This window comes from Euprymna scolopes, chromosome 19 (genome assembly GCF_053919585.1).
Source record: "Euprymna scolopes isolate OS-2025 chromosome 19, ASM5391958v1, whole genome shotgun sequence".
In the NCBI taxonomy this organism is placed as follows: Eukaryota; Metazoa; Mollusca; class Cephalopoda; order Sepiida; family Sepiolidae; genus Euprymna; species Euprymna scolopes.
The window spans coordinates 75,260,359-75,837,074 of NC_136500.1; the positions used below are offsets into that span (position 1 = coordinate 75,260,359).

The following is a 576,716-nucleotide window of genomic DNA, read 5'->3' on the forward strand; positions in this document are numbered from 1 at the left end:
AATTTTAAAGATTTAAAAATATGCATATTTTAACGTTTTCATATAAAAAAAATATTTTTTTTATCCTTATCTAATAATTATTGATGAATCTCACAATTCAATGAATCTCACACTTCAAAACGCAAAATATTAAAAAATTAAACACATTCAAATTTCGGAATTCAATCTTCAATATTGAAGGCATCCTGTGAAACTTTTTTTGTTTGTTTTGTTTTTCTACACTCATTCACCCTTCCCCCACAAAATGAGTGTGTGCTTAATGGATCGCTTAGACTTTAAGGGGTCGAACAAGGGACAAATGAAGAAGGGGGAGGGTATGAAGTTCCCCAAAATATATTCATACAATGAATATGAAAAAAAAAGTTACACCCATATAAAGTGCATTCGTTACAATCGGTGAAAAATTTATACTGATGAGATAATTACCTAATTTTTGGTAGATTCTGTTATAAAAATCAAAAGAATTCCTTAAATTTGGCAGTCATCATATATATATAACCTTTTTTTGATAAAACTATAAAAATAAAGTTTGAACCATCGGACAATGCAACTCTTAACTCTGACAAGGAAAACTTTAATTTTTGAAAACTTAGATTAAAATAAACAAAATTCATTGTCATGGTTTTCTTAAAAACGCACACAAAAAAAAACTTACAAAATAATGTTTAAAAAATATGTCTCCAGTCCTGATTCTAAACTAACAGAGTCGCACTTATAGACATTACCGGATTGTTCTTTCACCACATTTGCCAATCCCAGTGCTGCGTACCGTGGTTTCCTTCTTCATTGTCTTCTCTTCTTGTACTGTCCGTATCATTGTCTCTTACACATTGGCAACTGCAGAGGGTGAGCACTGGTTCACAAGTCTTGAATACAAAATAACCCAAAACACAGAAAACATAAATTCTGACACATTCTATAGATATCAGTTAGGTTCTGGCTGTGTACGTGACACCATCGCAGAAAACATCCCTCTAGACATTAACGTCCAAATTTTAGTCATCAGTTGAGGCCATGTTCGTCAACAGAGCATATATAAAAGAATAACAGTATAATTACGTCCCAAGATCCAAATATTTATTTTTCATGCTAAAATTACTCAAGCATGTTAAAAAAAGTTGGCTGCTGAAACAAACACACGATGTTGAGTCTCCTATGAACTTTTTTCTTCTTGCAACATTATATTGTCATGCATTTTTTTTCTAAGCAAAGAATTTCTAATTTTTCTAATGAGTATATACAAGAAAAGAGACGGTATTGACATAATAATAACTGTTTGTTTCTGCATAATGAAACGGATATGTAAAAAAATGTATCGAAATTTTAACATGTTTGAGGAGCTGTTTTGTATAAAAAATAAATATTTGGATCTTGAACTATACTGTTATTCTTTTATATATGAGTGTGTGTATAAGTTTTTTTTCTCTATAATAATATGTTCCTCTGTGTATCTGTATTAGTAATAGTAACATTATTATAATTATTATTTCTTTTTTGGGGGAGAGGTGGGGGGTGTACTGTGATATTTTTGTTTCTTTTGCATTTTACCCAGAGGAGATAAAATTATTCCTTGCTCTTCGATTAATATTTACTCAGTCTTTGAGTCAAACTTTAGTTTCAATAAAATTCATCTCCCCCCCCCCCCATCTACTCAGAGCCACAACCTTCCTTTAATTTTCCCAAACTGAAAACTAGCATAAAACTCACTAGCCCTCTTCAACTCTCTAAATATATTGAACTTTATGTACTAGTTACTGCTATAACTTAAAGCCATCCTATTTTCGAATGCCTTTATGTGCCTTGGTGACCTCCCCCTCCATCTTCTTTCTACTAACCTTACTTCCTATACTTTTGTTCTACTGATAAATTTATTTAATCTTTTTTTGTTATAGTTTTTCCTTTTTACTTCTTAACACTTTTGGAGGAAGGAGGGGTCGATAGTATTGCACATATTAACATCAAACAATGAAAAGATCAAAAAAACAAAACTAGGGCTTTATGTTGCGAGTGAAACGATCGCATTTGCAAGTGATTTTTTACAAGTGATGACTTAAAGTGTTTAAAACGCTTACTGTGGTTTTTTTTTCACAAACAATCTTCCAAAGCTCATTACTCAGTGAAAAATGTCTTTTCAACTTTGATTTTTTTTTAATAAAATGAGCAAAATCAAATCATTTAAACAATAAAAGTTTAATAAAACACTAAACTCCTTTTTTAATGAAGGCTGTTAAAAAAAAAAAAACATCTGAAGAAATTCAAATTTTTATACCTTCAAGTCTCAACATAAAATTCAGTACATATTTAGAATTGCACTTATTAAAAAAAATACAGAAAAATATTTATGATATATGTACTAGTCATGGAATGAAGATGTCTTATTCCAAAAAAATCACATGGATTTGACCAGTAACTTTTCTATTGTGCTAGTAAATGAAAATATTTAGGTGTCAAAGGTCAACTAAAGAAATTTGTCTGTAGAGCCCTGAAAACATTTTGCTTTCATAAAGAAAATTTTAATTTTCAAAAGCTTAGATTAAAATAAATAAAATTTATTTTAAACACATTATTATGGTTTTATTATATATATATATATATATATATATATATATATATATATATATATATATATACTAGCAGGGAGACCTCATGTTGCCCGGGGTTAAATGAAAAATATTCTACACTTTAAATACTTTTATTGTCATCGAAATCTGTGAAATCACCCAGTCATCAATCAAATCAATCCATTCCCTGCTCTATATGGAATACCACCACGGTGCACCAGGAGGAAACTCACATGCCTCCCCGCAGTGGCTTAGTTTACAATACATTGTAGAGAATCTACTGTTGCTTTTATAAAAATTATTTTTATATAATGATTGAATTAGAGTTTAAGATGCAAAAGTTAATGCATCGTGATTCAATTGTGCTCTAAACAGAAACATTCATTTCAAACATGCCCCTGTCTTATCAAAGAACCTACAGTTAATTTTATATGCAGGGCCCTTCTGCTTGTGCAGTGATAAACCTTCTTAAATGCATTTGTGATGTTAGGTTGTATAAAATTGTTAACTTTAATAAAAAAAAAGACGGTTCATTCATTAATAAATTTTTTTTTGATTATCGATACTTATCGGATGTATTTTGAGACAAAACCTATCTAAGAACACTCCCAGACGCATAAAGTACATTTGTATGAAATTTAAAAAAAAAAAAAATATTTTTAAATCGGCCATTGGAATCCATAAGGAATGAATGAACACACATACAAAGTGACTTTTATATATAAGTAAAGATAAGTTTATATTACCCATGCAGATACAACTTTTCTAATACAAATACTTTAGTTTGTAATCTTGATATAGAACAAAAAGTAAAACAAAAATAAACCTAGAAATAGACCAATTGTTAGAGGGAAGAAGCATTAAAGCCAAATCTAATTATTCAGACATTTATCAAAGAAAGTTGATTTTCAAATCAGTAAGAATAGTAACATTCAATTTTTCAGAAAGAAAATTTTAGATACAGAAATCTTTTTTTCTGGAAAATCATTTATTTATTCAAAAATAAATATAAAATATGAAATCAAACAGTAAAATACATTTTTTTTGCAACATCAGTTTAATTCGGTTTGTAGATTATTTTGCTTTATGGGAAGAGAAAAGAGAGGAGGGAAACAAGGCTTGATAAAGTTGTAATTGATTGTTAATCTTATATAATTTATTTCAAAGACGAACCTATTTTTTTTTTAGTCTTATTCAAAATTTTTCCTATATTAAAAATACAAAAAAAGGATGTATGTTGTTCGTGTCCATGATGGAGCAAAAATATCATATTCTCAAAATCATATAAACGGATCAAGTAGTTTTATTTTTAAATGAGAAAATCAAATTTTATGAGCATCCAAGCTATGACTGTCTCGCACGCCATTTTGAAAAAAAAAATCTCAAATAACAAGGTAGGTAACTCAACAATAATTCATACTAGATTTATGTTGTAATGCCTTGGATTTTGCCATTAATCGCTTAAAAATGCTTTTCATCAAGATTTTTCTTCATTTTTGTTTTTTTAATATATGGGGAATTCTGGACAAGAACTGTTTTGTTTATATAAGAATTGTTTTGGAATTTTGGAGATATGATTAATAATTTGTATTATTCAGACTATTACTCTCATCTTGGTAATTATCTTTGTCACTTCTTTGTTATAATAGTGAAAATCAAGATATTTAATTTTAAGTAAAGCCAATAGTATTTACTTAACTGTCAGTTTTTGGCCAGAAATTTTGCTGTCAATTTGATCTTTGAAAACTTTACCAAACTTCTCCGCGAATTTTGAGTGTAAACACTTGAAATTTTAGATGTAGGTTACTTGGACATGAATCAAACTTTTTAATTTGATTTGAGCCTAAAACAATAAATGTTAAGGGGGCAAAGTTGGGGTCAAAGTTTTTTTAAATTTGACCTCTGCGGTCTCTACCAAATTACTCCGTCAAGTTTTAGTCCAAACATTTGAAATTTTACATAAAGTGTATTCAGACATAGGACAAGCTTTTTAATCAGTTTTTGGCTGAAAATTTGGCTGCCAAGGGGTCAAAGTTCAAAAGATTTTACCTTTGCGGTCTCTAGTAAACTATTCAGCCAATTTTGGGAAACATTTTAAATTTTACATAAAGGGTAATCAGACATACAGCAAGCTTTATAATCAGTTTTTGGGCGAAAATTTGGCTGCCAAGAGGTCAATGTTGAAAGAGTTGACCTTTGTGGAGTGTACCAAACTCCTTGGTCAATTTTGGATCAAAACACTTGAAATTTTAGATGTAGGTTACCAGGACATGAGTCAAACTGTTAAATATATATATATATATATATATATATATATATATATATATATATACATACATACATACATATGCACATAAAGTTATGAACAGTACATAGGGCCCGAGCAAAGCCGGGCTGAACTGCTAGTTATTAACAGAGAGAATTAGCGAAAATTGAGTAAGCTAAAAAAAAACAAAAACAGCTTGAATCAAAACAAGGAAGGTAAATATTTTCTGAAAATTTTGAAAATTATACGCAATTTTAACAAAACTCAATTTTCTGTACTTGTCTTTGAAAACTATTTTTATTAATAATTAAATGTTCTACCTGGTGGGCTTTCCTGAGGCCACAGTCCTAGTTGAAGAAAGGTCAGCTAATGGTCTACTTGTGCTGTATGTCTGATACCCTGCATAACCTCTTCTTCAGCTCCCCCTCACCTAACTGAAACTCTTTAAAAACATGATGACAGTACAATAAAAAAATAAGCTTAAACCAGGCCTAGGGACAAACAAATCCAACTTGCCTCCTCCCTTGAGGCTTGCATTCACTAACATCCGTGGGCTTAGAACTAATTTAGCTGATGTTGAAGCATTTCTCCTAACAAATACCCCGGATATCTTAGCACTAAGCAAGACTAACCTACACTCCTCCATCCCCTCTAACTACTTTAACGTGCCTGGCTATCTCCCACTCTGCCGTAAGGACTCTGACAGACATATGCACGGACTTGGAGTCTACATTCGTAACAGCCTCCCCCTGACTAGAGAAACAAACCTAGAAACGGACGATCAAGCCTTTATGTGCTTTAGACTAAACATACAAGATAACATTAGCTACTTTTATTTTCTCTACCGCTCTCCCTCGACCCAGGACTGCACCATAATAAATAAAGTCTCTGATAGCATAGACAAAGCACTCTCCCTCGACACTAGTGCACAAGTACATGTATTTGATGACTTTAATGTTCACCACAAAAACTGGCTTGGATTCTCTACTCAGACAGATGCAGCGGGCAGCTCAACACAGTTTCGCTATATCTCACTCCCTATCACAAATGGTTATGTTTCCAACCTGTTTCCCTGACCAGCAAGAACAATACACGCATCACTTCTAGATCTGTTTCTGACTACAGTTCCCGAGGATTGTATAACAAATGCTGACAGCCCATTCGGGAACGCTGACCATGCAGTGATAATGGTAGAAATCGCCCTAAATTCTAGACCCAAAACTAAAGAGCTAGTGCTCAAAATAACGAGATATTATAAAAAGGCTGACTGGGAAGCCATCAGAGATCTTATCAGAGATGCCCCATGGGTAAATATTTTTTCACTTCCTGCTGAACAGTGCGCAAATGAGACCACTGAATGGTTCAAAACAGCAATTGAAGCACATGTTCCCATGCGAAAATTTTATAGCAAGCCCCACTCTCCCCAATGGCTTACTTCGACTTGCGCAACTGCTATTGCTCAAAGGCAGCATGCATATTGCAGATTTAACCGACATAAGTCCAGTTCAAACAAACAGAAGTATATAGAAGCTAGAAGTAACGTTAAGAACGAAATAGCAACAGCTAAGAGAGAATTTACTGAAACCACTAAAAAACGCACCAAAATTAGGAAATCGTGACTTCTGGAAAATCTACAACAGTGTAGTAAATAATGGGCAATCAACAATTCCCCTACTAACCAACAATTATGAGGTTGTTTGCTCAGCAACCGACAAGGCTAATATGCTTGCCAGACGGTTTGCCTCAAACTCCACACTGGATCCTTCCAACCACCCTCTGCCTGACTTTCCTTTGCGGACAGACGCCACGCTAGACGATTTAAAAATCACCCCTGCTCAGGTACACACTATCATAAAAAACCTTGACACTTCAAAAGCATGTGGACCTGATCTCATCCCAGCTGTGTTATTAAAAAAGTGCTCAGCTGAAGTAGCTCCAGTTCTCTCCAAACTCTACAACAAATGCCTTAATGAATTTCCGGGCTGTTGGAAAACTGCTTCTGTGGTACCAGTATTCAAGAATTCTGGCGAAAGAACTGACCCATCAAATTATCGCCCCATTAGTCTCCTCCCACTTTTCGAGAAATTTTTGAGACCATAATTAACCATGCTCTAGTCTGGCACCTTACAGATGCTAAACTTCTGACTGACAAACAATATGGATTTAGACAAGCCCGTTCCACAGCTGACATCCTCACTGTAATCTCTGAACGTATATACCATTCACTGGACAAAGCGGGGGAGGGCAGAGCGGTAGCTCTAGATATATCTAAGGCCTTTGACAGGGTATGGCATGAGGATCTCCTCAGGAAAATCAAATCATATGGCATCACTGATAGAATACTTAACATAATTAAATCCTTCTTAGATAAGAGAAAAATCCAGGTTGTCCTCGACGGTCGTACATCTAAACAGTGTGATATAAATGCAGGAGTGCCTCAGGGTTCTATCCTTGGACCTCTATTGTTCCTAATATTTATTAATGACCTCCCTGACGAAACTGCCTCTGAGATGGGTATATATGCTGATGACACCACGCTCTATAACAGGCATGACAGGAAAACAAATGAACACATAACTAAAGAAATGGCAAAAACTAGAGGATGACCTCCAATCTGTAGTGGAATGGGGACATAAATGGATGGTCACATTCAATGCTGCCAAGACTAAACTGGTTTCCTTCAATAATTACAAGAAACCTTCTCTACCACCAATAGCAATGGCCAGTGACTCCCTGTCTGAGAGTACATCTTTCAAACTGCTTGGCCTAACGTTCACAGGAAACATGAGTTGGAACAATTATATTGAAAACATTGCCAGGGCCGCTGCGAGAAAGGTGGGCTCTCTCTACCGTGCTAGAAAACTACTGACACCTGAAAGTATCCTGTACCTCTATAAGGCTACCATTCGCCCATGTATGGAGTATTGTTATCACATTTGGGCTGGTGCATCTGCTGCTAGTCTCTCGCTCCTAGACAAGGTTCAAAAGAGAGTCGCCAATCTGATAGGCCCTGAACTGGTATCTAAGCTTCAGCCTCTATCCCATCGACAAAACGTTGCATCCCTCTGCTTGTTCTACAAGTACTTTAATGGTGAATGCTCTGACGAACTGCAGACATTTGTGCCCCTACGACGTAGACACCCTCGACAAACCTGACAGGCAGCTAAATCCCACCCCCACACAGTAGAGATCCCTAGATGTAAAAAATACTCCAGTAGTTTCTTCCCCCGAACCGCTAGACTCTGGAATTCCATTCCAGGTCCCTGCTTCCCTAATTGTACTGACATGCAGAAGTTCAAGTGTAACGTGAACCGACATCTTGCTGCCCAAATCCCAACATAGTGCCCCAGTAGTTGCTGCCCCTGATAGTAGCCCCCTACACCAAAGTGGCAATGTGCCTTGTTTGGGGTGAAAATGTAATAAAAAAAAAAAAATTTTTTTAAAACCTTATCGTTTTTTGTAATTTTTGGCTAAGTTTATTGCTGCAACATGACAAGTATATATCATTGGTTTTACTTGAAATTCAATATTTTGATTTTTGAATTTCACTATTATAACAAAGAAGCGGATTATTTTTTCATAACGTTTTGGCTGATGTTATTTCTGACATTCAGGTGCATATTTTAGAACTCCCTCTTTATTTGCCTCGCAACAGGGGAAGAATTAGACACAAAATCAGTTTTTAATGTGACAAAATCGTGTTCCCAAAAAAAGAGGCAGTCTGGATTGGAACAAAAATAAATAATTTGCTTAGTCGGGAAGAATTTCTTCTTCACTGGCCGAGGACAGAAAAGCTTAAATAAAATATCACAACACATTGAACTCTATATAGAATTTTGAACTGAACTCTTTATTTAATCCACAGGGATGGAATATCCTTGTCCCGGCAGCCATGTCTACGTAATAAGTAATTTTTATTTCATTTTAATTATTATTGCCTATAGTGAGAATTGAACCTTTAACCTTCAGATGACTGTCACTTAGAACTTACTACACAAATGTTATATCAGTCGATAAGTTGTAAATATAACAGCTAAGATGAGAATAGTTGTCTACATTTGCAAAAATATAGCGAATCAGCAAATTTATGTTTTTTTTTATATATAATTCCTTATCTAAAATTAAGACTGGCTTTTAATTAATAGAGTTGATATAGTTTTGTTTAAAGTTTTGATTTGTAGAACTCAATCAATTAACTATAACATTGACATAAATAGGATTATTTGCTTTGTTGAGAAAAACACCACTTTTTTTAGTTAAAATATTATGCCAGATATTAAAGTGAAAGAGAAAACGAGAGAAAGAGATTGAGAGAGAGAGAGAGAGAGAGAGAGAGATTGAGAGAAAAAAAGAAAGATTGAGAGAAAAAGATTGAGAGAGAGAGAGAGATTAAGAGAGAGAAAGAGAGAGATATTGAGAGAGAAAGAGATTGAGAGAAAAAAAAGATTGAGAGAGAGTGAAAAAAAAGATTGAGAGAGAGAGAGAAAAAAAAGATTGAGAGAGAGAGAAAAAAAGATTGAGAGAGAGAGAAAAAAAGATTGAGAGAGAGAAAAAGATTGAGAGAGAGAGAGAGAAAAAGAGAGAGAGAGAGAGAAAAAGAGAGAGAGAGAGAGAGAGAGAGAGAGAGAGAGAAAGAGATTAAGAGAAAGATATTAACAGAGAGAGAAAGAGAGATTGAAAGAGAGAGGGGATGAGAGTGAAAGAAAATAAGGTGGGAGAAAAAAGGTAGCAAGAGAAGGAAAGAATGAGAAAGAGAGATTAGATCTCCATTTGTGAATGAGTTTACAATAAATAAAAGAATGTTATCAGAAGTGAATTAATCAATATAACTTGATGTTTACTTAGTTATGCTTCAATTGGCATATGTGGATCATCCAGTGAAAAGAGCTTGATAACACGATATTATGAGAGTTGATGTCCAGCTTTAGATGACTATATAAATATTAAAAGGTGAATTTTTAGTGGAGTTGATGAGAAAATGATGATAATGCTGAAAAGGTGGTAAAGTCAATTCACTATAACAATTAAAGATCTGTTATCATTCCACTGTGTATTCTTTTTTTATATCTTGCGTATGTAATGGTACATTGGCCCAATTTGATGTAAACAAGCCAATCGGATAAGGGTTAGCCGGCTTCATATTTCCAACCAAATTTCCCTGGTCTTTATTAGTTGCTGTCCAAATCTCATTAGTCAGTAACGGTTTGGTCACTGTTGTATTATTTGTGTGTGGTGATTTCGATGTGGTGGATGGTGACGATATAGCTGTATGAGGTAAGTGCCTTGTGTTGATATTGTCGGACATGAAATTATCAATATTTGACAACGTAAATTCTTTGCTGAAACGCTGCTCATGTTCGACCTTTTCATAATGTTGTTCGTCAAGTTCTACATTCTCGATCTTTACATGAGGCCGGTGGTTCACATTAATATCACAAGAAGAAGCAGAAACATTATTATTTGTAACTTCCATTAAAGCATCATTGGTTTTCGTTTTATCTTTGGAAGACAAATTTGAGACTGTGTTGCTGCAGTTATTAAATGTTGAGGAATTTTTTTTCAGAGAAGAATCAGCAGTAGGGGCATCTTTTTCAAGCGTTCTGGTTGTGGCAGGGACCCTTTCCATAGAAGCAGTATTGCCTTGGTTTAAAGTTTGTTTATGAAGACGAGACGTGGAACAAAGTTCATTCAACATTGTTTCCAGTATAGCTGGCAGTGTGTTTGCCGATTTGAGTTGGTTCATGCAGAGTTCTTCAAAATCTTTCATTCCCAATTGTTTAGAAATGGCCAGCATTTGAGAAAGTATATTTGGATCCAGATCTAAAACGCCATTGTACATATACTCGGCAAAAGCCAGAAGACCTTCTTTACTTACTGTACTGGGAAATATTATTTTTGGTAAGATATGCAGAGACGTTCTATCCATAATCTCTAGAACCTTCGGACACACAGCAGCAAGAATCATTTTATGAACCTAAGAAATAAAAAACAAAATAATTATATATATACATATCTGACATATAACGTTATCTGGTTAAATTTTAAAAAGTAGATCTAAATAGCATTTACATTGACATATCAAACTTTGCTTCTGACTGGCACATTTTCATTTGTTATTGTTGCACTATGTTATTGGCACTATAAGAACATACTTTGAAGTAATTTACTAAAAAATATAAAAAGAGTAGTCTCCCTTAGAACTAAAATTTTATTTCTTTTTCTATATAAATTTCTAAAATGTGCAAACAAATAAAAGTTAAAAAGTAAAATGACTTCACTGCACTTCAGACAATGCTAGGTAGGGACAGCTGGTCTCTCTCATTTATCTATATATTTATAAAAGTGAAATTGTCTGTGTGTGTGTGTGTGTGTGCGTGTATGTGTGTGTGTGTATACATTGCCCTACCAAACTACTCTGTCAATTTTCAGTCTAGACTCGAGATTTGACATAAGGGGTATTGAGATTTTGGAAATTTTTTAATTGGTTTTCAGCCAGAAATTTGGTTGTCAATGGGTCAAAGTTAAACGATTTGATTTTTAAAAACTTTACCAAACTCCTCCATCAATTTTGGGTCTAAACACTTGAAATTTTAGATGTAGGTTACTTGAACATGGATCAGACTTTTTAATTTAATCTGAGCCCAAAATAATAAATGTTAAGGGGTCAAAATTGGGGTCAAAGTTTTTTTAAATTTGACCTCTGCGGTCTACCAAATTACTGGGCCCATTTTTGGTCTAAACATTTGAAATTTTACATAAAGTGTATTCAGACATAGGGGAAGCTTTTTAATCAGTTTTTAGGGCGAAAATTTGGCTGCCAATAGGTCAAAGTTGAAAGAGTTAACCTTTGCAGACTCCACCAAACTCCTCCGCCAATTTTGGGCCTAAACACTTGAAATTTTAGATGTAGGTTACCTCGACATGAGTCAAACTTTTTGATATGTATATATATGTGCACATAAAGTTATGAACAATACATAGGGCCCAGGCAAAGCCGGGCTGAACTGCTAGTATATATATATATATATATATATATGAATTTATGTTGTAATATTTTTGTTATTTTTTAGAAATAACTGTTTTGCTCGTATTAATTAATTCCTTTTAGCCTTCAAATGTTGCCTCCCATTCCATATGCATAGTCACCTCACTTTTAGGAACATGTACAAATATATATTTGCATGTATTTGTTGTTTATTTTATTTATTTATTTTTGTCTCTGTGTGTGTATAATGTGTGTGTGTGTGTGTGTGTGTTTAGGCAGCGTTCATTTATTTAAGCACAAATTGTTAAACATAACAGCATTTTTCTGCTTGATAATATTTTTTATTTTTTTTAATATTTCTGATGATCTTTTTGTGTCAAGATGATCTGATGAAAACAAAGCATTAGTGATACATATACAAAATACATGGCGAGGGGATTCTGACACAAAGAAAACCATAAGAAAAAAATTTTAAATAAAAAAAGTAAAATTCTGTTATGTTTAAATATGTTAGTTTATTTTGAAAATTTTAGAAAACCAAATAATCATTTTTTGTTAATTATTTTTTTCTAAGGCTTGGAGTGTTATGCACCCTTTTCAAAGAAGACATTTTTCTCTTCATTTTGCTAGTGGGATTAATCGCAAAAATTTTATCTCTCATGGAGAAAGTAAAGTATACATATGATATGTTATTGATGCCTATTGTAAAGTTTGAATTCAATGTTTTTGCATGGTTGGTGTAAAGTTGAGTGGAAGAAGTTTGATCACATTATTGAATACATTATTTTGTAACATTAATTCAAAAATTTTAGAAAACAATAATATTATATAATTTTTTTATCAAAAGCATATCAGTTTTTTAATTAAAAAAATAATTTTCATCCAATAAATAGGATTTTCTAATTAAAAATAATTTTTCATCAAATGAATATCAATTTTTAATTTAAAAAATGATTTTTCATCAAATAAACACTATTTTTTAATTAAAAATAATTTTTCATCTAATGAATAACATTTTTTAATTAAAAAAAATAATTAAAAAAACCTGTTCATTAAATGAATAATTGTTGTAATTCTGGTTAAGGGTCACAATATTTAGGCGAAAGAGTCCTGGGGTTCACTATGAGCGGTTAAACTGTGTGTGTGTGCTCTTTGCTCGACGGCAGAAATGTCTGGTTTACATAACGCCAGACAAATCCATATTATCCTGAATGTAGAGGTGTTACTTATCACAGACCTCCGAAGATTTATTTCCTCGAAATATAATTTTTCTTTCTTGGGTTGACCTCCAAGGGATCTGTCAGTCTCCTTTTTCTGCCGGAACGACATATTTCGATACTAGTTTGAGGGAGGTTCCAGGTCAAATGCATCATACACTAGGTCCAACATCTCTCCTCCTGGTGGAATTTCACTTAATTCGTTCGAAGTGCGTTTGCGTATCTGGTTCAAGTATTTCTTATACGGAATGTGGTCCTTCCACCATGTAGACCATACGGCTAATCCTGTTGTTGATTGTTCCTTGCTCCCAGAAAGTATCATTTTTGTGCATCTGGAAAAATATTTTATCTCTCAGCATGTAATTTTTTTGGGGAACAGTTGTCTTTGTGGGTTTTACCCGTTTTGGCAATAATTTGTCAAAGACTGGCCGTATTTTTTTCGCGAATATAATTTTCGCCAAGACATCTGGGATGGTGTATTTTCGTTAGGCATTAAGTGGTAATACTGAAAAGCGAAACGAAGACACAGCGATCGAAAAAAATCTCGAAAATAGTGCATAAAAGTGGGACAAATTAAAGATAGACATGACCCCCGTTCATAACTCGTAGATATTATGATTTGGACAGTATATAAAAAGTTTTAAGAAGGAGTGACCCAACCAAGCGCGCCTCCCAAAAATGCCTTTGCCGGACATACAGAAAAAATGCACACACTAACACACATTTTGCCTTTTATATATATAGACTAGCGAGGGGTACCCGGCGTTGCCCGGGTGTTTGTAGGTGTGTGTGAAAAAAATCCGAAATGTGAAAAAAAAACAGGTGCTCGTGAAAAAAAAAAACAAAGCCTTGACGACGCGCAGTTGGAAAATAGTAAAGTGTGAAAAAAAAACAGGTGCGCGTTTTTGATTGACGTGACGGCGATAGCTATTCAGCAGTTAGCATTTTGTGCGTGACAGTTTTTAATAAGGTCAATAAATCGGTTTGTTTGTTTTTAAAAAACCGCTCCCTCGTCTCGAAATGAAGGCTACCGTCTGATATGACGAAGTCGACATTGACCAAACGTTACTTAGCTCTCTAGAGACCACTGGCTCTGGGCCTGTGATTAGAGTCGAGTTTCGCTTTTTGTTTATACTGAAAACTGAATGTAACGCGTGCCGATGCGGGAAATGTGGAATAATTAACATTTGAAAGTCAATAAAATTAAATAGACAGGCGAGCTCCCTGATTAACTGTGAGATATTACAATTTATAGATGATATAAAAAGTTTTAAGAAGTTATGAAGCGAGCGAGCGCTTCTCTGAAAGAAACCTTTTGTGGACATCGAGGAAAAGCGTACATACATACATACATGCATACATACATTTTCGCTTTTATATTTATAGATAACTTTGATATTTACATATTTTTTATTACAAGTAGCCTCATTGCAGCCAGATGACTGCATATTGTGAAAGAAAAGCGAGTAAGTACAGTATATTTACACAATTTTTATTTACATGAAAGAAACAACAACAGTGGAAACAACAACAGCAAGGAAGTGTTCAACACGAAATTATTTCTACTGTCTCATCGCTCATCAGGACTGAGATTTCTTTCAGTCCTAAGTTGTATCTCCTTGAGTACTCTTCAGTGGGTCGCTTTCTTTCATCCAGCACCAGATTTAATTGTTGTGGATTCTCTTGGTGGAGGATCTGACAGGCTATCTTAAAGTCATAGGCCTAAGGGTTCCAGTCTTCCAGATGCTGCTGAAGAATATCAATGAGGTTCTGGAGAATCTGCTTTTCATGAACAGTAGCTGATGCTGGTAGGGTTACAATAGCTAGCCTGACTTCATTCTCTTTGTGAGTATGATCATGATCCATGACATAAAGCTGTGCAAACTTGGGTTCTTGTCCTACATCTGGCTGCAGTCCCCCCCCCCCATCAGTATGGATACCTTTCCTTGTATGGTGACTGTTGGTTGCCATCCATGGTGTCCAGGTGGTCTTGGTGGGTGACCGACTTTGAGACAGGCCATTGATAGGGAATTGTTTATCTGCCTAGTGTACTTGAGGAAGTATGCAGAGTGGGGATGATTTCCTTCCAAAAGTTGTTTCAATGGGTCGGGATGATCAGGGAATGTGGGTAGGGCAACCTTTCCGTTCTTACAACACATGCCTCTTGCTTCATTTTTCCAGTTAATCGCATGACAACTTGGGCATACTGTGGCCATTGGAGAGGCTGCGCTGCCTTCAGTGATGAGAGATCCAACACTGGAGTAGGAAACCAATTGGTCTCCAGAGAGGATTTTTTCAGCGGCGCATGCTTTATTGTAAGCAAGGCCTAGTTGTTTTATCTGGTGCTCTCGCCGATCAGCTGTCTGTTTTCTGTCCTGATCATGCCATAAACTCCTGGTGTGTAGTGACTCCCCTTACCTCGCATTAGTAGTAACCTCCCAATCCTCTTGCAGTCTTTCATCCCTGGTGTGTGGTGCCTCCTGTCGCTTCGCATCAGCTGTGGCCTCTCGATTTCTTTGAAGCCTTTCATCCCTGGTGTGTGGTGCCTCCTGTCGCCTCACATCAGCTGTGGCCTGCCAATTTCTCTCAAACCATTTTTTTTTTTACTCTGGAGACATTTGTCGTCTTCTCTCTTGAGATTTCACAGCTTGATTCGTTTTCCGACCCAACAAACTTTTCCGTCTTTTAGCCATAGATATCACTGGAACAATAATACTATAGAATAAAATGATGTTGGTGAAATTGAATATTAGACATGGACAGATAGACAGACATACATAGACACACAAATAGATACATAGGACATAATAGGCATATAGATATATAGATACACAAAGGTATATAGACATAGACACAGATATATAGATATATAGCCTAGATATATAGATAGACACATATATAGGCACATCAAGACATATATATAGATATATAGATACACAAAGTTATATAGACACACATAGATAGATAGATACATAGGACATTATAAGCATATAGATATATAAACCACAGAAAGGTATATAGACATAGACATAGATCTATAGAAATATAGGCCTACTATATAGATGCACAGAAAGTTCTGTCAGACACATATGGACACAGATATATAGATATATAGACACAGGGATTGAGAATGCACTAAAAATGTGCATTTTTTGCATTTTCTTTGCATTTCCATACACCAAGCATGGATATAAATATCACTAAAATATCCGCTGGGTCATAAGCTTCATTTTGGTACCTAACTTGCCTGGGTGGGTTGCCTGTAGGCCGAGATAAACCGTGTCACACACACACAGTAGGAAAATTTATATATAGATATACTATTAATGGAATATTTATTGAAATAAAAAAGAAAATAGCATAAAAAAAATAAATAAATAAAGCCTATTTTAAAAATATAATTCCAAAATTAAATCCACTAGAATGCATTTCAGTTTCTTTTATTGGAAAAAGCCTGTTAGAAATGTTATATACCTGTTAGAAAAAAAAATGGTTACCTTTACGTTAAGTACACCATTACTAATAAAGGCATCACATAATCTTCCGGCCTTCCATAAAGACGAAAGATTAGACATGACAGATTGTTGGTGATTCGGCACAACGAGGATACGCTTCTGTTTCTGAGGTGTATTCACATCAACAACAGAGTTACGAATGACAGATGAAGGAGGTTGGGTTGTTGGTGTTGTTGACTTCGTTAGTTTTGGCTCAGGAGAATCAATGGCCGGTCGTATAAAGGGGTTTCGGACAACAGTCGATTCTTCTTCAGAGACATCACTACAAAACAATAAAAAACCCATCATGATTCAATGGTATTAAATTATGGCCATTCCTATAAAAGACTAGGTAATTGTGCAACTTGTATCTTTTTTTTTTATTATTCTTGTTCACCCTAAAGGAAGGATATTGGGGCCGCCACAACACCACCTGCCCCCCCCCCCCCATGTAAACAGAATTTTTGTGAAATACTAAACAATTCTTCTGCTTGGTTAATGTCAGCGCGTTACTTACGGAAAAATGGTTAATTAAACTGCAGAAGCACCTGTTAAAAACTGTACAAGTTCTATAATGAAATACCCCCTCCAAAAAAAGAACGAAAAACATAAATGTATGTTTTTGCAAACTGCTCATAAAAACTTACTTTTTTTTCTTTTTTTTACATAGGCATCACCACTTATCAAGGCCAAGAGGCCACTCGAGGATAAGGGTTAAAGAGTGTACAGTAGAAATTGGACAATATAGTAATCGTTAGTAAATGGAAATTCGGTAAATTTGTTAACAAGTGGAACGGCTAATCAAACATTTGTTTACGTTAGGCTTGAAGACACCCATATTGTAGTCAGCCAGAAAGCAGGAAAACGGAAGACAATTCCACAGGCGTGCAGTTCTAAGAAAGAAGCTTTGTTCATAGAATCTACGTTTAGTTTTAGGCACAGATAAAGAGTGGGGGTAATTATAAATAGAGTTTTCAGCTAAACGAGTGTTTCTTGTGAAAGTTTGGCGAGGGGGGGATCATAGACTGAAGCTCAGTCAAACACTTTCCATGAAAATAACGATAAAGCAGAGACAAAGTCGCAACATCTCTTCTGTGAGATAGAGGTTGCAGGGAAGAGAAAAGGACATCTCCTATGAGGCTACGAAGTCTATTTTGAACTCTATCAAGGCAGGACAAGTCCTTTCTAGCAGCTCCTGCCCAAATGTGGCAACAGTATTCCATCCTTGGTCGTATCTGGCTCTTATATAGATAGAGAATTGCATCAGCAGTGAGATATCTACTGGATCGATAGAAGGATCCCACTATTTTTCTAGCGGCCTTGGCAACAGATTTGATGTATGAGTTCCATTTAAGATCAGGAGTAAATGTCAAACCCAGAAGCTTGTCAAAACTTGAGGCCTCCTCAAGACGAGAGCCATTCATTTCAATTGATGCCAGATGTGGATCAGAACGTTGATGATGTAAAGAGAGAAGCTTGGTTTTAGATGCATTAAAAGTAACCAGCCACTCCTTTCCCCATTGATACTGACACCATTATTAGCGTCCTAAATTATGAGATGAAAAAAATGAATGAATCTCTTAGTAAAAGAGAGTTGTCTCTCTCAGAATAATAATAAATTATAAAGCAATGCCCAATCAACACTTCCAAGGTGAACCATGGACCCTGCAATAGGATTCTGCACTCTCTCATGGCTCCAAGTTGACACAATCCTGAATTCAGAGAAAAATCCCCTCCTTCATAAGTTAGGAAGACTGGCTAGCAAGGAGTCCAGATTTGAACCCCTCAGACTACTTCTTCTGGCCCATCTTGGAGAATAAGGTTTGCGCCACTTCTCATCCAACTGTGGAAGCACTTAAGGCCAACCTATTGAAGAAGTGAGTCCACATACCTCAGGAAAAGCTCTGTGCTGCTTGTCCCTCATTCACAGCCAGATTGAAGGCAGTAGTTATAAACAAAAGAAGGTTTTTTGAATAAATATATATATTTTGAAAGCCTTTACATTAACCTATCTAATCATAAACAGCAATACAGTTTTCGCGTACTAATATTTGGAGTATAGAAGAAAAGGTTTGTTGCCTTAATTCATGGACACTGTATATGAAATGTCTTTGGAATGAGTTCAAAGATGGTGGTGGTTGTTTTTGTTGCACATCGTTCATTCATTTAGCATAAATCAGATAATTATTGCTGGCATTCGTTTCCTCCATATCTTTCTAGTTAGAATTCTTTCTAGAAAGACATTGATTCCTTCCGTAAGTACCCACATGAAAATCATTGCGGTTTAGCGCTTTGACAGCATAATATAATTTCGAACAAATGCATTTCAGGTAAAAACATTATTACGTACTTACGTATCATGTTGAAATTAGTATAAATTAAAAAAATTACGACAAATGATACAGTAGAAAAATAATTACAAGTAAAAATAAAATTTATCGAATTATAATTTTAATATGTTTTAATGTGGAAAAGTTTTGTAAAATGCAGGGGAGGTAATCTATCATCTTGACTTATCTCTGTTGCTTTTCTTCCCTTCACTGAGTATCAACCATTTTAAAATAGAAAATGTCAATCCACTATTTTCTGTGATTTTTTGTAAAAAAAATACATCTAGTAGATCTATAACTGGATCATTTTTTGTAATTTATACTAATTTCGCCATGACAGGTAAATACGTGGTAGTGTTTTTTTTTTTTTTTTTTTTTTTTTATCTGAAATGCACTTATTTGAGATCCCATTGCTGTGCAGAAGCACCCAAAGTTTTCTTGTTTAATTTAAATTAATAAAGTTTTTTTTTTCAGCAAGAACAAACTTTCATTACTTTTTACTATTTCAATGTTACCAAATTTCATGTGAGAAATTCAACCATAAGATGATCGAAGATAAAGCTGTTATCATTAATCAAAAAAATTGTTCTTTTCAGCAGATTAACATAGATTCATTATCTCTCTACACTAATCATAGTTTTACTTATGTCATTGTCCTCAGCAGTAAATAAAAAAAACAAAAAAACTTACATATCAATGTGAATTTCTCTGGGTTTTTTAGCTGGAGGAGAATCATTTTCTATTTCAATTGGCTGTGATGATAAAGTGGAATTATTACTCGATGTGGATGCAGCATTTAACGGAGTTTTCCGGATTCTTTCATTGTTGGCAGGTTTTCCTAATGCAGCAGAAATGTTGAGTTTTGATGCTGATTTGTTCTGAAGAAAGAAAATGATATAACGATGCAAAATTTTAAATATCAAATTTAAATGTCAATAAGGTTCTTATTCAGAATTCTCCCCCATATAAAAAACAAAAATAAACAATAATATTTATGGTGTACATACCTGTGATGAAATGAAAATATCATATTCTAAAAATCACATAAATCGATCAAGAAGTTTTATTTTTGTAAAGAAAATAATTTTTAGCAATTAATGAGAATTTGTAGACATTACAACATAAATTTTGCAAGTTTGAATTATTGTTGAGTTATCTTCCTTTTTTTTTTTTTTAAAGATTGCTTTGAAAATGGTAGACAAGACAGTTACTCTATTGTTACTCATAAAATTTGATTTTCTTGTTTAAAAATAAAACTAATTGATTAATCCATTCTTTTTGGAATATATTTTTTGTTTTGAGTATGTACATCATACAGTTTTCTGTCTTGTTTTTAATATAGAGAGAATCTTAGACAAGAACCACTTATTTTGATTGTGTTGATTTTAAAATATAAATGAACATTTAAAAAAAAAGAAAAAAAAAAGTACATTATAAAAGTAACTTTTATTTCACTATAATTTATGACAACAGATCAGAAAACTGACCATATTTTTTTTTTTCAAATATTTGTATTAATAAATTGGCATTTATGCAGAATAAGAACTGTGTTATTAGTGGAATTTTACGGGCAGTTTATGTAAAAGGCCGGAAAGTGGCAAACGAAAGTTATCATTTTTTCCTTTTTTTTTTTACGAAAAGTTGACAAAATTTTTCAATGAGAGAAAAAAATATTAGTTATGATGAAAAATTAATTGAAAAATAAAAACAATATTTCTTTTTGTTGTTATGAAGAAAATACAATGAATAATTATTGAACAACTTTTGTGAAACTTTAAGAAAATAAAAATTAAAATCAAGAAAAAAAAAATACCAACTATAAGGTAGGTTTTGACACTATTCAAGCCTCCATGAAGAGTTTTTTCCCATGTGAAGCCAAAATTATTTTCAGCCAGCCCTCACATGTCGTTCAGACCTCGGCATGTGATCATATCTGTAACCAATAAGTTAAGCTTTCAAAATTATATAGGGTTTACCTAGTTCTAGCCTATAATTTTGGACCTATAGCGGGGAAAAATTAGCCGAAAATGGCCTCAAAATCGTGACAAAAAATTTCAAGGCACCCAAAAGAAAGGCCAGATTTCAAATATTACTTATCCATTAAAAAAACTGAGGGATCCAGGCAAGGAAGTAGCGTGTGTAGACTTCTGCTAAAAAAAAAAAAAAAAAAAAAACGATGCCAAAACGCTTTTACGGGGTTTTTTTTTTAGCTAAATTGCGAATTTATGTCTGTGATAATTTTTTTTTTCATTTTTACAAAAAATTTGAGAATTTTTAACTTTAGAGGCCCGTAGGATTGCCAATGCAATAATGAAATGTGGAAACTCAATCATTCAAATACAGTATACAATTAACTAATCTGAAAACGTCATATTCAACAAAATCTGATGCATACAGGTAAGGATACACCTCATTTTGTAAAGAAACTTGGCTTCTGAAGCTGAAAATATTTTTTTTTTGATGAACTAAGTCATATGCTCTACAAAGGTCCAAATAAAAAATCTGTTTCATGGAAAAGTTTTTTTTAATGATGTTGTTGAAAATATGCACGAGACAATTTTTTAATTTTTATCCAAATTTAGACCACACATTATTTTATCACTCAGGTCAAATTTAAAAATTTCCTGAAAAAGTGCATTTTTCATGGGTTATATATGCCAGGAAAATGCAAAAAAACAAAACAAATAAAAACATAGATTCAAGTATATCATGCAGCAGTATAACATTGCCTTAGGGATGCGATTGTTGTACAGTGCTTAATTAAAACGATTTTTCTTTGTAAAGTGACTTATTTGTTTGCAATGATTTGTGTTATTTCCGACTTAACTAACCTAAACAGTTAATCACTTTACAAGTTTCTGATTTCTTGAATTATTCGTTTTAATTATTTCTGGTGTTAGAAAATATTCCAATGATTTGCCTATCTTACTAGAAGCGTCTGAAGCTCTTATATTCCCAAAATCTTTCATAAGCATTGAAAATTGGTCAATAATTCTTTTTGTCTTTTTGAAATGAAGAAGCAAAATATTTTAAAGTTCAATTTTGGGCTTCTAGTGAGATACAAGTTAAAAGGCCGAAGCTATTATCGTCTTTGGGAAACCAGTCTCCAATTCAGGGATATTACACCACATTTTGAAAAGGCAATCATATCTCCGAAACTAGGCCATATTTTGTATTTTAGGCAGTTTTTTTTAATTCCCTATTAAATTTTGACCCAGAAAAATGGTATAACAAGTCATATAATCCTACTTTCAAAAATTAACTAAATTGATCTGGATGGGAAAAAAACTCTTCAACAATGTCTTTCATGAATAAATATTTATTTTTTTCAATAACAAACAACTAATAACAAAGAAATTTTTTTATTTACATGATTTTTTAAATATTTCTGTGATTTTTTTGTTCAAATTAAGATAAATTATATAATGGTTCGAAGCCTTGACTGTCGTATGGGTGGTCAGGTTTCGATCCTGGCTTGAGGTAGTTGCCTGTCTAGCCACACTGATGCGCTGTGATACAGCAAAACAGTACTGGATGTGGATGACTATAATGCTCCTTATCTTGAGTTGAGCATATTGGGAAGTGATACATGATATACCATTAGCATATTAAGCGCTGCTCTTTGTGTACACAAATTGAGCTTAGGTATTCGGATGATGTCAAAACATCATTAATTCACTACCCACACAGCAGCTGCCAATTAGCATAATGGTTTGAAGCCTTGACTGTCGTATGGGTGGTTGGGTTTTGATCCTGGCTTGAGGTAGTTGCCTGTCAAACCGCACTGATGAGCTGTGATACAGCAAAACAGTACTGTATGTGGATGACATTATATATATATATATATATATATATATATATATATATATATATATATATATATATACACACATACACCAGGTTATAGGTATTCAAGAGTGAGATGGGGTTATTAAGAGTGCTCAATAAAAGCAGAGTAAGATATACTTTTATTAAAATTAGCATGTCCAATGTCACAAGCATATAAATTTGTTTATATTAATATATTTATATATATAAAAGGCAAAATGTGTGTGCACATTTCTTGTATGTCCAGCAAAGGCTTTTTTCAGGGGGTTACTACTTTTTAGAACTTTTTATATACCGTGTAGATTGTAATATCTACGATTTGCGAATGTGTGTCGCATCTAAATTTATTTACATCGACTTTTACAAAATTCTTGCTATTTCAGCTCCCCTTGTATGTGTTTGGCTTTTTCGTATAAAAGCGAAACTAATCTGAAGTCGGGAATATCCAGAAAGCAATAAAGCTTTGATCAATGCAGGGGAAACAAACCCCTTATATCAGACAATTGCTATTCAAATAGGACAATCCCCTTTTTCAATGGGGAGCTGCCCCCCCCCCCTCCCCAACATCTTGGGGAAACGTACCAGCCAAAGTTGTGTAAACAAACCCCAAGAAACTGCCTCGCAGTAAAAGTTAACTGCAGGATTTCTATTTGACCTCATTAAATTCACACACCTATCAATTCAGTTTTTAATCTTTAAATAAATTCAAACATTTTTCTGTTACTCTCCCTTGCTGGCCGGGCGGTAACGTGTTGGGTTTTTTTCAAACTTTATTTTCCACTTTCGCCTAAAGGCTTCTGGTTCGATCCTACCTACCTAGCAAAACTTTTTTTTTTTTATGTTCCCTGTTTTTTATTTGCTATTGTTTTTTTTTTATTTTATTATATTTGTTTTCATCTACACCTCACCACCAATACACATCTCCAAACACCCGGGCAGTATATAATAAATCAATGATAGCAAAAAAATTTTTTATTAAATGATGTTGGCTGCTGTGATTTCATTGGCTCAGCATTTCAACACCTTTCAACATTTTATGTAAGCTACCTAGAAAATTCAAACGATAACATGGTCCTTATCTATAAATATAAAGGCGAAAATGTGTGTATGCATATATGTATGTTCGCTTTTTGTGTATGTCTGTAAAAGGCATTTTTCCGAGAAGCGGTCGGTCGGCTCACAACTTCTTAAAACTTTTTATATCACATATAAATCATAATATCTACGAGTTAACAATGGAGGTCGCCTGTCCATTTAATTTGCTCGACTTTGAAAAGATAAATATTCAACATTTTCGCTCGCCGCATGTGGATTAGGCTTTTTCGTATAATAAAAGCGATAGTAATTCTGGCGGCATTTTTCCGGTCGCGATCGACGGAAATGTCCGAAAGCAATCAGATTTGATCAATGTGGAAATTTTCCTTATATCAAACAATTGTTATTCATTTTGGACAATTCCCTTGTTATGGGGAGCTGGTCCCCCCACCAATATCTTGGAAAATAAAAATAAAACAAGCGTTCCCGCAGTAAAAAAAATACTATCCCTCAGTCAAAGTTGACCTCATGAAGTCATTAAAACGTGCACCTGCCAATTCTTAATAGTTAAATAAATTCAAACATATTTCCATCAGTATTTCGCGGTGGCCCAATGGTTAATGCCGCATGTTTTTGTTTTCACACTTTAATTTCCAACTTCGCCTCAAGGATTCGGGTTTGATCCGCATACTTATCTACCAAAACTTTTTCTTTTATTTTACCCCTCCTCCCTGACCCAAACACCCGGGTGTTTTGATTTACCCAAAACCACACACACACCTCCAAACACCCGGGCAATGCCGGGTACCCCCCGCTAGTCTAATATATACAAGACAAAATGCATGTATAGGTGTGTGTTTGTATATCTCGCAAAAACTTCCCACAGACGCATCGGACCATGACAAAATTGGTATCGTTTTAAACCTCAGTCTTTCGGACGACAAATATTGAAAAATTGGCCAAAAACATCAATTCTTTCACACTCAACTGAGCAGTTTTCTAAACGGAGGGATCACTTTTTTCATTTACATTTCGCAAGTCATCATCTCTGTTGGATTGACTAGCCTTAATTCCAACGCTCACGACTTCCGGTTTTGCCTTAGATGCCTTCGCTAAGATGTTACATTCTTTTTTAATCTTTTTTTTTCCCCCTTTGCGTTACGGGTTCAAGCCTGCTTGCCTACTACCACTTATTTTTTTTTTTTTTTTTAAATCTACTTCTACCCCCACCCCCATTTTTTTTTTTTTTTTTTTGAATTTGCAGGTGGGTATGCTGACAACGATTATCACGGTTAAATTTGGGGGAATTATTTCCCCACCCCAAAGAAGGGGTTGTCTACTCTGAAAGCCATTCTTTACATGGGAATGTTGGAGGTGTCTATTCCAAACGTCGTTCTTAAGACGAGGAGGTTGGTGGTGTTAATTCCGAAAGCCGTTCTTAACATGGGGAGTTTGGGATGTCTATTCCAAGCGCTCTTCTTAACATAACAATATTCAAAGAAGTGAACTGAAGTGAAAAAAGTCATAATTGTTTTGTTTTACATGTTAAAAAAAGACAATATAAAACTGGAATTTAATATTATTGGATTTGTGGAAAGAACAGGAAGACTTGAACAACAAACTGAAACAGCTAGTACTGCTACCACTGATTTTGATCACTCTAAGCAGTTCATATACTGTGAGAATCCCTAACTTCTAAAACTTCCGCTTTTACTTTTCATTATTATTCTAATGGACTATTTTTTGTAATTTTCTTAATTCATACTGATTTATGCATTCTCTCAATTACTTTTTAAAAATTTAAACAGTAATGCATGTTATCATCCAAAACCAGCACTAATCGCCAGTGAATGCCAGATGGCCGCCCATGTCCACAATCAATCAGGGACGGCAGTGACCACACACAACAACCATAGTTTACTTTTTTGCGAGAGAATGTGACGGGCTTCCACCGGGCAATACCGGTTAAAGGATCCTGCTAGTAATAAAGATTTAGACAAAATATTTTCAAATTTTGATTTTTATGGATTCTTATTTTTAACTGGAAATGTTTATTCAAAAAAGTTAAATAATGTGGAAACAGATTGGCTTTGCAGATGATAATGATGAGAAGATTTAAAGTTGTAGATAAACAGATACAAAAAAAAAAAAGAAAAAAAAAAAATACCAACTTGTGTTTCTTGATAAAGTGAAGAGTTTACAGACTTCTCATTGTTTGATTCTTCTAAATCTGAAATCACAATAATTATAATAATTAATAATACTAGTTGAAAAGAAAAAAAAAAAAATCAATAATATTTTTAGAGGCGGGGGAGAGAGAGAAAGAGTTTAATAAAATATGCTATCATAATAATAATAATAACTAGAAGAACTAGAAGATGGAAATTCCATGGTAGCTGAAAATTTTTAGAACACATAAATAAAGTGAATAAAAAATAAAATAAAACAAATAAATTTCAAACAATTTTTTAGTAAATTCTTTTTTAACCTTATAAAGCTAAAAGAATTGATGGTACTTGTTTAGTTTAATCAAGACTTTAAAAACTGAAAATATTAAAAAAGAATTATATTGTACATACCCTTATGAAATTAAGTTCTCAGAAAAAAATTTAATTTAATTTGATCAAGTAGTTTTTTTTCATAGCAGATAAACAATTATCTATGACAGCGAGCAGGAGGTAGCCATGTTTGGACTTTTAGACCACGAGGAAGGGAGAGGAGGCGCCATGGGGAGATAACTTAGCATCGACCCTTTCCCTCCCCATGTTAAATAATAGCTTCTAAATAATTACGTAACCCCCTTTGTATTTTTTATCTTCATCTTTTTTTTTCAACAGAATACTATAGAATGGACACTAATCTGCCAGATTATCCAAAAAATTCAATATTTAAAGATTTGTAAAGGGTGCTCGGTTTCTAATACAGCGTTCTAGTAAACTGATCTTCCATTTTGAAAGCATCAACCTTTTTGGCCAAATTTTGCAAATTTAGCCTTTTTTCACATGAAATAAAAACAAGCCAAAAAACAAAAAAAGCAAAAACGGTGTACATATAGAATTATGGTATATATGGCATTTTTTTATTTTCATCGTTTTTTTTTTTTTTCAATTGTTTCTACAGAATACCATAGAATGGACACTAACCTGCCAGGTTATAAAAATTTTAAAAAATGACCAAGGACAGAAAAGCTGAAGTGTAGCAATAGAACAGATACTACACTGTGATCTTGGCCTAAAGGCCAATTAAACAGTTTCTTTTAAATTTTAAAACGAATCTAAAGTAAAAAAAAAAAAAATTACATCTCCCTCTCAACATTACTTTTTTTTTAATTATAAAATAAAATAGCCAATTTGAAATTGTAAACAGACAGCCATAGGTTTTTTTGGTATTTCTTTGGAAAATTTTTGGAGAGGAAATGGTTTTAATGATTTTTAACTGATAAAGAGCTGTATAAAAGGAGGTAATTTGTTTCTCATTAATTAATGTTTGTGACGATGGATTTTTTGTTACACTGGATGTACAAACTAGTAAATTAATATTTAAATAATTTCTATTTTATAAAATTTGAAAAAAAAATTTGTTTATGATTCATTTGAGTATTTATAAAAACACATTTCAAAGTAAATACTTTTTTCATGTAAACTATATTCACTACTTTTAAAATATTTTTATTAGAACATATTTTATTTTTTTGTAAAAAAAGAAAAAAAATTATTTGTTAAAAATAAAACCATTCTGAAAAATAAATTCATTTGAGTATTTTCTTTACAAAACTTACATTTTCAACTATAGGAAAAATGGAAAACATTAAGGAAACATTAAACAGAAGAGACTAATTTCAGTTGTTATCGACAATCCATTCACTTCACAGAATACAGAACTCAAAAAGAGCACACAATGCTGTCGATATTATTAACTCAATAAGCAATATTTGTGTAAAAATGTACAACGTATTAGAGTTATCTCCCTTTACATTTGTTTATATTGAGACACCTGCAGTCAATTTGTATTTTTCTGTTTTGCATTTTCAATTATTTAGTGTTTATCTAGTTTTACCACAATATTAAAAATTGCTTGCAAAAATAAAATAAAATAGCACAAAAATTTATTATGTGTTAGGTTTAAAAAAAAAAAAACAGTACACTACAAATTACGCAAATTAATCAAGTATTTCTCTTTTTTAAAAAGAAAAAAACATTTTAACGAATTGTCTCGTTCGCCACTTTCTTATATATGATATATGCTGTAGGTACTCAGGTTAGACACCAAGATGCCATAGTCTCCACAATATGCAATATTTTATACGGATACCTCAGGAATTACGGTGTGCCGGTGGAAATTGCTTGTGATGGAGGATAACTCTGATGAATAGAAGACATTTCTAAAAACATGGGGCATATCCCTGCGAGTGTCATTATTTGCAAAGCAATGGTAGAGCCGTGGCAGCTGTCAAGCGCATAAAGTGGATACTCACGACAAACATTAGTCCTAGTGGTTCACTGGATACAGACGAAGTGACAAAAGTACATCTACTATATCTCAAAACCCCACCACCAGACATAGGTGCATCACCAGCAGAACTTCTGCTCTCTCATCCTTTGAATGATCACTTACCCAACAAAATTCCACTGAGAGTGATTGGTACTTGCCAACATGAACGAGAGGGCAATCAACCAAGGGTTCGTCAACAGCACCAAACACACTGAGAACAGGCAACAACTTGACCCATTAACAATCAAAATGGACACAAAAACCCCTGCAGTTGGACAACACTGGCACAGTTGTTGAAACCCTCCTTCACACACAGAACCGCAAATTATATGATAGCAGCAGGAGAACCACACTCCGAAACCACCATTATTTCTGCAGACTAAACGCAGATGCACACAACCATGCCCCACAATTGCCTATCTTATCCCAGCCAATACCTCTAGAGAGTCAACACCCTCAAACACAAATAAGGCCGATACCACCTTCCATACCAAGAACACCAAGAAGATGTAACGTTACACATGTTTACTCACGTAGACCCAACATATTGAAGCAGTGTATGTTACAAGGAACATAAGACAAGTAATAACTCGACACAGTTTTTTTTTTTTGTAATGACATTTATTTCCTCATTCTCCCACCACTCATGACATCACATACTTCTCTAACATGATCTTTCTCCTTTTTTGTAGTCTTTTTCTTTTTCCTTACGGTGACATCATTTCATACGCGGTTTGATATTTACATCTGTGCTCTGTTACCAAGGAACAAACCCCTGCAAACAATGGAAATAATACAAAAAGGACTCAAAGCTAGGTCTGGACCCATCTGTAACAAATGACTGTCCTCTAGATTTAAGGAGTTCCAGCTCAGATGACAAAGTTTTTCTTTCGCTCAAAAAAATTAAAAATAAAATAACATGTTAACATAGTACCAGAGTTGTATGCCCTTAATGAGAAATCGATACCTTTACATGGGGCAATGCTCCCAGGCAGAGGTAGACGGTCATGTTGAACATATAATAAAGGCGCACAATGTGCATTTTAATGTTAAATATCCGTGTCTTGTCTTCATTCCTTGTTCTACCATATTTATACACTTACATTAAAGACAATGGGCAGGGGACATAATTTAAAGTTTAAATATTACATAGTCATCATAATAATACTGGCTAGAAATTGTTTACCGATAAAAAAAAAAAAAAAAATAGAATGAATTTACGTAGTTTTTAATCTAATAGGTACGTGCATAAATTTTTTGTGAAATTATAATTTTTAACATTGAGGTAAAACTGGATAAACGGCAATTATTTTATTAATAAAAATTTTAAAAACAAATAATTTTGAATTATTTTAATAATTTTGGAATATTATTCATTGTGTGCTTCAATATAAAGCCAAATGTTTCCAACTGCAATTTATGGAACGAACCTGAAACGCATAAAGCAGTTTATGCTTCAATAAAAGCCACAAAAAAAAAGAAAAGAAAAAAGAAATAAGAAGGCAGAGAACACTAAAGCATAATACAAAACCAGTTTAAGTCGGGTTAAAAACATTTATTTTATTTTATCTTCGAAATATATATATATATATATATATATATATATATATATATATGTATATTTGTACAAGGTTAAAAATATCCAAAAGTAAAAACTATTGAATTTCACAATAGTGCTCAATAAAAAGAACAAGATATTATTTTATTCAATTTAAGTAAACAAAATTACTATTAGTCGCAGCAATAAATCTACTGTTTTTGTCTAAAAAGACTTCATCAGGCGAAAAAAACAGCCTCTGGTCTTAGTTAAAGCAAGATTTTTAACCTTAATTGTCTTGCCTTGATTATGACCAGATGCTGTTTTTGTTGCCTTTTTAGACTGAAACATTTATTGTCGCGACTAATGGTAATTTTGTTTACCTATATTGAATTATATTATATATATATATATTTAGACACGTCTGATTGACCATGACAGAGTTATTCCCTTTTCCGATCTTTCTGGATATATTTTCCATTTGTCGAGCAGCTTTATAATTTTGGCAGGCATATTATATAGAATGAATTTATTTGCCCCTTCGAAGAATCTCTCTGAACCCACTTTAAAAACTCATACATAGGACACACAACAACACTCTCCCGATAACTAACCTATCATTTAGCTGACAATAGCGCCATAAAACAACACCTAACATCCCACGATAAAAACTTACAATCGTCTGACATTAGAAATATCTTAACTAAAATTGCTAAAATTCAATAGGTTAACAACTGCACACAAAGACTATAATTACTAAAAGCCATACTTATAAAAAAAACTACAGCCCTTTTTAAACCGAATCTCATTTAACACTGGGACAAATATACGAACAGTATTTAATAGATAACATGAAACTAAATTAATAAACTATAAAATAGGAAAATTGAAATTAAAAATAAAATAAAATAAAGATAATTCGCCCCACCCTCCTGCACCCACCTTTATAGCCAATTAAAAAAAAATTATAAATACACCAAGCCTCAAAGGAAAAGGTATAGGAAAAGTAAACAATTGCTCCTGACGATAATCGGATGCACTCATAGAAAGCGCTTGAGAAAAATATGGCTGAACCGCAACTTTTGGCTGCCATTCTATATAATATGCCTGCTGAAATTAAAAAGACCGCTTGGCAAATAAAAAAGATGTCCAGAAAGATCGGAAAAAGGAATAACTGTCATGTTCAATCAGACGTGCCTAAATAATGACTTGCTGCCAAAATATATATATATATATATATATATATATATACACACACACACACACACACATACTTTATGATTAAATCTATATATAAAAAATATATATATAAAAAATGTGTGCAATTATCAGTCACATTTCTGTTAGACTATTAATGTAAAATTGCCATACCTTCATTTGTTTCCTTGAATTTCAAGATGTTTTTAATCAAATTCATGTCCACATTTTTTTCCGTTTTTACTTGCCGTCGTGCTCGGTTTCTCATATTACGTATATCTTGACTTTTTACTTCTTTGCCCAATTGTTGGAGACATTCTTTTACAGTGGCAGATTTAACCTAGAATTTCATTAAATAGAATTACATTAAATAAAATTTCATTCAATAGAGTTTCATTAAATAGCATTACACACTGTCAAACAACAGCTTGCTGAAATTGCTAAATAAAATATTTAAATAAAAAAAATTAAATAATCATCAAAATGGTTGATATACCGTGAAAACGAAGCAAACCAATTTATTAAACTTTTAAAAAAAAGTAATTTTCTTTGCTGCTCCTACTGAATTGGAACCAAATCAAACTGACTTTTGCTGAACTAAAACTTAAAGTTAGAGTTAGTTTAAGGTTAAGTGCAGTTAAAATTCTGGAAAGTACTTTTCTTTAAATAACAACTGAGGAAAACGTTTTATTTTTGAATAATATCCAAAAAAGTACATAAATAAAATTAAAAAAATTTTTTCTTATGTTGACTAGGTTTTGCTGCGATATGAAGAAATTTGTAGATTAAAATTTTCTTTTAGTTTTTTTAATTATTCAATTTTTAGTATAAGTATTCCAATAGCCTTTATTTACGTGTCTCTCATTGCAGCAAGATGTGTTATGAAGCCGGAATATAGGGAAGCTAGTTCCTCCAAGAGGACACTGACTAGATACAAAAATAGCTGTGAATGGATCTGCCAACATTTTCCCAGTAAAAGCACTTCAGGTTTCAGCAATAAACCAAGTCTTTCAAAAAGCAGATGTAATGCCTGAGAAGGTATATCTCCTTATACTGAGCCAAACTATGCCTGACTCCAACAATCAAGGAGCTGATCTCTAGGTTATCAGAATAATTGCCAAGAATGTATCCTTAGATGACGGTATGAAAATGCTGGAATACTCTGCATTTTGGATGAAATTAAAATTAAGATATTTGGACAGATCAAATGCTCTTTAGCCTTGGGCAATCACCTAGAGATGGTATCTCAATAAAAACACTTAGTGCTTATATAGTATTATGCATGAGTGAAAATTGCAGTTCCAAATAAATTAACAGGAAAACTTTTTGATATATTTCATGTGCCATGCTAAAATAAGTATCCTCAACAAAAATTAGGAAAAATTATCAAGTAAAATTTTAATTAAAAATAAAAATCAGTTTTATTGTATTTTGCCAATCCACCATTCATTATTACTTGGTTAAACGACAGACTGACTTATCTCCCTTTGCTTCACAGCACTTCTGCTCTTATTATTGACGGATCAGCAAAATATGATAGAACTGGCTTTTATTTTTAACTAGCGAGGGGTACCCGGCGTTGCCCGGGTGTTTGTATGTGTGTGTGATGTTAAATAAAAAAGAAACCGGGGGGGGGGGGGGTAGGATCGAAGCCAAAGCCCTGAGGCGAAGTTTGAAAATAAAATCGGCCAGCCAGAAGTGAAAGATGTTTGAAAGTCGTCGAGCGTTACGATGACGATGTAAGTATTGTTATAAGCGAAGTAAGAAAAGAAAATAACGTTTTAATTAAGTGGGTGTGGGTAATCAAAACATCGAAAAAAAAACACAAAAAAAAACTAACGTAAGGCAAACGAACGATTAAAACAGAAAAACGAACACGTGAAAAATGGCTTAAATAAGCCTGTTTCGATATTAAAATTTAAAAAATCGGTGGGTACCCGGGTGTTTTGCGGTGTCGCTAAGAATAAGCGAAGTAAAAAAAAAACAGGAAAACGAACGTTACGTGAAAAATGGCTTAAATAATACAGGGTTCAATATTTAAATTTAAAAAATCGAAAAAAAAAAAAAAACATCTCACACCACGATTCGAACCCAAAACGTTTAGATAATGAACCAAGACCTTAACTACCTGAGCTAAAGCAACGTGTATAAAATTTGTTCGGTTTTTCAACTATTTAAAGTAAATCAGGTCACGACGTCATGACGTCATCTGACACATGCGTTGTTGACCCCCACCCCCTGTCGAAAATTGTCGATTTCGGGGTGAAAAAGTTAACGTTTTTCTCGTTTTCTGTCTAGACATCTCTCTCTCTCTCTGTTTGCGTCTCTCTCTCTCTCTCTCACACTTCGTCTTCCTTACTCTAAAGAGTGTTACTAAAAAAGAAAATGGCGTCTGGGTTTGTTTTTTTGTAAAAACTTCAATTGTTAATATTTTTTGTAAGCATATTTTTTTTTTTTTTTTACTTCACATTTTTGGCTTGTTATTTTTCATTTAACTATCGTATCTAACTATTTTTAACTTTGGTAACGTTGTCATAGCGTAGAAGTTCATAGTTTAGCTTGTGTGAGGGTTAAATTTTTTTTTACTGATAACAACAATGTTTTTTTAAATTCAGACTGCCATTACAGCTTGCTGACATCAAGATAACATGACATGACTCAGCAGGTTTTAAATACAAGTTGACCCAAAATAAACGGCCCAGTGTATACTTTATGTAGAAGAGTTGGCGCTCGTATTTTTTGGGGCAGTTATAAATCGATTTAAAAATATGTAATGTTTAACATTAAAATGTCACTTTTTTTTTGCCCCCCCCTGCAGAAAATCGATCAGTTGATGCACTTCTGATGGTCCTTTTGGGCCAATTTTTCGATATTTGTCGTCCAGAGGGTGGGGCTTTCATATGAGACCAAGTTTGTGAATTTTTGTTCCGTCGGTCAAAAGTTTTTAGCAGACATACATACATACATACATTTTCGCTTTTATATATATAGACTAGCGAGGGGTACCTGGCGTTGCCCGGGTGTTTTTTGGGGTATGTGAAAAAAACCCGAAGCGTTGATGACGCGCAGTTGGAAAATAGTAAAGTGTTTTAAAAAAAACAGGTGCGCGTTTTTGATTGACGTGACGGCGATAGGTATTCAGCAGTTACGATTTTGTGCGGGATAAATCGGTTTGTTTGTTTTTAAAAATCCGCTCCCTGTTTATTAGGAGGAGCGAAATGAAAGCTACAGTCTGATATGACAAAGTCGACATTGACCAAACTGGCTCTGGGCCTGTGATTAGAGTCGAGGTTCGCTTTTTTTATACCGAAAACCGAATGTAACACGTGCCGATGCGGGAAATGTGGAATAATTAACGTTTGAAAGTCAATAAAATTAAATAGAGAGGCGAGCTCCGTGGATAATTCGTAGATATTACAATTTATAGATGATATAAAAAGTTTTTAAAAGTTGTGAAGCGAGCAAGCACTTCTTTGAAAGAAGCCTTTCGTGGACATTGAGGAAAAGCGAACATACATACACACATACATTTTCGCTTTTATATATATAGATTAAAATTCTACACAATAATCTTTCCTACTTTTTGGTGTAGATACTTATTTTTGCACGTACGTAAGTATATCAAAGAATTTTCCTGTTAATTTCTTTGGAACTGAGACTTTCACTTGTGCCCAATACTATATAAATATCAACTTGCCCCCTTCACCTCACTAAGTTGATGTCAGGAAGTGCATTCGGTCTATAAATAATTTTGCCTCAATTAAGTCAATAACTCTCAAAGAAAAGTTAAGATTAGTTTGGAAATCAGTTTCTAAAATCCATCCAACTCAGCATGTGAACATGTAAAACAGGTATTAAATCAAATATGATGACAAATAGTTTTCCTAACCTAAGAGTGTCAAAAAATATGTCAATAGAACGCCTAAATATCCAAAACTTTTCTTTTTAGCTTTTACAGATGTATGGTAGAGTAAGTGAATAGTAAAATGAAATAAAAACTATTTGTCTGTTTTTTTTTTTTTTCCTTTTTAATGAAAATTGCTCCAGGCAAGGCATGAAGCCACTTGATTTAAGGAGCTAAAACAAAAACAAAAAACACTTCAAGGTTAAAAACAAGCCAATGAATATTAAGTGTTATATGGATAGAAAACAGAAAATCTTTCCCTTTTGTCAGAAACATCGCTCATAGAATACGAGGACTAAAGGACAAAATAAGAAAAGCGAGAGTTATGAAGCTGCTGAAAGTAAACCCAATATTCACTCCATTCTGTTATTGAAATGCATTGAAAGTCGAAATGTGTATGATTATCACGCCCCTCCCCTTTGAAGTTCAACCATTTCTTACATTGTAGTAGCAGCTGATAATGTAGTAATCTCAGAGCTTTGCCATCTAGAACTCTGGTTCCTGGCACATGTACCTATGGTAGACAGATTTGGCATCAAGCTGTATTAGGGATGCAACCTGACTAACATGGCTCTAGCAAATCCAGGAGGAGTCAGCATCAAGATCCGTCATTCTCTGGTCATCTCAGCCTTTGTATGTAACACACAGATGTGTGCGGCGTGGAACCACAAATCAATGACGTGAAAGTGGCACATTGCTTCTGAGCCATTCCTTTGTGTGTTCCGGATCAAACTTTCCCCGACTTTGCAACTGCTGAGTCTTGCTCTGGTGTTGGCAGTAAAAATCTCCACTCCTGCAAGTTAACGAATAACTGTGACGGGCAAGGAGGACTTCATACAAACCATACAATCCTTAAACACAACCTTTGTGAGCTCCATGCAGAAGTTCAATTCACTTAACAAATAAACAAATCCTAAATAAAAAAGCACCAATGCCAAAATTGGGACACGTTAAATAATAATAAGCAATTTTCTTGGAGGGGGGGGGTATTATTGTAAAGCAACACAAATTTTTTTTGAACGATCGAAGAGAGACCAAAACTATCAAAAGATAGAATATTGCAATTAAACCTTGATAATCTCATAAGGGCAGTCTAATTTCAGGACAACTCATATTTTTTTATGGACATTATTCCAGGCACAGTATGAAGCAACTTGATGTAAGGAATTAAAAAATAAATAAATAGTACTTCAAGGTAAAAGATTTGCCAACGATAAGTATTAGATGGAATAGATTTTGATTCAGGAAACAGTAATTCTTCCCTCTTTGTTAGAAACATCGCTCTTGGAATGTGAGGACTAAACAACAAAATAAGGGAAGCGAGAGTTACGCGGCTGCTGAAAATAAACCCAAGATCCACTTTCTATTCTCCTTATGAGATCATCCAGGTTTAACTTGAAGAACTTTACTTCTGAGATGGTCGCTCTTCCAAAGCATTCAGAAAATGGCCATATAACAGTCTAGATCGCACAGAGCAGAACATACCTTAAGGTTAAGAGCACGTTTCACAAAAACCTGCTGTTCATCGGTGAGTCGGTTTCGATTCCGAGCATAGAAAGCATAATCTGTTGGTGACACATCATGATTATGACACACGGAAAGTTCAGATATCCTTAGTACTTGCAGAGATCCTGATTTGTCGCCTTTATATCGGTTGGCAGATAGAAGCAGCTTGGCAGGACAATGTTTCCGTTGCGATCTGATTTAGAAAAAGTGGAAATCAGAACGTAAATATTAGATTTTGACTGGCATGATTTCAACTTTCCTACCGGAAACAGAGCTGTGCTATTGATCATATTAAGCAGATTCAATGTATCAACTGTTGAAATGAAGCCTGTATGAAAAATAAATCTTGCAATTCAGTGTCATTTTTTATTACCTTTTTTCAAAAGGTTAATAATGGGATTTGCCTAATATTCAAGCTGGCTTGATCTAATAATTATTGTTTCACTGATGATTAATTTGCATTTGTCATGACTTTTATAAAGATTTTTCACTTGTTTGAAGCCTGCATTTTTAGGTTGAGAAGGACCTTATATGGATGAAGACTTATTTTTTTAAGGCAAATAAATAATTTATTTAAAAAAAATTTTTTTTTTTTAATAATATCGCTTTTTAGCTTTTTAGCTTCCTTAAATTTCTAATAACATCTTAAACACCTTCTTGGCCTTTTCGGTAGGAGCAAAGTGTAGTATCTGTTCTGATACTATGCTTCACCTTTTCTGTCTTCAGTCAGTGCAGGAGAAAACCGTCATGACTGAGGCAATTTTTATTTTTGTTCCTATCCAGAGTGCCCTTTTTTTGGGGGAGCTGGATTTTTCCTACATTAAAAACTGACCTTGTGTCTAACTTTGCCCTTGTAGGGAGGCAAGTAAATAGGAACATCTCAAATATCTCAAAAGTACCAATATTATTTCAATAACTATGCACTTATCTGGTATAAGAAAAGTCAGACCATTAAACCATCCACAATAAACAGCTTGTCATACTTTCATCCACAAGAAATATTTATATCTCTGACAAAAAATTGCAAAAGACTTTATATGGTTGAAAGCTTGCTTATCATTTCTTTAAGGTAAATAAAAAAAAAATTGTTTTGGGATTTCTTAAATGTCAAATAACATCTTAAAATATATAAAAAAAAAAAAAAAAAAAAAAACTTTTTTTTTTAATTCCTGTTTCGCAGATATTTTTTCAGGTTGTTTACATATAAAAGTAGGATTAGATTTATTTTTTTGAGGATGATAGTAAAAATGTAACATTTTTGATGCTTCTACAGTATAATGAGATTTCAAATGCATTTTAGGTAAAAAACATGATTATGTCATTATATATTATTTTTATTGGAATCCTTTGAGATGAGTAATTTGTGTATTCATTTTTTTTTTGTGTGTGAACTGGTATCCTCATCTTCATGGTGTTTGTTGTTTCACCACATTTCGGCCAACACACCTTCAGGTGATTAACCACGACAGGATAAGAATGCTGAGTCTTGTAATTGTATCCCCAGTAATTACTGCCTTCCATAGTTGTTGTTGTCTTACCATGTTTTGGCCAACTAATCCTTTGGCCTGCTTTGGGTAGGATTGAAACTGCTATCTTCAGACAATGCTCACCTGAAACCATAGAGACTTAACGATTCTATTCACTGTGCCACAAGTTCCGAAGAATTACCTGAAGAAGGTCAGGGGATAAGTTGGCCAAAACGTGGTGAAACAACAATTATGAAGATGAGGATAACAGTCCACAAAAAAAAAAAAAAAATGAATATGATTATGTCATGCTGAAATTAGTCAAAATTCCAAAAAAAATGATCAAGTAAAAAACTAATTACAAGTAAAAATAAAAGTTTTTGAATTAGTTTTATCATATTGGTTACTGTTGAAGAGTTCTTAAAAGCCAAAGGATGTAACTGCAATCTATGACTGAAAATCAGTCATTTCAAAGTAGGAAATGGTCAGTGCCGGCAAAAAGTAAAATCTGCACTTGTCATTTTTTCAAAAACAGCAAATTTAAGCTAAATTGAATGGAACTGTTTATACAACGTATACCTCATTTGATTCGACTTTTATTCCTCTATAATTTTACCTGTTCATATTTGACTTTTAATTGAAGTATCCTAGTGTTCACTTCAATTTAAAAAATTAACTTCAAATCGAGAAGGCAAAAAGAAACTCTGCACAATGGAAAATTGTTATTTAAATGTAACTTTAGAACATTTAAAAAAAAAATTTTTTTTATGACTTACCGTTGGGAATCAGTTTTCAATTATAACATTCTACTAAATTTGAACACCTACTTTGTGGCTATCTTTGAGAAAAAATGGCGACTCTATCATGACCAGTGCCACCCCCCTTCGGAAAATCGAATTGACTTGTTTTTGAAAACGAGACCAGATGACTTGTAAACAACAATATTCAACATGGCAATGAGTAAATTTATAAAGAACACATCCGAAAATGTAGATCTTCATCTCATGAGAACTACTTGCTAGCAACAATTTTAAATGTGATATGTGTTTGGAACAGACCCAAATAAAAGTCAACGTTTTAATGGCAAGTCTTCATTTGGTTTTCCAGGATACAAAAATGCATTTAAATCTTTTAAAAATTAATTATTTTTGTAGAATTCTGTTTTTTTTTTGTTTTTTTTTTTGTTGTAGTTTTGCTTTTTGTAATTCGATTAATTATATTATATATTAATGAGAAAAATTTTTTCTTTTTTTAAACATAATATTGATTTTATGACCATTTTTTTATTACAACTTTAAGGTAAGTGAAATAAAAATTGTGTGTTTTGCTTAACCTAAATAAACTTTGTTCAATCTTTGTAACATGAAATATAGAGGTGTGTGTATGGGGGGGGGGCACCTACAAAAAAATATAACTAAAACTGCTTTGAAAATATAAATTAATTTAAAGGGCACTTTTGCAATATTCGGGCTGCCGTCATGTTTTTGGGTGCTTTTCACTAAACTGTAGCCAGGTGGTGCTTTTCGGCCAAAGAATAGAGGACAATAACTCATACTTTTTGGGAATTTCTCAAAAAAATGGATGTAAATTTGTAGCAGTCGAAAATTGCTACAATCACAGGCAGGGGTGAAATTATGTGGCTCAAGATTTAAATCTACCGTCTTCCTGGCTTGTCTAATCACAAGCCAGCTCTCAGTCACATGGTCGAGTGTATACAATGCGAAACCAGCAACACTCTCTTTTCTCCCTGCTGGCTGGCAGCAGATATCACCTGGGGCTTTGGACCCATGCTAACGTGAGTACCACAAACCAACATGGCTATCTTCACACACGACCTTCTTTCTCATGCTACGGGACTCTTTAATCCTTTGTCCACATGCGGCACTACACATAAACTTTCTTTATCATGCTACAGGACTGCTCACGTCGATACATAGACTAGACGCACACTCCTACTGCCCACTACAACACGTAAACACACTGAATACTTTTCTTTCTTTCTCCGTTAACCGGCTTATCTAATCTACATTTCAAAACTGTCTAATCCTTTGTCCGGACTAAAACAGACTACAACACGTGTACACTGAACTATTCTCTCCTTCAATAAGCCAGTATAATATTCAATCTATCCTTACACACAAGAATACTTTACGCCACTAACCCGTTTCTCTCATATACACGCTACTAACAAAGATGACAAATAAAGTTGTTTTTTAAATGTAAAAATGAGCATTCCTTTCCTTTGTTTTAACTTTACAAATTCTATAAATATGTGTGATATTGTATTGTTGACTTCAGAACCCTGAGAATCGACTTTATGCAGACTAATAGATTGTTGTCGGTCATGCAGCAGTGTCGATGCGGACAAAGCATGGAATTACAAACCAGCAAAAGCTGGAGATACCAGACTTTTTGGGAAAATGTTTAAGTCCGGAAAAGTAGGAATTTTTTTTTTCAATCTAAACTTCCCCTAACGGAATTGATCATATTTATTTATATTTGGGCATATGAGATGTCCACGTACAAGGACGTTCGCAGGAAATGCCGATTTATGTCTGACTACACCATTGGCGATTAGGGAATGTTTTTAAGAGGACTCTTTTTGAGCATTTTCTCAGAAATCCACAAGTTCTTGGTGAGGAAGGGTGCACCATGGAAATAGATGAAAACCTATTTTTACAGTGGAAAAACAACACAAGACGTGTCAGGCGACAATTGTGGGTGTTTGGTGTTATGACCCGGTCACCAAATTGGGGTTTTCAGTGACCGTACCATCCAGAGATACAGCCACATTAATTCCAATGCTCAAAGAATATGTGCAACCAGGTACCATCATCATGTTGGATTGTCGGCGTGCATATGACAGCTTAGAGTCAGAAAGATCCCACCATTTGTGGATCAAACACACATAACTTTTTGACCCTTTACTATGAATCATGTAGAAAACATGTGGCAGCATGCTAAAAGACAGAACAAAGCTGAGTGTGGGACCTACACACTCATGATAGAATCCTACTTAGCAAAGTTTATGTGGCGGCAGAAATTTAAGAACAATCTGTTAGAAAGTGTGTTCAACCAAATAAAGGAAATTTATCCCTTGTAGTTTCAAACATGATGTTGAACTCAGTTTTACTTCAATTCAAAAAATGATTCGGAAAAAAAGATTCTAATATTGCTTTAATATTTTAAGATTGCTTTAATTCAGAAAAATGTTTCATCTAAATTATAAATCCATTGCCGACCCTTCAATGCTGCTTTAATTCGAAAAATGTTTCATTAAAATAATTTATTTGTTTGAACAAAAAAAAAAAAAAAAAAGAAAGAGAAAAGAAAACTATTTATAAATTTAATGTTGCTTTAATTACAAAATTGTTTTATTAAAATTATATTTTCTTATGCAGACTTTTCAATAAATGTTTTTGCAATTATATTTTGATAGATTTTTTATACAATAAATGTTTTAATTTTCAAATACTTTTTGTTTTATGCTTTTTTATTTGGAAAAAAATTTTGTTTGTTATTTATTTGATGAAGAAGAAACTGGAGTTATTGCCCCCCACCACAACAATGGCAGTCGCCCGAATACTACAGAAGTGCAATTTAAAAATAAATGAATATCGAAAATTTCATGGAAATCTGACCATTAGTTCATTTTTGCTAAATTTATTAAACACACGTATACTTACACTTTCAAAATAATCAATACATAAGAACGTTGTTTTAAGGTGTCGATAATGTAAACACAATTTTTTCTCTCACATTTTCATTATTTTTGTATGCTGGTCAAAATGCGCTAAAGTACCAGCTAAAGACCCACTTTTAAAAAGTTGATTTTTAGAGGTATTTGGGTCTGTTTTGAATTAATATCACATTTAAAATTGTCGCTGACAAATAGTTTTTATGATATCAAAACCTCAATTATCTGGTAATCATGAGGGTGTGATTCAGCACAACAAAATAGTTTGTCTCGAAGTTAAATTAAGACAACAAAATATTGAACCAGAAATGAAAATATGAAACGAAACATCGCTTTCTTCTTTTTGTTTTCATTTTTTCAGCGAACTATTATCGAAATGAAACGAAACATAGGGTACTTGTGCAATTATATTAGTGTGCTGAAATAATAACATTATTTTGAAAGCCATTCTTAACAAGGGGAGAGGAGGGTGTTTTGTAATTATTCAGTACTTTCATCTAACAATTTAATAAAAAAATATCGTAAAACCTGAATTTAACTTAAAAATACTATTAAATTTTAATAGTACTGTAACAGAAGTGCATAAGCTCCAAACATAACTTTATTTGGTTTTCTACTTTTATTTGTTTTTTTTTTGTTTTTTGGAGGAGGAGGGGGTTAAACATTTTTCTTCTTTATTTATTCTTTGTTGTTATTTTCAAATATTTAGCAGCAATTATTATTCCCAAAAAGCGGTAAAAAAGTTAAGATACAGAATAAAATAATTCAAACTAAGTATTGCAGTAAAAAATGAAAAAAACAAAAAAAAAAAAACGAAGAAGTTAGGATAGGATTTTATGTTTTTGTTTTTAAATCAACTTCCGCTTCTTAACACAACTTTGAGATGAACTATTTTTAGTCACGGAGGTGGGTAAAGACTCGGTCAAGATTATCTATTATCCAATGTATTCAGTATTGTTTTCACTGGTCGTCATGCTTGTTCTTGCGCACATTCAATTTTTGTAAATCAGGAATCATTTTACAATGAATTAACGGGTTTGTATTACTATACACAGAGGTACAAAAAAGTAGTCAAGAAACAAATATATAACAAATAAATGTTAGTGGTAGAATGGTAGATGTGTAGTTTAGGTTGCAAAATAGCCTCTAACCCTTGCACGTTCAAAAGCGAAAAATATTACTGACACCGTCTAGTTTCATTTTCTTTTATATATCAACACGTGGTTTGATAATGAACATGTATTTGTTTTTTAAACACATGCAAAATTTTTTTTGTTTTTTTTAATACAATTTTCAATAATTTTATTGGTACTTGTACAGTTTAATCAAGACATTAAAAAAAATGAAAATATCAAAAAAAAATAAAAAGGTTATATTACACGTATTCGTTATGGAACAAAGTTCTCTGAAAATTTTTTTTTTACTTAATTTCATCAAGTAGTTTTCCTTTTTACAGCGAAAAAAACAATTTGTGATACCGAGCAAAAGGTTCAATTTTTAGGAAGAAAAACTAATAATAAAGATGCGGAGGGAGTATCGCCGTATCGGCGCTTTACATAGAGTTATTTCCCCGTGGCGTGTTCAACAAATTCCATAATGGCTGGCTTCAACGCGCTTTCATAAGAATGTGTTTTTCCGCTGTAAAAAAAAAAAAAAAAAAAAAAAAAAAAAAACTATTTGATCAAATTAAATGAATTTTTTTTCGGAGATCTTCAGTCCAAAACAGATACGTACAATATAAACAGGGTCGTTTTTTAATGTGGATAAAAGGAACAAAAATAAAAATTGTCTCAGTCGTGAAGGATTTCTTCTCCACTGATAGAGAACAAGAAATTTAAGTGCAGGTGTATCAGAATTTTTGTAGGAATTTTTGACACCCCTAACACGAAACTGCGAATAAAATATAAAAATCTCGTAATTTCTCTGTTAAAAGTGGGTTGTTTATTTTCTTTATGGATTATACTTCCAAAATAAACTATTAAAGTTGTTTTAAAAGTAATAGAAATTTTTTTTTTTTTTAAACAGTAATGAATTTTCCGAACTCAATATTTTTCAATTTTTAAACTTTAAAAATCTATCAAAATTTTTCTATTGATTCTATTTTTATGATATTTTCAGGGTCAATGTGAAATTTTATGTTCTTTCCAATAAACCGAATATAATATTTTAGACAAACGTTTTTTTTTTTTTAATTCACGCCCCCCCCCCATTTTCAAGTGTCTATTAAAAAGTAAATAATTAATTTACTCACAAATTGAAGAGAAAAGGTCAATAAATAATATATTCAAATTTAAAACAAAAAAAAACGTAGTGTTTTTTAGAATTTTACCTGTAAAGTTTGAAGTTTAAAACCTTTTTTTTTTTAAACCACGTTATTTGTTTTTCTTTTTTTTTTAATGAAACCTTGGTCCTTGCTCCTTTAATTGAAAAAAAAAATTAGGGCTTGAATTACATTTTTCGAGGAGTTATAAGCTTGGAAAGACAGGGGGTCGAATAATTCACGCCTCCCATTTTGAAATGTCTATTAAAAAGTAAATAATTAATTTATGTACCAAAGTCTTATATATCACAAATTGAAGAGAAAAGGTCAATAAATAATATATTCAAATTTAAAACAAAAAAATAGTACTGTTTTTTAGAAATTTACCTGTAAAGTCCGAAGTTTAAAATCTTTTAAAAAAAAAAAACACGTTTTTTTTTTTTTTAATGAAACCTTGGTCCTTGCTCCTTTAATTGAAAAAAAAAATAGGGCTTGAATTACATTTTTCGAGGAGTTATAAGCTTGGAAAGATGGGGTGGAATTATTCACTATTTTCACGAAATTTCTGACACACCTAGTGCAGCACTCCACTGCACTACTGCAGCATCTGAAGGAAAGAACAGATACTACACTCTGAGTTATATATTTTTTTATTTACTCTAAAAAGTTTACAACTTGGCCCGAAGATAATTTAAGTACATATTCAACTTCACTGAAGCGATTTCTTGAAAGACAGAAAAATACTCTACGAGCTGTCAACTGGTATTACCGTGGAGTGTTTATTTTTTATAAAACTAAAGGTGAAAGTGCACTGAGGGACCACCCGAATATTTACCTTACCTAAGTCGTTGTTTTTTTAATATCCAACTGTTTACAGCTCCAGTCAGGTCTGTTCTTTAAAAAAACAAAAAATATTTAATAGTGTCACGGACTAGAATTATGAGTAAAACTGACATAGGCCATGGTTACGAGTATAGTAATGTCTGCCCGACATTTTTTTATTTTTTTATTTTCTTGCCTGTCGTGTGGTGAAGTGGGTGCGCATGCGCAGAAATTGTCAGTGATTGTAGCAGACAATTTCTTTTTCTTCAGTTTCAGCATTTACTGCAAACAAAAAAACCACGTGAAATTAAATTCTAAAAAAAAATTTTCTTACTCTTTTCTGTGCAAAAAAAATTGTTTTTTTTCATACATTTATCTCTTTATACATTTCTTTCTTTCCATTATTTTATTTATTTATTTTTTATTTTTTTTTTCTGTAAAAAGTTATTTTAACATTTTCTTCAAGCGCCAAAAAAAAAGACGAATACCAATACTGTGGATTCCTGCTACGGTTGTAGCAACAAATATTTCGACACAGTAAAGGCATTTCACAAAGAAGACACGAGCAGGCAATTTTTGCGAAAACATGTCCGCAATGCAAAAATGAGTGTTCGTTTCAAGAAGGTAAACGAATCTGGAGGTGTGCACACACTACACAAAAGTGGGAAAATCCAAAAAAAGAAAATATTGCGGTTTCACTGTCGCCGAAACCACAGGAATATTCATTGCTCGGATGCCAGCGTGGAAAGTAATAATGTTCATCAATCATTTTTGAAGCACTATGTGGAATCATCGAACAGTACGCGAAAATCTGGACATTTTGCACCACTCCTCAGTTGATTGACGGTCCTTCTGTTCCGAGGTCTGTGAGGACTGGCTTAACAACCAGGAACCCATTGAAGGCAACTGGATAGCTGTTGAAATCGATGAAACCCTTATCGTGTGCCGAAAGTATAATAGAGGAAGGATGGCTAGTCAGATATGGTTTTTTGGCGGAATTGAAAGAATTTTTTTTTAAAGTTTTGTCGCGCTGACTGGCCCAGATGAAAAACGGGACGCCAAAACTCTGATTCCGTTGGTGCACAAGTTTATCCTTCCGGGCTCAATAATTTTCAGTGATTGTTGGAAGGCATATACTAACCTCGACCGGTAATTTCCACACTACACCATAAACCACTCAGAAAATTTTGTGGACCCTCAGGATCCCAGCATTCACACACAAAATGTAGAATGAATGTGACTAGATGTAAAACAGTGGATTAAGCGGCCTGGTATTCGAGCAGAATTTATGCAGCAATACCTAGCCAGGTATTTATTTATAAGGAGTGAGACAGACAAGACGAAACTTTTGCATAAATTTTTTTTACAGGCTGCTGCATTGTACAGACACAAGTCGGAACTTGGAGAGATTTCTTGTTAAAAAAAAAAAACTTCCTTCCCTGAAATAAAAACAATAAACCTTCCGAGAAAAAATGCCATACCTTATCGAAAAAAAAAAAAAAATTTTAACCTCAACGACGGCTTACTTCACCTAGCAAACTGCCTTCTCATATGGCGTAACAATCTTCCGTGGAAAATTTTAATTAGATGAAAAAGATATAAAGCAAGAAAAGAAAAGCACACCAAGTTGTGGGGGAGGGGGTAATTTAATGGAACATAGAATTTTCAAAAAGTAACGCACCAACATTTACCGATTAGAACACCATTTAACATTTTTCGAAGATTTTACTGTTTACAATAGGGGCGCGAGCGGGGTGGGGGATGAGCGGGTGTGGTGTTGGGGCGCGCGCCAACACCACACCCGCCCATCCCCCACCCCCGCTCGCGCCCCCAATGTAAACAAAATCTTCGAAAAATCCTTCGATAAGGTATGGCATAAGGCCTAGTTCACAAGATTTCCAGCTACGGTCACTGGAAATGTTTTCTCGATCATAAAATCATTTCTCTCCGATAGGCTCATAAGAGTAGTAGTTGATGGGCAGAAATCAGAGGCCATCAATATTAATGCTGGAGTCCCTCAGGGGTCCATCCTAGGCCCAACTCTCATCCTGATATACATCAATGATCTCCCAAAACACATACTTAAATCATTCGTTGACATCTATGCTGATGACACAACCATCTATGGCGACACATCAAAGGTCATAAATGACAAAGTTCTCTCAGATTCTCTCTCCTCTGATCTTGAGCACGTGGTACAGTGGGGGAGGAGGTGGCTGGTTACTTTTAATGCATCTAAAACCAAGCTCCTATCTTTACATCATCAACGCTCTGATCCCCATCTGGCATCAATTGATATGGGTGGCTCTCGTCTAGGGGAAGCTCCATGTTTTGATAAGTTTCTGGGCTTGACCTTTACCCCTGACCTGAAATGGAATACGTACATCAAGTCAGTTGCCAAGATCGCTGGAAAAATGGTAGGATCCTTCTACTGCTCCAGAAGATATCTCACCCCTGATGCTATTCTCTATCTGTATAAAAGCCAAGTACGTCCAAGGATGGAGTACTGCTGTCACATCTGGGCAGGAGCTGCTAAAAACAGCCTATCCTGTCTTGACAGAGTATAAAATAGACTTCGTGGCTTAGTGGGCGATGCCCTTTTCTCTTCCCTGCAGCCTCTCTCCCACAGAAGAGACGTTGCGAGCCTGTCTTTGTTTTATCGTTACTACCATGGCAGGTGCTCGTCTGAACTCCAATCTCTGGTCCCCCCCCTCGCCAATCTTTCATGATAAACACCCGCCTAGCTGAAACCACTGTCAAAAATTTTCCCCACTCCTTATCTGTGCCAAAATCAAAATGTAGATTCCATGAACAAATTCTTTTTTAGAAGTGCGTGCACGCCTGTGAAACTCTGTTCCGGATGCCCGTTTCCCACCTGACTACAACCTGAATGTCTTCAAGTCCAATGTGAACAAATTCCTGATGAACCGCCTCCTTAAGTAAGACACTTTACCAGATCTCCAAAACTAACGTACTGTACACACAATAACCCTTATCCCCGAGTGGCTTCCGGGTCTTGATAAATGGTGACTACCTTGTAAAAAGAAAAAAAAAAAAAAAAAATGGTGTTCTAATCGGTAAATGTCGGTGCGTTACTACTTACGGAAAAACGGTTAACTAAACTGCAGAAGCACCTTCACCTATTAAGTCACATAAGGAATCCCCCTCCCGTGAAAAAAAAAAAAAAAAAGAACGAAAAACAAAAATGTTTGGTGCTTATGTTTTTATAAACTGCATTTAAAAACTACATCAGACAAAAAAAAAAAATAGAAAAAAAAAGAAAAGGTCCCCCTATTTGTTGTACTTTTCTTTAATTGTAAGTCATTAAAAAATGTCAGTCCGTAATTTTTTCCACCCAAAAAGTGCTATAATGTACTTTTTGAAAATTCTATGTTCTGGGAAAAAAAAATTAAATTACCCCCCCCCCCATCCTCAACTTGGTGTGCTTTCCTTTTCTTGTTTTATTTCTTTTTCAGCTAATTTTAAAATTTCCGCGGAAGATTGGTACGCCATGTGAGAAGGTAGTTTGCTAGGTGAAGCAAGCCGTCGTTTATGCTGCCGCGCACGTGCGTAGCGTAAACGGAAGCTGTAAAATGGCGGAAAGTAGTTCGTAGGTTCAGGGGTTAATACCATGCAAACGGTAAATTTGCCCCCGGTTTGATTATCAGATTCGTTGTCAGCGACCTCGATTGCCCCCCCCCCCAAAAAAAATTACAGTGGTCGGTCGGTGTTCTGTTGTAACGGATCTGAATATTTACCGTGCGTTTTAGTACTTTTGAATTTTCAAAAAACATTAATAGTAAAATAATGATTGCTGATCAAATACTGTGAAACTGCAGCAAAGTGACAAACACACATACGTAATAATTATTACTACTGACATAAATTATGGGAAATTAATCAAAAAAAATTTATTTTGCTTTATGTACTCGTTTGTTATCTATTTGCGTTTAAAAATAGCATTTAGTTATAAGCACAAGTTTTGTAAATATCGGATCTGAGCAAAGTAGTCATACGTGGTTAAACAACACTGGTTAAACAAAGATGACTACCTTTCTCAGATTCAATATTTACGGAAGTGAAATACTTTAAGCACAGCCACCTCGGTAATCGTGCTTTAAATCAGTAAGCAAAATAAGTGGCACTTGTAAAGTTTTACATTTTTTTGTTTTCAGTTTAGAAGAGTTTTAGAGTTAAAGATCTACCCCCCACACACACACACACTTGGCAAGAATGGCTTTCTAAATTTGTACGGGGATGTTAAAATGCACAAGTGCCAAATAATTTGCTTTTAACTAATTTTTTAACAATATTTCCTTTTAACGTCGGCGATAGTAATGACTACCTAAACAATTGCCAGAAGGAGAAATTAAATATTTCGTGAGTTTACTTCCCCCCCCCCTACTCTGATTTCACTAGCTGATGTCGAAACTATCGTCGTACTCACTTTGCATTTGGTCTTTTCCCCGTCGACCGGCTTTTGTATGCACTCGCGTGTACGCACAGATATGTGGCCGTCGAAACGGCAAGTTCCATGTTGAACTTGGGTCGGGAAGGAGCGACTTTCTCGTTGGCTCTCTGCACAGAAGTGAAAGTTCGACAGAAGAAAACCTGCCCGGTTCGTTGGCAATAGCTCTCGAATTTTTCTTTAAAATCCTTATGCGTACAAAATTCCATTCCTTGCGAGAATTCAGGATCTTCGGGAAGTCTAAAATAGTCAACAGATTCTGGCCTTGACGCCATATTGCGGCGAATGACGATGAAAACCGCGGAACAAATTACAAACACACTCGATGATGTTCGCACTTAATCAGGACGACTGTACATATAACAATTGTGTTGCCTATACACCGTGAGTGTGTCCAGGGCGAATCGCGTGTTTTTAATAAAAAAAAATAACAACAAAAAAAACTTAGCAATATTTGGTCTTAATCAAAACAACTGTGCATATAACTACTACGTTCCATCCACAGCGAAGAAATTCCTTGTTTTAACCAATAAAAAATATCAAAGGGCAGATAACTCTTGAATATATATATATATATATATATATATATATATATATATATATATATATATATATATATATATATATATATATATATATATATATATATATATATATATATATATATATATATATATATATATATATATATATATATATATATATATATATATATATATATTTGTGCAGGGCTTTCCACAAAAATACGTAAAATACACTTAAATATAATATTTTAATTTGTTCAGATTTCATATATAGACTGACTTACACGAGCGAGTCCCCTCTAGCGAAATACGCATCGCATCGGCACCGTGTTGTACGCAAACAACATCGGTGCCGATTATTATTCCGAAAAGGAAAGAAGTTTGGTGTATGTGGCCTTGTTTTGTTTTTTTCTTTTTGTTTTGTTATTTTTATTTATTTATTTTTTTTTTTTGGCTTGAACTTTGCTGCGCTTTTTGGATTATTTTTTTTGGGGGGATGGATATTTTTTGAGGCCGTGTTTTTTTGTTTTTTATGGATATTTTTTGTTTGGCCGTGTTTTTTTTTTGGGGGGGGGATATTATTTTTGGCCGAAGATTATAGTTATAGATAATTTATTAACAGAAAAATTGGTGCAAGTCTAGATTAGCACTTGTGGTTGTGGCGATAAACAAAAACTGGGTTTGTATTACTGTACACATAGATTCGAAAAAGTTGTCAAAAAACAAATATATAACAAATAAATGTTATCAAAGGCACGATAAGTTACTTTTCTACCTAACTGGATGCATTTTTTGTGTTTTTATTCAATGTAACATGTTTATTCAGCTCGAAAAACATGCAGTGTTTACCGATGTATTGGAAAATTCAAAATGGTACCCGAGTCTCTCTTTAACACGGTATGTTCAGGAAAAGATGTTATAAATAATAAACTAGACAAAATACTATTAAAAAACAACCGAATATATGTCAACTTATGTCACGGTAACATATATTGAGCGATTTTCTAACAGTATTTTGTCTAGTTTATTATTTATAATACCTTTTCCCAAACTTACCCTCTCCGAGAGAGAGAGTCGGCCGCCATTTTGAATTTTCCAATACATCGGTAAACACTGCATGTTTTTCGAGCTAAATAAACATGTTACACTGAATAAAAACACAAAATATATCCAGTTAGGTAGAAAAGTAACTTATCTTGCCTTTGATAACATTTATTTGTCATATATTTGTTTTTAGACAACTTTTTCGAATCTACAGTAATACAAACCCCAAAAACTTTTGAGTACCTTTTATTTTCTTGAATAAAAAAAAACCTACTCAACGAGAACACGATTGTTTTTGTTTTAATAAGTATTTCTATTCGAATATAAAAAATAAAAAATTCAATTTGGCTTGAACTTTGCGATTTTCGGATTATTTTTTATTTATTTATTTTTTTAGCCGGGTTTAACTAACAAACAAAATGAAAACACAACAATTTTGGTTCTTATGCACTTATGTTATCGTGTTTTTTTTTTTTTTCGTGGTTTAAGTGCCTCCCACAATGTTTGAAGTGTTTCTAATGTTTTTAAATATTTGGAACTTGCGCCGTTAAATCCGATTAAAAAAAAAAAAATAACAAAATAATCCGAAAATTGCAAAGTTCAAGCCAAATTTAAATTTTTATCCATCCGTCCTCCCCCCAAAAGAAACAACACGGCCAAACAAAAAATACCCCTCCCCCCCAAAAAAAAACATAGTAAGAAAAAATATCCATCCAAACAAAAAGGTAAAACTATACAAACACCGTGACAGCGAATTAACCCTAACCCTAACCCTAACCCTAAACCTAACCCTAACCCTAAACCTAACCCTAACCCTAAACCCTAACCCTAATCCTAACCCTAATCCTAACCCTAACGCTGTCACGGTGTTTGTATAATAATACCAACAAAAAAACACGGCCCAAAAAAAAAAAGTACACAGCCTCAAAAAATATCTATAAAAAAAGCATGATAAAAAAAACAATAAAACAAGGCCACACATGATTTATGTGTGGAGTGTACAATTTTTTTTTTCCTTTTTGGAATAATGAGCGATCCCTCGAACGAACTGCGTACAACATCGTAGCCAATGCGTATTTCGCTATAGGGGCCTCACTTGTGTACGTCCGCCCATATATATTATTATGGAGTCGTGATTTCAAAAGTAAAAAAAAAAAAGTATTTAGGTACCATCATCAGCTAAAATCGAAACCAAAACTGCAGCATTCAACGATAATAACGTGACACTCATATATATTGATTAAAAATTAAAAAATAAGCTGAAGATGAATGTACAAAATCTTTAACGATCTTTTTAATTCTGACCCCTTTTTGAGCCCTTAAAAACAATTTTAACCGGCGAAAGATCCATAAAAGAATGGCCCGTAAAAAATCCAATCATTTGAGGCTACTAGCATCGCTCTACAACTTTTAGTTTTGGAGGAGGTAGAGTTTGAAAATATAGAGACAGACTTACAGCCATAGTCATATAGCCATTTATATATTAGATTAATGAAGTTATCAGACACTTTCTCATGTGTCTATCTATGCACGTTTCTCGCCTACATGTAACTTCTGATAAATACTCATTGAATTATAAATTTTTATTTACTATTAACTTAATGTTTATTAAAATCAAGAGTACTTATGCACTTATTGTACCGGGCTGAAATGATAACGTCATTATTTAGAAAGCCATTCATAACATGAGGAGGGGAGGGCGTTTTGCAATTATTCTGTACTTTTAACTAACAATTTAATTAAAAAAAAAGATATCATAAAACTTTAATTTAACTTTGTTGCAATATTTTTGATTCATAATGGGGTAGAGTATTAATTTGCTGCCTACCTCAGCAAAATGTGGCACAAGGCCGGAAAGTGGGGATCTAGCAGGCTCCCCTACAGAAGGGGCACTCCTGCAATTGTAAAAATTGCCTGAGTAACCATGTCGGCTTTCCCGGTAGGGGCCCCTCAGGCAGTAAGCGATAAACTTACTCCACAGGAAAGCCCAGTGGCAAGGCCTGGGAGGGTGGACCTCCTAGGTATTACCCAGGCGGTGTACCTCAGTCCAACAGGTGCTGGGCTGGTTCCCGGCCCCTCACCTGTCGGGCTGAGTGTCAAGAACGAATCCTTCTACCCTGTCTCCCTGCAGCTGAAGCCGCTAGGAGACACATCTCATCATCCAAGATGAATAAGTTATTTAGTCCTTTCGGCATCGGCCTTGGTATTATCTACTGCCAAGGCCTCATTTGGGGTTCAAAAGAGCTTAGGCACCAGGGCCAGTAAGGGGGAATGGGGGAAGAAAACGGGTCTTTGCTAATGGACTAAGCTAGACTTGCATTGGAAAGCGAGTACTTTATTTATTAAAAAAGCCTATACTCAACCGTCTACATTCTTACCCGGACCTACTTAAAACCGACTGCTCTCCAGCTTACGTGATGGCGGGCGACATTCACGCTGAAGAGAAAAAGATAACATATTTACAGGAAACAAAACAAAAATATATTTACAAAAACAAAAAGGTTTTTTTTTGTTGTTTTTTTTAATATATAATGGGGGTGAGATGATGGAGAGGGGGGCAAACTATAAAACACCCAAAAAAGAAAGAAAAAGAAAACAAATAAACAAAATGCCTATGGGGGCGGGTTAGTAAGGAGACCCTCCCTTCCTATCAGCTAGTTGTCAAATGAAACGCCCACTGTCTTCCGGTCCCCTCTCCGAGGGGAGAGGTTAAAGCAAGCAGGTCGTTCCCTAGTGGGGAGTGGAGGACCTAAAGGACAGCACTTTTGCATGCAAAAATAACTTGGGGTTGGGGTCAACAGGGATGGATGGCGTCTTCCAAGATAAAATGCGTAATGGGCAAAAACAGACCGGGGACAAAACAAACAAGTGGACTGGGCATCTTTGGAAGATCTCCTAGTGCCGACTACCAAAAAATAAAAAGACTACAGGAACAGGATCGACACGCATACTTACCCTAGTCTAGGCCCTAATAAAGTACAAACTTTCCACTCTTGGTGGTTACGCAGCCTAACTAACCTTATTCCTACCCATATTACAAGATAAACCTTGTATTAACCGAGGGGCTGGGTTCCGAGAAAAAGGTAAACCCAGCACCTTAGGACCAATACCACTAGGGTGGAAACATGAGCTCGAGCCTAGTGCCTCGTCGGATGCACAAGCTAGTGTTGTGCACCCATCTCCTATTAAAGTCTATGCGATGCAATCTTTCCCAATCACATCTGATCTTTATTTTAAGTTGATGCTTAAAATAAACGACCAGATCCTGATCTGAAACAGATCGCCCCTTATAGACAATGCCCAGACATGAAACCCACGTCACTAATCTAGCTACAGCTAGGATCACAAGAAACACCGCCTGTTTCTCCCTGGTAAACGGCGGGTCCACATTGTCAGCAACGTACACTAAATTAAGTGACACCGACTGCTCGGGGTCGATGCGAGCCGTTACCTTTTTAACATACTCCCAGAGACTCCGCACCCCGCTGCAATGAAAGAATGCGTGTTCCCTCGTCCCCTCCTCCTCCTCGTTGCAGCGTGGGCACGGGGGATAATAATATTCACTATCCCTACAATCCCTGGCTAGTCTGCCGAAGAGTGGCAGCGCGTCCCAGATTAGCCTCCATGTGATGGAATACTCCGCATTATTAATTTAGCTACTGGCAGGCGCCCAATTTCACAGTGAGAGAACTTCCCCCCTCGATAGATATAGCCGATCCACCAGCGGATCCTTTACCATCACTAACTCTTCATATAGCTTCCTCCTAGGCAGTGCAAGGTTACTGGACCCCGGCAATGCCCTAAGGGCGGCTCGGCATTCAGTCAGGAAACGCCGTTCCCCTGGTCTTCTGCGACCTTCAGCGGCAGGGTTGGATATGAGCCGTGGAAAAGCTTGTTCCACGACTGGTACCCAGTGCATGTCCGACTCAGGAACGCCAATCTTTCAGCATGCTTGTGACTTTGCAAGTCAGGCATTCCCAAGCCTCCCTCACTAAGCTTCTGCGTACAGACTTGTCTGCGAATATACGGCTTTCCTCCCTTCCAAAGAAGTTGGAAAAGGAGGCGCTCTAAAGCCTTACAGCGATCCGCAGGCAGGAGAAGAACAGACAAGTGGTAAAGGATCAACGGAAACACATACGTAGCACATGCCTCCATGCGACCCTTCAAGGACAATCTCCTACGAATCCAAATCCCTACTAACAACTCGACTTTCGTCTATACTTCTGACCAATTCTTGTCCAACTGGAGGTCTGGCCCAAACCACACTCCGAAGATCTTTACTGGGCCATCAGTCCAGCCGAACGCACCTGGAAGCGAGTTTACCCCGGTCCAGGCACCCAACTGCAGGCCAACGGACTTGCTGCGATTGATCACGGCCCCTGTGACAACTTTGTACTCAGAGATCGCCTCTATCACCACTCTAACATCGCTACGCCTTGCAACGAACACAGTGACGTCATCAGCGAACGCGGACACCCTCGCAAATTTGCCGCCAGGTAGAGCTATGCTGCGCAGGACTGGTCTCGCCGCCTCGTCCTTTAATTTGCGAAGGAAAGGTTCCAACGCCAGGAGATATAACAGAGGCGACAGCGGGCAACCCTGCCGCACCGACCGGGAGACCCCAAAGGACTCCGACAACCTACCATTGACTTGCACCACTACCGTGTGATCCCGATACAGAGCAGAGACCCACTTGCAGAAGTCCGGCCCAAAGCCGGCGATTTCCACAACAGATTTCAAAAACCCATGGTCGACACTGTCGAACGCCTTGGACTGATCTAAGTTGATCAGCGCGGCTTCTGTGTCGGCTTCTAAACCCGCTATGATCATGCAAACCAAGTGCAAATTGTTCCGAATCGATCGACCGTTCACAGAGTAGTTCTGATCCAGTTCGACCAAGTCACCGATAACAACCTGCAGTCGGTTCGCAAGAACGCGCGACAAAATCATGAAATCTGCTTTAAGCAGAGTTATGGGTCTATAGTCGTCTACATTCTCTCCTCCATGCTGATTCCCCTTCTTCAGAAGTGTGACCACTCCTTTGGTAACCTGCCTCGGGATCGAGTCCTGGGAAAACCAGTGGTTAAACACGCTGTCAGAAGAGGAACAAACATGGGCGACAGCCTCAAAAACAAATCGTAGGGCAAACCATTGAGCCCCGGAGATTTGTTGTGGCCAACCTGCTTCAACGTAGTAATGACCTCACGCTCCGTAACCATCCCCTCACAGCTAGCCGCTCGGGCCGCAGTAAGGCGGGGTGAGCCAGCTAAATAGCTGCCAAACTCCTGGCCGCAGAGTCTGGTGTAGTTGGGTGAAGCGTTCCTCCAAATGTTGCCAAAACTTATTGCAGATCTCCTGTGTCGACACGAGAGAGCACCCTTCCAGGTTTTTCACCCCCCGAATGTACCCTTCCAAGCCACGTCTTAGGGCAGCCTTACGCTCAACAGTGTCAACATTCACGCCTTCGTTGGAGACTCTGTTTAACCTAGCTCTAACTACCTGACCTGCATATCGCTCGCTAGACGAGCGATTCAGGTTCCCCTTAACTAGAGCTAGTTCTAGGGAATCCCCCCCTGCCACCGCCCGGGTCAGTCTATCATCTAGGTGCCTTTTGGTCCGAGCCCTAGTTAACGCGATGCATTGGCTGTATTGGACGCAAAAGTGCCTAATGGTGACCTTAAGCCTAACCCACCAGCTACTCCCGGTAACCGCCCCGAACTAACTCCCTCTGAATTAGTGATGTCAGCTGCTCCCAGAAGTCGTTCAACTCCAACAAGGAGACGTTCAACTTCTAGTAGCCCACCAACCTAGGCCTATTACCTAATTTCAGACGGGCCAACACAAGTTTGTGGTCCGAATGACCTAGCCACCACTGGACATTAAGACTATTCGCTCTGGACACGAAGAGAGAAACACCTCCACCTGCCGAAAAAAAGAAACCCTCTCGCTGTTGATGTTGGGCGCATAAACTGCCACGATCCGGAACGCGCCGCTTTTAACGGCAAAATCGACCACGACCAGCCTCCCATGAGCGTCCACGTGGACAACGGTAACTGTCGCAGACAGGGTGCGACTCACTAGCACAGAAACCCCCCGGCTCTGGAGGCTGCCATATGCTGAGTAAACGTCAAAATCGCTTACCAGCACATCGCAGTCCCCAGCCCCAACAAAGTGGATCTCCTGTAGTGTAGCTATATCTACCTCAAGGGCCACGAGATCCCTCAGCATGTGAGCAGCCTTGCTTTGAGATCTCATGCCCCTCGTATTAAAACTAGCTAGGTTCAAACCCATGGCCATGTTTCCCTAACTAGTAATATTCGTCAACTAAGGGTCTGAAGTCCTCGGGGGTAAGTACGTCGAAGGCCTGGCCGAGACTGCCCGTGAGCAGGTCGGATGTAAGCCGTCTGTCTTTGGCCAGACCCCCCACATCCAAGGGGAACATCAACTTAATAGCCCTATAAAAGGAAGGGTGAACATAAATGGGGACTCTGCCCTCACAACGCTTTGCAATCTGTGCTAACGATAGGTGCTTCCCGTCCACCAGCCTGAAGCCCGGAAACGAAGTTTTTCCAGCCTCCAACATCCTCCAAAGTGCCTTTGCTCGTCTTCCCCTATTCGGCCTCACAAACGTTATAAGGTTTGGAGCGTCGGTGAAGTTCCTCGGGTTGGTGACCTCCTTCCCGTCCACCTCTCTCAAGCCTTCCAGATTTTTGAGGTACCTTCTCTGGGATTCGTTGAGGTCACCTGGCGTCGTTTCCACTTCACAGAGACACTCCCCCGGCTAGAAAGGAAACTTTTTGGTCTTTTCCACTCTGGGGGGCGCCTTTTCCTCATCTTTCTTTTCCGCCGACACCGCTTTTGTTGTTACTGGAACTTCCATTGTGACTGGAGCTTCTATTCACTGCTCTGGAGTGTTGAATAGGGGAGGGGAAGGCTGAGTGCCTTCTTGGACGGGGGGGAGGTGATGTTGTAGGCTCAGTGTTCTCGTCTGCCATCTTAGACTCTGTATGGGGAGCCTCTTTGGGAGTCTCCTTTCGCTCCCTTTTTTCTTTAGGCTTCTCCTTTTCTTCCTTTTCCTCACCCTCTGATTCGGAGGAGCTCCCTCTCAGTTTTTGTTTGGTCGTCGCCACTGCCACACTCATTGGTGCTGGAGGGGCCCGCCTTCTCTTTTCTCCTCCCTTTCTTGGCGACCACCTTACTCCAACCTTCTCCGTCTTTTTTGCTTTTTGCTTCCTTTTTTTCTTCTTCTTCCGCCGGCTTCTCTTTTTCCTCCAGCTTTTGTTGAGCCGGTTCCTTCCTCAAAGAGCAGAAGTGGGACATATGCCCGAGCTTCGGGCATTGCCAGCAGAGCGGCCTCCTTCCTTCGACGATGATGGTCATCTGCCAGCCCTCACAGATGAGTAGAGCGGGAATTTTATAAAAATTTTTTCTATCCATTCTCATGCTCACTTTATAAGTTCCCGTTAATATGTTTCGGGGGCCTTTCACCAGGTGCACCCCCTCCACCTCTCCATACTGGGATAAGGTGGCTACCAGTTGGTCCTCCCCGATAAAACATGGGACCCCCATCACCGAAACCACCGTTCTTCTTTTTGTCTTTTTGACTGGTATTCAGGATGCAGCCGGATATTCTTCCATGTAAGGTCCCCCTGTGCCCACCTCTCAGCTTCTTCCTTTGACGGCAACAGGAGAACCCACGTAGCATGGTATCGCCTTAGTAAGTACTGGGCCGGGATTTTAAGGTCGCCCAGTACTTCCATCATCTTTTCCAGGGGAACACTGGTGAGCCCCTTTCCATTGGCCTCCAGAGTCACGAGAGACAACGTCCTGTCTTTAATATTGTCCAGGGTTCCTGGCAACGCCATCATCATGTTACCCTGGACCTACTCTCGATATTTGCTCTCAAAAAGTGCTTTATAATAATCTGGAGTCTTTTTCGGGCCTTCCTTCCAGCCCCAGGCTCCTCCTGTCATCTTGGGTTCCCCTGTCATGCTGGTCTCGGCTGGCTGCTGCATCTCTGGCCTTGTTTTTTGTCCTGCTGGTATCGGGGAGGCGTCGCTTGGTGTGAGGGCTGGCCACACCACCGCACTGGCTGGCGTCAAGTTCTTTGAGCCTTCCACCCCTGAGGAGCACCCATCAACCACGATTACATCCAACCCTTCTTTTCGTAACCCTTCTGCTGCCGACTTCCGGGGGCTGCTAGATTCCGACTGTGATTGCGTCGGTTGCGTCTTTGTCTCTTCGTCCAGGACCCACCATTTTTTTATTGGCTTCCTCAGTTTTTTCTTTTGAGAGGTCTTCCAGGCTTCTTCAGCTCCTAAGGGTCCCTGGACGAATTTTTTTCACTCTGCTAGTTCCTCCCCGAACTCGCACTGGGGTTGCCTTTTGTGGTGGCCGATACCGAACCGACCTCACTGGGAGTGGCGACCCCCGGAACCCTTCTCGTACTGGGGGTGCCTTTCAGGACGGCACCCCCAAACCCTTCTCGGTCACTACACCTGAAGCATCCCACAAGATGGCAGGAGTAGAGGCCTGCTCCATCTGCTTTGTGGGCCCTGAGCCCAACTAGTGCCCGCCAATTTGGAAACCAAGGAGAGCTTTGCCTAAAAAGGCACGTCGGTTTCCCTTGGCCCTGCCAGCTGCTTAACTGCTAGCTGGACCCAGGACTATCTGTAAAACAAGAAAAAACGAAAACAATTAGTAATTTTCCCGAAGGCAATAACAAAAACAATCAAGCAATAACAAAAACAGGTCCTTGCTGGTCCAATCCCCAAAGAAGGAGCTGTGGTCCTTGCAGAAGCAAAGCAAAAACAAAAGACTTTTGATCAAAGCTCACAACTCAGACTTTCAAAACGTAGACTCCAGCGAGCACTGAGAACAGATACTACACTAGGATCTTAGCCAGAAGAGGCCGAGAAGCGATGAACATCCAAGATGAATGATGGGGTACAATCCCACACAGTCGGGCGATTCTATTTATAAACGATGCTGCTAGGAACTGACAAATCGAATTAATTCACGTTCTGCTACCAACCAATCAGAAATCAGAATTGCTTCATAAATATTAAACCTTTTCTGTAAAAATTTTGCATATTTTTTCCGTCTCGACACGGTAAGAATATTTTGCTCTGTGGAACTGTCTACTGCAAACCAGTCACCTCTCAGGACTTGTGTGTAACAACGAACCATCGGAAACTGTTCTGTCTACTACAAACCAGTCACCTCTCAAGACTTGTTTAGAACAACGAACATCGGGAACTGTTCTAAAACTAAACATGGCTTACACTTCTAGAGGTTATGGCCCAGCGTGCATCTTTATTTCGATGGATCCGAATCAAAATTCGAATTGTGACAAGTTAAATTTCTAGGATATCTACGAATCCAAAAGCTACACAAAGTACTTCAAACACAACCGATCCCGATTTAATTGAAAAGAACGCAACTGTCTTTGCGTAATTAATACAGTGTTTAGATGACCGAAGTCTATCACTGGTAATGGGAGAAGCCCTGGACGATGGCTGCAAAGCATTGAACATATTGAGAGCATTATTTATCAAAAGGAAAACCCAAAATTATTTCTTTATATACTGAACTGACGTCTCTAAAATGAATGGAAGCCGAAACTATTATTGATTATATTATAGGAGCCGAAACGACTGCAAATTCTTTAAAAATGTCTGGTGAAGTTATAAGTGACAGTCTGTTAATTTCCATGGTCCTTAAGGGGTTACCGAGTGATTTCAAGCCATTTACCACCATGATAACCCAGAAAGAAAAACCCATGACTTTTAGCCAATTCAAGGTAGCACTCAAAAGTTACGAAGAAACTGAAAAAATGATCACAGAAAAAAACGAATCCACAAATATCATGAAATTTAAAAATACACACATAAAAACACCAAAATTAAATTATACCCATGCCAGGAATAAAAACCGCAACTTTGCCAAAAACAATTTTTCTCCTAAGAAAAGTACAAAAATTATTTGCTATAATTGTGGACGACCTAATCACAAGAGTTTCCAATGTAGATACAGGACTCAAAATGGCGACTACATTAAAAATGTAGAGAGCTCTGTTAGCGAACATACATTTTTATTTTCGTGTACGTTTAATGCTTCAACAAACAATAATAATTTTCTTGTCGATTGTGGGGCCATGGCACATGTGATTACAAAGGAATTTGATTTCATTAATTTTGATCCCAACTTTAAGCCACAAAATCATTTTGTAGAACTAGCTGATGGGAGTCGAGTCAATGATATCATTTTGAAAAGAGACGATGCTAAAATCTCGCTAAGGAACAATAAAGGTGAAATATGTTTCTGTATTCTAGAAAACGCTCTTCTAATCCCAAAATTTAAACAAAATATATTTTCTGTACAAGCTGCCACAAAACAAGGTGAAAATATAAACTTTAGTCCCAATAAATCAAAACTGGTATATACGAATGGAACTGTATTCGACATTAAAGAAAATGGAAGACTATATTATTTAAATAGCGTAGTCCCATCGAAAACCGCCTGCCATGGTCTACAGACATGGTATAAAGTTCTTGGATATTGCAATATTCCTGATATCAAAAAGTTGCCGACTGTAGTTGATGGAATGAAAATACAAACATCAAAAAACTTCAACTGCGACATCTGTACGCAAGGGAAAATGACAAACTATCAAAACAAGATACCAGACAAGAAGGCCAAAAAAATCCTATCAATGGTGCATTGTGACTTGAATGGTCCTGTGGAACCGATGGCCAGAGAACATTATAGATATGTGTTGAATTTCGTAGATGACCATTCAGGTTTAATAATGGTTTACTTTTTAAAGAACAAATCTGATACCCTGCTAGCAACTAAAAAATATCTAGCTGACATGGCTCCCTACGGTGAAGTCAAGTGTATTCGCTCTGACAACGGTACGGAATTCACCAATAAAGACTTTGAACTTTTACTAATTAACCATCATATCAAGCATGAAAAATCAGCTCCTAGATCGCCACACCAAAACGGGACTGCTGAAAGAGCGTGGCGGACACTTTTTGAAATGGCAAGATGTCTACTCATTGAATCAAAACTCCCAAAAATCTTTGGACGTACGCACTTATGGCGCCAGCCTATATACGCAACAGGTGTTTTAACAAAACACTATCTAAAACTCCATATGAATCTTTCTGTGGTAAAAAACCAAATTTAAGCAGAATGCATATATTTGGTTCAACTTGCTTTGCATATATAGATAAAAAGAGTAAATTGAATATTAAAGCCGACAGAGGTATATTTCTTGTATATGATAAAAACAGTCCAGCCAATTTAGTATTTTTTCCAGAGAAAAATAAAATAAAAAGAATCCGATGTGTAAAATTCACAGACACGTTTAATTTTACAGACGAAAACCCGTCATATGAAGAAGATGAAATTATATTCCCTCAAATAATTAAAACAAACGAAGATAATAAAAATGACGGAGACAAGAGTATCCATGATGATGATGATGATGATAAAGGCGAAAGATATTCCAAAAGAAATAGAAGGCGACCTGATTTTTTTGTGATCGACAATATAAAAGATTATCAAATCGACTATTACTATTCAATGGAAAATGCGCCAAAAAGCTTTAATGAAGCAATTAATTCAGAACATTGTGATGAATGGAAAATTGCCATGAAAAAAGTAATAGATGCCTATACGGTAGTGCCTCTCCCAAAAGATGAACATGTTATTTCTACAAGATGGGTCTTTACAAAAAAGACTACAGCATCAGGCGTAGAACAGTACAAAGCTAGATTTGTTGCTAAAGATTACTCTCAGATTTACAGTATAGAATATTTTTCTACGTTTTTACCGACTGCAAACCTAACGACAATCAGAATTTGATTGCAAATCGCATTGCAATATGACCTAAACATCCATCAAATGGACGTAAAAAATGCTTATTTGAATGCCCCAATAGACTGTGAAATTTATATTACCCCTCCAGAGGGATTTATAATGAAAAATAAAAATAGCGTGTGGCGACTTAACAAGTCATTATATGGTCTAAAGCAGAGTGCTCAGTGTTGGAATACAGTATTTCATGATTATATTATTAAACAACAATTCAGACAATGCACTGTAGACCCCTGTTTATATACCCAACACAAAGACGATAAACTACTGATTTTGGTTTTGTGGGTCGATGATATTTTAATCACATCAAATTGTGACATAATGTTAACCGATGTTAAGAACAAATTAAGTAAAAGATTCAAAATGACCGATCTTGGCAAAATATCCTGGTTTTTGGGGATAGAATTTACTCAAAGCAAAGGTCTTGTTACGATGAATCAATCGAGATACATCGACAAAATACTATTAAAATTTGGAATGGGAGAGTGCAAGAAACACTCTACACCAGTCGAAAATGATATTAATAAAAATATACACACAGAATCTGAAATAATAAATGATAAACAATACTGCAAAATTATAGGTAGTCTTGTATATTTAATGACTGCGACCCGACCCGACATATGCTATACAGTAACAAAGCTGTCACAAAAATTATCATGACCGACAATGAAGGATTTAAACAGAGTTAAACAAGTCCTGCGTTATTTAAAAGGAACTAAAGAACAGAAGTTAGTATTTAGAAAATCAAGAAATCCCCTAAAATTAAAAGGGTTTTCAGATTCAGATTGAGGAAATGACGAAGATCGAAAAAGTATATCTGGATATTGTTTCAGACTCTCAGAAAATGGGCCTATTATTTCATGGAAATCTAAAAAGCAACAAATTGTATCTCTCTACATGTGAAGCAGAATTTATCGCGATCACACACACAACCCAAGGAAACACTCTACCTTAAAAATATCCTAAAGACTATTTTAGAGCCAGAATTAACTAAAAGCCTCGTAGTAATTAATTGTGATAATCAAGCCAGTAACGTCTTAGCACATAATCAACCAAAGATCTAAGCATATAGATATAAAATACCATTTCATAAAAAACGAGGTGAAAAAGGAATCCATTATTTTGAATTACATATCATTAGAACAAAATATCGCTGATGTATTCACGAAACCCTCAACAAGAATAAAGTTAAAGCGCTTTTTCTCAAAACTTGTTGGGGGATTCGACTGAATAAATTTTTTTTCATGGTCCTGTATGTATATAAATTTCTATATATCAAAAAAAAAAAAAAAATTAGTCCTGGACAAGACATTAAACTGTATCCATTTTATTTGTATTAATACTTTAACCTACTAATGCGTAACTAATACTTTTGCTGAAATAAAACAAACAAAAAAAAAGTCACTTTTTTAAAAACCACTTCTTTGTAATTTTACTTTTTAACAAAATACTTTTTGCATGCATATTTTAAGGCGTGCAGAAATTACAATTGACTTTTATTTATTTTTTTGTACACATTAGTTTTCTTTCTTATTTTTCAAAATGTCCTATTTTTTTTGCATTGTTTTAATTAATAAAAAAACAAAACAAAAACAAACACACTTTAAACGGATACATATTGCATGTATGTTTATTTTTATGTATATTTATTTATATGTATGCGTCTTTTCTTTTTTTTTACAAAACTGCATAATCAAATTTAAGAAATGGCTTCTTTTTCACATACCCGCCACTTTTTAAGGTAAAAATACCTTCCATTTCTTTTATTTCTCTTCTCTGTACACATATATATCTGTTTTGACATTTGAACACAATTAAAAATAACGTCTTTTTACATGCTAAAATTTTAAGATTCAAATGATTTCTAATTTTTGTTATGTATAATTGAATATAAAAATATATATATATTTATTTTTGAGCAGAACAAACACAAGGGACTTCCCCATTATAAAAAATAGGGAGGATGTTGCAATATTTTTTATTCATAATGGGGTAGAGTATTTATTTGCTGCCCACCTCAGCAAAATGTGGCACAAGGCCGGAAATTGGGGATCCAGCAGGCTCCCCTAAAGGAGGGGCACTCCTGCAATTGTAAAAATTGCCTGAGTAACCCCGTCAGCATTCCCCGGTAGGGGCGCCTCAGGCAGTAAGTGATAAACTTACTCCACCGGAAAGTCCAGTGGCAAGGCCTGGGAGGGTGGACCTCCTAGGTATTACCCAGACGGCGTACCTCAGTCCAACAGGTGCTGGGCTGGTTCCTGGCCCCTCACCTGTCGGGCTGAGTGTCAAGAACAGGTCCTTGACGAGTACTTCTACTCTGTCTCCCTGCAGCCGAAGCAGCTAGGAGACACATCCCATCATGAGACATTCATAATGGGGGATGATCCTACACAGTCGGGCGATTCTATTTATAAACGATACTGCTAGGAACTGACGAATCGAATTAATTCATGTTCTGCTACCAACCAATCAGAAATCAGAATTGCTTCATAAATATTAAACCTTTTCTGTAGCAATTTCGCATGTGTTTTCCGTCTCGACACGGTAAGAATATTTTGCTCTGTGGAACTGTCTACTGCAAACCAGTCACCTCTCAGGGCTTGTGTGTAACAACGAACCATCGGAAACTGTTCTGTCTACTGCAAACCAGTGACCTCTCAAGACTTGTTTAGAACAATGAACCATCGGAAACTGTTCTGAAACTAAACATGGCTTACACTTCTAGAAACTTGAAAATACTATTTAAAATATAGAACAGTACAATAAGTGCAAAAGAACCAAAGCAAAAGTACTTGCGCTGTTTATGAACTGTCCTAAAATAATAACATTATTTAGAAAGCCGTTCTTAACATGGGAAGTAGAGGCGTGTTAACTATTTTGTATTTTCACCTCAGAATTTAATAAACAAAAGATATTGTGTAAAATTGAATTTAACTTGAAATTTAATCATATCTGAAAAATAGCACGGCTCATAAACTGTACAAGCACCAAAACAAAAGTTAAATAAGGAAAAACTAAATTAATTGTTATATTAAAAAAAAAAAATACAGTCATGATTATTTTTCACATTTTGCTTATGAGCAAAGTATAGTATCTGTTTTGATACTACACTTAATCTTTTTTGTCCTCGGTCAGTGAAGGAGAAATCTGATCTGAAATGGAACATGTATATCAAATCCGTTGCCAAGGTTGCTGGAAAAATAGTGGGATCCTTCTACCACTCCATTAAATATCTCATTGCTGATGCAATTCTATATTTATATAGAAGTCAGGTATGTCCAAGGATTGAGTACTGTTGCCACATCTGGGCAGGAGCTGCTAGAAAGACATTCTGCCTTGACAGAGTTTAAAATAGGCTTCATAGCCTAGTGGGGGATGCCTTTTTTTCTCTTCCCTGCAACCTCTTTCCTACATTATTTTCATGGCAAGTCCTCGTCTGAGCTCTAATCTATGGTCTCCCCTTGTCAACTTTCACAAAAAACCACTCTAGCTGAAATTACTGTCAATAATTTCCCCCACTCTTTATCTGTGCTTAAACCTAAACATAATTCCATGAACAAAGTTTTTTCTTAGAACTGCATGCCAGTGGAGCTCTTCCGTTTGCCTATTTTCCAGCTGACTACAATTTGGTAGTCTTCAAGTCCAACGTAAACAAATTCTTGATAAACCGTCCGCTTAAGTAATCCAATTTACCCAATTTTCACTAACAATTACTAGGATATTATCCCATTGTCTATTATACACTCAATAACACTTATCCTTGAGTGGCCTTCTGGCCTTGATAAGTGGTGATTCCTATGTAAAGACAAAAAAAAAAATCAAGGTGATATTGAATTTTCTAGTTTACACACCGCTATTCTGAATTCATGGCCATGGACACCAGCAGTAGACTGTTTCTCTTGTATCAAACAGTCATAAACAACTTTTTAAGTTTAATTTAAATGGTTTCAAACCAATATAAATCCATGCTCCTAAAAATAATTGAAAAAAAAAAATTTTTTTAATTCGAATTATCTCATGAATTTCAATATCAAGTAAAAATTCCATTTTTACTTGATATTAGCAGGCCGTCCGGCATTGCCCAGTTGTAAAATACACTTAAATATGATATTTTGATTAATGCAGATTCCATATTTATTATTATGCTAGTATAGGTGCCTGGCATTACCTGGATGCTTGGAGGTGTGTGTTGAGCAAAAAAAAAAAAAAACTAAATATTTAGTAGGCAGGCAGGCTTGAACCCGTGCCACAAAGGGGAAAAGAACGTGAAAAAAAGTGACATTTTTGCTGTTGCGTCCATCGCCAAACCGGAAGTGATGAATGTTTAAATTAAGGCTAGTCAATCAAAAAGAGGGGAGGACTTTCGAAAATATCAGCAGAAAAAGCAACCTTCTCTATGGAAAAGTGCCCAGTTGAAGATGAAGGAATTAATGTTTTTAGCAAATTTTTCCATATTTGTCATCCGAAGGGTCATGCTTCAAAACGATACCAATTTTGTGAAAAGCCGTCGCCTCTGTCGAAAGTTTTTAGCAGACATACATACATACATTTAAACAGACAGGTGAGATTTATATTATAGACTAGCGGGGGGTACCTGGCGTTGCCCGGGTGTTTGGAGGCGTGTGTGTTGGGGGTAGATCAAAACAACCATGTTTAAAAAGGTGTAAAAGAGAAAAAAAATTTTAGTAGGAAGGTAGGCTTTAACCCCGAAGCCTTGGAGCAAATGTGGAAACGAAATGGAAAAAAACCCTGAGACCTAACCATCTCGGCCCGAGGGGAGAGGAAGTGATAAGTGCCTTAAGTTAATGTTTATAAAGTGAAATTGACAGGTGCGAGAAAGTTAAGTCGTGTGATGTTTGACATTGGAACATGACGTGCCTGCAGGCCAGTTTTCACTTTTTTTTATACTGAACAGCATAACGAAAATGCGGCGATCGAAAAAAAATCTCGAAAATAGTGCATAAAAGACGGGCAAATTAAAAATAGACGTGAACCCCAGTCATAACTCGTAGATATTATGATTTAGACATTATATAAAAAGTTTTAAGAAGGAGTGAGCCAACCGAGAAGCCCGGTGAAAAAAGCCTTTGGCGGACATACACAAAAATGCACACACACACACACACACACACACACACACAAACACACATTTTTGCTTTTATATATATATAGATTATATTGGATCCAATATATAGTAATGATTTAAAAAGTTAAAAAATAAAATGATTTGAGAATCTAAACCAAAACGTTTAGCTAATGATTTACTTTTTCCTTTGACGTTAATGCCTGAGCTATGAAGACATGTTTGCGGCAAGGCTAAAAATTAAAACATGAAACAATAGCTACTATGCTGCGCATGCATATATGTAATGCTGTCGTTCAACCTTCACCTGGTAAATTGAATTTGTTTAATTTTCATACTTTTGCCTGGATTTTCCCCGGCTAAAACCCAAATACAAAGCATGGGTTCGAATACCCTATATACTAAGTTTCATGCCTGTAGACCAAAAACTGACACAGGAGTTTGGTAGACAAAATTTTTTAAACAAATATATATATATGCATACATAAATATATATAGAAAGAACTTTTGTGTTTAATATAACCTTTTTACACAAATATTATGCAAGTATAAATCATGTAGAATATCTGCATTAATATAATTACACGTAATAGTTTACTAAAAATGATCATCCTATAAGAAAACTGAAAAACACAGAAATCATCTTTTGTTCGAAAAAAAATAAGTGCCTCTTTAAACAGGGAATTGTGCTGAAAGCAACTTACTTGAGAAAAGTAATGTTCTTAGATCAGCTCTAAATAAACCCTGTGAATAGACACTTGAATTGTCTAGCCATTATCTCAAGTGGATATCTCGAGTAGTCAGCTTCTGGGTGGTTGAATAGTGACCAGTAAGAAAGACCAAAATCCAAAATTTTTGTTATGAGTGACCCCTCTCTCTTGTCCATGGGCTGGAATTTATGTACTTTTTAACAAAGATTTTGGATGTTGGTGTTTGTTACTGGTCACCATTAAACCACCCAGAAGCTGACGATTCGAAATATCCACTTGAGATAATGGAGTTCGAGTTGGACGTTTGAATAGGCAGTTGATCTGTTGTGTTGGATTGAACTGGTGTGTTTAATTGACTGGGTTAAAATCTCTCATTTTGCAAGTTTGCTTTTCAACCTCAGAAAATGAGAGCTATTTGAATCTCCCCACCCAAATAAACCTGTTAATCTCTATTTCTATTGTTATATTAAAGGAACTTTATTTGTGTGTGTGAGTTCATTCACTATGACCTCGCAAAAGACTCCGCCAATTTATATGAAATTTCACACAAAGGTACTTTACGTGCTTGGCAGTGTTCTTAGATAGGTTTTGCCTCGGAACATATTTCATAAATATTGATAATCGAAATAATCCGATGAAAGAAACAGACCGATTTTGACCAAAGTTAACACCTTACACAGCCTAACATCACAAGTGTATTTGAGAAGTTTTACTACCACACAAGCTGAAAGGCCTGACATAAAATCAACAGTAGGTTCTTTGATATCACAAGAGGTATGTTTGAAATAAATGTTTCTGTTTAAAGCACAATTGCACCATGATTTTTCCATTTGTTCTACAGGTCCAAATTCCTATTATATCAAGTTTTAAGTCTGTAGACCAAAAATTGACAGCGGAGTTTGGTAGGGACCATTCCTCAGACAAAAAGATAGATAAGGTCACTTTTATATATATAGACTAGCAGGCGACCCAACGTTGCCTGAGATTGAATGATAATCAACGAATGTTTCACACTCCCATATTTTTTATTTTCATCAAAATCGGTGAAATCACTCATTTTTCAATCCAATCAATTTATTGCTTGCTCTAGTTGGGATCGATCACGCTGCAGCAGGAGGAAGCTTCACATCCCTCCCCGCAGAGATGTAGTCCACAATACATTGCATTGTTAGAGAACCTACTGTTGGTTTTATAAAATCATTTTTATATAATGACTTGAATTAAAGTTTAAAATGCAAAAGTCAAGTATCATGGTTCAATTGTGCTCTAAACAGAAACATTCATTTCGAACGCCCGCCTATCATATCAAAGATACTGTTGATTGCATATGCCTGACCTTACTGCTAGTGCAGTGATGATGACTTGAATTTCAGCAAATAGGGAAGTCAAAAAAGTTAGATAAATGGATGCCACATGAATTGAACGATATCAAAAGAATTGTTGTTTTAACATGCTTTCTACGCTCTTTCTGCGCAACAAAAATGACCCATTTTTAGAGCAGATTGTAACGTGTGATGAGAAGTGAATCCTCTATGACAACCGGTGACATTTGGCACAGTGGTTGGATACCGGAGAAGCTCTACAACACTTCCCGAAGCCAAAACCTCTTGAATCCAGGTGAAACAATTACAGCGAAGAAGTACTGCCGACAAATTGACGAAATGCACCAGAAGCTCCAATGTATATGCCCGAGATTGGTCAATATGAAGGGACCAATTCTCTTTCATAACGCTCGCCCACATGTTGCTCAACTGACCTGGCAGAAGCTGAAAGAATTTGGCTATGAGACTGCCTCATCTGCCATATTCACCGGACTTCTCACCCACCGATTATCACTTTTTCAAACATCTTGACAACTTCCTGTGCGAAAAATGCTTGAGAAATCAAGATGATGCTGAATCTACCTTCAATAACTTCATTGCTTCCAGAACTCCAGATTTCTATGCCGATGGGATAAATAAACTTGTTTCTTATTGGCAAAAATGTGTTGATTCTTGCCTTCCTATTATCATCCGCTTATCTCCCTTCATTATTTTTCTGCGGCCCTAGCTATGTGGAAGGGGGGGGGGGTATAGTACCATACTCATGAAATACCTTTAGTTCCAAGCCACAAGAACTTGAAAAAGGTTTACCTTAACATGTAGTATCAGATGAGAGTAGTAGCACAAGGAAGATATCATGGTCTCCATCCAGTCTCAAAAGACAATGGACACTCCTGTAGGGGTAGCTGCACGTGTAATTGTGCAGCAAGGGTTATGCAATGTTCAACCATACCTCTTCTGAATTGGCACTGCTTGATTCCAGTGGTAAGGAGAAGTGCAAGACAACTGGAAACAATGCTGAGCTAAGCAGAGAGCACAAAAAACACTTGGTATTTCTAACACACACTGACAGAAAACATGCTATGTAATATACAAATATCTGTACGTGATGTTGTCAATCTAATCAAAAACCTTGACTCCAGTAAAGCAACCGACCCTGGCAGTATTCTAATTATAGTACTCAAAAAACTTCAACCAGAACTAGCGCCCATACTTACAAAACTGTTTAAAAGTTGTCTTGAGGAGAATTGCTTCCCGTCACCCTGGAAAATCTCATCAGTATGCCCTGTATTTAAGAATTCAGGTGATTGCTCATCTCCTTCTCAGTACAGACCAATAAGTCTCCTGTGCGTCATGAGTAAGTTGTTGGAATCTGTTAAATAGAGAAGTAATCAACCATCTCAGCAAAAATAACCTTCTTAGTGATATGCAATATGGTTTCCGTTCTGCTAGATCTACAGCAGATGTGCTTACAGTTATATCTCATAGGATTAGCGAATCTCTCGATGGACGCTACCGTTCTAGATCAATTGCTCTTGATATATCAAAGGCCTTTGATAGAGTATGGCATAAAGGTTTACTTCACAAGATCTCCAGCTACGGTATAGCTGGAAATGTCTTTTCAATTATTAAATCATTTCTCTCTGATAGGTTCATAAGAGTAGTGGCTGATGGGCAGACATCAGAAGCTCACAGTATTAATGCTGGAGTCCCTCAGGGGGTCCATCCTAGGCCCAACTCTGATCTACATTAATGATCTTCCAAATCACATCCTTACATCATTCGTAGACATTTATGGTGATGACACTATCTTTGGTAGCACATCTAAGACCGTAAACGATCAAGTTCTCTCTGATTCTCTCTCCTCTGATCTTGAGCAAGATAGTCAGCTACCTCTCCCCCACATCCAGACAAGGCAATTTCCACTGAATGATTTCTCCAATATCATCTCACGCACTCGAAGACTATCCTCGACTCCCAGGTCAGGTTCAAAATCCCGGTAGACAAAAGATAACTGGTATTGTTTTTCTGAAATTCTGCATCTGCACTCAGCAAGTTATCTGTTATCAACTTCAAGTCGTTTCTGTATTTGATATATTAGAAACCTATTAAGTCACCCGCTGTTGTCCGGGAGAGCTTTTATACAAAAGTCTTAATCTGATGCCAATTTCACCCTTTTAATGTTACCATGCTGCTCTTTAATGTTGTCATTTGCTTCCCCCCTAAGGGGTTGGGTTACAGTAGACTAAAATCAATAAATAATTATCATTTCATCATTAATTAAAAAAAAAACCAACAAAGCAATAAAAAGAATTATTTTGGAGATTGAAAAATATGCACAAATTTTTCTGATTCTGATTTTTTTTTTTTTTTTTGATTCCTGATTCCAATTAATCATCCAAATACTACATACTAGTGTAACTGATTCAATCAATCTAATAGGAGCCTTTATATTAGCCAAATTTAGTGTTTTCAGCAAATCCTCTGACCTAATAAGTTGGTTTGGTTTATGCACCTGATAAACTGACCTGTACTTACTAATGTATTTAACCTTTTATGTAGTAAAGTTATAATTGCTCATTTTAATATGTATGCAACATTTGTATCATGTAGACGTTTAGACTTTATTGTATAATCCTCAGATCTTTGCACACTTTCTGAAAACACAGTTCTTCCATTTTTTTATTATTTTTTTGTGCTTTGCTTAATCGTTCACCGTCAGCAAAGAAAGCTGTACATTGCCGTGGATTTGGTCAGTCCAGCATTTTGTAGGTCTACCACAAGGTCTTTTACTGGGAATTTTTTCTTTGAATGTTTTCAGGACCTCTTGTATTGGTGTACTCAAACTAGTTCATTCTTTTCTTAAACTTGATAGTGTCATTTTGAAAACTCAAAAATTTATTTAATTTGGGTTAACCAGGAAGATCATTTTACATTAAATGTATATGTGAAACTAATCCCCAACTCAAAATTGTTTTTTTAACTTCTATTTTCTACTAAGTTTTTCAGGGTGTTTACATGTAATATCAATTAGGCAAGATACCACATACTGCATACAAGGAAAACATGCAGTAGGAATGCAATTTGTAAGCATAAATATTTTTGTATAATTACGGCAACTTGGTTTTGTGTCTATAGCACAATAACAGGATCTTAAAATGGTCAGTGTAATACTCTACCATATAAACTACATTTATGATATCATCAGTGTCTCCCACCCCTAAGTGTTGGGATTGGCAGAACAATAGATGGGAAGTTGTTCACAAAGGCACACAAAAAGAAGCTAACATGAGATTGATCAAGGTGTGGCTGTGAATGGTAACAAAAATGACAGAACAATGGATGTAAATATATTTAGAGTTGGTTTGCGGGCACTTTAAAAAGTGGTTATGAGTTTTGTGACAGAAATGATTGGGAAAGTCTTAGATCTGTTACGGTTGATTAGTTTAGTTGAGGATAGTTGCCAGTTGGACACAGATGAGAAGTTACAAGTTTTGACACAATGGAAGCCAGATCGTGGCTTGGGAGAGGTTTGGGAAATCCAGATGAACTAACATCAATTGATGAATTCAGCCTTGACAAAAAAAAATTAAGATATGGATGTTGGCTCTTAGAGCAGAGGTCGGTAACTCATTCAACCCCACAGGCTAGATTGTGTCATAATGAGGAGTTGTGGGTCAGACAAGGCCATTAATGAAAAGTCAAGAAAAATTACATAAACAGACCACTGTCAACAGAAATGTTTATAATAAAATGAAGAAATGATGAAAATAACGAAAAATAAAAATTGAGAAGTCAGAAAAATAAAAGGAAATCTAAAATTAAAAAACACCTAACAAAAATTATTTTCCTCAAGGAATGTCAAAATACTTCAAAGTGAAAATAAAAAAAAAAAATCACCCAAAGTGAAATGGATTAAATTATGATATGTATGTTTACGACAATTATTAAAAAGATAAAAACATAGCTGATTGAAAGATTTCAGCAACTGACATAGGGTAGGTGGCAATGGTAAACGATGGGGGGGGGGGTCACTGTTGTAGGAATGAAATACAAAGCAAACCGAGACAACATTGTCCTTTGAAGTTGTCTCGCCTAATGTCTGTTGCCGGTTGGTCAAATCAGTTCTCAGTTTTTGCTTTATGGTTTTTTATTTAATTTATTTTTTTTTTTGCATATAAATGGAGGGGGTTGGTTTTTTTTGCGATCATAGTACTTAAAATTTGTTGGGTGGGTCAGAGGACAATAACAGCAGGCTTTTTGGTAAATTCGAAAGCTTCGTCTCATGTTAAAAATAGTCATTGGCAACAGGTTTACAGGCCAGATCCGGCCCGTAAGTTGCTGGTCCTTATCTTAGAGGATAATTTCCCAATGACGGTGTCACACTCGCACCCAACTGACATCCACAGAATGTAGATTAGTTTCTATTTTTTCTTTTGACTTATTTTATTTTTTATAGTTGTGAACCTGTGCGCGTCTCCCTCAACAGCTGCCAATGTGAGAGACAACGGCATGGCCAGAAGATAAAATGAAAGAAAAAAAAATCCACATCACACAATGTTGAAGTTGGTGAGTGTTGTTAAGCAAGGAACCATATGTATCACACATACAGCAAGTTGGTTATATGATAAAGCTAAGCTTTAATAAATATAATATGCTGTTTCTCCCATTGTTTGGTTGGTCATTATCAACATGTCAGCAAATTCGCATTGCTAAAAACAATATCAAAGAGGATGATGATGGTGTACTCAGAAATCTTTTTTTTGCAAGTAAATAAAAATATAAATGATTTTAGATTTTTTGATCACAAAAATGATATTCTAAGACTAAGTTCATTTAAAAAAAGATGTTTTGTTTATGTTTAGTAGGAATCACATCAGATATAGTGTCATGCTAAACTTGTTCTTTTTAACTGTCAACACAGTTGAAGAGCTGAATCTACATTTGGTAAAAAAAAAAAAAAATCTAATCCAAAGTTGATTTTTAACAACAGCATCAATTTTGAGTATCATTTTAGTTTGAATAACAACCACTTAAAAAAAAAAAAAAAAAAATAATCCAAATGCATAATTTTTTTTTTTTCAAAAATCATTTATTTATCCAAAAATAAGTACATAAATATAAAATATGGAGTCGATAATGTAAAATGAAAATTCCTTATCACTGGATTCCACCTCTCAGTTTCAATTGCTTGGGGGGGGGGGCGCATTTGTAAGTGTTTTTCAATCTTATGTGATTTCAATTAAATGGAATGGTTAGTATATGGAATTAGTGCATAAAGCATACTTCAAATATTTTGTTTTTATAAATCTTATTTAAAAAAAAGAAAAAGAGAACTCTAAGGCAAATAAAAAAAGTAGAAGAATATAAAAAAATATGCTTTTAGATTTCAGCTAAAAAGATAAAAACTTATTTAAATAAATATTTGTTTCTGATATCATAGAAATTAAATAACGAAAGATGATAAAACAAAAAAAATTTCATTATCCTTAAAATGATATTTTAACAAGTTGTGACCATTTATACAATTATGGCATTACAGGCTTGAAATATAAAAATAAAATTTTTAGCTAAAAACCTGCAGAGGCATTTAGCAATGCCTGGGTAAAATAGATAAGATGAAATAAGAGTTCAAAAACTTAACGAAAATAAAACATTAATTCAAGTGCATAAGAAACAAAATAAATCGATTGAGAGACTGCATATGATCGCTTGACAATGCAAAGATGAATCAAAGTCTTATCTGCGTTTTACTTATTGGGAATACTTCATATTGTATATATATCGGAAACGTTAAATCGAAAACTATTGATCTGATCAAGCTGAAATTTATCAAAAAGCATCAGATCTACAGAGATCTGGAAAAAAAATCAGAAGTTGAAATGTGGTCCAAATTTTCTGACCATAACCGAAGGCTAAACAAGATGCAAGATTTCATTAACTACAATATGGGCCAAGTGGATTCAGCTAGACGGGTGTTTTTCTTTCACGAAAAACACCCGTCTAGCTGAATCCACTGTCAAAAGTTTCCCCCACTCTTTATCTGTGCCTAAATCAAAACGCGGATTCCATGAACAAAGCTTCTTTCTTAGAACTGCACGCCTGTGGAACTCTGTTCCGTCTGCCTGCTTCCCACCGGACTACAACTTGGATGTGTTCAAGTCCAACGTTAACAAATTCCTAATGAACCGCCCCCTTAAGTAAACACTTCATCAAATCTCCACACTAACATAATGTACTTGCAATAACCCTTATCCCTAAGTGGCTTCCGGGCCTTGATAAGTGGTGATCACTGTGTAAAAAAAAAAAAAAAAAAAAAAAAAAGTAGCTAGTCTCTATGAGGAACAGAACCAAAATTATCAAAAGTATAACTTGCTTTTTTTTTTTTTTTTTTTTTTTACACATTATTTTAACCCAGATATCCTAAAATTAAATCAGTTCTAAGACTATGACCGATAGTTTAAACAAGTTTGGTGACAATTACAAGGCTGTACACAAAGAAACGTAACATAACAACCTTTGTTCTAGCAAAGAAAATAAACATGTTCATCTCACTTAGGTATTCAGGATGCTTTAAGTATCCTAGACCCTGCAGTGGTTAATGCCAATCAGGTTGTATACAGTCATATCACTTCTTATGCACTCAAACCAGGTCTACTGCAATCTTTAATGCCAGAGATATCCAAATGTGTTATGCAGAGATCAGTGTTGGTATGGTATGTTGTATATGGTTGAAATATCCGAGACAAAAAAGTAGGTAAGGCACCTGTAATTTTTACCAACATCAAGTTTCTGATAAAGCATGATTAATGCAATCGGTTTCGATTGCATAAGAAGTGAATTTTCTACAGTAAGCTAACATTAATCACTTCAACTACTTTGTTTTTTAGCCCATATAAATTGCAAACTTTGATGATCTATATAAAATCCAAAATAATTATTTTTTTTATACTTACAGGCAAGTATTTTTGCAAGCATCAATACAGGAAGTGACAATTCCTACTGATCAGGAAATTCGAACCCAGCCACAAAGTCACCTCTAGCGATCAATTTTATTGATTATAGATTTTTTTCACTGGTTTATAATCTTCAAATTTCTTCTCAGATAAATTAGACGCCCTGTATGTGTATGTGTATATATATATATATATATAGACACACACACATACATACACAAAGCTCTTTGTTTGTAAATAAACAAATTGAGCATTTTAAAAATGGTGGTCATTGTTTATGGAAAGATATTGAAGATATGATTTATAAGCACTGAATCCGTGGCTCAAGGAGTAAAACTGACAACTATCAACTAGATGGTTGTAGGTTCGATTCCTGGCTTGAGATGTGTGCTAGTCTAGTTGCACTGAAGAGTTGCGATACAGAGAAACAGTGCTTATGGATAACTATATATTCTTTTTTTCACCCCAAACATGCTGGCACTGAAGCATAAAGGACTACCCTGACATGGGCCAGATTTAAAGGGGACGAGAACAATCTAAGTAGGAAGTTGAACAGCAAAATATTTATTCCCATTACATTTAAATTTCTGCATATTGATATAGTTGGAAAAAGAGTGAGCAGGGAAAGAATTCCAAAAATAAGTTCAAAAAAAGAAAGCTATTAAAGTAGAATATGTTTCACTAACTAGGGACACATACAAAGAAGGAGTGGGACTTCACTGCTAATTGAGTAAGTTGAGAATTATTCCATTAAGAGAGTACAAGTACAATAACTTCAACAGAGCATATTCCATTCAAGTACTTTTAAAACAAGCAATGTGATGTGACAGAGCTGAAGCTTGACAGACAGTGCCCAGTCTGTTTAGAACTTTTTAAAAATTTTTTCCAAGAGGGAGAGGCTAATAGTTCGATGACAAGCCCAAATGTGGGAACAATACTCCATGCACAGGTGAATTGCGACTTTAGAGATAGAGGATAAGCCTACCATGTTCACAACAAACTTGATAGTATATTCTGTGTACTAATTCCATTCCCTGTTGCCAGAGAAGTTTAAATTGTTAGACTCTAGAGAAAGGTTCCAATCGACCATCATAATCAGTAGTTGGAAAGACTTCTTATAATTGGTAACAGAAAGAAGTTTTATTTTGGTATCATTAAATGTGACCATTCATTTTTGTCCTGATTCTACTACAAAATGGAGGTAATTTCCCAACAATTCAGCTATTGCAATGTTTGTGTGGACATTGAATTTGCTCTCATGCTAGTAAGAGAGCATAGCGTCATCAGTAAATACACACATCTCAGATGTGATTGTATCAGAAGTTGTGTCTAAAAAATCAGGAATAATATAAGCCTAACTATCGACCTCCTGGAGCACACCCACATTGATGTAGTGTTGTTTGGATGCATGGTCGAGAACTACCTATTTGGAGATGACAACAAGATGGCTAAATCCATACTATTGATTAGAAAGAAGTTCAGCATTTTCTTGGTGGTAAAGATTGATTGATGATTCAAATATTTGAGCCAATAGCAAGAGAAGACTTATGGGGTAATAATTTTGCTGCAGGCGAGTTCTTTCACCTGGTTGAAAATTTGTTACCACAGAGGCAATTTTCTAGCTATCAGGGAAGGAATATTCTAAAATGTTATTTGTTTTAAAATTTGGAAAGAACAGGAGTCAGCTCAATGGAGAATTTCTAATATCTTATTTATAAGAGTAGAGTGCTCAATATTGGTAATAAAACTTGTATAGATTAATGTGTGATAACTGCCAATTTTTTGTCATGCATTCTTCAAACCATATGCATTGCCAGCAGCATTGTCTGCAAGCTGAGATTGAAAAATTTCTCTTTCTTTCACTACTTTTGTACTAGTATATGTATACAATGATTGGCGTCATTTTGAATTTTTCCTTCTCTTAGTCTAATTAAACAATCAAAGTATTTAAGTTTAGTCTATCCTACTATTTAATCTTTATCTAGAGGGAGAATATAAGGATTTGACTTTCTCAAGAGTAATAATGAAAATGATGAAGTAGCTTAAACAAACTTGATACCGGCTTGCTGAACTCACATTGCACAACAGTAACCACAATAACACAAAGCACCACCAAATATATCAAATACTTTTAATGAGTATGGAGATATATTTTTATATACCTTTAATATGATGGTCCTTAACTACAATTGAATTAATTGGAATATTTCTCCTAGTTTTTGATCATTTCTTTTTTGACAGTTTTTATTATAAATTTATCGACAGCCAATATATTTTAACTTCATGAAAATTAGAATTTATAAATACGTATGGGTGAGAGATAAAAAAAGAAAAACACTTTGTAACTTGGTTACAATTAATTAGATCTAATAACTTTCTTTAAAAATTCTATTTTCACAGTGAAAAACTTAAAAGGGGGGGGGGTTGTTAGATGAAAGAGAAATAAACAGAGAGAAAAAAAGATATAAAATTTTCATTAATGAATGCATTTGCAGTAAGGATGTGACGGGATGAAGGTAATCAAGCAATATGACTTGTTTGTTTAACCATGACTCAACTGAGTGGATTATTCAGTGAAAAGAACTTGATAACATAATATTATCAAAGTTGATGTCCAGCTTTAGATGACTATATAAATATTAAAAGGTGAATTTTTAGTGGAGCTGATGAGAAAATGATGATAATGCTGAAAAGGTGGTAAAGTCAATTCACTATAACAAAGATCTGTTATCATTCCACCGTGTATTCTTTTTTTATATCTTGCGTATGTAATGGTACATTGGCCCAATTTGATGTAAACAAGCCAATCGGATAAGGGTCGTCCGACTTCACATTCCCAACCAGATCTCCCTGATCTTTATTAGTTGCTGTCCAAATCTCATCAGCCGGTAACGGTTTGGTCACTGTTGTATTATTTGTGTGTGGTGATTTCGATGTGGTGGATGGTGATGATTGTGATTGTGATGATATAGCTGTATGAGGTAAGTGTGTGAAATTACTTGTGTTGATATTGTCGGATGTGGAATAATCAATACTTGACGATGCAAATTCATTACCATAATGTTGCTCATGTTCGACCTTTTCGATTTTTATCGAAGTTCTCTCGTTTATATTAACATCACCAATGTTATCACTAATGGAAGGAGGAGCAAGATCATTGTTTATAACTTCCATTAACATGTCATCACTTTCTGTTCGCACCTCGACTAAAGGCAAATTTGAAAGAGAGATATTGGTGCTACAATTATCGGCCGTTGTGGAGTTCAAAGAATCGACATGTGCCCCTTTTTGGTAAGCTCTTTTTGAGGACGAAATCCTTTCAATTCGGGAAGTAGTTTGAAGGCTTTGAGATTGAGATGACATTTGTTGGAGAAGACCAGACGATGAACACGGCTCACTCAACATTGGTTCCAGTATAGTCGGCAGTGTGTTTGCTACCATGAACGGCTTGAGTTGGTTGCTACAAAGTTGTTCAAAATCCTTCATATCTAATCGCTGGGCGATGATCTTCATTTGGAAAAGTAAGTCCGGATCCAAGTCCAAGACGCCGTTGTACATGTACTCAGCAAAAGCCAGAAGACCTTCTTTACTTACTGAGCTGGGAAATGTTACTTTTGGTAGTTTATGTTGAGGTGTATTATAGAAAACATCCAAAACTTTAGGACACACCGCACCAAGAATCATTTTATGAACCTAGAAAAGAAAAACAATATAGTAAAACTTTAGAAATACACTTAAAACTATCAAGTGTTAAAAAAAAAAAGATCAAGAAAAGATTACAGTTTATAGAAGCAAAGCACATTACCAAATCTGTTTGCAAGCATTATATATATATATATATATATACTAGACTACACATGACCCATTGAGTAAGTACATGTTATACCTAGCTATGGAATAGTGAATATTTTGAAATATTTTTAGAGCATGTTCATGAAAAATATGGTAATTAAAAAAAATCCCAATAAGTTTTGGGAAAAAAAAAACATGTTTTGAACAATTGAAATTTTTATTTATTTTTGAATAAAAAATAATTATTAAAACAAAAACAGTAGTGTTCTTGTCGAGTAGTTTTTATTTTATTCAAGAAAATAAAAAGGTGCTCATGCACTTATGAGCCGTGCTGAAATAATGGCATTTAGAAAGCCATTCTTAACATGGGGATGGGAGGGTGTTGTGCACCTATTCTGTACTTTCCCCTAATAATTTAATAAAAACAGGTATCGTAAAATTTTAATCAAACTTGAAAATACTATTTAAAAATAGAGCGGATCAATAAGTGCACTAGCACCAAATAACATTTCACTGGGTTTCGATCTACGACATTCCATGAGAGGTACGTACATGCTAAAGCTTTTTGTTTATTGCCACAAGTGCTAATTTTGACTTTCACCAATTTTCCTTAAAAAAAACAATTAGAAACTCTTCAAACATTGGGCGAGGCACTTAAACCATTAAAAAAAATAAAATAAATATATAATGGCAACATAAGTGCATAAGCACCAATTTTTTTTGTTGTTGTTTTGCTTTCATTTTGTTTGTTAAATACAACAAAAAAAAAATAATAAAATAAAAATAAAATACAAAAACAATAAGAAAAGGGTATCGTAAAACTGTAATTAAATTTTTAAATAATATTTAAAAAATAGCGCGGATTATATTTTGACTTTCACCAATTTTCCTGTTAATAATTACATAAACTCCAGCCCCCCCCCCCCAATAAAATCGTAATAACAAAAATCGGTGAAGCTTAGATAAGTAGGTCTTGCAGACGAGTCTTGTTCTGACATTTGGAAAATTTAGGTCAACAACCGAAGCTACCGAAAAGTAACCCTTTTGAATGAAGATGGATATAAACAATATTTTTTAAATTAATTTCTTAATTTTACTTAAAAACAAAATGTAAACATATAAACAAAATATTTTAGAAAATAATTTAATTTAAAATAAAAATTGATTGTAAAGAACTTTTTTTTTAATTATTGAAAAATATTGCAAAGTGTTTACATAGCTGGTTCTTTGGGATAATAGGGTCGCCTGAAACCTCTCTTCCAAAACGAAAAAAGCTTTAGTGTTTTTACTATTTTAAAGCGTTTTTTTTTTTTTTTTTTTTTTTTTTTAACACAAGTAGTGGCTAGTTAACTCAGAACAAGTGCGCATGGCAGAAATTCTTCAGGGTTTAAATGTATTCTAATACTTTTATGGTGGTCGAAAAACGTTTTTCAGCTGCCATATTACTTCCTATTTACTTGCCTCCCCACGAGGGCAGAGTTAGACACAAGGTCGTTTTTTAATGTAGAGAAGCAAGCATTTATTACTAAAAAAACGAAATGGTGAAATATAAAAGCAAATTAAGCGAAAAGTAAAAAAAATAATTTTTTTTTAATTCAAAGAATTAAAGAAAGAAAAAATTCAAAGAAATTTCGAAACTCATAAATAAAGATTATCTTTAAAGTAGTTAAAATTCTTGTACATCATATTAAATATGTTATGAAAATTTCTGACACTTTTATTATAAATTTTTGAGAGCATTAATCTCACTTCAAACACACAGTTCAACTTAAAAATATAAGAGAATCGTAAATCTAAGGTATTTTTTAACGATGCGAATCCGATTCCCCCCAAAATACACGATTCTTACGATTAACAATTCCGATTAATGTACCAGCACTACTCGTGATGGAAAGAAAATATTTTTAACAATTACATAAATGGATTAAGAATATATATATATATTTTTGTTACATAACAGAAACATTTGTATGAAAGTATATTAAAATGAAAAAAAAATATAGATATATAGATTTCTCCGAGTCGTTCTACCACAAGTATGTGTGCGAGTGATTATCTTTGCTCAATTTTTATATATATATATATATATATATATATATATATATATAAATAATAATAATTATTAAATTTATTTATACAAACATTAATGGCTACATATGTGCATACATGTTTCTGTAATCATCCGCGTTGGGGGATTACGTCATCAGGCCAAGAATTACGTCGAAACTGATATTTCAACCAAATACATTTTCCTATTTCATTTGTCAAGTTAGAATGTAACCTGGGTGGGAGTCATAAAACGGTGAGAGGACAAGTGATGTCTTTGAAGATAATAAACATCTTTTTCATTTCCCTTTCCCCTTATCCAACCCATCTTTTGGTTTTTATGGCATAAGGTACTTGAGAATTTAGTTTTTTTGTCTTGGAGTCTGTAAATTAAGAACATTTGCTATGGTCACTAAGTACTGACCGGTGCCTTTCAATCTACACCCATCCACACACATACATGCAACACACACAACACACACAGACACACACAACACACACATACAGACACACACTCACGTTAATACATATATTCAAAAGCGAATATATGCTGTTCGTTTTATTTTACTCACACACACACGTACTTACACGTACATAAGAATACAAAAAGCAAAAGGCACTTACAGTTTTGTTTTTATTTATTAAAGAAATTAAGACACCTTTAATCTCACAATTCAACCATTGCCCTTGTGGGAATGCAAGTAAATATGATTTTTTAATCTATTCTATTTTTGTAATACATGAATATAAAATTTACTTAGTTTCAACATCCACGTGAAAATTATTTGTGTATTTTATTATTTTAAATGAAAAAGTAAAACACTTAAGCAGAACAATTTTATTTATAACGCAAACCAACTTTTAAAAACTTATTTTTAGTTTTATTTATATTCATTTTGTTTATGTTAGGAGTGTAGAAAATAAAATGTATAAATCTATTTAAAAATAAATAAAATAAGACAATCCGTAAATTGTTGATTTAAAAAATGTCCTTTATTACTTCGGGTTTTTCTATTTACGCATACACAAAATTTTTGAAACTCAAACTTGTAAAACAGATGGATGGTCTCAATGCCCAAGTAAGATGATTTGAGTTTTATATTATAATAGATATATATATATACTAGAAGGCTGCCTGGCGTTGCTTGGCTGTAAAATACACTTAAAAATTACATTTGTGCAGATTTCGCATAGAACCAATTTTTTTTAGCAATTATAATATTGTACCTAATATATAGTAGGGATTTCAAAAAGTCACAAAAAAAAAAAAAAAAAATTACTTGTATGCCATCAGCTAGAATAGAAACCAAAGCATAAGTCTCCAGCCTTATCTGTTAGCATATGACCTAAACCATACACATATAAGAATTGCATAAAACCTTTTTGTTTAAATTATTATTTTTAATTAATGCATGCAAAGAAAAACAAAGAAAAAACAAAAACAGGTATAGTTGACTTAAGCTAGGTCAAGGTCAATGAATTATTTTTCAATTTTGACCCTTTAGCAGCTATTATACTGGCTAAAAACCAAACCGAAAGTATGCTTCATGTCCAAATATCCTATATATCACATTCAACTCTGTGGACCAAATATTCAGAGAAGAGTTTGGTAGAGACTGTTCGGAAACACACTGACAAGATTACTTTTATATACATATATATTTCCATGTAATAGAACATATTCATCTTAAATTCTACGCAATTATACAGAATGTAGAAACTATGCATAGAATTCAGCGTAATTATCTAATAAGAAACCATAAAAAATGAATAAGCAATTAATTAATGCTTGTTTTTCAAATTAACTTTCATGTAGCCACTCTTAATATCAATGTCAGAGCCAGAAAAAAAAAAACTCAATTTTATATATATATATATATATATATATATATACACACACACACACTATTTTTTATATAGCAATTATGTGGCTTTGCTAGCTAGCTTTGAGTATTTCAAAAGACTATACTGTATTAGTGATTTAAATAATAACCCATTTTCAGTGGTCATATAAGAGGGATAAATGAAAAAAAATAAAAACTTTCACATTTATTCGTTTAGTTAATATATCAAACAAACGTGTATAATTTTTACTATAATTTAAACATTTTTTAAAATGTTAAGTTTGTTTATAAATATATATAATAGTCATTTGAGGTAAACTGAACAGAGATCTATTATATTATTTTTAGGGGAAATTGATCCAGACAAGGCAAGAAACCATTTAAAATAAGGAGCTATAAATACCTTAAAGGTCGAAAGCTAGTGTACAATAAGTGTTAGATGGATAGATTCTGATCCAGAAAACAGCAATTCTTCCAAAAACATTGCTCATGTAATGTGAGGACTAATATTCTCCAAGTGGTCTATCAATATGAACCACCATTTTCAAGAAGCTATTATTATTTTAAAGAACATAGTCAACCTCTTGTATGGTCTTTTTTCTTAACTAAATATTTCTTCCATTGCAGGCTTGCTATCTGTAGCATGCATTTATACAGTTCACTAAACATGTAGCATTGAACAGGTTTACAATATGGCTGAACATAGAAACTATCATCATTGTTAGTAATTCCCAAAGAAAAGATTAGGACAAACTATATCAATCCATTGCCATGCAAAATATGAAGATTTGAAAAGGTACAAAATAGTTACCTTCACATTGACGGCACCGTTACTAATAAAGGCGTCACATAATCTTCCGGCCTTCCATAAAGATGAAAGATTAGACATGACTGATTGATGATGATTCGGCACAACGAGGATACGTTTCTGTTTCTGATGAACATTCACATCAAGGACAGGATTACGAGCAACAGATGAAGGAGGTAGAGCTGCTGTTGGCTTCATTGACTTTTGGACTGGAGGCTCAATGGCCGGTTGTATAAAAGGTTTTGGGGGCGATTCATCTTCAGAAACATCACTGAAAAGAAATAAAACAGATAATTGCAATACAAATGGTATTAAACTAATGCAATCATCAAAGTTTATCTTGCATTAAACATATTTAATGACAATACCATATTTGGTATAAAAATGAAAAAACTAACATTAAAGGATACAAAATAATATATATATTAATTTTTTATTTTTTGGAAAACACTGGCATTCTTAATTCCACAGCCTTACGGGATTAACCATTTTGTAGGAGCATCTGATTTAAAATCAATTCACAAGCAGAACCTGTAGAAATTCCATAGAATGAGAAATATATTGAATCAACAAATGTTTAAAGCTGATATTTTTCTGGATAACGTAAAAAATTAGTTTTTTGGACAGAAAAACTAATAACAAATATGAGTTTATTAACATTTCTATAAAAATAGTGCCCATTGTATTTTAAATATAGAACAAACCCAAATGAAATAAATTAATACATACTAATATATAGTCAGAAAATAATATTGTGCTACACAGTTCAATACGAATGATAAAATGACATTGTAAGAGATAATCTTTAATTTACTCCTTCAGTCCAGTACCTCTTGGCAGACAATTTTCTTCTTTTACCCTATTTCTTTTGGATGTTTTACTTTCCTTGATGAAGAACCGCTGCACATCAAAATAGGTTCCTTTCTTAAATCATTAGAACACTAATCATATATATTTACAATGATATTTGAAAATGAAGCTATATCAAAGGGAGGTCACTTTCATATTCTTTCCAGGGTTACCAGATTGGTCTTTTTAAAGCCTAATTTGGTAAATTTAGCCTTTTTTTAAAACAGTTTGGCCTTCAAAAATTGTATTTGGCATTTTTCAAAGCATAATGTACAGACTAATAAAGGAACAGACAAAATATTATATGGATTAACACAAATAAAACTCACTAATTGCTAAAAACTTAAACACAAAGAAAAAAAAACAAAAACTGTCAAAATTTTTTTCAGCAGTTGAACTTTTTATGTTTCTGAAATTTTGAGATGAGGATTGATTATTCATATTATTTAGATTCTTCGAACTACTGTTCTCATCGTGAATGTTATTTTCATGTTTCAGTCGACCTTCAGGTGTATCTTACTGAACTCTGGAATCTTTCTGTTGCAGTTGGAAATCTGCATAGAATTTCTAACAGAACACTTTATTTAATCCAGGAGGGTAGCATGTTCTCATTGTGATACTATCACACTCCACTTTCCCCTAAATGTTGGAAAGTGGGGGAGGGGGAAACTGACAAAAGATGAGGACAAATAAGTTTAATGGGCAAAACAAAGATATAGGAAATGAGCTTATTGGCAGAACAATGAAGTTGTTCATCAGGGTAGATAAAAGAGAGCTGAGATGGGTGGGTGGGGGTTGTAATCAAGGTGTGGCAGATGACAGAAACAAAAGGACTTCAGACAGATTTAGGATTGGCAAGGAGCTTTACAATGGTTGGGAGTGGTTTGCAGAATCTAGTGTTTGTTGCGTTTTACAACAGTCCAGTTGCCAACAGTTACCAGTTGAACACAGATGAAGACAGTTGTGAATTTGACACATTCGAAGGCAAATTGTTGCTTGGGAAAGATGGAGAAATGAATTGATCAACCAACTGATGAACACAGCCCCGACAGTAGATGTAGATGTGGATCTTAGTATTCACAAAGTCGATGGTGACACACACACACACACGTCCAAAGTGCAACTAATATTCACAGAATGTGGCCTTTTTTTGAGTTGTTTTATTTTTTCATATACTTGTAAGTCAATGCACTCTCTTAGCAGATTCCAATGTGTGAGAGACAACAACCAAAACCAGAGGAAAAGAACTCCACAGTACACAACATTGGGGTTGGCGGTCATTGTTGAGTGAGGGAATATGTGGTATTATCTCGTTCCATCAGCCAGGACTTGGTAGAAATCTCATGCAGATTCCCAAGTTCAACAAGAAGGTCAAAGGTCACATCGACTGAAACGGGAAAATAACACTCAAGATGAGAGCAGTAGTTTTAAGAATCTAAATATGTCATTTTTATTTTGATGAAAATTAACCAGTGTTTGTTTAATACCATGATTGGCACTGTAAAGTAATTCTTAGGGTTAAACTTAAGCCAAATATAGTACAATCTCAAAATAAAGGGAGACTACCACTAGTAAACACACTAACTGTCCAGTTAACTTATCTAGCAGCAGTGAGATTATCAAATTTCCTCGTGATTTTGTTCATATTAAAAGAGTTTCCAACAAATCAATGTTATACTTGTATGAGTTTTCTAACAGTTTTCATTTACGTAATATTTTAACCATATTCTTGTCCACCATGCAATCTTTGTTTTATACAAATTTTGTATTAATTTTACTAAGTGGAAATTATGAATGATTGAGTATTTCAGCTAGTTTGAAATATTTTTCATTTGAAATATATTAAAAGTCCTTGGAAAGAATTCAGGAGTGGTGAGGGATATTCTGTTCAAATCAAAAAGTTAAGTTTGATAAGTGTGAGAAAAGTATGAATTATATAGAGTGATGTCATCAAAATATTTAGAAAAGCTTTTCATAAAGAAAGTGAATGAAAATGGACCAAACAAGATGTGAAAATGCAAGCTTAAAAAACAAATTGAGGTTATCTCTTCTCCCTCCATCGTGTTAATGTATAATTAAAGAACTCAAATAAAAGAAGCTGTCGATTTGAAAATCATCTAAGAGTCTTTTTTATTGTTCAATTTGAATAAACATCTATTTTTTCTCAACAAGAACAAACTTTTATTATACTATTTCAATGTTACAAAATTCCATGTAAGAAATCCAAGAGTTTTTTAATCCCACAACCATAAGATGATCAAAGATAAAGCTGTTATTAATTAAAAAAAATTTTTTTTTTTTAGCAAATTCATTATCTCTCTACACTAATCAGTTTTACTTATGTCATCATCTTCGGCAGTAAAAAAACAAAAAAAAAAAAAAACTTACATATCAATGTGAATTTCTCTGGGTTTTTTAGCTGGAGGAGAATCATTTTCTATTTCAATTGGCTGTGATGATAAAGTGGAATTATTACTCGATGTGGATGCAGCATTTAACGGAGTTTTCCGGATTCTTTCATTGTTGGCAGGTTTTCCTAATGCAGCAGAAACGTTGAGTTTTGATGCCGATTTATTCTGAAGAAATAAAAAAATATTGACATTGCAAAATTTAAAAAAATCAAAATTACATGTCAATTACTTTGGTTGCACTGATTTTCAAATAGAAACGGATAAATATAAAAATTTTATTTCATTGTAATTATGATAGTTTTAAAAATGTTATCTATAACTAGCAGGAAGACTTGGCATTGTCTAGTATTGAATGAAAAATTGTTTTCCTTACTCCTGTCGATAACATCAGATGACCTGTTTTTATATTCTACATTAAGAATCAATTTTTGGGGTGGGATCCAAAAATGTACTCAAAATTGATAGGGTGGGAATGACATGTAAAACTTCTTAAGACATACCCAGCAATAGGGACCTTTATATACTCCTGCTCTAAGCCCTACACTCCGTGCTACATTTTTTAATTTCTATAATTTTCAAGTTAAAAATAAAGTTGTTTAATACAAACAATATTAGTGTACACACCTTGATCAAAATGAACTACACTTATCCAAGTACCCTAAGTAATGTAGTTTCAGACTATAGTTATGATAGTTCTCTCTCTTTTCAAGTTATCAATGAGATAAAGTTGTCAGTGCAAACACCCACTACACAATATTCCCCTCTATTAAAATGATATACACTCGTACAGTTTTTCAACCTGTAATAGGCAAGGTTTGAAATTTCATAAGAATCTAGCTGCTTTTTTTTTTTAATCCATTTATTTTTGATGCACTAGGGGCTCGTATACCATTAAAAAATAAAATAAGCATAGCTGATTACATTCCTTTTTATGTCTACTATTCATGTCCCATATTTCATGAATATTAATGAAGTAGTTCTTATAGATAGCCATGTATACAGATATTCAACTTTATTATTCACAATAAATGTTGGCCGTGCAAATTCCAGGATGGCTTCATCATCTATTTGCATAAGTTACTGACAATAATGATAATAATATCTGTTAGAGTTAATAATATTAACAAAATTGTTCTTTCTTTCATAAAAATAATTATCATTGTCAGCTAAATATCCTTAATAAAAATTATATTAAAATAAGAAAATAAACAAAAAGTAGATTTTTAAAACGGTTTAAGTTAAAAATTCTTTTAAACGTTTTCTTTTAGAATAATTCGTTTTAAAATGGGTAAAAATCAACACTTGACAACCACCTCATATATCTTAATTACTATAAGTCTTTTCTGATTGGATGATTCCATTTGTTAAAAATAGGTGTGGAAGGTAGAATATATGTACAAGCATTTTGCTATACAGACTATAATTTAAAATATTGAAAAAATAAATTAAAATGGCAATAAAATAAGTTTGAAGTTTAAATATGCTTTTTCAGAGAAAAAACAAAAAACAAAACAAAAACAAACAAGATTACAAACAAAAATACTAACCTGGGATTGAGATCTTTGATAAAGCATAGCCTTCAATATTTTCTCATTCCGCGGTTCATCATCTATACCTGAAATTAAAAAAAAAAAAATTATTAACGAGATAAAATTTTTTTTACCAGTTTCAGAAACTTACCAGTAGTTTTGTATCAAAAGCTTTGGAAACGTTGGCAATGCTGAGCTGCGCGTACTGTGAAACTTTTGTACTCTTCTGCGCAATGTAAACAATTTGCCATCGTAATTGCTGAACCCACAGTATTTGAGGCGTATCAAATTATTAACAAGGCAGTTTGTTTCGTCAATAAAATGGGTTGTAAAGGTGGATTGAGTAGTTCTAAAAAGATCTATTACAGAACAGCTAGCAAAAGTGAAAACTACCCTCGAAATATTGAAAATGATAGGAAGGTACCATCAAACTGAAGAACTTTGTCAAGGACCATACAAAGGTACGTAAGAGAGCTGATAAAGATAAATCTAGAGTTGTTTCATGCTGTTCTCTACTCCAAATTAAATGTGAAGTTGTTATGAACCCTGGGCAGACAAGTCAGGAAATCTTTGACCAAGCCGGATTAAAGAATGTCTCAAAAAGTACTCAATGTTGCCTTCTGAAATAAGTGGCAAAGTCTGTTAAGCTGTGACAAAACCTCCATTAAAGCAACCTCATATGCAAAACCAATAGAAATGGACAGAGGACAACATAAAAAAATGGATATTTCCAAAATTTGGTTCACGGATGAAGTGTGTGTCACTCTTGATGGCCCAGATAGCTAGAGCAAGGGATGGGTCCTAGATGAACGACATCGTCATCAGCGTTGAAGGTACCAACAAGGTGAGGGTTGGATAATGATTTAGGCTGGGATTATCGGAGATACTTTAGTTGGCCCATGGAGAGTCCCAGAAGGCGTAAAAATGATGTCAAATGCTTACATAGCTTTTCTGAAGAAGCACTTTGAACAATGGCTGAAGAAGCAAAAGGTTGACGTTCAGAAGAACCATTATTTTTATGCAGGATAATGCTCCCTCGTATGCAGCAAACAAAGAGTATTTGCAACAACTGGGGTTCTCTGGGCAACGGAAGATGGAGTGGCCTGTAAATTCACCAGATTTGAACCTAATTGAGAACCTTCGGAGTATCATGAAGCAACGTCTCTATGCAAGTGGACGCCCATTTAAGAACAAAGAGGAGTTGTGGGATGCTCTCCAAGAGGTATTACGAGGAATAACTATTGACAAAATCCCAAATTTGACTAATTCTGTGGACCAACGTCTTTTACAAGTCATTCATAAAAAAGGATCGCATATGCCCTACTAATTATGTCAACGTAGAAATTGCTATGTAGTTATTGTGTTCATTTTTCCTAGTTTATGTGATGTTTGAATATTATTTCAATAAACAAGTTATGGGTATATTGTTTTTTTTCTCAACCTCGTTAATAACTTGACACTGAAAGCAACAGATATTCCTATCTTTTGCCATAGTTTCGCTAATACTGCTTTAAATACTTTTATTTTCAGACTGGAGTAGCTGAATAATATCGTAAGCACTTTTTCAAAGTTTCATGGATTTTTATTCACTCGTTCCTTAAATATTTAAAAAAATGTAAACTCGTTAATAATTTGATACACAGTGTATATACATAATGTATATCTGCTGTTGAAAAAGATACTCTGCCTTGATTCACACTAACCTTTATATTAATACTAGCATGGATACCCGGTGTTGCCCAGGTTGACATGAAGTTCTGTTTGGACAGCTGCTATACTAAGGATATTGACCACTTTCATCAATACCCCCACAACAATTTCAAAAATAAAAGAACGGATAAAAACACAAAAATGTAATCACAAAAAAAAAAGTACATAACAACCTACCACCAGATATTTCAGCAGAAGTGATATGTAGAGAAGAAGTTATTCTCCGGATATTGAACACTTTTTTTGCCAGTGCGCTGACCCCCCCACCCCCCAAAAAAATAAAAACTTAACTTTCAATCAAAATAACGGAGTGCCCGCGTGACCGGAAAAAACGGCTGGATTTGAACACAAAAGGCAAAAAGTTACGGGTAAACACATTTGCCCACACAGCCACGAGCACTCACGACATTATGAAATAAGCTTTTAAAGCAGTTTTATTTTGATATGCATGTTTGAATTGCGAAAACAGCAACATAAAAAAGGACCTCCCTTCCAAAAAGCGATCCAATTGACCAAATATTTTTTTTCCTAATTTTCAAATATGCATCTGATGCATTGCTCTTTCAGATGATACCGGTTTCCACCTAGTTGGATGCAACCGACAAAATTTTTTTAGCAAACACACACACACACACAGACATTTTTCCTTTATATAATAGATCTTAATTGATTAAGTGAAAAAAAAAAAAAAAAAAAAAAAAAATCAAACTAAAAATTTAAAAAAAACCAAAAAAAAACCAGAACATGCATCAATTGCTCTAAAAAGAAGTAAAGACAGAAAGAACAGATCTCATTATGGAAATAAAGTAAAGGATATTTTCCAAATTCATTTCAGGTGACATGCCTATTGGAGACAGTATTTAACACGTGATCGAATGAAAATACATTTCTATACAAATCCATATTTGTTTTTATTAAAGATCGGAGGATTAATGAAATTTGATACTAGCAAATACTTATTTTCTCTAATAAAAATCATAGCATAAATCTCTTTAATAGAATTGCAAACATCTTTAACTAATAACTAAATACAAACTTACAAAAATTCAATGTTTATTGTGAAAAAATTATTTTCCATGAACAAAACCATCCAATGATATTTTCTTCTAGCATTTGCAGATGTATTGAAGATTTGCTTGCATGTACATTTTTAAGTATTTTATAAGGAGAAAGACGAGTTGTCTACCTTTTCCTGACCACTTGTGTGCAACTAAAAGGAAATTATGATAGAACCAAAAGATTGGGGTCACATCTACTCCAAATCAAATGAGTTTCTGAAAAATCAGGCTTTTTATTCAAACCGAAAGTATTTCATTTGCATATGAGGTAACAAGATCACAAGTAGCCATTTTTTTTTTTCTTGATTCTTTTTTTCTGCACTGGATAAGCAGGTTTGGACCAATTTTTAAGCCATTTAATCACATAATAGCTATCATTTGAAGACCTGTATACAGCTGAAAGTTGGCAATTCAAGCTGTATTGGCAAAGACAGCCCTTATAAAAATTTGTTTGAAATTAAGTGTTTCCATTATTTTATCCAATCCCTGTATGTGTCCAATTAGGAAGATGAAAACCTTTTTGAATTTGCATTTCATTAACAGCAAGAAATTCATATCCTAATAAGAATGTTCAAATTTTATATTTAAAATGGATATAACTGCATTAAAAACATTTTAGAATTTTTTTTTTTTTTTTAAGATGTAAACAAAGTTGCTAAAATGTAACGGTGTAACTTTTCAAATGACTTTCTTCTCATTCTCATGTGCCTCTTTAAATGGAGATCTGAAATCTATAAAGAATTTTGACCTGAAACTTTTACCTAATCTATGTACAAAGATTGCAATGATTAAAAGCATTGATCAACAATCGACTATGTGACAGTCTTTTGGAGATTGGAGGTTCAATCCATACAACAGGCAATAATAACTATGAACAACATAATTAACACTTTTACCGAGCCATGGCTGACAAACTATTCCTATCGATTAAATAAAAGGTTCAGTTCAAAATACTATATAGGTTCCCGAGTTAGACAAAGATCCCCGAGTTTGAAAAGATGAATGTGTAGAAAGTTGGAAATTGCATTGATCAAAATAACAGATTAGAATAGTAGTTCAAATAATTTAAATTAACATTAGTTTCCAAAAATCCATTTTCAAAATATTAGAATAATTTCAAAATGTATGGATTTATTTTCAATAAATGAAAGTTCCAAACAGATTGTTACATAAAAAAAAAATCAGAACCTCCATCATCTATTATTGCCCTACCAATGAATCAATGTTGCTTTCAATCTAATTAATGATGTAGTGTATAACATACTTGTTTTTATTTATGTTCATTATTTATATTTAAACATTAACATTATTTTTTTTATTGCAATTAATTTTTATTCAAGATGAGGGAGGGGGTAATAATTTCAGATTTAAATGTTTTCCTAACGAAATAAATATCTTTAAGATACCCACTCCACTCCACAAATAAAACAACTGACATTTTAGAAAATTTAAGAACAAGAAAACATTTTGAATGATTGAATTAAATTTTAATGAAAATAAACTAGTGAGGCCCATGAAAATTACATGGTTAATCAACAAAAATAAATTTTAAGTTTACTATTTTATGTGCTTATATATTTTATTAGTTTTATACATTAAAATGTAAATACATAGCAAACTGGTTTATTCTTATGAAATCAACAAATTTAAGGTGACGAAAATTCAAATAAAACAGTTTTTTTTTTAAATAATAAAAAAAAAAAAATTACTTTCAGTTAAGAAATTCATTGAAATTTCATACTTTAGACAAAAATGATTCAACACCAAATAATTCTCAATGAGATTTTTGCATTAATAGGCATGAAAGGTGATTCCATAAGTATAAACAAACACACACACACACATATATATATATATATATATATATATATATATATATATATATATTCCATATGAGTTCTAACTAGTGTTGATGCGAATGAATGACAGGATTTTTTCTTTCTTCAATCATTACCTCAGATTTAGGGTTAATGTTAATGAAAGGTATATCTTTGTTATTTTCCTTTATTTTGTAAATATATTCCATGCTTGCATTAATTTAAAGAACTGGAAAGGTGAATGGAATGATTCAGATTAATGTATGATGAAAAAATGCAGATGAAAACAAAGTTGCTAAAATGTAACGGTGTAACTTTTAACTTATTCAGGCATATTCAAAATAAATAACATACAAATTTGACGGATTGATACTTTTTTTTTTTTTTTTTTTTAAACACTTTAACTGCAGCTCACCACTCGCCTTTAAATTGACGACTTTTATAGGTTTTCAGGTCTGCTGAAAACGAATATCATATTCAAATTTGAGGCAAGAAAGTAGTTTGCTGTATATTAAGATATTTTCCAATATATTAACGAATTTCAGTGGCTGTTACCATTCTTAACATGGGGAAAGGGTGTTTTATAACATATGTGCATTAGTATTTGCTCAGTTGTGGAAAAAGCTGGTCGCCAGTGAAAACAAAGGGTTACATTGAATAATAAAGGTCTTAATATCCATAAAACTACTTGTCTACCCCAAATTTAAATGTGATATTCGTTTTCAGCATACTAGAAAACTTCTAAAAGTCGTCAATTTAATCGTGAATATCGAGTTGCAGTTTAAAAAAAAAAAAAAAAAAAAAAAAAAAAAAAAAAACAGGTTTGAATAAGATATTGATAAAACTATCAACTATTTAGGTTTTTCGGGTTTGTATTACTGTATACATAGATTCGAAAAAGTTGTCAAAAAACAAATATATAATAAATAAATGTTATCAAAGGCGAGATAAGTTACTTTTTTGTGTTTTTATTCAATGTAACATGTTCATTCAGCTCGAAAAACATGCAGTGTTTACCGATGTATTGGAAAATTCAAAATGGCGCCCAACACTCTCTTTAACATGGTAAGTTTGGGAAAAGGTGTTATAAATAATAAACTAGACAAAATACAATTAAAAAAACACCGAATATATGTCAACTTATGTCACGGTAACATATAATGAGCGAATTTCTAACAGTATTTTGTCTAGTTTATTATTTATAACATCTTTTCCTGAACTTACCGTGTTAAAGAGAGTGTCGGCCGCCATTTTGAATTTTCCAATACATTACATCAGTAAACACTGTATGCTTTTCGAGCTGAATAAACATGTTACATCGAATAAAAACACGAAAAATATATCCAGTTAGGTAGAAAAGTAACTTATCTTACCTTTGATAACATTTATTTGTTATATATTTGTTTTTTGACAACTTTTTCGAATCTATGTGTATAGTAATACAAACCCGGTTTTTCACATCTATTTAAAACATGCAATGGAACCTACCCTGGGCAAATTGTTCCTGGCTTGTATTTAACCGTTTTGAAGCCATGTCATTTTGTTTCTTCAATAAAGATTTCAAATCTTTTCTGACGACGTCAAATTTGAACATATTTTGTGCAAAGCTCGAGTTTCTCTTGGCAGCTTTATTATTTGTTGTTGATAGCACCCAAGTTGACGCATGCCTCGCTATGGCATCATTAGTTTTAGCAATGACACAAGATGTCTGGTCTGCAGGATGATTGTGCGCCACCCTCTGATGTGGATGCGAACACTGCAAGTCCGTGTACAAGGCTCCTTTGCACTTCTGCGACCATTTCTGAACACAGGACCACCGGATCTTGTTGGACCTCTCTGAATGTTTTGTGTACATAAAACCTTCATAGACTATTTTGGCCTTGCCTTTCCGGCTCTTTATGAACTCCATCTTCTAAGAAAATCTTAATTGCGATTTTTTTTAAAAGTCAAGATGTGAGAAAAATAACGGAATTGAACTTAAAATAATATACATTGTAAAACAAAACTGACTTGGGCAGATTTTGTTATCGTTTTTGTGATCCAATTCATTTTAGTAAGAAAAAAAAAAAAAAAAAAAAAAAAAAAAAGTACTAGTTAAACAGCAAAACGAAATCAAATTTCCGAAAACACGTTTCCGAATTGAATAAGGTAATATCTCATTTTATAGTTGTTACAACACCAACGTTAACACATTTTAAAAAGAAAAACACGAACTTTTTTTTAGAAAATAGAAAACGTAAAGAAAACCAATTTCCTTTGAAAATATTTTAGGGATAACATTGTGACCCTTATAGGAAAGGTGAATTAATTGAAACCAGATTATAGTTCCATCATGTCTACTTTAACGATACAGATACAAAACGGTAATGCATTTTAAGAAAACTTGCGTAACAATAATTAAGATTTGACTTTACTCAATAATAAAAAACTATTTGTTGTACGCAAGATAAATAAAACTAAAATGTCTGACTGAACGTATCGAAAATCACATTAAAAAAAAAAAAAAACTCAAAATAAATAAAATATGCTACAAAAATAAATCTAATGAAATCATTTTAAAATCCATTTCTTAAAGATTTGCGAGCCGGGTTATTTACATTATTTTTTTTTTCTTTTATGATTCTTAATTTTGAATACAACAAAATACGGTTTTCAACTCAAGAGGAGAACCGGAAGAGATTGCTTTTTTTTTAAAGTTAATATGAAGAGTTAAATATGCAATGCTTTCCTTGAAATGTTGATATTACAAACGAACGACTAGATAATAATAATAATAATAATAATAATAATAATAATAATAATAATAATAATAATAATAAAAAGAAACAAAATGTAATTTTTAAGAAAATTATCTTCGTAGACTAAAAACGAAGAAATTAGAATGACAGAATTCTGCAACTACTACTAGAGACCATTCAACATGCAGCGGGAAATATTTGCAAACAAAATAAAAACAAGGGTAGATAATTCCCGAAGATGATTTCTACGGATGATCAAATGAGACAAAAACAAAAATTTCTTTTCGGCTTCAAATTTATTAGTTTTAACAAGTTTCCTTTTCAATTTCAATATAAACGGTTGTCGGCGTACGACCACAAGGTTGTAAAGAATTTTGGACGTAAGTCGGTCATGTTAAATTACCAGAAGAATATTGGTGTAATGTTTTTTTTTATTTTACTTTAATTTAGCCACGGTGATTTAGGGGCCCAGAATTTATAAGAGGCATCCTAAATGTAAAATCGTACACCAAGATGTTTATTCAGATACATTTAAATCTCTGCATCAGGGAACGAAACAGAATTCGAGAGGCCAGATTTTAGAATAGAAAATAAAACTCGAAACAAAGCTAAATAAATACACAAAAGTTGTTCACTTAAAAATGGTACTTGGTTTCACCAACGTGTGTGAAACGTTTATCATTCTTTGAAATAATATATATATTATATATATATATATGCTTTGTTTTGACATACATAACCGAGGAGCACCATATTTATTTCTCCCACAATTAAAACACTAAATGACATACGGTCGTAAAGCCGTTGAGATCTAAGTCACTGGTGGTTTCATTATTTCTTTGCGTTCAAGGAGCAGGTAAAGAAATATATGTATGGTAAATTTTTAGATTAGGTTCACCCACCGCCACAATTTTCTTTTAAATGCCCACTTTTAAAGGTTTTCGACTATGCTGAATAAGGAAATCACATTGAAATTTTGCAGAAATAAGTAGTTATCGAGATAGAAAAGATGTATTATGCATTGTATTCTTTGGCGGCCATCATTGTTTACGCACGTGCGCGCGCGCCATAAATAAATCTACGCGCGTAACAAAGATGGCCGCCAAAGAATATAATGCATAATACAACTTTTTATATCTCGATAACTACTTATTTCTGCAAAATTTTAATGTGATTTCCGTATACAGCATAGTCGAAAACCTGGATAAGTCGTCATTTAAAAGAAAATTGTGGAGGTGGACCTAATCTAAAAAAAATACCTTAATTCTAATTATTTGAACTGTTTTTTTTTTTTTTTTTTTTCTTAAGTTAACTCAGCATCAGCACTTTATTGAAAGGGTAATTTTTCGCCTCAACACCGCTCACATCGGGACCCTATCCGTACAGGTTAACCCATACTGTAAACGCATCGAAAGTAATATTTTTGTTTTACAAAGCTTTTTACACAGTAAAAAAAAAAAAAAAAAAAAAAATTATTAGAAGTTTCCGTAATTTTCCATCCTGATTATCCATGGTTGTTTTCTTACTGATTAAACAAAAATGGCTACTTTGCTCAGAACCGATATTTACGGAAGTTAAATGTAGATATATAATTTTTGGTGCTTCTACACTTTATTGCCGAAATTGGAGACACCATTTTTTTTTTCACGCACTTGCTATCCAAATCTAAATGCTTTTATTACTTGTACAAAGTGCGTTATACATTGGCCCGGTATAATCCACACACACATAAGAGATTTATTTACATTGTTGAACTATTTATTAATTAACAGTTATCAAGATTTGCTGCTTTTTTCTTTTAAAAACAAAGGAGTTACATTGAAATGGTTTGTTTCCAAAATTTTGTTTACTTTTATCAGAAAATAAGGTGCTAGTGCACTTAGTGATCCGCGCTATTTTTAACATTGTATTTCCAAGTTTAATTAAAGTGTTCTGCTGTTTTTTTTTAATTCAATTGTAAGGTTAAAGTATATAATAGGTACAAAACACCGTCCCCTCCCCATGTTAAGAATGGCTTTTTAAATAACATTATTTCAGCACGGATCAATAAGTGCATTAGTACCGAAAATAAATTAATAGGGTGGTCATTTTACCGCTTGCAAGATCAGACAAAATTAATTAATAACGTTTGAAAGCAAACTGATTCAAGATAAATATAACATGTAGCAAAATAAATATATTTTTTCTTCCTTATCCTTCGGTGATGGATATTTTATTTGTTTGGCAGGCATGGGAATCGATCTATGCATACACTAAATACAAATTACAAAAAAAAAAAAAAAAAGAAAGAAAACTTACGAGTCTTTTCACATTGGCCAGAATCATAAAGCAAAGAGGATTTTTTTGTAAATTTATCTGGAAACACCGATTCGTTGCGATTTTTCGACGATGCTAGTGCTGGAAAAGCATTTTGTTGTTTCAAAGCATGTATTGACATTATAGCTCTGCTTAGATCTTGCGTCATTTGACGCTGGTGCTTCTTCGGCCCAGAAGCAGCAGCAACAATGCCATTTCCTAACTGGTTTACTGGACGAGAAGAATCTTTAGTAGATTCAGCCATTTGACGGGCTTTAAAAACATCGTTTGCAGGGTCAACTCCGGCAACATCTTTTGCGTGATTATGTTCCCTTGGTAAATTAACAATCTGTTCGTTTACCGTGATAACGCGGACCCGGCACTTGAACTTGTGGTACCTATCGCACTTCCAATAGATCTTAGTTCCAGCCTCTCGGTTCTTGTGGAAAAGATAGCCATCATAAACCAACTTCTTCCCTTTTAGTTTGTCCGATTCGATATACCGAAGAGCCATCCGGGTAAGAAAGGTCGCCAGGAACTAAAAGTGGGCAGTGTCAAAGGCCACAATCTGTATTTTCTTCAATCCAAAAATTATGGTGATATGTAGGGTTTCGAGTTCTTATTAATCTCCCAAATTTATTAAAAACTCAACATATAAATATATATATATTATATATGGAGACAGAAAAAAAAAAAGGAATATTTATTGGAAATTCTAACATCAACAAGATGAATGACTTTTTTTGCCATTTTTGTAGATTAGGTTTACCACGAGAACATAAAATGTCGATATTTTTTTGTTGGTATTTTCATATCCATTATTAAAAACGGATGTAACATTTCTTTACAATTGTGTGTGCGTATGTGTGTGTTTCTCTTCTTTTTTTTTTTTTTTTAGTACAAATTAATTTTTTAACCTAACGAGCGACGTGAAATGTTGAACAAAGAAATAAAACCATGATAACAGAGGCCGCTTAGGTGATTGCCATTTATAAGGGGAGGTAACTCAAAACCTGAAAACGAAAAAGACGCTGCATTTTGAAAAACCAAAATCGATATAAAGCCGATGAATTATATATACAAATATTGTCATGATTATGTAGGGAAAATTGTAGTGTAACTGCACGGAGGCGGGCTGCCAAGGGTGGCATGTGCGAACTCGAAACCCGACCGATAGGACACGAAAAGGCGACAAAGCATCAGGTTCGATCGCGTCTTAGTTTGCATAAGAATAAGAGAATATAAGGCCTGCCGACCGACCGTGAAGATGTCGGGGTGGAGTAGGGTCGAGTTCTCGAGAACCGGACGGAACGTGTTACTACAGCGGAGAATATTCGAATGCTGCAATAGAATCCAGGGATTTTTTTTCTATTAGAAGCTATCTCGGCTTTAAATATGGAGCCGATGCGGCCGAGATGAAATGGGAAATTTTGGGTTTGTATTACTGTAAACAGATTCGAAAAAGTTGTCAAAAAAAAAAAAAAATAAATAAATAAATTTTTATATATAAATAAATGTTATCAAAGGCAAGATAAGTTACTTTTCTAGTGTTTTTATTTAATGTAACATGTTTATTCAGCTCGAAAAACATACAATGTTTATCGATGTATTGGAAAACTTAAAATGGCGCCCGACTCTCTCTTTGACACCGTAAGTTTGGGAAAAGGAGTTAAAAATAATAATAAAAAAATATGCAAAATACTGTTAAAAACACACCGAAAAATGAAATCGTGTTGTGCTGACATAGGTGTGTCAGAAATTTCGTGAAAAATATTGAATAATTCCACCCCGTCTTTCCAAGCTTATAACTCCTCGAAAAATGTAATTCAAGCCCTAATTTATTTTTTCAATTAAAGGAGCAATGACCAAGGTTTCATTAAAACAAAACAAAAATAAACATTTTTTTTTTTTTTTTTTTTTTTAAATTTTAAACTTCTGACTTTACAGATAAATTTCTAAAAAACACTACTGTTTTTGTTGTTTTAAATTTGAATTTATTATTTATTGATTATTTATCCTCAATTTGTGGTATATAACACTTTGGTGAGTAAATTAATTATTTACTTTTTAATAGACACTTGAACATGGGAGGGGGGGCGTGAATTAAAAACAAAAAAAAACGTTTGTCTAAAATATTATATTCGGTTTATTGGAAAGAGCATAACATTTCACACTGACCCTGAAAATATCGTAAAAATTAAATAAACCGAAAAATTGATATTTTTAAAGTTTAAAAATTGAAAAACTGAGCTCGTAAAATTCAATTAAGTTCATTATTGTTTTTTAAAAAATAAAAAAATATTTCTATTACTTTTAAAACAACTTTATTAGTTTATTTTGGAAGTATAATCCATAAAGAAAATAAACAATCCCCCTTTTAAAAGAGAAATTACGAGTTTTTTTTATATTTTATTCGCAGTTTCGTGTTAGGGGCGTCAAATTCCTACAAAAATTCTAAGGAAAAAAGTGTCGTTTTTAAACAATAGATTCATTTAGTACAATTGGAGTTGGATTTGTAGGAACTGTCAAAATTCACCACAGAATTACCCCCCCCATAAGTAACACGATGTAACTTTATTATAAGTTAATATTATCAGTATAACTTTTGTAGTATTTAAAAGGGCAAAATAAACTAGTAATAATTAAAAAAAAAAAAAAAAAAAAAAAAAAAAAAAAAAATTTTTCATTGTACGAAAATAATGAAATTGCAAAACGAAAATCTTGTTTATATAATTGACGCTTTAAAATAACGTTCCCATGTAATAAACATTCGGATCAAGTAAAGTATAGATACCCCGTAGCAGACGCTGCCGGTGCCAGGCGCACAATTCAACTAACACCTGTGATTCGACCTTGACATTGGCATAAGCACATGGCGTCGGTTGTTTTTAAACACGTCAAATAGCAAACATGCTCGAATATTCACCAGCATTTTTTTAAAAATATATTTACAAAACCTTTGAAGATTTAAAAGAAAAAGTATATATTTACAAAACATTTTTTTTTTTTTAAATAAGTAACAAAACGAACGTATTTAAATAAAAGATATTTAAATAAACGGGTGTCTCTTTCTGTTTTGGATTTTTGCGACCAAGATTGATTTTTATGTACCGTGCTTTGGGGGGTTCTGTGTGCGCTTTTAAGACAATTCAATATTTATTCTTTAAAACATTAACTTCAGCGACAATTAATATATTTTCAAAATAATATTTTTAAATATTACATTTTTACGAATATTCGCGAGCAAGATTTTTTTAAAAATAAAAGATATTTCAATAAATGGGTGTCTTTCTGAGTGTGTGTTTAATATATTTACAGAACTTTTTAATAACTATTTTATTCTTTTTATCAAACAAAAATAGAACTTTTATAATGACATATATATTATGGACTGTTTCGAAATTTTAAAATTAAAGTTAGTTTTATTTAAAAAAAAAAAAAAAAAAAAGACGAGGTGGTTTTTTTTTCAATTAAATTATAAACTTTATTTAAACTTTCAACTAACTTTTACAGACATAAAAATAGACTTTATAGATATTTTATAATAATTTTTTAAAAATATATTTAACGAAAAGTTTTTTTTTATCATTTCATTGTTGAATAAAATTTCAAAGTAATAAATGGTGAAAAAAAATATCTCGAAAAGAAAAAACACCTCTTTTTTTTTTTTTGTTTTAAATAAAACTTTAATTTTAAAATTTCGATGTTTGAAAAACAGTCCATAATATATATTTCATTATAAAAGTTCTATTTTTGTTTGATAAAAAGAATAAAACAGTTAATAAATAATAAATAAAAAAAACAACAACAGTCCATTAAGTTCAAATAAAGACTGTTTGAATAAAACTTATAAAAAAAGGTTCATTCTATACGGTTTTGGCCATTTCTTTTTTGTGCGTTTTTAATACAATTCAATATTTATTTACAGTGCGATGTATGTCGGTGGTCAGTGAAGGAGAAATCCTTTTAGGCCGAGGCAATTTTTTATGCATAATAAAATCACAAGTATAAACAATCGAGATAAAAAAAATATTATTTTATTCACATATCTTTTTATAACTTTTATTTGGATCAAGTAAAGAATATGGGATTATCGATAAAATATTTCACACATATTTCTCGAAATGCAGCATATATGTCATTGGCCGTCGGTTTCGAAATATTCAGTTGCATCATGGCATTTTTTTTGGCTTATTCTTTGACTCCATAGATATATTGCTAATATCCATGTCTGTAAGGATAACTTAGAATTTAAAAAAAATGACGTGTATCGTATAGATCATATGTTCTGTTTTTATATTTTGGACACATTTTATTTTGGCATTTCCAAACATATTTATCCAATGTCATTGAATGTTTCATCCAATTCATACGGACATTACAGAATTCACAATTCATTTCATTTGCAAGTAGGAAATGCTGTTTCATCCATTCAATTATGGATAGATGGTCTCTAGAAATCAACGGACACACAACATCTTTGAAAATGGCTTTATCCATTTGTTACAGTATTTAAAACAAAATGGTCCAATTAATTTCTTTTAATACCTCGTAAAATTTTGGCTTCTTCGACTTGGATTTTTTTGTCATTTAATAAATTGATCACGTGATGGTATCATGAGATTAAATCAAAATTCAATATTTAAAAATATTATTTAAAAAATATATTAATTGTCGGTAAAGTTAATGTTTTAAAGAAAGAATAATTAAATAAATACTGAATTGTATTAAAAAACACACAGAAAAAAAAAAGAATTATAAAACACTTTACATAAAAATCAATCTTTAGCACAAAAATCCGCGAAACATAATTATTATTCTAAGGTTTATCTTCAAAAGTTTGTAAATATATTTTTTAAAAAATTGCTGGCGAATATTCGAGCATGTTTGCTATTTGACGTGTTTACAAACAACCGACGCCGTGCACTTGTGCCAATGTCAAGGTCGAATCACCGGTGTTAGTTGAATTGTGCGCCTGGCACCGCCAGGCGTCGTCGTCTGCTACGGGGTATCTATTCTTTACTTGATCCAAACATTCCGAACGTGTGAAAAAATACCCGTGTTTAATAAATCTAGCAAAAATCAACTAATGGTCAGATTTTCGTGAAATATTCGATACTTATCCACTTTAGAATGAATGAAATTATCTATTAAATGCAGTTTACGTAAAATGAGGGGAAATATTTTTTTTAGTGCGTGTTCCCGCCCTCCATATTTATTTTTCGAAATTTGAACAAAATATATTTAAATCTACCAAAATTTCTATTTATTATGAAACATAACAGTTCAAATAAGTAAAAAAAAATTTTTTGGCGGAGTTTAACAATCCTGCTACTTTTCAAAAATCGCTAAAAAAAACATGGTGGACGACCTACGACTGACACTGAAAGTAATTAACGCTCCCTCTGGCACGTGACTGGAATTTATTTTACATTTTTTCACTATACTTTTATTTTTAACCAAAAAGACATTTGGTACTAGTGCAGTTTCGCCAACGCGAGGAATACGAACTTAAAAAAAAAATAATTTGAATTGTTAGGTGAAAGAATGGTTCATACACTCGTGGCAAAACTACACAAGTACCAATAATAATAATAATAAACTAGACAAAATACTGTTAGAAATTTGCTCAATACCGTGACATAGGCTGACATATATTCGGTGGTTTTTTAATAGTATTTTGTCTAGTTTATTATTTATAACACCTTTTCCCGAACTTACCGTGTTAAAGAGAGTCGGGCGCCATTTTGAATTTTCCAATACATCGGTAAACAATGTATGTTTTTCGAGCTGAATAAATATGTTACATTGAATAAAAACACGAAAAATATATCCAGTTTGGTAGAAAAGTAACTTATCTTGCTTTTGATAACATTTATTTGTTATATATTTGTTTTTTGATAACTTTTTCGAATCTGTGTACAATACTACAAACCCAAAAATTGTTTTGCAGTAAAAATAAATAAAATGAAATATTGGACTTTCTCCAATAAAAATAAAAGTTCAAACACGAATTCAATTACGATATTTTGATTAAAATTATCCCAAATGTGCAATTATAATAATTATTTTCCGAATGGAGACTGTTCTTTTTCTTTAGAACATACATGGAGAATCGGTAACACATATTGGTAGCCATATTTTTTTATGCCTGTTAGCATGACCATGTGGTTGAATACCGGAAGCTGTCTATACCTACAACTTAATTAGGAAGTGACGTTATGCTATTATATGCATCGGCTTTCTTTCTCTGTAGCCACGGTTGTACCCGGCAGAATATATTTTTTTTATTATTGGAAGGAGGGTTTTGGCGTTTCGATTCGGCACCGTGATAAAAAAAAAAACCCTCCTTGTCCGTGATGTCATAGCCGGCGAAGACCCAGAGCGGTTCAAGGATTCTCCCTACGTTATGTTTTCTTCGGTTGAATAGAGATTCATTAATTTCTACAATGTGCCATGGGCCTTCTATCTGCCGGGGATTCCTCAGGAAATACTCCTGACAAATTTCTCTCAGAAAGTTCTTCCAATCAGTGTATGTGTGTTCGGATATAACCGCATTCTCTTCTAATATTTTTTTAGGGTTGCCATTTCGAACGCCCATAAATAGACTATTTTTACTATTGTTGCAATATCCAAAACGAAAATGTTCGAATGCTGCCTAGAATCCAGTCCAGGTTTTTTTTTTCTATTTATTCCTATGTCAGTCACTAGCAGTGTCAGAAATCACCATTAAAATGCGTGATAAAAACTTGAATAATTCGACCTCCTATCTTTCGAAGCTTATAACTACTTGAAAAATGTAATTCAAATCCTAATTTTTTTTTTTCAATTAAAGGAGCAAAGACTAAATTTAAAAAAAAAATAACAGGTTTAATAGCAAATTATGCAATATTTGTTTTTTTTTTTAAATCGGTTGTCTTTAAAAAAGATTTAAAGAAAATCAACAAATTTTAACTTACTTCGAATATAAAATATATATAAATTCCAAAAAATCCCTTACATATAAAAAATATTATTCAATCGGTACTTCCATTCTTCATGGTTAAGAATTTTATATATATATATATATATATATATATATATATATATATATATATATATATAAAATTCCATGTCCTTTTTAAATAAAATACTTTTTTAAGTGAGTATAAAAAAATACCGCGACATGAGATGTTTCACAACTGGAATAAAGGGAGACAAACGTCGCCTTTTCTTCAAGTTGAGAACTTCGGTGGCCGTAAGCGCCAAAATTAATCTCCCTTTCTATTGCTGGTTGTAAACAAAAATTAGTAAATATGGGCCACCGTAGTTAAACAATGATCCTATTTCACTTATCAGTTTTTGCCTTTAAAAAAACAAAAAACTACCGATTTCTTTTTTTTGTATTCTCTTAAAGAAATACACAAGTTTTTGATTTAATATATTTTATTTCTTTATAGAGTGAATTTTTTTTTAAATATAAAAAAAAACATTGAATGAAATAGAAAAAAATTGTCATAATTCTACGAAATTTTCTGAACGATATAACAAGATTATAAGGTTTCACTTAAAAAACAACAAAAATTCAACGTGGTTAAAAAAAAAAGGTTTTGAACTTTACAGGTAAATTTGCAAATAACTGTTCTTTTTTTGTTTTAAATTAGCTTATTTTATTTATTGATCTTTTATCTTCAATTTGTGATATATAAATTTGAGGTGAGAAAATTATTTTCCTTTTAATAGACATTTCAAAATGGGGGAGGGGGTGAATTAAAAAAAAAAAACAAAAAAAAACGCTTATCTAGAATATTATATTCAGTTTATTGGAAAGAGCATAAAACTTCACATTGAACCTGAAAATATTTTAAAAATTGAACCAATAGAAAAATTGATAGATTTTTAAAGTTTTAAAAAAAATTTTAACTCGTGAATTGAATTGATTCATTACGTAAAAAAAAAAAAAAAAAAAAAAAATGGCTGCATGCACACGCGCAGGCACCTTGTAAACACTGTTTTTTTTTTTTTTTTTTTTTTTTTTTTTTTTTTAAAATAAAAAGTAATATTTATTGTTTTTTTAAACAACTTAAATAGTTTATTTTGGAAGTGTATTCGATAAAGAAAATAAACAACCCACTTTAAAAAGAGAAATTATGAGTTTTTTATATTTTATTTGCAGTTTTGTGTGAGGGGTGTCAAAAATTCCCCAAAAATTCTGATACACCTAGTCAGTCACATAAATTACTTAGAATGAAATAGATTTTGTCATTGCTCCGAAACAAACAATATTTTATTACCCCCCCCCCCCCCAATAAATAAATAAACGCTGAAGTTATAGAAAATTTCATAGTACAGCTGAAACGAAATGAAAACTCGCTTGGAAAATACAGTCGCTATATTCATATTAAAAGAAGAATACCAGCACTATCAGAAAATTATCAACTTAGAGAATTTCATATCCGTACATTATCTATGTTACGAAGTTGAGTACGAGATCTCATTTCGATTTGTAAAGCTTTCTCACAAAGAAAACAACAAATTAGCAGGAGCAGCAAATACATTATGGAATTAAAAGGGAGAGCCCCAACCATGACAAATAATAGCAGCAGCAGCTGCTAAAAACAATATTTACAAAATTTTGCAAAATACCAAAATATTCAACTGGATTGGCTGTCAGAAACGACTTGCCGTGGGAGCTGGGCACAAATGAAGAGGAGTCTAGCTGATCTTAGGAGACTAGCTTGAGAGAGCCTGGCGCACGCCACACGAATCCCTCTCAGTTGAGAACCTAACTTCAAACCCAAGGAGAGCAGCCAACTTTAATCCTGGCCAGTTTGGCCACGGGTCTCGACTAAAACCAAGATATGAGAAGTACTACAACTTCACCGGTTTACCACCGGCTAGTACTGACTTCCACACCAAACCAACTGTGGCAATTGCTTGTTTGCTTCAGCCCTCAATCCATCCACCAGGGGACACAATCTGAAGATGCAGATACATCATCCTGGCTCTCGTGGTCAGTTCTCCTCTAGCACAGTTACTCCTGTTTGGAATGGACTAAGTTTCCACACTGTTAATGCCCTTTTAGTTATTGCCTTAAAGTCTTGCCTTGCAACAGAATGAAAGAACTACCAGGACCTATTCCACTACCAATTTTCCTACTGAACCAGTGAGTCTACCCTCCCATATTGATATTTTTTTTCATGAACATACACCATTTGACACTCTTCAATGGAAGATGGTCAAACCTTGACACATGGTCTTAAAACCCTTGTCGGGTAAGCAATGACCTTTACTTAAGATAATACTCAAGATAAAAAAATGAGGAAGAGTCATGACTGACTGCCAAAAAAGGAGTCTTGAACCTTTGTCAGATGGGAGCGGAAAAGACATTGAAAACCTCACCAACTTCCCAGATGCCTTCTCATAGCAACCTCTGTGTAGCCTATAGTTGACCGGAAAAACACTTTCTAGGAAATGCTAGAAGCTATGAAGTGGGCCATACTAAGAACAAAATTAAAGATCCTGAAAAAAATTAAAATATACTGGAATGATGAAATAAAGTATATTTAATTTTGGGTCACAAACGTTACCGATTTATACGATTTCTATCAATTTATTATATTTCACTTGAATAATGATTGAACAAAAACTTTAAAACAATATATATTTGTACCAAGTTTTTTTTCCTCTATTTTTTTTGGAGGGGGAGTACAGAATTAAACATTAGTAAGAAAAAAAAAAAAAGAAATTAAAAAAATAATAATAATTACTTACCTTACCACTAACCCAAGATCACATTGGTACCCCCCCCCCCCCCCAAAAAAACGCTCTCTAATCCTAAGAGCACAAAAAAAAAAAAAAAAGTAAAACTCACATGTAATCACCGCTAAAATTTGGTAGAAAAAAAAAAAAAAAAATTTTTTATTATAGAAATTAGAGTTGGGATCAGTTTCACATGATTTTTTAAAAATTTTTTATAGAATCACTCGAGTCTTCAATTAGTTTTTTACCTACATATTTTTGGGTTACTAAGCAAAGAATAGGGGGCAAAAAATGGAACAGGAGTGATTCGATAAAATTAGTTTGTTATTGGAAATTTTTTTTTTTTTTTTTTAATGTTTGACATCTCATTTTTCTTAGAAAAAGCAGAAACTGCCAAGTATGATAATTCTAATCAAATTTTTATTTTACTTCATTATTTTTTATAAATGGCACCCTTGATAAGGCATAACACAAATTTGAGATCTTGAATAAAATATTTTCCACTACAAATTTAAATATTTATTTATCTATTTTTTTTTTTTTGCATAAGTCTGTATAAGATGAATATTTTAACTTTTAAATTCTAACCATCATACCAAAATCAAAGAAGCAGCAAAGATTCAATATAAACAATTTGAGACAAGAGGTGGGGTGAGAATAACATCCAACCAAAAAATATTTTAGTGAAAATAAACAAATATAAATATAGTGACAAAGAAAATGGAGGTGGGGGTGTAAGTTTTTTTTTTTTTTTTTTTTGGACAGTCTCTTCAAAAATCTACCAAAAATCGGGTAATTATCCAATAAATATAAAATTTACACTGAGGTGTATTTTTTTTTCATAATCTCCGTTTCTCTCTCTATATATATATATCTATATATATATATACACATACAGGGTGGCCACAAAGTCACGCACCAATGTTAATATTTAATTTTTGAATTTGAATAAATGTTACTACTATAACTTTTTTAATTAACATTGGTGCGTGACTTTGTGGCTACCCGGTATATATATATATATATATATATATATATATATATAGAGAGAGAGAGAGAGAGAGAGAGATTATGAAAAAAAATGACACCTTTTTAAAATTCATTCTTCACTTAATAATTGGTGAAAATATATATCTGCCTACATAAAACCCTCTTCATTTGTGACCACTCCTAAAAAGCCAGAACTGAACATGTACTTCCTGTATAGGTTAGAGAGGGTGAAGATCGTAGAAAAACCCCCCAAAACAAAACAAAAACTAGCTGCTCTTCAAATTCTGAGATTGAAAATCCAAATTTTGAATGTTTAATTATTCATCTTTTGTGTTATGAAGTGTGAAATTCGTTGAATGTTAATATAATTATCTTTCAGATTAGCATCATTTTGACAAAAAAACACTTAAATCTTTTAAAATAAAAAATAAAAAATTCTTTCAGAAAGCCTAATTTTGCCAATATATCGTTAAATAAAGAATGCATGGAAGACTAGATATAAAAAATACTACTGTGGAAGTTTAAAAATTACAATAATTGTTTCTACAATTTGTCATTTACTTGAGTTATCGTAATATAAGGTAACTGACAACAAAATATAAAAACAAAACAAAAAATATAAAGCTAAAAATAAAATGATATTCAAGGCATTTTATCATATAATGGCATTTGGAATTATAATTTAATTCAATTATTAAAAATCAAAAAAAATTTAAAAATGGTATTTGCCTGTTTGGTTACATTAAAATTTACACATTCATGTAAATGCTTAAAAAAAAAACAAAAAAAACAAAAAACAAAAAAAAAAACATGTAGACATGTCTATGCTTTCATATTTTTAAATATCTTACAATATGCCATGGTGCTGTCATCCATGTGTTTACAAAATTTTCTACTTATAATAAAAAATGGAATTATTTCAAATTCAGGTACTTAGATTTTAATATTTTTGCATATTCTTATAGCAAATCATCCTATACCTTATTTAGATATAAAAAAAATAGCTTAATTGATTCAGAAACCTTTTAATAAATATTTTAATTTTATTTTTGTCTTCAGCGAAAAAGACAAATATATATATATATTTTTTTTAAATTTAAAATTTCAGAAAAAAGTATATTCTGCTTTTAATGATAAAATTCAGGATTTTATCTTTCTGGAAAAAACAGAAGTTGTTCAGAAATAATGAATTTTAATAGATTTTAATTAGTTAAAAAAAAACTTGTTTTTCTCCATCTATTGATTGTCACTATATAAACATTCATCACACATTAAAAACATTATTCTGCAAAAAAATGAAAATATTTGTTTTTTTTCCCATATAGTTTTATTATAAATGCAATTGAAATATTAAGAAAAACATGTTTCATACATTTGTTCATTTATGTGATATCAGGTCACAAAGTGATTTCAAGTTTAATAACTTTTAACAAGCCGCGCGTGCATGGTTCCCCTCTTGTGCTACATGTGAGATGACGCCACAAAAAATAGTAAAGAAATGATGAATGTGAGAAGTGTGAAGTGCCAACATTCCCTTCACATTTTCGCCAAGTTTCAGAAAAATCTAATGGATGAAGAAAAAGTTATGGGGTAAAAAAGTGTCATTTTTTGCAATTTTGGGGCATTTATGACCCCTTTTGAGCTCCTGGGAATGCCTAATCCCAGTGAAAATGAAGAAACGATGCAGTTTCACACCTTAAGACATGTATATTTGAGTTGACCACCATGAAAAACCACTATGTAGTCAGACATATCAAGGTTTTGTTGAGTAATATGAAAAAAGAGCTCCAAAAAGGAATGCGAACCAGAATTTTGCCAGAGTCACCCATACTGAATTTATATTAAGAACAATGGCATCTACATTTTGGCCATGTTTCAGGAAAATCTAATGCATGGATCAAACACTATGGGGCAAAAAGTATCATTTTTGGCCATTTTGAGGCATTTTTGACCTCTTGAGCACATGGGGATGCCAAATCCCAGTATAAATGGGTAACTGTGCAGTTTCAGGCTTTAATACATGTGTATTTGAGTTGACCACCATAAAAAAACACGATATAGTCAGACATATCAAGTTTTTGTTGAGAAATATGAAAAAAGAGCCACAAAAAGAGGCATTTTTAGCACTAAAAGTCCCCGGAGTTGCGAACCAGAATTTTGCCAGGGTCACCTATACAAGATTTATATTAACAATTTAGCCAAGTTTCCAAAAAATCTAATGGATGGTTTCAAAAGTTATGGGGCAAAATGTGTCATTTTGGGCCATTTTTGACATCTGTTGAGACCCTGAGGTGCAACGGAATTTTTGTAAAAATATTTTTTTACTGTGCACATCTATTTAATGAAATACAATTTGTGGCAAAATTTCAGGAAAAACTAATGGATGGTTATCTGGCAATAGTCTGGACTAACTGACGCACGGAAGCCACTGAAAACATAGGTCCCTCTCCGAAATCGGGGGACAAAAAAAAAAAAAAAAGAAAACTATTAAAAAAGTACAAAATAAATTTTTCTTTTTATTATTAACTAGCTGTATTTACCTGGTGTTGCCAGGGAGTCTTTAATTATATATATGTTAGTGTTGGGATGATGAATCAGAATCGCAAAAATTTATGCCTATTTTCCGGTGCCAAAAACGATTCTTTTAATTATCTTTTTATTTGATATTGTTTAAAGCAAAATCTTCCACTGTTGGTAATAATAAAATAAATATTAATGGATTTTAAACTACCAGCAAAAGTACAACCGATAAATCACTCCACCTCCAAGTGTATTTTTACGTTTAGGAATATAATCTACACATTTAAAATGTGTGCTTTTAACGGCAATCAGGAAAAAGTAACTTTATAGTTAAATATTTAGAGACTTACACAAAATCACAATGAAGAATTTAGTATGGAATCGGGGAAAAATGTTGGAATCGTCGTATCACTAATATATAATTGTAATTAAATTATTTTTTTATAAAAAGCATTTTAAAAGTTAAATTTAATTATGATATTGTTTGGTTATTAAATTATTAATCAAATTAAATCATTATAGACAAACACTGGAATAAAAATTGTACTATAGAAAGAGAATGTTTCGAAACACAAAAAAAAATCTGTCTTATTTTTATGGTAACATAAAAAAATGCAATTACTTTAAGTTTTAATTATTTCAACCATATACCTTAACCCCAAAACAATTTTAAAAATCTTTTAACATAAATATTAATTTTAAATATAGTTTTACATCAAAACAATGACTTCATTCTTTTTGCAGACTGTTATCCTCATCTTCATAGTTGTTGTTTCCCCACATTATGGACAACTTATCTTCGGACCTTCTTTAGGTGATTAACCTCGACAGGATAAGAATGCAGAGTCTCATAACTTATCCCCAATAATTACTGCATTCCATAATTGTTGTCTCACCATGTTTTGGCCAACTAATCCTCTGGCCTGTTTAGGACTGAAGCCGCAATCTTCAGACAACGCTCACCTGGAACTGTAGAAATTCAATGGGACTCGTGATGCAGTAGATAGAGGCCCACTAAAATCATGTATTGGGCAAAATCACGGCCACCGAGAGTAAGAAGGCCTGTTAACTGAAAAATGTCTGCAGGCAATGTAGGTAAGATTTGTCAGACTGTCAGTACTATATGAGAGCCATTTGAAAAAGAGCAATAAAACATTTTTAAAAAGGAAAAGGAACACAGTTTGATTAATACTTAAACTGAACTTTATTCAATATAGAATATAAATATTATCTATGTAAAATTAAGTAATTTTAAAGCAATGTACAATTGAATACTGATAAAACTGAATTATAAATTTAGGGAACAAAAAATTAAAGAAACATTAAACACATTTTTTGGCCTTCGGAATCTGTTTTGATGCTACACTTTACCTTTTCTGTCTTCAGTCGGTGGAGGAGAAATCTTTCATGACTGAGATTACTTTTGTTCCTATCCAGAATGCCCCTTATTGGGAGGCTGGATTTTGCCCACAAGATTATATGTTGAAATATTTAAATAACTATTACTTTAAATATAGAAATTATATTTAAAGTTTTGTTTTTCTGTTCTCTTATGTCTATTTTTTTTCCCGTGTTTTTCATTAAAATGTGTAGCGTATTAGTTGTCTTACAGACCATCATCAGTCATCGCTCACTGGCAGTAACCTGTGGTGTTCCCTGGAAACCAAGTGACAAGTCTTCCCAGATTTCCACCTCTTTACCACTTGTGCAGATGATTGCATGTTATCGCAACAGCCGTTGTCACTGATTTCTTGTTGGCATCGGCTATTGGTGTTTCCTGGGTGACAAAATGCCTCCCTAAGGTACCAGATTTGAACTGCACACTTCCAGTGAAGATTTAGTTAGTACTCTCCCACCTCTGTCTTTCCATCCTTCTTGACACTTCACAACTAGTGGGTGTGGCGCCAGTCGATGTCATCTACACCAGTTTTTTATTATTACTATTATTATTATGATAATAATAAGGGTGCTCATGCAGTGTACGCATGTGTATTTAAAATATTATTTCCAAGTTAAATTAAATTTTCTGTTTGTATTATTGTACACAGATTCGAAAAAGTGGTCAAAAATCAAATATATACCAAATAAATGTTTACTCTTCTACCTATCTTGGAAGGTTTTTAGTGGTCTTACTCACTTTAAAACGTGTAATCGCTTCGAAAATCATACAATGTTTATCGATATATTTTAAAAAGAAAAATGTTGGCATGCTCGCTATCGAACTCGGTAAGTTTGGGAAAAGGAGTTCAAACAAACAATTTATACAAAATACTGTTAGAAACCCACCAAATGTATGTCCGCCTATATCACGGTAACATATATTGAGCGAGTTTCTAACAGTATTTTGTATATTCTTTTTGTTTAAACTCGTTTTCCCAAACTTACCGTGTGTAACAGCAAGCAAGCCGCCATTTGCATTTTTCAAATACATCGATAAACACTGTATGTTTTTCGAGCCGAATAAACACTTCACATTAAATAAAAACACTAAAAATTTATCCAGTTTGGTAGAAAAGTAACTTATCTGGCCTTTGATAACATTTGTTATGTATTTGTTTTTTGACAACTTTTTCGAATCTATGTGAATAGTAAAACAAACCCGTCATGCAAATTATTTACAGTTAAAATGTTATAAAAACAAAAACTTAAAGTTTTAAATATATTTCATAGAAATAAATTACGCCCGGTGCCAAAATATTGAAAATTCACCGATCGAGAAAAAAAAAAAAAAAAAAAAAAAAAAATGCCGTGAAAAATGCTAACTTTAAAATGTTTGGAAATACAACCACCACCGAGAGAGTAGGCCAGTGGGTAATCAAAACATCGAGAGAAAAAAAAAAAAAAAAAAAACTAACGTAAGGCAAATGAACGAGGAAAACAGAAAACGAACACGTGAAAAATTGCTTAAATAAGCCTGTTTCGATATTAAAATGTTAAAAAAAATCGGTGGGTACCCGGGTGTTTTTGGGTGTGTGGTCGGGGGTGGATAAGCGAAGTAAAAAAAACAAAAAAAAACAGAAAAACGAACGTTACGTGAAAAATGGCTTAAATAACACTGGTTTAATATTTAAATTTTAAAAATCGAAAAAAAAAGAAGAAAAAAAAGACATCTTACACCATGATTCGAACCCAAAACATTTAGATAATGAACCAACGTGCTAATCAACTGACCTAATGCAACGTACATGAAATTTAGTCAGTTTTTCAACTATTTAAAGTAAATCAGGTCATGACGTCATCTGGCTCATGCGTAGAACCAGTCGAGAGGGCCGTTTTTGTTGACCCCTTTTTCAGTTAACAGGCCTTCTTACTCTCGGTGGCCATGGAAATACTCAGTGAAAAGTTTTATTTATTATTAAAAGAACGGACTGAAAAATATTATATAAAAATTGTTTGTTTTGCAGTAAAAAAAATAAATAAATAAAATGAAATATTCGACTTTCTCTGATAGAAATAAAAGTTCAAAAACTAGTTCACTTACCATATTTTGTTAGATTAAAATTATCCCAATGTGCAATTATAATAATTATTATCCAAATGGAAAATTGTTCTTTCTCTTTAGAACATACATGAACAATCGGTAACACAATTGGTAGCCATATTTTTTATGCCTGTTAGCCTGACCGCGTGGTTGAATACCGGAAACTTTCTATACCTACAAGTTGATCAGGAAGTGACGTCACACTGTCGTGTTCACTGGCCTACTCTCTCAGTGGTGGTGGCAAAATACCCCACTAAAATCATGTGAGAAAGTTTTATGTCAATTAAAGCACAGAATTGTTTGGAAGTGGATTAGCATAAGCATAAAATTATGTAGATTTTTGTGCCTCTCTCTTTGAAAATCAGCCTGATAAGTGCTTAGCTTGTCAGGCTAAGGTATGGAACTGTTCAATTCAAGGTTTCAGCCATCAATATTTTTTTTTTTTTTTTTTTTTTAATATGATCATACGAAAATGCTAATGTGGTTGCTCAAACATTTGTTATAGGCTCAAGTACACTTTTTCAAGTGCATAGGCTTTTCAAAAGCTCACTTGATAAACTTCCAGCAGAAAATGTAAATAAAATGTATTATAAAATGTAATTAAAAAATACTACATATATTTTGGATAGAAGTGGCATACATTAAATCATTAGCAATAAAGATGATTTGGCCATGGATACAACAGATCAGATACCCACTCATGAAGAATTTTCATCAGGTATAATTCCTAACCCCAGAATTAAACTTCACCTCAGAATATCAGATCATTACAAAATTTGGCAACATAAACGGTTTTCTTAAACATGGGAAAGTGGATCTGGGTGTTAAGATGGGAACTCCCTCCTCAAATAGAAAGTTAAGAAATTACAAAAACGGTATTTGATTAGGTTTTGAAGTGGACAGGGGGAAAAAAAAATGCAGAGAAAGAGAGAGTTTAAATTGGGAGTAAAGATGAACATCTTGCTCAGGGGGTATCTAAAGCAGCTTTGTGTCAGTATTTTTTCTATAATATACAGCAATGCTGGGTAACCTTGCTAGTTTAGGATAAAAAAGTGAAAATATTTTTCTTACTCACATTGTACTTCCTCTAAAACTGTGGTTGCAGATCTTTGAGGAGGTTCTCTTAATGGGCCAATTTTTTGTTGTTGCTGCTGTTGTTTTTCATAGTCCTCTTGGGTTTTATTGAGATCTGCGATAAGCGACTTGTAAGGTTTCAAATTAAAAGATAAGTTCAAATTGTTGCTTGATTTATTTCGACTTTCTTTCTCCTGAAAGATAAAAAAAAAAAAAAAAAAATACTATCAGATAACAAAAACAGCATTCTGAAAATTTCAGGGTTGCTTTCTTCATTAAAAAAAAAAAAAAATTTCTATTCCAAAAATAAATTGCAAAAATTTTAAATGACAGTTAATTCTATAGTAAAACATTGATTTTTAGTTTTATTTTGAATAAAGTTATTTGCATAAATCTTGTTTCAGATCTAAAAAAAAATTGCACATAGTAATTGAATATAATAAACACTTAATAATATCTATACAGTAAATACTCTATATTTTGGCGTATAAGACGATCCTTAAAGTTAAAATTTCATAAGATACCAAGTGTTGCAATCTAGGCTAAACAAGCATGGTTTCGCTATTTAGCAGTCATCTTATATGATAAATTTATTAAATTTTGCTCCAATTTTATACCTTGTCTTATCTGACACCAAAATACACAATACTTCATGTAACTGCAACAGTATTCCCGTGGTGGGTTGAGCTGACTTTAAATGACTTCACTGTGTTCCAAGTCAAGATAGTTCACCCACACTAATCAGCAGCCGAATCCTTGGCATACTTCAGCTTTTCTTCTAGTCACAAACATAAAAGAGCTAACTAGAAGTTGTATTCACTGTTCTAATTCATGTCTGCACTTCTTCCAGATAGCGGGTGAAGTTGAGCTACCAAAATGCAGGTGAATTCCTCCTCACATGCATGATATGAAAACAATATGTAACCTACTTTCATCAGAATAGTCCATGTGTTGTATATTTGGAGGAGGATGATATATATTTTTCAAAGGATTCGAGGACAACTATAATAAGTGGTTTTCCATTAAGGTCAATGGGGTCAAGTTTGACAGGTGTGTGAATGGAGAAAATGAAAGTGGTTAAGTAATGTATTGTAAGTCATAAAAAAAAAAAAGGAAAAATTTTGAAAGTCAGAAATTAACTGGAAACAGGTTGTATGAAACATAAAATGAGAACTTCAAAATGATGAAGGAAGCAGAAAACCACTTACTATAGTTGTCCTCGAATGCTTTGAAAAATATATATATCATCATCATCATCATCATCCAAATCTAACTAATTTAAATCTATTAATAGTTTTTAAAAAAGACTTTATAGTTTTAAATTAAGTCACTATTTTCGATGAAATTATGTATATAAAATAAATCAAATTTGGTGGGCAATACATTGCATGCATATATATATATAGTCCCATCATGCAGAGCTGGGGCCACTTGTCAATATGTTTTGAGTTATCTTTCTCAAAGAAAATCCAAGTTGAAAACGTTAATGAATGAAATACTAAGGCAATTTAAGAAAAAATATTCAGAAAATTGCATATTTTTATAGAGATATCTCATCTTTAATAATAATTAAGACACTTTTTTTCTTTCTTTTCTTTTTACAAATTATTTTTTTTAAAGATTATTTTAATTAGCATCTTAAAAGTTTAATTAAATCAATACAATATCATCTAATTACAAATCATGAATTGAACCAAATTGTTATAAAAATATAATTTTTAATAATAGGCTTGGAAATTATTTTAATAGGCTAAAACAATTTGTTTCACTTCACTTAACCATAAATGCAATTAAATATTTAATGATAAATAAAGATAGTTTTATTTTAGTCACATAAATTATTTAGAGTGAAACTCAGATCTGTGTGATGAATGAATTGCAACTACTTCTGAATAAATGTTTACTTTCATCATCAAAATATTACTTCACTAAATTTAGTAGAAAATAACTTTTAAGCACTTTTTAATAATAGTAACTTAACATTTAAATTTTCAATTTAACAATAACAAAAAATTAGAAAAAAAAAAGATCAAATGTAATCAAAAATCTTATCTAGGCTTTTATTAAAAATTTATATGCATTAAATTAGCATAAATTTCACATTTTATTATGTAATAATATTGTTATTTACTCTTAGAATCTGTTTTCAGTTTGTGTGGTGATATAAGAATTATACATTTATTTTACATATTTTTCAGCTTTCAAAGGAGCAAATGCGTCAACCAACGCAACAGTTCTGTAACTCTAGCATTATTTAATACAGAATAATTTCAAATTTAGTACGATGCTCATATGAATAAACAATTGTCGTCCAAGTTATGCTGAAAAACATTCATTTTCAACATTAAAAAACTGGGCACAGAGAATACATTAAAATGGAAAGTAAAAGTATGAAGACTTGACGAATTGCAGCAGTTTTTTTTTATTTTTACTTAAGAACAAATTAGTATATGCTTCCAAGACAAATTTACACCCCTCCCTTGAATTGAGCATGAAAAGATAGTAATAGTATAATTTTGGATTCATACGGATACCAAATCTCTATTAGTAAGATATAACAATATTATTTGATTCAATAAACAACACATAAGCAAGCTAATTACAAAATTAGAGATAGGAATTCTTAAATTGAACAGAAGAAGACTGGAAAACCCTACCTGTGTTAGTCAATGTTTTGTAAAATATTGCAGAGATCTGGTTATGACTGTGACCTGAACATATGACAATCACAGCGCACTGGTTCTTGTTAGATCACCAACGTTAAGCAACACTGAATCTGGCCAGTATCAGATGCGTGTCCATTTAGGAATACTAAGTGCTGTATGTATTTAAGTATGCAGGTAAGTATAATATTCAAGGAAGCAAAACACTACTGCCTTGCACAGTTCTGAGTTACTCTTAGGCGAGGTGTAGCACCTGCCAGCCTTCCTCTGACATTTCAAAGGGTTACAATACAGGAGGTAGATGGAGCTCTTCAACAATAGTTAAAGCAATCCATCTAAGAGAAGGGAACTGATAAAGGTAATCTTTTAGTGATGGTATCACCAACAAAACATCCGCTTCCAATTTGTCATAAGCTCGGATGTAATAAGGCTTAGAAAACTGCCATGAAAATTCTCATATCAGTGCACATTCTGGTCTAACCAAAGATAACGAAATATTAAACGTGGCTTGATGCTTGCAGTGTATAGGGGAAAAGAACAAAAAAAACAAAAAAACTTAGATGGACAACTTAAATGTTATGTATAATTTTTTTTTTTTTTTTTAGTGTGACTTTTGACAATTTCCTTTTATTTGTATTAGATAATGGCTTCCTAATTGAAACATGAACGATAAATAAAAGATCGTATGATACATAATATACTTTAATATAAACTCTACAGAAAAAGTTAATTTTAAGATTATCTGGTAAAAAAATTTGATATATATCTAATCCAATAGTGCTAAATATTAAAATAATACATTGAATATATTCATAAGTTGTTAGATATATGACATGTCAAGGTGTTAACCAATACAGCATAATAGGAGCAAACTTCTCCATATTAAGTCAGGATTATGTGTGAAAATAAATATGTAAATATGCTGTTCCTGTTAAGGGTGTGAAAGATGGGGATACCAATCAAAACAAGAGAGGATGGAGTTTAGAAGGGAAATTTGGAATGATCAAGTTGCTAGTAACACATAAGGCCTAAGTTCATACTTTTATTTATTTTTTTAAACTTATGGTATCACTTTAGGATAAGGGTTAAAGAGATTATCAGTTGGACAAGGATTGTTAGCATAAAAGGATTGGAAACAATGGGTTGAATGGATAGAACATTACTTCAGAGGAATTTATTATATAAGTATTTCTTTACATTAAACTTGAATGCTGTAGTTGGTTGGAAGCAGGTCATGGTTATTTTGTTCACTGATAGGATTTTCTAGGAAAGAAACATTGTTCATGGTAATTATTAGTTCTTTGGTTGTAGATAGGAGAGTTCTTGCTGTGAATATTTTACAGGGATGGTCAGAGATTGGCACTCAAGCACTGACCATAAACAATACAGTTGAGAGTAGATAAAATAGTACAGTAAAGAGAGGCTGGCGACATCTTTTATGTGTAGAGATGAAAAAATGAGAAAAGATCATTCTGCACCAAGTTGCAAAGTTGATTTTGTACTCTGTCAAGAGAAGTATGCACAGATAGGTACCTCTCTAGATATGACAGCAGTACTCAATCAGAGGATTATCTGACAGTAGTGAGGTACTTTCTGAAGCACTAGAAAGATCAAACATTTTTTTCAGCAATATTAGCAACAAATTTAATTTAAGTCCTCTATGTCAGGTCTGGGATGAAAGTCAGTCCTAGATATTTATCAAACAAGGGTATTTTCTCAAAAATTCATTTCAGTTGAAGAAAAGTGAGAATCAGTGTTATTGGTAAACAGACAAGCTGTGTTTTAGCGGTGCTAAATGTAACAAGGACCTTTTTACCCCTACTACATCATATGTTCCAAGTTAAGAGAGTGAGAGAGAAAGAGTTATAAAGACCTTGACCATCAATACTCTTAAGTACTGCCATAGTTGTGTTGTCTGCATATATGTCAATGAATGATCTTCAAATATGATATAAAGGATCAGTAAGAGACTTATGCCCAGAATGAGGGGGGGGGGGATTATGATATTCAAAACTAAACAGCCAGTCACAAAAATACTTCTTCAGTACACACCACAATACAGTTGAAAAAATAAAGTGTGTCCAATACTACCCATTTTATTAATTACATGATTAGAGGTATTTTTTTCAGTTGGACGGGAGGGTGTCATTCACTGATTAAGCCTTTTTGACAATGTTTAGTAAATTTTGTATCCCATAATTTCTTTTTTCAAAAATGGAAAAAAAAATGGACAGAAACAATTCTTTGTGAATAAAATCTTTTTTTTCAATGAACTAAGATTATATCATGTTAAATTAAGACCTCTAGTATTATGATACTATGGTACAGCTGGAAATGTCTTGTCAATTATTAAATTATTTCTTTCTGATAGGTTCATAAAAGTAGTAGTTGAGGGGCAAAAATCAGAAGCTCACAGTATTAATGCTGGTGTCCCTCAAGGGTCCATCCTGGGCCCAACTCTTTTCCTGATCTACATTAATGATCTTCTAAATCACATCCTTACATCATTTGTAGACATTTATGCTGATGACACTACCATTTATGGTAGCACATCTAAGACAGTAAACGACCAAGTTCTCTCTGATTCTCTCTCCTCTGATCTTGAGCGCGTGGTACAATGGGGAAAGGAGTGGCTGGTTACTTTTAATGCATCTAAAACCAAGCTTCTCTCTTTACATCATCAACATTCTGATCCACATCTGGCATCAATTGAAATGAATGGCTCTCGTCTTCAGGAGGCCTCAAGTTTTGACAAGCTTCTGGGCTTGACCATTACTCCTGATCTTAAATGGAACACGTACATCAAATCTGTTGCCAGGGCTGCTGGAAAAATGGTGGGATCTTTCTATTGATCCAATAGATATCTCACTGCTGATGCAATTCTGTCTATATAAGAGCCAGGTACGTCCAAGGATGGAGTACTGTTGCCACATCTGGGCAGGAGCTGCTAGAAAGAACTTGTCCTGCCTTGACAGAGTTCAAAATAGACTTCGTAGCCTTGTAGGGGATGCCCTTTTCTCTTCCCTGCAACCTCTATCTCACAGAAGAGATGTTGAGAGCTTGTCTCTGATGTATCGTTATTTTCATGGAAAGTGTTCGACTGAGCTTCAGTCTATGGTCCCACCTTGCCAACTTTTTACAAGTAGCAATACACATGAAAAAATTGAAATAGCTTGAAATATTTCAATATTGATATGCATAGAAAGAGCTTGATGAGCTAAGAAAGAATCTTTTTAAATTTTTAAAATCTGATTAAAATTAAGGAAGTTATGGCTATTTTTGTGCCTCACACGTTCGGATATTTTTCCCTCTTTAAGACCATATGCGTTTCGTCACATTTTTTACACTACTTTTTCAGTAAAAATGTCATATCTTTGTTAAAACACAAGACTAAGAAATGAAATTTACCATATAAGTGTATTTTTGTACAAGGAATCAGAATATGCAACTGAAAATCTCCCAAAGTTTATGGTTTCCAAATAATCTGCAGTAAATGTGCATAAATATGCAGCAATTCCTTAAAAATGCCATGTATCCATAAACAGAAAGAAGTTGGAGAACTCAAAGTTGAATTGTAATGTGCTTTATGTACAAAAAACTTAAATCTAAACATAAGACCATTTAAAAATGAATATATTGCAATATTTCTTTGGTATTATTGTAGATAACCCCACTCAACTCCTTCTGACCACCCCTCCAAAATGTGATTCTACCTTTTTAGGAAATTATGTATAAAATGCCATGAAAAACTTTAATGAAAGATAAACAAATTATTTTAGAATTGAATGTAAAATAATTTCCTATTACAGGTCATTCTAGCATTTTAGGGCAGTTAACTGTTTTTTTTTTTCTATGGGAAAATATGCATGCTTTTTTTTTTTAAGATGATTATGTGTAGTTTTAAGAGGGTTTCTATGCAATGAGAATATGGGGAGGGTTGCCATTCGGACTTTGAATTAATTGTAGGGCTAAGGAAAATTATGTGTGAACATACTGAAAACTTGACAGAGACAAAGCTAACAAAAACAATATTAGAGGGGGGAGCGGTTAGTTTCACAAAAATTTAATGTAAAATAATTCATCATTTCCTGGACATTCTAGCATTTTAGGACAGTTAACCAATTTATTTTTATGTGTATTTTTCTTTAAGGAAGGATCTATTTTTTGTTTGTTTGTTTTAGATGCTTGTATGTGGCTTACAGAGGTATTTTGTTGGGGGGGGGGCTTGCCACTCGAACTTAGTGTTATTGTTAGGGTTAAAGAGTGTTTTAGGAGGAGACTTGCCACACATAATTTGTATTAGAGGTGAAGTTAAGAGAGCTTTTTTTCAAAGAGAGCATTCAAAAATTTGTTGATTTCTATTTTCGAGGTTGAAGGTGTTAATTCCATAGGCCGTTTATACTACGCTGGAGCAGGTTGTAAAAATATCTTTCGCTTAATAAGTAGAAAAAAAAATAATGAAATAAAAAGCTTCCTAATTGTAGTTTGATGTGTTTTCTAACTGCTTTTAAAATTTCAAGAATACTGATATAGATTTTGAGGGTTTGTATTACTATACACATAGATTCGAAAAAGTTGTCAAAAAAGCAAATATATAACAAATAAATGTTATCAAAAGCAAGTTACTTTTCTACCTAACTGGATAATTTTTTAGTGTTTTTATTTAATGTAACATGTTTATTCAGCTTGAAAACAGTGTTTACCGATGTTTTGGAAAATTTAAAATGGCGCCCGACTCTCTTGAAACGGTAAGTTTGTGGAAAAGAGTTAAAAATAAAAAAGTAGACAAAATACTGCTAGAAACTCGCTCAATATATGTTACCGTGACATAGGCTGACATATATTCGGTGAGTTTTTAACAGTATTTTGTATAGTTGTTTTTTATTTTTAACTCCTTTTCTCAAACTTACCGTGTCAAAGAGAGTCGGGCCGGGTGCCATTTTTAATTTTCCAATACATCGGTAAACACTGTATGTTTTTCGAGCTGAATAAACATGTTACATTGAATAAAAACACAAAAAATATATCCAGTTTGGTAGAAAAGTAACTTATCTTGCCTTTGATAACATTTATTTGTTATATATTTGTTTTTTGACAACTTTTTCGAATCTATGTATAAACGAGATTTTGATACTTATTTTGATTTTGAAAAAAAAAACATTTGTGGCTGTTCGCAGTAAAACATTGTTTTAATTCGTTGTTCAAAACTAATTTAAAGAATAAAAGTGCATGCAAGCTATATATCTACAAAAGTTTATTTTGTTTTTTTAACCATGTTTTTAAATTTGACGAGCAATGTGAGAAATTGCAACAGATTCATAATGCCGAATTGGTTGGGATTGTTGTTATTATACATTCTGAAAACCGAATAGTTCTAAACTAATGTTATTCTGATAACAAAATAGCTCTCATTAAACATATAAAAACATTTATATTCATATTTTCATGTTTTTCTTAATTCGTTCTTGAATAAAAATTAAAGAACGCGTGTTGTTTACACTGTGCTATTGCTGATTTTACAGGCTGGAGCTGCTGCTGCTAGTAATACTAACTTCATTTGACCAAATTCGAGAAATAGAAACAATTTTTTTTTCGGGTAGGTCCTTTTAAATCAATTACCGCGGTCCTACTCAACATAAAATAATACTTTTAATTGATAAAGATAGTAAAAAGATTGATTTACTTACTACTGGGTGTCCGAAGAATTTTTTTTTCAAAATGTTCAATACTCGTCATATTAAAGTCTTATTTTTAACACGACAAAAAAAGAAATGGTCAAAAATATTTCGGACACTTGACAGTATTAAGATTAACACCTCTTCTAATTGGTTCCCAAATTTCATGACGAAATTCTTCATACAATCACGGTACGGACCTTTAGAAAACAAGGGCGGTCATTACAAAACCTTACCGAAAACGCCATTTTATGACGTTCACATTTTTATCACTTTATTTGCTTAAAACTCTTAAAATATATAATGTACATTCATATTTATTAATTCATTTGAAAGTATATTCATTTCCGAACAAAACAGTAGTAATTTGAAGACTTGAAGTGCTTTGGTTTAAAAAATATGGCTATTTTAGTAGAACTACCTTGAAATCTGTGATTATCCAAAGCGTTTTTTCGTCCATGTGTATTACTATTACAAGAAACACTAGTCTAGCTGAAAACACTATCAATAATTCCCCCCACTCTTTATCTGTGCCTAAACCTAAAGGTAGATTCCATGAACAAAGCTTCTTTCTTAGAACTGCATGCCTGTGGAATTGTCTTCCGTTTTCCTGCTTTCCGGCCGAGTACTTGTACTTGAAACGACATTCACCCTAGAGGAGTTGAGTCGACTTCATGAAGATGCACATCTCGTACCGCTGCGGCCCAAGCCCGGCGATCGGAGGCAAGATCCCGAGTGAGCAATAGCCAGTCATGTCTCCAACGAGACAGGCTGAGTACAATACGGTTGACTTCAAGTCTAACGTAAATAAGTTCTTGAGGAGCCGTTCCATATAAATTAACAAATTTACCGAATTTTCGTTACTAATGATTAACAAAACACTATCTAAAACTCCATATGAATCTTTCTGCTGTAAAAAAACAAATTTAAGCAGAATGCATATATTTGGTTCAACTTGCTTCGCAAAAAAGAGTAAATTGAATATTAAAGCCGACAGAGGTATATTTCTTGGATACGATAAAAACAGTCCAGCCAATTTAATATTTTTTCCCGAAAAAAATAAAATAAAAAGAATCCGGTGTGTAAAATTCACAGACACGTTTAATTTTACAGACGAAAACCCGTCATATGAAGAGGATGAAATTATATTACCTTAAATAATAAGAACAAACGAAAACAATAAAAATGACGGAGACGAGAGTGTCCATGATGATGATGATGATGATGATAAACTCGAAAGATATCCCAAAAGAAATAGAAGACGACCCGATTTTTTGGGGGTCGACAATATAAAGGATTATCAAATCGACTATTGCTATTCAATGGGAAATGCGCCAAAAAGCTTCAACGAAGCAATTAATTCAGAACATTGTGATGAATGGAAAATTGCCATGAAAAAAGAAATAGATGCCTTAACCGAAAATGATACCTATACGGTAGTGCCTCTCCCAAGAGATAAACATGTTATTTCTACCAGATGGGTCTTTACAAAAAAAAGAGTAAAGCATCAGGCGTAGAACAGTACAAAGCAAGATTTGTTGCTAAGGGGTGCTCTCAGATTTACGGTAAAGAATATTTTTCTATGTTTTCACTGACCACAAACCTAACGACAATCAGAATTTTAATGCAAGTCGCATCACAATATGACCTAAACATCCATCAAATGGACGTAAAAAATGCTTATTTGAATGCCCCAATAGACTGAAATTTATATTACCCCTCCAGAGGGATTTATAATGAAAAATAAAAATAGCGTGTGGCAACTTAACAAGTCATTATATGGTCTAAAGCAGAGTGCTCCGTGTTGGAACACCGTATTCCATGATTATATTATTAAACAACAATTTAGACAATGCGCTGTAGACCCCTGTTTATATACCCAACACAAAGACGATAAACTACTGATTTTGGTTTTGTGGGTCGATGATATTTTAATCGCATCAAATTGTGACATAATGTTAACTGATGTTAAGAACAAATTAAGTAAAAGATTCAAAATGACCGATCTTGGCAAAATATCCTGGTTTCTGGGGATAGAATTTACTCAAAGCAAAGGACTTGTTACGATAAATCAATCGAGATACATCAACAAAATACTATTAAAATTTGGAATGGGAGAGTGCAAGAAACGCTCTACACCGGTCGAAAATGATATTAATAAAAATATACACACAGAATCTGAAATAATGACACACAATATCGTGAAATTATAGGTAGTCTTATATATTTAATGACTGCAACCAGGCCCGACATATGCTATACATAAACAAAACTGTCACAAAAATTATCACGACCGACAATGAAGGATTTAAACAGAGCTAAACAAGTTCTACGTTATTTAAAAGGAACTAAAGAACAGAAGTTAGTACTTAGAAAATCAAGAAATCCCCTAAAATTAGGTTTTTCGGATGCAGACTGGGCAAACGATGAAGATCGCAAGAGTGTATCTTGATATTGTTTCAGACTCTCAGAAAATGGGCCTATTATTTCATGGAAATCTAAAAAGCAACAGATTGTATCTCTCTCTACGTGTGAAGCAGAATTTATCGCGATCACACACACGACCCAGGAAGCACTCTACCTTAAAAATATCCTGAAGACTATTTTGGAGCCAGAATTGATTACAAGCCCCGTAGTAATTAATTGTGATAATCAAGCCAGTATAGTCTTAGCACAGAACACGATAATCAACCAAAGATCTAAGCATATAGATATAAAATACCATTTCATAAAAAACGAGTTAAAAAAGGAATCCATTATTTTGAATTACATATCAGAACAAAATATCGCTGATGTATTTACGAAACCGGCGACAAGGATAAAGCTGCAACGTTTTTTCTCAAAACTTGTTGGTGAATTTGACTGAATAATTTTTTTTTCTTTCACTGCCCTGTATGTATATAGATTTCTATATATTAAAAATACAGACCAGCGAAGTTCCACTTATGAGAAGGTTTTTACTTTTTTGCATGAATATCAGCGGAAACCCCTAGGGGTAATGCTCAGAGTATATATATATATATATATATATATATTAAAAAAAAAAAAAAAAAAAAAAGAATAGTCCTGGACAAGACGTTAAACTGTATCCATTTTATTTGTATTAACACTTTAACCTACTAATGCGTAACTAATATTTTTGCTTAAAAAAAGAAAAAAAAAAGTCTTTGTAATTTCCTTTTTGACGTTTGAACACAATTAAAAATGGCGTCTTTTTAAATGCTAAAATTCTAAAGATCCAAATGATTTCTAATTTTTGTTATGTCTAAGTGAATATAAAAATATATATTTATTTTTGAGCAGAACAAACACAAGGGACTTCCCCATTATAAAAAATAGGGAGGATGTTGCAATATTTTAAGGTTAATGGGGTATGATCCCACGCATTCGGAAGATTCTATTTATTAACGATGCTGCTAAGAACTGGCAAATCAAATTAATTCACGTTCTGCTACCAACCAATCAGAAACCAGAATTGCTTCATAAATATTAAACCTTTTCTGGAGCAATTTCACATGTTCTTTCCCGGGTTTCGACACGGTAAGAATATTTTGTTCTGGGGAACTGTCTACTACAAACAAGTCACCTCCCAGGACTTGTGTAACAGCGAATGATCTGAAACTGTTCTGAAACTCAGAAATGGCTTACACTTCTTGAACTATATTTTCCAATTTCTACTGTACACTCTTTAACCCTTATCCTTGAGTGGCCTCTTGGCCTTGATAATGTGGTGATGCCTGTGTAATAAAAAAAAAAGAAAAAGAAAGAAAAAAAAGAAAAAGAAAAAGCTAATATAAACTTTTTTGTGAAATTTATATAAAATATATACTGGTGATTGTCACTTCTTTATAAAAAAGGTTCATCCCTATAATATTACATTGCTTGGCTGTGAGCATGGAAATAGCTCAGCAGCCCAATTTTATTTTTACAAATCTAACTGCTGATATGACACATGGAGCCTCTGACTTCTGTTTTTACATACCTATGATCTTACTATGTCCTTTGCATAATTGGCTGGTGCCATAGGATCTTATTTAACTAGTCAGACCCGCCTTACTACAGATACCACACACATCATCAGTCTAAAATGTGTTGTGAGATATTTGATACATAATGCTTCTAAAGAGAAAATCTTAAAATGGATTACTTTAGTTGACTTGCTTCAAATCTCTGTTATCATAGACATGTTTCCATCAAACTAATAGTTTTTAAGCTGTTCTCTCCCCACCCATCTTAATCATGGTAAGGACCTCCAGGTTGTTCTTAACATCCTTAAAACGTTTCCTTGGTTTATATCTTAAATATTTACCATACTGCAATTCCCCATATAGCTGTTGTTGTTTAGAGAGCCTGTCGTTTTCCATCCTTGCTAGATGCCCAACTCAACAGGTCTGACTGTACATTTACTGTAAAACAATGTTTTGAGCAAAGAATTACTAATTAATATTAAAATTCATCTCAGGCATGTTGAGGAGAATGTCTCTAGATTTATGAGGCATTAGCTCTGCCATAGATAATAGACCTGCAGTTTCCAGTATTTCCTGCCCTTCACGATAACATTCATAATCTCCCAGAGAGAAAGCATCATGTACAACAAACCATACAACATTGACAAAAATGCAATTTAAGTAAATGACAAAGTAAAGAAAGGTAACAGAGAATATCAAAGAATCTATCATCTTACCTTTGGATGTGGGTCTATGTTTAAAGTTGGAATTGGATTTGAAATACTTGGGGCGCCATCAACAAAATGGTTTGAACAAACCTGTCAACAACAAAAGTAAACATAGTTATAAGAATTTACTTTAAAGAATAAATGTGCATGTTTAAATCTTGGAGCATGTCTTTTTACACAAATAGAAATATGATATTGGTTAATCCTCTTTGACAGTCACGGAAACAGGCAGCCATGGCGGTATGTGCAATGCTCAAAACTCAAAACCCGACAAATAGGACATGAAAATGCAATATATGCTCAAATTCAACTGCGTTTTAATTTGCACATGTCAAATTTAAGCATATAAACAGCCCATATTTCTTTGATTCGAGAGAAGGTTTTTTTTGCTCACTCTTAGTCATTTTGTATATACTTTGTATGTCAGTGGGGGGGAAAAAAGAATGACAGATTTTTTTTGTACGGTTAACTTGCGTGTCACAGGGAGAATAGAATGACGGATTTTTTTGTGCACAAAACGGTATTCAGCAATTAAAAACTAATTTCAACATTTCACCCTCACCCCTCTTAAAATATATAAATAAAACTGAATACACATTACTAAGACAGTAGTTATGTCAAAGTAATTTATCTCTATTGCAAATACCAAGATATTTTTTCCACAACATTTCACAAATGTGTTAGGTTTCTTTTGTTGAAATTTCACAAATAATACTATTTGACATACTCAGCTACTGTATCAACATTACTCAAGGAGTAGGAATATACTAGTTTTTATAAATTGCTTTAAATTTTATTTGAAAAAAGAACTTTCATAATGTTAACTCTGTATCATTTTATTGTTAACAAAACACTGAGATTTGATTAATGTTATCACAATATTTTCAGGATATATCTAGAAACGGTCAGTAGCAAAAACAAAAAAATACCCCCCCCCCAAAAAAAAACTAGTCCTTTTATACTGCGAAGATGAGGGAAAAAAGTGAAATTACTGTAACAGTTAACTTAATTATTTTTGAAGGTTATATCTATGAAATTAGTATGCAAACAAAATATAATCTTCCTTTTTCTAACAATATTTTTCTTTTATAAAGATTAATTATTTTCAGGTTTATTTGAATTATGTAACTATTTTAAAGACAAATGTGTTTAGTTCACTTTTTTCTTTCAACACAAAGTGAAAGTTGGTTACAGAATTTAATTTATTAACAGATTGTCTGACACAAACAATAAAAAGACAGTTAATAATAAAAAATGTCATACAGAAGGAGTATGCATGCATGGAAATAAAACAAAAATACAATTGTTCCTATTACAGCAAGAAACACAGCCTATCAAATTAGTTGTTTTATTTTATTTAATTCTCTTATAACTTAGCTAGAAAAAGTCCCTTTCATTTTACCCCTTCTTTTGTTATCCCCCCCCCCATTATGTGATGGGTGATTTACTTCGTCAGAGAGGAAGATCTGTTTTTATAAGATATATCTGTATCAACCTTCTGACTGACAAATCTACTTAACTGCCACATTTAAAAAGTAGAGATGTTTTAAACTAAACTTTTGAATATCTTACACTGTATATAATCCTTTTACTTCGTATATAAGATGTTAATTTTTATTTTCCAACTCCCCACGTCATACTATATATTGTACACATGTGGTTTAGTACACATTTAATGGTTTTATTACATGAACGGTAAATGAATGAGTGGTGCAATTAACCCCACTCTTGATATCACATTCTATAATAGAAACTAACTGTACTTACCCGGTGTTGCCCCATTGTGTTATTACTTTTATTCTTAAACTATGCCCGTTTACTCCGTGTTAAAAGTGCAAAAGGAAGATGAAACTGAGAGTACAAGCATTATATATATATATATATATATATATATATATATATACACACACACACACACACACACATTTATATTCAAATAAATATTTATTATGTCACCACATGGGCATGGCAATATTTCGGTCAATATCAGTTATAAATAAATAACAACCTTGTGACGCAACGCAAGTACCTTCTCTAAAAAGCTAATCCTCAAACTTTGAAAAAAAAAAAAAGTATACCTTTATTATCATTTAGCACTATCATATAAATCTCATTAAATTCATTGATTTTTTAAAAATAACTTGAATATATAAATAAAGCCGCCTGTTTTAGCGCACGCAAAAATTGAATGCATGTGCGAGAACAAACATGGCGACCAGTAAAAACAATACGCAATACAATAGATAATAAAGGTCTTAATATCATTGCCCTTAGATTAATAAATAAAAATCCTTTCTATACGAGGGATGTGTGAGTGTGTTCTCGTTAAGTGGTTTCGAATATGAGGGATCGATTTACTAGAACGTTGTATTAGAAACTTAACACCCCTTACAAACATTGAAATTTTTGCTTTTTTTTATTTGATAATATAGTTAAGTACAATCGATAATAATCTGACGAAAACACACACAAAAAAAAAAAAGTAAAGGGCGATTGTACAGGCCCACCCTAGTTTTCTTTTTTTTTTTTTTTTTAAACAGGTGTTAAAATATCAGGAAATAATAAATAATATTTAACGGTAAAACATTTTCAATGTAAATCTTATAAAAAAAAACAAAAAAAAACCCCAAAAATTGTAAATTGTGGAGTTATGAATTTGAACCCCCCCCCCCACTTCTTCATGTTTGATGTGCTTTTTTTAATGTTTAGAACTTATGACCCTCCTGCATCGTTTCCTCCTCCTTCTCCCTCCCACCAAGCTTAAAAAAAAAAAAAAAAAATAAAAAAAAAAAAAAAAAATACTAACGATTACATGTCTCGTTGAACGCTACATGGTCAAGAAATGAGTGCTCATTTTACGTGAAGTTAATTTAATATACGTGATCCCCGACTCTAAAATGTTAAATTTTTTATTATTTTTAAAAACATTCTTTCTTTCATATCTTTAAAGACCGTTGAAATGTATTAGCCTAAAAAAGTAGAATTTGATTTCTTTTTAGGAGCTAAACTACGCTGGGTTAAGTCGTAAAAAATACCTTTAAGTATTACCTCTTGTTCAACGCTTATTTTCTGACGAACGTCGCTTTCTGAAGTCATAGACGGCAATAATTTCAAACGAACGGACGTAACACAAGATTGAAGGAGCGCGGAGAAATTGTGTGCCTTTGTCCGTGATTTCTCTATCATTTTTGAAGACTCGAGCGTTTTGTACGCATTTGGAGGATGATTGTGGTCAGAACATTTGGTCAAGACGTGCTTTCCAGTGCTCGAAAGTCTTGTTACGGCTCTACTTTTGCATGAATAAAGTTTGCCATCTCGGCAGCGCCAATAATAAGTCGCTTTAATAGAGCTATGTCGCCACATTAAATAATCCCTGATAATCAACATATCGCGTCCTTGTTGCGACGGAACAGTTATACACATCTCTTCTTCTGAAAGATCCGTATTTTCCATCGTTTATGGGATTTGTTAAAGTTGAATTTAAGATTTTGATATTTACACTATTCCAGCCTTTTAATGCTGGCAAATTTAGATAAAAACAATTCTGAAAAAGACAATTCGCGTATACGGTTACATTTGGTCTAACACGATGATACCGAAGTTATCTCCCTTAGTTTGTAACTCGTTTCGTGTGTCATAAAACAATTGAACAGACCGTAATCTGGTCCAAAAATAAAACCCATGTTTCATACCTTTATTTCAATTGAAATTGTTCAACTTGTATTTATTTACTTGAATGAGTATTTTTTTTTTTTTTACATTGGAATGTAGAAATTCGGCGTGATAAAAATGTTCTTTTACACGGTATTTCACGAAAATGTGTCATCTCTGAACGTTTCAAGGGAAACTGCTATATAAGAGATTAAAAAAAAAAAAAAATTCAGAAACTGCTAAATTTAACTTTTCGTATCTTATAGACGTGATATTTTATGTTTTCTATATACAAAAACAAAACAAAACAAATAAATAATTTTAATATTATTGAAATTGTTTGCCACTTCAATGTTATTTGTATTGAATTTAAAGACGTAATTTATAAACGATTAATTTTCAGGCTAGACTGTTATTCCCAAATGCGGCGGCCATTTTTTCATCATTAATTTGGCCAGTTTCATAGTTGTCTAATTTTTCTTTCTCCATTCGGTCAGCGTTCTCCTACTTAAAATCAAGAACGTGCAAAAGTGGACGCAGCTTACCAGGTGTATCAGAATGTTTGACACCCCTAACATGAAACTGCGAATAAAATATAAAAAACTCGTAATTTCTCTTAAAACGGAGGGGGGGGGGGCTTCTTTATTGATTATACTTCCAAAATAAACTATTGAAGTTGTATAAAAAGTAATAGAAATATTATTTTTTAAAAAACAGTAATGAAATTGAATTTTTTAATTTTTAAACTTTAAAAATCTATCAAAATTTTTCAGTTGGTTAGAGCGCGACCTTTTTTTTTTTTTTGTTTTTACATGGGGGTCACCACTTATCAAGGCCCGAAGGCCACTCAGGGATAAGAGTTATTGCGTGTACAGCAATCAATGAGATAGTATTGTAGTAATCATTAGTATTGGGGGTTTTGATAGAGTGTCTTACTTAAGGGGGCGGTTTGTCAGGCGTTTGTTTATGTTGGACTTGAAAACGTCCAAGTTGTAGTCAGGTAGGAAACAGGCAAGCGGAAGAGAGTTCCACTGGCGTGCAGTTCTAAGAAAGAAGCTTTGCTCATGGAATCAACGTTTAGATTTAGGCACAGATAAAGAGTGGGGAAAATTATTGACAGTAGTTTCAGCCAGACGGGTGTTTCTCGTGAAAGATTGGCGAGGGGGGACGAGGGATTGGAGCTCAGACGAGCACCTGCCATGGAAATAACGATAAAACAAAGACAGGCTCGCAACGTCTCTTCTGTGGGAGAGAGGTTGCAGGGAAGAGAAAAGGGCATCCTCCACTAAGCCAATTTTGTACTCTGTCAAGGCAGGATAGGCTGTTTTTAGCAGCTCCTGCCCAGATGTAGCAGTACTCCATCCTTGGATGTACTTGATTTTTATACAAATAGAGAATTGCATTAGTAGTGAGATATCTTCTGGAGCGGTAGAAGGATCTCAGCGTCCCTGGCAACAGATTTGATGTACGTGTTCCATTTCAGATCAGGAGTAAAGGTCAAACCCAGAAGCTTGTCAAAACATGGAGCCTCCCCAAGACGATAGCCATCTATTTCAATTGATGCCAAATGGGGATCAGAGTGTTGATGATGTAAAGATAGAAACTTGGTTTTGGATGCATTAAAAGTGACCAGCCACCTCTTCCCCCATTGTACCACGCGCTCAAGATCAGAGGAGAGAGAATTAGAGAGAACTTTGTCATTTACGGCCTTGGATGTATTGCCATAGATGGTCGTGTCATCAGCATAGATGTCAACGAATGATTTAAGTATGTGTTTTGGGAGATCATTGATGTAGATCAGGAAGAGAGTTGGGCCCAAGATGGACCCCTGGGGGACTCCAGCATTAATACTGTCGGCCTCTGATTTCTGCCCATCAACCACTGCTCTTATGAACCTATCAGAGAGAAGTGATTTAATGATTGAGAAAACATTTCCAGTAATATCGTAGCTGGAAATCTTGTGAAGTAGGCCCTTATGCCATACCTTATCGAAGACCTTCGATATGTCAAGAGCAATTGCCTTGGAAAGGAAACCTTTGTCAAGAGATTCACTAATCCTATGTGATATAACCGTTAGCACATCTGCTGTAAATCTTGCAGAGCGGAAACCATATTGTGTGTCACTAAGAAGGTTGTTATTTAATATGGATTCCAACAACTTACTCATGACACACAGGAGACTTATTGGTCTGTACTGAGAGGGCGATGACTTTTCATCTGAATTCTTAAATACAGGGCATACTGATGAGGTTTTCCTCATTACCTAAAGGTTTTAGGTTTGAATCGTAGTGTGAGATGTCTTTTTTATCGATTTTTAGAATTTTGATATTGAAGCAGGGTTATTTAAGCCATTTTTCACGTGTTTTTCAGATTTTTCTGTTATTTTTACTTCGCTTATTCTTAGGTTTTCATTAACACCCCCAATCCCCGCCCGACTACACACACCCAAAAACACCCGGGCAACGCCAGGTAACCCCCGCTAGTTATTTGATAAATACTGAAAATTTTATTAAAATTGGTTAATTTCCTGATTTTTGGTGAATTTTTAAGTAAAGGGAGGGGTCAAAATGTTTATAAATTTTGAGCGTCAGCATTCATTTTGCCCGGATCTAATTTATATATATATATATATATATATATATATATAAAACAGAAAATTAAAATGACATACTCATAACTGTCTAAACTGGGTGAGCCCCATTTGAAAACCAAAACATTTACTGTATAAAAATTTATCAAAATATAATTGTAAAAACATTTATTGAAAAGTTTGTGTAAGAAAATATTGAAAAGTTTGTGTAAGAAAATATAACTTTAATAAAACAATATTGTAATGAAAGCAACATTGAATTTTTATGAAATATTGGCTAAAACATTAATTTCTCCACCTTCAACTGGGCACTTTTCTACAGAGAGGAGGTTACTTTTATCGCCGATATTTTCAAAAGTCATCCCCTCTTTGCTATTGTGTAGCCTTAATTTAAACCTACGCCACTTCCGGTTTGGCGGTGGTCGTAACAGCAAAGATGTCACGTTTTTTTCACTTTCTTTTCCTCCGTCGCGGTACGGGTTCGAGCCTGCCTTCCTACTACCACATTTTTTTTTTTGTTTTTGCTTTACACACACCTCCAAACACCTGAGCACCCATGCTAATTCATTAAAGAAAAAAAGAAAGTCATTTGCAAGATGAATATTTCTCCATAATTATTTCAACAATGTTCAAAACTTAAAAACAAATACTGCATAATAAAAAAGTTAACGTAAACTGTGAGCGGTCAAGCGCTAGTTTTTTTTAAGCCGTTCACTAGCTGTATGAGAATTCTTTGGGAATTTTTGACACCCCTAACAAAAAACTGCGAATAAAATAAAAAAAAAAAAACTCGTAATTTTGCTTTTTAAAGTACGTTGTTTATTTTCTTTATGGAATATACTTCCAAAATAAACTATTAAAGTTGTTTAAAAAATAATATTTCTATTATTTTTTTATTTTTTCAAAAACAGTGTTTACAAAGTGCCTGCACACCTTCATGCAGCCATTTTGTTTAAGTAATGAAATTGAATTTTAAGAGTTATTTTTTTTTCAATTTCTTTCACTTTAAAAATCTATCAAAATTTTTCTATTGGTTCAATTTTTACGATATTTTCAGGTTCAATGTGAAATTCTACGCTCTTTCCAATAAACTGAATGTAATATTCTAGACAAGCGGTTTTTTTTTTTTTTTTTTTAAAAATTCAATCCCCCATTTTGAAATGTCTATTAAAATGAAAATAATTAGTTTTCTTAACTCAAATTTATATATCACAAATTGAAGATAAAAGATCAATAAATAAAATAAGCTAATTTAAAACAACAACAAAAAAAATACAGTTATTTGCAAATTTACCTGTAACGGCCAAAGTTTAAAAGCTTTTCTTTAAAAACCACGGTGAATTTTTTTTTTTTTTTTTTTTAAGTGAAACCTTATAATCTTCTTATACTGCACAGAAAGTTTCGTTTTATTACGAAAATTATTTATATTTTATTCAATGTTTTTTGTTGTCTTTTTTTTCCGATATTAAAAAAAAAAAAAAAAAATCACTCCATAAAGAAGAAAGAAAATATATTAAATCAAAAAATCATGTATTTCTTTAAGAAAGAAAGAAAGAAAAAAATTCCTCGGCTGTTTTTTTTTTTTTTTAAAGACAAAAACTTATCAGTAAAACGTGACTAGTTTTCACCTATGGTGACACAAATTTCTTCACACACAAGGGTAGACAGCTAACGCGAACGTGTGGTTTCACATCATTCTGTCCATCTGTATTCCAAAACAAGAACAAACACCGCTTCCGGCGTTTTGCTAAATTCGTAACAATGCTTACGTAATGGTGGCTTTTTCAAATAGTTGTTTAAAACAATTCTTTTATTTAAAAAAATACATGGAATGTAAAATACAAATATGGATAAATTCTTAATGAAAAATAGAAGTACCCATTGAATAGTATTTTTTTATAGGTAAGTGATTTTTTGGAATTTATATATACATATACTTATCGAAACAAGTTAAAATTCGTTGATTTTTCTTTAAATCTTTTTTTTTTTTAAAAGAAAACCGATTTAAAAACACAAATATTGCACAATTTGCTATTAAACCTGTTTTTTTTTTTTTTTTTTTTTTTTTTTTAAATTTGGTCTTTGCTCCTTTAATTGAAAAAAAAAAAAATCAGGGGTTGAATTACATTTTTCAAGTAGTTATAAGCTTGGGAAGATAGGAGGTCGAATTATTCAATTTTTTATCATGCATTTTTAATGTCAGTTTCTGACACTGCTACGCAAGCATATAATTAGTCTCACCCCTTTACAGTAGAGATCCCTAGGTGTAAGAAAGCCTTTTACTCCAATAGTTTCTTCCCCCAAACTGCAAGTCTTTGGAACTCCCTTCCGGGATACTGTCTTCCCAACTGTACTGATATGCAGAAGTTCAAGTGTAATGTGAACAAACATCTTTCTACTCATCTCCCTTCATAATGCCCCGCAAATTGTCCCCGATAGTAGCCCCCTACTTCAAAATTTTTTTTGCCTTGTTTGGGGTGAAGGCTGAATAAAAAAAAAATAATAATAATAATTTGTTCAACAACGAGAAAATTTTAAGGACAGGTTCGAGATATCATTTTTTCTATACTTAACTTTTTATAATTTATAAAGATGGGGACTATTTTTCATATCAGATTTTACTATTGTTTTTTTTATTTATTTATTTATTTATTTTGAATTAATTAACAAATGAGTTGAATAAATAAACTGGTCAGGTATATTAACTAAATCCATTTCACACTACGTAATTTACGTGACTAAAATAGGATTGAACTTTTTTTTTTTTTAAATTGTACTGAACTTCAAATGATGACTGTAAAAATACTTGGTAATGTGACAACGGTCGTGGATTGTGAATATCCGTCTAAGAATTAATTGAGAGCAAACCGGTGCATAGTTGAAATCTCTATTCGAATGAATCGAGAAAGACAACTATAGAAACTAGTATTTTTTTTTTTGCAGTGGTGCAGTGGTGCACTTATTGAACCGTACTGAAATGTTATTTAGAAAGCCGTTCTTAACTTGGGAAGAGGAAAATATTTATTAATATATCGTTCTTATTTTAACAACAACAAAAAACTCTTAACTGCCGCGTTAATGAAATTAATATAATTGGGGGTGGGGTGGGGGGTCCGTATCAGCGAATTTCATAATTAGTATTTTTTACCAAAGGCGTAATTGCAAAACTTAACAGTATTATTTTAGAAAGGGCGTGAACTCGAACTAGTAGATAAAAATATATTGTTTTTGTAGATTTCGGTTTGCTAAAGAAGAATCTGAAAACCGTATACGTCATAAATCAATAATTTTGGAGATATTAATATTTTTCCAATGGATTATTTTCTTTATAAAATCAGCTATAATGGCGTAAGTCGGCTGATTATGCATGCGCACAGACCGGAGAGATAAAAAAAAAAATATCAGCATTTTATTAGTTTCTGTAAAAAGTAAATATCACGACGCATCGTTGTATTTGTTCACGTAATTTAATTTCTTGCGGTTCATGTGCGCACGAGCGTACCATGACTTGTCACATTGAAGAGGAATTTTTAGCGGGCATTTTCAAAAAAAAAAAAAAAAAATGTGATTCATTTTTGTGTGTTACGTAGTTTTTAATGCTTTTTAATTGATTTAAAAAAATTTAGTTTTCATCAGCAGTTTACAAAAACAACCGTTTTTCCGCCCAGCCAATGTAAACACAGAATTTTTGTGAAATGTTAATCATTACTCTGCTCGATAAATTTCGGCACGTTACTTACGGAAAAACGGTTAATTAAACTATAAAAGTTCTATATATGATTACCCCCCCCCTTAAAAAATAACGAAAAACAAAGATATGCTTTTTGTAAACTGGTCGTGAAAACTTACTAAAAGCATTATTTTTACTATAAAATGAGATAAAAACTTTTTTATTTTATGAAAATATTTCTTGTAATTTAAAATGTCCGCTATGTATACATGCGCCTTGTGAAATGTCACGTGATTACCGTTCATACGTAGCGTAAATGAAGTCAGTGAAATTGCCTCTGTGCGCATGCGCAATCAGCCGACTTACACCATTAATAGCTGATTTTATAAAGAAAATAATCCATTGGAAAAATATTAATATCTCCGAAACTATTAAATTACGACGGTAACGGTTTTCAGATTCTTTTTTTAGCACACCGAAATCTACAAGAAAAATATATTCTTTCTTCTAATTCGAGTTAACGCTTTTTCTAAAATTTTACCAACTTAACATTTTACTTAAAAGATTACAACGCAATTTTATATTTTACTAGCAAAAGTACCCGTCGTTGACTGGGTTCAAAAACAGCCTACAGAAAATGGAATCTGATTTATGAAAGTATGATGGGTTATGAAAAGGAAGGGTTGTAAATTTGGGTTGAATTTGGGGATATCAAAACTAAAGCAAAATATGATGAAAGTAAAAATAAAATAGATAAACCTCATAATTTAAACCGTGAAAACTGAAACCGTGAAACAAACACTTATAACAATATTCTGTGGACCTATATTAAAAACCTTGTTAAACTTTGTGAAATATTTCCATTCTATGGAGGTCAGGTGCGAACGAACACCCTATAATTTTATTATATCATATTTCTTCAAACTGAAACATACTTATCAAAGTATACTTACGCAGATAGATATGAAAAGTCTTTATTAAAGTTTGTGCCTATTTCCATTTTATGGAGGCCAGGCGCGAACGCAAACCCCACAATTTAATTATATCATCCCTATTTAAGTTAAAACACACTTATCAAAGTATTCTTATGTACATCTATATCAAAAACACTTGTAAACATTTTTTTTATTTCCATATTTTGTGGACCAAGCGCATACTCAGACCCCACAATTTTAATGAACTATCATTCTGCCAGATCAAACATACCCATTCCTGTGTCTCGATACATCTATTATTATATATAATCAGTTTTTTAAAATAGTCAACCACATAGAAGCCTATTCAAGACCAGACACACACACACACACACACAGACATTCAGTTTTATATCATAGATTTTTGGACTTTACAGGTAAATTTGCAAATAACTAATTTTTTTGTTTTAAATTAGCTTATTTTATTTATTGATCTTCTATCTTCAATTTTTGCTATATAAATTTGAGGTGAGAAAATTATTTTCATTTTCATAGACATTTCAAAATAGGGGGTGGTTGAATAAAAAAAAAAAAAAAAAACCTTGTCTAGAATATTATATTCGGTTTATTGGAAAGAGCATAAAATTTCACATTGAACCTGAAAATATCGTAAAAATTAAACCAATAGAAAAATTTTAAAAGATTTTTCAAGTGAAAACATTGAAAAAAAATTAACTCGTAAAATTCAATTTACGTAAACAAAATGGCTGCATGAAGGTGCGCAGGCATTTTGTAAACACTGTTTTTTAAAAAAATAATATTTCTATTATTTAACGGAAAATGTGTTACAGTAAAATAGACCTGTTGAATTGTTTTTTACTCATACCCAAAACTTTGTATTCAATTTCGTTTGAACTTTTTTTCCGACGCAAAAATAGGACATTACTATGATAACCTGTAGAAGTCGTCATCGAGTTGGGAAGAAAGTAAAAAAAATGTACCCCCCACGCCCCCTTTTTAGACGGGAATAAACACCGGTCGCGTGAGAGAGTTACAATATTTTTCTCAGTGATGGTGGTCTAGGTATGTCAGAAACTTCGTGAAAATATTGAATAATTCGACACCCTGTCTTTCCAAACTTATAACTACTTGAAAAATGTAATTCAAACCCTAATTTTTGTTTTTTCAATTAAAGGAGCAAGGACCAAGGTTTCATTTAAAAAATAAAAATAAAGAAAAACAACGTGATTTAAAAAAAAAAAAAGTTTTAAACTTCGGCCTTTACAGGTAAATTTCTAAAAAACACTTTTTGTTTTAAATTTGAATATATTACTTATTGATCTTTTATCTTCAATTTGTGATATATAAAACTTTGGTGAGTAAATTAATTATTTACTTTTTAATAGACATTTCATAATGGGGGCGGGGCGCAAACTAATTCGATCCCCCTGTCTTTCCAAACTTATAACTACTTGAAAAATGTAATTTAAACCCTATTTTTTTTTTTTCAATTAAAAGGAGCAAGGACCAAGGTTTCATTAAAAAAAAAAACAAAAAAAAACAAAAAACAAACAAACAACGTGTTTAAAAAAAAAAAAAAAAAGGGGTTTTAAACTTCGGACTTTACGGATAAATTTCTAAAAAAACATTTTTTTTGTTTTGAATTTTAATATATTATTTATTGATTTTTTGTCTTCAATTTTGATGGGTAAATTAACTATTTACTTTTTAACAGACATTTCAAAATGGGGGGGGGGCGTGAATTAAAATAAAAAAAAAAAGAAAGTTTGTCTAAAATATTATATTCGGTTTATTGGAAAGAGCATAAAATTTCACATTGACCCTGAAAATATCGTAAAAATAAAATTAATAGAAAAATTGATAGATTTTTAAAGTTTAAAAATTGAAAAATACTGAACTCGTGAAATTCAATTAATTTCATTACTGTTTTTTTTTTTAAATAATATTTCTATTACTTTTTATACAACTTTAATAGTTTATTTTGGAAGTATAATCCATAAAGAAAATACCCCCCCCCAAATTACGAGTTTTTTTTATATTTTATTCGCAGTTTCGTGTTAGGGGTGTCAAAAATTCCTACAAAAATTCTGATACACCCGGTCACAAAGTACATGTTCAATTTAGTAGAATATTATAAGTGAAAACAGATCCCCGACGATAAAAAAAAAAAAAAAAAAAATTATATATATATATATATATTTTATCTGAAAATTAAGTTTGTAATCTGTGATATTAACGTGAAAAAAAAAAAAGTATGAATTGTGGAATTTAGAGGTGGGGTCAATTTCCTAAACCTCTGCAAAAAAAAAAAAAAAAAAAAAAAATTAAAGCGGAAGGAAATTTAAATTTCCATTCCATTTTGAAAACAACCCCCAAAAAGAACACTTTCGACAAGTTTTTACCCTCTATTTAAAGAAATGTAAAAAAAAAAAAAAAAAAGAAAAGGGAAAAAATTTATTATTGTTTCATGATAATACAAGAAGTGTTAAAACTAAAATAATTTTTTGAAATAAAATATTTTTATATGGTTTCGTATTTCGTTTCATTCTTAATGACTTCCGTTCCGGATTTAGATTAACTATCCATTTTCGCCGTCTTAATTTTGGGATCGAAATTGTTTGAGATTGTCGTTTTTCCTAAACTAGTCTCCTCTTGTTTATAAAGATGGCGACTGTATTATTATTATTATTAATAATAATAATAATAATAATAATAATAATAATAATAAATATTACCTCCCCTCTCCCTTCTCTTATTTTTAAAACTTTACCTCTTTAAGTAATTTCTCAGAATGTCCCTGAAATCGTGGAATTCTGTTTATTTCTTTACGTACGTCGGTGTCCGAAATCATCGACGGCGCTAATTCCGAATGAACGGGCGTAATATTAGATGGAGTAAACTGTGTTGATATATTGTTTGTATTATTTATCTGTGACTGTGATTTCTCAAACGTTTTGTGCGCATTTGGGGGGTGATTGTGGTCAATATATTTGGTCAAGACGTGCTTCCCAGTGTCCGAAAGTCTTGTTACAGCTCGGCTTTTGCACGAATAAAGTTTCCCGTCACGGCAACGCCAATAATAAGTAGTCTTGATATACATATGCCGCCACATTAGATAATCCCGGATAATCAACATATCGCGTCCTTGTCGCGACGGAACAGTTTCACATATCTCTTCCTCTTCTGAAAGATCCATATTTTCGACTATTTATTAAATTTCTTAAAGTTGGTTTGAATATTTTGATATTTATTGATAATATTCCGGGATTCTACGTGCTTTATGATGATGGAAATGTTTAGATAGAAGTGAATAACAAAGCAGTAAGTGAAACACAAGTTATCTCCCTTAGTTTGTAACTCGCTTGGCATCGTAAAACAATTGAACATAAGACGTAGCGGTAATGTCGCTAAATAGAGGTTGCGGGTAATACGAGAAAAATAAGGCATTAAAAATGTTTCTTATCTTACATGAGGAGTCACTTCGTGTAAAAAGTTAACTTATTTTACCATTCGAAACTCGAAAACTGCGCGATCACATATGTGTAAAGATTCAATAAGTAAAAACAAACAAACAAACAAACAAACAAAAATCAACATGGCTCAGTTGCCATTTCGTTGACCAAAAAGCAGCCTTGACCTTTCGATCAAAAACCAAGATCGAATCGACGGGACCTGTTTCGTCTCTTTATGAATTTGTGGAGAGCGAGTGGCACAAATAAATTCAGCGAAATCCTTTGCTGAAGCACGCGCATTTTATAACAATTTGAAGAACTTGTATTTTTACTTATGTAGAATAAATGCAAAGAAAATAAAATTAAAAAAATAAATCTATATATCTAGAAAAGTCTGTCTGCGTACATTTCCCTACACAATAATTGTCAATTTTCAGTCTACAGACTCGAAATTTGATATACAGGGTAGTGAAATTTGGGAAAAATTTTTGTAATCCGTTTTCGGCCAGAAATTTAGCTGTTAAGGGGCCAAAGTTCAACGATTTGACCTTTGAGAACTCTACCAAAGTCTCCCCCAATTTTGGGTATAAACAATTGAAATTTTAGATATAGGTTCCTTGGAAATGGATCTAACTTGATCTGAGCCCAAAACAATAAATGTTAAGGGGCCATAATAGGGGTCAAAGTTTTAAAAAATTTGACCTCTGCGGTCTCTACCAAATTACTCAGACAATTTCTGGTCTAAACATTTTAAATTTTACATAAAGGGTATTCAGAGATAGGGAAAGCTTTTTAATCGGTTGGGGTCGAAAATTTGAGCTACCAATATATAAATGTATGTTTGCATATCTACCTAAAACTTTCGACAGGGGCGGCGGATTTTTACGAGATCAGTATCGTTTTGAAGCTCGACCCTTCAGACGACAAATACCGAAAAATTGGCTAAAAGCATTAATTTCTTCACCCTCAACTGGGCACTTTTCTACAGGGAGGGGTCACATTTTTCGCCGACATCTTTGAAAGTCATCTCCTCTTTTCGATTGTTTAGCCTTAATTTAAACTACGTCACTTCCGGTTTATGTCACGTTTTTTCCTCATTCTTTTCCTCCTTCGCGGTACGGGTTCGAGCCTGCCTTCCTACTACCACTTTTTTTTTTTTTTTGCTCAACACACCTCCAAACACCCGGGCAACGTCAGGCACCCATGCTAGTAAATAAATAAAAAATAAGTAACACAACTTTTAAACTTTTTTTTGGCCTTCGGGACAAGATCAAAGTGTAATATCTGTTCTTCAGATGCTGCACTTCTATTTCTTGTTCTCTTTCGGTGGAGGAGAAATCCTTCACGACTGAGACAATTTTTATTTTTGTACTTTTTCTCCACGTTAAAAAACGACGCTGGTGTCTAACTCTGTCCCGTGAGGAGGTTTAATAAATAGTAACACAACTTTTAAACAGTTTTTACTTTAAATTAATAATTTAATCTATACTTTAGAATAAATAATTTAAACAACTTTTATTTTTAAGTAAAATATAGTTTATGTTCCAAATGAAAAATATTTGATATATATATAAAAAAAAAAAAAAAAAAAAAAGGTATTTGTAAAGATGGCACCTCCACAAGTCACCACAGAATTACCTCCCATATGTGAAACGATGTAACTTTATTATGAATCAATAATATCAATATAACTTTTGTAACATTTAAAAGAAGGGCAAAATAAACTAGTAATACTTTTTAAGATTGTTTTTCATCGAAAATTAATGAAATTGCGAGACGAAAATTGTGTTTACATAATTGGCGCTCTAAAATAACTTTCCCATTCCAAATGTGAAAACATACCCATGTTTAATAAATCTAGCAAAAATCAACTAAATGTCAGAATTTTGTGATTTTGATACTTATCCATTTTAGAATGAAATTATATATAAAAAGCAGTTCCCGTAAAATATACGAGAGGAAATATGTTTTTTAGTGTACGCCCCGCCATTTATTTTTTCGAAATTGAACAAAATATATTTAAATCTATCAAAATTTCTATTTATTATGAAACATAAGAGTTCAAGTAAGTAAAACATTTATTTTTTAAGTTTAAATATTGAACAAAAACTTATCTTGAAGTTGTAATTAAAAAAAATGATATAAATTTAATCTTGTTTTTTTTTTTTCAATAGCGTTTTTTCTAATTAATATATACTATAATCAGTTGAATTGCCAAGAAAAGGAAACTTCCTAAAAATTAATTAATTTTTAAAAGATTAAAACGATTAAAATTCCTTGATTTTAAAATGTTCTGTTACAACAGATTTTTTAATTAATTGTTTAATTTTTTTTTCTAAATATTAAAACTTAATATAAACATGACCCTTGTCAGCTATTTTATCGTCAAATTAAAACCGATTTAAAAATATTGCACAAATATTTAGCATTTTATAGACGGCTCTGATATTTGTGTCTTTTTACTGAACAAAAGTATGGAAGCCGGTAGTTAACCAAATGGACATTCAGTAAAACCATTTCATATACGACTGTTTAAAATATTATTAATCATTAAACTGTGTAAATCTTAAAACCTAACAAAATTATAACAAAGATTAATTATTAATTCCAGTTTGAAAAAGATAAACAAAGGTTAAAAAAAAATCATTAAGTCGCTTTTGCTTTTCCATAGTTCATATAGTTAACACAAGTCTGACATCACGGAATCATGCGTTCTTTTTTCACATTTGGTTGGCAATGCCTATTGTACAGTTTAATCAAGACATTAAAAAATGAAAATATCGAAAACAGTTTAAATTGTACGTATTCATTATGGAATGAAGTTCTCCAAAAAAAAAATTTCATCTAATTTCATCAAGTATTTTTTTTTTTTTTTTAAACTGCGAAAAACAATTTGTTATGATACCGAGAAAAGGTTCGATTTTTAGGAAGAAAGGCTAGTATTAAAGATAGGGAGAGTGTTGGCACTTTAAATTGAGTTATCTCCTTGTGGCATGTTCAAAAAATTTTTCTTTTCGGAGATCTTCAGTTCAAAATGGATACGTACAAAACCTTTTTTCGATATTTTCATTTCTTTAATGTCTTGATTAAACTGTACAAGTGCCGAAAAATATGCACGCGATCTAACAAAGAATTTCAAATTTATTTGTGCCACTAGCTCTCTTCACATAAATCCATAAAGATTGAAAAAAAAGCCAAAGTGCTTAAAAAGAGTTAAATTCACGAAATTTGGCTTAATAATGTTGAGTGGTTCTTAAATGGGTGATCGATTTACTAGAAACGTGGCATTAGAAATTGTCCATTCCCTATAAATATTTAAATAGTAACCGTTTTTATTCATTCTTTTTTTTTTTTTTCTTTTTGCTAATCTGATAGATCAGTGTCCATTTGATAATAATCCGCAAGAAGAAGTACCACTCGTACACGAACCATTCTCTGTCCCCTCTCCGCTATTAGCACCCATTGTTAATAATAATTGGACTTTTGGGGTTTGTTTTACTGTACGCATAGATTAAAAAAAGTTGTCAAAAAACAAATATATAACAAATGTTATCAAAGGCAAGATAAGTTACTCTTCTACCTATCTGGAAAAGTTTTTAGTGGTTTTACTCACTCTAAAACATGTAATTGACTCGAAAATCATACAGTGTGTATTGATATATGTGAAAGACAAATGGCGGTGAACCCTTAGTTGAATACGTTAAATTTGGGAAATGAGTTCCAACTAAAAAATTATAAAAAATACTGTTAGAAACTCACCGAATATATGTCAGCCCATGTCATGTTAACATATATTGAGTGAGTTTCTAACAGTATTTTATATAATTTTTTAGTTTTAACACATTTTCCCAAACTTAACATATTCAACTAAAGAGTTCATCACCATTTGTCTTTTTCACATATCGATAAACACTATGATTTTTAGGCATCACCAAAGCTGTGTGTAAAATGTCAGCGTTTTACACAATAACAGCAACGTCATTATTTCTTGTGTTTACTATTTTTTGAGTCAATTTCTATGGCTGGGCATTGACGCTATAAGTGCTAATGAAAGTAACTTTTTTTTGCTATCAGATTTTCATATTTACTTCTAAAACAAATAGATGAGTTTAACTAACTACACAAACGAGAGTTAATAAAATAAAATTAATTTTAACATCTTCTCTTGATACTTATGTATCTAAAGATCATGTTGCTTACAGGCCTCTGTACTTTTTGGAAAAAAAGCGCCAGAAAATAAAGATCACCCACTATCATTTTAAATAATCAAATCCAAATAAATTGTTTTTAGGTCGATTTTGTATTTGCAATTTTTATTATCTTAAGGGTCATATATTCTATGAAATGAATACATTTTTTTTAATATTGGAAACCTCTTATTAAAAACCCCCAAAAAACTTCATATCATAAAATATTTGAATTTAATATCATTTAAAGCTTTTTGGGAATAATTATTTTTAGAATGTTTTGTTTGTAATTCAAATAATTATATTACCGAAAAAAAAAAAAAAAATCATCAAGAAAAAGTGTGTATTTTTTTTTGATATAATATTGATTTTATGTCCAATTTTATTTACAGCTTTAAGGTAAGTGAAATAAATAACAGAATTTTATCTTCTCTATCTATATAAATAAAATGAACTCATTCCCCCCCCCGACTTTGACCTTAATAGGATTAAAAATCATGACATTACATGCAAATGTAATGCGTACAAACTGTAGCACATTATCTGAGATGTGTTATAGACCTCTACAGTTCTTCGACAATGGTATTTTTTTCCGGTGAGTCCACTGCCAAAATCGGTCAGAATAAATGGAAGTTGCAACATCTTTTCTCTCTATTAGATTCCTCCTTTCCCCGCTCCCCATTTACACCGCAGCGGATGCGTTCACAAGGAACAGTATGAGGAAACACCAGTTTGGAACCGTACAAGGCTATTTATGCCGTTTTTTTTTTTTTTTTTATATATATCTTTTTTCTGATTTATGCTTTCTGTTTTTCCCATAATAAAAAAAAAAGAAAACGCGATTATCAATATTACTTTCTTTTTGCTTTTTTTTTTTTTTTAGTTAGTGTAAGGCGTAACCTGCAAGACTAACCGCTTCTTACTTCCGGTTTTACTGACTCTAGTCGTGAAATCTAACTATTACCTTTATTTATTAGTGCTTTCAACTCAACATTTACTTATACACAAAGAATTTATTCTTTATCATTTATTATTACAACGCAACGATATCGTGATTTCACTTGCATTACACTTCAATTAAAATTAAAACAAAAAAATTCATTTAGAATTCGAGTGTGATGCATGACTACTGAAACTAAACCAAAACAAACTTCACTGCGGAATTGATATGTGACCTAATTCATTTTTGGGTTAATTCATCACGTTTTTTTTTTCTTTCTTTTTTTGCACTTCTGTCTCAAATGATGAATCTCAGAAATCTCAGGAAAATATGACTTATTTGATTTTTGCTAGATTTTTAAAACATGGGTAAGTCCATGGCTTCAAAAACTTCACTACATAGGAACATTGTTTTAAAGCATCAATAATGTAAACACGATGTTTGTCTCGCATTTTCATTATTTTTGTATGCTGTAAAAATTTAAAAAAATATTAGCAGTTTATTTGAAGCTTCTTTTAAAATGGTAAAAAAGTTAGGATGATAAAATTAAATTAACTTACAGTTACACTGTGTTACATACAGTGCGGGTTAAAATTGTGGCACACATTGAAGGTACTTAATGATTTTCGAACTGATTACACGTTTTAAAAAAACGTTTCACTAAAAACTTTTCCAAATTTGTTTTTTTGACAACTTTTTCGAATCTATGTGTATAGTAAAACAAACCCGAATTTTTTTTTGTCAGTCTCAACAGAAACACACTGCTACAAACAACTTTTGATATGACACTTCACCTACTGTTTTCAGTCAGTAAAAGAAAAATCCTTCATGATTGTGGCAATATTTATTTTTGTCCCAATCCAACGTGCCGCTTTTATTTATTTATTTATTTATTAGAGAGGTGAATTTTCATAACATTAAAACCGACTTTGTGTTGAGATATTTATATGGTCAAAACTGAAAAAAAAAAAAAAAAAAAAAAAAAAAAAGAGGGGGAGATAAACAAACAATAGATCCATTAGCTAACTAATTGCAATCACCAAAACAAAATGACTCAATGAATAACCTAGTTAAAAACCGAATTGTCCGTGTGGGGATGCAAGCAAATAGGAATTTACGTGTCCCGATCGATTGAGGAATTTTACATGGTATGTCAACTGTCATTGGGTCATTTTATGCCGAAACGGTACAATTTTTGGCATACGATTGGTTTGTAAATTAATTTGTTTTATAAGTCTGGTTTGGGTTGTCCAACTTGCTCTGTTATTTCCCATAATCATTTGAAAAATGGTTTCTTTTCCCCCTGAGAGCATAATTTATTTTAAACATTTTTTACCATCATCGGATATCATCAGATTTTCTATGCAAAGGAATTTATTTAAAAACTAAGGAGTTTAGTTTTATTCTCATTTAGATTAATTTGTTTTCAAAAGGTGAACATTTTGTAAACAAGTAGTTTGTAAATAAATGATAGACCCCAGACAGGAACTATGACTCAATTACAGAAATATGTCAGCAAGTTGAAATGTAAACTGTTCATTAACTTGCCAACATATTTCTATTACTTTTGTGAAGTTGTTTTATTTTAAATCTGTTAACAGCTCAAATGGTATGGAACATGGCTGAAGCATTACATGTGTTGGTTTCGATTCTAGCTGATGGTACCCCAAGCTATTTAAAAAAAAAAAAAAAAAAAATTTTAAATCACTATATATTAGGTACAATATAATATTCAATAGAAAATTGTCTCTGCAGTAATACAAAATCTGCATGAATTTAAATATAGAACTGACTAAAATGAGAAATTAATAAGTACCTGTAAATACTAAAAAAATAATATTGTGTTACATATTTCAATAGAAATAATAAAACCAGAATGTTCTCTTTTTACGTAATATTTTACTGACTTCTTTCTTCAGTGAAGAACTGCCGCATGTTGAAATTACTATGAGTTCCTTTCTCACTCAATGATCCTATATATTACTATAATGACATTCGAAAACAGAGCTACATAAAATGGACGTCACTCATATTTTTGTTGAGGGTTGTTAGATCGGCCTTTTTATTTGCGAATTTGCCTTTTTCCTTTTTTATTTTTAAGCTGTTTAATCATAAAAAACTGTATTTGGTGTTTTTCAAAGCATAATGTAAAGACTAACCAAGGAAGGATCAAACAGAATATTACATAGGTTACCATTGTATGCATGAACGTATGAGCATAGGAATGTTTTTATAATCTGGAAAATAAATAATACATTTTTTTTCACATTGAGTTCCTGGGTTCACAAAAAAAAAAAAATACTAAAAAAATAATTTGAAGTATAGGTGACCAGAATGGTGGAAAAAACAAAAAATAAAATTATAACTTCCATTAGTAAATCATTTTCTTTCAAATTTGGATTCTCATTTATAAAGAATTGTTTTAGTTTATTTTTTAATGAATAATAAAATTTAAATCGAGTAATGTAATTGCTAAAATGGACTTTTTGAACACTTTACAAAAGTTATTTCAAATTCTAAGGAAAAACAGTAAAAAGACGTCATCAATAATGTTAGAGTAATTACCGAATAAAAAACAAAATTACACTAAGTTAAATATTAAACTTTTTTTTTTGGAGAAAAATAAATTCTTACTTGCATACATTTAAAAATTTTCTAATTAAATAAGTATTTTCTTTTTTAATTACAACAAAATTAAATAAACGAAATTATTACAATTCCCGTGATCGATAATTTCGTAAAAATCAGCAGGATTTGTGTTCACATTTCAGTGAAGACACTTGTTTAACATAAATCGCCTTAAAAAAAAAAAAAAGAAAAGTGGTGTGTGTGGGGAGGAGAAGTTATGCAAAAAAAAAAAAAAGTCTTTAAAAAAGTATATGCAATTTCTTTCATTTGGTATCTTAAGATTTACTAATTACTGTTGAAATAGTTTCAGAAAACTGATAATTATTTTTTCAGAGATTTTTAAAGTTAATTTATTTGGACTTGAAATTTGATTTAAAAAAAAAAAAAACATTTTTCACTGTATTCTTTAAACACGTTAATATACCCCCCCCCTTAGAGATTAACTTTAGTCTTATCATTCAAACACAATCAAAATTAAAACGTAAGAAAAAAATAAATAAATGAATAAAATTTAAAAAATAAGCATAAAAATCAAAAGCATAGGGGTTCGTTTTTTCGGTTATTTTTGCTCATACCAACAGAATAAAAGTACAATGGCCACGGTTAGGCAATTAAGTTATTTTTGGTTTCAATTCTCAAAGAAATTAACACTTGTCCAAAAGTGATTGCATTTTCTTTTCAGAAAGATAAAGAATTATTTACATTTGGACACAGGAGTATTTTTTGGGGGAAAATACTGTAGTGAAGTTTAATTTATAAAGAATTGTTTTCAGTTAAAAATGCATCCATATTAAAATAATTCCTGTAATAGTCGTCCATTGCCTAACCGTGGCCATTGTACTTTATTCTATGACATCAGCAAGTTACGTGACATTAGTGGAACTGCCTTCTATTTACGTGGTCACACTGAAGTACACAGGCGGCAAAAAGAAAGTCTGCACATTTTTTCAAAAACTGCAAATTTAAGTTAAATTTAATGTAACTGTTTAAACAAACTATACCTCATTTGATTGGCTTTTTATTCTTCTATAATTTTACCTGTTCATATTTGACTTTTAATGGAAATATTCTAGCGTTCACGTCAATTTAAAAAAATAACTACAAATTGAGGAGGCAAAAATAAAGTCAGCACAATGAAAAATTGTTATTTAAATGTAATCTTAGGACATTAATGCAACACAAATACAACAGGAACACAATGAACTAGTTCATATTTAGTAGCATAGCCCTTCTGCAATTTGATAGCCTGCAATCTTTTGGGAATTCCTTGAATTAGACTGCAGCAATACTCCAGGGAAAGGGCATCCCACTTTTGTTTAATTTTTGTCCAAAGTTCTTCCAAATTTGAAATTTTATCATTGCGTAGCTGTTGCTTGATGTAATGCCATACATTTTCGATAGGATTGAGGTCTGGAGATTGTGCAGTCCAATCCAAACAGGGAATATCATGCTCTTCCAGGAACCTCTTGAAATTGCCAGCTGTGTGAATGGGAGCATTATCCTGCATGAAGATGGAATTATCATCCAAATTCCAACCAAAGTAGGGTAGAAAATGCTCAGTGAACATGCTAGTGTACTTGGTTGAATTAATTCGACCTTGCAAATGAACTATAGGCCCTGGACCATTGGTACTAATAATGCTCCACACTAAAACTGAACATCCACCACCTTACAGTGTTGAAACTGAGCACCTAGAATTAAATTCTTCACTTTTTCTCTGACGGACATACTACTTACCATCACTGCCTAGCCTATTGAACTTGCTTTCGTCGCTAAAAAGCACTTTTCACCAACATGAAGAGTAATGATCTTCATTGCATCTGATGAAGTCCAGACAGCGCTTTCTGTTCTTTACAGAAATCATTGCCTTGCATCTTGCAACATATCCTCGCAAATTAAATTCCTTCAATCTTTTCTTGACAATAGAAAAAGAGCACTTTTTAACAAGATTGCATTCTTGTTGGATTTGGGGAGCTGTTTCAAACCTGTTTCTTAGGCTGCGGATCTTGATAGCATTGTCTTCCCTGTTAGAAGTAACTGTAGTACTGCAGGTGTTTTGGTGCTTTTGCACAGTCTTTCATACTGTTTTCTCATGACATTTCAATCTGTGACCGATTTCTCGATTGGATAAACCAGAAAGGTGGAAATTAATGAGCTCCTGACGATCACTAAGTCGTGGCATATGGACTAAATGTTACGTTGTATAACTTGGAAAAACAATTATGATTAGAGATGCTTTGTTGCCTGTTGGTGAATATTTTAAACTGATTTAGGGGCGATAATTTAAGCGAATTTGTTGCTGTGGACTTTCTTTTTGCCTCCTCAATTTAAAGTTATTTTTTTTTAAATTGACATGAACACTAGAATATTTAAATTAAAAGTCAAATATGAAGAGGAAAAATTATAAAGGAATAAAAGGCGAATCAAACGAGGTATAGGTTGTTTAAACAGTTACATTAAATTTAGCTTAAATTTGCAATTTTTGAAACAATTACAGGTGCGGACTTTCTTTTTGCCGACACTGTAGGTTTATATGTGTGATCGATCGACAACAATTTTATGATTATCATTTTAAGTTCAGAACAACATAAAAGGTTTAATCCTTATTTCGGTCACGTAGATTATTTAGTGTGAAACGGATTTCAGTATTATTCTTAAACGGTTTATTTATAATCAAACCAAGTTTTAATTAAAATAATAATTTAAAAGCTATAGAAAGTTTTATTGTACACGTGAAACGCCAAAATGAAAACTAGAAATATAGTCGCCATCTTTATAAATAGGAGAAAAAGAAGCTAATATTTATTTGCCGGGTTTGTTTTACAATACACATTGGTACGAAAAAGTGGCTACCCCCCCCCAAAAAAAAACACACGCACACACAAATATATAGCAAATAAATTACTCTTCTACCTATCTGGAAAATGATTTTCGTAATGTGCTCACTTTTAAACGTTTATTCGATTCGAAAAACAAATATTGTCAAACAATACGTGAGAATAAGAAAAAGGCCGCGAGTTGACACTTTGACATTTGAAGTTTCAAAAATTATTTTAAAATACAACAAAATACTGTTAGAAAACAATCCAACAAAATGTTACCGTGATATTTATTGGGTATGTTTCTTACAATATTTTATTTTAGAGTCAAATCCTACCTTTTTTTCTTTTTCTCACATAACGCTAGACACTATTTGTTTTTCGAATCGAATAAACGTTTTAAAGTGAGTAAAACCACTGAAAACTTTTCCAATTACATAGAAGAGGAACTTATCCAGTTTTTGATAACATTTATTAGCTTTAGTTGACCATCGCACTTGTTTATTTACAAAACCATTCGGCGGAAGTGACGTCAGACAAATTTTTACCAAAACTAACCACGGTCCTGGGTAGCCACGAACGTATCTTTTTTAATGCTAATGTAAAAATGTTTTATTCAAACAGTTTTTATTTGAACTTTCATAACAGAATTTAACCTTTATATATAAAAAAAAACAAAAAAACTTCACCATTAATTTTTTTTTTTTTTTTTTAAATATTTATGAACTGGGCCACGAATAAAAAACAATTATTTCAGAAATATTCTTTCTTAGATACTTTTGGTAATCTGGAAGAAAGAGAGCCTGTTTCCTCCATTTGACTATAGGTGGCGTTACTGTCTGTCCACCCAGTTACGGGAAGAAGCAGTAAGCACCCTTGAAATAAAAATAAATGTTTGTTATATTTTAATTTTAAATGTTTTTTTTTTTTTTTTTTTCAAACATATTTACGTTTTTTTTTTTGTTTTTGCAAACATATTTAAGTTTTATTTTCCCAAACATTTACGTTTTGTTGCTTGTTTATTTTCAAACTTTTTTTTTTTTTTTTTTTTACGTTTCTAAGAGAACATCCTTTTTTACGTTACTAAGAGAACATCCTTTAAGGAATACTCAAGAAAACACTTAGAGGTAAAATGTAATCAACAATTGCATCCTATGCATCCATTATGTGGTTTGGCAAGGGTTAATTGGCGGCAAAAATCGTAATAGATTTAGCAGTGTCAGAAATTTCGTGAAAATAGTGAATAATTCCACCCCATCTTTCCAAGCTTATAACTCCTCGAAAAATGTAATTCAAGCCCTAATTTTTTTTTTCAATTAAAGGAGTAAGGACCAAGGTTTTATTAAAAAAAAAACAAAAACAAAACAATGTGTTTTTTTTTTTTTAAAAAGGTTTTAAACTTCGGACTTTACAGGTAAATTTCTAAAAAACTGATTTTTTTTTTGTTTTAAATTTGAATATATTATTTATTGACCTTTTCTCTTCAATTTGTGATATATAAACCTATTAAACATAAATTAATTATTTACTTTTTAATAGACATTTCAAAATGAGAGGCGTAAATTATTCGACCCCCTATCTTTCTAAGCTTATAACTCCTCGAAAAATGTAATTCAAGCCCTAATTTTTTTTTCAATTAAAGGAGCAAGGACCAAGGTTTCATTAAAAAAAAAAAAAAAGACAAAAAGAAAAAATGTGTTCTTATAAAATAAGGTTTTAAACTTCGGACTTTACAGGTAAATTTCTAAAAAACTGATTTTTTTTTTGTTTTAAATTTGAATATATTATTTATTGACCTTTTCTCTTCAATTTGTGATATATAAACCTATTAAACATAAATTAATTATTTACTTTTTAATAGACATTTCAAAATGGGGGGGGGGCGTGAAAATGGGGGGGGGCGTGAATTTAAAAAAAACGTTTGTCTAAAATATTATATTCGGTTTATTGGAAAGAACATAAAATTTCACATTGACCCTGAAAATATCGTAAAAATAGAATCAATAGAAAAATTTTGATAGATTTTTAAAATTTAAAAATTTAAAAATATTGAGTTTAAAAATTGAAAAATATTGAGTTCGGAAAATTCATTACTGTTTTAAAAAAAAAATAAAAATATTTTTATTACTTTTAAAACAACTGTAATAGTTTATTTTGGAAGTATAATCCATAAAGAAAATAAATAACCCACTTTTAACAGAGAAATTACGAGATTTTTATATTGTATTCGCAGTTTCGTGTTAGGGGTGTCAAAAATTCCTACAAAAATTCTGATACTGCTAAGATTGCGCATGTTTACAAAATAAAAAAAGATAAAGAAACTATATTTGAAAAAAAAATAAAATAAAATTAAAAAAAATAAATAACAAAAACAAAAAAATGTTTGCAAAAAAAAAAAAAAAACGTAATTGTGTTTGGGGGTAACGTAAATGTTTGAAAATAAACGAGCAACAAAACGTAAATATGTTTGAAAAAAAAAAAAAAAAAAAAAAAAAAACTTAAATAGGTTTGAAAAACAAAAAGAAAAAACGTAAATATGCTTGAAAAAAAATAAAATTAAAATAAAACTTAAGTATGTTTGCACCCCCCCCCAAAAAAAAACATGTTTAAAATTAAAATATAACAAAAACATTTATTTCTATTTCAAGGGTGGCATTATATATATATTTTGTGCTTTCATAAACTGGGTGGACAGACAGTAACGCCACCTATAGTTAAACGGAGAAAATAGGCTCTCTCTTTCTTCCAGATTACCATACTTTTTTGTAAGTTCATTATAAAATTCTATTTTTATGTTTGATTAAAAAACTAAAAGTTCATAAACATATTTGAAAAAAAAAAAAAAAAAAGTGGTTCAATAAATGTTCTAGCACCATATTTTGTTCATAAAAGTTCTATTTTTATGTTTGATGTAATAATCTCCACACTAACGTAATGTACTTGCAATAACCCTTATCTCCGAGTGGCTTCCGGGCCTTGATAAGTGGTGATCACTGTGTAAAAAAATAAATGTATATAAATAAAATCACCAACACCTCTGATGTTTGCAAAATAGTTTAATATATTTTTATTATGAAACTAAAAAAAGTTAAATATTTAAAAAAAAAAGGTTATAAACTTTTTTTTTTTTTTTAATTATATAAAAATTGTTATAAAAGTTCAAATAAAGACTGCTAGAAAAGACTTCTATTTTTATATTTGCATATAAAAACAGATACATTAATATACAGCTTTGGTCATCCATACTTAAAAAATTTTTGACGTCACTTCCGCTAAATGACTTTATAAACAAAGTGCGATGCTTAACTAAAGCCCATTTATTTGTTATATACTTGTTTTTGATTACTTTTTCGTACTAATGTATATTGTAAAACAAACCAAAAGAATTTTAATTCCCCCATCTAGAAGGATATCACACTGTCGACGAGAAAATTATGAACTAGTTATTGTTCTTCCATAAGTAAGCCTCTTGTCTGTACTTGTTTATAAAGATAAGAGACTACATTATGAATTAATCGTTGAAGATATAATTCTACTCCAACGTCCCATTTTTTTTTTTTTTTTTTTTTTCGTATTACCTCTGTTTTAACAATTGTTTTCTCGATATGTCGCTGAAATCTGGTTATTTTCTGATGAGCGTCAACGTTTAAAGGCATAGACGGCGATAATTCCAAAGACACGGACGTAATACAAGGTTGAGTAAGCTGCGCGGGTAGATTGAGTGTATTCTTTGTCTTTTTCTTTAAGTTAGAAAGTTTGGCCGCTTCGTGCGCATTTGGAGGATGATTATGGTCGGAGCATTTGATCAAAACATGTTTTCCAGTATCCGAAAGTTTCGTCACAGCTCGACCTTTGCAAGAACGCGATTGGCATTCTCGACATCGCCAATAGGAAGCCGCCTTGAAAGATTTATGCCACCACATTAAATAATTCCGGATAATCAACATGTCGCGTCCTCGTGGCGACGGAACAACCTCACACGTCTCTTCCTCTTCCGAAAGATACATATTTGAATGTTCTTATGAAATTTGATGTTAATATTTATAATAATCGAGGATTCTATGGGATTTATGACGGAAATTTTACACAATCGATTCTCGCGAAGCAGAAATTTACTAAAATACTTAGGTTATGTCCCTTACTTTGTAACTCATTTATTGAATGAGGAAATATTTAACATGTTTGGAAAATTAGTTTATTCGCTTCTTGCAGACATAACTTATTTTTCTTTTTTTTTTTTTAAAATAAAATCTAAATTTTGTTTGGCACACACACAAACGCAATTTCAGATAAAATTGTAAATAAAGACTGTTAGGTAAAAAGTAGTTTTTGTTGCCTTCGGTTATATTTATTTCTGGTTCTCGTTGTCTCCCTGATTCGACGTTTGCGTTTTCTCGTTTACATACCCCTATTCCGAATTCGTAGTAGTGGGACGGCATCAGTGGACCTTTTTGTACCAAAACGGTCATTAACGATGTTTTTTTAAAAGTTTAACCTATTTCAATCTGATATAAAATTATTGCACAGTAAAAATAAATTTAAAGAAATATTTTTACTTGATTACTACATTTAAAAAGTTATTCTAGCAAAAATTATCTAACAATTTAATAAAAAAAAAAATACCGTAAAAACTGAATTTAACTTGAAAATACTATGAAAACAAAAAAAGCTTTTTAAATTTAATTTAATAATCAACTAATAAATTATTGCACAGTAAAAATAAATTTAAAAAGATTATTTTTCTCATTTTGAATTAATAAATTAAAAATGTCTTTTTTTCACTTGATTACTAAAATTAAAAAGTTATATTTTTTGTCGTAGCAGTTTCAAGTTATCCAGTTTACGATATTCTTGTTTATTAAATTTTGGGGCAATTTGCTAGATTAACTTTAAATTTAGTAATCGAGTAAAAAATGGAATTTTTACTTCATTAAATAATTCGAAATAAGAAAAATTATTTGTTTTAATTGAATTATTTTTACGGTGCAATAATTTATATAAAGTTAATGACCATTTTGGTTAAAAGAAAAAAAGTCCACTGATGTCTGCCCACTTCTACGAATTCAAATAGGGGCATGTGAGCGAGAAAAAAATAAACAAAAACGAAAGTAGAATCAGGGAGACAACAGTTACATGAGAATCTTATTTCTGTCTTTTTTTTTCTGTTAACAATTCTTAAAAATCGCAATAAAATCAATTTTTCTAAATATTTTAGGGAAGGTGTATGTGGGGGGCGCCTCTTTAGTTTTAAATAGGGTCTAACGCACAAATATAAATATTTATTCACTTGGTAAAAGCGCAGAAAAGTAACAATCGAAAAATTAAAATGAAAAAAATATAATAAAAACAAAGGGGTATACTAAGTATGTACGTGCAAAATGAATGGTCGATCCCCAAAATGTAAAAACCCCTACCTTCACTTAAAAATTTAAGAAATCAAACAGTTTTAATGAAATTTCCAGCATTTATTAATCAACGATCACAGAATATAACTAACCCATAACTTTAAAAAAATCTTAGTGAAAATGTATTATTTTTGTGTAAACAAAAACACCTTTAAAGTTATTTTCAAATACTAAGAAGAAGAAAAAAAAAAAAACAACAACAAAAAAAAAAAAACAGCATGAATTTGTTTTGGTAAAAGAACCAAAACAAAATGTAAAAAATCATACTTTACCAAAATAAAAAAAAAAAATCCCCTAAAGTCCGTGTTAATGAAATCAATATAACCCGAAACAACGATATTATCATTGAATTAAACGCCGTTTATTCAATATGTACAAGGGCGTGCAATAAGTAATGCCCCTGGCCCACGTCCAGTTGTCTGATCTAGCTGAAATTTTGCATGTGCAATGATTTATATCTCTACGGATTATGTGGCGAATTACAGCTCTGAACTAATTGTGGTTTCTGTTTTACAGGTGTTTTAACTGAGTCAGGTGTGAAATGGAGCCTGTTGAATGTCGAGCAGTGATCCGGTTTTTAGTCGCGTGCAAGCGACTCTATAAGTCGGTCCGTCCGTAACACTTTTGTGCTTGGCTTTTTTGGTTAAGATCAAAAGTCTGTTGTTAATAGATGTTGTTCTTAGCTTTTTACCCCTTTCTTGGTCTTTTGGCCAAGATATTAAGTTTTTTATTCACAGGAAAAAATACAATTGGGAAAATGAACAAAAAACGTTGGCCTTGTGCCTAAGTGTTTTGTTCATTTTCACAATTGTATTTTTTTCCTGTGAATAAAAAATTTAAAATCTCAAAGTGTAGTATCTGTTCCGGCAGATACTGCAAACAAAGACCATACGTGGGAGCAACCCCACATATAAGACCTTGGTCAATGTAGGGGCAACCCTTCATACCAATTGTCACTATCCAGCTCCCATACTCCCCGGGGAGTTGGTCCCCATTTCCCCTTCACTCCTCACATTAAAAATCGGCTTTGTGCCTAATTTGCTTGGTGGGGGAGCAAATAAATACCCTTTTCTTGGCTTTTTGGCTAAGATCAAAATGTAATATCTGTTCTTACTACATGCTGTACTTATTGTGATATAAAGTGGGGGATCACTTTTCTCTATTAATTTAATGTAAAATGATCACCCACTTTACAACCAGTCAGTCTCAAAGTCATTCTTCAGATCATTCAAGTGGTTTGTGAAGGATTCCAGTTATTTTTTAAGCATTGAAGTCATTCTTAAGGTCATTCAATTCATCCTTAAGTTCATTAAAGTCATTCTAAGTCATTTACTTTTTATTTATTTAAGTCATTTCAGCCTATTTTTCGGTCATTTTAGTTTATCTTTAAGAATTTCATGTCAATCCTACATTCACGCATTCATTCATTACACGACAGCATGCGACTAATGGCTATCGGCCTTGTTGTATTTGAAAAGACGCACACCACAAGAGACTTCTGATGAAATGAAAGAAACTTATGGTGATAATGCCCCATCATATGACCTTGTAAAACGCTGGCATCGTCAATTCAAACATGGCCGGAAGTCTGTGGAAACAGCTCCCAGAACTGGTCGCCTCCTCTTCTGCCATTGATGAGGCATCTGTCTGTCAAGTTGAGGCTGCCATTTTGGAAGATCGGCGCATTACTATTTGACAAATAGCCCAAGATGTCAAGATTAGTACAGGGTCTGTATAAGGTGTCTGCCAGATGGATTCCCAGGTTGCTCACACCATTCCAGAAGCGAGAATGCGTAGAGTGCTCGAGGATGAATTTGTAGATGTGCCAAGAAGAGGAGTCAAAGTTTTTCAAAAGACTTATTACACAGGATGAAACCTGGGTCCATCACTATGATCCAGAGACTAAAACCCAGTCAATGCAGTGGAAGCACTTGGACTCACCACCTCCAAAGAAGGCAAGGGTGCAGCCCTCCGCTGGCAAGGTCATGCTCACAGTCTTCTGGGACCAGGACGGAATAGTGATGACAGATTTCCTGGCAAAGGGTACCACAATTACAGGAGTCTATTATGCTTCACTTTTGAGGAAATTAAGGGAAGCTATCAAAATCAAGAGGCGGGGCAAGATCAGCAAAGGTACCCTCCTCCTGCAGGACAACGCTCCGGTCCACAACTCGCAGATCGCCAGATCAGAAGCACGGGCGTGTGGTTATGAAATCCCCCTACTCTCCTGACCTTGCACTCTCTGACTTTCACCTCTTTCCAGCCATGAAGTTGTTTTTGAAAGGAAAGCGTTTCCTAGATGATGCAGCCTTGATTTCTGAAGTCACGTCGTGGTTGGAGGACTAACCTGGGGTGTTCTACAAAAACGGTCTCCAGAGCTGCATCAAACAATGGAAGAAATGCATAACTCTGGGTGATTTCTATGTAGAGAAAGACTAATAACTGTTCCAAGTTTCGTTGTTCTACTGCTATGGGAAGTAGGTCAGGGGCATTACTTATTGCATACTCCTCGTACGTACACATACACAATTTACGGGAAATTTTAAAACACAATACTCTACTATATTATGCGTGTGATCACGTGTAACAAAGTAGGGTAGAAAATGCCCAGTCAACATATTAATGTACTTGGTTGAATTAATTCGACCTTGCATGTGATCTATAGGCCTTAGACCATTGGCACTAATAGTGCCCCACACTAAAACTGAACCTCCACCACCTTGAAGCGTTGAACCTGTGCACTTTGGATTAAATTCTTCATCCTTCCTTCAACAGACGTACTGCCTACCATACAGAACTTGCTTTTATTGCTAAAAATCACTCTCGATCAATATGAAGAGTCATGATCTTTACCGCATCTGACAAAGTCCAGACAATGCTTTCTGTTCTTTACAGAAATTATTGACTTGCATCTTGCAACATAGCTTCGCAAATTAAATTTCTTCAATTTGTTCATAACTGTAGAAAGAGAGAATTTTTTTTTTAACAAGATTACACTGTTGTTGGATTTGGGGAGCCGTTTCAAATCTGTTTCTGGGGCTGTGAATCTTATAGCAGTGTCTTTCCTGTAAAAAGACACATTAGGGCGACTAGATTTAGGGGCATCACGAACACTGCCAGTGTTTTGATGCTTTTGCACAGTCATTCATACAGTTTTCTCATCACATTTCAATTTGTGGCAGATTTCTCGATTGGATAAACCAGAAAGGTAGAGCTTAATGAGCTCCTGACAATCACTAAAAGAGACCCTAGGCATATGGACTGTATGGTACGTTGTATAACCTAGAACAACAACAATTACGATTAGAAATGCTAAAAGGTGGATATTTTAAGCTGTTTTAGCTCATTTGTTGCTGCAGACTTTCTTTTTGCCTTCTTGATGTGAAGCTAATTTTTGAAATTGACCTGAACACTAGGATACTACGTATGAGTTTTTTTTATATAGTTAAAGAATCCTCTTAATTTCTACATTACATTAAAATGTAAGTTTAAATATGAAACAAAACTAAATTTAAAAAAAAAGCATTAAGAATTAATTAGTAATTTATAAAACATTAAAAAATTCTCTTATATAATAAAATAAAAATATGCACTCATATTTTTTATGTTGACAGATAAATTTTCAGTCTTTCACCAACTCTGAAGTCAGTGGAAAGAAAATAAACTGAACTGTTAAACGGTTTCAATATTAACCAAGAATGATATTTATTATTAGTCTTTGTTTTCCCCCCGGACAAATTTTTTGAAATTTTGCACAAGCATTAAACATGATATGAGTAAAAAAGTAACAGAACAGATTTTCCGGGAAAACTCTGATTGCCCCCTAGGAGTGCCTTTCAGGTTAAAATGGCTAAAATTGACACTTCGTGCTTATTAAAAAAAAAAAAAACTGATGCTTTGAACTTTTATAAAACTTTCTGAAAAGTTGTAACTAACTGATTTCTATATAATTTTGTTTGTCTATACTTCGCGATAACTTTGGCCTTTGGGACAAGATCAAAGTGTAGTATTTGTTCTTCAGATGCTGCACTTCAATTTCTTGTTCTCTGTCAGTGGAGGAGAAATCCTTCACGAACGAGAATTTTTATTTTTGTTCCTTTTCTCTACATTAAAAAACGACCCTGGTGTCTATCCCGTAGAGAGGCATTGTAAATAGGAACTCTTGTGTGTGCCTCAAGGTCTCTTTTATGGCTAATAAAAACAATCCATTTTTGGGACTATTTTACCATATTTGTCCAAAATTTTCTGTCTATGTCTATTTAGCAGTTTTGCATGGTGCTGAACTCAAATTAAAATATGTTAAAGCCTTGGGGATTTTAGGGGCTAAAGGAGTGGGGACAAATGATGGACTTAGTCATTTCTTTTTTTGCATGGTGCAGATCTCAAATTTACATATGGTAAGGCCTAAAATTGCACTGTTTGTTCATTTTCACCAGAATTTGACATCCCCTGAGGACTTTTGGGGCTAAATGGGAGGGGGGGGGGAACAAATGCTGAACTTAGTAATTTTTTTAATACCTCATTCACTGTGCACTCACGGAGGACCATGCATACTTCACTTGTTTTTATTGCCTTCCATCTCCACCCCCATCTATCTTGTGTGTATTTAGAAATTTCTTTCGACAAGAACTTAACATAGAAAGTAAAAAAATCAAAGAACTGACGTCAAAGTGAAGTTTCATGTAGAGTCATGAAAGTTTTTGAATTCACTAATACAATTGCCTTTGCAAATGTTTTTATTTACACTTTTTGCCCACCTTTTATCAAGTTTGCCAATGCTGAAGGATTGAACAAAAGCCCACATTCCATACATATATATATATATATATATATATATATATATATATATCTATATAAATAAAATGAACTCATTTTTTCCCGTCTGATTTTGACATTAATAGGATTTAAAATCAAGTTATTTCATGCAAATATAATATGCACAAACGGCAGAACAATATCTGAGGTGTGTTATAGGCTTATTATTTCTCAAATTCCTCGATAATCTTAGATTTCTATACTTTTTCTGCTGAGAAGTCACGGCCAAACTCGGTTAAGATCAATGGAAGTGGTAAAATATTTTCTCTCTAATAAATTCCTCCTCCCCCTGCCACCACTTAACACCGTTTGGGGATCGTTCACAAGGAACAGTTGAGAAGAGAACACCTGTTTGGCTTCGTAGTTCTTTCATGTGAAGTTATTTAAAATCACTAAACTAAGCTGCAGTGCTCTGTGGCGTAGTGGTTAGCGTGCTGGACAATTCACATTATATTTTCACGTTCGCGCCGACCTACCGTAGTCGTTTTTTTTTGTTTTTTTTCCTAAACAACTGGAATGGACTTTTCTTGGTGGTCGAACTGTTAACGTTGCAGATGTTTTTTTTTTTTTTTTTTTTTTTTTCACACTTTATTTTCCTACTTTTACTCATGACTCCGGGTTTGATCCTTCCTACTTACCTACCATAACATTTTTTAACCCCCCCCCCCCGTCCCGGAAACAAACACTCGGGCAACGCCGGGTACCCCCGCTAGTATATATATAAAATCAAGAAGTAAAAAATTAAGTTTACAAGCCAAAAGCTTGAGTAAACTTAAAACGAATATAAATACAACTAAAATAGGAAATAGAGCTGATCATCAAAGAACACAATTTAAGACTGTAAATTATAATTTACAAGAATTTACTGTTCAACAGGAAAATGAAATATTTTGATTTCCTTAATCTGCAGAGTTTCAAAGAATGCATTCTTTTCATCAGGGGAAAAATATTAGCAAATAAATATTTATAGCGAAGACTTTGTTGGTACTGGCATAAATTGAAACGCCATTATATGAAAATTAGACATATATGCAAAAAAAGGTTAGTTTAAAGAGTTCATGAAATAGGGGGAAAAATGAAAAGCAAATCAAAAATCCAGATTAAAGGAATGTGCAGTGGTTAACTATTTCCAAAGACAAAATGATCATAAGAAATAGTCGGATTTACAAGGTTGACAACTAGATCCAAAAAATCCAAAATATGCATAATCTAAATAATAATAAACTTGTGTAAATTATGATTTAGTCCCTAATTGTCCATATATATATATATATATATATAAATAATAAATTTTGTACATTGTATATTTGATGTTATGATCTGTACATTTTAAATTTACAAAAAAAATTAATTTACAAGAAAAATACTTATTTTATTAGTAATAGATTTTTTAAAAATAGAATCATCTTTGGAGTCGGAAATTAGGCTTAAATTTTTCCAATTCTGATGCTTCAAACATTTTCGATTTTTTTTTAATTAATCGTCCCAACACTTGTACAGAGATAAGTTGCCTTAGTCTAGAAGGACTTTGTTTCCTCTGACCTACAACAGACTTTCAATTGTCCCTATTTATTTATCATTCCCCAAAAAATTACAGTTAGATACAAGGTCAGTTTTTAGTATAGAGGATATTCAGAAAAAAAAAATGGCACTCCGGATGTAAGTAAAAATTGCCCCAATCGAGAAGGATTTTCGCCATTAATTCATATTCAAAATATCTAAATTATTTAAGAGTAAAATGGGTTTTGGCATTACTTCCAAACTTATTTTTACCATAAAAATTGCTGTCTCACTGATAATTCCGGATAAAGGTGTTTTAGTTGATCAATGATAAACAGTCCCACTCATTTCCTCAAGGAGGGGAGATAACTCCTTTGCAAACTGAAAAGGGGATATTATACTTGGGAGAATGGCCTTCAAAATCAACAAATCAAACGGTAACCAGAATTCCAATGAAGACAATCAATACAAGAAAGTTCACTTTTTACTAACCCCCCCCCCCCAAAAAAAACAAAAGAAACTATTGGATGTACAAAATAAGTTGAATTAAAAGAAAAAGAAAATATTAAATTGATTTGTAGACACTAGAGATGGTGTAAGAGGGAGAAGAAAAGACTGAATGAGAGAGAATAGTGTGGTACATCCTTTAGGAAGACACCAGTCAATATGAAGCAAGCGATCGCTGTATAGTTGTACACAAGTGTGAAAATACATTGAGTAAATTAAAACAAAAGCAATAAAATGTTTAATGATCATCATTTTAAAGTCCAACACAAAAAAAGTTTAATTCCTGTTTCAGTCACATAAATTATTTAGATTCAACCAAGTTTCGGCATTACTAATGTAACAATTAGCTATCACCATTTCGCTGTGTAAAAAAAAAAAAAAACTAAGAAAAATAAAATCACCAAATTTTTATGCAAAATCGGCAACGTCATCATTTTATATGCAAATTTGATAGATGCTCAAAAATGCTAAAATCGAAAAATAAAAGTAACGTCTTTTTGCTATGGTTTTGTTTGATTTTGATACTTACACAAATATATTTATTAAAAAAAATAGAAATTTAATGTTTTTAAATGTTTTCTTATAAAATATGTGTATTCAAACAGTTAATATATTAAGATATGTTATAGCTACCATAACTTATCTGTTATGGATTTCCATATTTTTGGGATTAAAAAGCTGTTAAAAGCCTAAGGTACTAGTGTCAAATCAGTTTTACAAATTTATATTATTATAAAATCGTGGGTGGGGAGTAAATCGAGTGCGTGTTTTGGAGGTATCTAGTAACCATTACAGGTATAAATGGTTAAAAAAATTTAAGTACGTGCAAAATGAATGATCGATCCCTAGAATGTATAAACAGTTTGACTCCTCCTTTCAATTAAAAATTCACCAAAATTCAGGAAATCAACCAATTTTAATGAAATTTTCAGCATTTACTAAGTAACGATCACAAATTATAATGAACTCATTTTTTTTTTTTTTTATCTTAGTGATAATGTATTTTGTGTAAACAAAAAATACATTTACTAAAGTAAAAAAAAAAAAGACGCATGAATTTATTCATGCTTTTTATGAAAATAAAGCATTGCGACTTAAACTTGTTTAAGAATATTTCAAGAACATCTACAAAAAAATCTCTTAGTCTACATTAATGAAATGAATACAACTTAATTTCTCAAACTACCGATATTATCATTGGAATTTAGCATTGTTTATTCATTTTAATTTAATTCATCATTATTACACGTTTAAGAACAATCATGTAAAAAAATAAATAAAATAAAATTGACACTGTAGGCAATTTACAAAAATTATTTCAAATTCTATTGAAAAACAAACAGAAAATATTTTCAGAATATTAATGAATTTGGGAATTTTTAACCAATAATACTGTTGGCTATTATTAAAAATGCCCATGAACTTAAAACTAATTAATATATAACTAAATATCAACCTTTAGAGATAAAAATAAAACCTTAATTGTATATACTGAAAAATATTCTAATTGAATAAACACTTAATTTTTATTACAACAGAATAGAGATTCCCTAAATTAATAAATATTTTTATAATCTTCAAAAATACAGAAATTCAGACATTTTAAAATTTTTCTATAAATTTAAAAATAAAATTGAATTTTGGACATTTTGGACTTCCATAAAAATTTTGCGCGTCTCCTTGTTTGTTTTATATCTGGTGAAAGCCGGTTTCTGCTGCTGTTTCCTTTTGGGGATAATTAAGGGTTTTTTTTTTTCTTTTTTTTTTCCAATTCAATATCTCAAGACTTTACTTTACATAGAAATAGTTCCAGAAAACTAATATTTATCTTTCAAGGTATTTTTACAACAAATTTATTGAACTTTCAAATTTAGATGAATTTCTGAGTTTTGGCAGATACAGTGAAAACATTTTATCATTTTAACTTTTTTTCATGCGTAAAAGTACATTTTCCCCCCTTTTAGAGATTAACTTTAACAAACACAATAAAAAAAATAATCAGAAAGTTATAAAAAAAAAAAAAAATAAAATAAGCCGACTTTCAAAACCATAGGTCCTATTCGTTTTCACCATTAAACTCCACATACTTATGTAAAATTAGTAAAAAATAATCCATTTTGATTTATCTACTGATTAATAAAATCATGCAATAAATTATAAAAATTTTAACTTCTGTAAATATACGATCTGAACAAAGTAGCCATTTTTGTTTAATCAGTAATGTAAACAAAGTTGGCTACTTTGCTTTAAAATGTTTTTATCCCCCCTCACATATATGATAAAAGGAAGTTCAAATGTATTAAGATGAACTTAAAACAAATGCTTTCAAAAAGTGCTCAATACAAGGTTGAGATTTATAAATAAACAAACACTTTGTGTTTTAGTTTTAACGATATGCGCTTGAGTAGAGAAAAATTAATTTATGTAGACTGCTTTAATATTATGATATAAATATATAAATGATTTTCGCTTTTTGAATGATTATGAACATTTTTGGAGTTCTGTATTGTCGTGATATTCCAAAATTTTATGCATTCTCTAATTAGTTAAGTAGCCTCTGTCTATTGGTAACAGTTTCATAATTATTGCTCAATGATAATAACAAGCCGCGCGTGCATGGTCCCCCTCTGGTGTTGCATGTGAGATGACGCCATAAAAAATAGTGAAGAAATAATGAATGCGAGAAGTGTGAAGGGCCAACGTTGCCTTCACATTTTCGCCAAGTTTCAGAAAAATCTAATGGATGGGGCAAAAGTTATGGGATAAAAAAGTGTCAGTTTTTTTTTTTTTTTTTTTGCAATTTTGGAGCATTTGTGACCCCTTTTGTGTCAAAATTTCAGGAAAAACCAATAGATGGTTATCTGGCAATCGTCCGGAATAAGGGACGGACGCCTCTGAAAACATAGGTCCTTTTCAGATAAACCAGGAGACCAATTGTGTGTTGTGTGTGTGTGTATACCACAAAGGAGTAGGTAAAGCATATTATTTTCAGTAGGTACGGGCAAAATGGTGGCATAATGATAGGGGACATAGTTTTGAAAGACGATTTATCATAATTTTCTGTAGGTTTCCGACTACTTTTTGATTAATCTTTCAAATACAAAGTTAATTTTAAAAAAAAAAAAAAAAATAGTAAAATAAAGTCCTAAGATATTGAATTAAATAATAAAAACACCTTGTTTGTACAAAAAATAGCTTAATTACCTCCCAAAAGCGAGAGATTCTTGCTTCGTTCAATCGAAAAAAAAAAAAAAAAATCCTTATCACAGATTATATGGAAGCCTAAAATTTCAGACTATCGAAAGGCTATCTGAAAATGACAGGTAGTTAAAGAGAGGTAGGAGTGCTATTTTTCTTTCTCATTTCCCCCCAAATGTGCATCCGTACATTCCTATCGTGAACGTTTGTCTAATTTTAACCATTTTTTTTATTCAATTATTTTTCTATGTTCCTGCTTTTAAATAAAAAAAAAAGTTTTATTTTTCAAGATCATATAAAAATTATGTTACATTGAAAGTTTCACATTCAGTTAAGCAAGAAAAATATTAAAATTTTACATAAAAAAAATTACGCGAAACCTGTAATTAAAAAAAAAAAGTAGAAACATTTTTTGCTATTATAATTCTTTTGTGTGAAAATATTTAATAAACAGTGCTAATTCAATGATAATGTCGGTATTTTCTTTGAGTTTTATCAAATTTATTAATATTGACTTTAGAGGCTTTTTCGTAATGTTTCTGTAAAAATTAATTTTTTTTTATTGTTACAATTTACAGTGCTTTATTAAAAAAAAAAAAAAAAAAAAAAAAGCAAAAATAAATTCATACATTTTTATTTTTTACTACTGAAAACCATAACTTTAGTAATGGTATTTTTTGTTTAAACAAAATAATGCATTTCCACTCAGATTTAAATAAAAACAATTAGTTCATTATATTCCGCGATCGTTATATGATAAATACTGCAAATTTCATTAAAATTGGTTAATTTCCTGATTTTTGATGAATTTTTAAGTAAAGGGAGGATTCAAAATGTTTATACGCATCGGCATTCATTTTATATGTGCCTATTATTTTGACTAATTTCCTAAAAGTATTTATTTTTTAAATAATTTATATAGCGATAATAGTAATGATTACTTTAACGACTTATTTATACTTAAAGCAGGTTTTGGTTATTCGGAATCCTAACCCATTTGTTCTAAGGAAGGTAACTAGTTTTACTAAGAATTGTAAAAAAATAAGTTTTTTAACTACTTCATTTAAAATGTAACAGTTTTAGAAGATAAATAATAAAAACTTTAAAATGCGACAATATTGTAATTTTTCTTCGAGTAATTGTAAGAAAAAAGATTTTCGACTACTGTAGTAAAAGTTACGGTACTCCTTGGGCGTTGAGTTCCATTGCGACCAGCATAAAAAATACGCGTCGCTCCCTTCCTGACGCAAGCGCACGTAACATTTTTTTTTATTCACTGACGTTGTCGTAACTAAACAATTATTTGTCACATTATTTATTTTGAAAAAAAGTTTTACTCTTTATGAATATTAAAAGAAAAAAGTTACTAAACATTTATTAATGTCTCACTTTTACAGACATTTGTTTTTAAATTTCTTTTTAAATGACGACTTTTATCGACTTCTTTTAATAGCATTTGCGGATGGGTATGCTTTTGTTTTTTTAATTTCTTTTTAAATGACTTTATCGACCTTTTTTTAAATAGCATTTGCGGAAAAGAATAACTAAACCATTTATTGACAATTTCTCGGTATTTTGACTTTGATAATATTTATTTGTTAAAAATATTTGTAAAAGTGAAAAATTATCAGTAAATGATTTAGCTATTTTTTTTTCGTTTTTTACTCATCCACAAATGCTATTAAAAATAAGAAAGTCGATAAAAAGTCGTCATTTAAAAAGAAATTAAAACAAATGTCTGTAAAAGTGAGACATTATTAGTAAATGCTTAGTAATTTTTCTTTTAATATTCATAAAGAGAAACTTTTTTCAGAATAAATAATGTAACAGATAATCGTTTAGTTACTACGATAACGTCAGTAAAACAAAAAAAAAAAAGTGTTACCGTGCGCTTGCGCCGGGAGGGGAGCGACGCATGTTTTTTTTTTTTTTATGCTGGTCGCCATGGAACTCAACGCCCAATGAGTACCAAAGTTACCTCCCTTAGAACAATGAGTTAAGATTCCGAATAACCGTATGTTTTAGTCAAACAAATAACATAAAAAGTACCAAGTTTTCATTGTAAACGTGAAACGCCGAAATGAAAACTAGCCAGATCTTTATAAATAGGCCAGTTGAAAAAAAAAAAAAAAAAAATAGATAAAAATAAAAGTTTATAACTTATAAGTAAATAATTAACTAATTATGGTTCTTCCTTAAACCAGTTTCCTTTACATCCTTATATATATATATATATATATCTCGCTTCAATGAAAATACACACCCCCTCCTAGTTTGAACTATTACCTCTTGTTTAACAATTGGTTGAAATCGTGGAATTCTGTTGATTTCCTGCCGAACGTTGACGTTTGAAGGCACGGACGTCATACAAGATTGAATAAACTGCATTGGTAAATTCTTTGTTTGCGATTTATTTTTCTCTCTCATTTGAGAAATCTTAATCGCTTCGTTTTCATTAGGAGAATGATTGTGGGCGGCACATTTGACCAAAACATGCTGACCAGTGTCCGAAAGTCTTGTTGTGGCTCGACCTTTACACGAACGAGATTTACCATTCGCGCAGCGCCAATAGTGCGTCGTATGGATTGATTTATTTTTCCACATTAAATAACCTCGGATAATGATCTTATCGCGTCCGTTTTTCCACGGAAAAACCTCGCATATTTCTTCCTCTTGGGAATGATCCATATATTTTTTTTTTTATGAAATAAAAAAATAAATAAAAAATCTCCGTTTGATTTCAAGATTTCGACATTTACCCTATTCCTGTTTTCAGGTTTCTATCTAATTTCTCGGTGATGGGAACGATTATTTCTAAACAAACTCATTTAAAACGTTACTGTGACATCGAGGTTATGTCCCTTAGTTTGTAACTCGTTTCATGTGCAATGAAACACTTGAAACACTTGAAAAATATACTACTTTTATTTTAATATACTACTCTTATTTTAATTAATGCGAAAGTAATCGGTTTATTTTACACCGTAGCTCTTTAGTCGACGAAGAGACAAAAATGTTTTACACGGTGTTTCACAAAAACGTATCTTCACTGAAATTTGGAAGTAAGCATTGCTTCTATTTACTTGCCTCCTCATGTGGACACGGTTAGAAACGAAGTCGATGTTTATTTGAAATGTGAAGTAAAATCCAGCTCCCAAAAACTGGGTAATCTGGATTGGAACAAAAATAAAAATTACCTTCTCTTTCAATGATCGAGGATAGAATAGATTAGTATCAAAACAGACACTACACTTTTAATATTTATTTGCAGAAAGAAAATATATTTAAAATAAATTACATTTAAAACAAATTAGACACAAGACCACCCAAGAGTGCAGAGAAAGAGGGGTCATTGATCATCCTTGGTCTAAAGTGATAAAAAAATGAAATAACTAAAATCATCCCAGTCACCACAATACCACATTTACTCTAGGCGTACTTGAGATATCACTAAATTTGTTGGAAATTTAATTTTTCAAAATTATATTCATGTACAAATCTTCATTTATTTTATTTTTAGCTAGAAGCAAACGAGTTGGTTCTCGCATTTGATCGCACTTGGAATTTTGTCGCAACAATCCATATTTGGGTTGTACAGTTGACATTTACTAGCAGTGTCAGATGTCGCCATTAAAAATGAGTGATAAAAAGTTGAATAATTAGACTCACTGTCTTTCGAAGCTTATAACTACTTGAAAAATGTAATTTAAGCCTTATTTTTTTCCAATAAAGGACCAAAGACCAAATTTTAAAATAATAAAATGTTTAATAGAAAAATATACAATATTTTTTTTAAATCGGTTTTCTTTAAAAAGATTTCAAGAAAATTAACGAATTTTAATTTACTTCGAATATAAAAATATATATAAATTCCAAAAAATCACTTACCTATAAAAAATAATAATCAATGAGTGCTTCCATTCTTCATTGTTAAGAATTTATCCATATTTACATTTTATATTCGATGTACTTTAAATAAAAGAATTTTTTAAGCGAGGATTAAAAAAATATCGCGATTTTAAATTGTCATATGAGAGGTTCACAAATGGAGTTGTCTCTCTTTCTTCCAGTTGAGAAATACGAAGGCCGAAAATCGCCATAATTAATTATTTCAAAAACGTAAAAACAACACATTAGACCAAATATATTTCTCGGTAGTAACTATATAAAGAAACAAACAAACATAAGTGCTGATATGTGTCTTATCTCCCTTTTGAATTTCTGACATGTGTTTGCTGTCAACAATCAAGTTAGTCAATTATGGGCCGCTGACAAATTTTCCATTTTTTTTTTTTTTTTTAAATTCTCTTGAATTACATGTTTTTGATTTAAAATATTTTATTTCTTCTTTATGCAATGAATTTTTGTTTCAAAAATCTAAAACACAAACAAAAAAAACCCCAATAACATTGAATGAAACAGAAAAAATTGATGTAGGTGGTAGGTGTCCAATTTTTACAGGACGATATTTTCAAAATATGAGGTTTCACTTAAAAAAAAAAAAAAATCAATGTGTTTTTTTAAAAAAAAGGTTTTAAACTTTTTAATTTACAGGTAAATTTGCACATAACTATTCTTTGGTTTTTGTTTTAAATTAGATTATTTTATTTATTGATCTTTTATCTTCAATTTGTGAGAAAATTATTTTCTTTTTAATAGTCATTTCAAAATGGGGGGGTGAATTTAAAAAAAAAACATTCGTCTAGAATATTATATTCGGTTTATTGGAAGGAGCATAAAATTTCACATTAAACCTGAAAATATCTTAAAAAGTGAAAAAAATTTAACTCGTAAAATTCAATTCATTTCCTTATGTAGAAAAAAATGGTTGCATGAGCGCGCGCATGCACTTTGTAAACTTTTTTTTTTTTTTAAATAAAAAAATAATATTTTTATTATTTTTTTTAAAACTTTAATAGCTTATTTTGGAAGTATACTCCATAAAGAAATTAAACAACCCACTTTAAAAAAGAAATTACGAGTTTTGTATAGTTTATTTGTAGTTTTGTGTTAAAGGTATCAAAAGTTCCCTCAAAATTCTGACACACTGAGAGATTTACTTTGAAACACAGATATTGCTGAGTTAGAACAAGAAAAAAGATGGCCGACTTTAGACGGTCATCTGGAGAGTCTTGATAATCGCTCACAAATCGAAAATTAAACAAAATACTGGTAGAAACCCTCTCATTAAATGTTACAGTGACATTTTTTGGGTGGTTTTAAAATAAATTAAAACACATAAAAACTTATCTAGGTAAGTAGAAGAGTAACTTATCTCGACTTTGGTAACATGTATTATATATGTATATATTTTTTGACCACTTTTTCATTGTGTTGGATGTATTAGAAAATGTTCAGAATGATATATAATAAAAAATAAAATATTAAATTTCCGATTACAGTTTGATTTACTTAGAAAATTGTGTGAAAGGCAGAAAAAAAAATATCTGCAAAAATACATAATTCAAAAAACAGAAAGACTAATCACCGCAGCGAGAGACACTGTCAAATCGAATAAAGGAACCCAAAGACAAAAAGACAAGTGGGAAGAAAAACAGACATGAACATAAGAACAAGAGCAGAGAAACGGAACCGCTAGTGACATCTACACACTATAATGTGATTAGAACTAACTACATTAAAGCTAAAATATATAAAATTCAGGAAAACAGTAAATGCAGACTGGACAAAGAAACGAAACAGTAGATCAGACGAGTGAAACATGCAGACCAATGGCTAGGCACAAACCATGGACAGTACTGGAAAACGAAAACCACTAAATCCTCCGAAACATTGAGATACAAACAAATTTATCCAAGCATGAAGTGAAGACCGGATGTTATCATATCAAGAAGGAAAGAAAGTGCCAAATTGTAGACTTTGTCATCTTAGTAACCATACGATAAAAATAAAAAAAAAAATAAAAAAGACCGGAAAACGAAACAAATACACAGAGCTTGCCAGAGAAATTAAACGAACATGAAATCTGAAGAAAGTAATATACCAATAATTGTAGGAGCACTATGAATAGTCCCCAAAAACTTCGAAAAAAGACTAGGAGAAATTGGAATCTAAAGGAGAAATTGGAATCTAAAGGAAGACTCTCTACAGTGAACAGCAGTGATAAAAACAGCTTAAATCTTAAAGAAAATCCTTGAATGCGACACCAAACCCACATAAACTATGGGCAACAAGGGAACTGCAACAGAAATAATGCCGAAGGAACTGAAACTACAAGACATCTCATCTTATATATATTTATAAAATAAATGAATAAGATAAGAAAAAACATCGATCTTGGCTGATACCACACTAAATATCTGAAGTGTCAAAGAATGGAAAAAAAATGAAGAGTTGGAGCACTAATCAGACCTCCACTTATTGGGACAATGCAGAAGCTTGTTGCCACTCAAATCCCAGTAAATACCAATTGTTGAACCCAGCACGAAATCGATGGCAAGCGACTTTTGCAATAGCACAAAGTCATTTGCAAAAGCTATCGAAAGAGATGGAGCATACTGGTAATCTGGAGAGACATCACCCAGACCCCAGGGGACACCACTGATTACTACCAGTGAGTAATCTCTGATGACCTCTATGAGAACTTTAGAGAGTCAAAATAAATAATAACAAGTGAAGCATGCATGGTCTCCAATGAGTGCACAGTGAAGGAGGCATAAAATAAAATGACTAAGTTCAGCATTGCCCCCCTCCCCCCAGCATCAAAAGTCCCCAGGGGACGTCAAATCCTGGTGAAATGAACCAACGGTGCAGTTTTAGGCCTTAACATATGTAAATTTGAGTTCTGCACTATGCAAAAAAAGAAATGACTAAGTCCATCAAATTGCCTAAATTAGACTAGTTAGCGATAAACACGCCAATTTATATGACTGGAATAGATGATGACTGGAGATTGCCTCTTGAGCACTGAATAGAACCAATAAATGTAATGGCAACCAGAGGGCGGACAAAAAGCGACTGTCAACTCTTAATCAATTTGTTAACTTTTTATTAGAAAAACTAATGAACAAAAGAAAAAGTTGAATTTATTATTAATGGCAAAATATATTACTTTAAACTTTCAAAGAATGTTTTTTCTTGTATAGTTAACAACCGAGAAATCTATATAAATAAAACAGATGTACGTACACATATGAAAGTATTTAACAGACACACTATTACACTACTGGTCACATTAGCCTGTAATGAACAGGAAATAGTAATCAAACACCAAAAATGGTTTATAATGAGTAAAATCTTTGTTTGGATGCATGACTAATGTGTACAGAAATATGTCAAGTTGAAATGCAAAATGTTCATTTCAACTTGTCGACGTATTTCTATCACTTTTGCGCATGCGCAAATTTATCCATAGTTTAGTTTCATTTAAAATCTTTATCTGTCGATTGTTCAAACGGTAGGAAACGTTAAATGTTTTGGTTTCTATTCTAACTAATGGCACCCAAGTCATTTCTTTTTTTAAAACCTTTGAAATCAGTACTATATATGGTCATCGCGCATAAAGGGAAACCCTAACTTTTAAACACGCCGGAAGGTGATACCCGCGTCTGTCCATTGAGGTATGGAAGCACAAAATGGATGCAATATTTCCATTATTCTTCAAAATCGCTTGCTTATATATTTTGGGCAAAAACAAAACTTCCGTACGTATATTTTTTTTTGGGGGGGGGGGGGGGAGACACAAAAACCGCTTGTGAAAACTTCATTTTTTAGATCAATTAAAAACCATAAAAAACTACGTAACACAGAAAAATGAACCACATTTTTTTGTTTTTGAAAACTTTCCAGTTATTTTAAATGTCTGCTAAAAAATTATTTCGCAATGTGACAAGTCACCTTACTATGTGCGTCCATGCGCGAACGCATCACGTAAGAATAGCATAAACGATGGCGGTGAGTTGGCACAAAATAGTGCGAGGGCTTCCATACTTCAACTACCGGCGTGTTTGAAAGTCAGGGGTCTCCCTTTATGCCGGATTACTCTATAAATATATAGAGGTACAATATAATATTCAACAGAGAATTGGTTCTGTCAATAATAAATACGAAATATACATGAATTAAAATATATTTAAGCGTATTTTACGACCGGGCAAGGCCGCATGTCTCTCGCTAGTAATAAACAAAATATACAACAAATTACATTTAAAAAATGCTGTACATTTATTTTTATTCATTTGTCTAATTTTAAAATTGAAGTTTCAAAAATAGAAAATAAATGAATAAATAACAAAAAATGAAAAACACTTATCTGTCATTAACCGAAAAGGTTAGATTTTTTTTTTTTTTTTTTTACAAAGGAGTCATAACCCCGTCCTCGAGTGACCTTCGGGCCTTGATAAGGGTTCATGAGTATAGTAATCAATGGGGAAATATCGTAATCATAATTAGTCCTTTCTTTATATAACTATCTGTTAAACCTGAAATTAATATTCGCCACATTCAAGTTTATAGAAAGACTAAATTGTAGCAAGTTCCATCGTACACGCAAACTGCCGAAATGAAAACTCGGTCGAAGAATAGTCGCCATAGCAGCCGAAAAAGAAGTTATCAAGGAAGAACGATAACTCAAGTTTATAACCGTAGTTTATAAAGATACTGATTAAAAAAAAAGTTTGGTAAATTTATACAAACACCGTGACAGCGAATTAACCCTAACCCTAACCCCTAACGCTGTCACGGTGTTTGTATAATAATACCAAAAGTTTCTGGACTATTTTTTTCATTTCGACATTTCACGTATATAATGAAACTTGTTATAAGCTAATGTTTTTTTTTATGTATTACAAAAAGTCTTATTTGTTTAGGAATAATACTGAAATCTATTTCACAGAAAAAAAAAAAGGAAGTAACAGTAGCACTTAAAATTCGACACAAGATTAAAAAAAAAACTGTCTACCTGTTTTTTAACAACTGTTTTCACAGACCGTCGTTGAAATCGTCGAATTTGGGGACGAATGGTGCCTTTTGAAGGAATAGGCGGTGGTAATTCCGAAGCAACAGACGTAATATCAGATTTAATTAGCTGCGCGGATAAATCGTTTGCATTTTTCTGTATCATTTTAGCATTCAACACCGTTTCGTGCGCATTTGGAGGATGATTGTGGTCAGCGCATTTGATCAAAACGTGTTTTCCAGTATCCAAAAGTTTTGTTGTGGCTCGACCATTACACGGAAGGGATTTATCGTCTCTACAGCGCCAATAATAAGTTTTCTTTATATATTTATTTCTTCGCATAAAATAACCCCGAATAACCAACATCTCGCCCCCGACTCGCGACGGAATAGTTTCAAGGACCTCCTTTCCCTCTTTGGAAAGATCCATATTTTTAATTGCTTATAGAATTTATTCCCGTTGTATCTGCGTGATTTCAAGATTTCGAAATTAACCTTATTATTATTAACCTTATAATTTTAAATGAGAATTTTCACAAACCGGATATTCATTTAAACAGTAATTGTAAAATCGAAGTTATCTCCCTTAGTTTGTAACTCGTTCGATCTCAAAACTATTCCGCATATAATAAAGTGTCTCAGACGAATACCAATAACTTTAAGCGTTTTATATTTTTATTTTCATTGCAATTTATACAACTTATATTTGTTTATTTGACTAAGATTATTTATTCTACACTTGAGCTCTCATATCCGACGAAGCAAAAATATTCTTACAACAGTGTTTCACAAAAAACGTATCATCTCTAAGAATTAGGAAGGAAACGCCTATTGTTCTCGCATTTGATCACACTTGAGATTTCGTTGCAACAATCCATATGGAGGTTATATAGTTGGTATATCAATATGGATTTATTTATAGTAGACATCGACAGAAATTTCTACGTTGAATTGTTAATAAAATTAAAATTCTATTTGGTCAGTCTCCGAACAGAAAAACAACAAAAACATAAATGGATTTTTTTTTCCCGGAAAGCACTGTGCCACTGCACGTGCACTGCAGTAGCTTAGAAATGGTATATTTTAATAAAGATTATGAAAGACTGAATATGTTGGACTTGAAAATCAATTTAGTATTACGTATAAAAACTCCTTGGATAAGACTAGTTTACATTTCCCAGTAGAGGCGTTTCTTCGGGTGATCTGCGATAAACACGTCAATCAATCAATATGAGATAGGACAGGCAAAAATGGTGGCATAAAGATAGGGGACATAGTTTTGAAAGTCGGTTTATCATAATTTTCTGTAGGTTTCCGACTACTTTTTGATTGTATTTGAAAAATTAACAACTAAAGTTAATTTCCAAAACGATATATATATATATATATATATATATATATATATATATATATTTGTACACTACGCGCACCTCCAAAATTCATCACAGACAGAATTAATCCCCTAACACGATGTAACTTTATTATAAGTTAATATTATATCAAAATAACTTTTGTACCATTTAAAAGAAGGGCAAAATAAACTAGTAATAATTAAAAAAAAAAAAAAAAAAAAAAAAAAAAAAAAAATTTTTTCATCGTAAGAAAATAATGAAAATGCGAGATGAAAATCGTGTTTACATAATTGACGCTTTAAAATAACATTCCTAAGCATCCCAAACGAGAAAATATATCCATGTTTAATAAATCTAGCAAAAATCAACTAATGGTCATATTTTCATGAAACTTTCGATACTTATCCATTTTAGAATGAAATTACATATAAAATGCAATTTCCGTAAAATATAGGAGAGGAAATATTTTTAGTGCGTATCCCCCCCCTCCGTATATTGAACAAAATATATTTAAATTGGTCTAAATTTCTATTTATTATGAAACATGAGAGTTCAAATAAGTAAAAAATATTTATCTTTTTTAAAAGTTTAAATACATGTATTGAACAAAAACTTACCTTGAAGTTGCAATTAAAAAATTTATATGAATTTGTTTTGTTTTTTTTAATAGCGTTTTTCTAATATTATCAGTTGTCAAGAAAAAATCTTCCTAAAAATGAATTTTTAAAAGATTAAAACTCCATTATTTTAAAATGTTCTGTTACAACACAGACTTTTAATTAATGGTGTTAAATTTTTTTTTAAATACTAAGTTACAATATAAACATAACTCTTGCCAGCTATTTTATTGCCAGATTAAAACTGATTTAAAAATATTATTGCACACAAAAATAAATAAATAAATAAATAAACATTTTGTAAACCACTATGATATCTAGTTTGTCTAGTAAAAGTATGAAAACCAGTAATTAACCAAATGAACATATTTAGTAAAACAGTATTTCATATTTAATATACAAATGTTTATAATATTATTAATCATTTATACAAATGTTTATAATATTATTAATCATTAAACTGTGTAAAACTTAAAACCTAACAAAATTATAATAAAGATTAATTATTAATTGCAGTTTGAAGAAGATAAACAAAGGTTTAAAAAGAAATCATTAGGTCGTTTCTGTTTTTCCATACTTCATATATAGTTGACGTCTGACGTCACAAGATTAGGTGCGCCGTCTTTCACAATTGTTTGGTAATGCCTATTGTACACGTGAAAAAAAAAAAACTTATGAAAAATGTTTTCATGGCAAGCTAACCAATTTGACTAAATTTTGAAGTTAAATAAGTTCATTGTAAAAATCCTTTGAAAGATAGGTATTAGTTTTCTGGGACTATTTCAAAGATAATTAGTAAAGTCATAAGATATTGAATTAAATAAAAAAAAACAAAAACAAAAAAAACACCTTGTTTGTACAAAAAATAGCTTAATTAGCTCCCAAAAGCGAGAGATTTGCACTTGGCAGAATGTCAACAAAACTGAAGTCTCCTAAAATCTTAGGCAGTCGACATGCTGTCTGAAAATGACATCAGGTAGTTAAACAGAGATAGAGGGTGCTGCCCCCACCCCCAACTGTGCGTCTGTACATTCCTATCATGAACGTTTGTATGATTTTTATGATTTTTAAATTTAATTATGTGTCTATGTTCCTGCTGTTAAATTAAAATATTTTATTTTTCAAGATTATATAAAAATTATGTTACGCGATAGTTTCACATTTCATTTCATGCAAGCAAGGAAAACATCTTACATATAAAAATTATGAAAAAGCTGTAATTTGAAAAAAAAAAAAAATTTTTTTTTGCAATTATAATTTTTTGGAGTAAAAATATTAAATAAATAATGCTTAATTCAATGATAATATCGGCAGTTAAAGAAATTAATTGGTCTTCGAGTTATATCGAATTCATTAATATTGACTTTAGGGAGCTTTTTTCGTAATGTTTCTGTAAAAATTAGATTTTTTTTTTTAATCGTTATAATTTACAATACTTAATTTTCATAAAAAATAAATTCATGCATTTTTTTTTACTACTGAAAACCATAACTTTAGTCAAGGTATTTTTGGTTTAAACAAAATAATACATTTACACTGACATTTATATAAAAATAATGGGTTCATTATATTCCTTCCTTGATCATTATTTGATAAATACTGAACATTTCATCAAAATTGGTTAATTGCCTTATTTTTGGTGAATTTTTAAGTAAAGGGAGGAGTCAAAATGTTTATACATTTTGAGCATCGGCATTCATTTTGCAGGTACCTATACGGAAAGATTATGGTTAAAAGATGATCTCCTTCCCCAATACCGATGAGAACAAATAAATGTAATCTATTTACAACGGCCACACCTGAAGGTCGATAAAAAGCGATTGTGAACTCTGGATCAATCTGACGAAGTTCACTTTTTTTTCTTTTTTTTTATTACTAAAAACTGATGAGCAGAAAAATAGTTAAATTTAAAAAATAGTAAGACATTGAGTGATTCATAGATAAATTAAAAAAAAAAAAGACTTGTGCGAGATATATTTTAGAAATGAATCGTAGATCGATGAACAAATGGGCCAACCCACTGATTAAATTAAATAAAACATTTTTTACGATCATTTGAATTTCATTAGAATCCAGTTACTTCTTATTTCAGTCACATAATTTAACGAGTTCCGATATTAATTATAAACAGATTTTTATATTCAAATTGTGTTAAAAATACATAAATGAATAAAAGAAATAACAGTAATCATTATTATTGTAGACACAAATTACTTAAAAAGAAATATAATTGTGAAATTATTTCCAAACAAAATTTGTTGCAACCAGAGACTGAGTAAAAATAATCCGGTTATATCTCACTTCATCTTTTATAAACAAATTTAGAAAATGTGTTTATAAAAGATGGTGATTAAAGTTTCCGGGCTATCTTCTAGGTATTTGGTATAGACACAATATCCAGAAAAAAAAAAAAAATGTCAAAACAAATATATAACAAATGTTACCAAAGGAAGATAAGTTACGTTTACCTACCAGATTAAGTTTTTTGGTGTTTAAACTTATTTTAAAGCATTTATTTAGTTTAAAACACAAGTAATCTTAAGTTACGTTATCTGGGGTGCTCAGAAGTAAAAAATTAAACAAAATAAATGTAGAAACCCACCCAATAAATGTCATAAGTAATGCTGAAATCTATTTCACAAAGTAACATTGTAATCCTTAAAAATAAAATTTGCTATGTAATCAAGATTAAAAAAAAACTACCCCCTTTTTTTTAACAACTGTTCTCTCGGAATGTCGTTGAAATCTGGTTATTTGGGGACGAATGGTGACTCACTCAATTACTCTGGCACATTTGGGTTAATAAACACCAAGTTTGTCTGATCACCCAGGGTTCTACAGACAAAGTTATCTTTAGTTGACCTTTGACAACTAAATATTTTCGTTTACTAGCCAAACCCACATGATTTTTAAAATAATTTAACTGTTCATTTTATAATAATAATAATAATAATAAAAAAAAAAAAAAAAAAAAAAAAGTTGAAAAGATATTTTTCATTCAGTAGTGAGCTTTGGAAGATTATTGGTGAAAGAAATACAATCGTCAAAAGATAAGCCTTTCATTATTTCTAGTCGCCACTTTGAAAAATCACTCGCAAATGCGATTGTTTCACTCACAACATAGAGCCTGGTCACCGACAAGTCTTGTTTCTCAAGAGTAGCATTTACTGAACCAATCAGATGTAGTGATTTTGTGCCAAGCTAAGAAAGATCTGCAACCATGTTAAAATTGACTTCAAACTTTTTAAAACCAGAAAGACGACTACACAAAACTTCATTTCTCTTAAATCATTAAACCTTTAAACTGTTCCTGTGTTTCTGAAGCACCAAGCTTTATCAAGAGTTAAATGTCAAAATGTTTTTACACTTGATTTAATTCAGGTTTTCATTTTTCAGAGCTTTAAAGTGTGTCAGGGTAGTCTTTATCTACAGCCTATCAAATGCGATCATGATTTCCACACATTTTAAAATCTGCTGCGAAATTCAACTTGCTATGTTTTTGTACATTTTTAGTATGCTATACTAAAATCGCAGGCAAAATCGGATCTCCCTGCTAGTAAAGATAAACACACCTAACTTTATATAAATAGAGGCTAGACTACTGGTGACTTGTTGAGATAATTGTTTGTATGGTTTTATGACATTGGGTTATTTTAGACTAAAAAATCTATTACATGGTTTGTAGATAAACTTGTTTTGCAGGTGTATATTTTGTAAATAAATAATCAGTAAATAAATTCTATTTATTACTTCCGGCCAGAGCAAACTTTCAAGCAATCCTCTATACTGAAAAATTAGAACCCAACCACTGGATGCACTTTAAAATCATAACTACAACTGCTGGGTCATCAGCATTGCAAATTGGGTTATTTGGATTACTCTTCTCTTCTTGAGTGTTATTTCTCACATTTGCGTCAATGTGACTGCTGACCTTCTGTAGGTGGATCTTGCCATACTCAGGAATCTTCCTATCCAACTCAAGAATCGGCATGGGAATGTAACCCTTTATTTAATTCACAGGGGATAGCATGCTTTCATTCTGGTAGAAGTTATAACTAATGTTGCTTGCACTGAGGATTGGACTTTTAAACTCCAACAAATACTTTATCCACTATACCACGGGTCCTTGTGAACAATTCTAGTATGAACTTTAGGAGCCTTCAACCCATTTTGTTTTGTAGTTTTCTAGAAAACAAAATAGCTCTTCTCACACAGTTGTTGTTGATAGAACGAGAGAATGCTACTCTTGTGGATTAAATACAATAGAACCCCAGGATACGGTGGTCCTAAGATACGTTTTTTCAGGTTGCGATGTGAAATGTTTTTCCGGCCCCTGGTTACGGTATTTGCCTCACCTTATGGTGTTATTTATGTTATTTAATTATATACATGTGTATTATATACTGTACTGTATTTTGTTATTAATTTTTAATGCTGTGTCCCGGGATTCTACTGTAATAGGTCTCATTTAAAATTCCATACAAATTCCAGAGTTTAAAAAGATACATCTGAAGATGGTCGGCAGTTACATCAAATTAAATGTGAAAATAACACTCAAGATTACAACAGTAGTCTGAAGAATTCAAATATGAATAATCAATCCTCATTTCAAAAATTCAGAAATGCAGAATTGCCATTTATTCCACTTATGAATGCTCAAAAGCCATTCAAGGATAAGGATTAACAAATGTATGGTAGTTATCATGACAATAACACAGTAATCGTTAGTAGGGGAATTTGGTATAGTTTGATTATTTAGGAGGATGGCTCAGCAATAACTTGTTTACATTGAACTTGAAGACAACTATATTGTAGTCAGAGTTCCACAGACAGGCTGTTCTACGACAGAAGCTTTGTTCATGGAATTCATATTTAGATTTAGACACAAATAGAGTAGAGGAAATTGTTGATAGTGGTTTTAGCTAGACGAGTGTTTTTTTTTTGTGAAAATAAAAAATTGGGAAGGAGGCCATAGATTGGAGCTCAACTGAGCACTTGCCATGAAAAAAAAATAGTGATAGAGCAGAAACAGGCTAGCAACATCTCTTCTATGTGAAAGAGGTTACAAAGAAGAGAAAAGGGCATCACCAAAGTTTCAAAGCTGGTTTTGAACTCTGTAAAGGCAATATAGGGTGCTCTGAGCAGCTCCTGCCAAGATGTGGCAACAGTACTCCATCCTAGGATGTACTTGATTCTTATAGAGGTAGAAGATTGCATTGGAGCAGTAGAATAATCCTACCATTTGTCCCGCAACCTTACCAACAGATTTGATGTCTATACTCCATTTCAGATCAGGAGTGAAAGTCATTGCCAGAAACTTGTTAAAACATGGTGCGTCCCCAAGAGTAGAGCCATTCATTTCAATTGGGGCCAGATGGGGGTTAGAGCATTGATAATAGAAAGAAAGCTTGATTTTAGATGTATGAAAATTAACCAGCCACCTTTTTCCCCATTGCACCACATGCTCAAGATCAGAAGAGAGAATCAGAGATCTAGGTCATTTCCAGCTTTTGAAGTGATGGCAGTGTCATCAGCACAAATGTCTATGATTGATTTAAGAATGTGATTTAGAAGATCATTAATAAAGATCATCAAGAGAGTTGGACCCGGGATGATACCCTGAGGGATGCTAGCATTGATATCGTGAGCTACTGATTTCTGCTCACCAACTACTACTCTTATAAACCTATCAGAGAGAAAGGATTTAATAATCGAGAAGACTTCCAGCTATTCTGTAGTTGAAGATCTTGTGAAGTATACCTTTTTACCATACCCTATCAAAAACCTTTGATATGTCAAGAGCAATTACTTTTAGAAATTAAGCGCTTGTCAAAGATTTGTTAATCCTGTGTGATATTGCAGTTAGCATATCAACTGTAGATCTAGCAGATTGTAAACCATATTGCATGTCACTGAGGTTATTTTTGCTGAGGTGGTTGACTACTTCTCTATTTAACACAGATTCCAGTAACTTACTCATAACACAGAAAAACTGATGGATCTGTACTGAGAGGCAGTTGACCGATTACCTGAATTTTTAAAATCTGTTTTCTAGAAAATATCTACAAAACAAAATAGGTTTAGAAAGTAAATGATAGAATATTTGGATCAGTTAAAAGTTCATCTTGTGTCCATTTCATTCTTATCAACGTAAGCTTATTAGTAATATTACAACTGTTTATCTACACAAGACCCATTCTTGCATTAGTTTTTTTTTTTGTCATTATTTTCTAAATTGATTTGTAAAAAACTAAACAGGGTGTAAAAATATCAAAGAGATTCCCACAGGCTGAGAGAGAAAGAGAATAGTGTGGGACATATTTTAGAAAGACACCAGTCAACATGAAATGAGAGATCAACGTACACATACACCAAAACATTGATAAAATTAAAAGAAAAAATCTTTTACAATCATCAGTTGACGTTCAGAAAATGTTAAAAAAAATTTTTTTTAAAAAGGGTTAATTTCCATTTCAGTCATATAAATTAAAATGATTAAGAGTGAAATAGTTTTTCAACATTACTCTTAAACAATCCGTGATTTTTCTGTATTGATTCACCACTCGTTTTAACAGTTTTTACAGAATATATTTTTTCTTTCTGCTGGGTGTAGTTATAATAGTCCCCCAATAATAAAATGAAATAAGATCATCTTTCAGTAAGTGTTTATAATAATAGAAAACCTCTTGTAATGTTTTCTTCAGTATTCTTTTTTTTTTTTTTTTTTACATTGTCATAAAAAAATATGTATCCAATACAAAATATTCCCAAAATAGTTGTCAGTGATTTGCTGTCAGAGGAATTCTTGCAGACAGCTATTAAAGTCTGCATCGCCAGTCCCTCTCATGGATCAAAATTTAAGTTTGCAAAGGCTCCAGCTATTTTCCACAAATTTGTGTGATTAATAGGATCAGTTGAGTGTGTATAAAGTTATATGTAGTTTATTACAGCATGGTTTGATAAGGCATAAAATATTTGGTGTTTATTTAGACTTACACTTATTTTGAAAAATAATATTAAACAAAAACCGTTAAGCCGTATACCTACTTGTCACGGTTTGAAGGGCTTATATTCCAAAAATCACTAAAATTAATCAAGTAGTTTTTTATTTTTATGATTTTTAATGATTAAATAGTTTTCATTATTTTGAATACAAACAGAATCTGTGTAGTATAATTAAATTGTCGCCCTTGAATTTTGGCAAAATTTAAAGCATGGTGCTCATAAGTTTCTCCCATTCAGCTCATTGTAAAATTTGAATTTTTTTTTTTTTTTTTTTAAACAACTTGTATCAAATAATGTGATTTTTGGAATATGCCATCTTCATTCTGTGACGGGTACATATATCAAAGACTTTTCATGCAATTTTTTTATTTAAATTTTTTTATTATAAGTGCAAATCTAAATAAGCACCAACATTTCAAAGTAAAAAGAAAATATTTTTATAATTGTATGAAAAAAAAAAAATTCTGAAAGATTTTTTTTATATATAAACTATATTTTTATAATATTTTATCAAAAAACAGAAAAAAACATTTTAAAAGATAATTTTTATAACATTTTATCTTTTATATTAATAAAATGAAAATATGATAGGATCATAACTAAACACTGCCTATGCACAACATTAACGTTCACCACTTACAGTTAATACTAAAGCATGTTAATCACCCACAATGCGTACATTTTGTCCCCCGTTTAATAATTATTTTTTATCCTAGTGGACATACTCTCTCAAATACGTATCTCACTGAGACAGTAACAAAGGCTTTCATTAATGCAATTCACTCCTCTTCCGTAACCCAAAAATCACTGCTTACTTTTCTTAATAGGCTAACTTTTCCACATCTTGCTGATTTAGGATTTCCCTTTCTACATATAACTGATTAATGCATATGCTAATATGCTTGCAGCTTCAATTAACAAATGCGCCCTTATTCTTATTGGTTTGATGAAATGACAGAATAAAACTATCAGTTTACAATACTTGCACGTAGTTACTTCTCAGAATAGAAGATTGTAAAAAATGAACGGCTGACCTTGCAGTAATATGGATGGCTTCGCTTACCAATAATAGACGTTCGTTATACATATTGTGATATTTACTTAACTTCATAAAATTTAACAAAGAATACATTTTCTTTACCACTACACTTTAGATAGATTGCAAACAAGTTCTCACATTTAATTATAGACCATTGACAGATTTCAATCTGAACTTGTTTTCTATTTATTTTTTAACATACCCTGCAAAATACTGACCATGTTATTTTAATTACGATTTTCAAGTCACATTTAGTTTTGATATATTTTGCTTATTGATTTGTTACATGAATAGAATAGTTACACAAAGTTCACCCTTCATGTTAAGAATGATTTCTACAAGATGTTAGTATTTTAGAACAGTACTTTTTTTTTTCTTTGTCCTTAATCTTAATGTACTTACTAAAAGTAAACATGAAATTAAAAAGACTTTCGAACCAATCCCATTATATTTAAATGTAACTCTTTTCACATATTCAGTATTGCTTTGAACCAAATGATAACTTTATTTTCATTCTTTCAATTGAATTGTAACACCTTATATATCTTACACTTTCGAATTTTTACTGATATTTCCTTAGAGTACATTAAACAATTTGGAACAGAATAAAAAGGAAAGAGGTGCTTCTACAGATTCTACTTTTTTTTTTCAAATTAATCCTATAGTTAATTTATAGTTAAGGTTAAAAATAAAATTCCTGTTCAAATTTTGTAGAAAGTCCTTTCCAACCATAATTTTAAACTATGTAACATGTGGTACAAGAAAAAAAAATTCAATTAAATTAAAATACTAATAAAATAACTACTCACTATTCAAGAACATCAAACTCATTTATATTTTGTTTAAAACTATTTTTTCAATGCTCCAAAGGATTTTTTGTTACAAATCAAAATTTTAGATACAAAGCGTTAGTGATTTATTTGAAATAATACTATTTTACACAACATCATGGTCCCTAACTGAATTCTAGTTACGTTTTACAGGTTTTAACAATTTGACTTTTTACGAAAACACATCGATCTAATCTCCTGATTGTATTTTAATTTACTTGTTTATTATTATTAGTAATTGAAAAAAAAAACAAAAAAAAACTCACAAAAACATTTTCTTAAAACAAACACTTAGAAAAATCGATTTTATTTGCTTTTAAAACTATATCTTTTTTTGAGGGGGGAGAAGCAACTATTTAAAACTATATCCTCACAAGGATGGTTTTAAAATATATTTTCAATCAATATCTATTCCATAATTGCATGATTTCCCTACTTTATCGAAATTGCTCTTTTCCCCGTTGATCAATTTCCTTGGCACCACCAGAACCCAAATGTTCCTGATGTATATCACAATTTTTTTCATGACAATTACCAGTCTAAAACGATTTCACCTTTATGGAAACAGTATGGAAAATGAACAACCAATCGTTTCAGCATTTTCCAACACTGCTTTATTATTATTATTATTATTATTATTTTTTTTATTGTGTGTGTGTGTAGGAGGGCTCATTTTTATTATTTTTTTCAGGAAAATTTGTGTGCTGGCGTTTTCGTTTTTACCCATCAATTTTCTCTTTTAAATGTTTCTACTATACATGTAAATGAAGGGAGTATTATTTCAGTTTTTAAAACTTTATTTTATGAGGTGCTGGAAGGACTCATTTTCTAAATTACTGACCAAAAGATACTGCCAAAGCAGGCTATATATATGATTATCATAACTTTTGTCCCATTCAAAAGAAGTTTAAAATACACTGCTAATAATTAAAGAAAATCAAAAAAGTAAAACTAAAACCGTGTTTACATTATCGACGACTTAAAACAATGTTCTTATGTAGTGGGCAGTTTTCATGCGCAGGCATACATGCGTTTTATAAATCTACCAAAAATCAACTAATGATCAGATTTTCACAAAATCTTCGATATTCGTTCAATTTTGGATTAATTTATATGTAAAAATGCCGTTTTCGAAAAATATATGATGGGAAATATTTTTTTTTTATACCTGATAACACCCCAATTTCATTTTATGCAATCTAAATAAAATATATTACAATCGTTTGAAATTATAACAAGATTACATTTATTTTTTTTTATGTTTACCATGAATTCGTATATAAAAATGCAAATCAATTCGATATTAGTTTTCACACAAAAAATCTGTTAAATTACAATGAACAAAAAATTCTAGAATTTTTATAACATTAAAATGATTTCAATTCCATAGTTCCAAAATGTTCAGTTTTAACCAAAGAATTTCGAATAAACCTTTTCTAATTTATCTCATTATTGGACGTTACTTTCATTATTAATACGGTACACTTTGGAGCTACCTGTGAATAAACAATGCCAATAAACAGCTCCGTAAAGTAAACAGAAAATTATGACACACCGATTCTATGGCGAGCAGTGGGCTGGAGCTCTCTGCTAACCGAACCGCTTTAGAAAAAGCAATACATATATTCATTCAATAAGAATACTTAATAACCCCCCACCCCAATGTAAACACAGAATTTCTGAAATGTTAAACGGTATTCTACTCGGTAAATGTCGGCGCGTTATTTACGGAAAAACAGTTAATTAAACTGTAGAAGCACCTGTTAAACTACACAAATTTTATAATTGAATACCCGCCCCTCAAAAAGAATGAAAAACAATGCTTTTGTAATCCGCTCGTGAAAACTTACTGACAGCATTATTTATACTATTAAATGATGAAAACTTTATTTTATGAAACATATTTCGCCATTTAAAATGCCCGCCATGTATTCAAGTGACTACGCACGCGCGCGAACATTTCAGTAAGAATACTCATCGCGCGTAGCGTAAACGAAGGCAGAAATGGCGCAAAGTAAGTCCAGGGGGTTCATACCACACAAAGGGTAAATTTGCGACGGGTTTGATCATCAGATTCGTTGTCACCGACCTTGAATACCCCTAGAAAACCAAATTAGATTGGTCGTGGTCGGTGTTCTGTTGTAGCGTAAAAACCGGAAAAAACTACTTTGAAATAACACTAAGTTGAAGTGACTGAAATAGGAATTAATCCATTATTTTTAGCCAAATTATTATTTTTTTTAATATTACCTCGTTTTGAACACTTATTTTATCTGAACGTTGTTGAGATTGTCGAATTCTGGCTATTTTTTGACGATCGTTGGCTTCTAAAGTCATAGACGGCGATAATTTCGACGGAACAGACGTAATACGCGCAGATAAATTGTTTTTATTTGTCGTCTCTGAGTGTCTCAGCATTTTAGACATCTTGATTGCGCTGTACGCATTTGGAGAATGATTGTGGTCGACATATTTGATTAAGACGTGTTTTCCAGTGTCCGAAAGTTTCGTTATGGCTCGACCTTTGCACGAAAGAGACTGGCACTCACGGCAGCACCAATAATAAGTCTTCTTGAGACATTTATCATTCCACAGTAAATAATCCTGGATAATCAACATGTCGCGCCCTCGTTGCGACGGAACAATTTCACACTGAACTTTTGAAAGATCCATATTTTGGTTGCTTATGGAATTTGTTAAAAGTTGTATCCGCTGTTTTTTTTTTTAACTTTTTTTTTTTTTTTAAAGATTTCAATATTTACGTTATTCCGAGATTTTACGGAATTTATGAGGAGTTTCAGACTTGAGAAATCTCATCGTAACCCGGAAATTCATTTCAAACGTTAAAAATCAGTGTGATATCGAAGTTATGTCCCTTAGTTTGTAACTCGTAAGTGTGACATGAAACAATTGGAAATTTGCAATGCATTTCGTCGGAATAATAAAACTGCCTTATTCGTTTATTTTTACTACAATTTATTCAATAATTATTTACTTAGTTAGAGGAATCTTTTCAATTATTTATTCATTTTACACTCTAGCTCTCCTATTTAGTGAGACAAAATTTTTCTTAAACGGTGTTTTACGAAAACGTGTCCCCTCTGAAGATTTTAAAGTATTGATTTTATTATTGCTTATTTATTTATTTGCAGTATTCCATATTTGAGTCCGCCACTCGGCTTGTATATAAATATTGATCTATTCAAAGTAGACATCGATGGTCGGTTCAATTTCCATTTGTCATTGTTAATAATTTATTACGTGATAAGTCTATCATGGGAACATGCAAAATGAATGGTTTGATCCCTAAAATGTAAAAACATTTTGATTCCTTCTTTCATTTAAAAATTTACCAAAATTCAGGAAATCAATCAGTCACTTATATTTCATGATCGTTACTTCATAGTAACGATCATGAAATATAACGAACCAATCAGTTTTTTAAACCGTATTATTTTGTGAAAAATAAAAACAAAAAACAAGACACACACACACACACACACACACACACACACACACACACACACACACACACACACACACACACACACACACACACAAAAAAAAAAAAAAACGCATGAACTTTTTAAAAGTATTTTTTATAAAAATCAAGTACCGGATGTTAACAAATATTGCTTTGTTTTATTTTTCAATATAAGAAAATTCTTGTTAATAAAACCAATATAGCTAAGAAAAATCGGTGCTTACTGCTTCGTTATTAGAACAAAATTCATTATGAGAGTGAAAAATCGAAATATTGAATTTCCAGTAAAACTAATGATACTTACTTAATTGTCGTGTCACAGTAATGAACATATCCAAAATTAGGAAAAACGATAAGGCAGAAAATTAATTCTTAAAACAGTTTTCGAAGACAACGCAAACCGAGTTTTGCTCAAAAAAGAAATCGGAAACTTTTCATTAATAATTAATTTTGTACCTTATCGTCTTTCGTAATTTTGGAATATGTTCATTACTGCGACATAAGTAAGTAGATACAATTGGTCATACTTGACATTGAATATTTCAACTTTTTAAGTACCAAAAAATTTAATTTCTCAAATTAACGAATGCATCATTGAAACATTGTTAATTCAATATTTTCACCAAATAAATATAATTGCAAAAAATATTTTATGATTTTAATGATTACAGTTTATGAAAAATATTAAAACGGAATATTGTAATATTTATTATATGCATAAACATCAGCGTAAGACATTTTTTGTCAAGATAATAAAGTCTAGACCACTACAAAAAAAATAAAAAGAAATAATTTAAAAATTCGGATAATTTCTACGAACAATTTGAATCAGTATGGATGTTCAGTATTGCAATAAAAAGGTAGGATTTGAACCCCCATCTACTAGCTGACCGCATCCAAATTCTATTTTCAGAAAATCATCAACTCTGTCAGGTTCATAATTAAGAATAATTCGAGTAATGCAAGTGCTAGAGTTTTTAATCATGAAATGAAAATAAATTGATGTAGTAGGTAGCTCACACTGAAAAACAAAAAATTTTTAACAAAATTTTATGAAAGTTTTATTTTAAATTCTAAGAAAAAATATTAGTAAACAGACTATCAATAATTTAAGAGTATTCCTGAATTTAAAACTAATACCAAGTTAAATATGAACTTTTTTGGATAAATATAAAATCTTTATATACATTGAAAAATATTAAAACAAAATAGAAATACTTAAATTACGGAACTATTTTTTATAAAAGTAAAAAAAAAAAAAAAAAAAAAAAAAAGATTTTTAATTTCTATAAACTGTTACAAAACTATTCTTAATATAAAGTTCAAAACAATGAAACGAAATAGTATTGCATTTATTTTCTTCTACAAATTCTGCATATGAATAGTTTGTTTAACAACTGACTAAAGACTTTTTTCTTTACTCATTTCACTTTTTTTATTTTGTAGTAATTATGTAATTTTTAGTAAAAAGTACATTTTATAGCCACTGATAACATTTTTCATTTTAATTTTTTTCTTTTATAGATTAACTAGCATGGATAGACATGAAGTTCAGTTTGGATACAGATGCTATCCTAAGGATATTGAGCAATTTAAAAAATAAAAAATTGGATAAAAAACATAAAAATTTAATCGCCCCCCTCCCCCCCCAAAAAAAAAACGTGATAACCTTCCCACTAAATATTTCAGCAGAAAGGATACAAAGAAGAAGCTATTCTCCAGATTGAGGACATTTTGTTGCCCGTGCACTGGACCCCCCCCCCCCCCCAAAAAAAATAAAAACATTAAATGAATCAAAAAAACTATTCATATAGCAGGAAGTGTTTGTGCAAAAAAAAAAAAAAGTGGCGACCAGGATTGAACTTGAAGAGAGGAAGAAGGTGAAAAGTTACAGGCAAATGCGTTTGGCCACGAATACTTATGACACCATAAAGTTGCAAAATAAACTTTTAAAACAGTTTTAGTTTGATGCGCATGCACGACTTACAAAAACAGAGATGCGAAAAAGTACCCTCCCTACAAAAAGTGGTCCAGTTGACCTCCACAGAATCTATCTTTTTTTCCAATTTTCACACATGCATCGAGGTATTGCTCTTTCAGATGGTACCAGTTTCGACCCGGGCAGATGCAGCTAACAAAAGTTTTTAGCAGATATACAAAATCACACATACAAACAAACGACTGTCCTTTATATAATAGACTAGCAGGGGGAGGGGGTACCCGGCGTTTCCCGGCTGTTTAGAGGTGTGTGTGCTTGGGCGGGGGGGGGTGAATCAAAACAAAAGAATAAGCGAAGTAATCACCCTATTTAAATATTATAAAAAATATGTTAAAACTTTAAAAAAATCGGGGGGGGGGGGGGGTGAAGAAAAAAAAAAAAAACTAACGTAAGGCAAATGAATGATGTTAACATTTCTTAAAATCGGAAAAACAAAAACAAAAAAAGAAAACGCGAATGTGATGGAAAAAACCCCAGAAAAACGAACGTTAAAACTTCTTTAAAAAACAAAAGAACGTGAAAAATGACTTATATAACCCTGTTTCAATATTAAACCTTCAAAAATCGAAAAAAAAAAAGAAAAAAAAGACATCTCACACCACGATTCGAACTCACAACCTTTAGATAAAGTGTGCAAAAAACCTGACGCGTTATCCGCTCAGTCAGCAATACGGAGTAGCTTAAACATGTTTGAATTTATTTAAAAGTATTAAAAACAGAATTAACACGTGTCTGCAATAAAAGTTAACTCTGCTGCTTCTATTTGATCCCATTAATGAGGTCAAATAGAAGTAGCGGAGTTAACTTTTGCTGCGGGACAGCTTTTGGGTTTGTTTACCCATGTTTCCCCAAGATGTTGAGGAGGGGGAAATCAGCTCCCCAGTGTCCAGATTGAATAGCAATTGTCCGATATAAGGAGTTTGGCCCCACATTGATCAAAGCTGATTGCTTCTGGACATTACCCAGTGCAGTTGCCGGGAACACTGGGCTTCGAATTAGTTTCAGTTTTATACAAAAATGCTGAACAAACACAAGACGGGCTGAAATAGCAATAATTTTGTAAAAATCAACGTAAATAAATCTAGACACAACGCGCGTTCGCAAATCTTTGATATTATGATCTAGGGGTTATATAAACAGTTCTAAGCGATAGTAACCCCTCCAGGAGAGTCGGCGAAAAAAACCTTTTCGAGACATACAAAAAATGTGCGCGCACATTTGCCTTTTATATATATAGATTAATCGTTCAGACAATTAAAAATTAAAGGGAAACTAATAATAATAATAAAAAAATAAGTTCTTTTTCATAACCATAGCCTGTATAAGTCACGGTCATTTTTGCATGTATGTTGTCTACTAATAGAAACACATAAATTATTAGATTATCAGTTGGAAAAGTTGGTTGCTTGGTTCTATGACATGTCAACTGTCATTGGATCATTTTATGTTGAAACAGATGTTTATTGTATACACTAGACAGTAAATTAAAGGTAATTTAGCAGAGAAGCCAACAAACAACTATACGAATATATATATATATATATATATATATATATATATACACATACACAAGAAATAAATGTTACTGTAGCCAATAAAAGTTAATTTTATACCTACTTAGCTCATTTGTTTTCGTTTTCAAGTAGTTTTTATTGCTCTTTATTTAATCTCAGCCTTTCCAAGCAGATGAGAAAAAAAAAAAAAAAAAAATATGGCGGCATCTTCTTCGGAAGAAGCAAGCTAAACACAAGATTAGTTTTTAGTATAGAGGATATCCTACTTCGAAAAAATAAAACACTTTAGATGGAGGGAAAAAAAAACCCCTAATTGAGGAGCATTTATTTATCCAGTTTATTCCTATCTTAAATCACTCAAATTGAAGTGAAATGGCTTGTCATTACTCTCTAACAACTTTATTTATTTAAATCTGGTTTTAAGTTAAAAAAAAACAAAAACATTAAAAACATAAAGTGATAGTAAAGTTCATCAGAAAATATAGTCACCATCTTTGTTAAGTAAAATTGCCCCCCCTCCTTCTTTGAATGAAGAGAGAATAGAGAAAATACTTTGATACCAGACAGAAGACAAAGAAGATTGTTACTTGTCCCTACATATTAGGCAAGGTTGCAAGATCGATCCTTATGTGTGTGTGTGGGGGGGGGCACTTTCTGCCAGAGTCACTCAAGGCCAGTATGCAACAATCTAATTTATAAAAATTATCCGAATCAGATTAGTTGGCATTTCCTGGTAGAGGTGCTTCAGATAAATTTTCAATAACGATTTCACCGATTCTGAAAGAAAGCGATTGTGCCTGAAAGAATGGCTTTCTGAGCACTAAAGAGAACCAACAAATATAATGGTTGAATTCAGGAGACTGAGGAAGAGTAACTGTCAATCTGATGAGCAAGCTCACTTTTTGCCAAAAGTTAATCAACGAAAATGAACAAAATAGTTGGCTTTAAAACGATTAAGTCAAACATTAAATTAACTTGTAAGAAATTCTGACCTGCTGAGAGAGAGAGAGAGAGAGAGAGAGAGAGAGAGAGAGAGAGAGAGAGAATGGGAGAGGGAGGGGAAAGAGAGAGAGCGCGTGAGAGAATGGGAGAGGGAGGTGAAAGGGAGAGAGAGAGGAGAAGGAGGAGGAGTAAATGTATTTTAGGAAGACACCAGTTAACATGAAACGATGTACATGTGTCAATACATCGATGAAATGAAAACAAGCATTTTACAATTATTTCATTATTGAAGAGTTCATTACAATTCAAAATAAATAAAACTTTATATTTCAGTCTCGGTTACAATTACTGAGGCATTTCTATTAGTATTTTGTTTCATTTACGAGTTTTGAGCGATTATTGAGACTCAGAAGATAGCATGCTTATTTCTGCTATCTTGTGGCCATTCTAACTTAGCAACACAACACTACTTGTTTTTCAAACTTTAAAAAACGCTTTAAAATTAATCAAAACGACAACAAAATCCAGGTATGTAGAAGAGTGATTTATCTGACTTTTGATGACATTTATTTGTGATATATTTGTTTCTTTAACACTTTGTTAGTTTGTTGTCTATAGTAAACCACCTTATTTTTCTTAATAAGCTTTTATCAGTCAAAATACTGGCGTATCACATAGACAATATTGATGAAATAATTTGTTTTTACTTACCAGAGAAACTCCTGCATGTAGATTTACTAACAACTGCAAACTTCATCTCGGGTTAGCACATACTATAGTATTCATAATGTATTTCAAAGCTACATATTGAGCAACTAAATAAATATTATATACAAAGTGCTTAAAATAAGTCTTCAGACTTTTTGTACAAGCATTTAAAATGTAGACTCTTGAAAATTCAGTGTTATTGCTATAGATATGATGACTGAACAATTTCTATGATTTCAGGTTCAAATGAACAGTTACAAGAGAAATTGGAATACACCCTACTAAAGCCTGACTGTCACAGCTGGTGAATTTCAAAAATGCAATCTGGACATAAGGACACTTTACAAGAACAATCTATACTCCTATAAATTCGTTTTTCTTTCGTGTGTATTGATATTCATATTAAAAACCCTCTTTTCTATTTATTTAAAAAGAAAATACAATTTTCTTATATATGGGTTGTGGAATTGCATTCACTAGCAAAAGATCTAGCTAATTTGCATATTTTTGCAAACATTCATTTTAATTATGTCCCTATTAGTTTTTTCGGTTTTCTTATGGGATGATCATCTTTAGTTAACTATTACGGGTAATTATATTCATGCAGATATTCTACGTGATTTATACTTGCAGAATATTTGTGTAAAAAGTTTACAGTAAACACAAAATTGTTTCCATATATATTTATGTATACGTATATATTTTTGTTTAATCTAGAAAAGTGAATGTGTCTGTGTGTGTACATTTTCCTACGCAATAACTGTCAATTTTCAGTTTACAGACTCAAAATTTGATATACAGTGTACTAAGATTTGGGAAAATCTTTGTAACCTGTGTTCGGCCAGAAATTTGGCTGTTAAGGGGTCAAAGTTTAACGATTTGACCTTTAAGAACTCTACCAAACTCCGACAATTTTGGGTCTAAACACTTGAAATTTTAGATATAGGTTCCTTGGACATGGATCAAACTTAACTTGATTTGAGCCCAAAACAAATGTTTAGGGGTCCTAATAGGGGTCAAAGTTTAAAAAATTGATCGCTTTTTTTATGCTAAACATACACATCCAAACACCTGGGCAACGCCGGGCTGAAATACTAGTATGCAATAAAATTCTGTTTTAAAAGTGGAAAAAATGCCACAGAAACGTATGGAAGGCTTCAGACTGCTTTTGGACCATCTTACAGAAATCGAACATCAGTTTTTGAGTGGCATAAGTGACTCAAGGCAGGGAGTCTGTGAGGGATGATGAGAGGTGTGGGAGGAGTAAGGAAGTCAGAACAGCAGAGTTGATTGGCCAAATAAAGAATTTCATAGATAAGAACTGTCATGTCTATAAAGACATTAAGTGCACAGTTTCATGTCAATGTGGAAACTGTACACACAATTATTCGTGAGGAACTGAAGATATAGAAGATTTACGCAAAATCTGTCCCAAGGATGCTCAGAGAAGATCAGAAAGAAAGACGTTGTCATGACAACAGGAAGATGGTTGAGCTGTTCAAACTAGATCCTGCTGTTCTTGATGCTCTGGAGACCTGCGATGAAAGCAGGATCTACTGCTATAACCCAGAGATCAAGAGGCAGAATTCCCAGTAGAAGTATGCTGTCTTTCCCAGGCCTAAGAAGACCAGACAGAGCAAATCCACTCAAGTTGTTGGAACGGTACAAGTGCATTTCAGCCAGAGGAGATTACATCAAAGGGGACTAGAGTTTCATGCATGTACTACCAATAAAAGTGCCTAGAAAAAAATCTGGAAACTTATAGGAGGCACCTCGTATATTACAAGGAAATGTAATAACATCTGACCCAACACTATTTGCTGCTGATTTACTTCTAAACCGAGTCGCTTATTCTTCCTTATCTATTTGTACTAAAACATCATTATGCTGAAACCTATAATTTAAGTGACTGAAACAAAAATCATCTCTTAGAACATATGATTCTTATAGACCTTTTGTCTCCCTGTTTATATAACCTCATTTTTGTGTTGACTAAGAAAAATTAATGCATCAAAAACGCAAACCAAAACTGACGAATGAAACGAAATAAAATAGTAAATAAAAGAAATTCAATTATTCTCAATTTTGAATACAAATATTTCTTATCGTTTCAATTTTGAATAAATTCACAATGATTTAAATTTAAAGTGTTGTGTATTTAAAAAAAATTGTTTTACTTTATTTCAATTTTGAATAATTTCACGTGCATTGACTGAAAAAAATAAATAAATAAAAAATACCATTTCGCTTTATTTTCACTTGTGTTTTATTTCTTTAATTTTGACTAATTTCACAATTTTGAATGAAAAAAATAACTATAAAATAAAGTGATTTTTATAACGTAAACTGCCCCAGCAATTTCTGGTAATAACTCCATTTACCCCTCTCACTGCGTATTCAAATTTACGCGCACAAAAATTTGAATGCGTGAGGAGGAGGAGGAGGAGGAGGAGGAGGAGTCAGTCCCAGAAATTTATATTAAAAATCCATTCATTATTTATTTTTTCATAAAAAATTGTGAAATTAGTCAAAATTGAATAAATAAAAGCACAAGTGGAAATAAAACGAAAGAACATTTTTTAAGTAATCACACATGAATTCATAGCTGGTTTTTTTTTTTTTTTTTTTTGTAATAATTACAGGTGAAATTTTTTCAAAATTAAAAAAAATAAAAGCGCTGCCGAAAGAAAATAAAACGAAAAAATTTTTTTTTTTTTAATACATTGTAAATTTATTCAAAATTAAAGCAATAGGAAATATTTGTGTTCAAAATTGTGAATAACTGAAATTTTTATTTTATTTACTATTTATTTCGTTTCATTTGTCAGTTCCGGTTCACATTTTTGATGCATTAATTTTTCTCGTTTTACACTATCAACACGAAAACGAGGCTATAAACAGAGAGACAAAAGGTCCATGAGAACTGAAAATATAATTGGAACCGAATTCAATACATATTTTTTTTGTTTTACCTCTTTTTTAACAATCGTTATGTCAGAAGGTGGCTGCAATCGTCGAATTCTGTTTATTTGGGAACGAATGATGCCTTTTGAAGACAGAGACGACGCTAATTCCGAAGAAACGGGCGTAATACAAGATTGAGAAAGCGACACAGGTAAATTATTTGTATGTTTTGTCAGTGATGTACTTTTCTCTGCCGTTTTAGAAATCTCGACTGCGTGGGGTTCATTAGGAGAATGGTTGTGATCAGTACATTTGATTAAGACGTGTTTTCCAGCATCCGAAAGTCTCGTTACGGCTCGACCTTTGCACGAAAGCGATTTGCGACTCTCACAACACCAATAATAAGTCGGCTTGGTTGATTTAACTCTCTTGATACAGCTATGCTTCCACATTAAATATCCCCGGATAATCAACATGTAGCCTCCTTGTCGCGATGGAATGGCATCGCACGTTTCTTCCTCTTCGGAAATATTCATATTTTTAGCTGCTTTGAGAATTTATTAAAGTTCTCCTCGATTGAATTTAAAATTTTATTATTTACCTTATTACAATTTCCAGGATTCTACGGGATTTATAACGGAAGGATTTTAACCTGTCAGATTTAGCCCGACAGTTTGACATCGAAGTTATGTCCCTTAGTTTGTAACTCATTTAGTGTTTTAAAAACAGTTGAGAATATAAAATGTTTTTAAGTCGAATTAATAATAATAAAAAAAATCGACTGCCTTAATCTTTTTTCATTATAATTTATTATTTATTATTTCACTTCGTGGAAGCGATTCGATTATTTATTTCCGACTGGAGCTCTCCCATCCGGTAAGGCGAACATTGTTACACGGTGTTTGACGAAAACATATTCCTTTTGAAATTTGAAAGGAAACATTATTGTCGCATTTGATCACACTTGGGATTTTGTTTTTAAACGTATCATTAATTCTTTTTAATTAAAACTGAAAGCGCATTCTAAGATGTTAAAGTGGCTGAATATATAAAAATACTAGCAGTTCAGGCGGATTCCTCCGCGATGTGATAAGTCACTTCACCACTGAAGGCGGTGAAATGGCGCAAAATAGTCCCAGGGTTCAGGGGGTTCATACCATATAATAGAAGTATTATTTTTTATTTTTTAAAAACAATGTTTACAAAATGTCTACGAACGTGCGTAGACATTTTGTAAACATTGTTTTTAAAAAATAAAAATAATACTTCTATTATGTTTTAAACGACTGTAATAGTTTATTTTGGAAGTATATTTCATAAAGAAAATTGACAACCCACTTTAAAAACAGAAATTACGAGTTTTATATATTTTATTCGCAGTTTTTTGTTGACTCTTCTGGCGGCCATGTTGTAAGCCCTAACGGTATTTTTGGAGATTACCAAATTATGCTAGCAAATTACCTAACAATTTAATAAACAAAAATATCGTAAAAACTGAATTTAACTTGAAAATACTGTGGGGGGAGGGGTAAACATTTTTTTTATCGTGTAATAATTTATATCAGTTGGAAGACCATTTTGGTAGACCCCACCCCCCCAAAAGTTCACTGATGTCGGCTCGCTCCTACAAATTTGGAATATTTATTTCAAATTATTTAATTAACTAAAACTTCCATTTTTTTTACTTGATTACCAAATTAAGTTATTCTAGCAAATTTTAAGATTCTCATGGACCTTCGCACGCAATTTTTGCTCGATTAATTCGAAAAAAAAAAAAAAAAAAAAGAAAGTGACGTATGTTACCGCGCTATTTTTTTTTTTTTTCATATTTTCAAGTTAAACTCATTTTTCTTATTTCGATTTATTTAATCAGGTAAAAATTGCATGCAAAGGTCCGTGAGAATCTTCAAATTTGCTAGAATAATTTTTAAAATTTAGTAATCAAGTAAAAAAAAAAAAAAAGGAATTTTTACTTAATTAAATAATTCGGAATAAGAAATGATTTTTGTTTTAATTGTACAATAATTTATATCAGTACGGAATAGGTTAAACTTAAAAAGAAACGTTGTTTATATCCGTTTTGGTAAAAAAAAGAAAAAAAGTCCATTGTTGCGAATTCGGAATAAAGGCATATGAGCAAAGAAAAAACGAAAAGTAGAAACAGGGAAACAACAACTACATAAGAACTATATCGTCAATTGAGACATGGATTTTCTTGGACTTATATTCATTTTATTAACACGGAATTTACCTAAGTTTGTAAAAAATAAATAAATAATAAATAAATAAAAATGGTACTAGTGCAGAGAGTGATCCGGACGTAACTCAGCAACTGCTCGGCTGTCACCGGAACACTGACGTCAACAGCCGGAGTAAGCCGAGCCTCGCCATAACAAAGCTGAGCCACTGAAAATGAGGCGCGATGTTTTTCAACGTGGCGCGCGTTGCAAATTCAAAGCAGCAGACGACAATTTAGAAGAGGAAGAAAAGAAAAAGAAAACGCACACTAGTTCCTACATTAACGGAAAAGACACAAGTTATTAAATTCAAGGCAGGCAGAAAAGTGTTAATATATATATATATATATATATATATATATATATATATATATATATATGAATTTCACATCTTTATGTGACCAACTCAAAACTCCAGCCGGAGTACTGGATTTTTGCCAACAAAAAAAAATTACTGGCAAGATCGAAAACGTGTTCGTCATGCGGAAACAGCTGTCAGCTTATGAGAAGAGCAAAAGTCAGCGATGGCTATGCCTGGAGGCTAGCAATTGCCGAACGTATAATTCACTAAGGACTGGCACATTTTTCGCCAAGTCCAGGCTTACAATAGCAACAATTATCAAAATGATTTACATGTGGGCCTACCAGCGAGCCACGAAAAAAGATCTCCAACGCGAATGCGGTTTAAGGTCATCATCACACACCATCGCCAATTAGAAACATTTCCTGGGAGACATCTGTGGAGAATATTTTCTCAGAAATCCCCGGCAGATAAGGGGCACGGGCCATACGGTGGAAATAGACGAGGTAGTATTAATCGCCGAAAACATAACGTAGGCCGACTAATCACACGTGTCTGACTCTTCGGTGGATACGACCCCGTCGAAAAGGAGGGTTTCTTGGTGAGTGTATAAAACCGGAATGCAGAAACCCTCCTTCCCTTAATAAAACAGAATACTCTGCCGGGGACCACGGTAGTATCAGACTGTTGGAAGGCATACAACAAAATGGGTGGAGAGGGGTATCGCCATTTGACTGTGAACAACCACAGCCTTCATTTTGTAGATCCCGAAAGGAAGGCTACGACGAATCATGTGGAACAAATGTTTCACTTTTCAAAAAAAAAAAGTTTCAACTTTACACGTTTTTCTATAAAAAAAAAAACGAACAAACAAAAAAAAGGGTAAATTTATACAAATACCGTGACAGCGAATTAGTAGAAAAAAATGTACCCTAACCCTAACCCAGTTTTCAGATTCGTGTTCAGCACACCGAAACGTAACAGAATACTACGTAAAAGATTTTACTAATTCGCTGTCACGGTGTTTGTATAATAATACCAAAAAAAGTTGTTTCTATTTTTCTTGTAACAAAAAAAAAGAAAAAAATCTTTGAAAGTATTGTTTTGGACTTACCAGTGAACCTTTTATTGAACTAACAAATGTTTAAAAATTATTTTTCCATAAAAATTTTTTTTTTTTAAATGGTACTCCTTGGGCGTTGAGTTCCATGGCGACCAGCATAAAAAAACAAGCATCGCCCCCTTCCTGGTGCATGTACACGTAACATTTTTTTTATTTACTGACGTTGTCGTAATAACTAAACGATTATTTGTCACATTATTTTGAAAATTTTTTTACTCTTTATGAATATTAAAAGAAAAAAGTTAGTAAACATTTGACAGACATTTGTGTTTAAATTTATTTTTAAATGACGACTTTTATCGACTTTTTTTTTTAATAGCATTTGCGGATGGGTAAAAAACGAAAACAATAACTAAACACTTTCTCACTTTTACAAATATTTTTAACAAATAAATGTTATCAAAGTCAAGATACTGAGAAATTATTTTAATAAGTGTTTAGTAACGTTTTTCTTTTAATATTCATAAAAAATAAAATTATTTTTCAAAATAATGTGACAAATAATCGTTTAGTTACTACGACAACGTCGGTAAATAAAAAAATGTTACGCGTACAAACATGAAAGCAGAGACGCTTGTTTTTTTATGCTGGTCTGGTCGCCATGGAACTCAACGCCCAAGGAGTACCAAATATTTATATATGTTATACCATTTTCCTTTACCGCTAATAAAACTTTACAGTTCCAAGGTAAGTTTTCCTTTTCTTTTTCTTGTAATGCTATGCGACGCCCGGTTTACTCCGGCTGTTGACGTCAGTGTTTGTTCCGGTGACAGCCGAGCCGAGTGGCTGAGTTACGTCCGGATCACTCTCTGCACTTGTACCATAAAAATAAACGAAATTGATCAATTATTTGATTTTTGAGACAATTTTGAAAATCGCGTTGTTTTCATTGTTTAGGTGAAATACACTCAAAAACTTACACTGACGACTTTTTACAGGGGTATTAAAAACGGTTACTTTTCTATATAAATTTAACGTAAGATGAGCACTCACTTTCTGGCCATCTAATGATGGGGGGCATGTTTTTTTTTTTTTTGTTTTTTTGCTAAAAAGTTTTTTGTTGGCGCTTACATCATTCAATAAAGACACCAAGACATTACAGATATGTGTAATTTTTTGTTATCGGTGGTGACCATGTTTGTACGCGCAAGCGAGCGCATATTTTTTGCCGAAAACAAGTCGTTTCCCGGATATTAAGCAATGTAATTCTTTGTTATCAGTGGTGGCCATTTCTGTACGCGCAAGAACATAACAGTGACATTGCGTAATATCCGGAAAACTACTTGCTTGTAATTGCAATGCGATATTCGTTTTCATCATACCAGAAAACCTTAGAACGTTAAAGGTGATTGTGATTGTTAAGGTGGAAAGTAAGTAAAAATTCACCAAAAACGGCTTTCAGGCAGTCAAAGTAAATAAATAAAATTATCACTATGTGGCCAGAAAGAAGTGATTTACATTTTTTGAAAAAGTAATTTGTTCATATAATGAAAACTATTTTTCTGTGCCACTTTTTTATATTCGTCTTCAGCAACCCCGAAAACACTTAAAAGTTGTCACTGTAAAGATTTTTTTTTTTTTTTTTTTTTTTTTTAAGTTGGAACGATTCTAGAAATTGACCCAATATACATAGAAATAACATTGGTTTCCATTTTTTCCCGTTTTTAACTTTTGGGGAAATTTTTGAAAATTCACTGGTTTTACGAAAAAAAAAAAAAAAAAAAAAAATTGGCGCTTCTGCATGACAGTGACATGAGGCGAATAATGTTTGTATTTTAGTTTCAAAAACAGCCGACAAATGTCGCTTGTCACGGGTCGATAACTCTTTATTTTCTAAAAGTTCGTGCAAACTAAAATTATATTTTTATACATTTTTATACAACCTTTCTGTACAAAAAAAAAAAAAAAAAAATTCTTGAACCTCTACAAATGTTTCATGTTTTTAAAATTATAGTTTGCTACAATTTATACAACCTTACCTTAAAAAAAATATCTAAAAACAATCTATAAATGTTTCGTGGTTTTCTCATTTATTATTTTATTTTCAGTTATGAATCATGAATCAGTGCACTCATCGAAAAGAAATTATTAATACATTAAAATTATATTTTGATACATTTTATACAATAAATGTTTCGATTTTCATATTTCGTTATATATTTTTGCGTTTTCGTAAACACTTGTTTATATTTAAGGTTCACATAATGGCCGCTAGATATCAGTTCTCTTTCCAAGAACAGGAGTCGATAACTCGTCTCTGTTGCTAATATGTAACTGTCATACAGAAGTGCCAAAATTTTTTTATAATCTTTCTTCTTTAGAATACAGCAAAATTTACGATGAATCATTTTATTTTACAAATTTTTACTGTTATTTGCTATGGGGTTTGAAAATTTCGCCTTTATTACTGTCATACAAATTTTAGTAAAAGTTAATGCTTCTTGTTTAGAATTTTAATTTACAAAAAATACCGAAAACATACACACCCTCACCCATCATGGAACGAAGATATATTCTAAAAATCATATAAATTGATCAAGTAGTTTTACCTTTAACCAAGAAAATCAAACCTTAGACTTTTTGGCGTTGCCATCGTATGAAAAACAAAACAAAAAAAAAAACAAAAACAAGGGTAAAATTTTACTTTAAAAGGTCCGTCTCACGTTCGTATAGAAATTTTTTTCTTTTTTTCTTTTGTAAGCTTCGGTGTGCTAAAAATGAATTTGCTAACCGTTTCTGTCGCAGAGAAAGAGTTTTCATGATATGAAAAAATTACTTTTTCAAAATGTGAGTGATCACTTTTCCATGTAAATTTAACTTAAAATGATCACCCATTTTCTAGCCACCTAGTAAGGGGGCATTTTTTTGTTTGTTTGTTATTGGCTAAAAGGATTTTGTTTTCTGCTTTCATCTTTCAATAAAGACACGAAGAAATAAAAAAATTAAAAAAAAAAAAAAAAATCTGTATACAGATGCGTATAATTTCTTATGTTATCAGTGGTAACCATTTCTGTACGCATAAGCGCATATTTTGCTGCAAACAAGTAGTTTTCCGGATATTAAGCAATGTAATTCCTTATGCTATCAGTGGTGACCATTTCTATACACGCAACAGCGCATATTTTTGCTGCAAACAAGTAGTTTTCCAGATATTAATAAAAAAAAAAATGGCGGGTTTGTATTACTGTACACATAGATTCGAAAAAGTTGTCAAAAAACAAATATATAACAAATAAATATTATCAAGGGCAAGATAAATTACGTTTCTACCAAACTGGATACATTTTTTTGTTTTTATTCAATGTAACATGTTTATTCAGCTCGAAAAACATGCAGTGTTTACCGATGTATAGGAAAATTCAAAATGGCGCCCGACACTCTCTTTAACATGGTAAGTTTGGGAAAAGGTGTTATAAATAATAAACTAGATAACATACTATTTAAAAAGCACCGAATATATGTCAACCTATGTCACGGTAACATATAATGAGCGAATTTCTAACAGTATTTTGTCTAGTTTATTATTTATAACATCTTTTCCTGAACTTACCGTGTTAAAGAGAGTGTCGGGCGCCATCTTGAATTTTCCAATACATCGGTAAACACTGTATACTTTTCGAGCTGAATAAACATGTTACATTGAATAAAAACACGAAAAATATATCCAATTTGGTAGAAAAGTAACTTATCTTGCCTTTGATAACATTTATTTGTTATATATTTGTTTTTTTTTTGTTTTTTGTTTTTTTTTTTGACAACTTTTTCGAATCTGTGGACAGTAATACAAACCCAAAATGGCCACCACTGATAACATAGAATTACATGGTTTAATATCTGGAAAACTACTCGTCTTTCATCTAATTTTAATTTTTTGCCAAAGATTACTATGTTAGGCAGTTTGATACGCGAGTACACATTTAACAGCCTTCATTGGATACCGTGCGTAGCGTAAACGAAATGGTGTAAAATAGTCTCAGGGTTCAGGGGTTAATACCATGCAAACGGTAAATTTGCGACGGAAACGGTTATCATATTCTTTTAGAGCACACCGAAATCTACAAAAAAAAATTTTTTCTATACGAACGTGAGACGAGCCTTAAAGTAAAATAATACCAAAACAAGGGCAGATCACTCCACAATAATTAAAACTCGCGAGATTAGTCTTGTAATGCTACCAATTTCACATTAATCGTTTAAAAGTGATTTTATTTATAAAAGTAAAACTACTTAATAAATGTACGTGTTATTTGAAGTATGAAATATTTTATCCGTGAAGATTTTTTTTTGTGGTTTTTATTTATTTTTATTGATTATTATTACATTCAATTCTAAATAAGAACCTAAATGATTCAAGTGACTGCAATAAGAATTAACTCTTAGAAAATACAATTCAAACCAACGAAATATTTTTTTTTTTTTTTTTTAAGTATTACCTGTTTTTTAGCAATTGTTCTTTCGGGACGTGGAATTTCTGTTATTTTCTGATGAACTTTGATATCTAAAGGCATAGATTCTGATAATTCCGAAATAACAAACGAATTACGAGACTGATTAACCTGCGCAGATAAATTGTTTGTATTCCTTGTTTGTGATCTACTTTTGTCCAACGTTTTAGAAACCTTTACTCCGCCGTGTTCATTGGGAGAATGGTTGTGTTCGGAAAATTTAATCAAGACGTGTTTTCCAGCATCGGAAAGTCTCGTTGTGGCACGAGCTTTGCACGAAAGTGATTGGCGCTTCGCACAGCCCCAATAATAAGTCGGCTTTGGTGATTTGATTCCCTTGACACAGGTATGCTTCCACATTAAATATCCCCGGATAATTAACATGTCGCCTCCTTGTCGCGATGGGATAGCCTCGCACGTCTCTTCTTTGGAAAAATCCATATTTCAGGTTTCTTATACAACGTATTAAAGTTGTCTCCACTTTATTTCAAGTTGTCAATAATTTACCTTATTTCAGTTTACACGATTTATGATAGGATCGGTTATCGCGACGAGAAAATTCATTTAAAACATTAGATCTATAATGACAATGTGACATCGAAGTTATCTCCCTTAGATGGTAACTCGTTTGATGTGTCGCTTCAAACATATTAAAGAATGTTTCAGATGAATAATAAAATTGCAAGCGCCATATTCATAGAAATTAATTCAACACGTATTTATTTGACTCGGCCAAGTCGATTGAATTACTTCTATTTATTTTACACTTCAGCTCTCCTAATCGGCGAGACAAAAAATATTCTTAGACGGTGTTTCACGAAAAGACGTCCCGTCTGAAATTTTCAAAGGAAACTACTATTGTTCTTGCATTTCATTGCACTTCATGATTTTGTCGCAACCATTCACGGGCATTTTGAAGTATAGGCAACAAAACGAAAAAGTGGTCCAAAAAATAAGAAATAAATGTTACCAAAGACAAAATAAGTTCCTTTTCTAATATCTGGATGAGATTATTTTTATTTATTTAAATTATTTTAAAGCATTTATTTGTCACCGTGGCATTTATTGCGTGTATTTGAATATTTTATTTAATTATCGATTTTGGAAGTATAATTATTGAAATTCTCTAGATGGCTGTCTAATATCAGGCTGTTTACATGTAATCGCTTAATTTTTTTCTTGTGTATGTGGAAGGGGTTGAGACGAGCCTATGTTGCTGAGATCTGTTTGCTTTTATTTATTTTTTTTTAACATTTGTAATTGTTTAAAAACACAAATTGAGTTGTTTCTTAATGTTGAAAGTCGATTCTAACGCAGAAATGTAAGACTGAAGCGTCTGATTAGGGAAATGCGGCATGAGAAATGTAACCTGGCTTAGTGGGTTTTAGAATTACTGATACTTAATTCATAAAAAAAAAATAAGAGACCTTTAAATTACATTTTTTTTTTTTTTTTTTTAAGTAAGAGATAAAAAGAAAAATAAAGGTCAAAGTTTAAAACAGAAACTCATCACTAAACATAGGATGGAGGAAACAAAACAAAAAGTTGAATGGGTCGACATTTGATATTTAGGAATACAGGCGACACCGATAATTGACAGGTTCAAACACTTGATACCTATGAATTGAAAATCAATCTCTAACCGGTGCTGGCAAATTGGTATATAAACACGGCCAGTTGCGAAGTCGTGTGATCTCTGTTTGCTGAGGTCGAAATGTCAAGCTGACAGACCGCCGGTCGCAAGATGACTGACGTCATGTAAAGCAGTAGAGAAGTTTCTGGACGAGGGGCCAAACGTGTCGAATCTCGTATCAACAGAAGAAGTGAGTTGCGCTCAACTCCTACCATGACCACGAACTTAGAAAATCAGACGTTTGTAGTGTTCTGACATGCAACTGTTATACATTCATGTAACAAGTAATTAGTGTTCTTTTGCTTTCATAATACTCTTAGACTTTTTACTTATAACAAGTCGTCTGTCTTTTTATTCTTCTTATGACGTCACCAGTCTGATTGGAGTGACTTGCTGGAGAATACTCGACTTCATTTTCAGCATGTGTCGACTTGGATCGAGGACAACGTGAGCAAGTAGGCACCAGCTGGCGTCATTCATATAAGAAGGAGCCGTGGTCCAGAAGGGCCAACCCCCTTTCCAGCAGGGACAGCCGGCCGGACGGGAGGAAACGCCATAGATAGAATAGAGAACAAATAACTTATAAAAAAAGAAAATAATGTCGGGAGAGTGTTAGTTGATAAATCCGGAATGGTGAGGTTACTTTATTTTTATACTGTAATTCTTTTTTGGCACGCCAGGATGCCAAAAAGTACACCAGTGCAGCAAATCTGATTCCATCAAAAAAAAAAAAAAAAAAAAACTTTCTACAGAAAAAAAACAACTTATTTTTCTATTTATCTACCAAATAAACATAAAATTATATGTGAGAAACCATGTTTATTACTTTTAAAATCCAACAACGGAGCTGAAGTCTGTTTTTGATTGTAAAACTAAACTAATTTTTTTGATAAATCTGTGTGGCATACCGCTGAATTATCTTTTCTAAAGAAAAAAATTGAATAAAGTTTATTTTTACATGAATGTTTATACATTTATCTAGCTATTAAACATAAAATATGAAAAAAATGTTTATTTAAAAAAAAAAAAAAAAAAAAAAAAAATTATGAACGGGGATAAAGTTGGCTTTTTTTTCTTAATTTATTAAAACATGTTTTTTCATATATATTTTTATGTTTGTTCACTTAATAAATGTATAAAGATCATTGTAAAGTGAAAGTATTCAAAGAAATTGCGTTTCCCTGGCACTCTTCCCAGGAACGTCCAGAAAAGCAATAAGTTTTGATCAATGTCGAAAACTCTTCATCTCAGACAATTGCTATTCATTTGGACACTACCACTTTTATAGGGAGCTGGTTTTCTCCAACATCTTGGAGAAACAACTTTAGCTGCAAGCCAACTGGTTAAGTGCAGGATGTTTGACATCCTGTGTCAACTCATTCACTTAACTTTTTAAGCGTTTAATTTCAAACATTCTCACTCCTCTGCTCTCTTAGCGTCGTGGTAAGGTCAAGTTTTCTTTCACTTTCTTTTCTAACTTCGCCTCAAGGTTTTGGGTTCAAGCCTGCCTTTCTCTTTTTTCTCAACACACACCGGACAACGCCAGGCAAGCCCGCTAGTCTATAATGTAAAGGGCTAAAATCTGTTTAAACGTATCTTTGTAGGTCTCACAAAAACGTTCAACAGAGGCGACGAATTTTCACGAGATCGATATCATTTTGAAACTCGATCCTTCGGGCGACAAATACAGAAAAATTGGCCAAAAATATTAATTCATTCACCCTCAACTGGGCACTTTTCTACAGGGAGGAGGAGCAAAAAATCGTTCATTCATGACAATTTAGCCAAACATGCATATGCTAAAAAACGTTCTTTCTTGAATTAGTTTAAATATATAAAAAACAAAACAAAAAAACGTAATTTTGCTCAGTTGATATAGTAGCAGCATCATTATTTTCCGATTTTTAAAGTTTTAATATTGAAACAGGGTTGTTTATGCCATTTTTTTCATTCATTTTTTTTATTTTTCCATCACGTTTGCTGTCTTCTTTTTGTTTTTCTGATTTTTTTATTAAGAAGTTTTAACATCATTTGCTTATTTTTATTTTGCATTACGTTCGCTGTTTTTAATAATATTTAAACAGGGTTATTACGTTCACTTATTCTTTACTTTCCATTTTCATTTGATTTACTCCTCACACACACCTCCAAACACCCAGGCAACGCTGGGTACCCCGCCACTAGTATATATAAATAAAAACATTGCAGATGCTTTCCCTATTTACTTTCTCCTCCACAAAGGCAGATTAATGTAGGAAATATCCATCCCCATAAAGAGCACTTTATTGTAACAAAAATGATTACCTTAGTGTAAAAGGATTCCACATTCATTGACCAAGAAAAAAATGTATTATCAAAACAGATATTACAGTTTGCTCCTAGCCAAAAGACCCCCTTATAAAAAAATGACCCCAGTCTTCTTTATTAACAGATGATAGAAAAGAACAGATACTACAGTTTGCTTGGAGTAAAAAGGCTCCCTTATTTTCTGCTGAAACAATGCTTTGAGAATTATTTTCTTATTTCTGTAGAAATCAAGATAAGTTCTGTTTTTAAAAATAAATCAAACCAGATTTGTAAAACTATATGTAAAAGCAGACAATTTCCTAAACTCTTCAGCTTGGTCTTTTTTGGAGAAACAATTTAAAACCCTATATTAAGCCAACTATATTGGTGGGTGATCAACAGCATTCATATTAGTATAACAGAACCACTGATGCTAGCAGCAGCCATATCCAAATGACCAAACCAGCTGCACTATGTGACGTGACAGCAGAGATAAAAAGGACAAATATTCAGAGAAGCATGTGTTCAAGATGTAGAAGATTCAAGAGAGCAGGAAAGGACTCGTTCGATACACAAGAGAAAGTGTTGGAGCTAAGCGAGCTGTTAGAAGTTATCTCCCTTGTACTGTGAGAAATGCTATTAGAAGTTACCTGCTTTTATAATTTTGATGACATATTTCCATTAGGTTATATATAGATGAGCGAGTTGACCGGTATCTCTTTCTTTCTTAATATGTAAATAACGCCATCTTATGATGTTAACATTTTATTTGCTTAAAACTCCTAAAAGATTATAATGTACATTATTATTTATTAATTCATTTGAAAGGATATTCATTTCTGAACAAAACGGTGGCATTTTGAGGACTTAAGGTGCTTTGGTTTTTAAAATATGATTTTAGCAGAACCCCCTTGAAATCTGATTATCCAAAGCGTATTATCATCCATGTGTATTGCTATTTGAACTAGGAGTGTACGGATTAATTGTCAGATAATCGAACGATTTGCCGAATAATTACTTTTCTCTTTCCTATTAAATTTAAACTATTTCATCACTGACAAGTGACTCATCAGATACTTCTGACACATTAACATAGTAAGTGCTAATTTAACTTAACATTTATTAAGTGTCTGGCCACTATTATGGCTTTTTGCCTTCATTAGATAAAATTACTAAATACAAATTACAATTTCCAATTCTTATATGAATATAATTAAATGATTAGATAAGAAAAAAGAAATTACAAACCAACTACAAAGTACAAATTGTAATTCTTTAAGTGAATAACTGTAAGCTGAAGTTCTGCACTTGCTGCTACTCTATTTCGTCTTATATTCTTGCTACCTGCCACCTTTGCTCTCATAGTCTTCTCAGTATTTAAAGTTGAATATTTTTAAGTTGTAATGTAGAAACAGTTTCTCCATTCTCAGGACACAGCCTGTTCCTAGTAGGTTCAAACACATTACTACCTGTACTAAAGAGCCTCACTCTCCACAGATGAAGCTGGTACGCTTAAATATTTTGAAGCCAGTTTACTCAGCAGTGGTAAGGTTTCTTGTGTCTTCTTCCGCAACTGAAATGGATCATCACCTCTTGTTAGTGGTAAAGCTACATAATGATCAAGTTCTTACATGCACTTATGAATAAGGGATTTACTCCTTGAGTTTGGATTGTGATTCTTGTATTTCTGTTGTAGTTGCAGTCTCCAGGTTTAACTCAGCTTCTACCTGCATTAAGTTTTGATTTGATGAATTAGCTTCAAATTAACAAACAAGCTTGAAAAAGATACAATTTTACTTTCACTTTGATCTTCTTGACCCTCAATAGAGCTTAAAGTGTATCCTGCTGATTCTGATATATGATCATTAGTGGAAAGTAGATATAATAGTCTAGAAAGTAGACATATTTTTATCATTTAGATAGGATGAAAATTTTGTTTTCATTGAATTGTTCAACAATTGTAAGAAGGGTTCCAATAATTCAGAAATATCAAAATTAGATTAGACAGCTTTTGAAAGAAATAACCTCAAGGCTAAAATTGTAGGTTTTATTATCGATATGGTTCAAGTTCTGTAACTTGCTTCTTTGGTGGTTTCTTCAAAGGGACTCAGTAACTGGACAATTTCTTGAACAAGTCTTCATTGGTAAGTTGTTAAGGTAGGAATCTCATCAGGGAATGGAACAATTCTAAGCACAGCTCTGCACTTTTTAAGGTCATTTGAAAGCCAATGACCTGTCAAACTCAGAAAGGGAGCATTATCTATTGTAGCTGTTCAAATGTCTGTAGTTCATGAAATGCTGCTAATTTCATCAAGATGATTGAATTTTTGTTTTTTCTTTTATAAATATACTAGCAGGGCTACCCGGCGTTGCTCGGGACCGTATAAACAATGAAAAAACAAAAGCAGATATTGAACATATGTTTTATTCTTAGGGGAGAGGAATCTTTCATCTCAAGTTTTAGCGTTACAAACAAACATTTGTCTTTTATATATATAGATAATGACAGGTTTTTTGGGGGCCCCCCTAGAAGATAACTGATCAGTTGACCAACTTCTAGTGGTCCGTTTGACGTGAAATTTCGATATTTGTCATTCGGGTGATGGGGCTTCGATATGATACCAAATTTGTTAAGTTTGGTTCCGTCTTTCAAAAGTTTTAGCGTTACAAACAAACATACATACACACAGACGTTTGGCTTTTATATATATAGAAGACTAGCAGGGCTACCCGGCGTTGCTCGGGACCGTATAAACAATGAAAAAACAAAAGCAGATATTGAACATATGTTTTATTCTTAGGGGAGAGGAATCTTTCATCTCAAGTTTTAGCGTTACAAACAAACATTTGTCTTTTATATATAGAGAGATAATGACAGGTTTTTTGGGGGCCCCCCTCGAAGATAACTGATCAGTTGACCAACTTCTAGTGGTCCGTTTGACGTGAAATTTCGATATTTGTCATCCGGGTGATGGGGCTTCGATATGATACCAAATTTGTCAAGTTTGGTTCCGTCTTTCAAAAGTTTTAGCGTTACAAACAAACATACATACACACAGACGTTTGGCTTTTATATATATAGAAGATTAAGAATTTCTTTCTCAGTGGAAAGTTCCACCAAAAATGTGTTTTGATGGAACTTTTCACTGAAAAAGTAATTCCCAATAGTATATAATTTGAACAAAGTTTTGCAATAAGCCTATTAAATCCAATGTCAAATGTTACAGAATATGGTTGAATATCAACAGCAATCATTTCTCTTCTCAGATAATGAATCTGTTGTGACCTGTGGTTATTAATATCCCAAGTTTTCTTCTCAGCTAATATTGATTCTATAGTAGTTTAGTGTTTTGCTGGAGGCTCATAGTTGCAACTACTTGTTCCTGGAATATCTGTCCTTGAATATTCATTGTGCTTCCTTTTCTTATCTGCAACTTTTGCTTCTTTTGAATGAACCTTTTCTAAGATGGTTTAACATATTAGTTATTGTAAAAGTTTTTGCTGATTTGCCGATCTTTGATGTGATGGTTTGACATAACTTGCAGGCAGCTGTATTATTATTCTTTTACATCAAAATACTTCCAGCAGAAACTGATTGCCATAATGGTTGAAGGTTGTTGTAAATATTTAGCTATTTTTTTTTACATGTTTAAATTACTTATGTTTGATATCTAACTCATAATTTATCTTAATAAAATATACAATATCTAAACAAGAAAAATAACAAGCCATGCATGTGTGGTTGTCTTCTGGTGCTGCATGTGAGAAGATGCCACAAACAGTGAAGAAATGATGAATGTGAGAAGTGTGAAGGGCCAACGTTACGTTCACATTTTCGCCCAGTTTCAGAAAAATCTAATGGATGGGGCAAAAGTTATGAGGTTAAAAGTGTCATTTTTTGCAATTTGGGGCATTTGTGACCCCTTTTAAGCTCCTGAGAATGCTGAATCCCAGTAAAAAATGGAAAAGCAGTGCAGTTTCACGCCTTAAAACATTTTTTTTTTTTTTTAAGCTCTAAAAGTTCCAGAGGGATGCGAACCAGAATTTTGCCAGGGTCACCCATACTGAATTTATATTAAGAACAATGGCTTCCACATTTTGGCCAAGTTTCAGGAAAATCTAATGGATGGATCAAACGCTATGGGGCAAAAAATGTTATTTTTGGCTATTTTGAGGCATTTTTTTTTTTTTATCTCTTTTGAGCCCCTGGTAACACCGAATCCCAGTGTAAATGGATAACGGTACAGTCTCAGGCCTTAACACATGTATATTTGAGTTGACCACCATGAAAAATCACTATATAGTCAAACATATCAAGTTTTTGTTGAGAAATATGAAAAACGAGCCACAAAAAGGGTCGTTTTTAGTACTGTAAGTCTCTGGGGACGCAAACCAAAATCTTGCCAGGGTCACCGATACTAGATTTATATTAAGAACAATGGGCTCCACATTTTGGCAAAGTTTCATAAAAATCTAATGGATGGATCAAAAGTTATGGGGGCAAAACGTATCTTTTTGGCCACTTAGGGCATTTTTTACCTGTTTGGAGCCCCTGGGGACCCAATGGGAATTTCCGCAAAAAAAAAATTTTTTACTGTGCACATCTATTTAATGGAATATAATTTGTGGCAAAATTTCAGCAAAAACTAATGGACGGTTATCTGAAAATTGTCCGGACTAACGGATGCACACACACTGAAAACATAGGTCCCTCTCTGATAAATCGGGGGACAAAACATATCTATATGATGATAGCAAGAGTCCAAAAATGAGGAACAAGAGTATGACTGATGAAGAATGCTTTGTTTTCAGTTCGTATGTGGTCGCAATTAATGTACAATTCCTTCACAAGAAAACTGAAAGACGAAGTAATAATTTTCTTTGACAGTGATTTAAAGTACAAAATAATAATGTTAATTCGATAGAAAGACAAAAAAGAAATTTTTTATATGCGTACATCTATTTGCCTCAAATTCAGTGCAGTTGTAAAAGTCTACATGTTAACAACGCATCCTGTCTGTTATTTGATAATATGGTGTAAATGATGCGTGTTTCTTTAATAAATTTCCAATAGCAAACAAAAAAGGGAACTAACTTGTCTTTGTTTACAATATAATTAATTAATATTAGTATCATTTATGACAACAAAATTTGCTGATAAATTAACATTAGAAAGCCGATTAATTGGCCAATTTGCTAATTGGTACATCCCCAATTTGAACTTTGATTAGTTTGTTTATCTGGAATTTTCAGTTGTGATGAAAGTCTTTGTGTCATTTGTAGCAAGGAATAACAATGGAAAAAAAACAGTGTGATTGTACCCCTCCATGGAGCAAACTATGCAACTTGGAAAATTCAATGCAATATGGCTTTGATTAAAGATGGCTTGTGGAATATTGTGGATGGAACAGAACCTACTCCCCAAAAAAGGCTAGATGAATACTCACATGCAGCATATTTACAAGAGAAATCAAGAATTAGCTAAGATTGTTTTATCAGTGAAACCGTCACTGTTATATTTAATTGTGAATCCGATTGATCCCGCGATCGTTTTGAAGAAATTGGCTGACCAATTTCAAAAGAAAATGTGGGCTAATAAATTAGCATTGAAGAGAAAAATTTATTCTTTTAAATTCAAAAGAGGTCTCTCTGTACACTAACACATCAAAATGATGATAGAAATTTTTTTATGAGCTGGTAGTCATTGGAGACTCGATTAATGAAGAGGACAGAGTTGTGCATCTCCTAGCTTTACTCCTAGATTCTTTTGGTATGTTGGTGAGAGCATTAGAAGCAAGTCAAAATGCTCCCAAGTGGGTGTTAGCGTGGCCTTCGTTATAAAGATGGCCGGCCAGCTGAAAAAATGACGTCATCGCCGAGGTCCCAACAAGCAAGATACGTGGAACTCTTAGACTGTCAATAATGAACAGTAATTTTTACAGACAGCGTTACAAAACTTCAAAATTGGATTAAAATAAAGAAATAAAGAAAGAACACGATTTATACTGAAACTCATCTAATATTAATAATAAAAAAATAATAAAAAAAAACACAAGTTATTTGTTTAAGTATATTATAAGCAATTGAATATTTCGTTGTATTATAGATTTTAAAGATTAGAATGCGTTCTTTAATTACTTATAAATTACATTTTAAAAAAGTGAAGGAACACGATTTGATTTGAAATAAACTTGAAGTTTATTTAATATAATTAAATAAAAATTATGCATGTAAGATTATGAATATTTGAAGCAGAACACAAGCAAAACATTTGTAATGAGTTAAGACAATAAACAAATATTAAAATTAAACTTTTTTTTAAAGCAAAATGAATATTTTTTTAAAATCAAAATGAATATTTTTTAATCAAAATGAATATTTTTTAATCAAAATGAATATTTTTTAATCAAAATGAATATTTTTTAATCAAAATGAATATTTTTAAATCAAAATGAACCACAATATTTTTTTCAAAATCAAAAACAATATTTTTAATAAATTCATGAAATATTGCACAGTAAAAAAATTAACCTAAAGAAAAAATCATGTTTCTTATTTAAGATTATTTCACCACATAATAAAAATAACATGCAAAATCATTTTTTTATATCCATATTTTCAGTTTGTTAAAATACGTGGGTTTGTATTACTGTACACATAGATTCGAAAAAGTTGTCAAAAAACAAATATATAACAAATAAATGTTATCAAAGGCAAGATAAGTTACTTTTCTACCAAACTGGATATATTTTTCGTGTTTTTGTTCAATGTAACATGTTTATTCAGCTCGAAAAACATAGTGTTTACCGATGTATTCGAAAATTCCAGATGGCGTCTGATTCTCTCTTTAACACGGTAAGTTTGGGAAAAGGTGTTATAAATACAAAACCGGATAAAATACTGTTAAAAACTCGCTCAATATATGTTACCGTGACATAGGTTGACATATATTCGGCGGGTTTTTAATAGTATGTTGTATAGTTTTTTATTTATAACACCTTATCCCAAACTTACCGTGTTAAAGAGAGAATCAGACGCCATCTTGAATTTTCGAATACATCGGTAAACACTATGTTTTTCGAGCTGAATAAACATGTTACATTGAATAAAAACACGAAAAATATTTGGTAGAAAAGTAACTTATCTTGCCTTTGATAACATTTATTTGTTATATATTTGTTTTTGACAACTTTTTCGAATCTATGTGTACAGTAATACAAACCCAATTACGTTAATGAAATGAATTGTACTTATTTACTATGCCTCCCCACGGGACAGAGTTAGACACCAGGGTCGTTTTTTAACGTGGAGAAAAGGTTCAAAAATAAAAATTGTCTCAGTCGTGAAGGATTTCTCCTCCACCGAAAGAGAACAAGAAATAGAATGCAGCATCTGGAGAACAGATACTACACTTTGATCTGGTCCCGAAGGCCAAGACTGTTTAAGACCACGAGTTAACGCGCGTTTTTTTTTTTTTTTTTTTTTAGTTTAGTTTCATATATATATATATATATATATATATATATAAAATAAGTATTTTTAAATTTTATCTTTCTAGCTTTAAAAAAAAGTTTAAAAATTTTATCAGCCGGCATAATTTATTTTTAAATATTGAAAAATTTCAGGAAAATTAATTTTTGTTAGATTTTTAAACGTGTGTCAACAGCTTAAAAAAATCGTGTTTTAAAGAGTCGATGTTGTCTCGCATTTTCATTAGTTTTGTCTGCTGTAAAAAATTTTTTTTTATTAGCAATTTATTTGAAGCTTCTTTTGAATGGTAGAACATTTAGGATGATAATATTGAATTAAATTATAGTTACATCGTGTTAAATACAGGGGGGGGGAGCACGTTAAAACTTACTTTGCTGAATGGAGATGGTGTAAAATTTTTTTTTTTACTGCATTATAATTCTTTATCTTTCGGAAATGAAAATACTGTCACTTTTTGGTCCTTTACGATAATTTCCTCAGCAAGTTGGAACGATGCACCGTGAAGGCATTTTAATAAAAAAAGAAATATTACACTGACTTCAAGACGTTACGAATGCCTACCGGTGACTACCGGTGTCACCGGTATGGACTATCCGTGATGACGTCAGCAGATTAAATTATTTTTGCTCACCGGCCATCTTGTCTTTTAAGACGGTCTTGGTGTTAGTGACTGAAAGATTGCTGTATGAAGAAACCAAGATTAAAGAAATGGAAAATAATAACGCTGAATTGAAAGCCATGACATCAAAACACCACATCAACAAAAGAGGACCCAAGAGTTATCATTATGGAAAATCTAGATACTTTAAACATGATTATTGATTACTTGCAGAATCGCCCCCCCCCCAAAAAAAAAAAATTTTCACTGAGAAAATGCAGGATAATTCAAATGTTGTTGGACTTTTTCCACATAATGAATTATTGTCTAATAAAAAGATAGACTGGATTATGGACTCTTTTGCTACGTGTCCCATGCACTATGATGGGAAGAAGTATATTAATTTAAGAAAATTGGCTGTAGCAGAAGAAATAACGCTTAGCGACAGATTCTCAGTAGAGATACTAGGAATAGCAATAATAAAGCTAAAAGTTAGCCTACCAAAAGAGAAACACCAAAAATGCAGGTTGCATGAGACTATGTTCAAAAGTTTTTTTATAACTTAAGTGTGTCTAAAGCTACTAAATATGGAAAGACTTGCATATTTACTGAATCGGGTGTTGAAATTCTGGATAGTAAGCAGAAAATAGTAGTTACAGGTTCAAAAACTGCAGTGAAGTAAAGGAAGCAACAACTACATATTCAACACAAAAGAGAAGATTTGGCATTAACGTTTGGCCGCATTAAAGTTTTGGCTGCCTTGGAGCAAATAATTTACTAATAAAAGACCAACTAGTAACTGGCCTGAACTATGATGTAACCAAGGATATTAACTTTTGTGAACCATGCTTGGATAAAAAATATCATTCCTCATTTCCAAAATCTGGTGGAAGGCGAGCAACTCAACTTCTCGGAATTGTACATAGTAATGTTTGTGGAAGAATAGACAAAATCGCATGGGGGAGCTGAATATTTTGTCACATTTACTGATGATACATCAAGATTTGTGTGGATTTATCTGCTCGAACACAAGAAAGATGTTTTTTAAAAAGTTTATGGAATTGAAAACCATGAAGTTGATGGGATGAAATATTAAGACTATGCGCCGATAATGGTGGGAGTATACTTCAAGAGAATTTGAAGATTATTTAAAGGAGGAAAGGATTCATAAAATACCAAAGCAAAATGGAGTAGCCGAACAAAGGAACCAAACATTAGCAGAAACAGTGTGAGTAATGCTATTGGATTCAAAGCTATCCAAGAAAATTTGGGGAGAAGCTTTATCCACCACTCCATTATGTTCAAAACCAGAACCCAACAAATGCCGTACAAAATATGAAATCATATGAAGCAGGGAAAGGGTACAAACTGAATGTGATGCCTTTGTTCACATACAAAAGAACGAGAGACATAAGATGGACTCCAAAGCAAAGAAAATGGATCTGATATAGGAGTTAAGGGATACAAACTATGATATAATAAAATCAAGAGTATCCCATAGCAGAGATGTTATCTTCAATGGATCAGATTCAATAGTTAAACAGGGAAGAAAGGAAGTTGTAAAACCATCTCCAGTAGTAATTGAACATCAAGACAATTGTAATGATGATGATATTAACTCGCAAGAGATAACAGATCTCAAAAAAAAACAAAAAAAAACTCCAGATCGGTATGGTGAATAGGTTTACAAGCCCCATAATTTAAATCATTGACTGTGAAAGAAACACTTTCCAGTTCTGAGAAAAATGAATGGATTAAAGCAATGGAGAGTGAAATTTTTTTCTCTACATACTAATAAAGTATGAGACCTTATGGACTGACCCAGTGGATTAAAAGCTATTGGTAGCAAGTGGGTGTTCAAGCAAAAGTATAATGCTGACGGAAACTAGGAACACCGCAAAGCTCGATTGGTAGCTGAAGATTTTCTTCAGAAGCATGGAATGGAATATAATGTCCTGAATGGTACAAAAACAATTTTTGATTTCCCTCTAAAGTATTGAGAGGGAAAAAATTGGTTACAAGTCTCCATAGAATCTAATTTTTTACATTAACATTTAAATAAACTGATGAGTGTGGTGGTAAAAAAGTTTTTTTCTTTTTAACAGAACTAGCATATTTAATAGCTTTTTTTTTTTTTTAATTGCCAACCCAAACTTAGGATTAGTAAACAATAGATTAACTCTGTCCAAGTTGGCAATATGAAAAAGCATAAAATATGCTAGTTCCGGAATTTTTCTTAATATTTTAAGTTTTAAAGATTCAGCTACATTCTGCATATGCACATATTACAAAATGTCAGATCACTGTCGATAGAATAGATGAGAGAAAAAAAATTGTCAACTAACACTTATTCTTCCCGGCATTGTCTCCCTATATATATAACTTCTGTTAGGATGCATTTGTACAGTCACAAATTTCTGGCCTAGGAAAGTTTAAGTCACATGATATTTTTGTAAACTGTGTAATCTCCAAAAATGTAACCTCATCTGAAATTACCAGGCGCTATTTTATCAAGATTTTAAAATGAACAGAAAACAACTTACTTTTATTTATGAAAAATTGAAGTAATTGCAAAAAAAAAATAAAGGAATCTTTTCTTTCAACAAACAATTTAAAACATTGTTAATTAATTTACTTGATTTATCAAAATAATTATGTTTCTACACAATACAGGGGGGTGGGGGGTGATAGTTTGGTTTGTCGTTTTGTGTTAATTCACTTGATGAAATTGTGAAATGTGTGTTATTGATAAAATAGTGTCTGATAATTACAGACAAGATAATGTTTTTTTTAAGTACACGTCTATGAAAATATCGCATAACATAAATTTAGAACTGCTGAAATACATTAATATCCTACTTTCAAAATTTCTTATTTTTAGTACTTCAAAATTGAACAAAATAAAGTTCTAGACATATGGCTGAACTTAACATATGCATGCAGCTACTTACCAAATTACTTTATCATCATTAGAAGAAAATATTTTCAAAAGTGCTCACATATCTGGAAGTGGGTGAGCATTAGAAATTTTCAAATTCTTGTGTAAAATCACTAATGTTTTATGCAGTATCAGTGATGTCATTTTATGTTTAACTTATAATTGTAAAATTTTGATGAATAACGAAACATTCTAATTTGAATTAGGAAAGCAGTGCTTCTTTTTGCTGTTGATTATTGTGTCGATTCTATTAATTAGAGGCCACCATACATCTTTTTGAAGATAGGTGCTTAAATCAAGTTGACCCCCACCTCCCGAAAACTTCACATCACAGAACATTGAAATTTTATTCTATTTAAATCTTATAAAAATTAATTATTTTTTAGAATTGTTTTTTGTTGTAATTCAATTAATTATATTGTATATTATCGAGAAAAAAAAAAAAAAGTTCTTTTTTTTTTTTTTTTTTTTTTTTTAAAACAATATTGATTTTATGTCCATTTTTATGTACAATTTCAAGGTAAGTGAAATTATATATATATATATATATATATATATATATATATATATATATATAAAAAATCCAAGATGGCGTAATGGTAAAATATGAAGGTAACTGCAGCTTCTCTTCCAAATATTCGGATTCTCACCATGTTGTATCACATTTTAATTCCTTTTGGTAGATTGACTGTTGCTATTTCTTCTGATGAGTTAAGGGCATAATAGATTCACTAATTGATATAATTATTAAGTGATCGATTTTGTGTTACGAAACAGACACTGTCAAGAACTGTAAGGATCAATTGATGTAAAGGAATAAAATATAAATATTGTCAACATCATGTATTTTGGAATATAAATTTTTGTCATTTATTCTATATATTGCTCTGTATTCACATTGAGCTTCTTATATAAGGATTGATATATAATAAGAAAAATATATTTCTACAGAAATTATATATATATATATATATATATATATATATATATATATATATAAAGCTGAATGCCTGTGTGTGTCTGGTCATGAATAGACTCCAATATGGTTGACTATTTTAAAAAACTGATTACACATGATTACACAATGATAGAAGATGTATCGAGACACAGGAATGGGTATGTTTGATCTGGCAGAACGGTGGTTCATTAAAATTGTGGGGTCTGCATTCGCGCCTGATCCACAAAGTATGAAAATAAAAAAATTAAAAAATTAAAAAAAAAAAAAAAAAACGTTTGCAAGTGGTTTTCATATCAAAGTATTCTTATGTACATCTATGTTTTATCTTAAATAGGGATGGTATAATAAAATTGTGGGGTCTGCGTTCGTGCCTAGCCTCCACAGAATGGAAATAGGCACAAACTTTTCATATCTATCTGCGTAAGTATACTGTGATAATTATGTTTCAGTTTGAAGAAATATAGTATAATAAAATTATGGGGTGTTTGTTCGCACCCAACCTCCATAGAATGGAAATATGTCACAAAGTTTAACAATTTTTTTTTATATAGATCCACAGAATATTGTAATAAGTGTTTCAGTGTGAACAGGTATGGTATAATAAATTATGGGGTTTACTTTCATCATATTTTGCTTTGGTTTTGATACCCCCAAATTCGAAGCTATCTCTTTACAACCCTTCCTTTTCATAACCTATCATACTTTCATAAATCATTTTCTGTAGGCTCTTTTTGAACCCAGTCAACGACGGGTACTTTTGCTAGTATATATATAATTATTTAAACTCTTTAGTTTTTTAAAATGTTTCAATTTTTATGAACATAAATTTATTTTGTTTAGCTTTTATAGCATGAAATATGGACGGGGAGGGGGTAGAACACCTTAAAAAATATATACATTTCCCCTCACATATTTAAAGAAAACTGCTTCGAAAATTAATTCGAAGTTCATTTAAAAATAAATAAGTATTGAAAATTTTATGAAAATTTGACCATTTGTTGATTTTTGCTAGATTTATTAAACACAGGTATATTTTCTCGTTCAAAATGATCATTACATAGGGATGTTGTTTTAAGGTGTTAATAATGTAAACACAATTTTAGTCTTGCATTTTTTTTTTTATTTTGGTATACTGAAAATTTTTTTTAAAAGATACTACTAGCTTTATTTTAAACTTCTATTAAATGGTACAAAAGTTATGATGATAATATTAAGTTAGATTAGATTACAGTTACGTTGTATAACATAGAAGGAGGGGGATAAATCTGTGTCACACGATTGAGGTCTCTAGTGGTCGTTTTGTATTAAATTGATGACCAAAAATAACCTTCACCCCCTAAAGCCAAAAAAGTATTTTTCAGGTTGTTTACATATAATCGCCTAAAAAGGGTAGAATCTATTTTTTTTGAGTGGAGATAATAGTAGAATGATACCGAATATAATTGAAAAAGTAATAAAAATTGTCTCAGTCTAGGTGAATTTTTCGTTTGACAAGATGTCAACTCCTTATTCATCTGTCCCTAACCCAAATGATGCAAAGTTAGACAAGTTTTTAGTATGTAGAATACCCCCCCCCCCCAAGAATTACTTCAATTAAAAATATTTCTGTAATTCCTATTGAGTCATCTAAATTATATATAACTAACCTGGGTGCCCGGCGTTGCCCAGGTGTTCGTAGGTGTGTGTTGAGCAAAAAAGGTAGCAGGCAGGCTCGAACCCGTGATGTGAAGGCAGAAAAGAAAATGAAAGAAAATCTGACGTAACCTAAAGCATTTAAATTAAACGTAGTCAATGAAAAAGATTGACTTGCAGTAATGTCGTTGCTTTTAAATCTCCCACGAAGGTCATTTTTAATGTGGGGAAAACCAGCTCCCTCAAAACGGGGGGCATTTTGGCAGTATCCAAATAAATAATAATCATCTCAGTATGACATTGACCAAGGACCAATTATAGAACAGATACTACCCGGTCCGAAGACCAGGCGTTTGCGTTCGATTAGTTTCACTTCATTTATAAGAAAAAGAAACAGTCGACAGACAGCACGGTGAGAATTTTGTTTAACTCTATAAAAAAATGATGTTCGTTTGCGAATCTGAGATATAACGATCTGGGTAATTTGAAAAAACTTCTTGTGGAATCCAACTAATGCAAGAAGCCCAACACATAAAGCCTTTCATGGACATACACAAATGCTCGTGGCCATTTTGCCTTTTATATATGAGACTAGCGAGGGGTACCCGGCGTTGCCCGGGTGTTTGTAGGTGTGTGTGAAAAAATCCCGAAATGTGAAAAAAAAAAAAAAAAAAAAAAAAAAAAAAAAAAAAAACAGGTGCCCATGAAAAACAAAAACGAAGCCTTGACGACGCGCAGTTAAAAAATAGTGAAGTGTGAAAAAAAAAACAGGTGCGCGTTTTTGATTGACGTGACGGCGATAGCTATTCAGCAGTTAGCATTTTGTGCGGGACAGTTTTTAATGAGGTCAATAAATCGGTTTGTTTGTTTTTAAAAATCCGCTCTCTCTCGTCTCGAAATGAAAGCTACCGTCTGATATGACGAAGTCGACATTGACCAAACGTTACTTAGCTCTCTAGAGACCACTGGCTCTGGGCCTGTGATTAGAGTCGAGTTTCGCTTTTTGTTTATACCAAAAACCGAATGTAACGCGTGCAGATGCGGGGAAATGTGGAATAATTAACGTTTGAAAGTCAATAAAATTAAATAGAGAGGCGAGCTCCATGGTTAACTGTGAGATATTACAATTTATAGATGATATAAAAAGTTTTAAGAAGTTGTGAAGCGAGCAAGCGCTTCTCTGAAAGAAGCCTTTTGTGGACATCGAGGAAAAAACGTACATACATAAATACATACATACATTTTCGCTTTTATATTTCCAGCATTATTCCCAAACAACTTATTTTTTTTACTTGAATAAGGTTTTAGCTAAAAAATAAAATTTTAAAATACTAAGTTATGGTAAATTTTATCATACACATGAAATGACACCATCTTCATGAACTGGAATCATTTCTACTTCTCAGACTGAGAAGAGAACAGATACAACACATTGATCCCAGCCCAAAGGTAAAAAGAAACGAGACTGTCAATTAATTATCAATCTAATGGAGCTTACTTTTTGCTTAAAAATGACACACACATACACTAATAAACGAAAGGAAAAATACAATGATTTTTAAATGGTTAAAATCTAGTTCTATACGTGTTTATTGACGTTCTTTGTCAGCTGATCTGATATATACTAATGCCCCGGAAAAATCAATTGTGATTAATGTTTACCAGTTTTAAAATATTGATACTCTGAAAAACAGCAAAATTTGTTTGCATATTTTAAAACTGGTAAATATTGATCACAAGTGACTTTTCCAGGGCATCTATAATATAAATCTCACAAGTCTGTTTAAATGTATGTATGTTTGTATATCTCCCTAAAACTTTTGACAGAGGCGACGAATTTTCATGAGATCGGTATAGTTTTGAAGCTCGACGTCTTAAATGACAAATATCGAAAAATTGGCTAAAAACATTAATTCCTTCATCCTCAACTAGGCATTTTTCTACAAGGAGAGGTTGTTTATTTTCGCCGATATTTTCGAAAGTCATACCCTCTTTTCGATTGACTAGCCTTAATTTAAACCTTCGCCACTTCCGGTTTGGCGATGGGCGCAACAGCAAAGCCGTCACGTTTTTTCTTTCTCTCCTTCTTGGTACGGGTTCAAGCCTGCCTGCCTACCAATAGTTTTTTTTTTTTTTTTTTTTTTTTTTTGCTCAACAGTCAACACACACCTGTAAACACCCGGGCACCCAGGCTAGTTCATATATATCAGGTGACGAAGAATGTAAACTACGGAATTTGATTTTAACCTTAAGAATTAATAAGGAAACATTAAATGGATTAATTCATAAACGAGAGAGAGAGAGAGAGAGAGAGAGAGAGAGAGAGAGAGAGAGAGAGAGAGAGAGAGAGAGAGAGAGATTTTATGAAGACGCCGGTCAACATGAAACATAATCGGTGGTCGGTGGCTTAACACGGATTAAATTCAAATAAAAAACATTTTATGATTATCATCTGAAATCCAGAAAAACTTAGTTCCTATTTAAATCACGTAAATTATTGACAATGGCAAATTGATTATGGCATTACGCTTAAAATACTTTATACGTTAATCATGTTTTCCTTGAAAATACTATGAAAACATGAAGTTATAGCAAATTTCATTGGACATGAAACGCTGACGAAGAAAGATAACTCCTTGGCAACATATTTTTACAATTTTTGAATTAGGTACTTTTAAATTTTTATTTTTATTTTTATTTTTTTTTTTTTTTTTACTAAAACAGAGTTGCTAAATAAGTTAAGTGACTCCGTGACTGAAATAGGAATGAACCCTTAGAAAATACAATTCGAATCCAACGAAATTATTACCTGTTTTTTAACAATTGTTCTCTCAGAAGATGGAATTTCTGTTATTTTCTGACGAACGTTTACTTCAAAAGGCATAGATTGCGATAATTCCGAAGGAACGGACGAAATAAAAGACTGATTAACCTGCACATATAAATCGTTTGTATTTTTTATTTGTGATTTAATTTCCTTCAATGTTTTAGAAACGTTGACTGCGTTGTGTCCGCTGGGAGAATGGTTGTGCTCGGAAAATTTGATCAAGACGTGTTTTCCAGCATCAGAAAGTCTTGTTGTGGCTCGACCTTTGCACGAAAGTGTTTGGCGTCTTTCACAACACCAATAATAAGTCGGCTTGGGTGATTTGGTTCCCCTGACACAGCTATGTTTCCACATTAAATATCCCCGGATAATCAACATTTTGCCTCCATGCCGCGATAAAATGGTCTCGCACGTCTCCTGTTCTTCAGAAAGATCCATATTTTCGGCTTCTTATAGAATTTATTAAATATGTCTTTGCTGGATTTCAAGACTTTTATATTTAATTTATTCTAGTTTCCAGGATTCTACGAAAATTATTACGAGAAGTTTTAGATTAGAACGATTAATTGCGACAAGAAAATTCATAGTCACAACGAAGTTATGTCCCTTGGATTGTAACTCGTTCGGTGTCATGGATCAATTTAACATATGAAAATTGTCTCCGGCGTATTAAACTTAAAGTGCCATATTCATTTAATATTTTATTTTCATTACAAATTAATCCAACTCATTTGACTTCGTGAAATCGATTGAATATATTTTATAATTAAGCTCTCCTATTCGGTGAAACAAAAATATTATTACACGGTGTTTAACGAAAGCATGTGACTCTCTCGAGTTGGTTCCCATTTTCTAATATGATCTGAAAATACGAATTCAGATAAACAAATAAATAAAGTATTCTTTTTAAAAAAAATTTCCACGTTTTTAAGAAATACTGTTGAATAAAGTTCAGTTTTTATTATAAATCGGCTTTTTTTCTTTCTTTTTTTTTTATTTTTTTTTTTAGAAACGAACAAAAGAGCAATTGTAAAAAGTTTCAGAAAACCTTTTTTTTTTAATGCTTATTGTCCGTTTCTTTTTTTTTTTTTTAGTGGAGAAATATGTTGAAATTGCTATTTACTATTTAAAAAAAATTAAATTGACGTAAAAAGTAAACAAATACTTGTCTTCAAACTTAAGAGGCAGTTTCTATTTTAGTTTTTAAATCCCTTGAAAGATAAATATTAATTTTCTGAGCCTATATCGAAGATAATTAGTAAATTCAAGTTGAATTAAATATAAAAAAAAAAAAAAGAAGCATAATTAGCCCACAAAAGCAAGAGTTTAGTAACAGATAGCGACAGAAAAAATCGAGGTGGTTTACTGGTTTATAAGGTTTATTTTGACGAAGTCTCAAAATCTACCAAAAAGCATGTAATTTAAGTAAAACTTTATAAAAGGTGTAATTTTTTCCACATAGATCACTTTTGCATACATACCCCCCCCCTCTTCATTTTTGTTCACTCTTACCCTTAAAATAAAAAGCCCCACCTGCACATATACTTCTGTAAAGACGGGAGTATGAGGAAGAATGTGGGGGGGGGGACAGCAGGCCTACAAAAGGTCTGAATTTTTAACGTGTTTACCTTTTGTGTTTTGAATTATGAGATTCATTTAATGTATTATCTTTCAGATTAGCATTAAAAAATATATATTTTTCATTATTTTTACGAAAAACACAATTAAAAATTTTTTTTAAAAATAATTTTCTTTTCGTAAGCCCAATGTTGTCAATATACCATTAAATTAGGTATGACATAGGCGGAATTTTAGACCTTCATGGCAAATAACAGTAAAAACTTGTAAAAAAAAATGTTTTATTCAATTTTCACCGTAAACAAGGAACAGTGCCACTTTGACGTAGGGGGCTACTATCGGGGACATAAGTTGTAGGGATATTAAGGGAGATGAGCAGCAAGATGTCTGTTCACATTACATTTCAACTTCTGCAGGTAAGTACAGTTGGGAAAGCAGAATCCCGGAAGAGAGTTCCAAAGTCTGGGGAAGAAACTATTAGAGTAGAAGGCTTTCTTACACCTAGGGATCTCTACTGTGTAGGAGTGGGATTTAGCTGTTTGCCGGGGTTTTTCAGGGTTATTTATATCGAGGGGGTACAAGTGCTTGTAGTTCGTCAGAGCATTCACCATTAAAATACTTTTAGAACAAGCAGAGGGATGCAACATTTCGTTGATGGGACAGAGGCTGAAGCTTAGATGATAGTTTAGGATCTATCAAATTAGCGACTCTTTTGAATCCTGTCCAAGAATGAGAGACTAGTAGCAGACGCACTAGCCCAAATGTGACAACAGTACTCCATACATGAGTACATGGTGGCCCTAAAGAGGTACAGGATAATTTTAGGCATAAGTAGCTTTCTAGCATGATAGAGAGCCCACCTTCTTTGCAGCAGCCTTGGCAATGCTCTTAATGTGTCTGTTCCAACTCATGTTCTCTGTGAATGTTAGGTCTAGGAGTTTAAAAGAAGTACTTTAAGATATTGTGTTTTTGGCCATTGTTATTGGTGGTAGAGAAGGTTTCTTGCAATTATTGAAGGAAACAGGCTTAGTCTTGGTAGTATTGAACGTGACCATTAATTTTTGTTCCCATTCCACTACAGATTGGAGGTCTTCCTATGTCATTATGAATATTAGGAATAATAAAGGTCCAAGGATAGACGCCTGAGGTACTCCCGCATTTATATCATATTGTTTAGATGTATGATCGTCGAGGACAACCTAGATTCTTCTCTTACTTAAGGATTTAATTAAGTTATGTATTCTTCCAGTGACACCATATGATCTGATTTTCCTGAGAAGACCGTCGTGCCATACCCTCCCCTGCTTTGTCCAGTGAATAGTATATACGTTCAGAGATTAGTTAGGATACCTGCTTTGGAACGGGCTCGCCTAAATTCATATTGATGGTCGGTCAGAAGTTTAGCAGCTGTAAGGTAATGGACTGGGGGCGATAATTTAATGGGTCAGTTCTTTTGCCAGAATTCTTGAAAACTAGTACCACAGAAGCAGTTTTCCAGCAGTCAGGAAAGCAAGATTCGTTAAGGTATTTGTTGTAAAGTTTGGAGAGAACTGGAACAACATCAGCGGAGCATTTTTTTAATACAGGGTAACCCAAAAAAACAAGCCCCAACTCTAATTAGGCCCCGTTTTTTAGTGTTTTGTCCGAATGAAATGAAACTTTGGTCATAACTAGTTTATTATATTCAAAACATCACATCAAAACACTAGGGTCTTTGGCCTTTTTTTCCCCTTTCTACAGCATATGTTCTAGATGGCCTCCATTTAGCTTTTGTTTTTTTTTTGATCACCCTTTAGTACAGCCAAGATGAGATTGGGTCCACATACTTTCGAGGTGTCTAGGTTTTTATGATACCATCCACCTGAGAAGGGGTGATTTTCAGATCATCTAGTGTGGCGTTTGTCTGAAAAGGAATGTCAGGGAGGGAGTGGTTTGCTGGATCCAATATGAAGTTTGAGGCAAACCAACTGGCAAGCATGTTAGCCTTCTCAGTTGCTGTGCAAACAACCTCATGATTGAAAGTGGGAGAATTGTTGACTGCCCATTATTTACTACACTGTTGTAGATTTTCCAAAAATCACGGTTTCCTAATTTCTGTGCTTCGATGCATTTTCTGGTGGTTTCAGTATATTCTCCCTTACAATTATTTCTAGCTTCTAAAAACTTCTGTCTGTTTGAACTGGACTTATGTTGGTTAAATCTGCAGTACACATGCTGCCTTTGAGCAAAGACAGCTGCACAAGTAAAAATAAGCCATTGGGGAGAGTGAGGCTTACTATAGAATTTCCGCATGGGAACATGTGCTTCAATTGCAGTTTTGAACCATTCAGTGGTCTCATTTATGCACTGTTCAGCGAGAAGAGAAAATATATTTTCCCATGGGGCATCTGAGATCCCTGATGGCTTCCCCGTCAACCTTTTTATAATACCTTGTTATTTTGAGCAGTGGCTCCTCAGTTTGGAGTTGAGAATTTAAGGCGATTTCTACCATTATCACAGCATGATCAACATTCCCGAGTGGGCTGTGAGCATTTGTTACACAATCATCGGGAACTGTGGTCAAAAATAGATCTAGAAGTGAGGCATGTTGTTCTTGCTGGTCTGGAAAATGTGCTGGAAATGTAACCATCTGTGATAGGGAATGAGATATAGAGAAGCTATGTGTTGTGCTACACGCTGCATCTGTGTAACTAGAGAATCCAAGCCAATTACTGTGGTGGACATTGAAATCACCAAATACATGTATTTGTGCACTAGTATTGAGGGAGAGTGCTGTATCTATAGACTTTGTTTATTATGGTACAGTTCTGGGTCGAGGAAGAGCGGTAGAGAAAATATAAGCAGATAATGTTATGTTGCATGTTAAGTCTGAAGCATATAAAGGCCTGGTTTTTGAATATAGACTCCAAGTCCGTGCATATGTTTGTCTGAGTCCTTATGACAAAGTGGGAGATAACCAGATATGTTAAAGTGGTTAGAGGGAATGGAGGAGTGTAGGTTAGTTTCACTTAGTCCTAAGATATCTGGAGTATTTACTAGGAGAAATGATTTAATATCATCTAAATTAGTTCTAAGCCTGCGGATATTTATAAATGCAAGCCTCAAGGGAGAAGGCAAGTTGGTTTTGTTTGAGCCTGGTTTAATCGTAATTTTTGCTTGAACTGTCATTTTATTTTATTTTTAAAATTTCAGTTAGGGTGAGCGGTGCTGGACAAGTGGTTGTGCAGAATACCAGGCATGCAACACAAGTAGACCATCAGCTCTCTTCACCTACAGGATTGTCGCCTCAGGAAAACCCACCAGAAATGAGTGCAGGGTCCCTTTCCATGCGCAACATGGCACTACAATCATCTTGATATTATACAACTGTTGATGAAGCAGCCACTCTAAGCGCTACCAAAGAGTTATCAGTCAGAAACAGAAGCTAGGAACTGTCAATCTGGTACTCTCAACCCATCAGATAAAAGTCAACTCAATCCAATTGCACTGGCATATATGGCACTTAAGCACCCCCAGTGCCCAGTTTATGGTGATGAGATGTGGGGGGGGGGGGAGCGGGGAAAACAGCATTCATTGCCCTAGTCAGAAAACAAGGTCGACCACTGAGTCTTTCTGTCGAGTCCCTGTGATAGCACCTCTGCGCCTGGCTAATAAGCAAAGAAGGAGCATGAAAGTTGGGCGACAGAGCCTAACTACTCCTTAAGCAGTTAAGGTTTGCAAACTGGTGAGTTTTTGAGTTACCAGCTCTAGGAAGATTGTCGTCCAGGTTTAGCTTCAGAATTTTCCTTCTCCTAGATGGATGACCTGGGAAGATCTACGGGTCCATCAGCACCAAGAAGGTTTGCCCTGCGCCTGGGTCCTAAACCAGGCAGTTCTGTGACCCCGCATTGGTAGTTAATGTAAATGGGTTAGTTTGTAGAGGTCATATCTACTGCAAAGTTATATTCCTCAAGATGATTAAAAGGACATTACTATGTTTTCCATTTCATTGTTACTGGAAGAGGGGATAAGTAAGAATTCATGCAGTGGAAACAACTAAATTTGCAACAGGATAGTTTGAGTGAGAGGAGTTAATATATGGTTAAGATATAGTTCATACATTAGTTTAGGATCATGTTTAAGTAGGATTAACTTGGTATTAAGAATTAAAATTTGGTGCCCAAACTCTGAATATTTAAAACTACAGGAGGATAAGATGTATATTCAATATAGATACAAGTAACATATTTATGATTTAGAGTACAATACAGTAAACGTATAATTGGAAAATAAAGCATAAGCTATGGTGCATTCTGAAAAGTATAAATAGATATATGGCATGTTTTCAGTAGATACGAATATCTTATGTTCTGACTGTTAATGAAGGAAGATAACATCGCCTTTGTTTAAAACCTGGAAATGGTATGTTGCATAACAAGGACTATCGGTTCAGGGTTTTTTTTCTGTATTGATTATTGTAATATTATCTCCTATCTATGGGCAAAAGATAAAGAGTTGCTATTTAATATTGATCACTTTAAATCCAATACAATGCTCACCTGGAACCGTTGTCAGAAGGTAGCGGTTTCAATCCTACCCAAAGCCGGCCAGAAGCTTACTTGGCCAAAAACGTGATGAGACTACAACAACTATGGTAAGGCAGTAATTGCTGAGAATGCAGTTAGGAGATTCAAAGTTCCTATCCCGTCTCGGTTACCACTTGACGAAGGCCAGAGGAATAGTTGGCCGAAACGTTGTGAAACAACAACTAAAAAGATGAGGATAATAATTCGCAATAAATTAAATCAATAAATAATACTCATCTCAGTAATGAATTCCAATTAGATTAATATATATACAATTTGGTACGGACTTAACCATGGAGGATCAGAAAATAAATAAACATGGATTCATAAGACCAAGAAATCCAATCTTGATCGACCTTTGGGGCCTGTGGCGTAGTGGATAAAGACGTTGAATCCCTACGGTTCCAGGTGAGCATTGTCTGAAGATAGTGGTTTCAAACAACAACAACTAAAAAAAGAGGAGTATAATAGTCCGCAATAAAATAAATTAAAAGCAGTCGTCTTGGAGGTAATTTGTCTATTGAATATAATCGGATATACATAGCAAGCTAGCAGCGGTATTTGTTTAGTTATGGGAGAAGCAATTAGTACATGGCAAGTCATGGTTTGTTATTATAGTCAAGAATTAAGGCCAGGCACAAAGCATCTCAAGCAAGTCACTGATATTGTGACTGCGCCTAGCTGATTTGGTCTTCTAAGCGATATAACTAAGATTAAAGGACATTTTGGTACATGCATAACTGAAAGTAAGATATAAGCTAGCGAAGATCCAGGATTTGACATGGATAGCAAGATGGCCATATTTTAGTAGATCCGAGAATATATGAATTGTGAATATTAAAGTTCTACCTTCTATCATAAGAAAAAAATAAATCCTCGTTTCTGTATTCTTGTTCATTTTTTTTTCTTTTTTCAACTCCTACCTTCCCTTTACCGCTTTCTGTCTCTATCTTCATCTATCTCAAAAGTTAGAATGTTTCCGGTTCTAAATTTTCAAGGGTAAATTTACCTTTATTAAATACGATAATGGATTATTTTATCAATTGGAGCAAACGCATCGTTTTCTACTAATTTAGATAATGAACAATATTAGTACAATATTAAAATTCAAATACTGGGTTAAGTATTAAGTTTAAATACTGCCTTCTGTAGTATACATTATTAAGTTAAGATACGGTGCAAAATTCAATTTGGAACTTTTCCAGTTTTTATGGTTGCCGGTTTGTAATTGTAGATATAAGAAAAGGAGAACAGGACTGGCTAGTTTTAAGAGCACGTTTAACAAGGAAATGATTTTTAAAAGGACTACAAAATGAATATAATTAAAATGATTAGAATTTAAGTCAAAGCTGAAATAAGAAAAAGTAATTGCAATGTGCAATTGTTTGCGATATGAAAACAAATTTCAGAAATTAAAAAAAAAAAAAAAAAATGGCTTAGCGTTGATTCGGAGAAAGAATCCTGTGTTCTGCTGTTGAAGAAAATAAAATTAATTCATCGTAATTTTTGCTGTATTCTCAAGATATATATACAGGCGGCAAAAAGAAAGTCCGCACTTGTAATTTAAAAAAAAAAAAATTCAAATTTAAGCTAAATTTAATGTAACTGTTTAAACAAACTATACCACATTTGATTGGCCTTTTATTCTTCTATAATATTACCTGTTCATATTTGACTTTTAATTGAAATATTCTAGTGTTCACGTTAATTAAAAAAAATAACTTCAAATTGAGGAGGCAAAAATAAAGTCCGCACAATGGAAAATTGTTATTTAAATGTAACTTTATGATATTAATGAAACACAAATACAACAGGAACACAATGAACTAGTTAATATTTAGTAGCATAGCCCTTCTGCAATTTGACAGCCTGCAATCTTTTGGAAATTCCTTGAATTAGACTGCAACAATACTCCAGGAAAAGGGCATCTTACTTTTCTTTAATTTTTGTCCAAAGTTCTTCCAAATTTGAAATTTTATCATTGCGTAGCTGTTGCTTGATGTAATGCCATACGTTTTCGATAGGTTTGAGGTCTGGAGATTGTGCAGGCCAATCCGAACACGGAATATCATGCTCTTCCAGGAACCTCTTGACATTGCCAGCTGTGTGAATGGGAGCATTATCCTGCATGAAGATGGGATTATCATCCAAATTCCGACCAAAGTAGAGAAGAAAATGTTCAGTCAACATATAAATGTACTTAGTAGAATTAATTTGACCTTGCAAGCGAACTATAGGCCCTGGACCATTGGCACTAATAATGTCCCACACCAAAAGTTAACCTCCACCACCTTGCAGTGTTGAAACTGAGCACCTAGGATTAAATTTGTCTTTCCTTCGATGGGCATGCTGCCTACCATCACTGCCTAACCTATTGAACTTGCTTTCGTCACTAAAAAGCACTTTTGACCAATAGAAAGAGTCATGATCTTCATTGCATCTGATGAAGTCCAGACAGCGCTTTCTGTTCTTTAGAGAAATCATTGCCGACATATCATCACAAACTAAATTCCTTTAATCTGTTTTTGACAGTAGAAAGAGACCACTTTTAAACAAGATTACACTGTTGTTGGATTTGGGGAGCCATTATAAATCTGTTTCTTAGGCTGCGGATCTTGATAGCATTGTCTTCCCTGTTAGAGTACGACCAGATTTAGAGGCATCACGAACACTGCCGGTGTTTTAGTGGTTTTGCACAGTCTTTCGTACCGTTTTCTCATCACATTTCAATCTGCGGCCGACTACTTGATTTGATAAACTAGAAAGGTGGAGATTAATCAGCTTCTGACAATCACTAAGAGAAAGCCGTGGCATATGGACTAACTGTTACGTTGTAGAACCTGGAACAACAACAATTACAATTAGAGATGCTTTGTTGCTTGTTGGTGAATATTTTAAACTGATTTAGGGACGATAATTTAAGCGAATTTGTTGCTGTGGACTTTCTTTTTGCCTCCTCAATTTGAAGTTATTTTTTAAAATTGATGTGAACATTAGGATATTTTAATTAAAAGTCAAATATGAACAGGTAAAATTATAGAGGAATAAAAAGGCAAATCAAATGAGGTATAGGTTGTTTAAACAGTTACATTAAATTTAGCTTAAATTTGCAGTTTTTGAAAAAACTATAAGTGCAGACTTTCTTTTTGCCGGCACTGTATATATACACCACACACACACTCTTCATAAAACCAATGAATTTTAAAAAATATTCTCTAAAAAGCTAAAAATGGAACCCAATGTTATTTTGATGCAAGCAATGAAAACACGATTTTAAAATTCTCTCAAAAATCAAATTAATCAATTTTGTTAATTTGTTTTACACTTATTTAAAAAAAGTTGAATTATATATCAACTAAAATAAAATGTGAAATTTCAAAAGATTTCTAATAAACTCGAGGTAGACCACTCAGTCGTTTGCCATTTAAAGCAAAAAGGGAAATCAAAAAAGTTGGATAAATGAGTGCCACATAAATCAAATGATAATCAAAATAATCGTTGTTTTGAGATGTCTTCTACGCTTCTTCTGCACAACAAAAATGACCCATTTCTCGAGCAGATTGAGACATGTGATGAGATTAAGATACAATCAGATTTTATTTAAAAATATAAAAAAATAAATAAAATAATGTTATTTATTTTTAATCTTGGCAATTGTAGGTCCTGTTCAAAAACAAAAACATGGTTGACAAGGTGTCACGTGACTTGGCGAAATGCAAAAGGCGACCTACAGAAACGTCAAACAAAATATGCTTTAATAGTTTTTGCGTCTTGCTTCAATGTTGACTTAATTCTTTGTTTTTTAATTAAAGACAAAAAAGACAACTTTTTTTAAAACTTTTTTTTTTGAAACCGATAAAAAAAAAAAATAATCGGATTAAATAAATCCCTTAATGAAACCATAAAAAATAAAAAGTATTCACAACTTCCTTTTCTTTTGTAACATTTTTATTGTTTTATTCAAACTCTCATTTTAAAACAAATGAACAAATCTCTTAACGAAACCACTAAAAAAAGGGGGGTGGGGGCAATTTGGTAGATTAACTGATTGTTGTAATGGATGTAGGTAGGCAATCTCTAACAATTGTGCTCCCAAAACAAAGATGGCCGAAATGGATACAGTTGATGCAAATACGGAATAGAAGACACCAAGCATGAAACGAAACACAAAACCATACAAAACCACACCATTTAAAAAAAAAAAAAAACTATCCCAGTTTTAACATTTCTTGTATTAATATATTTAATATATTATTTCAAAAAGACTCCATTTATAAAAAAAAAATCGAATTTTCTTTATTTTTTTTTGTTTCATGATGACACAATTGCTAAAGATTTAAAGAAATGTAAAAATAAAAAATAAACATTTTTGTTAAAACTAAAAAACTTTATATAAAAGTATAAAAAATAAAGTTATATTTTATTTTCATAACAAGCGTCAAAATAAAAACAATTTCTTGAAACAAAACACCTACTTTTGCACACAAAACAAAAAAAAATTATTTTTTAAATTTCTAAAAATGAAGTCTTTTGAAATAATATATTAACTAAGTATGACACTAATATAGGCAGAATTTTCGACCTTCATAACAAATAACAGTAAATGCTTAAAATAAAATTGATTCATCATAATTTTTGCTGTATTCTCAAGAAAGATTATAAAAACAAATCTTTTTTTTTTTTAAGTCTCTGTAAAACTAGTGAATATTTAAAAAATCCCCCAAAAAGCTAAAAATGTGAAAAATGCAACTCAATGTCATTGCTACACATTTTGACATGAAAATTAAAATTAATGTGATTTTTAAAATTCTCTCAAAAATCAAATTGATCAATTTTGCTAATTTTTTTTTTTAAAGACTCATTTTAAAAACTCTTAACTATATATAAACAAATAATATTTAAAAAATTTCATATTATGTCCCCCTCCCCACCAAGATCTTTTCAGAGTTTTTGAGGGTGAGAGGATTACTTTCATAATTTTTCTTTTTTACAAATTAAAATGAAATAAAATATTTTTCACTTTGAGTTTTAAGCGTTGCCTATTTATACGATTTCTCAAAAAATAGAAATTTGGAAAATATATGAAAATTATTTCAGTTTTAAGAAATTTTTTACTATTATTCCTTAATTACATTTGATAATTTTTGCCTGCAAATTTTCAAGATTTCCAAAATAATTTATTTTTTTAATGATTGAATTTATCAGAGTTTGTGAAAAAATTGTGGAAGATTGCCTCTTAAAACTTGTAAATAAACAGACAATCATTGTTAATAATTAAAAAATAAAAAATAAAAAAATATCCATGCTGTTTTTGAATAAATTAATAATAAAGGAAATTTTGTCAATAGTCTCCATATCAACAAGAAACTAAATGTTTTAGCTGTTATCTGCTCAAACATGACATTTTTTCTGGAATACACATCTATATATGTCTTTTTCATGATATTTCCAGCCAAAGGTAAGACTTTTACTGTTTCACTTAACTAATAATAGAACAAAAAACTTTAAGATATAATGTATTATTGTACTAAGCCCCCCTCTCTTATTTTTAATCTTTAATGTGGCCTGTTTTTTCATATATATCGAAATTTGCTTTTGCCATTGTATTTTACTCATTTTTAAAGTTTTTGGTTTTAAAATAAAAGAATGTTTATATGCGATTTAAACCTTGATTCTCTTCAATATAGAGTAAAAATTATGGTGAATTTTTTTCATTTTTTTAGTTTTTACTTGTATTTTTTGTTATAGGTGATGAAATTAATATCATACCTATATATTAACACAAGAACTCTCTTCCGTTTACCTGCTTTCCCAGCTGACTACTATATGGTCGTCCAACATAAAATGAGCCGTTTACCTTTACCAACTTTCCACTACTAATGATTACTATATTATTGTCCCATTGACTAATGTACACTCTTTAACCCTTATCCTCGAGTAGACTCTGGGCTTTGATAAGTGGCGACTCCTATGTAACAAAAAAAAAAACAAAACAAAACAAGAAGTGTTAAAACTGGGGTAGTTTTTTCTTTTAAATGGTGTGGTTCAGTGTTTCGTTTTCTGTTTGGTGGCTTCTGTTCTGTATTTGCATCAACTGTATCCATTTCCGCCATTTTTGATTTGGGAGCATAATTGTTAGAGATTGCTCTTAACTATTTTACTAAGAGAGTCCTTGATTTGTTTTTTTGTTTTATTTTTTCATACAAGAAATTTGCAAGCTAAAACTTTAACGTAACAATCTAAAATGTGACAATATAAATTTTATTAAAAACAAAACATTCAAGGAATTGTAAGAAAAGAAAGATGTGACTATTTTTTCAACTACTTTATTTAATGTTTAAGTTTTGTACAATTAATAAAAAAAAGTATTAGCTTTAACACTACAAAATAAATTACTATTTAATTTATTTTTCTTACAATTCGTCTATAATTATCGTAATATTTTCCTTTTTTTTTGTAATGGGTAAGCTCATATTTTCTTGTTATTTGTTATACAAATTTGTTACATTAAATTGGAAAAAAATGTTTTGTTTACTAAAAATTACAATATCATCACATTTTACATTTTTTTTATTAATGTTATAAAGTAGTTGGAAAAAAAGTTATGAATATTCTTATTTATATTTATTAACAGTAACAGCCAATAGACCAAGAAAAAACTCAGTTTTTTTTATTTATTTATTTTTTTTTAAATTAAAATCTATTTAAATCCATTATTCTGAACAACTTTATTTTCCCAGAAAGATAAATACCTGAATTTTATCATATTAAAAGCTGAATAATAGAAGACATTTTCTATAATTTTTAATAGAATTTTAAATTATATTTTTTCAAAATCCTTGATATAATTTTTGCTGAGAACGCAAATAAAATGTAAATATTTAAAAAAAAAAAAAAAAAAAAAAAAAAAAGAAGCTTTTTGAATCAAACTAATTTTTTGCCTAAAAAAGATATAGGATGATTTGCTATAAGAATATGCAAAAATATTAGAATACTAGCAGCTCCTGTGTATTAGCGTTGCCTAGTGGAAGTATGACAAATTAAGAACAGATACAGTAAAGACTTCCTGCTGCTGAAAACGAAGTAAACTAGGGTTGTTAGTGGAGGCCATTGCCAGCACTGGAAAATAGTAGGCACTGGCGGTCGTGGCCAAAATGAAATAATCTGGCTTCCACTGTTGGGCATTGTCCTGTAGTGACAACAGAAGCTACTGACTGTGATTGTTAGCACTTGTTACTGGCGAATAATGCTGGTTTAGGTCGATTACTTAAGTGTTGCATCTATCTGGTCCTTGGTTAGTGATGGAGAAATTCTTCTAGAGTGCAGCAGCTTTTAATTTTTATTGTAATCAAGAATATTTAATTATTGTATATTTTGCCATAAAAACTTATGTGTTTAATACTTGGTTAGTGATGAAGAGCTGTTTCTGACTGAGGCGATTTTAAGTTTTTCCCCAATGAAGAGTGCATTTAATTTTGGGTGGAGGGCTAGATTTTGCTAATGTTAAAAATGAGATTGTGTCTAATTGTGCCCTCATGGAGAGGTTTTCAAAGCTACACCTTTTCCATATTTTAAGCAGTAAAAATTGATATTATGTCAGAAGACTTATAAATAGCTATATGAAGCGTACTATTTGAATTTTGTGCTTCTACAGAATTTAAACAGACAACATAAAAAAAAAATAGCGGTTTGTGATTTACAAATCATTCTAGACTGAGGCAACCCCCTCTCCCAATCAAGAGTGCATTTTATTTAGGATTGAAGACTGGATTTTACTCAGACTAAAAATTAGATTGTGCCTAACTGTGCCCTCGTGAAGAGGTTTTCAAAGCTACACTTTTTCGTATATTAATCAGTGCAAACAGATATTACCTTAAAAGAGTTATAAATAACTATATGAAACGTACTATTTAAAGTTTGTGCTTCTATAGAATTTAAACCAATATTCTAAAAAAAAAAAAAAAAAAAAAAAACAACTATCGGTTAGTGATGGCTAAATCATTGTAGAATAAAGCAATCTTTACATTGTTTTTTGTTTTGCAAGATTATAGAAAAAGTTTCTTATGCTGATGTTTACATGCGTACAAGGAAAATATTGAAATATTACATGTAAAATTTACGCTAAAAATGTTACCTATGAAATATCTTTTGCAATTATTTATCATTTACTTATTTGGGGGGGGGGCTATTCAATAAATAATGCTTAATTCGATGATAACATCGTTAATTTGAGAAAAAATTTTCTAAAAGTTTTAACAGTATTATTAACACTGATTATAGTATACATTTTTTCATAATGTTCCTGAAAAAAATCAAACAATTGTTAATAACAAGCATGGGTAAATTTTGGGGCATATGTAGCGATGCAGAGGTCGCACAGATCGAAATTACACATTTCACAGTTTTATAAAATAAATCAAGTTAAAAATACTTTTACACACAAGCATTTTCTTTTTGTATTTTTAAACTTTCTTTCCACCTGAATACTCACCTTTAAATTGACGACTTTTATACTTATAACCAGTTTTGGGGTATGCTGAAAATGAATATCACATTTAAATTTTGTGCAGACAAGTAGTTTTATGGATATAGACATTTATTATTCGAATGTTTTTATTGGTGGTCATGTTTCGGCGTGTTACAAAACACCCCCTCCTCCCATGTAAAGAATGGCAAACGCCACTGACACAATAAAAATCTTAATATCCATAAAACTACTTGTCTGCACAAAATTTAAATGTGATATACGTTTTCAGCATACTCTAAAACCATACAGTCGTCATTTTAAAGGCGAGTGTTGAGATGGAAAGAAAGTAAAAATTCACCGGTTTTTTTTTTTAACCCTAAACTCAGTTTTATGTTTAGTTCGGCAAAAGCCAGTTTAGCTTGATTCGTGTAGTCTAGAAGTACAAATTTATAAGTAAATAAATACTTACTTCAATTGTTTGTTATGAAGTAATGTTATATTTAATTAAATATATTTTTAATTGTTCGTTGAAAAAAAAAAAAAAAAAAAAAAAAATGTGGTAATTTTGACGACGTGCCCCAGCGTATTATAAACACCCCAACTTCCCCATGTTAAGAACGGCTTTTGGAATAAACACTTCCCAACCTCGAAAGCAGTTCTCAACATGGGGAGGTTACGGGTGTTTATTCCGAAAGCCGTTCTTAACATGGGGTGTTGGGGGTGTTTATACTATGCTGGAGCAGGTCGTAAAAAAAATGTCAAAAATTTTTTTGTAATAAATTTATTTATGGAACTCACTTTTTGATTGTCTGCACTTTCTTTGTCGAACAATTATAATTTTATGTTTAAACTTGCGATTGCCTCCCCTTTCTCCTTTAAAATCTCTTGAAAAAAGAGGGGGCCGTATACTGTATTATGGGACATATTTTAATAAGACACCGGTCAACATGAAACGATAAATCGATGAACACATGTGCCAACACATCGCTTAAATTAAAACAAAAATAAACAGCAAACAAACATTACGATCGCTAATTGAAATTTGGCATAAACCTTAACTCCCAAAATGAGATTCTACTTTGTATTGACGATTAATTTGGAATGGAAGATCAGTTTTATATGTAAATTTTATGTAATATGATCAAATTATCAAATCATTTTAGCTTTTGGAAACGTATTCAATTTTAATTTTTACCACTAACCCTAACGTCATAAAAATCGGTTAAAAAAAAAAAAAAAAAAAAAGCAGAGGTGCTTGTTAAAATAGAGTCGATAGGTCGATTTTTTTTTTTTATGTGGGTTTAAGCAAAAACAACAGTACTTAATTGTCATACAGAAAATAGTAATGAATCCAAAGATTACAAAAATTCATCGGATAGAAAAATATTTATTAGTTTAAATTTTTACGAAAAATTGAGAAATGCATTTTCCCAAGATCTGAACACCTTGAAGATTGCGAATACAGGGGACATTAGTTTCCCTTTTCGCAACAGGTCGACGTTTTGTTTTAGCCAAGAGCAATACTTTTTTTCTTTTTACTAAAAACACAATAGCAGTTTGTTGTACTACTTGAGGAATTTTCGTAATTTTTGGATATATTAATATTTTCGAGACAAATAAGTAGTTGTTTTTGCTTAAACCACACATTTAACAAAAATAGATCTGTTCACCACCATCTTCACAAGCACCAAAGTAGCCCCCCCCCCCAATAAAAGAGTGTACACTGAACTGCCTTAAAACGCTACAACAGTCTAGAAAAGACAAGTGGGTAATTTTACGTAAAACTGCAAAACGGATTCCTACTAAAAATTCTAAAATTACTTCGGAGCGAAGCAAGAATGCTACTTAACAAAAAAAAAAAAAAAAAGAAAAAAAAGGAGGGGTATAGTCTAAAACAAAACGTCGGCTAATCAAGTAGCGAAAAGGAAGATAAATGCCCCTTGTATTCGCAATCTTCAATGTAGGGAAATGAAATTCTCACATTTTCTGCAAAAATTACTTTTAGCTATAAATAATTTTCTACTTTATGAATTTTCGTAATTTTGGAATATATTACTATTTTCAACATGTCAAGTAACTGCTGTTTTTGCTTAAACCCACATTTTTTTTTTAATCCATTTGTCGACTATCTTAAGCACCCTTTAGGTGACTAAAATAAGAATTCAATAAAATATAATTCGACCCAAACGATTTTTTTTTTTTTTTTTTTTCAATATTACCTCTTTCTTAAGAATTGTTCTCTCGGATTCTCGCTGAAATTGTTGAATTCTGTTTATTTCTTGACGAACGTCAACGTTTGAAGGCATAGACGGCGACAATTCCGAAGGAATGGATGTAATACAAGATGGAATAAACTGCGCGGGTAAATTGTTTGTATTTTTTGTCCGTGATTTCTCTATCGTTTTAGAAACTTTGGTCGCATCGTGCGCATTTGGAAGATGATTGTGGTTGGAACATTTAATCAAGACGTGTGCAGTATCCGCAAGTCTCGTTATGGCTCGGCCTTTGCATGACCGCGATTTACCATTCCGACAAACCCAATAATAAGTCTTGTTCATTGATTTATTCTTGCACATTAAGTAACCACGGATAACCAACATGTCGCGTCCTCGTTGCGACGGGACCGTCTCATAGGCTATTTCTTTTTTGGACCGATCCATATTTTCGATTGCTTATGGAATTTGTTATACTTGATTTCAACATTTACTACATTCCAGTTTCCAGAAAACTACGGGATTTATCGAAGATTCTCTCTCTCGAAAAAAAAAAAAAAAAATTTTTTTTTTTCATTTAAAACTGTTCGACTTAATTTCGATGTCACACGGTTAAGCTATGTCCTTTAGATTTAGATCAAACAATTCCGGGATATATGATGCATCTCCATCGAATAATAAACTGCAGTTGAATTATTATTTAATTTTTAATACAATTTATTCAGCTCTTATTTGATTTGAATCCGTGAAAGCAATGAATTTATTTATTTATTTTACAGCAGAACTCTCCTATTCGAAGAAACAAAAATATTCGTACACGGTGTTTCAGTTAAACAGTTTCACGAATATATGTCCTCTGAAAAACTTGGAGGAAACTTTTTCCCGCATTTGAACACACTTGATGTGTTTATTTTTTTTTATTATTGAAATCGCCAAGCAAGAAACCACTTGATGCAAATAGAAAAACACCCCAAGGTCTAAAACTAGTAGGTGCGCGCAAGTTAACGAGAAAAAACTGATTGGGAGGGGGGGTATAGTTTTTGAAAGACAAGTTATAATTTTTTTTGTGGGTTTCGATTACTTTTTTTGATTGGGTTTGAAAGATTAACGCCTAAAATTAATCTCTAAAAAGGAAAAAAATTTACACGTGAAAAAAAGATAAAAAGTTATGAAAAATGTCTTCACAGTGGCATCGGAAACTGACAAATTCAGCTAAATTTTTAAGTAAATTAAATTCATTGTAAAAATCACTTGAAAGATTAGTTTTCTGGGATTATTTCAAAGTAAAGAAAGATAATTATAAATATAATATAGTAGGAAGGCAGGCTCGAGCCCATAGCTCAAAGGAGGAAAAGAACGGGAGAAAAAACCTGACGTCTCTGCTGTTACATCCACCACCGCCAAACCGGAAGTGACATTTTTTAAAATTTAGGCTAGACAATCGAAGAGAGGATGACTTTAAAAATATCGGCGAAAAAAGAGACCCCCTCTCCCCCGCCCGGTAGAAAAGTGCCCAATTTAAGGTGAAGATATTAATGTTTTTAACCAATTTTTCGATATTTGTGGTCTGAAAGGTCGAATTTCAAAACGATACTGATCTTGAGAAAATCCGTCGCCTCTGTCATGCAGACATACATACATACATTTATATATTGGTAACTAAATATTTTCGAACCAAACCGATGAAAAAGCTTGCCCTATCTCTAAATACCCTTTATGTAAAATTTCGAATGTTTAGACCAGAAATTGTCTGAGTAATTTGGTAGAAACCGCAGAGGTCACATTTTTTTTTAAATTTTGACCCCTAGTATGACCCCTAGTATGACCCCTTAACATTTGTTTTTGGCTCAAATCAAGTTATTAAGTTAGATCCATATCCAAGGAACCTATATCTAAAATTTCAAGTGTTTAGACCCAAAATTGTCGGAGGAGTTTGGTAGAGTTCTCAAAGGTCAAAATCGTTGAACTTTGACCCCTTAACAGCCAAATTGCTGGCCGAAAACCGATCACATAGATTTTCCCAAATCTCAGTACCCTTTATATAAAATTTCGAGTCTGTAGACTGAAAATTGACAGAGTTATTGTGAAGGAAAATGTAGACAGACAGACACGTTCACTTTTATAGAAATACTAGCATTTCAGCCCTGCGTTGCCCGGGTGTTTGGAGGTGTATGCTGAGCAACAGAAAAAAAAAAAAAAAAAAAAAACGGTCAATTTTTTTAAACTTTGTTCCCTATTATGATCCCTTAACATTTGTTTTGAACTCACATATAGTTATTAAGTTAGGTCCATGTCCAAGGAATCTATTTAAAATTTCAAGTGTTTAGACCCAAAATTGTTGGAGGAGTTTGGTAGAGTTTTCAAAGGTCAAATCGTTAAACTTTAACCCCTTAACAGTCAAATTTCTGGCCTAAAACCGATCACATCGATTTTCCTAAATCTCAGTACCCTGTATATCAAATTTCGAGTTTGTACACTAAAAATTGACAGAGTTATTGCATAGGAAAATGTACACACACACACGTTCACTTTTTTATATATATATATAAATAAATAAATAAATGTTATTAAAGGCAAGATAAGTTACTTTCTACCTAATTGAATAAGATTTTATTTATGTTTACTAGGTACATGCAAAAATGAATAGTCGATGCTCAAAATATATAAACATTTTGACCCCTCCACTTACTTAAAAATTCACAAAAAAATCAGAAAATTAACCAATTTTAATGAAATTTTCAGTATTGATCAAATAATGATCATGGAATATACTGAACCCATTATTTTTATTTGAATCTTAGTGAAAATGTATTATTGTTTAAACAAAAAACGCCTTTACTTAAAAGTTATGGTTTTTAATAGCATATATATATATATATATATATATATATATATAAAATGCATTTATTTTTCTTTTTTATGTATCAGAAAGTATAACAATAAAAAAAAAAATTTTCCAGGAATATTACAAAAAAGACCCTAAAGTCCGTATTAACAAATTCAATATAACTCGAAGAAAAATTAATTTCTCAAACTACTGATATTATCATTGAATTAAGCATTGTTTATTCAGTATTTTCACACACAGAAAATTATAATTGCACTAAATATTTACCCCCTTCCTTTAGATTATATTTTTAGTGTAATTTTTATTATAAGATTCTAATATTTTCCTTGCCTGAATGAATATGTAATCTCCAGTAACATAATTTTTATATAATCTTGAAAAAAAAAAAAAAATTTAAAAGCAAAAACACAAAAACAAATTAAAAAATGGTAAAAATTATACAAACGTTCATAATTGAACTGTACGGATGCATGGCTGGGAGAAAAAAAGGGAAAACTAGCAATCCTTACCGACATCACTTCTGACTGACATTTTGGACTTCCGTAGAACCCATACTTAGTTTGTTTTGTTTGTACAAAGCCAAAATCTGTTTTAGAGGTTAATTAAGCATTTTTTATATACAAGCAAGGTGTTTTTCAAATTTAATTCAATATCTTAGGAATTTACTAATTATCTTTGAAATAGACTCAGAAAACTAATATTTATCTTTCAAGGGATTTTACAATTAATTTAACTTCAAAATTTAGCTTAACTTGTCAGTTTGCAAATGTCGCCGTGAAAACATTTTTCATCACTTTTTTTTCACATGCACAAATATATATATTTTTTTTCCTTTTGGAAATTAAGTTTAAGCTTTAATCTTTCAAATACAATCAGAAAGTAATTGGAAACCTATAAAAAAATATGTTAACCTGGCTTTCAAAACTATGTCCCTCCAATCAGTTTTCTGGCATTAATGTTCATACCTAATATTTACATTTTGTATAATTCTGGTCCTTCTCTTCTGACTAGAAGCAAGCTTCGAAATGCTATGGCCTAAAAAGGTTCCTTTTCTTCTTTTCCTTATTGTTCCAATGTTATAATAAAGTTAGATGTAACTTATTTCTCATCTTTTATTTAATATGAAATAAAAATATAAAATGGATTGTAAAAATTAAATACATTAAAAACAAAAAATATTTTTTAAACTTCACTACAGTACTTCCCCAACAAAAAATACCCACTTTTAATTGTGTGTGTCTAATATTAGATATGTAAAATAAATGACCGATCCCTTCATTTAAAAATTCACAAAATTTCAGGAAATCACCAAATTTTAATGAAATCTTCAGTATTTATTAATTAATGACCACAGAATATAATGAACCCATTTTTTTTTAAAGCTTACAGAAAATATATGTTGTTTAAACAAAATCCTTTACCATAGTTATAGTTTTAAATACTAAAGTTCATGATTTATTTTTGCTTTTTTATGAAAATAAAACCTCGATGTTAACAATTAAAAAATTTTTTTTTTTTTTTTTTTTTTAAATATTTCAGGAACATTACAAAAAAGACTTTAGAGCCAATATTAATAAAATTAATATAAATTGTAGAAAAATTAGTTTCTTGGGCGATATTATTGAATTGTGCATTGTTTATTCAATATTTTCACAAAAATGTAATAGACTTGCAAAAAACTATTTCAGATGATTTTAATAATTTGTGTGAAAATTTCAAATGTAATATTTTCCTTGTATGCATGAACATGAAAATATGAGTGTAAGAAATTATTTTTATAATCTTGAAAGTAAAGAAATTTAAAAAATTGAGGATCAGGGTCACTAAGGAAAAAAAAACAAATAGGATAATTTCTATTAATAATTAATTTGGAGAAGTATGGATGGGCAACATCATTTAAAAAAAAAAAAAAAAAAAAAAACTAATAATGGGGACCATTAAAGAAGAGCAAAATAATAAAGGAAGATAGACAAGAAAGTGAAGAAAGTAGGAATGTAGAAAGGAAAAGCAATCTCATCCACTATATTCTATTTAATTAGGGATGTGCAAAATGAATGCCGATGCTCAAAATACATAAACATTTTGACCCCTCCCTTTACTTAATTAAATTTTTAAAAATGGTAAAAATTAGACAAACATTCACAATAGGAATCTACGCATGCACATCTGTGGAAAAAAAAGAAACAGCACCCCCTACCTCTCTTTAACTGACGTAATTTCTAGACAACCTTTCGACTAGTGGTGGGACGATTAATCGGAATCATAAGAATCATGTATTTTGGGTGGAATCGGAATCGCATCGTTAAAAAACTTAGATTTACGATTCTTTTATTACGATTCTCTTATATTTTTAAGTTGAACTGTTTGTTTGAAGTGAGATTAATGCTGTCAAAAATTTATGATAAAAACGTCAGAACTTTTCATGATATACAAGAATTTTATAAACTACTTTAAAAGGTAATCTTTATTAATCTTAATGAGTTTTCTTATTCCGTCACATGCATAGGCGCTGTGTCTGTTTTGAAACTTCGAGGCCCATGATTAGTTATCTGTTTGCACTGTTGCCAAACTTTAGGGGCCGCGAGGTAACATTGTTTTCATTTGTGAGTGAAGTTTATGTATAAAACAGCCTAACTACATCAAGTCCATGAAAAAGTTGATGAATACTTAACCCTTAGAGAAAAAAGATTTTACAGTGCTCTCATTGCAAGTAAATCATGTTAAAAATCAGTGGTTTTTCCAACTGGTAACTAAAAAAGAAAAAGAAAAGGGCGCTTATCTTTTGGCAAGTTTTTTTTTTACTGACACTCTTCTATTAGTAAATGAAAAATGTCTTGTCAACCTTTATATATTTTAAAAATAAAACAAGCAAAGTCACATTATTTAAACAATAAAAGGTTTAATAGAACAATATATGTACTTTCTATTTTCTGAACGAAGGCGGTTTCAGGAAATATTTCTAAAACTTAAGTGAAACTGATCACATAGTATCAGTTCGCAAGACTGACAGCCAGTCAGCATTTTTGAAGTATCCAAAACAAAAACGTTAGAGGTACATATGCTGACTGACGATTCTGCTTAAGGTTTTTCGAAAACTACAAAAGAAAATCATTTTTTCTATCTGTTAAATAAATGCGGTAAGTGAATTTAATTTTTTTTCTTTTAGAAATTTACATTTCATTAAAATATTCTGCAAATGAAGCAATTAAACATTTCTTTTGGAACTTCTTTGCACAACAAAAACAAAATGTGAAAAATTTATTAAAAAAGGAAAATAGTTTAACTTTAAAAAAAAAAAAATCCTTTGAACCCTAACTTTGGAAACTAACTAGTCACTAAAAGACTTTAGGGGCTTGGTCGACGTTTACCGATGCCTGGCATCACAGTCGTGATGTGAGCCTAGGGAAATGTTTCCCAACAGCATTAAGGCAGACACAATTTTGAAAGTTCAATAAATGACTTATCTAACAATAGAAATAAACAATTACCAAAAGTTTACTCTTTTATATAGAAATAAAGAGGTAAATTAAGATATTAAATAAAAATGAACATTGAAGGATGATAAGTATATAATTATATAATAAAAATAAATATAGAAATAAACCAATTTAATTAGATTTAAAAAATAACATTGTTAAAAATATTTTTAAAAAAGTCAAATAGGAATAATTTGAGACGATTGAATATAAAAAGCTAAAAATTTAATAAAAAATTTAGTTATTTTTAAATTTCATTCAGAAATAATATTCTAGAAAGTGGAATAAAAATCAGTTAGCGATTGAAGCTGCAAAAAAAAAAAAAAGTTTAATTTTAAACAGTTATCGAAGATAAATAAAGAGAAAATAAAACAAAAAAAATGAATATCAAAACAAAACAAGTTATTCCCCTTGAAATTTGATGTTATTGTATTTTTGTTGAATTAATGACTTACTTTTTCTTTGTTTTAATAATATATATTTAACTCTTGAAATTGATTATTAATTTCATAGTGCATGTTTAATTCATGGTTAAAATATTTGTTTTGACTTATCTTCAATGAAAGAAATTTAAAAAAAAAAAATCAAATCGTTTTCAAAATTCCCTTAATTGTATTTCCACTTTTTTACTGTACCAAATTTTTTCACTACACAAAAACTTTCGATTATATAATGGTATATTCAAAAACAACAATTCCACGGAAACTGTCAAATAAAAAATAGTATCGGAATCATTAATCAACATTTTCCTGGAATCAGAATCGGAAAAAATTTAGGAATCGTCCCAACACTACTCTCGACTGTCTGAAATTTTGGCCTTCCGTATAATCCACGTGATGAAGACTGTTTTCTTTTGATTGAACGAAGCGAGAATCTCTCGCTTTTGGGAGATTTTTTTGTATAAACAAGGTGTTTTTTTTTTTGTTTTTTTTAATTTAATTCAATATCTTAAGACTTTACTAATTATCTTTGAAATAGACCAAGAAAACTAATATTTATCTTTCAAAGGAGTTTTACAATGAATTTATTTAACTTCAAAATTTAGTTGAATTAGCTTGCCATGAAAATATTTTCATAACTTTTTTTTTTTTCATGTGTACAAATACTTTTTTCCTTTTGGAGATTAACTTTAGACTTTAATCTTTCAAATACAATCAAAATGTAGTCGGAAACCTACAAAAAAAATTATAAATCAGCTTTCAAAACTATGCTCCCCTATCTTTATTCTACGACTTTTGCCCATACCAATATTTGATTAATAAATAATCGTTTTAGCTTTTAGTTTTCAATTATTAAATTGTGTAAACAGGGATTTTAATTTACGTTTTTCACGTTTAAAATGCACTTTTACTTTCATTTAAAAAGAATTTATTGTTACGACACGTTTAAGAAAAACCATTGCGCCATGTAAATAATAAAATAAAATTGACGCTGTAGGCATTTCACAAAAATTTCAAATTCTAAAGAATTAAAAAAAAAAAACAGCATTAATAAGACTTTATCAATATTTTTTTAATATTACTGAATTTGGAATTTTTAACCAATAATACTGTTGCTTACTGTTAAAAATGCCCCTGTGAATTTCAAACTAATGCTAAGTATCAATCTTTAGAGATAAAAATAAAATCTTAATTGTATATATTAGAAAATATTCTAATTAAATAAGCACTTTTTTATTACAACAAAATAGTACTTAAATTGATTAACATTTTTTATAATCTTCAAAAATACAGAAAATATGTTTCAATTTCTCTATAAATTTTAAAATAAAATTGAATTTTTGACATTTTGGGCTTCCATATAAATTCTGTGCATCACTTGCCATTTGTTTTGATTTAGCGAAAGTTTAAAATTTTTTATTTCTTGGAAAACACCGGAACCTAATACGATTATTATTGATTGCTCTGTCTAGATGTTTTGTCAGCTAAAATATGTGTTGGGAATATTAACTTTGGAATTTTCTGTCAGAACAAACAAGAATTTAGCTAATGTAAACAAAATTATGCGACAAACATCAAGTGATGATTCTTGAATGCTATGTTGCAGTGATGATATAGTTACAAAGAAATGCTTTATATATATATATATATATATATATATATATATATACACACACACATAGGCAGTTTAGAGAGAGAAGAGAGAGAGTGTCAATTTAGGCTGGGAGTCGCATTGGACAGATAAGAGGCAGCCAGCTAGTGATCAGGGTTGGATAGTGGCCAGTCGTAATGGCTTCTGTACGCCAGGGAAGCTATCAGAGCTGGAAATAGCAAAAATGTAGAACAAAGAATGCATGCAGCTTCCAAGCAGGGAACATAATAACCAATAAATAAGTTTTAAAATTAAAACGAATGATAAATTAGAAACAATAAAACAATTTGAATTCAAACAAGTAATAACCCTTATCCCTGAGTGGCTTCCAGACCTTGATAAGTGGTGACCACCGTGTAAAAAAACAAAAAAAAAAAAACAAATACTAAGTTCCCAGTGCAGAAATATTTCTGTTTAAGTCAAACTTATAAAAAAATCTTTTGGATAAATTAATGAATTTTGATGCAAAACTATTTGGAAATAAATATTCAAACACAGTTTAGTTTACACGTGACGACGACAGACACTTTTTATGGAAATATGTTTGTTTCTCGGAATAATACTTTTGTATTAATTTTTTTTAAATATGATAGAAAAAAACAAAAAAACCTTCCAGACAGAAATAAACTTGGAACATTGTTTTTATATACACAGAAAAAATAGTTTTAATGGAATTTAATGAATTTAAAACAAAAATGAAGTTAAAACACTTATCGTAAAGTCACGATTGAGGTTAAAAGTTTGCTAGTTTATTGACATGAATGATACTCTATGAAAAAATTTATTAATAAAACAGACTGAAAAATATTTATATATAAAAACTATTTGTTTAACAAGTTTAAAAATTAAAATAATTAAAAATTTAAAACTGACTAAAAATTAATTTTTTTGTATAGATCCTTATAGTTTAAAAGAAAAAAAAAATCTCATTTAAAAATCATTTTAAAATGGTGCATTTTTAACCTAAAATTAAAATTAATTACACTTTAATATTAAAAAAAATCAAACAAAAAAAAAAAACTTTACCGCATTTTCTCCCTTTGAATTGCATATGTCCAAATGTAAAATAATTGATTATCTTGTGGAAAATAAAATACAGTCACTTTTGGACCAGTTGTATAAATCCCCCGGCAATTTCAGAATTGAAGCAGAAAATGACCATACTTTGAAATAGCTGTCTATCACCTTAATACCATGGCCATTATACCTTATTCTATAATGTCAGCAGGTCACCTGACGAGTACAAAGGCCTGGTTTTCAGTGACCACGGTTAGGTACAATGCTGGTTTTTAATATAGGATGCATCTCTTAAAACCATTTGTTTAAAATTTGTAAACTCTTAAGAGTAATAAAAAATTTATAAATTTTTTTGTAAGCAAACGAAATAGCATTCTTTTTATATAGACGGAAAAAAATAGTTTTAATGGAATTTAATGAATTTAAAACAAAAATGAAGTTAAAACTCTTATCATAAAGTCACGATTGAGACTAAAATTTTGCTAAGTTTATATTGACATGAATGATACTCTATTAAAAAAATAATTTATTAATAGAACAGATTGAAAAAAATATTTAAAATGTAAAAATTATTAAATGAATTTTGTTTACGAATCTTTTTACAAAAATATTTAATTATTAGAATTTTTTTTTTAATCTTTGCTATTTATTTGCCTCCTCACAGAACAAGGTCTTTTTTTTTTTTTTAATTTTAAGTTAATCTTAAGGAGGGACAGTATTTTATAGGTACATGCACAATGGTCATGATCTAATACTGACTATGGATAAAAAGGGGCTTAATAATTTTTTGTTCTTTTTATATTTAAATTTTGAAGGTGTTTGAAAGAGCTAATCTCTAAAAGAAGAAAAATATGTTTACATGTTTAAAAAATTGCAGTGAAAAATGTCATGACGATTAAAAAAAAAGTTTATTCAAATTTCAAGCTTGAATCAATCAAGTTTAAAAATCTCTGCAAAGATAATTATCAGTTTTCTGAAACTATTTTAAAGATAACTAGTAAATTAAGTCTTAAGATACTGTACCTACTTTTTACTAAAAGTGCATAATTATCAGAAAGAAAAAAAAAAGTGAGTTGTTAAAAACTCTAGTCAAATGTAAACATAAATGCTTGCCGACTTTCACAAAAGTCTGGAACACTATAATAATTTCATTTAACTTTGTAATAAAAAAAGAAATGCTTATTTAATTAAAATATTTGGAATAATTTATTCTGATTAAAAAAAAATTCATATTTAACTTGGTATTAGATTTTTATTTTGTAATACTCTGAAATTATCGATAACATTTGTTTACCAATGTTTTTCCTTAAAATTTGAAAAAAACTTTTGTAAAATCTTGTTCAAAACTATTTTTTCTTACAAACTACATAAATTTCAATTTTTTGTTTATGATAATAAAAACTTTAGCAATTACACGACTCGATTTTTTCTTACATTTTATTTTAAAAAAAACATTTTTTTCAAATATTTAAATAAAAAAAAAGTAAAAAAAATAGGCTATTATTATTATAAAGTTTTTTTCTTGCTCTGACATTGATATTAAAAGTCTATTTTTTTCTACTTAAAAATTCTTAAATAAACTAATATACTCATGTGCAAGCGACTACATGACGGTTAACTAATTTGCATATTCCTTTGAAAAAGGAGTGTTAATTACTTATTTTTTATGGTTTTATTAGATGATTGGTTCTCCTTCACTATTACGATCAATTCTATTTATGCATAGTTTCTAGATTGTACATAAGTGTGTAGAATCTAAGATGAAAACATTCTAGCACACAGAAATATATATAAGTGTGTATGCAGCAAAAATTGCTGCTAAGGGGTCAAAATCGAAAACAAAACAGTTGACCTTGGCAGGATAAGTCGAATAAAACATTACTCCTGCTGTTTCTTTTGCTCATGCTCAAAATTAAACATTCATAGCTCAAAGTCACCTTATTTTTAACCTTTCGTAATTATCTGTCTGTAATGACGCTGGGCAGATAAATAATTACTAAGCCTGGAGCGCGAAATGCTCTGGTTTCAATTCTAGCAGATGGTAGTCAAGTCATATTTTTTTAAACTTTTAAAATCATTATAATATATTGGATTATAATCAATAGAGAATTGATTCTATAAGAAATCTGCATAAATTAAAATATAATATTTATACATATTTTATGACCAGGTAGCCTGCTAGTGATTAAATAGAATTCAAATCTGAAAGAAAATGAATATTATTAATAAAAGAATTACAAACTTACATTTTATTTTTTTCAAATGATTAACAGTTAATTGGGAAATTCAGGGGGTTACTGATTCTCTGAAAATAACATTTGGATGATGGCAGGTAGTGGATAGTGGTGGTCTGTTTATGGTTGTTTTGTATACTCACACTTCTTCAAACTAATTGTATATATATATATTTTTTTAAAGGCCTGCTCTGGATTGGAACAAAAATAAAAATTGCTGCAATCTAGAAGGATTGATAAGTTCAAGAGTTTATAATTTCATCAAGCACATACATATTAGATTTTTAAAAAGTTTTGCATAATTCTGTTTGCTTCCGTTTCCGTTGTTTAATGACAAAGTTAAAAAAATACACTTATGAGAATGTTTTATGAACTCATTTTTAATTGGAAAACCTTTTTTTAAACAGTAAAACTTTTACATTTAATAAAACTCTGTAACGGAAAAGTTTTAAAAATTCGATGTTAGAAAAAGTGCTCATTTTGGGGTGCTTGAAATCCTTACGATCCTCAGTCTTTAATTGATAATTTCTAATTTAACTATAGATAAAATCTTGGCAAGTTCTACCACTCCAGATCTGAGTGCACCTATGAATACTGCTAACTAAAGGGCGACATCACATTCTTAAAAGCCATCAATTTGCTGCTTCACAACGCGATGTAATTTTATGTCATATTGTGGAGCTTGCTTAGAAAGATGGATTTCTGATATAAAAGCTGGCATTGCTCAAGGATGTCTTGCATTGGTGCTTGTTCAATTTAATCATAGTTGAGACCTGAATAGATACATTCACTTTGGGTCAGAGACATCAAAGTAACAGTAACTATGGGGTATCTCCACACATTGTAAATTGGAGCCCTACCACTGGGTAAATTTTAAGGTCATAGCCAAGGAATCGTTGGGTCAAAAGCACTAGTACTAGTTTTGGCCAAAATGAATGGCCGATCAACCCCACCTCCATTTTTTTTTTTTTTTGGACATTGGCCCTTACCCTCATAAAACAAAAAACACCAAATTCAGAAAATCCAAAAAATTTCACTGTTTTAATTAATGATCACAGAACATAATTAATGCATTATTATATTAGGACATTTAGTGAAAATATATAATTTTGTGTAAACAAAAAACATTTGGAAACATACTTTTTGCGAATGAATCCCTGTTGTAGGGAGTTTGAGTTAATTCCCAGTTGGGAACTTGTAAAAGAAATTACAGATTAGACTTAATTCCTGTCATGGACCTTATAAGAACTTTTCAACCTCTATGGCGATAAGAATAAATGCTATTCTCTCAAATTCTTGACTTGCCTCTGTCAAGAGAATGGGATACTCAGAGAAAGTCTCTCCCAGCTCTGATGGCATGAAAGGCACATCGCTTAGGCAACTACAGATTGAATTGAGAAATCTATTCAAAGGTAGATGTTCTGGCTTGTGCATTTTGTGTCTTCAAGGGTTTTCACATTTTTTTTTAATATTACAGCAAGAAAAATATAATCTTATTTTTTATAACATTCTACAATGTGATTTTATAATAGCTCTTTTCTACATATGTAAATGCAGTTAAAGACTTAATTTATAATCATGCTAAAAAAAACAAACCATAAAAGTGATAGTGGGCTGTTCAGAAAATCTTAAATTTTTAACAAAATATTACAAAAGTTTTACTTCAAATTCTAAAAAAGTTTTACTTCAAAATACATTATTGTATCAGAGAGGAATTGTACTGTGTAACCAATAATTATTTTCAGAGATCCAACAAACAGGTCTTACAAGAGAAACGCATATCATTTGGAAAAATAAAATGTTAAGTTTGTAAATATGTAAATTTTTCATTAGTAAATTTTATTTCAAACTTGTATGCCATTTAATAACAGCAATCCCAAACTGGTCTGTTTATGCTGTGAAAATGGGTAAAAACAGTGAAATTTTTGTAAAACTTACCATATCATGGCTATAGTTTCAGATTATATTAATGGAATTAGAATGTAAATAAATGTGGGAGGGCACACTAATTTGGATTATGTAACAATTTTAATGACAAATGCGTTTAATTTGACTATTTTTCAGCAAAAACTCTTGTTCTTGTAACATCTGTGCTGTTCATTAGGTATCCCCCTTATTTGCAACAATCATAACTTTTGTACCATTCAAAATAAGCCTAAAATAAACTAGTAATAATTTAAAATAATGAAAATGCAAGATTAAAATTGTTTACATTATTAACACCTTAAAACCAAGTTCCTACATAGTGGCCATTTTTAAAGTGTAGAGGTATACATGTTTAATAAATGTAACAAATAATCAACAATCAATGTAACAAATAATCAACAATCAATAATTTTTCACAAAATTTTCAACACACATTTAGATTAATTTATACTAGCAGGACCTGTGGAAATTCCACAGGGTACTCATTTATATGTAATATTATTGATGTTGGTATTCTGTAGATGTTTAGCATAAATGGAGACGCTCTGATATTATTGTAGTTTTGTTAAAACTGCAAAAGTATTTATCTAAGCTAGCGTGAACGCCCAGCAAAGCCCAATCATAAAGTACACTTAAATATGATATTTTAATTCTTGCAGATTTTGTATATATTATAGAGTTAATGTTCTATCGATTTTTATATATTATAAAGTTGTGATTTCAAAAATATATGCATATGACTTGGGTGCATTAGCTTGAATCAAAACTGAAATAAAAACGTATGAAAAATAAATATATAACTTGAGTTCCTTCAGCTATAATCAAAACCAAAACCTATGAAGAATTCTTGGTAAAATTATTTATTATAAGAAATGAAAGTACATAACAAACGACCCAGATGTAAGCATGACACAAAAAATAACACGCTATCATATTAATATATAGATTAAAAATGCAGTCTTCTTGAAACATGGGAGGGAAATATTTTTGTATGTGATCTGCCACAAACCAAAATATAATTTCAAGAAATCTGAACAAAATATTATAATTGATCGAAATTTCAACATTTTATAAAGCAAAAGAGGGTACTTAGCACCAGATTTAAATTTGAAGACAAGTAGTTTTCTGGATATGTGGACCTTTTATTATCCAACGCAATCCATTATGTTTTCACTGGTAGCCATGTTCTTTTTCCCAACTGAACAAATACTAATGTGCATGCATGTAAGAAAACACCCCTTCCTCTCCATGTTAAGAATGGCGACAGACACTGAAATTCATTAAGTAATATATTGAAAAATATTTTAATATCCAGAAAACTACTTGTCTGTCCACAATTTGAATATGATATTCATTTTCAGCAGACCCGAAGACCTGTACGAGGGGTGTGCAATAAGTAATGCTCCTGACCCACTTCCCATAGCAGTAGAGCAACAAAACTTGACAGTTATTAGTCTTTCTCTACATAGGAACCACTCAGAGTTATGCATTTCTTCCATTGTTTGATGCAGCTCTGGAGACCGTTTCCAACCACGACGTGACTTCAGAAATCAAGGCTGCATCATCTGGGAAACGCTTTCCTTTCAAAAACAACTTCATGGCTGGGAAGAGGTGAAAATCAGAGGGTGCAAGGTCAGGAGAGTAGGGAGGATTTCATAACCACACACCCATGCTTCTGATCTGGTGACATGCGAGTTGTGGACCGGAGCGTTGTCCTGCAGGAGGAGGGTACCTTTGCTGATTTTGCCCCCCCTCTTGATTTTGATAGCTTCTCTTAATTTCCTCAAAAGTGAAGCATAATAAGCTCCTGTAATTGTGGTACCCTTTGCCAGGAAATCTGTCATCACTACTCCGTCCTGGTCCCAGAAGACTGTGAGCATGACCTTGCCAGCAGAAGGCTGCACCCTTGCCTTCTTTGGAGGTGGTGAGTTCAAGTGCTTCCACTGCATTGACTGGGCTTTGATCTCTGGATCATAGTGATGGACCCAGGTTTCATCCTGTGTAATCAGTCTTTTGAAAAACTGACTCATCTTCTTGGCACATCATCAAATTCATTCTCGAGCACTCAACGCGTTCTCGCTTTTGGAATGGTGTAAGCAACCTGGGAATCCATCTGGCCGACAGTTTATGCATATGGTCATGAATGATAGTTTCCACAGACCCTGTACTAATCTTGACATCTTGCCCTATTTGGCGAATAGTAATGTGCCGATCTTCCAAAATGGCAGCCTCAACTTGACGGACAGATGCCTCATCAATGGCAGAAGGGAGGCGACCAGGTCTGGGAGCTGTTTCGACAGACTTCCGGCCATGTTTGAATTCACGATGTCAGCGTTTTACAAGGTCATATGATGGGGCATTATCACACATTATTCTTTCATTTCATCAAAAGTCTTCTTTACTAATTTTTTTACAAAATAAATTGAATATTATATTTTGTAAAAAAAATTAGCATTTTTTATTAGGATATACTGTAATATGGTGAACTGAAAAAAAATTTTTAAAACAAACTTTTAAAGTAAACATTTAAATTTCATTCTTCTGGAAGTTTTAGGTTTAAACAGAATTTTGAGTAAAGGTTTAACTTTTCAAAAAATTTTAATACAAAAATGAATATTACAAACTGTAAGCTAGCAAAATTGACAGCAATTCTAAAACATACTGTAAAAATATGATTTGTCACTAGTGTCCAGATTTTTTAACTCTCAAAATATTGGAACCCATAACGTATAACTTAATATTTTTGAATTCGCATTTTTATTGTGCAAGAAAAATTAGTTTGTGTTTTTCATAAATATATTTGTGTGAATATCAAAATAGCAAAAAGATGCTACTTCCATTATTTGAAACAAAAATCACTGTAGAAGAAAAACACTATATTTTAACTTCCTACCCTACATAAAAATATAATGAATATACATTAAAAATAGTTTTCCTGTTATATATTTTTGGAATTATATTGAAGCGATTAACTTCCTAAAAGGCTTTTAAATTTTATCAGCTAGCTTTATCTGTTTTCTGGAGAGAGTATATTTTGTTTTCCAAGAAATAAATCATAAAATCAAACAGTTTTTATAATAAAATATTAAATTGAAATATATTACAAATTAAACATTACAATAGTGACATACCTAAGCATTTAATATTGCAGAAAAAATTCTTTGCAAGTATCAAATAAATTAATATTTGCAAAATAAAAATTTAAAAAATGATTTGCAAAATGCAGGCACCAAATTTATACGTGAATTAATTGATAGATTTTAAAACCATTCTAGAAAGGAGATTGGGGAGGGGGAGGTAAAAATGGCACAAATGTATAAATGGGGAAAATAGCACAAGACGAAAATCTTTGAGAATATGTATATACAAGGAAGACATTAAGTTTGTCAATTTAAAAAATAAATTATATCTATATTTAAAAGCAGATGAGGACCCTTAACTACACCCCCCTCCAAAAATGAGATTCTGCTTTTTTAGGAAATTACATGTAAATATTCAGAAAAAATAGAATTTAAAGTGGAGGATCGTTTTTTTTTTCACATACATTTTTATTAAAATGATCTCTCATTTCTAGAACATTCTTACTTTTTGAGACAGGTAACCTAATCCTATGTCTGGCTTACAACGTCGTAAAACCACACAAAATCACTTTAAAAAGTAAAACGTGCAGAATTTATCTCTCATAGCAAACAAAAACAAGTCTTGAGTCATAAACTGTTAAAAAGCCTTGGAAATAAGTGTGTTACTTTACATTAAAGTCGACAGCACTTTTCATGGCTACCACCATTCACAATATTTGTTACCAAAAGCAACACACGCTACTTTTTTCCTACCTGAAGGAGTTTAAAACCGTTAGATCAAAATTTTACCCGCTAGATTGCAAACGGCATCTCTAGATCTAGCAGGAAAACCGCTAAACTGGCAACACTGCTCATCAATATTAAATGTATGCACAAAATGATGATTGGGGATCTTTATATTTCAGACTCTCATTAATCCAATTTAAAAGTATCCCATTCACTTAAGCGCCACTTTCTATTGGTGCGTCTGCATTTTGGACTTTTTGTAAATGAATATCTCATACTTTTACAAACGGAAAATATTGCATTAATACTAAACCTAAGGGGATAAATATGCTTCTATTCATTCAAAACAAGTATAGCTAAATAAAATATTTGAAAAAATAAAACGAAAGAATAGTGTAGAACATATTTTAGGAAGACATCAGTCAGTAGGAAACGAGAAATTGATGTACACATATGCTAAAATACCGATTAAATTAAAACACAAAAAAACAAACATTTTTTGCAATCAAAACGTTAATTGGTATTTCAGTCATGTAAATTATTGAGGGAAATTAGTTTTGACATTAGTTCGAAAGAACTTACTAAATACATAATTTAAGTATGAGTATTAAAAACACACAAAAAGAGGGCACTTCTGCAGTATACGAACGATGGCCATCTTTTTTTATGCATTTCATTAAATTGTCGGCAGATGGCGCTTCTTGGCCAAAGAACAGGGGACAATTTTACTTTAATTGAAAAAAAAAATGTTTCGGAAAAAAAATCCAATGTTGCTTTTATTCGAAAATACGTTTCATTTAAATTATTAAATTGTTGCTGACCCTTCAAAGTTGCTTTAATTCAAAAAAAATGTTTCATTAAAATTAGTTGTTCTAAAATGTTTTACAATTATATATTGATAGTTTTATACAATAAATGAAGGCACGGCCAAAACGAAAGGAGTGAGTAAGTATTTTTTGACAAAGTCTCTCTTTAAAATTCTACCAAAAATTCAAGTAATTATCCAATCAATACAACATTTTCACCGATTATTAAGTGAAGAATGAACTTTATAATGGTGTACTTTTTTTTCATAATTGATATTTATATATTTTTTTGCCTACCCCCCCCCTTCTTTATTTGTGGTTACAAATATGCTTAAAATAATCAGCCAAAACTGAGCAAAATATATTGTATTTGGGGAGGGTGAAGATTGTAGATAAACAAAAACTAACTGCGCACATATCAGATTTTAAGGTTGAAAATCCGAATTTTGAATGTGTTTAATTTTTCATCTTGTATTTTAAAGTGTGAAATTCGTTGAATATGTTATCTTTCAGATTAGCAAAAAAAAAAAAAAAAAATATATAATTTTTCATTATTTTTAAGAAAAATACTTAAATCCTTGAAAAATAAATTAGTAATTTTCTTTTAGTGAGCCCATATTGCTAAGATACCATTAAATAGAAAATGCTTTGAAGAATCGATACCAAAAAAGAAATCGATGAATAACTGTGCATTTTGCTGCAAATACGATCTGGTACTGATCGCTTATGAAAAAAAAAAATTAAACCTTTCACTGAATCGTCAAATCAAACATTAAAAATACATGACTAAATATAGTTTATTTATTCCCCTCCAGCCCTCCGCACTTAATTTTAAATTATCATTAAATTTTGTCGTTTTTTTTTAAATTTTGCATGAGTGATCTAAAAAGTTGGAATTATTTGAAATTCATTCTTATGGCAAATCATCCTAAATCTAATTAAGACAAATAAAACATATTTGGTTCAAAAACCTTTTTAAAAAAATATTTTAATGTTTTAGCAATCGAGATGAAAATGGCTGTGAATGGTGCGGTTTTGGAAAAGTTTTAATTCTATCAAAAATCGTAGAAAAAGTTTTATATTATTCTGCTTTTCATATGATAAAATTCAGGCTTTTATCTTTCTGGAAAAAAAAAGTTGCTAAAAAATAATGGATTTTAATAAATTTTAATTTGTTTTAAAAGCAACTACTTGTTTCTTGTTTATTTTTGAATTTTTTTGGCCATGACTACAATAAATGTTTTAGTTTTCAAATATTTTTCTGTTTGGAAAAAAAAAAATCTTGTTGGTTATTTGACCAAGAAGAAATTGGAGTTATCGCCCCCTAACAATGGTCGCCATCCACATACTGCAGAAGTGCCAAAAAGACATACTATTTAAAACACCAAATTATATATTTCATTATCCCCGTGAAATGACAACAAACAATAACTCAAATTTATGGCGAGTCTTTTAAAGAGACTATTATGAACTAAAGAGTTATTAATCTAAGACTAGCGAAACCTGTGGAAATTCCACAGAGGACTCATATGTAATATATTGATGTTGGCATTCTGTAGATGTTCAGTGTAAATGGAGACGTTTTGATATTATTGTAGCTTTTTTGTTTTGTTAAAACTGCAGAAGTATTTATCTAAGCTAGCATGAACGCCCAGCAAAGCCCGGTCGTAAAGTATGCTTAAGTATATTTAAATTCTTACAGATTTTATATATATTATTATAGAGTTAATGTTCTATCGATTTTTATATATTATAAAGTTGCGATTTCAAAAATAAAAAATATATCTATATGACTTGGGTTCGTCAGCTTGAATAGAAACCAAATCTGTAACTTATGGACATATATATACATATATCTATAATATAAAGCTGAACTACGTGTATCAGAATTTTTGTAGGAATTTTTGACACCCCTAACACGAAACTGCGAATAAAATATAAAAAAACTCGTAATTTCTCTTTTAAAAGTGGGTTGTTTACTTTCTTTATGGATTATACTTCCAAAATAAACTATTAAAGTTGTATAAAAAGTAATAGAAACATTTTTTTATTAAAAAAAAAACAAAAAAAAAAACAATAATGAAATTAAGTGAATTTTACGAGTTCAGTGTTTTTCTATTTTTAAACTTTAAAAATCTATCAAAATTTTTCTATTGATTCTATTTTTACGATATTTTCAAGGTTGATGTGAAATTTTATGCTCTTTCCAATAAACCGAATAGACAAACGTTTTTTTTTAAATTCAAGTTCCCCCGCCCATTTTGAAATGTCTATTAAAAAGTAAATAATTAATTTACTCACCAAAGTTTTATATATCACAAATTGAAGATAAAAGATCAATAAATAATACATTCAAATTTAAAAAAAAAAAAGTGTTTTTTTTTTTTTTTTTAGAAATTTACCTGTAAAATCCGAAGTTTAAAACCTTTTTTTTTTTTTTTTTTTTAAAAAAACAGGGTTTTTTTTTTTTTTAAATGAAACTTGGTCCTTGCTCCTTTAATTGAGAAAAACAAAAAAATTAGGGTTTGAATTACATTTTTCGAGTAGTTATAAGCTTGGAAAGACAGGGGGTCGAATTATTCAATATTATTCACAAAGTTTCTGACACACCTAAAGCTGAACGTCTGTGTGTGTGTGTCTGGTCACGAATAGGCTCCTATATGGTTGACTATTATAGAAAACTGATTACATATAATGATAGAAGATGTATCGAGACACAGGAATGGGTATGTTTGATCTGGCATAATGATGATTCATTAAAATGTGGGGTCTGCGTTCACGCCTGGTCCACAAAGTATGGAAATAAAAAATTAAAAAAAATAAAAAGTTTACAAGTGTTTTTGATATAGATGTACATAATACTTTGATAATTATGTTTTAACTTAAATAGGGATGGTATAATAAAATTGTGGGGTCTGCGTTCGCGCCTGGCCTCCATAGAATGGAAATAGGCACAACCTTTAATAAAGACTTTTCATATCTATCTGCGTAAGTATACTTTCATAATTATGTTTCAGTTTGAAGAAATATGGTATAATAAAATTATGGGGTGTTCGTTCGCGCCTGACCTCCATAGAATGGAAATATGTCACAAAGTTTAACAAGTTTTTTTTTTTTATATAGATCTACTGAATATTGTGATAAGTGGTTCAGTGTAAACAGGTATGGTATATTAAATTATGGGGTTTATTTATTTTATTTTTACTTTCATCATATTTTGCTTTGGTTTTGATACCTCCAAATTCGAAGTTATCTCTTTACAAGCCTTCTTTTTCATAACCTATCATACTTTCATAAATCAGAGTCCATTTTCTGTAGGCTGTTTTTGAACCCAGTCAACGACGGGTACTTTCGCTAGTAATATATATATATATATATATATATATATATATATATAAAACTAAAGTCCCTTCAGCTATAATCGAAATCGAAACCAAAAATTATGAAGAATTCTTGATAAAACTATTTATAAAAAGGAAGAAAAAAAAAAAAATAGATTACTTAGGTGCCATCAGCTAAAATCGAATCCAAGACTTATGAAGAATTCTTGATAAAATTATTTAAAAAAAATAGATTATTGAGTGCCATTAGTTATAATCGAAACCAAAACTATGAAAAATTCTTAAAACTATTTACAAAAAAAATTAAATGATTTGAGTGCCATCAGCTATAATTGAAATCGAAACTTATGAAGAATTCTTGGCAAAATTATTTATTACAAGAAATGGAAGTACACAGCAATTAAACGACCCGGATGTAAGCGTGACACAGAAAATAACACACACGCTATCGTATTAATATATAGATAATAATGATAATAATAATAATAATAATAATAATAATAATAATAATAATAATAATAATAATAATCTTCTTTAACTAGTTTTTTTTTTTCTCGACTTATTCATAAATATCGCAACATTTTATTTTCTGGATTAATTTTTTGGGGTTTTTTCACAAAACAAAAACGGGTGAAAATAAATAAAATAAACAAATAAATGTTACTCAAAACAAGCTAAGTTACTCTTTTACCTATCTGGATAAGTTTTTGTTTTAACTTATTTTAAACCGTTTATTTACTTGGAAAAAATATACCGTTAAGTTTGTTAAATTAGAACGAATAAAAAATGGCGATTTTGTTAGCCATTTGTATCCTCGATAATCGTTCAAAAATCGAAAATTAAACAAGATACTGGTAGAAACCCATCCAATAAATGTCACCATTTGTGAAAAATTCTATATCAGTATTTTGTTTAATTTTCGATTTTTTTTTTTTTTTTTTTTTTTAGCTATTATCGACGGTGTTAAAAAAAATCAGATAACACCGTGCGTGCGTAGCTCCTGGCTTGGAAAAAAAACAAAACAAAAAAACAACCTTCCTTCTTGACCCTTTTCTCTGGTCTCTTAACAAAAATAATAGTTATTTATCTTTGTAAGAATATTACAATATTTTATAAAAGATGTGGCACAAGGCCAAAGTGAGTGGATGGGGTGTCGGCCTTTGTTTATTCCCTACACTTACACTAGTTTATACCTCATTCACTCTCTGGATCTAAACTATTTAAAATATCTCTAGCTGTTATGTTGTACAACTATTTACAATGTGCGTTTTTTTGGGGGGATGGGGGTTAAATAATAAAATAAAGCATAAAAAGTAACAAAGATTAAGATAGTAACTCTCCACTAGTAAGAAAGGTTTTTTCTTTTTTTTTTTTTTATATAACAAACAAACCTTCTTTTAGTATACATATCCACCAAACTATAGTTTGTCGTTAGAAGAGCCTTCTCAGCCCCAGGAACTACACTTGCTAAGTTAACCCATTATTTACATTTGTCCAAGCAGATATATAAAAATCGCTTTTTTTTTTTTTTTTTTTTAAATTTAACGGAGATGTTACTTTTGTTCCAAAATAAACACTTTAAAATAAGTTAACATACAAAAGTTATTAAGGTAGGTAGAAGAGGAACTTATCTTTCCTTTAGCATCATTAATTTGGCGTGTATATTTATTTTTTTTATTTTCACGCCTTTTGTTTTGTTGGCCATACACACACACCTTTTACTAAAAGATGTTTATTATTTAAACTAAAAAATTAAGTTGTACAAGATTTAATGACATTTCACTAACAATATGACTGAAATAGTAATTGAACACTAAAAATGTAATTTAACCACAACGCAATATTTTTATTATTATTATTATTATTATTCGTAGTAGTAGTAGAAGTAGTAGTAGTATTACCTCTTTTGGGAGAATAAATGTCCTCTCAGAAGATAGCTGAAATTGTTGAATTCTGGTTATTTTCTGACGAACGTCGACGTTTGAAGCCATAGACGGCGATAACGCCGAAGAAATAGACATAATAGAAGGTTGCATAAGCTGAGGAGCGGGTAAATTGTTTGTATCCTTTGTATTTTTCTTTAGCATTTTCGAAACTTTGGCCGCTTCGTTCGCATTTGGGGAATGATTGTGATCGGAACATTTGATTATGAGGTGCTTTCCAGTGTCCGAAAGTCTCGTCACAGCTCGACCTTTACACGAACGAGATTTACCAACCGAGCAGCACCAATAATAAGTTGGCTTGGGTGATTTAATTCTCTTTACACAACAATTCTTCCACATTAAATAACCTCGGATAATCAACATATCACGTCCTTGTTGTGACGGAACAGTTTCGCACGTTTCTTCCTCTATGGAAAGATCCATGTTTCGATTGATTACGGAATTTATTTAAGTTCTTTTCACTTGACTTCAAGATTTTCACATTTACCGTACTCCACTTTACAGAACTATTATACGTGAATTTTCGATGAGAAGTTCAGGTGGGAAAGGTTCTAACAATACAGATTTGAACTGTCATAACTGGAGACCTCGAAGTTATGTCCCTTAGTTTGTAACTCATGAAACAATTCAACATATAAAACATATCTCGACCAAATAATAAATCTAAAAAAAAAAAAAAAGTGCGCTATTTTATTTTTTAGATTTATTCAATATTTTATTTCATCTTTTAAGTATGGACACAATGGTATCATTTATTATTTATTTTTTTACATTGGAGTTCTATTCGGTGAGACAAAAATAGTTCATTAAACGGTGTTGAACCAAAACCTGTTCCCGCTGAAAACGCTTTTGATCACATGTAGGTTCGCTATTCGGTTGTGGTATATATATATTGTTTGTTTTGGTTTTAGCGATATGTTTGAATGAATTCAATTATTTACAAAAGTGAATTTTTACCTAAATGCGTGTTGGGAATAATTTTCCCTGTAACCAATTTTGTACCCCCACATGGGGAGCGGAAAGTCACTTCCATATTTATGTGAAATAATAAGAATTGGAATTTTAAATAGGTACGCGCAATGTAACTGTGAAAATTGGTAGGGCCCATGCCGGATTAACAGTTTTTTTTTTTTTTTTTTTTTGTTATACAAGTTTCCGATTACTGTTGAAAGATTAAAGGTAATCTCTAAAAAAAAAAAAAAAAAAAAAAAAAAAAAATTGTTTTTACACGTGGAAAAAAAAAAAAAAAAAAGTTAAAATGAAAAATATTTTCACGGCGGCTCCAAAAACTTGAAAATGCATCTAAATTTGAAACTTAAATAAATTGTAAAACATCCCTTGAAATATAAACATTAGTTTATTGAAACTATTTCCAAGATAATCACTAAAGTCTTAAGATACGGAATTAAAAATGGTAATTTTACAGTTTATCGCTGAAAATGGAGACGCCATTTCTTTCGAGCACCTGTCGTTAAAATCAGAGGGAGAAATCAGTATTTTAAACTATGACCGAAGTAGGAAATAACAAAATAATAAAAAATAAAATAAAAAATACGATTTATTAAAATTATATTTTCTTATGTAGACTTTTTAATAAATGTCTTTACAATTATATTTTGATACATTTTTATACAATGAATGTTTTGGTTTTTAAATGGCGCTCGCTCCGCTCCGCCCAGTTTAATCAATTATGAATACCTCCACAATTTTCTTTTAAATAACGACTTTTATAGGCTTTCGTCTATGCTGAATAATACGAAGCGCATTCATTGAAATTTTGCAGAAATAATTAGTTATCGAGATATAAACAATTGTATTATGCATTGTATTCTTTGGCGGCCATCTTTTTTACGCACGTGCAGTTTCAGTCATAGAGGAGTAAATTTGTTTATGGCGCACGCACGTAAAAAGATGGCCGCCAAAGAATACAATGCATAATACAACATTTTATATCTCGATAACTACTTATTTCTGCAAAATTTCAATGCGATTTTTGTATTCAGCATAATCGAAAACCTATGCAAGTCGTCATTTAAAAGAAAATTGGAGGTGAACCTAATCTAAAAATTTACCGTTTAATTTTTTATTTGTTATTTATTTCCTACTTCGGTTATAATTTAAAATACTGATTTCTCCCTCTGATTCTAATGACAGGTGCCGAAAGAAATAGCGTCTCCATTTTCGGCGATAAACTGTAGAAGTACCTTAAAAATAAAACACTTTTAATGAAAATTGCTTCATTATCCCCAAAAAGCTAGAGTTTAGTAACAGAAACTGGCCCTCGCTTCATCAAATCAAACAACGCGCAGAATTTCTATGAAAGGCCAAAATATGGGAAATATTACCTTACGCTATAACAGAACACCGGCCACTGTAATTTGTTTAGTTTTTTTTTTTTGGGGGGGGGGGGTATTCAATGTCGCTGACAACGAATTTGATAATCAAACCCGTTGCAAATTTACTGTTTGCATGGTATTAACCCCTGGATCTTGGACCTATTTTGCGCCATCTCACCGCACGGACGCACGGCGCACCGCTTTCGTTTTGCGGCCGAGGTGTATCAGAATTTTTGTAGGAATTTTTGACACCCCTAACACGAAACTGCGAATAAAAAATAAAAAAAAAAACTTAAAAAAAAACTCGTAATTTCTCTTTTAAAAGTGGGTTGCTTATGTTCTTTATGGATTATACTTCCAAAATAAACTATTAAAGTTGTATAAAAACTAATAGAAATATTTTTTTTTAACTAATGAGATTAATTTAATTTTACGAGTTCAGTATTTTTCAATTTTTAAACATTAAAAATCTATCAAAATTTTTCTATTGATTCTATTTTTATGACATTTTCAGGATCGATGTGAAATTTTATGCTCTTTCCAATAAACCGAATATAATATTTTAAACAAACGGTTTTGTTTTTTAATTCACGCCCCCCCCCCATTTTGAAATATCTATTAAAAAGTAAATAATTAATTTACTCACCAAAGTTTTATATAATCACAAATTGAAGATAAAAGATCAATAAATATTATATTCAAATTTAAAACAAAAAGTTTTTTTTATTTTTATATTTTATTTATTTATTTTTTTAGAAATTTACCTGTAAAGTCCGAAGTTTAAAACCTTTTTTTTATTACAACCACATTGTTTTTTTATTTCTTTTTTTAATGAAATCTTGGTCCTTGCTCCTTTAATTGAAAAAAAAACCCCAAAAACTAGGGTTTGAATTACATTTTACGAGTAGTTATAAGCTTGGAAAGACAGGGGGTCGAATTATTCAATATTTTTCACGAAGTTTATGACACACCTACGAGTGCACAGTGGTTTTCTTACATGATGCGATCGCGCGTGCACGAGCGTAGTAAAATGACTTGTTACATCGCAGAGGAATCTAACGGACATTTGAAATAAAGTTTAAAAATAAAAAAAATGTTTGTTTTTTTTTTGTATGTGTTGCTACGTAGTTTTAAATGCTTTTAATTGATCTAACTGCCGCCGCAACACCCCTCCCTACCCCGTCTAAACGATCAATTCAATTGCATAAGCACCTATTAAATGTTATAATTGAATACCCTCCTCCGCCAATAAAAAAGAACGAAAAACGTAATGTTTTTGTAAAACACTCGTGAAAATGTAATTAAAAACTTAACTTTTAATAAAGAAATTAAAAATTAATACACATTAAAAACTATGTAGCAAAAAAAAAAAAATTTATTTTTTAATACTTTCTTGTAATTTCAAATGTCCGCTAAAGATTCCTCCGCGATGTGACAAGTCACTTGAGTGTGCGCGTGAACACATCATGTAAGAAAACACTACTGAACGCTCGGCGTTAACGGAAGCAGTGAGATGGCGCAAAATAGTTCCAAGTTCCAGGGGTTAATACCATGCAAACGGTATCAGATTTGTTGTCAGCGACATCAAATAAAAAAAAAAGTGGTCTGTATTCTGTTGTAGCGTCAGGTAAGGTTTACTCAAAAAGTCAATTTTATTTTAAAATTTAGAGAAATTGGAACAGTAAGATTAAAATAAAATTTTAATTGATTTAAGTACTCCTATCTTGTTGTAATAAAAAGGAAGTGCTTATTTAATTAGAATATTTTCCAATATATACAATTGTGATTTTATTTTTATCCAAAGATTGATTTTAGTTAGAAATTATTATTATTATTATTATTGAGTATTATTGGTTAAAAATATCAAAATTCAAAAATATTCTGAAAATATTGAGGAACTGTTTATCAAGGTTTTTCCTTAGAATTTGAAACAGAACTTTTGTAAACTGCCTACAGCGATTTTTTTTCTTTCTCCAAATTAATCGTTAGTAGAAATAATCCCACTTTTTAATTTATTTTTTTGTTAGTGACCCTGGTCCGAAAATTATTATTATTTTTTTTTTTTTTTCAAAATTATAAAAAACTTTACGCTGATGTTTACACGGTCATGAGTACAAGAAAAATTTATTACATTTAAAATTTTTGTGAGAATTGTTATTAAAATGACATGAAGTTTTTTGTAATTATATTATATTGGGGGGGAGGGGGTGAAAGTATTGAATAAACTTTTAAATTATTATCAATTCGAAAAATTAATTTTTCTTTAGGTTATATTGATTTTATTAACATGAACTTTAATGTAATTCTAATATTCCTGAAATATTAATTTTTTTAATTAACATTTACGATGCTTTATTTTCATTAAAAAAAAGCAAAAATAAATCCATGTGTTTTTTGGTACTTAAAACTAACTTTAGTAAAGGTTTTTGTTTGCACAAAATAATACATTTTCACTAAGATTAAAAAAAAAAAAAGGTTCATTATATTCTGCGATCGTTAATAAATACTTGAAAATTCCATAAAAATTGGTTGATTTCCTGAATTTTGGTGAATTTTTAATTGAAGGGAGTGGTCAAAATATTTACACATTTTGGGGAGTGGCCATCCATTTTAAAAGGTACAGAATAAATAACTACATGACTATTCGAGATGGTTATATCAACCATCATTGGGCCATTTTATGCCGAAACAGAAAATATTTAGTATACAATTAGTGATGAGATTAATTTGTTTTGCAATTCTATCTAACTCTAAATGGGAGTCTGGCCGATACTTTCGCTCCTTATCACAATGAACCTGGGAGTAGTGGTAACAAAGTGACCTTCTAAATTGAAGTTTTATCATGGGATGCAGCATTGCCTTGTAAAGTTTGAGAATAGGGTAGAAAAAAAAAGATAGAAATGGCTGGAAAATTAGGTATTTCAGGAAGGGGGTATTAGTAACTCACCACTTATCAAGGCTAAAAGCCACTAAAGAATAACGGTTAATGAGATGTATAAATTATCAGTTGAATGAAGATTATAAAAGGATTGACAATAGGTGGAATGTAAAAAGTTTGATTATTAATAAGTGCAGTTTATGATGAGTCCTTCTGGACATTGGATTCAAAGATGACCATGTTATAGCCTACAAGAAAGTAGTCCCCCATAGTAATGTATTCCACAATTGAGAAGTTCTTGGAAGGAAATATTATTCATGGAAATTCCATCAAAATGCTGAGCACATTGAGAAAGACTAAGTTCCACTTCAGCAACTTAAAAAATGGCTTTATCATTGTTAGAAAAAAATAAATTGTAAGTGATTACATGTCAGTAAAAACACTATGCAGTTTGGAAATGCTGATCGTTTTATGCTAAATGGATCTGCACCTTCTAAAATATAAAAAATATTTTTCTTTTAAGTTGTTTATATATAATCGCCTATAAAAGGTAGAATCTATTGGGGGGGGGCAAATAATACTATGATACTAAACATAATTGAAAATAGAAATTAAAAAATGCCGATTTTGAACATAATTGAAAATAGAAATAAAAATGCTGATAAAGATTTTTCATTGAACTGAGGACAGGCTGTCAACTGTCCTTTTGTCCCCACCCATCCATTGAGGCAAAGTTAAACACAAGTTTTTAGTATGAAGGATATTCAGCAAGCATATGAGAGAGAGAGATAAATGAGCAGTTTCTCTGTCTAGCTTGGTTCCACTACCCTTTTGGTTTATGGAAAAATAAAGGAGGTGTCAGCTGACTGATAACTAGAGCTATGACATGGATTTTAATCTAGAGTATATATCCGACACAGACACAATTAATCAATCGAGAACCACATCACTCTACATAAAAACATAAGATATCAATGGATATATACCTGAGAATCAAAACAAGGAAAAGAATATGCTGCTGTCATAGCCCTACTGATAACTCTAGGGGTGGGAGGTCGTCTGGCTCTTTCTGCATTATGGCCCAATATGATTTTAAATCAATATACATGCACATAAAGTGTGGCACAAGGCTGAAATGGAGTGGAGGGTGTGTGAAAAGGTTAGTCCAATCTGATTTTAGCTAACAGCCAGTTACATTCGCTAACTAAAACATCAGTTCTACCTAACATTCCCCTAAACTAAACCATACAATGAGTACTTTACTTAAAACCCATATTAAAAATATATACAAAATAAAAATGTGAGAATATTTACATTGATCAAAAAAGACTCCCTTCCTACTATGACGTGACAGATAAATAGATTTACTAATCAAAAAGTTGACATGCCCACCAACACTTTAATTAACCTTACCTTCAAAATTTCAGAGGGTGTCAAATCAAGTCCTAATGGCGGTGTACAGGACTGAAATGCTCATCTGATCCAGACATTTCTTTCTTTGGATGATAGTCCATATCTCCTCCTTTTGTTGATGTGTTTTGAGGAATTCTAATGCAGTATTTATTAGTGTTGGGACGATTGATCAGTATCAAAATCATAAACAAATTTCTTTCCAATGCCTAAAAGGATTCTTTTATTTTTTAGAACTTAATTTTCCAAGACTCATTAATGATAAAATGATAAAGATGTATTGATTTTAAACTATCAGTAAAACTAAAATTTTCATATCACTCCTACTGTTATGAAAAGAGACAGACCCCAGTAAGTAAGGCAAACTAGATAAGTTGAAAAGGATATTTGGAAAAGGTTAGAATCGAACCCAGTAAGAAAAGTTAAAAAAGAATACATATTGAAATCCTAGGAATGCAGAACGATTGTTATTGTTCTTGCAAAAAACTAAGTATTATTTATGTTAGAGATAGATATTTAATTTAGAAATGCAGTCGATTGTTCATTCTTTTAGAAATAACTGGATATTAAGTATGTCAGTTAAAAGAATGGACAATATGAGTTTAGAAATAATGATTAACAAATAGGTTAGATATTGAACAATTCAAATTGGGAATTCTTTGTTTGCCAAAGGTGTATTATGACATACATAGGTAAAATCCACGTGAATAAATTTCACGTGGCGAAGCATGCCTCTTACATCATCAAGAAAGAAGAATCTCGATACATTGAGACAGGGTTCGAAGGTAGAGAATCACAGTCAAAAACAGAGCCAGAGAAAGTCGAGTCTGTCACACTGTGAGCTGATGCTCTCTTGGAGGCGATGGGGGAGGGGGACCATGTAATCATAAAGGCTTGAATCCCTGACCATCATCAATCAACCAGCTGGTATGAATAAAAAATCATCTATATTTGTAAACTGTGTCTTTGTCTGTAGTCATTCCACCAAAAGGATGTGTTGTGTCCATTATCTTGTAAACGAACTTTATATAACTCCCTCAAGGTATTAGGTGTCCCATCCACCATAAGTGAAGTATCTCCCCTCTTCTATGTTAAAAAGAACTGTCGGTCCCGTCCTCCGCCATCATCAATAATGTATCTCCCCTCTATCTATGTTAAGAACCGTTGCATGAATCTCCCAGCTCGATATTATAATGATAAAAGAATTGTCAGTCGTCGTCGTCGTGTAAACAGTACATAAATGTCATTTTCATCCTCTGAGTCCCTGTTATGTTATCTCGATATGAGCCTGCTACATAACACTACAAGTGTATTTTTGTTTGCACAGATTATATTGTTGTTTTTTTTTCACAATACTCCCTCCCCGCAAATATACTCTATATTTAGAAATTTAAAAAGCATCAGAATTTGTAATTCAGAAGAAAATCTGTAATTGTATCAAAATCAGGAGAAATATTGGAATCGTCCCATCACTAGTATTTTCCTTTGTGGGAGACTTTGTTGTTTTTCCCCCTTCAACCTTAGGGTCTTAGTGATCCTCCATTTTATTATTTGTAATAGAAAAAAACTACTTGCACAAGCAACAGCACATCTGTTTAACCTGTCAGGTGCAGGAATCAGGGAAAGAAAAAAGAAGTAAAGAACTTAGGTTTCTAAGTTCTTTACTTCTTTTTTCTTTCCCTGATTCCTGCACCTGTTTGTAGCTGGATTCTTTTTATATGTGGCAGTAATTTGCAAATGAGGGGAATAGCTGCTTTGGAAAGGACAAATTAAGGAGGGCACACAGTTGAGTGTTTGACAGTTGAAAGAAAACATTGAAGCTGAGAAGTTGTGAATCATGGGGTTAGTGAAGAGGAGTTCCATTAGTTTTCTTTTTGGTATTACATTTTTCAGGATTACCATTGGACCCGTGTTGTTCTTTTGCTGACCTATTATTAAGTGTCATCAGCATCACAGATCTTGCAAGTAAGGCCTTCGACCCACGAGATTTATTTTTTCTCCTGCTTCAATGTAGTTTAGCATCTTTATAAAAGCTTTCCAATTTAATGGATTATAATTAGGTACCAGCAACAATCTTAAAATTGAGTAGAATTCGTAAAAAAACGGTCAAATTTAGGTTATGTTCATCAGCCGGTATCTCGTTTGAATTCACTTTTGGATAAAAAACAATATTGCATTAAAGAGGTAATCTTCCTCTTCTGTGTGTTTTTTGTTTTTATTTATTGAATAAAAATTTTATTTTACTGATTTTCATGAGACAAAGGTGATACAATTTTGATGTGGAATGTTAGCTGGTAATTTTGATGTTGTTAAGAAAATATAAGTCTTAGAATAATATTTGTTTTCGTATAAAAATTGCCACAAATATACAAAAAGAAATATGTAACTCGTGAATTAACTATTCATAATAACCATAATAAACTGTGATATCAAATTAAAGTTTATTCAATTTCAGAAATTGTGTCTACTTTTGCTTATATAAATACCTACAATTTTTTGGACGAAACTGCATGAACCATGAACACAGAAAAAATTAGTGAATCTATGGATGAAAGTGGTTTGGCCTTATTCTTTTGCCTAATAGGTAAATATAAGGTTTCATATTATTTAGAATCTTTGGACGATTGTTCTCTCATTTTGAGTGTCATTTTGCAAACATTTTAGTCAATTTAACCTTTGACCTTTAGGTGTATCTTGTTGAACTCAGGAATCTAGACGGAATTTTGAATGGAACCATTTATTTACTTCACAGAAGTAGCACGTTCTCATCCCGTCAGCTATCGATAAATAATTCATAATTGTATTTTTCAGTTGCCAAAGGATTGAACCTTCAACCTTCAGAAGAATATCACTTTACAATTGATTTTTTTTTCAAGTACTCTAACCACTGCGCCATGAGTCCTGGTGGGCAGTTCCAATACGAATGTTATTTCTAGTTGTATGGTTTCCGTTCTGCTAGATCTACAGCAGATGTGCTTACAGTTATATCCCATAGGAGTAGCAAATCTCTCGACAGAGGCAACCTTTCTAGGGCGATTGCTCTTGACATATCTAAGGCCTTTGATAGGGTAGGGCATAAAGGTTTACTTCACAAGATCTCTAGCTATGGTATAGCTGGAAATGTCTTGTCAATTATTAAATCATTTCTTTCTGATAGGTTCATAAGAGTAGTAGTTGAGGGGGCAAAAATCAGAAGCTCACAGCATTAATGCTGGAGTACTTCAGGGGTCCATCTCTACTCCTGATCTACATTAATGATCTTCCAAATCACATCCTTACATCATTTATAGACATTTATGCTGATGACACTACCATTTATGGTAGCACATCTAAGACAGTAAACGACCAAGTTCTCTCTGATTCTCTCTCCTCCGATCTTGAGCACGTGGTACAATGGGGAAAGGAGTGGTTGGTTACTTTTAATGCATCTAAAACCAAGCTTCCCTCTTTACATCATCAACACTGATCCACATCTGGCATCAATTGAAATGAATGGCTCTCGTCTTCAGGAGGCCTCAAGTTTTGACAAGCTTCTGGGCTTGACCATTACTCTTGATCTTAAATAGAACACGTACATCAAATCTGTTGCCAAGGCCGCTGGAAAAATGGTGGGATCTTTCTATCGATCCAGTAGATATCTCACTGCTGATGCAATTCTCTATCTATATAAGAGCCAGGTACGTCCAAGGATGGAATACTGTTGCCACATATGGGAAGGAGCTGCTAGAAAGGACTTGTCCTGCCTTAGATAGAGTTTAAAATAGACTTCGTAGCCTCGTAGGAGATGTCCTTTTCTCTTCCCTGCAACCTCTATCTCACAGAAGAGATGTTGCAATTTGTTTCTGATGTATCGTTATTTTCATGGAAAGTGTTCGACTGAGCTTCAGTCTATGGTCCCCCCTCGCCAAACTTTCACAAGAAACACTCGTCTAGCTGAAAACACTATCAATAATTCCCCCCACCCTTTATCTGTGCCTAAACGTAAACGTAGATTCCATGAACAAAGCTTTTTTCTTAGAACTGCACGCCTGTGGAACTGTCTTCAGTTTTCTTGCTTTCCAGCTGACTACAATATGGTTGTCTTCAAGTCTAACGTAAACAAGTTCTTGATGAGCCGTTCCATATAAGTTAACAAATTTACCGAATTGATTACTATATTGTCCAATTTCTATACACTCTTTAACCCGTATCCTCGAGTGGCCTCTTGGCCTTGATAATGTGGTGATACCTGTGTAAAAAAAACCCAAACACTATTTATTACTAATTATTATTACTATATTATTATTTACTTATTACTGTATACATTATGTATTATTTAGAATTAACGGTTCCCACTTAGTAAGTTATCACCCAGCAAATGTGGTGCCTCTTTCAGTAGTCTTACTCTCCACCGTTCTTCTTGGTCTATAATTTTTATCTCTCCCATAAGGGTAGATGGTTTCTCTTTTTTCTCTGTATATGGTCAGCTAGTACAGACTTTCCAATCTCTCCACATATTACGGCTTTTCAGTATTCTTCTCACCATACCTTGTATAGTTTTCCGCATTTACATGGGATCTTTGATACACAGTTCTGAATCATGATTATTTCTGTAGGGGGCTTCACTCACACAAACTGTTTCCAGAGAGTTGAAACACTTCTAAATACTGTCCTGATGACATATGGATTACATATTCTTTTAAGTTTTTCTGACAAGTGCTTCATGTATGGTATACAAACTGATGAGTTTTTGGGTAATGTCCTTTGGTGTCTGGTTCCGATTTCTTGAAACTGATGTCATGCTCTTTGGATGGTTATTTCGGTGAAGGATTTCTCTTAAACTGTCCATATCCCCTTACTACATTTTGCTTTTGCTCGGTGGCATAGATAACGAATGATTCCTTTTTTTACATTAGATGGATGGTGGGAGTTGAAGTGAAAGTTCACATGATTTAGTAATGTTTGAACATCTTCCTGGTGGAGCAAGAGTATATATCGCAATCACATTGTTGGCCTTAGTGGTGTTAATCCTAATGCTTAAAGGATTCCATGTATACATTGGCCAGTCCTGGAGACAATGGTGATCCAATCGCCAGACCTTCTTCCTGTCGATACATATCAACTCTTATCAAAGTATATAGTTTCTACACAGAAAGCCAATATCTTCATTCAAAGAATATGTAATCCATATAGCAATCAGGACAGTATTCACAAGCGATACAACTCTGTAAATGCAAGTAATTTTTGTTTTTAACTTGAAAAAAAATATTTTTAAAAATATTTTAATTATTTTAATTGCTTCATTTGCCTAATCAAATTCAAGTAAATTTAGATTTAAAAAAATTAATCCAATTGTACTTTTTCTAAAACTTAACGTGAAAATGTTATGAAATGGAAAAAGAAAAAAAGATTCAAGATTTTATAAATCAAACCAACTATTTATCATAAAATTAAAAAGCATTTGAAAATTTAATTAAAATTGAATAATTCCTGATAATGTTTACAAATGAATTTCTTAATAGAGTTTGCTGCTTAAGTACTGTTTTTTTATGTTTTAACCTAAATAAACTTAAACTTGAAAGTACCTTGACTACTGTGCAACAGAAAAACCAGGAACTTTCAAAAATTAGACACCAAGCATTTCACAAGCATTTGAAAAGATTAGAAAGAAGAATAAATAAGAAAAATAAATGAAAAGAGTTGAAGAAAACTCCTTTTCAATTTAAAAACTAAGTTTTCTTGAATTGGAAAGAGAAAAAGAATGAGCTGAAAATCGAACAGATGAAAGTTGATTTTCTTAATCAGGGCTGGAAGACAAATATTGCTATGAATGAACATAATAGCAGCCAGTCCACCAAAAATGTCATCAAGTGCATTATTGAACAGGGCAAACAGAAGTATCTGGCAAGAATTGTGGAAAGACAATGAATGGGCATTGTAGCAAGAGACATTTCACACAGCTATCAATCCAAAAAACCTACCATCAAAGGTATCATCTCTAAGGTATGTTGACAAAGGGCATGTTTTGACAAAATAGCTGAAGCATTACTGCAGTCAAACAACGTAGACATATTCTGATTCTAGGAATCTGCAAAAGGTTGTGGAACACCAACTTTCCAAAGATAGTTGTCAGTTGTTTTCATGTGGATTCACTTCTGTATTCAAGGAAGATTCAGATATTCTAGTTAATGTGACCTTTAATCTGCTCCAGGGATCAGCTGATCTGTATCTAAATACAGATGTGGATGCTGTATTCCAGTCAATGTTACAGAATCTGACTGGCTTTATGAGCGACAGAGCAAGTGTCATATAGTCATTTGACAAAATCGTCAACTTACTGAGTATGGATATACTTGGCACACAGTTTTTGCACCATAATGCTAAATTCCTTTTTGGCCTCAGTTCTGAATCTGAAAAAGTCTTGGGAAAATGGAAACAACATCTGAATGAGAAAATAGGCAGAGATGGTCTTAAATTCAAAAGATTTTCTTGAAGTTCAGAAAATGCAACATCTTGTTTCATTAGGACTTGTGATGCGTTGGGACCAAGAGGGGATGAAAAAAAAAACAATGGATGCAGAGTCTCCTGGGAAGCCTACTGTCACCTTCAGTCACAAAATTCTACAAGTTTTAGCAGGAATAGATTTCACCTTTTTCAGGTTGCTGCTTCATTCCACTATCATCAAAATGATATTGTGACGTTTTTGCAAGATTGCATGGCATCATTGAATCTCGAGCAAGAAAGTGATGCTATGAGTGATTCCATTAACTGTGTCATGGTTTACTGCATATACTTTGTTCAGCATACAAAGATGTTCTGTAATGTCAGTTGATGAACTTTCTGCCAGGTAGGAAATACAATGACATTAAAGATGAAAAGAAACGTTAGCAAATACAGCACAGTCAAATAACTAGTATGATAGAATGTTTTAGCAATTTGGATTTTAGCATTTTCAAGAGACGGCACATATCTTTACACCACCACAGCACCATCGATATGCTGAAGAAAAACAAGACTTCAATTTGGCTTCATAGCAAATCTGAAGAGGAACAACTTGCTTGGATTATGTACATCGAAATCTAAAGAAATTAAAATAAAACATCAGGCATTACAGAAGGCGGTATTTCAGAAGAGAAAGCAACAACTGGCATAAATAAAATGAGAAACAAAAATGTAAGGAAGCAAGCTAAAAGCAAAAAATTTCATCGTTGACCCATGGTGAAGACACACGGTGAGCCATGTTTCAGTGAGAAGAATGTCACACAGATGCTGTATGTGCTAGGAAGCGGGAATAGTAAACTTGAAGCCATGAAAGATTAAATTACGTTTCAGAAAATAGTTCTTTGCAATAAATCCAGACATTAAAAACTTGATCAACCCTTAGAGTAACTGGCAAGCCAGTTGAAAGCAGACCTAATAAATTACCACAAAACATTTCCAGACCAGACAACGAATCAGAAAGCACTTTAGTTGATTGGGCACACTTTGGAAACTACAGTTTCAGCAAACAAGAACAGTTTGCGGCAGTATATTATGACAATGACTTTTAATTAGTAATTTGTGCCACAAGCCGTGAAGAAAGACAAGTGAAATTTTTTGACAAGAGTAAAGTGAAAGTAAATGCTTTTAGATGGGAAAGGTCAGAAGTAGCGTTTCTTCTTTGTATATGTTTGACTAGGGGTTTGAAGTAACCACCTCAAATAGATGATTATGGTCAGTTCCGAGTGAAGAATTCAACAGAATTGCAAAGAAATACTAATTTGTATAAAGAACTATATTGTTGAAAACATGCAGCTTTCTCTTCTATTAAAGTTAAATTGGTGTTGAATATGCACGTTTGCTTATGTACACTGCCATAATAAACAAAATGAAAGATACATAAAATTATTGCATTTTCTTGGATATTATTTAAAAGTTCATGGTGTAAAGAGCTAACATTTGGAAATGATATTCAACAATATGTATTGATTAGGTATATAAAATTCCATAGTTATACCTTTATAGGTTTTGTAATATATGATTTTGAAATTAGTATACATTTATGACATTTTGTACTTTTATTTATGCCACCGAAATTAAACACATCAGCATGTTTTACCTACTTATGTCATAAGTTGCAGCTAGAACTGTTTGTAAAAAAAAAAAAAAAAAAAAAAAATAGGGCGAGGCATAATAATCATTATATATAGAATTATATTTTATGTTCAGATTTACTTTCATTTAATTCAATTTTATTTGATGATACTTGAAAAATTGTCCCTCAGTGCTATTTTGCAATTATAAATAATGAATTGTTCACTTTTCACACCTCAAAACTGGAGGCTGAAATTGAATTCGATATAATTATACTGTCGTATTATTTGGATTCATCAAACGACTGTTTTCATCTTGAGTGGGATCTTCACAACAATTTGGTCAATGTAATCTCCGACCTTCTTCAGGTATATTGTGTCGAACACAGGAATTTGGACGGAATTTCGAGCAGAACCCTTTTACTTCATGGGGGTAGCATGCTCCTGTTCCGTCAGCCATGACTAGATAGAGGTCCTAAGTAATTCGCAATTGTATTTTTCAGTCACCCACACTGAGGATTGAACTTTCAACCTTCGGGCGAATATCACTTTTTACACTTGATTTTTCCAAGTACTCTAACCACGGGTCCTTGCAGAAAATTCTAGTACAAATTTTAGGAGCCTTAAACCTACAACTACAAATAAAAATAGGTTTAAGGCTCCTAAAATCCGTACTAGAATTGTCCGCAAGGACCCGTGGCGCAGTGGTTAAAGTACTTGGAAAAATCAAAAGTATAAAAAAAACTGTAAACAGTGATATTCTCCTGAAGGTTGAAGGTTCAATCCTCAGTGTGGGCGACCGAAAACTACAATTGCGAATTACTTAGGACCTCTATCTAGTCATGGTCGATGGAGCAAGAGCACACTACCCCCATGAAGTAAATAAAAGGTTCCATTCGAAATTCCGTCCGAATTCCTGAGTTTGACAAGATACACCTGAAGAAGGTTGGAGGTTACATTGACCGAAACATTGTGAAAAATCACACTCAAGATGAGATCAGTAGTCTGATGAATCCAAATAATATGAATAACCAATCCTCATCTCAAAAATTCAGAAACGTCATAATTATACTTTTACTTCCTCTTGTCTTCTTATACATGATGAAAACATTTTTAGTTGTCACATTTTAGTATAGTAGAAGACCAGGACACTGGCACTAGAATACGTTTTTTTTTTTTTTTTTCAGGTTATGATGTGAAACACAATGTTTTTCTGGTCCCTGGTTACGGTATTTGCCCCGCCTTATGGTGTTATTTATAATGTTATTTGATTATATACATGTGTATTATATACTGTACTGTATCCTGGGGTTCTACTGTACATTGGTTTCAAAGTTGCCATGTTGTAATTTAAACATGTTTGTGCTATGTTTGCGAATATTAAAACGGTCATAACTTGAAAACTAAACAAGATATCTTCATGACTTGTTTTGTTTGAGTGATGTGTATTTTTCTATAAGAGGATTGAATTTAGTCAGTTGTTTTAAAATTTTGGCTGCTGGTATCTATCATAATTTCAGATAAAGAGGCAATTGTCGCAAGTAACCAACATTAGGTCCTTATAATTAGCTAAGATGATTCCTCTGACTATAAAAAAATGGACATGAAACAGACCAGACTTTTTCCACCAAACGTACCCTATTTGAAGTATATAGTCAGAGTCGATGATTTCCTTGATAAAATCAAAAATTCCTCTTCTGATGTGAAGAAGGTACTCTCAATTATAGTGCCCTCGAGTTTTAATTATTTTCTGAAAACTATGATGCACTGATACTAATAGTTTAGTAATAACGTTTACCAAAGATCGTATGATTTCATTGTTTATCCTTTCATAACAAACATGGTCAGTGTTCTTTCTTTGATCTCTTTCAGTTTGAGTAAATTGTTAAATCCTTTGTCTATGATTAGTCACATGTAATTCTCCATTTCCTTTCGAAATTTATCCAGGTTTATTTTAATAATCGGAGGCTTAGACCATCTAGACTCAATTAATTGGGGAGAGAGGAGGAGGTGAACATCTCAACCGACCCCTATTCATTTGCAACTATCATGTTTTCTTGGGGGACACAGGGCAAAATGTTGCCAAAACGATAAAACCGTCCATTTCAAAAACCAACAAAAAGTTCAAGAAATAATCCAATTCTAAAAAATGAGACAAATTTAATAATAACGTGCAGATATAACAGCAGCAGTAACAATAAGAGCATGTGTAAGTGGAAAAATCCGATAACTGACAGAAGAGAGAGAGAGAAAGAAAAAATAGCGTGGGACATGTTTTAGGAAGATATCGGTCAACACAAAACAAAAAATTGATGCACACGTGCCAAACACTGATTAAATTAAAGCAAAAAATAAGAAACATTTTAACAATCAAAACATTAATTTGTATTTCAGTCGTCGAGTGAAATGAGTGATGACATTACTCCAAAAGAACTTATACTTAAATCATGTTTTAGTATAAAAATATAAATACTTTTAAAAACATTCAAGACAGTAAATTTCATCATCCACGTAAAACAAGGAAGAAAAATAACTCAAGTTTATAATTATTCCATTTAAAGAGAAAATGAACTTGAGTTATTAATCTTCTTTAGCCACTCCTTTTCTCGATTTGTTTATAAAGATGGCGACTATATTTTCTGAACTAGTTTTCATTTCAGCATTTCATGCGTACAATAAAACGTAAAAGTATTTTTAGTTTATATATATTTCTTACTAAAACATGTTTTAAGTTTAAATAAGTTGTTGGTAAAATTGAATTATTTCACTCAAAATGGCTGCCGACTGTGAGATGAATGAATTCGTCTGCTACTTGCAGCTGGTGCTTTGAAAAGTTTGTATCCTAGTTTACAGAAACAATATACTATTCTCCAATCCATTTAATTTTTATTTTGTCATGATGAAAAAAAAAAAATAAATAAATTAGAATTATTTTGTAGAACTTTTGCAATTTAAGGGTAGTACTTTTCTTATATATATATATATATATATATATATATATAATTATATATATAATGTTAGTATTTTAAAGTTAAATTCAATTTTTACAGTATCTTTTATGAAATGATGTGAAAGTAAAAAATAGTTAAAGCTCTCTCCATGTTAAGAATGAAGAAATAATGTTATTTCCACACTGCCTGTAAACCATGGATGGGCCTTTTTTCCGTTTTATCTGTTAAAGTGTCAATGGGTACCAACTAAACTCATCTTTCAAAAGTTGATTCTTAGGAGTATTCGGGTCTGTTTTGGACAAATATCACACTTAAAATTGTTGTTGACAAGTAGTTTTTATGATATTAAGACTTATTATCCAATGATTAGTTTTCAATGGTCGCCATTTTTGTTTTCACTTAAGACACTCGACAAATAATGAGCATGCTTAAAAGAAAACCGAAAATTGCTGAGTTTAATGAAAAGGAAGGAAATCTACTTTTGAAATGCGAGTTTTTCACTTTGATCATAAAATCAGTGTTTTTTATTATTTTATTATATAAATGGATAGATCCGAAATATAACGAGTTTTGCTTACAGCAATTTTACAGGTGAAACTTGAACTTTCTTCCCATTTAACAAACTATTTTGCATTTTTTTTTTAAATTTTAATTTAAAAACCAGTAAAATAATTTTTCTTATAATAAAATATTTGTTTTTGTAAACAATACTTTCCTTTCAGATTAAAAATTTATAATTTATTTATTTATCATTTTTTTTTTCACGCCTTATATTAATGTCGTCGGCAAATCATTTTTGATAATTTTTATTATTAAAATAAAATTGGTAAATGTTTACTTTAACTACAACAGAACACCGACCAATGAAAATTGGTTTGGGATAGGTTTTCGGGGTCGCTGACAACGAATCTGATATTCAAACCCGTCGCAAATTTACCGTTTGCATGGTATTAACCCTAGAACCCTCGCACTATTTTGTGCCAACTCACCGCCATCGTTTATGCTATTCTTACATGATACGTCCGCGCATGGACGCGTGTAGTAAGGTGACTTGTCACATCGCGGAAGAATTTTTAAGTAGACATTTGAAATAAAAAGAAAGTTTTCAAAAACAAAATGTGGTTCATTTTTCTGTGTTACGTAGTTTTTGATGGTTTTTAACAAATTAAGTTTTCACGAGCGATTTACAAAAATATTTTTATTTTTCGTTTTTTGCAGGGGGTGTATTCAATTATAGAACTTGTACAACATTTAAGAGGTGCTTATGCATCATGTAAAAATAGCATAAACGATGGCGGTGCGGGTGCGGTGCGCCGCGCGCCGCGGTGAGTTAGCACAAAATCGTGCGAGGGTTCTAGGGTTAATAACCATGCAAACGGTAAATTTGCGACGGGTTTGAATATCAGATTCGTTGTCAGCGACCCCGAAAACCTATTAAAAAAAAAACAAATTTTATTGGTCGGTGTTCTGTTGTAGTTAAATAACATTTACCAAATAATTTTATTGACTCCAAAGTAGAAAAAAAACTGCTAAATGTTGAAAAACAAAAAAATAACGTTTGTTAAATTATATATATTGTTCTTACCTGAAAATTTTTTTTATAAAAACAGATTTTATTATTCAATAATTTTGAGAAAAAAAGTTTAAATTGTAAATTAGTTATTTACAATTTCGCAAACATTTTTTCACAATTAAATTTAAAATTACCGTTGTTAAATTTCGGATCAATTTTTATATTAAAAAACAAACAAACGGTACTTCACGGAGAACGTGACCCTGCCCTACGTAAACGGATTTATTTTTTAATGACTGCTCTCTGAAGGCGTATGCGCAAAAGGTTTTCATTGGTACTATTTGAGCCCCCCCCCCCCAAGCCAAAAGCATTATTTGAACATGTATGAAAAAATAAATGTAACAAAAAATAAAAAATATTTGGGGATAAATAAAAACAAGCACGAAATAAAAATATGAATCAAATTTACTCATCGAAAATAAAATAAAAAAATCCAAAAATAAAATAAATACACGTTTGATTAAAAAAAAAGTGTAGATATACACGAAAATGAAAGAAAACATTTTGCGCATTTCAGGAAGCAATGATTGAAAAATAAAACTGTTTACGCAGGGTCCACGTTCCCCGTGAAGTAGTGAAGTAAGTACCAAACAAACAAAAAACATTAATTTTATTTTCACAATAAATAATAAAAAATATATTTTTCGGTGCTTGTGTATTTATAATTGGATATGTAAAAAAATAAATTTGAAATGAATGTTACGTATCGTCGAAATTTGTAAAACTTCACAAATCACGAAAAATGATAGATAATCTGCTGATACTATTTTCTACAAAAAAAAAAAAAAAAAAAAATTTAATACAATTTCAACATGACACATAATTACGTAAACAGTATTTTTTTTTTACTTCAAATGCCAAATTGTTTCTTCAAAGTAGGGGACAAACTTTTCGAAGCATCAGCTGCCATTAGCAGCGGCTCATTAACGTCGTACCTATTTACTATGCCTCCCCACGGGACAGAGTTAGACACCAGGGTCGTTTTTTAACGTGGAGAAAAGGTACAAAAATAAAAATTGTCTCAGTCGTGTAGGATTTCTCCTCTGCCGAAAGAGAACAAGAAATGGAAGTGCAGCATCTGAAGAACAGATACTACACTTTGATCTTGTCCCGAAGGCCAAGCGTTTTATGTAACGTCGTAATCGGTAGCAATTTTGAGTAAAATCATTTAATTTTACTAAATTGTTTAGGATTAAATGCCAATATAATATATAATAACCCTAAAGCACAATTTTTGGTTCTTGTCCAGAATTCCATATTAAAAAAAAAAAAAAAAAATCTGTATAATGTACCTATCTGTGACGAAACGAAAATATATTCCAAATATTACGTAAATTGATCATGTAATTTTCTTGTAAAGAAAATCATTTTTAAGCGATTAATGAGAAGTCGTAGGCATTACAGCATAAACCTTTGTTTATTGTTTTAAAGACTTTTCAAAATGACGGATAAGACAGCTGCTCTTCAGTTACTCATAAAATTTGATTTCCTTATTTAAAAATAAAACTTCATCAATTTACGTGATTTTGAGAATATAATATTTGGTGCTTCTACACTATTAGAACAAAATTCTGTAGTCGATAAATGGAGTTTTCAGATAAAAACAATGGTTTCCACTGATTTTTTTTTTGTCAATTCTAATAAAATACAATGTTAGCTTCCAAATTATGCAGTCGAAATTATCTGAATATTACTGAATTATAAAAAAAAAAACTTTAATCATGATAGCAGGTGAAAAATTGCGGCTATCTTGTTTAAATCGAAACGGAAAATTAACTCCCGGGTTTGTATTACTGTACACATAGATTCGAAAAAGTTGTCAAAAAACAAATATAGAACAAATAAATGTTATCAAAGGCAAGATAAGTTACTTTTCTACCTAACTGGATATATTTTTTGTGTTTTTATTCAGTGTAACAAATGTTTATTTAGCTCGAAAAACATGCAGTGTTTACCGATGTATTGGAAAATTCAAAATGGCAGCCGACTCTCTCTCGGAGAGGGTACGTTTGGGAAAAGGTATTATAAATAATAAACTAGACAAAACACTGTTAGAAAACAACCCAATATATGTCAACTTATGTCACGGTAACATATATTGAGCGAATTTCTAACAGTATTTTGTCTAGTTTATTATTTATAATACCTTTTCCTAAACGTACCCTCTCCGAGAGAGAGTCGGCTGTCATTTTGAATTTTCCAATACATCGGTAAACACTGCATGTTTTTCGAGCTGAATAAACATGTTACACTGAATAAAAACACAAAAAATATATCCAGTTAGGTAGAAAAGTAACTTATCTTGCCTTTGATAACATTTATTTGTTCTATATTTGTTTTTTTACAACTTTTTCAAATCTATGTGTACAGTAATACAAACCCGATATTTTCTTTCCTTGGCATGTACGTACATCATAGACTTTTTGTTATATATATAAGAAATTCTGGACAAGAACCATATTTTTTGTATTACCTCTTTTTTTCTCTCGGGAGGTAGCTGAAATCGTTGAATTTCAGTTACTTTCTGGTAAACATCGATGTTCGAAATCATAGACGACGGTAATTCCGAAGGAACGGATGTAATACAAGGTTGAATAAGCTGCGCGGATAAATTGGTTGTATTGCTTATGCTTGTCTTTTTCTTTAGCATATTAGACATTTTGGCCGCTTTGTGCGCATTTGGGGGATGATTGTGGTCAGTACATTTGATCAAGATGTGCTTTCCAGTATCCGAAAGTTTCGTTACGGCTCGACCTTTGCACGAACGAGCTTTATCAGTTGAGCACCACCAATAATAACTAGGCTTCGTCGATCTAATTCCCTTGACACAACAGTGCCTCCACATTAAATATCCCCGGAGAATCAACATATCGCGCCCTTTCTGCGACAGAACAGTTTCGCACATTTCTTCTTCTATGGAACGATCCATAGTTTCGGTTGCTTACAGAATTTAAGTTTTGTCTACCTAACTTCAAATGAGAATTTTAGTCGTGAAAGATTTTTTGGACTGTTATATTCAATAAGACATCGAAGTTATGTCCCTTAGTTTATAACTCCTGAAACCAACTTTTATTTATTTATTTTTTATACTTCGCGGAAGCAATGGAATTATTTTACATTGGAGCTTTCCTATTCGGCGAGACAAAAATAGTCATAAACGGTGTTTATCAAAATATGACTCCCGCTGAAAATTTCAAACGTACTTCCTTGTTTTCGTATTCGATTACAATTTATATATATCAGTATATATTTATTTAAGCAGACATCGGTGTCATTTCAATTTCCATCTGGAATAATGGCATTAATAAGAATTTGAATTTTATGTAGTCATAACAAAAACACATAAAGACTAGACGACCAATTAGGACTGTTTTTTGATTGTGTTTGAAATATTAACAACTAAAGTTAATTTCCAAAAGGAAAAAAAGTATTTGTACACGTATAAAAAAGGTATGAAAAATGTTTTCACAGCGAGCATTGTTTAAGATTATATACAAATTATGTTATGCCAAAAGTTTCACATTCATGTAAGCAAAGAAATATTAAAATCTTACATAAAAATTATGCGAAACGTGTAATTTAAAAAAAAAAAAAAAAATAGAAATAGTTTTTGCAATTATAATTTTTTTGTGTGACAATATTAGATAAACAATGCTTAATTCAATGATAGTTCGAGAAATTAATTTTTCTTCGGGTTATATCGAATTCATTAATACGGATTTTAGGGGCTTTTTTTCATAATGTTTCTGTAAAAATTAAATAATTTTTTTTAATTGTTACAATTTACGATGCTTTATTTTCATAAAAAAAGCAAAAATAAATTCATTCATTTTTTTTTACTACTGAAAAACATAACTTTAGTAAAGGTATTCTTTGTTTAAAAAAAATAATACATTTTCACTAAGATTTAACTAAAAATAATGCGTTCATTATATTCCGTGATCATTATTTTATAAATACTGAAAATTTCATTAAAGTTGATTAATTTCCTGATTTTTGGTGAATTTTTAAGTAAAGGGAGGGGGTCAAAATGTTTATACATTTTGAGCATCGGCATTCATTTTGCATATACCTAGTCTTACCGCATGTTAACCGTCGTTGGGTCATTTTATGCCGAAACATAAAATATATTTTGTAAAACAAATAATCTTTAAATGATCAATTCTATTTAACTCATAGATGGAAGGCTGACCAGTACTTCCACTCTCGATCAAAATAGATCGAAGAGTAATGTTAACTAAGAGGTGATTCCAACCTCCCTCAAACTTCCAAATTTAGAATTTACTACTGGATTCAGTCTTGTCTCAAAGTTTAATAGAGTAGCATAATCATGTTGACAGTGTTGACACACCGGTTCTTGTTAGATCACCTAGGTTAAGCAACGTTGAGCTTGGTCAATACCATAAGGGTGACCATTTTAGAATACCAGGTACCATATGGAGGATTTTGACACCTCCCTGCAAGAACTAGGGGGGGGGTCCTCTCTCCGGACTGTGATAAATAAGTGACTGGGGATCATTTGTGAAGATGACTTTCTCTAGAAAATTACGATTTTAAAGAAAGTTGATTAAATCTGCTTAGAGTGAATGTGGCATCACTAATAGGACAGGTAAAAAAAAAATTTTAATTAAAAAATAGTAGAATGGAGCTGGATTTTGAGACTGGAGGGATTAATAAGTCACCATTTATCACAAAAGCCACTAAAGGATAACGGTTAAGGAGATATATGGCTTATCAGTTAAATGATGAAGAATATTATGTAAGGATAGAAAATGAGTGGAATAAAAAAAGTTTAATTATTAATAAGGGTGGTTTATAATGAATATTTTGGACACAAAATTTGAAGACGAGCCTATAGCCTACAGAGAAGCAGTTCTGTGGTAATGCATTTCACAAACTTTTATCTAAGACTAGGCACACTGCGGAAGAAAACAAGCCGCGCATGCATGGTCCCCCTCTGGTGCTGCATGTGAGATGATGCCACTAAAAATAGTGAAGAAATGATAAATGTGAGAAGTCTGAAGGGTCAATGTTGCCTTCACATTTTCGTCAAGTTTCAGAAAAATCTAATGGATGGAGCAAAAGTTATGGGGTTAAAAGAGTTATTTTTTGAGCTCCTGGGAATGCTGAATACCAGTGAAAATGGACAAACGGTGCAGTTTCACACCTGAAGACATGTATATTTGAATTCAGCACCATGAAAACCATTATATAGACATACATATCAAGTTTTTGAGTAATATGAAAAATGAGCTTCAAAAAGGCATGTTTTTTTTTTAGCCCTAAAAGTCCCAGACGGATGCAAACCAGAATTTTGCCAGGGTCACCCATACTGAATTTATATTAAGAACAATGGCCTCCACATTTTGGCCACGTTTCAGGACAATCTAATCGATAGATCAAACACTATGGGGCAAAAAGTGTTATCTTTGGCCATGTTGGGGCATTTTTGACCTCTTAAGCCCCATGGGAAGCCGAATCCTAGTGTAAATGGATAACCGTGCAGTTTCAGGCCTTAACACATGTATATTTGAGTTGACCACCATGAAAACCCACTATATAGTCAGACATATCAAATTTTTGTTGAGAAATATGAAAAAAAAAAAAGCTACAAGAAAGGGTCGTTTTTAGCACTAAAAATCTCTGGGGACGCAAACCAGAATTTTGCCAGGATCACCAATACTGGATTTATATTAAGAACAATGGGCTCTACATTTTGGCCAAGTTTCAGAAAAATCTAATGGATGGATCAAAAGTTATGGGGCAAAATGTGTTATTTTTGGCTATTTTGGAGCATTTTTTACCTCTTTTTGAGCTCCTGGGGAGGCAACAGGAATTTTTGCAAAAAAATTTACTCCGCACATCTATTAAATGTAATACAATTAATTTGTGGTAAAATTTCATGAAAAACTAATGGACGCCACTAAAAACATAGGTTCCTCTCTAATAAATCAGGGGACCAAAATGGAAAAAACAAAAAAATTCTGCAAAATTCAGAAAAATTATTTGTGAGATAATCTATGGAAATTTTTGTGTAAAAATCGAAAGAAGTACCTTGACATCTTTAAATGTCCAAAGCGTTTTTATGGTTGGTGGGCATGACTCGCGTGAGGTACACAAAAAAAATAGTGGATATATCTGCATCTGTCCACAGAAAGGTTTTGCCCATTTTACAAGACATATTCTTAGCTTCTAATGAACAAACATTAACGCTAGGACATTTATTACTTGGTATTGCTGGACACTATCTGTTTGGATCTGCCCAAACAATTGGTTTGTTAAATAGTTTGGGGAATTGTGATTCTCACTCAGTTTTTAATCATGAGGGAGTATTAGCTAAATTTGTGATGGATTGTGTAGAACATTCTCTTTCCATGAACTATTCAGACAGGGGTTCCAACAACTTTGATATATGACAATAATAATTTTGACAAGAAAACTTTTTTTCTGGGCATGGAATAACCCACAACAGAAGTGGTAGAATTATACAAAACAATATCCTACATTAATGTTCCTTTAGCATTTCAGGTAAACATCTAAATAGAACAAGGGAAAGATTATTTGAGCCACCAGCAATAAATCTGGCTAAAAGAAAGGAGGTATCTATAAAATGAGCTTTTATACAAATCCCTATATACAACCTCCATGATTGTTGTTGTAGAAAATGGAAATTCCATAATTCACAGGATGAATCAGCTTCCTGTTCCAGAAAGTTTAATGGATTTAATTAAAAACATCAATCCAAATATCTGTACATGTCTACAAAACAAGGTATAATGATATGCACAAATATACTAGAGATACATGCAATGAAACTGCTGGAAACAATGGTGTAAAAGAAAATGCTGATTATGATAGTAGTGATGAAGTGACATAAGTCTTAAATAAAATAATAGATCCTATAACACATGCTTTTTTTTTTTTTATTGCTTTCAATAAATTACCATAAATGATAGTCTGTGTTCTTGTTTATAGATAGAAGAATAAATATTCTAAAGAAATATTGGCTAAATCTTATTTTATTAAAAATTTAAAAGTTAGTTCCTTCACTCAAATGTGCAATAATTTGCGCATTTGAGTGACGGAACTAACTTTGAAATTCTGAATTATCACAAATACGTTCCGAGTTAAAATGTCTCTGCACAACAAGAACATACGTCAGTCGTGAGACTGCATACTAAGGATGGGCAAAGTTTCATACCTTACTTCTCCATATTGTATGAAGTATTCCCAAAGTTATTCTATGGAAACCTTGATAACTCAGAAACTATCTAATCGGGCTAAAATTTTGCATGATGGTCGCTATTAAAGAACACCAGATTAATACATCAAATTAGAAAAAATATGAAATTAAAATTCTGTCCAAATTTTAATCTTGATTGAACTTTTCATGGTCAATGTCATAAAATGGACTTCATTGGCTATAATTTGGGCCAAGTCACAAGTTTATTATGAAGAGAACCAAAGTTATCAAAAGTGACTTTCATTTTTTTTTTTTTTTTTGACCTTTGACCTCCAAAATCAAATCAGTTCTAAGTTAGACCATGATCGATATTCTAACAAAGTTTCGTGACAATTTATCAAATAATGTGCATGCTACATAATAAAACAGTAATAAACTTGACCAAAAAAGACATAACCTTCTCGATGGAGGTAAAAACAGTAATTTTGTGTGGTAGAATATAAATAGTTGTACACAAGAACAAAAAATCTATTAAATTATACATATTAAAGCAATATCAAAGTAAAAGTCGGGAGAAAATACCCCCCCCCATATTCTCAGCTGAAACAGATTATAGATATCAGGTTCAATATCTATGTATTAAATGATGAATTTAATTAGGAATAAAATGTGCTATACTACATGGTTGTATATTTGCGGGTTTGACGCTACTGTAGTGATATCAAGATAGGATTCAAACAAATGACAAAATCACTGGCTTGAATAACCACCTTTCCTCTTTGCTTTCTTTCTCAACTTCATTGGGATAGACTCCTATTCAGTTCCAAAAGCAAGTCAATTTTCACAGAAGATGTTAATATTTTTTAACCAAAGTAAATTGTTTTAAACCCAAAATCTAACAAGCCGGTGCAAACTTATAAAAATGAGAAAATAAGGAGACAAACTATATTACAATTCGGCACACCTCAAAGGACCCAAGAAAGTATACTCATACACTCCCTCCATACCTTTGCCCGAGAAAGGTGAAAGAACAAACACTTTTGGACTCTGACGTACAGTCAAGAACAAAGTTAACCAACACACACAATACTATGCTACCTAATACTTACACATATAATTAACATTTGCATATTCACACTAACATCCTTATCACTCGTGTCTAATATTCACTGAACATTTTTGTACCGAAAACACGAGTAGCATTAACTTTCCTAATGAACATTTCTTCACTAAAAAATGATTTATCTTTTTATAAACTTATATTATATAAATGTTTTGTTTAATCATGTTTTCCTTCAGTTTTTCATTTACAAAATTTTATTCATGTTAAGTTAGCACTTACTAGCTGGTGACCCTAATATCCCTCAATGTCTCATTTATTTCCATTTTAATGTACATGCATGTCAGTTTAATATGCTTCATTTTCTTACCGTTTCTATAATGTAACTTTTATAAACAATTGCTATTGCTGGCGTGATTCTCGGTAACATATGATTTACTCAAAGACTATCACCGAAAAAGGCCCAATCAAGATCAAGGATTATGCCATACAAGGGTTTAAGTCCTCATGTTCTATTTGAATTATTTTTCATATTTAAATTTGGCTGCTATTCTCACAAATATGTAACATTCAGACTGGTGGAAAAAAAAAAAAGTATAATGTTCAGTAGTAAAGTGCACCACAGAATTAAAACAAAATTCCTATGTAATAGTCATTTTAAGGTGCACATGTGTGTTCCATTAAATCTAGCAAAAAATCAATAGATTTTTATTTTATTTTTTTTATTTTACTTGGGGGGTCACCATTTATCAAAGCCCGAAGGCTACTCAAGGTTAAGGGTTAATGAATGTAACATAGTAATGTATTTGTTAATGGTGTAAATTGGGTAGAATTTGATGTATGGGGACAACTCAAGAATTTGTTTACATTGGATTTGAAGGCTACCATGTTGTATTCCACCAGGAAGCAAGACAGCAGAACAGTGTTCAAAAGGTAGGTAGTTCTGGGAAAGAAGCTTTGTTTATGGAATCTGTTTAGATTTAGGCACAGACAGAGAGCGGGGGAAATCATTTATAATGGTTGTAACTAGTTGAGTGTTTTTTTTGGGAAAGTTTGGAAAGGGAGAACCATAGATTGGAGTTCAGTAGAGCACTTACCATAAAAATTACGATAGAGCAGAGACAGGCTCACAACGTCTCTTTTGTGGGAAAGAGTATGCAAGGAAGAGAAAAGGGTATCACCTACTAGGTTTTGAAGCCAGTTTTGAACTATCAAGACTGGATAGAGTGTGTCAAGCAGCTCCAGCTCAGATGTAGCAACAGTACTCCATTTTAGAGTGTACCTGGCTCTTATACAGATAGGGGATTGCATTGGCAGCGAGTTATCTGCTGGAGCGGTAGAGTGATCCAACCATTTTTCCAATAATCTTGACAGATCAGGAGTGAAGGTCAGTTTCAGAAGGCTGTCAAAGCATGGAGCTTTTCCAAGACGAGAGCCATTCATTTCAATTTTCCCCATTGCACCATGTTCTCAAAATCAAAAGTGAGGGAATCAGAAAGATCTTGGTCATTGCTGATCTTTGAAGTGTTGCCCTAGATTGTGGTGTCTTCTGCATGAATGATCTAAGAATGTGGTTTGGGAGGTCACTGATGAAGACTAGGAAGAGTGTTAAGCCCAGGACGCCAGCATTAGTACTAGGAGTTTCTGATTTTTGTCCATCAACAACTACTCTTATAAACCTACCAGAGAGAAAAGATTTAATAATTGAGAGGACATAGCTGGCAATCTTGCGATGTAGACCTTTATACCATACTCTATCAAAAGCCTTTGATATGTCCAGAGCTATTGCTCTAGAAATAAAGCCTCTGTCAAGATTCACTAATCCTATGTGATATTACAGTTAGTACATCAGCTGTGGATCTCGCACAATGGAAACCATATTGCATGTGACCGAGCAAGTTATTTTTTTTTTTAGCTGTTTATCACAGATTTCAGCAACTTACCCATGATGCACAGGAGACTGACTGGTCTGTACGGAGATGAAAATGCCCGATCTCTAAAATTTTTAAATACAGGGTAGACTAATGAAGTTTTCAGGATGTTGGAAAGCATTTCTCCGTTTAAATAGCTTTAAGTAATGATGCTAGTTCTGGTTGAAGCTTTTTGAGCACTATGATTGGAATGTTGTCAGGGTCTGTTGCTTTACTGGAATCAAGGTTTTTGATAAACTCGGAAATATCATATACAAATATTTATATGTTGCATAGTGTGTTTTTAGTCACGAGGAAATACAGGGGGGGGGGGGGGGCTCTGATTGCAAAGGGTAGAATTTGCTGCAAAGTTCTTGGTAAATAGTTTTACTTTGTCAGATGCTGACGAGATTACCTCAGGTTCATTGATGATAGTAGGGATAGAGGACATGCTTCTGTTCAGGACCTTGTTTGTTATTCACCAAAATTGGTGGGAACCAAGCTACTGCTCAGCTACTTTAAACTTGACATACTGAGCATACAAATCTCTTGTATTCTTTATTGGCGTTTTACAATCATTGCTGACAGTCCTAAAGGTGGCTGTAGTTTCACAACATTTATTACACTTGAAACAATGGAAATAGTGATTTTGGCGTGCAATGGCCATGGCACATTCTGGGATGAACCACAACCGGGTGTTAAGGTTTTACTGGAATTTCTTGGACGGTATGAAGTGGTTTATACCAACAATTAACCATTTAGTCAGGTCAGAAACTATAGAGGACATGTTCTTTTTGAACATGGAGTGCAAAGGTATATCTGATGTAAATGTTCGGAAGTTATCCTAATCAGCCATAGAGTATCAATATACATTACCATGAAGAGGTATATCTGAGGACTTATTACATTTTGATTTTATCTTAACAGAGACAAGTGAGTAATCAGAAGATTCCAATGGAGACAGAATGGAGGATGAGCACATTTCTAGGCAAGTTTTTAAAAAAAAAGTCAAGGAGACTTGCATGTTGTCTGTCAAGAGTTGGGCATACAAGTGGGTTTGTGAACAATTTGTGTTACGTCATAAGCAATCGAGAAATCATGACAGTACCTCTCCTCATCATCCGTCTTGTTTGAGTGGACTAGCCATTCAACATTGAAGTCTCCATATTAGCTGAGGGATGAGTACACAGAATATGGTCAATTTTATCAGAGATACTCTCAATGATAGGAACTCTTATGGGGATGATAGACGGCAAATATCAACATAGTGCTATGAGCAAGTGCTACTCTGAAGCACAGAAAGGCAAATTAAGATCTTCTATGGAGATGTCCCTACCACATGGAAAGTTATCTCTAATGTATGCACATATTCCATGCCCATGATGATTTTGGAGGTCATATTTTGATATCAAGTTTGAGTATCCTTTAATCGCAAACTCATCTAGGGAAATAGTTGATCCAATGCCAGTTTCACACAGAAACAATAAGTCAGGTTTAGTCTCCTGTAATTAGATTTCAACCTCTGGAAGGTTGGAACATATACCCCCCCTTCCATTTTAAAAGGAAAACTGGTAATGGGGGTTCTACATTGGGAGTTGCAGTTCTTGTTTTGATTTTTAATATTTTTCATTGAGGATTCAGACATGTGGGAAAAAGTTGGCAGAGTTGTTAGAGCAGAGAAAAAAAAAATTAAAAAGAAAATACACAGAATGATTTTTTTTTTCTTTTTTACACAGTGGTCACTACTTATCAAGGCCCGGAAGCCACTCAGGGATAAGGGTTATTGCAAGTACATTAGGTTAGTGTGGAGATTTGATGAAGTGTTTACTTAAGCGGGCGGTACATTAGGAATTTGTTAACATTGGACTTGAAGACATCCAAGTTGTAGTCAGGTGGGAAGCAGGCAGACGGAACAGAGTTCCACAGGCGTGCAGTTCTAAGAAAGAAGCTTTGTTCATGGAATCCACATTTTGATTTAGGCACAGATAAAGAGTGGGGGAAATTTCTCACAGTGGATTCAGCTAGACGGGTGTTTTTCGTGAAAGATTGGCGAGGGGAGACCAGAGATTGGAGTTCAGACGAGCACCTGCCATGGAAATAATGCATATTGCAACCATATAGAGGAAAAGCCATAACATTACCAACTAATATGGCATTGAGAGACTCCCACCAGAAAGTACTGCAAGGTTCAGAATTCATTTACCAAATGGCAATACAGCAGGCCCAGTACTTTGCACCTGCTGATAGGATTGCCTCCTTGGTGGTTAAGGCAAGGTTCAGATCCCTGACTATCAGGCGGATAACGTCAGCCCAGGTAAAACGTTTACCTTCACCACCTTTATTAGTGACATGGCTACAAGGATATAAATAGGAAAAATAAGGACATCTTAAATGACTGCTCAGGAAAAACAGTCGGCCTAGTGTACAGTTGTTTTCTTCTCCCTTTGTCAGAAACATTGTTAATTGTAAATAAGGATTGAAGGACAAAATAGAAGCAAGAATTACGGGGCTGCTGAGAATACATCAACAATTTTTCACAAATTTTTTTATATTGATTCACATTTGAAGTAATTTATACTTAAAATGGAGTTTTTATAAAACATATGAGGAAATACTTTTTTTGCACGTGATCCTTCCCCATATTTCATTTCACAAAATTATAATTGATAAAAATTTTCATATTTTATAAAGTTGAAGAGTTCAAAACAAGCACATATTTTTTTTTGTTTAATAAACCCATTCTTTTGTCACTTTTATTAATATACTATAACCTGTTGAATTGCAAAGAAAAAGTTAAAAAAAATAATTAATTTTTTTAAAAGATTAAAATTATTTAAATCCCATTCTTACAAAATGGTCAGTTTTAAACAGAATTTTGAATAAGAATTTCCTAACTTTTCAAAATATTTAATATGAAAATAAATATTGTCAACTGTAATATAGCGAAATTGAGAGCAATTTCAAAACATTGTAAAAATATGGTTTATTTGTCACTTGCCCGTCATAAAATATGCTAAAATATATTTTAATTCATGCAGATTTTGTATTTATTATTACAGAACCAATTCTCTATTGAATATTATATTGTACCTAATATATAGTACAGATTGAAAAAATAAAAATCACTTGGGTGCCATCAGCTAGAATCAAAAACAAAACATTTAAGTGGTTTAGCTACCGTTTGAGCTAACCTAACAGATAGATAAGAAAGATTTCAAATTAAACCACTACTATTCAGGATTGAATTTGCACATGCACAAAACTAATAGATGTCGGCAAGTTGAATTGAATAGTTTGCATTTCAATTTGCCGACATACTTCTGTATGCGTTATTCATCAACCCAAATAAAAATTTTGCTTATTATAAATAATCCTTGGTGTAGGGTTTTTACTACAAATGTACGGCAAAAATTATGCCAAACTGCTCCTGCTGTTTGTCATATAGAAACAACATGTACAGTTCCTTGATTCAAAATGAGCCAAATTGGACATTTAGGCATGTCAGATTTTGGCACATAATGAGGTTTACTAAAATTCCACAACTAAATGTACGATTATTTGCTCCTGCTGCTGATTTGCTATTAAAGCAACTTTGACACAAACAAGATACTGGATTTATCAGTGTAAAATATTGTAAAACCTATTTTAGTATTATTAAAATAAACAATAAATTTACTCAAGTTTCAGTAGAGAGATTATTTTTTGGCAAACATATTGCTAGATTCATATAAAAAGTATTTACAAAAATATATTTTTTAAAATATTCTCTCTTAAGGCAGATAGTAAATAGATACATAAATATTTATATAATGAACTCCTTCACTAAAATAATTATTTTTTTCTAGTTCTGTGTGCCACTTTGTTTGTTTTTTTTCATAAAAATCTTCCTAAAAAAATAAGTTTATTTTTTAGATTAGTTGTGCTTTAATTTTACTAATTATGTACAACTAAAAAATAAACAATTTTATGTACGTCTAATTAAATCCTAAAAGACTGAAACAATTATTTGGCACACTGTATTAGAAAAAATAATTCTCAGTCGTTAAGAGTTTAATTAGACATAGCAACTTTGACAGTTTCAAAATTTAAATTTAAAAATTAAATTTAAAAAAAAGCAGTAGTCGATAAGGATTTCCTCTTTTTATAAAAATTTTCTAGTGTTACACTGTTGTATTACAAAATTCAAATTTTAAAGAAAAAGGTCACTTCTAAAATCTAATTTGCAAAAAACTCAGCTGAAAGTTGTGATTCGTTTCGTTTTTTTATTTCAATAATAAAAAAATAAACTTTTTTTTTTTTTTTTAAGTTTAAAAAATAATAAAATAAAAAAAAAATGGCACACTAGGTTGAAAAATAAAGTTTCTGTTTTTAAGCAGTTGCCAAAAATAATCGCAACTATGAGTAAAGTTGTTTTATTGTATATTTTAATAAAAAAAAATTTGCGCTAACGGACTCAGATCGCTAGGAGTGTCAGAAGTCACCATCACAAAGGAGTGATAAACATTTCATTAATTAGACTTGATATGTTTTGAAGCTTATAACAACATGAATAATGTCATTTCAACCCCTAATTTTTTTTTTCAATAAAAGGAGCAAAGAATAAATTTTAAAATAATAAAAGGTTTAATCGCAAAATGTACAATATTTTTTTTTTTTTTTAAATCGGTTTTCTTTAAAAAAGATTTCACGAAATTCAATGAATTTTAACTTAATCCAAATCTAATATATAAGTGCCAAAAAATCACTTACCTATAAAAATACTAATCAATGGGTGCTTCCATTCTTCATTTATAAGAACTTGTCCATATTTATATTTTATATTCCATGTAATTTTTAAATAAAATAATTTTTTAAGCAAGGGTCTGAAAAGACTGCGTTTTTTGTAAGGGATTATCCGCTGTTAGCAAAGCAGTGTTTCCCGTCTTTCTTCCGGTTGTCAAATACAGATGCCTAAAATGGCCATAATTAATTATTTCAAAAATGTAAAAACATATACACAAGTTGTCGTGATTGTGCGTGAAAAACATATGGGTCACCGTACTTGAAAAATGATCACATTTCATTCATCAGTTTTTGCCATTTAAAAACAAACCACCCGACCAATTTTCCATTTTTTTTTAATTCTCTTAAAGAAATACATGAATTTTGATTTAATATATTTTATTTCTTCTTTATGCAGTGAATGTTTTTTTTTAAATTTAAAAAACATTGAATGAAATAGAAAAAATTGCTGTAGTTTACTGGACAATAAAAACAAGAATATGAGGTTTCACTTACAAAAAAAAAAAAAAAAAAAAAAAAAAAAATCAACGCATTTTTTTTTTATAAAAAAGTTTTTACACTTTTGACTTTACAGGTAAATTTGCACAAAACTATTTTTTTTTGTTTTAAATTAGATTATTTTATTTATTGATCTTTTATCTTCAATTTGTGATATATAAATCTGAATAGCTGAGGTCAGAAAATTATTTTCATTTTAATAGACATTTCAAAATAGGGGTGGGGGTGGGTGAATTTAAAAAAAAAACCAAAAAAAAAAACGTTTCTCTATATATTCAGTTTATTGGAAAGAGTATAAAATTTCACATTAAACCTGCAAATATTATAAAAATTGGACCAATAGAAAATTTTGATAGATTTTTAAATTGAAAAAAATTTAACTCGTAAAATTCAATTCATTAAGTAGAAAAAAATGGCTGCATAAGCACGCAGGCACTTTGTAAATACTGTTTTTAAAAAAATAATATTTCTATTATTTTTCACAAAACTTTGATAGTTTATTTTGGAAGTATATTCCATGAAGAAATTAAACAAACCATTATTTATTAACAAAATATGCAATATTTGTTTTTTTTAAATAGGTTTTCTTTAAAAAAGATTTAAAAGAAAATCAACGAAATTTTACTTCGATTATAAAAATATATATAAATTCCAAAAAAAAATCACTTACCTATAAAAATACTATTCAATGTTCATTGTTAAGAATTTATCCATATTTATAGTTATATTCCATGTACTTTTTAAATAAAATACTTTTTTAGACAAGGATTACAAAAAAAACGTGAACTCCAATGTTTTTCTCTGTACAAATAAAAGGAGACAAATTTCTGATTTTTTTTGTATTTATCTTCCAGTAGCTTCAAAGGGCCACAATTAATGTCTCTTTCTATTGCATGCTGTAAACCAAAATTAGTATTTTGGGGCCTCCTTAGTTGAAAATTGAACACATTCATTTATAAGTTTATGCCATTAAACAAAAACCCACTCTGCCGATTTTTTTTATTCTCTTAATGAAATACATGAGTTTTTGATTAATATATTTTATTTCTTTTTTTATCGAGTGAAATTTTTTTTAATATCTAAAAAAAACATTGACTGAAATAGAAAAAATTGTCCTAAGCGTCTGATATTTGCTTGACACTCTGAGCATAACATAAGCTTCCACTTAAAAAATAAAATAAAATTAAAAAAAAATAGGTTTTACACTTTCGAGGTAAATTTCCAAAAAACACTTTTTTGTTTTAAATTAGAATATTTTATTTATTGATCTTTTATCTTCAATTTGTGATATATAAAACTTTGGTGAGTAAATTAATTATTTAAATTTTAATAGACATTTCAAAATGGGGTGGGGGATAAAAAAAAACGTTTGTCTAAAATATTATACTTAGTTTACTGGAAAGAGTATAAAATTTCACATTGACCCTGAAAATATCGTAAAAATTAAACCAATAGATAAATTTTGATAGATTTTTAAAATTGAAAAATATTTAACTCGTAAAATTCAATTGATTTCATTACGTAAAAAAAAAAGACTGCATGAAGGCGCGCCGGCACTTTGTAAACACTGTTTTTTCAAAAATAATATTTCTATTATTTTTTAAACAACTTTAATAGTTTATTTTGGAAGTATATTCCATATAGAAAATAACCCACTTTTAAAAGAGAAATTACGAGTTTTTTATATTTTATTCGCAGTTTGGTGTGGGGGGGGGGGCAAAAATTTCCCCCCAAAGCGGTGTATGCGAAAAAAATCGTCCCCGGCAATGTTTTAAGTCAAAAGTTAATGTACCGATTTACTATGCCTCCCCACGGGACAGAGTTAGACACCAGGGTCGTTTTTTAACGTGGAGAAAAGGTACAAAAATAAAAATTGTCTCAGTCGTGAAGGATTTCTCCTCCACTGAAAGAGAACAAGAAATAGAAGTGCAGCATCTGAAGAACAGATACTACACTTTGATCTTGTCCCGAAGGCCAAAAGTTAATGTAATTGAAAAAATAAATAACTTTAATAAAAAAAAAAACGTGGTTCTCTTTTTTTTTTCGCTCACATTACAAACTTTATTTGAACTTCTTAAACTTTGACAGAGTTAAAAATAGACTTTATAGATCTTTTATAGTATAAAATGTTTTTATTTTATTGAAAAAAAAAGGGTTTTTTTTTAATCTTTTACATTTCTCATGTATTTTAATCAGGCATTATGAAAAAAAAAAAAAAAAAAAAAAAAAAACGTATCCAATACATGAGTGGTAAAGTGACACATGAAAAAAAAAAAACATCTTATATAAAATCTCATTTCCAAAAAGGCAGATTGAAAAAATTTTATTTCCAAAAAACAATTGGAAAAATCTTTTCTAAAAAAAAAAACGGGGACGATTTTTGATCATATATTTTGGTTAAATAAATTTTAAAATTTCATTTTTTATATATGTAAAAGTTTGTTAAAAAAAAGTTCAAATAAAGTTTGTAATGTAAAAACAACAAAACAAAAAAAAAAACATTTTTTTTATTATTAAAAATAAAACTAACATTGATGTTTGACCTAAAACATTGTCGGGGACGAATTTTTCGCATACACCGCCATGTTCACAGCCTTGCAGAACAACGGGGAGGCCAAAGTAAACCAAAGCCAGTTTAAGAATTTATCGGTTGAATATTTACACAGACAGACACATATATATATATATATATATATATATATATATATATATATATATATATATATATATATATATGCACACATATACATGTTTTATTTATATAGAGATGAAAAATAATAGCCAACAAATAGATAGATATTTTAAAATAGTAAACTCGTAATTTTCTAAATAAATATCTATAAATATCAAAATCTTAAACCAACAAAAATATGTTACTTCGCTTATTCAGCGCTTTTGATCACTCGTGTTGTTGATATTAAATGTGCGCACAATCGAGGCTGCTGCTGTTGGCTTGATTAAGCAATCAACAGCAGCTGGGATTATTTATTGCTTAAGACACGCTGTTTGTTATAGTAGAACTAATTTTATATATAGTCGCAGAAATTCGCTGATTGAGCGTCCCAATGACAACAAAGGCATGTATGGAACAACCTATAAAAAATTGGCCGAATCAGACCCGTTGGCTTTTGCCGGTAGGAGCGGAACAGGTGATCAGCGTCGCAGCGATATTCTTCGTTTTTAATTAAGGTGCAAACGAAAGGAGATTATACCGGAAAGCGCCCCCCCCCCCCATTGAAAAAAAAAAAAAAAAAATTAAGCGGTGGCAGAGAAGCGACTGTCAATTGGGGGAGGGGGGAGATTTTAGAAAGACACCGGTCAACATGAAGCGGGATATCGAGATACACATGTAATAACAAATCGATTAAAACAAAAACAAACACTTTACGATCATCATTTAGCGTTTATAAGTTTTAAAAAAAAAGCTTAATTCTTATTTCAGTCAGTGTAAAAGAGGTTTCGGTTTCACTCTTAAGCAGCTTATTTATATTTAAGACAAGTTTTAGTTTTAAAATAACAGTATTAAAAACGAAAGTCACAACAGATTAAATCTCAACCAGAAAAATACAGACGTTACTTATAAAGAAATCGACAAAAAAGGTTAGCCAAAGGAACTCAAGTTCATGACAATGTTCCCATTGCGTCCCCGCGAGGGAAAAGTTATATTTATTTTTATCTTGGGGACATCCAGCCAGTTCCCTAAAAAGTGGCACTCTGTATAAGTCAAAAATTTAAATTATCACAGTCGAGAAGGATTTCTCAGCTCCCGACCGAGAAAACAACCGATACATTTCATTTCTACGCTTCATATGTACGATTAAACTTGCTACAACAAATTCACAGTTTTTATTTTTAATTACTAAAAATAAGTTATTTCAAAGTAATACCGAAACTTATTTCATTGTAAATAATTTAGGTGAGTGAAACAAGAATAGAGACTTAGAAAATATAATTCTACCCCAGGTGGTAACTTATTTTTTTTTAATATATTACCTCTTTAACGATTCTTCCATAATGTCGCTGAAATCGTTGAATTTTGTTTATTTCCTGGCGAACGTCGACGTTTGAAGGTATAGACGACGCCAATTCCAAAGGAACGGATGTAATACAAGATTGAGTAAGTTGCACTGGTGAATTGTCTGTCTGCTGCATCGTTTTTAAAATCTTGACTGCTTCGTGTTCGTTTGGGGGATGATTATGGTCGGAACATTTGACCAAAATGTGATTTCCAGTATCCGAAAGTCTCGTAATAGCCCGACCTTTGCAAGACGATCTGCGTTTCTCACAACACCAATAATAAGTCGTGTTCATAGATTTATTCTTGCACATTAAATAATTCCGGATAATCAACTTGTCGCGGCCTTGTCGTGACAGAACAGTCTCACACGTCTCTTCTTCGGAAAGATTCATATTTTCCATTACTTACGGAATTTATTAAAATTGTCGCAAATTTACTTCCCAGATTTCGACATATTTACCTTATTCCAGTTCACAGGATTTTACGCAATTTATTATGGGAGTTTAAAGGGAACGATTCTTACGAAAAGAAAATTTATTTAAAACGTTCGATAATGTGACATCGAAGTTATGTCCCTTCGTATTTTATGAAATAATCGAGCTTATACAACGTGTCTCGGCACATACCTTTTATTTTTACAACGGCCAAGGTTTTGGCCGAATAATAAAACCACCAACTGCCAGTTTCATTCATTTTTCTTTTATTTTCAATGCAAATTGTTCAACATTTATTTAACTAATTGTATCCCTTCCATTTAATTATTTTACACTTGCGCTTTCCTATTCGAAGAGACAAAAATATTTTTACACGGTGTTTAACGAAAACATGTCCTCGACAAATTTTAAAAGAGACTGTGAGAATTTTCAATTGGTTGACTTGCAGAGGGTAGGTCGGTGGGGAAGAAAGGAGTGCTGGTAGCTGTGACCAACACGGCCGGTGGTCCCGTTAATCAAAGAACCTGAGTGCCTATTCCTTACAAGTTGAATAGACATTTCAGTCACGCGTGAATCTCGTTGACTGAGAGTTGGAGTAGATAAAAAGGGGTGGCCGCTCTACTGTTGTAGTAGTTGTTACAAGTTCTTAAACAAATTACACTTCGACCATCGTTACCCATTTGTTACTTTTACAAGGAAAGACTGCTTGTAAGAAACGTCGACATTTCGTTGCAAGACTTAAACCGTCTTCCCCCCCCCCCTCTACTAGTCGGTATGCTAATTCCGACAAAACTTCTGCTCTCACATTTGATTATCCTTGGATTTTGTCGCAACAATCCATATTTGGGATTGTATAGATGAATTTATTTAAATAGACATTGGTAACCAGTTTAAATTTTAATGTGATAATGACATGGTTATGGATTGTAGTGCTTATTTAGAATTACACTTATAAAAAAAAAATCTTTGTATGTACTACTACACTACACGTCACGGAACAAAGATATATTCGAAAATTTTCTGATTTAAAAAAAAAAAAAAAAAAAAAAAACTATCAATTTCCGAGATTTTTGGAATATTACATCTTCGTTTCGTGACGAAGTACATCATAAAGATTTTTCTGTATTTTTTTTTTTTTTTTTTTAGTGTAATTCTAAAAAGCACAGATTTTCACTATTTAGGCCTGACAGCACAACCAGGCACGACTGTTGATTAATAATCACCATTATCACTGATTATTCTCTATCCAGTAGGTACGTGCAAATTGAATGTCAGATTCCTAAAATGCATACACATTTTGACCCCTCCCTTTATTTAAAAATTCACCAAAATTCAGGAAGCAAACCAAGTTTAAATAAAATTTTCAATATTATGCACGACACCGTGAAAATATTTTTCATAATTTTTTCACGTGTAAAAATATATTTTTTTCTTTTAGAGATTAACTGTAGGCTTTAATCTTTCAAACACAATAAAAAAAATCTACAAAAAATAAGCCTGCTTTCAAAATCATGTTCCCCTATGAGTTTTTGCCATTAAATTGCGCATACCTACTATTCCACTCATTTCGAGCAACATCTGGCCGCATCAGCTCGAAGTATCTAAAATTTCTTGAGATATTAGTCACAATTTTTCATTGTATGAATATAGACCTAAAGATATTTACCAAAATAAATTTTTGATTTTCCTTTTTTAATATTCCCACTAAGTTATGAAAAATAAAAAGGAAATAAAGAAAACTATTTTACTGTTTACAAAGATGTTTGGACAAACCAGTAAAACTTTAAAAAAGTGTCCGCATTAAGCTTGAAACAAAATTATTTAATTTTTGGTACACTAATTTTTTTAAATACATAATATCAACGGATTATTTATATAAAAAAAATAATAATCAGTCTGTTAATAATGAATAATTGCTTAAACGTTTCAGAAAACTTAAAATTTCATTAAAAAAATAAAGAGGAACAATATTTATATTGAAAATAAACTTTATTATTTTTATTTCAGTTTAAAAAGAATCAATAGTTACATAGTGTATTGTTTAACTATTAGTATAAAGGGGCCTTTTGCAGAGGGTCATTATGCTGAGGGAGATCACTCCATTTTCGTTCATGTTTTTATTTGAGAATTTGAGATACTAAAACTTTGGAGTATTCCTATTTTTTGAGGATTCACCAGTTTTGAAGGGTTTCCATAGGGTTTTTTTTTAGGCGAAGTATTTTTGGAATTAACCAATTTTAGAGAAATATTTTCAGTGAAAATGTTTTTTAAATTTTTAAAATATAAATTTCCACTTAATATTGTACAATTGTAAAATTGTTTTGATGAATAATGACTAGTACAGCTGAGACATTTTTGTATTTGTTATGCCAGTGGCATTATCGGTGGATTGAATTGGCTTCCTTCAAAAGAGAAAGTTTCATGTAAATATCAAGTTCACAAATGGTTCCCAGTTGCATGCATATTATGGTCAGGGGAACGATGACATACAGTGCCTGGTACTCCCAAATGGTTACCCATCTGGTATTAATCAGGTCCAATGTTGCTCAACTTTAGTGTCAACGTGATTATGGTGTTTGTTACGGTCAGTGATTATAATTAGCTTAGTTAAAATAGATAAAACTAACTTTTCATTACTTTCTAGCTTGATGCCATGTTTTAAAATATCACAAATAATGTAAATGCGGGTGTGTCAAACTCCCTTCAATATTTACTACGCAAATGTAATGTAAGCAAAGAAAAGACTTTATCTTAAGAATAATGGATAATAAAAAGGAATAGAATAATCACTAAAATTTACATTTTATGAGTAAACAAGAGGCTTAATCTTAATATCTGATAATAATAATAAAAAAACTTAATTCCTGTAACTATTAATATAGATAAAAATAAGCTTCCATTAAAACTGAATGAAGGAGAAGAGAAAGAAAGCCCCCCCCCCGCTATCAATTTAGTTTACAATCAATGATTTAAAAGTAATATGCAAGAATTAGATTGTGATGCAATAAGGAGTAAAGCCTGTTAGATACAAATATCATTTTAGTGGATGACATTACTTTGTGATGTCATCCAGTGTGCATGGAGAACAATGAGATCCACAAAATTTTATCATAGTAATATATAAATGACGATTATGCAGATTAACATACTTGAGTATGGTCAATGTAAATAGAAGGCCCTTTCACTAAAGTCGTGTGATCTGCTGACATCTCAGAGTAAATACAATGGCCACAGTTAGGCGATGGACGACTATTATGAGGATTATTTTAAAACGGGTGTATTTTTAAATTATCAAATTCACTTAAAAAAAAACAAAAAAACTATAGTATTTTTCCCGGTAAAAAATACATTGCTGGCATTTTTTTGTAATTAGTAGATGTTAAATTTTCAATAGTTTTATTTTTGCAGTCGTCATGTCTACACCTACGAAAGTCAAAGAATGTTTCAGTGTTGATATACCTTTTTCTTCTAGTTGCTGTGGGAGCTGAGCACCAGTCAAATTTTTCCATAGAAGCAAAACCCAAGCTCACCTAAGACAGGTTCAGAGAAGGATCCGCATTCACCAAACAAATCTTTGTTAATCAAAACATGTTGCAGACACAAGTGCCTTAACTGTTGGGCCATGGGTTCTCAACAAGCCATAGTCATCTATATTTCGGATATAACAACATATCAACAAAAAATATTTTTAATCAAGAACACAGGCAGCAACAAGATTCATCTTTCAACATTTGAAATTACACAAAGTGTTACCTGCATGGACAACTGAATCTATAACTCCAAACAATTCAATATCTCATTCTCTCAGTAGATGAGAGCTGACTATTCGTGATCAAAGCACACACAATATTATCTCAAAAAAATTATATATATATATATATATATATATATATATATACACACACACAAATATCACTATTATTGCTTCTCCTTCACGAAGATGTCAAAATAATTTTCTTTAAATTAAATCTCTTATCATTGAACAGACAAGTTTCTTTCAATTTTATTTCAAAACAAGCAGCAAAGAATTATTACTTGTATTTCACCATGACGTAAATAAAAAAAAACAAAAAAACTTTCTCTTATCTTTCCATTATTATACTGATGATAGCTTTTTAAAATTTTAATCTGAAATAAATGATTGATTAACAATCAGTTAAAAGCCCATCCTGTGTTCGTTTCTTTCTTGCCACCATAGTAATATAACGAAGGATAGAAAAGGGTGCAAATAAAGAGATTCAGAAATGCTTGTAGAGGTATGGACACTGTTCATTCATGGACCCCAGAAGAAAAACACAAAACAAATAATTTTATAACATGTTTTAATGTATTTTATTTCAGCAGAAAAAAATACTTCCAACCCTTTAAAAAATAGATAAATACATAAATCAATAAAATCACCAAACATTAAAAAAATGGCTAAAATTTTTAAATTAAAAAAATAATAAATATGGATACATGTTGTAAAAGTCTGCTTTGAAAGTGGTTTTACCGTAAATTTATATGCGAATGTGATAATCCACTTTAAAACTTTTTTCTTTTCAATATACAAGATGTGAGAGGGAGCTGTTAGAGGGTGCAGAGCTCCAGTGATATTAAATAATATGCAAAAACTTAATTTTTTTCTTTGTGTGTGCAAGTGTTCACCTACGTTTTCATTTTGTTTCTAGTATTTCAGTTGTTGACGTAATTCGTTATACCTGATTTTAGAGCCAAGAAACCCAAATATATAATAGTTAGAACAACAGAATAAAATGAAAATTGCTTTAAGAAGGATTTCTCAGATTGATTTCTTTTTAAGTTAAAATTCTTTTGCATGAAATGTAATAGTATTTTGGCATTACTCCAAAACACTTATTTTTACTTAAAATGTTTTAGTATAATAAAAGGAAAAAAAAAAAAAAAAAACTTGTCGTACTAAGTTTCATCATACACGTGAAATGCCAAAATAAAAACTTGGCTGGATAATATAGTCAACATGTCTATAAACTGAAATAGGAATTCACCTTCTGCTAGTAAGGAGAGAAAAGATACAGCACTTTCATCATAGTCTGAATGCAGAGAAAACTATCAGCTGTCCCTATTAACCAATCTCCCCACAAGGGGCACTTTTGACAAGGTTCATGTTGAAGAAGCATTGAACGTCAGAAGGCCAGCATAGAACAACCTATAAAAATGCCTTAATCTGACCTGTTGGCATTTCTGGGTAAAGTTTCGTCAGGTAATCAATGTTAAACCCAATCATTACTACTGAAAGGAGATTATGACCGGGAAGATGGCCTTTAGAACAAACAAATCTAATGGTAGCAAGAGGACTGACGAAAAGCAACCGTCAACTTTCTACCAATCACAATAGAGACCTCCAAAGTGCACCATAGAATCGTTTACCTTATCATTCTGTGCATATTTTAAATAGATGCTTAAATGCAAATTTTATTCATTTCATTTGTTTTTAAATCCCCCAAAACTAAAGTTATATTTATATGAAGTTGGTTTCCAGTCAAATAGCTGATTTAAATATTAAGTTATTGAACTAGAAAAAATACATTATATTAATTATACAAAATTTCAACAAGTATAGAACAGTAGAAGAAACAATTTTTTAAAAGCGTTTTTTTTTTTCCAAACCTAAATGAATAGAAGTAACATTGTGATACAATCCATGCCCCCCCCCCCCGGTGTTAGGAAGTGGGAGAGAAAAAGAAAATATAACAAAAGAAATGGAAGTAGCTTTATGGAGTAACAAAAGAAATGGAAGTAGCTTTATGGAGTAACAAAAGAAACAGGAAATAGAGTTTATCAGTAAACAATGAATCAGTATTTGTTCCTTAATATAAACAAAGGAGAGCTAAGATGGGATTGTAAAGTTTAGCAATGACTGTAACAAAAGTGTTAGATAATTAAAATTGTTAAAAGTTAATTAGTTATTATCGCTCTATCTATTTATGTATCTATTCAATGATATTCTTAAAATAGTTTATATTGGGAGTTATTTATTGTTTATAGAATAAAGTGTAGCAAGGGTTTTTAGGATATAACGAAACTGAGGTCAAGAGATCGGGAAGTTTATGGTTGGATGGAGTTTGATCACCGGAGTGAACAGACGGGAGAGTTGGAGCTTGGCCACGGGAGTGAACAAACAGCTAGGAAGCGTGGCTGGGTAGAAGAAACATGTAGACAAGAAAAGCAGACTCTTTTTGAAGACCATTTGAGACAACAGAAGTAAATTTCTATTTTAAAATTATAAACTGTTGTTCTGTGGTTTCACAAGAGAAGGAAGAACAGGTGTCTCAATTGGATGGTGTTGGTCATATCATGGTCCGTCACGGAGATCAGCACTGAAGAACTTTTGAAGAAAGAAAGGTATGAAGCTTATATTATTCTTCTTATATATGAACTGTAATATATATCTGTGTGATAACTGATAAAATATGACTCAGTTTATACCTCAATATCATATCCTCCTGACTAAACAAACATACACACAATATATACATTTATAACAGATATTATACGAACGATATCTTCCCACATTACAATACAAAATATAACTGTTTTATAATATCAAATCCACCTGACTATATAATAAAAGGATTGAAAAATCGACCTGAGATATACTTAGATTTGGTTTCTGAGCACTTTATTATTGACAAGGGTTTTATAATGCTGGGGAGTGGTGAGCAGAGGCTAGTGTTTTGCAATGTTTTTACGGTAGTGCTCGATTGACAACATAAGGTTCGGAACATTTTTGCTATGGTTGACAAGAGTCAGAGTTGAGAGCCCAGTTGATTGCTTGGAGGTCCCTGAGAGAGATTTTAGTTTAAGCCTGACAAGAGTAGATCGGAGAGAAAAGAGAAAAAAAAAAAAATCACTAAAAATTTATGTGACCAGACAACATAGAGGTTCCTATTTTTACATCACGCAACGGTATCACACACGGAACTATTTGCAGATTTGCTTCAAGAACTAGTGTTGTTTATTGTGGTGCGAGCAGAAAGGTGATCGGGCTACAATATTTTTGTTTGTTCTAAGTTTTTTTTAGATTTTGCGATTTACACAAATAATACTTATTAAAAGATAAAAGTACTAAAAAAGCATATGTGGTTGCTATTTTTTTTTTTTTTAAAGCATCATAGATTTTTTCTAACATATTACAAATAAATCATCTACAATTTGTGTAAATGAAATCAAAATTTATTAAGCAAAGATAAAATTTAATATTAAAAAGATTTACCTAAAATCAAGAAATCAACAATATTTGATGAAATTTTAAGTATGTATTAATTAACGATCACAAAATCAAATAAACCCATTATTTTTTAAAGTATTGATGAAAACATTTTGTAAGCAAAAAATGACAAGTTATTCTTAAGTATTAAAAAAAAAGCATCAATTCATTGTTATATTTTTTGTGTAAAGAAAGCATCATAGATTTTAATAAACATTTAAATTAGTCCCTACAGTTCATGTTAATGAAATCAATATTAACTGAAAAAAAAAAAAAAATGAAATAAATATGAATAAATAAACCTTTAAATATAAAAAAAATTGATAAAAAATAACGAGTTTTACTTTGATTAAACACATGCGTTTCTCTTTAGCATACACGTAAAAATGATTCAGTAATATTAACGTTCACTGTTGATGGAAATTGTCTTACAATTGAATTGAAACGGCTAACATGTCAATTTTGATACTTGCAAGTTTCAATAGATTTCTTGATAAATTTGTTCTAACTGGACGTGTACACCACACTCGACATAGAAAATGCCGCAGATTATGAAAAAATGAAAAATGCTATATTGAATGCATATGAATTATAATGGAGGAGTATAAGTTACAATTAAAAAAAATTTTTAAATTTGAAAATCATACTTTCATAGAATTTGAAAGAAAGAAAACAGTTTCAATATATGGCTTGGGGCAAAAAAAAAATAAGTTATGATAAATTACATCAACTCATTTTAATAGAAGAGTTTAAACGATGTGTTGATAAAGAAACTCAAATACATCTAGACGATAAAAAAATAGAAACTATTGATGATGCTGCTATAATCGCGAATACTCACATAATACTAAGAAAGAGTTATGAAAAGACTAAAATGACCGATAACCATTCAGGTTTTCATTCAAATAAGGAGACCATTGCTTGCATCTCACCCTAATAACTTATCTTATAAAAATCATCTACAGAAAAAAGTCAGACATATCCAATAATCCATTTCCAACACAAAAAATTTCATGTGCATATTGCGGTAAAATTATCACATTATATCTGAATGCAGAACATGAAAAAGATCAACACATAAAACTTGCCAACGTCATGATCTTGCAAAACAAATTTAAGAAACATCCTTTCTTTCAATTGTTCCTCTCAAGATCAGATATAGAGAAAAACGTTTTCAACCCATCTATGGAAGCATACAAACCTACATCCCATAGGTCTGTTTTCATAAAACACCCTGAGAAAACTACACCCATAAAAATCTTATGAAACACAGGTGCTTCTTAAACTAGTTTAGATGTCAGAATCGACCTCCATGGGGAGATTTTGTTTATTACATGGAATAGAGTTGAGTATTATAAAAGTACCATTTCATAAAATCTATATAAAATCAAATTCATAAATGACTTCGTCATAGTTGGTGTTTGGCCCACTGTACCAATAAAAGGGGTCTCCTTACTCCTAGGTAACGATTTAGCAGGTGATAAAGTAATAGCAGAACCAATAATTACGGATACAATAGAATTAAGTGAAGAAAGTGAAGATAAAAACTTATACCAAGTCTGTGTAGTTACTAGAGCTAAAGCAAAGAAACAAATTTTAGAAAACAAACACTTCAAAACACACTACTCGAAACAAAAACAAAACCTTATCACATAATCTAGGAAAAACTAATACTGTAGACACAAAATTAAATAGTACTACATTACATGATAAAAACGACACAGGAAAATTACAAAATCAAATTGTTAGGGGGAACAAGAGAAAACGAAATTTAGATACGACTAGTAAACATGATAATTTTCAAATAGGAGAAAAAGTTTTAGTATTTTTACCAATTTCAAGTCATTCTTTACACGGAAATGGGCAAGATGTTTGGGACCATATGAAATAGAAAAGAAAATTAAAAAGGTAAATTATATCATACGTACTCCAGATCGAAGAAAGAAAATAATTTGCCACATTAATATGCTAAAACCTTACATTGATAGGAATAAAATATCTAAAATGAAACCCGTCTTGACATGAACAAATATTATAGATACTAATAAAAATCAAACTCATTTAGACAATGAAGCAAATATAGTTACGAAAGAGAAAGATACAGGTCACAGTAGTCTATTAAAAAACTCATAAATCCTATCTTATCTAAATGACAAATTTAAACATTTATCATATGAAAAGAGAAAAGATATTTGTGCTTTGGTCAGCGAGTTCAGAGATCTCTTTTCAGATGTTCCTAGAAAAACAACAGTTGTGGTACATAATGTATTTGTAGGAAATGAAAACCCATCAAACAGCATTTTTACAGGATAAATCAAATTCAGTACTTGAGGAAGAGAAATAAATATATGATGGAAAATGATATAATAGAACCAAGCAGCAGTCAATGAAGTTCACTTTGTATTCTGGTACCAAAACCCCAATGGAACTTATTCGTAATTGATTTTCGAAAAGTTAATGAAATCACAAAGACGGACTCTTTTCCAATTCCTAGAATTAATTGCATTAACAACATCCGCAAGTCAAAATATGTCAGCAAATTTGACCTGATGAAAGGTTAGGGGCAAGTATCTTTAACCAACAAGGTGAACGAAATCTCAGCATTTGTCACTCTATCAATACAAAGTTATGCTGTTTGGAATGAAAAATGCACCAGCAACATTTCAGAGAATGATGCCATATTACATGATATTCATGGATGTAATTGTATACCTGGGATGAACATTTAAAAATTATAAAAATTCTTCCTAAAATTACAAGAAACTAACCTATGTGTAAACTTAAGCAAAAGTGAGTTCTAGGCCATACTGTCGGTCAGGGACAAGTAAAACCTACCTTGGCAAAAGTGAATGCTATCATAAAATATTTTGTCCCAAAAAATAAAAAACTAACGAGATTTCTTGGTATGGCAGGGTTCTATCAAAGATTTTGTAAGAATTTTTCAACAATAGCAAGTTCTCCTACCAATCGCCTGAAAAAGACTAAAAAAATACAAATGGAGCGAATTCTGTAATAAAGCTTTTAATAAGATCAAATCAACTCTTATTGGAGGTTCAACTCTTGCAACTTCAGACTTCTCTAGACAATTTAGATTACAAATTGATGCCAGTGATGTGGGCATGGGTGGAATACTCATCCAAGAAGATGAGCAAGGCATTGATAAAGCTATTGGATATTCCTCGCGAAAATTCAACAACTACCAAAAGAATTACTCCACAATTGAAAAAGAATGTTTAGCCCTACAACACTGACTTTTATCTCAATTTGACTATTCATCCTGTTATAATCTGCACTGATCACAAGCCACTCACTTCCTTACAGAAGATGATTAAAAAAAAAAAAAAAAAATAGAGGCTTACAAGATAGAGTCTACTTCTACAAGAATGCAATATTATAATCGAACAAAAAAAGAGACATCATTGCTGATGCTCTGTTTTTTTTTTTTTTTTCCAAAAGAAAAATAAAATAAAATGAAATTAAAAAAAACAAAACAAAAACGCACAAACAAACAAAAAAAAATGTATTTTTATAAAATATTTATTGCCTGTATTGATATAAAAAGAACAGTCACAAAATATTTAAAAACCACAAAATTTCTGTTCTTAGAAGAAACGCAACCATTTAACTATTTATGATTGACCAATTTTCTGAGATGAAATCCGGTTGTAAACAATTTCCTGAAACAAGCCAATTGCAAGCACCCTCACAAAGGACTGGACTCTTAGTCAATATTGATTTTCTAAACTTATATTATGATCAAAGTACTATATTATTATTTCTCAAAATCTGCTTTATTTACATACCGAAAAAGCTTAACATAAAATCGGATTTACTTCACTTGCACCTTTTTTCTTGTAAATATTTATTTTCATTGTTTATCTGTTCAATAATTTTTTTTCTCTGAAACTCCTTATAGGTTATGTCTACCCCTAGATATTTTCTTGCATGTAACATTGCCAACATCCCAAGTGAAAGTGAGTTTGCGGAATAACTAGAGTCAAACATGGGACACTCAAGCCATCAATCAATCTTGTTAACCACTAGACCAATATCACTTCCCTGAGGAGAAATGTTGAAAATGACAATTTTATTGCTCCCAGATAATGCCAAGTAGAAGAAAAGAAAAAAAAATCTAAGGGTATACTTTGAGTTATTGCTTTCTTTCTTTTATTCAAGAAGTCATAACTTTTTTTCACAAGTAAAAATATTTTTTGCCTTTTGGAGATTAACTTTAGGCTTTAATCTTTCAAATACAATCAAAAAGTAATCGGAAATCTACAAAAATAATTATGCTAAGCAAGCTTTCAAAACCGTGTCCCCCTATCAGTTTCCACCATCAAATTGCACATACCAACATAAAATGGAACATTGGAAGGGATCATATATATATATCCCTTCATATATTTTATGAAAACTGCACTTTAAATATAAATTAATCGAAAATTTTGTGTAAAATCTGACCATTAGTCGATTTTTGCTAGATTTATTAAACATGTGTGTTAAAAATAACCATTGCATAACAATATTGTTTTAAGGCGTCAATAACCTAAACATGATTTTAATTTCTCATTTTCATTATTTTTGCTTTTTATTAATTTATTTGATGCGTTTTTTTAAATAGTATAAACGTTATAATAATATTAATACATATTAAAGTTACATAGAGGGGGTAAATTCTGTGCTGCACTAGGAGTGTCAGAAGCCGCAATTAAAAAGGAGTGACTAATTAGACTCGCTATCTTTCGAAGTTTATAACACTAATAATGTAATTTAAACCCCTAATGTTTTTTCAATAAAAGGAGCAAAGACCAAATTTTAAAATAAAAGGTTTAATCGAAAAATATACAATGTTTTTTTGTTTTTTTTAATTGGTTTTCTTTAAAAAAGATTTCACAAAATTTAACATAATCTAAATATAATAAATATATATAAATTAAAAAAAATCTCTTACCTATATAAAATACTCATTAATTGGTGCTTCCATTCTTCATTTGTAAGAATTTGTCCATATTTATATTTTATATGTATATATATATATCTTTTACATAGGCATAACCACTTATCAAGGCCAAGAGGCCACTCGAGGATAAGGGTTAAGAGTGTACAGTAGTCAATTGGACAATATAGTAATCATTAGTAATGGAAATTCGGTAAATTTGTTAACTTAAGTGGAACGGCTCATCAAGAACTTGTTTACGTTGGACTTGAAGACAACTATATTGTAGTCAGCTGGAAAGCAGGAAAACGGAAGACAATTCCACAGGCGTGCAGTTCTAAGAAAGATGCTTTGTTCATGGAATCTACGTTTAGATTTAGGCACAGATAAAGAGTGGGGAGAATTATTGATAGTGTTTTCAGCTAGATGAGTGCTTCTTGTGAAAGTTTGGTGAGGGGGACCAGTCGAGCACTTGCCATGAAAATAACGATACAGCAGAGACAAACTCGCAACATCTCTTCTATGGGATAGAGGTTGCAGGGAAGAGAAAAGGGCATTCCCTATGAGGCTATAAAGTCTATTTTGAACCCTACCAAGGCAGGATAAGTCTTTTCTAGCAGCTCCTGCCCAGATGTGGCAACAGTACTCCATCCTTGGACATACCTGGCTCTTATATAGATAGAGAATGGCATCAGCAGTGAGATATCTACTGGATCGATAGAAGGATCCGACCATTTTTTCCTGGTAACAGATTTGATGTACTTGTTCCATTTAAAATCAAGAGTAAAGGTCAAGCCCAGAAGCCTGTCAAAACATGAGGCCCCCCCAAGACGAGAGCCATTCATTTCAATTGATGCCAGATGGGGATCAGAGCGTTGACGATGTAAAGATAGAAGCTTGGTTTTAGATGCATTAAAAGTAACCAGCCACTACTTTCCCCATTGTACCACGTGCTCAAGATCAGAGGAGAGAGAATCGGAGAGAACTTGGTTGTTTACAGTCTTAGATGTGCTACCATAGATGGTAGTGTCATCAGCATAAATGTCTACAAATGATGTAAGGATGTGATTTGGAAGATCATTAATGTAGATCAGATTAAAAGTTGGGCCCAGGATGGACCCCTGAGAGATTCCAGCATTAATACTGTGAGCTTCTGATTTTTGCCCATCACCTACTACTCTTATGAACCTATCAGAGAGAAATGATTTAATAATTGAGAAAACATTTCCAGCTATACCATAGCTGCAGATATTGTAAAGTAAATCTTTATGCCATACCTTATCAAAGGCCTTTGATATGTCAAGAGCAATTGCTCTAAAAAGGTTGCCTCCGTTGAGAGATCCGCTAATCCTATGAGATAACTGTAAGCACATCTTCTGTAGATCTAGCAGAACGGAAACCATATTGTGTGTCACTAAGAAGGTTATTTTTGCTGAGATGGTTGATTACTTCTATTTAACAGATTCCAGCAACTTACTCATGATGCACAGGAGACTTATTGGCCTGTACTGAGAGGGGGGGATGGGCGATCACCTGAATTCTTAAATACAGGGCATACTGATGAGATTTTCCCGGGAGATAGGAAGCAATTCTCCTTAAGACAACGTTTAAACAGTTTTGTAAGTATAGGCGCTAGTTCTGGTTGAAGTTTTTTTTAATACTATAATTGGAATACCATCAGGGCCGGTTGCTTTACTGGAACCAAGGTTTTTGATTAGCTTGGAAATATCATGTACAGATATTTGTATATCACATAGAGGTTTTTTGATACAGGAGGAAATATTGGGGGTTGGCGGCCTTGGTCGCAAAGGGTAGAATTAGCTGCAAAGTTCTTGGCAAAGAGTTTGGCTTTGTCTGATGCTGACGAGATTACCTTAGGTCCATTGATGATAGTTGGGATAGAGCACACGCTTCTATTCAGGATTCTGTTTGCTATTTGCCAAAACTGGTGGGAACCAAGCCGCTGCTCAGCTACTTTGGACTTGATGGACTGAGCATACAACTCTCTTGCGTTCTTTATTACTTTCTTACAATGGTTGCTGGCGGTCCTGAAAGCAGCTTTAGTCTCCATACATCTATTACGTTGGAAGCAATGGAAAAAGTGATTTCTGTGCACAATGGCAGTCGCACATTCTGGAGAGAACCATGGCTGGCTGTTAGGTTTTTGCTGGAACTTTCGAGGGTATGAAACGGTCTATACCTACAATTAACCATTCCATCAGGTCTGATACTATAGAGGACATCCTTTTTAAACATGGAATGCAGAAAAGATATTCCAGTCAGCCATAGTGTATCGATATACTGAGAGGTATGTCTGAGAACTTATTACATTTCATTTTTATTTTAATTGATACAACAGAGTGGTCGGAAGATCCAAGAGGAGACAGAATGGAAACTGAACATAGTTCAGGGCAAGTTGTGAGAAAAAAAAATTTAGAAGATTTGCACACTGGCCGTCAGTGTCGGGCACATGGGTGGGTTCAGGAACAATCTGAGTGAGGTCATAAGAAATCAGTGACAGAACCTCTCCCTCATTATCGGTCTTGTTTGAGTGGGTCAACCATATTCCATGTACTTTTTAAACAAAAGAATTTAAGCAACCATTCGAAAAGACCACGATTTTGTAAGCGATTATCCAGTGTTAGCAAAGCAGGGTTTCCTGTCTTTCTTCCAGTTATCAAATATGGATGCCTAAAACGATCAAAATTAATTATTTCAAAAATGGAAAAACAACACATACGCATGGGCCGTCGTGCCTTGTGTGTGAAAAAATATGGGTCAACATACTTGAAAAATGATCACATTTCACTCATCAGTTTTTGTCGTTTAAACACAATCCACCCGACGAATTTTCTATTCTTTTTTATTCTCTAAAAGAAATATATGAGTTTTTGATTTAATATATATTATTGATATTTTTTTTTTAAATCTCAAAACATTGAATTAAATAGAAAAAATTGTTGTAGGTGTCCAATTTTTTCAGGACAATATTTTTAAAATGTGAGGTTTCACTTAAAAAAAAAAAAAAAAAAAAAATCAAGGTGGTTTTAAAAAAAAAGAAAAAAAAGGTTTTAAACTTTTGACTTTACTCGTAAAATTTGCATGAAACTATTCTTTTTATTTTGTTTTAAATTAGATTTATTGATCTTTTATCTTCAATTTGCGATATATAAATCTGAGGTGAGAAAATTAATTATTTTCATTTTAATAGACATTTCAAAATGGGGGGGGGGATTTAAAAAAGAAAAACCTTTGTCCAAAATATTATATTCGGTTTATTGGAAAGAGTATAAAATTTCACATTAAACCGGCAAATATTGTAAAAATTGAACCAATAGAAAAATTTTGATAAATTTTTTTCAATTTAAAAATCTAACTCGTAAAATTTAATTCATTTCATCACATAGAAAAAAATGGGCGCATGAACGCATGCAGGCACTTTGTAAGCACTGTTTTTTTTTTTAATAAAAAATAATATTTCTATTATTTTTCAAAAAACTTTATTTTGGAAGTATATTCCATAAAGAAATTAAACACGCCACTTTAAAAAGAGAAATTACGAGTTTTGTATATTTTATTCACAGTTTTGTGTTAAAGGTGTCAAAAATTCCAAAAAAATTGACACATCTAGTGCTGCACTCTGAATGGAAACCAAGTTGAATTTAAAAATTAAGGAAAAGAATTTATGTATAAAAATTTAATCGAATAAAAATTAAAACAAAAGAATGTGCAAAAAATTAAACAAATTGGATCAATTAATTTGTCCTGTAACTGGTTGGAAAGTCAGACAAAATTAATGGATAAAACTGGCCGCTATTTTGGGGAGTTAAGCATAAAATCAATTCGTTATTAAACACTAAATAGAAAAAAGAAAAGCAAAAACAATAGCGAAAGAGGAAGATATGATACGAAAAAGGAAACAAATGATAAAAGACTAAAGAAAATACAAGAAAAAGTGTTTGGAATAGGAAAAAAAGAATCAACAAAAGATAAGAAAACGTAAAAGTAAAAAGACGTAAAAGTAGACAAGGTTCAAAAGAGAGTTGCCAACCCGATAAATCCTGAACCGTCATCTAAGCTTCAGCCTTTGTTTCATCAACGAAATGTAGCATCCCTCTGCCTGTTCTACAAGTACTTTAGCGGTGAATGCTCCGACGAACTGCAAGCACTTGTACCCCCTTGATGTAAATACTCCCAACAAACCCGACAAGCAGCTAAATCACACCCCTTCACAGTAGAGATCCCTAGATGTAAGAGAGCCTTCTACTCCAGTAGTTTCTTCCCCAGAACCGCTGGACTTTGGAATTCCCTTCCGGGTTCCTGCTTCCAACTGTACTGACATGCAGAAGTTCAAGTGTAACGTGAACCGATATCTTGCTGCCCAACTCTCCACATAGTACCCCTGATAGTAGCCCCCTACATCAAAGTAGCAATGTGCATTGTTTGGGGTGCAAACGTAATAAACAAAACGTAAAAGTATAAATAAAACGTAAAAGTATTAAAAAAAAAAAAAAAACGTAAAAGTAAACAAACCGTAAAAGTATAAACAAACCGTAAAAGTATAAACAAACCGTAAAAGTATAAACAAAACGTAAAAGTATTAAAAACAAAAAAAAACAAAAAAAAACGTAAAAGTAAAAAAAAACCCAAAGGAAATAAGTAAAAAGGGAAAACATAAAAGATAAAACAAAATAGAAAAATGCTTGGCGTATTTTAGGAGAGACACCGGTCAAGGTGAATCTAAAGATTTGTGTACATGTACAAACACCGCTTTTTTCTTTTTCAATGAAAACAATACATTTTTACAATCATTATTTGAAGTTGAGAACTAAAAGATGAATTCTTATTCAAATTATCCTAAACAACTTATTGGGTTTGCTTTACTACACACATAAATTCGACAAATATAACATCACTGTAACATTTATTGGGTGGCTTTCTAACACCATTTTGCTTTATTTTTTTTTATTTTGAAGTGAAAGTGAGAGTAGAGACTTTAGGGACTGCCAAACAATGTGAAAAAAAGAAAGCATGATTCCGTGGCGTCAGACTTGTGTTAACTATACGAACTATGGAAAAGCAGAAGTGACTTAACGATTTTTTTAAAACCTTTGTTTATCTTCTTCAAACTGCAATTAATAATTAATCTTTGTTAAAATTTTGTTATGGTTTAAGATTTACACAGTTTAATGATTAATAACATTATAAACATTTGTATATTAAATATGAAATACGGTTTTACTGAATGTTCATTTGGTTAACTACCGGCTTCCATATTTTGTTCGGTCAAAAGAGACAAACAAAATATGAGGGGAGAGGCCTACAAAATGCTTAATTATTTGTGCAATATTTTCAAATCTATTTTAATCTGGCAATAAAATAGTTTACAAGACCCATGTTTATATTAAAACTTAATATTAAAAAAAAAAAGTTTAAACACAATTAAAAATCTATGTTCTAACGGAACATTTTGAAATAATGGAATTTTAATCATTTTAATCTTTAAAAATTAATGTTCACGAAGTTTCTTTTTCTTTACAATTCAACTGTATAATATATATATATATATATATATATATATATATATATATATATATATATATATATATATATATATATATATATATATTAATTCGAAAAAAAAAAACGCTATTAAAAAAAAACATTAAATTTATATCATTTTTTTAATTGCAACTTTAAGGTATATTTTTGTTAAATACGTGTATTTAAATTTTAAAAAATAAATGTTTTACTTATTTGAACTCTTGTTTCATAATAAATAGAAATTTCGATAGGTTTAAATATATTTGTTCGAATTTCGAAAAATAAAAATAAGGAGGGGGGGGACACGTACTAAAAAAATATATTTCCCCTCGTATATTTTACGGAAACTGCATTTTATATGTAACTTCGTTTAAAAATGGATAAGTATCGAAAATTTCACGAAAATCTGACCATTAGTTGATTTTTGCTAGATTTATTAAACACGGGTATGTTTTCACGTTTGAAATGCTTACTACATGGGAACGTTATTTTAAAGCGTCAATTATGTAAACACGATTTTCGTCTCGCAATTTCATTATTTTCGTACAATGAAATTTTTTTTTTTAATTATTACTAGTTTATTTTGCCCTTCTTTTAAATGGTACAAAAGTTATATTGATAATATTAATTTATAATAAAGTTACATCGTTTTACATATGGGGGGGGGGTAATTCTGTGGTGACTTTTGGAGGTGCCTACACACGTGCCAAAAACATTGATTGAATTAAAACGTAAACAAAGTAAAAGTTCGTTCAATACAATTTGAAAAAATGAATTCCTATTTCAATCAAATAAATTATTTAAAGTGTGAAATTAAGATCTGCATTCATAATTTATTTGATACTTATCCACTTTTCGACCCAATCTCCGGCAACTTCGCGTCGGATTTCCCCCGTTGTTTACGTAACCTGCCAGATGTTGACAAATATTTGTCTGGTATTGGATCATAAGCTGGATTTATTTTTAGTAATAAAATAACATTTAACACACTAAAATTATTGCCAATTTCGTACTTGTGCATCTATGTTACCGTGCTGAAATAACATTAATATTTAGAAAGCCATTAACATGGGGGGGGGGGTAACTATTCTGTACTTTTAATCCAACAATTTAAAGAACAAATATATCGTAAAAATTAAATTTAACCTGAAAATACTATTTTAAAAATAGCGCAGTAATATAGACGCATAAGCATCGCCAATTTCATTGAATACGCCAAACACCAAAATGACACCTAGAATGCGAAAATATAGTCGCCATCTTCACAAACAAGCCGACAAAGAGAGGAAGAAGCACTCAAGTTTATAACAATGTCGTTTAACGAGAAACTTATTTTTCATTTCGACGTTTCATGTGTAGGAAGAAACTTGTCACAACTTAAATTTTAATGTTACTTTATTACTAAAAAAATTGTTCGAGTAATACAGAACATATTTCAATATAAATAATCGAGCTGACTAAAATAGATTTATTTTTTAGTATTACCTTGTTTTTAACAGCTGTTCTCTCGGAACGTCGTTGGGTTCAGGTTATTTGGGGATAAATAGTACCGTTTGAAGGCATAGACGGTGGCAAATCCGAAGGAACGGACGCAGTTCCGAAGGAACGGACGTAAACCATTTGCGCGGATAAATTGTTCGGCTTTTTCTTTATCATTCATTAGATTTATTAAACACGGGTATGTTTTTACGTTCGAAATGCTTACTACATGGGAACGTTATTTTAAAGCGCCAATTATGTAAACACGATTTTCGTCTAGCAATTTCATTATTTTCGTACGATAAGTTAATTTTCTACCTAACTGGATACTTTTTTTGTGTTTTTATTCAATGTAACATGTTTATTCAGTTCGAAAAACACAGTGTTTGCCGATGTATTGGAAAATTTAAAATGGCGCCGGATTCTCTGTTGAACGCGGTAAGTTTGGGAAAATTAGTTAAAAATAAAAACATATACAAAATACTGTTAAAAACCCACCGAATATATGTCAGCCTATGTCACGGTAACATATTGAGCGAGTTTCTGACACCTTAATAAGAGTTGTGCTGATAGACCGCAAAATGGAATAGAAGTGATGTTGATGCCCATGTTAAAAGTCATTAAATAAACTTTAAAAATTTCCTGCTAAAAATAACTAGAGTTAATCTATTGTTCTAAATGAGTTAAGTATTTTACTAAGAATTGTAAGAAAAAAAATTTTTTTTTCAACTACTATATTTAATGTAACAAAATTTTATGACATTTAACAAAAAATGTAAACTGCGACGATATCGAAATATTCCTTACTTACCTCCCATAGTACAAAAAAAATTATATTCCAAATAACCAGAAGTAACGTCGAAAATTATTTCGCTCAAAAAAATTTAGGTGACTGAAATAGGAATTAATCATTAGAAAATATAATAAGACCCCGACAGAAAAATGTAAAGTAAAATAATACCTCTTTTTTAACAATTCTTATCCCTGAACGTCGTTGAGATCGTCGAATTTCGGTTATTTGGGGACGAATCGTGCCTTTTGAAGGCAGAGACGGTGTTAATTTCGAAGGAACGGATGAAATACGCGATTGTTGTGTTGATGAATTGTTTGTATGTAATTTAATTTTGTTGGGTGCATTTGGAGGATGGTTGTGGTCGACAACTTTGAGCAAGACGTGTTTTCCGGTATCCGTAAGTCTTGTTACAGCTCGACCTTTACACGAAGGCCACTTGCCTTCTCGACACCACCAATAATAAGTAGTCTTTATAGATTTATTTTTGCACATTAAATAACCCCGGATAATAAACTTGTCGCGTCCTCGTCGTGTCGGAACAGTTTCAAAGGTCTCTCCCACTTCGGAAAGATCCATATTTTCAACTATGGAATTTGTTAAAGTTATCTCCACTTGACGTCAAGATTGCGACATTTAACTTATTCCAGGAGTCTGTACAGAATTTATGATGGCAACGATTCTCACAAGAAATTAATTTAAAACATTAAATTTAAAAGGTTCGACAATGTGACATCGAAGTTATCTCCCTTAGTTTGTAATTCATTCGGCGTGTCATAACAAACTAATAAAAGTATCAACTGACTTTTTATTTTTTATTAATAATTCATTCGCCTTTTACAAACGTGACACATGAGCTCTCCTATTCAGGGAGACAAAAACATTCTTAGACGGTGTTTTACGAAAACAAAAAAAGAAAACTTGGGCATTTTATTACACTTACGATTTTGTAGCGACAATCAATACTTGGGTAAGCCATTTAAATTGTATACATGGTTTCGTTTTTATTACATAAATCAATGTTTGGTTTAAAAGTTTTCGGTATTTGTGCACTTTTGCCACCGTGCTGAAATAACGTTATTTATTTAATTATTATTTTTTTTTTTTTGCAAGACATTCTAAACATGTGGGGGGGGTGTTTTGTTTTTTTTCTCTTATAACTATTCTGTGCTTCCACCAAACAATTCAATAATAAAAAAAAAGGGGGGGTTGTATTACTGTACACACAGATTCGAAAAAGTTGTCAAAAAACAAATATATAACAAATAAATGTTATCAAAGGCAAGATAAGTTACTTGTCTACCAAACTGGATATATTTTTCGTGTTTTTATTCAATGTCACATGTTTATTCAGCTCGAAAAACATACAGTGTTTACCGATGTATTCGAAAATTCCAGATGGCGTCTGATTCTCTCTTTAACACGGTAAGTTTGGGAAAAGGTGTTATAAATAAAAAACCGGATAAAATACTGTTAAAAACTCGCTCAATATATGTTACCGTGACATAAATTGACATATATTCGGCGGGTTTTTAATAGTATTTTGTATAGTTTTTTATTTATAACACCTTATCCCAAACTTAAACGTGTTAAAGAGAGAATCAGACGCCATCTTGAATTTTCGAATACATCGGTAAACACTGTATGTTTTTCGAGCTGAATAAACATGTTACATTGAATAAAAACACGAAAAATATATCTAGTTTGGTAGAAAAGTAACTTATCTTACCTTTGATAACATTTATTTGTTATATATTTGTTTTTTGACAACTTTTTCGAATCTGTGTACAGTAATACAAACCCAAAAAAAGATATCGTGAAGGAAGCTTGAATTTAAAACAAACTATTTAAAACAAACTATTTAAAAACAGCGTGGTGGCAAACGTGCACAAGCACCAGTTTTTTGGGGGTTTTTTTGTCGCAATATTTGTTTACAGAGACAAAGTGTGCGAAGGTGAAGATCACACCTATGTCGAGGGAAAGATGTCTGGTTTTTTTTTTGGTTTTTTTTTCCGCGGGGTCCTTATTCCCTACTTCATCCAAAATAATTTTATAAACAGCATGTTTTCTAGGTACCTCCAGTTTTAATCCACGCTGTATTAGGGGTATCAGAATTTGGAGGGAATTTTTGACACCCCTAACACGAAACTGCGAATAAAATATAAAAAAAACTCGTAATCTCTCTTTTAAAAGTGGGTTTATTTTCTTTATGGAATATACTTCCAAAATAAACTATTAAAGTTGTTTAAAAAATAGACATATTTTTTATCTTTTAAAAAACAGTGTTTCAAAGTGTCGGCACGCCTTCATGCAGCCGTAATGAAATAATTGTAAGAGAGTGATAGACACAGCTAAGTCAGATTACTCTGAAACCACCAGAAAGCGCATCGAAGCACAGAAATTAGGAACCCGGGATTTTTGGAAAATCTACAACAGCGTAGTTAATAATGGACAGTCAATTATTCCCCCACTAACAAACAATCATGAGGTTGCTTGCACGGCAACTGACAAGGCTAATCTGCTTGCCAGTCGGTTTGCCTCAAACTCCACACTGAACTCGGTACACCACTCACTCCCTGATTTTCCTCTGCGAACAGACGCCACACTTGACGACTTGAAAATCACCCCTTCTCAGGTACATGCTATTATAAAAAACCTAGACACCTCTAAAGCATGTGGACCAGATCTCATCCCGGCTGTGCTATTAAAAAAATGCTCTGCCGAGGTTGCTCCAGTTCTGTCCAAACTTTACAATAAATGCCTTAACGAATCTTGTTTTCCCGACTGCTGGAAAACCGCCTCTGTGGTACCAGTCTTCAAGAATTCTGGTGAAAGAACTGACCCACTAAATTATCGCCCCATTAGCCTCCTCCCGCTTTTCGCCAAAATATTTGAGTCCTTAGTTAATAAAGCCCTAGTCCAGCACCTAACAGCTGCTAAACTCTTGACTGACAAACAATATGGATTCAGGCAAGCCCGTTCAACAGCAGATATCTTAACTGTAGTTTCTGAACGTATATACCGTTCATTGGATAAAACAGGGGAGGGTAGAGCGGTGGCCCTTGATATATCTAAGGCTTTTGACAGGGTATGGCACGATGGTCTTCTAAGGAAAATTAGATCATATGGAATCACTGGAAGAATTCATAACGTAATTAAATCCTTCTTAAGTAATAGAAAAATCAAAGTTGTCCTCGACGGACGTACATCCAAACAATATGACATAAATGCGGGAGTGCCTCAGGGGTCTATCCTTGGACCTCTATTGTTCCTGATATTCATAAACGACCTCCCTGATAATATTGTTTCGGAGATGGGTATATTTGCCGATGACACCACTCTCTATAACAGATATGAGGGGAAAACAAATGAACACATATCCAAGAAAATGGCAGAAACACTAGAGGATGACCTCCAATCCGTAGTGGAATGGGGACAAAAATGGTTGGTCTCATTCAATGCTGCTAAGACTAAGCTTGTTTCCTTCAATAACTACAAGAAACCTTCTCTACCACCAATAGCAATGGCCAAGAACACATTGCCTGAAAGTACTTCTTTTAAACTCCTCGGCCTAACGTTTACAGGGAATATGAACTGGAATAGATACATTGAGAGCATTGCCAAGGCTGCTGCAAGGAAGGTTGGCTCCCTCTACCGTGCTAGAAAACTACTTACGCCTGCCAGTATCCTATACCTCTATAAGGCAACCATTCGCCCATGTATGGAGTACTGTTGTCACATCTGGGCTGGTGCATCTGCTGCTTGTCTCTCGCTCCTGGACAGGGTTCAAAAAAGAGTCGCAAACCTGATAGGTCCTGAACTGTCATCTGGGCTTCAACCTCTGTCCCATCGACGAGATGTTGCATCCCTCTGCCTGTTCTACAAATACTTTAATGGTGAATGCTCTGACGAACTGCAAACACTTGTACCTCCCCGACGTAACTACCCCCGACAAACCCGACAAGCTACTAAGTCTCATCCCTTTACAGTGGAGATCCCTAGGTGCAAGAAAGCCTTTTACTCCAATAGTTTCTTCCCCAGAACTGCGGGTCTTTGGAACTCCCTTCCGGGATTCTGCTTTCCCAACTGCAATGATATGCAGAAGTTCAAGTGTAATGTTAACAAACATCTTTCTACTCTTCTCCCTTCATAATGACCCCGCTAATTAATTCCCTAATAGTAGCCCCCTGCTTCAAAGTGGCACTGTGCCTTGTTTGGGGTGAAAATTGAATTAAAAAAAAAAAAAAAAAAAAATTGAATTTTACGAGTTAATTTTTTTCAATTTTTAAACTTTAAAAATCTATCAATTTTTCTATTGGTTAAATATTTACGATATTTTCAGTGTCAATGTGAAATTTTATGCTCTTTCCAATAAACCGAATATATTTTAGACAAACGTTTTTTTTTTTTTTTTTTAATTCACCCCCCCTCCCAATTTTGAAATGTCTATTAAAATTTTAATAATTAATTTACGTACCAAAGTTTTATATCACAAATTGAAGATAAAAGATTAATAAATAATATATTGTAAATTAAAACAAAAGTGTTTGTTTTTTTTGGAAATTTGCCTGTAAAGTACAAAGTGTAAAACCTTTTCTTTTTTAAAAACCATGTTTTTTTGTTTGTTTTTGTTTTTAATTGGAAGCCTATGTTCTGCTTATATTGACCAGTAAGTAATGGATGATGAGGACAATTTTTTCTATTTCATTCAATGTTTATAGATATTTAAAAAAAAAAAAAAAAAACTTCACTCGATAAAGAAGAATAAATCAAATTTATGTATTTCTTTGAAAAAAAAAAATCCCTTGAGTCTTTTTTTTTTTTTTTTTAAGGCAAAATCTAAGTAAAATTCGACTATTTTTAAACTATGGGAACACAGCTAACACGAATGTGTGGTTTTTACTGCCTTCTGTCAATCCGTATTTCTAAACAAGGACAAACGGTGACTTCCAGTTTTTCGATAAAGACTGAAAAAATTATTTTATTTAAAAAATAAACGGATTTTAAAATATAAATATGGATAAATTCTTAACAATGAAGAATGGAACTGAACATTCGACAGTATTTTTTATAGGCAAGTGACTTTTTTCGAATTTATATCGTTTTTTTGTTTGTTTTTTTTTAATAACCGAAGTAAGTAAAATTTTCCTTCAAATCTTTTTTTAAAGAAAATCGATTTAAAAAACAAAACAAAACAAATATTGCATAATTTGCTATTAAACCTATTATTCTTTAAATTTTGGTCTTTGCTTCTTTAATTGAAAAAAAAAAAAAAAAAAAATTAGAGTTTGAATTACATTTTTTAAGTAGTTATAAGCTTGTAAAAATAGGAGGTCGAATTATTCAGTTTTTTTTCACTCATTTTTAAGATCAGTTTCTGACACTGCTAACGCTGTATGTAACACGATGTAACTGTAATTGACTTTAATTTAATATTATCATCCTAACTTTTTTACCATTTAAAAGAAGCTTCAAATAAACTAATATTTAAAAAAATTTTTTACAGTATACAAAAATAATGAAAATGTGAGACAAAAATTGTGTTTACATTATCGATGCTTTAATCGATGTTCCTATTAAAAAAACGACTTAAAGGTAAATATTCGGGTGGTCCCCCAGTGCACTTTCACTGTGACGTTTTTGAAGTCGTAGACCTACTCATGTTTTAAAAATCTAGCAAAAATCCAATAATCATATTTTCCTGAAATTTTCAACATTTATTTATTATTAAATAAACTTAAAAGTAGATTTTCATTAAATATATTAGAGAAAACATTTTTTGTGTATTCAACCCCCCCCCCTCATATTTCATGTTACGAAAACTAAACAAAATAAATGTAGGTCGATAAAAATTTCAACATTTTTTAAAGCTGAAAAGATCAAATAATTTTAAAAAGTTATTTTTATATATTTATAAAGATCCCATTATTTATTTCACTTACTTTCAAGTTGTGAATAAAATTTGACATAAATGTTGAAAAAAAAAAAAAAAATTAATAAATAAAAACAAGTTGCGCATGTGTGGTCCCCCCCTCTTGTGCTGCATGTAAGATGACGCCACAAAAAATAGTGAAGAAATAATGAATGTGAGAAGTGTGAAGAGTCAACCTTGCCTTCACATTTTCGCCAAGTTTCAGAAAAATCCAATGGATGGGGCAAAAGTTATGGGGTTGCCATTTTTTGCAATTTGGGGGCATTTGTGACCCCCTTTTTGAGCTCCTGGGAATGCTGAATACCTGTGAAAATGGACAAACGCTGCAGTTTCACACCTTGAGACATGTATATTTGAATTTAGCACCACGGAAAACTACTATATAGACATACATATCAAGTTCTTGAGTAATATGAAAAAAAGAGCTCCAAAAAGGCATGTCATTTTAGCCCTAAAAGTCCCAGACAGAAGCGAAGCAGAATTTTGCCAGGGTCACCCATACTGAATTTATATTAAGAACAATGGCCTCCACATTTTAGCCAAGTTTCAGGAAAATCTAATGGATAGATCAAACGCTATGGGGCAGAAAGTGTCATTTTTGGCCATTTTTGCCCTCTTTTGAGCCCCTGAGGACACCTAATCCCAGTGTAAATGAGTAACGGTACAGTTTCAGGCATTAACACATGTATATTTGAGTTGACCACTGTGAAAAACCACTATATAGTCAGACATATCAAGTTTTTGTTGAGAAATATGAAAAAAAGAGCTACAAAACAAGGCATTTTTAGCACTAAAAGCCCCCAGGGATGCAAACCTGAATTTTTCCAGGGTCACCCATACTGGATTTATATTAAGAACAATAGGCTCCACATTTTGGCCAACTTTCAAAAAAAAAAAAAAAAAAAAAAAAAAAAAGTCATTTTTAGTCATTTTGGGGCATTTTTGACCTCTTTTGAGCCCCTGGAGGCACAACGGGAATTATTGTAAAAAAGTTATTTTACTGTGCACATCTATTTAATGAAATACAATTTGTGGCAAAATTTTAGGAAAAAACTAATGGATGGTTATCTGGCAATAGTCCGGACTAATGGATGCCACTGACAACATAGGTCCCTCTCCGATAAATCGGAGGACCAATGAACACTTTTTCTTGATAATTTTTTTTCTCGGTAATATAATTATTTGAATTACAACAAAAAAAATATACTTCTAAAAATATTTGTAAAAAGCTGTAAATGATATTAAATTCAAATATTATGCGATATGCAGTTTAAACAAAGATTTTTTTATAACAGGTTTTCTAATAATAAAATATATTCATATAATAGAATATGACTCTTAAGATAATAAAAATTCCAAATACAAAGTCAGCCTTAAAAAATTCGTCTTCATTTAATTATTTAAAATGATAGAGGTGACCGTTATTTTCTGGTGCTTTTTTCCAAAAAAGTAAGCAACATTATCTTTAGATACATAATTTTTAACAGAAGACGTTACGATTAATTTTATTTTATGAACTCTCGTCTGTTAAAAAAAACAATTTGCAAATATGAAAATCCGATGGCAAAAAAAAAAAAAAGTTACTTCCAATAACACTCATAACGCCAATGCTCATCCATAGAAATTGACTCAGAAAATAGTACACACACAAAATGATGACGTTGCTTTTATTGTGTAAAATGCTGACGTTTTACACAGCCTTGGTGGTGCCTAATGTTCTTTACAGTGCAATGTAAACTACAATGTATTGTGGACTAAATCACTGCAGGGAGGCATGAGAAGCTTCTTTCCAGTGCACTGTAATGGATCCCCAACTAGAGCAGGAAATCATCGATTTGGTTGAAAAATAAGCAATTTCACTGATTTCGATGACAATAAAAATATGAGAGTTCGAAACATTCGTTGATTAAATACGGGCAGCTAATATTAATTCTGCAATTTTACCAGTGTTACAACTTACTGTTAATTTTATTGGTTATACTAAAGAGACACTCGAGTCAGTATGGATGGTCAAAAGTGTTACAAATATTGTAAAGAATTTATTTTAAAAAGGGGTTTAGATAAAAACGTCTTTATTTAAAACTATTTTATAAAAATATGAACAAAATATATTTTTTTTTAATGAAACATTTTTTGTTTGTAAAAGTAAAATTAAATACTTTAAATCATAAAAATCTTTTGTTTTCATCATTACATTAGGGTAATCTTCAAAGTAAGTGTGATGATTATCTAGCGTAAAAAATAATTATGTGTCGGCAGCAAATGTTTTTCCTTGTGTGTGTGTGTGTGTGTGTGTTAAATAGTATGACATGAGGAGTCATTTCGACTTAAAATAAAATAATTAAGTGGAGAAAATCACATTTTAAATGTGTTCAGATGTTACATGATAAGGGCTGTCCCCTTTTCATGTAAGTATAAAAATAGAGAGATTTAGTTAAAATGAAATAGAATAGACGAAATTCGAACCCCGTAATTTAGGTTTAGAAATAGATTACGAGAGAGAATTAGAAAACGGAATGTAAAAACAAACCATTGTTTAGCTTAGAGATAAAATAGTTTTAAGAAAAGGAATGTGCATTTGTCAATTCTGTCATGAAATTGAATTGAGGAATGTAACTATAGGATAATTTAATAAACATGTTTTTAACATATTGGAAATATAGGTTACTGGAAATATACGTTAAAATTCCTTTTGTAAACAAAGGAAAATGTTTTGGACACGCATTTTCAGAACACGTGAAAGATGACATGTTTTAACATGGGTATGACGTCATGGAAAATGGGAAGTTCTCGATATAGTTAGAAACTTAAGAGTTAAGCGGAGAGTCTGAGACGACAGTCTAGAGTCCAGAGATGGACAGTCGAACGTCTGGAAGCGAGACGGTCACCTTTGAAACATAGAATGTAAAACTTTGAATTCCTGACTAAGAAAACCACCGACCACCATCGAAGAAATAAACGTATCATCATGTGTTTTTATAAACGTTGTCTTTGTGTTGTAATTCTACCAAAAGGTAAAGTGAAATTGTCATTATATGTCTTATATATCCTGTGTTTTAAAATGTCTTCACATACACAATGTCTCTACATCTCATATCTACAATGTGAACACTAAGACTGTCTCAACACTGTCTCCTCACTCTAAGAGCTACTACATTTCTAAGTATGAACATTTTATATATATGAATCTCTTCATAACACGAACACAGAACGCAACATCTTTCTTAATAAGACTCACTTTTAATAAGACTTCCTAACACAAAGTCTTTAGTCTTTGTCAAGTTATCCACAACTTTAACGCTGACCGAAAGTCCATTACACAATCCAACACGTGAACCAATGCCAAAATGGCGGTAAATCTAAAAAAAACCCGTCAACTCGACGACCTAAAAAGCAAATCGTTGGAATATAAAACGAAAACCACAATGAGGCAAAATTGAAAGTTTGAAACCAAAATTCAGTTTGGTTTCAAACTTTCAACGTACACTTTTAGAAATAACCATAAAAATATTTGAGTTTGTATTATTATACACAGATTCGAAAAAGTTGTCAAATAACATATATAACACAACATATATAACACAAATAAATGTTATCAAAGGCAAGATAAGTTATTTTTTTTACCTAACTGGATAATTTTTTTTAGTGTTTTTATTTAATGTAACATATTTATTCAGTTCGAAAAACATACAGTGTTTACCAATGTATTTGAAAATTACAAATGGCGTCGAACTCTGTTGAACATGGTAAGTTTGGGGAAAGGAGTTGAAAATAAATAACTATACAAAATACTGTTAAAAAACCACCGAATATATGTCAGCCTATGTCATAGTAACATATATTGAGCTAGTTTCTAACAGTATTTTGTGTAGTTTTTTTATTTTTAACTTATTTTCCCAAACTTACCGTGTTCAACAGAGAGTTGCCATTTGTAATTTTCAAATACATCGGTAAACACTGTTTTTCGAGCTGAATAAACATGTTACATTAAAAAAACAAACACTAAAAAACTTACTCAGTTAGGTAAAAAAGTAACTTATCTTGCCTTTGATAACATTTGATATACATTTGTTTGACTACCTTTTCGAATTTATGTGTTAATACAAACCCACTGTTTTCATAAAAATATTTTATTTAAAACAATGTGTTAAAATTTATTTAGAAAAAAAAACTGTCATTTTAATTTTTAATAACTTTTTAGATTACATGTTTTTATAAAAATATTTTTTTCAAATAAATATGAAGTGAGGAGAGTCCTACATAGATGTATTGACGGCGAAGCTTCCGTTTAGCTTGCATCATAATATTCCTAATCAAATTCTAGTTTTGTTCCGCAGATAACGTTCAGTTTTTTTGTTTTTTTTTATTAACAAGGTCAAGGCTTCATAAGAGACAGTCATCTTGGTTTACGGACTTTGGACACATTTAAAACGTGATTTTATCCGCTTAAAATAAAATAATTATTAAGTCGAAATGACTCCTCATGTCATAATATTTAACAAACACATTTTTACTGCCGACACAGAATTATTTTTTACACTAAATAATCATCACGCTTACTTTCGAGATTACCAACATTAGAAAAAAATATTTTTTAAACTTTTACAAAAAAGAAAAAAAAATTTGAAGGTGTTAATTGTTTAATTTCTCACTTTGAAAAGCTTTTTATTGTAATAATTTTGGTACTTCTACAGTTTATCGCTGAAAATGGAAACACCATTTTTTCGCGCACCTGTTGTTAAAATCCGAGGGAGAAATCAGTATTTTAAACTATGGCCGAAGTTAGAAATAAATAACAAAAAAATTGAACTAGATATTAATTACTTCCGGAAAAAGGTAAATAAAGTGAAAGAGCATATACGTCATTGTTTAATCGAAAATATTTCGATTTAATTAATGAAAAACGGGAAAGTTTTTCATGAAACTTTTTTTATTATTAAAAACAGAAAATGACATATTCATAATTGTCTAAACTGGGCGAGAGACATTTGAAAACCAAAACATTTACTGTATAAAAATTTATCGAAATATAGTAAAAGTACCATAATTTTTTTTAATCAAACACCATAGAAAACGTATCCAAAACAAAATATTTCTAAACTAGTTTTGGGTTTGTATTACTGTAAACAGATTCGAAAAAGTTGTCAAAAAACAAATATATAACAAATAAATGTTATCAAAGGCAAGATAAGTTACTTTTCTACCTAACTGGATATGTTTTCAGTGTTTTTATTTAATGTAACATGTTTATTCAGCTCGAAAAACATACTGTGTTTACCAATGTATTAGAAAATTCAAAATGGCGCCCGCCCGACTCTCTCTTTAACACGGTAAGTTTGGAAAAAGGTGCTATAAAACTAGACAAATACTGTTAAAATCGCTCAATATATATTACCGTGACACATAGATTGACATATATTCGGTGATTTTTTAATAGTATTTTTTCTAGTTTATTATTTATAAGACCTTTTCCCGAACTTACCGTGTTAAAGAGAGAGTCGGGCGCCATTTTGAATTTTCAAATACATCGGTAAACAATGTATGTTTTTCGAGCTGAATAAACATGTTACATTGAATAAAAACACGAAAAATATATCCAGTTTGGTAGAAAAGTAACTTATTTTGCTTTTGATAACATTTATTTGTTATATATTTGTTTTTTGACAACTTTTTCAAATCTATGTGTACAGTAATACAAACCCCTAGTTTTGTTTTGTTTCATTCGCCGCCAGAGGAATTCTTGCATATGACCATTAAAATTTGGGCACTTCTGCATGCCAGTGACATGAGGCGAATGTTTGTATTTTAGTTTCAAGAACCGCCGACAGATGTTATTATTTGTCAACAAAAGAACAGGGGTCGATAACTCTTCCTTTTCGAAAAGTGCGTGCAAACTAAATTTATATTTTGCTACATTATTATACAATCTCCCTGTACAAAAAATTCTTAAACCTCTATAAATGTTTTAAATTATATTTTGCCACATTTTCATACAACGTTACTGTAAAAAAAAAAAAAAAAAAAAAAAAAAAAAAAAAAAATTCTAAAAACAATGCATAAAGGTCTCATGTTTTTATATTTATTGTTGAAAAGAAATTATATTAATACATTAAAATTATATTTTTTATACAATGTTTCGATTTTCATATTTTTGTGATGTTTATTTTGTTATATATTTTTGCTTATTTTTGCGATTATAATATTGCTAGATGTCAGTTCCCTCTCGAATAACAGGAGTCGATAACTCGTCTCTGTTCCTAATATGTCACTGACATGCAGAAATGCCAAAATTTGTTTTACTCGTTGAAGTCGAAAAAAATATCTTATTAGAAAAAGAACTCAGATTAAAAAGAAAATCTATCTAAAAATGTATTTTTAAATCTCCTTTCCAAAAATAAATTTAATTCCGTGGTTCCGTTTTCTGCAAATCTGTATTTTAGAGGCGTAAATTATTTGGCAGGCAAAAAAATTTATCAAAATTATTTGTTTTTATATGAAACACATTATTAAACCCTAAGGATGAAATAAAACCCGAAAAATTTAATTTTGTATTATTTTTTCAACATTTTTTTTTATTAGACTAAATGTACGACAATCGAGACCACCATCTGGTTTTGAAAATTTGGCCTTTCTAAGGCTTCACAGATTTGGCCTTTTTACGCTCTTACAAAAAATTATAAAAACTTTATTTTTATATAGAACACATTAGACCCAAATGCTAAAATAAAACCATTAATATTTTTCATTTTTATTAAACTAAATGTACCACATTTGAGGTAGCAGTACCGCTTTTAAAAGTTGGCCTTTCTATGGTTTGACAGATTGGCATTTTTAAGGCCAAATTTGTTTTTTGGCCGCCATTTTTTTTTTTTTGTCATGAAAGAGCATAAAAAAAGGCCAAATTTGGCCTAAAAAAGGCCAATCTGTCAAACCTTAGAAAGGCCAAATTTTGAAAGGAATACGGCGATCTCAAGTGTCGTACATTTAGTCTAATAAAAAAAAATAATGATTTTATTTCAGCATTTGGGTCTAACGTGTTTTATAATTTCTTATCTGTCAAATAATTTACGCCACTAAACTACACATTTACCATATATCCTTTATAAAGTTTGTAAAAGTTCAAATAACACTACATGTAATCAGGATTTTATAATACTTCTGGCCAGCCATACTGACTTGAGAAGCCTCAATCAAATTTGGTATTTCTTCAGTTTAACTATTTTATTTGGTATTATTATACAAACACCGTGACAGGGTTAGGGTTAGGGTTAGGTTTAGGGTTAGGGGTTAGGGTTAGGGTTAGGGTTAATTCGCTGTCACGGTGTTTGTATAGTTTTACCTTTTATTTTTAATTTATTACTAAGAATAAGTCGTTTAGACGTAATGTCGAAAATTTAAATAATTTTAGGTGACTGAAATAGGAATTAATCATTAGAAAATATAATTCGGCCAAAAGAGAAAATTTTTAAATAAAATACCTCTTTCTTAATTTTTATCCCAGAACGTCGTTGAGGTCGTCGAATTCCGGTTATTTGGGGACGAATGGTGCCTTTTGAAGGAGTTAATTCCGAAGGAACGGATGAAATACGCGATTGTGTTGATGAATTGTTTGTATGTAATTTATTTTTGTTGGGTGCATTTGGAGGATGGTTGTGGTCGACAAATTTGAGCAAGACGTGTTTTCCGGTATCCGTAAGTCTTGTTACAGCTCGACCTTTACACGAAGGCCACTTGCCTTCTCGACACCACCAATAATAAGTAGTCTTTATAGATTTATTTTTGCACATTAAATAACCCCGGATAATAAACTTGTCGGTTCCTCGTCGGGTCGGAACAGTTTCAAAGGTCTCTCCCACTTCGGAAAGATCCATATTTTCAGCTATGGAATTTGTTAAAGTTGTCTTCACTTGACGTCAAGATTGCGACATTTATCTTATTACAATCTCCAAAATTCTATACACGATTTATGATAGCAACGATGCTCACAAGGAAATAATTTAAAACGTTAGATTTTGTCCGACAATATGACATCGGAGTTATCTCCCTTCGTTTATAACTCGTTTGTGGTGTTTTGAATCAACTGAAAATATACATAGGAATAATTAAACTACTAATTGCCTTATTTTATTTTCATTAATTCAACTTTTATTTATGGGATTACGCGAAAGAAGAAATGGGATTAGTTATTCATTTTATACTGGAACTCTCCTATTCCACGAGACAAAAATATTCTTACACGGTGTTCCGTGAAAACGCGTCATCTCTAAAAAAAAGTTTACATTGTGACAAAAAAATTGAGTTTATAAAACCAAACTCACATTTAAGATTTTGTTGCAACAATAGATTCGGGTTTGTTTTACTGTACACATAGATTCGAAAAAAGTTGCCACAAAACAAATATAGAACAAATAAATGTTATAAAAGACAAGATAAGTTACTTTTCTACCCAACTGGATATGTTTTTAGTGTTTATATTTAATGTAACATGTTTATTCAGCTCAAAAAACATACAGTGTTTACCGAGGTATTAGAAAATTCAAAATGGCAGCCGACTCTCTTTGAGGCGGTAGGTTTGGGAAAATGAGTTATAAATAAAAATCCAGTCAAAATACTGTTAGAAACTCGCTCAACATATGTTACCGTGACATAGGCTGACATATTCGGCGGGTTTTTAACAGCATTTTGACTGTTTTTTTTTTATTTATAACTCCTTTTCCCAAACTTACCATCTCAGAGAGAGAGAGTCGGCCGCTATTTTGAATTTTCCAATACATCGGTAAACACTATGTTTTTCGAGTTGAAAAAAATAACATATCCAGTTGAGTAGAAAAGTAACTTATCTTGCCTTTGATAACATTTGTTCTATATTTGTTTTGTGATAACTTTTTCGAATCTGTGTACAGTAAAACAAACCCATAGATTCTTATTTAAAAGTCAGCCTAAAAAATAAAAAGGTATGTTTTATAATGAAAAAAAAAAAATAAATAAATAAATAAAAAACGGCGCAAAAATGTGGCCCCAAAACAAATATGTAACAAATAAATGTTACCAAAGACAAGATAAGTTACTCTTCTACATACCTGGCTAATTATTTTGGATTTCAACTTAACATGCTTTAAACACAAGTAGTGCTGACTGCTGAGCTCTTAAGTTAAAATGAAAACAAAGATGACGCCACGATGTTCTCGCCTTTGGAACCAGGAGAATCGCTTAAAAAATCGAAAACGTTAAAATATTGATAGGAATCCACCCAATAAATGTCACTGTGATATTTACTTGGTGGCTCTATCATTATTTTTATGTACATTAAGTCTTGAAGAAAATAATAGGTTATTCCGAAAATTATATTTCGTTTAATTTTAGTTAACTTTTACAAACGGCCAACCATCTAACGGATAGTCTAGTAATTTATAAAGTTCTTATTAACAATGTTAATTATTCCAAATGAGAACTGAATTGACCGTCTATATTTACTTATATTAGGTACGGACAAAAATGGGGGACCTAGTTTTGACAGCCGATTTATCATAATTTTTTGTAGGTTTCCGACTATTTTTGATTGTATTTGAAAGATTAAGGACTAAACTTAATTTCCAAAAGGAAAAAAAAATATTTGTACACGTGAAAAAAAAAAAAGTTATCAAAATGTTTTCACGGCGAGCTATCCAATTCAGCTAAATTTTGAAGTTAAATAAATTCATTGTAAAAAAAAAATCTTTTAAAAAATAAATATTAGGTTTCTGGATCTATCTCAAAGGTAATTAATAAATTAAAGTGCTAAGATATTGAATAAAAAAAAAATCACCTTGTTTGTACAAAACATAAATTAACTGGCCTAAAACCGAGTGATTCTGGCGTTCGCAAAAACGCAACAAACTAAAATTTTGTAAACACGAAAATTACGAAGGCCCAAAATTTCAGGCAGTCGAAAGACTGAAAATGACGTCATGTAATTAAAAGGGAGGATGTTCTTTGTCCCCCCCCCTAGTCGCGCACCCGTACATTCCTTTTTTGAACGTTTGCATTTTTTAATGTAATTTTTCTATGTTCCTATTTTTAAATTAATTTTTTTTTTTTAATTATTGTTCAATATTATATAAAAAATATGTTACGCCGAAAGTTTCACATTCTTGCGAGCAAGGAAATTATTAAAATTTTGTATATAAAAAGTATGCGAACCCCGTAATTTAAAAAAAAAAAAAAATATTTTTTGCAATTATAATTTTTTTGTATGAAAATATTAAATAAGCAATGCTTAATTCAATGGTACTATCGGTAGTTCGAGAAATTCATTTTTCTTCGAGTTATATAGAATTCATTAATATGGATTTAGGAGCTTTTTTCGTAATGTTCCTATAAAAATTATTTTATTTTCATTGTTACAAATTACAATGCTTTATTTATATAAAAAAAGGCAAAAATAAAGTCTTGCGCTTTTTATTTACATCTGAAAACTATAACTTTAATAAAGGTATTTTTTGTTTAAACAAAATAATACATTTTCACTCTGATTTAAATAAAAATAATTAGTTTATTATATTCTGCGATCATTATTTGATAAATACTGAAAATTTATTAAAATTGTTTAATTTCCTGATTTTTTTCTTTTTTTTAAGTAAAGGGAGGGTCAAAATGTTTATATATTTTGAGCATCGCCATTCATTTTGCCCATACCTAACTTATATAAATCTATATTGGTGCTGGTCTGGTGCAACAATCCATATTTGGGTTCCTGTTAGCCATTATACAATTGAAGTATTGATTGTTGGGTTGTTATTTAGAATTTAACCTAATCAAAAATAAAAATACAGAAAAATTTTTATGATCTACGTACTCGTCACAGAACGAAGATATCATATTCTAAAAATCACGTAAATTGATCAAGTAGTCTTATTTTTAATTTTAAAAAATATGACTAAGCAAAAACGAACTGTCTCATCTTAAAAAAAAAACGATTTTCTGTATAAAATAAACCACTTCATCAATAGATGTGATTTTTGGAATATGACATTTCCGTTCCGTGACGGTTAAGTGCATCAATAAAGATTTTTTCTGTAGTTTTTGAGGGGGAGGGTTTTTGTTTGTTTGTTTATTTTTTTTTAGAATATAATTAACACGAAAAAGTGGTAAAAAAAAAAAAAAAGCATTATATAAATGTTATCAAAGGCAAAGATAAGTTACCTATGTGGAAAATTTTTTAGTGGTTTTATTCACTTTAAAATGTCGAAAAAAAAAATTGTGTCTAACATTACATAACAAGAAAAATGGCCGTGAATTGATACCTAAATTTTTAAGTTTCGATAATGACATAAAAAAAAAAAAATACTGCCAGAAACCCACCCAATAATTGTTCCTGTGACAAAAGAAAAAAAGCAGATCCCTAAACTTTTTTTTTTCCAGTTTATGTCTAAATTTTGATTGTCTTTGAAAGATAGATCTAAGTTAATCTCTAAAAAGAAAAAAAATGTATATTCACATAAAAACAATTACAGTGAAAAAATGTTGAAAAAATAAACATTTGAATTTCAAGTCAGAATAAAGCAACTTGGTGCAAGTCTATAAATGATTCACAAGTAATCTTTTTTACTATAAAAATCTGAAAAAAAATCTTTATAATGTACGTACTTGTCACTGCATGAAAATGTCATATTCCAAAAATCACATAAATCGATTAAGTAGTTTTTTTTTCATTTAAGAAAATCAAATATTATCAGACGTTTTATCGAAGATTTGCTACACGCCATCTTGTTTGAGAGATAACGGCACTAACGACCCCTGGCGGAAATAACGTGGAAGTATGGGTCAACAATGGCAGATCATCAACTATTTTTTTTTTTTTCTTTCTTAAATGTCGGAAACACTTTTTTACAATACAAATAAAAAATAATAAATTAACATAATGAAACATTTTTGGAATTAAAAAAACTACAAAATGAGAAATTAACATAACGAGAAGGTCTAAAACGTTTTTTTTTTTTTAAATAGACTTAAGTGAGCATTGAACCATCGACTAGTTTAAGTTTTTTTTTTTCTTAAATGTCGAAAACACTTTTTTATAATACAAAAAAAAATTAACATAATGAAACATTTTTGGAATTAAAGTCTGTTTTCAGACGGACAAATAAAAAAAACTAGTGTTTTCCACAGTCTCTTTATTAAAAGAAGTCAATTTATTTATTTATTAAATAAGTTAATTTATTAAGAAAAAGAAAAAAAACTAAAAAATAGTCGATGATCTGCCATTGTTGACCCATACTTCCACCTTACTTCCGCCAAGGGTCGTTAGTGCCGTTATCTCTCAAACAAGATGGCGTGTAGCAAATCTTTGATAAAACGTCTGATAATATTTGATTTTCTTAAATAAAAGGAAAACTTGATCGATTTATGTGATTTTTGGAATATGACATTTTCATGCAGTGACAAGTACGTACATTAAAGATTTTTTTCAGATTTTTATAGTAAAAAAGATTACTTGTGGACCATTTATAGACTTGCACCAGCAACTTTATAAATTTCTGGAAAAATAATGATCAGTTTTCTGAAACTATTTCACTGATAATTAATGAATCAAAATCTTAAGATACCGAATTAAGAGAATGTAATACTTTTTTTAAAATTGTTTTTGTTTTTTTTATAAATAAGGCAGCGGCGATTTACAGTATTTAAAGAAACTCTCAGACAAATGTAAACACAAATTCCGTTGATTTCCACAAAGATATGGATCACGGAAAGTGTAATATTATCGTAAAACAGGAAATGCTTTTTTTCTTTTTTTTTTTTTCTTTTTTTTTTTTACACAGGAATCACCACTTATCAAGCCCTGGAGGCCACTCGAGAATAAGGGTTAATGGGTATACATTAGTCTATTGGAATAGACAACAGTTGCACAGAATCGACTAAGTGATTATAAAAACGCTGCTATAGTCGATCCATAGCGAGTCGAGTCAGTTTTAGTTTGTTCACTGACGTTTCTATTTTTTTTTTTTTTTTTAATTACAAGGACGAGTTGTCGTCGTAAGCAACGAGGCATTGAGGCAATTCGTTGCAACTCTCAGATCAGTTTACCCAAAATTCGTGAAGGAGATACAACACAAGGAGGCGATTTCATTGTTTTCCCCCTTTCACGTCGAGTTGTGTTTCAAGTTGCCTAAGCCTTCCCACGGTCACTCGTCGGCTAAAAATCCGACAAATCAAGAAATAAATAAAAACGCAGCCTATATTAAAAATAAATATTTAATGCTTCAAAAAAAAATAAATAAATAAAAAAAAAAAATAAAAAAATACGAAATCGAATAATGGTAGAGAATGAACTCATTTTAAAACGAGAAATTAAGTTCGTTTATTGAAAAATTTTGTTAAAAAAAAACAGAGGAAAGCCACCAGTCCACACACCCTCAGAAAAAAACGCAGCCTACATAAAAAAATAAAAATTATATATATATATATATATATCCCTCCACTTTTCTTTAAATCTTTTCTTAACATTTAAAATCAACGAATAAAAAACAAACAACTCAGGTTGTGTATGCTTGTTTACAAAATGACACGTGCGTTGGCAGTTAACCGGTGTCAATTGAAAAGTCCTCCGAGTATCCCGGCTTCCAGGGTCCTTATTCCATACTTCGTCCAAAGTTTTATTGTCGCAATATAATAATTTAACCCGTTTATTATTATTATTATTATTATTATTTAATATAATCAATAGAAAGTTTGGTCTAAAAAAAAGTTTTGTCGCGATATTTGTTTAGAATGCCAACATTGGCAGCCAACATGTGTGCGAAAGTGAAGGTCAAACCGGTGTCGAACGAAACGTGTCCATTTTTTTCTTTCTTCGCAGCGAAATCGGTCAGGATCCTTATTACCTACTTCGTCCTAAATACTTTTACAAAATCAACAGTAGGTTCTCTACAGTGCAATGTAAACTAAATACCTGATGGGATGGGAGGCATGAGAAGCTAAGCTTCTTCCCGGTGTACGGCGATGGGTCTCCAACTAGAGTATGCAATCATCGATTTAGTTGAAAAATAGGCGATTTCACAGATTTCGATGACAATAAAAATATGGAAATGTGAAATACCGGGCAACGTCAGGTGTCTCTGCTAGTATTAACTATTCTGCAATTTTACCGGCGTTACAACTTACTGGTTAATCTTATTTTTAACTTTTTACTAAAAATAAGTCGTTTAGAAAATTATTTCACTTTAAATAATTTTAGGTGACTGAAAATATAATTTGACCCAAAAAGAAAAATTAGAAATAAAATACCTCTTTCTTAACAAATCTTATCCCAGAACGTCGTTGAGGTCGTCGAATTCCGGTTATTTGAGGACGAATAGTGCCTTTTGAAGGCATAGACAGCATTAATTCCGAAGGAACGGATGTAATACACGATTGTGTTGATGGATTGTTTGTATGTAATTTACTTTTTTTGGGTGCATTTGGAGGATGGTTGTGGTCGACAAATTTGAGCAAGACGTGTTTTCCGGTATCCGTAAGTCTTGTTACAGCTCGACCTTTACACGAAGGCCACTTGCCTTCTCGACACCACCAATAATAAGTAGTCTTTATAGATTTATTTTTGCCCATTAAATAACCCCGGATAATAAACTTGTCGCGTCCTCGTCGCGTCGGAACAGTTTCAAAGGTTTCTCCCACTTTAGAAAGTTCCATATTTTCGGCTATGGAATTTGTTAAAGTTGTCTCCATTTGACATAAAATTTGTGACAATTAACTTATTCCAGGAGTCTGTACAGAATTTATAATAGCAACGTCCAACGATTCTTTTAAGAAATTAATTTAAAACATTAGCTTTAGTTCGACAACGTGACATCGGAGTTATCTCCCTGAGTTTGTAACTCATTTGGTGTGTCATAAAAACCCGAAAATATACAACGAGTCTCAAATGAAACTACCAACTGTATTTTTATTTTCATTGGTAATTCATTCCACTTTTACTACTAGTACACGAAAGAAACGAAATTAGTTATTTATTTTACACCTGAGCTCTCCTATTCCGCGAGACAAAATGTTCTTAGACGGTGTTTCACGAAAACGTGTCACCTTTTTAAAGAAAAAAAAAAAAAAGAGAAACTCCTAGTACTTTCGCATTTTATTAAACTTACGATTTTGTTGCAACAATCAATACTTGGATACCAAGTATAAAATCGAATGCTAACCCAAACATGGACTGTTGTAAAACGTATACAAATATATATTTATAAACACCGATGGTCAATTCAATTCTCAATTGAAATAATAACATTGTTAAGAATGGAATTTTATTTGGTTAATCGTTTATCCGTTGGGATGGTTGTTGGCTGCTGAAGTAAATCCTTTGTAAAAATTAGCTTAAATTTTTTAAATAATAGTTTTCGGAAGAGCTATCCCCCCCCCCCCCGCAGACGGACATACGACGTTCATACGCAAAAGGGAAACATAAAAGCACGTTGTAATATTTCAAGTAAACTTATACTGTTAAAATAGTTATGCTTATCATTTTATTTTTCTTAATCTTTTTGGCCATGACCGAATTAAGTAATAATTAGCCAAATCATTTTAATTTGGCCAAATTATTTCATAACGTATTATTAGAAGGCCGAAATATCGACCGTTTAATTTTTTTTTTTTTTTTTTTTTTTTTAGCTAGGGTCTAGGTACGTGCAATTTAATGGCGAAACTGATAGGGGGGCATGGTTTTGAAAGCAGACATATATATATATATATATATATATATATATATATATATATATATATATATATATATATATATATATATATATATTCGGTTTCAGGTTACTCTTGGATTGTATTTGAAAGATTAAAGCCCAAAGTTAATCTTACTTTTTTTTTTAGGAAAAATATTTTTACACCTGAAAATCAAAATGTTCACAGCGATATTCGGAAACTGATAAGTTCAGCTAAATTTGGAAGAAATAAATTCATTTGTAAAAGATCCATTCAAAGATAAATAATAGTTTTTTGGGACTATTTCAAAGATAATTAGAAAATTATAAAATAAAATAAAAACACCTTGTTTGTACAAAATGTAGCTTTCCAAAAACGAGAGTTTGGTCGGCCTTTGCTCAATCAAAACAAATAAAAAGGCGTCGCGCATGGGTTCTAAGGAAGCCCAAAATACCAGAAAATCAATTTTATTTTAAAATTTGTAGAGTAATTGGAACATTATACAACCTGAATTTCTTTATTTTTGAAGATTATAAAACATATCCATTAATTTAGGTAATCCTATTTGTTGTAATAAAAAGTAAGTGCTTATTTAATTAGAATATTTACTTTTTTAACTGATGACTTGATTTATTCTCAAATGTGTTGTAAGGATAAATTATCTTTTTTTTAAGAAAGTAAAAGTGTGAAAAAAAAAGTAAATTAAAATTACTGATCATACTGACAGTTTATTCATTGAAAAAATAAGCAAAAACCATTTAATAATTAAAGAGAAACTGGCGGATAGGACAAAAATCCTGTTTGTTTCAGTTTTTTTTTTTTTTTTTTTTTTTACAATTTTGCCCATCCGTATTTGTATAAATTAATCGTTATTAAAAACAATACCATTTTTTTTGTAATTATTTTTTCTTAGTGATCATGGATCTCAATTTTTTCATTTTTTTTTTTTTTTTTTTCAGGATTATAAAAAAAATTTCTTCCTCTGATGTTTACACCAGACAAGAAAAGATTATATTACATTTGAACTTTTTTGTGAGAATTGTTATTAAAATCACATGAAATATTTTTTTTTTTTTACAATTATATTTTTTGGTGAAAATATTGAATAAACAATGCTTAGTCCAATAATAATATCGATTGTTCGAGAAATTAATTTTTCTTCAAGTTATATTGATTTCATTGACAAACTTTAGGGGCATTTTTTCGTAATGTTTCTGAAATATTAAAACACTTTTAATTGTTAACATCTACAAATTTTTTTTTTTTTTTTTTTTTTTTACACAGTGATCACCACTTATCAAGGCCCGGAAGCCACTCAGGGATAAGGGTTATTGCAAGTACATTACGTTAGTGTGGAGATTTGATGAAGTGTTTACTTAAGGGGGCGGTTCATTAGGAATTTGTTAACGTTGGACTTGAACACATCCAAGTTGTAGTCCGGAGGGAAGCAGGCAGACGGAACAGAGTTCCACAGGCCTGCAGTTCTAAGAAAGAAGCTTTGTTCATGGAATCCGCGTTTTGATTTAGGCACAGATATAGAGTGGGGGAAATTTTTCACAGTGGATTCAGCTAGACGGGTGCTTTATTTTTATATGTATATATAAAAAAAAACAAATTTCTGCATTTTTTTTTTTTTTTTTAGTACTTAAAACTTCAACGTTGACCAAAGTGTTTTTTTTTGTTTACAAAAAATAAGGCATTTTAACTAAAATTAAAAACGAAATAGGTTCATTATATTTTGTGATTGTTAATAAATACTGGAAATTTCATTAAAACTGGTTGGAGTCAAAATGTTTATGCATTTTAGGGATTGGCCATTCATTTTGTACGTCTGGTTGTGCAAGTTTAGAAAGGTTAAACAATGCTTTAACTATATTGAATTTATTATGGAATTTAAGGGCTTTTTCTTTTTAACAAAGATTTTTTACTGTTATCTACGGTGCTTTATTTTCATTAAAAAATAATATCCCCTTTAATAAAGGTGATTTTTATTTCACTATTATTTCTAATAAAATAATAGATTCCGTGATAATTAATAGATTAAAAGTTTAATTGAAATTGATTGATTGTGGGTGAATTTTTAAGTGAAGGGAGGGATCCATTCATTATTATATTTTTGAAGATCAGCCACTCATTTTGCCCAAACGTATCTTCATACACTTTTGACGCAATCCACATACTCTGTATAAAAACGAATTAAAACATTTTTTGTTGTTCGCAATTATTGTCATTATTTATCGAAAAGAAAAAACAAAGAACTTTCCTCGCCTGATTATAAACTAAACAGTAAATGATCAATGATTACTTAAAACTCCTTTCATATATATGAGATATCTTGCTCTTTTATTGAACACTCTTAATAACTTTGTTAAATTCATTATCACTAATAAATATCTTTAAACTGATATATATATATATATATATATTAAACTGATATATGATATATATATATATATATATATTAAACTGATATATGATATATATATATTATAATCTGTTTATACAGAGATGTATAAGCTTAACTACACTGACATGACAATGTTTCAATCTGTAGTTATTAATAATCAAAATCTCGTCTGTCTTTTCCTTTAGGTGTTCATATTGAAAAGACTTTCGTCTATCATTTATTCTTATTTCTAATATTATTTTCCTTTCTATAACTTATTTGAAACTGTGCATAAATGATTAATTGCTAACTATTCTGCACTTTCAATTAATAATTTTCAGGGTTGAATTCCACACATTGCTGTTAAAGCTCGCTACTCCAAAATCTGAATCAACTCAGTGGTTGAAAATCATTTTTTTTTTTTAATGTGAAACATCTCAGTTGCATGTGAGGTGAAGAGAAATTTTTATTACTTCAAGTGATCACCAGCATACATATATATATATAAGCAGTTGGCATTTAAAAACTTTTTTTTTTTTGTCTGCCATGGGGAACCATAGGCTACACAAAATCAGGTTTGTACTCATTTTAAGGCCTAATAATAATAATTTTAATCAGAAACTTTTTGCTTTTTATATTAGGTTGGTGCAAAAACAATATCGTTTTTTCACATGAGTTACTTTTATATATGATTTCTGAATTAATTCATTGATCTATACAGCCATGTTATATATCATTTTGAATCGTGTTGTTCGTTACCATTCTCAATCTATTCATTCATTTTTTTGGAGGCTTTTCGACAGCATGGACAAAATTCAAATCTGCATGATTTTCTTGTTCCAGTTCAAACTAGACCAAAAAGCTGCCAAGACAGCTCGTGATATCAATGATGCGTTTGACCCAGGAACCATTGTGTGTCATAACAATGGTTCAAGAAATTTTGCAATGATAAGAGCCTCGAAGATTAAGACAGTCGCGGGCGGCTGACTGCAGTTGATAACAAACATTTGAAAGCCTTAATTGAAGCTGATCCTCGCAAAACCACACGTTGCTATTGAACTCGAGGTCGACCACTCAACAGTCATTCAACATTTAAAGCAAATAGGGAAGTCAAAAAAGCTGGATAAATGGGTGCCGCATGAATTGAATGATAAAAAAAAAAAAAAAATTGCCATTTTGAGGTGTCTACTACGCTCCTTCTGTGCAACAAAAACAACCCATTTCTCAAGCGGATTGTGACATGTAATGAGAAGTGGATCCTCTATGATAACCAGCGACGTCTGGCACAGTGGTTGGATGCCGGAGAAGCTCCACAACACTTCCCGAAGCTAAAATTGTACCAAAAAAGGTTATGGCTACTGTTTGGTCATCTGCAGCCGGTCTCATCCATCACAGCTTCTTGAATCTAGGCGAAACGATTACAGTGGAGAAGTACTGCTAACAAATTGACAAAATGCACCAGAAGCTCTAATGTATGTGCCCGAAATTGGTCAATATGAAGGGACCAATTCGCCTCCATGACAATGCTCACTCGTATGTTGCTCAACTGACTCTGCAGAAGCTGAACGAATTGGGCTACATGACTGCCTCATCCACTATATTCATCGGACCTCTCGCCTACTGATTATCACTTTTTCAAGCATCTTGACAACTTCCTGAGCGAAAAATGCTTCAAAAACCAAGATTATGCTGAATCGGTCTTCAATGATTTTATCGCTTCCAGAACTCCGGATTTCTATGCTAATAGAACAAATAAACTTCTCGTTCGTTGACAAAAATGTGTTCATTCTAATGGTTGTTATTTCGGTAAATAAAGTTTATTATGAAAGGAGTTATGATCTTTTGAAGTTGAATGTTAAAAAAAAAATGACATTATTTTTGCACCACCCCAATACTTTAATATTACAGTTAGATTTGACTAAAATGAAATCGCTTTATCGCTAAAATAGACTTTTACACTCTCCAATAGAAACAATATCATGTTTTTTATTTTAATTGACTATTTCAAATTTAATACTAAATTACAAAGAAAAATGTTAAAACACTAGTCCTGCAACCTATATTATTCAGACCCCCCTCCCTCATAAGATATAAGATTTTACTATTTTTTTTTTAGATAATTACATATAATCTGAAAAACGTTGGCAGTAAAAAAAAAATTTTGAAATAAAACAACAACATTTTAGACTTTAGAATGGAAGATGACTTTCATTATAAATTAAAGTAAAATGATTAACTACTTACGGACAAGAAGGCAGCAATGATCACCTATTTCCGTACCAGATAACATATTTAAGTGCATACTCAAATATACATATATATTATAAAAACATGATAACACACTAATGCAGGAATCAACTCCCTTAAAAAAAAAAAAAAAAATTAAAAAAAAAAAACTTTTCGTGTCTTTATGGAGGAGTAGGGAGTTCATACTGAAAGATAGATAAAAAAAATTACTTACTACTAACTTTAGGTCCGAATGACAATGCCCCCTAAAAAACTTCTCACCATTGACCCTAACTCTGAGTGACAAATCCCCTTCAAACGAAAACCAAAGAAATAGCTTAAAAATTTTTTTAAAAATAAATGAGCATCCCTCCCTCTCTCCGCACACAAAAATTCACAAAATTTATCTCACATAGAAATAAAAAGCAAAATTACTTGTCTGCCTTAAAATGGTAAGACTTGGAAACAAGGAATAATTTTAAAACTTTATAAGCGAAATAAATTCCCTACTCTAAATAATTGCTTCCTTTTTCTCCTTTCTGCCAATTTTTTTTAGTTGTTCACATTTAAAAAAAAAGTAGAATCTCATTTTTATAGAGAGGGAGGGGGTCATCAGAGGGTGTTATTTAGGTAATATGAAAATAGATCATCAGAGGGTGTTATTTAGGTAATGATGTTCCCCTGTTCTTGTAAGTAAAAACGAGATAGGATAGACAGAGAATTCGAACCTAGAAAGCTAGGTTTGGAATTAAGATTCAGGACAATTCCCATTGCTAGTTTTAATATAAAATAGCAGATATGTTTGTTTGAAAAGGAATTCGATTATTTAGAAATGTTATTGTAAAAAGGAATTTGATGATTCAATTCTGTTTATGAAAATTGAATTGAAACAAGGTCAGTTAGAAAAACGAACAATAGCAAATTTAAACATATTGAAAAATAGGTTAGGCCGAAAATAGGTTAGAAGAATTCGGTCTGCAGAATGGGTTGGACATGTGTGAACGAGACACGTGTGACATGTTAGGCCACGGGATCGATCAAGCACATTTTGGCCATGCGATGACATCATGGCAGAGAGATGAGGTCTCAATATAGTTGCTAGTTTGAGATAGAACGGGAAGAGAGTCGGACAGACAGAGCTGACATTGGTCAGAAGGAATCCCCCTTTGGAAGCGAAGGGTTAGAAGTTGAAATCATGTAGTGACTTTGAATTTCTGGAATGTCTTCATTGATCGGTCGAAGAAATAAAGAAACATCATATTTTGTAACTGGCGTCTTCGTTGTGTCATTCTCAACAAAAACAAAGGTATTGTGAATCATGTATATGAATTTTGTTCCACTCATTTCTGATAATGAACATTGTATAAACTCCATCATCTAAGAAATGTGTCTCTCCATCTTAAGAAATGTGTCTCCCTCTCTATCAAGAAATAATGACTGTCCTCTTTGTGATAAAAGACTGATAAATGATCCCTCTTCTCTAAAATATGCGTTAAGAAAATATATATAAGATTCACAGACTGTCAAAATGTATCTCTCTTCTATCTATCCCCCTCTTATCGTGTATGTCTCCGTCTCTTAAAATATGACCAATATGTCTCTCCAATATGAACACTCAACTATATAATATTCATCCCCCTAAAAAGACCCCAGTATGTAACAATATGAAAATAGATCTCTCATTTCAGCAAAAATACATTTCACATGAACTATGACTTCTCATAAACAAAATCTCTAGAAGTGTAAGCCATGTTTTTTTTTTATTATTACTTCTTTAGACACAGCCAAAAAAAAATAAATGGAAGAAAAACCAAGTTGCTTTATTTTTTTAAAACAAATTAAAATCTATTAAAATCCATTATTCCTGAGCAAACTTGTTTTTGCAGAAAGATAACAGCCTGAATTTTATCATATTTAATCATAAAAACAGAATATAAAACTTTTTCTACTACTTTTAATAGAATTTTAAATTTTCCAAAAAAACACCATTCACCATTTTTGTCTCGATAGATAACACATTAAAATATTCTTTTGTGTCTAAATAAGATTTAGGATGATTTGCTATAAGAATATGCAAAAATATTATAACATAAGTACCTGAATTTCAAATGATTCCATTTTTTATCTCACTCTATAGATTTCACGTGGCGACATTAAAAGAATCTAAAATTTAATGATAGTTTGGAAGAAACTATGGTAACCTTTACAGAACTAAATGAAGTTTATTTAGTTCTGTAAATTTCCATGTATTTTTAACGTTTATTTTGATGATTAAGTGAAGAATCAACTTCATAAGGGTTTAATTCTTTTTTTATAAGCGATACATATATATTTGTTGCCTACATAACCCTCAATGTTAAGCAATGATGAGGTTGGCCAGTACCAGATGAGTGACCATTTTGGGAATGCTCAGTGCCTTATGTGTTGGAGACAACTCCTGTATCTAGTATCACGTTTGGTCGTCTTGACCCTGTCTTGCCATCAGGACCAAGTGTTTCTGGACGAGAGTGTGGTAGATGCAAGTCCCCAACACTTTAAACTAAGTCAAGCACAAATTACAGCAAAAAATTCAAGCATAAATTACAGCAAAAAAGAAAAGGGGGAGATAATTGTTTGTAAATACGAACAACTGCCTTATGGTCTACCATAGCTGAGGTAATATCACATAATGACAAATTGCTGAAAGAAATTATATTTTTAGCAAAATGTGCAATCATTTCTCAATTTTTTTTTACTTTTTTGGTATCGATTCTTCAAAGAATTTTCTATTCAATGGTATATTAGCAATATTGCACTCACTAAACGAAAATTATTAATTTATTTTTAAAAGATTTAAAAGTAGTGTTTTTCATAAAAATAATGAAAATATATATTTCAGTTTTGGTTGATTATTTTAAGCATATTTGTAACTACAAATAAAGGAGGGGGGGATTGTAGGGAACAAAAAATACCTAAATATTCATTATCAAAAGAAAAAAAGTACATGTTTATAAAGTTCATTCTTCATTTAATAATCAGTGAAAATTTCGTATTGATTGGATAAATTGATTTTTGGTAGATTTTTTAAGAGAGACTCCTCCAAAAAATACTTACTCCCTCCTTCGGTTTAGGCCGTGTCTATACTTTTCTATCAGATAGCCCCATGTCAGTCAAAAAAAAGGAAACTCAAAAAAATGAAAACTGCCTCAATCTAGAAGGATTTCTCTGGTTAATTTCCATAAGGTATACCTAATAAATATGGAAAAAAAGTGGATCGTTGTCATCTTCTATAATATAAAGGAGGTGAGTGTGCGCGTGTGTCCAGCTAAAAGTCAAAAACTACAGAACATACACCCACAAAATTAATATTTTCTTTATCAGTGTTGCTTTGGTTCAATAGTATAAAAAATTAAAATAAAAAATATTCATTCTCTGAGGGTCAACTGGGAATCAGTTTTTCAGATATTTTCAATCTAATATGTACTAACTTGTAAAGAAAATACCAACTCATTTCAAAATTATTAGCCATTAACTTCAAATTTTATTAATCGTTTCTTAATGTTCTCTTTGCACTATCGTCATTATCAACACCAGTTTGATTCAAAGGGAACAGAGGGTGACAAGAAACTTAGAAGAAAGAGTACATTTAGTTGTGTTTTGGAGGTCTCCTTAATTTCATTTGGTGGTTTCAGTGGCACTCTAGAAACCTCTTCAGTGTTATTTTTTCACTCTATATAGACAGAAAAGAGGAGGTTGGAAAGCGGGGGCTGGAAAAACAGAGATGGAAAAGACAAAAATAAGACAGAGAGAGAGAAAGAGTTTGATAGAAATATGTTATTCTGTTTAACCTCTTATTTTACTTTTAGTGGCTGCAGGCAATACCAAATAACCCTGCAAATTTGTTCATAAAATGAAAATTAAAACAGTTCCCAAATTCATATGCAAAATAAAAGAAAAAAGAAAAGGAGAAATAAAAGGAGAAAAAGAAAATTTAATATTTTTTAAGCTGTTTTTACCTTATCATGGCACCTGTAATCATAAGCCATGACTGAAATTAAGTATGCTGAATCATAAGCGTAAAGAAAATATGATTAGCGTCAGTCATCAAAATACAAACAATACACACGGCCTTAACATAGGGAGGAGGAAGTGTTTTGTAACATGCATGCACTTGTTCAGTTGGGGAAAAATATGGCCATCAGTGAAAACAAGCGATTACATAGGATAATAACGGTTTTCATATCCAGAAAACTGCTTGCCTGCACCAAATTTAAATATGATATTCATTTTCAGCATAACAAAAAAATTTATAGTCATCAATTTAATGGTGAATGTCAAGTTGCAGTTAAGGTAAAAAAAAAAAAAAAAAATACTGAATTAATCATATGGCAGTCTTTGCTGTGGCATCTTCCAGCTACATATGTAACCTGCTGGAAAATGCCAACAAGTTCCTGGAGATTAGGTCATAAACTGGATGAGTACCCCCCTCTCCCCCAGAAATGCTTGCAATTTTTACTGAAATGATATTTCTAACTAAATTTTCTTAGTGAAACAAATATGCCTGTCACATTGATTTATATTAACTTAATTTAAAGTTATTCATTTTAAAACATCTAAATAATAAATGCTAATACTCGTCTAGCTACAACAACCGCCAACAATTTCCCTCACTTTCTATCTGTGCTTAAAAGTAAATGAAAATTCCATGAGCAGAGTTTTATTCTAGAACTGTCTGTAGAATACAATACCATGGGTCTACCTCCCAACTGATTATAACAGTCGTTTTCAAGTCTAATGCAAATAAGTTAGTGTTGAATCAACCTCTTAAATAATTATATCCTACACAAAAAAAGTGTGTATATGAATTAATAGCATTAAGTCAGGGGAAGTAATTCCGTCCCTTATTAATATAATAGCGAATGTCAAGCAATCATCTGTTTGCACAAAGTACATGTTTTATGTAATAATACAGTAATAGTTAATTGTGACATGACAATTAGGTCGATAACATTGCTTATTGTTAAAATTGATAAAAACAGTAAGTAGTTATTGTTTTTTTTATTTGTTTTTTTTCGGCTGTCAGATTTCACTACAATAATGAAGGAGGATTGACAGCTTTCCGTATTTATCAATCTCCTCATGAGGAATGTATGTGACACAAAACCAATGTTTAATGTGGGGAGGCATTGAATATCACAATTACACCCAAAGCCAGGTTAGAACAACCTATGAAAATTGTCTGAATCGGAAACTCTCTGTGGGGATGCGTTAGGTGATCGGCGATAAACATCAATCACTCCATTCCTAACAAAGGAGACAAACTGCTTCACCACACATGAAAGGAGGTGGTTAAACCCGGGATGATGATCTCTAGAACCAAAAAAATTAAATGCTAGTTTGATGGCCGACAAAAAATGACCATCAATCTTTTGCTAAAAATAAAAACTAATGAATGTAAATAAAAAAAGTTACATTTATAAATGAATAAAAATATTAAGTGGATTCATAATAACTAAGCAGAGTAAAAACAAATATGAAAGATTCCAACCTGTTGAGAAAGGGGGGATATTTTAGAAAGACAGTCAGCATGAAACGAGAGAACGCTGTACACTAGGTATCTTCAAAACACTGCGAAAAAAAGAAAGCATGATTTCGTGACGTTATACTTGTGTTAACTATACAAACTATGGCAAAGCAGAAGTGACTAAATGATTTTTTTTAAAACCTATGTTTATTTTCTTTAAACTGCAATTAATTATAAATCTATGTTATAATTTGGTTAGGTTTTAAGATTTACACAGTTTAATGATTAATAATATTATAAACATTTGTATATTAAATATGAAATACGCTTTACTGAATGTTCCTTTGGTTAACTACAGCTTCCATATTTTGTTTGGTAAAAATATGAGGGGGGGGGGGCTACAAAATGCTTAATATTTGTGCAATAATATTTTCAAATCAGTTTTAATCTGGAGATAAAATAGCTAACAAGAACCATGTTTATACAAAAACTTAATATTTTAAAAAAATTTAAACAATTAATTAAAAATCTGTTGTAACAGAGCATTTTGAAATAATGGAATCTTAACCGTTTTAATCTTTTAAAAATTAATTAATTTTTATGAAGTTTCTTTTTCTTGGCAATTCAACTGATTACAGTATATATTAATTCGAAAAAACGCTATTTAAAAAAAAAACATAATATTAAATTTATATCATTTTTTAAATTGCAACTTCAAGGAAAATTTTTGTTCAATACGTGTATTTAAATAAAAAAAAATATGTTAACTTATTTGAACTCTTATGTTCCATAATAAATAAAAATTTCGATAAGATTTAAATATATTTTGTTCAAATTCTGAAAAAATAAATATGGGGGGGGGGCACGTACTAAAAAACATATTTCCCCTCGTATATTTTATGGAAACTACATTTTATATGTAATTTCATTCTAAAATGGATAAGTATCGAAAATTTCACGAAAATCTGACCATTAGTTGATTTTTGCTAGATTTATTAAACACTGGTATGTTTTCACGTTCGAAATGCTTCGGAACGTTATTTTAAAGCGTCAATTATGTAAACACGATTTTCGTCTCGCAATTTCATTATTTTCGTACGATGAAATTTTTTTTTTAAATTATTACTAGTTTATTTTGCCCTTCTTTTAAATGGTACAAAAGTTATATTGATAATATTAATTTATAATAAAGTTACATCGTTTTACATATGGGGGGGGTAATTCTGTGGTGAATTTTGGAGGTGCTTACACACGTGCCAAAACACTGATTGAATTAAAACGTAAACAAAGTAAAAGTTCGTTCAATACAATTTGAAAAAATGAATTCCTATTTCAGTCAAATAAATTATTTAAAGTGTGAAATTAAGATCTGCATTCATAATTTATTTGATACTTATCCACTTTTCGATCAAATCTCCGGCAACTTCGCGTCGGATTTCCTCCGTTGTTTACGTAACCTGCCAGATGTTGACAAATATTTGTCTGGTATTGGATCATAAGCTGGATTTATTTTTAGTAATAAAATAACATTAACACACTAAAATTATTGCCAATTTCGTACTTGTGCATCTATGTTACAGTGCTGAAATAACATTAATATTTAGAAAGCCATTAACATGGGGGGGGTAACTATTCTGTACTTTTCATCCAACAATTTAAAGAACAAATATATCGTAAAAATTAAATTTAACCTGAAAATACTATTTTAAAAAATAGCGCAGTAACATAGACGCATAAGCATCGCCAATTTCATCGAATACGCCAAACACCGAAATGATACCTAGAATGCGAAAATATAGTCGCCATCTTCACAAACAAGCCGACAAAGAGAGGAAGCACTCAAGTTTATAACAATGTTGTTTAACGAGAAACTTATTTTTCATTTCGACGTTTCATGTGTAGGAAGAAACTTGTCACAACTTATAAATTTTAATGTTACTTTATTGCTAAAAAAAATTGTTCGAATAATACTGAACATATTTCAATATAAATAATCGAGCTGACTAAAATAGATTTATCCCTTAAAAATATGTGATTCGACTCAACGGGCAAAATAAAACAAACTATCTTAGTATTACCTTGTTTTTAACAGCTGTTCTCTCGGAACGTCGTTGGATTCTGGTTATTTGGGGACAAATAGTACCGTTTGAAGGCATAGACGGTGGCAAATCCAAAGGAACGGACGCAGTTCCGAAGGAACGGACGTAAATCATTTGCGCGGATAAATTGTTCGGCTTTTTCTTTATCATTTTAGAAATTTCGACTGCTTCGTGCGCATTTGGAGGATGATTGTGATCGGTCCGTTTGACCAAAACATGCTTTTCAGTATCCGAAAGTTTTGTTATGGCTCGACCCTTACACGAAGGCCATTTGCTATCGCGGCACCACCAATAGTAAGTCGGCGGCATACATTTATCGTTCCACATTAAATAACCCCGGATAATCAACTTGTCGCGTCCTTTTTTCGACGGAAAAACTTCACATATCTCTTCCTTTTCTGAAATTTCCATATTTTTGATTGCGTATGGAATTTGTAAATCTTGTCTATACGTTACACTTCAAGATTTCGACATTTACCTTAATCTAGTTTACAGTATTTTTACGAGGGAATCTCACGATAAGAAAATTAATTTAAAAACGTTAAGATTTGTTAGTGTGACATCGAAGTTATCTACCTTGGTTTGTAACTAGTTTGGTGCGCGATAAAACAAGTTGCAAATACATAGCGTGTCGCAGAATAAATAATTAATAAACCCACTGTCTCATTCTTTTATTTTCATTACATTTTTTTTAAACGTTTACTTACGTTAAAACTCATTGAGCGCAATGAAATTATTTGTTTATTTTACAGCTCTCCTATTCGGTGAGGCAAAAATATTCTTACACGGTGTTTCAGTGAAACACTGTTTCACAAAAACGTGCCATCGAAGGAAATTAATTGTTCTCGTATTTGATCACTTGAAATTTTGTTGCAACAATCTATATTTGAATTCGCTATTCGGTTGTACAGGTGGAATATCAATATGGATTTATTTAAATAGACACCGATCGATTCGATTTTTATATGAATTAAAAAAAATCAATAAGAATTGAAATTGACTTGGTCAGTTTCCTAACATTAAGGATACTTGATTGTTGGGTTTTATATGTCAACTGTCATCGAATAATTAGTTCTTATTTTAGAATTCAACCTAATAATAATAATAATAATAATAATAATAATAATAATAATAATAATAATAATTATGATGTACGTACACGTCACGGAATGGAAATTTCAGCTTCCAAAAATCACGTAAATTGATAAAGTAGTTTTATTTTCTTAAAAGAAAATGATTTTTAAACGATTAATGGGAATCTATCGGCATTTATAACAAATCTATTAACTACGAATTGAGTTATCTCCCTTGATTCTTGACATTTTTTCCTAATGGCGGAGAGACAATTACTTCTCAGATACTCATAAAATTTTATTTTATTAATTAAAAATAAAACCACTTGATCAATTTACGGCTTTTTTTTTAATATGATACCTTTTTTTCGTGACGAGTATGTACATAATCAAGATTTTTTGTATTTTTGTCGTTATTGAATTCTAAATAAGAATTAAATAATTTCATGTCGAAACATTACATGTTTTGCATACAAATATTGGTAAATATGTAAACATGGTAGTTAAATGTTAACACTGACGTTATGTATGAAAGTCTCAAAAAAAAAAAAAAAAAATGACACTTTTTTTTTCAGTTGGAAAAACTGCATTTATTATCGGTCGTTCCTACACTAAGCCACCTGACACATTTTCCAAGCTCGCGACAATATTATCAATTAGTTGCTTAATCTGTAGCTATAACTAGCTGTTGTATGTAATTCATAGTTGTCCTAAAATTTTGTTAAAAGTTCTTATCATGCAGTCGCATTGTTAAAAAAGACTACCATATCAACAGGTGCTAAAAAGTCTGTCACTGATAGACTTAAGTACCTGTCGACATGGGTCTTTTTTTAACAAGGTGACTGCATGACAAGAACTTTTAACAAGATTTTAGGAAAACTATGAATTACATACAACAGCTAGTTATAGCTGCAGATTAATCAACTAATATTGCTTTTTTTTCTCTCTCCTTCCTCCCATCCCGATGTTATATATATCAAATTATTTCTGTGACGTCACACTCACCCCAGAGCTTATTCATTTGCATATGTGTTGGTGAATTCGTTATAAATGATAAAATTCTATTTCCCCAACAGATGAAGCATTGACATATACTTCCACTGCTGATTAGAGTTGGTTTGGATGCAGTAGCAACTCAAGAGCATCCCTAAACTGACACGTCGTCATGGTATGCAAAAACGGTTTAGAAGACAGGGGGGAGGCTTAAGAAATTGATAAGTTTGGAGAATGGGATAGGTAGAAAAGAAAAATTGTTGTAGAATTTGCATTTGAACACTTGCAATTGCATGATGGTTGTTCATTTTTAGACTTATTATTTTTAGACAAATCTCTTAGGCGAGATTTTGTTGGAGACTGTTTTTCATGCCAAACCACGACCACCGAGAGTAAGAAGGCCTGTTAACTGAAAAATGTCTGCAGGCAATGTAGATAAGATTTGTCAGACTGTCAGTACTATATGAGGGCCATTTGAAAAAGAGCAATGAAACATTTTTAAAAAGAAAAAGGAACACAGTTCGATTACTACTTGAACTGAACTTTATTCAATATAAAATATAAATATTATCTATGTAAAATTAAGTAATTTTAAAGCAATATACAATTTAATACTGATAAAACTGAATTATGAATTTAGGGAACAAACACTTAAAGAAACATTAAACACATTTTTTGGCCTTCGGAACAAGATCAGTGTAGTATCTGTTTTGATGCTACACTTTACCTTTTCTGTCTTCGGTCGGTGGAGGAGAAATCTTTCATGACTGAGATTATTTTTGTTCCTATCTAGAGTGCCCCTTATTGGGAAGCTGAATTTTCTCCACAAGATTATATGTTAAAATATTTAAATAACTATTACTTTAAATACAGAAATTATATTTAAAGTTTTGTTTTTCTGGTCTTCTATGTCCATTTTTTCCCCATGTTTTTCATCAAAATGTGTAGCGTATTAGTTGTCTCACAAGCCATCATCAGTGATTGCTCACTGGCAGTAACCTGTGGTGTTCCCTGGAGACCAAGTGACAAGTCTCCCCAGATTTCCAGTGTTCTCCACCTTTTGACCACTTGTGCAGATGATTGCATGTTATCGCAACAGCCGTTGTCACTGATTTCTCGTTGGCATCGGCCATTGGTGTTTCCTGGGGTTTGGGTGACAAAATGCCTCCCCAAGGTACCAGATTTGAACAGCACACTTCCAGTGGAGATTTGGTCAGTACTCTCTCACCTCGGTCTTTCCATCCTCCCTAACCCTTCACAACTAGTTGGTGTGGTGTGGCGTCAATCGATGTCATCTACACCAGTTTTTTTTTTACTATTATTATTACTATTATTATTATGATAATAATAAAGGTGCTTGTGCTGTGTACGCACATGTATTTTAAATATTTTCAAGTTAAATTAAATTTTAGGTTTGTATCACTGTACACATAGATTCGAAAAAGTTGTCAAAAAACAAATATATCACAAATAAATGTTATCAAAGGCAAGATAAGTTACTCTTCTACCTGTCTGGGAAAGTTTTTAGTGGTTTCACTCACTTTAAAACGTGTAATCACTTCGAAAATCATACAATGTTTATCAATATATTTTAAAAAGAAAAATGTCGGCATGTTTGTAACTTATCTTATTTATTTGTTATATATTTGTTTTTTTGACAACTTTTTCGAATGTATGTGTACAGTAAAACAAACTCGCCATGTAAATTATTTACAGTTAAAATGTTATAAAAAACAAAAAATTGAAGTTTTAAATATATTTTAAAGAAATGAATTACGCCCCGTGCTAAAATATTGATAATTCACCAATCGTTAAAAAAAAAAAAACACTGCCGTGAAAAATGCTTACTTTAAAATATTTGAAAATACTCGATGAAAAGTTTTATTTATTATTAAAAAGAACGGACTGAAAAATATTATATAAAAATTGAGGTTTGTATTATTGTACACGTAGATTCGAAAAAGTTGTCAAAAAAAAAATATATATATATATATATAACAAATAAATGTTATCAAAGGCAAGATAAGTTACTTTTCTACCTAACTGGATATGTTTTCAGTGTTTTTATTTAATGTAACATGTTTATTCAGCTCAAAAAACATAATGTGTTTACCAATGTATTGGAAAATTCAAAATGGCGCCCGACTCTCTCTTTAACACGGTAAGTTTGGGAAAAGGTGCTATAAATATAAAACTAGACAAAATACTGTTAGAAACTTGCTGCAGTAAAAATAAATAAATAAATAAAATGAAATATTCGACTTTCTCCAATAAAAATAAAAGTTCAAACACGAATTCACTTATGGTATTTTGATTAAAATTATCCCAAATGTGCAATTATAATAATTATTTTCCGAATGGAGAATTGTTCTTTTTCTTTAGAACATACATGGACAATCGGTTACACATATTGGTAGCCATATTTTTTAATGCCTGTTAGCATGACCACGTGGTTGAATACCGGAAGCTGTCTATACCTACAACTTAATTAGGAAGTGACGTTACGCTGTCATATGCATCGGCCTTCTTTCTCGGTAGCCACGGCCAAACTCAAAGTAGGTAAAATATTTGGGTGTGCCGGGCAGATGATGGGAATTACCGAAAACAGCCGACAAGTACTTTTCTGGATATTAAGACATTTTTTTTTCCAATGTATTACTAAATGAATTTCAGTGTGTCACCAATCTTAACAAAGGGAGGGGGGACTTGTAACAATTAGTGCTTTGTAATAAGGCTCGGCCAGCCATTTTCAGTTATTCCACTCATCTGCCAGGCACACCCGAGTAACCTTGTGGAAATCGATCAGTAAATGCATAAGCACAGAAATATATTCAAACATCAAGAAACAAAATTCATTTTTTTTTTTTTAACAGATTTCTTTCATTTTATAAAATAAAACTAAAACAAACAAAGAATATTTCAGTGAAAAATGTATTTGAAAAAGGTTTCGACATTTGAATAATTATTTTTATTGACATATTCAAGATTTGAAATAATTAAATCAAACTATCCAGTATATCTAAAATTTGTTAAAAACCATTTGCCGTTTTACAGTTGCAGGATCTTTTTTTCTTATTATTAATTATATAAAAACTTGGAACAAATTCATTTCTTGTTTTTTGTTTTTTTAGCATAATATTTAACTTACACTAATGACAATAAGAATTCGATTACAGTTGAATTTACATTCAAACAAAGAGAATTTTTTTAAATGTTTTGTGTGCTAAAACTTCAAGCTTCAAAACAAAAAAAGTAGTTAAAGAAAACAAAAAAAAATATATATATATAATGAATGTTATCAAAAGCAAAAGAAGTTACTTGGATAAGTTTTTTTTGTGTGTTTTAACTTATTTTAAAGCGTTTATTCGGTTCAAAAAGCAAGTAGTGCAGAGTTGCCAAGTTAAACAAGATGTCATCTTAGGGGTGGCAATGGCCCAAAACTTGAAAAATAGAATACTAATAGATGTCATGGTGACACGTTCATTTGTTGTTTTATTTCCTTAATATGTTATACTTTCCTTGGGATGATTAAAGTAAAAAATCGACTGTCACATTTAAAATTAAATTTAAGCAATTAGCAGAATTATTTCTCCTGAAACGTTTGTAAGCATTCATGTGTAGCTTTATTTTTTTAAAGTAATTTGCAATTAATACAGTAACATGCAAATTCTTTTCAGTTATATTTAATTCAAATTGTTGCCAGTAAGAGATCGACTGTTATTGTTATCATTATTTGACCACTATTCCCCACTCCTACTTTCGGATGGTATTATATGCATATACTAGTGGGAGTACACGGTATTGCCGGGGGGGAAGGGCTAAGGTGCGTGTATGGGGAGGATAAATCAAAACAAAATGGAAAATAAAGTGAACGCAATAACCCTGTTTAAATATTATTTTAAAAAAATAAACAACGAACGTGATGCAAAATAAAGAATAAGCGAACGATGTAAAAACTCCTTTAAAAAACAAAAACAAAAAAAAAAAAATAGTGAACGTAATGAAAAAAAAAACAAAGAAAAACAGCGAACGCGATGCAAAATAAAGAATAAGTGAACGATGTTAAAACTTCTTTAAAAAATCGGAAAAAACACAAACAACGAATGTGATGGAAAAAAAGCCAAAAACGAACGTAAAATGGCATACATAACCGTTTCAATATTAAAACTTAAAAAATCGAAAATAAAAATATATCCGACATCTCGGCTCAAACATGCAATCTTAAGATAATGACGCTGCTACTATACAGCCTGGCCTATGACCGTGTGAGCGAAAGTAGGTGTTTTTTTTTTTATATTTAAATAATTCAAGAAAGAACGTTTTTTTGACCATGCACGTTTGGCTAAATTATCATGAAGGAACGATTTTTTGTTATCCCTCTCTGTAGGAAAGTGCACAGTTGAGGGTGAACGAATTAATGTTTTTAGTCAATTTTTCGGTATTTCTCGTAGGAAAGGTCGAGTTTCAAAATGATACCGATCTTGTGAAAATCTGTCGCGTCTGTCAAAAGTTTTAGCCAGACATACAAACATACATACATACATTGAAATAAATTTTTTCCCTTTATATTATAGACTAGCGGGGGGTACCCGGCGTTGCCCGGGTGTTTCGAGGTGTGTGTGTGCTTGGGCGGGGTGTTAATCAAAACATAAGAATAAGCGAAGTAAATATTTAAAAAAAAAAAAAAAAAAAACTAACGTAAGGCAAACGAACAATGTTAAATGGGAAAAACAAAAAAAGAAAACAGAAGAACGAACGTTAAAACTTCTTTAAAAAATCTGAAAAATTAAAACCAAAAAAAAAAAAAAAAAAAACGTTAAAAATGGCTTAAATAACCCCGGGGGGTACCCGGCATTGCCCGGATGTTTGGGGGTGGGGGATTGGGTGTTAATCAAAACATAAGAATAAGCAAAGTAAAAAAAAACTAACGTAAGGCAAACGAACGATGTTAAATGTAAAAATGGGAAAAACAAAAAAGAAAAATGCGAAACAGAAAAACGAACGTTAAAACTTCTTTAAAAAATTTGAAAAATAAAAAAACAAAAAAACATGCGAAAAATGGCTCTAATAACCCTGTTTCAATATTAAAATTTAAAAAATCGAAAAAAAAAAAAAAAAAAAAAGATATCTCCCACCACAATTCGAACCCAAAACCTTTAGATAATGAGGCCGCGCTCTAAGCAACTGAGCTAAGACGACGTCGACAAAATTGTGTCGCTTTTTCAAATATTTAAAGTAAATCATGTTCCGACGTCGTATGACGCATGCGTAGAACCGAACTCGTCATGAGAGGACGGTTTTTGCTACCCACCCCTGTAGAAAACTGCTGATTTTAGGGTGAAGGAATTAACGTTTTTGGCCAATTTTTTTGATATTTGTCGGGCGAAGGTTGGAACTTTAAAATGATACCGATCTCGATAAAATCCGTGACCCGTGTCGAATATTTTTGCGAGACATACAAAAAAACATACATACACACATTTTCGCTTTTATATTTATAGACTAGTAGGGGGTACCCGGTGTTGCCCGGGTGTTTGGAGGTGTCTGTATGGGGTGGGGGGTGGATGGAGTAATAACCCTGAAACGATGTTAAAAAATCGGAAAAACCAAAAAAAAAAAAAAAACAGTGAAAAGAAAAAAAAATGGCATAAATAGCGGGGGGGGGGGGAAGCCGGCGTTGCCCAGGTGTTTGGAGGTGTGTGTGATTTTGGGTAAATCAAAACTCCAGAGGTGGGGGGTTAAAATGAAAAAAAAAAAAAATGTTTTGGTAGGTGAGTATGAGAATCTAACCTGAACCCTTGAGGCAAAGTTGGAAATTAAAGTGTGAACGAAATATCGTGCGACGTTAACCACTGGGCCACCGCGACATACTAACGGAAACACGTTTGAATTTATTTGTTTAAGTAATAAAAACAGAATTGACACGTGGCCGCAATAAAAATTAACTATACTGCTTCTATTTGACCTCATTAATGAGGGCAAATAGGAGTCGCGCAGTTGACTTTTGCTGTGGGGCAGTGTTTGGGTTTGTTTACCCAATTCTCCAAGATGTTGGGGAGGGGGAAACCAGCTCCCATTGTCCAGACTGAATAGCAATTGTCTGATATAAGGAGTTTGGCCCCACATTGATCAAAGCTGATTGCTTCTGAATGTTTGACGATGCGATTGCCGGGAACAATAGCTTTAAATTAGTTTCGCCTTTTATACAAAAAAGCTGAACGAACACAAGATAGGCTGAAATAGCAATAATTGTGAAAAATCGACGTAAATAAATCTAGAGGCGACCCGCATTCCCAAATTTTAGATATTATTATCTAGGGGGTATATAAACCCCCCCCCCCCGGAGTGTCGGCGAAAAAAGCCTTTGCGAGACATACATGAAATGGTCACACACATTTTGCCTTTTATATATATACTAGCGGGGGGTACCCGGCGTTGCCCGGGTGTTTGCAGGTGTGTATGGAGGGGGAGGTTATTAATAATCCTACTTAAATATTGAAAAAAAGACGATGTAAAAAAAAAATCCAAAACCAAAACGGAAAAAAATGGCATAAATAAACTTGTGTGTAGGGAGGGGGGGGGAGGGGTAAACTAAAGAATAAGCGAAGTAATAAAAAAAAAAAACGTTTGGTCGGGAGGAGGGATTGAACCCGGAAACTTTGACGCAGAGGTGGAAACCAATGCCAACAACTTAACAGTCTCGACCACGAGTGAGAGTAATTGATTAGCGTGTTAAGTTAAAGCTTATAAAGCTAAAAGAGGTTTGATTGACAGGACGACGCTAAATGAGGTCATCGCACGATCGTTATTTTTAGTTTTCACTTCACCCCAGATGATGGTGGGAAGGGGGGAAAGCAGAGCAAAAGCCGAGAAGCCAACGTTTTTCATTGTATTTATACTATAATGCAGGACGAACCGGACACAAAGCGAAATAGCGCGAATCTCATAAAAATCGACGTAAATAAATCTATACGCTACGTGCTTTTCTAATTCCTAGATATTATAATATAGGACCCATATACACAGTTTTAAGCAATAGTAACAACCCTGGGAACGCGTGCAAAAGAAGCCTTTTGAAAACACACACGAAATGATCACACATTTTGCCTTTTATATATATAGACTAGCGGGGCGGGGGGTACCTGGCGTTGCCCAGGTATTTGTAGGTGTGTGTATGGGGGGGGGTAATTAATAATCCTGCTTAAATATTATAAAAAAGACTATGTAAAAAAAAATCCAAAACCAAAACGGAAAAAAATGGCATAAATAAACCTGTGTATGGGGGGGGGGCGGTAAACTAAAGAATAAGCGAAATAATAAAAAAAAAAAAAAGTTTGGTCGGGAGGAGGGATTGAACCCGGAAGCTTTGACGCGGAGGTGGAAACCAATGCCAATACTTAACGGTCTCGACCATGAGTGAGAGTAATTGACTAACGTGTTAAGTTAAAGCTTATAAAGCTAAAAGAGGTTTGATTGACAGGACGACTCTAAATGAGGTCATCGCAGGATCATTGTTTTTAGTTTTCACTTTCCCCAGATGATGGTGGGAAGGGGGAGAAAGCAGAGCGAAGCCAAGAACCCAACGGTTTTCACTGTATTTATACTAAAATGCAGGACAAACTGGGCACAAAGCGAAATAGCGCGAATCTCATAAAAATCGACGTAAATAAATCTAGAGACGACCCGCGTTCCCAAATCCTACATATTATGATATAGGACCCATATAAACAGTTGTAAGCGATAGTAACGAACCCGGGAGCGTGTGCTCGAAAAGCCTTTTGAAGACATACATGAAATGGTCACACACATTTTGCCTTTTATATATATATAGATAAACTAGCGGGGTGTTCCCGAGTGTTTGGAGGTGTGTGTGGTTTTAAGTAAATCAAAACACCCGGGTGTTTGTGTCCGGGTGGGGGTGGGGTTAAAATAAAAAAAAGAAGTTTTGGTAGGTAAGTATGAAGGATTAAACCCAAACCCTTGAGTCAAAGTTGGCAATTACAGTGAAAAAAAAAAAAAACATGCAACGTTAACCACTGGGCCACCATGAAATAGTAACGGAAACATGTTTGAATTTATTTAAGTATTAAAACTTGGCAGGTGCCCATACTTAATGAGGCCAACTTTGACTGCGGGTCAGTATTTTATTTACTACGGGGGCAAGATTTTTTTTTGTTTTTTTGTTTCCCCAAGATGTTGTGGGGAAAACCAGCTCCCCATAAAAATGGGATTGCCCAAATTGAATAGCAATTGTTTGATATAAGGAGAAACTCCACATTGATCAAAGCTGATTGCTTTCGGACGTTTCTGGAAAAAATGCCACTAGAATTAGTTTCGCTTTTATTATACAAAAAAAGCTTAATGCACATGTGGCGATTGAAAAATTAGTGAATATTTATCTTTTCAAAGTCGAGCAAATTAAATAGACAGGTGACCCCCATTGTTAACTCGTAGATATTATCATTTAGATATGATATAAAAAGTTTTAAGTGAGTCGACCGATCGCTTCTCGGAAAAAAGTCTTTCTCTGACATACACAAAAAGCAAACATACATACACAAATTTTCGCTTTTATATTTATAGATGAGTGTCTCAATAAAATGTATACACTCTTTAAATTATCTCAACTTGCTGCATGAATATGCTGCGACACAGAGATATTTGGAAATAAAGAATGGTACTTCCTGCAGGATGGAGTACCTCCCCACTATCATGATATAAGAGCCTATCTTGCTGGTCACCTGCTAAACAGATAGGTAGGACGAAGAGGAAATATCGAGTACTGTCCACGGTCACTGGATTTGACTCCTTTGTATTGGAGGGAGGGGCATATTAAACGCAAGGTTCACTCCACAAAACTAGCGACAATGAAAGTATTGAAAGCAACCATTAAAAGGAGGATGTGCCAACATACGAACTGAACTGATTAGGAACGTTTTGGATTCAATCAGTGAACGTTGTCAGCTGTTCATGGACCACAGTGGCCAATAATTAGAGCACTTCCAATAATTAGTTGGTTTCTATATTTGTTCGCAGTATTTTGACGCCTGGCGTCGTCTGGTCGTACAATACACTTAAACATGATCTTTTAATTTCTGCAGATTGATTATGTATTATTATAGACTCAATTCTCTGTTGAGTATTATATATTACAAGGAATAATTTGCTCTGCGGACTAATTCGCAAAAAAAAGTAAAAACTAAGAATACATTAATGATAATTTCATTCGTCAAATTCTGTCTGTGTTTGTTTACAATATTACGTCAGCTGATATTTCGGCTGGATGATAAATGTTCTGGAAAAATCACTTATGATTAATGTTTAGTTTTAAAATATGCAAACGAAGAAATGATTTACAGTGACTTAAAATGGTACCTTTTTTTTTTTAAATCATAAATTGAACTCCTTAATAAGAAAAAAATTAAAATAAAATAAAACTCAGGCTTGAACAGGGAATCATTTGATCTGTAGTCGAATGTTCTACCACTGTGCTATATCTCCAGATGTCAATGATTCTGTTTTTTGGGGTTTTTTGGGGGTTTTTTAAGAAGAAATAATTTCCATAGATTTTATTATTTCCCTTGCCAGTGTAATATATAAAAATTCCCCTGCAAAACTATTTTTAGGATTGAATTTTTTTTTTTTGATCTTTCAATACTTATCGGATTAATTTCTGTACAAAACACATCTAATAACACTGCCAGACATATAAATCACCGATATGTGAAGTTTGCAAAAGATAAGCTCAGTCGTTTGGGGACCTATGATGAACTCCCTCTCTCTCTCTCTCTCACACACACACACTCACAAAATGACTTTATATAATTTCTTCTCTATATAAATAAAACAAACTCATTTTTCCCCTCCGACTTTGATCTTAATAGGATTAAAAATCAAGACATTACATGCAAATGTAATGCGTACACACTGTAACACATTATCTGAGGTTTTTGGTACATTCCTATATTTTTTCTGGTGAGAGTTTACTGCCAAAATCGCTTAGATTCAATGGAAGTTAAAACATCTTTTCTCTCTATTAGATTCCTCCTTTCCCCGCTCCCCATTTACACCGCAGTGGATGCATTCACAAGGAACAGTATGAGGAAATACACTGGTTTGGAATCATACAAGGTTCCTTATGCCCCCCTTTTTTTTTTTAATCTTTTTTCCCTGATTTATGCTTTCTGTTTTTTCCATAATAAAATTGAAAAAAAAAAAAATTAAAAAATGAGAAAACATGATTACTATTATTGTTTTCTTTTTGCTTTTTTTTTTTTTTCGTTAATGTAGGATGCAATCTGCGAGACTAACCGGATTTTACTTCCGGTTTTAACGACTAACCGTGAAATCTAACTATGACCTTTATTTATTAGTACTTGCAACTCAACATTTATTTATACAAAGATTACAACGTAACGATATCGTGAATTCACTTGCATTACACTTAAATTAAAATAATTAAATTCATTTAGAATTTGAGAAAACAAAAACATTCATTTAGAATTCGAGTGTGATGTGACTACTGAAACAAACTGAACCAAAACAAACTTCACTGCAGAATTGATATTTGACCTAATTCCCTTTTTAGTTAATTCATCACTTTTTTCTTTTTGCGCTTTCGCCTCAATGATTCCAGTTCGAGCCCCCCCCCCTCAAATTTTTGGGGGATTTTTCAAATACACGGGCACCGCCAGACTGTTCGTATTGCATCATGTTCATTTTTTTTTTTATTTGTTTTTTTTTTTGTTTTTTTTTACACGATTGTTTTTATTAGTTTTAACATTGTTTTTATAATATTTAAATAGGGTTATGACTTCGCTTTGTTTTCATTTTACCCCTCCCCCCTAACCACACACGCCTCTAAAACCAGGGCAACGCCGGGTACCCCCCCCCACTAGTAGTAGATATTAATAATTATTTTAATATTTACAGAGATTAGTGTTTCATGCTTTTGCAATCATCAGTGCAGGAAGTGATAATTACTGCTGGTCAGGAGATTCAAAATCACAAAGTCAACCTTTGACTCTATTGGCTAGGTCAACAACTTTTCTTTTTGTTTTTCATGGATTGGAGGTGCTGCCGCAGTGAAAAATGTGAGTAGCCAATGGTAAAAAAGCTGAAAGACAGAGTGAGAATATGCAAGGAAGTCATTCTTTGATGAAACAAGTCATCTAGATACCTCTACCCCAAATGGCTTAATCGTTTATCTATCACAAAAAAAATTAACATTCAGCTTTAACTAGGATATTTATCCCATAAATTAATGCTATATTTTATGTAAATAAATGAAATAATATCTAATTTCAGGTTTATATTATTGCTTAAGGGTTTTTTTAAGCGGTTTTAAAATAATGAGGAATAAATTAACTCTTTATCTAAAAACAAACTGAAAAGATGAACTGGAAAAACACTCACAAAAAAAGTAGATTTTTTTTTTATTTTTTAAAGGTTAATTATTTGAAACAGACTATTAGAATATCTCTGGTTATTACATTACTAAATTACTGACAAGAAAGAGTTACCTAACAACGATTCACAGAACCAACAACAGCCTTAAATAAATGTTATATATGATTACTTTATGTAAATAAACGAAATATATAACTTGAAGTTCATATTTTGTTTTGAATGTTATATGCACACATTATGAAGAGAGATTTGTTGAATTTCATGATAAAAAAGTGGAAAAACTGAAATCAAGATGAATTTCGCAGCTTGGGGGGGGGGGAGGGGGGTCAAGTCCCCTCTATATGTATGTGTGGAGAGAGAGAGAGGGCAGCATAATAAAACACTTTTTTTCCTCAACAACTCAATTTAAACTAAGAAAGTCAAAATTAAGATAAAGACACTAAGTGCATAGGTAGGGGGACAGGAATAGGAAGTATGTCTGATGAAAGTCATCTAATCCCCTCTCCTATCATAAATTGTTTCACTTCACAACAAAATTAACATTTTCAATTTTCTGAGAGAACTGTCAGAAGAGAGAAAATCAGTTTTTTTTTCTTATAAACCAAAATAAAAATTGAAAGAAAAGCAGATTTCTATCAAAAAGCTGAGAACTCATACCTATGAGAAGCAAAAACAATTTAAGCAAAAACATGCTTTTTATTATGGATTAAAAAAGCTAAAAAAAAAAAAAAAAAAAAAATGGAGAACTTACATCCTTACCAAATAAAAAATGACCTTAAATAGAAATTAATAATAACGAATCATTCGTTCATAATCTGCATACAAATAACATTTTTTTTTTTTATAATCTGCATATGAATGAACTTTTTTGAATGTTTTTAAGAAAATGATGAAATGACGACTGGAAGTTTAGCTTCGCAACAAGAATTTTTTTAAAGTACATCAAAAGTCAATTGAAATCCTGTCAATACCTTTTTAAAACTGTTTTAAAATAATGAAGAATAAATTAACTCCTTATCCGAAAAGACAGAAAACAAGAAGATCAATTGTGAAAAACACACATAAAAAAAAAAGTACATTAAAGGTTAATTATTTGAAACACACTGTTAGAATATCACTGGTTACATTGGTAAATTATTGATAAGAAAGAGTTCCTTAAGAGCGATTCTGTAACCAATAGTTGACAGCCTTGTAGGAAATATCTAAAGATGGTGTAATATGGAAGAAAAAGTAAATTTGTTTATACACTGGCTAAGGAAGGCATGCGAAATCATGCTATTTTAACAGCGGAAGATTCCAGATATTTCCTATTTCCATCTCCTTTTCTATATGAATTATAATATATTAATTTTATTTATCAGAACAAAGACGGGGACCATTTTAATTTACATTTGTTGCTGATAATAAAGATAGCTTCTTTCTGAAAAATATTTTGAGCAGGATGTGTAGAATCGTTAGTTCACAAATAGATTCGCCATATATAATCAAAGGGAAATAACTGAATTTAAATTAGTCCAACTTTTTAAATGAATGCTGGATCTGGAAAACACCAGTTCGCCCATGCAAACAGATGGCAGAATGTTCACTGCATGTTTCATCATAAAGTCATATAAATTCTATAGGGACTATTACAATTTTAATTATAAATACAGCATGCAGGAAAAATCAAGTTAGTTTTAGTGAGAAATCAGCCTCCTAACTCCATGGAAAGATGTAAAAATTATTTCCTAGGAAATATGTATGCTGAGGATTCAACGTTAGTGAATAAATACCTTACTGAGAGATTTCTATTCACACTTGTAGCAATAAATGACTTTCTTTAAATGTTTCTGTTTTATCCAAATATATGGATTTATACATAGCTGTCTACATTAAAACTTTTCCAAGCCTGTTCTATAAAAAATAAAATGCATTTTAATTTCATATTGATGAAAATCAACCTTTCTAATTTTGTAACAGATTACCAGGCAAAAGGGAGTTAATACTATCCACACCATTAATAAAAAAACTACTGTGTTAAATAAAACTATTTTAAACATATATATAAACGCTGTGTTTGACTTGATTGCTATTTGTTGGTGTTGTTCTTGAGTGTTTCATTTTATTTTATTTTATTTTTTAAATTATACAAGAATTTATGGCATTTAAATGAATGTCATTGATACTGCCCATTATATATGTTTGCAAAAAAGTGAAATCAAATTATATTTTTACATAAATATTGTTTTAGTTGATGACGTCATCTCTTTGTGACGTCATCCAGTGTGCACGAGGATAGACAAACATACAAGAACAGCAGAGTTTTAGTAATACATAAATTATTACAATAGAAAAATGCGAGTATGAAAAGTAATATGGTTAAGTTTAAACATGGAAAAGTAAAGGACTAGTTGTTAAAACTAGAAAAGAAAAGGACAAGATATTCTAGTAAAAAATATAATAAATTTATAATTTAAAATATTGCAGTATTAAGAATTGATTATATAATGTTATGAATTGAATTTTTTTTTTTAAATTCTTAATGCTGCAATAAATTTATTATGTTTTACTAGAATATCTTGTCCTTTTCTTTTCCAGTTTTAACAACTAATCCTTTACTTTTTCATGTTTAAAGCTTAACCATATTACTTTTCATGCTCGCATTTTTCTATTGTAATCCATGATTTTTCCAGGCTTCCAGTAAATTCACTTGTTCTTTGTTTAATTTTAGTCTTATTTTTTTGCCCCCATAAACACATATGTAATAACAATGTACGTCACTCGTCTGCTTTCAATAAAATCCTCCAATTATCTCCCTTTTCATGCTTTTATTCTGTTTCACTTGTTACTTCTCTTTTCGAATAAGTAGTAACAGTAGTCACTGAAGCGACGTGGTTACTATGGAAACCAGTCATAAAAAGCGTCGCTCACCTCCTTACATATTTTTACAATTTTGAACACGAGAAAATTCATCATAACTTTTGTTTTACTGAACGAAAATTCCAAAAAAAATTTTTCACAATATAGCTGAGAAGGTGATATATGAACTGTAATAATTGTTTGAAATTTGGTCGAAAAATGAGTGAGCAGTGAAGCTTTAAAGCAGTTCTAAATGACTAAAACTGCCACTTAACCATATATTTAAACACTGCCATGTTTGAATGATTAAAACATTACATTATGGGTGTCAATGTTTTTCTTTTTGTGTGTGCATCAGCGACACTTATTGTGGGATACAGAATGGTTTAGCAGGAAGATGGGTGAGAGATAATGGGTAATTGATAAGTTTAGAGAATGGGATAAATAGAAAGGGCTGGAAAAGATGGATTTCTGGGTGGTATGGCGTCATACAAGTAGTATAATGTCTTGCCTGGAATAAATTCTATTTAATCTACAGATGGAGAACCTGATTGGCATTCAGATTCAGATTAGACCATCAAATAATATAGTAATATGAGCTACCACTTCTCATATCAACAAAACTCTTTCATCATTATTTTTTTGTGTCACTACTTTGTCTATCGATTAGAGAATCATATGTCGGCTGTCCTAATTTGTCTCCCTATGAGGACAAAGCTAGACTAAGATTAGCTTTTAGTGTGGAAAATATCCAGTTGCCTCAAATGGGACAAAAATAAAATTTGTCCCAGTCAAGAAGGATTTCTTTAGATAATTTTTATTTAATTGTATTATTTGGATTCTTCAGACTATTGTTCTCATCTTTAGTGTTATTTTGGTCAAAATTTTCTTCAGGTGTATCATGTCAGATTGTTAGACTCGGGAATTTGCATGGAATTTCAAACAGAATCCTTTATACACGGAGGTAGCATACTCTTGTCTTGTCAAGCATGACTGGGTAGAAATGTTATATAATTTGAAATTATATTTTTGGGTCATCTACACTGAGAATGAACGTTCAACCTTTAAAAGTGTAACTATTACAATTGAATTTTTTACCAAGTACTCTATCTGCTGTGCCATGAGTCCTTGCAGAAGGATTTCTACCCAGTGATGACTGACATTTCAAAGTTTGACACAATACACCTGAAAAAAGTCAGAGGTAACATCGAACAAAACGTGATGAAAATAGCACTAAAGATGAGAACAGTAGTCCGAAGAATTTAAATAATATGAATAATCAATCCTCATCTCAAAAATTCAGAACCGTAATTCTTATTTAAGTCACCCAAATTATTCTGAGTGAAATGGTTTATAGCATTATTCCCAAACAACCTACTTTTATTTAAAACCATGTTTTAAAAAGTAAAAATATTAAAAACATGAAGTTATAATAAGTTACCTCATGCACAGTGTGAAAATTTAGTCACCCTCTTTATAATCTGACATAGGAATTCATCGATTTCTCTAGTAAAAGTTCAGAATAGTTAACATTAAACAACTTTTTAACAAAAACGTATGAAGACCAAAATGGTGGCCAAGGTAATGGCTTAACCTCGGTCAAGTTCTTGCTGAAAAGATAGAAAGAAAAATTTGTACTTCTCCAGTTTGCAGATCATGCTGATATAATATTATTTAGAATATCATACTTAACAAAGCCTCACCCCGTTCCCCATGTTAACTATTCTTTACTTTCACTTAATAATAAACAATAGATACTGTAAAAATTGCATTTTATTGCAAAATCCTATCTAAAAAAATTAGCATGGTCTGTAAAAGTTGCTTACATTACCATTAAACCTAAGTCAGATTTGCAAGCTTCCTGTTTACAAACAAAAACTTTTGAAAAGTCACACTTGATTGCAAGGTTAAGTAATAATTAATAATTTCAGTCACCATCTTTTTTCATGTGATTTATCGACACACTAACATTGAAATAAAATTCTGAAATAAAAATGTCTGTTTCCATGTGTTAAAAATATATAGGTCAGTAGAGAATTTAAATTCTATGGCGTTTGCTATATTTATATACATTTGGAGCAGGATAAAGTATCTGTAGCGAATCGTTAGTTCACAATTCGCCGTATATAGTCAAAGGGAAATAACTCAATTGAAATTAGTTTAAATTTTTAAATAAATCAGGGAAACAACAGATAGCAGAATGTTCACTGTCTGCTTTGTCCCAGTCATGTAAATTCTCAGGAACCAATTTTTGTCTTTCTTACCGTTTTTAATGAGTTCTCAACTGAACACTTAGTTACAATACTTTCTAGACATTTTGCAATATAGAAACTAATGAATGAATCATTTGTTTATTTAAGTGACGTCACAATAGTGTAATCTAAGAGTTGTCCCTTTTCATCATCCAAGAGTTAGATATCTGCCCAAAAATTACCCCCCCCCACACACACACACACAAAATAGTTTGGATAAACTTTCGTGATACTTTTACGTTTACTGACTCAAAATTTCCACAAAGTTTCTCAGGCTTACCCAGCAGCTAACAGAAATAACCGAAAAAGGTTGGCCAAGTGTTCCTCAATTTTTAACGAATGCACCGTCTGTTTTTAGCTAATACCAATCTATAAAGGCATTTTTTTTTTTTATAAATTGGAAAAAATAAAAATTAATTTTAATTGTACAGTTTAGGGCTAGAAATAAATAGATTTTTGTAATTTTATTTATTGTATTTCCATGTTTTTCCAGATTATCACTATAATTTTCTTGTAGTGGTTTAACGTTTCATGATTGGCCGCTTCCGTTTTTTTCCGTCAGAAACCGAGCACATGAGAAACTTCACGGTAAATGCAGTACCACTTTCGTAAAAAAGTCAGGGTTTGTTTTACAATGCACATTGGTATGAAATGTTTCAGCGATTTCCTGAACTGATTCAAGATCTTTGTCAATACTCAAGACTAACTGCATAAGTATTGAAATTCTCTGAATTCATTACAAGTACCTAAACTTAATAAAGAAAATATTAAATCGATCTGCAAACAATGAACGTGTGAAATAAATGTGAAAGATTTTGATTTACTGAGAAAAAATAGTGTTGTGGGACATATTTTTAGAAGACACCGGTCAACATGAAACAAGATATATTGTACATATGTGCCAACACATTCATCAAATTTAAACAAAAACATTTTTTACGATCATCATTTGAAGTTCTGAAAAAAGAGTGATTCTTATTTCAGTCACGTAAATTAATGTGAAATGAGTTTCAGTATCAATCCTAACCAGTTTATTTATAGTGAAACCAGGTTTTAGTTTTTAAAAAAAGAGAAAAAAAAAAACATTAAAAACCTTAAGTTATAGCAAGTTTCATTGTACATGTGAAACGGCGAAATGGAAACTCTCCACACATAAATTCATATAGATACAGACTAAACAAATTCACCATAGTCTTGTCGGTTTGTTCCGTTTCACTCAAACTTAGTTTGTGAACGCAAGGTCAAAGCTGACACTTGTTCTACAAAATTGCTGGTGACAGCCATCTTGGTTTTTACGCATTCAATGTTTACACATTTAAATCGTGCATTTTTCAAGTTTTGATGGGTAAAATAAATTAACCTTTGACTCGAAATGACTCATCCTGTAATAATGTAGAAAATAAGAAACATTTTTAATGCCTACACAGACTTATTTTCTCATATCATCCACAAACACTATTTAGTGACATTACCATATATTTTTCCAGTCTGTTTTTTTTTTTTTTATCATTTCACATGTCCGATGAAACTAGCTTTAAGTGTTTTAAATGCTAGTTTCATTTATTTTATTTACTTAAAGTAATGCCGGACAAAATTAAGGGTCTTGGAAACAATAAATTGACTTTTAAGGTTCCATTACAATCGCATCATGTGTAATGTGTAACCTTTGTGTTTATTATTATTGTGTTTATTTATCGCATTGTCACAGGGACTCGGGGTGTATTTTTTTTTTTTTACTTGAGGTACAACTCAACATTTATCATTAAATTAATGACTTATCTGGGGTTTCGGGTATGCTGAGAACGAATATCACATTTAAATTTGGGGCAGGCAAGTAGTTTTCTGAGTATTAAAACCTTTATTATCCAATGTAATCATTATGTTTTCACTGGCGCCCATGTTTTTTTCCAACTGAACAAGTACTAATGCACATGCATGTTACAACCCCTCTCGACGGCTACTAAAATTCACTAAATATCTACATTGCAAAAAGAAAATATTCAGAAAACTGCTTGTCTATAAAAGTCATCAATTTAAAGGTGAGTACTGAGTTGCAGTTAAAGTAAAAATTTACCACTTCGGGTTAGTTGCAGAGTTACGGGAGAACATGCATTTTTGTGACTTATTATTAGGAATTAAAATTAAATTTACATTTAATTTCAACATCAGGTTTTAATTTGCCATCTTGATTACTGAACATTCTCAGAATGTCAGTGCAGTCAATATTGATAACGCCATTAAAAAACAAACACTGTTCCTTAATCCTATCGCTAACTCTAAACTTAACTAAATAATTTGGTTTGAACTGCTAAATAGTGGAAAACAACAGCCCTCTCCCCTTAAAAAAAAAAAAAAAAAACAGCTTAAAAAATCCAATAATGGATTTTTTTGATAAAATTAAAAATAACACTGACAAATACATAATGGAAAAAAAATAAATAAAAATCCTGTAGATTGTTTTGAACTTGAACTGACTGTTTCCTCCTAAAGGATTTACTCCGAGAAAACACTGCAAATCATTTAATAAATGGTTATTAAAGAAGACTTTAACATGGGAGTTCTTAAAGACCTTTTCGGAGAAAAAGAGGCAGAGGAACTGACTACTGGCCAAATTATGAGAGAAATTACCCTCTTTAAACGTAATAGAGCTACCCATAAAAGAAAAATAACTATATACCTTAATAGCATAGAGAAAATGTATTATAAATGAATCCTTACTTAATTGTGTAAAGATCTACTAAGAGCCATTGACTGTGATGTATCCAAAGTTAATTATTGGAATGAAACATCCTTAACAGATGCATTTAACTTCAAAATTTATATTGAATATTGCGAATTCTTGTGGTAGCAATTTAAAATATGTAACAAACTAAATGTTGTTGCAATATACTAAATAAATGGTTGGGTAATAGTGCACTGGGGGACCACCCGAAGATTTACCCTAAAGTTTTTTTTTTTTTATATTCAACTGTTTACGGGTGTATTCGGGTCTGCTGCAAACAAATTTCATAGTTTAAATTCTTTCTGACAAGAGTAGCGTACAATAGTAACACCGTAAAATCCAATGCTTTCTATAATAGCTTTTGTGCAATGGCCGCCATCTTTTTCTTTTTTAAAAGGAAAAAAAGTGTTATGGTATTTTTTTTTTTTTCTAAACAAGCGAAAAAGAAAACGATGTTTTCTTTTTTTTTTGGGGGGGGGGTAAAATTTGCCGTTCTTAACATGGGTGAGGTTGGGGGGTGCCTATTCCGACCGCCGTTCTTAACATGATTAGGTTGGGGGATGTCTATTTTTTCAGTTACTCTTTTTTTTTTGGGGGGGGGGGTGAAGAAGCGCCTCTATTATCCCAAAGAACCAGGTATGTAAACATTTTTCAATAATTATTTACAAAAACTTTTCTTTATGTTTACAATCCATTTTATTTAGTTAAGAAATTATTTTCTAAAGATATATTGTTTATATGTTTACATTTTGTTTAAAAGTAAAATTAGGACATTAATTTTAAAAATATTGTTTATATCAATCTTCATTCAAAGAGGTTACTTTTCGGTAGCTTCACCCGTTTTTAACCTAAAATTTCCGAATTTCAGAACGAGGCTCGTCTGCGGGACCTACTCCTTTAATTTGCACGCCCAAAAAAAAGTTACCAAAAGGACGAGAGGAGCTCAAAAAGAATTTACTGAAAGGAATGAAAACATTTCTCCTCACCTCTGTTACCTAATTTCTTCAACAGAAAGAACATCTCAAGAACAACCGTTTTGGAAACTAGCAAACTTCAAGCTGACATAAGTATTCCATTTTTTTTGTATTTGTAATTATAATTGAATATAATTTGTTTTTGAATGCAATAACTTGTTGGTTTTTAATTGCCTGGTGCCAAAACCCATTTTATACTTAATAATTTAGGTGACTGAAATAGGAATTAATTTTTTTAAAATATAATTTGACCCCAACTCCCATTTTTTTTACCTCTTTTTTTACAATTGTTTTCTCAAAAGGTGGTTGAAATCGTTGAATCGTAGTCGTTTCCTGACCAACATCACCATTGGAAGGTATAAACAGCGATAATTCCGAAGGCACGGACGTAACACATAGCTGAGGCTGCGCGGGTAAATTGTTTGTCTGTGTTTTTGTGTGTGCATTAGGCGCGTGATGGTGGTTTGAACATTTGAGCAAAACGTGTTTTCCAGCGTCCGAAAGTCTCGTCGTGGCTCGACCTTTGCACGAAAGCGATTTGTGCTTTATGCAGGACCAATAATAAGTCATCTTGATACAGCTATGTTTCCACATTAAATAACCCCGGATAATCAACATGTCACCTCCTTGTCGCGATAGGACAGTCTCGCACGTTTCTTCCTCTTGGGGAAGATCCATATTTTCGGTTGCTTATGGAATTTGAAGTTGTCTCTGCTTGAATTGTCTCCCAAGATCCTTTACCGCATTCAAGTTTATAGAATTCTACGGTATTTTATAATGAGAGTTTTAGTTGAGAACGACCCTCAAGAAACAGAAATACATTTGAGAATGTGAGTGTGACATCGAAGTTATGTCCCTTAGTTTGTTGTGAATGTCATAAAATAATTGAAAATATACGTGTTTCAGCCGATTAATAAAACCTTCACATATATTCTTTTATTTTCAATACACTCAATTCAACTTTTATTTGTTTCAAAATTTTTTAGGTAATTATTATTTAGATTACTACTTTATTCGGCTACATGCGATGGATAGAATTAGTTATTTATTTTGCACTTTAACTCTTCTATTCGGTGAGACAAAAATATTCTTACATGGTGTTTCACGAAAATATGTCCCTACTGAAAATTTAAACAAAAACTCCAATTGTTTTCGCATTTGATCACATTTAGGATTTTGTTGCAACAATCGATATTTGGGATAGCCATTCAACCACAAGATGCTGAGGATGCTCTAGCAAAGAAAAGGAAGCGCTTATGTCAGCGGATCAGGATCATCAAATCTAAGGAGATAACCAGCATAAACATAGCAAAAATAAGCATATTTTGCAAGATATAATTTGGGACGCTGAATTAATCAGTATAACAATGAAAGAATGTTAAACGAAAACAAAAAAAAAAAATGATTACACACACAAATTTTTTTTTTTTTTTAATTTTTTTTTACTATTCTGTAGTTTCATTTTGCAAGGTATAATTTGGGGCGCATAATAATTAACGTACACAAAAAAACGAAAATAGAAAACTTTTTTGAAGTAGATTTTGAAGTATTTAAACCGGCAATGTAATTTATTTTTAAAACGAAATTAAAAAAATTAAATAAGAAATTTGTTTTTCTTTATTTTTAGGTATCAGTCATTCTGTCTACGATTAAAGTAGGAAAAAATAACAACGTTCAAAGATTCTGCACAAGATAAAGTGTTCGGGGTTTTTATTTGGGGGGGGGGGTCCCTTAAATAAGGGAAGCATTGTTCTTCGGCTAATTGGACAACAATTTCTTGATTAATCAAAAAGTTTATTTAATTTTTGTTGTTGATTAATTAACATAGTTTCATTGTAATAGGTTGTTTACTTTTGTTTTGTGTACGTTAATAATAAGTTTATTTTGCTACTTAATATGGTTATATTTTTAAGTTCGTTGATTAACTTTGCTAACTTATTTCCTTTTTTGTAAATTGCTTCAGCAATTTCCGGAACTCGGCTACAGTAATCATTTTTTTTTTTTTTTTTTCATTTAACATTCTTTCATTGTTCTACTGATTATTTCAGCGTCCCAATCTTTCAAAATATGCTTATTTTTGCTATGTTTATTTTGGTTATCTCCCTTAGATTTGATAATCCGTTAACATAAACGCCGAAAAGGACTTGTGAAATTTACGGACAATGAGGAAATAATAACGTTATTATTAAGAAAGCCATTCATAAAATGGGGACCGGAGGGGGTGCTTTTTAGTTATTCTGTATTTTCACCCAACAATTTAAGAAACAAGATACCGTAAAAATTGAATTTAACTCGAAAATCCAACTTCAAAAATATCATGGTCAAACTGCATAAGCACCAAAATAAGGCATTCCGGCATATTCCTCGAGACATTTCGGTAAAGACGTAGCATCTTCCCACCTTCAAAAAAACCTTTAAAATTACCACTAGTAAAAGTTTTCGGGGGGGGGGGGGCTGAAAACGAAAATAACGTTTAAAATTTCAGGAAACAAGTAGTTTCAACAATCTGAAGAAATAGTTTCAAAAAGTGGGGGATCACTTTTCTATATTAATTTAATGTAAAATGAGCAACCATTAAGGCCATCCTTTTGTTGTGGGGAGGAGGGTCAATGTAAAATGAACACAATTTAACATAAAATGGTCTAGTAGACCAACCCAAAACCTAATTTAAAAATCTTGTTTTCTAGAGGTTTCTGGGTGTGCTGAAAACGAATATCTCATTTAAAATTGGGGTTAGCAACTAGTTTTCACGATGCTGAAAAGATACTTTTCCGCAAGTTTCATGCAATCAAAACAAATATGCGCATACAACAATGGCCACCATTTATAATATGAGGAATGACATTGCTAAATATCTGGAAAAATACTTATTTGCAGAAAATTTAAATGCGATATTTTATCAACGAACAGACAAAAATAATGTTATTTCCTGTTCATGAAAATAGGCTTGCTAAGTGCATCAAGCTGATGGCAGGATGAGGCTGGGAATATACTTCTGAGGAGGTTAAAGAAACTGAGATGGAGTTTGTTGAGATCAACAACATAGAGAAAGAACCCTTTTGTGAATAGTCATCCATTGTATGACTTACTACAAGTGTTTTTATGCCATCATTCAGACATAGTGCCTCGTACAAAGATAGAGAAGCCTGAAGTCATTGCCCAGAGGTTTGCGCTTTTGGATAAGTAGTAAGAGGAAGGACAGCTTAAATACTGTTGAAATTTTAATAAAGAAATAATTTTTATTTATTTTTTTATACACACACATTCAACATTCGACATTTAGCGAGAGGAACGCACTCTTTGACCGGCCTTTGCAGGTCACTTCCATCATCATCATCATCATTATAATTCCCTTTCAGCAGTCTGCTACTCTCCTACCCTCTGGAGAGAGAGGGGGAGGAAGAAAGGGCCTTTGCCCATTTTCATCAGTTCGAAGATCCCCTGCCTGCTAGGAAGAGGTTTTATTTTGTGTCCGTCAAAGAGATTTGACGTTAAATTCGTCACAGGTTTTTTTTTCTTTCTCCTTTAGAAAAAGACTCTGGTTATTAAAAAGCAACAAGGTTTTATCGACTGGAAAATTAGTCCCAGTTATTAAATAGCAAAAGGTTTTATCGACTGGGAAATTAGTCTCTAAAGGATTAATACAAGAAACTGGCTGTGTTTTGAGGATTTCTTTTCTGTAAAGAACAGAAATTAATTTTGTCGTCAAGTCGAGCAGATTATCGGCACATGTGATCTCTAGGAAATATTTTTTTTTTTTTTTTTTACACAGTGATCACCACTTATCAAGGCCAGGGAGCCACTCAGGGATAAGGGTTATTGCAAGTACATTACGTCAGTGTGGAGATTTGACAAAGTGTTTACTTAAGGGGGCAGTTCATTAGGAATTTGTTAACATTGGACTTGAAGACATCCAAGTTGTAGTCCAGTGGGAAGCAGGCAGACGGAACAGAGTTCCACAGGCGTGCAGTTCTAAGAAAGAAGCTTTGTTCATGGAATCCGCGTTTTGATTTAGGCACAGATATAGAGTGGGGAAAATTTTTCACAGTGGATTCAGCTAGACGGGTGTTTTTCATGAAAGATTAGCGAGGGGGGGGGCAGAGATTGGAGTTCAGACGAGCACCTGCCATGGAAATAACGATAAAACAAGGATAGGCTCGCAACGTCTCTTCTGTGGGAGAGAGGTTGCAGGGTAGAGAAAAGGGCTTCCCCACTAAGCCACAAAGTCTATTTTGTACTCTGCCAAGGCAGGATAGGCTGTTTTTAGCAGCTCCTGCCCAGATATGGCAACAGTATTCCATCCTTGGACATACTTGACAATCAAAGTTTCCTTCACAAAAAAAAATATTCCATTAATACCAGAATTTATCCCATGAATTATTTTACTTGTACACATAAAGCCTACCAAAGCAGCTTTATTTTTTTCGTTTCTTTCCTTTGCATTTAAAGGTATCTGAGCCTACACAAAGGAAAAATATTTGACCTCTTTCTCCCACTTAAGGTCAAAGAGACTTTAATCGTTTGTGATTCCTTTTGAAAAAGAAAGAAAAACATTTTGTTAAAAGGACAGAACTTAAAACAAGGACTTAAAAAAACTGTTTTCTGTTGTTATATGTTCTTTTCTTTCAGCCTTTCTTACAAGTAAGAATTGTCGTCTTTTTTGTATTATTTTCTTATTTTAAATGTTTCTTAAGGGTTTTTTTTAAACTCTAGCTTTGTGAAATAAAGGCAATCGATAACTTTTTGTTTTAATAAATTTGGATCATTTTAAACACTTTCGGGTCTGTATTTCTTTTGCTCATTTCTATTAATTTCCCATTTCAGAGAAATTTGCTTTATATGCTTTTTTTCCTTTTTTTTCTTTCATTTTTGTTACCATGGAAAACGGATTTTGGTAACGAACCCAAAATTCTGTTACTTTGCCTTTATTACTCTGAGTCTTATGCGTTTACAAACAGCATAAGACATTTTCTTTTAAAACTCTATACTTTGCCTTTATGTTTTCAAAGTCTTATGTATTTACGAGATACATAAGACATTTCTCTACAATTTTCTAAATTTTGCTTTCATCTTTCCAAGTCTGATATGTTTCTAACCACGTGGGAGCTTTTAAATTCTCCTGCTATTTCAACTTGTCTGCGTGACGTCAGCACATGAGTTGTGATTTTCCCTTTCCATTAAGCTTTACATTAGTCGGGGAGGGGGGTTACTATTTTAGACTCTCTAAAAATTTAACATTTTGAGCAAGACCCATTTCAATTTTATCCGGTTATTTATTGCTTTATTTCAATTTTTGTATGTAATTTCGCAAGCTGTTTCCTACCATTTTTGCCTGCCACTGCGTTACCTCTACCTTTTATGTGCCTGCTCCCTTGACCATGTCGCCATTTTGAACTTTTTAGGGAACTGAAATTTAAACATTTTTGCTTCAGAATTTCTCCCCTACAAATTTGCATTTTCCTTTTATTTGTTACGTTAGTGGAACACCCGTAACATTTATTGATACAAATTTAATTTAAAAATTGAATGTATTTACTTTTCTTCTTTAATTTTGGTATGTGGAAATTACCTTTTACCTTGTGATTTAAGCAAGAATTTAATAAGAAATTTACCTCCCGATAATTTAGTCATAAACTGCAGGTTTTTAAGAGATATTTTGCTCTCCTATCATTTTTTAATTTACGATAAATTTATTTATCAGCAATTAAATTATTTTCCCATAGTCATAGTGGGTGTATTATTTAAAAGAAAAAGGTTTAAAAAGGAAATAGGTTTCCTGGTAGATATTTTTATTCCAGTAAATTGTATACGTTTATTTCAACAGAGAATTTATATCTTCTTTGTTAATTCATTTATCCCCAAACCTTAGCGCCTCAGGTTTTAAGAAGAAAGGTTTAAAAGAAATATTTCCTTTCTTTGTTTTCGACAATAGTTGGCAGTTGTGTGCATTTAATTATTGTAAGTCTACAACGTGGGAATTTACCCGCCAGACTTAGCGTTAATAATTAAATTTAACTTGTAGTTTCCTTCTGACTTTGGTTCTGTCTTTGGCCAGAAAAGGGAAATTTCTTTGTACCTTTTCAATTTGAATAATAGGGTTCTTTTACGCTTAGTTAAGAAATTGAAGAATTTATTGTGTTCCCTGTTAGGATGTAAACTTCTGTAGATTTCTATTTAGAAGAAAAATCTTCTTCTGCTCGTAGTGAAAGAAGAGAAAATGCTGTATTTTTCTGATAAATAAAAATATTCTATCCTTTTAGGAGAAATATATAGTTTCCTGTTAGAAGAAAAATTCTTCTGCACTTGTTAAAATAGAAAAAAAAAGTTTCTTCTGTCCTCAGTCAGAGAAGGAAAAATTGATACTTTTTCTGTTAGAAGAAAAATTAGAAAAATTCTGCCGCACTTTTGCAGTTAATATAAGAAATTTATTTTTGCCCACAATCTTGAAGGATAAAATTCCTTCAGAGGTCATTTGATTTGTCCCAATCCAAAGTGCTTCCTTGGAATTGGATTTTCTCCTTCGTTAAGCCCAAATTTGTATCCACTTACACCTTAGGGTGAATAATTAATAATTTTATTTGTACAATTTTATTGTTTAAAGTTATTACTAACGCAAACCCCAGTTTAATGCATATTTGTTTTAACTGTCTATAAGAGAAAATTTACTTTAAAATTTAGCTAGAATTCTTTGTGATAGTTAATTATTTTTTTGTGATAGTTATTCGGCTTTAGTTTACATTTATTTAATATTTTTAAAAGCCTCAGCATGTCCTCAAATTCTTCTTACCGTACATTGGTAGAGAAAAGGTTATTTGCTATGGATGCTATTATTCTCAACCTCAGCTTCATAAGTTTTGACAGGCACGCCGCCCTCCGGGGCCCGGGCGACAAGATCAAAGTGTAGTATCTGTTCCGGCAGATGCTGCAGGCTATGACTAGCAAAGACCAGATGTGGGGGCAACCCCACATGCCTGACCATTAACCAGCTCCCATTTCCCACCTCTCGGGAGCTGGTCCCCTTTTTCCCTTCCCCCTCCCTTCACTCCTCACATTAAAAATCGGCCTTGTGCCTAATTTGCTCGGTGGGGGAGCAAATAAACACCATCTGTTCCGACAGATACTGCAAGCAAAGACCAGATGTGGGGGCAACCCCACATACCTGACCTTTAACCAGCTCCCATTTCCTACCTCTCGGGAGATGGTCCCCTTTTTCCCTCCCCACTCCCTTCACTCCTCACACTAAAAATCGGCCTTGTGCCTAATTTGCTCGGTGGGGGAGCAAATAAATATCCTCAGCTTCATAAGTTCAGACAAAAATTGTACTAAAGTTATTTTTCGAAAAAATATGACTGAGATTAGAGAGGGCTTAGACACGTTTCTTGACTTGACTGAGCAAGTCTATGCTTGTTTTTCTCCTGAAACAGTGGATTTAAAATTTTTGGATGTGGATGCTTCTTGGGTAGATGCATTCCAGAATGGTGTTAGAGAAGCTATGCATAGTTTAGCTAGTGGTAAGCTAGGTGATTCTATTAGTATCCCGGTGCTCTTTGATACACCAACGATAATGCCAGTCAAGGTTTCCGATCCTAAACCAGAATGCCCGGTTGCTGAGGCCAACTCTCTAAGTACTGGGGAATTCGGCTTAGTGAGGGTCAGGCCACAGTTAGAAATTGTGAGGCAATTAAATTTAATCTGCCTAGATTGCAGCTTGCCTTAAATATAGCTAGAAAGAATTTAAATTTGTTAGAAATTTTTCTGTATTCCAGTTTGGTCCATAATTTGTTGAGCATGGATCCCTGGAATTTTATGCAATTTATGAAGGAATTTAAGTGGGAATTGTTTAGAGGCATTGTACCCATTATTAAAGGGAAACAGCTAGGGTTTTTAAGCAGTCCGCTGATAGTTAGGGAGACTGTTTAGATTTGGGCTGTTGCCAAGATGGCTAAGCCCTGTTTTCTGCATGCGTTGATGCGCATGTTAATCCTAATGGGTACATTACCACTAACCATTTAACATACCCTTATCAAGGTGAAAGTAGTTTCGGGCTTGATATGAGCCCATTGCACCGAGCAAATAACTCTGAAAAGGGTCAGTGGAAGGACAGGAGTTTGACTTGTTACAACTCCTTCCAAGGAAAGGTACTGGATAAGCTCAGTATCTTTGTCTCATTAGAAGTACTTGCTTTCAGTACTTCATTTGGTGTAAGTATGCACCCTAGGAGAGAAAGTCTCTCCAAAGTTTTCAGGATCTCAGGTCCTATATCCCTTTGTCTCTGTGTGTGGATTATGGGGAGAGTTTTAAGCGAGAGTTTAGCAAACTTCAGCTTGACTGGATTTTTACAGTCGAGTGTCACCAAGCTTTAGAATCTGGATGTTTGCTGGCTACATCATTTGTAATGCAGCCCGTCTGAAGATCTGTGAGGGCACAGATTTTTAAGATGTTGTAAGACTGAGGTGAAGTCTCTGAGGCTGGAACCTGGAGCTGGGGATCTCACCCTGGAAATTTCAAGCACCAGGGACTTGGATGTTTTTAAAAGACTTGTCAGTCTTGGTTTGTTGGGCTTGATGTGTGAAGCTCAGCAGACCTTTAGTGCTGCATTTTCCCTGCACAATTTATGCAGGAAATATATTGCGGTTTTATGTAGCTTCTTTAATCAAAAGGAAAGCTACATTCGCCCCAATCCTATTTTTTATAACTGGCTTGTTATGGATTCGGGAGATAATTCAGACTTGCCTGTTAGTCCTTGTAATTTAAACTCCATAATCAAGGACAGCCGTTTTCATTTTCATCTTAAAAAAACTCCCTAAAAACAAATAGAAAATGAATATTTTTTGAAATTTTTAATTGCCTTTTTATTAAATTTTTGTATTAAATTTCGACCTTTTAAAAGTAAAAAATTAAGCCTCTTTAAATTTTAACCTGATCTAGGTTTTAAAAACTTTTTTGTTACAATAATTTTTTTTTCTTTTCTTGTCGGGAGAGTGTTGAAATTTTAATAAAGAAATAATTTTTATTTATTTTTTTATACACACACATTCAACATTCGACATTTAGCGAGAAAACGCACTCTTTGACTTGCCTTTGCAGGTCACTTCCATCATCATCATCATTATAATTCCCTTTCAGCAGTCTGCTACTCTCCTACCCTCTGGAGAGGGAGGGGGAAGAAGAAAGGGCCTTTACCCATTTTTATCAGTTCGAAGATCCCCTGCCTGCGAGGAAGAGGTTTTATTTTGTGCTCCGTCAAAGAGATTTGGCGTTAAATTCGTCACAGGTTTTTTTTTCTTTCTCCTTTAGAAAAAAACTTGCTAAAGTTTCATTGTAATTTTGTTCCAATTATTAAAAAGCAACAAGGTTTTATCGACTGGAAAATTAGTCCCAGTTATTAAATAGCAAAAGGTTTTATCGACTGGGAAACTGGCCGTGTTTTGAGGATTTCTTTTCTGTAAAGAACAGAAATTAATTTTGCCGTCAAGTCGAGCAGATTATAGGCACATGTGACCTCTAGGAAAGATTATTCAACCGAAGTTTCCTTCACAAAAAAAAAAAAATTCCATTAATACCAGAATTTATCCCATGAATTATTTTACTTGTACACATAAAGCCTACCAAAGCGACTTTATTGTTTTCGTTTCTTTCCTTTAAATTTAAAGGTATCTGAGCCTACACAAAGGAAAAATATTTGACCTCTTTCTCCCACTTAAGGTCAAAGAGACTTTAATCGTTTGTGATTCCTTTCGAAAAAGAAAGAAAAATATTTTGTTAAAAGGACAGAACTTAAAACAAGGACTTAAAACAAGGACTTAAAAAAACTTTTCTGTTTTTTATATGTTCTTTTCTTTCAGCTTTTCTTACAAGTAAGAATTGTCGTCTTTTTTGTATTATTTTCTTATTTTAAATGTTTCTTAAGGGTTTTTTTTAAACACTAGCTTTGGGAAATAAAGGCAATTGATAACTTTTTGTTTTAATAAATTTGGATCATTTTAAACACTTTCGGGTCTGTATTTTTATTGCTCATTTCTATTAGTTTCCCATTTCAGAGAAATTTGCTTTATGCTTTTTTTCCTTTTTTTTTCTTTCATTTTTGTTACCATGGAAAACGGATTTTGGTAACGAACCCAAAATTCCATTACTTTGCCTTTATTACTCTGAGTCTTATGCATGGACTATGTCATATGCCACAAATCAAAAGATGTGGTACAAAAGAAATAGGAATACGGAAGCCGAGACAGCAGAATTTATTATGCAGAAAGGACATAATATTGCAATATTAAATAAAGAAAATGAGAACAGTGTTCTAGTCCATGCTGACCAAATAAGATCCCAAGGAAAGCAATCGGATAAGGAAATGCCTTCCGAGCTGCCCACTATTGGCGTAACAGAAGAGTTAATGCAGAATGAGACTGCAGAGGAAGAAGTAGGAACGAGTTAAAAAAGGAAGAAGTAGAAGGGGACAAGTCAGAAGAGGAAGATCAAATTATGCAGGAGGAACAGTTCAATCATCAGGAAAGACGTGATAGATTCAGATCTCCAAGGAAAAAGAGAGAGAGAGATAAAGGAAGATGTTCAGGAGGGCACGAGAAGAAGTACAAGAAATACTTGCACCATAAACCCCCTCCATTATAGGGAGATGTAGTGATATGCAAATTAAGTATAATTTACATATGAGCAACTAGCTCATATTTATAAAATGACACCAACTAGAACAGGGGTTTGTTGAATACTTACTTAGCGTTACACACAACATATCACATATCAAATGTAACAGAATTAAATCAATTTATTAAACATCAAGGTTACGATTACTCAGGTGGGCAATAAAGCCAATCATGTAACACTAGGGGTAAATGTTAGCGAGGTAAAACAACTACCACCACTGGATTATTTCTAAGCAAACCAAAAAGAAAAAATATTGATCCGGATTAAATATAAAATCTTTAAAATCAATTGGAAATACAATTTTTCTTAAGAATATGGACCAATATTTGACTTGTAAAACAAAATTAACTATCTACCTAGTAGTAAAAAAGTTATTGACATCAAAGAGACATTAACTGACTACATATGAGAAGTTAAGAGCCACAGTACCAAATCAGCAAACAGGTCAAGAGAGAGAGATACTGATTACCTTGCAAATGCAGAAAGGAAGGAAACTAGTCACATACTTATTTTCTGGAGTGAGAGAAAAGAGTGAATACTAATTAAGCATTCATTCTCCCTCACTTTATGTAATTGCAAACATTTTACCTCTAGTGTCTACATAAAAATGAAACAAAATTTCTCTAAAGCATGTATAATTGTAGCAGCTGCAATTACAAATAACCACAGCAGCAACGACAGCTTGGGGTTTACAATTTTGAACCTGTGTTTGGTTTATAAGCTCAACACTGATTGGTGCAAGTATTCAACTCCCTTTCCAGCTTGCCCAATCACAGGCCGTGTTTCAGACAAGCTGGGCACATAATAGAAGTTGATAGGTTTGTTAATGTATAGTTTACTTTCTCTTTTAGTGGATAGCGCACGTTACTGAGAGCAACTCCATGTGGTTCAAACGAATCCCCAAATTTCACTTTTGGAACTCAACAGAAGCCCTAACGCCCACCTAGAGCTCAATTTCGATAAGGAGATATATAATCAACCATGGTTACCGTACAGTGTTCAGTACATATATTTGAACTCTTTTCTCATCAAACAGAACTTTATAACATTTTTGTCTTCGACCACCATATTTGTGGACTTATTCTATTACTAACACTCATCCTTTTTCCATTCCTCTTTTATAAACACGTTACAAAGATGACCAATAAAGTTTGTTTGAATGTTAGAATGAGACGTGCTTTTTCTATTCTACAAAATTGCTATGAGGAAGAAAAAAAAACTCACCTCGTTAGTTTCTGCTGTCTTCTTCATACTACTGGTACTACCCTTTGAAGAATTGTCAACCTTTGGTGTAGAAGGCAACATACTAGAGCCGGAGGGAAACAAGCTGTTGGATGCCTTTATCGAGGAAGAACTGGCTGCCTTTGTCGGGGCAGAACTAGCATTGTTTAATGTCTCATCTCCAATATAATGAATAACAACTTTTGTTTCATTGTCAAACAAGCGGTACACATGTTTCTGAAAGCCGTTATTCTGGCCCTCGCTTGTTATTAGATAGAAGAAACTCTTCCTTAAAACTGGAGTCCGGTTTATGGTCATCGTGGAAGTGCCGCGGTTGCACCAACGGTAACCATCTTTTCTCCACCTGTCAATGTCCTGAAGAGTGTTTGCTTTGAACAAGTAGATCTCGCCTCCTGATGGATGCATCGGAGTTTTCGTTTCAAAGTTCTCAATGGGAAGATTTAACAGATCCATGGCCTTTTGGGTTTCCAAACCCTTATAAATTATTCTTGGAAATCTCTTCATTTTTTACTTTGCCTTATGGTTTTAGAGTATAGATTTGAAGCAATAATGCACATCAAAAATAAAATGGGGGAATTTATTATTAAGAAGATTGAAAAAGCATTTTTTTTCTTCTTTTTTTCATATAAATCAATGTTGAAAAATTATTTTCCTAAGATAATTATAAAGATAATTTTAATAAATTATAATATTTATCAAACTTTAATAGTTATCTTAATATTAATCTGATCTCTTAATATATTTCAGTGTTTATCTAACAAAGATATTTATATATTATTATATCTAATTGTATATTAATATTTATCTGAGATCTTAATATTTAATATTATATTTTATTATTATATTTTAATATTTATCTAACTGATACATAAATATTAATCTTATTTTAAAATTGATCTTGATAAAAGTATTTAACCGATAATTTACACAAACTGCAAAATACTGTCTCGTTTTAATAGGGATAGAATCCCTATCTTCTTAATTTCTGTTAAAAATATTAATAATTTAATGAAAATTGCGTGTATTCAGACAGCATTCAAGCAAATATTATTTAAAATAACAGAAATCTCTGCTTAATGTTTTTTAAAAAAAAATTTTATTTACTATTCCAATGACATTTTTGTGTTAAATTTAAAAAAAAAAAAAAGAGAGAGAGAGAGAAGTAAAAAGTCTATTAAAATTGCAATTTTAAATTCAATTAAAATATTTTCAGGGTTGCACTTTTGGGTGCGTCCATGCAGTTTTAGAAGAAGCTCTGTTTGCCTGTTTTCTTACATTTCAATTTGAAATCGTATTTTCATTATCAAAGATGTAATGAAAGTAACCTTAAATTCCTTCGTAATTTTTTAAAAATGTTTCTCGAAAATAAAATGAGCACATCTTGCAATGTAAAAGAATTAAATCATATTTTTAAAAATAGAATAATAAAACTTAGACAAATCAAAACTGTCAATATGCCTCTAGCAACTTTTGAGCGTCAAGAATTGTTTTAACAAAATGAATATAAGTAATTTATACGAAAATTGAAAACTTTGGGAGATATGTTCATTACTGCGCCATGACAATTAAGTAAATACCATTGGCTTTATTTGGAATTCAATATTTTGAATTTCGAAATTATAATGAAGAAGCAGCATGTACTATATATTTAAATAGATTTATTTATTCACAAAAACATTTTGCGAAGAAATCATTTTTAAATTTGATTAAGTAAAAAAAAAAAAAAAAAAAATTTAAATTACCTAAATTGGTAAAACTTGTCAAATTTTAAATTTTCTAAAAATGCAGATACAATTAAATAGACAAGTTCCCCTTTGGCAGAATTAAGGAATTTTAAAGCACTTTACTTACACGATAATTTTCCACAGAGCAAATTTACTACATAAATTGAAATAAATTACAGTTCTATGATTTGAAAAAATTAAAGTATCGATTTAAAAAATTTTATTTTAATTTCGTCTATTTTTTTTTTTTTTTTTTTGCGCAACTAAAGCAAAAAATATGGAAAGTTCAACCCAAAAAACTTACACGTTGCGTTAATCATTATAAAGTTTAAAGAATTTTCTTCTAATGTTATTCCTCGATAAAAAAAAAACAATATCGAATTAAATAAATTGAACGTGAGGAACGAAATAAAATGGTCACGATCTTTAAATTAAGTTCACGGAATATTTATACGGAGCTTTTCTCTCCGGAAGTGAAGCTGGTTACAAAATGCCACGTTTTTTGTTTTTTTAAATATATATATATATATATATTTTTAATAAATTAAGCTATAAAAATGTAGAAGTTATTTTTTTTATATATAGAATATATTCCGTCATGAAAAATAGAGGGGTAAATATGTTCCAAAATGAAATTTTTTTATTGATTTTTATTGTATTTATTTATACTTTTCGTTTTTGGGGTTTTTTTATTTCTGTTGAAGACACAAATTCTCACGGATCACGTGATCTAGCAGCATAAGAACCAAATTGTTTGATAATTAAAAACAATTGTTTTGTCTGTTCGTGAAAGATTGCATTATTTATTTATTTATTTTAGATTTGCTGTAAAAATAAATGTAATGCATATTTTTAAAATATAGAGCAGAAATAATTACGTAAAAAGAATTTCAATATTTTCAGATTTTCACTTAGCAAGTCCTTCATTATTATGAGTCGGTAATCACGGATACTTATTAATTTTTTTTTAAATTCTATTTTTAAATATAAAATATCGCAGAAGCAAGCGATTTAAAATATATTCTGGTGTAAGAATTTTAAATTAAAATATAATTTTTTTTTAATTCATTATTGATTATGATTATTTCAGGGGTTTTAATGCAAAAGTTTGTTTCTTAAATTTCTATATCCGTGATATCACGGGTTCTTTGCATTTTGGCATTGAAGACCAGACCATGTATTCGTATCTAAATGCTTGAAAGTTAATCTCACGTTCAAAACCCAGGAAATTTGAAGAGGAGAAAGACGAAAGACTCGAAGATATTCGATATTAATTGTGAATACAATCATTATTATATCGTTTTGTCAAACTATTTTCATCACGGCCATTACGTGTAGTACGAGTAGTGGTGACCCTTTTAAATGTTGCAGTATTCGTCTGCTCAACTTGCGTGCGAGGCGACTTCACTCACTTTGAAGGGAAACTTTTTTGTTATATACTACTTCCAAAACATTGATTATTTTATAGAATAGTGGCGCGACCGAAAAATATGGTTTTCTTTCGTTTAATTGTGTGATAAAAAACAAAAATAAAAAATAGTTTACTTAAATCTAAACAGAATTTAACGAACTACCGTAGCTTAAGTTCTGTGTGACTGAAACACAAAACTCGAGGAAGGATGCTTTCCAGTTGATTAAAGAACGTGATCGTTTTCAAGTCCAATGTTAACAAATTCGGTATAACTTACAGTTTTAATGTTATTTATCATTATTTTTATCATCATTATTTTAATAAAACATACTTTAAATAAATATAAATTGTTTTGTAGTAATGTCTGCTAACACTCATTTCACTCTTTATATTCTAATAATGTAGTCACTTATCATCAAGACCCAAGGACCACTCAAGGACAAGGGTTAATGAATGTCAGGTGGCCGGCAAGACAACACCGTGAGGATTAGTAGCAATGGTTGAAATTAAACAGAATCTGATCAAACAGAACGGCGGATCAGCAAGAATTTGTGGTTAATTTTTACATTTTTTTTCCACCTTAACACTCGCCTATTTTAAAGGTGAGTGTTAAGGTGGAAAAAATGGTTAACGGTTTTCGGGTATGCTGAAAACGAATATCACATTTAAATTTTGCACAGGAAAATAGTTTTTTGGATATAAAGACCTTTACTATGTAATGTAATCCCTTTTTTTTTCACTTTTGTTTTCACTGGTGACCATATTTTTATGTGCAAACGCGTATACATTTTTATGCGCATGCATGTAAATGAAACTGCGAGAAACAAATCGAACAACATTGCAACCAATTTTTCCAACTGAACAATTACTTTTGGGTATGTTTTACAATCCACAGCGATTCGAAAACGTGGCTATAAATCAAATATACAATAAATAAATGTTACCAAAGCCAATAATAGTTATTTTGAAACCTACCTGCATCATTTTTTGGTGTTTTTAAGTAGTTTTTAAATGCTTTTATTTGATCTCAGATATTAACTCTACTCAACCACCACCCGCAAAAAAAAAAAAAAATTAACTTTATAAATGAGCAAAAAAGAGGGAGATTTGAATCCGGCCTCTAAAAGAGCAAGAAATAAAAATGACCCCCACCACCGCCAACTTAAAAAATTTTTTTTAAATAAATAAATAAAATCTTTCCTTGCGTGGCCAGAACTTCCTAATGGCAAATTTTCTTTTCTCTTGGTTTCATTTACATACATATGTTTGCGCATAAAAACATGGCCATCAGTGAAAATATGAGGGATTACATTGCAAAATAAATGTCTTAATATCTGGAAACTACCTGTCTGTGCAAAATTTAAATGTGATATTCGTTTTCAGCATACCCGAAAATTCATCATTTTAAAGGTGTGTTCAGATGAAAATGACAGAATTTTGGATTCGTTACCAAAATCCGTTTTTTATGGTAACAAAAATGAAAGAAAAACAGTGTGAAAAAAGCATATAAAGAAAATTTCTCAGAAATGGGGAACTAATTGAAATGAGCAAAAGAAATACAGACCCGAATGTGTTTAAAATAATCCAATTTTATTAAAAAAAAGTTATCAATTGCCTTTATTTCCCAAGGCTGAGGTTAAAAAACCCTTAAGAAACATTTAAAATACAAAAAAAAAAAAATAATACATAAAGGATAACAATTCTTACTTATAAGAAAAGCTGAAAGAGAACATATAAAAAGCAGAAAACAGTCTTTTTTTTTTAATTCAGTCTTTCTCTTAACAAAATGTTCAGTCTTTCCATAAAATGTTTTTTTTTCTTTTCCGAAAAGAATCACAAAAAAAAAGCTTCTTTGACCTTAAATAGGAGAAAGAAATAAAATATTTTCCCTTTGTGAAGGCTCAGGTACCTTTTAATTCAAAGAGGAGAAACAGAAGACCATGAAGCCACTTTGGTAGGCTTTATGTGTACAAATACGGGGTAAATTCTTGTATTATGGAAGATTTCCTTTCTGAAGGAAACTTCGGTTGAATAATCTTTCAAGTTCCTAGAACAAAGAGGGGATTTTCTTTCTAGGAGCGATACTCTGCTTGTCTTGTCAGCGAAATTAATTTTTGTTCTTTGCAAAAAAGAACTCCTCAACACATGGCGGTTTCCTTCGTTAATCCTTTGAGAATAATAATTTACCAGTTGTAAGACTTTTGTTTGCCTTTTAATAACTGGTATTAATTTTCCAGTCGTAAGACCTTGTTGTCTTTTAATGACTGCAAATAAAATAATGTTAACAGTTTAGTACTTCCCAATGGAGTTCTAAACAAACGTCTTTCTCCAAAGGAGGAGAAAAAAAACCGTAAGAATTTAACGTCAAAACTCCTTTTTTAACGGAGCCGAAGTTAGCCGCCTTCTTCTTGGCCGGCTAGGTTCGAACTGATGGAAACGGGCAAAAGCCCTTTCTTCCTCCTCCTCCTCCTCCTCCTCCTCCAGATGTTAGGAGTGTAGCCGACTGCTGGAAAGGGAACGATGATGATGGAAATGAGCTGCAAACGCCAGTCAAGGAGTGCGTTCCTTTCCCCAAATGCCGAGATGTTGAATGTGTGTAAATAAAAAAATAAATAAAAATTATTTCTTTATTAAAAATAAAGTAAAAATTTACCCCAACTCCATCATAGATGTGAAACGTTGAAATAAAAACTCACTTAAAACAGGAGGGGGAGGGGGCGATAAACTCAGTTCATGATTTTTTTCTTTTTTGGTCCCCTGACAAAAGAAGGGTGGGCCTATGAATTTACCCTTGTCCGTTCATCTGTCCACACTTTTCTCAATAACTATGCCTTGGAATTTAAAAAATTTTTGCACAAACATTAAATATGATATGAGTAAAAAAGTAACAGAATGGATTTTCCGTGAAAACTCTGGTAGCTCCCCTAGGGGTGCCTTTCGGGTTAAAATGGCTAAAATTGACACTTTTGTGCTTATTTAATTTGATGTCTTGGATTTTTATAAAACTTTATGAAAAGTTGTAACTAACTGATATCTATATAATTTTCTTTGTCTATACTTTGCGATAACTCTTGGGTGTGCCCCAGGGACTCTTTTAAGGCTCATAAAAACACTCCATTTTTGGGACTATTTTACCATATTTCTCCAAAATTTTCTGTGTATGTCTATTTAGCAGTTTTGCATGGTGCTGAACTCAAATTTAAATATATTAAGGCCTTTTGGGGCTAAATGGGAGGGGGGAAATGATGGACTTAGTCATTTCTTTTTTTGCATGGTGTAGAACTCAAATTTACATATGTTAAGGCCTAAAACTGCACTGTTTGTTCATTTTCACCAGGATTTGACGTCCCATGGGGACTTTTGGGGCTAAATGCCTCGTTCACTGTGCACTCACGGGAGACCATGCATACATCACTTGTTTTTTTAATTTTGCATCCCCATATGATAAAAATGCTTTTGCTTCTTTTGTATTTGCTGTTTAAAAAAGTTTGCTGTACCTACTTCTTTGCCTACTCACGACGGTAGAACTATACACAAGTTCAGGTTTAAATGCGAGTAAATAAGGGACATTCAATAAAAATTGCATCAGTCTAGAAAGATTTCTCTTTCACTGACGATCCTATACGAGATAAATTTTGTGCTTTCTTTCAGAAGGAATAGTTCATGCTTAAAAGTTAATAAAAAAAGTAATAATTACTTTTCCTACCGCTACTTGCCTTTTGAATTTACTTAAATGAATTTGGTGTAGGATTATCTTTTTTTTTTTTAATAATCCAATTAACGAAAGTAAATAAACATGTTTGTCTCTCCACATGAAATAGTTCAACTGTCTAAAGTAAATAAAGAATCAAAGAAATCTATATATCTATAAAAGTGAAATATTCTCTGTGTGTGTACATTTCTCTACCAAACTACTCTATCAATTTTCAGACTATAGACTCGAAATTTGACAAAAGGGATATTGAGATTTGGAAAAATCTTTTTCATCGGTTTTTGGTAAGAAATTTGGCTGTCAAGGGGTCAAAGTTCAATGATTTGACCTTTGAAAACGCTACCAAACTTCTTTGCCACTTTTGGGTCTAAACACTTGAAATTTTAAATGTAAATTACTTGGACATGGATTAAAGCTTTTAATTTGATTTGAGTCCAAAACAATAAATGTTGAAGGGTAAAAATTGGGGTCAAAGTTTTAAAAATTTTACCTCTGCGGTCTCTACCAATTCTTGGTCTAAACATTTGAAATTTTACATAAAGTGTATTCAGACATAGGGCAAGCTTTTTAATCGGCTTTTGGCCGAAAATTTGGCTACCAAGGGGTCAAAGTTCAAAAGATTTGACCTTTGCAGTCTCTATCAAACTATTTAGCCAATTTTGGGTCTAAACATTTGAAATTTTAGATGTAGGTTACCGGGACATGAGTCAAACATTTTATATACATATGCATATAAAGTTATGAACAGTACATAGGGCCCGAGCAAAGCCGGGCTGAACTGCTAGTCTTCTTCTATTCTATATATATATATATATATATATATATATATAGAAAAGGCAAAATGTGTGTGACCATTTCGTGTAGGTCTTCAAAAGGCTTTTCGAGCACACGCTCCCGGGATCGTTACTATCGCTTAAAACTGTGTACATAGGTCCTATATAATAATATCTAGGAATTAGGAAAGCGCATAGCGTATAGATTTATTTACGTTGATTTTTACAAAATTATTGCTATTTTGGCTTCTCGCGTGTTGATTGGGCTTTTTAGTATAAATAAACTGAAACTGCGCCGTGAAAAACGTCCAGAAGCAATCAGCTTTGATCAATCTTGTATATCAGACAGTCAAATTTCGATAAACAAACTCAGACGCTGCATGACTTCTATTTGACCTTCTTAATTAGGTCAAATGGAAGCAGCAAAGTTAACTTTTATTACGCACACCTTTTTTTATAGTTACATAAATAAATTCAAACATGTCTACGCTGTATGTCGCGGTGGCCCAATGGTAACATTGCACAGTTTTCTTTTTCACACATTAATTTCCAACTCAAGGCTACGGGTTCGATTCTCATACTCACCAACCAAAACATTTTTTTATTATTATTTAACACCCCCCGGAGTTTTGATTTACCTCAAGACACACGGGCATCGCCGGGTACCCCCCGTTAGTATATAAAAGCAAAAATGTGTGTATGTGTGTATGTTCGCTTTTTGTGTATGTCTGCAAAAGGCTTTTTTCGTCGGCCTTCTCGCTTGGCTCGCTTCTTCTTAAAACTTATCTAAATGATAATATATACGACTTAAGAACGGGGTTCGTGTGTGTATTTAATTTGCTTGACTTTCACGCGCTATTTTTTCCAAATATTTCGATCACCACATGTTTCTATCGTTTTTCAGTATAAAACAAGTGAAAACTGGCTTGCAGCCACGTCATGTTTCAAGGTCAAACATCACGCGACTTAAGTTGTTCGCACCTGTTAATTTCATTTTATAAATGTTAAATTAAGATGCTTTTCATTCCTCTTCTCTCGTGGCTGAGATGGTTAGTTCCCAGGGTTTTTTTCCCCATTTCATTTCCGCCTCCACGTCAAAGGTTTGGGGTTCAAGCCTACTTTCCTACTAAAACTTTTTTTTTTTCTTTTACACCTCCAAACACCCGGCCAACGTTTTTTTTTTTTTTTAAACAGGATTGTTTTGATCGCCCCCCCCCCCAACACACACCTACAAACACCCGGGCCACGCCGGGTAACCCCTGCGAGTATAAAATAAAATTAAAATCTTATTGAAGTAAAAACTTAGTTAATATTTATTAAATATTTTTATCTATCTCCTTCTATTGCATAAAGAAGAGTTGTGTGTGCTTGAAAGTTGAAACTACACAAGACAACACCTACAAAGCTGATGTATCATTTTTTTGGCATTACCTCAGACAAAAGATGAGTACATCTTTTTTTTTCCTATTTTAATATCCATTAATTAGGGTATGAAATGGAGTAGAATTACTTAGAGAAGTTGACATTTGAACAACTTTGTTATCACGTAGTAATTTGGAGAAAAAAATTGCAGAGACATTCCTTAAGAATTAGGGAACGTTAAATAACAACAAAGGAATTAGATTTCTTTTCAGACCATTGTTCTCATCAGCATCATCTGTCCAGATTTTTGTGAGAGGCAAACAAGGATAGAGAAGAAATTCCGCATTGCCTGCAATAACTTCAATGTTTTTCATTATAGTGTTGTATACTAGACAAGTAACTCAGTATTGCTGCTGCGTACTAATAATATTATATTACATTTGTTAAGTAGTATACATTAATCCAAAAGTGCTCAATATTCTAGGTAAAGTAGGTGTGTTTAAACGCTGTACTAACTGAGAACAATAATTTCAATAGCTTTCATTATAGCCTTGTATATTAGACAAGAAATTCGGTTTTGCCCAGAAACAATGCTAATAATAAAAACAGTATTACGTTTGGTAAATGGTATGTGTTAATCCAAAAATGTTTAATACCCTGAATAGAGGAGGTCTGTTTAAACGTTATGTTGCATGCTACAATATCTTTAATGTGTTTCATTATAGTATTGTGTACTAGACAAGAAACTCGATATTGCTCAGAATAAATAGCATTAATAATACATTATTAAATTTTATGTCACTGAATTTTTGAGATGAGGATTGGTTATTGATTATTAAATTTGATTAGTGATATGTGTTAATCCGAAAGTGCTCAATAGCCTAGATAGAGCAGATATGTTTAAATTCTGCATTTGCTGGAGATAATAATTTCAATGTCTTATTATAATGTTGCATATAAGACAAGAAAGTATACCATCTGAGAAAAATGATAGTAATAATATAGCATTAAATGTGACAAATCGTATATGCTTAATCGAAAAGTGCTCAATATCCTAGACAGAGTGGGTGTATGAAATAATAGAATAGTAAATTGGGTAAGTGGTATATGCTGAATCTAAAGGTGTTCAATATCCTATATAGAAAAGATATGTGTTATAATAGAGTGGTACATTTGGTAATTGGTATATGATTTGTGGAGAAAATAAAATCAAGGAACTCGGCATTGCCTGAGGATGCATTGAAACAAATATAAATTTAATTATGTTACTAAGCAGATGAGGAAATAAGAAACTTGGCCTTGCCCGAGAAGGTATTAAAACGAAAATAGGTATCATTATATTATTAGGAGGAAGATTAAAACAAACCAAAAAAAAAACGTGTTGTTCAGGAATACATTAAAACAAATATAGATTTCATTATACTATTAAGGAGAAGATAAAATAAAGCTCTGGAAATATATTAACACAAATACAGGTTTCATTATATCATTAAGGAGGAAAGAGAAAGACAAGAATTCAGTGTTCGTTGGAAGCAATAACTTTAAAACTGAAAACTCAGGTCAATTTCTTACGTTTTAGTAATTTTTTCAATACATTAAAAGAAGAGAGGGGAATAGGCAGAGACAGAGAGACAGATAAAGAAAAAGAGGTTTTAAAATAAAGATGTTGCACACACTTTTTAACCTCTACTATGTTGTTATCTATGGCTGCGGGCAACATTGGGTAGCCTTGCTAGTCTATTATGCAAACGAAAGTTGTGTGTGTGTGTGTGTGTGTGTGTGTTCAGCTAAAAGTAAAAAACTGCACAAGACATACCTATAAAACTGATATCTTTTTTGGCATTGCCTTGGGTAAAATATAAGCACATATTTTTTAAATATTCATTCTTTTGGGATCATAAGAGACAGAATTAGTTAGGCAGAGGGGCAACATTTAGAGCAATTTATCATGTAATAATCCATCAACGATTATTACAGTTGCCAGAGAAAGCAAGAAAGAGGGTAATCGAGAGAAGGAGCGAGGAGGAAATGTAATATAGAGAGGAGGCAGAATTTACCCATGCATGGAGTATTGTTGCCACACTTGGGCTGGTGCATCTATCACTAGTATCTCACTCTTAGACATGGTCCAAAAAAGAGTACAATCTAATAGGTCCCGCAGTTGGCCAAGTTCCAACCTCTGTCCCATCACTGCAATGTTGTTACATCCCTGTGCCTGTTTTATGACTACTTCAATTGAACATGCTCTGATGAACTCATAGCGCTTGTGCCTCTTCCGCGTACATAGTACAGAGTAATTTGATAAGCAGCAAAATCTAACCCCTTCCCTGTTGAAGTCCCTATATGCCGGAAAGTCTTCTACTTCAAGGGTTTCTTCCCTTGGAGTTCTAGACTTTGGAATTCCCTCCCAGTTTCCTGACTATACTAACCTGTTTAAATTTAAATGTAATGTTAACAGATATCTTGTTGATCATCTCCTCACAGTCCCTTGTTAGACATGATCCCTTATGTTCCAAGTGGCAATATGCCTTGTTTGAATTGAAAAAATGAGTTAAAATAAAAACTAAAAGAAAAAGGATAATAGGTGAAAAATAGAGAAAAACTAAAAAGAACAATCATAGCCAAAATCAGGGCAGTGCCAAGATATGAACATGTCAAAGTTATTGACAATTTTGCTGGTATTCAGGTGTGATTATCATTGAATGGCAATAAAGCAAAGACTGTTGGATATTTATGATGGAATCTTGGTGGACAAGTCACACATAGACTAAAGTGTCTTTGTTCATAATACGGTTGGATTGCAGAAAGGATTTTGAATTTTATTAATGATTCCATAAGTGAAATTTAGAGAAGAGGTGTAGCCTGAGTTTTCTTACTTCCAGCATTGTTTTTCGGGGTGAGTATTTTTTCGGTCTGAAGGTCGTTCTTCAAATGAATGTTGCGCCTGACTCCTCAACGTGTCTCAAGTTGTTCCTTATGCAGACTACCCATTGATAATCCTCGGCCAACTTCTGTAGGGTGAGGCCCTGTTCGCTCTCAAGTCTAGAGAGAACACATCATCTAATCTCAGTGTTTTTGGATGAGACTAGGCCTTGCACAAAAATTAAACACTTGAAGTCATCTGCCGATAAGTCAGACAGACGGAAATCCATTGCAGTGTTTATCTACCATAGACGCGAAAGTCAGGTAATCGTCGTAGTCGCTTTTTTGCAGATTAAAGACCTTCCATCTTTTATGAAAGAGCGTAGTATTCGGGCTGAACAGTTCGGATAAAAGTTTGACCGCTTCAGAAAATTCCAATTCACTTGTCATCCTGGAGAGAATATAATCCAAACTTTCTATGTTCTATGGTCCCTAATTTCCTCAAAAGTAAGCGAACTTTTTTTAGCATTGCTCCACTCTTCACAGTCCACGGTGAATAGGTCCTCATATCTCTGACAGAAAGCATTAAACATCCCATCCAATTCCGGTTGGTAGTTGAACTATAGCATTCCATATTGTACTTTAGGAAAAAGCAAAGCTGGCGTCCCTGTGTTCCGTTCTATCGAATATTTTTAACAATAGCTCTTCTTGTCTCTGTTGTTAGAGCATTCTCTTCTCCAACGCTTGTTGCCTCTCTTGAAATTGTAACTGGAGCTGTTTATCACATTCTTTTAAATTTTCCTTAGCTTTCTGCTGCTGGTCCATCTGGGCCTTGATTATCAGTTTTTAGAATTTTGTTTTTAGAAAGTAATTGCCAGCCGAATTCTTAGCTTGTTAATCCAAAGTTCTTTTGAAGTCAAATTAATTTCATTTTTTCCTTTTTTGTGTAGTTAACCCATGTGAAGGTCGGATCCATTCATTGCCAGTGTGTTAAATGGTAATAAAAACGAAAGGAAACAAACATGTATTCACATATATTACAGGCAAGGCGGATTGAGCAATACCATTCCTCAACTGTTGGGCATTTTTGCACACGACCTGCTTAGCTGCATATCAAACCCTGACTGCCAGGCACCAGTACTCGTTACTGTAAGTGACGTTATGAGATAGTCCATTAATCCCATGGACGGGCGTCTCCAACATATATATATATATATATATATATATATATATATATATATCTGTAAAACAGTCTTATAGGATTTAAATTAAAATGTGCAATAAAGAGCAAGAGAGAAATCTTTCTCTGACTGAGGCAGAATGTCATTTTTGCAGAATATATGTTTCTTTCCTTTTTTTTACGAAAAGGAAAGTAAAGTTTGTTATTTTAATCCATGCATATATCTCATGCAATACAAAATTATATATTTTCTTTTGGTAATTAACCCAGGGAGATTTACAAGTTCCAGATGCAAGGCATGCAAAATCATATTAACAGCTTTAACACCGTGAGACGGAGTGAGCATCATGGTGCTTGTTAACGCTTAAAGGGAAATCTGACTTGACTGATTGGGTTTCGCGCACAGTGCCTTTTTTATAGGTGCAGACCGGCTCCAGCAAAAGCTGTTAGAAAAAATTGGATTAAAAGTCAACACCTTTGTCATGTGGGGTGCTTTCAACCCCGTCCGTGACAATTACCAAGTTTCCCATTTATGGTGTAATATTTGCATGGGTGTAGATAACAGATGTATGCGCAACTGGAACGCTCCTTGTCCAGCCACTCTAACATCTGCGGTGAAATCGCTACACTATTAAATGAGGTGAAAACTTTCTTTTTTATGAGGTATATTTCTTGTAATTTCAAATATCCGCCATGTATTCATGTGCTTTGTGAAATGTCATCATAAGAATCGTTACTGCGTAGCTTTAACAAAGGCAGTGAAATGGCGCAAAATAGTGCCAGGTACTAGGGATTAATACCATGCAACCAATAAATTTACGACAGGTTTGATTATCAGATTTGTTGTCAGCAGTCTCACATACCCTTAAAACCCCAAATTAGAGTGGTGGGTGTTCTGTTGTAGCGTAGAGTAACATTTACAGAAGATAATTCCAAATAATTCAAACTTTTGCGAGATTTTAGAAAACCTGTGAGAAATTTTCCACGTACAACCGCCATATTGTTTTGGGCTACCTACATGCTTTGTAAGACGGTCTGTCCTTGGTTTAATTTGAATGCGCCAAATCTTGTCTTGACGCCAATTTGTATTCATGTATTATTTTTTCAGTCTGAGAATGAACACGGGAACAGCAGACTTACAACAGCGGCGCTCTGTCTAGAGTACCAGGATTTTACCTTCTTGGACACCAAACAGTGGGTGAATGAAGGACATTTCTCTAAATACAGAGACAACATAATTGCTGAACTTATTTTACCCAATGAGGATATTTTATGTTCGGCATGATATATTTGATTATAGAAATTTATTCCTATTTCTTTCAGAGACCACAAGGTCCCAAAATATGCCGTATTGGGCACCAACATTCACACCATGTTCACCATGTACAACATGGATCCTTCTAAAAGGAAACCCGAACTAACATTCCCACAGAGGAATCAAACTAAAAGCTCCATGCGTATGGATAGCAAATTCAGCCACGGTTTTTGCAAAGGACTTACCATGACCAAAGATCTTTCATTTCTGATACATTGTGAATAAAATCTGAGTTTTAAAGGTATGGCTTTGTTTGTGGAATTTCATTTGCTATCTGCAGGGAGGAAATTGGGCGTATGGAAAAGAAATTTCTTACAAACCATTCTTAATATGAGGAGGGAAGAGGTCTACGCATTCTCATTAAATCGCTTGAAATAATATTCTATAAATAAACCTACTTAATAAATTTACGTAATTTTCTGTGTACGATATTTTCTTTTTTTTTTTTTTCTTTTTTTTTTTTACACGGTGATCACCACTTATCAAGGCCCGGAAGCCAATCAGGGATAAGGGTTATTGCAAGTACAGTACGTTAGTGTGGAGATTTAATGAAGTGTTTACTTAAGGGGGCGGTTCATTAGGAATTTGTTAATGTTGGACTTGAAGACATCCAAGTTGTAGTCAGGTGGGAAGCAGGCAGACGGAACAGAGTTCCACAGGCATGCAGTTCTAAGAAAGAAGCTTTGTTCATGGAATCCACATTTTGATTTAGGCACAGATAAAGAGTGGGGGAAATTTTTCACAGTGGATTCAGCTAGACGGGTGTTTTTCGTGAAAAATTGGCGAGGGGGGACCAGAGATTGGAGTTTAGACGAGCACCTGCCATGGGCATAACAATAAAACAAGGATAGGCTCGCAATGTCTCTTCTGTGGGAGAGAGGTTGCAGGGTAGAGAAAAGGGTATCCCCCACTAAGCCACGAAGTCTATTTTGTACTCTGTCAAGGCAGGATAGGCTGTTTTTAGCAGCTCCTGCCCAGATATGGCAGCAGTATTCCATCCTTGGACGTACTTGACTTTTATATATATATATATATATATATATATATATATATATATATATATATATCACGGGTACGGGGTACGTACACCAGAGTTTTCTTTATCTTTGTTTTTTCCCCGGGGTGGATGGATAAAGTTGCTAGATAAGCAACTTTTTTTTTTTTTTTTTGCATGAATTTGATTCTTAAAACCGAAATAATTTCTCGTATTTTAAATCCACGACAAGCATGATTATCTCCCTTGATATTTCAATTTCTCAAACCAAAGAAAAACAAACGCTTTATTGAAATGCCAGTTCTTTTAATACAAGAGCGCGTTCAAAAATCCTCTTTTACCATGGTTTAGAATTTTCACTCAAGCCTTAAAACAAAGGGTTGCTATAGTAAATAAGTCGGTCGATTTGTCATCGGCAGTCAGTGTCCGGTGGACGCACGCAACGTATATGTTTGTTTTGTTGCTAGTCGTTTCGTTTGTTGGCACCAAAAGCACTCGGCATGTATGTCCACCAGGATCGTCCTTTCGTGTTTGGCTAGGTGTTTGTTTTTCTCGGCATGGTCAAATCTTTGTTATCTTTTCCACCATCATCATCATAAATTAAATTAAACGCGTAAAATATTGGCGAAACGACGTGATATTTACTTTACAATTGTGCGAAACTAGAAATTAATTTTAAAGCTTAACTGTCGGTACTTGTGCAGAGAAGGTACCGTGCTGAAATAATATTTAGAAATCCATTCTTTAAGAAGTTGAACATGAGAGGAAGGTGTTTAGGGGTTTGTATTACTGTACACATAGATTCGAAAAAGTTGTCAAAAAACAAATATATAACAAATAAATGTTATCAAAGGCAAGATAAGTTACTTTTCTACCAAACTGGATATATTTTTCGTGTTTTTATTCAATGTAACATGTTTATTCAGCTCGAAAAGCATACAGTGTTTACCGATGTATTGGAGCATTCAAGATGGCGTCTGATTCTTTCTTTAACACGGTAAGTTTGGGAAAAGGTGTTATAAATAAAAAACCGAATAAAATACTGTTAAAAACTCGCTCAATATATGTTACCCTGACATAGGTTGACATATATTCGGCGAGTTTTTAATAGTATTTTGTATAATTTATTATTTATAACACCTTTTCCCAAACTTACGGTGTTAAAGAGGGCGTGAGACGCCATCTTGAATTTTCGAATACATCGGTAAACACTGTATGTTTTTCGAGCTGAATAAACATGTTACATTGAATAAAAACATGAAAAATATATCCAGTTTGGCAGAAAAGTAACTTATCTTGCCTTTGATAACATTTATTTGTTATATATTTGTTTTTTTTGACAACTTTTTCTAATCTATGTGTACAGTAATACAAACCCCGGATAACGTTTAAATTCAAAGGTCAAGCATTATGGTTCATTTATGTTTTTGCTCTAAAAACAAAGAGAAATCTTAGTTTCGAACGCGCCCCTGTCGTATTAAAGAATCAAAAATTCTTAAATTTCCGAAAGAAATCAAGAGTGAAAAAAAAAGTGCATGAAAAATACTTACTACTCCTCTTGTCAGTGGCATGTTCAGCCTGTGTATCGCTTTCAGCCACTGGATCCGTCTCGTTTGATCGCCTGATTTTGTAACCTGAGGAATGTTACAGAACCGAAACGGTTCGCGACAAGGACACTGTCTGTGAGTTAAACCTTTGTGAATGAAGCAATAATCATCTCTCCAACGACCCAACTTTCGTTGGTTATTAGAGCAATTGTAGACAGCGCAGTTTCGACCGCCACCTTTTTTGTATGGCATGATTGATTATTGTTATATTTGAAATAATAATAGTTATTATTATTATTATTATTATTATTATTGATATCTATTAGTTTTTAATTATTATTTTACTTTGCACGACTATGAAATCCAAAACAAAAAGACGAAAAACCTAAATATTTCCGTTTTTAGGAGAATCAAACTACAAATATTATTTCAGCCGCTGAACGGCTGACATTTTTACGAATTCCTTTAAAGCAAGGGAGATAACTTTTACATTACTGATATATAATGAATTGGTAGGTATACGTTTTTCTCCCCCACCCTACCCCAACAGTCTGAACGTCGTTTATCAATTTTAGTACTTTGTATTTAATCTTTTTTTTTTTTTTTTTTTTTGCTAATGAACGTAGAAAGCTAAAAGCCACTAGAGGATAAGGATTAATGATATAAATAGACTATCAGCTGAATGATAATATTATAAGAGGAATGAAAATGTTGAATGGAGTGAAAAAAATTGATTACTTTATGAAAACGAATTATAACTAGCATTTATTTAACATATTTGAAGACAACCATGTTGTAACCTGCAGAAAAGCAGTCCCGTGGTAATACAGGTAATATTTAAGAATACGGGGATATTTAGATTGTATAAAAACTCAAAATGAGTTGAGTTTTTAATGGAACAAACGTTGAGTTTTAATTTTCAGTCTTCTGACATTTTTCAAAATAATAAAAATTGTAAAACATGACGATATTTTGAATTTTTGGTATGCTATCATGCATGGCAAATATCTAGGTGCTTATTTAGAATTACACTTATGTAAAAAAACGAAAATACAGAAAAATATTTATAATGTACGTTAGGCACGGCCAAAACGGAAGGACGGAGTAAGTATTTTTTGACAGAGTCTCTCTGTGGATCTTGTTAAACTTTGTGACATATTTCCATTCTATGGAGGTCAGGTGCGAACGAACACCCCATAATTTTATTATACCATATTTGTTCAAACTGAAACATAATTATAAAAGTATACTTACGCAGATAGATATGAAAAGTCTTTATTAAAGTTTGTGCTTATTTCCATTCTATGGAGGCCAGTCGCGAACGCAAACCTCACAATTTTATTATACCATCCCTATTTAAGTTAAAACATACTTATCAAAGTATTCTTATGTACATCTATATCAAAAACACTTGTAAACGTTTTTTTTTTCATTTTTAAATATTTTATTTCCATACTTTGTGGACCAGGCACGTATGCAGACCGCACAATTTTAATGAATCATCATTATGCCAGATCAAACATACCCATTCCTGTGTCTCGATACATCTTCTATCATTATATGTGCTCAGTTTTCTATAATAGTCAACCATATAGGAGCCTATTCGTGACCAGACACACACACAGACGTTCAGCTTTATATTATAGATATGTATATATTAGACATTAAGAAGAGATTATAGATAGATATATATAAATACCTGTTCACATACACTTTTTCATGATAAAGCTAGAACCCAGAATTAGATGGAATCGAGCAATTGCATCGACAACGGACAACGCCAGACCCAAAGAAGGATTCAATGTACTGCATCTCATCAGTGACGTGCTCTGTGTTTGTAGATGTGATGTTTACCACCTGCATACCAGCAGTAACTATCTTAGTTGTATGGGACGCGTGACTTGTCTCATGGTAGAATGTAGAACTAGATAAAATATAAAAATTAAAATCGAGGCATAGCCAATAGATTGCGCCGTGGCTCATATGGTTAGGTCGTCAGTACTGCACACTTCATGTGTGCGACGACCTGGGTTCACGCCTATGTCAGAGCACGTCACTGATGAGATGCAGTAGATCAAAACCCACTTTGGGTCTGGCATTGTCCGTTGTCGATGCAATTGCTCGATTTCATCTAATTCTGGGTTCTAGCTTTATCATGAAAAAATGTATGTGAACGGGTATTTGTATATATCTCTATCTATCTATCTATATATATATATATATATATAAGTGAAAGTGTCTATCTGTCTGTCTGTGTACATTTCCCTACATAATAACTCCGTCAACTTTCAGTCTACAGACTCGAAATTTGATATACAGGGTAGTGAGATTTGGGAAAATCTTTGTAATCCGTTTTCGGACAGAAATTTGTCTGTTAAGGGGTCAAAATTTAATGATTTGACCTTTGAGAACTCTACCAAACTCCTCCGCCAATTTTGGTCTAAACACTTGAAATTCTTTACATCATCAACGTTCTGATCCCCATCTGGCATCAATTAAAATGAATGGCTCTCGTCTTGGGGAGGCCTCAAGTTTTGACAGGCTTCTGGGCTTGACCTTTACTCCTGATCTTAAATGGAATACGTACATCAAATCTGTTGCCAAGGCCGCTGGAAAAATGGTCGGATCCTTCTACTGATCCAGTAGATATCTCACTGCTGATGCAATTCTCTATCTATATAAGAGCCAGATACGTCCAAGGATGGAATACTGTTGCCACATATGGGCAGGAGCTGCTAGAAAAGACTTGTCCTGCCTTGATAGGGTTCAAAATAGACTTCGTGGCCTGTTGGGAGATGTCCTTTTCTCTTCGCTGCAACCTCTATCTCACAGAAGAGATGTTGCGAGTTTGTCTCTGCTTTATCGTTATTTTCATGGAAAGTGTTCGACTGAGCTTCAATCTATGGTCCCCCCTCGCCAAACTTTCACAAGAAACACTAGACTAGCTAAAAACATTATCAATAATTTTCCCCACTCTTTATCTATGCCTAAACCTAAACATAGATTCCATGATCAAAGCTTCTTTCTTAAAACTGCACGCCTGTGAAATTGTCTTCCGTTTTCCTGCTTTCCAGCTGTCTATAATATGGTTGTCTTCAAGTCCAACCTGAACAAGTTTCTGATGAGCCGTTCCACTTAAGTTAAGAAATTTACCGAACTTCCATTACTATTGATTACTATATTGTCCTTTTGACTACTATATTGTCCTTTTGACTACTCTACACTCTTTAACCCATATCCTTGAGTGGCCGATCGGCCTTGATAAGTGGTGACGCCTATGTATATAAAAAAAAAAAAGGTTCCTTGGACATGGATCTGACTTAATAACTTGATTTGAGCCTAAAATAATAAATGTTAAGTGTCATAATAGGGGTCAAAGTTTAAAAAATTTGAGCTAAAATATATATATGTATATATGTATGTTTGCATGTCTGCCTAAAACTTTCGACAGAGGCGACGGATTTTCACAAGATCAGTATCATTTTGAAGCTCGACCCTTCAGATGATAAATACCAAAAAATTGGCTAGAAACATTAATTTCTTCACCCTCAACTGAGCATTTTTCTACAGGGAGGGGTCTCTTTTTTCGCCGATATTTTCGAAAGTCATCCCCTCTTTTCGATTGTCTAGCCTTAATTTAAACCTACGTCATTTCCGGTTTGGCGATGGACATAACAGCAAAGACGTCACCTTTTTTTTTCACATTCTTTTCTTTCTTCGCAGTACGGGTTCGAGCCTGCCTGCCTACTACCACTTTTTTTTTTTTTTTTTTTTTTTTTTTTGCGCAACACACCCCTCTAAACACCTGGGCAATGCCAGGCACCCAGGCTATGAAACCATCTATGATATATAGAGCAGTTGTCTGTGTGTTTGTATGTCTAGCTAAAACTTTTAAAAATACAAAACAAACCCTTACAAAGTTGATATTTTTTAAACTGTGTAACCCCAGAAAAATAATATCTATTATTTAAAAAAACAAAAAGAAAATGATTTGTTCTTTAGGGATCAAATGTTCACTAGTATCATTGAATTTTATCAAAAATTAAACATGATTTTTAGCGTTATCATGTATTACTATATATTAGTAGGACCTGTGGAAATTCCACAGCGGCATTTTTTATATGTAATATATTGCTGCTAGGCATTTTGTGGATGTTCAGCATAAATGGAGACCCTGTGATATTATTCTAACCCTTTTGTTAAAACTGTAAAAGTATTTATCTAAGTAATCTGGTTAATGTAGTGTCCGAATGTATCTAGTTATTATAGTTTATCTCCAATATCCTGATAGGAGTCTGTCATATTTCCATTGTATGGACACCTAGTGTGAACGGAAACCTCACAATATCATTATACCATACAGGACAAATACCATCCTTGGATCCTAGTCAAAATACGAAGAAGGTATGTTTTAATTTCACATATGACCCAAAAGCGACATTTTTTTTTTCATACATTGTGTCTTTGGTGATCAAGAAATCCTATTAAAAAGGAGGGTATAACGTGATAACATACAATGAAAATTAAATTTGCATGTCTATATACTAATAATTTAATGTTTGTTGTATGTTATCACCTTCTATCCTTCTTTTTAATAAATAAGATCTCCCAATCTAATAATTTATAATCTGAAAACCATGACACACATATGTATGTACATCAAAGGTACTATAGTATTAATATATAGATTAATAGTCAGCACTTTTTCCAAATTGAAAGACACTAACATTGGATTTAATTTATCTCTAAACTATTGTCCTTTCTCTACAAAAAAGGGCCGGGAGAAACTTGGGTTTTAGTTCTCCGGAAGCATGTTTAATTTCATTTGGTGTTTTCAGTAGCACTTTGAAGGCCTGCCAAGTTTTATTTTTTTCACTCCTTACATAAAAAAGACGAATTCTCTTTGGGTTGGGGTAAGAAACTTAACACTATTTAACATCTTCTATTTTTTTTTTTTTTGTAACCCTGGGCAACGCCGAGTAGCCCTGCTAATTAATTATAAATAATAGATAAGGTCACCATTAAAAACATCTATAGTAATAAGTAGTAAAATTCTGTATCTGAAAACAAAAATAGTTTTAAGGTTCCCAAAATTCATATTAAAATTGTCTGTATAATGGATAAAGAACTAGGTAAAAATCAGTTTTAAGTGACACTCTTCTGATTTAATCCTCAGTGTGGGTGATACTAAGAATACAATTATAAATTGCTTAAGACTTTTATTTGGCCATGGCTAATGGAACAAAGGTATGCAACCCCCTCCTGTAGATTAAATAAAGGGTTCCACTGGAAATTCCATGCAGATTTCTTTGAGTTCAACAGAAAGATTCACGAGTTCGACAAGAAGAAGGCCAAAGGTTACAACATTGTAAGAATAGTACTCAAGATGAGAACAGTAGTTTGAATAATAAAAAAAAATCCATATTATTCATTTTGAAGTGAGCTGCTCGCCGGGCAAAACGACGAACAGCTCTTTAAAAATAATTTTTCATAAACATTAATAAAAAACAAATATTCAGAAAAATTAATGAAAATAAATAGTCAGACTTGGCTTATTAAAAGAAGTGGAATTTTATTTACCCTTTTGTGTATCACACTCATGTGGATTCTTTTGTGTCCATAGAAAAGAAAGAATACTTTACTGACTGGGTAAATGTTCTTTTTTTTGGCGTAAGGTCGAAAAGAAAAGATAAATATTTTTCTTTGGGATAGCCGTTCAAGTGAAAAGTAGCGTGGAAAGGTAAGAAGAATGTTTTTTTTGGTTTCATTATGAGAACTGGCATAGCGCGTGTCACGCACATGTGACAGACACAGCAGTAGCACGTGTTAACTCCTCAAGGGTCAGCGAGCGAAAGAGGAAGAGAGGGCACTCGAATTTGGCGCCACGGTTTTTTTTTTTGTCCTCTTTTTTAGAGCTCTCCGGAAACGGTGACAATTCAAAAGTCTCTGTCAAATTTTAGTTCCGGGGTAGACGCTACATTACCCCCCTACTAGACAGTATGTCGATAAGGAGAACAGAATGTCACTGAGTGTAAACAGCAAATCGGTGTGGGCGCTGAATGCATCTACCCGACCTGGTAGAAATGGTCGTGCTCGATGAGTCGGGGTCGTCGAAACGGACCGTAGTCTTTGGTTTCTGCATGTGTGTGACATCATCGTCAAAAATCGCTTTCTTTAAGCGATCGACACTGACCGAGTCACGTCTGCCGTTAATCTCGATTATGAAGAATTTCGGGTATCTCTTGAGTACTTTGTAAGGGCCAGAATACGGCGATTGAAGGCGGGTAGTCACGCCACTGTTCTGGACGAACACGTGGGTCCATGAGTTCATGTCCTTGGGAACATGCGTGTGTACATCTTGTGCTCTTGGCGCGATGTTGAAAGGTATTGCCATATAATCCTTTACACAGGAGGTGTAATTCGCCGGGTTTGGCATGCGTTCGGGGGTGGTAGGTGTGACCATCTGCCCAGACAAGGTCAGTGAGGCTCCGTAGACCATTTCAGCTGGGGTTAGACCAATGTCCGTTTTGATGGTGGACCTAATACCTAGGAGAACGAAGGGAAGGTATTCCATCGATCTGTTAGGGTCGGAGTATGCTTTCAATTGCCTGTGAAAGCGCTCAATCATGCCGTTTGCTGCCGGATGGTATGAAGTAGTGCGTATGTGTTTACATCCGAGTAGGTGAGACAGTTCCGAAAAGAGGTAAGAGTCGAATTGTCTACCTCTGTTGGTTGTAATGGTGTTAGGCACGCCGTAACGAGCTATCCAGTGTGTGATAAGGGCTTTGACCACAGTTTCGCCAGAAATATCTTTAATGGGTATGGCTTCAGGCCATCTCGAAAACCTGTCAATGCAAGTCAGCAGATGTGTACAGTCTCTGGAGAGTGGAAGTGGGCCCACTAAGTCTATATGGACGTGCTGAAAGCGAGCTTCAGGGGTTGAGAAGGTCGAAAGTGGGCTTTTAATGTGCTTATGAATTTTAGACTTTTGGCAAGGTATGCAACACCTGGTCCATTCGCGTATATCTCAATTGATGGCTGTCCATATAAAACGAGACGTCACCAACTTCTGTGTAGAGCGAATGCCAGGATGCGATAGGCAGTGCAGCTGAAAGAAAACAGCTCGCCTATGTTTGGGAGGAACATAAGGGCGCTCATGTCCAGTTGAGATATCACACCAAATCACTTCGCTAGAAAAGGGTAGGGGAACCTGTTTGAACGATAGGCTTTCAGAATGTAGCAAGTTATTCAACTCCTCATCATTTCTTTGGTCGACGACGATCTGTTTAAGATTGATACTATCAGTAGGCTGAATGGCATCAATGTGCATGCGCGATAATGTGTCGGCAACAACGTTCTCGGTGCCTTTGATGTATTTGATGTCTGGTGAACTGAGAAATGTAGTCTAAATGACGAGCTTCTCTGGGTGGATCTTGCTGGGTTTGGCGAGCAAGGCGTGCGATAGCGGTTTATGGTCCGTAAAAAGAGTGAAGTCGGATCCCTCTAGCATGTAGCGAAATTGCTTGACCGCACAATAAGCGGCTAAAAGTTCTCTGCCAAAGGTACTATATTTAGTCTCAGCATTCTGAAGTCGCCTGGAGAAAAAAGATAGTGGTTGCCACATGTTGTCTACAAACTGCTGTAATACCCCTCCAATGCCCACATCAGATGCGTCTACTGACAGGGATAGGGGAGTGTGTGGGTGGGGAAAAACCAACATAGTGGCAGCCATTAACGCTTCTTTTACTTTGTTGAAGGAGTGTAATTCCGTTCCATTCAAAGTGATTGTCTCATTTTTTTTCTTTTTGTTCCTGAGTACATCCGTTAAGGGCTGTGCGATTTCGGCACAGTGAGGAACGAAACGCCTGTAAAAATTTATCAACCCGAGGAATTACCGAAGTTTACGAAAGGAAGTGGGAGGCGGGTAATCAACAATGGATTGGACTTTTTCCGGGAGAGGGCGGATACCCTCCGAATCAATTAAATGTCCCAGGAAGGAAAGCGAAGAGACTCCAAACTCACACTTGCTGGGGTTGATGATAACACCGTATTCCGACAATCTGTGGAACAGTTGCTGTAGATGCTGCACGTGTTTGCTTTCGGATGAACTCACTACGAGTAGATCATCAATGTATGCGTAAATGAATGGTAAGACTGCGTCTATAAATCGCTGGAAGAACTGGCCAGCATTTCTCAGTCCAAAGCGCATTCATAGAAATTCGAAGAGTCCGAATGGGGTAGTTATAGCAGTTTTGGGGATATCTTCAGGGTCCACAGGAATCTGATTGTACGCACGGACGAGATCGATTTTGGAGAATATCGATTTACCATGGAGAGAGTTTGAAAAATCCTGGAGGTGAGGAATGGGGTAATTATCTGGAGTCGTGTGACTGTTCAGTGCTCGATAATCCCCGCAAGAGCGCCAGTCGCCTGCTGACTTTTTGGGCACCATGTGGAGTGGCGATGACCAATTACTGTCGGAGGGTCGAATAATACCCAAATCCAACATGTGCTGAAATTCTTGCTTGGCGACTTTCAGGCGTTCAGGTTTGAGTCTGCGCGGGCGCGCGCTCATAGGAGGTCCTCTGGTCTGGATGTGGTGGGTAACATTGTGTGTAACCCTGTCGTTGCTAAAAACAGGACGAGTTATATTAGGGAAAACTTTTAAGAGGTCTGTGTATGGATCCGTAGCATCCTTCAATATGACCGGGCTTATTGTCATCTTTCTATTAATCTTCCCTTGCACGGTAAGTCCAGTGCTATTGTCGATTAATTTGCCGCGTCCACAAGTATGCCAAAATGATGCAAGAAATCCGCTCCTAAAATTGGAATGGGCAGCTTCGCGATAGTAAAAATCCATTGGAAGGTGCGTCGGAATCCCAGGTCTAATGTTAACGACTTTTCTCCAAAAGTCAGAATAGATGAGTGATTCACGGCTTGTAGACAGAAAGTCGACGGGGTAAGTTTCTCTTTCAACAGTTCCTTGGGGATTATGCTGACTTCCGCGCCAGTATCAACGAGGAATCATGTACCAGTGTTCTTGTCTGTGACGTAAAGGGTGCGACAAATGTGGTTTCTGCCAGGGGTATCGGTCGCCCCTACAACCTGGCCTGGCCGTTTCCCGCTTGCTTATCGTTCTTCATGAAAGAGCAAGGCCTGCGGCATCGGAAAGCCTTTTCGCCCTAACGCGCATGGAATCGACACAGCCTGTCACCATTTCGACTGTTACGTCATAGTCGAGAATGGTCCTGTCCGCTCGGATGCGGGTATCTGCTTGGCCTGAGCTCCATATCACGAATCTGGTCACTCAGGTTTTGGATTAGTTGGGCTTGTCTCTCCAGTTCTTCGCGGATATATGTAGCGGTGCCTGAGGTTTTGGGAAAGGAATCCTCTGGTGCCTGTGCTTGCACCGGGGCTACTGAAACCGTTACTTCCATGATTTTGTCTGCCAACTCCACCAATTCCTCGACCAAGGTGGTGTCTTTGGAAGACGCTAGTATCATCTGAATACTGGACGGCAGCCTACTAACGAATAATTGTTTGAGGATGTCCGGCTGTAGAACGCTTTCGCCCATTAATTGTTTCATCTGTCTCAGTAATTGGAATGGTTTTCGGTCGCCGAGTTCCTCCTCGATCAGCAGTTGCTGGAGACGCTTTTGTTGGGAGTCGGTTGTTCTTCTGATTAACTCCGACTTAAAAGTGTCATAAGAAATAGATCCTGGGGGTGCCATTATCAAGTCGCGGACTTCAGCCATCACATCGTGCGGGAGTGCGGCCACCACGTGGTTCAGGTTAGTTAATTCGCTGTGAATTCGCCGAGTGAAAAACTGAGCTTCCACGTGGGCGAACCACAAGGTCGGGTCGTGTGTCCAGAAAGGCAGAATTTTAAGAACGGCCTGTATTGCCGTTGTCACCGATATGATATCACTATCCATGGTTGGTGTGCCACCCTGGCCTGGGTTAAGAAAAACTTAGTTTGAAAGTCTTTAAACTGCCGAATTGGGAATGTCCAGCTCCTCGCGTGTTCTACCAAAGTCTGACGAAAAGGGGTCACCAGTGAAGTGAGCTGCTTGCCGGGCAAAACGATGAACAGCTCCTTAAAAATAATTTTTCATAAACATTAATAAAAAACAAATATTCAGAAAAATTAATGAAAATAAATAGTCAGACTTGGCTTATTAAAAGAAGTGGAATTTTATTTACCCTTTTGTGTATCACACACATGTGGATTCTTTTGTATCTGTAGAAAAGAAAGAATACTTTACTGACTGGATAAATGTTCTCTTTTTTGGCGTAAGGTCGAAAAGAAAAGATAAATTAAATATTTTTCTTTGGGATAGCCGTTCGAGTGAAAAGTGGCGTGGAAAGGTAAGAAGAATGTTTTTTTGGTTTCATTATGAGAACTGGCATAGCGCGTGTCACGCACATGTGACAGACACAGCAGTAGCGCGTGTTAACTCCTCAAGGGTCAGCGAGCGAAAGAGGAAGAGAGGGCACTCAAATTTGGCACCACGGGGTTTTTTTGTCCTCTTTTTTAGAGCTCTCCGGAAACGGTGACAATTCAAAAGTCTCTATCAAATTTTAGTTCCGGGGTAGACGCTACAATTTGTTTATCTTTTGTCATGAGAGGACATTTTTCTGTTTAAAATATGAAGAAATTACAATTTCTGACATAAATAATAATATAAAAAATATATCAATATGAATAATAATATATTATATAATAATATAAAACTTTTAGTATTAAAATGCATTATATTACAATTAGAAAATAAAGATTCTTTTTAAGCATTTTTGGAGAGTTCAGAAAAATAGAACGGAAAAGTGTTCTTTTTCCGCGGGTTCCAGAAAGTTCCCAGTCAGTGTTCCATTTTAGAAATTCTAGAATGTTTCATCCACAATGACTATAGTCACGAATAGCATCATAATTTCAGTTATTAAATCAGCCCTAAGAAAGAACACTATTTTGGGGCAACCTTTCAAGTATTTATGACTCTGGCTAATATTTCTGTGATAAAATCCGGTCATAAGGAATTCCTGAAACAAGCAAATTGCAAACATCCTCGCAAAAAAACTGGACTCTTGGTAAATATTGATTTTCTGATTTTATATTCTGACCAAAGTAATATATTATTATTTCTCAAACTCTGTTATTTACACTGCATAAAAGCTAGATTAACCTAAAACCAGATTTATCTCCCTTGCATCCTTTTTCTTGCAAATATTTGTTTTCACTGTTTATCTGTTCAATAAATTCTTTTTTTCTCTGAAACTCTTTCTTTTAGGTTTTTTTTTTTCAATATATGTTGTGTGTCTACCCCTTTCTTGCACGGAACTCTTTGTACTAATAAAACATGGTTTAAGCAAAAGATTAAGTTTTGAAGGAGTAATGGCAAAACTTATTTCATTCTAAATAATTCGGTTGACCGAAATAGGATTTAGCCAATACTTTATCTTAAAAATTTTGCTATGAAAAGAAAAAGGTTCAATTACAGTGACTTAGAGAAGTGGATTTATTTCACAGCTCAAAAAAAAAAAAAAAAAAAAAAAAAAAAAAAAAAAAAAAAAAATCAAAAACTTTTTGTTTTGATTTTCTTATTTTGTTCTAGCTAGGGATGGGGCATCCAGATGTCAGACATCCACCTGCTATCGTATACATTCCAACTGAGAACTGTAAGTGCAATTGCTTGTATCTTTCTTGCAATTAGTTCAGCAGGTATATTTGCCAGGTAGTTTTTGAAATTCTTTTCCATGAGTCCGGAACGATAGAGATCTTTATAAGATGCCAGTTTCTTTTCATGTCATACATAAGACCTTGGTATTTCTCAGTTCTGTTTAACACGGTATCATTTAGGACATTAACTTCTGCTAAGATTGTTACTTTTTCCTCCTTATCCCATATTTTTTTTTTTTTTATTATTACATTTTCACCCCAAACAAGGCACATTGCCACTTTGGTGTAGGGGGCTACTATCAGGGGCAACAACTACTGGGGTACTATGTTGGGATTTGGGCAGCAAGATGTCCGTTCATGTTACACTTGAACTTCTGCATGTCAGTACAGTTGGGGAAGCAGTGGCCTGGAATGGAATTCCAAAGTTTAGCGGTTCTAGGGAAGAAACTACTGGAGTAGATCTAGGGATCTCTACTGTGTTGGGGTGGGATTTAGCTGCCTGTCACGTTTGTTGAGGGTGTCTACGTCGTGGGGGCACAAGTATCTGCAGTTCGCCAGAGCATTCACCATTAAAATACTTGTAGAACAGGCAGAGGGATGCAACGTTTCGTTGATGGGACAGAGGCTGAAGCTTAGATGCCAGTTCAGGGCCTATCAGATTGGCAACTCTCTTTTGAACCTTGTCTAGGAGCGAGAGACTAGTAGCAAATGCACCAGCCCAAATGTGACAGAAATACTCCATACATGGGCGAATAGTGGCCTTATAGAGGTACAGGATACTTACGGGTGTTAGTAGTTTTCTATCACGGTAGAGAGAGCCTACCTTCTTCGCAGCAGCCCTGGCAACACTTTCAATGTAATTGTTCCAACTCATGTTTCCTGTGAATGTTAGGCCAAGCAGTTTGAAAGATGTACTCTCAGATAAAGAGTTACTGACCATTGCTATTGGTGGCAGAGAAGGCTTCTTGTAATTATTGAAGGAAACCAGTTTAGTCTTAGCAGCATTGAATGTGACCATCCATTTATGTCCCCATTCAACTACAGATTGGAGGTCATCCTCTAGTGTTTTTGCCATTTCTTTAGATATGTGTTCATTTGTTTTCCTGTCATGCCTGTTATAGAGTGTGGTGTCATCAGCATATATACCCATCTCAGAGGCAATTTTGTCGGGGAGGTCATTAATGAATATTAGGAACAACAGAGGTCCAAGGATAGACCCTTGGGGCACTCCTGCATTTATATCATATTGTTTAGATGTACAATCGTCGAGGACAACCTGGATTTTTCTTTTATCTAAGAAGGATTTAATTATGTTAAGTATTCTACCAGTAATATCGTATGATCTAATTTTCCTGAGGAGACCCCCATGCCACACCCTGTCACTAGTTTTGTTGTCTAGGTACGCATCTGTAAGAATTGCATTGTCATAGTATGACTTATTTTCGACTGTTCTGGCATATGTTCCCAAGACTTGCTGCTACATTCGATATTCAACTTTTTAGAAATGATTCAGTGGAGATATTTACGCACTCCGTTGTGTCGCATTATATAATAACTGTTCCCCAGCAGAACCTTACAGTTGGATGTCATGTGGCTCTCATTATATTGCGAGAAATTGGTACATGTTCTTCATAGGTTAAAGCCATCATTCGTCCATGCATGGAGAATTGCTGCATCATCTGTGCAGGTGCATCAACCACTAGTCTCTCCCTCTTCGACAAGGTCCAAAAAAAAAAAAAAAAAAGCCTATGATCTAATAGGTTGCAAAAATCAAAAACTGGTATCACTGTATGGGTGACATATAAGTTGTGGTCAAACCCAGAAGTGTTCCGGATGTTCCCCAATGTAGACAACTGGTCATAAACCACGCTCCAGTTCATCCTATCAATGTTACATTGCTTGTAAAATGTACTCCAACGAACTTGCTGCACTTGTGCCCCCCCCCTCAGTGAAAATAACTCCTGCAAACTCAACAAGCAACAAAATCACACTCCTTTACTGTAGAAGCCCCCAGATGTTGGCAGGCTTTCTATTCTAATACTTTCTTCCTCCAACCACTTGTCTTTGGAATTCCTTTGTTGCTTCTTGTTTGCCCGCCTGTATCAACATGCAAAAATTTAAATGTAATGTGAACAAACATTTCTCTGCACTACTCCCTACTTTGGATACCTCCAATAAGTTTGGCCTCTAATTCACAGTAGCTCTTTATGTCTCAGTAACAATGTGCTGGAGCTTGGTAGACATACTAAGTTAGACACTTTTCTTTTTTTAGAATCCAGTGCAGTGTTTCCCAACCGTTAAATGATTACTAGTGTGTCATGAGTAGGCTATAAATGGAAGTTACAAGTTGTAGAGACGGAAAACAGCTTTATAAAAAGAGTTGTTTGTATTAATAAATACTAGCTCATACATTATTACTTACGCGATATTAATGATTAAATATGGAAGAAGAAGGAATAAAATTTGTAACAAGTGAGGCATGCATAGTCCCCATGAGTGCACAGTGAACGAGGCATAAAAAATGACTAAGTTCAGCATTTGCCCCCCTCCCTCCCTCATTTAGCCCCGAAGTCCCTAGGGGATGTTAAATCCTGGTGAAAATGAACAAACGGTGTAGTTTTAGGCCTTAACATATGTAAATTTTAGTTCTGCACTATGCAAAAAAAGAAATAACTAAGTCCATCATTCCCACGCCCTCATTTAGCCCCAAAAGTCCCCAAGGTCTTAACATATTTAAATTTAAGTTCAGCGTCAAGCAAAACTGCTAAATAGACATACACATAAAATTTTGGACAAATATGGTAAAATAGTCCCAAAAATAGAATGTTTTTATTAGCCCTAAAAGAGCCCCTGGCATACACCCAAGAGTTATCGCGAAGTATAGACAAACAAAATTATATAGAAATCAGTTAGTTACAACTTTTCAGAAAGTTTTATAAAAATCCAAGGCATCAATTTTTTTTAAGCACAAAAGTGTAAATTTTAGCCATTTTAATCCGAAATGCACCCTTAGAGGGTAACTGGAGTTTTCCAGAAAATTCATTTTGTTACTTTTTTTACTCATATGTTTCATGTTTGCAAAATTTTTAAAAATTCCAAGCATAGTTATTGAGAAAAGTGCGGACAGAAAATCGGACAAGGGTGAAGGCCCACCCTCCTTTTGTCGGGGTGCCAATAATAAATCGTTTGTTTAAATATTTTTGATATTTTCCATGAGAATAAACATTGATAAGCATTGTTAAATATTCATTTTTTGTGATAGGTGTGCTGCGGAAATTTAAAGAGCTCACTAGTGTATCACTATGTAAAAAAAAAATCTTGGTCTAGTGTTTGGTAGACCAGCCCGAATGTGACAACAATACTTTATGCATGTGCAAATGGTGATTTTGTAGAGATATATGATACTAGCAAGTGTAAGAACCCATTTCTTTGCAACAGGCTTGGCAATATCTTGTTATATCGACATGGGAGGAGGGGATGATTGATTGATACAACAGTCTAATTTACACAAGCTACAGGGTCGCCTTTGACTATAGTGAGACACTGATAAAAATCAGCCAACCTACTTTCTAACTTCCGGTATGTCTGTTCCTGAAAACAGTGACAAGGCAATCAGTTTCTTTGCTTTGGTCTCTTAAGCCCATATCTCTCCTGTGAATGTACTCCTTTTTTATTACATTTTTCCAATCTGTCTCTTTTTATTTAATAATCATTGGAAAGTTTTTTCGGACTTATTTTAATTAAGAATTATTGAAATTATTTTTTTTTAAAGGATTATTGAAAACACTTTTTGCGCTTAAAAAAAAAATGCCCTTTTCTTATATTTTATTTCAATAAATCGTTTCACAATAGAAATAATGAAGAACAACAAATTTGAAGGAACTGATTTACCCTGTCACCGCTTCCGGTAGCAGACACACCAGAAGTTAGGAAGTACGTTAGCTGACTATAACCAACACTTTCAACCAACCTATTCGGCACAGTGATAATAGTGTTCACTAATGAGCTGGGAGACCAGTGTTCAATCTGCAGTTGAGTGATACCAAAGTCTTAAAAATGTACTTGATGCCCCTTTGCTAAACACTCAGTATTATAAGGCAAGTGGAGTAATCCTAGGAATGGAGTGGCACCTTTCCCTATATCTTGGTGTAGCAACTAACAAAAAGAGAACCTTTGGATCGCCACTTCGATTATCTTTACTTTATTCCTCATTTTTTTATTTTTTTATTTTACTAAATTCCATATGGTGACAGAACATACATGATTCAGTGGTGTTTGTTGTGCATCTTAAACAGCACAGTATATAATTTGTAACTAATTTGCCTACAGTAGCTTCCATTTTAGTCATGAATGAAGCATTGACTAACACACCGGCTTAGAATTAACTTAAAAATAATTGCAACTTAACCCATCACTCAATAAATCCAAAGCCTCACTAATAAAACAACTTTTAGGCAAAATTCGACTTTTTTCATCAACAGTGTCCTTCTAGAATGATACACTGATTACAATTCTTTCCTAACAATTCAATGCTTTTTTGCATAGTTAAATAGAAATTGCTTCAGACAAAGCATGAAGATGTTACATGATAAGGGCTTTCATGTAAGTATAAAAATAGAGAGATTAGTTAAAATGAAAATGAAATAGCAATAGACGAAATTCGAACCTCGTAATTTAGATTTAGAAATAGATTACGTGTGAGAATTTAAAAATGTAAAACAAACAATTGTTTAGAATATAGATAAAATATTTCAAGAAAAGAATGTGAACTGTCAAGTTTGTTATGAATTTTAAATTGAAAGAATGCAGCTTATAAGATAATGTTTTTAACATATTGGAAAAATAGGTTACTGAGTATAGGTTAAAATTCCTTTTGTAGAAATAGGAAAAGTTTTGGACACGTATGTCCAGAACACGTGAAAGAAGGCACATGTTTTAACATGTGTATGACGTCACGGAAAATAGAAAGTTCTAGGGATAGAGAAAAACTTTAGAGAAAAAGAAGTCAGTCAGTGAGAAACTCTGAGAGAGACAGTCAGTTGTCTAGGAAGCGAGACGTCACTTTGAAACTAAAATGTGAAGCTTTGAATTCTTGATGATGGAAATCACAGCCAGTCGTGTGACGAAATAAACCATCATGTGTTTTGTAAAGCTAGTCTTGTGTTTATGATTCTTACAAAAAGGTAAAGTGAAAATTGTATTCTATATCTGTGTTATAAAATGTCTTTTCATACACATCTCGACTTCTCATATCCACAATGAGAATCTACATCATGTCTACACACTGTCTGAACACTATCCCTTCACTCTAAGAGCTTCACATAGCAACACATCTATTAGTCTAAGGAATGAACATTTAAAATATAGAGAATCGTTAATAACATGAACAATCTCTCACAACATCTCTCTCTCTAGGATAAACATCTCTCTCTTCTAAGACTACACTTATAATAAGACTCTCTCTGAATAAGACCCCTATATATAACATATAAACAATTTATGTAAGGAGCTAAAGCAATGCTACTTTAGATCAAAAACAAGCCAATAAGCATTATATGGATAGATTCTGATTGGTAAAACAGCAATTTTCCCCCTTTTCTCAGAAACATGGCTCATGGAATGTGAGGACTAAAGGACAAAATAAGGATTTGTCTTTGACCTCAAAATATGCATCAATTTCTGATATTTCTTTTGATTGAAGCTTTTAACACTTAGCTTCAATTTACAATGGGCCAAAACAAGTTTGTGGACATTTTTTCATGCGTTCTGAGGCAACTCCATAACCAAATATATTCTAAAACTGCATGGAACAGAGTAGTTAGATGGACATGCTTCAGTTTGAACAAAAAAGTTGAAGAGCTATGAAGACAGGAGTGGTACCATTAAAACAAGCAATTTTTGTGTTCCGGAATTTATTTTTCTACTTAGTCACCACCATTCTCAATACACTGTTGTCAAGAATTTAATGATGCATCTCTGCTTTTGATGCAATGTCAATGACAGGGGTTGTTTTCTTAGAGTCTCACACCGTCAATATCTACAGCAGAGTGATCAAACATTCAGGTCATGAATACATAAGTTCAGTCATCATGACAATGCAATCTGCAATCCCCTCCGACCTGATTGAGTGGAATAAGAAATAGGAGGGATTACTGTTGGAATAACCCTCGTATTTTACAGACTCCTTTTGTAAATATGGCAGTAATATACAACAGTAATATACGACAGTAATATACAACAGTAATATACAACAGTAATATACGACAGTAATATACAACAGTAATATACAACAGATAAAGGATACAAGTGTGGAATTTCCATGGGTCCAGCTAGCAAATTTATAAACCTCATCTGAGATAAATAATCCTTATCTGATAAAAAACCTAAATAGTTGAAGTTGGTACATGCAAAATTTTAACATAGTAAAATGAAAAGTTGCAGATTGTAAAACATGGAAAAAGGTGCTATTCACCGACTTATCACCGGCTATCAGATTGATTAGAAAGTTCTTGCGGTTTTTAACTTTTAAATTCAGATGAACATATATCGACTCAAACAAAAACTTACTTATCAAAATAAGCACCAACAGAATCAGCACACTTTCGCCAACACAAAACAAGTGTATTCAAACCAGTAACGTAAAAATTTTGTGTTCTTGTGGCAATGAAGTTGCTGAAGGCGTTTTTCACATTGCTTAAGTTTTTTTGAAGCATTTGTCATGCAGAAAGTTGTCGATTTACTTGAAAAAGTGGTAGTCGGTAGGTGAGAGGTCTGGAGAGTATGATGGATGAGACAGTCTCATAGCCCAATTCATTCAACTTCTGCAGAGTTGGTTTAGCAACGTGTTGTTGGGCATTGTTATGAAAGAGAATTGGGCCTTTTCTGTTAACTAAGGCTGGGTGTTGTTGTCAAAGTTTCTGATGCATTTCATCCATTTGTTGACAGTACTTTACCGCTGTAATGCTTTTGCCTGCATTAAGACTAATGGATGAGACCGGTCACAGACAACCAAACAGTCAGCATGACCATCTTTTGGTGCACCTCTGGCTTTAGGAAGTCTCGTAGAGCTTCATCGGTGTCTAACCACTGAGCTAAGCATCACCAGTTGTCATAAAGAACCCACTTTTCATTGCAAGTCACAATCCAGCTGAGAAACGAGCCCTTCTTGCTGCATAAAAGAAGGGAAGATGACACTTTATAATGACGTTTCTTTTGGTTGTCATTCAATTCATGAAGCATCCATCTATCAAGCTTTTTTATCTTTCCAATCACTCTCCAGCATTGGAAACCATCGTATACATTACGTCTAATTCAAAAGCAAGTTATCGAACAGTTGTGCATGAATCAGCTTCCACTAAGACTTAATTGCCCATTGTCAACATCCAATGGCCAACCACTATGCTCATCATCTTCAAGACTTGTCACTGCCACAAAATTTCTTAAACCACTATAGTGCTGTGTATTCAATAGTGGTTTCTGGGCCAAATGTTTCATTGATATGACAAGCTGTTTCAGCAGCTTTTCAGCCTAGCTTGAATTGAAAGAAGAAAATTGTACAAATTTTCTTTTTTTTTCTATCTTGTACTCAACGTTCTAAAAAGAAGCCATAATTGGTTTTAAATGATTGTAATTTAAACGATTAGATAGAGCGAAAAACGCTCTTTAAAATGATATATAAAATAAAGGTATTATAACGAAAACTTGTTTGAAAATACATCATTTGAAATCAAAATGACAAATTCTGCAACAACTTTCTTCTCAACCTAATAATTGTATTTTGTTTGTGTCTATTACAAATTTTGCTGATCATTAGACATGCTGCATAAGAGCCGAGTCATCAATTCATTTGGCCCTATACCTTGACTGAACTCTGTTGTTTTCTAATGAGAAAGTCCGTGATGATGATCTCTCAGTTTACAAGATTCTATTTAAAAGGCGTTAGGAGAAACCATTTCCAAAATGAAACACTATACCACACAGATATGGTTCACTAATTTATTGGAGATGTCCAGAAAATCTATCTCGGTGAACTGTGGTTATTTTAAAGTATCCCAGTGATGAGGGTGGGGGTCATCTATAGTAGATAAAACAAACTTTTGGATGTTATGCTTACCTTTGACAAGTCTAGATCAAAAGAGATTTATCATACTCACTTTCAGCTATGATGTCAATCTTTACATTAACAATGGAAAGGTGGATTATTCATGCCCACCCCACTTCCACCATACATTATCCAACTGAAAAAGGTTTGAAAATCGATCTGGGAAGCATTTACACAAACTTTGACAGGTCTGCTAAAACTCCATTCCACAGGATTATGCATATTTATATTTTATTAACTACTGTTTTCATCTTAAGTGTTATTTTCACAAAATTTTGGGCAATGTAACCTCCAACCTTCTTCAGGTGCATTTTGTCAAATTCGGCAATCGTCACGAGATTTCAAAAGGAATACTTTATTTGATCCACTTTCATAACTAAGTAGAAGTCCCAAGTCATTCACAATTATTTTGGGTTTCGCCTGCACTAGGATTGAACCTTCAACCTCCAAAAAAGTAACTTTTACAACTGAATTTTATCAAGTGCTCTATCTACTGTACCACAGGTTCTTGCAATGAGAACAGAAGAATCTAATAAATAATATGAATAATTAATCCTCATCTCGAAAATTCAGGAACATTTTAGTTCAATTAAATGAAAATAATTGACTTGTTGCCTTTACAACTTTACTGTTAAAATAGATAAACTCATAATTTTGGGATCAAATTTAAGGAAGAGATATTTTTTCCATACATTTTGTTCAGGAGAATGCGTTCCATTTTACTTGTTTTCATAAAAAGCCTAATGCAATTTGCTATTCAATGGGTTCATTAAAACTCAATTTTATTAGAATAAAAGAAAATAATAATCAATTTGTTGCCACGGTAAAAAAAATAATGCGGTTTACAGATCACTGGGCCTTTTTTCTCATTTTTTGTTTTTGCGCTCAAGTTAGCAAACTTCAGATCTTAAATAATCTCAATTCTTTAAACTAATGAAAATACAAATTTGTTGCAGTGCAATAACACTATGCAACACTAAAAAAGGGCACAGGCATCTGTGGCCTTTTGTTATATGTACAATGAGATGGAAAATCCATTACAGGCTTTCTTTTTGTCAAATTCTGTACAGTTTTTTTGCAAAATTGTTGAGAATCTTACAGAGTATCTTAGTGATGTAAATGATGAACATGACAAGAGATTCCATCAGGATATTTTAGTGATGGAGAAAGGTTTTTAAAAGAAAATGGAACTCTGGCATGTTGGCAAACTACTGCTAGAATATAAATAGGGAGGATGACACTTTACACAAGAGGGTTAGGAAAAATATTTAAAATGAGAATTGTTTTTTATTCCTTACCAATAATAATAATAAAAAATGATTTCTAGTACATGAAAAAGGTGCCTAATCTAGAGAAATAAAGGTCAGATTTAGTATCAGGATATTTTTCTTACGCTGAAACAGGTCTTATGTGGCATGTACTTTTTTTATATATACTGTGTAACAAATTTCAGATTATTAGTCGTTTTTTTCTCCAAGATTGCAAATTCAATCCTCAATAGTAACCTATGATTGACATTTTTTTTAGTTTTCAAACTATACAACAGGCTAAAAGCAAACTCTTTTATTGGATGAGATAAGTCGATCAAGGTTCAGGATCATCACATCTAACACAATAACAGGCATTCTGATTAGAATCCATGAAAAAAAAAATTCTTACAAGTTAGTGAATAGCTGCATTGTAGATATATACTATGCACAATGATGCATGCTTAGTCAGGTTGCAATGTATGTCAACAATGTGATTATATCTCTCAGAGTTTAACTAGCTAGAATTTGGTTTCTTCACTTAGAAAAGTCATTGTCTCTTTAAACGAGGGTTTATGCTGAGAAATCAAACTACTTAGAATCCTAGAAAAATTAATGTCCAGGTGTTGGATATCTAGGCTGTGTGTACTGAAAAATTATTCTGACAAAAGTGTGCACTTGGCGACAAATTTAAGAAATGAAATAATTATCAAATGTACCAAAAGGTCATTTGAATAAAAATTATGACCTTGACATTTTGTTTCATGCCTAGGTCATGTGTACAAAGAAATACTTTTGACAGATACGTGCACCTGCAAGAATAATAAAATTATCAAAGGTACCAAAGGGTCATTTGAATAAAAATTTTAAAAAATTTATGAACCTGACATAGGCACCTGTTATGAAGAAACAACAACATTGATCGATTGTCAAAAAGAAGACGTTAAAAGTATGAGGTTTGAAATGTCTTGGCAAAAGGTTACACAGGTGTAATCCATGTCAGGTCAATCCAGTGAAATGACAATGGCCGAATAAAACTCCCTTGGGGTATAAAGTGACAATACCATCCCAAATGGTGGTCACAAATAGTTATATAATAACTCAAAAGGATATTGTTGTTGGTTGACAATTTGGGTTGGAGAAAAATCAACCTGTTGAATTCTCATGTGTGTATCTCCTAACAACCAACCATCCATAACAGTCATCTTCTATAATTATAAAAGCGAAAATGTGTGTATTTATGTATGTTCGCTTTTTGTGTATGTCCAAGAAAGGATTTTTTTTGGCAGCTTCTCGAGGCCGTCGTTCATTTTTTAAACTTTTTATATCACGTTGAAATCATAATATTTACGAGTTACGAACTGAGGTCGCATGTGTATTTAATTTGCCCACTTTCGAAAGCTAAATATTCAACATTTTTCAATCGGCATGTGTAGATTCGCCTTTTTCGTATAAAAAAGTGAAATTAATACGAAGATTGTTACATCATTCCCAGCGTGATTCGCCGGGAACGTCCAAAAGCAATCAGCTTTGATCAATGCAGTTTTTTCCTTATATCAGACAATTGCTATTCAATTTGGACAATCCCCTTTCAATGGGGAGCTGGTTTAAATCCCATCATCTCGGTGAGGCCCAAACTGTCCTGCAGTAAATGAAAAAATGATCCCGCAGTGAAACAAAGTAAACAAACGCAAAAAAACTGCCCCGTCATTTTAACGCTCCCGCGATGACCTTATTAAGCGGCAACCTGTCAATCAAATCTCCTTGACTTGACTCACTTTAATCGCTCTTGCATTAACATTGTCGCCGTAGTGCAGGTGTTCAGGCTCAGTCTACAGTCCTCAAGGCTCCGGGTTTGAGCCTACATGCCACCAACCCCCCATCTTTTTTTTTTCTTTTAAATCGCTATCGTTAAGTTTCCTTTTTGTTCTGATTTACCCCCCCCCCCAAAAAAAAACATACACAACTAGAAATACCCGGGCAACGCCGGGTACCCCCCGCTAGTCTATAATATAAATCTCACCTGTCTGTTTAAATGTATGTATGTATGTCTGACTAAAACTTTCGACAGAGGCGACGGATTTTCAGAAGATCAGTATTGTTTTGAAGCTCAACCTTTTGGACGAAAGAAATCGAAAAATTGGCCAACAACATTAATTCCTTCACCCTCAACTGGGCACATTTCTATAAGGAGGGGGTCGCTTTTTTCGCTGATATTTTCGAAAGTCATCTCTTTTTGAATGTACTAGCCTTAATTTAAATCTTCGCTACTTCCGGTTTGGCGATGGACGCAATGGCAAAGATGTCACATTTTTTGGGATTTTTTTTCACGTTCTTTTCCTCTTTCACGGTATGGGCTCGAGCCTGCCTGCCTATTACCACTTTTTTTTTGGCTCAACATACACCTACAAACACCCGGGCAACGCTGGGCATCCAAGTTAGTATACAATAAAGATATGTTATATTTTCATATATCAGTGTTGTCAGTCTTTTAAACACAGCAGAAATACCACACGGGGGTTTTGTATTTGAAGTGACATTAATTGTTTCATGTCCATAAATTAACTAAATAAAGGGTACAAATTTTTGCATTATCTAGTGAAAGATATTCTCAGGTAGAAATTGTCAGGAAGATGTAATGTTCAAGGAAGGGAGTTCAAACAATGATTAAAAGGTACAAGGAAACAACATCTTTCAAAAAGAAAAGGATAAGAGCGTAAAAAGTCTACAACTGCCAGAGAAGACAGATCTTTGAAAACAGCATCCCTTGCAGATAGGAAAAGTTCTTTAGGGCTTGCTGCTGAACTTAGAGAAGATGCAAACAAAAACATGTCAGCTCGAACAATGAGAAGGTTATTAGAAGCGGGATAAAAAGGATGCAAGGCAAGGAAGAAGCCATACTTATCTCAGGCCAACAAGAAAAACTGACTTGAATTTGCAAAAAAAAACATGAAAATTGGATACCTGATGATCAGGCCAAAATTGTTTGGTCTGGCAAAAGTAACTTTGAGGTAAGTTAACAGCTTCTACTTCCTAAACTTTGAAAGGAACAATTGAAATTTTTATGTGAATACACATCCATAATATCTATTAAAAAATTGTAGCGAATTCTCATTTTTTTCATCAGATTTTTGACACCCCTGGAGCAGTTTATGCTCGCTGTAGAGAAAGAAAGGCATTTAATTCCTTATTGTGTGGTTCCAACTGTCAAATTTGGAGGAGGAAGTATAATGATTTGGGACTACATGGCTTCTTCTGGCACCAGACTGTTGTACACGTGAGGGCAGAATGAGCTCCACAATTTATACTAACATGCTGGGCCAGGTTTACCAAACCTCATTGACTAAAATATTTAATAACATTTCAAGTGATATTAACCAGAACTTGCCCCCATACTTTCCAAACTGTTTAAGCGTTGCCTTAAGGAGAAGTGCTTTCCAACACCCTGGAAAACCTCATCAGTATGCCCTGTATTTAAGAATTCAGGTGATAAGTCTAGAAGTGTAAGCCATTTTGAGTTTCAGATGGTTCGCTATTACACACAAGTCCTGGTAGGTGACTTGTTTGTAGTAGACAGTTCCACAGAACAAAATATTCTTACCGTGTCGAAACCCGGGAAAAGAACATGTGAAATTGCTCCAGAAAAGGTTTAATATTTATGAAGCAATTCTGGTTTCTGATTGGTTGGTAGCAGAACGTGAATTAATTCGATTCGTCAGTTCTTAGCAGCATCGTTAATAAATAGAATCGTCCGACTGTGTGGGATCATACCCCATTAAAAGGTTCAAAATATTGCAACACCCTCCCTATATTTATAATGGGGAAGTCCCTTGTATTTGTTCTGCTAAAAAATAAATATATATTTTTATATTTACTAGACATAACAAAAATTAGAAATCTTTTGGATCTTAGAATTTTAGCATTTAAAAAGACGCCATTTTTAATTGTGTTCAAATGTCAAAAAGGAAAATTACAAAGATTTTTTTTTTTTTTTAAGCAAAAGTATTAGTTACGCATTAGTAGGTTAAAGTGTTAATAGTTAATACGAATAAAATGGATACAGTTTAACGTCTTGTCCAGGACCATTTTTTTTTTTTTTTTTTTTTTTTTTGATATATAGAAATCTATATACTCTGAGCATTACCCCTAGGGGTTTCCACTGATATTCATGCAAAAAAGTAAGAGCCTTCTCATAACTGGAACTTCGCTGGTCTGTATTTTTAATATATAGAAATCTATATACATACAGGGCAGTGAAAGAAAAAAAAAATTATTCAGTCGAATTCACCAACAAGTTTTGAGAGAAAATGTTGTAGCTTTATCCGTGTCGCCGGTTTCGTAAATACATCAGCGATATTTTGTTCTGATGATATGTAATTCAAAATAATGGATTCCTTTTTTATCTCGTTTTTTATGAAATGGTATTTTATATCTATATGCTTAGATCTTTGGTTGATTATCGTGTTCTGTGCTAAGACTATACTGGCTTGATTATCACAATTAATTACTATGGGGCTTGTAATCAATTCTGGCTCTAAAATAGTCTTCAGGATATTTTTAAGGTAGAGTGCTTCCTGGGTCATGTGTGTGAGCGCGATAAATTCTGCTTCACACGTAGAAAGAGATACAATCTGTTGCTTTTTAGATTTCCATGAAATGATAGGCCAATTTTCTGAGAGTCTGAAACAATATCCAGATACACTCTTGCGATCCTCGTCGTTTGCCCAGTCTGAATCAAAAAAACCTTCTAATTTTAGGGGATTTCTTTTACAGACCAATAAGTCTCCTGTGTGTTATGAGTAAGTTGCTGGAATCCACAATAGAGAAGTAGTCAACCACCTCAGCAGAAATAACCTTCTTAGCGACACGCAATATGGTTTCCGCTCTGCTAGATCTACAGCAGATGTGCTAACAGTTATATCTCATAGGATTAGCGAATTTCTCGACAAAGGCTTCATTTCTAGGGCAATTGCTCTCGACATATCAAAGGCCTTCGATAAGGTTTGGCATAAAGGCCTACTACACAAGATTTCCAGCTACGGTATAACTGGAAATGTTCTCTCTATCATTTAGTCATTTCTCTCAGATAGGCTCATAAGAGTAGTTGTTGATGGGCAGAAATCAGAGGCCCACAGTATTAATGCTGGAGTCCCTCAGGGGTCCATACTGGGCCCAACTCTCTTCCTGATCTACATCAATGATCTCCCAAAACACATATGCAAGAGAGCTATATGCCCAGTCTGTTAAATCCAAAGTAGCTGATCAGCGGCTTGGTTCCCACCAGGTTTGGCAAATAACAAATAGGATCCTGAACAGAAGTGTGCGTTCTATTCCAACCATTATCAGCCATCTCGTCAGCTTCAGACAAGGCCAAACTATTTGCCAAGAACTTTGCAGCTAATTCTACCCTATGTGATGAAGGCCATCAACTTCCCATATTTCCTCCTATAACACAGAACACACAAGGTAACATACAAATATCTGTACATGAGGTCGCCAAGCTAATCAAGAACCTTGATTCCAGTAAAGCATCCCAATTATAGTGTTAAAAAAGCTTCAACCAGAACTTGCTCCCATACTTACGAAACTGTTTAAGCGTTGCCTTAAGGAGAATTGCTTTCCAACACCCTGGAAAACCTCATCAGTATGTCCTGTATTTAAGAACTCAGGTGATAAGTCATCTCCCTCTCAGTACAGACCAATAAGTCTCCTGTGTGTCATGAGTAAGTTGCTGGAATCCATATTAAATAGAGAAATAGTCAACCACCTCAGCAGAAATAACCTTCTTAGCGACACGCAATATGGTTTCCATTCTGCAAGATCTACCGCAGATGTGCTAACGGTTATATCTCATAGGATTAGTGAATCTCTTTACAAAGGTTTCCTTTCTAGGGCAATTGCTCTTGACATATCAAAGGCCTTCGACAAGGTATGGCATAAAGGCCTACTACACAAGATTTCCAGCTATGGTATAACTGGAAATGTTCTCTCTATCATTAAATCATTTCTCTCTGATAGGCTCGTAAGAGTAGTGGTTGATGGACAAAAATCAGAGGCCCAGAGTATTAATGCTGGAGTCCCTCAAGGGTCCATCCTGGGCCCAACTCTCTTCCTGATCTACATCAATGATCTCCCAAAACACATACTTAAATCATTCGTTGACATCTATGCTGATGACATGACCATCTACGGTAACACATCAAAGGCTGTAAATGACAAAGCTCTCTCTGATTCTCTCTCCTCTGATCTCAAGCGCGTGGTTCAGTGGGGGAAGATGTGGCTGGTTACCTTTAATGCATCTAAAACCAAACTCCTATCTTTACATCATCAACGCTCTGATGATCTCCCAAATCAATTGAAATGGATGGCTCTCGTCAAGGAGAAGCTCCATGTTTTGACAAGCTTCTGGACTTGACCTTCACTCCTGATCTGAAATGGAACACGTACATCAAGTCTGTTGCCAAGGTCGCTGGAAAGATGGTGGGATCCTTCTACCGCTCCAGAAGATATCTCACTACTGATGCAATTCTCTATCAATATGAAAGCCAAGTACGTCCAAGGATGGAATACTGCTGCCATATCTGGACAGGAGCTGCTAAAAACAGCCTATCCTGCTTTGACAGAGTACAAAATAGACTTTGTGGCTGTGGGGGATACCCTTTTCTCTTCCCTGCAACCTCTCTCCCACAGAAGAGACGTTGCAAGCCTATCTTTGTTTTATCATTATTTCCATGGCAGGTGCTGCTCGTCTGAACTCCAATCTCTGGTCCCCCCTTGCCAATCTTTCACGAAAAACACCCATCTAGCTGAATCCACTGTCAAAAACTTTTCCCACTCTTTATCTATGCCTAAATCAAAATGTAGATTCCATGAACAAAGCTTCTTTCTTAGAACTGCACGCCTGTGGAACTCTGTTCCGTCTGCCTGCTTCCCACCGGACTACAACCTGGATGTCTTCAAGTCCAACGTAAACAAATTGCTGATGAACCGCCCCCTTAGGTAGACACTTTATTAAATCTCCACACTAACGTACTGTACTTACAATAACCCTTATCCCTGAGTGGCTTCCAGGCCTTGATAAGTGGCGACCACCTTGTAAAAATGTATTTATTTAAGCTAGCATGAACGCCCAGCAAAGCCCAGTCATAAAGTATGCTTAAATGTATTTTAATTTTTTGCAGATTTCATATATATTATTATACAGTTAATGTTCTATCGATTTATATATTATAAAGTTGCAATTTCAAAAATAATAAAAGAAAATATATCCATATGACTTGGGTGCATTAACTTGAATCGAAACCAAAATAAAATGAAAAAAATGTGTGTGTGTGTGTGTGTATATAAGGAACTCAAGTTATATATATATATATATATATATATATATATAACTACTTCACTTACATAAAATTAATATACGAAAGTATAAATTTATGCGTAAACTTTAAGTATTTACTTCAAAAGTGCTCAATACATAGGTAGAGCTAATAGTAAGTTATAAAATATATATGGCGATTAAGTTACACTGAATATTCCACGTTTCATCCACTCTAGGACTCTTCAAGCTAATAATAATCCCAGCACCCGCTTGATAAACCCAACTAAACCAGAAATAGGTAGAATTAGCAAAACAATACTTTCAAGAATAAACAAACAAATCAAACAAGATCTAGAATTAAACCAGCGGGAAAATACTGCCGAAGCAATCACCTGGTTTAAAAATATAGAAAACAAAGATAAATGTACGTTTAAATAGTTTGACATCATAGACTTCTATTCCTCGATATCCGAACAACTTTTTAACATTGCCCTAGAATTTGCTGAGGCAGACACTGATATATCCTCGGAAGAAATCAACATCATTAAAAAAATGTAGGAAATCAGTTCTAATAAATAACAATAACCAATGGATAAAAACTAAAATGACAAATTCGTTTGATTTGGCGATGGGTGCCAGGGATTCTGCAGAGGCATCAGATCTTGTGGGATTATTCATTCTATATACCCTCACAAGCATATTTGATACTACGGATATCGGCCTATATACAGATGATGGACTAGCTATAATAAAGGACTTCAACAAAGTCAAGGGAGATAATTTTAAGAAAATCATACACAAGGAAATGAAAAAATTAGGCCTAAAAGCAGACGTATCAGCTAACATAAAAATAACAAACTTCCTGGACGTCACGTTAAATTTAGATAAAAACACATATGAATCCTACTTAAAAGATAACGCTACTCCAATATATGTAAACCCTAAGCCAACCACCCACCATCAATTATAAAACAGATTCCTAACTCGATCATAAGTAGACTCAGCAATAACTCAAGCGATGAAAATGCATTTAACAGGTCAACCAATATCTATGAAACAGCCCTAAAAAAATAGTGGATACAAAAATATCGATATCAAATATAAGCAACAAAACACCAATAACTATAATAAGAGTAAAAATAGAAGAAAAAGAACTATAATTTGGTATATGGACCCATACAATCAAATGTTAAAAACAAAACTTGGCAAGAAATTTCTAGGTCTTATTGAAAAACACTTTCCCGCAACCAACCCCTTACACAAAATTTTCAATAAAAATACTTTAAAGTTATCCTACAGTTGTTGCGAAAATTTAGAGATGATAATTAAAGCACATAATAACAAAATATTAAACAAAAACAATGTAAACAACAACAAAATGAACAATAAAAAAAGTAGCCACCATGACAAAAATAAAACTAACACTAGCAGAAATAATAATAATAATAATAATAATAAACCAACTCCGGGCAACAACAACAACCATACTAGAAATAAAAATAAAAAATACTAATAACGAACAAGATAAATGCAACTGTAGACACCACACACTTTGCCCACTTCAAAATAAATGTCTAACCAAAAGCATAGTTTACCAAGCCACATTATTTGCGAAAGAAATATTACGTAGGTATGACTTCCTTAGATTTTAAAACTAGATATTATGACCACAAAAGTACATTCAACAATAAAAAACACTGTATGAAAACAACAATAGCAAATAAATACTGGGAACTCAAGGAAAGCGGATATTCGCCGGTAGTCGAATGGAAAATAAGACACGCTACCACATGTAGAGACCTAGACGACCCATGTAGATTATGCCTTCATGAAAAATTTGCTATCCTGTACTTTAAAGAACCCCAACATCTATTAAACTGTAGAAGAGAAATAGCGAACACCTGTGTTCACATAAAATTTACTCTAGGATAGCAATACAAAATAATTTTAAAACTAACAAAAACAATAGAAAATAAACAAATAAATGAATTAAATAAACATGAATATACATAAACTATCATACACACACACACACACATTATATATATATATATATATATATATATAAACTAACATAAAAAAAACTCTAACCTAGATTTAAAACAGTTCAAGAAACTAGATATCCAGGCTAAATAGAGCACACACAAAGGAACAGGTCAACCAGAGGTCAAATAGGCCTTTGTCCGGTAAGTGCATGTTCATTGGCTGATAGGAAGGGCGCGGTTGATACTAGAAAGCTGATTAGCTAACTAAAATCTCAATAGAAGGTGCGTATATAAAAACGACAGACAACCACAAAATTCGCGCATAATCCTGAAGAGTCCTAGAGTGGATGAAATGCGGAATATTCAGTGTAGCTTAATTGCCATATATATTTTATAACTTATTATATATATATATATATATATATATTTATTTAACTTGAGTTCCTTCAGCCATAATTAAAACCGAAACTTATGAAGAATTCTTGAGAAAATTATTTATAAAAAAAAAAAAAAAAAAAAAAAAAAAATTGATGACTTAAGTGCTATCAGCTATTATTGAAACCGAAACTTATAAAGAATTCTTGGTAAAATTATTTATGGAAGTACATAACAATTGAATGACCTAGACGTAAGCGTGACACAAAAATAACACACACGCTATCGTATTAATAATAGAAAAATCTTATTGAAAATTTATTCAAATTTTCTAAAAAATCATTAAAAACCTGTAAGGAAGGCATACAAAATTTTAATTATCCGACAAGGAGTACAAATAAACAAAAACATTATTCCACGGAGTTTTGAAAAATGCAATTCTCCTCATCAGAGAAAAGAGGTTTGCAAAATATACAATAAATTTTGCAAGTTAATGCATTATAAGAAATTACAAATATGAAATTAATCATACTTGCATCAAAAAATTTATTAAATAATTAGTTACAGTTTATAGGGATTCAAATAGATCAAGACAGCATGAAACGCGACACACTCCAATCTATAATAAAAAGCAGTGCACATTTATTTGTTTTTGTTCTCACATAACTTGGTTTGTAAATATAAACACGTACAATGCTGCATGTTCAGTAGGGTGCACAGTGGACATTGCATGCGGATGACAGGCCAGTGATGCATCATCCAAAAATTTGATTTCTCAACTTGGAAAGGTTATTGCTTCTTTAAATGAGAATTAGTTCTGAGAAATTAAAGAACATGAAATCCTACAAATATTAATATCTACTACAGATACAAAACATCCTGGATAATAATTTTTTATATCCATAAATTAACAGCTGATGAATCTCGAGGTGTCTTAGTGTGGTCCAACTAATATCTATATATAGGATGTGCCAAAACTAATTGTTGTGTCCGCACAAATAATTAACAAGAACACGAAAGTAAAGGTATACAATAATATATTAGGAAGAAAAGTTATATACATATTTACATGTCTTCAGATATACTTCAGTTGAAGATATTCCGGCAGGTGGCATGTTGCATGTTTTACTGGAGGCAGCATAGGCATCTTGCCTATTTGGCGGTCGTTGCCGGACTCTCCCGGTATTGGTGATTGATAACTTTATATATCTCACTCACCCGCCTATGTTAATTAGTGGGCGTCTCCACAACACTAATCATTAATTGTTATGCTAATTTATATTTCAAAATAAATGGTTAATTCACCGTATATATTCCAGCAAGATAGGAAGCGAGTCAGTTCGGTGGGTTTAAGAGATACCTTGGGCAGTAAAGTTTTTTTGTATGTTTGTAGATAAATGTATGATTTTTAAGTGGTTTTATTGGTTGTCCTACCTCAAATGACAGCCAATATCTATACGTAACCCCTACAGGACGGCTCAGATGCCAATCCCTGTAGCATTACCTGTGTTCTCATCTAGTGGTCGAGTTCGTCCCTGTTGCTGTGGTCCACTCACTGTTTCCACCCTTGGTCCGACTTCCAAACTGTCAACCGGGCCAGTCTGAAAAATAGACTGCACTCAACAACGGCGTTTTCAGAACAAAGAAAAGAAGTCAAACTGGCTTTTCTTAACATAGAATAATTATTGCTTTCAACAGTACAAAAAGCATATACACAACTGACTTAGTTACTTATACAGATTGGGGCTGGTGGTTTTTAACAAAGTACTTCGCTTTTCTATCGTCAGTATACGGGGAAGAAAAAGTTCACAGAGGTGCATGTTATCAGGAAAGGAGGTGTCGCCAAGACGCGTGGCAAAGTGTGTCTCTTCAGATCTTTACTTAACATTTTATCAGTATCGGTTGGTTGCAACCCCTCCTCTCCCAATACGTCCTCAAGTGGCGGCCAACCAATCAGCGGGCATACTTTTGTTTCGGGGGGGGGGGGGGGGGTCCAGTAATGTCTCGCTGAACTCTGAATGCCCGGACGCAGAAGAAAAAATAAGAAAAAAACGACCTTTAAAATTATTGAAGAGAAAAGGGTTTTCGGTTTTAACGAGCCTCGTCGCCCACCACTCCTAATGTCAACGATCCCAGACTAAATTACCACGTCAGTAAAGACAATAAATGTCCACGCACCAGGAAGGGCGGGTTGTCACGGTCAATTACCACTCAACGGGTCCTCTTGACCCGTTTCCGTAGTGGTCTTCTATCAACAGATAATTATTATTATTTTGGTCAAGCAACAAACACCAAGCCCTGTGAATCGGCGACTTTTTATGACTTTGCTGTTAGCCGTCACATTCCGCTGTCTCGAAATAACATTCCCCCCTCCTTCATCAAGCAGCATTCAGGGTTAATTTCCCCCAAACTAACCACTTGATAGAATGTTATCATCTCTTCCCCGGAAGTCTGTTAATTGACACAAGTGCCCAGCTTTCCTGGCTTGGGAATTATTTTTATGACTTTCATTCCAGGTGTAGATACCTTTTGACTATCCATTCTGTTGGTGGGTGGGGAGATCAGTTTAGTTATCTGTTAAAAAAAAAAAAAAAAAAAAACCCTCTCGACTTCCATCACCATCCTACACATATATATTTTTGAGCAAGTATGGTCAGTTTGAGATTCGCTCTGGATACAGACAGGAATTAAAAACAGATTAATGTTGTAATAGTCTGTTGTAATATGTTCAGATAAACGTGACCGTTTGGTAGAAAATCCAAATCTAATTGCAAGTTTATAAAATCAAACTTTAATTCTGGTTTCAAACTGAAGTTTTAATTTTATTCGGAAGAATCCGTCTGTTGTAGCATTTAAAAAAATCAAGCTCCGAATCTGGGTGAAAACAATGAGCAGCCAATTGCAGCATGTGCAATGAATGCATAGATGCACGTTCACAGCATATTTTTTGTTTGCTTTATGGCATATCAACTGTTATATAGTGGAGGAACCTATGCATTTACTTGTGTCGTCTATATTTTTGTGCTCATATATGTGTAATGTCATGTTATATACCGAGTATAACATGTACACTTAAGGTCTAGTTTCATATGTATGCGTCATTGTCTAGTGCTCATTTATGTTTGTACGTCTTGATATAATGCTCGCTGCTGCGGGTGGGCGTGTGATGTTAACGTATAATAAACATTTCAAAGAGACAATAACATACAGTTCTTCTTAAAGGGATGGATAACATCTTTCTGAGGTTTACAGAAGACCATACCTTCGTCCATCTTTTGATCTTGATTGGCAGATCTACAAAAGCTGCAATGAAGATGTATCCCAAGGAACGACCATCAAGTGTCAGGTTATATTTTCATGAAACTGATTTCCAGACGTTCTCCAACCTTGGAAGTTCCACGCTTTTCCTTGTTTCTACATTCTGGTTATTTCCTGTACCCCATATCTTCCATGGCATACAGAGACCATTATCAGTCTACTATCTAACCTGATCATAAGCTGACTGCCCCTTGTCTCTCCAACTGTCTAATTGTCTATGTATATATCTCAAACCCTTCTTTCCCAACTATGCCATTTGTTATTGTTAGCTAAATTCCAAAATTATTATATAAATATTTTGAACCTAATATTTTATTATTCTAAATTCTATGTTGCCAAGCTAAAATTCCCAATATATATTTGATATATCCTGCGGTGGGTGGCCGTAATAAAAGGATATTCAAGAAAGGTATTCCACCAGGGAAATAAATGGATAAAGAGGTTCTGAAGTAATAAAGAAATAGAGAAGTTTATTGAGAATATTTACAGAGACAGCATGTTACGTTTTTAAATGTTCCCGCCCAGGGAAGGCTCTCACAACTGGTGACCGGTGATAACGTTCTTTCGATAAAAAGTTCCGGTGGTGAATTGCTCATCTCGCCATAACACCTCCCCCTAAGACAATTTCTCCCAAGAGAATTTGGCTTAATATCATTTGCTTTTTGGCTTGGGGCTAAGCCGGTTAACTTTTCTTTTCACCCTTGTACTTTTTCTCCTCAATATCGTTTGAATGGGTGGAGTTAGTGGAGAAGCTGGAACTATCAAATCTGGAGTAAGTTCTGTTAAGGGTTGGGGAATATTAAAAGAATCATACAAAACCTCTAGGGGCAGGTCATTTTCTTCTGCCTGTTTGTAGTCATCAGTGTGTCGAGGTCTTAGCTGATTTATATGCCTGCGACAGTCGAATTTATTACTGCTTACAGAATATAGCATGTGTCCGATTCTTTTCATGATAATCCCCTCCTCCCAAAAATTTTTTCCACTCCTGTAATTCAGGAAGAATATTCTGTCATCAGGTTTGTAAAACCTTGTTGGAAAATTTTCTTTTGTTGTTGTTGCTCTGGTTGCACTTGGTAAAATTCTGTCAAATACAGATCTGATTTTCCGTGCAAACATCAGTTCGGCTGGTGATGAACCGGTATCAGTGTTTGGGTTCGGAGTTATCCTGTACACCGATAAAAATTGTTCAAGACTCTTCTCGTCAGTGTCCATGCCTTGGTTTTTCTTCAAGGCTCTTTTGAATGTATCGACGAACCTCTCTGCTAGGCCATTTGACCTTAGGTGGTAGATTGCCGTTGTTAAATGTTCAATGACTAGAGCCTTGCAGAATTCTTCAAATTCTTTCCTGGTAAATTGGGTGCCGTTGTCGCTGACAATAGTTTTAGGCACTCCAAAACGACTGAAGAGAACTCTTAGTGCATCTATTGTACTCATCGAAGTAGGGTGTTTGTATTTAAACACTTCTGGCCATTTTGTGAAACTGTCGACGACCACTAAGAAATAATGTCCATTTAAAGGACCTGCATAATCGATATGTAACCGAGTCCACGGTGTATCGTTTCTTTGGCCACGGTTGTATCTGCACAGGTGGTGCCTTTGCTGCTAACTGACACCCTTGACACTCTCTTACGAGTTTTTCAATGTCCTGGTCCATCCTAGGCCAATACGTATATCCACGCATTAAAGCTTTCATTCTCGACATGCCTGGATGACCACTATGAAATTCTTTTAAAATTCTTCTCTGAAGCGTAGTTGGTATGACGACTGTCTGCGTACATCAAGGTTTGAGCACAAATGGAAAATGGTAAAATTTTAGGGTCTTTCTTTGATTTTCCAATTAGTTGCACCAACTTTTTCATTTTCACAATATAATCATCCTTTTCTGCTGCCTTATTTATTTCGTCTAGAGTCACTGGTAACTCTCTGATTGTGTTGCACAGTAATCCAGAGAGTTCTTTTTCCTCTGTCAATGCAGCTATTACTGTGTCTTCCAAAGGTTCAGCACACTTTTGGATGAGCCTGGACAGTCCATCTGCATGTCCGATATTTTTGGATGAAATGCACTCCAATTTAAAGTTATAATTTAGTAGAATTATACTCCATCGTTGGAGTCTGTTTGCAGTGTGCGTAGGTATGCCTTTTTTAGAGCCAAAAATAGTCAATAAGGGTTTGTGGTTGGTTTGCAAAGTAAACATCCTTCCATGAATAAATCTATGGAATTTTTTAATGGCATAAATAATCGCCAAGCTTTCTTTTTCAATTTGAGAATAGTTTCTTTCAGCTGGCAGAAGTGATCTGGATGCATGGGCTATTGGCTTTGTTGATCCATCTTCAAGTTTATGGAGAAGAACTGCTCCTACTCCGTAGTCACTTGCATCTGATGCAACAATCAATTCTTTCTGTGGATCAAAATGTGCTAGAGCTAAATCTGATAGCAGGCATTTTTTAATATCTTCAAACGCATTTTGGCATTATTTTGACCAAATCCACTTTTGTCCTTTTTTTAACAAATCATTCAATGGTGCTCTCAACTTATGCATGTTTGGAATATAAATAGCATAATATTGAGCCAAACCCAAAAAAGATTGTAACTGGGCAACATTATTGGGTGCTGGCATCCTCTCGATTGCTTCTGTTCTCTGAGGATCCGGTCTTCTGCCTTGGCTGTCGATAATTTGACCAAGATATTTATCTGTTTTAAAAAGAATTCACATTTTTCGGCACTTAACTTGAAACCAAATTCCTCAATTCTTTGGAAAACTGCTTTGATGTGTTCCTTATGTTCCTGTACATTTTTACTTTTGACAAGGATGTCATCCAAATATGCGATTGCAACATCTAAATCAGCAAGCATTGTATCCATTATTTGCTGAAATAGTGCTGGGGCCACTTTTAATCCAAAAGGAAGTCTTTTTAGTCGGAAAAGTCCTAGATGTGTATTGATACACAAATACTTAGAAGATTCTTCACTGACTTTTACCTGAAGGTAAGCTTCCGATAAGTCGATTTTGGAGAAAATTCTACCTCCATTCAGCTTTGTAAAAATGTCTTCAGGAGATGGAAGTGGATAACTATGATCCATCAGACAGTCATTAAGGCTTGTAGAAAAATCGGCACATACCCGAATCTTCTTATTTTTCTTTTTAACATACACAGTGGGGCTCGCCACTCAGAATAGTCAACTTTTTCGACTACACCATTCTTCTGTAGTCTTTTTAGTTCAATTTCAATATCTTCTTTTGAAGAAAAAGGCTCATTTCCTTTTGGTCTAAAAACAGGTTTCACATTCTTTTTTAATTCAAAATTTACTTCAGTTTTGGTGCACACTCCTAATCCCTCTGAAAAAAACTTTAGGGAATTCACTTTTTAACACTGCCAGAAAATGGTCATTTTGTTTGGAATTTTTCTTTTCCAACGCTCTTACATTATTGCAAAATGAATTTATGGGTAGCTCCCATAAATCAAACAAAACAATCCAATCAATTCCAAAAAGGCAAGAATTTATTCCTGGAACAACTGAAAGGTTTGAGGAAAAAGTTTTCGATCCAAGAGAAACACTGCAATTAAATTCTCCCATGAATTTTAATCGCTCTCCGGAAACACCTTTTGCAATTTTTTGTGTTTTTCTCAGTTTTGGACCACCAATTCTCTTCCAGGTCACTTCGTCGATAATTGATATGTCGCTACCTGTGTATAAAAGTAGCTTCACTGAGTGACCATTTATTTGTGTGTGAACGAATTTCCGTTTCCCTCCTTGTTTTATTTCTTTTTTGGACAAGACCACATTTACTTTTGGCTTCCATTTCCGTCTTTTGTCTTGCTTAGTTTGGCAGTGGGATGCCCGGTGTCCCACTAGGCCACATTTGGTACAACGTTGGTCTTTATAAAGGCAGTTTTTTCTTAAGTGCGGACCCGCACAACTCCAACATTCAAAACTTTTCCCTTTGTCTTTTGGAAATGTCTTCTGTTTTACTACCTGGACTTGGGATGTGACTTTTCCCTCTTTCCTCGTAGTGTCCCTTTTTACATTTATCAATTTTTGACATTCTTCTGTCACTTTTTGCAAGTTCATTTCTGGGTCTTGTTCCATGATTGATAATATCCTTGACCTAAATCCTTGTCCTTCGGTGCTGTCAGTCCCTGGACAAATATGTAGCACTTAAACATGTCCACTGATAAATCCTTTAATTTAAACAGTTCACACTGGGCGTTGACTTTGCCCGCATATGTGACAATGTCATCAGTTTCATCTTTTGACATATTTAAACACTTATACCGTGTATGAAAAAAACTATCTCTTTCACCGAATATAACACACAAAATTTTCACTGTTTCAGAAAAAGAGATCTCTTCCGGTTTTTTAGGCAATATCAAATTCGTGAATTTAGTATTTTCTTCTGTGCTGATTTTTTGGAGTAATAGTGTTATTTTTTCCTCATCCGACCACTTCTCGCATCGTTTTGTAAATATCGTTTCAAACCTACGATAATAGGCTGGAAAAGTGTCACCTTTTTCTGGGTCATATTTAAACTCTGAAAGCGAGTTCGCTATACCCTCAGCCGAAAAAAATTTGGATGCACCCTCCTTAGATTTTTCTGACAAAATCGTTACACAAAATAAGCGATTATCCGTCGTTTGTTGTATTACAAGAGTTTCGAAACGTTCTTGTTGAATTAGCATTTGTTTTTGAAAATCCATTTGGGCTTTTTGTTGAGCGATTAAACTCTCAGTTAACGTTTTCGTCAACGTCGCTATTTGTTCCGATGTCATTTTCTTTTTAAATGTATCAATAGCAAGTTAACGTATACCAAAGAGAAGAAAAAAAAAATATTGTTCAAAAACAAAATGCTTATTTTCACAGAAAATTGTCAACACATAGGAAAGTTCCGAAAAAAAAAAATCACCGTTAAAATAACACTTGACAAAATTTCAAGAGACTCTTTTTTCGTCTACTTCAGCAGACACACGTAAACTTCTTTTAAAAATTTTCTTTATTAAATAAACAGAGATTCCCCAGTATTGTTCATTTGTTGGTTTTTTATTGTATTAACCAAATACAAAAAACACGTCCGTTAATCATGAAGAAAATCACAATTTACACACTCACGTTATATAACGTCAACTCTTTGGGAGTTTAAAAAGAGAAAAACGGAGTTTAACTCATCAATAATATAAAAATTAGTTTTTACTTGCGTAAATTATTGGCAGACACCAGTCTTTCGCTTTCTAAGAAGCTTTTTCTTCAATTAAAAGTGAACTTTGTGAACAACAATTTTCAGAATGTTCTCAGTTACCACGTGTTTTTTTTTTTTTTTTTTTTCTTTTTAGAAGTTCGTATCTCATCTTCGTCGCCAGTTGATATATCCTGCGGTGGGTGGCCGTAATAAAAGGATATTCAAGAAAGGTATTCCACCAGGGAAATAAATGGATAAAGAGGTTCTGAAGTAATAAAGAAATAGAGAAGTTTATTGAGAATATTTACAGAGACAGCATGTTACGTTTTTAAATGTTCCCGCCCAGGGAAGGCTCTCACAACCGGTGACCAGTGATAACGTTCTTTCAATAAAAAGTTCCGGCGGTGAATTGCTCATCTCGCCATAACAATATTTTATCTCTCAAAAATATCTAATTCGTTTTAAAATATTCTTTTTGCCATCCAAGCAGTTTTCTATTCACAATCACGTATGATTAGGTTCCTGGCGTTTTCTGGGAACCAACAACGTAACAACCTCTTTTAAGTTATTTAATGCAATAACATTAATTGTAATATCGTAAATGACAGTTGAATATTATTAATGTTTCATTGAAACATTTTGATTTTATTTTGTTGTATCAGTTTCCTTCAGGAATTAAAATTTGTTCTGATTGTTACTCTGCTAAATATCTCCCTTAAGTTATTTTGTTGAAAGTGCCTCATTTGGGTTTGATCAAAGTTCACACAGCCCATCAGTATATGTGTAGGGTTCCTGACATGTTAATACAAAATGGCATAAATGTATCTTATTCAGAGTCTATTATTATTACCTCTTCTTGACATCTTTTTTATGTCCTCCATTTTGATGGTTCGTGTTTGTATAATTTATTTTCTATACACAAGATCCATATTTCCTGCCACGTTTTTGGGATGTCATGGAAGTTTCTTTAAAATTATAAGAAAAAAAATGTCCTTTGTTGGAAAATTATTTTGTCAGTAAGTCAATCAATTTCCTGCATCGCTGAATAGTTTTACTTACATGAAAAAACAATAGCACCAATGTTCTTAAAGGGATCATCAGTTTTCCATGAAACACTATTTTAGGGTATTTAAAAACAAAACAGTATAATAAATCATAGCTCCCCAGCAGTGTTCATCAAACACCACTTCCCATTATAACACATGAACAAAAATATTTTTGATACTAGATCTAGTTTTTTTTTTTTCTTCCAGATAAATTAGGCTAACCAATTCATGTCATTTAAAAAAGTATTTCTTTCTTATATCATCTGTCCCTTTCTTCACAAGTTAATGTGCCTATTGTCTACAAATTACTGTTTATATATAGTGTTTGGTGAATCCATTCTACTACTTATCACCACCTTTCTTTGTTATTAGGATTATTTTTATGTATTTACATTCTTATTTACTTGTACCATCCCTATAATTATTAGGGCTAGGACAACAGCATATTGTTTTCATTCTTTTGACTCGAGTGTAGATTCGTTGATATCTTATATGCTTTTATATAGAGTGATGTGGTTTTCAGTTGATTAACTGCGTGTTGGATATATACTCAAGAGTCAAAACAATGAAAAGAATATGCTATTGTCACAGCCCTAGTTATTATACACACACACACATATATATATATATAACTACTTCATTTACTCACATCCTTTGTTCGATAAAATGCATGCCCATTAGCTGATAGGAAGGGGCGCGGTGGATACTAGGAAGCTGATTGGCTAACTAAAACCCTCAACAGAAGAGGACCATATAAAAACAATAAACAACCACAGAATTCGCGCATAAGCCTGACGAATCCTAGAGTGGATGAAACGCCGAATATTCAGTGTAGCTTAATCGCCATATATATTTTATAAATTACTATATATATATATATATATATATATATTTAAGCAAATTCCAAATATTTTAAAAGCAGAAAAAAAAAAGTGTAAATACCAGTAGACTTAAGTTTCTAAATAACCACAAACGCATAAATACAAAGTGATACTTTAAAGGCTGATAATGCATATCGACTCAAATGTTTCTGATTGTGATTATATGAAAAAGACCAAAAATAGCTGAGCTGTCTCTAAACAATCAATTAGTACAGGTATTGAGCGAAATAACTTTCATTCTATCATTATTGTTCAGGTTGTAGGTTCATACCTTTACACCCCCTTCTGTGTTAATAATCTTTGTAATAATTTTCTTCAAACCATTAAATGAATTTTTTTCTGAAGGTTTTCTTCATCATCAAAAAGAAGAGGAATAAACAGGTTCCACTTATTCTCTGAATGTACATACTCTGGCAATACTTTCATCCCCTAAGTTCAAACACTGCCAGAAACGATGCCCATATGAACCTAGATCACATTAGTTTGTCCACATAATGGAAAAATGAACCTCAAGTATGCAGGTTTGCCCATGTACTAGCCTCTACGGGCAATGCCTTCTTTCACCAATAAAAAACAGGGGCAGGGTATTTTTGACTATTGCCAGCAAACCATAAAAGTGGTCAAGAAGCAAATATACAACAAATAAATGCTACCAAAGGCAAGATAAGTTACTCTTCTACTTATCTGGATAAGATTTTTGTGCTTTAAAACATTTAATTCAAAACACAAATAGTGATGAGTTGCTAAGTTAGAAAGGCAACAAAATGGCGGTCATAAGGTTGTCACCTCCAGAGTCTTGATAACAGCTCCAAACTAAAAAATACAATTAATGTTAGAAACCCACCTAATAAATGTCCCCATGACATTTATTGGATGGGTTTCTGTTAGTATTTTGTTTCATTTTCGAAACTTCAAAGATGACTGCCTCATTGAAGCCATCTTGCTGTTCTAACTTAATTCAGCACTACTTGCATTTCAAACTTACAAAATGCACTGAATAAGTTAAAAAAACAAAACTTTTCCAGGTAGGAAGAGGAATCACTTACCTTGCCTTTAGTAAAATTTATTTGTTATATATTTGTTTCTTGACCATTTTTGGTTTGTTGGTGATAATAAAAATTGTCTCAAATGCTTTAGGATTATCTACCTTTTTACATTCTTTTCACGGCTTTGAACTCTCCTTTTAAATCATAAACTGCTTTGGCTGCAAAATCGAATACCAGTTGTAGAAGTAACCACAAAAAAAAAAAAAAGAAAGAAAAAAGGTAAATTTGAAATGTTGAATGTTCTTCAAGAATTTTATTACAATTGATGACATACATTTTAAGAATAGTTTATTTTAAAGACTGCCACAAGGGTCAGCCACAACTTTCCTCATCCTTCCATTAGAAGGGCCTTCACAGCAACAAAATAGAAAGTAAGTAGCAGGAAGAGGGAGGGGGAGTGAAGAGAGAGAGAGAGAACAAAGGGGGAAGAGAGAAAGATGGGATCAAGAGACAAAAATAAAATAAAAATAAAATTAAAAAAAAAATTACACAACCACATTAACAGGACATTTTCTTTCAAAATTTTCCAACATTTGGTATCAAAACTAATCTCCTCTCTCTTGAAGACATTTTTTTAAGAAAAGAAAAAAAAAATAATGAAGGAATAAGAAAAGTACCGACAAGAGAGAGTAGGTATTGGGAGATGACATGAGTTGGGTTTTAGTGTTTTTTTTTTGTTTAAAAAAAAAAAAAAAAAAAAAAAACAATCAATGAGGCATATATATATATATATATATTACATTATATATATAAAAAGCAGCGTTAAATATGCTAAAAAATTATATGGACTGGGAGGGGAAAAGGAAAATATAGTTTTTTATCAGCTCTTTAAATAAAGAGAAGTATCGATTTTACCACAGTGTAAGTGTATTCTTACCAGATTGTTTTTAATTTAGGAGAAAAAATTTTTTTTTTTTTCTAAGTTTCATCTGAGACCCTCCCCCTAAAAAAAAAAAAAAAAAAAAAAAAAAAAAAAAAAAAAAAAAAAAAAAAAAAACTGTGGCGTTTCTCTTTTTCCCTTTTTCTGGTGACCTTTAACAGTGTTATATGTGAGTAAATCAATTATTCACCATCTCCAGCAGTAGGCTATTTCATTTTTTTTTTTTTTTTTTCTGCTTTACCACTTGTTTGCTACTTTACCAGGGAAGGAGAAGAATAGGGTTGACTTTCATTTACCAACGACTGGCATACTGGCCAGAATAATTGTCAACACACCAATTATTATTTCCAAACAAATATCAAGTACGTCTTCATCTAATACAAAGAAAAGTCAATCTGATTCTCCATCCTAAAATATTAGTATTTCACTTTGAATAGCCATTCCCTTTTCTTGAACATTGGTCCATGTTGTTACAAGAAAAAAAACAAGTGTAATTTGATTTACTTTATTTGCTCATACACTTTATTCTGCTCGGACTATTTTTCTGCAGAAAGCCTTCGTGGTTATCAGCAGCAAAGTTATATTAACATGTCCGCCATTTTTGCTATCAGCAGCCAATACTAATTACTGTGAATAGTACATTATTGCATTTGTCATTTTTAATCGATCGAAATTGGCTTAGAAACCATATCAGCATTTATTTCACAATTTGTTTTTCTTTTTCATGGAAGTACAAACATTAAAATGTTATAAAAGTGAAACTAAAACCTGCAGTCCAAAAGATTTCCTATTTCAAATTTATCAATACATATTAGTGCATTAGTTGTTTGTTTTTCTTTCTTTTTTAACATTTTTTTTGTTGTTGTCTATCAGTAAACCAGAATGACAAGATCAGTCACACATGTTTTTTTTATTTTTACATAATGCATAAAAAAATGGCAAAATCTAACTTCAAAATTTAGTCAAAATGATTGAGATATATTTAAAAAAAAAATTTATTTTTTAGAAAATCAAATAAAAAATTAGTTGTAAAAAAAAAAAAAAAAAAAAAAAAAATTGCCATTTTTAAAATTATCATTCTCGGATATTAAGAGGGAGGCAGGAAGGGCCCTTAATAAACTAAATAATGAAATAGCCATCACCTTCAGCTAGCGCATTAATTCCATCATAATCTGTGTATGACCTGAGTAATATCAGACTGTGCGTGTGCATGTACATCCATGAGAGATAACTCCATGAGTGTCTTTCAATCAAGGAAAAAAGGTTGGCTCTAGATGAAGATGCTCAAATAAGGTGTATTTCCTTTTATTGTATATAAATAAAGTTTTTATATCTACCAATGAAACGATGCTCATATTATATATAAGTATTTATTTCAACAATGCTCAATACAGAAGTGAGCTTAGAAGTATAGAAAATATAGCAGGTAAGCTATACTGGAACATTTGCTGACAAAAAATTAAGCAATAAACGTAATGATTTTCTTCAAGAATGAAACTAATGTTTGTGTAGCTTACTTGCTATATGATTTCCATACTAATATATATAGACATTTTTTTTGAAGATATCGACAATGGTTAACACCTGATGGACGGTGCCTTACAGATTAATCAATCAATTAGAATCAAGCTAAAAATGTATACTAATAAAAAGAAAAAAAGTCAAACAATTCTTTTTTTTTTAAGTTTCTTTCTACAAGAAATTAATTTTTATTTTATTTTATTTTTTAAATTGTTTTATATAGAAAAGTATTAATGTTGAGGTGAAGCGGTTTGGTTTTCTGTAGAAAAGAAAAATAAGGTTAGAAAAGTTGGGGTCTATGTAAATTCAGCAATAGTTTTTTTTGTTGTTGTTTTTCTTTGTAAATTTAAAAAAAAAAAAGTTTTAATTTTTTTTTTTTTTTTTTTTTACATCCAAGCATTTGAAAGAAAAACCAGATAAGATAAAAGCTAGGAAACTAATTGAGAGTAATAATTGTGCCATGTGGAGATTAAAGAAAAAAAAATCCTACGAAAAAACTAGTTTCAAGTGAGTAGAAAGTAGATTTAAAAAAAAAAAAAAATTATCCAAATTTATTCAGAACAATTTAGGTGAAACAAAAATTTCTTTTTGTATGAATAATGAAGATTAAGGAAGCCAATGAAAAATTTAAGTTTTTATTTATTTTATATTTATTAAATCGGTCTTAAAATTGTGACCATCTTGGCAAGATTTAAATGAATCTTTAAATTTTTCCCTCCCCAGAAAGACATTACTGGGCCCTTTATGATTTTAATATGAAGAACAGAGTTAGAATGATAGCAGTATAGTCAGTTGCAGCCTCCCTCTTGTTGACTAAACATGCAACATGCCTAAAACCCAAGAATAAACCAAACAAAAATCTGACTTAAGCTGTCAACCCCCAAAAAATAGTTAATGTTTTCATTCTAAACCTCTTTCATTGCAGAGTGGTGGCAACACCATCTTCAAGGAAACCTTAAATTTATTTTAAAAATAAAATAAAACGAAAGGAGAAAAGAAAAAGTAAAAAAGATGAAAGAAAGAAAAAGAAATTTTACGACTTTCCTCAATTTATTTGCAACAATATTAAAACATTTCTTGATTTTCTTTTTTTTTTTTCATTTTATTTTTCATCATGAATGTTAATTCTTAAGAATAAGAATTGGGGTCGATACGCTCCCTTCCCCCTAACAAAATGTTTGCATATCTAGTGTTTGTTAAGAGAGTCAACAGATCGATTTTTGTAAAATATGTTTTAAACAAAAACAGTAAATGACATGTCGGAAACAGTAATATATTCTAAAATTACAAAAATTCATTGAGTAGAAAATTATTTATAGTTAAAAGTAATTTTTACAGAAAATTGGGGAAAATGGCATTTTCCCTAGGTTGCGAATACAGGGAACATACATATCTCCCTTTTTGACACTAATGGCTAACATTTTCTTTTAGCCAATAGCCATAGACATTAAAATTTTTTTTTTTTTTTTACTAAAAACACAATAGCAGTTGTTTTACCTGAATTTTTGGATATATTACTATTTTTGACATAAGTAAATACTGTTTTGACTTAAAACCACATAAATCGATCTGTTGACTATCTTAACAAGCACCACATATCCTCCCAATTTATAAATATGTCTGGTTTATTTTACTGTTATTTTTTTTCTTTTTTAGTAATGGTATAGCATCAGGAGAGAAAGATTAGAGCGAATGTTATTAGAGATTTGAGACAACAACAAAAATAAAGTCTAAATAGAAATTGAGTTTGTATGTGATAGTGTACACACACACGCGCAGAAAGAAAAAAAATTTTTTTGATTGTTTGAAAAGGTGATAAGTTGGCAGAATTATTTTCATTAAACATTATATGCAATGGATATTTTAATAATTTTCAAAGATTTATTTTTTCATTTCATCATTATTTAGTTTATTGTTAGTTTTTATTTTTTTAGAAAAGTGGATTATAATTAAAAAAGAAAAAAAAATTTTTTTTTTCAACAGCATTTAATAATGAAATGGGGAAATTTTTTCTCTATTTGCAAGTTATTAGAAAATAAAAATCGGTTCTTATCCAGAATTCAACCTAATTAGGAAAAAAAAAAAAAAATCTGTATGATGTTCTACCCATGGAACAAAAATGTCATATTCCAAAAATCACATGAATTGATCAAGTAGTTTTTTTTTAATAAGGAAAAGTCATTTTTAAACAGTTAAGTGATGTGAAATCATTAGCATTACGAAGCTGATCTCAGAAGTTTAAATTATTGTAGAGTTATCTGACCTTGTTTGTTTTTCAAAATGAAAAGCATGAATTCCCCTTGTGTTTACTCATAAAATTTGATTTTCTTAGTTAAAAATAGAATTAACTGATCATTATGTGATTTTTGAAATATAACATCTTCATTCTGTGATAGGTATATACCTAATAAAGATTTTTCTGTATTTTTAATTAGGTTGAATTCTAGATTTGCATCAAAAGAATCTTTCCGAGAACAAAATGAAAAATATACTTGATAGTAAGTATAAGCAACAAAATTTTGCAAATTATTACAAAATCAGCAAAAAAAAAAAAAAAAAAAAAAAAAAAAAAAAAAATTAAAAATAATAAATTTTTTTTATAAAGTGGAGGAGGGGAGGGTGGAGGTGCAAGTTAGAAATTAGGCAGAATCTAAAAGGAATAATGAGAAATGCAGAAAGGAATGAATCAAGATTTTTTTTCTCTAATATATATCATTAAAGAAAAAAAAATCTATTAAAGATTTTTTCTTTGAAAAGTTCTGGAAAAAATATTCTTTCTTTATAGTCTTCATTTTTTTTGGCCATTTTAACATTTTTAAACATTAAATATATATATATATATATATATATATATATATATATATATATATATATATATAGTTTACTACATTTGCCAGAAAATTGCAATGGGACATAGATCAAAAGAGTACAAAAATAAGAAAGACCCCAAAATTTAAGTAAATTTATCAATAGAATAGAACAAGATGTTCTGTCTGCTTAAATGCTTCCTTTGCTAGTACAGCGTGTTCTCTCTCACAACAGGACGCACGGCAGGCGACGTCTCCTCTTTTTGTTTTTGCCTTTTTTCTCTTTCTGTAAAGAAATGCGAAAAGAAAAAAAATCATTCAAGTTATTTTTAAAAAGATTTTTACAGATTTAACAGCCACCAAACTGCCTTTTAACACAACTAGCTGTACCTATTCCAACATTGTCTGGACGTGCCCCCCCCCTTTTTTAACTTGTATAAATATTTGATTTAAAAAAAAAAATTGAAAGAATGCTTAAATTTATTGATAATTATAAAACGTATATTTTTTATTACCATTGATAATGTTCAAAATTAGTTTATCACGACAAGTATAGTGTACTAACTATATTACCAGTGTTCATGAGTAGTAGTGTGATGCTATGAGACATGGCGTAAGTTTTGAACCCTAATCATATTTCGAAAAAAAAAAAAAAAAAAAAAAAAAAATGAAAAAAAAAAAAAAACATTCCTGGTCTGTGACGCAAGGAGCTCAAATGAACATAGTCAGCAATAAAATGGTATTTTCCGAAAAAGCGTGGAACAAAGAATAGATCAACTGTTTACCTCGGAGTTGAGATCGCATGTTGTAAGCAAAAGCTATCCAACTTGTGCACTGTGAATGCTGAGGAGAGAAAGAACCTAACAGGTGGCTGACTAGTATGAAAGTGGAGTCAGTTTAAAACTCATTTGTTTATGCATGAATGCATCAATAGAATCATTATAACAAAATCTGCTCTTAAAGAAAAAAACCAATGGTTTTGCTTCATTGTTTTCAAGGAAAACAACTACGATGAAAAATGAAAAAATTGATTTGAGTCCTTACATTTGATATATAAGGAAATCAATTTATTAACCATCTAAGTTATGATTACCCAGACGAGCCAGAAAAGACAGAGTTAATCATGTAACAGTAGGAGGCAAATGTTAGAGATTAAAAACTACCACTGAATTATTTCTAAGCAAGCCAAAAAAATATTGATCCAGATTAAATATAAAATGTTTAAAATCAATTGGAAATAGTTTTTCTTTTTAAGAACACTGACCAATAATACAAGTTGGGTAACTAACTTGCAATTTATATGTTATTTTCGTTGATTTTATGACAGTCTCTCATCTGGTTGTACTCCCTGAGGCTATTATCATTGGGAGGCTACTTGGGATAGTCCATTGTATAAGCAAAAAGATACTACTACTAGTACTTAACATAAAACGGTTTAAAATATTGAATGGTTGGAGCATATTTTTTATGCAAATGTTGCACATTTTTTTTTTTTAAAAGTCAATGTGTTGAGGAACAAACTGTTAATCTATTATATAAAGGATGTTGTTGTCTGTATGTTCGTATGTCCAGCCAAAACATAAAAGATACACAAACTCCGACAGAGTTGATATTTTTTTTTCCTTTCTTTTTAAAATCGGCATAATGCTGGAAAATTAAAATATAGAAAAAGAGATTCATTTTTTTTTTTAAGGGGAAGCGGGGTTCAAATGGCCATTTATATATAAAGTTAATATTATCATGTCTTAACACACACAGAAAATAAATCAGCACTTTTCAAATTGAAAGATGCTAACTGCAGATTGAATTTATTGGTTCTTAACTATTGTCATTTCTCTACAAAGAAAGGAGGAGAGGAGTAGCTTAGTTGTAGTAGTGCTCTGAAGGCATCCTTAATTTTATTTAGTGCCTTCAGTAGTGTTCTGAAGGCTTGAGTTTTATTCATTTATTTTTTTTTCATCTTTTACTTAATGTGTGGGGAGATATTCACACTATTTAACATTTATTTAGATTTTTATGGCCTCAAGCTACACTGGGTAGACCTGCCAGCCTATAATATAAAGAGCAGTTGTCCATGTGTATGTTTGAATGACAAAACGATCACTTACAAAGTTGGTATTTTCTTAATTGGCATTGCCTTGAATGAATAATATTTAAGATTTAGAAAAAACTTATTCTTTGAAGCTAAACTGGTGCAGATTTCATCAGGATAGGAGTAACTAAAAGAGAAGTAACTGATTTTTTTATTTAAAAACAAGTTGTTTGTACATATCTGGAGAGATAAATGAGCTGGGTGGAGAAGAAAGAGCGAGAGTGGTTAGAAGGATAGGGGGAAACTAGGGAAGAAAAAAAATAAAGATAGAGAGATGGATAGGGAGATAGAGGTTTTAATAGGAATGTTACACTTTTGCCCTGAGCAATTCCGAGTAACCCTGCTAGTTCTAAATAAACAGTAAAATTATCAGGAAACATATCCAAAAAAAATTTGGATGAGAAACACGTCAGGTGCCCAAAATGAATGCTCAGAGTATGTTTGCTTTGCTAATGAAAATAGGAGGCAAGAATATAAATGAACTGAACACATGAACACATGTGAACAATGATGACAACTTTTTCGCTGCTTCAAAAATGGCCGTTGTTTATGTTAAAAAAAAACAAACGAACAGAAGAAAGTTTACTTTAAAAACCTAATTAATTTGAAATAAACATGTGAGAAAATGGGGTCAACTTTTGCAGTTTATTCATTTAGCATAGATGAAAGTGACATCTTTCAAAAAAAAAAACAAAAAAAACAAAAAAAACTGAAAATATTTCACTGATATTAAAGTGATGATTAGGGCTATGACAACAGAATATTCTTATTGTTTTGACTTTCGAGTATATATCCGACACAGTTAATCAATCGAGAACCACATTACTATCTAAAAACATAAGATATTAATAGAGATATACTCGAGAGTCAAAATAATAAAAAGAATATTCTCTTGTCATGATCCTGTGAACTTTACATGTACAGCAAAAATTTGACATAAAACAGTAAACTGAGCTTCAAATTTTATAGAAATTTCAAACTTTTTTTAGTAACAAAACTTTATTTTTGTGAAATCAGTACATAAATAATAAAAAGTGAGGATCATTTCTAATATGATGATCTACATTAAAAAAAAAAAAATCTTTAGTTTACACTGCACCTATTTTTTTTTTTTTTTTAGACTTTTTTTAGTTTTTCAGTTTATATGGGGAATAAATTGTATCTGACATTTTGAATAACGTTCATCATATAACATAGAACTTAATTATCTCCCCTGTCAACTTATCTCTTTTTTAGTAAGCATAATATAGTGATTTCGCTTTCTTCCACAAATTTCATTTTTCATTTGTAATCATTTTTTTTACCTTACTGTTTTTCGTAGATATGTTACTATTTGAGACTTGACAAATACATAAGTACCATTTATTTCACAAATCTGGCAGAAACAACATATTGCATTCAAAACTATTAAAACACTTGCATAAGGTACCTTGCTTTCCTTGGAACATTCACTCATTTTTTCCCATTCAAAATTAATTCCTCACATGGAACACTCACTTTATTGAAACAAATGAATTAGATAATATTACTGATTTATTTATTCATTTTTTTTAAATATTGAATGTATTTATAAGTATAGTAGAAGACTACCCGTCAAAGGATAGGTAAAATTAATTTCCATAACATTTTTGCACAACTTTTTCCCCCCTTACAAAAAATTAAAATCAAAATACCAAACCGTATACCTAAAATTCTTATTCTGATCAGTATTCATTATGTGATTTTAATTCTAGAAAATATCTAAAATTTAATGCTTAAGAGGATTTAAGACATTAAAATTCAATGAGTCTTGCTTACTTACAGATCCAATTTAATGCAAATATGATTTATTCAAATTTCCAAATGGGATGTTATGCTCAAATGATGCCTATTTAAAACTCCTTAAAATTCACAAAGAAACGAATATCAGAATATTTTTTTAATGGAAATGTAAGAAGCTAATAACAAAAGAATCAAGGTAAAAAATTTGCCAACGATAAGTGCGAGATGAAATAGATTCTAACTCAGAAAACAGCAATTCTTTCTTCTTTGCCAGAAATATTGCTCATAGACAAAATAAGGGAAGGTAGAATTTTATCAATTCATGTCTAATACCTAGTGTTAAAATTTCAAATATTTAAAATGAAATAGTATTCAGTATTCAAAACCCAAAGACATAGCTATACACTGGCTCACAGGAGAATGGGTGCACAATTTTTTCTAGTGATGTTACCTCAATGATAATGAGCTGGATATTCCATCAGATCAGATAAATTCTTGTCCTGGAATCCGGCAACAATAATAAGAAAAGATCGCAATAAAGATAAACTATAATATAATTAAGTGGTCTATTAGTAGAAATTAGTATTTTTCATTGCTTTAGTGTTTGAGAGGTGGAGGAAAATCTTGATTGAATATTCGGATATTTATATATCTCATAGAAATCAAATGTTAGCTTCAAGAAGGAACCCCTTAATTTCTGAGAGTTAACTGAAGTAAAAGGGTGGAAAAAAATCAAATAATTTTATAAATATAGATTACACATTTGTAGATTTTATACTTACATATTTTCTTATTTCTCTAACTAGTGTATAAAAGGCTTCGTCCACACCTTGTCGTGTTTTGGCTGAAGTCTCAACATATGGAATACCATAACTATCTGCCACCTGTTTCGCTTGCTTTGTATCCACGGTACGAGTGGGCAGGTCAACTTTATTTCCGACCACTGAAAAAAAAAAAAAAAAAAAAATTACGATGCAAATTAAAATCAGTTTTTTTATGGCAAAAAAAATAGCAAAGTGCAACAAGCCATGTAAAAAGACAGAAGATATTTCTATTGGATAGCAGAGTTGAGCATACCCAAACAACGAGAATGATTTGTCCTGGTTATTGATCTCGGATAATGCAATCAACTCAATTGTCAAAAAAGATCATAGCAAACTATTTGGATGGAATGGCAGTCATTTCTTTTGGTGAACACACCTGAACCAAAACAACTAATCCTCTCTCCCTTCACCACCACCAAAAACAAACAATGAAGCAGAATTATAGTTTCATGAATAAAAATCAATTGTCAAGAAAGGAAAAGGTTATTAAAAAAAAAAAAAAAAAGACTGACAGAATGGCAGTTGTTTTGGCCAACAATGAGAATGACCAAATTCCGAATGTGCTGTCAGCAGACCCTAACCAGCCATCCGCTGCGCTTCACCACCACAAACATTCACAATAAAGCTGATATTTTATAATAGCATCATCAGTTTTTTTGAGTACAGCATAATATAAAACTTTGATCCATATAAAATCTGAATTTAAACCTGAATATGGTAGGCATTGCTGTAACATTCAATGGCACACTGTTCCAGAAAGCAGAAACAAGAACAGAAAATGCTACTTTTCTTCTGTTGAAATAAAAAAAAAAATGATGAGGATAAATTCTCATGTAATTGCTGTGGTAAAATACTCTTCAAAAAGTAACTTTAAATTTTCTGTTGACCATAATATTTGTGAGAATCAGGCACAATCACATCCTCTCTTGCTCAAGTTGAAATAGATTTAATTTTTGAAGTTGCTCTTTGTAGGCAAGCGAGGAGATAGGTTTGATTTAGTTGTTTTGTTTTATGGCATATCATCTAGAGAAGCCAACTACAATTTTAGTTGTATTCGTTTGTAGCAGAATTCCAAGTAACATTTTATACCAAAGTCCTTCATATGTGATACAGTATAAAGTGGTGAGATGAAAAAAAACAATGCTCAGAGAAGGGAGTAGATGGAAAGCTGATAGGAAGAGGATTCAATTTTGCAAGTTCAGAAGTAAATCCCAGCGTCACTGCTTAGTGACCATTTGGCGTAGGAATATGTATTCTGTTGAGATGCTCTCCGGTTATATACAAACTACATACTTATATAAGGCCGTCAATACTACCTAGGAGCAGGGTTTTTATTCAAGTCTGCTAACTATTTGGTGCTTTGTCTCTGACGGGATCATTTTCTCACGTGGATTATTGTTGTCATCTGCCTTTCCCAGAAAAGACACCTTAAAGCCACACACGTGGTGGCAGCAGCAAACATTCAAAAGAATTCAGCCTTCGACGATAATACGTTCTACAAAAAAACAGTCATACTCATTGACTAAGGATACGCAAAAGTTTTCCCGGAAATATTAAGTTAAAAGTATGAGGATTAAAGTCGTGTTATATGACATGTCGGAAAGTGGAACTTGTACCCTGAAAGAATTACAACAAATACCACATCGTAATTTAAGATTTTGAGTCGCTACAAAAACGATAAGAGACGATTTTCAAAAAATAACTGATAAAAAAAAAAAAGTAATAAATGAACATCGTACTCCTACAAGTTGTTTCAAACTACGAGTGGAGATGGCTTAAGCCAGAAATAAACGCGAGGAATTAAAAACATACGCACCTCCAAGAAGAAAAGAAAAAAAAAATACTAAACATATTCACTTATGCAAACCATGCAGTAAAAAGAAAAAAAAATACATACAATTGACTATTATATATCTGGTTCTGGTTTAAATAAGTCCTAAATTCTACGCTATCATAATTCTAGATTTTTGTTTGATTGATTGATTGATTGATTGATTGGTTTTACGGCATATCAACCTATGTGGTCATTTAATGCCGGAGTCTTTTTTTTTAAAGCTAATTTTTGTTGAGGGGGGGGGGGGCTTTTTCAGCCTTTCCTCCCTTTTTTTATAAAATCGAACTAAGAAATTAAATGTTGTATTTATACATGGATGTGTATATTTGGGTGACTTTAAATTTCCTTAAATTTTCTTATATAAATTTACTTTCCTTAGGTATGCTAGAATATTTGTTGAGTTGACCTTTTCAAAAAGGTCCTCCATATTGCTTTCTGCATAATATAGTTTTCTAGTTGGGGCAAGGTCATCACACCCAACAAGGATATGTTTTACTGTGAGTGTCTCCTGGTATGGCATGCACTCTGGCGCCGATTCTCCATTTAGTATATAAGAATGAGTAAAGTTGGTGTCCTATGCGCAGCCGAGTCAGTATCACATCTTCTCGGCGTGATCTTTTGATGTCCGGACATCATTCCTTAAGTCTAGGTTTGATTGAGTTTGCTGCCCTCTTGCTGACTCCACCGCAGTTGCCATTTTTCCTGTATGTATGCTTTTATCTAGGGTCTAAGATCAGTATGTGGAATCTTAAAATTGTCAGTTGGAAGGTGAGAAGATTTTTTTGCAGCTGTATCTGCCCTGTCATTGCCTTTGATCCCCACATGGCTGGGGATCCAGACAAGAATAATGTTTTTAGTGGTTGAAAGGATATTGATTTTTTCTATTAATTTCGTTGTTAGTGGATTTTCTTGTTTTTGATTTTGTATAGATAATAGGACTGATAGAGAATCTGTGAGAATGATGAAGTTTTTGGTGGTTTCCTCTGAAATTATGTTGAGTGTTAGATCGATAGCTATAGTCTCTGCAGTGAATATAGATGCTTCATTTTGAAGATTTCTCTTCATTGTGGTTTTATGGTACGTTGCTGCACATCCAGTGTGATTGTTGCTTTTAGACCCGTCTGTGTAGATAAAGGTGTAGTCTGAATATCGTAATTTTAAATGCTGAAGTTCGTCGTGGTATTCAATAGGGTTTGTGGTAGATTTGGACTTTTTGTTTAGGTTCAGTTTTATTTCTACTTGTTTCATGGTCCATGGGGGTGTTTTAGGTAGTATGAAGTTGTGAATGCTGGAGATTGGAATTTTCGATTCTTTAATGCTTTCCTTCATTTGGAGACTGAAAGTTTTGATAATTTTTCCTCTCATGTTGAAGAGTTCTTTATATTTAGGATAGAAGGTACATTGGTATGTAGGGTTGTTTGGGCAAAACTTCAGTTTGAGTAAATATTGAAGGGCTAACTTTTCTCACCTTAGATCTAGTGGGGCTTTATGTGCTTCCGTGTATAGACTGTTCACGGGGGAGGTTCTGTATGATCCTAGGGCCAATCTTAGGCCAGTATGGTGAATAGGGTCTAGGCTTTTTATATATGATGTTCGGGTTGATCCATATATGAAACAGCCGTAGTCTAGCTTTGAGCGGACTAGTGCTCTGTAAAGTTTAAGGAGTGTTTCCCTGTCTGCACCCCAATCGGTATGTGCTACCACTCTCAAAAGATTTACAGCTTTGTTACATTTTTTTTTCAGATAGTTTATGTGTGGGATGAATATTAACTTTTTGTCAAATAAAATCCCTAAGAATTTGTACTGGTCAGTAACGGGTATGGGCGTTCCTTCCATGGTTAGGACAGGATCATTATGCATGTTCTTTAGTTTGTAGAAATGCATGCATTTCGTTTTTCTTTTGGAGAATCTAAATCCATTCTCTTCCGTCCATCTCATTACTTTATTTAAGCACAATTGAAGCTTCCTTTCTATTATAGATATATATCTAGATCTACAGCATATTAGGAAGTCATCCACATATAGGGAGTAATCTACCCCAGGGTTAAGGTTTTTTACAATGTTGTTAATTCGGATACTGAACAGGGTCACTGACAGTATACTCCCTTGAGGTACTCCATTCTCTTGTTCCTTCAAGTCCGAGAGAGCTGTGCCAACCTTTATTCTGAACCGTCTATTTTTAAAAAAATTTTCAATAAAAATTGGCATTCTGCCTTTTAGTCCAAGCGCCTTCAGATCCCTTGTAACACCGTACTTTCACACAGTATCGTAGGCTTTTTTCATGTCAAAAAACACTGCTGTTAAATGTTCCTTCCTTACAAAGGCTTCTCTGATGAAGGTTTCAAGTCTGACTATGTGGTCTATTGAACTTCGGTTTTTCCTGAATCCTGTTTGAAATTCTGTAATAAGATTCTGTTTCCAGGAACCAGATTAGTCTTTTGTTTATAATCCTTTCCATGGTTTTACAAATGCAGCTTGTTAGAGCTATTGGCCTGAAATTCAATGGATCTGAGACGTTACTTGATTGGGATTGGATGTTTGAGTTTTCAGATTTGGGGATTGGTATTATTGTGGCCTCTTTCCAGGTCTCAGGTACGTTTCCACTGGACCATATAATATTGAAAATTTCAAGTAGGTATTTCATTGAGGTTTCTGGAAGTTTTTTGAGGATTTCATATGGAATTTCATCGGGCTCTGTAGCTGTATCATGGGATTTGGTTAGCGATTCTTTTAATTCAGCCAAGGTAAGAGGTTGGTTGTATTTTTCAGTATTTTGTGATTTAAATAGAATTTTCTTCTTTTCCTTTTCTCTAATCTTTTTGAATTTCTCTGTCTGTCACATGATGAAATTTTTGATAAATTATCTGCCAGGTTATTGGAAATGTCTTTTTGATCGGTGTATATTTTGTTGTCTTTAGAGATGTGGGATATTGGTGTACTACTACACTTTCCTTCTATTTTCCTCATCATGTTCCAAACTGTTTTTGCCTTGGTATTCACATTAATTTTGGATATATAATTTCTCCATGTTGTTCTTTTGGATTCCTTTATGATTCGTCTGGCTTTTACTCTGTTGTTTTTGAAGAAATCCAGATTTTCGCTTGTTGGGTACTTTTCGAATTTTCTCAAGGCAGCTCGTCGAGCTCTGATGGTTTTTCTGCATTCTTTTGTGAACCGAGGTTTGTTGTGAGTGTTGGTTTTGGTTTTTTTCGGTATGGTATTATTTGCTATGTTTGTGAGTGTTTTAATGAAGTAGTTCAAATGGTCATCTTCATCTTTCTTTTCGATAATTAATTGGTTTTTGCACTGTTCCTGGAAGTCTTCCCAATCCGCTTTATGTAGGTTCCATTTGAGTGTTTTTTGTTCATTACTAGTACTTAGACTTTTCAGGATGATTGGGAAATGATCACTCCCACAGGTGTCATTGTGTACTTTCCAATCATAGTCCATATATATGGAAGGATCACATAAGGTAAGGTTGATGGCGGTGAAAGTACCTGTTGCTGGGTACATATAGGTGTAGTTTTGATTATTAAGAAGGCATAGATTATTTTTATTTATTATGTTTTCTATTTCTTTTCCTTTTTTATTTGTTTCTTTACTTCCCCATATTACATTGTGACTGTTGAGATCTCCTAGTAGAAAAAAGGGTTTAGGGAGTTGTTTTATTAATTGAGTTATCTCAGTTTCGTTGATTGTATCTTTTGGAGGGATATAGGTTGAGCAAAGTGTTATAGTTCTATGTAGAGTCACTGAAACTGCAATTGCTTGCAAGTTTATGTTTATATTTATTTGTCTTTGAGGGACTTCATTCTTCACGAGTATTGATGTGCCTCCAGAAGCTCTGTCCGTATCTTTATTTATGTAGTTGTAAGATGTGTAGTGTTTTATGTTGATGGTATTATTTTCTTTCAGAAAGGTCTCCTGCAGACAGACAAGTGCTGGGCTCATATTTGTTATTAATAATGTGAGTTCATTTTGGTTTGCTTTTATCCCTCTGATATTCCATTGTAATATTTTGTTCATCATTTGGAATTGTGTTCAACTTCCATCGTCTCCAATCCCTCAAATCTATTTTCTGTCGGAGTCCCTGTTCGGGATATAGATCGGGATCTTTCTTTTCCTGTTTTTGTTTGTTTTTGTTTTTTTGTCTGGGGGGGGATTTTTGATTCTTTTCTGGCTTGTGATATGTTTGATGGTTGTTCGGTTGTTTTTGTAGAAATGGTTTGTGGTTTTGTTTCTTTTTGTGGTTAAGTAGTGTCTTTACTTAATATTATCCTTGGATTGGTTGCAGACATTGCACTATTCATTTTCCTCATTTCTTCTAATAGTTCTTTCATTTCCTTTATTAGTTTGCTTAAGACATCAATTTTCTTGTTAGTTGTATCCGTTACATGTATATGACCATTTTGATTGTTTATTGGAGTAGTTTTTATAGTTGCATCTGCATATGTTTTAGTTTCAATGATTTTCCTGGCCTCTGGGTAAGATATATTCTTTATATGTTTTAGTTTGGTCACTTCTTTTTCTCTTTTCCATATTTCACAGTATCTAGAGCCAGCGCCATGATTTCCAAGGCAGTTGGCACACTTGAAATCTTTTTTGCAGTCAATGTGTGGGCCGCTTTCTCCACATCTTCCACACACTGGTAATCGTGTGCACCGATCTTGATGGTGTCCAAACTTCTGGCACTTGAAGCATTGGAGGGTGTTTGGAATATAAATTTCTACATTTATTTTCATATATCCAACTTTCACTTCTTTGGGTATGGTGAGGGAATCAAAAATTAGTATATATGTGTTGGTATCGATTTTCTCACTGTTTTTTTTTGATTTGGACTCTACGAACATCTAACACATTCTGTTTCTGTAAGTTTGTCTTGATTTCCTCCAAGGGACAAAGTGCAAGTTCGTGGCTTTTCACAACTCCTTTGCAGGTATTTAGGGTTGGATGTCTGTAGCATTTGACTTTGATGTTTTCAAATAATTTTAGTTTCAATATTTCTTTAGTTTGTTCTTCGTTATGGGTTTCTATTAGTAGGCTGCCGTTAAATTGTTTTTTAATAGACTTTGGTTTTAAAGTTTTAAGATTTCTTTCAATTTTAAAAGGTGATAGTTTGCTCAAAGGAGTTTCCTCCATTGATTCTATTACTACGAATGTTGAGTTCCTTGGTTTTATCGTCTCTTCGTCAGAGCTACTGATGTCAGAGACATCAGAGTGGGTTCTCTTTGGGTGGTTGGGTGGTTTTTGGGAGGAATAAGCCATATATTTTGTTTTTCCTTTTTTGTCATCTTTGTTCCCCACCCACCTCGGAGTCCTATTTGGGAAGAGCCTGGGGGGGGAAACCCATTCGCCCAGCCTCCACAGGGATACAATGATAATATAACCGACTTTGGTGGTATCATAATGATTATCTGTTCTCTCTTGATATTGCTATGGGATCTGTAGCAATCCTGAGGGGTTTACAGCCTCGTCATCGATATTCACACCTAATCGATTGACCCTCAGCCACCGCTTTCCATCATATATTAGGGAGTAGGGTTATTGCTGGGAGAGGGGAGGATGTGTTGTGTTAGTAGTGAGTTTTTGGAATGGGCAATATATGGTGGGGCTTGGCGTGATTGGCCGATTGGTCGGATCGGGCCTCTCCGACCGCCTGTCTAGTCGAAGTAAGGGCCAAAGTAATGTGTTGCGGTGCCTAAACTTCTATGTATTCTGGTCTAGGTTTGCTCAATCACCAGGATCACGTCCTAAGACATTACGGGTAGCAACCCACGGCTAACTGGTTGCCCCATTGAGGGATTTTTACCCTCTGCAGAGGGGCAGTCGGTTTGTTCTCATGCCCTACCGACAGGGCAAAAAAAAAAAAAAAATAAATAAAATAATAATAATTTAATAAAATATATTTGTTTTCTTTTTCTTTTTTTTGTTGTTTCTTTTCCTTTTTAAAATCTGTTTCTATTTAATCCATAGTTGGGACCCTAACAGGTACTACCACTCCGGGTCAGGGTGGACCTGGGAGCAATGGCAATTAAGAGGTGGCTCCACACTCCCCAAAGCCCGTAAGCCGGACCTCACCATCGGATATAGTTTAAGGTCATATCCAAGACCGGGAGTAGGGTAGGAAAAAATAAAATAAAAAGGGGAGGGAGAAAGGCTGTTGTTTTTTTTTGGTTTTGCAGAACATAATTAAGTTTTACAAAAAAGATCAGAAAACAAAAAAACGTCAATGTAGGTGCATTTCGTCTCAGGAAGCCACAGGGCAGCCTGATCTGGTAGCACCAGTAGATTTTTGTACACACTTAAATGTCGATATAACTCAAACTGCACTACTTTTATTGCTAAAAGCATTTATTTACTAATTAAAATGTGCTACGATTTACTTGGACCAGTATTGATAACTAAAACCCTAGGACTTCACTCCTAATTAATACTCCCCTTACTTCGAGTACATATAAGCGGTTAACTTCCACTTTTACTTTACTATCCCTCTCAGGTCCAGTGTTTAATACATTCCTAATCTAAGATTAGAGGTGTTGGGCATCACGCCAAGCTATTTAAAACTATCTCGTCTACATTTATCGGCTTTATAATTTTATGTAGATATTTCCTAAAACTCGACAGCCGTGCGTTTGCTCCAATTTGCATTGGCTCGGCATCTTAGTGTTGCTGCCATTTAGTTACTATATACTGCTGATTTTGACTCGTAGGTTAAATACTATCTCTTGATTTTCCAAAACGTACATCACTATAAATTTAGTTTAATTTGAGCGTATGGAACAGTTTTTAAATCCATGTTTAAAAACCTATTCTAAATGCAATGGTCCCTAAGTCTACCTGGTTAATTTCTTGAATTGCTTTTTAGTAATTTTAAGACAAAATCCTACCTAAACGATGTTCTTTTTTTTGCTTTGCATATCTACACACTTCGGGATTATTCAATTCCAGATCCAGTACATTTTTCAAAGTGTTTTATACTTGAAGTTCATAATAAAAAAAAAAAAATTTACTTGTTTGCGAGAGCCACGCAGCAAGTTGCAAGCAAACATTGTATTCAAATCAGAAAACAATGTGAACGTGGTGGATTGTCGTAACGAAAGAACAAACGATATAAAATATTCGGATTATAGCCATCAATATCCCTAGAATAAAATGTAAATGTACTTTTATTCAACTTAAAAAAAGAATCATTTGTTTCTTTTCTTGTTAATTTAGAAGTAAGAAACTGTATGCAGGTTTAAACCAACAGTTCTCTTTAAAAGTGGCAATATAACCAGTTTTCTGAAGTCGTTTTACTGCGATACAGGGATACGACAATCGCATGACATAATTTTCTATTAGTACATTTACACATATCCCCGTATCTACGTGGCACATATTAGTTTGTTTTAATCTATTATTGAAATCAATGTGCTGCTACAGAATCTGAACCGGACAAAATAGACCTTTACTGAAGTAAAAAATTAAAAAATACTTACGAGAACCACACAGTAAGTGAAAACAAATATATCCTATAAGTTTTTCCTCCAAAACAATTAATCTATTTAAACAAATATGTCACTTAAATCGAATGGAGGAAAAAGAGGAGCTACAATTAATCACCACGACTTGACTAAAGAGCCCCTATCAATTTGTCATCCTCTGACGGCAGCGTAACAAAAAATCCGTGTTTATGTACAAAATATACATCTCCAAATATGAATACTGTTGACTCAGTCAAGAAAGATTGTTTTCTCGGACGGATAGCAGAACTAATACGACATTTTAATCACAACCCAATAGCTCGCATTCATACGAGGTTAAATTATACGCAATATCTGTTTTCATATGTTCAGTATCTCCAGCTCCATTAAAATGAAATAAGTTAAAGTAATAAAGATATCTTAGCAATATTCTTAATCAAATATGTTTATAATTAATACTAGTCCATAAAGGTTCCTGAATGGCTGATTTGTTATCTTTACTTTGCATCTATAGATTTATAACTATTTAACAATTAGAAATGTAGAAAACGCTATTATGAAATTTCAAAGAAAAAATGCGCTACATTATATACGAATCAAAAAGTAAAAATACGATAAATTCATTTATCTACATAGTTTTTTTTCCTTTGTGGCATACAAAACATTAAAAATATTTTTAACCTGTATCTGCTTTGAAGTAAAGCTAAATAAAGTGTGTACTTCTTAAAGTTTATTAAAAATAATCAGCTAAAATAGGTATGCGATACTTTTTTCTGTTATTATTTCATGCTAATTTATTTTTATTTATACTATCATTCTATTTACTACACTTGATTAATGATTTTTGTTTTAATTTCATATTTTCTTATTGAATAATCTGTACCAGCTTTAAATAGGTGAAAAAAAAAAAAAAAAAAAAAAAAAAAAAGACACTGATGTTGGCCCACATCTACAAACTTGGAGCATGTGCGCGAGAAAAAGTTTTAAGCGGTTACGATTTAAAAATAAATATTTGTGATTCGCGTCAGTAATGTTCTATTTATTTTATTAGAAGTCCAACACTGAGCTAAATCAATGGTCGATAAGTCAAAATTTTGAAAAATGGCACGTGAATTTAATATAAATTGGATCTTTAAATCAGCCCTCAGCTAATTAAACCGCCAACATAAATCGCACTAATTATTTTCTGAGCCAAGTAAATAATATAATGTACGAAACCAAAAATAAACAAAAATGTTAACCCTGTTTAACTGCAAAAGCTTATCAAAAATATACGTTTTCAAATATATGTTCAAAATGAAAAACAGCCGAAACGTCCGCATTATTTTGGGCGCGAAGGCGGAAACAAATATTTCTTAGTTAACATGCTAACCCATAGGGCCACGCTGATACAAATGGCATAACGTTGCACAATTATGTATTTAATCTAAGTGAGAGATAGCACTTCAGAGTATAGTTGCTGATGAAATTAGTGATCTGCATCGGTCTTCATGAATCCGAAGATGTCCAAGATTGTTAGAAGAGAACTATGTGATGTATAGTAACTCTGATTAAGTTCTATTCAGAAATCGTACCCACACAACTTGGGGGGGAAAGAAAATGGAGAAAAAAAGGACTCCGTCACTGCTTAGTGACCATTCGGCCTAGGAATATGTATCCTCTTGAGATGCTCTTCGGTTACATACAAACTACATACTTATATAAGGCCGTCAACACTACCTAGGAGCAGAGTTTTTATTCAAGTCTGCTAACTATTCGGCACTTTGTCTCTGACGGGATCATTTTCTCATGTGGATTATTGTTGCCATCTGCCTTTCCCAGAAAAGGCACCTTAAAGCCACACACGCAGCTTGAAGACCAGGACCGGATTTTGAGATTATCTTGAAATTGATCATACTTGCTTCTAGGTGACAGTGACTAAATGGTTAATGACACAGACTGAAAATTTGGCTGTGTTAAGTTTAAAATCAAGTTTGTACCACAGAAACAATTTCATCAAACCAACACCTGACCTTGTGTCTAACCTCCTGGAGAGGAAATCAATAAAATAGTTGCTTCTAGGTGATACCTGCTTCACATCATCTGCAAAGAGTAGTATCATTTTGATCAGTTCATATTGCAGATCATTGGTATACAGGAAAAACAAAGCTGAACCAAGGACAGTTCCTTGACCAGCAATATAAAACAAACCTACTTCTCATCATTACATAAAAAAATATGGTTATAGTCAGCTAACATGCTTCCTAACTTCTGGAGTAGCACTACTGGAAGTGGCGACAAGACAAATCAGTTCCCTCACCTTTTTCTCTCATACTTATATTTTACCTGCATACTCTTTATTTTTTTTATGTTTTACCAATTGTTTTGTCTTTCCTTTTTTTTTTTTTTTACATAGGCATCACCACATTATCAAGGTCCAGGGGCCACTCAAGGATAAGGGTTAAAGAGTGGACAATTGGACAATATTGTCAGTAATGGAAATTCAGTAAATTTGTTAACTTAAGGGGAACGGCTTATCAAGAACTTGTTTACATTGGACTGGAAAGCAGGAAAACAGAAGACAGTTCCACAGGTGTGCAGTTCTAAGAAAGAAGATTGTTCTCTGGAATCTACGTTTAGGTTTAGGCACAGATAAAGGGGGGGGGAATTATTGATAGTGTTTTCAGCTAGACAAGTATTTCTTGTGAAAGTTTGGTGAGGGGGAAATGAAAATGACAAATAAAGTTTGTTTATTAATATAGAATGAAACTCCATTTCATCGTTGTCTCATTTCTTAACCCTCTTAAAAGTGTTTGTGTAAATGTAAAATTTATAATGAAGAAATAGCTACACAATCTGCAACAATACTTCTGGTCCAACATTGCTAAATGATTGCTAGCAATCATATTGATCTCCTCTCAAGACGTCTTTACTGATTTGGTCAAGCTCTTTGTCATCATCCACATGATTTCATCTACATCATCAGTTCCTCTTCAGAGTTGGAAAAAACAACATGGAGGCCAACTAAAAATCTAGCTTAGAATGGTGAAACAGGATACCAAACTGATCCTGGGCCATTGATTTTATGGGGTTTGCTGCTGGAACCATGATTGGTTAACATTCTTATCTGCTTGTGTAGTGGAGGGTAATCATTCATTCAGGACGCACTTAATTCTTGAGATTGAACCAACCCATCTGTTCCAGAGTAAATGCCAAAGTATAAGTAAATGACTTTCTTATTTTTTATTTTTTTATTATTTTAATTTAAACATGAATAAAAAAAATTAAAGACATTTATTGTCAGTTCACTCTTTAATACTTTTTTTTTAAGTTGAAATTTCAAATAAACAAAAGTTAGAAGATAAAAAGACTTTGATTTTATAAACAATGGATGCCTTGTGAAAGTATACTTGTGTAATGTAAACTTTAGAGTGAAGCAAGGGTTACGTATTGTTCAACTGCACCTCTAGTTCAGCAACGTTTAATAATTGTTAGTAATAATACCAACTGGCCAGTGTAAATTACACAGTATTATTACTTAACCTTCCGTGTCAGTGTTTTTTTTTTTAATGTCAACTTATTATCACAAATTAAGTAACATTTTGTGGAAGATAGATATTTTTTTCTTAAAACAATTTTTTAAGATATATTTTGCATATGGTTACAACCATGGTGGTTCATCAGTGTCCGTAAAAAAAAAAAAATCACCGAAGTTAAGCAACATTGAGCCTAGTTAGATGGATCACCATTTAGAAATACCAGATTCTAGTAGTTTCAAGTGACCTTGGAAGTCAAAAGCTAACTACCAATCTGCATCTGCACCAAATTATCTAGAATCCTTTGTGATCAGCACCAACCAGACACTCGCCAGGGATGACAGACATTTCAGATACAGATAATTAGTTTATTTTATCTTAAGTAACAATTAATATACAGGGTATCAATGAAGTCTGGGTATATGGGAACGTTAATCTTGAAGTTAAAGGAAGCAGCAATTTTTTTTTTGTACTGTAAGTGGTAGGAGTTAGTAGACTAGATGAAGCATTTAGTTCGACATTATCACACGACAAGAATTTTAAAAAGTAAATAAAAAAGATGATTAAGAATCACAGTTTTATCAAGAAATTAACTTCATTAAAAATTTTTAAAAAAAATTAAAAATTAAAAAATGTCTGCTAACATTTAAAGAAGTAGGGAGAGCATATTTAATTAATGGAAGAATATAAAAATCTCATACAAAAAACAGTCATACTTACAGACCATGGGAACTTCATCAGCATCTTTCACTCGTTTTATCTAAAAACAGAGAGAAAAGAAAAGTATATAAACAAAAATGTTATATAATCCAACACAGGCACACAAATTGTGACAGATGATTTGTGTACCTATAATGCTGTGGTAAACCAGATATAACTTTACTGATTCAAATGACTATTATTCACACAAATCACGTGGAAAGTAACTGGAATCTTCACAAAGTTAAATTCACAGCCATGAGAGGGACTAGTGATGCAAACTTCAATAGTCATCTGCAAGAATTCCTGCGGTGGCAGCGAATCAAAGATAACTATTTTGAAAATATTCTTTATTGGATACGTTTTTTGTTTCATTAAAAAAAAAAAAAAAAAAATGTTTCATAAATATATTTTGATTATCAAATTCAAATAAATATTTTTTATGAAAACTTAAAAAAAATTTTTTTTTATGTAATCCAACACAGATATTCAGTTTGTTCTTGAATGTTTGAGATGAGAATTGATAATTCATATTTAGATTATCCAGACTACTGTTCTCATGTTGAGTGTTATTTTCACAACATATCAGCCAATGTAACCTCCAACCTTTTTTTAGGTGTATCTTGTCAAATTCAGGAATCTAGATGGAACATTGAACGGAACCCTTCATTTAATCCATGGGATGTCATGCCCTCGTTTCGTCAGCCATGATTGGATACAAATCCAGGTAATTTGCTATGACATAGTATAATATATTTGGTAAAATTCAGTTGTAAGTGATACTCTTCTGGAGGTTGAAGGTTTAATCCTCAGTGCAGGTGATACTAAGAATACAATTACAAAATGACTTAGAACTTCTACCCAGTCATGGCCAACAAAACTAGAGCATGCTACCCCATGGATTAAATAAAGAGTTTTGTTCAAAATTCTGTGCAGATTCACAAGTTTGACAGAAAGATACCAGATTTCAACAAGATACCCTGAAGAATGAGAGGTTACATCAGCTGAAAAATCGTGAAAATAACACTAAAGATGAAAACAGTAATCAGAATTATCCAAATAAGACATATTTAATTCCTAAATTATGTTAACTAGAAGCGTTTATAACGTATGACACAAAAATCTATACTTGCAAAGGCTTATTAAACAACTTACTGAAATTAGTGAACAACGATATCAAAGCACTGCTTATACACAACTGTATGCAAGTTAAACAATTTGGTGTTTCTACAGTATGGGGCACAGATGAAAATCTCATTCGAAGTTAAAACCCTGATATACTTACATATTTGCAAAAATAAGTATCCTCACTAAAGATTAGGGGAAATTACTCAGTATAATTTTTAATTAAAAATAAAAATCAGTTTTATCGATCCACCATTCATTATTACTTGGTTAAATGATAGACTGAATTTATCTCCACCTGCTTTACGAGTATTTTGCTCTTATCAATAGCAGATTGGCAAAATATGATAAAACTGATTTTATAAAAAAAAAAAAAAAATAAAAATTTTTTTTTTTCATTAATTCCAATTAGCTGTACACATTTTTCACTTAGCTATGTATTTCTCTCACTGTATGCGGATTCAAACACTAAACATGTATAATGAAATATATATACTTCTGTATCCATATACATAAAAAGACTTATTATTTTAGATAAGCAAGAAGAATGTCTTAACAGACGTCACAGTTTATGAATTTTCAATAAAAATCCAAGTGGAATAAATAGTGGTAGTGACATAGGCTATCTCTTTGAAATAATGTCTTTTTACATACAAAGTTTCATGTTTATCACCAGGCACTTGAGGCTTTGCAAAAGTTATCTTCATACCAAATGGCAAGCCCTCATAGTCGATTTTTATGTCCATAGATAAACAGCTGATAAGTCTTGAGTGATCTTGTATGGCCCAACCTTTTTGCTCATTGTATTAATATTTTTCTTGAAAATAACTAAGGCATCACATAAAAGATATTTGTATCATTTTTCCCTTTGATTATGCAAATTTTGCTGTAATTTAATCCTTTTAAAACTAATTTTTTTTTCATGATAATTAGTATATGATTTTGTAAGTACTTTGATAATTAGTATATTTTGTAAGTACTTTGATAATTAGTATATGATTTTTGTAAGTACTTTGAAATGAATTTCTCAAATTTAACTCTAAATTGCATATCTTATATAATGATTATTATTTATAAATTGATTAAGGTATTCTATTAAAGTTGTTTTTATTAACCTTAAACCACATAATTTGATCTTAGTCTGAATGCCAAGAAAGTGTATTTCAGAGAAATTACATGTTCAACACATCAGATAAAATAAAAAACAAAACTTTATTGCATTCTATTGGATAATCAAGTCTTAAAAACAAAGATGAAGGGTGATGACCTATGCATGAACATGAAATTGCCTTTTAAATTGTGTATCATAAGATAATATTCCAAGACATTTCATGCTCATATATATATATATATATATGTTATTACCTTTCACACTCACTTAAAAAATGTGAGATTGTCCAATCAGTGATTAAATAATAATCTGAAGTTATATTAAGCAGATTACTAGTATATTTCAGTTTGGACAATAATGATACAATAATATCATGGAGTTTTAGTTTGCATGAGCATCCACAGAATGGAAATATTTTTAAGCATGACAGCAACAGATAACAAATGGAGACAGGTTCTGCTAGTAATATATCAATATGCAAAAAAAATTTTGGTGCTACTTATTTTAAGCTGCAATACTACAACCACAAGTTACCTTTTAACATGTATTTGTCATATATAATTGTTACCGAAAAAAATACACATTTGTGGTTGATCTTTTTTTTTTTTAATATCACAAGAGTATCTCAATGGCTAATGTGGTAGTTGCAGTGGTTATGCTTGTTACCTTTCATTCTTAGCTAACACCACTGGCTAGCATGATGCACAAAAAGGCAACCAAATGGGTCAGTCTCCTTCTGCCAGTATACAGTCTATCCATCAGCCAGTTAGTTAAAGATGACCATAGGAAATTGAAATTCAGACCGAAGCCTTGCAGAAGAGCCATCAAGCAAAACCCATGCTTGCATAGAAACAAACATTAAACAATGATGATATACAATCTATATACAGGGTATCCAAAAAGTCACTGAAGGGTTTTGAACTTGAATAGATTATTTTTTTTTGATATGTTTCTGTAATTTTAACACAATCTGATTAAGACATTGGAAAATTAAAAAAAAAAAAAAAAAAAAAGCAAAATCCAAACAATATTTATGAAAAATAATGTCTTAAATGTTGCCTATTCCTAGTTTTGCATATTCGTGCTTTTTCCAAAACATTATACATGACAGATTGCAGAATATCCGGTTTGCAATTTAACTATCTTATTTTGTTCCGCAAACTGGCAGACCTCTAAAAGTCAAACTCCAAACCCTGCAAGAATTGAAAGAAAACATCAGGAACGAAATAAGGGTGTTAAAACCACAATCCGGAGATTCTACAATCTGTCATGAATGTTTTGGAAAGAGCACAAATATGTGAAGCTGAAAATGGGAAACATTTAAAAGACATTTTTCATGAATAAAAATTGTTTAAATTTTGCATCTTTTGTTTGTTTTTAATTTCCGAATGTCTTAGTCAGATTATGTTAATTAAAGAAAGATTTCATGAAAAATAAAGAATCTATTTAAGTTCAAGACCCTTCAGTGACTTTCTGGACACCCTGTATATATAATGTGAACACAACATGCTAGTGATTGAGAATATTAATTATTCTCAAAGCCGGCGAATTTGAATTTTTACACATGCATGTTGACATTAAAACGACAGCATGCAAGTTTGCTCAAGAGAGTACTGTGTTGGACTGGCATTCTAGTGAATTAATTTGTTTAACAACTTTGTTGAAATCATTTTTTGTTTCATTATTTGAATTTATAGTTAAATTTAGTTAATTTTATTTTGCACTTTTCTTTTTATATTTAAAGAAAAACTTAAGCTAAATGTTCCAGATAGGAAAACAAAATGAAAATAAAGCTAACAAATGAATTATATAATTAAAAATCGAATAATGAGGATTTGGTGTTCATGCATAAAAAGCATCTATTAAATATGATACTTAATAAAATAGCTAAATTTCATAAAATATACTTGGTATTGAAAAATATTACCATACACCAAAAATTATGGAAAATGATCAGGTAGAATTTTAATAAAAAATAAAATTAATGATTTTAGTTTTTGTCTAGAGTTATCTCTATATTAAAAAAACAAATCATTTTTAAGTGATTCATAGAAATTTGTAGGCATTGCGGCATAAATTTCACGGGTTTGAATTATTGAGTTATCTCCTTTGTTTTTTTTTGTTGGTTTTCAAAATGGCTGACAAGACACCCGCTCTTCTGTTACTCATAAAATTTGATTTTTTTTATTTAAAAATAAAACTACTTGATCAATTTACATGGTTTTTGGAAGATGATATTTTCATTTCATCATAGGTACATACATAATACAGATTTTTCTTTCTTTTTTTTTTTTTTAATATGGGGGAATTCTGGACAAATAATCATTACTGATGCCAAAGGGAAACAATCATTAATTGAGACAAAAACCTCTGGACTACAATGCATAATAGACTTTTATTACTAAAAATACTCAACCATTTTCCATGTGTGATAATATTTTTCAATATCAAGTACTTCAAAATTTTGTTATTTCATTTTTAACTGCCATATTTTTTCACAGGTGCCTTTATTTTATGCACAAGTGATAAGAAATTTTAATCATTCACAAAGGAAACAAAATGGTTGGTAATGCATTACTTTACCTGTTCTCTATATTGGTTGATATCCTCAAATGACTTTGTATTATTTACAGCAAATACACAAAGGAACCCTTCACCTGTGCGCATATACTGGTCCCTCATTGCACTGGAAGAGAAAAGGAGGTTCATTTGATTAGGTGAGGTAGGGGTAAATAAGCTGTTAACTGACTAAAATCATGGCAAATTATATATAGGTGTGTGTGTGTGTGTGTGTGTACAGTGATGATAGCTTTTTAATGAGTTCCTGGGAAATATAAATTTCCTAAGAAAAATGAAGCTCCATATTTAAAACCCTGAAAGCATTATTTTAAAAATTCCAATAGAGCTCAAAATAAATAAAATCACAGATCGGCATTATATACTGTGATTTAACACCAATTTTGGAGCAAAAGAAATCTTACACATGTTCATAGATAAAATTCAAAGCATATTTGAACAAAATCAAATTCATCAGATAAGCATTCATCATCAATGGCAATATACTGATGACACAAATCCAATGTTCAAAGCAAAAAAAAAAAAAAAAAAATCAAACATCTAGAAAACAACTTGCACATCAAAAGACTTCCTGAAAAAGCCCTTGAATGGAAGGATATAATTCATCTGCCATTTTATTTATGTATACATACATATGTAAAATGAAAAATTATGTATTCATCAACATTTCATCTTTATTTCAAGACTTTATGAAGACGATTGATTTTAAAAATAACAGAAGTATAATATTTCACAAACGCACCAAATATTTTCGAATATTGTACTTCCATGTTATTTCTCATCTTGGATGTTAGTCTCAGTCACCTTGAGAAAGTTTTGAAATAAAGACGAACATATATGTTGATGAACATATAAATTATGGTTATTCATTTTCCATCATGTTGGAATATTATATTCATAATTATCATCACACACACACACAAATACATAAATGTTGAGCAGGTATTAATTTTGTTTTTAGAGAGGGTGGTGATGAACAGAAACTGTGATATGTATATATAACTGAAAAGAAAAATTGAAAAAGTAAACACGGACTAAACAAGTGACATTACTAAAAGACACGGGTAACTTGTTAGAATAAAAAAAATACTTTGTATCATTTGGGTTATTCAGTCTACTGTTCTCATCTCAGATGTTATTCTCACATTTCAGCCAGTGCAACAGCCGATCTTCTGTAGGTGCCTCTTGCCAAACTCAACCATGGTACAATGGATAAAAGTGCTAATAAATTAGTTCTAAATGATAGTCTTCTAAAAGGTTCAATCTTCAGTACAAGCTATACTAAAAATACAATTGTGAATTACTTAAAGTTTCTACCTGGTCATGACGGACAGAACGAAAGCAAAATCGCATCTCTGTTAATTAATAAAGAGTTTCGTTCGAAATTCCATACAGATTTTCAGAGTTCGACAAGATACTCTGACATGCTGTGAAAATAAAATCCAAGATGAGAATAATTGTCTGAATAGTTCAAATAAAAATTATCAATTCTTATCTCAAAGATTCCGAAATAAACAGATCAAATCAGTTGACAATATTAAAAATTCGATATTTTTCTTAATTTGATTTCTGTTAAAATGAAAACATCTTAATCAAATGCAAATACATTTTCGTGCAACTCAAGATAACAATTCTCAGTAACTACAATAAATATAATTTTAATTTTGTTATAACTTGTAATTCAGTGGAACCCCCCCCCCCAAAAAAAAACCCCAAAGTAGTTGACCATAGTTGAAGGCGACCTAAAGGTCCCTTTTTCAGTGGTTGCGAAAGAGAGAGAGAGAGATAGAGCTACTCCTTACTCTAGATTACTTCACTTACCCTTGATCCTCAGCTTATGATGCTGGGTGTTTAGCAATGAAGCCTCAAAGTATGGTTTTTTGAGTCTTTGGTAGGATTCGATCTTGGAGTGGACTCCTATCTCCCAGCTCATGTGGGATCATAAACCATCATACGAAATGAGCTAGGGTCATGGAGTGTAGAAAAGTAATTTTTCAAATTTTAGTGAATGAAAACATTATATAGATAGTTTTTCAAGAAAATTTTTTTTAATTTTCTTACCTTAACTTGTGAATCAAAGCTGGCATACAGTCATTTTGATAAAACAAATCATAATTTAATCTTAGATTATCTTTTCTTATATTGAGTGGGAACAGATACATTGAAGGCATTGCTAAGGTTACTCCAAAGAAGGTTGGCTTTCTCTACCGTACTAGAAAGTTACTTATGCCTGAGAGTATCTTGTACCTCTATTCACCCGTATGGAGTATTGTTGTCACATTTGGGTCGGTGCATCTGCTACTAGTCTCTCCCTCTTAGAGTTCAAAAGAGTTGCCAACCTAATAGGTCCAGCACAGCCACATCAGTGAAATGTTGCATCCTTCTGCCTGTTTTACAAGTATTTTAATATAGGATGCTCCGACGAGCTACACACCTTTATGCCACCTTGACAGAAATACATCTGACAAACCTGACAAGCAGCAAAATCCCACCCCTACACAGTAGAAATCCCTAGATGGAAGAAAGTCTTCTACTGTAATAGTTTCTTCCCTAGGACTGCTAGACTTTGGAATTCCCTTCAGAGTTCCTGCTTCCCTAACTAATCTGACATGTTTAAGTGTAATATAAACAGACATCTTGCTGCTCAACTCCCTACTTAGTACCCCTACAAATTATGTCCCAGATAGTAGCCCCCTACATCAAAACAGCAATGCACTTTGTTTGGGGTGAAAATGCAATTAAAAAAAAAAAAAAATACTAAAATAAATTATTAATCAGTGATATTGCTATGCAAGTTTGTCTTTGCCTCGTATAAACATTCAAAATGGTAGTAATGTACCAACTCTTTTCCAAAAGATGAAAAAACCTGCAAATCTTTAATAAAAAAAACAAAAATTCGCTGGTTTTCACTAAAACTATTACTTTTCTCTGCTGTATAAAGAGAAAAGTTATAATAATGATACGATGGATATGTAATATGAATCTTAAAGATTTGATGACCTCAGAAGATTTAATCTCGACAGTATAATGAGAGGTATGCAAAACAGGAAACCCTGTTAGTATAGTCACATTGAAAGAATGGATGAAAATTGTTCAGTTAGTAGATGTAGAACAGTTGTGGTAGCAGGGAAAAGTGAAAGGAGGAGAAGACCAAGGTAGACATGGGAGGAAGTGAGAAGGATGAAATCGGAGAAAAAAAAAGATAAATAAAAAAACTGGCCAGAGATAGGTTAGTTTAGAATTTCTAAAAGCTGTCCAACACATGCCAACATGTCAAACAGATATTAATCGAATATTATGGCAAAAAGCTTGCTTAACATTATTAGAATTATATTTATCCTAGTTAATGTGGATTGATATTCAAAGAAGCACCAAACATTTATTGAAATATTGTTGGAGAAAGAATTTTAAAATGACCAAAAGAAGCATGTTCATTTTAGCAAACAAGGGTTTTTTTTTTTCATTTTTTTTTTTTTTACTTGCTTGATTATCCTTTTTATTTGAAGTGAATTTGACAATAGTTTTGATAAAAATTATCAGTATTTTGGAAGTTATAACGATTTGAAACTATGAGGCTATTATCCAGAATATTCTCAGTACAGGCATTACACATACATACAGAAATTAAGGAAATTTATTTTTTGTAATTATGCAAAAAAAAAAAAAAAAAAAAAAAGTTTTACATTAATATTCCTAACAGAAATTGTTTTTTTGCAAAGTAAAATCTAATTTTTTTACATGAAATCATTTACATTCATTAAAAAAAAATTGTCTTTCTTTTTCAGTATCCATTTCAAATTAAAATTTTGAGCACAATACAGAAATAAACTCGCAAAAAAGTATTCCTATTATGTTTTGAAAATAGTATCTAAAACACATCACAATTGGAAAAATAAAAAAATTGTATTTAGAAATAACCATAAGAAAACAAAACAGACTTATTACACTGCACAAAGTTTTAGAGACTAAAAGGGGGGGGGGTGAGGAGCAATTATTAGCAAACAGTGTTTCAGGATAGTAAATTTAGTTTCAGTTATAGAGTGGAAATACTTGATATGAAAATGTTCAGAATGCCTATTCCATGAATATTCTGGATAATCAGAGAAGAGGTTAATATATTGTACAATTCTTCAAATTTTAAATGACAAATATAAAGGGCTTATCTGTATAAATCTGGAGGAAGTTAACTATTTTCGTTTCAAACAGTTACAAACTACTGATTGCATTATCAAGTATTCAGCAGATTTAGATGCATCTTTGATAATCCGGATCCCAATTCATAAAATCATCAGATGGGTTAAATTTTTCAGAATTTATTAGATTTCAAATTCCAGTTTTAACTTTTTTTTTTAATGTCAAATCTGTAAGAGGTTGAGATTAATAAAAACATGATTAAAATAACAAAACTCAAGATTTAATGTTTGAAATTAAAACAAAATGAAAAACATTAAGACTTAGACATGCAATTAATTCACAAAAATAAAAAGATCAGTAAGATTTTAAATATACAGAGGCAAATGGTTATTTTGAAGAAATAACATTTAACAGCTTTCTAGCAGCATTCTCAAAATAACAGGTACAAATATGTGGATAATTTATTTTTTTAAAATTTTCATCAATACATACACTCTGCACTAATTCTACATAAAAATACAAAGGACTTCCCTTGAAGTTTAAGTAGAGATCAATGATTCTACAATTTCCTTATAATAAAAATCTTAGAAAATAAAATAACATGGTTTATTAACCCATTAGTACCCATGGTACTTTTAAGACCAAAACAGATAATTAACAATATTTTAGTAACATCAGTGATATTTATAATTGTTGAGGCCTTTTTCAAACATATCTACTGTCATGTAAATTGGCAATACTGATGTTTTTGTTTTCAATAGACTGAAAATCTAAACAGTTTCATCTATAATTCAATGAAAATACTTTCAAAGTAATTCTTATAACCAACATATATATATATATATATATATATATATGAATGCTCTCAATATCCTATACAATTAAGTAAATATTTGAAAGAAATTTTTCTCAAATAGATCATTGTATTTACAGATTTTTAGTAATAAATTAAAGAAATAGTTGGGGCAGTAATAGAGGAGTATAAGTTACATATTAAATTTAGATTCTTTCAAAACTTAAGTGTAATGTATACTATCAACATCATTTTTAATCAGAGAATAAACTAAAGTTTGCCAAAAGACTTATTTTAAATGCAGCTTATATATAATACACACACACACACACGTACATAATTTTGAATAAACAGACAAACTGTTTTAAAACTTAAGATACAAATATTTTATTAAAAAAAAAAAAAAATTCAATTCGCCTAAAAAAGACTTAAAGTGAACATTTCTTTTCCACAGTACCACATGCAAAAACAACAGTCTCGATACAACAACATGGGTTACAGACATTTTATTTACAAATAAATTTTACTATCCAAAATTAATGCCATTTAAAGTTAAAAAAAGAAAAAAGTTTTAATAAAATATTTACATCTTAACACAGCTTGTCTGTTCATAGAAAATTTTAATTTTATTAAAGATGCTTCTAATAGCTTTTTGCTAATTCTTATATATATGTATATATATGTGATGGGACGATTTCAATATTTTTCCAGATTCTGATACAATTATTGATTCAGATTTTTATAAATCTCTAAATATTTAACTATAAAGCTAGACCCCCCCCCCACGTAAAAACACATTAAATGTACAGATATTTTCTCAAACGTAAGATTACAGTTGTGGGGGTGATCTATAGCTTTTAGCTTTATTGGTAGTTTAAAATGAATATTTATTATAACTATCAGCTGTGGAAGATTTTGTTTTAAAGAAAATCGAATGATAAAGATAATTAAAAGAATCGTTTTGGCAGCAGAAAATAGATTAATATTTTTTTATTTTAATACCGATACCCCAAAATGTACAGATTTTTCCGATTCCTGATTAATCATTCCAACACTAATATATATATATATATATATATATATATATATATATATATATATATATATAAAGATAAAATGTTCAATACTTCCAAGTTTTTTTTGTTATTTTTTTTTTTTACCTGATACTCATAGTAGTCATCAGGTATTTAAAATAAAAATTTAATCAAACAAAACTCAATAGCAATCTGATGTTTGTAAAAATAATTGAGAATCAGAAAACAAATTCTTTCTGCCTATTTGCCGAATCAGTTTAAATTTTTTTTCATTTGAATATCACTCAAGATTTAATACATTCACATAATTAAGCAATTATCAAAAATGAGGATGGTCAAATAAATCTTGGCTGGTGCATCTATCCCTAGTTCCTCTCTGTTAGACAGTGTTCAAAATGGAGTCCCCAATATAATAGGTCCTGCACTATCAACCAAGCTCCAACCTCTGTACCATAGCAACAATGTTGCATCCCTGTGTCTGTTTTACAAGTACAAGAATGTGCTACCACTTGCACCTCCTTAACATAACTCCTGACTTACTTGACAAGCAGCAAAATCCCATCCCTTCACTGCAGAGATTCCTAAATGCAAGAAAGTTTTCTACTATTGGTTTCTACCGTTAGAGTGCTAGACTTTAGAATTCTCTTCCTATTTCTCCGACTATATTAACAAGCAGAAATTTAAATGTGATGCAAACAGACATCTCTCTACTCAATTCCCTACATAGTGCCCCTACAGGCATGATCCCAAGTAAAAGGCCCTTAATCTCAAGTGGCAATATGCTTTGCTTGGAGTGAATAAGAGTTTAAAAAAATAAATTTAAAAAAATGCTGCCCAAATATTAAAAAAAAATTGTACTGTACTATATTGGCTATTGTTCCCATTTTAGTTATTTTCACAACGTTTGAAATGAAATGAAACTGTGGCACTAACCCTAGACAGGCTTAACTGGCTTCGTCTGAAGGAGGAAGTTTCAAGGCAGTATGAAATTCACAAGCGGTCCTCAGTCACATGTATATCCCTGTTAGGGAGGATGACGTTAGATATTTGCAACTCTTGCAGAAAAGTGTCAACATCCTACATACGGCACCCAACATTCTCAAATTGGTCACCCATCTGGTACTGACCAGGCTCAACGTTGCTTAACTTCGGTGAGCCAATTAGAACTGGTGTGTCAACATGATTATGCTGTATATTTTGCCAACGTTTAGCTGATGTAAATTCTGATGCAACCTTCCAAACTTGAGAATCTATGTCGAACTCAAGAATTTTAAACTAAACCCTTCATTTCATTCACAGGGGTAGCTGGTTCTCGTCCTGTCAGCCATAATTTAGTAGAAGTGATAGTTATTTTAGGTTATTCTTAGTTATCACCTGTAGTGAGGATTGAACCTTCAACCACAAAAACATGGCTACTTACAGTCAATTGTTAGGCAGAGCCTTTTAAACCACTAGTCCATGTGGAAATGTGAAAATAATATTGTTGGCTAGTTTTTGACCTTGAAGTAATTTTTTTTTTTTTTAGCTCCCTGCATTAAATGGCTTCATACCTTATCTGTAGCTATTCTATTTCCTTTAAAAAAAAAAATAAAAAAAATCTAACATAGCACAGTTATTCATTAAAATCAGACTTTCAAAATCATTATGCAATTTTAAAATAATTAATTGAACACAAGTTTCTAGTTCATCTATAATGAGAGAGGAGGATGTTCATGTCTTTCTCGGTCATATTACTATATACTGGATCTGAATTTTGGAGGAGCCGATTTCATAGTTTATGTCAGTAACCATTACATTAGTCATGTCCTTTCTCCTTGAGAATTGTTTCAGCTACAGTAAAAACTTGTATAAAGCCCCCCCCCCTCCAACTTCAATAATAATCCAAGAATACTAACATATACCTATGTAATATTAGCTTGGCATCCCTGGCAATCAACTCTAGATCCATTACATTCACTTAGCAGCGGAAATTCCCCAGAACGAGAGAATTAGGTCAGTAGGTCATCTTTCTCAACAACTTGCTACAGAATACCAATATTTATTGATATCAAAATAATTCAAGATGAGACCAATCTTTTGCACCTACATTCTAGAGACCTTCCTGTTAATACGTTAATTTAATAGTTTTTGTTTTATAGTGATTAGTAAAAGAGAAAACCTTTACACCTGAAATTTTAAATCATGCCATTAAGCCATTAAAATAAAAAAATTATATATATATATATATATATATATATATATATATATGTGTGTGTGTGTACGTGTGTCATATATAACACGTACACACAAGGGGCATTCCGAAAGTAATGCCTCCTATTTTTTTATTCGGCCCGAATGGATTAGTGGGATTGCGAATTGCATTGTTATGATGACTGAATTCATGCATTCATCATCTCAAAGTTTTATTTCTCTGTTACAGATACTGATGATGAGACTAAGAATCAACCCCTGTCATAATAAGCAGAGATGCATCATCGAATTCTTGAACACAAAACGTTGCTTGTTTTAATGATATCACTCCCCTCTTCAGAGCTCATATATATTAAAATATAGGAGGCGTTACTTTTGGAATGACCTCAGTATTTATGTATGCATATATGTGTGTGTGCTTTGGGGTATGGAAAAGGACTGTTTAATCGGAGGAAAAATAAATGACACATTTAATAAGGTTAACTTTTTGATCTGATTTTTTTTTTGGGGGGGGGGATAATTTAATTTTTTTAATTACATTAATCATTTTTACAGACCCGATGAGATGTGTTAATTGGTCAATCGGCATAGACTCTTCCTAATGTTTATATAATTATATTTATAAAGGTTTTTCTTATATATTGAGCACTTTTGAAAAAAGATACTGTATTTCAGTTAAGGTTATCAATACATTTTAACTTACAAATCTGAAAACACACACACACACTAGAAGAATACCTCTTCTTGGACAAGTAAAAATAATTCCTTGAACAGAAGAGTTTTGTCCCACTTATATTGATTATAAAAATTAAAATCAAGATATAACACATCTAAACCGTATGTCTAAAATTCTTATTCTATTGCATAATTTTGTTTCTAGAAAATATTTAAAATTTGAGGCTTAAACTTGTACAATTCTAAGAAACTGAAATTCAGGGAATCTTGCTTAACTGCTATCTAATACCTATGGATTAAATTCAATACAAATCTGAAATATTTGAATATTAAAATCGCAGCTTATGCCCATAGTATGCCCCTTAGAAACCTTGTAAAATACCAAAAAAAGAACTGAATATTTGTTAATTGATGTCTAATATCTATTTATCTATTTGAAAAGAAAAAAAAAGGTAATTGAATTTAAGAAAGTTCCCACTCCCTTTGTATGAAATAAACTAAATATAGCCCATACTTTTGATCCCTATGCCTAGCAACTGAAATTCATAAGAATCTATTACTTTTGGAGTGAATTCAGTACATATAAATATAACACACACACTTAGATTTCAGTTTAGATTAAAAAAAAAAACATTAACTTCTTAAATGATCAAAAGATATTTTTAAAATGAGGAGCTCAGTTCATGATAAAAGTATTGTAAATTGATCATTGTCGTCACAATCGACTCTCCCTCTCAATCTCATCAGACAGGCAAAAAAAAAAAAAATCTTTATATGAACCAAATACTGTGACCACTTCTTGTGCATGTGTGTGTATTTGTCGTATCAATGTAACTTTAAAAATTATGCATTGAATTTTATTATTTACTATTAATTAAACATTTATTGAAATTAGAAATATTAATAGCAAAATTAAAAAAATCCAATTAAAAAAAATAATTTAATTACGCAATTATATCCACTAAAGCATTTAAGTTTTTTGTAAACAAGTCAGCCATTTTAATGAGTTGTTAGTAATTGGAAAAAAATTACTTTGTGACCCTTCGAATTTTTAAAGCATTTAAATTGTTGAACAGAGGATCATTTTTGTTTCATAATTTTTTAGATGAGGATTGATTTATTCATATTTAGATTTTTCGGACTGCTATTTTCATAATGTTTCGGTTGATATAACCTCTGACTTTCTTCCGGTATATCTTGTTGAATTTGGGAATCTGCACAGAATTTTTAATGAAATCCTTTATTCAATTCACGGGAGTTGCATTCTCTACATTGCATAACATCAGCCAAAATATTATGAAAATAAAGACTGACGAGAACAAAGAGGAAGAAGATGGTTAGCTAATCACAATTCTACTGTCAAAGGCAGATCACATGTGGACCAGAAAGTTCAGCTAAGTTCTCTTTAATGGTTGTTGGACAGGTTCCCATTGACATACTTGCACCACCTACACAGAGGTAGGAAGGATGCCTTTTGTTTTTAATGGAATTCACTCCAGACAAAGCATGAAGCTACCTGATGTAAGGAGCTAATAAGAATGAAAGATGATTATCTCAAAGACAATCATCTTTCATTCTTATTATAATAGATTACATCATGAATCTTCCTTCCGTTGTTGTTGAAACAACGTTCATTCTGATTGGCTTCAGCCAGCTGCTTTCCTGATCTGCATTACATCTTGAATTATGGTGATCTATGCACTGCAGTTCCAAAGAAAGGTGCACAGATGGGTAGCTAATCATGATTTCACTATTGAAGGCTGATTACTAGTTGACCTGAGAGTTTGGCAAAGTCCTTTTTGATGGCTGTTGTTCTTAGCTGTCCATTAACATGCTTGTGCCACCCAAACAAAGAGGGAGAAAATATTACATAGTGAATTAACTCTCCCTACGGCCGACAAGCCATATGTCCATACAACTGAAGACATCGTTGCAATAGGACAGGCAACAGAAACTTATGATTGAGGAATAGTTGAGAAATAGTTTGCTGACAATGCAACAGTTTTATTGTCATACATCAATCATCTAGAAACAATATTCAGAAACATTAATTTTGAACGCGCCCCTATCTTATAGAACCTACTGTTGATTTTATACACTAGGCCATTCTCCTTGTGGAGAAAAAAAAATAACCTTCTGAAATGTACTTTTGATGCTTTGTTCAAAATCGAATTGTTTGTTTTTAAACCAGGGTTTTTTGTTCAAGTATTGATATTTATTCGAAGCATTACAATAAAAAAAAACTATCTACCGACACTCGCAGGCATATGTAGTACATTTGTGTGAAATTAAAAAAAAAAAATTGGCCCAGCCGTTTTGGAGCCTATAAAGAAGGAACGAACTTGCACACACATACACAAAGTACCTTTTACATATAAGTAGAGATTTCAATTCTACTCTTATTGTTGGTAATTTTTGGTGTACACGAATATTCTCAACTGGTAAGTAAGAATATCCACAAGTTTTCTTGCTATTTTATTCTGAAATGCTATATTTCAATTGTATTTCATTATAAATGAGCATCAAAATATTTACTGGAGTCTGAATTAACACAGTATTGATGAGATGATACTAATATTCTTGTCCCCCCTCCCCTTCCAATACAATTACCGACTGTGTTCTAAATTCTCAATTCAGATTATTTTTAAATCTTTAAATATGTAGCTATAGAGTTGTTGCTTTTTTTTTTTTTTTTTTTTAAATATTAACGCATGTCATATGTACATATATTTTTGCAAACTTAAAAATACACTTGTGGAAAGATAATCTTTATATTATAAAGCATTACTGGTATTTTAAAATTAATAACTAATTATCATTTTATAATTGATACTGGCAATGAAAAATTAAATTAAAAAAAAAAAAAAAATAGGTTCTGCAAAATGGCATTAGAAAGACAAATTTTTCCAATTTCAATATTCCCAAAAAGTTCCGATTTTTAAAATTTCTCATTCTGACTAATCGTCTCAATACTAAAACTCAGAAACCCACACTATCTAATTTTTTAAACCGTTTAACCAATAGAATAAGCAGTCACTTTATTGTTTGTAATCTCTAGCATTATATTGATTCATTAATAATGAGGATAAAATCTACTTTTGAAAGAATTAAAAAAAAAACAAAAAAAAAAAAACAAATACCAAAAAAGAATAAATAAATGAATAAAATAAATAACATGATGCATCCGCACCCACATAGAATTGTTACTAAAATTCACAATCCTTTGTACAATGCAACTATATTTTGTAAAAATAAACTATCTACGACAGACTAGTTAATCAAATTCCAGTCATGAATGTCTCACCGTTGTTTTTTATTGCTGTTCAATGATATGGAGGCTGGGGGACATTGATAATCATCACTTCAAGAGGAGATTTGATTTGAAACTAGCTTCACTCAAAGAATCATGCCCCCCTCTCCCAGTTTTTTTTTTTTTTCTTTTTTTTAAACTGTGGAGTCATTTCAAAGATAATGTTTATCAAAATAATTCTCAGACAATTACTGAACTGAAGAAGGCTATCACAGCTTAAATCAAAGCTGTGTCAAGAGAGTAGATCACGTTCAGCAACAATTTTGTCTTGTATGCAGGTGTTTTTATCATTAAACAACGATGAAAGACTGTTAGACATTTATGACTGAAATTTGGTAGACAAGTCCGTTGCATACTGAGGCTTATTTCGTGCTAATATAGTATTGGGTTTGAGTGAAAATTATATTCGATTTAATAACTGATATATTCACGCATCATGCAAAAAACAAGTATCATCACCAAAAATTAGAAAAAAAATACTGAGTAGAATTATAATTAAAGATAAAAATCAGTTTTGCCGATCTGCCATTCAATGTGTGATACTCTCGTCGATTTTGACATACGAGATCTGCCACAACAACTAAGTTGTTTGGAAATCCAAACAGATGATTGGTTAATAGTGGTGAAATCTTTGTAGAACCAATCTCACTTTTTGGTACAACTACTAATCTCAGTCTGCACAATGGCTGCCACAAGACGGAACAGACAGTAAACCTTAAGTTTTACATAAGTTTCCCTTCTAGATTTCCTAGATGCAGGTTTTAAGGGAGACTGAAGGTGCATCTGTCCTAGTGGATTAAATGCACCCCCAGATACCTATCTGAAAATTTCTACATTACAGTGCAGTACATACAGTGCCTAGCATTACCAAATGGTCACCCATCTGGCCATACTCATCATTGATTAACTGTAGAGAACTGGTGTATCAACATGATTATGTCATATATATAATTCAGTATTCCTTGGTTAAATAACAAGGACTTATCTCCCTCTGCTTTACAGGATTTTTGCTCTTATCAATGACAGATTGGCAAAATATGATATAAATGATATTTTTATTTTTAATTAAAATTCTTCTTGATAATTTTTCCTCGTTTTTTGGCATAAATACCTATTTTTGCCTAATACATAAGCATGTCAAAGTTTTCCTGTTAATTTATTTGGAACTGCAATTTTCACTTGTAACTGATTTTCACTTGTGCCCAATACAATATAAGCATCATATCTTTGTACAAAACATGGTTGGATTAGAGAAAGAATTGATTTTTATTAATTTCATGGATGGCTATTTGGGGAGGAAGGGGAGAGTTACCCTGTATAATAATACGTATTGTCCTTTTCTTTACAAAAAAAAAAATAAATAAAACTTACCGTTTTTTTTTTTTTTTGTTTTTTGTTACAAAAGAACCATAATACTTGATTTTTACTTTTCAGTTTTAATTCAAATATGAAAATTACTTTTTAATTAGAATTATCTAAAAACTTTATTTTGACTAAAATTCTCACCAGGGTATACTTTCTTTATTCTATTCTTAATGGACTCATTTTGCAGAAACTTATTTTTCATATTTAAATAATGCCTTCTGAACTTGGGAAACACTGGATGATTCATCTGTAGACGAGTATATCACATCACATTTTGGGAGGCAAAATCCAGCACGTTCCTATTCCCTGCTCAAAACTGCTATCAAAAAGTTGTGTGCTTATACAGTATAGAGCACATGTGAAAATTGCATTCCAATTAAAAACTCTTCGATATATCATGTACAATTAAGTATCCTCACCAAAAATTAGGAAAAAATTATTGAATAAAATTTTAATTAAAAGAGAAAAGTCAGTTTCTGCATTTTGATAATCTGCCAATCATTATTACTTGACAAAATGACTTATCTCCCTCTGTTTTATTAGATTTCTGCTCTTATCAATAATGAGGCAGTAAAATACGATAAAACAGATTTTACTTCTAAAATTCTACTCAATATTTTTTCCCAAATTTTGGGTGCAGATACATATTTTTGCCTAATATGCAAGTATATCAAAGAGTTTTCCAGTGTGCCTATATTATACAAATGAAAGAAAAAAAAAAAAAAAGTATTGAAATTCAAGCGAAATAAACGATACCAACGTAATTGCTGGATCTCAAAGAGTAACATATTAAAAAATTATGAATAACGATCAGGTAGAAAAATAATTATTAATGATAAAAGAAATTTGTGAAAGGAAGTGAAATCACTATATTATACTTACTAAAACAAAGTTGATAGGGGAGATAATTAAGTTCTGTTTTTATGTCATGTGACACAACGTAATTCAAAATGTCAGACAAATTTTATTCTCCATATAAACTTTATTGAAAGCAGTTTTTAATTAATAATTTTTCTACTTTATCGTTTTCCATATTTTTGGATCGGTTACTATTTGCGACATGACAATTATGTAGGTACCATTTGTATTACTTGTAATTCAATATTTGTTTTTTTTTGTATAATATAGAAGCCCCAGTTTTCCTGTTGAATTATTTGCAACTGTAATTTTTATCTGTGTCCCATACTGTACAAGCACCAGAAGTATTCTTCTAAACATAACCTGGGTATTATTGTCAACTGCAATTTGTATCAAATAAAGCACTTCGCTATAAAAAAATTTTTTTTTTTAAATCACTCTTCAACCATTTATTTAAAATATTATACACCTATGATGTGACCATACATAGAATTTGAATCATCAACCTAGAAACCGTACACTTACTCAGAACACTGACCGCTTAGAAATTGCTAACATCGGCCTTGAATACCTTGTTTCTTTGGACGTGGATTCATTGAAGTTTTGACATTTAGCTACAGACTTGGTAAATATTCTGGAAATTATTAACTAGTTTGCCAACAATAACAACTCTGAACACCTTTTTTGATCCGACAGATGTGAACATTTCTACAAAGTTAGAAAACAACACAGCTGCCATGACTTTTGGAAATCTTTTTTCACGCTCAGAATTGCAGCATCAATTGTTGGATGCTGAGACACAGCATTTAAAATTTTCTTTTACTTTTGTTCGCTCTTAACAAGAGAGTAAGAAGACAAGCAATTTAAGGAAAGAAGTTGTTAGAATAGAAAATTTTCTAATATCTACGGACCTCTACAAAGAATGGATGAGATTTTATAGCTAGTCAAGTAATACTACTGTACTGAAGTGGCACTCACCCTAGGCGGGTTGAACCGGCTTCCTCCAAAGGAGGAAGTTTCATGGGAGCATTAAATTTACAAGTGGTCCCCAGTCACATGTATATCCCTGTTAAGGGAGATACGGTTAGGTTTTTGCAACTCTTGCAGAGAGGTGTCAACATTCTCTTACATACAGTGCCTCATATTCCCACCTGGAACTGACCAGACTCAATGTTGCTTAACTTTGATGGTCTAATGAAAACTGGCGAGTCAATATGATTATGTCATATTAGTCGTGAGTCGAGTAGGTCTGTGGTATACAAGTTCATCAGAGCACATTTTGTGGAAGTACTTTTAAAACAAGCACAGGGACGCAACATTGCAGCGATGAGACAGGTGCTGAAGTTTGGCAGATAGTATGGGACCTCATGTGCAAAATCTGCTGTACCCACCCTCTACATGCATGCATTTTTTTGAGGAGTTGAAGAGGACCTGAATATTATAAGTAATTTCTTAACTTTAAAGTCAAGTATTAGTATTCTTTTAGGCTCCTAAACAACGATAACATGGAAAAAAAAATTTTTTTTAATTTAAAAACACGACTAGTTCAATTGCACTATTATTAGAAAAAAAACCCAAAAAAATCATAACACATTAAACAATAAGGTTTCAGTATTATCTAATATAAGTGTACACCATTCATCAAAAATGAAAAAGAAATAATACTTTGCTACTATGAATCCTAATATTCAAATAAAAAAAATCAGAATTATGTTAGTAATTTCATTTTTCATATATAAATGATCATTTCTGATGATCTTCCTCACAAAATACACACACACACCATTAACTTTATTATTATTATTATTATTATTATTTAGAATGGTGTATTTTTTTTCCAAATTCATTTCTGGTAACAGAGGTTGTCTAAATTGCTATTTACTTTTCCCTAAAAACTTAAAATGATTTCGTTTGGTATATTTTTTTTTTGTATTTTTTACTTGCATAACAAGATTAGAATATATATATATATATATATATATATATATATATATATTACAAGAATACACATATTCCAGGATGAGCAAAATTAATTCCCTGAAAAGAACAGTTTTGCATCATTTTTATAGCACTTTATGAAGATTAAAATCAAGACACGGTAGTAAACGTCATGTCAAGAAGGCTTATTTTAAATTTTGATTAAATTTATTATATTATTTTGATTCTAGTAAATGTCTAAAATTTAAGGAGGTTTAAGCTTAAGGGGTCTTAAATTGAAATTTAAGGACTCTTGCTTAATTGGTATCAAGTGACCATGGATCAAATTCAATGCAAACCCAATATATTTTAATTTTCGAATTGAAAAAATGTGTCTATATCATGCCCCCTATCATACTTTTAAAATACTCCAATTAAACTGAAAATTGGGGAATATTTATTAATTTATAAGTAATAACTATTGTTAAAATTTTATAAAAATTGGAAGTAACTGAATTTTTGTTACCACCCCCTTTTTACTGTCTTTGTATAAACCAAAATTAAGCTTAATATAGCCTACATTTGGACCCTTTATGCTTAGCAGCTCCATTCCAAAATCCACAAGGATCTGTTAATTAGTCCAGAAATTAATCTTATATATATATACACACACACACACACACACACACACACACAGGAGAGAGAAATAAGTTAAAAGAAAAAAATAAACCAAAAATTACTGTTATAATAAATTCATAAAATTATAATTAAAATTATCTTTAGGAAAAAGTAAATCAATAAATAAATAATCTTTCATCAATCTGTAAAAAAGGTAGCTAAAAATATTAGAGAAATTATTAAGGAAAAAACAAAGTAGAAAAACAAAATCACAATTAGAGTTATAATGATAACAATAACGACACAGGATAAACAAACAGATGTATTACATAAGAATTGGGCCAAACACACACACACTCACAAAAAGGATAGCATCAAAATTGATTGGGATATGCTTACAGACATGCAGTTGTTTTTTGGGGGGAAGGGGGCGGGATTATAATGTGTAACTTAATATTAAGTGTTCTTAATGAAAAAAAAATGGTATGTAAAAAAAACAAAACAAAAAAAAAAACAAAAAAAAACAAAACAGGCTTAGCAATGGGAAGGGGAGTGAACTTGAAGAAACAAAATCACTCAAGGCAAGGCATAGCAGGCAGCATGGATTTAAAAAAATAATCATGTTGAGATAACTTGTGAGTTAAAGGGAAAAAAAAAAAAAAAGTCATTTTGTTGAATCTTGCCAAACTCCATATATGATTGATGATATCTATATGCTGAAGAAATTTTTAATGCGTTTATGCAGCTCAACAAAAGTGCTTGTGGATCACACATTAGAAATAAAACGTTTTTTATCTGCTACAGATTTTTTTTTTGGGGGGGGTGTAATGATGACATTTAAAATAGTATTTTTCTTTTGTCTATTTGAAATATATATATATATATTTTTTTTAACCTTGGATGCCTTTGTCAATTTTTTTACATTCATACTTTCCTCTTCAAGCATTGATGAAAAAAAGTAAAAATAATAATTGGGAGGTGGGGAAGAAGGAGTGAGAACTGATAATCATAAGTTTCCTCAAGTCTTTTGAAAATTAATCTAGTTTAATATTACCAAATGAGCATTGGCAATGACAAACGCACAGGATATCAATATCCTAGACTTTTTCACTTGTTGCTTTACACTCATCTTCATCTTATTTACAACTGTGTCTTGTCACTTTCTTTTGTTTTTTATCTACACATACAGTGTCACCATCTTTATCTAGTTTACATGCTGGCATGTATTGGACAAAAAAAAAAAAAAAATTAAAAATTGACTCTTGAACTAACTTATTTCTAGATATTTTTTTTTTTTATTTTTTTTTTACTTAGAACTGTTTGTGTGTGGAACACAAATATCGTGAAGCTACTTCCCAAGTGACTATAACATAGCTGTTTTCAAGTCCGATATAAATAAGTTCTTGTTCTATAATTAAACCCTACTCAAGCTTTACCATTATTGATAATCACAGTGAAGTCTCACCATCTACCTGACACTCATTAATCCTTATCCTAGAGTGGCCTCAAGATCTTGATAAACAGTGACTCGTAAAAAAAAAAAAAAAAGAAAAAAAAAAAAAGAAAAAAAGTCTTTATTTATCCCCCTTTCCCAAAGTTCATTTTTTTCACTTTATCATTTCCTAAGACGTTTTCCTGGCCTTCTCTTATGAACTAGACCTTTACTTTTCTATATCTATTAACCCAAAAACACTCCTCCATTATTTCAATGTACCTATTTACAATGCTTCTCCACGGAACAGAGTTAGACACCAGGGTCGTTTTTTAACGTGGAGAAAAGGAACAAAAATTAAAAATTGTCTTAGTCGTGAAGGATTTCTCTGTCATTGAGAGAGAAGAAATTGAAGAGCAGCATCTACAGAACAGATACTACACTTTGAGATATTAAATCTTTTATTCAGGCAAAAATAAACATGAACAAAAAACTTAGGCACAAGGTCAACTCAAAAGAGAGGAAAAAATGGGGATCGTTGATCATCCTTGTCACTCTAGAACTAAACAAAAGTTTCTCTTAGCTAGAATCTTCTTCTACCATAATACTGCATTCACCCTTTCGTACTTGGGGGCCATCCTACTTAGCACCCAATTTTTAAAACATTTTTTGTGTAAAAACAAAAAAAAAAAGATAACAATAACGGTAATACAATAATTCATTTGTGTCGAGGGTGGGGGAAGAAAAAATACAAGCAGTGGTTAGTAGGATCCTCCCAACCCCTTCTAGTTGATAGACTGCCCGTTCTACTTTGGTTTGTAAAGGAACCTCAGCTCTTGTGGGATAGTCTCTATGTGAGGGTGCTCTCTAGATGGGATGAAATAGAGAAAAGAAAATGTTTGGATGAGGGAGGGGGGGTAGTTATTGGTTTCTTTCTCTCCAAGGTGGGTGAAATTTAGAGGGAGGGGTGAAAAGAAAAAAATGGCAGTTAAGTGATCTTGGAGGCTTCCTAGTCAGGGATGGATGGATGGAGCAGTCACTCGGTTAGTTAAGAGGCTTAAGATTAAGTTGTACTTGACAGAACTGCATGTTCCGCACTAGGCAGGGAACACATATTCAAATTTGGTTCCTTTTCGTACACAGACTTGCTACATGTATCAATCTTCTGTCAAATGACGCGTGATGCAGCCTTCTTCTATCACATCTGATCTTCACTCATAGTGGTGTTTAAAGAAATGATCAGATCTTGATCAGAAAAAGACAACACTCCCCGGCCACCTTGCAGACGCGACGTCCAAATCACCATTTTCGCCACGGCCAGGATCGTAATGTAGACCATTTGTCTTTCCCTATCTCACGGCAGCCTCACGTTGTCAACAACATTGGATATGGTAATCGGGCAAGGATGCTTGGGATCGATGCAAGCCGTCACCTCGCTGACATATGACCAGTACACTTTGATCTTGACCTAAAGACTAAGAACGTCTGCTCCATTCTTTTGATGTAGCCATACCAACAAAATTTCCTGTTTCTGCACGCATCTCCCTATACTGTCCATCTAGATTCTTCTTAAATTATCAGATCTAAGCCTATCTTTAAGACTCACATTACGCATCCATCGTATCATTCTCATTATTTCTATCCATGCAGTGTATGTCTTCAACCCTCACTGGTGAGGTTTTACTTCCATACACCATCATGCTTCTTACATATGGCAGATAAACTTTTCCCTTGGTCAACAGATCTGCTGGTTAGTAAAAGCAGAAGTTCCCTGAACTTTCTTCATCCACTTCTAACTCTTGCAATCACACCACCTCGTGTTCTAATGGCATCACCAAAGTAACAAAACTTTGGAAAAACCTCAATAGTTTCACTTATTTAAATCTGTATTCTATGTCTATACACTCGTTGTCACTGCTTGTTTAATATCATTAGATTGAACTCGTGTTAGATGGATAAAAAGTCATCTTGTCAATTGATACGAACTATGACAAATGTCTAACCAATAAATGATAAAATTCAGTTTTATTTTAGAATTAAAGCCGCTATCCAATAATTTGTTATGGAAAATATTTCTAAAAGTGTTGTGGTCACATAAGAGTCCGGAATAAAGAAATGTTCAGTAATCATTGTAAAGAAAATATATTGAACAGAAAAGCAAATACAACAAATAAAGAGTGCGGATATATGTCAATCCGACTGTCACGGTGCAAGATTCATGCACAACTTGTGTGCTAAAGCCAAGAAACTTATTCTCCCGGTTTTTATAGCAAATGGAAAAGTTTATTATCTGTAGGGTGGACACACCACAACAAAAGGAAAATATTCTTTCTCTTTCGGCATACATGTACAAGAAACTATTCAAAATGTAAAAAGAAAGATTAGAGACACCCCCTCTTCCTATAGCTATAGATTACATTACTATCCGAGTGATATATACACATTAGTCATCAAAATGACTGAAACAGAAAACCCTGAACTGCTTGAGGACTAAAACTCGTTTAAAATCTGATCTGATGAAATAGGATCATGTGAATATGAAAAATTATGTTCAGACCATGGATCATGTGCGTATCTGTTCCCGTTTACCAAATTTGTGCAACATCACAGACTTGATGCCATTCAAAAGTACAACTATAGCTTGCATGGATACATGAAAAAGGTTTTAAAAATTTTGATGACACAAAGACTTGAATTAATAAGCATAGAATATTATTAGAAGGGAGTCAAGAATTTCACTTTTATAAATTTACAAGCAAAATTCTCCAACAGCCTTTTAATTTAGCTCAAAGCTCTTGAAATGCATAACTTACATTACATATCTTTAATATAAACCTCTTGTCATTTTAAAAACTGATAGTTTGGTGCTTCTCAGCATAATACTCTCCAGTAAATATGCTAAATAAAATTCTTGGTTATAGTCAGCTAACATACTTTCTAATTTCCGCCATAGCAGCGACAAGGCAAATCAGTTCCTTCACTTTTTTTTCTCACGCTTATATCTCCCCTGTGCATGTACTCTTTTTTTAAATTATATTTTATGATGGTTCTTTCTTTATTTAATAATCCTTGAAAAGTTTTTCAGTCTTATTTTAATAAAGAATTACTGAAATTAGTTTTATTTGTTTTTTTTAAAGACTTATTGAAAACACTTTAAAATCTTTTTAAGTTATTTTTATCTGTATAATTTTGCTAATTTTTATGGTATACTTTTACATGTCCTTATGTTTTTTTTTTAATAAATCGCTTCACGATAGAAATACTGAAGAACAATAAAAATGAAGGAACTGATTTGCCTTGTCACTGCTTCTGGTAGCACAACGCTGGAAGTTAGCAATTATATTAGCCGACTACAACCAAATTGTAATTTGAGGAAATACTTATTTGCAATGATGGAAAAAAGAAACAAAAAAAAAAAAAAGGGAACTAAATTTTACAGAAAAAAATTCAGTAGTTTCTTTTATTATTATTTAAGAAATTCAATTTTTTCCTTCAACTGAATATTTTAATTGAGAAACCTTATTTTCTTAAAAGATCAGGGGCCAGTAATTGTAATTGATACTTTTTTTTTTTATTTCGTTATTTAGCATGCTTTTGTATTTTAAAACGATTTATCTTGTATAAATTAATTCAAACATTCAATTGAAGGAAAAAAAAAAATTGAAAATCTTAAAAAAAATCAACTAGATTGTTTTTCATAAAATTTTATTACTGGATATTAATCCCAATAACAAGTATATATTTCCTAAAACTAGAATTTTATTTTATGTATTTAGTGGGGAAGATTAGGTCATGAAGCACCAACAGTTTTCATTTAAATTACCTCCTTTGAAAATTAACATAGAAAGGTTTTGGTAATTTATTCATTTTTTTTTTTTTTTTTAAATTAAAAATCACTTTAATTACTATTAATACTAACAGCAAGATGTTTGTTTACATTGTATTTAAATTTTTGCATGTTGGTAAAATCAGAAGAGCAAGGAGTAAATTCCAAAGTAGTTAACCCCCCCCCCCCAATCTATTAAAATAGGACAATTTCCACTCTGGCAATCTCTACAGTGAAGGGGTGAGATTTTGCTGTTAATTGCTGGGGGGGGGGGTTATTTAAGCTGAGGTGATACAAGTGACATTTTCTGATACATAACTTTATATCCTTTTTTTTGCAAAAAGATTTGTTTGTCAAATTTTATTAAAAAAAAAAAAAAAAAAATAGATACCTCAACCCAAGCCTACCTTTTTCAATATTTTAATGTTTTGGATTTATTACTGACTATTAAACACATTCTCCCCTGATGAACGAAATTTCTCCACTTAAATATAAAGAAAATGTTTTTAACAGTTTTTTAATTTGATATGAAGTGAAAAATTCCTCTTTCCTTTGAGCATAGACTTTTTTTTAACTGTTCAATTAATATTTCAGTATTTGGACTTTGAGGATCATACATTTTCACCAATCCAAGCAACTTTCGCTTTTAAAACGTGTTGAAAGTAAGCAGTGTTATTCAATCTGAAAACTCCAATGAAAATGTTGTTCAGCGCATAGGTAACTGATTATTTTCATTAAAATATGTTTAAGTACAGAAATCTTTTTAAATATGTTTATTTACATAATATTTCCAGAAATAATTAGTACTCAGATTAAAATATATTTTTTAATATAATAAATAGCAATAAATTAAAGAAGTAGAAAAGAAAATGAATAAATGTTTACTTAATAGTTAAGATATAAAGTTTTCACATATAATAAATAAAATAAACATAATGAAAAAAAAATGTGCATTTGTACAAATATAATCAAACTACAAAAACAAATCAAATCAGTAATATTACCAAAAATAAATATAGTGGAGCCTTCAGATTGAGTAGTACTGTTTACTTCCAACGATTTTCAAAACTAGAAGTCGCTTGGATCAGTAAGTATGCAAGATCATCATAAATAGAAAAAAATGTTGCCAGTACAAAATGAAGAAAAAAAAAAAAACATTAAAAATACCCACGTTTTTTTTTCATAACACTTATTTCGAACCATCAATACTTGATATAATTCTCACATCCACATTCGTAGTGGTTAGTATGTTAGTGTTTTAAATTTGTAATAGAATTATGGTATTTAAAAAAATTGTTTTGAGAGAGAGAGAAAATAAGAAAAAAAAAGTTATGAAATTAATTAAAATTCCATTGACTTGGATCTTTTATCATATAATTCACAATAAGCATGAGCAACGTTATTGAAAAGCTTGGATGTTGGCGCAGTCGTTTAGAACCCCCCCAACAATTATACTTTACCTTGCATAAATTATAAAATGACAGATCGTGTGTGTGTGTGTGTATATATATATATATATATATATATATATATATATATATATATATAATAAAACTGATGATAGTAGGAGGGTCGGTAATAGTAATATACGATGGTAGTAAATAACAATTGGTTACAGGAAATACAAAAAAAATTAAAATATGTAAAGACGGAGTTAACAATAGTAGGGAGGGGGGAGAAGGTGTGTATAAATATATGGATATGTAATTTTGCCAGGATGCTAGAATTACTTTTCTATCAGTCCTGGCAAAATAAGCGTCCACCCCGGTTATTTTGCTGGACTATCTATATTAAGGACCATTTTTTTTTTTTTTTTTTTTTAATTAATGCAAAGTTATGAACAAAGAGAATGATACCAAATTAACAAATTTAATCACTAATTTTCAAGTATTATTTTATCAATTCTTAAAAAAAAAAAAAAAAAAAAAAAAATCTTTTTAACGAGTATTTTTAAAACAAGTGGTAAGTGCTACTATTAGCACTTAATTATTTTAAAAGGAAATATAATTGTAAAAATTAACCAAAAACAATTTTGGTTTATGTACTCATTTGTGACATTTGTATTAAATTTTTTTAAATATTCAATGGAAGTTATAAGCATTTAAAATATGTTTATCAGTTGTGAGTTAAGTAATAACAGACATCGTTTATTGACAGAAAATACTATTGCAAAAAAATAGATCACTAACGTAAATCAAAATAAAAATGGTTTTTAATTTCCCAACTGTATTTCTTTTAAAATAATTTACATAGTTAAATAGTGTAATTTATTACCCAATAAGCAATTCAGTCAAAATTAAAAAAACTGTCTTAAAAATTAATTTTTCAACATGTTATTTATTTCTTTTTTAAAAGAAAGAAAAATGTTAATTAACTTTTGCGGAATTCTAAAGAAAAAAAGTTCTACTTGGCATCATTTCAAAACACCTTATTGTATAAAACAATTATTTTGAATGTTTTTTTTTTTTTTGATAAAAATATCTGTAATATAAAACAAAAGAAAAACATGAATATCACTGCTTGACTGACCTTGAGAGGCCATTTTTCAACATGGCTATCTTATTTATGCATTATGGTTGAAGATTTTTATTTTTAAGGAGGGGGGTGGTAAAAACGAACTTATCTTGTAAAAATTTTGATTTATATTGGCTGGCCTTAAATAGTATTTCTTTAATACAGAAATAAAATTGTAATTTACGTTTAATTGCATTTCACTTATTTCCCCATAAAGAAAATTGAAATGTTCAAGCATGTAAACAAGATGTTGCCATGTTGAAAAATTACCTCTCACTGTCAGTAAACCGGTAATAATAACAAGGTTTCTTTTTAATTCAATTATATTACATTTTGGTTATAGCCAAATAACATACTTCCTAATTTCCAGTGTAGCATTACCAGAAGCAACGACAAGACAAATCAGTTCCTTCGCTTTTTTTCTTTCACACCTATATTTCTGTGTATGTACTTCTGCTTTTATTACATTTTTCCACTCATTCTTTTTTTTCTTCTATTTTTTTTATTTAATAATTATCGAAAAATTTCTTCTGCCTTATTTTAATTAAGAATTATTGAAATATTTTTTATTTTTTTAAAAGAATTATTGAAAATATTTTCAAATCTTTTTAGGTAATGAGCCATTTAATAAAGACTAATTGTGTTATTTTTATTTGTATAATTTTGTTAATTTTTATTGTATACTTTTCAATAATGTCCTTTTCTTATATTTTATTTCAATAAATTGCTTCACAATAGAAATACTGAAAAACAACAAAAGTGAAAGAACTAATTTGCCTCATCACCGACCTGGTAGCGCTATGCCAGAAGTTAGGAAATATGTTAGCTGACATTTTTTTTTTTTTTTTTTTTTTTTTTAATAAAAAAATTATTAAACAAAGTGTTTTAAAAGTACCAAGTGAAATTTTTTAAGATTTCTTAACATTAACAGATATTTTTGCATACTGATATTAATAATAGTAAAAAAAAAAAGAAAAAAATACATATATATAGCAAATAATTGTTTAAAGAACCAAAATGCAATTGTCTGAAAATTTTCCAGTAATTTGAGTAATTTACATACATGGAAATTGAATGTAGATGTATGAAAAAAGAAATTCTGATGCTTATATAGTATTGGGCACATATGAAAATTGCATTTCAAGTAAAAATTCTTTGATATGTTTATGTATCAGGTAAAATAAGTATCCTCACCAAAAATAAAGAAAAAAAAATTATCAAGTAGAAATTTAATTAATAAAAAATCAGTTTCCATATTTTGCTGATACGCCATTCATAATTACTTGATTGAATGGTAGACTGACTTATCTCCCCCTGCTTTTGGGGTATTCCCACTCCTATCAATGGCAGATTGACAAAATATGATAAAACTGATTTTTAATTAAAATTCTACTCAATAACATTTCCTAATTTTTGGTGAGGATACTAATTTTTACCTAACACATATGTTGAAAAAATATTTTTTATCTGGAATGTGTGTTCCATATGTTCTCCATATAGTATAAGAACCACTTGCTTAAAATTTTCTTGAAAATTTAAATTATGTTATTATTAATTGGTAGTATTTAAAAAAAAAAAAAACGTCATCACTATTGATTAAATACAACAATTACAGATTTGTATGTTTTTAATTACTATTCTCATCTTGATGGTTATATTCAGGTTTCAATTGATGTAACATCTGACCTTCAGGGACGTTTTTTTTTCCAAACTTTTGATTGATCATCAGTCTATTTTATATGCTGGTATGTGTCTGACGGCTTTAAAAAAAATTGACTTCCAAACTGACCTATTTCCTGCCAATTCATTTTTAATTTGGAGCTGAATCATTTATTTAATTACAGATGATTTGCATTTTATTAGCTTTTCATTGGTTCTATTTTACTTCAGTCGAATTTCTCAGAAATACCCCCCTCCCCACACTTCCTGGGGTTAATGTTCGATCCTTATGAGATACATAAATAACTGAATATCCCAAAAACGTTTTTTTTTTTGTTTTTTTACATTTCAAACATTAAGTTGGTAAAAATGTTGAGAACATAATTTTCCACTCCCCAACTAACCATTTAAATATGTTATAGTATACCTTCCTTGTGGTCTCTTGATTTTGCTGGATTCTAGAACGAGAATTCATCTTGTCTGGAGGAGTATTCAGCTTTGTGCTAATGAGGTAATATTACTTGGAGAAGGTGCACCATATCGAGATCTTATTTGGGCCGCAAATACCACATGATTTTTAATATTTAATCGCTTTACTTGTAAGGAAAAGTAATCTCATGCCAGGTTGTTCTGACAAACTCTTGTACAGAGAGACCTTAGACACTTTAGGATAGTGTCTAGTAGGGATTCAAGTTCTTTCCAGTAGGCATTATAACCAAGAATATGTATAAGTGTGGATCATGTTATTCTTAGCTATTAATGCCTATAGTAAGTATTGAACCTTCAATTACTAGAAGACTTATTTTTTTTCACTAAAAAATGATGAGACAATTCTATTATTTTTACAATTCTGATCTAAATTCTGGATTCAGATTATGAAAATCGTCTAATCTCCTAAAAAGTAGATTTTCATTCTTATTTTTGTTGTGTATGAATGTGTGTGTGGGATGGGGGAGATTTAGTGGAGAGTATTCATCCATTTTGAAATGTCAATAGAATTATGCTTCTGAATTTTGGAGATGAGGATTAATTATTCGTAAAATTTAAATTCTTTGGACCACTGTTCTCATCTTGATTTTTATTTTTATGTTTCAGTCTACGTAACCTCCAACCTTCTTTAGGTGTATCTTGTGAAACTTGAGAATCTTTCTGTCAAACTCAGGAATCTGCACAGAATTTTGAATGGAACCTTTTATTTAATCCATTGCGGTTCATCAGCCATCACTGGATAGAAGACCTAAATGATTCGTAATTGTATTTTTATGTGTCACCTGTACTAAGAATTAAACCTTCAACCTCCAAAAGAGTGTAACTTTACAACTGAATTTTACCTGTGGTGCAGTAGATATAAAGTAGAGATCAGAAGTTAAAGAGACAATGTTAACTACTCACCCATTCCCCGCTTTAATAATGATGTTCAAACAGGTTTCCAAATGGAAAAGATTCAACTAAAAGTTTAAGGTTGCATAAGTATAATCAGAGATGAGAATAGTAGTTCGCATAATACAAACAATCCTTATTATAGATATTTAAAATAACTTTAAAATATGTTAGCATAGAAGCTGTTACATTGCCATTAAAAAAAATAATTTAAAATTTGAATCTAAATTTTTGAGAATAAAATCCCCTCTTCAGAGACATTCTTTTTTTTTGTTTGTGTTTTGAAGTTACATTGCTGACCACAAGATCTTATATTGAATGCTGACTCATATCTATATAAATACAAGTCGGTGTCTGCGTGAAAATATTTAACCAATAAACTCTTAAACTACTGATCACATAACACTGAAATTAACAGGCAATAATAATTATATACCAAGGATGGTTTATAACAATTTGAATGAATGAATAATGTGTACAGACATATATAGTTAATGTGTGCAAGTTTCACCTTGCACACATTTTTTTTCTGTGCATGCCCAGATTCAATTAATTTCTTCAAGTTGCTTAATATTAAACCTTTATCTATCTCTCAATAGCTACATCGGTAAGAAATGTGGCTGGTGGGGGCTAAATGCTTTGGTTTTGATTCTAACAGTAGAGAATTGGCTTTGTAATAATAAATATGAAATCTGCATGAATTAATATATATTTAAGTGTATTTTATGACCTGGCAAGGCTATGCATCCCCTTACTAGTCTACAAGAATACAGTGTTGGCATGCTAAGAGAATAAAGAATTCGTTTTAGAAGTATTTTTTTAAATTTAAAAATATGAAAGTATAAAAGCCATTACAATGCATTATTATTATTTATTTATTTTTTAAATCTAAATATTTGGAATAAAATTTCTTAGAGATGGGATTATTTTGGTTTTTGTTATGAAATTGTTGCTGCTGACTGCAAGATCTTATAATTTTTATCCTTTAAAAAAATTTAATTTTATAATTGAGGGTGAAAAAAAAAAAAAAAAAAAAAAAATGAAACAATTCTTACATTATTATCTATATAACATTCCAATTGTTCATACTTTCATAATTAGTTTAAAAAAAAAAAAATTATAGACTGACCAGCAAAATAACTGAGAGCCCTTATACATATATTTATGAAACAGGGCTATTTTGCTGATCCCTGCAAAATAGCTCCCTCCATAAATATATGTTTTTACACAAAAGAAAGGGAGGGGGGTAACAATGCTGGTGTAAAAGAGGGGAGGGGGGATAACCATGCCTGCTATATGGTGCTAAAAAGCTAGATAAGGTTGGCCTGAGCTGGCGCCAGACAACCAACCAACCAACCAACCTGTATTCTTCTTGACCTGCTGTGTCCAGAATGTCCAACAGACAAGTATCCCCATCTATGACAACCTGTTTTCTGTAGGAGTCCTCTGAAAAGGAAAAAAAATAAGTAAACAATGAATTTTTAGGTAGCACTTGAAAACCAACCTGTATTCTTCTTGACCGGCTGTATCCAGAATGTCCAGCAGGCAGGTTTCAGAATCAATGACCACCTGCTTTCGGTGAGAATCCTCTGAAAGGCAAACAAAGGTAGCAAAGATGAAAATCGGTTCTGATCTAACGGTTCCCAACCATTCTGTGTACCATGCCCCAACTCAACAACTAAAAAATTGTCATGCCCCCACCACCTTATAAGAAAAAATAAAAAAGAAATAAATTTGATAAAAGTAAACTATTATAATATATGTATTGTCCTGGTTTTAATCTGACCCATTTGGCATAATGGTAAGTGTTTTTGCTAATGGGCTGGGAAACTGAGGTTCAATCTCTGATAAAGTCATACGAAAGACTTGAAAAAAAAGAAAAAAAAAGTGTATTTGATGTCCCATTGATAAACACTAAGCAATATAAGAGGAGGATCATGGGTAAGTAGAGTAATCCTGGGAATGAAGTGGCACTCCTCTTCCTACACTTCAATGCAGCAGCTAATAAAAAGGGAGCCTTCAGGTAGCCCTTAACTATAGTCCTAACTTTTGCATTTAATTCTCTGGAATTTAAAGTAAATGGAAAGATCTAACGGGAATATATAAAAGAAAGAACCCTCTTGACACAACAATTAAATGAAAACAGTCTGGATAATCTAACAATGCATTTTAGTTTCTTCATAAAAAGATAAGGAATTCTAACCAAATTATTCTCTCCTCTAAAAAAACAAAAAATAAAAAAAAATAAAAAAACAAACAAACAAACAAACGTATCTGTTCTGTCCAAAAATGGCAAATTAATAGAATGGAAATATGTTACAAACATCAAGAGTTTCAGAATATAAACCCCTATGTAACTCGATATATTCTGCACAATACAAATGTGGAACTTCCACAGGTTTCACTAGTAATCTTAAATGTGTCTAAATACATTATAAATATTTAGTTCCAGTAGACATTCCTATTTATTAAATTTTAGAGAATTAAAATCCAGACACAACTTATGGGATGATCTGATAATTTATTGCCACTCCCCCCCCCCCTCCGGTGAATTTAAAAAAAAATTATTCAAGGCATTAATTTAGTCAGTTTCAGTCTTTTTTCTTTTCATTTAAGGATTGTCAGTTGATGTCTTCTCAGCAATTTTATAGAATTTCCAACAGAAAAAAAAAAAAAAAAAAAAAATGAATAAATAAAATAATAATCAACAAATAATCGTTACCAAAGACAAGAAAAACTATTTTTCTACTAACCTACCTATTTTAAAATTTTTATTTTATTTTAAAGTGCGTGCCTTCCCATTTTTTTTTCTTGATGCATTCTCAGTTTCATAAACTTGCCAGATTCACTATAGTGCTAGATGTTACACCATGTAAAACCTGTCATAAATTTAACTATATTAAAAAAATAAATAAATAAAAAAATAAACCAAAATAAAAATCGAAAATTAAATAAAATATAGCTAATAATTTACCAACTGATCGAAAACTTAATTTTTGAATTGTTAATTCTACGGCATAGAGTAAAATCTGGCAGGTTTACAAGATTGAAAAAGAGACGAAAAAAAAAAAACACAAGTGCTTTAAAATACTTTAGGACAAAAAAACAAAAAACAAAAAAAAACAAAAAAACAAAAAAAAAAAAAAAAAAAAAAAAAACTTAAGTTGGTAGAAAAGTTACTTTTCTTGCACAGTCATTTGCTAACTTTTTACTCCATTTTTTTTTCTTGTTGGAAATTCTACCGTTGTCTTTTTTTTTTTTTTTAGTAACTTATTCACAAACTAATTCTATGAAATATGATGGAAATGGCCACAGTAGATTTTTGCTATAGATATATAATTATTTTTTGCTATATATATATATATATATATATATATATATATATATATAAGTTAAAATGAGTATTTCATCTACCATAATTCCTTTATTATGAAGGCAATTTTAACAGGCTCATTATTATCACTTACCTTCTTACTAGACAAAGGATCAACAACTGTAAAAGTGTACATAGAAAAAGTCCTTCCTTCCTGACAATTTTAAAAAGGACTTTTTTAGGGCCATAATAGAATCAGTCTAGACAGTTTGGATACTGATGAAACAGCAGCAAGAAGCATCATTTCATGGAACATACACAAGAATGTTATGAGCTGCATTGGAGATCAGAAGAAACACTAAAAGAAGTGCCTATACAGACATCTTCCTATTTCAGCTCAGCTCAGCTGAGAGAGAGAGAGAGAGAGAGAGAGAGAGAGAGAGAGAGAGAGAGAGAACTTTGGCTTTCTGGTCACTCTTGGATTAATATCAGAACTTGTGAGTAGCAAAAGATCGGTTAAAAGACCTCATTACATCTCCATCAACCAACATTAGAAGATTTAGGATGCCATCTGCAGGGCTTGCTGACAATAATGTCTCCTAGAGATGGTTGGTGGGGACAAGTCTGGGCAATCTAAAAAAATTGCAGCGATGTCAAATATGCAATATGGAAATATGTACCAAAGTTGCCCTCGTGAAAAAAGCTGATGTAAAACTTGAAGGTTGTTCGTATTCATCCGTGAAGTCATCGGTCTAGCTCCACCACCAGGCTGGAAGAAACATTGCGGTGGTCCACACAAACCCTGGCTCATGATAGTGAAGCAGGATGCTGAACTAATTTTGGGCCCTCACTTGAACTGAATTGCATAACAGAAGCAGCCCTGAATCGCTGTGCCTAGTCAGCCAGTGTTCGGGACGTGGTGAACTTGTTGAAAAGAGCCATCCCAACCGATCCAAGATGAACGCCGCAACCATGACTATTATTATTTACAGCATTTTTAAAATCGCCCTCAAATATTGAGAATCACTGCATGCACTAACCAAAAATAGATTTCCTCACTTGGCAAAAAAATTTCTAAGGGTTTTAGCAGCGATTAAAAGAAAGCCCAAGTCTAACAGTTGAATGCATTGATTAACAATCAGTTTTAAGCGAGTCACTTCTGGAAATTGAAAGTTCATGCGATGATAACAAAGACTAACATAAAAATTAACAAATCTACCTTATTATGGTTGACAGAATAAGAATAATCTATCAAAGCTCATTTCATAATTATGTAAAAGTTCCCAAGTTTAGCTAACAGTTTCAAAAATTGAAAAAGATATTTGAAGGTTTGGGGCTTATATCGACCAAAACATGAATATAACAACCAAGATGAGAATAGTAGTCTAAATAAATAAATCATTAACCCACATCTCAAAAATTCAAAGACATAACTTGGGGTGAGGGGCGCTTTAATTTATGTTATTACTAGAAAAGGGATAGGACAAAAAAGGAGAAAAGGCGAGAGAAAAGAAAAAAGGCGAGAGAACAGGGGGGGGGGGAAAGAAAAAAAAAAAGAGAAAAAAAAAAGAGAAAAAAAAAAAAAGAGTTTTTCAGTGGCAAACATTTCTTCTCCATAATTCCTACTTACATAAAATGTCATAGGAAAAAATGATTCCGTTAAACAGGAAATTAAACGAATAGCTTAATGTAATATATTCTATGAGCCATTTTGTTGTGTTCCATCTGTGATGATATTTGATTGGATTCCAGAAATGAAACAGCTATTAAAAGATCTGGTCACCATAGAAAACTGGCACCAGAATGGATGAGGATGGATTTGTTGCCATGTCAAGAATGATGAGAACATAAAATGGTTGATGCATCTATACAAGTGAAATCATCAAAACTTTCCCTCAGCAGAACAGGGCGGCCAATAATCGTTGTCAGCACAATAATTTAGTAAGATTCTTCACGAGCAAATGAATAAAGAAATCAATAAATCAGGTAAAATTGGAAAGATTTACCAAAGTTAATAGACATTCATAATCATAATTCTGTTTTTATTTACGGAAATCAATAACATCATCAAAGTTATTAAGTGGATAACTGACGACTTTGGTGTGCCAAGTTCAAATTCAATCAGTTCCACAGCATCACTTTCACTTGTGGATGGCAATTTTTATGTGAACCTTCCCATATTTACCCAATATCTTTCTAGAAAGAATTAACTAGAAATATATCTGGGAAACCAATGCCAATGATAGGATCATCCGATTCCTACAAATTGAATGAATGACTTAGCAAAATATGAACCCCGCCCCCATATCCCTCCTGAAAGATTACCAATAACAGAATCAAGCCAACCAACACAGTTGTATCATGTTGATTCATAGGAATTTATTTTATCAATGAAATATGGGTGCATAATTTAGATGCACACATTAAAGAATTTCTTTCAATGTTAAAAGATGTTTGGATAAAGGCTGTGCAATCTCTATATCATACCTCTCCTTTTGCTTGAGAAAATACAGACCGATTGGAAACAATGCCGGGGTAAGCAGAGAAAGACTTATTTGTAGGTTTCCTTCTCTGACAATAGTTGCCTAACCAAAGCTTAAGTGTCTAGTCTACTCTACTATATAATGTATAGCTTGAAGAAAGATACAGCATACCCTGTTGATTCGTACGATCTCACGTTACTGTCATTAACAAGTGAAATGCTGTTCAAGCAAAGTAATGGCTTGATAAGTTTATTCAAACTTTGTGTCAGAAATGACAATTAAGAGATGACATGTCGACTTTAAACACGGTTATACAGACACAAATGATGCTGAATGTTCAGGTTACCCAAATTTAGCAGCTGTCCCGGAAAACATGATTCACAAACTCGCGATCATAAACCTAAGTTGCGTGAGATAGCAGAGGAGTTAAAGATATCAAACGTCAGTATATATTAACCATTTTGCACAAACATTTGCCAATGAGAAATTAAGTACAAGTGGGTCATTTGCTCAAAGACAACTCCTTCAACACAACAAATAGGAATTTGTGTTAATGTGACAATAGATGAAACTCACTCCAAAGTCAAAAGTGTCAGTCAGCTGAGTGGATAGCAGCAGATGAAAGTCATTCAAAACAACCAAAGAGGAAAAATTTTGTACTCCGAGATGCACAAGGTATTTTATTCATAGATAACCTTGAGTTCTTACTGATTTACTTATTTTCACCCCGAACAAGGCATAATACCACTTGGACATCAGAGACTACTAGTTGGAATCATGTCTTACAGGGGACTGAGGGGAGGATGAGCAGCAAGATGTTTGTTCACACTACATTTAAACTTCTGAATTCCCAAATTTAGCAGTGCAAGGGAAGAATCTATTAGAATAGGATTTCCAGCATCTAGGGATCTCTACAGTGAAGGGTGGGATTTTGCTGTTTGTCGGGGGAGGGTTTGAACGTTGAGGCAGTACAAGTGTGATGTATACATATTTGCAATGCACATACATACATATATATATATATATATATATATATATATATATATATATAGTTATGAGATAACTTTATAAATATTAATTCTTTAATATTTATAATACACTTTAATTTTACCATCTTGGATCATTTTGGTAAATTTAATTGTAATTTTTATTTTATATATATATATATATATATATATATATATATATATATATATATATATATATATTTTTCTAAAGACATCATTCTCGCATAAGTAAAAAAGATAAGACTTTTAACTTCTATATTATCCAAATGCATAATATAGAAGTATATATTGAGGTGATATGAGAAAAATAATTGTATAGTTTCTAATGTTAAATATTATTTCGAATTCAAATTTTTCTTATTTTTCTCATGTAAACTCAAGAAATGCATGATTAAAATATGTAAACACTGCTTAAATACTATCCATCATAGCTGCCTTGTAGAAATTTCATATCGAACTTAACGGCCTTGAGATTCTTAACCAAAAAGATGAATAGAGTCAAACCGAAACGGAAAATGAACAGAGAGGAAATTGAAAACTTGGAAATTGAAAACTTGAATCAAAAATAAAATCTGAAGCCACATTTCGGTTGATAATATTAAAAATAAAAGTTGTTTAATTTATTGTTTTTTATTACACAATAAGCGTTTATAAATAAATCATTTTTTATACTGTTTTTCAAAGTGTGGCTTTTATTTTTGATTCAAGTTTTCAATTTCCAGGTTCTCAATTTTGGCTTGGTTTATTTTTCGTTTGTGCGTCTTATCTAGGCCATGAAGTTAAAATTTGTTTTATTGGAAACTTTGAACTATCCTACAAATTCAACACGTTAGACTACTGTTCTCTTCAATGGCCACCTTCAAGACTATCATTCAAGACCCGTGATTGTCCACTGCAAGGCTTATCAAAAAGTAAAAACAAACAGCACCAAATTAAATCTTTAGATATTTCTATCCTTGTCACACTGTCCAACTTATGACTGATGGCTGGGCACGGTAGGCATGTTTTTTATGACGTTTGATATTCTTATTTTTGGACGTTCAAATTTGAAAACAATTGCTACAAGCATTTTGTATATATTTCAATTTCATTCCATGGCTAATCCAAAAACGGATAGTACTTTTTTGGTTAACTATTATGTGTTAAGTAATTAATGTTCAAGATCTGTAATAGTTTGGCCATATTTTCCAAGTTACTTTTATTTATCTTTGTGTTATAGCTTTAAAGTTTTCCCAGTAAAAAGTTGATTGGGAACAAATTTGTGTTTTTCAATGAATAATGTTTATTCAATGTTAGTATTCATCATTCACCAGCTTCCTGTTGATCTTTGAACCAGTTAGCCTAAACAGAGAGGACGGCAAAAGGCCTGGTGGCCTGACAGTGTTTTCATTAACAAACAGCATATCACTAATATTAGAGTTTTGATCGTGTCAGTGGAGGATGTAAGGAGACTTCATTCTGGTATACAACATCAATAGGAATGTAAATATACCTTTGGATTATTTTTTTTACTCCAGCATCAAATCTTGGTCACCATGGTATCTGCAAAAGATACACCATTGTCACTTTCCACTCAATAGAAGAAAGGCATCATCCTCTGCTTATGTTTCTGCTCCGTGGAACAACCTGCCAGAGGAGATTGTGACAACCATATCCAGGTTTAAAGTGACCTTGGATTCAGTTGTATGTGGATGCAAGTAACTTCCACCTGTTTCTTTACATGGCTTGTTGCACTTTGCTTTGTTTTTTTTACAAATAAATTTGATTTGATTGCATATAACCAAGACTACTATCTAAATAAGCCAATTCTATAAAAATGTTAATAGCCACAAATCAAGAAATTGTCTGAATTAAATTTTCAGCAATAAATCTGTTTTATAAAAATTAAGTTTTCAAATTTCAATCTTAAAGATTTTTACTGGAATTGAAATTTGACAGAATTTAAATTCTTTACAGTAATGCTTTTTTTTATGTTGTCAATGCTAAAAGCAACATTTTTCTTTTTATTTCTGATGAAATTTTGATGAAGGGAAGGTAAAATTTATGAGGCCTACAGAATGTTGTTGAAACCATTCTTTTCAAGAAAGTATATTGGTTGGTAGACTATACATATCTTACATCCACCTGCTAGAGATTCAGTCACGATAACAACCATACCATCTCAACAGATTACAGAATGTGAAGACACATAGAAAAGTAGTAATACTTTGTATACAGTATCTTTATTTTTCAGACAATAAGAATTTAGATTTTACTTTTGAAAAATTACAATGTTTTTTTGTTTTTTTAACTCTTTTTAATGTCTTAATTTTTTAAACTAGAGCTTAATCAGACAAATTTTAACATTTTTCTTTTTAAATAGCTCAGTCTTGATTGAACTTTATAAAAACACTAACAGTTCTGTTTTTGCTAATTTATCACTGACAAATTACTTAATAAATCCTAAGCCCAACTAATAAAACAATTTTTAGGCAAAAATGCAACTTCATCAACAGTCTCATTGATTCAAACACTTCTCTAACAATCCAATCTTTTTTTTTTTTTGTAGAACATTGTCTTTGGTTTCAAAATGCACTTTAATTTCTGTTATCACTTTTCATTGGAGCCAACTTTCTTTTCAAACATTTTTTGAGCTCTGCAAATGGGCAGTAATCACCGAGGACCAGATCTGGAAAAACAATCTTAAGTGCAATTCATGTAGCTTTGTCATTGTTCTGATTGACTTGTAACAGAGTGCACGGTCTTGGTGAAAGAACACTTTCCTTTATTTGTGACTTTTTGTAGCAATTTCTTTCTTCATATGCACCAATAATGCTACATAATATTTGCTATAGATAGTTCTTCATCATTCTAATAGGTCGCGCATTATCGATACAACTCCAGCTTCATTGCCACATCCCTATACCTATTTTACAAGAACTGTAATAAAATGTGCTCTGATGAACTCGTAGAACTTGTGCCCCTTAACTGTTGACCAATCTAACAAGCAACAAAATCCCACCTGTCGAGGTCCCTAGATGCAAGAAAGCCTTTTACTCTTATAGTTTCTTCCCTCAGACTGCTGACTTTATAATTCCTTCCATTTCCTGCCTCCCTGACTGTACAAACCTGTACAAATATAATGTAAACAGACATTTCTCTCATCTCTTTACATAGTCCCCTATAGATATAATCCCAAATAGTAGCCCATTATCTCAAAGTGGCAGTATGACTTATTTTGCATTGAACATGAATAATAATAAAAAAAAAAAAAAAAAAAAAATATCAGTTTATGAATTTGGAATGCAATCAAAATAAAAGTGATTGTGACCCAATGTGTCACAGGTATTTGTGCTTTCTAGCCTTTATCAAGAATTTTTATCAATTTTTTTTTTTTTTCCACTTCTGTGTGTGCGTGTATATTCACATATGTGATTCATAAGAAATTACTTCATTTTAGTTATAAGTTGAAATAGAAATTAAAAAAAAAAAAAAAAAAAATTTGAAATGCTCAGGAATTCAGTGCTTTAAACAAGAATGCACAGGCACCAGGTGTGCTTTGAGGGATTTAAGAATATAGATTTGCCGACTAAACTAACTAATGTAATTTTACTTACACCCAATCAATGCTGACTACATTCTTCAGGCCCCAACCAAAAAGTGGAATATTATTGAATGCAAAAATAAAAAAAGAATTAGGGTATTATGCCCTCTAACGAAAAAAAAAAAAAAAAAATACATTTAAATTTTTTGCGGTTGAAATACTAAAAAAAAAAAAAAAAAAAAAAATCTAAAAAATAAATAAAAACACTGAATGAAGAAGATTTTTTAAAAGTTTAATATTTTTAATTTTAATAACAGCTTGCCAAAACTAGATGATACTGCTAAAACAAACTATGCATTTCAGGGGGGGAAAAAAAAAAAAAAATTTCTAGTTTACCATCCATAGCAAAACAGGTTATGTCCCTTTGTTTAGATTTTTATCCTAAAAATTCAGTTTTAACATTTTATTTACTGTCTCCCCCAAAATGGTAGTGTGACACCAGGTCGTTTATATGTGGATGACTTCCAGCTCCAAGTGAGGAAGGGAAGGTATTCTAGATAGGAATAAATATTGCCTCACTATAGAATAATCTCTTCTCATTTATTTCATTTTGATCATAATCTGAAAGCCAGGAAAAATGTTACTTAATTGCTTTTAACAGATGAAAGTGGCAATTAAAAAAATAAACTCTGAAAATATTTTTTGCTGATAGTTAAAGTGAGGATTATGTGAAAATAAAAAAAAAATCTGAAAAATAAAATCTATTAACTTACCGATTGTGGGATCATATTCTTCTACAAAACTAGAAAAAGAAATAAGACAAATATTTAGATGACAATGAAAGTTAAAATATACATCATTGTATTAAACACGAGTTGTCAAAGCAAATGATATAGCAAAATAGATATTTATCAAGTCACAATGAAATCTAAATGCTTCAAAATCAAATGTAATTTACAAGGAAAATTCTAAAAACAACAAAAAAGTGAGATCAAAGAAAAATGATCAACTTGTTGGCAGCTTCTAAGTTTTGAATTTGGAAACTGACAAATTCTAAGCAAAAAATTATTAAAAATTAGAAAAATAAAATGAAATAGAAAGTTATTAAGCAGGGTTAAAATAATAATGAAAAATATGATAAAGTATTCATATGTAATAAAGAGAACTTATATAAATATTAGAATATCGAAATTCTAGATAAATACTAGAAATAAAAAATAAAAATTTAGATGCTGACCTCCTTAATCATGCTCAATTATTCCCCCTTAAAAATCGGATTGCCTTCTTTTAGGAACTATTGCTTTAGAAATGTTTTAAATAAAATCCTCAAAAAGTCATTGAAAAGAAATTTTCAACAAAACAGCAAACTCGTTAAACATGAAAACAAACTGTGTAGCTCCAGATTAAATTAATACAATTTCAATTCATCACACAAGAGTTAGCAGCATAGGAAAAGTTAGATTTCCATTAAACATCCTATTTTTAAAATCAATTCAAGAATATAATATTTCTATTTTGTTAACTGAAATCTGTCTTCAAACAGAGGAAGGTAGTTATGTTTTTAATGTATGAAAATTGAACTAGACTTTACTGGTGGTAAATGGTGAGACTATGGAAAAAAGCAGGTGTAGTAAAGCCAATGTAGCTACTGCTATTTATAATATTCTGATTGTTCCTTCCTTAGTCTGTACATTACGCTTTGGAAAAGCATAAATATAATTTTTGAAGGGAAAACTGCTTAAGAAAGAAAGAAAAAAAATCTAGCAACCCTGGCCAAGAGGATCATTGTTGTAATGTGAGAAAGGAACTCTTAGTAATTCTGATGTGCAGCAGTTCTTCACCGAAGAACGCAGTAAGCAAAATGTTACATAAAACAAGGAACATTCAAAATAAACAGAACAATTAAAAAAAAGAAATCTGTCTACCAAGAGGTGCTGGACTGAAAGCATAAATTAAAGATTGTCTCTTACAATGTGATTTTATTATTTGCATTGAATTCTGTAGCACAATGACTTTAGGAGTATTAGTACTTATTAATTTATCTCATTTTGAACAGTTCAATATTTAAAATATAATGGACACTTTGCATAGAAATGTTAATAAACTCATTTTCTGTTTGCTATTCTTTTCTGTAAAAAAATTTATTGCGCTATCCAGAAAAAATATCAGCTTTATCAAAACTTATTAGTTGATCAAATACATTTCTCATTCCATGGAATTTCCACGGGTCCTGCTAGTTATTATAAAAGTTGCATTCTTCTTTATATGCTAGGTATTGTTTTACTAATTTCATGCATGATGTTATTTATTTTTAGTTCCTAGGTTTTAAAAACCATAGCTTCTCACACACACACACACACACACACACACAGACACACAGTGTTGAGGCGATTAATCAGAATTGGAAAAATTTGTATTGATTTTCCGATGCCAAAATGATTCTTTTGTCTTTTTTTTTTATTTGCTTTTTTTAAAGCTAAATCTTTAATTGCTGGTAATAATGATAAAATAAATATTTGTTGGTTTTAAACCACCAGTGAAGCTAAAATCGGGAGATCATCCTCTACAAGTATATTTTTATGTTTAAGAAAATATTTGCACATTTAACATGTGTGTTTTTACGGTAATCAGAGAAAAATACAACTATATAGTTAAATATTTAGAGATTTATAAAGAATCAGAATCGGTAATTGTATTGGAATCGTCCCATCACTAATATATATATATATATATATATATCAAATTAGTTCCTGAATACAATATATATTTAGTTGAGAACCATTGTTTTAGAGCTCCTTTAGAATCTTCCATTTTCTTTGCATAAATATTTACATTTCATTATTCCATATACAAGATTTTAAAACTGATCATAAAAAACATAACACTAGATTTTTTAGTCTTTTAAAAAACATGCAAAAGTTATAGCTTATTTACTAAAAATGAGCACGTTTTACCAAACTTCTACAGTAAATGTGGTATTGTGGTGACTAATCCTTAACAGTGCATCGAACAGATACCATAATATTTAGTTTGACTTAGAAGGTATGGCCACATTAATAACAATGATTAATACAAAATTTTAGCCTTATTGTCCTTGTAGTTTCTGAGAAAAGTGGAGTATTGTGGGTGACTAATCCCTATTAATTCCTAACTGTGCATTGAACACATACCATAATACTTAGTAGCACCTTATAATAAAAAAGGGCCATACAAAATTTCAGCCAGACTGCCCCAGTAGTTTCTAAAAAAAAAAAAAAAAAAAAAAAAATTGGAACAGGCATACAAACTAAGAGAAATATAATATAAACAAGTTGTTTGAGACCAAAAACTCTACAAGAATGTTGATTCCACATGTGCATAATACCATTTAAAAGAATAGAAATGGAAATAGAAGTTTTAAGCATTTTTGTATTTCATTCAATTTCTGATCAATTTGATAATCTGTCCAAACTATGAAAACATTTTGAACTTAAGGATAAGGAAGAATTTATCTTGAATTATTGAACTAATGTTTGTATAATCCCTCCCCCTCCCAAAAAAGCAACTCATTTTCCTTAAACACAAAACACAAAATGCAAACAATATTTGTCTGCAAGATTGCCGTAAAAAAAAAAAAAAAAAAAAAAAAAAAAAAAAAATATTTTATAAGATTTATTCAAACATGGGTCAGTTTGTCGTATTCGGATGACCGTTATCATCTTGAGTGTAATTCACACAACGTTTCGTCCAATGTAACTTCCAACTTTCTTCAGGCGTATCTTGCTGCACTTGGGAATGTTTCTGTTGGACTTTTCTTTTTTTTTTTTACAGTGATCACCACTTATCAAGGCCCGGAAGCCACTCAGGGATAAGGGTTATTGCAAGTACATTATGTTAGTGTGGAGATTTGATGAAGTGTTTACTTATGGGGGCAGTTCATTAAGAATTTGTTAACGTTGGACTTGAACACATCCAAGTTGTAGTCTGGTGGGAAGCAGGCAAAAGGAACAGAGTTCCACAGGCGTGCAGTTCTAAGAAAGAAGCTTTGTTCATGGAATCCGCGTTTTGATTTAGGCACAGATATAGAGTGGGGGAAATTTTTCACAGTGGATTCAGCTAGACGGGTGTTTTTCGTGAAAGATTGGCGAGGGGAGACCAGAGATTGGAGTTCAGACGAGCACCTGCCATGAAAATAACAATAAAACAAGGATAGGCTCGCAACGTCTCTTCTGTGGGAGAGAGGTTGCAGGGTAGAGAAAAGGGCATCCCCCACTAAGCCACAAAGTCTATTTTGTACTCTGTCAAGGCAGGATAGGTTGTTTTTAGAAGCTCCTGCCCAAATATGGCAACAGTATTCCATCCTTGGACGTACTTGGCTTTTATATAGATAGAGAATTGCATCAGTAGTGAGATATCTTCTGGAGCGGTAGAAGGATCCCACCATCTTTCCAGCGACCTTGGCAACAGACTTGATGTACATGTTCCATTTCAGATCAGGAGTAAAGGTCAAACCCAGAAGCTTGTCAAAACACGGGGCCTCACCCAGACGAGAGCCATCCATCACAATTGATGCCAGATGGGGATCAGAGCGTTGATGTAAGGATAGGAGCTTGGTTTTGGATGCATTAAAGGTAACCAGCCACATCTTCCCCACTGAACCACGCGCTCGAGATCAGAGGAGAGAGAATCAGAGAGAACTTTGTCATTTACAGCCTTTGATGTGTTGCCGTAGATGGTCATGTCATCAGCATAGATGTCAACGAATGATTTAAGTATGTGTTTAGGGAGGTCATTGATGTAGATCAGGAAGAGAGGTGGGCCCAGGATTGACCCCTGAGGGACTCCAGCATTTATATTGCAGGCCTCTGATTTTTGTCCATCTACCACTACTCTTATGAGCCTATCGGAGAGAAATGATTTAATGATTGAGAAAACATTTCCAGTTATACCGTAGCTGGAAATCTTGTGAAGTAGACCCTTATGCCATACCTTGTCGAAGGCCTTTGATATGTCAAGAGCAATTGTCCTAGAAAGGAAGCCTTTGTCAAGAGATTCACTAATCCTGTGGGATATAACCGTCAGCACATCTGCGGTAGATCTTGCAGAGCGGAAACCATATTGTGTGTCACTAAGAAGGTTATTCCTGCTGAGGTGGTTGACTATTTCTCTATTTAATATGGATTCCAGTAACTTACTCATAACACACAGGAGACTTATTGGTCTGTACTGAGAGGGAGATGACTTATCACCTGAATTCTTAAATACAGGGCAAACTGATGAGGTCTTCCAGGGAGTCGGAAAGCACTTCTCCTTAAGGCAGCGCTTAAATAGTTTCGTAAGTATGGGAGCAAGTTCTGGTTGAAGCTTTTTTTAACCCTATAATTGGGATGTCATCAGGGCCAGTTGCTTTACTGGAATCTAGGTTCTTGATTAGCTTGGCGACCTCATGCACAGATATTTGTATGTTACCTAACTTGTTCTGTGTTATAGGAGGAAATATGGGGAGTTGATTGCCGTCACATAGGGTAGAATTAGCTGCAAAGTTCTTTGCAAATAGTTTGGCCTTGTCTGACGCTGACAAGATGACCTCTGGTCCATTGATAATGGTTGGGATAGAACGCACACTTCTGTTCAGGATCCTATTTGTTATTTGCCAAAACTGGTGGGAACCAAGCCGCTGATCAGCTACCTTGGATTTAACAGACTGGGCATATAGCTCTCTTGCATTTTTTATTACTCTTTTACAGTGGTTGCTGGCAGTCCTGAAAGCAGCTTTAGTCTCAGTGCATCTGTAATCTGTATTGAATTCAAGTTTGGCAAAAAGATTCCAGAGTTTAAGAAAATACACCTGAAGATCAACAGAAACATTGTGTGTATTAACACTCAAGATGAGAACAGTAGCCTAAAAAATCCAAATAATCAATCTTCGTCTATTCAAGCTATTATGGTTGTCCAAAAGTTTTATTTTAGTGATACCATTGGAGCACAGGGTAAAGCAGGTGCTAGTGTGATTGCAAGAGTTAGGAGTGGATGGAGTAAACTCAGGGAACTTCTGTCATTAATAACCAGCAGAGCGTTACCAAAGTTGATCAAGGGAGTGTCTATCAGGCAGGTGCAAAATTGAGGAAATGTGTTTCATGGAGAAAAAAAAAATATATGAGAATGATATGATTGGTGCGTAATGTGAGTCTTAAAGATATGCTTAGATTTGATGACCTCAGAGGAAGGTATGTGCAAAAGAGTAGACTTGGACGGTATGCTAACATTGGAAAAAAAACAGAATAAAGTTCTTGGATTAGTAGATATAGAACAATTGAGGTAATAGTGTCAGTTCACAGGGGGAAGGCAAAGAAAAGCATGAGAGGAAGTGACATGAATGAAGCGGAGGCAAAGGATTAATAAAAACCTGGTCAGAGATAAGTTAGTTTGGAAGTGAATTCCTAAAAGTCATTCAACACATGCTAGGATGTAAAATGGCTATTGAAATAACGATGATATTAGGTTTGGTATTTATGACTGCATATACACCCTTGATTTCTTTTAATATTTTGGATGAATGAAATATGAGGATGCAAGCGTTAGTCTTTTATTCTCTTTGTGAAGTATTATTTTCTTTGAACTCCTTTTCGATGTATAGTTCTCAGCTTTTTTTTTTTTTTTTTTGCAACATCTTTTGATATTTGTATTATTTAGATCATTTGGCCTACTATTCTCACCCTGGCTGTTATATTCGTAATGTTTCAAACGTTATAGGTGTTTCTTTTCAAACTTAGAATCTTCCATTTAAACTGAAACTTGCATGGAATTTTGAACTAACCCTTCATTTAATTATTCTTAAATTGTTCTCATTTCATCACTGCAAGATAGACGTGTTATGTTTTATAATTATTATGAATGAATTATAATGAAATTATTATTATGAAAAGGGTTGGTCAAATGGAAGAATGACTGCTGGATGTGAGGTCAGAAATTAACCGTGAGTTAACAGAAGTGGCAAAACCATACAACTTCTGGGAGAAAAAAGATGGTTATCTTTTTTAGCTAACTTAAACAAGTGGACATGAAACGTGGCGATTCTCTAAAGAGCCTCAGTGTAGGTAGGGGGAGTTTGTGTACAACATAACAAGACAAGCTATTCATCTGTTTGTCTATCCATAAGTCTATCTCGTTTTCTGAAGGACAGCCAACACTTAAAGTCTCCAGATCCCAGTTTGTGAATGCTCCCAGTTGTGTGTACTGTATGATTAGCAAAGATGGTGATTAATCTGATTTCCGTAAGGTAAATAATTCTGACTTTATCATTCAAAATGAATTGTCTGTGTGTTCCATAGCAAAAGCTGTTAGCTGAATTAAAGAATGATTGATGGAAGGTAGATTAGAATTTAACCTTAGTTAATGCAAGTGACAAAACCATATGACTTCCAGATGAAAAAAGATTTTCCTGTTTTTGGCTAACAACTTAAGCAAGTAAACACAAAACGTAGCTTTTCTCCAAAGAGCTCTAGTGAGGATAGAGAGATAACCATACACAACGTAGTTGTGGGCGTCTCTCTCTCACACTCCAGTAACTTGTCACTTGAAAGTGTTGATTATATCTCTGGTTTTCTACGACTTTCTACTTAATAAATTTATATATAAAGCCAATTGCAACTTTCATGTAAATATTTGAAATAGGATTTAAAATGGATGGAGACCGTTACATTACGATTGAAACTTTACCCACCCTCTCCACACACTATGTCCTAAAATTTCGAACTGAACCTTTTTAATCATTCTTAGATTCTTTTCATTGCATCATGTCCAAATAAAAGTGTTGATTAGAACTGATCGTTACTTAAAATCAGTAATGGTTAGGCCATGAGCACAATTATAATACGAATCTGGAGAACTTTAACATAAGCTTGCCTAGATGTGCAAGAGTTACTCTTGGAGAAACAAATGGCTTCCTCTGCAAAGGAGCACAAACTTGTTGTAAAGCCTCAGCTGGCCGATCTTGGATCTTAGATAGGAATATAGTTTGGTTTGAAGTATTTGGGGCAAGAGTGGAAGGTAGTTTTTATTGACAAGTTATATGTAGCTTAAGTTTGAAAATCGGCTTTCTAACTTCATTATTAGAAAGAGTAACATGGGTTTTCTCTGAAAGAAGAGGGTCTTTACAGGCTTACCACTTGCAGCAAGGTTATACATATCAGTTCACGGTGGGTGGGTAGGGGTGGTGCAGTCCCTTACCCTCCTGAGGGACATTTTCAAAGGATACAAAAATAGCTGTGCAAATGGACGCATTATCCAGTAAGAGCGCCTCGTTTGGCAATAAACCATCCTTGCTATCCAAAAAGAAAAGGTAGTATATGGGTGTAAGGCCTACTAAGAATCAAACCATACCTCATTTGGACAAAAGGGTCCCGTAGTGAGGCAGACCCCAGAATCAGAATGTGCTAGGGTTCTGAAAATTGGTAGGATTAGATATAGAAAGTGGGCAAAAATGCTGGGAAGGAAGAATTTAAAAGTGGAGCAGACATATTGTTTAATTGTGGCCTTGTGCATTTAGCATCATGTTCCAGAATGTTCATAGAATGGAAATGAATTATATAAAAGATTAAGTGCTTATCTAGAACTCCTATATAAAAAAAAAAAAAAAAAAAAAAAAAAAAAAAAACTAATAAAAATCTATGATGTACTTACACATGGTGAAACGAAAATATCATACTCAAAAAAATTAAGTTGATCAAGTAGTTTTATTGTTATAAAGAAAATTTTTAAACAATTAATGGGAATTTGTAGGCATTACAACATAAATCTTGCAAGATGAATTATTGAGTTATCTCATTTTTTAAGATTGTTTTTAAAATGGCGGACAAGACTTTTGGAATATATTTTTGTTTAGTCATTACATACAGCATACAGATTTTTATTTTTGTTTTTTAAAATTCTAGACAAATAAAATTTATTCTCACAGGTTAAGAATTATGCATAAATTAATAAAAATTGTTTCTTTTATGTTAAAAAAAATAAAAAAGATCAAATCAACTTACTGATTCTGTATCAGCTGTATGGTCAAGGCACTCTTCCCAACACCACCCGCTGGAAGGAAAAGAAAATTTGAATTAATACATCTTACAACAGTGAAAAATATATAGAAACCGTATTTTGTGGAAACTTAGTATTAAAAAATATGTACATATAATACATAGGAAGTAAGAAATGAACCTTGAGTTTATTTTCGCCAGCCAAATAACTCTTGCTTTTCTTATTTTGTCTTTTAGTTCTCACATTTCATGAGCAATATTTTTAACAAAAGGTGGAAGAATTGCTGTTTTCTAGGTCAGAAACTATCCATATAATGCTTATTGGCTTGTTTTTTGATCTTAAAGTGATATTGTTTTAGTTCCTTACATGAGGTGGATTCATGCCTTGTCTGGAGCAATATCCATCTTTTATCATAAAAAGTAAAAAAAGAAAACTAGTTTGTTAAATTTTAATAGCTAGAAAATTTATTTATCTATTAAATTCAAAGTTTATTAAAAAAAATGAGGAAGAAAAATTAACAAAGTCTTCTGGTAAATCTATCATGTATATATCCACTATCTAATATATAAAGTTATGCAGACTTTTTTTTAACATTATAGCTTACAAGCTCAAAATTTCATTCAGTTTCACCATAATTAATTGCCAGAGATTTGGCAATATTCTTAATTTTTTTTTTCCATTGAAAATTTGCTTAATTCCAATATTCTATTTTTGTTTAGCAATTTTAAGAGATGGTACCTTATATTTCCCTACACAAATCAGTACTGTAACAACTACTCTTCAAAAGCCGGACATATTTTTCATATGGAAGCCATCTTGGTTCTTTGCAGTAAATAGAAATAACATTAAAAAAAATATAGAATTAGTTTCTAGAAAATATATAGATTATATATAAAAAAATTAATAAATAATCTGTTTCTTTAATAAAAAAAAAATCATATAAACCCAAAATAGCACGATAGAAAAATGATAAAGGTTTGATTAATTTGTGTTTTGATTAAAAAAATAGTTTTCCTAATCCAAAATAAATGAATTTTGAGTACTTGTAATAAGTAAAAAAATGCAACTATGATTATTAAAGCACTTTTTTCTTTTTAAAACATGACCTAATGCTTTCAGTAAAATAAAATATTTCTGACTTTTTTTTTTAATAATAATAATGTTGAAATTTAAATCCAGCAATTTTTTTAGGAGTCAGACCCTCACCAACCCCAAATTGTATACTTGGTTCCTCCTGAATTCTTCTCTCAACAATGACACAGAGCAAAAGATAAATTGTATGGGGAGGAATTATATCAGTATAATCTTCACTAATAAAACTAGACAATTCCTGAAAATTCCTGTAGTTATTTACAGGATTTGGAAGGTTATCCTCATGTATGTTCACATTTCGACATTTTCTTGCTTTCGTCAGGTGCTTTTATCTGAGCCGGTAACCTTCCAAAAATTTCAAATGATCCTTCATTTGATCCATGACTAGAGGCTGCTCTCATCACATATTCTATGTCTGTTCATTTTTAAGAGGCTCTTCTGAAAAGTAGACATCACCAATTTAAATACATTTTTCGACGGCCTGATGAGAAATTCATCCATAAGTTGATGCCTTCAAATGCAGCCGCTGGCTGGAAAGATGCAGAGCTATGGATTGCAATGATGAAGATAGGCATGGAGTTGACTGTTATATTTTTGATATTCTTTGCTGGAACTGGAAATGGCCGAAGTATGCCGAAAACTCAGTTGCTGCTGCTGGACGTGGGTCACTTTAACACACAACGCAGTGAAGTCATTTGAAGCCATCTCAACCCATCTTGGGTGAATGATGTTACAAATAGAAAGAAGTAACCTTAAAGTTTCTTCACCAGGGATTGAACTCTTAATCTCCAGGTAGAAATGCATTGTAAAATATGTGTTCAGTAGAACAATTTGAGGTGATCTTTCATTGGTATAAACTTGAGTGGTGGGTATGTAAATTTCATTCTTTGTTTAGCTTCTGTTGCTTTATAGCTAATATGAAGAAAAATAGTTGTGAAATTTTGTAGAAAAAAAAGATGCTACTTAATGTTTGCATGAGAAAGAGTAAAAAACGTTTAATTTATTTACATGCAAACCCCAAATATATTTATTCAAAAACTGATGCCATATTTGGAGGAAAACAAAAATCGAAGTAAAGGAAATTTTATAAACAAGAACCCAAGTTTGCCCAGCTGGGTAAACTTGGGTCCTTGTACAGGAAAAATATCCAGTAAATAAAACGTTGTTTAGTAAATCATTATTTTTTTTGCATTTCCATACACCAAACATGGATATAAATATCACTAAAACATCCGCTGGGTCATAAGCTTCATTTCAGTACCTAACGCCTGTGTGGGTTGCCTGTAGGCTGAGATAAACCGCATCACACACGCACAGACAGAAGGAAAATTTATAAGATTGGGGTGGGGTAGTGAAAGGAGCAGGTGAAGTGGAAGGAAAGCGAAAGGGGCAGGTGAAGTGGAGGGAAAGCGAAAGGGGCAGGTGAAGTGGAGGGAAAGCGAAAGGGGCAGGTGAAGTGGAGGGAAAGCGAAAGGGGCAGGTGAAGTGGAGGGAAAGCGAAAGGGGCAGGTGAAGTGGAGGGAATGAAAGGGGGTAAAAAACGACAGGGAGAGGAGGAAAGAGGGAAATGGGAGGTGAATGAAAGTGGAAAGAAAGCAAACTTAATTGTTGTAGATACAATGAATTGTTGGATTTTTTTTTCTTAATTTTTAAGTTCATTTTTCAATCAAAAAGTATATATACCCTAATTCTGGTACAAGCGATTACAAACAAGACAATTTGTTAATAACATCAATTAAGAATTTCTAAACTATTCACTTTATTTGATCAGTGGGGTTACTATCTTTAAGAGTATATCTGAGAAAATTGACCACATCCTGTCTACTCATCCTTCGGCTAACATTCACATTTATGGTGACTTCAATGTGCATAATGTAGAATGGCTGACCCACTTAAATAAGACAGATGATGAGGGGAGGTTCTGTCATGATTTTGCCATTGCCTATGACCTCACTCAGATTGTTAACGAACCCATCCGTGTGCCCGATTCTACCGGTCAGTATGCAAGACTTCTAGACCTTTTTCTCACAATTTCTCCTGAGCTATGTTCATGTTCCGTTCTATCTTCTCTAGGATCCTCCGACCACTCCTTTGTATCAGTTAAGATAAAAATGAAATGTAATAAGTCCTCAGATGTACCTCTCCATCGTACCGTATATCGATACTCTATGGCTGACTGGGATAGCTTCCGTACATTTATATCTGATCTACCTCTGCATTCTATGTTTAAAAAGGACCTGACCAAATGGTTAATTGTAGGCATAGACCGATTCATACCATCCAAAAAATTCCAGCAAAAACCTAATACCCAGCCATGGTTCTCCGCAGAATGTTCTGCTGCCATCGTGCACAGAAATCACTTTTTCCATAGCTACCAACATAATAGATGTACTGAGACTAAGGCTGCTTTCAGGACTGCCAGCAACCACTGTAAAAGAGTAATAAAAAATGCAAGAGAGCTATATGCTCAGTCCGTTAAATCCAAAGTAGCTGATCAGCGGTTTGGTTCCTACCAGTTTTGGCAAATAGCAAACAGGATCCTGAACAGAAGCGTGCGTTCTATCCCAACCATCATTAATGGACCTGAGGTAATCTCGTCAGCATCAGACAAGGCCAAACTCTTTGCCAAGAACTTTGCAGCTAATTCTACCCTATGCGATGAAGGCCATCAACTCCCAGTATTTCCTCCTATAACAGACAACACGCTATGCAACATACAAATATCTGTGCATGAGGTCGCCAAGCTAATCAAGAACCTTGATTCCAGTAAAGCAACTGGCCCTTACAGCATTCCAGTTATAGTGCTGAAAAAGCTCCAACCAGCTCCTCATCAGTATGCCCTGTATTTAAGAACTCAGGCGAAAAGTCATCTCCCTCTCAGTACAGACCAATAAGTCTCCTGCGTGTCATGAGTAAGTTACTGGAATCCATATTAAATAAAGTAGTTAACCACCTCAGCAGAAACAACCTTCTTAGTGACATGCAATATGGTGTTTGCTCCACAAGATCTACAGCAGATATGCTAACAGTTATATCTCATAGGATTAGTGAATCTCTTGACAAAAGCTTCCTTTCTAGGGCAATTGTTTGACATACTGAAAGCCTTCGATAAGGTATGGCACAAGATTTCCAGCTACGGTATAACTGGAGATGTTTTCTCAATTATTAAATCATTTCTCTCCGATAGGTTCATAAGAGTAATGGTTGACAGGCAGAAATCAGAGGCCCACACTATTAATGCTGGAGTCCCTCAGAGGTCCATCCTGAGCCCAATTCTCTTCCTGATCTACATCAATGATCTCCCAAAACACGTACTTAAATCCTTCGTTGACATCTATGCTGATGACATGACCATCTATGGCAACACATCAAAGGCCGTAAATGACAAAGTTCTCTGATTCTCTCTCCTCTGATCTTGAGCGCGTGGTACAGTGGGGGAAGAGGTGGCTGGTTACTTTTAATGCATCCAAAACCAAGCTTCTATCTTTACATCATCAACGCTCTGATCCCCATCTGGCAACAATTGAAATGGATGGCTCTTGTCTTGGGGAGGCTCCATGTTTTGACAAGCTTCTGGGTTTGACCTTTACTCCTGATCTGAAATGGAACACATACAGCAAGTCGGTGGCCAAGGTCGCTGGGAAAATGGTGGGATCCTTCTCTAGAAGATCTCTCACTACTGATGCAATTCTCTATCTGTATAAAAGCCAAGTACATCCAAAGACAGAGTACTGCTGCCACATCTGGTCAGGAGCTGCTAAAAGCAGCCTATCCTGCCTTGACAGAGTACAAAATAGACTTCGTGGCTTAGTTGAGAATGCTCTTTTCTCTTCCCTGCAACCTCTCTCCCACAGAAGAGACGTTGCGAGCCTGTCTTTGTTTTATCGTTATTTCCATGGCAAGTGCTCATCTGAGCTCCAATCTCTGCCCCCCCCTCGCCAATCTTTCATGAAAAATATCTGTCTAGCTGAAACTACTGTTATTATTTTTCCCCACTCTTTATCTGTGCCTAAATCCAAACATAGATTCCATGAACAGAGCTTCTTTCTTAGAAGTGCACGACTGTGGAACTCTCTTCTGTTTGACCGTTTCCCACCCGACTACAACTTGGATGTCTTTAAGTCCAACATAAACAAATTCCTGACAAACCGCCCCCTTAAGACACTATCAAATCTCCAATACTAATGATTACTATGATACTATCCCATTGATTACTGTACACACAATAACCCTTATCCCCAAGTGGCTTCCGGGCCTTGATAAGTGGTAACCTCTATGTATATAAAAAAAAAAAAAAAAAGATAAATTTTATAAACACCATTATTGATTCTTCTGGTTGCTTTGGTAGCAATATTACCAAAGCACGTTAAGAATTACATTAATTTTTTCTAGAGACATCTCTAAGAAGGTCAAGTTCAGCCAAATTAGTTTCATTACACTGCGACACTGGAACTTGTTTAAAGCTGTTTGAACATGTATGAACGTGTATTGCAAGAAGTTAGGCATAAAGACAGATTATCTTGATAAATAGAGCAGTGAAAACAGAAAAAGGTAATGCTTTCATGGCTGCAAAAAAATTACTTTAATCTTTCAATAAGAAACACTTATTAAAAAAAAATGTTGGATATATCTGCAAAAAAATCTAAAATTAGAAATGAATTTGATAAAATTGAAGATAAAAAAAGACCTATACTAAGATCAAAAAATTTTCCAAAAAATTCAATGGCGGCATTCATTTCGTACCAAGGATTTTTCCAGTAATATTGTGGGGTCTGCAATTGTGGCAGACATTTATAAATTGAAAATTATAGAAATTAAAGGAAAAAAATTAAATTGTAGCATGGAATTCAGGGATGGGAGCAGAGATACACAGGACTCCTCATTTATTACCGGTGAGAGTTGAAGATGTGTGGGAGAGAATATGCTATAATGTGAGTTTAAAAGACAAAATCTGATGACCTCATGAAAAGACTGAATTGGGACAGTATAGAGAGATGTGTGCAAAACAGACGACTTTGATGGTATGACCACCTTGAAAGAATGGATTAGTTGAGGTAGTAGGTTCAGTGCCCATGGAAAACATGAGAAAGAGATAAGGATGAACTTGAAAGAGAGATGAATGAAGACCAGACTAGAATTATCTATCGCTCTCCCACATCGTGATGTGACGCGGTTTGTAAAGTGAGATTCGAAAAACCAGCCCCCTGGAGAATGAGGACTCTGGCTTGCAAAAAAAAAAAAAAGTTTGGTAGTCCTGTCGGCATTCCCCAGTAGAGCCACCTCAGGCGATTAGCAATAAATTAACCTCGACTCAAAGGGAGAAGGCAAAACCTGGGGAGGTGGACCTCCTAGAACTGCACAGGACCAGCAACATACCGCAATCAACAGGAAAAAACCATTTAAAAAATGATCTAAACTGTTGGCTTTGGTGCAGAGGGGAGAAAAAAATATCGCTAGCTAAGATCAAGCTGGAGTTTAGTTTCGAAGTTGATTACTAAAATAATCGTCCAACACATGTCAGCATCTAAAACTGATGCTAAACCAAATATGATGACAGCTGTACCCTACTATGTACATCACTTTTAGTTTCAGTCACGATTAATGAATTTCTATAGACTCCGATTCCATAGCTCCATCTTCACGCATCAATTAGTTGTTTTATGTCCTGATATTTTGTACAGATTACCGAATATAAAAGACATTATTGTCTAATTTAGGCACCTATTTTTTTTATTTTTTATTTTATCTTACAGTTGTGGAAGGGCAAACTAAGGAAAATCTATGCTCTACTTAACAAAATCAAAAAGCATATTTTTCTCGCGTTGAAAACTTAATTCTACTCGAAGATGATGAAAGCCAGATTGCAGAGGAGCACAAAACGAGCATTGTAACAGGCAAGTGTATTGATATAAAGAAATAAAAGGATAAGTTTAGACAATTTTCTCAAAGTTTACAAAAGCCATCTTTCATTTCAGACTTTAGAAACGCAAACTTTAATTTGTACGGTTCTAACTATTCTCAACATTTCGGTAACCTTCAGGTGCTGCTTACCAAACTTTGAAATCTGTGTGAAATTTCGAACTGAAGTTTTTAATTTTATCTCTAACGAAAGATTGCTCTCATTTTGTCAACCATAACCGGATGGAGGTTTTGAAGAATTTTTAATTGTACCTGCATCATCACCTGTACCTAAGATTGAACCTTAAACCTCTGCAAAGACACATGGTACAACAGATAAAAGTGCTAATTAATAATTAGATCCTCAGTACAGGGCCATACTAATTACAGAATTATTTTAGATTTCTATTCAGTTAAGGATGACTGAACGAGGGCAACCTACTCCATGGTTTAAATAAAGGGTTCCATTTGAAGTTCCGTACAGATTCCAGAGTTCGACAAAATGCACCTGAAGAAGGTTGGAGGTTACACTGGTTGAAACGTTGTGAGAATATCTGAAACAAGAACAGCCGCTCAAATCATCTGAATAATAAAAAGATGTCCAAGCATTTCTATAAGAAGTTCTGTGAGTTGATCAGTCACACATAAGTTCAAAATGGCATTTTTAACATTAAGTGTTTAGATTGAATTCTTGTTAGTTTAAAATAGACAGAAAGAGAACTACTGTTCTCATCTTGGATGTTATTCGCAGGTTTCAGTTGATATAACCTCCGACCTTCTTTAGGTACGCCTTGTCAAACTGAAATCTATAAAATTACTTCAGACTTCTACCCGGTCATGGCTGATGGAATGAAAGCAGGCTATCTCCATGGATTAAATAAAGGGTTCCGTTCAAAGTTCTGTACAGATTCACAAATTTGATGAGATTGTGAGAATAAGCTCTAAGATGAGAACAGTAGTCCAAATAATACAAATTATCAATTCTTATCTAAAATTCTGAAATTTGCATCACACACACACACACACACACACACACACATAATATATATATATATATATATATATATATATATATATATATATGTATGTATGTGTATGTATGTTGGGATAATTAATCAGAATAAGTATTGGAAAAATTTGTGTCTATTTGTCGATGCCAAAAACGATTCCTTTAATTATTTTGTTTAAAACAAAAACTTCCACTGCTGGTAGTAATAATAAAATAACAAATATTTATCGATTTTAAACTATCAGTAAAATCTATAGTTCACCTCCCATCCCGTGTATATTTATGTTTGATAAAATATCTTCACATTTAACGTGTTTTTACGGTTTTACGGTCATGGGGGAGGGGGTAGTAACTTTATAGTTAAATACTTAAGATATTTATAAAGAATTGGGACCAGGAATTTAGTATGGAATTGGTAAAAATTTTGAAATCGTCCCATCACTAATATATATATATATATATATATATATATATATATATATATATAGATAGAGAGAGAGAGAGAGAGAGAGAGAGAGAGAGAATGTGATGTGTATATATGTATATCACACACACACACACACACATATATATATATATATATAAAAATACAAGATTGACCTGAATTTTAAAACCTACAAACTAAAACGCTTTTAACCCAATAACCGTGAATAGGTATTGTGAGATTAAATGTATTTCTATGAGAAAGAATAGCAGCTTGTTTTTTTTTTTCTCAATATGATGTAGCCACTGAAATAATGTCAACAAGTGTTTTAGGCCAAAGGCAAGAGATTAAGAACAAGTAAAAAAAAGAAAGAAAAAGCTTTCTAAGAAAAGACCTTTTCAAGTTTATCAGTGTATGCTTAAAGCTATAGAAGGAGAATACAAGGTGAATTTTCTTCAAGTTATCGCAGAAGGCACAGCTTTATGTGAACACCTTTGTACTGTCATTAGTTTAAATCAGTTGTCGCCGACTGGTGGTCCATTTATCACTAGCGGTTTGTGAAAAAGTTTTGGTCTCACAGAAACATCAACAAATATACCAGACAAAGAAATTTTTTTAAAAATTAGTTAATAAATCTAGTTTTCCAAATCTGCCTAAACAATAATCGTCCAGATTGAAGTAAAAAAAACAAAAAACAAACAAAAACAACATTTTTTAAATTTTAAATGAACTCATTTGTCATTCTTTCTAGTAAAGTAATTAATCCTAATTTTTTCAATCTTTCTTTGTAACTCTTTTACTCGTATTACATTTCTCATTCTTTCGACAAAATTTAGCTCCTGCAAAAAAGAGAACTAGATTAAGACAAAAATTAAAATTGTCTCAGTCTAGAAGGACATTGAGCGACTCCAGTGAATATGTTTAATAGTTAATATTTCATTTATAAGCTCAAAGCTGATTGGTGCAGGCACACAGCTTACCTCTCAGCTTGCCCAATCATACGTCATGTTTCAAGCAAGTTGAGCACGTGATGAAGTAAATAAAAAAGGCTGAACTGAAACATTTTCTCTTTTCCCTCTCTTCCGTACTTGAAACCAGAACCAACAGCACACATGAAACAATGCCCCATTGAAGGCCTGTTGGCACTAAAAAAATTACTAAAAACCCATCACAACTTAACGAATACACACATAGCATTTAAACATTTTTTCAATTTCTTTATAACTAGCATTTCAGCCCGGCGTTGCCCGGGTGTTTGGAGGTATGTGTTCGTTGAGCAATAAAAAAAAAAAAAAAAAGTTGTAGTAGGAAGGCAGGCTCAGACCTGTACCGTGAAGGAGGAAAAGAACAGGGAAAAAACGTGACATCTTGCTGTTATGACCACCGCCAAACTGGAAGTGACGTAGGTTTAAATTAAGGCTAGACAATCGAAAAGAGGGGATGACTTTCGAAAATATTGGTGAAAAAAGCGACCCCTCCCTGTAGTTGAGGGTGAAGAAATCAATGTTTTTAGCCAATTTTTCAGTATTTGTCGTCTGAAGGGCCGAGCTTCAAAACGATACTGATCTTGTGAAAATCCGTCGCCTCTGTTGAAAGTTTTAGGCAAACATGCAAACATACATACATACATTTATATATTTGTAGCTCAAATTTTTTACCCAAACCGATTAAAAAGCTTGCCCTATCTCTGAATACCCTTTATGTAAAATTTCAAATGTGTAGACTAGAAATTGTCTGAGTAATTTGGTAGAGACCGCAGAGGTCAATTTTTTTTTTTTTTAAACTTTGATCCCTATTATGACTCCTTAACATTTATTGTTTTTGCGCTCAAATTAAGTTATTAAGTTAGATCCATGTCTAAGGAACCTATATCTAAAATTTCAACTGTTTATACCCAAAATTGGTGGAGGAGTTTGGTAGAGTTTTTAAAGGTCAAATCGTTGAACTTTGACCCCTTAATAGCCAAATTTCTGGCCGAAAACGGATTACAAAAATTTTCTCAAATCTCACTATCCTGTATATCAAATTTCGAGTCTGTAGACTGAAAATTGACAGTTATTGTGTAGGGAAATGTAGACAGACACACACACTTTCATATAGATAATATAAAAAAGCAATAAACACTCTTTAATAACTTAATGAAGAAAATACAATTCATATAATTGAATAAAGTTTTGATACAATATTTCAGATCCATGTGACGTCAGACTCAACTAAAGACTCCTTTGCTCTATAAGAACTTAATATTCATGAACATTCTGTTCCTCCTATTTCTGTAATCCTCTGTTCCTAAACACATTAAATGTCTTGTGTAAATGTATGCCTCTCAGTCTTTGATTTTAATTCTTTTCATGTAACATATAGCCCTCCAAACTGATAATTACTTAAGACGTCTCTGATCCTCAATAAAAAAAAAAAAAAAAAAAAAAAAATGGAGATTTTATAAGTGGTAACCCCCAAAATGACCTCCATAACTTCTCTACTGAGCACAGAATAAACTAAATGTAGGATCAGAAAGGATACTACACAGATTCCAGCATATACAGCATAATTACGTTGACACCAATCCCCGTTAGATCACTTAAGTTAAGCAACTTTGAGCTTGGCCAGTAACAGATGAGTGATCATTTGGGAATACCTGGCGCTGTATGTCAGAACATCAACATTGCCGAGCAAGACAAGAAAAAAACAAAAACAAAAAACCTAACGTTATCATCTTCTCTGACTGGATATACATGCAACTGGGGACAGCTTGAGAATTTAATATCCCCTTGATACTTCCTTTAGAGGAAGCCAGTTCAACCTCCCTAGGGTAAATGTCATTGGCATTATAACAAACTTGCAAAAATTCAACTTCTTACACATTATGTACATTATATATATACTAGCAGGCTGTCCAGCATTGCTCGGTTATAAGATACACTTAAATATGATATTTTAATTAATGCTGATTACGTATTATTATAAAGACAATTATCTATCGATTATTATATTGAATCTAATATATAGTAGTGGGATCAAAACTAAAAATATGATTTGGGTGCATCAGCTAGAATAAAAACCAAAAACATAACTCTCCACCTTCATATGCATATCTATATATCAATGAAAATGAGAATGTGTGTGAGGACACTTCTCAACCTATATATTCAACAAATTTTTAATCTACAGATATGAAATTCGTGTATTTAGTGTATTTAGACACATGAAAAACTTAGTTATTTTTTAATTGGTTTTCATCTGGAAAAAGGGGTTACGAAGGGGTGAAAATTGAAAAATTAGTACTTGGGAGTCGTCAGTTGTGAAATATGACAACTTCTTTATATTAAAAATAAGTAGGTTTTCCTAAAGACTTAGTAAGGATTATGGCAAGCTGATCTAATGGCTATCGTACTTGATTCACCGTCTTTAAGTTTTGGTTTCGATCTCAGCTCGAGTATTTTTTTTTTTTTTTTTTTTTTTTACAAGAAATGGAATGTTTAGAAAAAAAACATACTACTCGCATGTACATGTCTCAGTTACTTTTTTTGTTTTTTACTTTTCTTTTTTTAAAGTAATTTAACGTTACATTTACTACCGGGCAACGTCAGGTACATTTGCTATATAAATTAACCTGTCATCCTTTTTTTTAAAAGATGGTATTGCCCAATCGTTGAAGGCAAGATGTAAGCAACGTTCAGAGTTTTATTATATATATATATATACTAGCATGGATACCCAGCGTTGCTAGAGTCGATATGAAGTTCGGTTTGGCCACACCTGCTATACTAAGAATATTAAGCAGTTTATTATTATATGTCAACTCCATCGTTACCCTAACAAAAATGTCAAAAATAAAAGAACGAATGAAAACACGAAAATGTAAAAAACGTAAATGAAAGTTTTTGTTTAAAAAAAAAAAAAAAAGAATTGTTGTTGAATTGGATTGTTTGTTTATTTTAAAACAAATTCACTGGACCACAACGTTAATTGCGAAATCACGGAAATTATTTTATTTAAACTAATTCCAAAAATAATGCTTGAAAGTTTTTAGTTTTAATATCCGCCGGGGGGGGGGGGGAAACAAAAAAAACAAAAAAAAAAAAACACTGTTCGTGTCGAAGGGAACTAACTCAAACCGATTCATAAAAAAATCGATGTCGGTAAAAATAAATTAAATTAAACATGTTACCAATATAAATCAAATTTAAATAATAAACTTAAATAGAACACTTAAATAATTCTCTCACTATAAACAATAACTAATACACCGTTATTTAATAAAGTCGATTTTCCTTAATGTAATATGAAAATGACGTCACTTCTTTAATCTTATATTTTGCAATAATCATAATATATATAGGAATGAGTAATAAGATAAAGTAATGGATTTTTGTATATATTAATCAACTTGTGAACAAACAGACAGGAATACGAATTTATAAAATGATGTAATGGAAACATTAACGGTATATGCAGCTTCTCTTTCAATTTTCGGATTTTAATCATGTCAAATCACACTTCATTTCCTTTTGACGGTTTGATTGTTGCTATTTCTTCCAATGAGTTAAGGGCATAATAAATTCATTGATTGGTATAATTAAGTGACTGATTTTGCACTACAAAACAGATACTGTTAAGAATTGTAAAAGTCATCTGAATTAAAGGAATAAATTATAAGATGGTCAACATCATGAATTTTGGAATATAGTTTTTCTGTCATTTATTCTCTATATTGCTTTGTAATTACATTGAGCTTCTTAAATAAAGATTGGTATATATTATAAGAAAATATATTTCTACATATATATATATATATATATATAGTAGCGTTTGTTTGCATAATTCTCCTACAGCTCACACCAGGGGACCGATCATGACAAAACCTGAAATGATGATGGTCTCCGACATAGGGATGGTACACACCATTTTTCAAGGTCAAAGGGTAAGGTCATATTTGGTGTGGATCTTACAATATTCACTCATTGCAAGGGTGCCTGTGAAGTGGGTACTCGAGCATATAATATAGTAATGTGCTTTGCTAATATATATATATCTAGACTTTTTAGTCTAGTATAAATGGGCAAAAGTTATAGCCTGTTAATCTAGAATGAGTGCGTTATGCCAAATTGATGGTTGAATTTGTTCATTTTTTTCATTAAATACTAATCCCTATGCTTAATTCACTGCACTGTATTATAAAGGTCTGTACAAAATTTAAGCCAGATCGACCCAGTAGCTTCGAAGAAAAAGTGGAAAGAACAGACAACCAGTCAAAGAGAAAAATAATATTGATTAGGTGTATCTATCCGTCATTGTCAGAAAGTTTTTGTATTTTTTTTTAAATAGGATTTTAAAAATTAAGTTTAATTCTTAATAGACTTTTGATCATCAAATTACTAATTGAACTAAATTATTATAAAAGTTTTTTAAAAATTTATTATAGTTTTAACCACAATTTATATAATTATTTTAATGTAAATAAAAACTTAATCTTTAAGGGGCATGAAAGTAATTCTTTAAAATTTTTTTTTTTACTATATAAACAAACTATTAAAATGAATGATTTGTTTATGCAGTTAATTTAATTATGTAATTCATTTTTTTTTCAGGATTTTAAAGTTTGTTTTAGTATTTTACATTGTATTTTTGATTTCGATACATAATTGATTGATAATTAAAGAGTTTATATATATATATATATATATATATATATATATATATATATATATTTAGGTCAAGCAGAGGTGAGAAACGTTCACAGTCACGAGAAATAGTCATGCAGAGAGATATATAAAATATTCAACATATTTGTGAAAAAAAATTTAGGTCACACATTTCAGTAAATTCTGGCAAAAAAATATAAATAGCTCATCTTTATGGAGATATTACATAACATCTTTGTTCAAAATATTTAGTTTAACAGCTTAATTCAAAGATCTCCACTGTGAGTCTATATTTCTCAACAGAAAAAAAAAAGCATGATAATTTATATATTTTTTTGATTATTCAAACCAATGTAACTTCTAACTTTCTTCATGTATATCTCGTCGAACTCAGAATATGCACAGAATTTCTAACAGAATCATTATTTGGTTTGCAAGGATCCATAGCATAATGGATAGAGTAATTGGTAAAATTCAATTTTAAGTGGATCTCTTCTGGCAGTTGAGGGTTTAATCCTCAGTGCGAGCAATACTAATATGATTACCAATTACTTAAGACCGCTACTCAGTCATGGCTGATGGAACAGGAGCATGCTACCCCTGCAGGTTAAATAAAGGGTGCTGTTTTAAATTTTGTGCAGATTTCCGAGTTTGACAGAAAAATTCCGAGAGATACACTCAAAGAAAGTCAGAGGTTACATTTGCCGAAGCATGAGAATAACTCAAGATGAGAACAGTAATCCAAATGATCCAAATACAAATTAAAACACGAATATAGTAGTGTCGTTACATGCCAACACTTGAGATCTACACGTTATATGCAGACAGTCACAAGGAAAGAATTCCTCTCACTTTTTCAGTTGAAACAAGACATTTATTTACAGGTACTTCCAGAATAATGCCTTGTCTCTTGTTTGAAAGTCTTGTCGTGCTTACCAAGACTGCCATGTCTTTGTCCGGCCATGTTTAAGACATTTCGTTCCAAGTCGCTATCGTTTTTCTTTTTCATATATAATCTTTTTCTTTCCTCCTTCCTCACTGTCACCTCACACACGGTTCGGTCATTTAAATATGTTGACTGCTGTTGATACTGTGTCCGCGCTCTGTTATAGCAGTTCAATTCTTTTTGTGCATGGTGAATGATAACAAAATTAATTTGACACAAAATCCTTTAAATCCTACTAACACAGATTTACCACTTATTGATGAAATAATAGTAATGTACATCAAGAGCAGAACAGGAATCTTGGCTCTATCAGCGTCCCTCTAACGATACTATCAGAAAATGCCTCGAGTCTGCTCGAGGCCAGCCAAGCCAGCAAAAAACCTGATGAAACTTCCTGATGTCACGAATACAAGACTTTCACAGTTTTAAATTTTAACCATATTTTGTCATGTTCAATGTACTTACAAAATTTACAAAATAAATTTGTTAATTCTTCAAAAGAATATCATTAAAAATTGAACCAACGGAAGACATTCATACCATTTAGACATTCCATTTTATAGTCTTCTCAGCATGATAATGTATCAAAGAATCCATATCTTTCACATATTTAAATGAATAAATGCAAAAATGTTATTTATTACTTTTATATTACCATCAAAATGGATTAGTGTTATTTAAATCAATAATACATTTTAAAATACTCCATGCATAACAGATGAACGACCCAAATAACTCTTTCTATGCCTAATTTGCATAACTATTTTTTAACGGTTCATAAATTCATGTTTGTCTTATAATTTTTTGTTTTTGTTTCATTATATATGTCATCCAGAGACAGACTGTTTTGCTGTATCACAACTCTTCTGTTAATCATGTAATCTGATGGACGCATTTGAATAGTCAGTGAAATTGTCAGGAATTGCCGGAACTTGTGGAGGGAGCAGTCATTATTTTAAGGAATTTAAACAAAAATGTGAAATTTATCGGTAGAAGATAAACATGGATGCCACTGGTGCGAAATAATATGGCAAATGTAAAAAAGTTACCGGTTACATTGAGGTGAGGAAGGGGGGAAAAAAAACGTTAAAATATTACTCGTTTTGGAATGCGACTCTTGTAAGAAAAACCATAAGAATTTCAGATAACAAATAACAGATATGTGAAAAGCCTCCCTTAGATAACGGCTAGTAGTCTGATCATATTGAATTTATATGCGGCGTCTGCATTTGCAAAGCTATTTTTTTTCCTAAATAAGTATCATATAAAGAAATGGTCTGAATTCAGTTAGAGAATGAGGAGTTAATTTATATATATATATATATATACCTACGACTTACAAAGAAGGGTGAAGTATATGACTTTCATATCAGTCGTTTAGAATATTGCAGATATAATATTAGCTCAGGGGTGGGGTTACTACTCCAGAGCTATAATAAATTAAATGTAAGATAAATTAATTTAATTAATACAAGTTCATTTACATGTTCCAAGAAATCCCCCCCCAAGTGACAGTGTACGATTGTTTCAGAGATGATATTGTGTTTATTTAGATATAATCTCTTCATTACAATGGGTTCACACCAAAATAACAATCAATATTCAGCATCATATCTATATGTAATTTCTTTATCCAAATCTTGGAAATATAGTTAAAATTTGGAAGAATAGGGTTCAGATATTCCCAGAATATCGTTTGAAGGCATTCTGAACACATGCATATTATATATATATATATATATATATATATATATATATATATATATATATATATATATATATATATATATATATATATACAATGGCCTGGCAAGGCCACAGGGAGACAGCCAAGTAAAAAGAAGAAAAAAAAAAAAACCTTAAGCAAAATTCATTCCAAAACAGCAAAATCAAGCTGGTTTGCCATGATACTATATGTAGACAAATTTAGGCATATTTTATTGGTTTAAAATTTTTTTACCAACAGTCATAAAATTTTAATCATAGAATAGTATTATAAACTTCAAAAAGCCTGCAAATCCTCATGTAGTGTCGTCTCATAGAACCGAAGATATGACCACTTCAATATTCAATTTAGTTATGAGTCATTTTTATATATATATATATATATATATATATATATATATATATATATATATCTATCTATATATCTATAAAAACAGAGATGTGTGTGCCACAGACGATTTCTGATTGGTTAATCCAATAATCACATCTCCTAAAAAAGTATAATTCTTACGCTCTTAACTTTACCATAAAATATTTTGGTCTTATTTATTGTCCATCTTGGAAGGGTTTAATTTTTTTCTAACTTGCGATTTACAACTTAAAAAAATACGAAACTAACTTACAATCTAACAATCGAACCTCCGACACCACGGCCGCCATTATGAAACTAAACTAAAAAAAAAAAATACGCGCGTTCACTCGTTTTTTTGTGCATTTTTTTTTGGGGGGGGGGGGGCTAATTTAGCATAATAGTGTCCATTTAATAGTATTATCTTGAAAAAATAAAAAAATAAGGAAAATTACCAAAAAAACAAACAAGAACAACAAAAGTGTGCCGTATTTTTAAAAGTTTTAATGCGTTATTTTTATTTGCTTTTTTTATTTCATCGGTGAAGAAAATGGCCAAACAGAAATTTTGAAGGCCAAATTTCGCGAATTTGGCCTTTTTTTTAAGCAGTTTGGCCTTCAAAATTTCTGTTTGGCCATTTTCTTCACCGATGAAATAAAAAAAGCAAATAAAAACAACGCAATAAAACTTTTAAAAATACGGCACACTTTTGTTGTTCTTGTTTGTTTTTTTTGGTAATTTTCCTTATTTTTTTATTTTTACAAGAAAATACTATTAAATGGACACTATTATGCCAAATTAGCCCCCCCCCCAAAAAAAAATGCACAAAAATTCGAGATTTATGGTTTTGACGAGATAATTTAGCGAATTGTCCGGACTATTGCGAGATAACCATCCATTAGTTTTTCCTGAAATTTTGCCACAAATTGTATTTCATTACATAGATGTGCATAGTAACAACATTTTTTTGCCGAAAATTCCCGTTGCGTCTCCAGATTACATCGGTGAAGAAAAAGGCCAAACAGAAATTTTGAAGGCCAAACTGCTTTAAAAAAGGGCCAAATTCGCGATTTGGGAAAATCGATGTGATAGGTTTTCGACAGAAATTTGGCGATTAAGTGGTCAATATTCAACGATTTGACCTTTGAGAACTCTACCAAACTCCTCCTACAATTCTGGGTCTAAACAGTAAACACTTGATATTTTAGATATAGATTCCTTGGACATGGATCTAACTTATTAACTTTACTTGATCCCTAAACAATAAATGTTAAGAGGTCATAATAGGGGTCAAAGTTTTAAAAAATTGACCGTTTTTTTTTTTTCTCAGCATTAACCTCAAAACACCTGGGCAACGCCGGGCACCGATTGCTAGTATATCTATAAAAACAGAGATGTGTGTGCCACAGACGATTTCTGATTGGTTAATCCAATAATCACATCTCCTAAAAAACTATGGTTCGTAGGCTTTTAACGATACCATAAAATATTATGGCTTTATTTATTGTCCATCTTGGAAGGGTTTAATTTTTTCCTAACTTGCCATTTACAAATTAGAAAAATACGAAACTAACTTACAATCTAAAAATCGAACCTCCGACTCAACGTCCGCCATTCAGAAAGCAAACGCTGGACAGATTATTAGTACTATACTACTACAAACAATACAGCACGAAAACACGCGCACACACGCACACACACTCACGTCCACTACCGTCCTTGGCTACGTCACGTTGTTATGGCAACACGATAAATACACAGTAAATTTTATTTTCTTCATTTCTACGCAAATATTACGCAAATGTAAATCATATAGAATATCTGTATGAATATAATTACACGTAATAGTTAAATAAAGATGATCATCGTATAAGAGAACCGAAAAAAAAAACTAATAGGGAATTTGTATAAAGTTGTATTTTCTTTTTAAATAAATAGAAAAAAGGGGTGTTGATAAGACTATCGATACTTATACAGTTTAGTGACGACATTAAAAAATGGAAATATTGAAACAAACATTTTATTGTACGTAACTGTTATAGACTGAAGTTCTCCGAGAAAAAATTTCACTTCATTTGATCAAGTAGTTTGTTCTTACAGCGAAAAACAATTATTTATCACGACGACGTCAACGTGGCCATTTTGGAAATGTACCTAGCAGAATACCTCCATTTTATGCCAAATTTCGCAATCTAGCCTTTTTTTTCTCGCCATATTGAGATGCGCACAACACATCTGCAATTTTTTTACGTTTTTTTTTTTTTAAAATCTGGAATTTTTTTGCGTATTTTTTTTTTTTTAAATAAGAATACTATTGAATATGCAAAGAAATTGAAGAATGCAAAGAATTGAAGAATTTTTATACGAGATTATTTTCGAAACATGCCCAGTTGGACACGCATGGATAACTTCGAAACTTCGTTTATTTACTTCTGTTACAAATTAAAAAAAACAAAAAACACTCCAAACATGGCATCTGTCTTCGCAAAAAAAAAAAAAAAAAATCTCATTCTGGTGGGGGGGGGGGAAGGGCTAGATTGGCCTAAAATGGAGGTATTCTGCTATGTGCGGCAGTTACCTGCCCTTGGGGAATTCCTGGGCCTGCAATAACATTTCCAAAATGGCCACGTTGACGTAGCCGTGATAAATCATTGTTTTTCGCTGTAAAAAAAAAACTCCTTGATCAAATGAAGTGAAATTTTTTTTCGGAGAACTTCAGTCTATAACAGTTACGTACAATAAAATTTTTTTTCAATATTTCCATTTTTTAATGTCGTCACTAAACTGTATAAGTACCAGACTATCAATACACACAAAAAATATAGATTTATTTTTGGGTAAAGTTCCCCCGGGTTTTCCTTTCACTTCAGTAAATAATGGTCTTTTGTTATATATATATGGCGTACTATTATCCTTATATATATGATGTTTATGTTTATATATATGTATAGGTGATAGTGTCTGTGTGTGTCTGTGTGCATTTCCCTACGCTAAAACTCTGTCAATTTTAAGCCTACAGATTCGAAATTTGATATACAGGGTACTGAGATTTGGGTAAATCGATGTGATAGGTTTTCGACAGAAATTTGGCGATTAAGTGGTCAATATTCAACAATTAGACCTTTGAGAACTCTACCAAACTCCTCCTACAATTTAAGGTCTGAACACATGATATTTTATATATAGATTCCTTGGACATAGATCTAACTTATTAACTTTACTTGATCCCTAAACAATAAATGTTAAGAGGTCATAATAGGGGTCGAAATTTAAAAAAAATTGACCGTTTTTTTTTCCTCAGCATACACTTCAAAACACCTGGGCAACGCCGGGCACCGATTGCTAGTATATATATATATTTATTACACACTACCTTTTTTGGCAATTTTATGTTAGAAATCTCAGTGACTAATGATCAGAATTTAACAAATGAAGGCTTGTTGGAAAGCTAATAACCTGAATTGTGTAGTGGGCTGTGTGACAGTTCCCTTAAGGTCGCACATCATCTAGAACCTATCGTTGGCACTTTTTTTACAGCCATAAAATATTTTCGTAAAGGTGCAGTATCTTTCCACTCTCAAGAAATCCTTTTAAATTACTACTATTAGAGGTTTTCGAGGGTGCTGAAAACAAAAATAACGTTTAAAATTCCAAGAAACGAGTAGTTTCCAAAATATGAAGAAATTATAGTTTTAAAAAGTGGAAGATCACTTTTCTATATTAATTTAACATAAAATACCCACCTACTTTATGGCCACCCTTGGGGGGGGGGGTCTTATTTTTATTTATTTTTTTTTTAAAGTGGTGTTTATTATAGTCTGGTAGACCAACACAAAAGCTACCTTAAAAAACTTGTTTCTATAGGTTTTTGAGTGTACTGAAAACAAATATTGCATTTAAATTTTCCGCAAGTAAGTATTTTTCTGGGTATTAAGTAAAAATATGCTCACGCTTGCGCATACAACAATAGTCACCACTTATAACAAAGAATTACATTGCTTAATACCTGAAAAAATATTTATTTGCAAAAAATTTTAAATGTGATATGCCTTTTCAGCATGCGCAAAACGTATAGTAAACAAGTTTTATAAGATAGGTTTTGTGTTGGTAGGTCTACCAGTCCACAATTACCAAATACCCCCCCTACCCACCCCCAAAAGGTAGGTATAAAGTGGGTGTCCATTTTACATTAAATTAATATAAAAAAGTGATCCCCACTTTTTAAAACTATAACTTCTTTATATCTTGGAAACTACTCGTTATTTTCAACCTTCAACAGTGGTAATTTTATAGAAATTTTTGGAGGGTGGAAAAATACGGTACCTTTACCAAGGTTTCAATCATAGTCATTTGTTTTCCTAGTCTTGCATATGAATTACAAAATATCTGATATTTCCCCAAAATCACTGGCCTTGATGGAGGGGAGACTAAAACTTGCTATGGTTTCAAATGATTTGAAATAACAGCAAGAGGAGACTTGATTCCAAATATGTCTCATATGTTATATTTCCTCTCTTTGGTTTTCATACATAAAGTAAATTTCAGTGTATAAAGATTATTTAATACTAGAGATATTCATAATCGTACCCTATTTCCAAAAGAGAGGAGATATAATACAAAAAATATTTGGAATCAAATCTCCCCTTGCTGTTATTTCAGATCATTTGAAACCATAGCAGCAAGTTTTAGTCTCCCCTTCATCAAGGTCAGACGTTTTGAGGAAATATATATATATATATATATATATATATATATATATATATATATATATATGCAATATTTTTGTTGATAGTAACAGTAATTAAAAGTAATTTAATAAGGAAAGGATAAATTTTTAAATCTTAAAATAGTGGTCAATTATTCAAGGGAAATAATTCAAATCAAACTAACTAGAGAACAATATACAAGGCATAAGCAAGAGTTCTGGAAGGGAAGAAGATGACTGATTGAGGCCCTCCTTGTCCCCACCCCCACTGCTCTCTCCCTCCCGTTAGCGTTAGCATATAAAGAAAAGGGAAAGAATGTGTCTGACTGCCCCCCCCCCCCATCATTTTTATTTAGGCTGTCGTTAATAAGTAAAAAGCAAAGAACACACACACACACACACACACATTTCCTCTTTCTGTTCATTTCTTGGCGGTTTAATCGAAAAGATCAAAATTATCAAAATGTTAATTTGTATGAATAAATTTATGGTTACAAGCTTGACGCAAAATCCTTTAAATGAATAGCATATATTCATTACGTTCTTATCTTTTATGATGTTAGTTGCGCATTTCAGTCTATGTAACCTCTGACCTTCAGGTGTATCTTGTGGAACTCTGGAATCTGTACAGAATTTCGGATGGGACCCTTTATTTAATCAGAGTTCAAAGATTTCCCGAGATTTGACAGATAGATACACTTGCTTGGAGGTTATATTGTCTGAAACGTTGTGAAAATAACAGACAAGATGAAAACTGGTTCAAATAATCAAAATAGGCACCGCGCTATCAACCAAACTCCAACCATTGACTTATCAATGAAAAATGTTGCATCTCTGTGCCTGTTTTACAAGTATTTTAATGCAATGTGCTCCGACAAACTCAAAGCACTCGTATTTCTTTGATGTAAATACACCTGACTAACCCAACAAGTTGCAAAATCCTACCACTACACTGTAGAGATCCCAGAAAGCCTCCATTTTGATTTCAAGTACTTAAAGTAGCAAACTTTGCAAAACGATAGCAAGTTGGCAAAGCTAGTAATATATGTATGCAACCAGTGTTTATATTCATTTCAAATGTGTATCTTAAGGGAGTGTATTACTTTTGATGGAATCTGTAATGATATTCACAAAACATCTGAAGTTTTGTTTTTCCAAGCAGGGGGACTTACTTAGTTGTGTGTATTTGCGATTCATGCAAAAAAGTTCTGATGGCTTTTCCTTAATGAAGATCAGATAGCAAGTCTATCACAACAAGCAGAACTTCTTCACCCACATTAGACGAACGTTTTAAGATGGTCACTGGCGTTCATCTTTACATGAATAAAACTACTATATATAATGTAAGTGTTAAGTTTGAGGAGGAAAGTAATGCCTGGGAAGATGATCACCAAACAGGTACTACATTACCCCCCCCCAAAAAAGATAATAAGGCATGGGAAGGGGATTTACTGACCTCAAAATAGATATTATCTACCTCCTGAATTAAGTACTGAAATAGTACAATGTTATACAATGAACGGAAGTTATATAATTTGGGTTTCAGATAGATAAATACCAAATATCCATAAGTAATAGTTGGTGTCATCACAATTTTGTCTTCTCACCTTTATGAGACACTTCTTTTACTATTAAATCAATATTTTAATGAAATCAAATATGACTATTTAAAAAATAATGCCTCCTATTTTTTTTTATTCCACCTAAATAGATCAGAGGGAATTTCAAATTGCATTGTTATGATTAAAATGTTACAAATATTGACGGCATGAGACTAAAAAAGCAACCCACTGTCATGGAAATAGGATAAAACCGCAGTTTAGTGGCCTGAACAGAAATCAATAAAACATTGTGTACAGATGATATTGTTTTATTTTGTTTTCATCAAATATTATTAAATGGAGGATACATTCAGAATTAAAATCTATTTACTATTATGCTTGTAATCTTCAAATGCTTGAAATATGTACATATGTTTAAATGATCACTTCTGTTTGTGTAAAGACTCCATTGTTCTTTTTTCTATTATTGCAAGGTGAAATGATAAAATTGTCGCCCTAGAGAAAATAACAATACAGCTTTTATCTAAACAAAAAAAAAAAAAATCGATTCAAGTAACTTGATTATGTAGTAGAGTTGATATCTATTCAATGAAACCACCTTCAGCCTCAATCACTACCTCGATACAGGTCCAGAACTGGGAGCATGCCTTTTCCACAAGCTTTAGTGGGAGCTTGGCAAGTACTCGGCAGATGGCAGCGATCAGGCTGGCTTTGGTGTTGTACGAGATCATGTTGGTGATGTTCTCAACCTATGACCAAATGAAGTCGTCCAGCAGGTTCAGGTCGAGGAAGAAGGCGGGCAATGAGAGAAGGATACAAAGTTGTAGCACTCCTGAAGCCAAGCCTCAATCGCTTTGGATTTGTAGGCTGGCGCAGAGTCTACTAGTGACCACCTGATTGCACCATGGGATCACCACGCTCTTTAACACATCCAGATACATTTTGGTGTTGAGTTTGAAGCCGATTTCGAAGATGTGAGGTTGCATTAGATGGCCCTAACTTGAAACCACACCAAAGATCATAACTGTGGTGGGAAACTGTTTTCATCACTCTGGGCACATCGCTGTTATATGTGGCAATCCAACGATAGTTCTGGCTGCTGTAAACCAGAGCATGTTTGGCTTCTTGGGATGCTTCAGTTTATTGAGCAACCTGATGGACTTGATTAGCTTGCAGTTCTTTGTCTTCTTAGTCAAGATCTGACTTGTCTGGCATCTGCAGAACCTACACTTGAGTCCTTCTTCACACATGCATTCATAGTTATGTGTGAGACGTTTAAATCTCTGGCAATCTGCTGAATAGGTTTGCTTGGGAGTTTCATTAATGATTGCCTCACCTTTTAGACGATTTCCTTAGTCCAGGTTTTCTTGGCAGTGTCCTCGCCCTTGGGCTTCCACTCCACCACCTCCAAAGGGTCATCCGATGCGTTGAGGTGTGCCCTCAAGTGTTGAACCATCCAGATTTGCATTTTGAGGGTGCTGGCAATAGTCTTATCATAACTTGGGTTGGTAGAGAGCATGAGTTGTACAGTGATGTATCTCCGATTTCGCTTGTTGAGCATTGTGTCACTTTCAGACATGATAGAAGGATCCTATCGTTCTTGGGATTTGTACACAATTGACCAACTAGTAGATGGTTTGCAACAACAAAACAAAAAAAAAAACAACAGTTTTCATTAAATGGAAATGGGATTATTTTTCTGGGGGTGACGATTTTATATAATGGAAAACATACATTGACTGGGTTGGAGATGCTCTGCTTTAGCTTCCTGGATCGGAGATGCACCTTTTAAAATTCCAGTTGAAATTGAATATTTAGGTTATTGACTCTACAACCTGGTTTCTCTAAGCTGAAATGAAGTTATTGTTTCCAAACTTTACTGTTGTTATCTGGGTAAAGATAGTTGTTCATTTCCCAGAAGATTCTCTGATGGTCTTGGGTAGCTAATACAGAATTTTTTTAGAACTTTCAAGAATCCATTGTTGTAAACTTCAGGTTAACATACTTCAGGCTATCTTGACATTGTATTTAGACTATAAACAAATCAAGGACTCCCTATTTCTCATTGACGCTTCTAAAAACTTAATCCTGAAATATATCTTCCTTGTCAGATCACTGTGAGAGTATGGTGTCTAGGCCTCTATATTCCATATCTAATAAGTAATATCAGGTATGTGGAGAAAGGTTAATGACTGACTACTCGAATAGTGCAGGGACTACAGGTTCAACCCCACAAAAATGGGTTCTAGAAGCTTAACCATGAGCGCCATGTTTACACGGTGATCACATGTTGGTTCAAAATCTTAATGTCCATTATGATTTCCCTCAGGACTTATTCATTCCTGTGCCAGAAAGAAGTTTGAAATTGTTTCACTGCCGATTTCAATTAGGGCAGATTGTGACCAAAAAGCAGAGACTTTGCATCAAGAATACTAGAGATTTAAACAGGAGGGGGGGGGGCAGAAAACGTTCAAATTAGCAATACACATGAAAAATTTTAATGACTCATAATATCTTAACGGCAGACCTAGAAAGCGCTCAACGATCTGAAAAAAAAAAAAAAAAAATTAATAGACCAGTTTATTTCGTGCCTCAACAACAAGCGAGATTGTTGCCCTCCCCCCAATTGGTTTCTAAATTTCATGGTGAAATTCCTCACAGAATTGATATTAAACTTAAAAAAACTCTTCAAACATACCATCTAGATTATTATTTATTAATGTACATGAAAGAATATTCATTTCTGAACAGAATAGTGGTATTTTGAAGACTTAAGAGATTTTGTTTTTAAAATATGACTATTTTAGTAGAACTATCTTCAAATTTGTAATTATTCAAAGCGTTTTATGATCGATAGGTATTGGTATGAAATTGCTTTTAATTCACAATTGCTATGACATCTGCAAGAATTCACTCATAAGCAATCTTTTCAAGGAAAATTAAAACTAAAAGCTCTTAATGTCATTGCAGAATAAATAAAAAAAAATGATAAAGAAGAAACTTTTTTGAGATGAGGATTGATCGTTTGTATTTGGATTCTCATCTTGAGTGTTATTTTCAGAAATATATATATATATATATGTATATGTATGTAGTAATAAACAGTGATATATAATGAAAAGTAGTAAGATTGTAGACCTAGAAACAAAATAGGTTTAAGACTCCTATAATTCATACTAGAATTGTCTGTGGCACAATAAATAAGGCTCTTAGTAAAATTCAATTGTAAAGTACTCTCTTTTGGAGGTTGAAGATTCAATCTTCAATGCGGACGACACTAAAAAGACAATTACGAATTACTTAGGAACGAGAGCATGCTACACCCATGAATTAAATTCAGAGTTCCGTTTGAAATTTCATGCAGATTTCCAAGTTTGGCAGAAAGATTCCGTGAGTTCAACGAGATACACCTGAAGAAGGCTAAATGTTACATCGACTTAAACGTTGTGAAAATAATACTCAAGATGAGAACATTATCCAAATACAAAAAAAAAAAAAAAAAAAACCTGTTGGACAACTTGACAGAAATTAATAATGACCTCACTCCCTGTTATCTATTTAGAGCACAGAAAAGAAATGTGTTATTTGGTTTTCTGATAAAATGCTGTAACAGTTATCTTTAGTGAGTTCTGTTTAATGAAATAAGATTAGAACTTACAGTAAGAGAAATTCAAGGAACGTCCTTTACATAAACTACATAAACTAACGGGATGGGTCATAAAATACACTTAAATATATTTTAATTTATGCAGACTTCGTATTTATTATCACAGTCAATTCTCTATTGAATATCATATTGTACCTCATATATACTACTGATTTCAAAAGTTAAAAAAGGACTTGGGTGCCTTCAGCTAGAATCTAAACCAAAACGTTCAGTGCTCCAGCCGCTTCTATCGATGTACTTATCAAGAGATAGATAAAAACGATTTAATATTAAACTGAATTTGAGCATGTGCAGAAAAAAATATGTTGGCAAGTTGAAATAAACATTTTGCATTTCAACTTGCCAATATATGTCTACATGTTATTCATTCATCCAAACAAAAATTTTACTCGTTATAAACCATCCTTGGTATAATTTCAATGTTATGTGACCAGTAGTTTAAGAGTTTATTGGTTAAATATTTACATACAGACAGACACACGTTTTATTTATATAGAAAAGTTTGCTTTGTGGCTTGAGTAGCTATAAAATCAAACTTTTTATTTAGTACTTATGAATTTTACTCTATGCATGGAATATTATTGCTACAGTTAAGCTGATGCATATACTAGTAGTTTCTCCTTAGGATAAATGTCTCAAATCTAATAGGTTCTGTAAGGCAAGCTCCAAACTCTTCCCCATTGTCTAATCCCTGTACCTATTATTACAAGTACTTTGTTGGAAGGTACTCTGATGAATTCTGAGCACTTGTGCCCTCTCAACATAAATACTCCCAACTTACTTGACAAGCAACAAAATCTCATCCCTTCACTGTTGATGTCTCTAGATGCCAGAAAGCCTTCTACTTTGTTTTTCCTCATCAGACCGCTAGATTTTCGAATTCCCTCCATTTGCTATATTAACCTGCTGAAGTTTAAATAATATGAACAGGTATCTCGCTGCTCAATTCCCTACAAAGTGTCCCTGTAGGTATGGCTCCAAATAGTAGCCCTTATGTCCAAGTGGCAATATGCCTTGTTTGAGGGTGAATAAGAGTTATAAAAAAAAAAAATAAATAAAAAAATGAAGTAAATAGTAAAAGCTATAACAACTATCAAATAATTATATATATATAAAAAAAAAATTACGGTTTTAACTATTTTTAGATGAGAATTGATTATTGGCATTATTTAATAAATTTAGATTCTTCAGATTACGGTTCTCATCTTGAGTGTTATTTTAAAAATGCTTTGGACAATGGAACCTTCAGGTGTATCTTGTCGAACTCTGGAACCTCTATGGAATTTAAAATGAAACCTTTTATTTCAACCATGGAGGGATAGCATGCTCTCATTCTATCAGCCATAACTACATAACTTAATTCACAATTGTATCTTTGGGTCGCCCACACTGAGAACTGAACCTTCAACCTCCAGAAGAGTAACTTTTACAACTGAATTTTACCAAGTACTCCATCCACTGCACCACGGGTCCTTGAAAAATGAAAACAGTAAGCCGAAGAGTCTAGATAATATGAAGAACCAATCGCCTTGTACCCACCTGATTATTCAGTTTGGTGGTGAAGCATTCATCAGAGATTGGTTAAAACTGATAACAGAATGTTATTTCAGAAGAAATTTGCTGATTGCACATATAAACTGCATCTAAAGATTATATGCAAGTTATGAATTGGTATAATTGGTGCATTTGATCCTCCGTAGATCATCATCAGAGGACTCATTTATTTAGCGTATTTATATTTATTCGAGTTAAGGATTTTTATTATCATCTCAGAGAGGCAGAGGGTTGGTTGGTTGTTTTTCTTACTACATGTATCCTGGCTGAAGGAATGAGAACATGTAACACCTGTGGATTGAATAAAGAGTTTTGTTTAAAATTCTGTGCTGATGCCCCCCACCCCGAGTTCTATAAGATACACCTAAAGAAGGTGGGAGGTTATATCGACCGAAATGTTGTGCAAATAACACTCAAGATGTGAACAGTAGTCCAAATAATATAAATTATCAATCCTTATTTCAAAAATTCAGAAACAGTGTAAATGGTTGAATACAGGCACCAATGAAACATGAACATTAATGCCAATCCTACTGCCCGTTCACTATTACATCACTTTCCCTCCACCCATATAAGTTCATCTCAGTCTAATAATAAAAAACCCAGTTTAAAGTGGCTTTAAGATCAGTTTTCATGGCAAAAATAAGGAGTGCCAGTATATATTTAACAACAACAAAAATGGAAATAAGCTCTCAGAACTTCCAATAGGAAATGACCTCACTATAAAAACCAAAATATGAGACCTTATATTCTTTCAGCGAACAGGTGAACGGGGGGGGGGGGCAGTTTTCATCTTGTTAAGGAAAGGTCTAATCCAGTGTTTCTCAACCTTTAATGACCCATGGCTCCCTAACAGAATATCTCAACACTCGTGGCCTCTGCACTTCAACAAAAAAAAAAAAAAAAAAAAAAAAAAAAGATCCTCTTGCATGTTGTTTAATTACTCTAAAATTATAACTCAAGGTGAAAATTTTGCTGAAAACGACACACTTGCTGTTAAGCTTGTGTAACAAGGCCCCATATATTCAACTTAGTTGTAGAACAAATTAGATGATTAACATGTAAAACACTTTTCCAGATACAAAAATTTCAGGACACGAAAACCAAGCTGGAACAAATTAATTTTGTATCTAGAAGTTCCACCGTATATAAAAAAACAAATTTCTTTTGCATGGCTGGATTTTTATCACCTTATATATATATATATATATATATATATATATATATACACACTGCAAGTTCTTGCATTTTGAATTACATTTTTCTGGCGTACTCTTATAGCTCCTCATCGAAGGCGTGTGGGCCCTTGGTTGAGAAATGCCGGTCTAATACGAAAAAACTTACAAAAAAGGTTATCAATATGGACATTTTCTTCAGAAGGCAGGAATAATATAATTGACAAATTTCTATTTGTTTATTAATAGCTGTACCTACCCAGCGTTGTCCGAGATTAATTGGTTTAACGTTTTTAAATTAAAAGTTAAAATAAGATTTTAAAAAATAAAAGTGTAAGAAATAAAAATCACATGAAGGCGAGAAATTTATTAATATAAAGAAGAGAGGAAGAGAAAATGAAAAGTGAATAAAATAATATAAGGGAGATGAGTTTATTTAAGATTGTCACAAGAATCTTCCTAACTGGAATGATTTTTTGTTCTAAATGAATTGAAACTAAAAACATTTTGGCATAAAAAAAAAAAAAATGCTGCAAGAGAAAAAATGGCTAGTAAGAATCAAACGCCAAGGTTTCAAATGATGTTATTTAAGTCTAAATTCTAAAATCCAACAAGATTTTATATGCAAGAAGACTCTTTTGACAGCTCATATTTTAATCTTTCATATATAACAAAAATATATGGATACGATTTTCAAATATTTCATCTGATAAACTCTAAAAATGTCCTTGTAAGTTTGTTTTTACTGCAATGAGATTACCTCGGGATAATTGGGAAAATCAGGATAGTGAATAGAAATGATAGATGGTAACGTGGTGTAGACCAACCAGGAGTGAAATGCTGCATTTGGATGGCTTTGATTATTGCAAGAATGAGGTTAAAATTTAAATTGCAAATTTTTCTTTACTTTTAAAATATGCGGATTCAGGAATGTATTTTAAAAAATGCAGAATTATGTCACAAATCAAAAAAAGATAAAATAAATCAGAAAAGACTTTTCAAACAAAGAAAGTGGACGTCTCATGCCATTTGCTCCCACCCACTAAACTTGGGGTGTGAGGAGTCGATTGTAGCTATAAGTGGAGTGTGTTAAAAGGAATGTCATATATAAAAATCCTTTGCCGTTTTTTGATTTGCAGACCAGTAAAAGACAAAGCATTGTTAACTTATCACATTTCTGAGTTCATCCAGTTTATTGTGAAGGTAATTTGCATCAGAGCTATTTTTAGCGAGATTAACCAATTTGTTCCAAAAATACATTTTTAAGTTTGAGAAATATTTTTTGCCCATTACCAGTGCGAATTGTTAAAACTATTTTTATATTATTTTATCTTTTTAAGAGTCAAGTCACTTTTATGTTTTTTATAAACCTAATTTTAATATATCCCAATTCTCAGGATCGATGATTATTATTTTTTTATGGAAATTGCTTCAAGGTGTAAAGTCACTTGATGAGAGGAGCTAACAGCAATAAAAGATGATTATTGCAAAGACAGAAAATTATTAATCTTAGTTTTGAAAAGACCAAGACTATAGGTAGGAGAAAAACAGTCAGCAGGAAGAGAGTTCCACAAGGCTGCAGTTCTTGGAAGTTGTATTACAATGAGGTATCAAAACAGCGAATTTTATGAAGTTGCATTAAAGTCTTAATATAGATTAAAAAATAACACTTGCTTCTCTTGAAATAAAATCATTACTCTCTCCCAATCATTATGAATAATATATTGAAGTGAACCAACCGAAATTGGATATTCAATTCCTTTCAAAAATATTGGAAGAGCAAGGTCAATTTCTCTTTCTGTTGTTTACTGAAAACAGTGAACAGGGCCTATAGAACAACAAAAGTCTACCAGCTTTTAACCGACTATCGATTTCGTGCTTTAAGAGAGGATGATCTCTTTGGCAATCTACATCTTCTTTCCCACAGAAAAGATGTTGTTAGTCTTTCTCTACTCTTTCATTATTTCCATTGAAGGTGTTTCACTGGTCCCTTCATATAAAACATTCACAGCAAGAACTCTTCTTTCCCCCAGACCAAAAAATAACTTTCCTTTCTTCTTCTATATGCTTAATATCAAACAAAGCTTCCATGAACAGTTTCTTCCAAGAACATCTAACCTGTAAAACACGTTACCATTGCTTGTTTCTCCTGCAAGCTACGGCATGGTCGTCTTCAAATTTAATGTTAACAATGGTCTTAAACCTTTTTCATAAGTAATCAAATTTTATTCATTTTATTCATTCTATCCATTTTTAATCCCTTCATAATATTCTTCATCATTCAATTGATAATCTATCCATCTCATTAACTGTTATCTTCCAGTGGCTTTAAGTCTTGATAAAGAGTTACTCATCTTCTATAATATAAATGTCACCTGTCTGTTTAAATGTATGCATGTATGTTTGTATGTCTGCCTAAAACTTTTCTCAGTGGGATCAGACCGGGTCAAAACCGGAAACGTCTTGGTCGAATAATATGTGAAAATTAGAAAAAAAATCAGTCTATTATTTCCTATAGAAATAGTCGTTCGTGATGAGGGAGGGTAGCAAAAAATCGTTCCTTCATCATGACAATTTAGCCAAATGCGCATGCGCAAAAATGTTCTTTCTTGAATTTAAATATGAAAAAAAAAAAAAAAAAAAAAAAACCCCAAGAAAACCGTAACTTCACTCACATGATCATAGACCAGTGGTTATTGTGACAGTGTTGCTATCTTAAGGCTGCACGTTCGAGCTGAGATATCGGATATATTTTTTCCGTCACGTTCGCTGTTTTTTTTTGTTTCTCCAATTTTTTAAGTTTTAACATTTAAACAGGGTTATTTATGCCATTTCTTTTTCGTTCGCTTATTCTTTATTTTGCATCACGTTCGCCGTTTTTTTGTTTGTTTTTCTGATTAAAAAAACAAAAAAAAAAGTTATATTTAAACAGGGTTATCATTCAACCACGGTAGTGGTTGAATATATGCTTAAGTCCGAAATTGAATGAATCGAGACACATTCAAACCCCCACCACTAATTCCGTTCGCAACCAAATTTCAAACAGGTTATATAGTTGGATAGAACACCTCATTAGCTACATTTTGAACAAAAGAATTTCGAAAATTGGTTCAGTAGAAAAAAAGTTACAACAAAATATGTGGGTTCACAAACAGGAGAGTAAGTATATAAGTGACTAACGCTTTTTTTTATTTTGCATAACTTTTTTTGTATATAAATGTTGTTTTTTTTTACTGCGATTTTGCCAATATGACATGTTAGCGTAACGGTTAGAGTACCGGGGGTTAGTGGAAAGATTTTAGGTTCAATCCCGTGTATCGTTTTCTTTTTATAATTAAAAAACCAAACTTTTTTTTTAATAACTAATTTTATTAACTCTCCTTATGATTTTATAGCAAAAAATGGTGAATTTATCGATTAAAAATATTAGTGAATTCTATGATATACATATTCTTTGAATGAACTCAAATTTTTCGTTATCACATTTGATGAAAAATGTAGTCCCATTTTGGCAATGCGTCTGACCAATGATGCTTTTGAACCCACGACCAGCACTGCGTGCGATGTCATCAGCAGCAGCCTGGGCATAAATATTCCTATTTTTAAACTCCTTTAAAAGAGGATTCAGCATACAGTTCCATAGTAAAGGTGATAAAATCCCACTTTGGGGGTTTCATTTAACTACTTCCCTTTTAACAGTTGCCCTCAGTAGTTCTACTTGAACTGTTCTGTTCCTCACCATATACTCAATCCATCGGATGAGTACTGGTGGCACATTGAGTTCTCGTAGCGACTTGAACATACTACTGAAGGGTATGTTGTCAAAAGCTCCAACGATATCTAAAAAGACACCGAGTGCCATCTTCTTTTTTGTTAGTTTACGCTCTATACAGATCACAAATTCATGAACCGCAGTCTCGGTAGAGACCCTGGCTCGGAACTACTGTGATTGAATGATAAATATTGCATAAATGTGTGTTTGAGAGCTAATTTTTGTTTGACAATCATTAATAAATATTATAAATTTATATATTAATACAATAGCAATGCCTGGAAAAATCATGGATTATATGGAAAAATGCGCGCATGAAAAGTAATATTCTTAAGATTTTATTAAACCTGGAAAAGTAAAGGACAAGAAATTCAACCTGGAAAAGTAAAGAACAAGATATTCTAGTAAAGTAAAAAATAAGAATTTTTCGACTTAAAATATTGCAGCTAAAAATAAAATTTGAATATTGATAAATATTTTATTTATTATTTGCATATGTTGTTGTTTATTGTTGAGTTAGAAAGAATTAAATGATCCTAATTATGATATAATAAAATTATTCATTTTTATGTAAATTATAAAATTATTAATTCCATCTACTAACTAACTAACTAATGAATTAATTTTATTCAAACAATTTTCACTACATAAATATATGCAAATAATAGGGGGGAAATAAGTTCAATCCAGCGACTGACACCCTTTCTTACTCAACAATAAACAACAACATATGCAAATAATAAATAAAATATTTATCAATATTCAAATTTTATTTTTAGCTGCAATATTTTAAGTCTAAAAAATTCTTATTTTTTACTTTACTAGAATATCTTGTTCTTTACTTTTCCAGGTTGAATTTCTTGTCCTTTACTTTTCCAGGTTTAATAAAATCTTAAGAATATTACTTTTCATGCGCGCATTTTTCCATATAATTATACTTGCTTATTCTTTATTTTCCATTTTGTTTTTCTTTTATCCCCTCCCCCCACACACCTCACCACACCCAGGAAACGCTGAGTACCCCCGTTAGTTAGTATATAAAACTGATGGATGTACGAACCAAGGTCTTCAATGAATGAACACTGCCTTAAAAAAAAACAAAAAACAAAAAAAGACACTAATTATTGTAATGGAGGGGAAGCTTACAACAGAAATAGACTAGAACTGAGTGGCAGACTCATCAATTGATTGAATGAAATTATATATATATATATATATATATATATATATATATATATATATATATATATATATATATATAAAGCTGAATGTCTTCGTGTGTCTGGTCACGAATAGGCTCCTATATGGTTGACTATTATAGAAAACTGATCACATATGATAGAAGATGTATCGAGACACAGGAATGGGTATGTTTGATCTGGCAGATTGATGATTCATTTAAATTGTGGGGTCTGCGTACGCGTCTGGTCCACAAAGTATAGAAATAAAAAAATTAAAAATGAAAAAAAAAACAAAACAAAAAAAAAACAAAAAAAAAAACAAGTGTTTTTGATATAGATGTACATAATACTTTGATAAGTATGTTTTAACTTAAATAGGGATGGTATAATAAAACTGGGGTCTGCGTTCGTGCCTGGCCTCCATAGAATGGAAATAGGCACAAACTTTAATAAAGACTTTTCATATCTATCTGCGTAAGTATACTTTGATAATTATGTTTCAGTTTGAAGAAATATGGTATACTAAAATTATGGGGTGTTTGTTCGCGCATGACATCCATAGAATGGAAATATGTCACAAAGTTTAACAAGGTTTTTAAATATAGACCCACAGAATATTGTGATAAATGTTTCAGTGTGAACAGGTATAGTATAATAAATTATGAGGTTTATCTATTCTATTTTTACTTTCATCATATTTTGCTTTGGTTTTGATACCCCCAAATTCGAAGCTACCTCTTTACAACCCTTCCTTTTCACAACCTATCATACTTTCATAAATCAGAGTCCATTTTCTGTAGGCTGTTTTTGAACCCAGTCAACGACCGGTACTTTTGCTAGTATATATATATATATATATATATAGTGTTGGGACGATTAATTGGAATCAGGAATTGGAAGAATTCAAACTTTTAGGGGTATCTAAAACGATATCAGAAAAATTTGTATCTATTTTCCGATGCCGAAAACGATTATTGTTTTTTTTTATTTTTTTTTTTAAATGTGATTGTTTAAAACAAAATCTTCCACTGCTAATATTAATAATAAAAATAAATATTTATTGATTTTAAACTACCAATAAAACTAAAATCTATACATCATCCCCTACAAGTGTTGTTACGTTTGAAAAATTATATATGCAGTTGACATGTGTTTTTTTTTTTGTTTTTATTTTTTACGGTAATTGTGAAGAAATAACAAATATTTAGAGATTTATAAAGAATCAGAATCTGTGATTGTATCGGAATCGGAAAAAGTTTTAGAATCGTCCCATCACTAATACATATATATATATATATATATATATATATATATATATATATATATATATATATATATATATATATATATTGATTGATTGGTAAGTAAAAATAATCATTTGCATAACCGGATGCAGCTCAAGTCATTGTTCCAGATGTTTGTCTACAACCGTTTGTTTGGGATAACCACTGCCCTTTTCTCATTAGGGCACTACACACAAATCTTGTAAAATCGCAATTTCAGTTCCTTAAATATGGAAATAAAAATTGGTGCCCTTAAGCAAAAATACACAAACCCCAGCTTAGATCAATCTGCATAAGTAATCATTTCTACTAGATTTTATGTTCCTATGTCAAATAGCAGACAGACACTCGTTCTCTCATATTACTATAGAGATTTGAAAGCGTCTTGCAACCTAACATCTCTCAGATTCCAAGTTAGAAGCATTTCCTTTTATGGCAACTACGAAATAAAAATGTCATAAATGTCAAAAATGATCAAATCAAAATGCAATTTAATTTTTCTTCCCATCATCTTTCTTTTGTTGTGATTTAATAACAATATGTCCGTATGAATTAAGCACAGAAACAGCACGTCTTTTCTCCATCCTTTGTCACTTCAAGTTTTTCTCACAATAAAAATGATTTTTTTTTTTTTGTAAATTGCTGGAAAATCTCAAATGCAGAAGATAAGCAAAAATCAACAACTGCAAAAAAAAAAAAAAAAAAAAAAAAAAAAAAAAAAAAAAAAAAACATCTTTCATCCAAATAATTGATTCAAGAGTTTTTTGTTTCTCTCTTTTTGAATATTGATTTATTAAAGGAAATAATTATGAAAGGATAATGGAATTAAACATTCCATTAATCTGACAAGATTTTATCAGACCTAAAGAGTGTTATATAGAAATTAGTGGTGAGACAATCAGAAACGGAAAAATCAGAACTTTTTTGGTGTATCGGAATCATAAAAATTTATGCCATTTTCTGATGTATAAAACAATTATTTTTATTTTTTTGTTTAAAACCTAATTTTCATGGCAGTCTTCAAATTCAGTGCTAATAACCCTTTTTTCAAAAGTAATCAAATTTTATTCTATCCATTTTTAATCCTGTTATAATATTCTTCATCATTGAACTGACAATCTATCCATTTCATTAAGTTATCTTATTTGAAAATTAAATCAAACTCAGGTGTTTTTTTTTTGTTTTATTTTAAAAAAATTCTTTCAACAATTGATAAATAGAAAAGTGCCTTTGAGCAATCATTCCTACTAAATTTCATGTTCCTTTGTCAAATAACGGGAATTTGGAACTTTTGGGGGTATCGGAATCAAAAAATCTGTGCCATTATCTGATGTCTAAAACAATTTTTTTTTAAACTTAATTTTCCATTGCTAATACTATGATAAAAATATTTATTGATTTTAAAATATCAATAAAACTAAAATCTATAGATTATCCTCCAACAAATATATTTCTACAATTGCAAAAATATATGCAGACGTGATATGGGGTTTTATAGTAATTCAAAAAGGTTTTTGAAAAAATAAAATAACTAATTACGTTTCTAAATTTTTGAAATGAGAAATGGTTATTCGTATTTAGATTCTTCAGACTTCAGGTGTATGTTGTCAAACGGGAATGTTTCTGTTAAATTCGGGAATCTGCACAGAATTTCTAATGGAACCCTTTTACTTCACAGGGGTAGCATGCTCTCGTTCCATCAGTCATAATTGGATAGAGTACCTAAGTAATTCAGAATTATATTGAACCTTAAATCTTCAGGAGAAGATCACTTTACAATAGAGTTTTTTTTGTTTTTGTTTTGTTTTGTTTTTAAATACTCTAACCACTGCTTCACAAGTCCTTGCAGACAATTCTAGTATGAATTTTAGGAACCTTAGATTGATTTCTAGATGTAAATACCTCTATTTAGAGATTTTTAAAGAATCAGAATAAGAAAAAAATTGAAATCGTCCCACATGGGATACATTTTTAAACATATTTTTACAAGGCATATTTAGTTTTAGGTGATACTATACAAAAACAAAATGAACAGATATATGAAGAAACCTATGCTTATGGAATTCTATTCAAGAACAAGAAATTTCGATGTAGGCTCTATTCAGTCAACAACTATTAAATTAGCCTGTTCAATGAAGATAGGACTATATGGAAATTTCCCATTTTTACTCGTAACCATAGGTTTCATATAGCTTTTCACTTTGATTTTGTATAGTACCATGCCAAATAGATATCGCTATTACATCTGTAATTGAATCCAATGTGGACAAATCATTCACATACAGCCGTTTCATCTTTTCAAGACTAATCAGTGTAACTAGTTTCAGCCAGTGCATCAACTCGCCAAAGATCGGTTATTAATGATTCTAACAGATTGATGCTCTACTATCTTAGCCAATAAGTCTGCTGCTGTTAGCGAAAGAAATATATTGCATTTAAATGAATTTTTGTATTCATGTGTTTTATTTTTATGATATTGATAACCTACAGGATTCAATTCCTTTCACAGAAGAATCATCATTTATGCTTATGTTTTGTTATGGTGATCTACCCTATTTCCTGACTAAATCGATTTTTCTTGGCACTATGCATAGGAGCTTACTAGTCTTGAAGCAGAATGTTGGCATTTTCATTTATATTGAAACAAGTCACTATTAAAGATCAATTAAAATATAATTATTAGTGATGAACCGATTCTAATACTTTTCCTCTAATTCTGATGCAATTACTGATTCTAATGCTGATGCAAGGTTGGAACTACAGAAGATAAACACAGAATGCAGATTAGGTGTAAGAAAGATATATTAACTGAAAAGGTTACAAGGATAGAATAAAGGGTAAATGATGCTTACTATCCAGTGGTGTCCAATATGCGCATTACTAGTACCCCTGCTGATTCTATGGTATTACGATACTGTTCACCGAGAGTGTTATCTCGCATAATAATATAGTACTAGAAAGATCCATGATGTAAGTTTTGATCTCACAACAGATATAATTACCAAATCAGATTCTAAAGTTGCCTAAAAAAGTAAAATTTCATCTTATTTGGTGGGAGAATTTAACAGAGTCGGTATTTACTTTTAAATGTAGATATAATTTTCTTTTTAATTTGCAAACTTCTTAATATTTTCTCTTTATGTTATCCAATATTTTGATATACTCTTTTCATATACTTTTCACTCATGTCAGTAATAGAAAATTAAGTTTTAACAACAACGAAAATAAAAATAAGGAAAAGAATCGTTTTCGGAATCAGAAATTTGGTTCAAATTTTTCCTATTTTGATACTCCAAAATTCTGATTTTTCCAATTTCCAATCAATCATTCCAAAACTAATAATCATACTAGTGTATAACCTTTGCCAAAATGACTGGGGAAGGAAATTGTTCACATATGCTATTTATTTAGATATATTACTAAAATATTCATATAAAAATCATAGAATAACATATTTTTTCATATAGAAATTATCATTTCCGATAACTTGAAGAAAAAAATAAACACTTAACTTTTTATTAGAGTGGAGGATTTCTTTCTAAATTCATTTCAAGCAGGTAAGTCTCAATTTATTGCCAGACTTGCTTTTTGCTTTCCCTCATCACTTAAAATGGCTCCATTAGGAGAAAAGGGGGAGAGTTGTAAAAAAAAAAAAAAAAAATGGCACACTCTTTACTCACTAATTTTTGCATGATAGAATGAAAGTACATACATGCCCACACATTCATCTTGAATATGTATGCATATGTATACCAGCGGAATTCACGCCATGTGGATTGGACTGCTTTCCTCCAAAGGAGGAAAGTGTCAAGAGAATATTAAATTCACAAATGGTCTCCAATTGCACGTATATCCTTGGTCAGGAGAGATGACGTGTTAGATTGTTGACAGTTCCTGCAGGGAGGTGTCAACGTCCTCTTACATATAGCACCTGCTATTCCTAAATAGTGATTCATTTGGTACTGACCAGGTGCAACGTTGCTTAATTTCGATGATCTAACAAGAAGTGGTGTCAAGATGATTATACTCTGTCTTTAATATATATATAATTTATTATTTGTTAAATCATGTCGATAATGACGACATCCAAAGGCACAATGACATTGCACCGATCAAAGGCAAAATGAGGGAATGGCAGCTCAGATGATCCGGACATATCTTGAGAGCCGACAATTACACTATTATAAACCTCAGATTTAAATTTGAAGTTATCAGCAAGTGATTGAGAGGAAGGCTGATAGATGGATAGATGCCCTGCACAATGATCTCCGTAAACTAGCCTTCATCCAGACAAAGATCATGATTGTGCCAAGTGGAAGCAAAAATCCATTATTGCAGAGCTTTCCATACAAAGAAAAATAAGGTTCTTTATTGACGATATTGATTTGCTCGAAGGTAAAAAAAAAAAAAAAATCTATAGGAACAAATCCTTAATCAGTTTAGCTATACATTTGTTTTTTTAGGAATAACATGATCCTAACACAGAAAATGTCGTTGTGGAAATAAACATCTTATTAGCAGATCATATTGACCAATTTAATCCAATGACATTTTTACTAAGAACGAATTGGAAACTGGAAATTTCAAGGTGATTTCTACACTAATCTTTATAATTTACTATTAACAATAACACTCCTATATAAATAAAACAGTGTGTGTGTATGTAAATATTTAACAGATAAACTCTTAAACTACTGGTCACATAACACTGAAATTAACAGGAAATAGTAATCATACACCAAGGATGGTTTATAATGAGTAAAATCTTTCTTTGGATGGATGAATAACGCATACAGTAAGGTTGAAATGTAAAATGTTCATTTCAACTTAGAGACATTTTTATTACTTCCACGCATGTGTAAATTCATTCATAGCTTGGTTTAATTTTAAATTTTTCTTATCTATTTGTCGATAGCTCAAACAGTAGGGAACGCAGCTGCATAAAACTAATCATAGCTAAAAGTGGTTTAATCTTAAAATTTTCTTGTTTATCTGTCAGGTAAATAAACGGTAGGGAACACAGCTGGAGTGCTAGAAGTTTTGTTTTCCATTCTAGTCTTTTTTTTTTTTTTTTTAAATTTTTGAAATCAGTACTATATAATATTCTATACACAATTAGTTCTGTAATACGAAATCTCATGAATTAAAATATATTGAAGCATATTTATGATCAACAAGTTTAAAATAATAACAGTCGGTCAATACTATTGAGAAAAAAAATAATTCTTCCGTAAAAATCACCGTCATTATAAGTTAATGATTCTTTAAATAACTAAAACGAATCATATATAAGTAGTAGTGCGTGTGTGTGTGTGTACAACTCTCCTACAGCCCATACCACTGGACCGATTATGAGCAAACCTGGCATGATTATGGTCCCCTCACCTAAAGATGGTGCACATCATTTTTCAAAGTTATAATCAAAGGTCAAGGTCATGGCCCAATCATGACCAAAACCCGACATGATGGTCTCCGACTTAGGGATGGTGCACATCATTGGTTAAAATCATATTTACTGCGCCTCTTACAACATCCACTTACTGCAAGGGTGCCCGCAAAGTGGGTACCTGAGCGTACAGTAAAGTTCTGCACAAAGCGGGTGTATCTTTGCTAGTATGCCTATATTTATTTAAAATTGGAAATCTAATTCTCAATAATAAATCTTTTTTATGTGAAAATGTGGTTAATCTATGATAGTGTTACATAGAATGATAAAAAAAAAAAATTGAATAAAAACATTTTTAGTGGCTGTTGTACACACCCACCCAAAATTCTATTTTACTGGGTTGGCAAGTGAGTTTATAAAGTTCATGTAAAAAGATTTAATAAAAAAAAAAAAAAAAAAAAGAAAATGAAGAAAAATAACTAATTAAGCAATAATATACTCTCCCTTATTATTTACAACAAAATTTTCAGGCACTTGTGAGACCCCCCCCCCCTTTCCTCATGAAAGAAAAAAAAAAATGTATGATGTAAGCACCCATGATGGTGAGAAAATATCGTATACAAAAAAAAAAAAAAAAAAAAAAAAATCATGTAAATTGATAAAGTAGTTTTATTTTTATAAAGACAGTTATTTTTTTAAATGAATTTGAGTTTTTCCAATGCCTCCTTCCCCATGTTAAGAATGACTTCATAAAATCTTGTAAAAGTTTGTACTTGGAATTATCTCCCCTGTTTCTTCACACTGATGGTGTCACTGCCGCTCTTAGTTTAGCCATGAAATTTAATTTTCTCATATCCATATATAATAAAATACAAAATTATTCCTGTCTACAAAATGACACCATAGCAAAAGAAACACTTAGGCCAGATATTAAACCAAAACGGCCACACTACCTGCCTGGATCTCATGGAAATTTTCCGCTAATAATCAAATTTAATTACAATTTGTAAATTGCTGCAATTTCTCCGATCCGATTCCCTCAATTACGACATGTTGAGAAACGGTAGCAGAGTAACTTAACCACTAATTATTTTCTACTTCACTTACCTCAGACATCAGAGCTAATATTTCATAGTCTATGCTTATGGTGATTCACCATGATTATTTCACTTTGACAGTATGTGATCCTACTTTACACAAACTGACCATTACCTTGATAACTAATGAACAGTCTCTGTTAGTTTCACTTCTACTTATAACAATACTTTCATTGGCTGAACAGACCAATCGTCATTTTAGGTTTCACATTCACCAAACACTACAGAACGTTTCTTCAGTACACCCAACATGATCGTTTTGATAAATAAACAAAACAAAGACGCACTCCATAACACAGGAGGTATCTTTTTGCTGACAACTTTAGCACAAATCTATTTTTTGTCATGGTCTTCAAAAACTTTTTAGTAAAAATTTGCTATTTTAGCGTTTTCCGTAACGAGTGCATAACATTTACCTCATTTTAAAAGGTTTCTCTTCGTATAGACTTCTTTTTCAAAATACACCAACTCTTAGCAAAACTCGACTAACGATAATTGCCTTCTACATTAATAATTACCATTCTAGATTATCGTTTTTCATAACTAGCACATTGTAACATTTTAGTCAAGTATTTCTTTCCAGAGTAGTTTGCTTTCAGAAAACTAACCCAACGAAATAAAAGGTATGAGTGTAAATTTCAATTTTACGAAACAAAACATTCTTAATCAAGCTTTATCTAATTTTTATTCGACTTTTTTTTGTTCATCGGTTTAGTCATTTACCACTTCACAATTGGGTACTTAGGCAGAATACATACTGTAATAAAATGAGATTTTGTTAACTATTATGGACTTTCAAACAACATTTTCATACACAAATACAGTTACATTTAAATAGACTATCACAGTTAACAAATAGCATGGTCCATATTCTGCATTACAAGGTGCCCCTTACTTTGCTCAGCTTTGAAACAAAACACAGCATTGGTCATGTCTACCTTCGAGCGATGGTTATGACTACAAAGCAACAGTTAAGGCAGCGAATGGCCACGAGATCACATCAAAACAACAGTGACTGCCTAAAAACAGCAGCACCAACCATTGTTATGAAGTGATAGTAGCCAACTTAAAAAAGCAATGATCAACATAGATGATGGTACCTGCCACTCAATGACAGTGCCTGACAATTGAAGACAAGCAATTTAACGGCCAGTTCCTACTAGTGCCTGCTTCTGTCCAGAAGTGATAATAATCACTTGAAAAAAATCACTGTCAATCATCATCATAACTGCCAGTGACCAACAGTGCCCACCACTGGATGACAGTGCATGTATATTGAAGACAGGCCATTTCATGTCAAAGCAGTCTGATGGGACTCAACACTGGTCATGATCAATAGTGACTGACAATGACCAAATGCAAGTAACCACCTAAAAATGCCAATGATTACCAGTGTTCACTATTGAAAACAGAATTTAATTTCAGAGCAAACCAATTGAGACCTATATTAGTCTTGGCTTACAGTGAATACCGGGAATTGACAATGACAGAAACGAAGCCAATGTCTACCAGTAAATACAAGTAACAGCTTCAAAAACAGCAGTAACTACCAGTAACCATCAGTGCCTGCCATAGGCATCCATTGGATGCCAGTGTGCAACAATGCCTCAAAGTTAATGACAGATGATTTTAATTCAGAGCAGTCCAATAGATGCTGATCATAGCCGCCAGTGACTGTCAGTTGCTAAACCAGCCAATGCCCACCAGTATACATTGCCAGTAACCTTCAGTAATGACAGTTATAACAATGGCCTCCCAAAAGGTTCAGTTTTTGGCTCCAACTCTATTCAATATCTACACTAACGACCAACCACAATACCCAAATATACAAAGATATATCTATGCCAATGACCTATGCATCGCCACCTAGACAAATAGTTTTGACACCGTAGAAGAAAGACTCTCTGATGCCCTAGCCACTCTCTCTAGGTACTACAAAAAGTGGTACTTAAATGCAAACCCAAACAAGACCCAGGTTTGCGCCTTTCATCTTAATAATCACCAAGCAAATCAGAGACTAAGAGTCACATGGAATGACAACATGCTTACACATGAACCATTCCCAGTCTACCTGGAGATAACTCTGGACAAAACACTGTTAGAAAACACATTACCAAATTGAAAGGCAAACTGTCATCACGAAACAGCCTTCTCAGTAAGCTTGCCATCAGCAATTGGGGTGCCACTGAGGCAAACAGCTCTCGCAC

General features: G+C 32.4%; 4 protein-coding genes, 1 long non-coding RNA gene and 1 pseudogene across 28 annotated transcripts in view; 2 read left to right on the top strand and 4 right to left on the bottom strand.

Moving 5' to 3' along the window:
• Positions 1-8,280: 8,280 nt before the first annotated feature.
• Positions 8,281-49,612, bottom strand: LOC145239757 (uncharacterized). Its single transcript, XM_080103165.1, has 7 exons — positions 49,044-49,612; positions 36,331-36,544; positions 31,116-31,281; positions 25,888-25,946; positions 19,544-19,731; positions 16,527-16,806; positions 8,281-10,801 (listed from the first exon to the last, which is right to left on the bottom strand). The coding sequence occupies exons 1-7, from the start codon at positions 49,337-49,339 to the stop codon at positions 9,866-9,868; spliced, it is 2,139 nt and encodes a 712-aa protein (XP_079959291.1). The 5' UTR covers positions 49,340-49,612; the 3' UTR covers positions 8,281-9,865.
• Positions 49,613-74,706: 25,094 nt separating this feature from the next.
• Positions 74,707-414,933, bottom strand: LOC145239758 (uncharacterized). 19 transcript variants are annotated; one of them, XM_080103182.1, is made up of 7 exons: positions 414,632-414,933; positions 130,318-130,398; positions 117,297-117,489; positions 89,890-89,957; positions 88,320-88,507; positions 85,086-85,353; positions 74,707-80,285 (listed from the first exon to the last, which is right to left on the bottom strand). In XM_080103182.1, the coding sequence occupies exons 1-7, from the start codon at positions 414,878-414,880 to the stop codon at positions 79,323-79,325; spliced, it is 2,010 nt and encodes a 669-aa protein (XP_079959308.1). In that variant the 5' UTR covers positions 414,881-414,933; the 3' UTR covers positions 74,707-79,322. The 19 variants fall into 19 exon arrangements, with proteins under 19 accessions (XP_079959308.1, XP_079959292.1, XP_079959305.1 ...); XM_080103166.1 differs by lacking the exon at positions 414,632-414,933 and adding an exon at positions 397,731-398,216; XM_080103179.1 differs by lacking the exon at positions 414,632-414,933 and adding an exon at positions 386,121-387,194.
• LOC145240583 (U2 spliceosomal RNA) lies at positions 161,649-161,775 on the top strand (annotated as a pseudogene).
• LOC145239759 (uncharacterized) lies at positions 203,829-315,400 on the top strand. The gene is made up of 2 exons (XR_013862375.1): positions 203,829-206,263; positions 313,252-315,400. It is a non-coding gene; the product is annotated as an uncharacterized LOC145239759 (long non-coding RNA).
• Positions 414,934-420,650: 5,717 nt separating the features above from the next.
• LOC145240269 (uncharacterized) lies at positions 420,651-421,256 on the bottom strand. Its single transcript, XM_080103851.1, has one exon. The coding sequence runs from the start codon at positions 421,254-421,256 to the stop codon at positions 420,651-420,653; it is 606 nt and encodes a 201-aa protein (XP_079959977.1).
• Positions 421,257-457,026: 35,770 nt separating this feature from the next.
• Positions 457,027-576,716, bottom strand: part of LOC145239760 (GTPase KRas-like) — a 195,053-nt gene continuing 75,363 nt past the window's right edge. For 4 of the 6 annotated variants that reach the window (XM_080103187.1, XM_080103189.1, XM_080103188.1 and 1 more), the window contains exons 3-9: positions 532,045-532,093; positions 523,807-523,835; positions 514,069-514,153; positions 485,009-485,111; positions 480,211-480,250; positions 466,637-466,797; positions 457,027-462,287 (exon numbers count right to left, since the gene is read on the bottom strand). In XM_080103187.1, coding sequence (XP_079959313.1) covers positions 462,228-462,287; positions 466,637-466,797; positions 480,211-480,250; positions 485,009-485,111; positions 514,069-514,153; positions 523,807-523,835; positions 532,045-532,093 — 527 coding nt within the window. In that variant the 3' untranslated portion in view covers positions 457,027-462,227. Of the gene's footprint in view, positions 462,288-466,636; positions 466,798-480,210; positions 480,251-485,008; positions 485,112-514,068; positions 514,154-514,211; positions 514,297-523,806; positions 523,836-532,044; positions 532,094-576,716 lie in introns of all 6 variants that reach the window. The other 2 variants (XM_080103190.1, XM_080103186.1) reach the window with 1 other exon arrangement.

What these genes read in the sequence shown, in the direction of transcription:
- LOC145240269 (XM_080103851.1), bottom strand. Translation starts at nt 421,256, where the DNA reads ATGATTGAGCGCTTTCACAGGCAATTGAAAGCATACTCCGACCCTAAC.
- LOC145239757 (XM_080103165.1), bottom strand. Translation starts at nt 49,339, where the DNA reads ATGGCGTCAAGGCCAGAATCTGTTGACTATTTTAGACTTCCCGAAGAT. An exon ending in ATTCAAGGAAACAAATGAAG is followed by an intron (nt 25,947 to 31,115) that starts GTATGGCAATTT and finishes TTGTGATTTCAG; the next exon opens with ATTTAGAAGAATCAAACAAT. An exon ending in AGAGAAATTCACATTGATAT is followed by an intron (nt 16,807 to 19,543) that starts GTAAGTTTTTTT and finishes ATTGTTTTGTAG; the next exon opens with TGATGTCTCTGAAGAAGAAT.
- LOC145239758 (XM_080103166.1), bottom strand. Translation starts at nt 398,201, where the DNA reads ATGGATCTGTTAAATCTTCCCATTGAGAACTTTGAAACGAAAACTCCG. An exon ending in ACATAGACCCACATCCAAAG is followed by an intron (nt 117,490 to 130,317) that starts GTAAGATGATAG and finishes TTTATCTTTCAG; the next exon opens with GAGAAAGAAAGTCGAAATAA. An exon ending in ATCAAAGATCTCAATCCCAG is followed by an intron (nt 88,508 to 89,889) that starts GTTAGTATTTTT and finishes TTATTTCTTCAG; the next exon opens with AATAAATCGGCATCAAAACT.